The 532,394-nt window shown below is 36.2% G+C and overlaps 16 protein-coding genes and 1 long non-coding RNA gene across 24 annotated transcripts; 8 read left to right on the forward strand and 9 right to left on the reverse strand.

Moving 5' to 3' along the window:
* Positions 1-12,407: 12,407 nt before the first annotated feature.
* LOC140148526 (uncharacterized) lies at positions 12,408-49,625 on the reverse strand. The gene is made up of 12 exons (XM_072170515.1): positions 49,219-49,625; positions 39,422-39,455; positions 38,346-38,495; positions 37,098-37,213; positions 34,710-34,839; positions 34,201-34,245; positions 30,980-31,176; positions 28,719-28,790; positions 26,396-26,474; positions 17,815-18,060; positions 17,240-17,572; positions 12,408-12,976 (listed from the first exon to the last, which is right to left on the reverse strand). The coding sequence occupies exons 1-12, from the start codon at positions 49,324-49,326 to the stop codon at positions 12,585-12,587; spliced, it is 1,902 nt and encodes a 633-aa protein (XP_072026616.1). The 5' UTR covers positions 49,327-49,625; the 3' UTR covers positions 12,408-12,584.
* A 6,302-nt stretch (positions 49,626-55,927) lies between these two features.
* LOC140148527 (inosine-5'-monophosphate dehydrogenase 2-like) lies at positions 55,928-105,919 on the reverse strand. Its single transcript, XM_072170516.1, is given in 16 exon segments — positions 55,928-58,581; positions 61,753-61,836; positions 63,172-63,315; positions 63,792-63,862; positions 63,864-63,937; positions 64,877-65,020; positions 68,771-68,842; positions 71,665-71,760; positions 73,410-73,500; positions 74,933-75,132; positions 78,909-79,106; positions 82,334-82,430; positions 84,284-84,358; positions 86,363-86,464; positions 91,284-91,332; positions 105,701-105,919. Coding segments are annotated over 16 exon segments (1,617 nt in total). The 5' UTR covers positions 105,799-105,919; the 3' UTR covers positions 55,928-58,559.
* A 13,017-nt stretch (positions 105,920-118,936) lies between these two features.
* Positions 118,937-153,078, reverse strand: LOC140148529 (uncharacterized). The gene is made up of 8 exons (XM_072170521.1): positions 152,925-153,078; positions 128,122-128,268; positions 127,475-127,619; positions 126,599-126,747; positions 124,603-124,741; positions 123,810-123,899; positions 121,521-121,637; positions 118,937-119,452 (listed from the first exon to the last, which is right to left on the reverse strand). Exons 2-8 carry the CDS (start codon positions 128,224-128,226, stop codon positions 119,391-119,393), a joined length of 807 nt encoding a protein of 268 aa, XP_072026622.1. The 5' UTR covers positions 128,227-128,268; positions 152,925-153,078; the 3' UTR covers positions 118,937-119,390.
* Positions 153,079-153,117: 39 nt separating this feature from the next.
* On the forward strand, positions 153,118-171,992 carry LOC140148528 (BBSome complex member BBS2-like). 4 transcript variants are annotated; one of them, XM_072170519.1, is made up of 18 exons: positions 153,118-153,136; positions 156,342-156,505; positions 157,180-157,401; positions 158,567-158,692; positions 159,519-159,659; positions 160,387-160,491; positions 161,537-161,623; positions 162,718-162,853; positions 163,507-163,646; positions 164,360-164,482; positions 165,045-165,142; positions 166,401-166,508; positions 167,315-167,441; positions 168,660-168,788; positions 169,542-169,679; positions 170,245-170,357; positions 171,238-171,386; positions 171,873-171,992. In XM_072170519.1, exons 2-18 carry the CDS (start codon positions 156,389-156,391, stop codon positions 171,971-171,973), a joined length of 2,160 nt encoding a protein of 719 aa, XP_072026620.1. In that variant the 5' UTR covers positions 153,118-153,136; positions 156,342-156,388; the 3' UTR covers positions 171,974-171,992. The 4 variants fall into 4 exon arrangements, with proteins under 4 accessions (XP_072026620.1, XP_072026618.1, XP_072026619.1 ...); XM_072170517.1 differs by lacking the exon at positions 153,118-153,136 and adding an exon at positions 153,422-153,586; XM_072170518.1 differs by lacking the exon at positions 153,118-153,136 and adding an exon at positions 153,422-153,586 and having other exon boundaries at positions 156,345-156,505.
* Positions 171,993-181,290: 9,298 nt separating this feature from the next.
* On the forward strand, positions 181,291-220,729 carry LOC140148530 (dual serine/threonine and tyrosine protein kinase-like). Its single transcript, XM_072170522.1, is given in 11 exon segments — positions 181,291-181,471; positions 198,684-198,906; positions 198,908-199,890; positions 204,760-204,992; positions 206,234-206,317; positions 209,327-209,452; positions 210,439-210,622; positions 215,034-215,190; positions 217,686-217,929; positions 219,293-219,542; positions 219,953-220,729. Coding segments are annotated over 11 exon segments (2,874 nt in total). The 5' UTR covers positions 181,291-181,299; the 3' UTR covers positions 220,171-220,729.
* Positions 220,730-232,983: 12,254 nt separating this feature from the next.
* Positions 232,984-452,292, reverse strand: LOC140148544 (uncharacterized). The gene is made up of 2 exons (XR_011858495.1): positions 451,870-452,292; positions 232,984-233,836 (listed from the first exon to the last, which is right to left on the reverse strand). It is a non-coding gene; the product is annotated as an uncharacterized lncRNA (long non-coding RNA).
* On the reverse strand, positions 234,067-240,127 carry LOC140148541 (NADH dehydrogenase [ubiquinone] 1 alpha subcomplex subunit 12-like). Its single transcript, XM_072170537.1, has 4 exons — positions 239,970-240,127; positions 236,246-236,328; positions 235,376-235,448; positions 234,067-234,572 (listed from the first exon to the last, which is right to left on the reverse strand). Exons 1-4 carry the CDS (start codon positions 240,110-240,112, stop codon positions 234,392-234,394), a joined length of 480 nt encoding a protein of 159 aa, XP_072026638.1. The 5' UTR covers positions 240,113-240,127; the 3' UTR covers positions 234,067-234,391.
* LOC140148539 (HAUS augmin-like complex subunit 7) lies at positions 240,078-259,175 on the forward strand. The gene is made up of 10 exons (XM_072170533.1): positions 240,078-240,214; positions 242,523-242,629; positions 247,235-247,311; positions 250,957-251,018; positions 252,302-252,423; positions 253,836-254,009; positions 254,548-254,644; positions 255,912-256,121; positions 257,727-257,829; positions 258,974-259,175. The coding sequence occupies exons 1-10, from the start codon at positions 240,149-240,151 to the stop codon at positions 259,096-259,098; spliced, it is 1,143 nt and encodes a 380-aa protein (XP_072026634.1). The 5' UTR covers positions 240,078-240,148; the 3' UTR covers positions 259,099-259,175.
* LOC140148540 (uncharacterized) lies at positions 260,668-266,297 on the reverse strand. Of its 3 annotated transcripts, none has more exons than XM_072170535.1 (5): positions 265,843-266,297; positions 265,151-265,707; positions 263,830-263,907; positions 262,868-262,992; positions 260,668-261,107 (listed from the first exon to the last, which is right to left on the reverse strand). In XM_072170535.1, the coding sequence occupies exons 1-2, from the start codon at positions 266,135-266,137 to the stop codon at positions 265,268-265,270; spliced, it is 735 nt and encodes a 244-aa protein (XP_072026636.1). In that variant the 5' UTR covers positions 266,138-266,297; the 3' UTR covers positions 260,668-261,107; positions 262,868-262,992; positions 263,830-263,907; positions 265,151-265,267. The 3 variants fall into 3 exon arrangements, with proteins under 3 accessions (XP_072026636.1, XP_072026635.1, XP_072026637.1); XM_072170534.1 differs by having other exon boundaries at positions 262,858-262,992; XM_072170536.1 differs by lacking the exon at positions 260,668-261,107 and having other exon boundaries at positions 262,510-262,992; positions 265,576-265,707; positions 265,843-266,295.
* Positions 274,640-332,105, forward strand: LOC140148531 (protein O-linked-mannose beta-1,2-N-acetylglucosaminyltransferase 1-like). Of its 3 annotated transcripts, none has more exons than XM_072170523.1 (24): positions 274,640-274,757; positions 281,611-281,843; positions 282,589-282,675; positions 284,698-284,778; positions 285,712-285,847; positions 287,836-287,888; positions 288,380-288,433; positions 289,905-290,119; positions 291,536-291,611; positions 293,462-293,615; positions 312,238-312,359; positions 314,799-314,889; positions 315,820-316,013; positions 319,283-319,369; positions 320,148-320,243; positions 320,969-321,045; positions 322,079-322,172; positions 323,665-323,841; positions 324,529-324,592; positions 325,047-325,268; positions 328,169-328,330; positions 329,068-329,199; positions 330,074-330,171; positions 331,593-332,105. In XM_072170523.1, exons 2-24 carry the CDS (start codon positions 281,810-281,812, stop codon positions 331,622-331,624), a joined length of 2,538 nt encoding a protein of 845 aa, XP_072026624.1. In that variant the 5' UTR covers positions 274,640-274,757; positions 281,611-281,809; the 3' UTR covers positions 331,625-332,105. The 3 variants fall into 3 exon arrangements, with proteins under 3 accessions (XP_072026624.1, XP_072026625.1, XP_072026626.1); XM_072170525.1 differs by having other exon boundaries at positions 274,651-274,757; positions 328,145-328,330; XM_072170524.1 differs by lacking the exon at positions 284,698-284,778 and having other exon boundaries at positions 328,145-328,330.
* LOC140148444 (uncharacterized) lies at positions 306,706-309,345 on the forward strand. Its single transcript, XM_072170391.1, has 2 exons — positions 306,706-308,154; positions 309,328-309,345. Exons 1-2 carry the CDS (start codon positions 306,706-306,708, stop codon positions 309,343-309,345), a joined length of 1,467 nt encoding a protein of 488 aa, XP_072026492.1.
* LOC140148532 (ubiquitin-like modifier-activating enzyme 1) lies at positions 343,504-385,903 on the reverse strand. Its single transcript, XM_072170526.1, is given in 23 exon segments — positions 343,504-346,751; positions 347,514-347,713; positions 348,445-348,636; positions 349,706-349,944; positions 350,426-350,561; positions 351,422-351,496; positions 352,593-352,739; positions 353,438-353,486; positions 353,626-353,887; positions 354,471-354,636; positions 355,915-356,070; positions 356,749-356,829; positions 357,411-357,515; positions 358,984-359,160; positions 359,461-359,607; positions 360,901-361,047; positions 361,772-361,855; positions 362,517-362,714; positions 364,036-364,170; positions 365,327-365,494; positions 366,434-366,499; positions 380,702-380,857; positions 385,744-385,903. Coding segments are annotated over 22 exon segments (3,222 nt in total). The 5' UTR covers positions 385,744-385,903; the 3' UTR covers positions 343,504-346,615.
* Positions 387,194-395,264, forward strand: LOC140148534 (NADH dehydrogenase [ubiquinone] 1 alpha subcomplex assembly factor 3-like). Its single transcript, XM_072170527.1, has 5 exons — positions 387,194-387,308; positions 390,249-390,450; positions 390,903-390,969; positions 392,198-392,298; positions 392,857-395,264. The coding sequence occupies exons 1-5, from the start codon at positions 387,247-387,249 to the stop codon at positions 392,974-392,976; spliced, it is 552 nt and encodes a 183-aa protein (XP_072026628.1). The 5' UTR covers positions 387,194-387,246; the 3' UTR covers positions 392,977-395,264.
* Positions 403,375-410,529, reverse strand: LOC140148535 (store-operated calcium entry regulator STIMATE-like). Its single transcript, XM_072170528.1, has 6 exons — positions 410,284-410,529; positions 408,599-408,647; positions 406,204-406,299; positions 405,459-405,693; positions 404,491-404,574; positions 403,375-403,660 (listed from the first exon to the last, which is right to left on the reverse strand). Exons 1-6 carry the CDS (start codon positions 410,429-410,431, stop codon positions 403,430-403,432), a joined length of 843 nt encoding a protein of 280 aa, XP_072026629.1. The 5' UTR covers positions 410,432-410,529; the 3' UTR covers positions 403,375-403,429.
* On the forward strand, positions 420,439-476,533 carry LOC140148538 (uncharacterized). The gene is made up of 23 exons (XM_072170532.1): positions 420,439-420,526; positions 427,124-427,175; positions 427,310-429,618; positions 429,927-430,103; positions 430,602-430,832; positions 431,315-431,448; positions 431,873-432,237; positions 434,118-434,209; positions 435,168-435,423; positions 436,779-436,867; positions 437,925-438,165; positions 438,937-439,043; positions 440,397-440,649; positions 441,439-441,521; positions 442,292-442,532; positions 444,012-444,054; positions 444,540-444,628; positions 445,423-445,660; positions 446,226-446,401; positions 448,855-449,162; positions 450,598-450,780; positions 469,912-470,046; positions 474,453-476,533. Exons 1-23 carry the CDS (start codon positions 420,506-420,508, stop codon positions 474,591-474,593), a joined length of 5,964 nt encoding a protein of 1,987 aa, XP_072026633.1. The 5' UTR covers positions 420,439-420,505; the 3' UTR covers positions 474,594-476,533.
* Positions 476,534-489,091: 12,558 nt separating this feature from the next.
* Positions 489,092-489,589, forward strand: LOC140147266 (protein BTG2-like). Its single transcript, XM_072169044.1, has one exon. The coding sequence runs from the start codon at positions 489,092-489,094 to the stop codon at positions 489,587-489,589; it is 498 nt and encodes a 165-aa protein (XP_072025145.1).
* Positions 489,590-512,768: 23,179 nt separating this feature from the next.
* On the reverse strand, positions 512,769-529,237 carry LOC140148536 (N-acylglucosamine 2-epimerase-like). Its single transcript, XM_072170529.1, has 11 exons — positions 528,882-529,237; positions 525,094-525,232; positions 524,564-524,639; positions 523,835-523,910; positions 522,407-522,576; positions 520,641-520,865; positions 520,049-520,130; positions 519,078-519,233; positions 517,537-517,688; positions 514,279-514,372; positions 512,769-513,232 (listed from the first exon to the last, which is right to left on the reverse strand). Exons 2-11 carry the CDS (start codon positions 525,195-525,197, stop codon positions 513,162-513,164), a joined length of 1,206 nt encoding a protein of 401 aa, XP_072026630.1. The 5' UTR covers positions 525,198-525,232; positions 528,882-529,237; the 3' UTR covers positions 512,769-513,161.
* Between the last annotated feature and the right edge of the window lie 3,157 nt (positions 529,238-532,394).

The following is a 532,394-nucleotide window of genomic DNA, read 5'->3' on the forward strand; positions in this document are numbered from 1 at the left end:
TACAAAAAGAAGGAAATCATTAGACTTAGCATGACACGAGTCAGAAAGATCATTTGGTATATTTTTAATATGTTTGTTTGTCTGTCAGTTTGTTTGTTATCTACTTAAGATACCATTTACGGTGCAATTTGCAAATCACCCGTTGCGACATCCATCATCTTCTGTGAACACGCGCGAACCCACTTACGACCTGCATTTACGATCTGCATCATTTTCTCGTAACGCGCTCGCAAACGGCTGAAGATAGCATTGAATATTTCACAAATTTAGAAAACGTCTGTTAGCAAAGTTTGCTTTGATGTGTTTTGTTTGTCTGTTTATTTGTTTGCTTGTTAGATTTCCGCTATCTACTCAAGATAGTATTTATTTGTAAAATACAAAGAAATTGAGAAAGGTTGAATATATTTTGTTAGGCATATCTACTGATGATATAGCATACAAAAAAAAGAAGGAAATCATAAGACTTAGCATGACACGAGTCAGAAAGATCATTTGGTATATTTTTTATATTTCATGTTTGTTTGTCTGTCTGTCTGTCTGTTTGTTTGTTTGTTTGTTCTTTTTTATGTACTCAAGATACCATTTACGGTGCAATTTGCAAATCACTGGCAAAAGTTTATCACGCCTATAGTCCCAAACTTTGCATAAAATTCTAAAAATCGGTACAATATTAACAATTTTAGTGTTGAAAATAGTGTTTTACTAGAACTTGTGAATGTGATCTCTACAAATTTGAAAAGAAAATGCGAAAATTTGAGTGATATTTACGATTATGTGCGCATGAACAAACGAGGTCAGAACGCGGTTAGCTGTCGGATGTAAACACGGGAAAATATGGCCTTTTTATATAGCACTAATTTTCTCACAAATTAGTCGGCCCTAAAATCTGTAGTCATTTTCAGAAATGTTATGCAGAATTTTGTTCTAGTTAAGATGATATCAAATATATATTTCAAAGTTGGACGTAACTCGACTTATGGCCAAAACGCGAGCTCTATTTAGCACGTTAAGTCTCTGGAAAGCTTTTTTGTGGTATCCTTTATCTCGTTCAGCAGACAAAAACGACAACCAACGGGCATTTAAATTTGAGCTATCTGCAGTTGATAGTAAAATCACACGAATCCGACAAACAACAAAATGACATAAAACAGATAGAGAAATGTAAAAGTTTTATTTCAAAGTTTGTTTCAGCGTCATACGGTATTCGGTTCTTGAGATATTTCAATTTTAATATTACCCATGTAAATCAATGCAGGAGCTCTATAGACACCGGCACCAGAATCGAGCAAATTACGGCATGTCTCGCCACATTTTCTTTTAGTATAAAAATCGGCACTAGTTCGAATGCAAAGCTATAAAGAAATGTTAAAATGACGAAGCTGAACAAAATTGCTATATTTAGAAGATAGCAAGCAACAAAAAAAATAATAATAATAATAATAATATTAAAAAACAACAAAAAAAAACCATTGCCTAGCACGCGTTGTAGATGATGATTCAGTACGGCGCGAAACGGTAAAACTACATTGAACGGGTTTGCGCGCTCAGAGATAAATCGTCATTAGGCCACAGAATTCTAATGCCGACTGCAGAGCTATAAAGAAATGTTAAAATGACGAAGCTGACCAAAATTTAAAACGGCACTTATAAAGCAGAGATTATCATCTGCCTTTTTCTCTATTTTACCTCTTAATAGAGAGCATATAGGCCGAATGCCGATTTTTTAATTCGGGCAGAGTAACCGTGCGCGTTTTAGGATTTTTTTCGCTATATCTACTGAAGATAGCATTTAGAATCTCTTCCCGATTCATTGCATCTTTCTACTCTAGAAGTAATATTTTACATTATTTTCTCTTAATTTTTACTTCATCATGTAGCGGTGAGTTTTTTCTTTCTAATACATCAGTCCCTATCAGAAAGTTTAAAGCGATATTACAGAGTCATCACTTTCCGTATCTGCCTGTTTCTCTATTTTTACCTCTCCACCCCCTTTTTTTTTTTAATAGCGCGGCATATAGGCCGAATGCCGATTTTGTTTTATTCGCGCAGAGTAACCTTGCGCGTTTTTGGATTTTTTTCGCTATATCTACTGAAGATAGGCCTAGCATTTAGAATCTCATATAGTCCCAAATTAACGCCTATAGTCCGAAATTAAACCAAAACAAAATGTCGCAACAAAAATATTTCACAAATTTAGAAAACGTCTGTTAGCAAAGTTTTGATGTTTTTTGTTTGTCTGTTTATTTTTTTGCTAGTTTTTTTTATTCCGCTATCTACTCAAGATAGTATTTATTTGTAAAATACAAAGAAATTGAGAAAGATTGAATATATTTTGTTAGCCCTATCTACTGATGATAGCATTTTTAAACCTAATGAAATAATACAAAAGAAGGAAATCGTTAGACTTAGCATGACACGAGTCAGAAAGATCATTTGGTATATTTTTTATATGTTTGTTTGTCTGTTAGTTTGTTTGCTATCTACTTAAGATACCATTTACGGTGCAATTTGCAAATCACCCGTTGCGACATCCACCATCTTCTGTGAACACGCGCGAGCCCACTTACGACCTGCATCATTTACGATCTGCATCATTTTCTCGTAACGCGCTCGCAAACGGCTATCTTCTGAAGATAGCATTGAATATTTCACAAATTTAGAAAACGTCTGTTAGCAAAGTTTGCTTTGATGTGTTTTGTTTGTCTGTTTATTTGTTTGCTTGTTAGATTTCCGCTATCTACTCAAGATAGTATTTATTTGTAAAATACAAAGAAAATGAGAAAGGTTGAATATATTTTGTTAGCCCTATCTACTGATGATAGCATTTTTAAACCTAATGAAATAATACAAAAAGAAGGAAATCATTAGACTTAGCATGACACGAGTCAGAAAGATCATTTGGTATATTTTTATATGTTTGTTTGTCTGTCAGTTTGTTTGTTATCTACTTAAGATACCATTTACGGTGCAATTTGCAAATCACCCGTTGCGACATCCATCATCTTCTGTGAACACGCGCGAACCCACTTACGACCTGCATTTACGATCTGCATCATTTTCTCGTAACGCGCTCGCAAACGGCTATCTTCTGAAGATAGCATTGAATATTTCACAAATTTAGAAAACGTCTGTTAGCAAAGTTTGCTTTGATGTGTTTTGTTTGTCTGTTTATTTGTTTGCTTGTTAGATTTCCGCTATCTACTCAAGATAGTATTTATTTGTAAAATACAAAGAAATTGAGAAAAGTTGAATATATTTTGTTAGCCCTATCTACTGATGATAGCATTTTTAAACCTAATGAAATAATACAAAAGAAGGAAATCATTAGACTTAGCATGACACGAGTCAGAAAGATCATTTGGTATATTTTTTTATATTTCATGTTTGCTTGTCTGTCAGTTTTTTTGGTTTTTTTTATCTACTCAAGATACCATTTACGGTGCAATTTGCAAATCACCCGTTGCGACATATCCGTCATCTTCTGTGAACACGCGCGAGCCCACTTACGACCTGCATTATTTACGATCTGCATCATTTTCTCGCAACGCGCTCACAAACGCCTATCTTCTGAAGATAGTATTGCGATCCAATAAAAGAACAGAAATTATTTCACAATTTTTAGAAAAAGTCCGTTTTGATGTTTTTTGTTTGTCTGTTTATTTGTTTGCCTAGTTTTTCCGCTATCTACTCAAGATAGTATTTATTTGTTAAATACAGATAAATTGAGAAAGGTTGAATAATATTTTGTTAGGCCTATCTACAGATGATAGCATTTTTAAACCTAATGAAATAATACAAAAAGAAGGAAATCATTAGACTTAGCATGAGACGAGTCAGAAAGATCATTTGGTATATTTTTTTATATTTCATGTTTGTTTGTCTGTCAGTTTGTTTGTTTGTTATCTACTCAAGATACCATTTACGGTGCAATTAGCAAATCACCCGTTGCGACATCATTCATCTTCTGTGAACACGCACGAACCCACTTACGACCTGCATCATTTACGATCTGCATCATTTTCTCGTAACGCGCTCGAAAACGGTTATCTTCTGAAGATAGCATTGAATATTTCACAAATTTAGAAAACGTCTGTTAGCAAAGTTTGTTTTGATGTTTTTTGTTTGTTTGTTTGCTTGTTAGTTTTTCCACTATCTACTCAAGATAGTATTTATTTGCAAAATACAAAGAAATTGAGAAAGGTTGAATATATTTTGTTAGGCCTATCTATTGACGATAGCATTTTTAAACCCAATGAAATAATACAAAAAAGAAGGAAATCACAAGACTTAGCATGAGACGAGTCAGAAAGAGCATTTGGTATATTTTTTTTTATTTCATGTTTGTTTGTTTGTCTGTTTGTTTGTTAGATGGCTTTGAGGACCTAATAAAATAACAGAAAATATTCCACAAATTTAGAAAACGTCTGTTAGCAAAGTTTGTTTTGATGTTTTTTGCTTGTTTGTTTATTTGTATTTTACAAATAAATATCTTGAATAATAGCGGAAAAATTAACAAACAAATAAACAAACAAACAAAAAACATCAAAAAAACTTTCCTAACAGACGTTTTCAAAATTTGTGAAATATTTCCTGTTGTTTTATTAGGGCCGCAATGCTATCTTCAGAAGATAGCTGTTTGCGCGCTCCGAGAAAATGATGCAGGTCGTGGGCTTTGCTCGCGTGTTTCGCAAAGGGCCTATTATGATTTGCAAATCACACCGTAAATGCTATCCTGAATAGATAACAAACAAACATGTAATATAAAAATATACCAAATTAAATTTCTGAATCGTCTCATGATAATAAATTATTTCATAATGTTCCAAATGCTAGGCCTATCATTAGTAGATAAAAAAAGATATTTTAGACATTTCGTAATTTCTTTGTATTTTATAAATAAATACTATCTTGAGTAGATAGCAGAAAAAACACACAAACTTTCCTAACAGACGTTTTCTAAATTTGTGAAATATTTTCTGTTGTTTTATCAGGCCCACAATGCTATCTTCAGAAGATAGCGAAAAACCATGAAGCTAAAATTTTTATAAATAAATCTTGAGCAGATAGCGAAAAACAACAAAAATGCATACACCTGTATAGGCCTCAAAACTGTACCTGACAACATTGAAGTGCCAGTGACAACGTAATCAAATGAAGGAGACACATGTACAAACTATTATTTATTCAAGTATAAAGTTTATTCTGTATAAAAAAATACACAAAAGAATGCCAATCCATTGCAGGAATAATAATTATAATGGGCTCAGAAATGCAGGTTGCGTTGTCAGTGGCGTAGCTGGGATTTTTTTTCTGGGGGGGGGAAAGCCTGTATGGGGCGGGGGCACAATTCCACCAAACAAAAATTTTGCTGCCCCTTCCTCAACAGCCCGAAAAGGTTGACCCAATTTTTTTTTCGGTGGTTTTGAAGAAAAAAAAAAATAAAAATAAAAAGGATTATAAGCACTAGCTAGTGCCTAAAAGCAACACATTTTGATAATATACTATCATTTTTTCCCTTCCTCTCCCTCTCTCCTCCCTTTTTTCTCTCTCTCTCTCTCTCCTTTTTCCTCTTTTTTTCTTGCGATAGGAGTCGGGGGCCCAAATAGGCAATTTTTGCCCCCAGTAGCTACGCCACTGTGCGTTGTGCATTCTTGTCCCGATTCTTGTTCCTGTTCAGCTGTCTGATAGTGATATGACAAGGCCAGGGTAATAGATGGGGTGAACTGCAAATGAGAGTGGGTAATTGTGTAATCCCTGTGAAATTTGAGTATAATTTTCCACACAATTTCTGCACCATTAATTTTCCACACAATTTCTGCACCATTTGAAATATTCATTTATTTGTTCATATTCATTAGGCCCTGAATTATTTTATTATGTCACTAAGTACAAATGGCTTTTTTGTCCAGTGGCATTGACATGCCCTTCCCTCCCACCCTACAAAATCAAACCATTTTGGGTTGCTTTTGATGATCAATAATTAATGACGTAGCCTCTCTTTCCCAACCATATACAGCTTGTGCAAAACCAATCCTTGTTGGTTGTTTTGATAATAATAGAAGCTCAGTCATGCAACCTTTCCTATAGAAGGTATGTGGCCTCCTTGGCGCTCCCTAGCCAGCCATCCTTGCAACCATACATGTATACCGAGTGGGGGGGGCAAAATTAAACCAGGACATAATTATAGTTTTATACCAGGACACAACTGCTGAAAATTTGGAATAGATACAATTGTTCTTTTTTTGGCCCATTGTAGCATTAAAATTTCAATTTTTGTTGCTATTGGTATTGGATGGTGCAATATCAATATTAAGCTACTAACAACAAGAAAAATCTTAGTACCGGTACCTAAATTTTTATATTTTCGAGCACCCTGGAGAAAAATAATAATTAACCATTCTAGTCGGCAAACAATATTTTGGGCATGTCAATGGGAAGATTTGAAACTTTTGCTCACTGGCTCGGTGGTCCAGGGACATTCCTTACACTGACTACCATACATGATAAGCATTTGATTATTTTAAATTAAAATGATATCATAAAGTAATGTTGAGTTGTTTGATTGAAGTTTTGAGTCACCATTTCTTTAAGGGTATACGAGGTATTGTTTGTCGAAGCAGCCAAAAAAAATTGATTTTCATTATCTGAATCAATATATTATTGAAAAATAACACTTTGGTGTGTTGCAAAAGTTCATTCTACAAATCATATACTTTAAAAACTTGCTTAATTTATTGTTGTCAATGAGTTATGTACATTTTACAAAAGTGTTGTTGTTTCAGCCCTCTTTACAACATAACTCAAGAACCACAGGACCTACAAAAGTGTATCTGTGATATTTGAATTCTTCTACACACTCGCTATGAATTGAGCAATGCAATTTTTTTTAATTTTTTCTACCATTCGCAAGATGCTGTGAACTACTTTTTTTGCTGCTTCGACCAACAATACATTGTATGCAGACACCTTCTTGTTGCACATATCCATTGTGCAGCCAATATGATCCGATTCAACCATAAAGCTGTATATAGTGACTATATACAGCTCTTTTGATTCAACCAATCTTTAATGTCAAACATTAATGTGAGAATGAGGTTTACCTATTATCAAAATAGCAATATATACATTTTTATATAAAATAGCAATATATACATTTTTATAAAAATGCTGAAAAGCTCATGAGTCTAACATATCAAACTGCAAACTTTTCAGTGAAGAAATTATTCATGATTTTTATTTTGCTATTTGGGTTTGCTTGAAGGCCTATTCAGTGAGTTTCTATACATATTATTTTGCCTAACTGGATCACCACACGATCAACATTAGGCCAATTTGATCACAATATATCATTATTATAGCATAAAACAAGTATATAACCCGCACTGAAAGTATCAATTGCTATACATAGGGTATCTTACTGTCTTCCTGTATACAAAATATATGGTAGAAAAATATATATAAATCATGCAAGATAGAGTTTACTGTGTATATTTACTATATAAAAAGCATCTTTCTTTATACTCTGTTTAATTTCTAGTATAGCACCTAGCTGAACCATAAGCCAAAAAATGTTTGATTATCCTACAGCACCTGCAACAAATTTGAAATCTATAAAAAAAGATGTTTTTTGTGGACTGACTGACTCTACTTGAAAAGTCTGGGCTGTTTGTTGTTGTTTTTTTGTAGCCTAATGTTATAATTCCTGAACATTTTGTTTTATTTCAGGATTTTTGCACTTAAAATTATGATTTTAAAACAGCTCAAATTTCTAAACTGGTTAAAAACATGAATTATGTGATGTAATATACATATATCCTAATATTCGCATCTTATTTTTGACTTTAAAGCCATTTTTAGTACAATAATTATTGTATTTGTGCACTTGGTCTTATCGAAACTCACAGTGTAAACTAGTCCTGTTAAGGGTATGTTTTTATAGAAATCTGGTTCTGCTAGGTTACTGTTTTTTATAGAAATCTGATCCCGCTTGGGGTATATTTTTACTTGTACTCAGAAAACCCTTAAGGCCCGGGGGTTTGGAATATGAAATATTAAAAATAAAGTTGTGGAGGACAACCAAACAAGTTTGTTTTTTTGGCCTAGCTTGATTTACATGCCCTAGCTTTAATCATGAAAATGTTATGAATTACATTCTATTATAGATTTTCTTTGTACAACACCACACTGAGTATGCTATGTAGGGTGTATGTACACAGTACAGGCTGTACAAAATGATTGGTACCCATCAGTTTTGACACTGATTGAAACGCCAGCTTCTTCTAAGTACACCTCTGTGTAGTAGCCACAGAATTAAAACTAGAGAACCCGGACTCTCTATACCACCATGTACAATAGCACCGTCAACTATGTGGGGAAAATTGGGGGTATTCAGGTCCTTTCCTATGGTGCGCGGAAACAGACAAAACAATTCTGCGTCATCTGAAACGTTTTGGTATCACATGCAGGACGCATCAAGTGTGTCTCTCAAATGCGTCTAGTATGTGAAGTTGTGCTCACAAGACGATTGCCTCAAGCACATTTTACGCGAAACCTAATGCCTCCAATTTTTGCTCCAGGCATGTATCAACATGGTGGTCAAGTACGGGTTCTCTGGTTTTAATTATGCGGTAGTATCTTAAAATGATCACACTTCATAATTTCATGACCTTATGTGTACATACCGTAAAAATTTGCCTAATGGTGCAATTGGGCTCCTTTGCCTTGGGGTATATTTCACGTGCAAATAGAGAGCTCCCTCCTCTAAAATCCACATAAGAATTAAGGTTATGTGTCCTTATTTGCTGGTAGGAATTTTACAGGAGGGCACTTTTAGGTTGCAAGTAAAATTCCACAAATACCACAAATGTCTGGGGAGCTCATAGCACCATCAGGCAAACCTTGACGGTATTAGGTGGATCTTATGTTGCATTTCGATGGGATAATCTTGCACACATAATCACAGGAATTTGATGGATCCAATCATTTTGATGCACCCTGTATAAATTAATATTAACAAAATAATTCATATGTCTCTTGTCAAAGTTACTGAAAAATATCACAAACTGTATCACAGTACAAATACATAGAATGCAAGCTCTCTTGAACATAGTACTCAGATTACAAAAGATCTGTTTGCAGCCTCTTTTGGTTTTAGAAATATTTCAATAACAATCACGTTTGGCAAAATGTAATATATACATGTACAACTCTTGAGCATAACTGAGGGGACACCAACTATTTTACTGTATTTGTGCATGATATAATCACATGTCCTCATATCCTTCATCACAATTATATTAGTTTACATAATCTTAATCTTCCACACAGGGCAGGGAGTGTGAATTTCAAATGGGGCTACCTGCATGGGTGACTCCATTTGAAATCTACACTCCTTGTGTGGAAGAATAAGGTCTTGTCTTCCATAGGGGGTGTATGGAATAGTCCATTTTAAAATTCTGATAGTAATGACTTGTAAATATTATAACATGGAAATGCTTTTCAATTCCCAACCATATATCTCATACATTATAAAGACCTGATAACACAAAATCATGTTAACACAAACTAAAATCCGAGGCTCTGACAATTTCATGTGAACTAGGTTCAACTGAATTTTGAATTTGAAATTTGAATTTAGTCAATTTGCCAGTGACGTTACGTAATGATACTATGTCAACAGCATCCAACGCTTGAGTAATGAACCACAATCGAAAAAATCACCACACAAAGTATATGGCACTCGAAGGCATACCAAAATAGCATGGACGAATAATAGAGCACGAAGTGCGATGGACTTCTTGGCTCCGTTCACCGGACGTGAGGACAGTGACAAAAGTAAGTCCTTGTATAAATACGCGATTTACGTAGCCTATATCGCTAGCTATCGTTGGTGGCAGCAGCATATTTCTGTAATTATATATTCATATATTCATAATGTATCAAGTTGGCGGTCGAGTCCCGGTTCTCTGTCTCTAATTCCATGGTGGCAGCAGCATTTTTCTTCAGTCACATGATAATGGCACCGGCGTATAATACACAGGGGAAGCCGGTGGTGTCCCCACTTTTTTTGCATTGCGCTGGTATATGAGTTGCAACGGCCTGAAAATAGTGTGATCCGGTAACTGAGAGAATTACATAACCATTTTGATGCTGAATACCAAGCTAAGGGTCAACTGTATTTTGAATTTGAAAATTTGAATTTAATCTATGCCAAGCCAACCTCATTTCATTATGAATATACTAAGTAAGTATACATTTTAGAAAGTAACGGGCAAGGTCTGCATAAAAATATATACAATATAAAAACATGATAAAGTTTTTTTACACAATATATAAAAACACTTGCATGACAATGAGTAATTATCAAAATTTACATTCATGAGTAAATTTAAAATGAGAAAAGAGTACATCTCATTTTCTTATAAAAATATACATACAAAATATAGCATGTTTGGCTGTAACAGGACACATATATCAGACATTTCAGTTATTCTCAGATATATGACATTCAATCATTTAAGAATAATTCATAATTATTTTACAACTTTTAAGGGCTGGGGTATGAACGTTTGGACAGTATTTATTTTGGGACATTAGAGCACATCAGACATATCGAATTGCATTCTGAATACGAAGAATGTCATTCTGATATCAAATAATTTTGGATTTTGAAATTGCAATTTAATACACATTTTATGGCAAATCATTAAAATTGATATTTTTGATATTTAACAGTACTAAAGTAAACTTTATAAATCTGATGATTTATACTTTTAATGTATGTAGGTGGGATGAAATGCCGACGATCAATTGAAAATTTTGACCTTTCGTATTGAAGATATGGATTTTTTTCCCAAAACACCAAAAAAATTAGGTCTTTTGGGAAAAAAAATCTATATCTTCAATATGAAAGGTCAAAATTTTCAATTGACCGTCGGCATTTCCTCCCTGCTACATACACTTTAAGAATATATCATTAGATTTATATAATTTACTTCGAGGACTGTTATATATCAAAATTTGAAAAATATCAAATTTTTATAATTTGTCATAAAATTTGTATTATATTGTGATTTTCAAAAATGAAAATTATTTGATATCAGAAAGACATGCTTCAGTATTCAGAATGCAATTCGATAGGTCTGAGGTGCTCTCATGTCCCTCAAAAATACTGTCGAAACGCAATAAACGCTCATTTTAGATCCCTTAATCCCATGGATTAAAAAAAATTTATTATTACATTTAACATTGATTATTTTGTGCACAAGGCATAGGAAAGACAAATTATGCATAAACCAAAGGCACAGTAGTAAAAAAAGTGATGGCTTTACTTATTTCCATTCACAATATTATTGGCTATAAATACATTTTCTCCTCACAGACACTTTATTTTTTACTCTGGTCAAAACCCAAATGAACTTTTTGTAAAAAGTATAATGATGTGTTTCTCTAACACTTACGACATAACTTGTAATCTAAAATGATGCCAGTTTCATTTCACAAAGGGGATTTATTATTGGTACATGGTATACATTGTAATCAATAGGGAATTATTACGGGAACACATCATCAAGTTACAATGAGTAAAGAGTACTTGTAACTTAGGCCTAAAAAAAAAATTGTTTGATTGGCGTAACCCGACCTACCCTAAAATTAGGCCTGACCCTAACTTTTTAAATTTTTTTTTGCAAAAAAAAAAATTAAATTTAAAAAAATAAATAAAAATAAATAAATTAAAAAAAAAAAAAGAAAAAAAGTTCCAAAGCCTTTATCAAACGAAATTTACAGCTTAAAAAGTAAAAAAAAAAAAAAAAAGAAAAAAAAAAAAGAATCCCGACCTACCTACCCTAAATTTTTTTTATGTTACGCCAATCAAACAATCGTTTTTTTAGGCCTTAAGGACAGATTACCTTCACTACAAAGAGTTAGCACGTCCTGCGTGCAAATAATCTGAGTTGTACATAGACGATGGCTGCCATCTTGGACTACAATTACTTCACAAACATTTTCCCAAAAGTTTCCCCTAAAGCTTTTTGAAATATATCGGAAAATATTTTACAAAATGTAATTTGGTATGTGAAGCCTTATTTATTTTACTTATTTGGACCAATTTATAGCATCACTCATCATTGCATTTGGTCATAATGGTTCATTATGTAAAAAAGAGGCTGCTTTAAAAGTTGCATCTGAGTTCATAGGAGTTGATGCTCAAACAATATTCATGTGTTTCTTAAGGAAAGTTTACTCATGACTGAGGTGCAACTTTAAAATGGCCTCATAATTTACATAATGAACCATTGTGACCGAACACAATAATGTGTGATGCTATAAATAGGTCCAGATGTGTAAAACAAATAAGGCTACACATACCTTTCTTCAATTCTTACATTTCGTTGAATATTTTTTTGTGCATATCACATACTGTTATTGATCAATGCTCACAACTTGGTCAAGCATACTTGACTGCATAATATCCATGTGGGAAGCACTTGTTTCAGTCATATGTACATAATACGGATGAATAAAATCAGTCATATAACATCACTTTCAACAAAAAAAGTAACCAAACAATTCCTCACCACTTTTCAAGCCTCTTCTGTGAATGATACTTGACTAACACTAGTGAGGTCCGTGCTGGGATAATGCTCACCGATTCCAGAATCGTAAGAATTCAGCCTGTTATAGTCATGAGAGTTCAGCTCGTTATAATCAAACAGATCTTTTTTATCCTTTTCATTTTCAACACAAGTTGACACCCATGCTTCCCCACCTTGGAAGGATTGCGGCCCTGCGGTAATGTTTACTGTCACTGTGGGCCTGAACGTTGGCGGTGGATTTGATGGTAGTGGTCCAAACACTTGTCCATTGAGCGACACATCATCTATGATTTTATTGAATTCTTCATCATCGTAGCAAGGATGTTGTGAACTGGCACCATCTATGGTGTACAGCATGTTTGCACGGCTTCCATCAATTGCTGAAAAAATAATAATAAAATATCAAATAAGAACTGTCATTCCACGCACCTAGCAAAATACAACATCTATTTGCGGAAAAAATACACATTTCCAGGAAGATCACACAAATTTCCCACCAAGATAGCAAAAGTCCTACTTTTTCCTGATGTACTCTACTTCTTATATTTCTCCAAAGGCCAAATTTCCTTGGAAGGAGGTTTCTTATTTCCACATAGACTATGCCATAGTCGAATTTTGAGAAATTTAGAAATAGGCCTATGTTATCAATCTCGATAATATAATGTAATAAATAGTCTATAAGCAAATCTAGTTGCCCTAGATGTAGGCATTCTAAGTGATCATTTGTGTCCTGCCTTACTTTTGGTTTTTTAATATTTTTTGAAAGAGGGCTCCCTTCATGCCTACCAGTGATTTTCTAGCAGTCTGTTTTATTTTCATAAAAAGCTCATGTTACTCACGAAAAATACGACTATGGACAAACGATTGCGGTTAAGTCAGTGACGCTACGATGAGACTAAAATTGGCTCCATCCCTTGACCAATCAGAAACAGCGAATAGTTTCCGTCTCGTCCATAATTGTACAGGGGTTCTTGTATTTGGCAAAAGATAATACAATTTATTTAAAGAAAAATCAACGGTGGTACAAATCGATCAAGATTATATTTAGTATTTACTGTGATAAATATCGAATAATAACCCAATAAATAAGAAATACCTGTATGGAAAAGTCAAATTATACAACGCCAACTATTTGTCATCCCGTGGGAAAGTGCAGCAATTTATTTGCCAAAATCGATCAGCAGGAGAAAATACCCCTAATTTGCATATAGCATCTATCTTGGCCTATCACGAACCTCACTTGTGTAGTGCACAAACACACAACTGAGTGCAAAATATTGGCATGAGACAGGACCAGACAGGACATTATTTTTAAAAATAGGCCGGCAAGATCACATCACAACACAATGTTGACTTTTCTGTTATTTTAGGGGAAAGGCATTTTTTTTTCGGAAGGGGGGGTCATAGATTTTTGGAAAGAAAAATAGGGGGTCATAAAATATTTGATGAGATAGTTTGTTTATTTTTAATTCAAAAGCCTGTTTTCAATACAATTTTAGTCTGTTTAAGGGCTAAGGTGTATTGGTGGGGGGGCATAAAATTTTGTTGCCGAAATAGGGGGTTGCAATTTTATTGACGTGAATGTTTTGTTAATTGGGAAGAAAATGCCGCCCCGTGGCCAGGTGCTTTTGATATTTAATGGCATGCCGAAAAGACGGAAAGAGCCTCGTTTTGTGTGCCGTTTTGTCCGGGCCTTCATGCAGCCAAACCTAGCTAGCTACGTAACGCTCAAAGAAGATGTACGAGGGGGTATCCAAAAGTTTTTGACATCACCCAGAAGCGAAGGAGCTATATCGATGAAATTTTATCAGTGTAATTACTGGTCCTTATGTACATTATGGTCCAAAAATGGTCTCATAAGTATGTTTACTTTCTTTACAGGTGGCGCTAGATGGGCAGTAGGCGCATAAACTTTTCATGATAAGATCCTCCACTTTCTTGAATTTCTTCACTGTGGCCGCATCATCCGAAAGTGATGGACGCCCACTTCTTGGCTCATCTGTGAGGGACATGTGGCCAGTTTGGAAATTCCTTTTTCAAAAAGCAACAGTGCCATATGATGGGCAATCATCACCGTAGATAGCTTTCATTTCATCATATATTTTCTGAGCATTGTAGGCCTAACCCTTCAAATGCAGGAACTTAATCACGCTGCGTGCCTCGATTTTCACCATTTTACAGGTTATGCGCCTACTGCCATCTAGCGCCACCTGTAAAGAAAGTAAACATACTTATGAGACCATTTTTGGACCATAATGTACATAAGGACCAGTAATTACACTGACAAAATTTCATCTATATAGCTCCTTCGCTTCTGGGTGATGTCAAAAACTTTTGGATACCCCCTCGTATAGTCCCTATCACTGGCTACAAAGGCCATATCAAAATAATGTCTATCAGGTAAAATAGTCATCCGAAATTCTAAAATAGCTACAAATGTAGACGGATTAAGAGAGGCAGGAACTAATTTTCCCATTATTATGAAATATTTATCTTTAACAAAATGATTACCACAATAATTTAATAATCCGCACAATCGTTCTCCATGTGTCATGAATAATTTCTTTCCTTGAAGACAATATTGTCCCTGGCTAGAACTATCGATGTAAATGCGTTCATATTTTGCTTCCCAAGGTAAACTCAAATTGTGTGCTTCTTCTAGTCTGGGATTTCCCACCCGACAAAAAGTCCTAGCAAACGGTGCTGCTTTGGTAGAAAATATATTTCCCATATTATATCTAGTTGGTAGCTTAGGAACCGGGGGCTAGAGTACTTTTCCCCGCCCCCCAACAATTTCAGGTGAAGTGAAAAATGTCATTAAAATCCAGGAAACTAGGTATTTTTGGCAAAATTTTCTGACCTAAAGGGGGGAACCGCCTCCCAGAATGGGTCATCAACAAATTCCATCTTGTCAGCCCCCCTGCTAAAAATCTGGGTAGAATGGTGAAAACGTCTTTACCAGCCATGGAATGATGAAGGACTTCTTCCTGAGTCAGTTTACAATTTTCACATCCTAGTGAGAATGCATGATGAATCGCAGGGTTTTTTTTGTATCGCACCCGGCCTCATCAGCAGAATTCCCTGAAGAAGTCTCGGGTGATATTGGCCATGTCATGGTCCGTCTCTAAACAGCGGAGCTAAATAATTATGTTTATAAATTAATTTAGGTATATTTTATTATAGCCGGTAGAGACACACTTTATTTGCCCGATCAGGATTTATCCACACACGTACATTGTACATATGTGTACACACACCCCACGTGCATGAACGTATTTCTTCCACTGGTTCATCACATATAAACAAACTTTGATTACTATCGGGAAAATGGTAAGGCCCCGCCTACACAAATGCTGCATCACAATTGGTTAATTTATATGAAAATGCATTACATCATGCTATTCTTAGTAGGCCAAAAATCCGACATTCTTGCCATAGGGGCCTGTGTTAAGCATTTTGACCGCAATCGAATGTCAGTAGTCCACTTGGGTATCAAGCTAACAGAGGGCGTACGGTGACTGAATAGATCAGGAAAATCTATCAATTGTGCACACAATCGGAGTTTTAAATGCAAAGGTAATTCTGAATATGCACAATGGCAAGTGGACTACGGAGAAGTGTAATTTCCACATAATATTTTTCAAGTTAACATAATACATTCTGTTAAAATTATATTTCAGTAGCAAGATATAGCTCTATAAGATTTATGTTTGGATTATCAATAGACCTTTTCAATTGAAGTTTTCCAAAGACAGGTGATGTTTGTTTTGGATTTTGGGTCATCAATGCTATTTTACGCAACTATTTAGCCTGAACAGAAATCTGCATGAAAGACACAATCAAGTGTGGAGTATGTCTTGTGTAAGAGATTGATGTTTATGTAAATTTGTCCAAATAAAAAAAAAAAAAAATTTGCACTTTTCTTTCCGTTACTATCATATTGTGAAGTGCCAAATAGCGGCAGTGTTAGTCCAATATGTTCTGAAAATATTTTACCTGATGACCCCATGTTGACTTCAAATGGCTAAATAAGCTGGTTTTTTTCGCTCAAAAGGGTACTGTGATTCATGACATTTCCTGTCCGCCAATTTGACCTCCTAGCTTACTAAATACCTTACCTGATTTTCCAAACTTTTCTGATCTTCATTTGAAATGGTTTATTGTTTTCTAACAAATGATTTGCATACTGTTGCTACAGTTTCGCCCCAAAACAATATCCTAAGGGGCTGTGCAATAATTATGAGCCCTGGGGAGGGTAAAATTGGGGGGCAAGAAAATTTTGGCGAGTCAAAAGGGGGGCAAGCAATTTTGGCAAGCTGAGAGGGGGGCAAGCGATTTTTGGCACACATTAGGTGGGCGCCTTTTTAATAAAACGCTCTAAAAGGCTTAGGAAAACAGTACGGAAACGCTTAAATATGCAAATTTTCCTGCTCGCTGTGCTCGCAACATCAACATGTAAGTAGACCATTTAAGATATGGAAATACGGATCCCATGTGCATGTTCAGGGGGGCAAAGAATTTTTGGCGGGCCGAGATGGGGGGCAAGCGATTTTTGGCGAGCCGTTTGAAATTTTACCCCCTGGGGCTCATAATTATTGCACAGCCCCTAAGTTTAACCACATTCAGTGCAATACAATACTCACCTTGTGTATTATCCACCAAGTTATCTTTATCATTAACATATGGCGTGAGATCCGTACTTTCTGTTGGTGTTTTCCTATCCTCAGACCCCACACTACTCGAGTCAGCAGATTTCATTACAACCTTCAACTTCAACTTCAAAACTAAGACAAGCGCCAAGAGAAGCACTGCACATACAGCTCCAGCGCTGGCACCAATGATCAGTTTCTTTTTGTCAGAAGGTTTGGGAGACTTCACATTTGCTGGTGGTTTCGCTACTGCAGGTTGTTGTGGTCCAGCTGGTTGGTATGCAGCTGGTTGTGCTGTAGTAGATGGTTGTGGAGTTGTAGGTGGTGCTGTATGGTAAACAGGGACATGATGAAAAAAAGATAACATTAGAAATCTGAAGAGCAACTAATACATGAGAGGTACTATAATAGCTTTAAAGTTTATATTAGTCCTAAGTTCCTGAACACCATAAACACAAAATCCACCTGGAGGGGGTGGGGCTGGGCGCCACAGAGGGCACCTCCAAACAACCACTCACGGATGCTAGGTTTAAAAGTTTAAGCTGCTTGATTGAAGTCAAAATACTTACTCAGTAAATTTACAAATATATTAAATGATTCTTCATCTTCACGTCCACTTTTGTCCGTTGCCGTATACGTAACGGTAGTTTGTCCTACAGTGAAATTATCTCCTGGGTCATGTGTTGAAGTCAGTGTAACCATGGAGGGCACATAGTTGCTAACCGTTGGTGGTGTCCATGACACACTGACACTGCTGCCATTGACAATTTTGGTGATATCATGAGGCATGTCAGTTAGCTTTGGTGGACCTGGATCTATAAAAAGTATGATATTCAATTAACAATTAGAAATTTCTTTTTTAACATACTTAAACTTATTGAATCAATGTTATAAATTAACTAGGTAAATTTTACTTGGTATTCATGGAGAAATTGATACTTTAAAGTTGTGCCAAATTTCTAGGTCTCTACTTGAACTGTGAGTATCCAAACGTGGTGGCTCTAGGTCCGATGGCTTTCTCAGTAATCTCATGGTTCATTTACCCAACTCCAAAAGCACCATGGTTCATTTCATTTACACAACTCTAAATGCACCATGGTTCATTTACCCAACTCTAAATGCACCATGGTTCATTTACCCAACTCTAAATGCACCATGGTTCATTTACCCAACTCTAAGTGCACCATGGTTCATTTACCCAACTCTAAATGCACCATGGTTCATTTACCCAACTCTAAATGCACCATGGTTCATTTACCCAACTCTAAATGCACCATGGTTGATTTACCCAACTCTAAATGCACCATGGTTCATTTACCCAACTCTAAATGCACCATGGTTCATTTACCCAACTCTAAATGCACCATGGTTCATTTACCCAACTCTAAATGCACCATGGTTCATTTACCCAACTCTAAATGCACCATGGTTCATTTACCCAACTCTAAATGCACCATGGTTGATTTACCCAACTCTAAATGCACCATGGTTCATTTACCCAACTCTAAATGCACCATGGTTCATTTACCCAACTCTAAATGCACCATGGTTCATTTACCCAGCTCTAAATGCACCATGGTTCATTTACCCAACTCTAAATGCACCATGGTTCATTTACCCAACTCTAAATGCACCATGGTTCATTTACCCAACTCTAAATGCACCATGGTTCATTTACCCAACTCTAAATGCACCATGGTTCATTTACCCAACTCTAAATGCACCATGGTTCATTTACCCAACTCTAAATGCACCATGGTTCATTTATCCAACTCTAAGTGCACCATGGTTCATTTATCCAACTCTAAATGCACCATGGTTCATTTACCCAACTCTAAATGCACCATGGTTCATTTACCCAACTCTAAGTGCACCATGGTTCATTTACCCAACTCTAAATGCACCATGGTTCATTTACCCAACTCCAAATGCACCATGGTTCATTTACCCAACTCTAAATGCACCATGGTTCATTTACCCAACTCTAAATGCACCATGGTTCATTTACCCAACTCTAAATGCACCATGGTTCATTCACCCAACTCTAAATGCACCATGGTTCATTTACCCAACTCTAAATGCACCATGGTTCATTTACCCAACTCTAAATGCACCATGGTTCATTTACCCAACTCTAAATGCACCATGGTTCATTTACCCAACTCTAAATGCACCATGGTTCATTTACCCAACTCTAAATGCACCATGGTTCATTTACCCAACTCTAAATGCACCATGGTTCATTTACCCAACTCTAAATGCACCATGGTTCATTTACCCAACTCTAAATGCACCATGGTTCATTTACCCAACTCTAAATGCACCATGGTTCATTTACCCAACTCTAAATGCACCATGGTTCATTTACCCAACTCTAAATGCACCATGGTTCATTTATCCAACTCTAAATGCACCATGGTTCATTTATCCAACTCTAAATGCACCATGGTTCATTTACCCAACTCTAAATGCACCATGGTTCATTTACCCAACTCTAAGTGCACCATGGTTCATTTACCCAACTCTAAATGCACCATGGTTCATTTACCCAACTCCAAATGCACCATGGTTCATTTACAAGCGTATTTTCACAAATGTAATTTCGCGGCAATTTAATTTTGCGAATCTGAGTTGCTCGCGAAATTAAATTGCTCGCGAAATTAACTTGTTTTACAGTATAGGGCCCCTATAGGCCTGTATGTCCTCCCATGTTTTCAGATTGGGAGGTAAGGGGGCACATTATCTAATGCTTTCCCCTGTTCATAATTTGTACATTATAACATATCCCTTCAGATAAAATTGCTATTCATTATCACCTTTATGCACCAATCAATTTGAATCCTTGCTCTGGGGGACCGGGACATAGCGCCCCCACTCCCCGGATTGACACCCATGACTCTGGGGTCGGGGTGGTGAATCTTTGCCCCTCCCCCTGTCGTCATACAATAAAATACACAAAACTTACACATATGCTAGAATTTGGAGAAACACCAATTTAAAACTTAAATTGTTTAATCATGTGATGCAAGTACAGCGATCAGGAAATTTTGCATATTTGATTTGAACGTTTCTTGGCATGTTTCTACACTTTTTAGGGTGTAATATCAAAACTCCCCACATATATGCCAAAAATCACTTGCCCCTCTCCTTTTGGCCTGCCAAAAAATTTGGCCCCTATTTTGTCTGCCAAAAATCTTAAATACCTCCACCCTTTTGGCATGCCAAAAATCAACTCTCTTACCCTGTAAATCACCACACAAGGGATACACATAATTATAATGCACCACCCCTTAAAAATCCCAACTGACCAAGTGACTAACCTGTTGGTATACTGATCCCCAAATATTAACTAGTTTGTTAACACCGTACCACCTCACTAACGAAGCATGCTATGGAGCATTAAATCTTGGCTTTCAATCTGATAAAAAGCCCTACCACTAGTACCAATGTAAACATATTCCACACCACAAACATTTTCCAATCAATATTTTTGGTTAGGAATCCCTATATGAAGGTTTTATAGAATGAGTCAGTATGATAATTGCAGGTGTGTTCCACATTTCACTGTTTCCCTTGTCATCTTTGGTCAACCCCACCCAACCACTCACCAAAGCTACCTCATCACCCAACCTACATACATATAATCATTGTGATGCTACATGTATAATGATAACATAGATGAAGTGTTGACAACAGAATAGTACATGTTTGATTATGTACACAGATTCTACTGTACACTGAGGCCTATCCTGTTTTAGAGTCTACACATCTTTTCAGTATTTACATTTATATAGCAGTAGCAGCAACATCGTTTGATCAAAATGATTAATATTGTTGGAATGTGTACTTCCCCTGTTCAATTCAATTTCATTTGATGATAATAACTATATTTGCATCTACACTTGTAAATAGCCATGCAGGTTGCAAATCTATACGAAACAGATACAATTTACTTCTTCACCATGGGTTACTTTTCTCACAACCCTGAATTTTAAATATAAAAATAAATGCACAGTGCATACGGTAATATTTGCCTTAAGGGGGTACTTGACACCCCTAGCCAATTTTTTGCTTATTTTTGCGTTTTTCTCAAAAATTACAGCGCATTGGTGACAAGTAAGATATGTATATTATAGGGGCAAGGACTACAACTACTGCACTAAAAATTCAGCAGCTCAAGGCAAGTAGTTATTGATTTATTGATCAAATATTGGATTTCCCTCATTTTTGACTGTAACTCCACAACTGTTGTCTGTGCTGAAATAAAATTTCCAGTGTAGCAATTGTAGTCCTTGCCCCTATAATATACATATCTTACTTGTCACCAATGCTCTATAATTTTTGAGAAAAATGCAAAAATAGGCACAAAATTGGGCAGGGGTGTAGTACCCCCTTAAATTAAGATATACAGTGTACATGTATGACGACTATATCATTTGAATCATGATGTACCGTCCCTTTACAGCAAAAGCTTATTGCAGGCAATTTCAGGATTTGTAGCCTGGACATTTCAGGATTTGTTGGGACATTTTGGAATTTGGACATTTTTTGCTTCCCCGTGTAAGAAATACATTTAGAATTCATGGAACACTGTGCTATCTTGGAGATAAATTTGGGTACAGGGGCGTAGCCAGCTTTCTTGGTGGAAGGGGGGCAAAATAAAATTTCGGGGGCACAGACGGAAAAAATGCAGCTGCATCATACATACATACCGATTTAGTCAAATAAACGCCCCGGGTGTTACATTTTCCCAAAGGCGTTTATTAGAGGTCATTTTTAGCACGACAATTCCGTTAAAATCATTAGGTAAGCTTAAAAGTCACGCTAAAATGACGAACTATGAACTTTTGACACTGACTTTTGGTTCACTTCCGGGTTTCTGATGTAGTTGGGTAAATGAACCATGGTGCATTTAGAGTTGGGTAAATGAACCATGGTGCATTTAGAGTTGGGTAAATGAACCATGGTACATTTAGAGTTGGGTAAATGAATCATGGTGCATTTAGAGTTGGGTAAATGAACCATGGTGCATTTAGAGTTGGGTAAATGAACCATGGTGCATTTAGAGTTGGGTAAATGAACCATGGTGCATTTAGAGTTGGGTAAATGAACCATGGTGCATTTAGAGTTGGGACACCTGAACACCTAACTGACATAGAGTGAGAATAAACTATGAATTTACTATCCCCTAGTTTTTACTATCCCCTACCTTGTGATAGATGACAGGGCAGATCCAATATTTTATTAAAAACATCGGTCGATGTTTTGCCACAAGTTTTAAAAAATAACGGTTAGTTCATGAAAAAGAAGAAGTGAAATTTAGCAAAACGCGACGAGGTTTATTTGCCCGTAAAGAGAGCTCCACTATTGTATTCTATTCATAAAAGCTACTGCAAGAATCGCGGCAATCCCTGATATTGCTGGTGTCTACCGACGGCGCTTTTCGCATTTATTAACATTCAAAATGATCCGATACTCTTACATTTATAGACTTATTACCGCTTTTTATATCATATTCAGAAATTGCAATTATGAAAACTACAAACTTTGAAAGTGAAATATATTTACCATCTAAAATATATCATACTTAAATTCTATAGAATCTATAGACATGATAGATAGATACCCAACCCAGAAGTGCCCATTTATTTTCTAAATTTTTGAGTGAACACGATAATGCGATTGATTTTCTTACACGTAAAATACGGCCAATTCAGACAGAAAATCTTGTTTCTCGTATAGGGCCAGCTAAGGGCCTACTATAGACATTTTCTTTTTGTTGGCTGGCCGCTGAGCTACATGTTTTTACTAATTATAGATACGTCAAAACGTTTTCCCATGTTGAAATGTGTACAAGCTATTTCTACTTGCTTTAGAGAGAGCACAATTGAATGAAGACGATTTCATTTAATATAACTATTTTTTATTTTAATAATACCCCATACCAAACAAGAACATAAGAAAATATTGTAAAGGCCATAAATATACGCACTCATGCATAGGGAGACAAACATGATAAAGTTAATCTGTTCTTTTCATTCTCGTTCATTAACCTTTGCATGTTTGCATCAATCCTTCTCGGCAATCTAGGGCCATAGGCCTATAGTAATTTAAATCGTGAAACCGTCGGTTGGTTGGCATAGATATTGCATAAAATTGAATCCCATCACATCAATTCAAAGCTACACCCTTTTACTGGTTATCACTGGTTTAAAATGAATTGACAATAACTTGAAATTTGGACATTTTGAGATAAATCCATATCATGGGTAATGTGAGGCCGCTCTTTTCATTGGTGACATCCTCAAATCACCACCATGCCACCAAATAATGAAAAGTAATTGAACAAAGTGGTGTTGTTCAACGATGTTTTAATATAAAAGTATACACTGACGTTTCGTACAAAAGTACTTTATCAAAGTGAGCAAAATAGAGAATGTCTGCGAGTGCGGAAAACAAAAATGAGAAACGCGATGTTAAAAGGTGCGTGATTAGAAATGGCGCAACACATAAATTAAAGCAGCGCTTGAGCGTAAAGCGGTCGAGACAAACTCTAGATATTAAATGAAATGCAAAGAAAGAGGAAGAGAGACTGATGAAAATAAAGGAAGAAAGTAAAGAATGAACAAGAAAGAGAAAATAGAAAGAAAGAAAGAAAGAAAGAAAGAAAGAAAGAAAGAAAGAAAGAAAGAAAGAAAGAAAGAAAGAAAGAAAGAAAGAAAGAAAGAAAGGAAAAAGAAATGAGAAGAAAGAAATAAAGAAAGGAAAAAGGAAAGGAAAGGAAAGGAAAGAATGAAAGTAGGCCTATGAAAGAAAGAAAGAAAATAAGAAAGAAAGAAAGAAAGAAAGATAGAAAGAAAGAAAGAAAGAAAGAAAAAAGAAAGAAAAAAGAGAGGAAGAAAGAAAGAAAGAAAGAAAGAAAGAAAAAAGAAAGAAAGAAAAGAAAGCAAATAAAAAGAAAGAAAGAAGGAGAGAAAGAAAGGAAGGAAGAAAGAAAGAATGAAAGAAAGGAAAAAAGCAAGGAAGGAAAATGAAAAGAGAAGAAAGAAATAAAGAAAAGAAAAAGAACTAAAAAGGAAAGGAATAATGAAAGTAGCCCTATGATAGAAAGAAAGAAAAACGAAAGAAAGAAGGTAAGAAAGAAAGAGAGAAAGAAAGAAGGGGAGAAAGAAAGAAAGAAAGAAAGAAAGAAATACAAAAAACTGCTATAATGGAGAGAATGAAGATCTACCAAATGGGCAGGGCGTGACCAAAAGGAAATTAAAGTTTGAATGCAGAAAATTGGACATTAAGTCCGATGCTATCAGGGCCAGCAAGGGTGCCGTCATGTATATGAATGGATGAAATAAATTGATTGATTGATTGTTGTTCCTTCAACCAACGCTAGTGATCTGAACCTGAGGTTTGGAGAAGCCAGTGACTTTAAGATCAGACGGAATATGGGGAATCTCGTTGTAGTGGCGCGTGATGGGAGTGTCACGGTTGTTTTTGCTCACTTTGATAAAGTACTTTTGTACGAAACGTCAGTGTTTAATTTTATATTAAAACATCGTTGAACAACACCATTTTGTTCAATTACTTTTCACTTTTTACCGTGCGATGTTACGTGGGACTCTTAACTTTTTTCTGCACCAAATAATGAGATTTATATATTTTCTAAGACATTAGATCTGTTTAATAATTTATTTTATTCAAAAAGAAAAACGTCAAGTGTTCAAACTTTAAAGCTCTTTTTCTCGAAACAGCGATTTTAGTTTCAAGTTAGATCATTTTACCAAATCAGGGCCGAATTAGACTGTTTAGCTTAATCATGTGAAGTGACCTCTTGAAATGATATCACACTGATCAGACTGATCTTTATGTTATTACAGTGAGGCCCACATACAAAGTTCAACACAAAGTGAACAATGTTATAGCTTGGAGGGCTAACAAACCAACACCGCCAAATTCGACTGACGTGTGTACAACGTGGGAAGCTATGTGGAAATTGAACACCCGTTGTCTGATCATGCATGTGTTTATGGTTCGGATAACTTAGCAGCTCTCGTTCTGCTTGGGTTTATTGAATACACTCTATATATAGTCATCAATATGTCGTTTCCAGTCCCTCACTGAACTATTGGGTTCAGCTATTAATTTTTTTAATAATTCTTACCCCATGCAGGTGATTGGGGTGGTTACGGTCGTCAAAACCACTAACCGCTGAAATGAGGATATCGAACTAGTTTGCCCCGCAGGGCTAAAAAGAACCACAAACCGCGAAATATGGATATCCAGCTAGTTTGCCCCTCGAAGCTTCAAAAAACCACTCATCGCGAAATATGGATATCCAACTAGTTTGCCCAAGCAGGGCTACTAAAAGAACCATTAACCGCGAAATATGGATATCCAACTAGTTCGGCCTCGCATGGCTACAAAGAACCCACTTACTGCGCAATATTTTTTACCTCAAAAAAGAATTAATATCTACCAAAAACGTTTCAAAAGCGTAAAAAGGGGCCAAAGTTTAAAAATCTTTCCTGTGTGGCTTTTCACCCTTTTTAAACTTGGTCCCATTTATGAAAGTTTCTAAAGACCCATATGAAGTCATCTTTAGGCTACTTGTTTGTTTTCTTAGTTGTCAGTGTTCATTTTGTAGAGTAAATGAATTAATGTTCGTGCGTGATTGAAGTTTTTCCGTAAAGACGTTATAATGTATTTTGATTTAAGCAAAAGTAGCAAATACTCACTTTGTTAAATTCTTCATCGTCTTGTGCGATTCTGCGCCTCATGTACAGATGTAGGGCCTATATGCACGTTGACAGACAGTCAATTTGCTAAGTATATATAATACTCTACTACTCTCTATGAACACGCAATATAATAAAACATAAACCTATGCTTTTGAACAGTCTTAAACCTAATTGTAGAAATTAGGACTCGTTCTTCATGTTATTACTACTTTACTGAATGGGACCAAGTTTTAAAAAGGGTGAAAAGCCACACAGGAAAGATTTTTTAAACTTTGGCCCCTTTTTACGTTTTGAAACGTTTTTTGGTAGATTGTAGTAGCTGGCATCCACTACTCCAAATATATGACCTGCCTGTCGCCTATTTAATGGTAGAGGATAGTAAAAACAAAATTCCTATCATCTATCAACTGTATCATACCTGAAATGGCAAATGTATTTCTCTTACGGACTCCTCCAATTACAACTCTGCCATCTCTGAAGCTTTGTGCGATCGATTGCTATAAAGGAAAAACAATAAACTATGACATAGTAGTGCATAGAGTTGCAACTTTTTTATATTATACAAGGTGTCCTAGAATGATCTATACCATGTTTGAAAAATATTAAAAACACAGTCAACAGTGTATCTAACTTTAATAAGTGCAATACGATGGCACACATGTCTCCTACATACTCTGTTACTTTCATGGAAATAGCTTGATTCATTTTAGCATGACATTGATATTACTAAAAATGGACAAAACTGCATATTCACAGTGCAAAGACACATGAGATGCTTTTTCATCATCATCCAGCCGTACTTTGCAATATATTGGAAAAATCCTACATTCTTTAAAGGGCAGGTCTATAGCAAAAACAAGTTTATCTCTATTTGAAGAGAATAATTATTACATTACAAGTTGACACTTGTTGCAATTTTTTTGTGCGTATTTCTCCTGAAAAAGGAGAAATTGTGTGGGTAAAGTTTAGCCTCATCCGTGTTCTTCCCCCGTTTGAAGCGTATGTGTTCTCCCCGTTTGACTGATGACGTAGGTAAATGAAGCGGACACTTTATCGTGCTCTCATCATACAATCACAATCACTTTGACAAGTTTGACATTAGCAACAATGAGTTGTACTATCACTTACCATAACAATGCTGCATAACAATATGCACGCTATTGTTCTCTTTTGGGAACAAAGCCCACACAGTAATTGTTAGTATGCGTTTGCTTTGTAATATTTCATCCAACTGAAACTATAGATCAGATACATGAGTTTATGGACTAACACGGTTTATATGCTAGTCTCAGATAAAATTCTAAGCTCAAATTATGTATTTATTTTCTAGGCCTAATATTTCTCATGATATTGATATACATAATGAATTGTAATATCACAATTGTCTAATATATAAAAAAGAAGCGGCTGATTTTATCCATATGTTTAAAAACCATGAAATTTGTAATACTTAATTTGGAATTTTTTTCTGTGAACAGCAACAGTATACGTTCTGTCCATTGAGAGCGTTTATAGTCCCTTTTCTCACAGCGGGCACATCTCATTTTATGGCGTCACGGTTTTCTAGGCCAAAACTGTCTCGTTCAAGGAACTCACCGCTTAAGTTGGTTTTTATGAATATCAATTTTAAACGTCTTATTTTCTCAAAAAAGGAGTCATTTTCATTGTCCTCATAATATTAGCTTGCCAATGATATGATGTTGTTTTCGCTATAGACCTGCCCTTTAATAAGAAATACACCAAATTTGGCACAGATGTAGCCTTACAACACTGCATAATTCTTGAAATGGAATTACGTGAAACATTTCAATATGAATACAAATATTCAGGTTGAAAAACATACTTCTTATGTAATTTTTACCACAAATTTTACCCAAAAATGTCATTATTTACAGAGGATATAACTTCCTCAAGGAACCTTTACAGCAAATTTAATCTTCTCCGTTACGTAGCTGTGGGTTTGCCAATATGCTGTGAACAAATACATGTTGTGACCCTAAGGATGAACCTTCTCTATACTTTTATGAAAAATAAGAAGATAAGAGGAAAAGACTGATCGATCATTAATAAATTAGGGAATTGGTAGAATTGTTCGCAATAAAAACTTGAGAGGGTGGTGATGCATAAGATGGGTGACTGCTAGTTTCACACAAATACAGCACTAATGTTTTGGGTTTTTTTCTGATATCTTTTATCACCTATTATCAAATTAACACAAAAATCATGAGCAAATTCAAAGCCTATACTCAAAATTTTGAATGCATAGACTTGTGCTGGGACGCATAAATAAGATGTAAGACGAATAGCAATATGCACACAGTTTATATGTCACTGATTCAATGAAACACAAGTGCAGCAGTGAACTTGCACAAGACGTGTTAGTCATCACTTAATTGGTGAACTGAATAAAACAGGAGATCTTCAGATTAAATATAAAAACTTACATTTACTGTAATTATAGCACTTCAGGCTTACATCTTTCACATGGAATATTAATACACCATTGGGCATTACAATTATGTAAAAAGTAGAAATTCAAGACAAATTGAGGGCACCGCTGTGGAGCAAATCACACATTGTGGCTATAATATTAGATAGCCACAGTTTAATTTTTGGACTTTACTAGGAATACAAGAGGAAAAAAAGGATGAATAGTTAGACCATGTCTAAAGTTAGACCTGATCTAACTTGTTTTGTGCATACGGACTTTGGTTGGTCTTTCTCTTAACAACTATACTTACAAATACGGCATATGTATTTGGTTCCAAGTCATAGAAAGTTGTGTTACATTGGGGTATGCCTTGTCTTAAAGTCTGCAAAATATAAAATGGCAACATCATTATTATAGTGCTGAATAGGGGGATGCATGATTTCACCTCATCAGCTGAAATTTGTGTGATTTTTCATTACCAAAATTTACCATGATTGTCACCAATTGGTTTTTGTGTAAAATTTGGTCAACTTCAACATTTTATTAGCAAAATCCTGGTGTGTGAGCCAAAGTTTACAACCAAATTTAATACAGACATGATTCTTGTAATACAACATTGAAGTTGACAAAATTTACATACAAAAACTTACAGGGACAAACTTCACAGCTGACCATTTCCAACTGGAATTAAGTCACCATATTACCCATAATGCTCTGTGGACAATGCATGTCATGTGATAAAAGTATGAGTAACCCACATGCCACAACAAACTATCCATCAAGAGTCAAAGTCCCTGTGCTTTGTATGCTGTGAATTCTCGCATATTCATGAGGGCTGATTGTTCGATTGTGCATGTCTATCACACCAGCGTTGCATGCCTTCCCGTATATGCGATAAAGCATTGCACGTCTTCACGTTTACCAAAAAAACCTACAAATATGTGGTATGTACATAGGAGTTTCATCTGTCGCATTACATGGAACAATCAGCCTCACTATCGAGTGATGCCAAGATGCTGTTTGCGGTTAGTCTGTAGTACACATCCAGATTCTCATTCATGGTGTACCACCGCAGCAGATTACCTTCGGGGCTACACCTGGTGTAACCCTAAGGCTACACCTTAATGGGATTACTCTGCAGCTACTTTGAAGAAGCTACTCCTTAGTAAATCCATATTTGATACACTATATCAGAGCTACTTCACGGTCACTCCATCCCCTGTCCCCGTCTAGGTGACAACTCCAGTGCTACCCCAGTGCCACATCCTAGATACGCCATATCGGAGCTATTCTAAAGGAACTCTGAAGAAGGCTACTCTGAAGTTCATCTGCTAGCTGTCGGCCACTAGCCAACCCTGGAGTAACATTAATGAATTAACATGTAGGCTTAAATAAATTGTATGGTGAAAAAATAAACTGAAACTGAAGCTGATAGGTCTATGAGCACTATTCATTTTTTTTTTATTTAGGCCTACATGTTAATTTATTTACTTTATTTGCGTATTAATTTATACTTGTTAATCTACCTATTTATTTACTTGTTTATTCATTGATAAATTTATTTAGTCATTTATTTACTTCATTAATATTACTTGCTTATTTCTGAACTTGTTTATGTATTTGTGTAGGCCTATTAAAAAAGTAGAGGTGGCTACGTCGGCATGAAAAGTTATGATAATTAGGTTCCAAGTAGAGTTTCTTCCACTGATTCGGAGACATGCTGCAAAATAAGGCTATAGGCCTAAATGTGTAGGCCTATTTATTTATTTACTTGTTTACTCTTTTCTATTATTATATTATTTTAAAAACCTATACAGATTACATTTGAAAAATAATAAATAAAAAAAAGAAAAGAAAAGAAAGAACAAAAATCCCTAATATAAAAGCATACAATAAAGCAAAATTGAACAAATAGCATTCAACAGATCATCAAACATTTTTTTTTACGGAGTACCTCTAGAGGTACTCCGCTAGAGACTGTCTCTTCCGGAGGTACCCCATGGAAAACTGGCTAGGAGTAGGACACAGACTTTTGACTCATGTTACGGTGCACTGCTTCGGAGAAGCCTGGGGGTAATCCAGAGTAGCTCCAAAGTACATCCAGTGAGAATTTGGATGTGTAGTCTGTGGAGTAACCATACGGTGACAGGTGTACATGTATGCTGCCCAAAACATATTGCATCGAGGAAGAAAGTTCCCAGCCAGAGATAAGGATAGACAACACACTTGTTTTGTTTTATTTTGTTGGGTTAGAGCTTTATTCCACAGGATTGAATGAATTTTTTGTTGGATAAACAAACTTGTTCAACAATTACTGTGGTGTTAAACTGTCATGAAAACATGTGATATGCACAACATACCCACACATGTACATGAATTTATGCTCATTAATCGTCAAATAGCATAGATCTAAGTTGAGATTGTTCAAAACTGTTCAATTCTGACTTTTATGCTTAAGACTTCCACACAGAGAGTATGAATTCATACTTCCATAGGGGTGTATGGATATCAACTATAAGAGCCTATTAGGCATGGTCCAGAGGGGCAGAGTTAATACAAAGACCAACTTACCTGAATACAATCCACTAATCTAGTGCGCGGCTCAGGACAGCTGTCACCTATACAAGACAATGTGATTCTATATGTGCTAATCCCATTGTCTTCAGTCCACTCATATGTGTCAAACGTGATTCTGGCACAAGAACTTTTGCATTCAGGTAATACCTCCACTATGGGTGCATACGGTGGCTCCCAGTTGTCAGGGTTATCTGTGAATTAAAATTGAACAATTTGTAAATGATGACTCTAGTTTGCAGACTTTATTATTTTTCACTTTTGAAATCAATCACTTGAATGAACAGTATTTTGTACAACAGTGCTTATTACATGTTCCATATCTATTTGGAGCAACCCTTATATTTTTGGTACTTTAGTATATGGTCATTTTCACGGTAAAGGGTGTAACTTTGGATTTTTAACACTTTGATCCATAGGGGTCTAATAAAGCTACAGAATTCCATAATTTTTGGCCACATAAGTCATCTAGTTAGCAGATACCTTGGGTAGCATAATCATCTTTAGGAGTTACTGCGTTCAGTTTTGGCAGGCTTAAATGTCCATAAATATGGCCTTTTTGATGTACTAAAAAAATAGTAACATTTTTGTAAAGCCCTGTGTTTTCTTCACTTAGTTCATGGATAATTTTTTGTATGCTGAAAGTGTAGTCATATGCTCATTAAAAACTGCCACATTAGTTTTAATTGTGAACAGCCCTGTATTTTTGAGAACCGGACTTAGATATTTGTCGTTTCGGAGGCTTCATTTTCCGTTAACAATTGTTAACAAACTTTGTGGGTATAGCTCTGGTTCATATTCTTTGTTATTTCTTCATTTCTTCTTGATTCATAACAGTTGATTACTTACTTGAAATAGGTAACAAAAATTAGCCGATTTGCAAGCTTTTAAATTTTTTTATAAAATCTTGACTTCATAAAGGCTATTTTCCGTTAACTCCTTTGAAGCCTCCGAAACAAACTGTTCAGCTAGCTTGTGCAAATATAAATAAAAGAGCTCATCCAATCTATTTATCAAAATGTAGCAAAGTAGATCCTCAAGTCACTTGTTTTTAAACAGTGGAGATATACACAACCGTTTGAAAATGGGACCCAATACAAACTTTCCGTTAACACTTGAAGCCTCCGAAACAAATGAAGTCTCCGAAACAAATGAAGTCTCCGAAACAACAATAAGATTAATTATCATCTTTGCACATCTAAATTGGTGTGTTTCATACTGATATCTGCATTGTAATTGTTACTTGATATGTGCAGAATGTCATAAATTAAAACAAAAGTGTTGATATTATGGTTAATGTTTGAAAAATATACTGATACCCAAGAAAGTCTGTTTTGGAGGCTTCACATGCAAGTTAACACCATGCATACTTAACAAATGGGTGAAAAAATTTAAGTGTGATAAATCTACAATTTCTGCGGCATAGAATTATTGATTCAATACACACAAGAAAATAACAGCTTAGATGATCCCAACACTGTTGTTTTCAAAAAAACTACTTCTGCAATGTTTAACCATTGTTAACATGAAGCCTTCTAAACAAAAGATCATGACTTGCTGTGATAATTTAAATTTTGTCACAACTGAAATTCAATACTTACATGTAGAAGCAAAGCATGAATATTGGTAATTGTGATATTTTTTACCTATTTTTTCATGTCAACTTGTAGTAGTTAGCCAAATATTTTACTTTAATGATCACTTGTGTTGTTAACTGAAGCCTCCGAAACACATATCGCTTGAATTGACAATTCTAAAAAATAACTCCAATTTCTATGAAACTTGGCTGGGAGGTTCCTTTTATCAAGTAGTATTTGTACATGAAGTTAGGCATTCAAATTATTTTAGGAACCCAATTAAAACTTAAAAAATATGTTTAAGGTTGGGAAATTTCCATTGTAAATGACACTTGATGTTAAAGATTGTCAAAACTATTATTACAAACATAGCAAAACATGGTAATTTAACTTATATCTGTTGACTTACCGTATTCATTCCAATAAGCGCCCAGGGAGCTTTACAAAGTCATTTTGGGTGGGCGCTTATTGTTTACCTGGTTTACCTTAATTTTTATGTAAGGGCTGTTTATTAGACACAAATTTACCTACGTTATATAGAGTCCCAAGACATTCCAGTAGCTTTTCTGATGCAGTAAATGTATTGCAAGTTTACACATGACTTCAAATCCTCAAGCTATTTCACTGTATCAACATCTATCAGTCACTTCAACATCAATGGTATCCTTTCTAAACAAATTGAAAATACCCTGGGTGGGCGCTTATTGGGGTATGGGTGCTTATTGGAATGAATACGGTACTTTGGAATGGATCGAATTTCACATGTATTCCAGCTTTCATTTCATAATTTTCTGAGCTTATGTAAAATACATTTTTTCTTAGATTTTAACCAAAATGTTATGGAAATGTCACATTTTGTATTATAAATCAAAAGGTTTAAGCCTTGAAACATTATTTTACTGGAATTTAAGTTGCTTCTATGCATGATTTCAATAAACAGAAACATATTTAAGTGGTTTGAAATGTTGACCCTAAAAATCAAAAGTTACACCCTTTACTGTGAAAATGACCATATATGGTACTCCTGGAATGGAGGGGCTCAATAATGTTAAAATTGCAGTCGGTATATGCATGCAAGCTAATTTAGAAATAAGTTCAAGCATTTCTACAAGTACGCCATCGGTTATCACAGTATGAATAGGCTTAGAATGAGATTTTGGGGTTATAAAGGAGTGTAATGGAACCATATTTTCAAAAAAATGTTTTCTGTGGTAGAAGAAGTAGACTATATAAAGGATTCTCAAAATAGAGCAAACTTTTTACAGCTTATTTATGTCACTATCATGCAAAATAGAAGCGTTTAATGAGTCAAGACAACTATAAACATATTGTATCATCAGAAGCTGCAGTGGTTTGTCATTTCACATCTAGGTTTTTTCTAAATTAAAAATCTATAGAGTTTGGGCTTTTATTTGTTTTTTATTTGAATCAAATCGGACATTTGGTTCAAAGGTTGGAAGTAATCAAAGGGAACAAATGGACTTTTTGTAAGTAGCTATTTTGGGGCAGTAATTGGTGAAGGGGTAACAAACACACATACATGCCCATACTGAGCCTACACCCCCTCCCTTTGGAACTTGTTCAATGAGGACATTCATTTCACTTGGTATAAAATATGATTCTTAAAATAAAGTTTCTTACCATAATAGTTGCAGGCTGGTATTCTAGGTCCAATGGTTCTGCAACCTATCAATGAAAATAATATTTTGCTATAAATCAACACAGTGGACATATTACATATTTCATGCTGAACAGGTGCGATATGGCAATATACACACATTTTTCAACAATTTCAAATATGTCGCAGTGGCCCCGTTTCACAAAGACTTACGAAGTTACGATTGATCTTATGAGTGATTGAATAAGGAACTATGTATGGTAAATCAATCGTAAGTTGATTGTAAGCCTTTGTGAAATGGGGCCTGATTGAATGACTACACGTATTCAATCTTTTAATGTGTGACCATTTTATCATTTTACTATGGATCCCTGTAATAAAATGGTATTACTAATGATGTGAATCAACAATTCTTTTTAATGAAATATCAAATTGAACCCATCATAATCTGTGTTATGTTATATAGTTACTATAAACATGTATGATATAAATTGCTTGTGATACTGCGCAAAAATCTAAATATAACAGATACCTGGCATATGGTAGTCAATAACTGCTCTATTCGTGCGATTAGAGTAAGAAGGCGATGGTTGAACTTCAACACGAAATTTCTGTCTTGGAATCAACTCCCTGCTATTTAAGCAGCTTAGATCAAATGTTTGCTGAAAGGAGTAAAGAAATAAAGAAAAGTCTAGTTACATTGGAGAAGTATTCGCCGTCGAAGTGATGTAATAATCGGATTAACTACCATAGCAATAGGGTAAAACAATTCCTGAATAGATCGTTTTTCACTAGTACGTTCACGCGGTACCTATGCATTGAGCCATAGCAAGCTATCACTCGCACCTGTAAGATTAGTATATTATAAAGGAACAGTATTATATTCAATCTATGATTGCAGACATACACAAGTGATGAGTACAATCTGCTTGTAGCGCAGCGCGATACATTCAAAAATTGTTTTACCCTACTGATATGGTAGTAAATCCGATTATTACGTCACTTCGACAGCAAATAAATGGACATATTATAAAACACTCACTCTGCTGCATCATTTTTCTGACAATGTTCACTAGATTGAAATGATGACTAGTGCCAGTTCTTGTTGCTTGTTGGTGTTTGCTCAGGCTCGGAAATAAGTGGGAGCCAGGGGCTATTTAGCTCCTGTAGAATATGAAAAAGTCTCTGGTTGTCACTCAAATCTAGTCACCAGGGGCTATAGGCCTATTTGTTCCAGAAATAAGCCCCTGGCTACATGATCCGAAAGTCGTATTTTCAACATTGATTAATTCATGCAGCATATTGTACATACATTTTGATTGTTGATTGCACTTGCTTTGTGATAATATTTATGCTAATTTCTTTTGTTTAGCCCTATAGATTTTACAAATAGCCCTTAGTTCAGTGAAAGTAGCCTCTGGTTGGTAGGAAAAGCTTGTGATTAAGTACAATATAGCCCCTGGCCCAAAATCTGTATTTCCAAACCAGTCTTTGCTAATATAAATACGACTGTCATCAAGGTTAAAATTAAGTGGACAACAAGTGTTGTTTCAAGGTAATTCCCCTATTGTGGCATGTTCTGGATAAAATCAAGGAGCCATATGAAAGATAAACACAACTAGAGGGCCTTATATTTGCACACAAATATCCATATTATTAGTTACTGGCTCTAAAGCTGCATATCTGCTGAGAAATGGCTTTGTTTCAACATTTGAGGCCCTGGGCCCATAATATGTGACATATGGGGCTCATATGTAACAATATAATGCTCAAGTGCTATCAGTGTACCAACTCTGAGCCCTCAAGATGGGGATCAGGTGTAGAGTTGGGCGACTATCACTTTTTTCCTGGTCGACTAGTTGGCAGCAAATAGTCACGACTACGACTATAGCTCGCGACTATCTGTGGTCAAAATTGGACCGAAAAATCAGGTGAAAGATTGGTGCAAATTTATGATAGCAAGACAACAACACCAATTTAATGATGATTTATGGACTTTCTGATTATTTGTTGGTCAGCATTGTTACTATTGGTAAGACAATAAAATGTTTTTATCACATTTTCACAGTTTATAGGTTATTTGGTTGGTTTTGGTGTGGATATCTGGCGCTTTTGAAATGATTTTTTAACATAAAAATATAGTTGTGTTAGTTGACTTTTGACTACCAGTAATAGTCACGACTAACGACTATTGGCGACATAATGCTCAAGTGCAGTACACCAACTTTGTAGTCTGCTTTATTTACTGAGAAACGGTTGGTTGAAAAACATTGCGCCTTTGGGCCCCCAGCCTGAACATCTGTGGCCAAAATGGGTGAAAGGTACATCTACAGGTAAGGGCCCATATGTATGCCACATATAGTTTAGTGCAAGCCTTGTCAACCTGTTTGAAAATATGGGGTTTGAAGAATAAGATGATAAATCAGCAGGATAACAATATACCTCACATGTGATTGTGCGTATAAAAATACTAAATGGTAACTGTGACAAAATCAAGGTAATGTTCACACAAAATATTCATTATTTTCCATGTACTTTCAATTTCAATGACTCTCAGAATCATTTATTTAATATGTTCTTACACTTTGATTTCAGGGGTCATAATTTGGCAATATTTTGCTATGTTTACGGGTGTTAATGTCCAATCGTGAGTGTTACTTCCATCCTGAATTTTAGCAATAGTAGTGATAGAATTAATTTCTCAATATTTTTAACATCCTTCAAAACATGGAAAGAAAGCTAGTCCTGGTAAGCCTAAAGTGAGTTCTGGTTCATACTAAATTCAGGTTAATTTCACCACTGGCGCTCAACCGCTCATAGTATTATCTGAAGTTTAATACCCCTGCCGGGCACCCCTGACAGTGGTGGTAATAAGGATGACAATCATTTGAAATTGATACAGAATGTTACTAATACTTACATTAGGAATTAAGTTTACCCCAACATTCAATTTCACTCGAAAGCATTCTTGAAAACCAACAGGATAATCCGTAGCAGTCACAGTCACATCAAAATACTTCACCAAAGCAGCATTTTCTGTTGAAAATAAAACAAATATGTTGAGCAGTTTATAATGGAGTTCCATCAATTTGCTGTTTTTGACACAAGGCTGCTAAGATACCGCAACCGGCTTGCACTACAGTCATTCTTGTACATCTCAAGTTGAGAATAACGCCATGTCCAATTTATACGTAGTGGCAGATTTGAATCACGTACGGTAACCTAATCTGCGGGGCATTATACATGTATATACACATGTGTAAAAGACCGATTTGTCCATACGCTGGTGACCACATAATCACACTGTGCACAATCGCACTGATTCAAATCTGTCACTGCTAAATCCAGCATGGTGTTACTCACGACTTGAGACGAGATGCACTACAGACAGGGTCTTAGCTAGCCACCCGTCTGGCCGTCATTTTAGACGGCCAGTTTGCTCCTGGGACGGGCAAAATTAATGCCTTTGACAGATGCTACGGTATATTATAAATTGTATGTTTTGAAAAGCTAATTGACCTTTTTGGTAGGCTCAATTTGTAGAACAAGGCCATATCAGCACATATTTGAACTCTTTGAACCCCCAATGGGCTATAGATGTCTGGTTAATGTTTTGAAGGTCAAATTAGGACAGGCAATTTTATTCAAATGACGGGCAACCCTCAATTTCTGGCTAAGACCCTGACTACAGATGGACAATTTCAAGAGTAATTCAGTATGAGGTTTTTAGTACTGGTAACATCTGATTATTAAGCCTCAAAGTGAAGATTGTTTCGGGGACTTCTTGAGATAAGACATGGTATGCCGGTAAAGCAAATTCTGCGGTGCCATTTTTTAGTTTACATGGTGATACGCATGCGTAGTAATCTACTGACTATATACACAAGTGTATTTACATGGTAATGGTACAATACATGAAATATCTATAAGTCACTAAATTGGTTGTTTCTTATGCCTGTTAAATCACATAAAGAACTTCACATATTAGAGAGAGATGGTATGATGGTGTAGTAAACTGTCGTTCAGCATTCTGCGAAACCCATAACAATATGCATACTATTACTAATTAGGTCAAATGTGTCCATTTTGTCAACTTTTGTAAGAGACACACACCAAAATAGTCCACTTAGGACAACATGGATAGGCCTACATGAATTTAACCACTCACCTTGCGGTGCATCGAAAATGACCTGCAATGCCAATTCACTATTGGCTGTATAGTATCCTACAGCAACATTAACTGGAACACTTGGAATGGCACCAGATACCTGTTGTGGAATCCCACAGGCTGATGGTTGCAGAGGCTGATCAAGATGAGCTGCATGATTACAGAAATGAAACAAAGTGTGTCAAGACTTATCCTGGTATACACACAGAGGTTTACTGCTGTAGTTTTTTTGTTGATACCCCAATTGGCAAAGTACCAGCAGATATTATCTATACAAAAATGGAAAGGTGTGGAATTTTGTTGTTGTGTCCCTTGTACACTGAGACCATGTTATTATGCAACTCCAAAATTGGAACAGATGCTCATCTTAAAATATAACTTAAACTATTTTTCCCCAAAAGACCTAAAAAATGGGTATCTTTAATATTAAGAAAATTTTATACATTTTTTGAAACTGAATGGTAGGGGACGTAATTCATTGGTAGAGCACCAGCGCAGTCACCTTGAGCCTTATTTCACCCTTATACAGATGAGCACTCCATTATAATGCCTCTTTGAAGGTGTCTTGGGAAGTATTTCTTGAACTGCATATCTCCTTGTCTTGGGTAGGCATCAATCAATTCTCTGAGGTCTCTGGACTTAAGACCAGACTCTGGTGGGATAAACTGGTTTTAGGGGGCCCCAAACGTCCCGCTTCCCTCAGAGATAGATTTAATTAAATCATCATCAGAGATTGGGCACTCCATCCTACTTTCGGGCTAGGAACAGCTGGTATGAGTGGCGTAAACCAGCATGCTAAGTCAATGCCTCTATATTACCCAGCATTCCCTTGAGTTCAGCTGAGCAGAGCTTGCACTGCTGGAACTGGGATGTGCAATGTTATTACGGACAATGACTGGTCACAGGAACCTAGTCTTACTATCAGTTGGAGGGGTAGTTCATTGGTAGATCACCAGCACGGTCATCTTCGGAGTCTAATTTCACCCTTCTTAAGATGAGCGCTCCTGGTGTAGTTCTCTCTTGGAAGACGACAAAATTGGAAAAATCACCTTGTTGCAGTTCAAACCAGTACTTACCAAACTCAATTGAACATTGTTGCAGGTTCCAGTTCTGAAATTGAAAAAAAAGAAATAAGCATGGATTTAGAAGATGATCAAGAAGCCAATAACCATACAGGGATCGACGCTACATGTAAGTCAGGTACCGTGTGAGCAAACTAAAAAAAATCGCAAATAGCGCGAGCGTACACAAAAGAAACTGTTTATTTATTAATCTGTGCCAATAACATTGACAAGATATACATGTATTGTGTTATAATTATGGTATAGACAAGATGGGTGGGGGCAAGGGGGAGCTACCAGTTCCAAAATCCCCCCATTCTTTCAAAATCTGGTCTGTAAAACCCTTCAATCATTTCAAATTAGTAATATCCCACTTTTGATATTGGCACTACATATTAAAACCTACTCAAATTAGTTGACACTATGGACCACAATAACCTCATCCCAATGGCATAGTTCAATAACCTCAATTAAACAATCATAGTGCAAAATTTGACCTCAAGTTGCAGAGTATGAGGTTTTGTACCCAAATTTTCAAAGGTCATTCAATGAATGTACAAATGTATTGGGGTTATAGAATCCTGATAGATGAGCATGTTGTGGATCCTAGTGTGAGCCAGGCAGATGTAACCCTTTTATTTTATTTTATTTTATACAAGCCTATCAAATGTGTGAGCACTAAAATATTGATTGATTGATTGATTGATTGTTTGCTTGATCTATTTATCTACTACTTACCGGTACTTTATTATAGGCCTATAAATACAAAAAATAAAGACAAAATAAACAAACAAAGCAAGGTTTGTCTATGTATTGCCAATAGAGGCCCTGCATCAAATTATCGATTGGCTCCAAACAAAGGATTTGAACTGGTGTCCTTCACCGTAGTCATGGCGGAGTGCAGTCCATTCAATCAAATGTTGTCATCAACCTATTTGATCGTAGTGCAGGGTTATGTGTGTGAGACGAACTGTCACGGTGGATTGCAATCATGCTTTTGTTGAATGCATTTGAGTAGTCCGCCATATTTACGGGATGATACGTCACATGCAACTGATGCAAGGCCTCTATAGTTCTGTTTTACTTGGTAGAAATTGATAAACAAACCCTGCCTGGGACCACGCCAAGCCCCTGGGCCAGACCTTGCCAATAATAATATGGCCGGATATAATACAAGATTGGACTATAAAAATTGGCAAATGTAACACATTAATTGATGTATTATCAAAATGACAGGAAGCACACATATTTGCCATCCTGTTGTTTTAGGAGTCCATATTGCTCCTGAATTTGAGCCTTAGATCACAATCATCAGAACGACCTTTAAAAGAGGAACTGGCTTACTCCAATATATAGCTATTAGCTACTGCATGCTTTTACACAGCACCAGGCCTAGAAATCTGGGACAGTACAGTACGGACAAATTCATTTAGATTTTGCAAGAATAATTGATTCGCGCAAATTTAGGATTGCCTCCATTTACATACTAACTCCCAATGCCTAAAATACGGACAAATTCATTTAGATTTTGCAAGAATAATTGATTCGCGCAAATTTAGGATTGCCTCCATTTACATACTAACTCCCAATGCCTAAAATAATATGATTTAAAAAATACTGCCCTCTAGCAGTCACCAAATCAAATTAAATGGCTATCTGAAGATTTGCATCTTTTCCACACTTACTGAGCAGCCGTTTTTGATGTTAAAATGCACCCTCAAATCAGTATTAGTGTACAATAAATTAATGACACCATTTTGGGTTCAGTTGCTTCAAAGATGAAGAATAAGTAGTCATACCGGGAGTAAAAAGTTCCATGTGTATATCTTTTTTCTCTTGCGAACTAAATGTTTGTGCAAATTCACATGGATTCACCCTGTTGATATTTTACAAGAATCTATGTGTGAATCGATTCTTGAAACAACACAAATATGAAAACATCAAGATGGATAAAACATATGGTGTCCCAGATCATGATATCATTATTATGAACCGGATACCATGGTTACCTAGTACAATACGTTGTAACTATTCTTTATTCGCATTGAGGTAACTGTACCAATAATTTGAGACATTTTCAACAAAATTGGAGCATTTTATCGATATCCCACCCGTCTCACCCTGACCCTATCCTACCTCACTCCACCCATCCCCAACCTCACCAATACCCTAGACTACATCCTACCCTATATCTACCACACTAACCACACTCGTACAACATGTAACATGATACCACTACCCCACCCCACCACCAGGGGCGGATTTAGAGGGGGGGCGCACCCGGCGCGCGCCCCCGCTATTTTTTGCAGAGAGGCGCCTGACTATGTGTATTTTTGCAGAGCGGCGCCTGACTTTGTGTGGGCGCCAAGCCGCCGCAGCAGCGCCGCAGCAGGGGCGGTGGGTCGGCGCCCCTCCTATTGAAAATTCCTGGATCCGCCCCTGACCACTACCCCACCCATCCCTGCCCCAACCCTACTCTCTTGCCCAAACACACCATAACCATATCCAAACCACACTGCACCGCACCCTACCATATCCTAGACTCAGTCTCTTACCTCACCCACTTTTGGCGAACTATTTCTACCGACATTACAAACATGTATTTATTCTACTCTGCATTTAATGTATTGTATGTGTGTATGAGGCCATTTGAAAAAGGATCATGACAAACAAAGTTAACACTAATGTATATGTACATTTTGAAAATGTATTACGATGATGACAGGACTGTGGGAAAAATGCATTCTGCATTGGCTTTTAAAATCTTCACAAGCTTTGAGACTGCATGTATACAATTTTCTTTGGCCTAACACACATATATCATATATCACATCACAAACAATTCTTGTTGTTTTCATAATCTAATTATATCCTGCAAAGAATACATAATTGTATCCTGTTTGGTTATGGTTTCAGGCCATTGATTCAAGAAACGGGAAGTTGTGATCCTATTTGAATAGGTGGAATCTACACATACTAAAGTTGGGGATTCCCCAAATAAATGGGTGTGAACAAGTACGGTACTGCAAAAGTGGAAATTTTCATGGAATATTAATTCTCACACTTTTACCATAACACAGCTACAGTGAATATAACGCCCAAATATGTTGTTTAATGTTTTATTTATTAAGGTCTATATTTAAATCACAACTCAAAATCATGACTTTAAAAATTCAATTAGTAGCAATTTTAAAGTAGTTAAAAATCAGTAAACACGAAAAAATACACACACAAAAATTACCCTTTTACAGTATCACCTGAATACATTGTACAGGGTTACGAATAACCAAACCCACAAATTAATTATAAGCCAATTGGGTAACTTTTGAATATTTTCATTTTTCAACAGGAATTTTGACCATGTTCTGTCCAAAGTCTAAAAAATTTTGGTGAATTTTCCACATTGGTCACCGCATTCAGTGGCGGATTTAGAGGGGCGCACGCGGCGCGCGCCCCCTCTATTTTGTGCAGATCGGCGCCTGACTCTGTGTATTTTTGCAGAGTGGCGCCTGACTTTTGTGTGGCGCCGAGCATGCGGTGGCGGTGGCGGTGGCTCGGCGCCCCCTCTATTGAAAATTCCTGGATCCGCCCCTGGCATTGGTCAAACCAATGGTTTAATTGGCAATTTGGGTGACTTTTCAGTGTTTTCGTCTACCATTCGGGCTGAAAATATGTGGCAACCCTACCTGCTACCCGAATACTAAAATGAAAAAGATTGGGCCTATTGGTCATGGACAAATTGCATCATGCCCAATTGCCCATGGTATTTCAAAATCCAATTTTGAGGGTCTAAAAACTACTTTAAGTAGGTGGTGCATTGCACCACCTATATATTGTCGAGCAAGCAAATCTTCTGATTCTTTTGTCAAACCTACTTTTATAATGCTACTAGTCCCAGACACTTGCACTGATTTTGATATAAAATTGGACGGTTTGAACCTATACTCCATTACTCCCCATTCCAGAAAAATACAACACTAATTTTTGGGGATTAAAAAAGATATTATCAAGTTCTGCCAAATGAAACAGCTCAATCCTAATCATTCATTTAGTCCTAAACTTGAAAAAGTTCACTATTTTACTAATTTCTTGAAAAGAGCCAAAAACATGCATTTTCGAGTCACCAAAATCAAAGACATGGAACAAGTCTTAGCATTCAAAATCTTGAGTACCGTATTTCCTCGAATACCCCCCCCCGGGGCGTTGCATTTTCCAAACGGGGGGGCATTTATTAGAGGTCATTTTTAGCACGACAATTCCCATTAAAATCATTAGGTAAGCTCACTTTGGGGTTTCCGATGCACAGCAACTTGGTAAGCTTATTACACAAAATAGCATGGAAATATCAGCATTTTTGAAACATCTTGGTTGAAAAAAGTGGTGGGGCGTTTATTTGAGAGGGGGCGACTATTCGAGGAAATCGGTATCAGGGGTAGCATTAAGACCCAAAAGTCGGGGTTGTTTTCCCGTATTTTTCACTCCCAAGCTTGCAGAAAATCCAAATACATGGGGTGAAAATTAAATCTCGGGGGTGAAAAATATTTTGCAGTGACTAGTCAGGGGTAGAAGTAAGGTCCAAAAGTAGAGGGTCAGAGTTCACCCCTGAGCTTGCACATTCTCAATATATGGAGGGTGTAAAATTAATATTTTTTAAATTAAGGGGTCATTCACCCCCGATCGGGTGTTAACGCTACCCCTGATCGGTATATGCCGAAATTTTGCTCAAATTTTCACTTTTTTGTGTTACTTTAAGGGGGTACTACACCCATTGATTTTTTTTTGCATTTTTTGCATTTTGTGAAGAAATTACAAAAAAAAATTGGACAAAGTGGTATGCAAAATGAAGGGCAAATCTTCTCGTTTTATTGGTGGCATCGGTATCAACGTAGCTTACATGCTTTTAAAAGTAGAAGCCAAAAGGTGGTACATCACTGATGATTTAAATTCACTTCATTTTGGAAAGCTTAATATCAACGGATTTCGTTAAAATTTTGGATATGTGTTGCTAACACGTTAGGGAAATAAAGTTGATATGTAAAATGGGAATAAGTGGTTCCTGATTTCTTTTATGACTTCATGAACTTGGTGCTCCACAACTATCAAAAAGGAACTGGTTAAAATGCTTCTATTTTCAATGTTGAGCTATATTTTGTATTTTTAACTTGCGACATTATTTCACTGAAACTTAATTAAGCCATAGGTAACAGGTTACCACAACCATACTACAGCAATGTTGAAAAAAATTGTATTTCTTGTCACCTATACCACCATATTGGGTAGTTTTCCGTAAAGCGTAACTTTTGTGATTTTGGTAACTATTTTATATTTATTTGTGAAATCCATCTCAACTAGGCATTCTAAATTGTACTCACCATTTACATCCCAAGGTATATTAGTATATCCACCTTGCACTTCTCGATTTATATCCAGTTAAAGACAGAATATCAAAATTATTCCTCATTATGATACATTTTGTATCACAGACTCTCACATGTGTATTCAAAATTGATGCTTAAATTTGACCTGAACCAATTGACCTATAACCTGACATACGGTGACCTAATAGCCTTTTCTTCTCCTAACAACACATCAATAACAACATCAATATCAAATTGACTAATGACTATGCATCTATTGTGTAAGTGTTTATTTAATTTATTCAGTGTTATATATTTTGCAAGCACCACTAGATTTTCTATAGAGAGTATAACAAAGGATTTAATGTATTCTATTCATGTACCCTACTTGAACATGTTGAAAAGAATAAATTATGGTTTGTTATGAAACACGCATCTGAGTTACCAGGATACGGTAAACAAAAAATATATAGGGCTAAAATGACTTACTATACAATGGTTTAAAAGCACCTTTTTTATTTATTTTTTAAAATTTTTTTATCTCACATGATCCGTGCATATATTCCCTCGCTATAAATGAAAAAATATTTTTTTAGACCAATCAAACCAATATATGGGTGTAGTACGCCCTTAATTAGATGGTTGCTAAATAAGAAAGAAAAATGTCTTTTCCAAAAATTAGAATACATAAACTGAGACGGGTGGGGTATCGATAAACATGATTAAATCAAAACATGATTTTGGTCAAAAACAAGATTTTTGATCAAAAATATGACTTTTGGTCAAAAATGTGATTTCTGGTCAAAAATGTGATTTGGACAAAAAGGTAATTTTTTGGTCAAATATTTGTTGATTTTTGGTCAAATATGACTTATGGTACATGAGTTTTATAAACAAAAGAGGCTTAAATGCATCATACACTGGAACATGGAAACATTCAAACATTATAAACTAGCGCACAAGATCAAATTAATGATGCTAAAATTCTTTTAAATCAAAAATAAGTTTTGGTCAAAAAAGCGTTGAAAACAAAATTGGGGGAGGGAGACAGTAAAAAGCTGAGACGAATATACCACTGGTAGACACCATTTTGGAAACCCGACACCGACAGCGCCGCCTACGAGACGTATGCAACAGACCCAGCACGATTAATTGCATTGTCGATACACTGCGCTTCCGATCCCTGTTGGTATATTCGTCTCAGGTAAAAAGTAAGGTAAAGGAGACGATCCTGTATAAACAGTGATCAGAGTACCCATCTCTCTTTCATTGGCGATTGGGCCAGACTCCTCCATGTAATGACGCTATAGGGGGATCGCTACACCTCCTCCACAGCAAGTATGTTACCTTCCAGTGGCCTGCACAAAGGGGGGCAGGGGCCCCCCACACTTTTGTTGGTCATTCGGTGGATTCGGGGGAAAAACGTTAAAAACATCAAAATTTGCTCCTAATCAGACTCCATTCGGGGGGACTGAACAACCTGCCCCCCACTCTCAATGTGCTGCGCACGCCACTGTTACCTTCCCAGCATTTAGGAATGCCGGTACCCATTTATACACCTGGGTGGAGAGCAGCATAATGGAGATAAAGTGCCTTACTCAAGGGCAAAACATGATGGCGTCGCCTGGGCTCGAACCCGCAACCTTCCAATTATGAGTCGGAGCCCGTTCCGCTCGGCCACCGTGCTCCCTGCCTGGGGGACACTGTGAGCACATCCAACATAGTCCAAGTGTTGTATCCAACTGTTGATTAATAAATACAAATAACATCTTTGAACAAGTTCATTTGGATTGTTGGATTCAACTTAAAATTTTTAGTGACATTTCACTACTACACTAGTGGTTTCATCAGACTGGCAACTCATCACATCTGACTGCTTCCAGGAACCACTATAGAGGGTATGATGTCATTGGTCAAAGATAATTATTAATTTTAGGCCTATATCAAATTTATGTTTTGTACAATTGTACAGCTATCATTTCTACCCTATGACGCTTGAAAGTTACCTGCTATCAAAGTGTTCGCAAAAAACTGGTCATCGCTAGCATCTTTGATAAAGAAAAATGAGACTATTCACACTGGAACAGGCCAAACCCAATGCATGTCTTTATCCATAATGTCAGTGATTGTCTCCTGCTATTATCTTCGCATGTACAAGCATGTGGATTGTGGGAAACAAGTTGTCAAACTGGATTTATACTCAATTGCTGAATCACCACCGGGAACTCACCTCAACGTAGTTGTAAGAATCAAGCACGCTGACTGGATTAGCAAAAGTAGTTTTTTAAACCAATCAGGGTAGATGTACTTCGCCTATTGTGCTCGGATAAACTACCGAAGGCAGTCGCATTCATTTATTGGCTAAGGAGTGCGGAATTAAGTATTTGTATTGACTTCTGGATCAATTTGGCTGACTAGCAAATGTGTTAAGGGGGTACTACACCCCTGGCCAATTGTGTGCCTATTTTTGCATTTTTCTCAAAAATTATAGCGCATTGGTGACAAGTAAGATATGTATATTATAGGGGCAAGGACTACAACTACTGCACTGGAAATTTTATTTCAGCACAGACAACAGTTGTGGAGTTACAGTCAAAAATGAGGGAAAACCAATATTTGATCAATAAATCAATAACTACTTGCCTTGAGTTGCTGAATTTTCAGTGCAGTAGTTGTAGTCTTTGCCCCTATAATATACATAACTTACCCGTCACCAATGCGCTATAATTGGAGAAAAATGCAAAAATAGGCACAAAATTGGCCAGGGGTGTAGTACCCCCTTAACTAAGGTTTGCCTATCATACCTATAGTAGGGATGACCATCATAATTTCATGTTGCCCCTTTTGCTACAAAAGATTGTTTTCTGGAAAGAACTCATCCACAGAAGTATTTTGGTGGTTAAATGGTCAAAATCGGTCAAAAACTTTTCGAATTATGAATTTTCAAAGTTTCCCATTCTCACCGGTCATTGGAACGAAATAAATTGACAAAGTCTAAATATAGCAATGTGAGCGAAATTGGTATAAGCATATATTTACCTTTTTATATTTCTTTATTTTAATATATATGCAAACATGAAACAAGCATATTGTGAAAGTATCAAAGGGGTTTCTTATGATTTTATGAAATGGCACTTTACTAGTCAATAGCATTAAGTATTTCTTCAACCCGAGGCACTGAAATCATGCTTTTAGAAAACATTTGCCAAAAATCATCCATAATGGCCAAAGTGGCACAAAATCAAAAGTCCAGGTGAACTTTTTTTCCACAACAATATACACTACACATAAGAAAAATACTAATGTACTACAACGGATTTTCAACATAGGAATCCAAACAATCAAGTACCAACATGCACAGCTTTGTCCTGATATCACTTCTGGGGTTTTAACAAAATGTTTAACCTCTATTGTGATTGGCAGCAGCATAAGGTATCTCTTTGATAGCTGATAATGCCCAGCCATTCAGCAAGTGGCTAATAACAGACCTTGATAGGCTTGAATGAATACTGTCATGTGCTACAAAACCATCACACTCCAGGGCCTGGTCACTCCATATGCTACAGGGAGCACAGTACTTTAACCTGAGACCATAATTTAGGTATTATGGTCTCAGACTTTAACAATGGAGTGAAAGACTCATTTTTGATTAGGCGCGTATTTTAAAAGTACAGCTCCTGTGCGTGTATAGCAGCAAGTCAGTGCAGATGGTATAAATATAAGAAAATGTTTAGGGTTGAGATCAGGTGAATAATAAAACAAATGAGCATGAAACTTCACATTTATGTTCAGAAAGGTGTCTATTTAACATGATTCGAAAGGTGTTTGGAAATTCCAAAGGGAAGCTGGTGATTTAATTTTTAACTCGAGATCTACTTGTCCGGTTTTTTTCCTTTTTACAGAGGGTATGATAGAGGTAATAACAACAACTCTGCCAAATTACAGCTCAGTAGGTCAAGGTGTTCACCTGATCTTATTCATCTGAATATTTTGTGCCATTCTGAGCAGTGCTGCACTGGGCCACTGGCAATTAAGCGCACTGTGGCGATGGACCAATTTTGACTCACACTTACAGAAAAACCAAATAAGTTATGATGCTGTAATTTGCAGGATAGTTACAAAACATAATTGGCATTAACATCTCCAATTTTTGCAGAAAAATTATGAAAAATAAAAGAATGAGCTCAATTTAGAAATGTCTGTGCAAGCAGTGCACAGTTGAGCTCCCTGCATGTCTATGGGAGTGTTCTAATCAAGTTGATGGTTCATTGGTCATCCCTACCTATAGTCATGATAGTAAGATAAAAGAGTAGTGCATGTACAGCCTCAAAATACTTTTTTATTTTTAAAACAATTTTTGAAATAAAATTAGATTAGCATAATTTATGGTGCAGACATCTGCCTTAAATTTAGTGTACTGTTTATTATAAAAAATTTAAAGTTACATGTACTTACCGGTCCACAATTGCATTGTGCTTGAATCAGCTGACAACATCCCAAGCTTAGTAAAAGGGAAAGTAAATAGGGTCCTTTTCCATGATGATGAGGCATGTTGCACCACATTAGTTTAGACTAGAGAGTAGAGTCAAACGCATGAACCATGTGAAAAGAACAGTTTTGCTGGATGCTGAAGCGAAACTTTGTAACACAAGAGTGTGACAGACTCGGGTCTCATGAGTAAGCTTACTCCAGTTTAATTTTCAATGTGTATCTTGACTTGTTTAGGGCTTAAGGCCAAGGTGTCCATGAAAACGACAACCAAGCTCCTTTAAATACGCACATCTAACAATTTCAACAAGTTTCTTGCCATTGCACAAATTCAAAGAATACCGTGCATCCTGGTTCATATAGAGTTCATTTTCACTACGTAATGTCATGGTAATGTGAACAGTAAGCATGGTTTCACCATTTATCCGGTCGTTGTATGTTTACACTATAATATTCACGTCAATTTTTTTTCAAGCAGTAATTCTGCACAGTATTTTGTAGAAACCAGCAAAATTTTATTAGGGAAATTATAACGCGCTGTTCCGGCTGTGATCATGCTGCCCTCTTTGATGTTTTGGCCCTGCTGTTGAGTGTACTTTTTATTTTTAGTGCGGGGAGGGGGCTCAACCATTCTTTTATGAGTAAGGGGCTGTGCAATAATTAGGTGTACCCCCGGCCCGGGTGATGGTCTGCCAAAAATCGCTTGCCCCCCCCCCCCTTTTGATGTGCCAAAAATTCTTTGCCCCCACTTACACATGCAAGATTTGTGGGAACCCGAATTTAAATAAAACCTTAAATTCAAAATTGTCTTATCATATACTAATGCGAGCGCAGCGAGCAGGAAATTTTGCATATGATATTTGAATGTGTTCCTTAACGTTTTCCTACACCTTTTTAGGGTGTAAAATAGAAATGGTGCCCAAAATATCTGTGCCAAAAATCGCTTGCCCCCCCTTCGACCTGCCAAAATTGCTTGACCCCCCCTTTCGACCTGCCAAAAATGCTACCCCCTTTTGGCTCGCCAAATCTTGCCAAAAACCCCCCATAATTCACCAGACCGAGTAGCCGGACCTAAAAAAAGGATCATCGGGTATGACTTTTAAAAAATGGGTCATCGGGTATATTTGACTTAAAAAAAGGGGCCTACTGACAGGCACATAGGCCTACCGTCACCTCAAAAGTTAAGGGGCTGTGATGAGCCCTGGGGAGGTAAAATTGGGGGAGCAAGAAATTTTACAGCGGCTAAAAGGGGGTAAGTAATTACAGCGAGCTGAGAGGGGGGCAAGCGATTTTTGGCACACATTCATGGGGCTCTAAAAGGCTTAGGAAAACAGTGCGGAAATGCTTTAGGCCTAATATGCAAATTTTCCTGCTCGCTGCGCTCGCAACATATATCTAGACCATTTAAGGTTTGCAAATTGGGGTCCCAAAAATGTGGCATGTGTAAGGGGGAGCAAAGAATTTTTGGCGGGCCGAGAGGAGGGGCAAGCGATTTTTGGCAGGTCGAGAGGGAGGGGCAAGCAATTTTTGGCGAGGGGGGGGGGCTCATAATTATCGCACAGCCCCTAAGTACCTGGGGGGGGGGGGGTCATTGGGTATAAAATATTTAAAAAGAGTCAGTAACTTTTTTTAAATGGAGCAAAATTTGATTTTTCGCTCTTTTCCGAGCTACCTATCCCATCCATACCCCAAGACTCACTTCTAGGCCCCAACCTAAAAAATCTTTTGACAAAATTTTAATAACCAAAAGCGTCCAGGGAGTGGGATGGTCTTTTAAGATCATTGCGGCCGGGTCTTTTTAATGTGTTAAAACCCATCAAAAGGATCCAGTCACGATGAAGTGACACACATTGGCTACATAGGCCCTAGAATTAAAGAAGCAATTTTCTTTGTTTTGCCTCATTTGTTAGGCATATTTTGACAGAGAAAACTACATGTAATATTTTGTGGAAAAGGAACACAAATCTTAACGAAATGATACAATATTGCTGTAAGATTGGGTCTAGGCAGTAGGGGCCACTTCAATATTGGAGGCGACACTTATCACAATTGTTCACTATGTTCAGGTTCCTTTATCAGCAACCTTTATTTTGTCACCCATTGCTTTTTCCCAATCCATGCTTGTGTCACCCAAGGCAAAGAGCTATCAGAACAAAATACAGGACTCAATAAATCAAAATAGTGACATTTTCAAACAAGGCTGGGTGGCTGTATGGGAGAGGGGGGAGGGTACAACAATCCTTATTTTTTCTAAATTTGAGAAAACCCAAATGCAAAATAAGAACTAATAAAATAAAATAAAATAAAATAAAGACTACACACTCCTGTAAGCTCCTATTGAACAAAATAATCACACACAAAATTCCAAAATAATTTCACATTTATTTGAACAACATATTGAACAATAAGTTGTAAACTACTTGTGAAGATAACAATGTTATGATAGAAACAAGCTTTTCTTTCACAGACATGAATACTTAGGAAATTAACACATCTTATTAAATATGAAAGAGTTGATTCATACACACAATATATACAGTATTCTGTAGTTACTCCAAAAAATAGTCATTGCAAAGATTAATTGAGACCACAGAATTAGAGAAGGAGAACCGGGACTCGACTGCAAACTTGATACAGGCATGGAGCAAAATATAGCCATTCATTGTCATTCAACCACGACATCACATACTTGGCATAATTTGACACGCTTCATAGTGAAATGCGTCGATTGTAAGATGCTAAAGATGAGACACAAAATTGTTTTCATTCATTTTCGCGAACTGTCGGCAAGGGCCCCGATTACCCCCAATTTTCTCCCCATAGCTGACTACGCGATAGTATGTGGCGGTATTGGGAGTGCAGTTCTCCTTCTCTAATTCTGTGATTAAGACCCAAAGCAAAAAGATCGGGCTTATTACACAAACTTGATTTGACACAGGCATACCAAATGGGCCGAAACGTTTTATAAATAACCTGTTTAACAGCAAAGTTTTTTGTGAGTTTTTTTTGTGTTGTCAGGGAGAAAGATGGGCCAAAAATACAATCAAAAATAGAGAATAGATGAGAAGCTTCATTTATTTTACTTTGATCCACAATACCATTTTGTTCTGCATAATTACTATTGTTTTACATTAAAAGTACTTTCAAAATCACAAAAGATGGCAAACAATAATTCTCGGATTAAAACCTTTGTTAATTTCAAGTGGCTAACTAAAGTAGCTAATTACTTTTATGGTGACTTGCAATAAAAGTGAGGTTTTAAAATTTGAATGTTCCAAGAATTTTTTTTTTGATTGTCGGGGAAAAAAGGTGAGCCAAAACATGATGAAAAAAATAGAAAATAGCATATCACATAGCCTTATTTAGAATCTTTTTGAAAAATTGCATACTTCTTTGCTGTTGTTCCATTTTTCGTTGAGACCAACCATTTTTTTGTTGCTACCGTATGAAAGCTACAGTGATAATCTTGTGTTCAATATGATAAGTACAAAACCTGGTACTTGATACTGCTAATTGGGTTACTGTATTACAAACATGGAACTGTACATGATGATATCAATACACAAGCACTTTAAATTGGGTAATCAGTATCACAATGTAAAAGTTACCAGCAATTTGTGTCTCTTGTTCAAATAAATGTTGTCCAAAAATATGTAGCCTGCACCTGATTAGTGATACCAGTAACAATCAACCCCAGAGTACTGAAAAACTTGTTTGTGTGTTTAAACATTAATTAACCTGATGACCATCTCCCTGCTAGTTGCTGGGTGCAGAACAATACATTTTTTGTAAGAAGTAAAAATCACCCCACTTAAATACAAATATTTTATACAGTAAATTATCAATAAAGCCCCCCCCCCCCAAAAAAAAATTTATCTCTCAAAGCTGCTGTGCACATTTGTTTTGCATTTGTCTCAGTACCAATATGTTTAAAACATATTTGTTGGTAGAATTGTGTGATCAACTTTAAATGAGTGAAAATATTGCATTATGTGTGTAAGAATGCAAGTCTTTGACATCGCAAAGGTTACTTTGATTGAACTTGAGTCAGGAAAAAAGAGAAAAAAAATGTCCCATTGGATTTTAAAATCTTGGCAGCTTTGGGACAGCTTTTACTCGATATATACTGTCTCAGCAGTAGTGAATTCAAATCTAATCCAGAGACAACACAACATCTTTGTGCCGTTTGTGTTATATCCTGCCTAGAGGGTTGGTGAATGACAACATTTAAGCAGGCCTGCTGGTGCTAGGCCTAGTTTAGCATGTTGCCACAATTGAATACAACCGGTTTGGGTTTACCAAGCATTTGGGTATGAATTATGCTTATGCGTAAGTACTCCTGCATACAAATGAAATTTTCAAAATGTGTCAAAATTATTGCAATTTCAATATGACAGGTAAGTGGATTTCAAAAGAGTTAGATGAGCACATATTTTTGTTCTTACGTGTGTTCACAATGACAATATAATTGAAACCAAATCAAATATGAATAACAATTGACAAGAACGTTCTATGTCTCAAAGCGCTTTCGCAGAAATATATAGAATAAAATTTACCTGATTTGATTATAGGTATAAAACTTGTTATTGATATTTGAACTTTTGTGTAGATGAACCACACTTTTAAATGCTCTGTACTTTTAAACACAAACAAAATGACATATGTCTTAATTCAAAATTAAGTTTTAAAAATTTGATACAATGACATAATTTGGTCATAAATTATGTAGCTTTCAACATTCACAGGTCATTCACAGTATCAGCTTTTCAAACCCATAGAGCTATATTATATACAGTTCTATGTTCAGAACATACACTTCTATTCAACCCTCTTGAGCACTGACCAGGGTCTTAGCTAGCCACCCGTCTGGCCCTCATTTTAGACAGGAAGTTTGCTCCTGGGACGGGCAAAATTAATGCCTTTGACAGATGCTTTATTATAAATTGTATGTTTTGAGAAGCTAATTGACCTTTTTAGTAGACCAGATTTGTAAAACAAGGCCATATCAGCACATATTTGAACTCTTTGAACCCCAATGGGCTAAAGACGTCTAGTAAATGTTTTAAAAGTCAAATTAGGACAGGCAATTTTATTCAAATGACGGGCAACCCTCAATTTCTAGCTAAGAACCTGGCACTGACCCAATCTGATCCACTCAGGCTAAAGTTGGAAATTCTGAAAATTGAGTTACTACAATTACTGACTTGCTCAGTACCTACAATTACTGATGTTGAATCCCCGTCTCTCTTGAATACTTGGTTGCAAAGTTGTGAACCTTTTATATGTCCATTTTCTTATGCGTTTTATTGTTTTTTCTCCTCACTTTTTGCCTGTATCGCAGTTTCATTATTGCAGACTTTAGCCTGATTGGACCAAATCTTATCACATATTATTTCAAATGAACCAAGTTTTACTTAAAAACATGTAAGTTCCATGTTTTGGTCAAAATCATATAAAAGCAGCATTGAAAAGTGAATAATTAACCCAGCAAAACAATTCACTTTGTGAAGAAAAAGCGCAGCAATATAAGAATTTACAGAAAATGGGAAAATAAAGACTCAAACAAAATTAAATTAAGAAAGAACTAAAAACTTCAAACTTAGGTACAGGAAAGGCAAGAAAAATCACACATCACATTACAATATTTGTTGAACTTATTCACAAGCAACATTTTTCAAGATCGCAAACATTTTTTTGTCCGGTGGAAGGCCCAACAATTTGATTTTTTTCAGTCACATTTGGAGGGCACCAAGATGGAACTGAATAAAAAAATTTGGTGAAATTTAATAGTAAATTGCCGTAATATAGTCCAGCACATCTTGCAAAATTTACCATCCACAGAAATTTTAACATGATATAACTAGATTTACATTTGGTGCTTGGGAGCACTCAATACCAACACCATTTTGTGCTGTATAAGATACTTCTCCAAGTTTATCATTTGATTACAAGACTACGTAAAAGTAATTTGGATTCAGCTTAATGACTTTTTTAAATCATGATCAGTAACTTGAATGACTTTTCTTGCTTCATCATGCACACTGAACTTTTTCAATAAAATAATTTTGTTACCTCAAAATGATGACAATATGATGATTGTGAATAGAACATTTTAGAGGCATTTGACAAAACTAAAATTTCAGTCTTTTGATAAAAGAAAACTTAATGCTCTTTATGGCAAGATTACTATAGGTGGCTACCACTGCAGCTGATAGGTGTATCCCATCATGCTCTGCAGTACCATAGTAGAACTGCACATGCCATAGAAAGTGTACACAAAATCCCTCACTTCAACTTTCAATTACTCGCTTATATCAGGGGAGCTTAGACTTCTGTTTGAAAAAATATGATCTCTAAAGTATTGTGAAACTATCCATAGCTCTCAATATCTAAGCGGCTCTTGTTTATATTTTGTATACATTTGCTATGGAGCAAGCAGATAGATTGCAATGCATGATGGGATACTCCCTTTAGCTGCTGTGGGTGGCTACCAACAGACAATACATGTCTCCAACTTGATATATAACTTTATGTTTAGGACTTTTCAATGATCCAAAACCATACAACAAATGTACACTATTTGTTTGGGTTGACGAGAGGTAGAGAGTGTAGCACAAGATTACAAGAAAGAATTTGATTTCATCGTATACATGAAGTATGGCTTAGAAATAATAATGTCCCTAAATACATAGCGCACCAGTTGTACCACACACCAAGTTTAAAAGGGTATCACACTACTATCTAGTGTAGTTCTGCACACACACTCATTGAAGTTACTTGTTGACAAATGGGCTATTCCACTTGAACTAAACCTAGGATTGGCCGCAACCAAGTTCCAGCAGTTTCGGTCATTTTCAATCAAAATATATAGCGCAAACATATGGTGTATAATGAGCTTTTGGAATTTCCGATATAATTCTCTTGCGTGGGGATAAATTTAATAAAATCCACCCAGATTTCAATCTATTTCTGTTTTCAGCTGGAACTTATTAAAGACTATCAGATAGGGGATGATTTTATGTAGGATAGCCCAATAGATGAATACCAATGAGATGATTTGTTACTTCATGTTCTGAGCAGGGCTCGAATTAACCGAAGGCCACCAAGGCCATGGCCACCGGTGCCCTTAGACTTGGCATTGATGCCTCAGCACTGCTTCAAGTTTCAAAGCATCCTTCAGCACTAAATGGCATTGGTGCCTTTGTAAAGATTTGTTGATGGTCTTGAAATGAATCGAGTGCCCTTCAAAATTCCTAATTCGAGCCCTGGTTCTGAGTAGTACAATCAATTTCATTACTACTTACTACAACCTATACATTCAGCCGATTGCAAGAAAGCACATACTAGTATAAGGAGTCATTAACTACTTCATGACTAAATTCAGAGCACAAACTAACAATTATCCATGAAAGGGAACAGAAAATACTGGCTGGATTATATGATGAACAGAGTAAAAAATGTTTCTTTTATTCCATCAATTATAGCATACATTTCATACGAACGCAGCTATTTTGCTAATCTAAAACCGCGTTACATTGGGTAGTGGGCACCATAATTAACAAGTCTCTAAGATGACTGGAATAGGAGAAGGAACATGTTTTTATAAAAGGTCTTCTGACAGGGAACATGTTTTTCTAAAAGGTCTTTTGACACGAAATTTGATTCTGTTATTTTTAAAGGTTGCCAGTTCCTCTTTCCATTGTGTCATTTCAGGCTGTATGCCAAAAGAAGTATTTTGATGTACATCATCAAAATATGGTTTGATTATCAGACTCTGCATAGCTCTGTGCCTTGCTGGGAAATCTGCCATATTATATTGCCCGGCATGAAGCCCAAATAGAGCATACGTTTAACAAATGCCAAATTGATCAATAACTGGCTTCTTGCAACCACAAGAGATTTTTCACATGTATTAGTTTGCGCACTTTGCCAGAATCAAACAAGCATGCTCTAAAACATGATGGTACAATATGGAGGCATATTGTCTCTTTAATAAGTATCATGCTTACATAGTTATAATGAAAGACAAAGATTAAAAACAATTTATCGCGTCTGATGTCACTGTCAATTACGATCCTTGATTGGTTTACACAGGTTAATCAGTGCGTAAAAGGAAGACCGATCTATCTGGTGCTGATCGGAGAAAAGGAATAGCAGCAAATGGCGAAAAATCACGTACTTTTACAAGGCACAAAGCAGCTTTTCTAGGCATTGTGGACATGGTGCCTTCGGTTAAGAAAGTTTCCTACTATAAAGACCTAACTTTTGAGATGGTTTGCATGTCGAAAGGTACAAAATAAAAAATAAGGCGCCCGGTTATAAATCCACGTTCAGCAAGTCATCATCACGACACTTGTAAACAAACCGTGCTCGAATTTGATTGACAGATGACGTCAGACGCGATAAATTGTTTTTATCTCTGTCTTTAATTATAGAGTCCACCTTCTCTGGTATAATTCACTGGATACAATACCAGCCATACCAAGCTAACACTGACTTAAGATGGGTTTGAGATTACAGTATGTAGGCTATATGATACAGACATTATTTTTCCAGGATCACAGAATTGGGATTTGAAAAAGAAACAAAAAGTAATCATGAAATATCGTTAAAAAAACACCTAAAATTTGTAATCCATGGTTCCCAGCAGTTTATGTGTGCCTATTCAATCTATGATAATAGATATCGGAAGGTAGCACAACTGGTGATCAAAATGAACGGTGTTGCCGGTGCAAAATTCATTGCACTATAAATGCCGTATGAAAATGGTTCATGGTGTTTTTGTTAATAAAACAGAAACAAACTCGAAAATGTCAAATTGAGAAAACATAAATTGCAATTTCAAAACGGGAAAAATGATGGCTATAGCATATATGCAATTTAAAACAGCCACTGATATTACACGATGGCCTATTCTCTGCATTCCACATGCCCATATATTTGTTCTATTACCACCTGGGATACTGATCAATGTGATATAGAAATAACTTTACTTAACAAAACTTGATGCTACCACTTTGCTTTGTCACATCTAGCGAAGTATCTATTACAAAAATACATTGTATAAAATAGATGTTAAGGGTCGATTTCACGACTGGTAGCGACGTGCCATAAGTCCTAAACCCATCGTGAGGCGCAAACCCATCATAACTCTTTCATATGTCACAGTTGCGATGGGTTTGTACTCATGAAGGACCAATGGTGCATCGTAAAGTTTAGTGAAATCAACCCTTGTGTGTCTACATGTATTGACCTTTGAACTTGTAATCGCCTAACCCTGGTTGATCCATTTCCTGGCTGATCCAACTTTAGAATAGTCTCTTCTCATATCTAAAATGAAAACAAAGAATTAATAAAAGATCGTTCATTAGTAAAATTGAAGTAAAAGTCTGATAATTGTACTAAACGTCACAGAATGGGATAACATTAAATAGAGTAAAATGTACAAAAACCAATCTCGGAATGGTAAAGCACCATATTTTAACAGCAATTATTTTATTGTTTTGTTGGGCTATTATCGTTTCTTTATTTGCAAAATCCAATTTGCTTGTGGAAAATATACAACAAAATTCTCAAGGAATTTGACAATGAAAACCTATTTCAGGGGTGTGAGTGACCTCTATTGAAAAAAGAGGAACTTTGTTCAAAAAGGAGGAAAAGCACTGAAATATGCTCAAAATGGGCTGAAAATTAAAGAAAAAGCTAAAATGTTGCTTCAAAGAAATTTCCAAAAAAGAGGAATTCAGCTTAAAAGAGGAGATTTCACACCCCTGCTATTTATTAAGTTGTATTAAATGTTTACCTACAGCAATTGATTTTTTTTTAAAGAGAATAGTTGCTTAAAATAAGTATACACAGCTTGAAAACCAATAGTCCATGCTTAAACAGTGTTTGGTATTGTGTACAGTTCCTTAAGTTTTTATATAGGCCTATGTACTTTGTACATGTATGTTCAACCTTTTTCCTTCTTAAAAATCTGAAAGGTGTGGTGTAATGAAGTTTTGACAGATGTCTTCTGCAATATTTGTTCAGATTTTGAAACATAAAACAAACAAATATATCCACATTACTTTCTTTTTATTAACATTTTCAGTTGCATTTGCAGTTTTTCTTAACTCATATCAAAGTCATTTGATGATACAACAGTTTGTTTAATTTGTTTTTCCGCCACATTTCTCATATTATCAAATTTCACATTGCTTTAAAAAAAAAATTTGGTAACAATATAAACAAACATATCCAAGTTTCTACTTATATAACTTCCTTTACGTCAACTGAGGATTTCTATGAAGAACCAGGAAATCGATACTCTTCCTAGCTGTTATGTTTCCTGTCCAAACAATACCCTATTGTCAATGAACTTACTATGTACACAGCCAGATTCCTACTGCTGCTGCTCCCAGAGGTACACTCCTGTCCAGCTACTTCATTGATACTCTACAGTACCTGTGTGGAACACACATTGGACTCACACATACAGTACACACACTGGTACTGAATTGGTACTAGAATGCTAGAGTAGCCACAAACTGGGCAGTGTACATCCGAGGTTGGCAGCAATTTTAGGAATCTAGTAGTGTACAACTGAACTTTGTTTCTTTGAAACCATAGACTACAAATTTGTTCTTCCATTTTCCATAAGATAAAATTTTAAAGCATCTCAGTGCAGCAACATAAAATATTAAAAGAAAATGGTGAAGACATATTACATGTAAGTATCAGCAGTGAGCATTCATAGTAAAAAGGCTTAGAGCAGGGGTGTATCCAGGTCCACTGCGCCAAGGGGGGGGGGGGTCCCAATAGTCTCACTGATTTGTTACTAAAATAACTTCACTATGACAAATGCACACTAAAATTTGCACTTTTAATTCTAATATGGGTCAAAATTAGAAAAAATGTGGCCAACAACCGGGCCAAAGGAAGACGAACATTACAACTTTTGGTCAATTTTGTCTCGCTATTTCGAGATAAAATAATGACATTGTACAAATACAGCTATATTCCATTCTCTCTATACACCGTTTAGTATTACGAACATGTTGCATATACTGCATTCATGTTGGTGCACATGTGTTGCATGCCTTATTTACACAGGAATCGTGTGTTTGTGTGTGAGGAGGGGTCATACATTGATTTCTATCGTTCATTGATTTGAAAATAGCACAAATAGGATGTGAAAACATTCATTGAATGTATTCATTAACTGTGCAAGAAGACATGTGTAGAAACCTATGGGTGGGTACAGACAAAAACCTGACTAATATAAAGCTACTATGACAACCGTTTAACATGTCTCTGGAAGAAATATTGAATAAAAACATACTTGTTTGAAAATGACGGAATTGTAATTCTGGAAAGCACCGAGAAGAGAAAATGTTACACACAAATCGTTATTATGCAGCTAAATCAAGGAAAGGATGATGGACATCTTTCACCAATAGTTTATCTTTTCCAGTTTTGGTAAGTTATCTATACTTATTTTTCTATACTATCCAAGGAAAAAATTGTAATAGTACCTGCTGGAAATCCTTTGGAGGATATAGTCATTTCATTTTGACACCAGAAAAATTAAAACCTGGCAAAATGACTGCATATACCTCAAGGGCTGGGTCACCCACCATTGCACAGTATTTTTTGTGGGACCTGACAGCACATCAGACACACCAAATTGCATTCTGAATACAAGAAATGTCATATCAAATAATTTTGATATTTTTTGCTTCCAAAATTTTATTTTAAATAGTGCTCTGAGGCAAGGGATGCCATCCGGATATGACGGGGCAAGGATATGGGAAGAGGTCCGATTTTAGGTGCAGGAGGAAAACCGGAGCACCTGGAGAAAACCAAACTAACATGTAGCACCGTGGGGAATTGAACCCCGGCCACAGTGGTGAGAAGCGAGTGAGAAGACCACCACACTAACCCACCCTCCCTTTATTATTATTATAAATTTTATGGGAAATTATTAAAAATTGACATTTAACCATTTTGTAAATTTTTAGTAATTTGCCGGATTTTTAGTAATCAAACGGACATTCCTCATATTCAGAATGCAATTTGGTGTGTCTGATGTGTTCTCAGGTCCCAGAAAAATACTGTGCAAAGGTGGGTGACCCAGTCAATAAATAATTCTATTAAAATGAAAATTACAGAGCAAGACATATTAAATTAATAAATAATGCTATTAAAAATTTATCTTAATGACAATTAAAGGGTCAGAAATATATACAAATAACTCTATCAAAATTACTCTTTAATGAAAATTATATTTAATGAGTTTGGAATTGTGATTAATTTGTCATTGTCAGATTTGATCTTTTTAAAATGTGTGCGATTCCTGTATGAAAGATGAAGATTGTTTCTGCATTTTTTTATTAAATTAATCATTAGCTGTATACCAAGAAGTTTTGACTTTGCTTGAGGGCAGCATACATAGCTAATGGAAGAAGCCTGAAACTCTCAAAGTGAAGAAATGCTTGGAATCAGAACATAAATACTTACGAGTGTAAACTGTGAACACTGCCTTCCATTTGGGCTGATGGAGTACGTTTCTCAAACCGGACTTCTCCTGAATACATCTTTTCTCTACAAATAATAAAAGACAAATATACTTAATGTTGAATCCTACTAACTATATAATAGTCTGTCTCAAGTTAAGAGATGCCATGTTGGATTTTGTAGTGGCAAGATTTTAATTGCGCATGCTAACCTTTATCACATACGCGTGGAAGGGCGATTTATCACACATGCGTGGAAGGGCGATTTGTCCGTACGCAGGCAATACAACCACGTAAACACACTGATTTGAGTCTGCCAATGCAAAATTCAACATGGCGTTATATTCAACTTGTGACACACTACAACATATTGGTACAATACTGCATGTTTCTTCTCAATAACATTTTTTATGCAGAAAAGATATATAAACATACATTTCATCTTGTCAATCCGAGTGATGTTTTTTAATCAAACTTCTGTGCATCAACAGAAGGCGCACTAGTCAAGTATATGATCCACTTCTGGATGCATTACTAGCACCCTCTGTTGGTGTACAGAAGTTATATCTAAAAAGATCACCCTGATGTTGGCCATCTCCATGATGGTCAAAACTGTCAGGTTAGTAAATAATCTTCTGATTTTGACAAAATTGCCTATGGAATTATACTCCATGATCCTCTTCAAGAAGATGCTCACTATTAAGTTGCATATATATTTATGACCTTTTAGTTCAGTGATCATGTTCTACACTTTGTAATCAAAATATAAAGAAGTAACAATTTAACAAACTATATATTGTTTTTGAAAGGCAAATGACAATGGGTTATTCCAGTTGAGATCCATAGACCTCCTATAAAAATAAATTTTGGATTTATAAAGCGCCTTTCTCCAGATCTTAGAGGACTCAAAGCGCTGTAATTTCGCTGCAATGATGAATCATCACAATCAGATCGCATCAACTAGGTTGCTGCCGAACGGCGCACACCTATCCACATTTAGATTGTAACATCCACCAATTATCTGTGCAGCTCACCAAATTCCATTGGGTGAAGGAAGTTTTTGATAACCAAACAACTAATCACCGATTTTTGCGATACAGGAAGAAACCGGAGATCCCGGAGAAAACCTGCGAGAGCGAGCATGGAATCGGGATAAACCAAGTGCACATGAGTCCTTGGGCGCGCCGGGCTTGAACCCGGGACCTCAGTGGTGCAAAGCGAGGGAATTACCGCTGCGCTAACTCACCCTCCCTGGAAGGCAAGACATTGATCTCCCTCACTATATTTCAAATGAAGTCACCCATTCAGGTAACCCCATTTGAAATGCATACTCCCAGTGTAGAAGATAAAGGTATTAATGTCTTCCATAGGGGGTGTATGGATTTCAACTGTAATAGCCCAATTCTCTCCTGCAGCAACCAACCTTAGTTCAGTTAGACTTCTTGCTCCTATATCTTGGCAGCCATGTTGGATGCCAGCTATCAGGTACGGTACAAATTTATGGACGGAACCTTTGTCTACGATGGACCCAGACACTCCTTGTGCTACCTTTAACTTGTCATGCTCACTAGAAACAACAAAATTTGTAACAAAGATAACTATAACATATAATCATGATCTAGCTATCTTAAGATTTGAAGCTATCATCGAAATGATCAAACCTCATAATATCTCGGACCAATATTCTACACAAATATCATTTCAAACATCTCTATTATAGAACGTTTGCAACAGGCAAATGCAACATGCATTTATTACCTACACAGGAAATGCACAATAAACAATGCTGCATTGCAGATGAATACCATCATATTGGGTACAGGGATTATGCACCCCCCCAAAAAAAAACATGAAAAGAAATTTTCATTGAAAAATTTGCCAAGAAATGTGATCCCTCAATCAAAATGAATACCATCCCAATCAGGCCCTATTAGATAATTCATGCATGCCTCTGTATTGATCACTTGATAGCAAAATTGTGCGATTTTCAAGATGTCTTGGGGATACAAGCATGTCATCCCTTTTAACTACCTCTCGTTTTACCTGAAATATCTGCTTGCGCTAGCTTTGTTTTTCTCCATGGCATCTAGTGAACCCATGCCTCGATATTTTTTTGAGTCTGACACCGTCTGAGAAGAAATATTCACCAGGCGCCTCTGTAGTACCTGCGAGTAAGCTGCCCATCATGCCTGCAAAGGTATCAAATCACATCATGGTGAATTCATTTGATGCTACCCGCGAATTTCACAATCGGTCCATGATCGTATTTCAAAAGGAGAAAATGTGGGCCAGGCGAGAATACGGATCAAACCTGTGACAAACCAATCAAAAGATATTATCGGAAATACTAACCAACAGGACACGAGTTGGGCTCACTTCCGCATCACACAGTGTACGCAGGCATTTGTCATGCTGTTTTCATTCAAAGGAAATATGTGTATGTACATCCATATCAAACGATGGACTTGTCGGCTGCTACATGTGTCTCATTTCACACAATAGCTAGGAGTAAATACCAGACTCATCTCAAGTGGAGGTTACTCCAAGTCACATGGTTTAGGAATTACAGAGAACATTCCATAACCACGTGACTTGGGAATGATTTGAAGTGACCTCCACTTGAGATGAGTTTGTTTTTTATTTCTAACTATTATGTGAAATGCGACACAGGTAGCAGCCGACAAGTGCATCGTTTTGATATGGATGTACACATATTTACTTTAAGGTTTGCACGTTGTGGGGGCCAAAAATATGGTACTGGGTAGCAGGAACATTTATACTGAAAATTGATATAAATATTCGTCAGACTAAAACCAGTTACTGGCAAATGTTTAATTTTTTTAAATACTCACCTAGTTTTTTGCCCTTTACAATAAAAACAAAAAATTTGGCCTACAAATTCGAATTTCCTAGTCAGGGGTGTGATTTAAAAGCTTGTGAAATATCCTGAAATTAGTAGAAAATCCTGAAAAACAGCATGAAATTGAGCTAAAATACCACAAAACGGGCTGAAAATCAATAAAATTGAATAAATTTTGACCACAAAAAATTCTGAAATCGTGAAAAATCCTGAAGAATCACACCCGACCTGCTAGCTATTTTGAAACTAATAACATATTTGCTTTTACCTGCCGAAGCTCCCAGAGCTAAACATTTTGTGATATGGCCAACAGTTGTAATTCCCCCATCAGCAATGACGGGTACACCAAAATGTCTAGCGTATTCTGCTACTTTGTATACAGCTGTTCCCTGAGGGCGCCCTACAGCCATGACTGAAATGGAAAATACACACACAACCAAATAAGCATTGTTAACTAATTAATAGTCATCACTGGGCTGCTTGTATAGGAAAATACACATGGATTTAAATAATTGCAAATAATATAAAAAGGTATAAACCGTGCAGTATCCGAAATAAAATTAAGCAGAAATAATTTGAGAATAGTTATATTAGTAGTGCAGTAAAAATTTGTATTACAAATGTGTAGTTTTAGTATCCATAGATTTAGTATTCATAAATTGATGTGTGACGTTAACAATCAGACATAGCCAGGATATAAAAATTGCCTGTCAGTGTCCACAGACCCGATGGCCATTCTGACCTGGGATTTAAGTTACCAGTGACTGTGCCACCATGTGATAGTGCGCCACCACATGCGAATTATGACCATTCATATTCACAATTAAATATCAAAAATACATCAGAAATTGCCTTCTTGTAGACATTTAGATGCTTTCAGGCATTTTTAAGCCTTCCAAGTTTGTGATTCTTCATGCAAAACTTGAGTGTTTACTGGCTGTGCCTTTCTTAACAAAATCATTTCAGATGCTATACAAGGTTAAAAAAAGTGCTGGAACTTTGTATTGTGCTAAAGTTATAACAAGTACTGTGTATTAATTACTTCCAACATTCACATGCTGACAAAACATTAGGCACTTTAATTTTGGGACACAAACTATAACCTACAACCACTTTAACAACATGATTAACATGATGACAGACTTTATGATGGGAATCCATAACACAGAACGACTGAAGAAGTCTGACAAGCCACTCCTGACAAAATTTTGGCAACTTTCTCAATCTGGTAAAATCTTGTTGCCCATTTTAACTACAATGGTTGACTTGCATCCCTCTCATCTTTAAAACTTGTAAAAACATATAGTTTTAAAGATGACTCCTTATTCAGCTGTCCCAAATCTACAGCTTTCGCATAAATGACCGAGTCATCCTCATTTAAATAAATTTCTGTCCTCCATAAGGTACCACAGGAAGATTCACATGATAATACAATAAAACTTGTGATAGGTATGAATGGTTGTGGAATCGATCTAGAGACCTGTCCCTCTTGTCATCTTAAGTTATCTTAGAACTGTCCTCCAGCATGGCTGCCATTTCAATTGTTATACCGTTCCAGTTGGTTTATTGCATACACTCTATAAGTATACCTGCAAGTAACCTGTATAGTAACTAAATTGCCTTTTATGACAAAGGGAGGATTTTAAAGCCATATTATAACATTTGCTGAGGAGAACGCTCTCAAAAAATGTTTAAATTCAGGTTTTTGCACGATTGTAATGTACTTTAGTAAACAAAGATTCTCTGCAAAAATCAAGACTTCAGGTGCTGTAGTTTTGTCAAAATTCGAGATTTTGAATAAACCGCCGGAACCGGCGTTTTATTATTACGATGGAAATATTAGTCGAACGCGTATTCGATGTCAACACAGTACTACGTACACGGCGTGCGTGACACACACACATGCCAGAGGATCGTACCATATTACAACCGCCGAGTAACATGCATTGGCGCTAGTAGTAAATTCCAATTTTCTTTGCTTTACCTCACTTGTTCGGCTCAAAATTAAAAGGGACATATCTGACAGTAAATGCTAACATTTTATTGAAAATGAATACTAATCTATTTTTAAAGAAATGTTATAATATGACTTTAATTGATCCGTGCCTCCAGGGGGATGTTTGGGGATTTGTGGTTGGGCATTCACAACAGGATGTATGTTTAGCAAGCCTGGCTGGAGTATACATGTAAGTGCATCCCTTAGCTTCTTATATAATTATGGGCTTTGACATTTTACTCGCTATAGAGGCCCTGCATGAAATTATCGATTGGCTCCAAACAAAGGATTTGTACCGGTGTCCTTCACCGTAGTTATGGCGGAGTGCAGTCCATTCAATCAAATGTTGTCATCAACCTATTTGATCGTAGTGCAGGGTTATGTGTGTGGGACGAACTATCACGGTAGATTGCAATCATGCTTTTGTTGAATGCATTTGAGTAGTCCGCCATATTTACGGGATGATACGTCACATGCAAGGCCTCTATTGGTTCCATGAGCATCCTCTTCCATCATCCGACTACAACACTAAAGGGCTGTGCAATGAGGGTAAAATTGGGGGGGGGGGCAATTTTTGACAGGTCAAAAGGGGGGGGGGGCAAGCATTTTTGGGCACACATTTACAGGGTATCTTTAAATAACATACAGCTTAGGAAAACAGTACAGAAACATTCATAGATGCAAAATTCCCTGCTTGCTACATTCACATAATATATCTAGACCATTTTAGGTTCAGAAATTGGGAACCCAAAAATATGCCATGTGCAAAGCTGGGGGCGAAAATATTCTAGCATGCCAAGAGGGGGGGGGAACAGTTTTTGGCAGGCTGAGAAGGTGGGGGAAGCAATTTTTGGCACATTGTTTAGCAATTTTACCCCTTCCCATCCTGTAGGGGTTCATAATTATTGTATAGCCCCTAACTTCCAAGCACTAAGTACATAAATGTGGTATTCTCTTAATGCTTTTTACCCAGTCTTAAAGCGCTGCAGTTTTTGGAGAATATGACAATCAGGGCACATATAACATCATATCCAAACCGCACCAGGATTAGGACAGTTAGGAGTTAACACATTAATCTTTTCGAACCGACTGGGAGATCAGATATGTGTTCAGGTATGGTTGGCTGCACACAGGACTTGCCTAATTACCAATGCACCATGGGGAGAGTGGAAGTCTGATTTTAATCTACAAATGTTGCCAATTAAATTCAGACTTTTTTCGTAAGTCAATACCCAGCAAATAAATCACTGCTGGGAATCCAACCTGGGACCTCATGTCAGGAGTACTCTAACTACTAGGCCATGCTCATACTAGGGAAGGGTCAATGATAATGGGGATAGTGAGCACAAAAATATTTAACACATGCACACACTTTTCACTATTTGAATTATTATGAGGAATCTTTCCTTAATCTTTTTTAAAACATTCTTTTAAGGTTTAAAAGGAAACTAACATTAATTCTATAAAATTCCCCTAAATCACTGATAATAATTATGCTTACATAGATCAGACAATTCTAGTATCCATAAATTTCGATTAGAGTTCTCCTTTTTTTCTGACTACACAGCACCATATGTATATAACGAAAGGTGCAAATGATACCGTACCAAACTGGATTTGAAAAATTATAATTCAGCCGGTGGTAATCATGGAGCTAACAATCTGTCCAATACGCGGATTTAGGGTTTCTCTACCGAAGTCGATATGTGCCGAAATTCCTTCCCACAATGCAGTAAGCGTTTTACATTAACAATAGATACAGTTCGGAGGTTAATCAATATTCTTTGTTATGCAAACACGATATTGCATTGTGGGAAGGAATTTCGCACAAATTGACTTCCGTAGAAAAACCCTAAACCGCAGATTCACACAAGACATCCCAAAATACAAAATAAATAAGTTGTAAATAATTGTTCCATTCAAATAAAAAGAAGAATATGAGGAAGAGAGAGCTTACTCACTAGGAAGTGACCTATAATGCATCTAGTAATACATGTTCACTGAAAGCACATGTGCAAATATTTCACATTTTACTACAATGGCATGCAACTGCACAAAAAACTACAACCACCAATAACATATTTCTTCGTGCAGATGACGACGACGACGGGTGCAGAAGTTTGTCCCCCAACAATAGTTTTGCATTGTGTTTCCATGGAAACTTACAAGTGCTTGTGTGCTCCCCTTCCCCATCCTTCTTTTTACGTTTGGCGCTCTTTGGAGATGGTTTAACAACCACTGCAAACCACCACACAACACCACCAGAAATATGTGCATGGGAGTTAAGAAGAGCAATATAAAAAACAAAGAGTTGACACAGTTTTATGTTGATTGATGCAACAATAACAATCATGAGTTAAGACTTTATTGGAAGTTATAGTTCTTGAACACACCAAACAGTTTAACTATGTTACATTAACTGTTATCGATAGTGAAGATGACATGACACCCTTTTTTCATGCCTTATTATGTATAGAGGCCGTCAGTGTGACGTCACAGTGGCCATCTTGTGGGTACTGGTAAACTCTGTTCAAAGTTTCAGGGCATGAACAACAGGTGAATTGGGTATAGAGCAATACTAGAAGTCTGTCAATCATATCAAGCAAGTGAATGAGGAGCTCATGGGTGCGAATCATGTATGGTCATTTTCACGGTAAAGGGTGTAACTTTGGATTTTTAACATTTTATTCCGTAGTGTTCTAATAAAGCCACAGAATTCCATGATTTTTGGCCACATAAGTCATCTAGTAAGCAGCTACCTTGGGTAGCATAATCAGCTTTGGGAGTTACTGCGTTCAGTTTTAGCAGGCTTAAATGTACTTAATATTGCCATTTTGAAAAACTATAAAAAACAGTAACATTTTGTAAAACCCTGTGTTTTCTTCAGTTAGTTCATGGATAATTTTTCTTATCCTGAAAGTACAGTCATATGTTCAGTAAACACTGCCACATTAGATTTAATTGTGAACAGCCCTGTATTTTTGAGAACCGGACTTGATATTTGTCGTTTCGAGGCTTCATTTTCCGTTAACAATTGTTAACAAACTTTGTGGGTGTAGCTTTGGTTCATAATTCTTGGTTATTTCTTCACTTCTTCCTGATTCATAACAGTTGTTATCTTAACTTGAAATGGGTAACAAAAATTAGTCGATTTGCAAGCTTTTAAATTTTTATAAAATCTTGACTTCAAAGAGCCGTTTTCCGTTAACTTTTTGAAGCCTCCGAAACAAACTGTTCAGCAAGCTTGTGCAAATATAAATAAAAGAGCTCATCCAATCTATTTATCAAAATGTAGCAAAGTAGATCCTCAAGTCACATGTTTTTAAATCGTGGAGATATATATCACCGTTTGAAAATGGGACCCAATACAAACTTTCCGTTAACAATTGAAGCCTCCGAAACAAATGAAGCCTCCGAAACAACAATAAGATTAATTATCATCTATGCATATCTAAATTGGTGTGTTTCATAATGATATCTGCATTGTAATTATTACTTGATATGTGCAGAATGTCATAAAAAAAAAAAAAATTTGACATTATGGTTAATGTTTGAAAAATATACTGATACCCAAAAAGCCTGTTTCGGAGGCTTCACATGCAAAAAACACCATACTTAACAAATGGGTGAAAAAGTTAACATGTGATAAATCTACAATATCTGCCGCATAGAATCATTGATTCAATAAACACAAGAAAATAACAGCTTAGATGATCCCAACACTGTTGTTTTCAAAAAAACTACTTCTGCAATGTTTAACAATTGTTAACATGAAACAATTGTTAAAGCCTCCGAAACAAAAAAAAATGACTTGCTGTGATAATTTAATTTTTGTCACAACTGAAATTCAATACTTAAAAGCAAAGCATGAAAATTGGTAATTGTGATATTTTTTACCTATTTCTTTATGTCAACTTGTAGTAGTTAGCCAAATATGTTACTTTTATGATCACCTGTGTTGTTAACTGAAGCCTCCGAAACACAAATCGCTTGAATTGCCAATTCTAAAAAATAACTCCAATTTCTGTGAAACTTGGCTGGGAGGTTCCTTTCATCAAGTAGTATTTGTACATGAAGTTAGACATTCAAATTATTTTAGGAACCCAATTAAAACTTTAAAAATATGTTTAAGGTTTGGAAATTTCCATTGTAAATGACACTTGATGTTAAAAATTTTCAAAACTGCAATTACAAACATAGCAAAACATGGTACAAAATTTAACTTATATCTGTTGACTTACTTTGGAATGGGATTTCACATGTATTCCAGCTTTCATGTCATAATTTTCTGAGGTTATGTAAAATACATTTTTTCTTAGATTTTAACCAAAATGTTAAGGAAATGTCAAATTTTTTATTAGAAATCAAAAGGTTTAAGCCTTGAAACATTATTTTACAGGAATTTAAGTTGCTTCTATGCATGATTTCAGTAAACAGAAACATATTTAAGTGGTTTGAAATTTTGACCCTAAAAATCAAAAGTTACACCCTTTACTGTGAAAATGACCGTATACAAACACTATTGTCATGAGTCACACTTGAAAAATGCTGACGGCCTCTATTGTGTGTACCAATTGAGTCTGGGTAAAGTCCTATATAACTGTATTTATAGCCGAAGGCTCATTTACTGTTAAGCAAATTTCTGTAAGCAGCACAAATTTGAAAAATGCATTATGCTAATGAATTCACAGCACTGGTGAAATTCTAAACCATACCATGTTTATCTGTTACTCAATACCATCTCACAAATCACATAATTTGCTACAATTCTGTGTCATTACTGACATATGTTTATTTTGGAAGCATGGCACACAGCTAGTAGAGCATTCTAAATGCTTTAATTCTGAAGGAACATAGATGTATGTGATAGTTCAATAAAAAGAAAAGCCTTATCATGAGACCTGTAACTTTTTCAATGACCAAACTACAATTGTGCTTCACTTTGAGGAATGGATTACGCAAAATTCCCCCCTCACACAATAGTTATAAACACTGCAAACTTGGTTAGTCACACAGTTAACTAGGGTTAGCTAACTAGCTAGACAGCCTATAATACCTACCTTCTTGTGTGATGCATATAGAGCCACTTCCCATCCCCACACGTAATGCATCAGCACCTGCATCAATCAGGTTCTTGGCTTGTCCCGCTGTTACAACTGAAAACAAAAGAAACAGTGATATAAGTAGTTTTGTGTCCTCTTTTTGTTTGCAAATTACCCAATGGCGATAAAACTTGCAATGTGTATACTTCTGCCAACATCTGCCAGTGGTAACACATGAGTGTGTCAGTGTGGAAGGGTTGACTAGAATACAATTTACATAACAGTGGACACCCAGGAACAGTGGCTGTCCTTGGTTCCATTCTCTACCAGCTTATTGCAAAAAAACATAAAAAATCCATGTAAGACATTTTCTCATTTGCCAGCATTTCAAGTGGGTCCAAGGTTTGGCGGCGAGTTACAGGTCCACAAAGTCATCGTTTAGATTAAAAAACTGCAACAGAGGACCAGTAAGTTCTTGTTTGTGAGTGCCGGGTGGGTGAGTGGGGGCGTTTGCAAACAGATGCAAATGTGGACACACATGAAATCGAGTATAACAGCGGAAACACAAACCGTGGATATCCCCGGTTCATAGATGGTGCTTTAGATGTAAAATGCCTTAAGGGCTAGGGTATGAACGTTTGGACAGTATTTATTTTGGGACATTAGAGCACATCAGACATGTCGAATTGCATTCTGAATCTGAAGAATGTCATTCTGATATCAAATAATTTTGATTTTTGAAATTCGCAATTTAATACACATTTTATGGCAAATCATTAAAATTGATATTTTGATATTTAACAGTACTTGAAGTAAACTTTATAAATCTGATGATTTATACTTAAAGTGTATGTAGGTGGGATGAAAAACCGACGATCAATTGAAATTTTGACCTTTCATATTGAAGATATGGATTTTTTCCCCAAAACACCAAAAAAAAATTAGGTCTTTTTGGGAAAAAAATCCATATCTTCAATATGAAAGGTCACAATTTTCAATTGACCGTCGGCTTTTCCACCCTGCTACATACACTTTAAGAATATATCATTACATTTATATAATTTACTTCGAGGACTGTTATATATCAAAAATTTGAAAAATATCAAATTTTTATAATTTGTCATAAAATTTGTATTATATGGTGATTTTCAAAAAATGAAAATTATTTGATATCAGAAAGACATGCTTCGTATTCAGAATGCAATTCGATAGGTCTGAGGTGCTCTCATGTCCCACAAAAAAAATACTGTCGAAAAGCAATAAACGCGCATTTTAGATCCCTTAAGGATGATGATTGCACTTGCCGGTGTACATAGTCCACATTTAGATAGTCAAAACTTAACTACATCCACAGTAAGGCAAAAACCCCTTGAAACATGTATCCATGGTTGGATACACATTGTTGGTTCGATTCAAGTTTGATAGTGACATCAATGCATTTTTGCAGTTAGTAAAGTGTGCTGAGGCTTGTGGATCAACGTCTAGGCGTTGTGCCTGTGCGTAACGCACTATAAATCACTGTGCCTTTTTTTTAATTTTTTAAACCGCATGTGTTTCAACTAACTGCCTCTGTATGTGTGTGTTTACACTCTCCGCGATCACCCCTACACACATAATTCGATACTGCGACCAGCAAAATATGCACATACTTCAGTACTGAACTTGAGGCGAACCAAAGAATAGTAAAAACTCATGTGAATCCCATCCTCGTTTACCGCTTACACATAGGGGATGTGTGTGTGTCTGCATATTATAATACTCACCATTGCCAGCGATGACTTGTAGTTCTGGATGGTTCCGTTTAATATATCTGATCATGTTGACTTGGTATACTGAGTTACCTTGTGATGAGTCCTATAAATACACAGAATGACAAAAGATCCAAAACAGGTTCTAAATTATTAATAATGTAACTTATTAACAATTTCCCTGATTAGCATTAACCTCAGGTGGATAATAATTAGACACATGATTGATTAAATAACCATATGCAAATATTTATATTATATACCATAATTGCAAATTCACAATCTTGGTATAATATACAGTGGCGGCACCAGGAATTTTTTTCGGGGGGGGGGGGGGATTGGGGGGGCAAAGGGAATTTCTGGGGGGCAAAATCGACAAATTGCCGTAAAAAGCGGAAATTTACGTAATTTGGGGGGTTTTGCCTCAAAACTGGGGGGGGGGGGCAACAAAAAAATTGGGGGGCAAATGCCCCAGCTATGCCGCCACTGATAATATATCTCATGTACAAAGGCATCTTTTGTATTTCCATCCACTCCGTAAAATTCTTTGTTAACCTCTTCTATTAAATATTAATACCAATTTCAGCTAATTGAAGTAATTAATCTTCCTCAACGGACAAGTAATCATATCCACAGTTAATTTGAATGACAGGGTAATTTAATTCCCATCACACAGTCATACATCCATTGTCAATGTCAAATTAAAAAGAATGAAAACAGTTATTTACAGCGCACTTAGGAATGCAATATTTGCTCACGTCATTATTATTGTCATCAAAGCAACGACAGCATCACTACCTACTCACCAATACATTCACATCAACACCAGCTTGGAAAAAATTTGGATCAAGAATCATTTTTTTGGTATTTTCTCCAAAACTGAGCAAAAACTTGAACAAATTTGACCTCATAAATGGATTTGTCAAGTCTTTGAGATTCCAAATATGAATACTTTTATATACTTTAGACCAACAATTTAGAAGTTATGAGGCCAAAAAGTTTCCATAATTCCAGGGTTAAGACCAACCTTAACAACCTACTCACCAATTATAACCACATTTACACCAGTCTGGACCAAAAGCTCTGGTCTCACTGTGCCATCTTTTTTTTGTTCCTATGGCAGCACCAACCACTAGCTGCTAATAAAACCCTAATGTGCTATCTTCAGTAGATAGCACTAAACAATATTTAATTAACAACCTACTCACCAATATAACCAAATCTACACCAGCCTGGATCAAGACCATCTAGTCTCTCTTTGTTACATTCTCTTGTTGTCATGGCAGCACCAACCAAAAGCTGCTCATTTAACCCCAATATGCTATCTACAGTTGATAGCACAAAACAATGTTTGACAACCTACTTGCCAATACAACCACATCTACACCAGCCTGGACCAAGAGCATCTCGTCTCTCTTTGTCATCTTCTTTTGTTGGTGTCATGGCAGCACCAACCAAAGCTAAACCAAACCAAGCTACTAATCTAACCCCAATATGCTATCTTCAGTAAATATTTAACGATAACACCACCTACTCACCAATACAACTACATCTACACCAGCCTGGACCAGGAGCTCTAGCCTGTCTTTGTCATCTTCTCTTGTTCCTATGGCAGCACCAACCAACAGCTGCTTGCTGGCATCTTTGGAGGCTAGTGGGTAATCCCTATGTTTCTTTAAATCTGTTCTTGATATTAGCGAGACTAGTTCATCTTTGTCGTTTACTATAGGTAGTTTGCCTGAAATAGATAAAAAACAAGCATCAAAATTAAGTTGACTTCAAAACTTAGTTACAAAATGTATACAAATCTAGTCTCTGAACTGAATGTATACTCTGATGTCACATCATCATCACATTGAAGTTCTTTCTACGGTATTGTGAGATGAAATAGAAGTACCCTCCATGTGGGCACTCAATCTCAACCTAATTTCTAAACAGCCGATCCAAAGAGCTGTGGTATCGGAACCAGGTAGAACAAAACTCTTGCGATGAGAAATTTTCATCTCAGTTTGCACAAATCCAGCTCAAATTGCATTGAAGCCACAATATCACCATCATGCATATTGAGCATTCATCAAGCATAACCTGGATAAAACTTTTATCTCCAACTGGATAAGATTGGAAAATTCTTCTATAGTGTGTGTCTTTTCTTGAATTGAGAGTAATGCCACATGGATTTCGCAGTGGCATATATGAATTGTGCACTACCTTAAACCCGCGGGACATATACACACACGTAGAAGGGCGATTTGTTTGTATGCTGGCAACGCAAATCTGCCACTGCGAAATCCAACAGGCATTACTCTTGACTTGAGACGAGACACAATATAGATGCGCAATCAAGAGGAATTCAATGGGCTTTTACATGTAGTACTGGCAACATCTGACAAAGCTTTGAAGATTGTTTCACAGACTTCTTGATCAGCAATCAATGGGACTGTTGACTTTAGCTATATTGGTACTTGGGTTTTGTGCAAGACGTATCAAAACTTTTCACAAATTTGTCAATGGCAAACGGATGAAAATGAGTGAAAGTATCTGAATAAACAAGTTTATGCAATATCATTAATTACATCAAAAGAAAACTTTGAAGTGCAGATTGATACCGACTGTCCGCTAAATACATATATGATGTCAGCATAAGACAATGCAAGGGCTTCCTTACTCCTTATAATGTTTTGATTAATGGTTTTAATGGTTAAGAATTTTAACAACCAGAGCGACATGGTTTCTCTAGCTCTCCAGCTGACCACCCACGTGATGTACTGATGTTTCAATAATAGCTTGGTCATTCATCCCCCGCTATCAAAAACCCCCACAATGATAATTTGAAAAAAATTAATAGGCCAATTACCTTATGCTTACATCACACAAACAATTTTTTTTTTTTTTCAACCTCCCTCAACAACACAATTAACCATACAATAATACCAATAGTGGAGGTAGGATTAATAAGGTACATCTCCTTTCCTTATAAAGCAGCTATGATCCTGTATTCCACTTGATGGGGGACACTACATGAGGTCCAAAGTGATTGAATAATATTTGCCCCTTTGAATGTTTCATTAATTTTGATCAACAATTCCCAACTACATAAGTGTGGTATCAAATTATTAAATAATAGCTATTCAGGGGAGAGTAATGGAAGTCAACATGGACCTTTTCCAACTTCATTATTTCTGAAGTTTTAGTCCAAAGTATATAAAACTAGACATTTTTGGAATGGAAACAGGTCGAGGAATCCTATGGTAACGTCAGATTTAAACAAAAATGTTTAAGCTGGAGTGAGGGGCTTCAACCAGCTTTTGTGGTTTGCAGTTATTTGGGGGCACGATGGCCAAACTTGCATACATTGTCACCTGACTGTAGTGGGGTGAACTCATCAAATGTAAAACTTTACAGTCTATGATGTATTAGTGAGCTGGCAAAATCTACATGCAGCATCTGCTTCATTCATGTTATAGGCAATGAAACAATAATGCAACCTACTCACTTGATATGCATATTGTGGATGACCAACAAGAATATGTTTGCCTATACATAGCATCTTTTGTACCAAGTACATCAAATCTGGCTGACCGTTCAAGAATTAGAGTCCATTTTAGGTTTTATCACACACATCCACCACAAATGCAGGGACACAGAGAGCGACACATTTCTTAGTAGCACTTCCAACTAAGCTCAGTCCTCAATACATTTAACATTCAGTGGAAAATATACTCCTAGATTTCAGATTCTGAAGAAAAATGTACAACTTAAAGACCCGTTCAGTGATCCCAGCGCAAGTGTAAAAAAATTAAAATTGTTTATAAATTGCTTAAAGGTGAAGGACAAGTCATTCAAATTGTCATTTGGTATTTTTGAAATGACAAATTTAGCAAAAAAACAAAGAAAACAGCAATACTGACGAAGTTGAAGCCTCATTGAAATACATGTAGCTAATTTAGATACTGTCAGTATCTAAATTACAGATTCGTGTAAAATGTCTTATTTTGTCATACACTTCTAGTGCCCGTTTCTATTCATCGTTATGTATTCTTCTCCCGTGCATTATTTTCGCGAACTACCCTTCACAGCCCAAATTATATAAACCTGCACGCTAAACAATGCATTATCTAAAACCTGCACGCTAAACAATAGATTCTAGATAATACGTGCACGCTCAAATACTAGAAATACTACTTTCACATAACCATAAAGTAGAGTTAGGTGGCGCTTTAGACACAGAGATCACATAACTATATAATTGTCTGTTCGATATATATACCAACAAAAAGTACAAATATACATTCTGTGGTGTTAAAATGGTATAGTTACAAACGGTGTTCTATAATAGTGTACAATTACCGAATAGGGGGCAACTCGCTAGACTTGAGTCCAGTCCTCGCCACGGAGTTTAGGATTAGGGTTTAGGGTTGGGATAGGGCAGTCTTGTAATAAGACTAGTAGAGTTGCACCCTTGCAAATATCATTGTCATAAATTATGATTAATGACCTCAAATAAATCAAACATCAAATGAGAATAATCGAGCTTCTATTAATTAAAAAGGGCCAAAAACAGGTGGATCATAATTATACAAGATGACACCATTACAAAATATTCAACATTTTACAAATGAAATACATGTAGGCCTATATCTAAAATAACATAGCCGGGCCCGGGAAACACACACTAGCGCATAATATCATGATCATGCTTTATAATACCATAGGCCTTCAAACACATGTGTTTGAAGGCCTATGATAATACTGAACAAATTGTTAAATCCCAATGTCGTGTGTTTTAATATAAGTAGTTCAAATTATAGAGCTATAAAGTCCAGTTGATATTCACCGTAGTACTAGTCTGACATCTAAATCGATCGTTTCCAACTGGTTCAGTGCTCTCTGTGTTCGAAACCACAATATTAAATGATCACAACATAAAGTCAAGTCAATTAAACCATGCGTGAATAAGTTACCTAAGTATGACGTATGGGCATAATCGATACCATTGATTACAGGGATTGATTTTCTTTACCAGTTAAATGCTACGTAGCTGGTCAATGTCCTGACGGTGTTTTTAAAATGTAAGATATTTTCCCTAATATTAAAACTAATATAATGAATGCAGCAATTAATATTGCCTATTGTTTTAATAGGCCTACACTCAAAGTGTATGACGGATAATGTATCGTGCAAATGCATTCGTCAAGATAATTGCACTTGCCATGGAGTTATTGCATTTAGCTTTCGAGCCTATCGGCTCTCAAGCTAAATGCAATAACTCCACGGCGCGTGCGATTATCTTGACGAATGCATTGCACTCAGTTCATTATCCTTATCTTAAATACACTGCTTTCGGCTGAACCACTCGCAGGCTATGTTAGCACATCCATGTTAATGACAAAGGTACAAAAATCTGAATTTTGATGATTTTTACGATCGTCCGGATGAGCAAATCACTGAATGGGCCTTTAACCCTGTACATCAACAGCACTCCTATATCTGACATTAAAAACTACAATTAGTTACCTTTCTTGGCAGTTTGTAGGAGATTATTAGCTTCTTTGAGTGTGACATTGGCCCTTGCAACCACCAGCTCCTCACGTTTGGTCATGACGGCATGTAGGGGTAGATCATACTTCTCTTGTGGCAAGAAATCTATGTCACGAGCTGTGATGATGCCTAACAGTTTGCTGCCAAGTGCACCAGTTTCTGTTATTGGAATACCTAAAATGTAATAAAAAAGATGATAAAACCAACGATTTCACATATGTGTTCACAATGACTATTTAATTGAATGATAGGAAACCAAATAAGAGGCAGAAGGTCACTTCAATACCCTGACACCATCAAGAGTGATATTGGCTTACAACCAGCAGAGATTCAACATCTGATGAAAGAGTTTAGGCCAGCATACTTCTGATGTTTCCTCCATTCCGCCCACGGACGAATGATGATGATGAATTGAAAATGTAGTAATAGGTTTAGTTTAGTTTAGTTTAGTTTATTATATAAGTTATGTAGTGTTTGGGAATTTTGGGATTAGTCTCAAATCGGCTGCTCTTCAGACACTCAAGCTTAAAAGCTTGAACTTTCCTTGCACTGCAAACAATTACAAATTCAAAGTTTGTTCAAACCCTAGAAACACTAATTCAATGGTGCTATGGTGGGCTCAAATCACCTTTATCAAAGGTAACCTAAGTGAGTGTTTGTATAAATGTGCATGTGAAGGTGCATATTTTTAATGATAGTAACCAGATTGATTGTCACAAGGATTTAAGGTGATTTAATACCCTGATTTTCATCAGTACCCATCTTCTTTTTTTTATTGCAAATTTATAAAGTATATTTATATGTTCATCATCTCATGTCCTGAACTTATAAAATATCTCTACATACAAAGTGGTATTAGACCATTTTAGAAAATCATTTTAGCCCTATATATTTTTTTGTTTACTGTATCCTGGTAACTGAGACGTGTGTTTCATAACAAACCATAATATATTCTATTGAACATGTCCAAGTAGAATACGTTGATGAATAGAATACATTAAATCCTTTGTTATACTATCTATAGAAATATACTCACTAATTATAACACTGAATAAATTAAATAGGCCTAAATAATCTCTTCCACATAGACAATTAATACTACACCATGTATGTATCTTCTATAATATGTTGTTAGGAAAAGAGATTAAAAAGGCTATAAGGTCATCAAAGGTCAGGTTATAGGTCAATTGGTTCAGGTCAAATTCAGGCATCAATTTTGAATACATGTGATAGTCTGTGATATCATACACGTCATAATGAGGCATCAATTTTGATATTTTGTCTGTTACTGGATATATAATTGAAATGTGTGAGGTGGATATACTAAAATACCTTGGGATGTAAATGGTGAGTACACTTTAGATTGCCTAGTTGAGTTGGATTGGGCAAATAAATATAAAATAGTTACCAAAATCACAAAAATGAAGCTTACGGAAAACTACCTAATATGGTGGTATAGGTGACAAAAAATACAATCTTTTTCAACATTGCTGTAGTGTGGTTGTGGTAACCTGTTACCTATGGCTTAATTAAGTTTCAGTAACATAGTGTTGCAAGTTCAAAATACAAAATATAGCTCGACATTGAAAATAGAAGCATTTTAGCCGGTTCGTTTTTTGATAGTTGTGGAGCACCAAGTTCATGAAGTCATAAAAGAAATCAGGGACCACTTATTCCCATTTTACATATATCAACATTATTTCCCTGATGTGTTAGCAACATATATCCAAAATTTTAACGAAATCCGTTGATAGTAAGCTTTCCAAAATGAAGTGAATTTAAATCATCAGTGATGTACCTCCTTTTGGCTTCTATCTTCAAAAGCATGTAAGCTACATTGATACCGATGCCACCAATAAAACGAGAAGATTTGCCCTTCATTTTGCATACCACTTTGTCCAATTTTTTTTGTAATTTCTTCACAAAATGTAAAAAAATGCAAAAAAAAATCAATGGGTGTAGTACCCCCTTAAATGTTTAAACAAATTATTATTAGTTATTAAAACTGTTGTTATAAACACCACTGCAAACATGAAGGAAAGGGAGCTTTTGAGATGGAAGAAAGAAAGCAGCTCTGATAGGCAGAAGAAACGTCACAATATTGAGACCTCAATGATTCTGTTAATCCATTAAAAAGACACAATATTTGAGTTGAGTGTGAAACATCTTGGATGCAACTTGTGATCTTTTATTTTCCAATTGTTGAAACTGTAAATGGACAGGAGGAAAGTTTCAAACACAGCACTGGTGTTTATTACATGTATGAATTCTTTTCAAGATTGTTACAAACATGGATTTTGTGTCAGATTTGATGAATTTGTTACTGGTGTTAATCTTATATTTTCATTAAATGTAGTAAATGTTTGTTTTAAACAATCACTCAACTGGGACAAACCAAAAATAGACCTTCACAGATGGCTTTGATTCAAATGTTATTTTAAATGATAATGGAATGTGTTTTCATTTAGTATGTGTACTGCATCATTTATACAAAAGAAATAAAACAGTGACACACACACACGCAACTGTGGACGTCTGGGCCGTGCATTTAAAAGCTTTTAAGCAATGGATAAATTTGAAGTGAAAATAGTGAATACTTTGTTATGATTATATACAAAGAACTTGACATGTGTGTGTCAGTAGTTGGATAGTAAAAACTTTTAGTAAAAACTTTTTTTACTAAACTAGGGACTTTTGCACATTTTTTTATTACACAGTTCAACTCCCCCCCCCCTAATTGGGGACTTTTTTGGTCTTTTGAGGTATGCAGTTGTAAATCCACTTTTTGGCATACTTAGAATGGGAATTACGCTTTGAAAGTTGTCACAACTGGGGTCCATCCCGGTTGTCATGTCTGTTTGGTGTGATAAACACACACCAAAATGTCCACTATGGGCAGGGCAAACAAAAGCACAACACACACACACAATTTCATGCATTATCCACCACCTGGTCAGTCACATCATGTAAATGTTGGCTTTACTGTTGGTGTATTTGAATGAAATTGAATACTAGAGTGCAAAATTATTTTAAAAGTGTTGAGAACAAAATCAAAGAATTGAAGTAAGATATTTGATAAACATGCCTTAAACCTACAAAGTTGTCAAAGTAATTAGAATTTCTAAAGACAGCTTCATTTTTCAAATCTAGGCAAGAAATTAATTAATTCAAGAATTAAAATCCAAACATAATTAGATTTAAAACCACACTGCAATCAAGTTCCTACCCAAAATTTTGGGAACTCCTTCAGTATCTGGTAAAACAAAAAATTACTTTGAAAATCAATAAATTGTACAAACATATAATTACTTAATTTCACATTAAATATTAAATCAAATAAAACATGAATGAAGAAAATTACAATTAAAGGAGAGATTAAAAACAAACAAAACTGTTCTTACCACAAAATCCATGCTTGGATTTTGCCTGGAATACATCCTTTACTGTATGTTTTGGCCCCATCACTACTGGGTCCACGATGAACCCTTGCTCGTATTTCTAGAAGAAATAAAGAATACATGTATAATCACATCAAAAATTGATAACAGATCAACTCTACTCTCCAATTGTAGACACAACAGTACTTCCAACCTGTATATTAATTTTACCTACATGTATACCTATTTAACTTGATTCTAATACAAAAACCTTTCCCTAACCATAAAATAAGATTCTTTGTAGTATGTAATTGTAAGTCACAACGAAAACCATTGTGAGTTAATGGTTTTCTGATTCTCACCCCTTGAAATGTTACTACAATTTGGCAAAGTACTGGATGTAAGTTTATAACACTATTGGTTTTGTCTATGAAAATTCGCAATCAGATATCCAGCAAAACATGGCCAATTCTATACTCACAAGACATAGCACGTAAATGTAATGCATTTCGGTCACTTTTTCATGAAAACAATTATGGGGCAGGCATTTATAAGAGGAAATATGCTAAATGAAACAAAGATAGAGATGACAAGTTCAAGATAAATTTTGAAACTGGACAAAGCAAACCATTGCTTCATAAGTTAAGTTTTAAAAATGCAAATCAAATTTAAACAGTGTCCATGTAATCCAAATATACTGTATGCACACTGTTGTATATAGTGAATAAAATTTATAACATCAATTCATCTGCTGGAGAGTATTTATTTAAGTACCACCAATTTAATGAACAACACTTGATTAATACACGCACACAAGATGCTTTTAATTAGATTTTATAATTAACATGTACCAGTAATAAAAGGCCAACTTTTTTTTTTGCTTCTTATTTTTTTGTTCAAAAATAACATAAATATCCCTACAGGCATTCTGTGTAATAACAGTAAAGCAATAGAGGGTGAAATTTAAATTAACAACGATGCTGTCACACACGCACAAGATGAATTATTATCAACAACCTGCGACTAAGGGAATGCCTGCTAACCGATGAAGCTTTTAGCACCAACATCTTAGTTGTGGTCTTGTCATATTACATAAGGTACATGTTATATTACATTATGAGCACGAGGCGAGTAGGAGATGCCTCCATTAATATTTTATACTACCGACAGCTACGCATTTTATATATTCACTTTGTGACTGCAAATGTTTTGGCAATTGTTATGAGATTGAGTAGGAGACTACAAAATGCATGTTGTCTTATTGTCTTGAAATAAAATTCCTTGACAAACGATATATTTTGCTCAATATATCTATCAAAACATGTGGAGTTACTCTCATTTGAATTACTCCCTATTCCAGCAAAAATACAGCACTAACTTTTATGAATTAAAAAAATATTATCCTGCTTTGCCAAATGAAACATCTATCCTTGACTCAATCATCTCTGTTTCAATGTACCAGGTATAATTTACATACTTTACAAAATTAAAAATATCTCCCAATGCATTCCTCTCAGCCCTTTTGTTCATATGGCGAAAAGCTCTGCCTCGCGCATGAACAATCGATCATGCCTTCAGTTCTACAATGGACCCCTAATTTTACCAAGATACCTTAAAAATTACATGTACGTCACATTTCTTGGAAGCTGGGCAACATAATTTGAAATGGTCCAATGCTGCATTTCCTTTCAAGTTAAAAATGACATTAATGTCTGGATTTTATCAAATTCTAATTTATTACATATAAATACATGTAGATACAAAGTGGTTAGCTCAGCAGTTTACTTTGGCTACAGTCTGCACAAGTATGATGTAACTATCAATTCAAGAGGAAATATATCATTTAATCCTCATAGTTTGAAGCTTCGATGCAAGAAGGTCAAAAGTGCTTTTCTATTAACTACGCACTTACAACAATCTTGCAATTCAACTGATGTAAATCCAAATTCTTATTAAAAATATAATACAACCAACCTTGACTTTCTTAACTTCATTGGCTTGAAATTCTCCTGTACAATTATGATGTATAATGCCTATTCCACCACAGAGCTGAAAATATACAAATCAAAGGCCATTATCACTCGCATGCAATAGGGATACGGAAAATGTCATTAGAATCATTAACATCTTTTGTCTTGCAGCGACAGACATTGATATAGACAATGATCTACAGAACAGTGGCAGACATCGAATAGACATAGTGAACTACAAGATTTGATTTGACAGTACTATCTTTTTTTTGTAATTTGATTGAAAAGAATGATCACCTTGAGATTTTGCCTATAAATATAACAAATGAAGTGAAGTACCTGGGAGCTAGGATATGGGTCTCTGTCAATTAGTACATCATATTTTTGTTAGTTCAGCGTCTCCTTAACAAAATAATGACACCGGCGGGTTGACATGGTAACCGTTGTATTTTGGTAAATTGCTTGGCAATTATTCATGACATTTGCAAACAATTATTCCTGTACTTCTTTATATGTGTACACTGTACTCTCAAAATACTGGTGGTTTTCGGGGTTTTTTTAAATGGAAAATACATGTCCAATTTTAAGATTTACAAGACAAAGCAGATGTAATGCAAAATAATACTTATTTGCTTACATTTTTTCAAACATCCATTTCATAGGATATTCAATGAGAGTACTGGATTTGAATTCTTGGAATTTCATTACCTAAATTTAGTATAAATGCATTTATAGAGAGCTCTGAAAATATATTACACCTATAGCAATAGACTGCAGTACTGGTATCGAACTACATGTATAATTTATATTTTTCAATTTAAAACAAAATTATTTCAAATTCACCATTCCTGAAAAAAATAACTGCAAATGTGTTCAAAATTAACAAATATTCATTTTGTAGTATGGTCAAAAATGTGATAAAATCCAGCAAAATTTATGAAGCAAAATCCATTTAAATTTTTTTCAGTTTGCATGCATATTTTTGTCCATAGCAGACTACAAAATATGCTAATTATACCTCATTCAAATTGGACATGCAGACTGCAGTTCCAGGGAAAAGAATTATTTCCATTACGCAGGAAACAATAAAGATGCAAAGGAAATTGCACATTTTTTGACTGCATCTCATAATCCATTTCCGTGACAAATGGTTTCGTACTGTTTGATCACTTCATATGCTGATTATCTGACATTCACAATGTTTGAACATTGACATTCACAATGTTTGTATAATCATACTTGAGTTAAAAAGAAATCAATTTCACTGAAATTTGTTCCTCTGCAAACTCTGATGAGAGCATCTATATTATATGGGTTTAATTGGCAGTACAGCTGCCTACAAATGATGCACAAGGCCAAAAAGGAGTATTATTGACTGTATTGAACGACTCCATAAATCTCGCTCCTTCTCGCTATGACGTAATCAAGAAATGATCAGGGAAAATGTCAATTTTACTTCAACTTTACCACAAGATCAATATGATGAGCTATGTCTGCAATAGCATTCTGCAGTTACACAAAACAGGGAGCAAAAATAATCAATCATGTACCGTACCTTTAGTTTACCATTTTGTTATGAACATTAATTTCTTTGCGATATGTTTTCCCATGATCATCTATTAACACAACACACCTCATCTTCAAATTAACCCTCATCTTGGTATGGTTAAGATGGCGCCGATCTTTTAAAAATGAATTTGGTTGATTTTTTTCAAATATAATGTTTGGGCATTTTTGGATTCAGCAAAATTCATCAATGTGCTTGTAGGAAAACAAATTAATTAATTTTGAAATAAAGGCTTTAAAATTAAAACATTGCATCTGCCATAGAACACTATACTAAAGTTAAGCGGTCAAGATTAAGTGGGTTTTCTTTTATTCAAGGTTATTATTTTGACATTTTAAAATATTTGGTAAATAACAAAATTTGACACTTGACAGCAATTGTTTACTATCATTACTATGGCTTTAATCTCCTTAAATAAATTTCTACAAATTAGATCATCATATTAAAAAAAAAACTTTTAAAAGGAAAATTTAACACCATTAAAAATCTACAAATATAATGTACTATTATACTTACTGCCATAGCGATAGCCATTCCACTCTCGGTAACAGTATCCATAGGCGACGACACAATCGGAGCCTTTAGGGTTACATTCTTCGTCAAGGCACATGTTAAATCCTGTGTAAAATGAAATATTTTCCAACCTTATTAGACTATGCCATAGTCGATTTTTAAAATTTTACAGATGCATCACAAGTAAGGTACCGTAGATTGGGGTGAATAGGGACGCAGGGGTGAATAGGGACAAACATGAGAAAAGTTTTTGAAATCTCATTTTTTCACATTTGGTAAAACACTTATTTTTTTTTATTTCCACATATTGAAAGAGCAATCAAACAGTGTTCAGAAAATGGTTCAGCAGATGTTAAAGAATAAATTTAGGATACAGGGTGTCCAAAATAAAATTATTTAAAAAAAGTTCTAAAAAATGGGGTGGTCAAAACTTTCCTGCTCCCACGGCCACTATTTTAGAAAATGAGCTGGAAATTCACCAGGACCTAGCCTGTTAGGTCCTACAACTTTCTCTAAAAGATTATTTATTAATTCTGACAGGAATTTTTATAACAATTTTTTAAATATTTTTCAGGTAAAAGTCACCTAATACGGGGTGAATAGGGACACCCTTGCCACAACCACCCTTACCCCACCACACCCTACACTACCACCCTACCCTGCTCCACCCATACCCCACTACCCTCATGAACCTACCCCACCACCTTAACCCTACCACCACCACCACCCTTAAATCACTATACCACACACTGGACCCACTAGCCTCATTAAACCTACCATCCCCACCACCCTATCCCACTACCACACCACCCTACCCAGGCTACCACCCTCATCCACCCCTAATACTATCATGCCACTGCCAGACCTCACTACCCCACACCCCTACCCCAGCACTCCACCATCCTACCCCACCATCCTACCCCACCTATCTACCCCACCACCCTATCCCCCACCCCACCACCCCTATCCACTGCTCCACCACCACCACCCTATCCACTACCTCTACCACCATGATACCTTTTCTTATACCCCACCACCCTGATCCCACTACCCCAACACCTTACCTTACCCACCTACTTCCCTACCACCCAGAACCCTATCCCAGCCATCCTTACCCCACCACACCCTACCCCTCCTCTTCTTGTACTGACGAGCCTGATCAACGTTGTCAAGAAATCAGATTTTATCAGTTATGATGGTATGAATTACCTTGACATGTTTCTATTGTTTTTTAAAACTCACTTTGTGTCCCTTTTCCCTCCATGTGGGGGTAAAAATGCAAGTACACTCATTCAAAGTTGTACTTTCCTTATCAAAACCAGTGCTGTCCCTATTGACCCTGAAGTAGGGGGTCAATAGGGACACCAAAATTTTATTTAAAAATATATACCCCCCACATATATTCAATTTTTTATAATGGTGGATTAAAGGCATCATGGGTGGACATAATATGCCCTCAAAAGTTTGGCTCATGGGGCTACAGGAATAAAACTACAATCTAGAGAGTGCCAAAACTGTCCCTATTCACCCCAATCTACGGTATTCATTTTAAAAATGGCCACAAAAAAGGTTTATATAGTGACAGTAAAAGTATGCATATTATCGAATGCAACATTTCTTGGCATTATAATGAGAGCTTATTTACTGATCAATTTTGATTTTGGAATCTATACCAGTTTATTGATTGCAAAACCCGGAGTTAAAATTGACTATGTACTCGTACTTGTACTTTGAGGAGCACTTTGTATGGGAACTTATGTCCCTAACACAATCAATCATACTCGTCATCTATTTGTTATCATTCAAACCAAGCACAGAAGCACAAGACGTACCGTATGCCATTAACCAAATGAGAGTTTAACTTTCATACCAACACAAAGTGCTGCAAATTCAACAGAAATCACAAGCCAGATCCAATTAAAGATGCATTAATTTTGCATCATGGCTAAGTTTATATTTTTCTGGACAGCTTTTCCATAGATGTCTGTGTTAAGCATTTTTTAACCACAACTGGTCTAAGAATTCAAATAGTTTGTCGTGTTTTGTTTCATTACAAACTCTAACATCAAGATCTACATTACATGTAGGATTCATTAATTAATAGGCATGTAATATTGTTACCAGCATGATTTTGGCCATAGCAAATTCTTTATTTGAATTGTTTATAAAAGAAGACCAGAGCACTAGGAAGTTCATTTGTCAAGATTTAGTTCAGATTCAGACATTCATTTGTCAAGATTTAGTTCAGATTCAGACATTTTCTTGACCATTTCTTGACTTTTCTTAACTATTTCTTTACAATTTGAATAAAGAAATAGTTAAGAAAAGTCAAGAAATTTCCAAGAAAATGTCTGAATCTTGAATAAATCTGAACAAACGTATTTCCTAGTGGAGAGACCAATCATTTTTCATATTTTGACTCCTAGGACTGGACCCCATTGTTAGACCTGATATTTGGGCTACCTGAATAAACCAGGGATATGGATAAACACAATGGCTCAATTGCCTCTTCCAGGAATTGTTCTATGACATGTTGTGAGGACATAATTATGATATTTAATAAGGTCATTTGAAAACAAAGAACGGATGATCAGGCCAACAATACAATGGGTCAGAATTGGGGAAATAAATAACCAAGGGTGCAGTGATGCATTTGATACTGATAATGAAAAGATATAATATTAAAGTTTCCCAGAACTTTTATATCACCTTCTTATATTAAGCTGACCAGATTTGACAGACAATTTGCTTTTATGTTTGATATATATATGCCCTATGTCTTATGCAACTCCATTAAAACAAAAAATGATATTTACATGTAAGCATTTTAAGAGCTTTATTTTCAGTTAAAATTCTTTGCCCCATCGTTTGGCTTAACATGTTGAATGAAGACACAGCTTCATTTTTAAGATGGGGTGCATTCTATGATTTTACCCCATTTTGAGTAACCTTTTGCTGTCTCAATGTTAGACATTCAATGCAGAATTATAGGCTATATAATTCACTAATCCGTCCAATGGTTGATCCCATCATGGTCGGATAAGAGAGGTTGGATTGTTACCTGGCTAAGTGGCCATAACATGTACATGTATGCTACACAGTATTCCTTATGTAGAAAACAAAATTAAACATGAACATCAATGAGCATACAGTACATGTATGTACTTGCAGCATTGGACGCAAGACATTTTTTTATAGCATCATCAGCTTGCACCACTTGATTTTTGTTACATTTGCACACTTCACTGTGTAAGTCTAGCATAAAATTGCTACATATGGCATAAAATTGCTACATACATGTATTTTCAAAATTGTGTAGCAAAGCAACAAAATTGAGTTATGTTGCGATACCGGCTATGGCAAACGCTGCATACTTGACAGACTCTCTTGACATTATCAGATAGGTACAACTATTCTTTTTTCTGAATCCTGATGACCAGAGGAATACTTTGGCAATTTCATTTTAAAAAGTTTTAGCCATTTTAAATTTCAATGCTCAATGACGAACCAGTCAACTTGATTTTGAAATTGGTTGTCTTGAGAAGCAACAAACATCAAAACCTAAACTACTATCCCTTGACCCTCCTCCATTTTGATTATCCCTGCATAATACAACATGGTAGTGTGTCTTGATACATGTAGGCCTACATGTATATTCTCAATAAATGATCCCCAGATTCATTTCTCAGAACTTTCCTTCACCTAATCAACCATGAAACCTTTGCAAAAGAAGGCACAATGTTTTTCAGGGAAAAAACTTTTCTTTCAAAAGTCTGTGCACGTTTTGACCTTCAGCACAATCTAATAGACTTTTTTCAGGAAGAAGCCTGACCTTTACATTTAGACCTTTTCAGGAGGACATTTTATGAGATACATACACCAATCATGCCAAATCACAGTAAACAAAACAAACACACCTAAACAATCACACACTGGCGACACAAGCAATATCAATTTTGAATAATTTGCCATAAAATTTGTATTTATACATATTTTTTAAAAATCTAAATTATTTGATATCAGAAGGGCATCATTCTTCGTGCTCCATACTTCGTACCACAAAAAATACTGTGCAAACATTGCTATCCGATCCCTTAAGTGGAGAAATTACAGATTCATGTAAAATGTCTTATTTTCTTCAATTACACAGCGTTTGGCTTAACAACTAGGCTATGTTAGCACATCTATGACACTAACAAAGGTGCACAAATCAGAATTTTGATGATTTTTGCAAACTTCTGGATGAGCAAATCACTGAATAGGCCGAATGATCAAATTTCCAGAAAAGGTTGATTTTCCTGTTCAAACATGCAACATTTTCTGTAATTATTTGAGATCACTGGATATAATCAACGAAGAGCATAATTTCCTACAGAGAATTAGTCCAATTGAGGAGCTGATGACCTTGACACACTTTTAAATTACCAGGATTACATCTTGCTGTTACTAAGCCGATTTTCTGCTTGCTCTACTCACCAAGCTTGAAGTTGCCTTTAATGAAGTTCAAATTTGAAGTGTTGTAAGCATGCACAATTCGATGACTATGTCAACAAGACATCTCAATTCAAATCGGCTACAAATTATTTTTTGAAATGAATTAAAAACCTGGTTTCTTTCTACATCATGGTTATTTGTATTTCAGATTTTCAAAGCACATAATTATTTCACTTTCTCTTGACTCTCATTACAACTGCATACATCTTAAATCTACTCAAATTAACAAAAACATCTATGTGTTATTATATTAAATCAAAAAATTATATTTAACAAAATGATGACAACAAAAAAGTTATTTTCTATATAAAATAACTTTTTTTAAAAATAATATATGAGGCATCATCAGTGCCTTGGTTGGTGGCCCTGGTCCCAAAACACAAAGACAGCACCCCCACCCCCATGATATCTGTACCAAGAATCTACTTACCACTTCATCTGCTGTAAAATCAATGTATCCAGGAAGGATCAGGAAATCACTAGGAAAAAGCAAGACAAATTAAAAATATGATTAGAAGCCTAAATTTGAACTTCACCTTTAATTCAAGGCTGGGCAAATTCTAAAAACCATTGTGATTTTTCCCGGAATTTTTTTCCTACAAGTGCAGACTTTAAAAGAAGATAAGCGCACTGCAGTGTGTTGTGCTCTTCGCATCCAAAATTTTGCAGTCAGCAAAGTTCAGTGAAAAATATTTACCCCGGTACTTTATAGTGAAGTGAAATAGTATACAGATGACTACTGGTAAATTACTTGGCATCCCCCATTCTGAAGGCATCAAGGGATGGGGATTCTGCAGGATCTATCCTCAGTAGGTTCCAATCCCGGCTGGATCTCTGGAAGAAGAGGCAGCAAATTGGTTGGAGTTGCAGTTACCTGTCCAGAGCTGTGACCTCTGGTGCAGGATTTCGCTTTGTAGAGGTACTCCCTTCATCTGATATCAACCATATTGTAGCGGATGTGATACCGCATTGGCATTCTGCTTTGGTATCGTCTGCTTTCCAGTGTTGGCCATTGGAGGTCTTTCAGAAGGCCAGTTACGCATGTCCTCCGGTCATATTTACCCGTGACATAACGTGCACCACTGGGCTGAACCGGCTCAACCTTTATATTGTGTTGAGTATGTGGGTCCCAGTCCCCGCGGCGTATTTGACTATTGGTCGATCATATTTAAGGGGTACTACACCCCTACCCAATTTTGTGCCTATTTTTGCATTTTCTCAAAAATTATAGCGCATTGGTGACAAGTAAGATGTATATTATAGGGGCAAGGACTACAACTACTGCACTGGAAATTATATTTCAACACAGACAACAGTTGTGGAGTTACAGTCAAAAATGAGGGAAAACCAATATTTGATCAATAAATCAATAACTACTTGTCTTTCTTGAGTTGCTGAATTTTCAGTGTAGTAGTTGTAGTCCTTGCCCCTATAATATATCTTACTTGTCACCAATGTGCTATAATTTTTGAGAAAAATGCAAAAATAGGCACAAAATTGGCCAGGGGTGTAGTACCCCCTTAAAATAAGTCATGTAGGTGGCTTCTTTGATTGTTTTGTTGCAGTGATGGAAATTGCCCCCCAGAAAAGCACTGCTTGAATTTATTTTCTTTGTGGTGGCATCGATGTGGTCATTGAAATTGAGCTTGGAATCCACCAGAGTGTTTTGGGTGTGCAGGTTGGTTTGCGTTTGTTAGCGATTCTTAATCTTACGTCCTGACATTTGGATGGGTAGAATTCCATGAGCCAGGTACATGTATGTTTCCATTTCTGTAGTGCAGAAGAAGAGAGGAATCTGAAGCAGGCCAATTCCACCGTTACGGACGTTACAGATACATGCAACTTGCAACTTTTAAGTGAATAGCACACATGTTTGCTGTTAGGATAACACTTTATTTCTTAGTATGCTACTGGTACACACTCTAATGTTCAATATAATGAAGCAATTTTGCTTTGGCTTTCTTAGTTAATTAGCTACAGAAATTAGAAACGAGCGTTACGGACGTTACGCGAAAGTGCCTGCCTTTTTGACAGATGGTACATATCCTTTTATCTCCACTCAGTTCTGTGTTTTATTTTTTTCTGTTAACTATATTGAGTAAGCCCTGACTCCATTCTATGTAAACATGAAAAGTAAGTTTGAAATTAATACTCCTGTATCGTCCTACACTGTTGATTTAGTGTTACGGACGTTACATTTTATGTCAAATGTAACGTCCGTAACGTTTCTCATAATGAAAAAAAACTGTCAAGGTACTTCCTCAGATTTTTTTCTTTATTATCTTGCAGTAGGTCTGACATCAATCTATGGAGGCATGATTAGCTAGTTTGAAATAAATGCTCCTGTTTTGAGCAATGTTCCAAAATTTTGTTAAAAATTTCCAAAAGGCACTTTTGGCATGGAATTGGCCAGCAGATGATATTCGATTTGATTTGTTTCACTCAGTTTACAGGGATAATTTGATTTGTTCGGGTTTGACAACCCTGGATAACCCAAGAAAGCCTCTATTGAAGCTTATTTCCATTGGGGTCCATTTGAACACCGAGACGGGTTGGGAACAGTCAGGGGTTAACACCCTACTCTTTTCGAAACTGGCTGCGAAATACATGTACAGTTATGGCTCTCTGCACACGAGACCGACGGCTTAACGTCCCCTCCGAAGGACTGAGTACTTTCATGATTCATTGACCCAATTCTAAATGAACCATGGGGAGAGCGGAAGTCTGAATTTAATCTACAGAAGTTGCCAATCAATTTCAGACTTTCTTTTTCCCAAGTCAATATCCCAGCAAATCGCCACCACCGGGAATTGAACCCGGGACCTCATACACTATTATTACCCTAACCATTGCGCCATGCTCTCCCTCATACTCGAGTCAGTACGGTAACTACATATGAAACATGAAACCTTGCTCGAGAACTCTAGCCAAGAATTTGCTCACCGATAGCTTCACATTCTAGGCTAGAGACCATTGCATTCAAAATCTAGTCGGATTCGCTGAAGCATGACACCGTGTAAAGCAATCCCAGTGGGCACAAGTTGACATGTCAACGTTGAATCAACGTTGAATCAACGTTGAAATGCAAATCAACCTGATTTCAACGTGATTTCAACCTGAAGTTGAAATCAGGTTGATATTTCAACGTTGATTCAACGTTGAAATCTGGTTGAAATTTAAATCAACTTGATTTCAACCTTATTTCAACCTAACATTGAGTAAGGTTGAAATAAGGTTGATATTTCAACGTTGAAATTAGGTTGAAATTTCAACCAGATTTCAACGTTGAATCAACGTTGATTCAACGTTGTTGAATCAACGTTGAAATATCACTTCAACCTCATCTTGCGGGCTTTTATTTGCACCAGAGCTAAATAGTTAACTAAATACTCAGAAGACAAATTCTAGACATAGCAAGTGTATAATAGCAAATAGGTCTAAATGGTTAATGAAAAATATTAATGTGCATGCACGATGTGCACCATCCACGATGTGCACCATCCACAAGACTGGGACAAACAGTGTCGGAAAAACCATCTCAGTTGTAGGCCTATTCTTTTTCACTAATAGGCCGAGAGCTAAATAGTTAACTGAATACCTTCAGAACAAGACATTAACATGTGTAGGCCAATAGCAGTTATATGGTTAATGAAAAATATTAATGTGCATGCACGTAAAGTAAAATTTAATATAGGCCTACAATAGGAGCCTATATGGTTTTCGATATTCTCAACACTTTCGGATCGTGCATCCACATTAATATTTTTCATTAACCATCAGCCTGCTATACACATGCTAGTGAGTGGGGGGGGGAGGTGGGGCGATCCATACAATCCCCCCTTCCCATGCATGTTGACGCCTGTATGTCAGTACATATGCCGTGTTTCTGACCAAGTAGCTCCAAGTTAACCTCATATTTGACCACCGGCCATTCTAGCCCCAAAAGGACCAAATTTTGCCCGCTTCGTGCAAGTTTATTCATATCATATCACTTTAGCTTTAATATGGCATTTTTTCGCGCGCATACATTTGTACCATATACTGGGTACAGTGATGTTCTTTTTCATATAATTATGGCCTATTTTCAACCAATAATATAGATTGCTCAAATTTTGGTACCATTTCTGTATATCCACCTTTTCGTAATTCAAGGTTATTGACCACTTCGCTGCCGTTTTGCAAATTGAGATGAGAGCAGGCCCTTTTTTCTCTTTAAAGCAATTGATTTAAATAGTGTATAAATGATGCACCAAGTGGCTTCAATTGGACCTTCATTTTGCAAAATTTTCCAACTTCTGATAGGGGAACATCTCCCTCAGACACCCCCTCTGCCGTGCCCTCTATTATTATTATTATTCAAGGTTTATTACAACAATGCATATGGCAGCCAAAAGGCTGAATTACATACATGCTACAAAGAAATTGGCAACAACAAAACACAAAATATATCATAATATCTGCGTATCGATATATGCAACTGGCCATATTCGCTTCTGCTTTCGTGCATTTGCCAATGTTTAACCCAATTTATAGGCAAAAATGAGGGAAAACTTGTCCACATACAAAAGGCTTCAAGTTCATGGACCGCTCATTTCACAAATTCGGCTTTTTCAAATTTTACACACTGATAGTGCCAAAATTGTCCACCAAATCGCTTCAATTACCGGTAGGTCTTCATTGTGCAAAAGTTACCCGGGTATATTTCTACAAGCGTCAAAAATTGCCCCATCCCCCCTCTGTCTGCTCTAGATCTGCCACTGCTATCACCCCCCCCCCATGACGCCTGTATGTAGGTTCCGACCATTTTTTGCGCGACCATCTTTGCACCATAGGCCTATTTATCAGTTTAGCTTCAATATGGCAAAATGTTTCGTCCCCTTTGCGCGAATTTGTAGGCCTATACATATCATTTTATTCTAATATTAGTAGTGCTCGGTGCGCTGGATTCACAATACTTTTAAGCAATTCCCCCCCACCCCATGTCAAAAAGATATCTTCGCCACTGCCTACTATACTGTCTGCATGAAAGGTTTTGTTGTTTAATTATGTTTTTAAATTTTAATGCAAAATGGAGTCTTTCTACATCGTTTAGTTTTCCACTTCTTCTTTTCATCTTTTTCTTCAGCCAATTTCTTCTTCCTGTATAATGAACATTTCTGTTAATATCATAACCCCGCACCTGACCCGTCCATGTACCTTTTTGTCCTCCTTTCATTTTTGGTGAGAATTCTCCCCCTGAATGATTTTGAGGTAACGGTGGTCTTTTGGAGGTGCAAACGATCAAAATTAAGGTTCTTTCTTGCCTTTCTGGTTGGAAAATCGCCTGGAATATACCAAAATTAGCAGTTTAGGTGTCGTTTAGAGCTGATATCAGTCCCGGGGTATCAGTCAGCGCTAAATTCAGCGGCTTTGAGCTGCGCGGTTTTTCCATCGAAGCATACCCAGACGGTCATTTGTTTCAGTGGCGGCACTACGTTAGGCTGGGGGTGAGGGAGAATTTCCCCCTCCCAATTTTTTTTTTTTCTTGCCCGCCTCGCACTTTTTTCTTTGCCCCCTCAAGATTTTTAAGGCAAAAACCCAACCCCTTACAAAAAAATTCCCTTTTTGTGGCAATTTTGTGCAAAAGTGTTGCTTTTTTGTCCCCCTCCCCTGAAATTCATGTTTATGTTACGACCCCCCAGCAAACATAATGAGCTGCAATATGTATAACATATGGGATTTGTCAAAGATTTAATGCAGTTATAAACTCAGCATTCGATTTGTATTTTGCATACCCTGAGGAAAATTCAATGTGCACAAGGGGAACCGTTTTCCCTTTTGAGGATGGGGCATGTTCGCCCTATTATTTTCCCGGGCGGACTTAACTCAAACTGGTGGGCGGACCTGCCCCATCAGCGTATTATGCAAAATATTTATAATTATACCATTAAACAAGGTAAAACTACTGAAAAACATGTTTTTTGTGGTATCAGTATTAGGCATACTCATACCACCATTCATGTCCTAATCCATAACCCCCCCCCCCCCGAAGTTGTAAAAAATACATTTAAGCTCTTGACCCCTACATTTTACCCTGACCACGACCCCTGCAATAAATTTAGTAACTCCTCAGAAGATAATGAATGCCTATTGAAATAATGTTTGTATTGAATATGTTATTGTTTTGCAATGTTATAACCTTTTTTCTTTTTGATTTAGGGTGAACTTACCCCACCATATGGGCGAACCTGCCCCAACAAGGGACAAGTTTGCCATTTTGCAATTTTTGTTTGTTTGCGCTATCCTGTTGCTATAAGGCCCATAGTTCTGATATTGTGGTCGTACATAGCCAAGACGTAGGTCTTTCACATGGGCTATTATCATTTCATCCCTAACCTTAAAATTGACATCGCCAGGCTAGCTGGTCAGAAAAAAATAGGGCGAACACTCCCCGCTCCCCCCTAATATTATGTGGTAGCTAAACACGCTACTTTCGAACCTTAAGAAATTGTCACTGCTGTTTACATGCGGTTAACACCCCCCCCCCCCCACCCCACACACACACACTTATGAAGTCCTGCACGTCATTGCTGATCAAAGAGGGCCTGTCGTTAATTCTCCCCGGCCCGTAATGGCTCTCAAGTGCACTGCAATTTGGGGGCCCATCTGGCCCAATGGTAAATCCGCCCTGTGTCTATTTCATAATAATATTAATTAATATGTCAATAATAAATTAATAATTAATGTACTATTAATTTATCTAATTACTAATTTAACTGATTAATAAATATAGATTAAATTTTATAATTTAATTATTTATTAAATAATTTGATTAACTGAGTAATTACGTAATTTATTGATTATTTGATATTGATTATTTATTTAATTATTAATTAATTGTTTATTTATTTTAATTATTTTAAATTTAAATCATATATTTAATTACCGGTATTATAATTTAATTATTTATTAAATAAATTGATTAACCAAGTAATTGCTTAATTTAATAATTATTTAATATTAATTATTTATTTAATGATTAATTCTTTGTTTATTTATTTTTTATTTAAATTATAGGCCTATATTTAATTATTATAATGTAAATATTTATTAAATGATTGGATTAACTAAGTAATTGCTTAGTTTAATAATTATTTAATATTACTTATTTAATTATTAATTAATTGTTTATTTATTTATTTAAATCATTTATTCAAATTATATATTCAATTATTATAATGTAATTATTTATTAAATAATTTGATTAACTAAGTAATTGCTTAATTTAATAATTATTTAATATTAATTATTTATTTAATTATTAATTAATTGTTTATTTATTTATTTAAATTATTTATTTATATATTTATTTATTTTTAATAATATGAAGTTGAAATGTATTGCAAATTTGCAATGCCTAATACTACCCAATTGCATTGCATATCACCCAACACTGTTATACCTGAGTATTGGATACTGCCCAACACTACTTAGTTACCAGCTAATTAATTGGAACAAGCAGAAGGAGAAATGATGCACATAGCTTTGAACTTATTTTGTAAATAAAAACTGGTAAGTACACCTTTATTTTTCTGTAAATTATTGTATGAATTTTGATTGATTGTGAATTGTGCATTATCAGGAAACAAAATAAAGCATTTAAGTTCAGCCAGCTTGTAATAATATGACATGTATCGTGTGTATGATAAGCTTAAATTTACCATGCATGCATGTTTGCCATGCTCATTGACCATGTTGACTAGGTCTACATGATGGTAATTGGTATGCATAATTGTTTTGTATAATGACCTGTCTAAGACTAGCAAGCAATAGCATTTCTAGGTCCAACTTACTCAGTTACTCTGCCTTCATTTGGTGTCTGGTGAATTGTGTTTTGCATGGATTGTTACTTTAGGCTTACAATTATACATGCATGACATGGCTTAGCTTAGCCTTAACTTTTTACATGCTTAGGCGACGTTAGGGCAGGCACTAAGTCTAAGCACATGACATGAGCAATTTAGCATGCTTGGTACCGTCTAGCTGTTACTAAGTACGAGTATAAAGCTGATACAAAACTAGTTCTAGTAGCAGGGGTACATAGCCGCTTTCGCCAAACGTTTGACAAACATTTGGCGATCAAAACGCTTGCCAAACGTTTGCGGCATTTAAAATGTTTGACAAACGCTTGTGCTCGGCAATTGTTTGACAAACGTTCGGCGAAAACGGCTGTATAGGGCTAGAACTAAACACTCCAGTGTCCGCAGGGGACCCCCGAACTTGCAGAAAATTAAAAAGTAGGGGGTCCGGAGTAAAGTTTGGTGAGTCCGAGTTGCACAAATGCAGCATAAATAGTATGTCTGCAATAAACGCTAGATTGAAAAACTGGGGTCTGCAGGGACCCTGAACTTGCAGAAAATTTAAAAACAGGGGGTCCGAACTCTATTTTGGTGGGTCCGGGACCCCAAAAAGCAACCTAGCGCTACCCCTGTCTAGTAGTACTAGTAGTAGTACTGACTGGGTTAGGCCTAGCCCTAGGTTAGCCTAGGCATAAATAATGTAGCAAAACATGATCAGCACAGACATGATGATTGTCTTATTTTGGATTTTATTATGGTGCACATCACTACATCAGTACATGTGTAGCCTACCCTACGGCGCATGCTAGGCTAGCCTATAGTCAAATGCAGCAAACCTTTGACGAGCGCGACTACCGCGATGTTGCAAATTCGGCGCTAACAACGCGTATGGCGCACAGTTCATTCATAAATTTCCACTCAGCAACAACAGAACGCCTTAGCAGCCAATCGGAGACAAGTGCGTGCAACGCAGTAAATACGCGATGTATCCTTACAATACGCGCTCGTCAAAGGTTTACTGCATTTTAGTATAGGGCAGGATAGTTTACAATGAAATGTACCTGGCAATACATTGCAAATATTGTAGGCCTAGCCTAGTACTAGCTAGACGAGAAACCAGGTTTTTCTATCAAGAAACCAGAGAGTTCTCAATTATTTGTGCATTCATTTAGGCTTGCTATGCATAAAGTCCAGATGTAAAAGGTGATACATGCCATTTTTAAACTGTTTGCACTAAGGCCACCAACATCTGCCATAAGAATAAAGCATGGTTTGCTAGGCATAGGGCCCATTGAATGCCTGTAAAATGAGGTCTAACCGTCTAATGCTGATGCAGAAGAAGTGACAATCCATGATGCTATCGGTTTTAAAATGGCATGTATCGCCTTTTGCATCTGAACTATACTCTGATCAGCTCTTAATAGGCGGGGACTCATAATCATCATGGATTGATATAGAACGGCGTACACACAGCTGGGCACAGCACTTACGCGAATTGCGTTTTGCGTGAAGACGTGTGGATGTACGCGTGCGCGCGTTAGTTGGAACTTTATTGACTCGCGAAGTAACAAAAACCGAATAATTCCCGCCTATTAAGACTAAGAGCTGATCATAGTATAATACAGTTTTAACTTTTGATCTCAAATGTTTTTGTGAGAAATAACTGGACATGTCTATTTTCAAGTATTAAAAAATTAATTTTTGGAAATATACTTTTAGTAACCTCTGTCTCTTCTTTTAAATTTGTTCCTTAGATGCATCAACACAATCCGAATCATGCATCAAGCAGAAGAGGGAGTATGTTGTAAGGTGATAAGATTTCAGGAGAGCAGTGGTACGGTACCAACAATAATAATAACAATGTAATATCATAGGGCTTCGCATTTGATTAAAAAATAAGGATGTAGACCCAACTTCAGAATAGACACGGATGATATAAAACGGGATCAAAGCTTCGCCATAAACACCTTGCGCAGAGCAGTCGCAAATTTTCTTTTACATGCATTGGTTGATAACACTTGGAGCAACAAAACTGGTATCGGTTCTCTGAAGCATGTGCTATGGAAAAGAAGCAGAAGTAAACTTTTCTGAGTCCTCTAGAAAAGATGAATCAAAGCCAACAGAAGTGACTTGGCCCTAATTAAACAAAAGTTTGGTACTTTAATACGCTGATAATAGTGATATTGAAAACTTGTCTGGATTTGATGAAAACCATATAATTTAAATGGTGACAATGTAGGCCTATGCCTTCTCGCAGAAACAAGAAGCAAATGCCATCAAAGACCCCCAGCAAAGACCAGGGTGAATAACCCTATACTGAAAAAGGTTTTTTTTTTTTTCTATCGGAAGGGGGGAAAGAAGAAACGAAAAAGAAAAACATATAGGAATTATTAAGGTAGTAGCTTGGAATATACTTTAATGTATGCCTACGTCTGCAATTCTGTGAAGTTCTGGCCAATAGCAACTAATGTAGAAACGCCAAAAAATATATGTGCCAAAAATCGCTTGCCCTGCCTCCTATCGCTTGTCCCCATCCTTTTTGACATGCCAAACAAGTTCCCCACCCCGCTTTTTGGCCTACCAAAATTGTTGCCCCCCATAATTCACGGGGTACACATAATTATTGAACCACCCCTACCCTATATAATTTAAAAACATATTGAAAGTGTGCAAATAGATAGGTTGAGAGAACAAACCAAAAGTTCGATTATGTCCTTTAAAGAAACGCCCATTTGTTAGAGGAAGGGGTCAAAAACAGGGTAGCGTTAACCCCGATTGGGGTGAATAGCCCCTAAATTTAAAAAATATTAATTTTTCACCCTCTATATTGGGAATATGTGCAAGCTCGGGGTGAACTCTGACCCTCTACTTTAAACCTTACTCCTCCTACCCCTGACACTGCAAAATATTTTTCACCCCCGAGATTTAATTTTCACCCCATATATTTGATTTTCTGCAAGCTCGGGAGTGAAAACACGGGAAAACAACTCCCGACTTTCGGGCCTTAATGCTACCCCTAAAGTGTGATTATGTTTAATATTTAAAAATCGGTAAAATGTTATCTTTTGGGTTAGAATTTTCAACATTTCACACTTACGTTTAAGGAGGGAAAGGGATCACACCAAAAGCACTTTATATAGGATTAGGATGTCATCGAACCTCTGTTTTGTTCTATAAGGCCAAATAAAAAAATAAACATGTTTCACGCCCCTCCGCTTCCTTTTTGAGGTTTCTTCAATTATATTTTTATTTTTTGAAATTCAGTCATAACTTTTTCTAAAAATATGTCTAGGACCTAGAGATGCTTTCTATAGCCTTGCTGATAATCAAGAAACACTTTTGGAAAGTTTTGTGATAATTAGAGGGGGCTTTTTATTTTTTATCATAAAATCAGTGTAAATACCCAGGTATTTACACTGATTTTCTGATAAAAAATAAAAGCCCCCTCTTCCTCCTCCTTTTTTTCAAAAACCGGACGTGCAATATGTTTTTATTTTACTTGGCCTAATGTTGTTACGTTTTCTCTCTACTTTCCTGACTGTGCCATTTGTCTCTATTTCTTGTCTCCTCCTTGTTCTTTCGCTTAGTTATTTTGATTTCTGATTTTTGGTTTGCTATTAACTTGATGCCTTTTTTAGTATATACTTTTACTTATTAATTTCTTTCCCTCATACTATAACTTCAATCCTCCTTACTTTCAATTCTTTTATTTCATTTCTGTGCTAATTAACTAATTTTCTTCTTTTTTTGTGATTTTTCTCTTTAAATAGAATTAAGTACCGGTATACAATATATGAATTTGTGAAACATTATGTGCAAAAACAGAAACGTTGTAATTAAAATAAATGCAAATTACACAACGTTATAAAACTACTTGCATATTATTTTTGTAATGAATGATTTTATTCAAATTCTTTCTAGTACATGTTTAAGAGAATGAAGTGATTATAGGATTGATTACTATTATATTAGGGCGCTATAAAACAAGACTCCAAGTATTCGACGTAGACTACCGTAAAACCCGTCTAAAAGCATATATAGTGTTTTTTATAAAAGCTTAATTAATTTGAAGCAAGTGTTAATATACCAATACAATAGATCGGTCTTAAAATAATACTTGTTTGTATATGCTTGGATCCGTAATTTATTTGCTCAAACTCCATAATGGCGACTGGATTAATGTAGCTTTCATCAGAAGCACACTATATGCTTGTAGAAGGGGTTTTACGGTATTTGATGTAACATATCTACGTTTTTTTTGTTTTTTTTAATAGTCCAGTCCCATTCTATTTCCAGTTATGTTTAAGTTGTAACAAATGTTTGATGACGTAAAATCAATAAAATAATACGTAGAATATCTGGTAGAAATATATTATCGATTTTACGTCATCAAACATTTGATACAACATAAACATAACTGGAAATAGAATGGGACTAGATTAAATAACGCATAGGCCTAGATAATTATGTTACATCGAATATTCTACGGCCGAACCAGAGTCCCGGGCCCAGAGTATTTCGCACTTGTGTCATTGATATTCGTTCAAAAGACGTTTTAATTTCGTCCCGAGATATTAGTCCGACGAAATTATAGGACCTGTTTTTTTCTCAGATACTAAAGTTCTATTAGGCCTACTCATGCAGACTCTGATCGCTCAAGAAAGTAAAGTAAAATGTAGCATTATATTAAGGTTCGTGTTTGAGTCATTGATTTTGAGTCTTTTTGTTTTAAATGTTTTTAGGCCTACATTTTTGTATTTTATTTATGCTTAAATGAGCTCATCATGTAGGCCTATGGAGGCTATAATTTCTTTTTACTTTTTTTAAAATCTTTTTTTAATCGAATAAATTGTTACAAAGATTAAACATGTTAAATCTTAAAATTTATATAAGTCCAAAACATTCTTAAGCAACTTTATTTTTTTTTTTTTATCGGATGGCTGTTATAATTGCATGCCATTCTGTTCTGTCGTTCTTTCTTTCTTTGATGTTCTTCTCTGATAACTTTACGATATACAGATATTATATTGATGCAATTATATACTTTAACATGTTTAAGATCATAATAGGCCTATATTCCTTCAGGTTATACTATGTATATTTCTCTTCTTTTCTTTAACGTTACTCTATTTGTAATCTTTGATATTTCTTAGAATGTGTTTTCTTTCATTTTCATAACTTTATGATTATTTTCTTTTTTAAGTAAGAATAAGATCATGCAACATCATCTGAAATGAACACCGTCCTTTTAAATAAGCATGTTGTACATCCATTAATAACATCTGACGAATGACAAAAGACAAAATTGCTTTAATGACTCAGTAACCACCACCATGCGAGATGAAATTGAACCCTGATTTGACCAATATTAATGATACAAATGTGAAATATGATTATCGAATAATTATGAAATTGGTTTTGAGTTTGTGCGACTTGATTTTTAGGACAAATTTAAACTGTCCTTTTACAAATATGAATGATGTAGGCCTAAGTGCGAAATACTCTGGGAAAATTTAGGTCTATAGATGATAGTATGTCGTGTTCAAGCTTTTGCATATCAATGACTTTACTATACCTGTAGATAACTATTCTGATTGAAAGTACGTTAAAATCAAGATGGAGTTTGGTGTAAAATTCTACTTAACTTCCCCAATCGCCGCGCGCCGGGCCGCGAGCACCCTTTCAATGCAATATTCATGAAAGAAATTTGAAAATGTGCACGAAGCGTGCATCGCTTTTCTTCAAGGAATTCGCCCCCTCCCAAGGATTAAAGCCTATGAAAATTAGGTTGAAATGAAGTTGAAATCAGGTTGAAATGAAGTTAAAATTAGGTTGATATCAGGTTGAAGCTAAAAAGTAATGTTGAAATCGAGTTGAAATCAGGTTAAAATTAGGTTGATATCGGGTTGAAATGAAACGCAAGGGTTGAAATCGGGTTGAAAGTGGGTTGAAGTCAGGTTGAAGCTTCAACGTTGATTCAACGTTGATTCAACGTTGAAATCAGGTTGAAATCCGGTTGAAATTAGGTTGATATCAGGTTGATATGAAACACAAGGTTGAAATCGGGTTGAAATTAGGTTGAAATTAGGTTGAAGCTTCAGCGTTGATTCAACGTTGATTCAACGTTGACGAAAAGGTTGATGTCAACGTTGATATATCAACGTTGATTCAACATTGATTTCACGTTGATGTGCCCACTGGGATGGGAGTTCAGAAGTAAACACAGCCGATCATGACAGGAGATTGCATCAAAAATGTTGCTAAAATTACACTTCAGCAAAATTTTACACTGTCCAAAATAGGCAAATCTTGCTCAAAAAGTTAAAGTTTACGCATCAAAATAACTTTCATCCAAATTTCAACATCAGCAGAATAAATAACCTCCAGTTCAAAAAGTTGCACCGCTGTCCGACCGAAAAATGATCCGATAGCAACGCACTCTAGCATCGAATGCGCAACTATCGTGTGCAAATTCAAAGCTAGAGTTCTCGAGTAAATGAAACCATGATCTATACAATAATAAAATTACGTTTGCAATTTATTATGTATAAACAATGTCAAAAATAAGTGACACCCAAATTGATGTTGTTTACGCACTCTGCTCTGGGCGGTTAATTAATGGAATGAATACGGTACTTATACTGGGTCTGGAACTCTGACAAGTGAAATGTCGGAACTCTGACAAGTGAAATGTCTGAAGAACTTCTAGTACAAAATCATGTAAATGCAGTACACGATCAAATCACAATGTATTATAATATGTATGTGGCTCACCCATTTAAAATTTATACAAGCAGACAAACAAAAATATTTTACACTGAATTTACTTTAAATTTATAATTTATATTTAAATATTATAAAATAATATTATCATGAATATATTCTTATATTGACTAAAAATAGACCTGTATCAAAATTCTATAGACTTGCACACATATATACACGGCGGCTGCTGTGTACATGCAGTGAGTGATGTGCAGATAATTTATGCTAACTATTTTTGTCTTACTTGTATGTCAGACCATCTCCACCATTAAACAGCTGTGATGCAGGACATCCATCTTGTGGTAACGGTGTGGGCCCATCACTTATCAAATAGTCGGCCATTCTGCGAAGAAATTCAAGGAAATTTTCGTCTTAGCTTTTGTTCAATTCAGCTGGCTGGCTTGTTGCTATTTCACAAGTCACAACCACATCATCGACTGCAGCCGCTAATCCCGCATGCATGCATAAACACTCGTAAAGCACGCTATCGACGCTATCCCATCGTGTACCACAACAACAAATATGGCGGGAAATTAAAGGAACTTCGCATATTATTTGCATAATTGATAGGGTGTAGTCTCTTCTACAGTATATATATGCTCGCTTTGCTACCTGGAATACAAGTCTTTGGGTGTTTTATACTAAACACGTTCATCGACGGAATTTAAAGGGCTACAACAAACTTTGGATTTAAGTCCGGGGATTCAATCAAGACATGACAAAGTTAAAAGTTTGTTTGTTTGTTTGTTTGTTTGTTTGTTTGTTTGTTTGTTTGTTTGTTTGTTTCTTTCTTTCTTTCTTTCTTTCTTTCTTTCTTTCTTTTTTAGCTTTCTTTCTTTTTTAGCTTTCTTTCTTTTTTAGCTTTCTTTCTTTCTTTCTACTCAAGTTTCTTTCTTTCTTTCTTTCTTTCTTTTGTTCTTTCGTTCTTTCTTTTCTCGCCCCTTGCTTTTACCCTTGGCGCTCGCTCCCCCAAAGCCCCCCCCACCATACACTCGCATGGCCTGAGCGGCCTACATACTTTTACTTTACTTTACTTTTAAGGGGGCTGAATTTTTTTGACCCTCCTAAGGGGGGGGGCCTGAAAAAAAATGACCTGAAAAAAATGATAGGGCCTACTAAAATGGTTTAAAAGCACTTTAGTCGTATGAAGAGATATTTTATAATTTGAGTCCATGAGGTGATGACCACTATAACATATTTATTGTACTGATTCATAATTTCGTGCAAGAAAAAAAAAAGAAAATATAGGTAGGCCTATTGATGAAAATCATCTTATTTCCGTAACATTAAACAACAACCAAACATTAACTTCTTCATTTTCAACACTCCGTAACTCAACACTGTGTGTCTTTCCGCCTTTTCTGCCATTTCTGTTTTCTGTCTTTTAAATTTTGCAGCTACCGGAAAAATAAACTTCATTTTTATTTTCTTGTTTGAAGCTTGAAAAGTTGAATAAATGAAAAAAAAAAAAAAAAAAAATATAGGATTGGAGGAAATTTAGACTATATGATAATAATCAAGGATTTATTAATTCGTTTGAGTCGAATACTCAATGTCGCATATTGAAAAGTTGGTATAATAGAATACCTGAAGGCCATTTTTCTTTATTTTACCTATAGAAAAAAGTTCTAGGAAAAGGATTTACATTCGACAACATTGAGTTGAAAGAAATGAAAATGTTCTGCTGATAAGCATGTAGGCCTAAAATTAAGAAAAGGAGGATTAATGATTCAGTTTTATGTATGTGGAAAACCAACATGCAAGGTTCTTTATAGAACCAAAAAAAGTTCTTTAGCCAAGAAAATGAGTATTTACACTCCTTTTCACCTTTCTTAACTTTGATATGAGTCTCTGAATTAATGAATTAGAAAGTTCTACGTGTCCTGTAGGCCTATTTAAATCTCTACGGTTCTTTATAAAACTTTTCAAGGCTCTTTATAGAACTTTTGCTTAGGGTTCTGAATACGGAACAAACAAAATTCTAAGCCTTTGCACTTTTTTCTAAGAGTGTACGGCTGCTGTCATTTTGTAGGCAATATCCGGGGGGGGCAATATAGGCCTATCCCCGGATTTTATATAGTTCGAAGAAGCTTCCATTTACAAAAGAACGTTATACGAGGGTCATTAAAAAGTTCTACCTCCATCATCACATCTCTGTTCAGGATATTGAAATTCCAGAAAATAAGTGCACAGTCTGCACACCTCTATGAGTAACTTTTCAATAAAGGATAGGCCTATGTCTGGTTTTCCAAGTTTGCTTTCTGAAAACGACTGGAATTCCACTTACCATTGTTAGTGGAAAAAGCTTAGAAATGCAATTACCGTAAAATGAATTAATAATCACAGAATTATCCAAAATGACCTCACAAATTGAGGATCAGAATTATGACCTCACAAATTGAGGATTTCTGATTTTGAACTATTTTCTGTTGGATTTTTAAGAATAACATTGATGTGACGATGAACATGATGAAGCTATCGAAGGTAGAACTTTTTGAATCCCTTCCGGTTTTCAAGATGGATTGACACCACTGACCGTCATGATTTGGTAGTTTTTTGAAGATAGTCCATGAATATGGGCTATTATCTATTCGTTGGACCTTTATCCTTGGATGTATTGTATTTATAAATACAGGTAAAGTATTAGCATTTTGCTATTTAGCTTTTTATACTCCTCCAGTGAATAGGCCTAACCAGCAAACACAAAACGTTTTAAACAGGTTTTTTGGGTTTTGATTTTTAGAAACGTTTAAAATTAAATATCATTAAATGTCGGGTTATATTTAAGGTCATGAAAACGTTTTAAAACGTTTTGTATGAAAACACACTAAAATATTTTTTTTAATATTTTCAAAATGTTAATGTAAAATATTTTTTGGAAACATTTTTTGCCAAATATTTTGTCAACACTTAAATAACATTATAATGTTCGAATATTTGCAGTAAGTTATCAAAAATGTTTTTGAATGGTATGAAAATGTCTTATACCCTTTAAATAACCCGACATTTAAACGTTTTCTGGCAACCTTTTCGAACCTTTTGCGAATGATGTCGAAAACGTTTTGTGTTTGCTGTGTATATACATACATGTATAATCAGGACAACTATGAGGTGTAGTACATATTAAATAATAACATTTGGTATAATGCTGAAGTCAATGGGTCTTTTGATATGCATTGTTATCTACTGAAGATAGCAAGATTCTCGTGTAACGGAAAGTCTATTACCGACTTGAAAATACAACATTGCAAAGAAAGAGAGAAAACGAGAAGGAGAGAAAGAAAAACAGAAATAAAGACTGAAAGAAAGACTGAAAGACTGAAAGAAAGAAAGAAAGAAAGAAGGAAAGAAAGAAAGAAGGAAAAGAAAGAAAGAAAGAAAGAAAGAAAGAAAGAAAGAAAGAAAGAAAGAAAGAAAGAAAGAAAGAAAGAAAGAAAGAAAGAAAGAAAGAAAGAAAGAAAGAAAGAAAGAAAGAAAGAAAGAAAGAAAGAAAGAAAGAAAGAAAGAAAGAAAGAAAGAAAGAAAGAAAGAAAGAAGAAAATAATGTTAATTCACAAGCGAAATTAAAATGTATAAAGACAAATATTTTCAAAAAAAATGTAACTTACCCGTGCGTTCTTTTTGACAACCACGTAGCAAAAGTGAACCCGATAATACACATATATTGCTATGTCTTCTTGCTTCTGCTGTTTTATCTGCAGTCAGGCACGGTTGGGTAGGTTCAGCTGATTCCATTTTCTTCATTTAAAATATAATATTGTCATGGCAACAGAAAACGGTAATTGAAAATCAATACTTGAAAGTTGTATTTTGATTATTTTATGCAAGATTTGAAAACGTTTGCTTTTTTTGATATTTTAAAATAAATTTTGCATTTGTTAAACAGTGTTTAAAGAAACATTGGTTGAAATTTAATAGCTTTGACAGAACCGAGCTATATATAACATACCTAATTGATCAGCAGCAATCAACCCACCTGCTTCGCTCAGTGCTGAATATGGTTTGGGGAAGACTGGAACTGATGGTGTAAGCTACCTCAATGATAATGATTCTGCGCATATGCATTATGAGCACTGAGCGGCTATCATTTTACCTTGAGCTGGGTTTGGAAGCCACAAAAGCTTGACTATTTGACAGCCAAGAGCGGTTTCCAGATACATCTGGAAGTATACGTAACGTATAATGTTACCCTGGCAATTTGACTTTTGTTGCCAGGATTGGTCTTAATTAATCTGTAATTAACTCAAAACTGCACTTTTTTGTAGTAATTGCGAGGCATTTAATGGAAAATGACAAAAGAAACCAGACTGCAACTATTTTTAGATTGGCCTTTCTTTTGGTTTTGGAAAGAAGACCTAAGGAGAAAAATAAAAACGGCATTGGTAGTCATTAGAACCATTACTGAAATGCAAAATATTGCTGTATCTCATTATACAGGGTGGTCCAATAACTTTGCCCAATTTAGATTAATATCTCAAAGTTGGAAAGTCAGTTTCTAACTGTTCCAATTTCCTAAACACATTCTTTCAAAGAGTATTTGGTGAAAAAAATGAATAAAAATGAATCTAAATTACAATAAGTCAAAGGATCAAAATTAATGTTTAGCCACACCACAGCACTTTCATTGAGTGCTTTCCCCCACGGACGCGATGGAACGCAGGCACATAGGAATATTAAAACTGGCTTTACATATTAACATTCACCAAATACACTTAGCAAGACGTTCTTTCAGAATACGCAACAAGAAAATTTGAAACATAATTTTCATGTGAGAAATCAACACTTACAAGTTTGAAATTCAATTGGATATGCAGTTGATTTCGACCACTCTTACACTATCTGATGGGTACCAATCATTTGATACACCCTGTAAGCACACATTAGGTATTACAATCATTTATAGAGGGGTTGCTGTGGAAAATATGAAAACACAAACTAGTGGAATGTGAAATCAGCCTTTCTTTCAAGATATTTTTTTGAATAACAATTTGAAAGAAAACAATTAAACCTGTGTGTGCAAGTTAATTGAACACCTAATTATTATTAATATCAGTAATAATAATGTATAATAATAATCAACCCCTTCATCACCTCTCGTTCTGGCTGTTGGAAGTCGATTTGTGATTTTTTTAGGAGTGATCCATTGATTTCCTTATTCTCTTTAATAAAGATCTCAATTTTTATTGAAAAACTGCACAGGAAAATATATGTTAAGCCTGGATTCTTGAATAATGATTCAAACAAGGATTTTTAAAAATATTCAAAAATCAAAACCCAATTATAGACCCAATCGAATAATTTCATCCTCACTTAAATAAGTGTATCCACCAAGAGGCTTCCATGGGGCAATTCTCATAATACTACAATAAAACAGGTGATGTGTTGTGGAATCGAACTAGAGACCTGTCCCTCTAACACTTAGAACTGTCCACCAACATGGCTGCCATTTAAATTGTGATACCATTCCAGTTGGTTTATTCAATAGGGTCTACTGTAAAATGCAATTGCCTGCAAAGGACAATTAAAAGCATCAAATAAAGCAACAACTAAAACCAGCAAATATGATGTGATGTCACAATATTTATTTTTCACTTTCTCACCCATAAAATTATAAACATTTTGATTACCATACAAAAATAGCATATTTCTATACAGGAATAGTTATCAGAATTTTTCACTTTACTTTAATAAGGACACCTTATTTGCAGATTTAAAGGAGAATATGCACAGTCCGTTGCATTGTAATAGACTACAATAATTTATGGTAAGTAAAGTGAAACAATGTAATAAGAGGTGTACTGAAGGGGGGGGGGGCTGGGGAAAGTTTCCCCTCCTGGCTCGAAATACTGAGACAAAATTGACCAAAAATGTAATGCACACCTTTCTCAAGTAGTTTAGGCCACAAGTGCCATCACTTTGGCCCATTCAGTATTAAAATTGCAAATTTTGGCAGGTTCAATCACAGTATAGACTATGTTATAGTCAATTTTTGATGATGAAAATACTTTTGGTAGTGAGTCAGTGGGACCCAAGGAATAAGAGGTTTTTCCTGCCCAACAACGATTTGTGATTTCACATATACTTAAGTCACAATCTTCACAATACATTAAATTAATAAATTGCTGAATTTTTCAACTGCAAATATGTCAATTTTAAGTCAATGATATATTTATATACACATACAGGGTGAGTCAAAAAAACTGCAATAGAGCAAAGAATCGATATTTATGTAAGAACCAAGTCGAACTTTCCCAATATTGAAAGATTCTATATATGCCACACTCAATGGCCATCTTCTGAGAAAATATGAATTGAATCGCGACTACCTTTTAATTTTAATGAGTCCTTTTGCTGCGATACCCAATTTCGTTATTTGTCCACGAGGTACCATGTATTTTAAATGAGAGCACACAGTGCACAGTAAAGGCACCAGATCTAAAAATGACTTTAACTTAAATAAGGTTGATTTTTGCGTATTTCAATTTCTTTTTTCTGTTCAAACAAACTTTCTGACATTACTTTAAGTCCTTCATACCTTACTCGACTCCAATTCCAGTTTATGTCCAACTTATTAGATATTTTGTAATTCACTCCACTTCAATTTGCGCGCATTTCATTTTGACAAATTTGTAAGTTTTTGATAGAGAATAAAGTAAAGGTAAAATGAAAATAACAACAAATTATATTTCTTCTCCTTAAACAAGACCAAGGGCAATAACACTTTAGGTGCTCCATTTTATTTCAATGCCAATGAGGCTAAGAAAATGGCAGTTGTTCCAAATCTTCCTTACACAGAGTGGGCCGACATTCAAATTTTAGATGTCTCTTGGACAAACATTAAAATTGGGTAGCGCTATAAAATGTATCATAAAAACAAAACGGTAAATGCTAATTCCTTAATTTTTTCACACAAGGTCATTGATGGATATACCATATATAAAGTATTTTAAAACATAAAAAGTCCAACTCGGTTCTTAAATAAAAATGGATTCTTTTCTCTATTGCACTTTTTTTGACTCACCCTGTACAATATTCTATCTACCAAAAGTGGTCATTAAATTTGTTTCAACATTACATTACATATTCCTATTATGGCATCATTAACCCCCGAGTAGGATATAGGATTTAATCTTTTCTTACATTAGTCTGCATAAGGCTAGAGCATTCAATGTCATCTTAAGGCTACATATGACACTACTTCAAATATCGACAGCTCAGTTCTACAATATTGACTTTTTTAAAGGAAAGACAAAACCCCACTTACACGTCCCTGACCTAATAAGTAGTTCCAAATCATGACTTCATACTATATGTAGAAAAATAAACTACAACATCACATACATCCAATTGAAAACATTTTAACTTTTACTAATTGTATTAAATGGGAATTTGTTTCATAATTTTCAAACATACTTCAAGCAGAATTTAATTGTTACTTTTCATAATTGTTTGATAAACTGGAACAAAACACTTCCCACAAAAAGCAACATGATAGTCATAAAAAGCAACAAGAATACATTATTGTTTGGATCCTCTCAAAATTGAAATTAAAGTCATCTATTTTTGTCTTCACTGACATAAATTTTGTCATGTTATTATCTAATTATCTAAACAATTTTCTTTTTTTTTCAGTAACTTATCCCCACTAATTTGTCACTACAGGGTGGGCCATTAAAAAGTTCACACTTTTTCGATGGCTTATTTCTCAGAAATATCCATGGTCTAATTACAAAATGGTGACCATTTAAAGCAGAGAAGTCAAAAACCACTTTGCACACACGTAAGACTATAGACAATGATCATGCATATTAAGTTTTTAGGCTTAAGCAAGTTTAAAAAAAGTTTGATGACTCTATATGCATTTACTTGAGTGTCATTGCGGGGTCATCGGACTCATGCGTGTATGAGTTGTTTACTGTTTGAAAATCATTCACCTGTGAAATTGACACAAAAGGCTGATTGGACATGCTCATTTACATAACAAATACACTAGTTTTGGAGGGAACTTCAAATTTAAAATGCCTTGCGTGCGTTCTTGTCATTCATGTTAGAGATACCCGTGTAAGTACTTTGAGGTGATTCTTGCTGTTCAAAATGCGGCAGTTTACAAAGGAGGAACAATTTTCATCGAGGAGGAAATTTCAAGAACCGGAAAGGTGCGCTCTGTCCTGAATGCATGGCCGAACCAGTTTCCGAATACCAGACTTCCTAGTCGCCGACACATCTATAATATTAAGCAAAAGTTTCACTTACATGGAACTGTTCTCAAACGGAACAAATCTAACAGTGGGAGACCACGAACAGGAAGATCAGCCAATCACATTGCCGATGTTAGAAGGGATTTGCAAGCTAACCCAAGATTGAGTACTCGACGGAACAATTGTCCCCATATTCCAAGGACAACGTTCAGAGGAATCATCACTCATGATATTGAATGGCACCCTTACAAGATCTTTAAGCGTCATGGAGTGCAACCAGCAGATCCAAATCGGCGACTTCAGTTTTGTAACTGGTTAGTTAACAGAGCACGTCGCTTTTGTGATACCGCTGTTGTTGTTGACGAGGCAAACCTTCAAATGGACGGGTCTGTCTCTTCTCAAAACGCACGGATGTATGCACCGAAGGCAATCCTCCGAGAGACTTTGCTTTTAACGTTCCACATGACAAACGCAAAGTTAGTGTTCTCGCAGCCGTCACAGGAAACAACCGGTTGATAGGACCGATATTCGTTGACCAGAACATAAATGGAAACGTTTACCTCGACATAATCAATGATCAACTGGAGCCTCAACTGGTCCAAATATTTGGACAGCAAGTGAACGGGGCCATCCGCAGGGCGTGTTTCTTTCAAGACGGAGCGCCCGCCCACCGTCTTATCGCTGTTAGAGACAGATTGCAGGAGTTGTTTCCGCATCGTGTTGTCGGCCTTGGAGTGGCCTCCGAGGAGTCCGGATCTGACACCTTTGGACTTCTGGCTTTGGGGTGATGTCAAGGCGTCTGTGTATGCCGAAGGTCCGCCAAGGAATTTGCGAGAGCTGAGGAGACGTATTACAGATGCGTTCACAAGGATCCGACGCACCAGGGTTACTTCAAGAGCAGTTCACCATAATAATGTACGATCGTGCGATGATTTGTATTCGCGAGCAAGGAGGCCACGTTGAAGGACGATAAGTACACTTTAAAGACAGAAGCATTTTCACTGTGGCATGCATAAATATGTGACTTTATGGAACCATGATAAGCAGTAATGAAGAACAGAACTATTTTTATCAGAGTCAAATATGATTTTACTTGTATTCTTACTTTTCTAGTGCAATATTTTTAATTTCATGACAATTTGAGACAAATAACTGCGTTTCCATTGAAGCACTGCTACGGTTTACATGTGTCTATATGAAGAAATAATTTCGAAGAGAAGGAGAGACATTCCTGACACCTATTTATAAATTTATCTTGTTATATCTCTATATAAGATTTATGTTATAGTGCAATAACCATCATGAAGACTCGGGTATAAAATTATGCACATTATCTAGAATGCGACTGCAAACAAACGTTAACTGCGCAGATTATTTAAAGCTACTGTTACATATTCTGTTCAACTGGAAGGCTACATATTCTGTTTGAAAAAGAAATCTTTATTTAAATATGGTTAATTTAGAAGAGAAATATTGACAGAACTTTCATGCGTACTGTTATTTTTCTTCCTTTGTTCCTAATCCATTGTGGTGTGAACCAGCGACCACCATATATCTTGTGATCATCCGCTCCATTTGACTTACGTGTGTGCAAAGTTGTTTTTGACCCCCTTGCTTCAAATGGCCGCCATTTTGTAATTAGACCATGGATGTTAATGCCCTTTTCAGCAATGACAGTCCAGACATAGAGGTTTACAAATATGTTCAACTTATTTCAATATGTGTTTGCACTTTTGAGAAATAAGCCAACAAAAAAGTGTGAACTTTTTAATGGCCCACCCTGTACTGTCTCATCCTCCTAGTTGCCCATTAGGCTATTCCAGGTGAAATCCACACACCCCCTGTGGAAGACATGACCTTAATCTTCCACACAGGGAGTATAGTATAGATTTTAAATGGACTAGTCCATTCAGGTAATCCCATTTGAAATTCATACTTCCTGTGTGGAAGATTAAGATTATGTCTTCCATACAGGGTGTATGAATATCAACTGAGATAGCCCATTTCAGAAGGGAAAAGGGCAGAGTAAGGTTTCAGTATCAGTTGGTAGTTGATATATTTGAAATTAGTTATACAGTTATAATGACATTAAAGGTTCAATTAATCTTAACAAATTTATATCACAATGTTGGCAAAATTATTTCAGAATTCAGCTGATATGTATGATGTTAATCTTATAATTTTTAAGTTTTCTTAATTCACTACAATGTAAATTGGTCTTACTGTTTATAAAAATGTATTCACACACAATTTAAAATAGTCATTATGAGAATTAAATTTGTAAAAACCAAAATGAAACAACAACTTATTGCACATGGTACAAGTATAGAGTGGACCAATGGGTCAGTGCTAAAACCATTCTCAATGCATCCTGTACAATATAGGCAAGTTTGGCTGTTTTCTGATATAAATCATTATTTATTTTAAAGATTGTATTATTTTACTCATCTCCATACCCTGACTTGTGGCAAGTGAAAATGAAATATCATTATAGGCTATAAGAGTCATCTAAGAAGACAATGGCAAAGTACAGCTATGTTAGACAATTACTCCCTATTCCAGAAAAATACAGAACTAATTTTTTGGAATTAAAAAAATATTATCCGGTTTTGCCAAATGAAACATAGCTAAATCCTAATAGTTAGTTCTAACTGGCAATAAAAGTCAAATTTTAATATTTTTGCAATTTGAGGTAAAATGGTCCAAAAACATACAATTTTGCATGTTTTCTTACAATGGTAGTGACAAAATTGTAAGACTTGGCACAAGTCTAAGCATTCAAAATCTTGAGTATAGGCTATGAGTCATAATTTTAATATTATATGTTATTTTTGCTAATTGGTATTGAAAAAGATTGGAAAATGTATTTTCCAAAAATTAGAATGCATAACTTGAAATAAGTCTATGTTCAAGTCTTTGGGCCTGATTGTCACAGAATATGAAAAAGTTCAAAAAACACCCTAAAAATGCATGTTTTTGGCCCTTATTTCCAAAAAATGACCAAATATTAAAATTTGACCTTTATTGCCAGTTAGGACTACCTAAAGGATTAGGATTAAGCTATTTTTCATTTGGCAAAACCGGATAATATTTTTTTAATTCCAAAAAATTAGTTCTGTTTTTCTGGAATAGGAAGTAGTTGTAGATTGTTTAAATTGCATTTTTAATGCAATTATTTTGTTGCTTTGAAGTCATTGTTTTTGTTTCTCTTAATTTTTTCTCACACAGGAGCATTCATGTTCCACTCAATATTATTGCACATTTGCAAGCCGGTGAAGTTAAATTATTGTATTGTTGGACAAATCAATGCTAATTTTTGCATTTAATGATTGAAGGTTCCAAGTGCTACAATATATTAAAACTACATCAACATTTTCATTTTGGTCATATACATTACATCGCAATAAATTTCGTTGACTTACATCCGTTTTATTTTGGTTAATCATTAGACATAACGTTAAAATCCAATCCAAATTAGACTCATTATTCTTGAGACATGGTAAGTTTTAGAAAATGCAGCAACAGATCGATCAAATCCTATAAATGTAACTACAGTCCAACCTCCCTTATCTGGACCTCTGTTATACAGATCTTTCTGTAATCAAAACAAGTGATCTGCATGGCAAATATGTTTTGTGATGCCTTTACATCATATTGCATGGCAATATGTAATACTCAAATATCATCTTTTCTGCGTTGTTTCCCAATATTAAGTAAATTTTTTTACTGTCTGTCCTTACGTCAGCATTTTTGGATACTTGATGCAGGATTACACATATCACATATCCAGATTTTCACTTATCCAGATAATGATTGGTACATCACAGCTGGATAGGAGAGGTTGGATTGTATATACATGTAGTTTCTTTACCAAGCTAATACAAGAAGCAGGTCAAAATACCATCAATGATTTAACAATACCGTACATATTTATTAGAAACATAATCAACAGTTTAACCACTCCCTCTCTTCATGAAACTAGTACTTTCCATCACAAGGCTTTATCAATATTTTAGTTGGCTCTCTTACATGTAATTTGAACCATAATCTAGTCAACTGGACTTGGGAAATTTTCACGTCATCAGCCCTACTGATCATCTGGCGGTAAAAGTTCATTGACCTGTGAAACGGATGTTGTAGTATCACAGGTCACCACCTTTGAGTTCAACCTGAGAGGTATCTTCCTGATTGCTGAACTATAGATGATCAGTAGGGCTGATGATACGTTCAGGATTGGACTTGAAAATTTCCCACTCAAAAATAGTAAGTCCTGGATGAATGATAATCTTCACAAACGTACCCTTACATGTATGTTATAGGCAACTCATTTGGCTTGATACACCACTATCAATTATTCTAACATTATACAAAATATGCTATAAAAAGTTCAATTGGGCTATTCCAGTTGAAATCCATACACCCCCTATGGAAGACATGACCTTATCTTCCACACAGAGAGAGTGAATTTCAAATGGGGGTTAACTGAATTGGTGACTCCATTTGAAATCTACACCCCCTGTGTAAGAGATTAAGGTCATATCTTCCATAGAGATGTATGGTTTTAACTAGAATGACCCATTGTGCTCATCACAATTCTAAATAACATAATGTAGATAAAAAGTATCCACAAGATTAAAAAAAATACATTTTAGTGTATAACACTAACTATATACGACTAAGCTGCATACTGTGTAATAGAAAATACAAACCAGAGTTCAGCTCCAAATCAATATATGCCAATTTGAAAAGTTTTTGACTGATGTGTCCATAAAAATAACAAGCAGAAATCACTCCCTAATCACTTATAGCATGTGCAGTGTTCCCTCTAAGCCCGGGAGGGGGTACTCAGTACAAATGACCATACAGGGATGTGCTGCAAACATGGGTAGCATTTGTGGCCTTTTGGTATATGACTCTCTTTTAGGCCAATTTTGGTATATGGATGGGTCCTTTATTCAAAATTTTCAAATTTGTTTTTTGGAAAATAGCCAAATTTTGCCTCAATGTAGCCAATATTTTCCTTCCAGATTTCCTCCAAATTTGGGGGAAAAGTTGTAAAAACACAGACAATTTATGTTAAATTTGGCCAAAAATATTGAATTTTGGTATATCAATGGGTCCAAAATTCTTGAGAAATTGGTATATTGATGGGCCCACTTTTAAATTCTCAGCAGCACACCCCTACCAAAACCAAACTTTAGTACCCCCCTGGGCATCTAAGTATTTTTTTTGGTTGGGCTAATTTTAGATGAATGTGAAGTTGTTGATAGAGAGACTTTTCCCTGATGAAAAAAAACCCTTTTTTTCCTTTTGGAAACCTTGCGCTAATTCTTGGAAGAGCAGGGCTAATCATGCACAATATGGTCTTAGAGGGACCATGGATGTGCATCTCATTTTAACCTAAAAACAGGATCAAAACACAGACTACTACAGACTATTTGCAAACAGGTTAAGTTCCAGCATCACCCGTTAATGAGGGCTGATAGTTCCATGAAGTGTGACCGCTGAAACCGCTACGCACATACCCCATATTTTTATACGATTACAAGCAACACTCTATCATGTATACACGAAGGCACGCTACAACATACAGCAATAACATACAATATGTTGCTTGATCACCTGTACCCAAATATGACTTATAGTTCATTTCCACTTTTCTGACTTAGCACATAACACATTATGAGCCTGAACTCTTTTGTCACCCCTTTGCTTTTATGCACTTCTTGTTCTTCTCTACTTGTCCTCTTTAGGCGGATCAATAATTCCACACACTAAGTTGGCTGGTAGGGCCCGATCTGTCAAACAAACAAAATCATACATATATATATATAAACGTAACTCAGTCAAATGATAGAAACTACACTACATGTACATTAAAGACAAACTGATCGGTCCAACACAATTATTGTAGTAAAGGTATTTATTTATCTACGACAACATTGATTACCAGATATGTGATATATTCAGACTTTTCTTAACACAGGAGTGTCATTCCAGTTAAAAATATGCTTTTTAAACCAAAATGCTGCTTAGCACATAATGGTGGGATCCAAAAGTGCATTAGAGTTTAGCTACTTGTACAGATATTTAGTTTAAATTATCTTTCTGCAAGTGTTGGTACTCTGGGATTTGATAGAGGGCACTGCAGTGACATGAATGATCTATTCCATTTGAAACTTCTGTCATATCCCTGTATGATTTAAGAAGTCTTTCACAGAGGGAGTACGAGTACTAGATGCCTTTATACTTTGATCAGCTCGTAATCGGCGGGCCTTACTTATAACATCCCGGATTAATATCAAAATATTTTATTTGGATAATTTTCTTGTAAAGTACATCTCGCCACAGATGCATCACAAATTATTAAGTCAAGTCCTATACTTTGTCTACTTTCTTTAACACACAAAATAAAGACCAGGCAGTTCAGCTAATAGCACTCTTAACGTGCATCTACTTTTCGGTGTAGTGGTAAAAGCCTAACATTTCCTGCCTTTTACGAGCTGATCAAACTATAGTGCAAAATCTTCTACAAGGGGAGTGTCAGTGGATTTCAAATGGAATAGCCTAATGATGATTTTAAACAAGGAATAAGATAGCAAGATACAGAAATCAATTCTACCACAAATATTCAAGAGATTAGGCACTGATCAAGACACCTGCAAACATCACACAGATAAGATGGCACAACACATTTTGAGCACAGTTTATTCTAATCTCTACACAGATACAATGACACAGCACATCTTGAGCACAGTTTATACATGTGATTCTAATCTCTAGGCAGATCAATGAGGTAGAATCAAAAAGTACCGACTTAAACATGTTATATTGTTCATCAGGGGTGTGAGAGTTCAGATTAAAATCTAAATTCAGACTTTTTGATCTTTGGTTGTTATCTCTTTTTCTGCACTTCCTCTGTACAAAAGTATAGGAGCTTTTCAAATTTCAGACTTTTTTTATCTGTGGTCACTCACACCCCTGGCTCATAGAGGCAACTTAATGCACCTCTGGATTATTTTGTTGTGCGGTCGACAAACTTTGATCCAAAGTGTGTGCTTGTTTGTTGAAAGAGATTAAATCTTGTTTCACTGTTGTTCATCACCGTTTAACAACTCTGGCCCGTCTGCATGATTTACTTTCGCTCGGACAGCTGTAACGAGCTAAAGCTGCCCCCGTGATGTAAACCACACAGATGACACAGGCGCATCGTTGTTAAACGGTGGTGAACAACAGTGAAACAAGATTGAATCCTGAAGTGAAAATCATGAAAAGTAACCTACATAGAATATTAGTCTACCTTTACAGGCCAGCTTTCAGCATAATACAGGAAAAAAAATTAGCCATTCCACTTTTGTAAAGTTAGCAACCTAATAAGTAAAAGTATCCTGGGACGTGTATCTAATATACAAACCATATTGTCTGTAATAAATACCCCAGGGGCGTTGCATTTTTCCAAAAGGGGGTCGTTATTAGAAGTGTATTTTCAGTAAAAAACCTTAAAAATTGAGTTAAATTTCCTGATGGTGCTCCTGTAGAAAGGATGGATTTACAACTATGCTAATACTACTGTTATGGCACCCACAGAATCATGTGGAAAATGACATTTTCGTGGTAAACACAACAAAATTACACCCGTAAAGTGCATTCTACCATAATTAGGCAATGAAATGGATGGAAATTTGAGTCATAATAGGTTTTGTCCATGCAATTTAGCGATTGTCATCCCTGACACGACTGATGCAAGTTTTAAGCTTACTCACACAATATAGCATGGAAATATTTGCATTTTTGTCAATTGGAGGGAGGGCATTTATTAGAGGGGGGAGTTTATTACAGACAATACGGTACATGTGAAATACTCACCTATGGCTTTTGGGTATGGTAAATTTAGATTCTCCATGATTTTGATAAATTCTTCCTTTGGTTTAGTCAGTCTTGGATTGTGCTTCAGTTCTTCTCCAACAGTAGATACCATTTGACCTGAAAATAAGCATACAACACATCCCATGCAATTATAGCTTAACACAGTTTCTAATTTTACAGGTAAGAACAATCAAGCAAGTTGATAACCAGGAACAGCCTACAATGGCTATTTAGGTTGGAATCTACGTACATGTATACACCTCCTACATGTATGAAAGACATGACCTTGATATCCTACACAGGGGGTGTAGATTTCAGATGGAGTCACCCATCAGGTAACCATTAGAAATTCCCACTGACTATGTAGAAGATTAAGCTTGTATCTTCAACAGGGGGTGTATGGATTTTAACTGGAATAGCCCAATTCATCGAAATTGAGTTTTTGGACATTTTGGACGTGGTAATTAACTATACAAATGGCATATGTGAAAGCTATCAAATCAAGACAACATGAAGGTAGGTTAAGAGTATGTAGGTAGCTTTTTCAGTTGAAATCAATACACCCCCTATGGAAGATATGATCTTAATCTCCCCACACAGGTAGTGTAGATTTCAAATGGAATCATTTGATATTCACACTCACTGTATGAGAGATTAATTTGATCTTCCATAGGGGGTGTATGGATTTCAACTGAAATAGCCCACATCATTCTTGTGCAAACACATTAGGAAATCATGGTTAGCACACAGCATAGCCACTAGCATTTACATAATGTTATTTGAAAAATGTTTTGAAATCAGGTAAATAAATATGAAGTATTTCGGTCAAATTGACTGATTCATGTAGTCTGATCATTTGCTGGATAAGTCAGACAAAATATTTGGTACAGAACGTCTCTCAGAACGTCTCTGATTGTTTTTTTAAAGCCATCATATATGATCTTTTAAAATGAGTTTGGTCATTATTTTAAAACCTGATTTTCTGACATATTTGTAATGTTTACACATGTCCGAACTTACACCTAATTGGATTCAGCCAAATTCAATGTGTTTCTAGGACAGCAGAGCCAGTTTGAATAAAAGTCATAATTGTGACACGATCTGGTCCATGGGGGCCAAAGGAGGCATTTTTGAAAATTAAGTTTCTATAATTATTACATTATACTTGCAATAGGCTATCATTTACTGAAAACACCAAAAGCCTAGCATACTTGGTTCTAAAGTTATGAAGTTTTTTGATGTCTATTTTCTTATGTATTTTATTGTTTTTTACTCCATATTTTTACATTTATCTCAGTTTCAAATTTGCCGCCTTTCGCCCCATGGACCAGATCATGTCACAATTATGACTTTAAATCCCCCATAGAACACACACCGACAAATATAGTAAGTGAGTTTTCTTTCATTTTACCTCATTAGTTTGGCTACAAAATTCAAGGAAATAAATAAGTGTATTGCCCTCATTAAGAAGCCAATGCAAAAAGGACATTTTACCTGTAGACTTTCCACACATTTATTCAAGCATACTTTTAAGATTTCAAGGTGATCACGTACCAAAGAGGTTTTGTACCTTGCAACTCCCACATCAATGACCTTTTTTCAAACCAGTTATTGGCTTATACTTATAGTAATCACTGTAAATGCATGCAGCTTTAACCATTATGCTTAAACCAGCCAGCCATAGCAACCTTGTCAGATATATTGACTTCACTTAAAACATTGTTAGCAGGAAATACTTATGGCCTAATTGTTATGACTTCCAACTATTTAGATACCAACTAAAATAAAGGCTATAGTGCATGAAACCATGGGACATTGTATGCTTACCCACAAATAATGCAAATGCTATGCATTTCTTTATAACTTATTTTGTCTACCCAAATTCTTGATGCTGTTCAACCCGAACAGTTGCAATTTTACTATGGGCTTGCATGATCTTGCCAAGATATTAGCTCCTCAAGATATGAATTTGTACCTATAGTTTGATCAGCTCGTAATAGGTGTGGGAAATGTAGTAAGCTTTTACCACTATGCCGAAAAGTAGACACACGTTAAGAGTGATATTAGTTGACCTGTTTGGTCTTTATTTTGTGTGTTCAAGAAAGTAGATGAAGTATAGGACTTGAATTAATAATTTGTGATGCTTCTGGCGAGATGTCACAAGAAAATTCTCAAAATAAAATATTTTTATTAATCCGCGATGTTTTAAGGCCCGCCGATTAAGAGCTGATCAAACTATAGGCCTACACTGATTTTGATCAGCGAATTATCATCTGCTCAATCCTTTACCTGTATAATCATGAGCTGGGTAGAGTAAAGTTTCTGGAGGCAGAGATAATATCTTCCCATGAACCGATTCATACAAGGTGTCGGAACTTCCTGTTGGAAAGATTTAGAAATTAAAAATTGTTATAATTGTATTGAGATTAAGTTAGATTTTTAGGCCCTACTATTTTTTTATGTCGAGCATATTTAGGCATTAACAGCTGAAATCTAGGTGATAATGCTGACGAAATTTCGGCCAGGCACAAGTGACCTGGAGAAGGGGGTCAACGTAGATAGCAAGTCGGGGTATTTTTACAGGACAGGCAAGTGTAAGCGACAATCGGGCGTTAACCTAATCGCAACACCTGTAACAAGGTCTTTTATCATAGATCATCTGCCCAGCCATTTCCATATGAACCATGGGGAGAGAGCAGAGCTTTTTTTTTGTCCTGCGGGGAATTGAACCCAGGACCTCTCGCACCAAAGCCAAAGACCTTAACCAGTGTGCCACGCTGCTCCATACTATGTTATAACTTGTAAGATATCTTATTAATTTGTTGTAATGAATACATGACACATATCTAAATGACACAACAGGTAGGTTGAGAGTGGGTATAAACTATAATGTAACCATAGCATGATTACTATCCATACTTCAAGTAATCATAGCATAGTCATAATTCTAACCACAAATCTGATAATTGGTCTCTTAAGACATGACGCAAAGCTACTTTTAATAAATACCTATATGGGAGATAAAATAAAATGATTATAAGTCAGTAGCTAATGTTTGAAAAAGAAATAACTAAATTGTTACCTTCTTGGAAATCAGTCCTTCCACATCCCCTAATAAGTACTGCATCCCCGGTAAACACCATCAAAGGTTTGCCTTCATGTTTGAATACATATGTAACACAGCCATTGGTGTGACCTGGTGTGGATAACACATCAACTGCCTACAAACAAACAGGAAATATTGTGAATCAGGAGCAGCCATCAGAAGCAATACCGCTTTCTGACTTGGCCCTGGGGGTACTCAAGTTTGGTTTTGGTATTTTGAGATTTTGGAAGTAGACCCATAAATATACCAATTTTTCAAGAAATTTGGACCCATTGATATACCAAAAGTCAAAATTTTTGGCCGAATTTACCCAAAATTGTCTTAGTTTTTACAAATTTTCCCAAAATGTTGGGAAAATTGTGTAAATTTTGGCTAGATTAAGGAAAAATTGGGCTGTTTTCCAAAAAATTGAGAAAATTTTGTAAAAAGGACCCATTCATATACCAAAATAGGCTTTGAAAAAGGGGTCATTGATATACCAGAAGGCTGAAAATGCTACCCATGTTTTGCACGTCCCGTATGGTCATTTGTACTGAGTACCCCCGGGACTTGGCCCTATGAATGAAACTTTGGTTCACTTCAACTTCATTAGTGGTTACAGACCTGTGCGTATTCTGCTGGTCACAGTATTGAATACTGAATAGTGGGTAAAGTGCAGAGCATACACACACAAGTTGGGCTGTTCATCAGCATGCTTGCAGTGCAACTGCGAAAAAGCATTGACGTCCCTATCGAACTTGAAGTGAACCAAAAGTATTGTCTCGTTAGGGGGATGAGATTACAAATATGTATACTCAAAAGAACATGGATATAATTTTTATTCACTTCTAAGTTTTCAACAGATTATAGATGGTGAGGTATGAGATTTATTTTGAATGCAATTAGTTATGTTCATAATTATCACTTCAACCAATCTTTTGATTTCTTCCATAAAGATCACTCTCTAAATTGGTTTGGAAATATTGATGCATTAAAAAGTTCATATATCCAAAAATATAGATGAAATGATATACCAAGGATTTAAGTAACCATGTGTCATCTGTCAGAGTACTGACAATCTCTCTGAAGATAAACATTTGCTTTAAAACAGATTATATATACAATGATGCTATTGCTTATCCAAGGTCAACAAACTTATCTATGGCTGGAAATAGTAACACCATTTGTATAGAAACAAACATCTAATCACCAATAATTATCAATGCAGTATCTCCTGCAGCATATTAAAAATGAGGGTGGATGATTTTCTTAGATATATTTAGGCAATTTTGAATTTTGAGCTAAAATAAACTTCTATCATTGAAGCAAACATTATTTACTTAATCGTTTTTTGAAAAGTTTTACTAATCAGGTTTATAAATAGTTCCTATTGGTTGAAGTAAGGAGGTGACACAAATTATTAAGAAGACAATACATGTGTATCTGCACATTACATAATGCTATTTCCATACGATAAAGGGATAAGAACCCCTGGGATAAGGACAGTGTTGCACAAGTATTTACATGTATAACAGGAGCTAACAGGGCACATGATGATGCAGCAATTGTGAATTGAAATACAAGGTCAACAACAACAACAATGAAATATGTAAGAAAATTGGCATTGTAAAAGCGCATTACACTGCACCCTTGATTATTGGGCTGAATGGGCAAGCTGGAAGTGAAAATAACTTTAATTAAGACCCAACCATTATATTGCCTTCCCCTCCCCAAAAGATGTAAACTTAAACCTTTATGTGACAATGGTTGAAGTTTAGAAACATACAGAAACTCACACTTTGAAGCCTTGATTTGAGATTTACAATCATATTCTTAGTTTCTTTTTCTATAAGGTTTCCATCATATATCATTCCATGTCAAAGTATTGACATTCTCTCTTGAATTATCCATTACACATCAGAAAGATTTTACTGTGGTCAACCATCATTTTTACATTCCTATAAACGAGGCCTTGATTTTCAACAGTACTTACAAAATCCCCAAACTGGACCTGATCTCCTTCATTGATGTAGATATCAGCTTGTGCTCCACTCGCTTTACTGATGACACTCTTCACCTCAGGCAGACGATCCTTTAATTTACCTGTGCCAGTGACATGATCAGCATGACAATGTGTGTTGACTGTGAACAAAAACGTTAATGTAAACTATAAATAAGAAGACACAAAAGTACTGCATACATTTATTTGTATCTTTAATACTAGACATCAGTCAGTCACCAACAAGGAAGTGGCTTGATTGATTCCAGAAGTTCCTTGGTTATCAGATTTTAAGAATGATCCAGGTCCAAGAACAATTTTAAACACCTTTTATTTTTATTAGCTTACATGACATGTGTTGGAAGAAGATATTTAAATTGCTATCCTGAGTATCCTCCCCTGCCTGCATGCATGTCACTGAAAGGGTTTCTGCCCGACACCTATGCCTGGGTATCAGATGGCTACTAAACCCTATTCTGCAGTCTGTACCTCTTTTTTGTTTAAACTTACCACTTAGGCTGGTAGTTAATAATCTGGCTATAGAACACCTGACATCACTGTTTATCAACAAAGGCAAGGGACTGGTCCATCAGTATGCTTGAACGAACCGCTACAATGTTCAATGGCTTTTTTGTACTATATGCAATGTGGTGGGCAATTTAAAATACATGTGCCCTGAGCAAACTACGATGCGTACACTGCAGGGCAAAGAACAATTGAGATTGCCATAATTCATGCACATATTGCTGGGCAATGATGTCACATGTTAAGTGCTCTATTGATCTGAACTATTTATGCCAAACAGCAAAGCAAATTGCCTCTGGTGTGGTCAGTGTTTTAAAAGTAACCCTGTCCGTGAATCACACTTACTTGCAAATTTGAGTTTGAGTTGAAGGTCTTCAAGCAGATGAACATCTCTGTTAACCAATTCCAACACAGGATCTATGAGAATAGCTTCTTTTGCCACTTTATCTGCCAGCAGATATGTGTATGTGTAGGACTGGTAGTCAAACAACTACATTAAAAATAACAAGAAAATAAATGTAATTTCACAATGTTTTAACAGCACTTACAGCAGTGAACAAAATGTTAAAAAAATATACACATTTAAAGACTACATTTGAGAGATTTTAGTAGTATTTGTGCATTATGTATATGCATGGGGTGGTAATGCCCTAGAATTGCATTTTACTCAAGAAAATTTGAGCAAAAATGTTTGTAGACAAATCTGCATTACACTTGAAATGTATGATTTGCAGGGATGATTGGAATAGCACATTTGTGCAATTCAAATTAGTTCTGGCTGCATTTGCACATATTTGTGTGCCCTTTAGAAATCTTGTTTTATTATTATTGATTTCATTGTAAAATGGGAAATTGAACTTCAAATCTTTAATAATATGAATGCTTGTAAGTCTGCTGCTGCTTTATTTTTCTCTTATACTGCATACTGTCATTCTCTCAAGTAAAAAAGACATTAAATCCTGCATGCATGTACACCTGTGATGTGATCTTACCTGCCTGAACATAAGATTTGATGGTAATGGAACCGTAGTCATTGTTGTCAAATTCCGCAATGTGCTCGCAAATCTAACCAATCTACTTGCTGTACAACTGAACATTACTTGTTTTAGAACCTTTGTACAGGACACCCTGTATACCACCTGCAATTAGAAAATGATACACAAATCATAAGCATTAGGGCTGAACCAATTATTGGATCTGTACCAATATGTGCGTCATCAATAAAATATTGGATTGGTAAAAAAACATTTTTTTTTACGAAATTTCAAAACAGAAATTATAGACTCTAAACTACTTATTATTCAAGGTTGCAAAGAAGAGAAATACTGCTACTACCAAACAAAAAATATTTTGGAAGTATTTTTTTCGAAGTTGGATCACGTTGCATGTTTAAATTATTACTGTTTCTTCTAGTGATCAGCAAGGGACACATTGAATTAGTATGCATTGCTAGCAGCTGTTCAATAGAGGCAAGTTAAAATGTGCAACTTTACCCAGTTTTGACAAAAATACTTTTTGGTAAATAAAAGTGACGGTTCATACTCCAAGTGTTCGTAGCCACGCTGACAGTAAAGCAGGTGGTTGTGGATACCAGCAAGTCTTCTGGATTCACCATGCACTTTAAAAGAGAATATCATGGATATGGTCTATCAGTATCCTGGTTCACCTGTCAGGCAATTTACCATAGATTTACCACATGACACAGTGGGCCCAGGCCCATCAAGGGCCACCATCTAGTGGGAGGGGGGCAAAATTTTGAGAAGAAAAGACAGAAGAGAAAGTTGCTTTCTTTCTTTTAGGCCACAAATACCCTTACCCCACTTAAAGTCAGTAAACTTAAATGTTTACTGACATTAAAATTGTAAATTTTCATGCACTTCACGCATATTGTCCCACTAAAATCATTTGAGGATACTCCAGCAACTTGAAATAAGAATTTCATTAAAAACCTTAGGTGACTGTGGTGGGGTGTAATTGTAACACTTCGATCCAAAGAGTCAGGGGGGGGGGGCAATCATGTTTCTACATGTAGCTGTAATCCCTGAGGGTCTAGCAAAATGTAAATCTAGCCCCTGCAAGCAATGACCCCAGGCAATATTATAACAATCTTGTATCAAAGAATAATGAAATATGATCAAAAAGGCTAAAAATAAGCTGAATCTCTGCAAGTAATCACGATCTGGGAGAGAAGGTACATTGCATACTAGCCAGCAGAGCACAAAAAGCATGAACATATTTTCTGCATATGGTATGCTTTTGTTTCAAGGCCTTGTACATCAATGTTCTGTCTGATATGTCATACATTCCCTTTGAAAATCAATATCTGGTATAGTACTTTAATTTATCAAAAAAACTTTTGAACTTAATTTATAAAAACACTTGTTATAAAAATAATTGTTTATCCCTACCTTACTTAGTGGCCGAAACATTTTTATCCTTAATCCTGATAGTATGCAATGTACTAGCTGTGTGTTCCTCTGATGTGAATGTGTGTGTGCAAAGCTAGATTCTAGAAGATCTAGGGTGTATTTAGTAAGTACCTTGGTTTTCTTGTTTACTTTGGTCAGAGATACTGGAACATGTTTACACAACATGGGGCTCACATCCCCCTCAATCACAAGTAGTCTTTGACAAAGACTACTACTAACCAGGGTTCATGTTATTTCATTTACAGATAATAATAAGACTTTAGTAAGTTTAATCTGAAAGTATACATGGGAGGCATCTTATTATTTGTACACAAGCGAAGGCTCATACAGCGGGAGAGAGATCTTATAACATGAAAGAGATAACACTTGATCTGGTTTATTTCCCCAAAGAATTTCAGAACCTTCCTCAGTGCAAGGACCTTGAAAAAATTGATTGTGACTTTCTTGTTGGCTGCCAACACCCTTTTGTGCTGCATCAGAAAGTCATTTTGCAAAAATAATTCATCATTTTGTAATTTTTTTGAAAACTTAAAACTATTTCAATCTTGTTTCCACGTTTAAGTAGGTATTTGTATTTACAGTATTTGTTTATCAAGAAACTATTTTAAAAGATAGTAGTAGTAGCTAGTAGTTTCTTGTATAAACAAATGCCTCCTGCAAATAGTGCATAGAGGTTAACAATAAATCAGCAGTATAGTACACTGATGTGTCATTTCATGCCTTCGGTGATTTGTTGATTCCCATATTGACTACATCAACTTCCTGATACCATTCTACGCTGAACTTAAGCAAGTCTTCAACATGTTTAACACAGGCGGTGAGTGGCATGGAGAGAGCTGGCAAAACCACTCGGCCATATGGGTATGGCATTTTCCATATACCGTATTCGTCCGAGTATAGTCCCACGTTCGAGTATAGTCCCACCCCCCATTTTTCAAAAAATTCCAGAAATTGTATTAAAAAAATAAAAATAAAAATTGTTTGTTTTTTTTTTGTTTGGTTTTTTTTCGGTTTTGGAGTGTACCTGGACCTAGACCTGAATGCTAGGATCATGCTAGGATCATGGTTGACCTAAAAAAAAAAAAAAAAAAAAAATTCAAGATATTTTGTATTTTTAAGGTTAAACAAAGTGTTGAAGGGCTTTACCTCCAGAAAAAATATATTATTACCTTATACGTAAGAAAATATGTCTACTTATCATGTGAAATAAAAAATCCGGAAAAAATGTGTGAAAATGTGTTTTTAGCCTATTTTTTAGCTCTTGTCAAGCACTATTATTCGATTTGTTTACAAGCGCCAAGCAACTGTCGTCTAGGAGAGTGATTGACATCTTTATTATTAGAGAAGAATGGAATCTGTATAGTTCATGAATATTCATGTAGTATTTATACACCCTGTATCCCAGCCATTTTGCTTAGCTATCATAATCGTTCATATAAGACGCCCATATGATCCATGGTGTTAAACTGATATTCAGGAACTTTATATCTCTCGATCTTTGCGATCCGAAATATTGAATTTCAACTTTAGGCACATCTCTAGCAAGATAATTAAATACCTGTCACAAATAGAGGTCTTGAAATGTTACTTGCAACGTTAAAAATGTGAATAGAGAACAAATCGGGTTCAAACATGCTTCAAAAATATTAAGGTAATTGTCAACGCCTACTACCAGAATAGCGGAAGAGGGCAGACTTCATAAGGGAGTGTTCATAATATATTTTAGTGGGGGACAAAGAAATTTCCTGGGTTTTCGGTTTTGTTTTTTTATTTTATTTTCCTGTTCGGGTGTTTTGGTTGGCACATTTTCGGGCATTTTCATACACTTCACAGGAGTTTTTCAGTGGCTTCTCTGTAGCTGTCGTGTGTCTTTTTCCCCACGTAGGCTACAGGGTATAAATAATAAATGAATAATAATATATGAAAAAAAAGAATCTGGAACTTCAACGTCAAAAAACAAAACAAAAACAAGACAAACTGTACCCTGCTAAAAATATCTACCCCTATCCTCTCTGAGAATAAAAATAATAAGACTCCAACCTCACCTGCAAAAAAATATTTTTTCGGGGGATAATTTGGGATAAGTTCGGGCCTATTTTATTGCGACAATTTTCAAAATCTATAAGGTGAAATACGGTGTCATGGGGATGTGCGGCAGATTTGGGGTGCATTTTCAGCCATTTAGTTTAGACTCTGTTGTATTTTTAGCCATGATTTTATTGACCCTCAGTGTCTTGAAAATGATTTTCTCGAAAAAGTAAAAATTTGCGAAAACTTTCAGTCCAAAGTTGATACAATTTTGGGTCTGTTTTATTCAAATTTGGTTTTACATCGTTGCGTAGTTTTTCGCAGTTACAGCCTCACATCCTTACCCAAACCTACTTGAGAAGGTTCCCCCGGGGTGTGTGCAAATTTGCAATTTATAGGCCTACACTCATCATTTAAGCTAAAATCAAAGTATTAATACCATTAACACTACCATGGCCCGTTTTGTCGTGATGACTGGCTTCCAAAATGTAGGCCTATTTTAAATTATAAATCTGGTCCCGCTAGGTGTGTTTTTACCCGCGGAGGTCTCTCCCTCGGGTTCGTGGATGTGCCACAGTTTTGGGGTAGGCCTACCTTTTCAACGACTATGATGGGTGGGTTTACAGCAAAGACCAACTTTTGGGCGCATTTTGGCAAAAGTGCCCTTAAAAAAGCGTCAAATTAGGCCAAATGTGGGTGACTTTGATCCCCGCGGTACAAATGTTTTGAAGAGACCCGCCCGAGGTGGTTTTTATAAAAAAAAATGGTCGGGCCTGCTAAAAAACCTCCCGGAATCAAGCATGGGTAGGCATACCAAAATGCCTTGAGACCCCCCCAACCCAGCGCCGGGACCTCCATGACATGATATTCTCCATGAGTCCACCAGAAAATATAAAAATATAACATTTTGATAGGCCTACTAGGCCTTTTTTTGTCTGTAAACCTTTCTTGTAGTTGTAGGCTACGCGTATGTCTACCGTGATGACAGTAGCGTAGCTGCCGGGGGGCAATTGCAAAATTGCCTATTTGGGCCCCCCGCCCCTAGTGCAAGGAAAAAAAAGAGGGAAAGAGGGGGGGGAAGAGGAAAAAAGAGAGGGTGAGAGGAGGGGCAGAGAGATGGGGAATCCAAGCGATATGCAATACACTGAGCTCAATAGGCCTACCATATACGATTATTATCAATAAGCCTGGCAAAAATTGTCTATTTGGGCCCCCGCCCCCAGTGGGAAATTTGGTGGATTCGGGCCCGCCCCATAGGGCCTACAGTCTTGCCCCTCCTGGAAAAAATCCCAGCTACGCCGCTGCGTGATGATGTTGCAAAGTTGCGGAAGTTCATTCATAAATTTCCCATTTCCACTCGACAACAACCCGGGACAACAACAGGCCAGCATGCAGCGCAAGACAGAGCTAATCCCGAGCTAATCAGAGACATGTGCGTTTCTCTTTCAACAGAAAATATGTGACCATGTGACTGACACGATGTACGCTTCAAATCATTATGCTCGGCGTCGAAAGTATGATAATGGAAAATATTTATAATGAACACTCCCTTATTTAGCCACACCTCAGTTCCTTTCTCGGGTTGCCTGGTATATCAGCAAAATCCTACACCTATCGCCTTCCCTTGGTAAAATCCCTGATAAAAACTCGTGATATTGAAATTGAATTTCAGCGCCAGAACTTCCGTCATTCTAGCATCATGGATGGATATGCAGTGGCGCCGCTTGGGGGGGGACAGAATTTCCCCAATATTTTTTCTTTCCCACCCAGTTTTTAGGCAAAATCCCCACAATTATGTAATTTTCCACTTTTTGCGGCAATTTAGTGCAATGATTTCCAAGTGCCCCCGTCTCAAATTCACTCCCCCCCATACCCAGCGAAAAAAAATTCTGGTTCCGCCACTACGGGTATGGCCATAGCTAGGGCGCTTTCCCACCCACCCCCAGTTGCCCTTGGTTATGCTGGACGTATGAGAAATTTAGAGCTTGTTCAATTCCACCAATTTTAGAAATTTTAAAGGTATATACAGTGTATATAGCCTATTAAAACGGATCACAGTCAAATAAAATATCGTAGGCCTAATAATTTTACCAATGGCATTTATTGAGCTGCTCCTATGGTTTAATATTGATATTATATAATTGAGCTCCTTGTCAAGCTTCTGAGTACAGTGACTAACTGAGCTCCCGCTATTTTCAGAAATGAAGGCCTGGCCTTAAATGAATAATTAGGATTGATGCAGCCTTTTGTTTCATTTGACAGAACTTTTTTTTAATCCCCCAAAATTAGTGGGTTTTTTTTAATGGGGAGTAGGCTTTTAAAACGAAATTCAAATTTGGCAATATTTTCCATTGCTTAACGAATTGATCTGCGTGAAAATGTCTAAACATGTGGCCAGAGCGGGATGAGTGGTATAAAAATCTTAACTTGTGAAAAAGGACGTAGGCCTATGGGGTTGTATGAGGTTGTGGATCACGAAATGCCCCTTTAATGTGTGCTAGGTAAAGTCATTCTTCCTCCCTTTCGACATGCCAAAATTTATTCCCTCCCCGCCCCGGCTTGCCAAAAATTGCTTTCTCGAAAGGCTGTGCAATCAGTAGGCCTACCGGTATTAGCCTACTAATTATAAAAATCGCTTGCCTCCCGTCTCGGCCAGCCAAAAATCGCTTGTCCGCACCCCCCTGGACTGCCAAATTGTTGTGGCCCCTCCCCATTGGCCTGCCAAAAATGCCCCACCCCCTTTGCATAGGCCTAGGCCTATATGCCAATTTTTTGGGATCCCCAATTTCCATACCCATACCTTAAATGGATTTCTAAATATCTACCTGTTGCAAGCGCAGCAAGCATGAAAATGTGCACATTTTTTTCGCGCCCTAACTACCCCCCCACATTTTCCCTCCCATGCACCAGGTTCATTGGCGCTAGATTTTAAGCTAGAAAATACCTAAATATTTTAAAATTCAAACTCGGCAACACCACTATGACGTAAGGAATCGGGCAAATAGAGCCCGTCGATATCGTAAACAGCGTGTTTAAAGGAGCACACCACTAAATCAATGCGCCATTTGTGCAACCCTACTGAGTTCGGTAAAATACAGAAAGTTTTTGAGGTATAATGGGCTGCTCTTTGGACTAATAATCAGAAAGAGTAGCGAATGATAGCTTAAATAAAAGTGTAAAGCCTGTGCATAAATTTGAATCACAAAAAAGTCGCATTTTTATAATTATCGAGAAAAAAGGTCCGCGTATTAAAAAATGGGCAGAAAGCGGGTTTACAGTCATGAGAGCATGTCAAAAACAGTGAGGGCGCTGTTTAGCGGCTCCTACCGGGAAAAGCGAGACGGAAGACTACCCATACATTGAAACATATGTTAAACTTTCATCGATTTGCAATCGACTGGTTATCCTTAAATTTCTCAGAATGTGCCGAAAAGGCCTCAAACGAGCAAATAAAACTGGTGTTTTTACACGTATTTCAATGGGACAATTATTTAGTGGTGTGCGCCCTTCAAGGGCCTAGGAGTAAAACCGTGCTTTTCAGAGATTCAGCCAAAATTGAAATGGCTTTTGATTAAATTGCAGTTTTTTCGATTTAAATAGATAGTTTATATGTTAGTGAATATATTTAATGCGTTTTAGATGCAAATTGCGCTAAGATTATTCCCCAGAGGCCTTCAAAGTTCAAGAAATTGCCACACCTTGTGTGAAAACCAGATTTCTTGGATTTAAAGCAATTTGGGCTTAAGGTGACAAATCGGTGCGTGCCGTTTAAAGCTGCCAAATCTTGGTTTTATATGGGCGGGGGGTGATTGTTATAAATCATTAACAGTAGACCCATGCAATTGTGAAACGTGATTTACTCTCATTTAAAACCGAATTTCATCAGATGGAAGGTCAAAAACTATCTAGAGAATTGGAATTTAATGCAAATATAGAAGAGTAAGCATGAATGGTCAAAATGTTGAAAATTTGCCTATTTTCTGAATCCACCATGTAACTTTGAAAGGGAATTTCTCTTGAAGTGAATGTCACAGAGCAATTCTGTTTCGAGCGTTTTACTCAAAACATTTTATATTTCAAGAAAAAGATAAAAGAATTAAATTTTATGAACATCAGAAACCCTTGAAGGGAGCACACCACTAAATCAATGCGCCATTTGTGCAACCCTACTGAGTTCGGTAAAATACAGAAAGTTTTTGAGGTATAATGGGCTGCTCTTTGGACTAATAATCAGAAAGAGTAGCGAATGATAGCTTAAATAAAAGTGTAAAGCCTGTGCATGAATTTGAATCACTAAAAAAGTCGCATTTTTATAATTATCGAGAAAATAGGTCCGCGTATTAAAAATGGGCAGAAAGCGGGTTTACAGTCATGAGAGCATGTCAAAAACAGTGAGGGCGCTGTTTAGCGGCTCCTACCGGGAAAAGCGAGACGGAAGACTACCCATACATTGAAACATATGTTAAACTTTCATCGATTTGCAATCGACTGGTTATCCTTAAATTTCTCAGAATGTGCGAAAAGGCCTCAAAGCGAGCAAATAAAACTGGTGTTTTTACACGTATTTCAATGGGACAATTATTTAGTGGTGTGCGCCCTTCGAAGGGCCTAGGAGTAAAACCGTGCTTTTCAGAGATTCAGCCAAAATTGAAATGGCTTTTGATTAAATTGCAGTTTTTTCGATTTAAATAGATAGTTTATATGTTAGTGAATATATTTAATGCGTTTTAGATGCAAATTGCGCTAAGATTATTCCCCAGAGGCCTTCAAAGTTCAAGAAATTGCCACAAATTGTGTGAAAACAAGATTTCTTGGATTTAAAGCAATTTGGGCTTAAGGTGACAAATCGGTGCGTGCCGTTTAAAGCTGCCAAATCTTGGTTTTATATGGGCGGGGGTGATTGTTATAAATCATTAACAGTAGACCCATGCAATTGTGAAACGTGATTTACTCTCATTTAAAACCGAATTTCATCAGATGGAAGGTCAAAAACTATCTAGAGAATTGGAATTTAATGCAAATATAGAAGAGTAAGCATGAATGGTCAAAATGTTGAAAATTTGCCTATTTTCCGAATCCACCATGTAACTTTGAAAGAGAATTTCTCTTGAAGTGAATGTCACAGAGCAATTCTGTTTCAACCTTTTTACTCAAAACATTTTATATTTCAAGAAAAAGATAAAAGAATTAAATTTTATGAACATCAGAAACCCTTGAAGGGAGCACACCACTAAATCAATGCGCCATTTGTGCAACCCTACTGAGTTCCGGTAAAATACAGAAAGTTTTTGAGGTATAATGGGCTGCTCTTTGGACTAATAATCAGAAAGAGTAGCGAATGATAGCTTAAATAAAAGTGTAAAGCCTGTGCATGAATTTGAATCACTAAAAAGTCGCATTTTTATAATTATCGAGAAAATAGGTCCGCGTATTAAAAAATGGGCAGAAACGGGTTTACAGTCATGAGAGCATGTCAAAAACAGTGAGGGCGCTGTTTAGCGGCTCCTACCGGGAAAAGCGAGACGGAAGACTACCCATACATTGAAACATATGTTAAACTTTCATCGATTTGCAATCGACTGGTTATCCTTAAATTTCTCAGAATGTGCGAAAAGGCCTCAAACGAGCAAATAAAACTGGTGTTTTTACACGTATTTCAATGGGACAATTATTTAGTGGTGTGCGCCTTGAAGGGCCTAGGAGTAAAACCGTGCTTTTCAGAGATTCAGCCAAAATTGAAATGGCTTTTGATTAAATTGCAGTTTTTCGATTTAAATAGATAGTTTATATGTTAGTGAATATATTTAATGCGTTTTAGATGCAAATTGCGCTAAGATTATTCCCCAGAGGCCTTCAAAGTTCAAGAAATTGCCACAAATTGTGTGAAAACAAGATTTCTTGGATTTAAAGCAATTTGGGCTTAAGGTGACAAATCGGTGCGTGCCGTTTAAAGCTGCCAAATCTTGGATTTATATGGGCGGGGGGGGGGGGGTTGTTATAAATCATTAACAGTAGACCCATGCAATTGTGAAACGTGATTTACTCTCATTTAAAACCGAATTTCATCAGATGGAAGGTCAAAACTATCTAGAGAATTGGAATTTAATGCAAATATAGAAGAGTAAGCATGAATGGTCAAAATGTTGAAAATTTGCCTATTTTCGAATCCACCATGTAACTTTGAAAGGGAATTTCTCTTGAAGTGAATGTCACAGAGCAATTCTGTTTCGAAAGCGCTTTTACTCAAAACATTTTATATTTCAAGAAAAAGATAAAAGAATTAAATTTTATGAACATCAGAAACCCTTGAAGGAGCACACCACTAAATCAATGCGCCATTTGTGCAACCCTACTGAGTTCGGTAAAATACAGAAAGTTTTTGAGGGATAATGAGCTGGTCTTTGAACTAATAATCAGAAAGAGTAGCGAATGATAGCTTAAATAAAAGTGTAAAGCCTGTGCATGAATTTGAATCACTAAAAAGTCGCATTTTTATAATTATCGAGAAAATAGGTCCGCGATTAAAAATGGGCAGAAACGGGTTTACAGTCATGAGAGCATGTCAAAAACAGTGAGGGCGCTGTTTAGCGGCTCCTACCGGGAAAACGAGACGGAAGACTACCCATACATTGAAACATATGTTAAACTTTCATCGATTTGCAATCGACTGGTTATCCTTAAATTTCTCAGAATGTGCCGAAAAGGCCTCAAACGAGCAAATAAAACTGGTGTTTTTACACGTATTTCAATGGGACAATTATTTAGTGGTGTGCGCCCTTCGAGGGCCTAGGAGTAAAACCGTGCTTTTCAGAGATTCAGCCAAAATTGAAATGGCTTTTGATTAAATTGCAGTTTTTTCGATTTAAATAGATAGTTTATATGTTAGTGAATATATTTAATGCGTTTTAGATGCAAATTGCGCTAAGATTATTCCCCAGAGGCCTTCAAAGTTCAAGAAATTGCCACAAATTGTGTGAAAACAAGATTTCTTGGATTTAAAGCAATTTGGGCTTAAGGTGACAAATCGGTGCGTGCGTTTAAAGCTGCCAAATCTTGGTTTTATATGGGCGGGGGGGTGATTGTTATAAATCATTAACAGTAGACCCATGCAATTGTGAAACGTGATTTACTCTCATTTAAAACCGAATTTCATCAGATGGAAGGTCAAAAACTATCTAGAGAATTGGAATTTAATGCAAATATAGAAGAGTAAGCATGAATGGTCAAAATGTTGAAAATTTGCCTATTTTCGAATCCACCATGTAACTTTGAAAGGGAATTTCTCTTGAAGTGAATGTCACAGAGCAATTCTGTTTCGAGCGCTTTTCTCAAAACATTTTATATTTCAAGAAAAAGATAAAAGAATTAAATTTTATGAACATCATAAACCCTTGAATGGAGCACACCACTAAATCAATGCGCCATTTGTGCAACCCTACTGAGTTCGGTAAAATACAGAAAGTTTTTGAGGTATAATGGGCTGCTCTTTGGACTAATAATCAGAAAGAGTAGCGAATGATAGCTTAAATAAAAGTGTAAAGCCTGTGCATGAATTTGAATCACTAAAAAAGTCGCATTTTATAATTATCGAGAAAATAGGTCCGCGATTAAAAAATGGGCAGAAACGGGTTTACAGTCATGAGAGCATGTCAAAAACAGTGAGGGCGCTGTTTAGCGGCTCCTACCGGGAAAACGAGACGGAAGACTACCCATACATTGAAACATATGTTAAACTTTCATCGATTTGCAATCGACTGGTTATCCTTAAATTTCTCAGAATGTGCCGAAAAGGCCTCAAAACGAGCAAATAAAACTGGTGTTTTTACACGTATTTCAATGGGACAATTATTTAGTGGTGTGCGCCCTTCAAGGGCCTAGGAGTAAAACCGTGCTTTTCAGAGATTCAGCCAAAATTGAAATGGCTTTTGATTAAATTGCAGTTTTTTCGATTTAAATAGATAGTTTATATGTTAGTGAATATATTTAATGCGTTTTAGATGCAAATTGCGCTAAGATTATTCCCCAGAGGCCTTCAAAGTTCAAGAAATTGCCACAAATTGTGTGAAAACAAGATTTCTTGGATTTAAAGCACTTTGGGCTTAAGGTGACAAATCGGTCGATGCCGCTTAAAGCTGCCAAATCTTGGTTTTATATGGGCGGGGGTGATTGTTATAAATCATTAACAGTAGACCCATGCAATTGTGAAACGTGATTTACTCTCATTTAAAACCGAATTTCATAAGATGGAAAGTAAAAAACTATCTAGAGAATTGGAATTTAATGCAAATATAGAAGAGTAAGCATGAATGGTCAAAATGTTGAAAATTTGCCTATTTTCGAATCCACCATGTAACTTTGAAAGGGAATTTCTCTTGAAGTGAATGTCACAGAGCAATTCTGTTTGAAGCGTTTTACTCAAAACATTTTATATTTCAAGAAAAAGATAAAAGAATTAAATTTTATGAACATCAGAAACCCTTGAAGGAGCACACCACTAAATCAATGCGCCATTTGTGCAACCCTACTGAGTTCGTAAAATACAGAAAGTTTTTGAGGTATAATGGGCTGCTCTTTGGACTAATAATCAGAAAGAGTAGCTAATGATAGCTTAAATAAAAGTGTAAAGCCTGTGCATGAATTTGAATCACTAAAAAGTCGCATTTTTATAATTATCGAGAAAATAGGTCCGCCATAAAAAATGGGCAGAAACGGGTTTACAGTCATGAGAGCATGTCAAAACAGTGAGGGCGCTGTTTAGCGGCTCCTACCGGGAAAACGAGACGGAAGACTACCCATACATTGAAACATATGTTAAACTTTCATCGATTTGCAATCGACTGGTTATCCTTAAATTTCTCAGAATGTGCCGAAAAGGCCTCAAAACGAGCAAATAAAACTGGTGTTTTTACACGTATTTCAATGGGACAATTATTTAGTGGTGTGCGCCTTCAAGGGCCTAGGAGTAAAACCGTGCTTTTCAGAGATTCAGCCAAAATTGAAATGGCTTTTGATTAAATTGCAGTTTTTTCGATTTAAATAGATAGTTTATATGTTAGTGAATATATTTAATGCGTTTTAGATGCAAATTGCGCTAAGATTATTCCCCAGAGGCCTTCAAAGTTCAAGAAATTGCCACAAATTGTGTGAAAACAAGATTTCTTGGATTTAAAGCAATTTGGGCTTAAGGTGACAAATCGGTGCGTGTTTAAAGCTGCCAAATCTTGGTTTTATATGGGCGGGGGGTGATTGTTATAAATCATTAACAGTAGACCCATGCAATTGTGAAACGTGATTTACTCTCATTTAAAACCGAATTTCATCAGATGGAAGGTCAAAAACTATCTAGAGAATTGGAATTTAATGCAAATATAGAAGAGTAAGCATGAATGGTCAAAATGTTGAAAATTTGCCTATTTTCGGAATCCACCATGTAACTTTGAAAGGGAATTTCTCTTGAAGTGAATGTCACAGAGCAATTCTGTTTCGAGCGTTTTACTCAAAACATTTTATATTTCAAGAAAAAGATAAAAGAATTAAATTTTATGAACATCAGAAACCCTTGAAGGAGCACACCACTAAATCAATGCGCCATTTGTGCAACCCTACTGAGTTCGGTAAAATACAGAAAGTTTTTGAGGTATAATGGGCTGCTCTTTGGACTAATAATCAGAAAGAGTAGCGAATGATAGCTTAAATAAAAGTGTAAAGCCTGTGCATGAATTAAAAAAAAAAAAAAAGTCGCATTTTTATAATTATCGAGAAAATAGGTCCGCGATTAAAAAATGGGCAGAAACGGGTTTACAGTCATGAGAGCATGTCAAAAACAGTGAGGGCGCTGTTTAGCGGCTCCTACCGGGAAAACGAGACGGAAGACTACCCATACATTGAAACATATGTTAAACTTTCATCGATTTGCAATCGACTGGTTATCCTTAAATTTCTCAGAATGTGCGAAAAAGGCCTCAAAGCGAGCAAATAAAACTGGTGTTTTTACACGTATTTCAATGGGACAATTATTTAGTGGTGTGCGCCTTGAAGGGCCTAGGAGTAAAACCGTGCTTTTCAGAGATTCAGCCAAAATTGAAATGGCTTTTGATTAAATTGCAGTTTTTCGATTTAAATAGATAGTTTATATGTTAGTGAATATATTTAATGCGTTTTAGATGCAAAATGCGCTAACATTATTCCCCCAGTTTCCTTCAAAGTTCAAGAAATTGCCACAAATTGTGTGAAAACAAGATTTCTTGGATTTAAAGCAATTTGGGCTTAAGGTGACAAATCGGTGCGTGCCGCTTAAAGCTGCCAAATCTTGGTTTTATATGGGGGGGGTGATTGTTATAAATCATTAACAGTAGACCCATGCAATTGTGAAACGTGATTTACTCTCATTTAAAACCGAATTTCATCAGATGGAAGGTCAAAAACTATCTAGAGAATTGGAATTTAATGCAAATATAGAAGAGTAAGCATGAATGGTCAAAATGTTGAAAATTTGCCTATTTTCGAATCCACCATGTAACTTTGAAAGGGAATTTCTCTTGAAGTGAATGTCACAGAGCAATTCTGTTTCGAAAGCGTTTTACTCAAAACATTTTATATTTCAAGAAAAAGATAAAAGAATTAAATTTTATGAACATCAGAAACCCTTGAAGGAGCACACCACTAAATCAATGCGCCATTTGTGCAACCCTACTGAGTTCCGTAAAATACAGAAAGTTTTTGAGGTATAATGGCTGCTCTTTGGACTAATAATCAGAAAGAGTAGCGAATGATAGCTTAAATAAAAGTGTAAAGCCTGTGCATGAATTTGAATCACTAAAAAAGTCGCATTTTTATAATTATCGAGAAAATAGGTCCGCGGATTAAAAAATGGGCAGAAACGGGTTTACAGTCATGAGAGCATGTCAAAAACAGTGAGGGCGCTGTTTAGCGGCTCCTACCGGGAAAACGAGACGGAAGACTACCCATACATTGAAACATATGTTAAACTTTCATCGATTTGCAATCGACTGGTTATCCTTAAATTTCTCAGAATGTGCCGAAAAGGCCTCAAAGCGAGCAAATAAAACTGGTGTTTTTACACGTATTTCAATGGGACAATTATTTAGTGGTGTGCGCCCTTCGAAGGGCCTAGGAGTAAAACCGTGCTTTTCAGAGATTCAGCCAAAATTGAAATGGCTTTTGATTAAATTGCAGTTTTTTCGATTTAAATAGATAGTTTATATGTTAGTGAATATATTTAATGCGTTTTAGATGCAAATTGCGCTAAGATTATTCCCCCAGAGGCCTTCAAAGTTCAAGAAATTGCCACAAATTGTGTGAAAACAAGATTTCTTGGATTTAAAGCAATTTGGGCTTAAGGTGACAAATCGGTGCGTGCCGCTTAAAGCTGCCAAATCTTGGTTTTATATGGGGGGGGGTGATTGTTATAAATCATTAACAGTAGACCCATGCAATTGTGAAACGTGATTTACTCTCATTTAAAACCGAATTTCATCAGATGGAAAAAAAAAACTATCTAGAGAATTGGAATTTAATGCAAATATAGAAGAGTAAGCATGAATGGTCAAAATGTTGAAAATTTGCCTATTTTCGAATCCACCATGTAACTTTGAAAGGAATTTCTCTTGAAGTGAATGTCACAGAGCAATTCTGTTTCGAAGCGCTTTTACTCAAAACATTTTATATAACAAGAAAAAGATAAAAGAATTAAATTTTATGAACATCAGAAACCCTTGAAGGAGCACACCACTAAATCAATGCGCCATTTGTGCAACCCTACTGAGTTCGGTAAAATACAGAAAGTTTTGAGGTATAATGGGCTGCTCTTTGGACTAATAATCAGAAAGAGTAGCTAATGATAGCTTAAATAGAAGTGTAAAGCCTGTGCATGAATTTGAATCACTAAAAAAGTCGCATTTTTATAATTATCGAGAAAATAGGTCCGCGGATTAAAAAATGGGCAGAAACGGGTTTACAGTCATGAGAGCATGTCAAAAACAGTGAGGGCGCTGTTTAGCGGCTCCTACCGGGAAAACGAGACGGAAGACTACCCATACATTGAAACATATGTTAAACTTTCATCGATTTGCAATCGACTGGTTATCCTTAAATTTCTCAGAATGTGCCGAAAAGGCCTCAAAACGAGCAAATAAAACTGGTGTTTTTACACGTATTTCAATGGGACAATTATTTAGTGGTGTGCGCCTTCAAGGGCCTAGGAGTAAAACCGTGCTTTTCAGAGATTCAGCCAAAATTGAAATGGCTTTTGATTAAATTGCAGTTTTTTCGATTTAAATAGATAGTTTATATGTTAGTGAATATATTTAATGCGTTTTAGATGCAAATTGCGCTAAGATTATTCACCAAGAGGCCTTCAAAGTTCAAGAAATTGCCACAAATTGTGTGAAAACAAGATTTCTTGGATTTAAAGCAATTTGGGCTTAAGGTGACAAATCGGTGCGTGCCGCTTAAAGCTGCCAAATCTTGGTTTTATATGGGCGGGGGTGATTGTTATAAATCATTAACAGTAGACCCATGCAATTGTGAAACGTGATTTACTCTCATTTAAAACCGAATTTCATCAGATGGAAAAAAAAAACTATCTAGAGAATTGGAATTTAATGCAAATATAGAAGAGTAAGCATGAATGGTCAAAATGTTGAAAATTTGCCTATTTTCGTAATCCACCATGTAACTTTGAAAGGAATTTCTCTTGAAGTGAATGTCACAGAGCAATTCTGTTTCGAAAGCGTTTTACTCAAAACATTTTATATTTCAAGAAAAAGATAAAAGAATTAAATTTTATGAACATCAGAAACCCTTGAAGGGTGCACACCACTAAATCAATGCGCCATTTGTGCAACCCTACTGAGTTCCGTAAAATACAGAAAGTTTTTGAGGTATAATGGGCTGCTCTTTGGACTAATAATCAGAAAGAGTAGCTAATGATAGCTTAAATAAAAGTGTAAAGCCTGTGCATGAATTTGAATCACTAAAAAGTCGCATTTTTATAATTATCGAGAAAATAGGTCCGCGTACTAAAAAATGGGCAGAAACGGGTTTACAGTCATGAGAGCATGTCAAAAACAGTGAGGGCGCTGTTTAGCGGCTCCTACCGGGAAAACGAGACGGAAGACTACCCATACATTGAAACATATGTTAAACTTTCATCGATTTGCAATCGACTGGTTATCCTTAAATTTCTCAGAATGTGCCGAAAAGGCCTCAAAACGAGCAAATAAAACTGGTGTTTTTACACGTATTTCAATGGGACAATTATTTAGTGGTGTGCGCCTTCAAGGGCCTAGGAGTAAAACCGTGCTTTTCAGAGATTCAGCCAAAATTGAAATGGCTTTTGATTAAATTGCAGTTTTTTCGATTTAAATAGATAGTTTATATGTTAGTGAATATATTTAATGCGTTTTAGATGCAAATTGCGCTAAGATTATTCCCCAGAGGCCTTCAAAGTTCAAGAAATTGCCACAAATTGTGTGAAAACAAGATTTCTTGGATTTAAAGCAATTTGGGCTTAAGGTGACAAATCGGTGCGTGCCGCTTAAAGCTGCCAAATCTTGGTTTTATATGTATGGGGGTGATTGTTATAAATCATTAACAGTAGACCCATGCAATTGTGAAACGTGATTTACTCTCATTTAAAACCGAATTTCATCAGATGGAAGGTCAAAAACTATCTAGAGAATTGGAATTTAATGCAAATATAGAAGAGTAAGCATGAATGGTCAAAATGTTGAAAATTTGCCTATTTTCGAATCCACCATGTAACTTTGAAAAGGAATTTCTCTTGAAGTGAATGTCACAGAGCAATTCTGTTTCGAGCTTTTTGCTCAAAACATTTTATATTTCATGAAAAAGATAAAAGAATTAAATTTTATGAACATCAGAAACCCTTGAAGGAGCACACCACTAAATCAATGCGCCATTTGTGCAACCCTACTGAGTTCGTAAAATACAGAAAGTTTTTGAGGTATAATGGGCTGCTCTTTGGACTAATAATCAGAAAGAGTAGCTAATGATAGCTTAAATAAAAGTGTAAAGCCTGTGCATGAATTTGAATCACTAAAAAAGTCGCATTTTATAATTATCGAGAAAATAGGTCCGCGATTAAAAAATGGGCAGAAACGGGTTTACAGTCATGAGAGCATGTCAAAAACAGTGAGGGCGCTGTTTAGCGGCTCCTACCGGGAAAACGAGACGGAAGACTACCCATACATTGAAACATATGTTAAACTTTCATCGATTTGCAATCGACTGGTTATCCTTAAATTTCTCAGAATGTGCCGAAAAGGCCTCAAAACGAGCAAATAAAACTGGTGTTTTTACACGTATTTCAATGGGACAATTATTTCGTGGTGTGCGCCCTTCGAAGGGCCTAGGAGTAAAACCGTGCTTTTCAGAGATTTAGCCAAAATTGAAATGGCTTTTGATTAAATTGCAGTTTTTTCGATTTAAATAGATAGTTTATATGTTAGTGAATATATTTAATGCGCTTTTAGATGCAAATTGCGCTAAGATTATTCCCCAGAGGCCTTCAAAGTTCAAGAAATTGCCACAAATTGTGTGAAAACAAGATTTCTTGGATTTAAAGCAATTTGGGCTTAAGGTGACAAATCGGTGCGTTTAAAGCTGCCAAATCTTGGTTTTATATGGGCGGGGGGTGATTGTTATAAATCATTAACAGTAGACCCATGCAATTGTGAAACGTGATTTACTCTCATTTAAAACCGAATTTCATCAGATGGAAGGTCAAAAACTATCTAGAGAATTGGAATTTAATGCAAATATAGAAGAGTAAGCATGAATGGTCAAAATGTTGAAAATTTGCCTATTTTCGAATCCACCATGTAACTTTGAAAGGGAATTTCTCTTGAAGTGAATGTCACAGAGCAATTCTGTTTCGAGCGTTTTACTCAAAACATTTTATATTTCAAGAAAAAGATAAAAGAATTAAATTTTATGAACATCAGAAACCCTTGAAGGGAGCACACCACTAAATCAATGCGCCATTTGTGCAACCCTACTGAGTTCGTAAAATACAGAAAGTTTTTGAGGTATAATGGGCTGCTCTTTGGACTAATAATCAGAAAGAGTAGCTTAATGATAGCTTAAATAAAAGTGTAAAGCCTGTGCATGAATTTGAATCACTAAAAAAGTCGCATTTTTATAATTATCGAGAAAATAGAAAAAAAAAAAAAAAAATGGGCAGAAACGGGTTTACAGTCATGAGAGCATGTCAAAAACAGTGAGGGCGCTGTTTAGCGGCTCCTACCGGGAAAACGAGACGGAAGACTACCCATACATTGAAACATATGTTAAACTTTCATCGATTTGCAATCGACTGGTTATCCTTAAATTTCTCAGAATGTGCCGAAAAGGCCTCAAAACGAGCAAATAAAACTGGTGTTTTTACACGTATTTCAATGGGACAATTATTTAGTGGTGTGCGCCCTAAAAACAAAATGAGAGTGTCACTTTTGTCCAAAAAATTTCGAATTTTGGCCTTGAGCAGCGACAATCAGAGGTAAGAAAAACACAGTATGACGCAGCTTGAAATATAGAATCACTATATCAATTTTGAAGTTTGTACTTCAAAGCACAAGTCTAAACGAGGTGAAATGGTTCTAAAACAAATTGATTTCGCTGTATCTTTTTATCGCTAAACTATACAATTTTGCAGCAGCAAAAAAGAAAAATAGCAAATATCTCAATTTTCTGCTATCGAAATAAAAATTTAAATAGCACCTGCATATATAAGAGGGTTTATAGAAATAATGTAGGTCAGAATTTTGTCTATGAAATCGTGCACGGAATTGTTATTACTGGTTACAAAACGACATACAAGTGGAGGCCATTTTACTTCAAATTCGGCAAACATGTAAGCTTATTAAAACAAATCGAGACAAGCAATATCAAGAATGAATATGCACATTCTTTTATTGACTTGTTTGTAATGTGCTTCGTAGTTCCCAACAAAATCGCCACTTCCACTGAGAAATTATGGCCGTGTTTCCAAAAATCTTGATGCTCTGGATATTGAAAAAAAATTGAAATGTTTGAAAAGTACATTTCTTTTTGAGCCAAGTGGAAAATTCAAGCATAATAATAACCCTTACACTTTCAGCTTTTAGACGTAGTTTATGCGTTTTTCTCTCTCGATATTTATTTCCAGAAATAGATAATTTTAAAGGGGGCTACATGCAGTCTCATTCTGGATCGATCATTACAAAGTTTAGTATAACCTTAATATGAAAATTGATACTTTGTTTTCATGTCATACTCTATTAATGATATCAAAATGCATTCAAATTCAATGCATTTTGAAATCATTAAGGCAAAATAAAAAAATAAACATGTTTCACGCCCCTCCCGCTTCCTTTTTTGAGGTTTCCTCAAATATATTTTTATTTTTTGAAATTCAGTTATAACTTTTCAAAAAATAAGTCTAGGAAGTTGGAATGCTTTCTATAGCCTTGTTAAGATACAAGAAACATTTTAGGAAGGTTTTGTGATCATTGGAGGGGGTGTAACTCTCAGAACAACAAATAAAAAAGGGCCTCCTTCTTTTTCCAGGCATTATTGTATGTACGCTAAAACAGCTCTAAGAATGGATATTTACACCAATTTTGAGACAAAAAATAGAAAATAAAAAGCCGGACGTGAAACATGTTTTATTTTTTACTTGGCCTAATAGAGTATGACATGAATACAAATTATCAATTTTCATATTTAAAATACAAAATATCTTGAAATTTTTTTAATTTTTTTTTTAGGTCAACCATGAATGATCCTAGCATTCAGGTCTAGGTCCAGGGACACTCCAAAACCTAGTATAATCCCACCCCCCAATTGTGAAAAATGTTCACCTAAATAACGGGTGGGACTATACTCGGACCAATACGGTACTCGGTTCGTTTTGTGGGGTTCATTATCGAACCCCAATGGTTTTAGCTTGTATTTATATTATTTATTAACATCTAATAGGCCTATTTGTTTGTGATATTTCTAGCGTTGTAAAATTTCAAAATAATCCCATTCAATTACACGGTTGACGATGGAAATTTACTGAATTTAGAGAATGCACTGCGCGTACCACCTGGTTTAACATTTGTAGTACAAGGCTTGAATAAACTTGAATCAAACCTGTGTACACTTGAATTAAAAGTATAAATGCACTTCACTTATTCAGGGATTGATACCATTACTACCGGGTAATCAAATCATACATCCACTGGTAATTTAGATAAACATGACAGTTCAAGTATCAGATACTGATTCGAGTATAGTCCCACCCCGCTTTTTGGGTGAACATTTTTCAAAATTGGGGGTGGGACTATACTCAATTTCAAAAAAGTTTTAAGTTATTTATTTTTTCGGTTTTGTAGTGTCCTTCATAGACCTAGACCTAAATGCTAGGATCATTCATGGTTGACCTAAAAAAAAAAATTGAATTTTGCACAAAGTTTTGTGTTTTTATTTGTGCATGTCATTCTCTATTAATGATATCAAAATGCATTCAAATTCAATGCATTTTGGTATCATTAATAGAGTATGACATGAAAACAATGTATCATCAATTTTTATATTAAAAACACAAAACTTCGTGCAAAATTCAAATTTTTTTTTAGGTCAACCATGAATGATCCTAGCATTTAGGTCCAGGGACACTACAAAACCGAAAAAATAAATGACTTAAAAAAAAAAAATAAAATTGGGGGGTGGGACTTTACTCGAAGGTGTGACTCGCGTCAGTTCGGTATATGTAAAACCTTACCATATATGTAAATCATAAATGTACGAATGATGTACATGAATATCATGGAACTAGACAAAATAATACATTGCACATACTCGGTAAGCAAGTTCGCTCATGCAGTGGCGGCACCAGGAATTTTTTCGTTGGGGCAAAGTGAATTTCAGGGGAAAATCAACAAATTTTGCCCAATATTGCTGCAAAAAGTGGAAATTTACGTAATTTTTTTTTTGCATGCAAAAGTGGGGTGAGGCAAACTGGGGAAAGAAAAATATTGGGGGGAGAATGCCTCCCGTGTCCCTCTGTAGCCACTGACTACCTGTCCAAAATACAGGCTAGTCAAAATTACTACAATATTCAGTGTTGTTGATATGAATTTGGAAAAGTTATAGAAGACATGGAAATAATGTTTTTTACCTGCAAGTAAAGTACAAAAATGTTTAATGATGAGCACAAGATATCAAGCAAGGGCTTAGGCAGCCAGCCGTGTAGGGAGTGTTTTACACAGTTTTTGCCCACATGGCCTATACTTTGTACACAAATCTTAAATTTACACACCCAGTTTTTTAAATTTACACACCCAAACCTCCAAATCCTGCCTAAGACCCTGATATCAAGTGAATATCAGATGAAAAGAAAACAGTTACACAAGTTTGTACTGCTTCCCAATTGGTTAGTTGGCAAAATGATGTCAAGGACACTATTGTCAGAGGATGAAGTAAATTAAGATTGATTATGGAGCTCACACACCATAGGTTAAATCAGTGAAGATGAGTTTTGTTATGAGTAATGGAATGTATTGTAAAAAAAATAATAACTTCATTAAAAGGGACTGGGATTAACTGGATGGAGATATAGAGAAGTTTATTATGATTTTGAAGGACAAATTTTAGAAGGGACCCAATTTTCATGGATGTTACAATATTTTTTAACAATATTAAATAAAAAGTTAAAAACAATACATCAAATAATATTATAATATAATATATTATAATATTATAATTAAGGGGTCCCAAAAATACAGGGGGATCATAGAATTTTCAGACCAAAAATAGGGGGTTATAATTTCATTAACACCCAAAATAGGGGGGTTATAGAATTATTAAGTGCTGGTGACTCAAAATTTTCGCACGCTGTATGCATTCTTTAACTTCACAATAGAAATGTGCGTACAATCTATGCGAAATTTTTACGCGTTCCGCACGCCTTCTTTATTATTACGATAAAATTTTTAACACGATCCGTGCACTTTCTTCACTCTTAAGTTTTGGCGCGCTCTGCACCTTAGTTCCGGCAATGAATAAATTGTCTTGAGTCTGTGTAGGTGGAAGGGTGGGGGGGTCATAAAATTTTTGACCCAAAATGGGGTGGGGGGTCATAAAAAAATTGACTCCAGTCACCGACATATGTGGGACCCCCCTTCCGAAGAAAATGCCAGCCCCTAAACAAATTAAACAACATCATGACATGAACATCTTCAACATGATATGATTCAGGGACTGTCTTTTGAGCAGAGCGAGAGGAATCGCTCTCGTTGCTCTCCTTAAATCTGATATAGGAGAGCGATTTTTAACTCTTCCTCTCCCTAGGCCTATATAGCTATACATGTAGTCTATATGTATACCTCATACTCGTGTCATCAGGCACTAGCTGTGAGGTTCAGCGTGTTCTGTGTTAAGGTTATACAATGGATTTTTCAAGGCTTGATATTCCAGAGGGGCGTAAGTTAATAATAGAAACAGCCATGCAGAAAAAAATGAAATCAAGCGTACTTGGTGTATCAATCTACATGCACAATGACCACGAACCTATGAAACTGTGGCATGTGAGTCATCCTATGTTGCAGGGATAGGGCGGGGGCAACCATGATACGGGCTGCCGGGGTGGGGGAGGGGAGCCGGTTTTCTGCAATTTTCCTATGGTATTTTCTAAGGTTGGCATTTTGGCGGGTAAACGGGTACCGCCGAGATTACATTACCCGGTAGGAAATACCTCCCGGTACCAAATTTTTTTTTTAAAGTTTTATATTTTTTCGGTTTTGTAGTGTCCCTGGACCTAGACCTTATTGCTATATGAATACAAAGTATCGATTTTCATATATTAAAAATACAAAAAATCTTGAAATTTTTTAATTTTTTAATTTTTTTTTGTTGGTCAACCATGAATGATCCTGGCATTTTTTTGTTTTTGCAATTTCGGGTACCCGGTTACCCGCCCGAAAAATGCGGCGAGTACCCGGGTACAAAATTACCCGAAAATGCCAGGCCTAGTATTTTCTAAATTTTCTAGATGTCGTGAAATAAATCAATGCTGCTATATGCTATAGTCTGTGTTATGCACTTTCAGTTTCCCATGCGTTTGAATGGGAATTATTTTGCCTACTCGCCACAAGTTTAGGGAGCACATTTCTTCAATATTTTGACAAGTTGACATCAAATGTTCTATTCTATATTGTTTGGCAATAATGTCTTTTGCCAATAGTACGTCCAAAGTTGTAATTTCGTGTTTTTGAAATGAACAAGAAAGAAGACAGAAAATAATAGAATTGGACCTCACAGGGACTCGAACCCGTACTAGTCGTCCAGCTCAAAACGCAAAGTCGGATGCATATCGATGACGAAAATACTTGTTTTTTGCAAAAGTAGCTTCAATTTGGAATGAAAATCAAATGGTAGCGTAATCCATGGGAATGGCTGTGTACATGTACACATAATTAAGGCTCATCATCATGGAAGAGCTATTTAATTTTAAGGGAAGACGAGGTATTGTTGGTCGAAGCAACCTAAAAATCGATTTTCATTAATATCTAGATCAATATATTTATATTGAAAATTAACACCTTGATGTTTTGCAAAAGTTCATTCTACAAATCGTATACTCTGCAATGCAAACTTGCTTAATTTATTGTTGTTAGTTATGTACGTTTTACAAAAGTGTTGTTGTTTCAGCCCTCTCCACAACGTAACTCAAGAACTGCAGCACCTATGAAAGTATATCTGTGATATTTTAATTCTTCTACACGCTCGCTATGAATTGAGCAATGCAGTTTTTGACAAAGCTCACTACCATTCGTAAGATGCTGTGAACTACCAAATTAGACTGCGGAACTCAGTCCTCAATGATAGTCAGTCACTTATCTTTTGGTCGTTATATGACTATCATTTGAGGACTGAGTTCTTACCATACATTTTCGGAGGTGCAGTTTCAGACAATAGCTTGGGATTATTGGGGCAGAGGTTATCTTTTGAATTCTTTCATGACCACTGAAGCATAGTCACGCCTGTCAAGCAAGGACACTCGGCGTGAATTGAAAGACCATGTCACTCGCCACAAAAGAATGTCAAAGGTCATACGACACCAATTTGGTGTCTTTCCGCGCCTCGAAATATGATGCTTAAAGTCTATGTCTGCTACCAAATCACAACAGTTTAAAATAATTATAAATTAATAACCTTAAAAAAAAATTAAATGCTCTCCTGCAAAGACAGTCCCTGGACCTGGTGATTGTGAAATTGATATATATTTTTTTCAACTTATATAACAGTCATGTAAATCTACAATAACTTACAATTTGTACAGCAGTCAGCAGAAGAAAGAGAGAAGAGCTTCTTGCACAAATTCTAGTGCATGTGTACGTGACAGAAATGGACTTGATTTATTTTGATACTTCATTCAATGCATGAATGTCAAGGTCGTTCAAAAAGGACTTTCACCTCTTAATCAATTAGTACAGTTATTACTACCGCCCAGTTGATGTACTTAAAACAAATTTGTAGCCAGGTGAGTTTCTTAAATTTTAATTTAATGTTGACAAAATAGAATTAATTCTCATATAAATATGATTATATATTTTATAAATATGCAGAATGCTTTATGAACAATAATTATACTATCTTATTAAATATATTATATAATTATATGTATTTTTATATTATTCTAATAAATTACATTGACAGCATGATGCTATTTTAAAAACTCAAGGCTGACATATTAGTTATTTTGATACTGTAGACTAACTGAAAGCACATGGTTTTTATGATTAGCGTAATGTCAGCCTTTTAAAAAATAAATGTAAATAGTTTATTGGAGCAAATTTTTCCACAGCAACACGACGCTAGGGTTTTCAATAATATTGAAATATTCCGTTTATTTTTATGACTTTCTATGGAGTATGCATGTTGAAAAAAAAGTTAATTTTGCACAGCTACAGGTGCGACGGGATTGAGCAAGGTAGGTATAATAAAAAAATAATGATTACTCACTCACTCTGGTGTGGTGAGCTGACAATAATGACATGGCTCATATATGGGCTGAGGAAGCTTAAAACATAAAAATTAGGACAAAAAAAGGGCCGGCATACCATAATATTTTGCAGTAAACCTTTGACGAGCGTGACTACCGTGATGTTGCAGATTCGGAGCTTACAACGCGTACGGCGCACAGTTCATTCATAAATTTCCACTCGGCAACAACAGCAGATCGCCTCAGCAGCCACACAAACGAACTACCCCCATTCACGCTATTCTGTCGGTTGGACATCCGGGCATGAACCGGCTGACAATAGCACTGGAGTGAAAACAACATTCGTATTCACTGAACTCTGGAGTGTATCACAAGCTATCACACTATCATGACTATTTAGGTAACCCAGGCAAACCTAGTCACGATTATGCACTTTCAGTTTCCCACGCGTTTGAACGGGAATTGGATTGCGTACTTTTTCGATGTCTAGTGAGCAAATTTTTTCATTATTTTGAGAAAATGATGTCAAATTTTCTATTTTATATTGTTTGGTAATAATGTCTTATGCCAATAGTATGTTTAAAGTTGTAATTTTGTGTTTTTGATCGCAAAGATCGGATATTTTCGCTCCTTCGATTCAATTCTGAACCCTTCAAGGGTGCCGATTTCGCAGAACTTTGACGATAATTTTGCCTTTTGGACACTTAAATGCTTTCGATCCTTAATTTTGTTTCAACCGAGTCTTAAATTATCAAGCACAATACAGTTGGTACCACATTTATATACATTGATGAAATTTTAAAGATTTTTTTTTCAAGTTTCTAACCGGCGCAAATCGTTAAGTGTGTATTTCCCATTGATATCCAAAATGGCGTAAGCCAGTCCTCAATATACATAGGTACGGTGTATATAGGACTGGCAAGCGAGTCTAGGCAAACCTTAGTTAACACATTTGCTGGTCAGCCAAATTCGCCGACAATGTCAATGCATTTTTACATAGAAATTTAAAACTTGTGCCCAAGAAAGAAACCTACATAAATATGTTTTCTATACTTCACTTGACCCAAATATATGATTTTTATGGTGATAAGTCACCGCACATGGAATTTTAGAGGATTTTGATAGCAGTTCCATTAAAAAAGCTGCTATCGCCATGAGACTAAGATCTAGAAACACCCCGAAATGCCGTTTTGGGGAATTTTGCTAGCTGAATCTTTTTGATGAAAGTCAGTCTTTGACAAGATGTAACTTTGCTACGGAAAGTGCTATGAAAAAAAGGTTTTCAGTTTTGGCTTTGTTTACTCAAGGGCTTTAATTTGATATATAAAATGATGCAGTTTGATGGCAAATTTGAATTCACCTAGCATACCTACACTATTGTGCCAGGTTCGACTCTGCAAATAAAAATATGCGATGAGTTGTTTTCACTCCAATGCATGAATGGATGTGACGTGGCCCCGACCGAGAGAATATGATGATTGATGACGTTAGAAATAAAGGAGGCAGTTAGCACGCCAGGCACCACTAAGCATGCAGAGTGCATAGCATCGGAAACCTCAAATCATGCATGTTCCAGATTATTGTTTATGTGTTATGCCAAAATTCCCAAAAAAAACTAAGGCAAAATTATTGTCAAAGTTCTGTCGAATTCTGCACACTTGCGAAGAAGGGTTCAGAATTCGAATCGGGAATAAAAATATCCGATCTTAAGACTTTGTGATCAAATATGCTCACCAAACATTGGGAAAGTACGCAATCCAATTCCCCTTCAAATGCGTGGGAAGCTGAAAGTGCATATTAATCCTGGCCAGGATAGCCCATGCATGATGCATCATTGCCTGCATGCATTATCATTATAGGGCTGTCAACTCTCACGCATTGGGTCACTTTCTCACGGTTTCACGCCAAGGCAGTATTTAAGTATAATCTCACGCCTAGCCCTAGGTAGTACGCATCTCTGTCAAATTAGTAAAATCTCATGCATCGTGAAAATAATTTATTGTCCTATCCTACCCTACAACCCCCCCCAGTTCTACAAATTTCGAATGTTTGAGGACTTAGTTGTAAAGTTATAGCAAGTGCCATAGGGTGTCTTCAGTATTAATTGTTTTCATTACCGTATAAATGTTGCAAAATATTAATATTGACAATAATTAACAACCTGTTTAATATCTTTAATTTCAATGATGAATGGCTTTTCATCCCAGCTACATACACTTAAGCTGTTGCGATAAATAAATTAAAAATAACATTGACTACATTGAATAGTTCCCGCCCACCAGAGTCTTAGCCAGAAATCAGAAACCACCCGTCCAAGCAGATACCAAAATTTGACCCTCAAATATAAAACAACTTGTCTATCCCCATGGAAGGGTCATTAGGGTCAAATATGTCCTGATTTGGCCTTTACATGTCACTCTGAATTAGTCTCAAGTTTATACAACCTTAAAATCATCTGTTTTAGAGCTATCACATCTGTAAAATCCATTAAATCCACCCGTCTAATAAAACGGTCTACAATTAGATTAGGCCGTCTTAAAGACTGGTGGACGCATGGCTGGCTAAGACCTTGCCGCCCACTCTTGGCCTACCCAGTTCAAAATTCCAGTAATGGGTTACCCGAATAAAAAAAATCAAATAATTCAATCAGGTACCCGAGTACATACATGTAATTACCCATTAAGTGAGAGCCTTATGGTGCATGTACTTATCATATGTTCTTATTTGGATCACTTTTATTCAGAAGTTTCCAACCAGTTTTGACAGTAGTTTGTGGATTCATGTGACACCATGCTTGTACCAATCTTCACCTTGAAACTCAATCATAAGATAAATTCTCGTATGGTAACACTTGGAAAATATGATGGAAAGCATCCCAATCTCACAGCAGCAACGACTGCAGGAAAGGTAATTGCTCTGGATTCATTGCATGGAAATATTTGTTTAAATCTGTATCACACAGAACAGTATCTTAATATGTGATGCGATCAAGCAAAATCAGTCGGAATTCTGAAATATTGATTTTGAGATATAGCCACACAAAGGAAATATTTTCTTTTGTTTCCTCTTGTTTTGGAAACTCTTTTAATTGCTCATATCTTTGAAACTGGTTGTTCAATTTCAATGGGTTTGCTGTAAAATCCAGCTTTGTAAATGCTTTTTACTATCCTATATGACAGGGGTAGCGCTAGGTCGCTTTTTGGGGTCCCGGACCCACCAAAATAGAGTTCGGACCCCTTGTTTTTAAATTTTCTGCAAGTTCGGGGGTCCCTGCAGACCCCCAGTTTTTCAATCTAGCGCTATTGCAGACATACTATTTATGCTGCATTTGTGCAACTCGGACTCACCAAACTCTACTCCGGACCCCCCACATTTTAATTTTCTGCAAGTTCGGGGGTCCCTACGGACACAGGAGTGTTTAGTTCTAGCGCTACCCCTGCTATATGAAACTAAAAATTTAGATGGAAATATGATAATAATTTTCAAATGGAAACTTCAATAATTATGACTATGATTTGCTTGGCAAAAATTTTTATATTAAAAATGCAATGATAAAATTGACTTTTTTTCTTCTCGGCTAGGTATTTGTGCACAATCCACATACACGCATCACTCGTAGTGGACGTGCAACAGAGGTTAGCATCGATTCCGACATCACCCTTCTTGGTATCAATCAAAAAGTGAGTGCCCTATGTGCTGGCTCACTGGATGGTATGGGAGTCAATGACATACTGATGGTTGGAACACAGACAAATATACTTGCCTATGATGTGCAGAACAACACTGATTTATTTTACAAAGATGTAAGTGGATCTATTTGCCTATTCTTAAGGCCATATCATACTAGTGGTCGCAGCGTGCTATTCAAAAATTGCTATAATCAATTTGAGTAAACACTACTAGGATGTTGCTACCAGTTCAGTGCAGCTAGTGACATAGTGACAAACTTGCCTTCAAGTCAACTGCGACACTACGGCATGCTAGTGACTTATCGATCAGAAGTTTTGTCACAAAAAATATCACGTTCCTTGCGATTGCCTAGTATGATATGGGCATTAAGGTAAATTTATAGATATATGTAGAAGATACAATGCCTATATTATTAATTTCAAATGTTCAAAACATTACAAATCAGTGGTGTGTACTTTGCTGTCCAAAAAGTATTTATCCATTTGCTATGACATGTAGTGTTCCCTCTTAAGGATTTTGATGTTGGGTCAATTTTTGCTCAATGAGGCTTGGGCTAAAAATCTCAATAAAATGATAAAACTGGACTGAAATCCTATTTTTCTTGTTCTTCCTGGAAGGCTTTGTGTAGTAAGAAGTCCTGCAACAATTGTGCACCGTACGGCCTTAGCGAGAACACTGCAAGAATCTTCATAGATTGTAATTAGAGTACACACATGCAAGTAACGCCTATTTACAACTTGCGTAATAATTATCTACAATCAACGAAAAAAGTTTTGGAACGCTTGCGTGTAAATAACGGAAAACTCTCACCCCCTCTCCCCGTTCAATGTTGAGAAATGCCAATGTCTTCAGCGGTTTCCCAATGTGTTCCAACATTGATTGATGGGGAGAGGGGAAGGGTAAATCATTGTTGTAGATGTCATGCTAGCTTGTTCCCAGGCAAAATATACGTCATTTCCATGGTCATATGAAGTTCTGCACAGAATTTCGACAGAGTGTACCAAGCGTTCCAAGGACTTTTTTCATAGATTGTAGTCTTCAAGGACAATATCCAACTGACAAACTTTTGGCAAATTTGAGTTGTGACAAATGCTTAAATGATCTATGCAATTGTCAAAAAGTTGTTTGTTTGTTTGTTAGAAAATGTTAGTTTGTTACTGATACATATTAAGTGCAGATGTATAATATCTTGATAACAGGTAATGCCATTGATATGTGAAAATGTATGTTTGTAGTTGTACTGTCAGTCAAACACCAATATCACTTTTATTTTACCAGGCTCCAGATGGAGTTAATGCCATAGTAATGGGTCAGATAGGCAGCATTGATTCTCCACTAGCTATTGTAGGAGGTAACTGTGCTTTACAGGGATATGATATAGAAGGAAATGATCTCTTCTGGACGGTAAGTTAATGGCTCCATCTTATCTAGAAATCAATTGGATTGTAACTTTGAATACATTAAATTCATTGGTGCCATTTCTATTTTGTATTATCAAATGGGCATTGTCAAAACACTAGTGGATATTATGTAACACAATTGAGGAAAATTAATTGTTTCTCAATCAAATTAAATTTTACATACAGCTAAATGAAATATTCAAATTATTATATTTTCAGCAAAGCAGGGAGTGTCGTAACAAATCACCAAAAATTGGCTTGAGTCAAGTCATTTTTTAGCTTAAGTCAAGTCAAGTCACTGTACAACTGAATAGCACTCGAGTCTGTTGTCTCATTTTGCCTCGACTTGCCATGACTTGTTACAACTCTGCAGAAAAGGAAAACCAGATCTTGGGAGTTGCGTGGGAATTAATAACATTGTAGCAGTATCATCACTGGCATGTCTTAATAGTGGATGCAGTCAGTGGTGTACATTTCTTTTTGCCATGGGATGGGAGGGATGGGGTTGGAAAAAAATTCTTGGAAGTATAGTGAATCCAGCACCTTTTGGTGACAGAAAAAGTTAAAGGTACAAATGCGCGCACAAAAAAATTTGCCATATAGAAGCTAAACTGGTGAAATATGGTGCACAAGGAGAATAAATTTGTGCGAAGCGCACAAAAATTGGCACTTTTGGGGCTAAAATGGCCAAATATGAGGTTAATTTGGTCAGAAACCCATATACAGGCATCAACATTGGGGGGACAATTGTATGGACCATTCCCCGGAATCCTGTTATTTTAAACAATGGTTTGTGGGTATTCTGACATTGTATTTGTTTTACTCATTAGGTGACTGGTGATAATGTGTGCTCATTAGCCCTGTGTGATTTCAACAGTGATGGCAAGAATGAACTCATCGTTGGCTCAGAAGATTTTGATATCAGGGTATTCCAAGATGATGAAATCATTGCTGAAATGACGGAGACTGAGGTATGCCATTTTAACATTTCTTAGGTATAGTCTGTATACCTTCCTTGAGTTTTTAGATATTATTTATATTGTATCTCTAAATGTAATGATGAGAAGTATATAAAAGTATACATTTTCAGAAAGGAAATGACACAAGGAATCCAACTAGCATATTCAGATTCCTGCAAAATGAGCAGTTTTTGAAAAAATCTCAAAATTTGATTTACTTTACTAACTCGAGGAAGGTATGCAGACAATAGCCAGCCCAAATCCATGCATAATTCAGCATCTGAAAGTTTCATAGCTTTTACCTTGGATCTCTTTGCTAAGAGATTATGCTCATGAAATATGAAAAGAAAGCAAAACTTTGGGTTTATTTTGTTTTATTCAAATAAAATCTTTGATATTTGTGACATATATTTACAGCATGCTTATTTGTAGGTACTGCATTCTTGATTTGATGTAATACATATGAGCTGTGACTATATATGACTAGATTTCGCGGTTCTTGGATAGGGCGGTTCTCGTGATAGGCCTATCTCTACCCAACACCCGTTACCCCAGACCTTTTAAGAAACTACTATAAATATACCTCTCAATGATATTTAATTCATTGTAATCTTTCATAAGTTATGTATGATTAAGCTGTATTTATAAGATAAATTGTTGATTATTAGCATGTAAATAACTATTGAATCCAATAATTACGTATAAGTTTAATTTGTCAAATGTGTGTGATTATTTTCAGGCTATAACATCATTGTGTACTATGAACAACAGTAGATTTGGGTATGCTTTGGCTAATGGAACAGTTGGCGTATATGACAAGAGTGCAAGATACTGGAGAATTAAGGTATGGTAATACAAAATCTCTCAATGTAAATCTCAATACCGTAGTTCTGTGGTCTATTCTGTCCGCTAGTCCTAAGATTCGCTATTGCCTAGGTTTGCTAGTCGAAAATAAGGATTTACTAGTCTGAAAAAAAGGGTTTGCACGTTCAGAAAATAAAAGGGGTCGCTAATGCGAAAGTTAGGGTTAGGGTCAGAGTCACGGTTAGAGTCAGAGGTAGGTTTAGGGTTAGGGTGCTAGTGAACTTTTCAGACTAGCAACCCCATTTTATTTTTCGGACTATCAAACTTTTGGACTAGTGTGCCGTAGTACTAGATTTTTAGCTCAAGAAGATTTTATGATAATGCACCAATTTAGTGCATACATTTTTATCATAAAACCTTGGTAAGAATTGTATAAATTTCAGTGTTGTTACATGTTCTAAAAGGAATTTGTACATTTTGACATTAAAGCATATTGAAAACCTCCAATTTAACCCAGAAGATTTGATACTTTGTCATTGAGTCATTTTTAAGACATGTATAAATCAATCAATTCATCTTTACATTGTATTAGTATGATGTTAGGGGTTGTTGGATGATGGTACTAATACAAAGAAACTGGTCAATAACAGTGTTGGAATTAAGCATTTTTTTATGCGTAGCAAAATTTGCTTTCATTACTTTTCTCTTGGTACATTCACATACTTCAGTGTGTAAGTCTATGGTATAAAAATGCTACTCAACTCCAAAATTGTGTAGCAAAATGATAAAATTGTACCAGCTATTTCCAACGCTGGTCAATAACCATTAAATCTGTGATAATTCAGTGATATTTTACATGTTTTGGAAATTAAGTGATGAGTAACAACACTAAAATCACTGTTTCCTTGTGGGAGAGAGACTAAGTGCCGTGACTCCATGAGTGTTGGGTGGCACCAACTGCCACTGCCAACCAGTAGTTACAACCCTGCGTTTGATTTTATCATCAGTGATCATAACAAAACCAATTGGATGACTGTGATGTGGCTGCTCAATAATTTATCATTGAAATGTTTATTATTTTTCAGTCCAAGAATCAGGCTGTTAGTGTGCTGAGTTTTGATCTAGACAATGATGGTGTACCTGAGTTGATTACTGGATGGAGTAATGGCAAGGTAAGCCATACAAACGGGATGGAAATTCATCTGTTTGGTTGTGATCAAATTTAAACAACAATCCTAATGTTAAAATGTTATATAACCAAAGCATTTAAAAATATATTCTATTAAGGGCTGGGGTATGAACGTTTGGGCAGTATTTTGTTGTGGGACATGAGAGCACATCAGATATATCGAATTCCATTCTGAATACAAAGAAAGTCCTTCTGATATCAAATAATTTTAATTTTTTGAAATTTGTGATATAAAACACATTTGATAGCAAATGATTAAAATTGAAATTTTTGAAATTCAACAGTCCTCAAAGTAAACTTTATAAATCTAATGACATGTACTTAAAGTTTATGTAGCGGGGATGAAAAGCTGATGATCAATTGAAAATTTTGACCTTTCATATTGAAGATATGGATTCCCTCCTTCCCCCCAAATCAATATGAAAGGTTAACATTTTCAATTGATCATCAGCTTTTCATCCCAGCTACATACACTTTAAGTCCATATCATTAGATTTAGAAAGTTTACTTCGAGGACTGTTAAATATCAAAAATTTTTAAAATATCAAATTTCAATAATTTGTCATAAAATTTTGACATTCCTCATATTCAGAATACAATTCGATGTGTCTGGTGTACTCTCATCTCCCACAAAAAATATGTGAAAACATTGCTAAACGTTAAGCTATCAATACATTGTTACCAGCTTTACAGAAAATCGAAGACTAAGGTTTAAAACACACCCACACATGATAATATTATTCTAATACAGGAGGCATTAGAAAGGTGCAGCTTTTCTCGTTGTGGATTCTGATGGAACTGAAGAATAACATTTTGATGTCTGCATAATTTCTTGATATCAAAACATAAATTGAAAGGATTCAATTATCATACTTTATGTAACACTTTAGGAATTTTATTGATTTTTTTCTAAAAGTATATGATTTTTGAGCTACCAGGAAAAAAGTACAGTATTTAAAAAAACTTTGTGATGCATAAACATTTTGTTTATTTCTGTCTTGTCAAAGGATAACCAAATATTTTGCTTCAATATTGCAATTTGCATTAAATTTCCATTTGCATTATTTCATGTTAAAGGTTGATGCCAGAAGTGATCGGACAGGTGAAGTGGTATTCAAAGACAACATGTCAGCAGCTGTAGCTGGTATTGTGACAGGAGATTATAGGATGGATGGTAACACTGAACTCATATGTTGCTCTGTAGAAGGAGAAGGTAAGGGCCTACAACTGGACCTTGTGGAATACACTAAATCTGTCATGTACAAAATAGGCACCTTTGAATTAAAATTTAATCAACTGGTTGCATTATTTGTATATGTCACACAACTTTATAATTTGTATTGATTTATCATAACAGCTTTACTTTAGCTGATTAAGTTTATGTTGGATAATTGTATCAGAGACAAATGACCATTTTGAGGACATCAATTGGCAAGTGGCGTCGCCGGCCAGGTCTTACTATAGCCCTAAAGGGCTGTGTGGAAGAAACAGCTCAATTTTTATGCCATAGATAATTTATTATGATTTATTAAGAGTCACATTTTTGTATCATTCCATGTACCTCTCACAGAACAATCACACCAATTTTATTTCAACACATGTCAATTCACCTCAAAATAATTAAACATGGACACAAAATTTACACATCAAACAAAATTAATAATACAATATGAATATGATATTATCAAACACATTTAGATACATGTTTTATTAACTTAAATTGAAAGATGACTGCTCGATAATTTATTAAGGTAAAAAAAAAGCGTCAACAAAATGGTGTCACGCTTGTTATCCTCCAACTAGCGCAGGAGTGTCTTGGGCCTGATTGTTTCATCTGATAATTTGTGTAAATACTTTTCATTACAGTGAAAGGATACTTGCCAGCAAGTGATGAGGTCAAGGGTAATCTGATGGATACCAATGTAGAACAGGAGGCGATTAGAGACCTCAGTCAACGTAAACAAAATCTAATTCTGGAACTCAAAAATTATGAAGAAAATGCCAAGGTATAGTTACAAGAACAATCTGCAGAGGAAGCAGATTCATACAAGAGGGTCAAAAACTACGAAAGTCAATGAGAATCCGAAATTTGATTATCACAAAGATTCTCGTAAACAGATTTGCATGAACATTTTTAGTTTATTTGCAAGAATCAAATGATTCCTCCAAATTTAGTCTGCAAGAATCAAGATTGATTGTATAAATTTCATATCGTATAAGTGGTGATGCCCTTGTTTACCCAGTGGTGTATTACATGTGCAATAAATTTATTTTAGACAAGAGGTTTGAGTTCAGTTAAATTTGGATTTTATATCAGTATTGGGCTATTCCAGTTGAAATCCATATACCTCCTCCCCCCTGGAAAACATGCCCTGCAAATGGGGTCAGCTGAATTTGAAATCTATACCCCCTGTATGGTATATTAAGGTCATGTCTTCCGGTATAGGGGATGTATCGATTTCTACTGGAATAACCCATTTGTACTATATGGTCTGTTCTCAAGTAGATGGAATTATTTTGGACTAAGCTTAGAGATATATATTCAAAAAGAAAGGCTAGATGGTTGGTTGAAGCTGCACAGGTGTAAATGCATGTTGGTTGATGGGCATGTTTTGTTGTTATGGAAACAGACAAGAAAATATACTTAAATACCATTGGCGTTATGTTTTCACTCTGATTATAGTGTGATGCTAATTGTTGGGTGTTTGGTTAATTTCAGGCAGCGCAGTCAGAGAGACCTTCAGGATTAGGCAATCTGGACAAAGCTCAGATGGGAATCATACCAGCAAATACACAACTCCAAACTACCCTAATGGTAAACCCTGGTAGTGAAGGTAAACCAGTAAGTATGAAATGATATGTACAAGCTTAATATATTTATTTGTTTTTATTCATTGTAAATCACTTTAAATCTTGTGTATTATTATTATTATTATGGACAATATTAAAGCTTAAATGGAAACCAGTATAATACTATCTGATTCAAGAGCTGTAGCTTACCTGCAAACCAGTGGTGGGTAATTTTGGGGTTTGTAAGGTAACATTTCAAAAGTAATTGCCCAAATGATGGTTAACAAGTTTAGACAAGTGTTAGTAGTCCAAATGTTCAGACTGATCATTTAAATTAATAACAACCCCAACTTGTGAGTATCCAAAAAAGTAAGGTAGGATCCTATCAGATCCTATCCTATTCCCTAAAACAATGTTATTTTTGCTGGCACATGTTTGCCTTTATTGTTTATTTTTGATATCATGTTACTGTCATTGTTAGGGGAAAACTGAGGATGCAGTTGGTACTGTGAAAGTGCTCCTGGTAAGCGATCACATTTTTAGTAGTGATGAAGTTAAACAATTCTTCTAATTTTAATCATTTTTTATGAAAACGTCTATGTGTTTCATTACAGCCCCATGTAGAAATCAATGTGAGCACCAGCAATGACACCGTATTGAAATCTGTACTGATATTTGCAGAGGGAATCTTTGAAGGAGAGAGTCATGTTGTGTAAGTTTGTACAAGATAATGTTACTACCATGAGATTTCTAGATAAATTACAATGTAATGAAATCTTTTGAACAGGTTTAATGCAAAACATTGCTTGATATTTATTTTTGTGCATCAGGGCCTAAAATAATTCTTTTTATTATGTGGACTATTTTGAACAGATTCTATTAAAACAGCCTTTGTGTGTACTAAGTTTTGCCATGGGCAAATTGCCCTTAGCTTTGTATATTTTGAGTCTGGTGTGTAGGGGTGGGTGTCTATGTGTTTACCGACAAACGAGGACACGCACATAACATTTCACATTTAAACCGTGGACCACTCTGCAAAGGATGACAGTCCTTGGTTTCGGAGGTCTGCAAACGACCACAATTGCATGTATAATGCATTTGCAAGATATATGTATACCGTCCGCAGTGTGCTAGGTAAAATTGCATCTCATACACATAACACAAAAAAATTGCGAAAAGCATCCACGGTTTATCAATTGAATGTGGTTTCCAGGGGTGTGAGAGTTCAACTTTTAAGCTGATTTCAGCTTTTTTATTGCAAACATTTATGTGTTTTCTTTTATTTTCAGACCATATTTCACATTTCACCCTGATTTTACACTGTTTTTCAGCTTTTTTAGTAATTTTCCTCTTTTTTTTTTGTCTGAGGCCTCTCACACGGTTTCAGACGTCTGTATTTGCATACCCCTAAACTGTGTCCACGTTTGGAGCCGAACACCCGTAGGGGGATGTCTGTGTGTGTGGGGGTGTATCAGTGTAGTGTATGAATGTGGTCTTATTGCTAATGCCTGTGGAGTCAAATATGGTTTTGGAAGGAGATTTTTTTCCTTGTGGAGACACAAAGCAATGCTCCATATAGGAAAATGCACCACATGGCATTAGAAATTACAATAGCAATAATTTTAAGGTCTGTTGGGGTCCACCGTGTTAAGTTTTTAGTGTTTTCATGGAGTGTAGTCCCATTGGGTATGCCCTGTGGAGCCAATTATGGGTTCAGGTACAACCTTATGGAGATAATTTTGATCCATAAGAAAAAAAAATGGAAAATATTCACAAGTGTGTGATTTCCATAAGGAAGAGTGTGTGTGTGTACATTCAGGCTCAGCTGTCATTTGAAATACTTTTTTCCAGTTTTATAGCAATTTTCAAATTTATGAGCAGCTGATTTTGCTGTTTTCATCAGTTGATGGAATGTTTCATGGAAGAAGTTTTATTTTGACACTTGCTGTTTCGTGTCTTTTCTTTCCCAGGCACCCAAGTCAAGCCAATCTAGCAAACACACTCAGTGTACCGATAGTACCACCCAAAGATGTGCCAGTAGATCTTCATATTAAAGCATTTGTAGGATATAAAGCAAGGTATTATGTTATTTCAAATGGTTATGTAATGATCTTTTATAATTGATTGTTCTCAAATCATGTTGAAGCAATTTACCGTAACAACGTTTATTGAATGCAACATGTATGTTACATTAATTACTAATCATCATTGGGCATTATAACCTCCTTTGTACTTTTGGCTCTTGAACAAGTTTGAAACAAAACTGAAAAGAGGTTACATAAGTGGTTTTGCTTTAAACATGTTCAGTGACCAATGACACATCATAGGATGTTTTACCTGTCCAACAACCTAATGCAGAATCACCCCATTTTGAATGAAGTTAACAAGATATACATGTATGTATTAAACTAATTGAAATGTTTATGAGTAATCTGTTATTGATAGTCCAATATTTCAATTCATGGAATTCAAGTTTTCCGCCAGTTCTTAAGTTTCATAACATTTGGTCATTGAGTACAGAATATTGGTGAAGGCAGCCAAATTAGCAGTTAGTAAAGATATGTATGCTACCATTTTGCTGGCTTCACTAAAACACAACTTGGTCACCGGTACCCTTAGTTATCACGTACATCGGTATTCACCAACTGATATTCATCTAGGTATTAGCATGTTATGGTGATTCCCATGTTTTTGCCAAGTTTGCGATACATGTATGTGCGCCATGTAATGCTGGCAACGATATGTTTCGATTGCTGCACCAAATGTTAGGGATTTCATAGGGATTATGAGCCAGCAATTTTCAGAACCCTGATTTGGTATACAAAATGTTTGTTGTGTTTGCCTTCATGTAATTGCATTTACTCCTTTCTTGTTTTGTTTACAGTGCCCAGTTTCATGTATTTGAGCTGACAAGACAGTTACCCAGGTTCTCCATGTATCTACCGTGTACTGATCAAGTTCCTGAACCAAAGAGTAGTGTAATATTCACTGTCAATGAGAGAGTACAAAGGGTAAGAGATATTTGTACATCCATATAAAAAGGATGCACTTGTTGGCTGTTACATGTGTCTGTTTTTTACATAATAGTTAGAAATAAATACAGGACTCATCTCAAATGGAGGTCACTTCAAATCATCCTCAAGTCGCATGGTTTAGAAAGGAATGCTCTCTGTATGCTAAACCATGTGACTTGGGGATGATTTGAAGTGACCTCTACATGAGATGTGTGTGTTATAGTAAAACGTGACACAGGTAGCAGCCGACAAGGGCATCTATTTGATATGGATATGCACATATAAGGATAGATTTAAAAGTCAGTCTGGTGAAATTCAAAACAATCTCATCATTATCGCCATCCTTCGGCTGCGGAGCAGGCAACCGCAAGATTTCTCCATGCGCAGTAATCATGGGGAAGTGCAACTTTTGTGCTTGATTCATGCTGTCATTGTTCCCTAGTACACCCCGACTGTAGGTTAAATAGGTGGTGTGTGTGCATCCAGGTCTCCTTTTTACCATAACAAAGCTAGCACATGCAAATATCAAACACAGAAGCAAAACAAACTGAATAAGAAATTTAAAGAAATGTTGGATTGAGACAAGATTCCAACACAAGTCAACATCATATAAATGACAGCAAGTGAGCATGGTGACTATACAGGGATCAAGTCTTGGATATTCATATCCCTAGACTAATAATTTATGTACTGAGATCATAGACTGCTGCCCTCATTCGTCAACCTTCTGGATTGACGACTGAGAAAACTATGTGGAAAAAAAGTGGCAGACTTTTGCAACCAGATTCTGGTTGCACATGAATATTAAGCAGGTTGCAAACTTTCACTGAGACTGCGCAGTTGTGTCCAAGACCGAGTTTGCTGTTTTTAGAACTTTAGAGCATGATCGTGTCACAACGGCGCAGTACACACGGCACGGTACACGGGCGCCGCTAGTCAGTCGCGCTATGGCGCATTAACCAAAGTCACAAGAGAATATTTTCATGAGTCCCCCACAATATGAACTGTAAGATAATCAGTCGTCACTACGAAGCATAACACAGTACATGCGCAGTGTAGACGACTGATTGGAATTAGTCTACTGAGATCATAGGTCCACTGGGGAAATCTGTATTAACTTCAGATTAGCTCCTCCATTGTCACTTCTACAATTTTACATGTGCAGATTATAACATAATGATGGAATTGCATTTTATTCTTTATTTGTTGTCTTAGGTGGTAATGTGGATCAACCAAAATTTCTTACTAGCTGAGGATGTTGAATGTGAAGGCGCCCTCAATGTTGGCTTTATGTCATTACGAGGCTCTGGACCTGTGTTTATACAGATGACAACGGGTGGGCAGGTAAGGTCTTTGTCATGTCTATTAATTGTGCAAATGACATTTGACAAAAAAGGTTTCATTTAAACTACACATTTAGTGCATCTAATGGTGCATTTGGATGTTGCCCATACTTACTGAAAACTGATAGGTTTAATACAGCTTGTAATCCCATTCCATGTCCAATGTTGAGGTCATTATAGAAAATAAGATACCAATAACCTGGGTTTTAGTCTGTATTCATAACCTCATTAATAAACGTGATGCTTGCTATCTCACAATTGACCGCAAAATTCGTAATTGTTCAAAAGTAAATATTGGTAAACTCTGTGAGCGCTGTATTGTGCGTGGAACAAACTGCGCGCGCTGGCTGTCGTATTTAAATTGCGGGATACCATATTTGCACAGATTGTGATACGCACTTGTGTTTTTTTGTACAGTGATTGAATGTACAGTGTTATGATTGAGGTTAATAACTTTGCATCAGTAATATGTTGGGCATTGAAACATTTTGCTTTGGACCTCGGAATATCGGGATATTTCTCGGTTCCAAAGGCAAAATGTTTAGATATTTCACAATGCCCTCCAAATAACCGATGCATAGTTATTAACCTCTAATTAACAACCCAGCAACTTATCCAATTCACTCATGCTAGCATGCTGCACACAAGTTATGTTTTGTTAAATGTATTCAAAACAAATCATACCGACACATACAAATATTTGGTCTGGTTTGTTGAAGAGAAATTAATGTTTACATTTCATAAATGTTTTCAGGTTACAATCAAGACAGATGACATGGATCTTGCTGGTGACATCATTCAGGCTCTGGCATCATTCCTTGGTTTAGAAGAATTACAAGTTACTGCAGATTTCCCTATGCATATGGAGGAGCTCAAGAATGTTCTTACCAAAGTAAGTATGGATGCCCATATTAAATGCCTATAAAAATGGTTATTGTTCTATTTGTCATATAGTTAGTGACTGTTTTAAGCATATATCTAGAAATATTGAAAATAGTATTTTTTCTCATTAAGTGATTAGAATAAAAGCATTTGTTGAGTTTGGATATTTATTTGAATAGCAAAAGGGCTTTGAATTAATTATGAACTTAACATAAGGAGAAAATTTTTGTTAATTAAGGCAAAAACAAGGTTTGTCTGTGGTCAACTGCAAATGTTCATAAAATTGTGCAGAAACATATCCAGCAAAATCATCACAAGGTCCAAAAATAATTAAAGAATTTAAAAATTCAGGGGGAAAAATTAAAAAAACCAATGTATACCATATTGCATTGCTAATCTCCCATGAGGCCAGAGACAAACCTTGGCCCTAAGTTGCCAATTTTTACTATCACTATCATCTTAGTCAATGTCATTGCTTGAATGAAGTAAAAAGAAATGTTATATTTAGGTATTTAATATACAGTTTTAGCCTTTTCTTTACAAACAGCTTACATTACTTGTAAATTTGTTTTTAGGTTGATGATTTCAATGCAGTGCGTATGAAGCTAACAGCAGAAATGGCTGACCATTCCAACCTCATTCGTAGTCTTGTAGTCAGAGCAGAAGATGCTAGACTTATGGGAGATATGTAAGTAGACTCAATGATGTAAAAAAAAATCTTTATCCTTTGCACTAAATTCTTATTGAACTCAAACCATTACTGAAAATTTAATCGTAACTCTGAAACAAATATGTGATGGGATCAAACAAAATCAGTCGCAACTCCGAAATATTGATTTTGAGATATAGCCAAACAAAGGAAAATATTTCCTTTTGTTTCCTGTTGTTTTGAAAACTTTTTAATTGCTCATATCTTTGGAACTAGTTGTTCAATTTCAATGGGGTTTTCCGCAAAATGCCGTTTTATAAATGCTTTTTACTATCCTATAAGAAACTGAAAATTTATCATTTCCAAGTTCCGACTGATTTTGCTTGATCGCATCACATATGTTGAGGACATTCAACACTTGCGCCTTAACACTTCCTACAAATAGCCCACATCTGTGGGTTTCCCTTCACTGTACATCCAAGATGCCGCAGTGGCATGAGAATGATATTAAATTATCCACAATGCAAGTTTTATCTATTGAACATGAGTGACTTTTCTATTCATTGTAGAAGTAATGTACGGCTACCATATCAATAGATGAGTAAAAGTTTTGACTATATCGCCCTGCACTACAATGTTCATGCGGTACCTATGCATTGAACCATATCATGCTGATCACTCACACCTGTAAGATTAGTACCTTTGAAAAGAGCGGTATTGTATTCAATCTATGATTGCAGACATAACACAGGTGATGAGTGCAACCTGCTTGTAGTGCAGGGCGATATAGTCAAAAATTGTATTCATCTGTTGCTATGGTAGATAATCCGATTTATTACGTCACTTCTACAGCGAATGTTACATATCAGAAATTAACTTTTAATAATATGAAATGTAAAATCTGTATTTTTTTATCCAGGAGAAATATGCGTCGGGGGTACATGGAATTATATGATCTGAATCGTGACCTTATCAATGGGTACAAGATTCGCTGTACTAATCACCAAGAACTTTTGAGCTGTTTGAAGTTGGTCAACCAGACCATACAGAAAGCGGGACAGTTACGAGGTGAGTGTTGCAGAAGTATTGATGGAATTTATCTGTGTTCTAGTAATTACAGAAGTTCAGGTTTGATGTACTTTGCGTAATATGAGACTGGTGCATACTGCATACTTATGTGAATTTACGCTAGCGTAAGTTTGGACTTTATTGATGTGTACAGTAACAAGAACTAAATAATGTTTGCCATTATAGGTAGCACAAAAGTATATGGGGGCATTGGGGCAGTGTATGAGCATGGGTTGTCAGGGGCAAGGTCATTCAACAAAGGCCTGTGGAATATTATCTGATGAGATCGAACCATCTTCATTATGCTTACACCACAGCTTTTTTGCAAAAATCAGATTATCTTATATTATGAGTATCATCTTCATTTTTGCAGTGTTAAATGGAATTTAACCCTTATGGTATGAAATTATGAAAATATTTGGTTTTGATTTATTCTGAACTAAGTAACGTAATACCTTTTTTTTTTTTGTTCTTTCCTCCTTACAGTTGGCAAGCACAAAACACATGTGGTATCATCATGCCGAGAAGCAATCAAGACTAGTAACATAAATTCTCTGCTGAAAATTATCAAAACAGGATCATCATAACAAACAAACAAACAAATAACAGTTGTTAAATCTTTCTTTTTGACTGAACAAGGTTACTTTGAATATACTGGTTCATGATGGTGTTATTAACCCTAACACCCAAAAATACCACGATGAAAAATTCTGCGCATGCATGAATCCCAGGGTCTGCGATGACGCAATCACCCTAAGCGTTATATGCTAACGGAATTGCTGGCCGGGCAGCGATAACTCGTGTAGCTACCGGTCCGTGATCGTGTGGTTGGCATGCGGGGGGTCAAAGGTTCGAATTCCGGGGTGCCAAGTGAAAAATTCTTCTTCTTTTCTCCTTTTTCGTATCTTCTTTGACTTCCGATATCAAAAAGCATGACTGGTTTGTCATGCTTGGGTTACTTGACTATAGTCTATATATATCTACCTCAAGTCTCACCGGCACTAGCTTTGAAGTTCAAAAAAAAAAAAAAAAAAAAGCGCAGTGATTTATAGTGCGCTACGCACAGGCACAACGCCTAGAGCGTTGATCCACAAGCCTCAGCACACTTTACAGGCAGCGTGTGCTGCATTGGCTTAGTATTGTTTCTTGCATGTACATAACCGCCACTTTGATTGCGCACGTAAAAGTGTGTACACGCACTATAATGCTAAGCTAACACAGAACTCGCTGAACTTCAAAGCTAGTGCTTGTGACTCGAGGTAGATATATTTGACCCATTCTGACAAAACCAGGAACAAGTCGCATTTTTGACATTTCATGATTTGAATAAAAATGTAAGCACAGGACAATAAGCTTCAAAATGATACCAAAATTATTTACATAGCATCAATACTTTTATATACATTATACAAGATACGGATAATTTTGTAAATGATACCTTGATATTTTTGCCGGACTGCTAATCTCAGTAATAGGCTAATTAGTTTCCTGCTTTACACAGGATTGAATAGGGATTATCATAGTTCAACTGTCAATTATTGATTAAATAAGGATTTGAAAGTCCACTCAGTCCCAAGGTCAAATACCATAAAATTAAGAATTCCAAAATTTGACGTATTTTATGGTAATGTCATCTTTAAAGGACTATAACTCAAAAACATGCCTGGCGACTTGTTCCGGGTTTTGTTGGAGCTGGTCACGTATAGACTATAAAAGTTTTATATCTACTTGGCCTTAAATGTCATGTACAAAAGACCTTGCTTAAATTGATGCACTCACATTTCCGTATTCACTAAAATACCAAAATAGAAAAAGACATGATCTTGGCAGAAGTTGTATTATATCTGCGTTTGGGGTTGTCAAACTAGAGTTAGAAAATGGCTGTTGCGATTTGGTGACTTTAAGCTTCTTTAGGCATCTTCACAACTTGAGCAAAAAACATTCATTAGCCTCATTAGTGGATTTTGTTTCGAATCATCAGTTTTGAATATGGTTTTTCGATAAGTGATTATTTGTTAAGTAAATGTTGGTCCTGAAATTTGTTTGGCAACCATGCCTGCATTGTGAATGCAGTAGCCCATGTACTTTTTATATCTTTCTATATTTATTGAACATCACCTTGAAGTAGCAAATATAAGTAAAATATTTGTATAGTAATTTATTAATAAGAAACAGTGAATCATCAAATTAACCTTTACCATACAGTTGAGGCAAATAATTCTGGTGTTCTACTTGATGCAGCCTTAATTTCATAATTACACCTTAGTTGGCTATCTATTGGTTTGGTTAAGTCATGCTATATGCATATTAATTACCTTATTTGCATATTTACACCATAGTTACAGTGGCATAGCATGAGTCATTCAATGGAGTGGCACAGAGCTTGTGTGAGAGGCTACTAACCATTTTTTGGCCATTTTCAATGGGATTTTTCAAAATGTTCACTTTCAATTAGGGGCATTTCTATGATGCTACGCCACTGCATATTAACACCAATAATTGACATGAAACAGAGGTGGGAAAGACCAGAGAGTATTGATCGCATTAACAATGTTCCTTCGTCGTTCGGCAGGAAAAACCTAATATGTGCCTTTGGCCCCTGAACATGTTTAAAGCAAAACCTCCTATGTAACCTGTTGGCAGTCTTGCTTTAAACATGTTCAGGGGCCAAAGATACATGAGGTATTTCCTGCCCAACGACATAATGTTCCTAAGTGTTTTGAGCAGCAACCTTTATGCATCAAACACTTCATGTTTGTTTTCTTATATTGTTGTCATGTTCTCATACTAAGACAGGGTCGCTTTCACAAAGCTCAGCTAAAGGCAAGAGTCTCCTTTACCTTTCTCTTCACTATAAATCAAACATGTTAAATAAATGAATTTCATATATTTCACCATTTGCTTGACACAAGCTTAATTATTATACTTTTAAAGTTAATGCAGAATGCTGTTCCTAATGCTAGGGCTAACATAATGGCCTATGAAACATTGTCTTTAGCCCAGGTTCAAGAAAGTGACCCATAGTGCTGGTTATTTCATAGTGTAAGTTATTGGTATTCACTTTTTGAAAACAATGATCAGATGAAATAGATAATGTATACTGTATTTATATATTGTTGTATATAATTGTAGATTATATTTTGTATGTGCATATTAAGCATTGCAGCTAAATATAGTATTGTCTGATTTTGTGTGTGTGAATTAAAGAGTAATATCAGTGAAAAAATTGTAACAATGTCATTTCCAATTCATTTAGTGTCAACAACTCAACATACTAAAAGTATGAAAGTAAAAATGGGATATTTTATCACTAGGGGAAACTATGCTAAAAACAATCATATGTATTTTGGTGCATACCGTAAATGTTCGCCTAATGGCGCTATGGGTCCCCTTGACATAACTGGAATTTTAGTCAAACTAAAAGTGCCCTCCCATAAAAATCCCACCAGCAAATAAGGTCGCATACCCTTAATTCTTGTTGGGATTTTTAGAGGAGGGAGCTCTCTATTTGTACATGAAATTTACTCCAAAGCAAATGAGCTCATGTGCGTCATTAGGTGAACGTTTACGGTATTGAATTTATCAAATACGCATTCCCTATTTTCTTTTGCCATGTTTTTAATCATTATTGACCTATATAAATTACTATATTATACTTGTGCAAAGTGCATTTAATGAATGTTATAAGAAAACATAAAAATGAGGTACACCTTTTTCAAACTTGACCAAGGATTTTTCAAAACTAAAAGGTCATTCAAATTGATTCAATGCTATTGTATCTCTATTGGATTGTTTTATTCTTGTGACAAATTGGTTCTGTATTATTAAGGAATCAAATATATGGATCTATGTCAAAATGAACCAAATACAAGTGACATAGCTGGTTACTTTAGCACCATTTTATCCTTTGGTGAATGAAATGTGTTTAAACAAATCATTTAAAGGAGTATTTCGTGATCCTAGCATCCTGTTTTTATGACATTTTTCAGTAGATATCCACGAAAAAGGCTTATTCCCAAAATTTCAGTTGATTCCAATTTTGCGTTTGTGAGTTAAGCATGATTATGTGTATTACACTGCTCCATGTTGTAATATAATTTCGTTCTGGTGCACCAGAACGAAATTCAAATTCTTTGCTAAACGAATTAATCTGCAAGAAATGTTTTGTACATAAACATTATGTAGCCAGAGGTTTCCAGTGATATAAAAATCTCAACTTTTTTTGAGAAAAGTAGGGGATGATGCTGTGGATCACGAAATGCCCTTTTAAGAACAAATGGTAAATAGGATCTTCTGTAGTAACAAGATAAAGCTATCTCCCTAGTTTTTTTTGTCAGACCACAAGAATTTGAGGTTTGAGCACAGAAGCAGATGACCTTGGAAGTACTTCAGTCAAGTTCAGTGCGCCATTAGAAAAGTGAAATATATTTTATATAAATATAAGCATTGAAAATTTCCCCGGGGGGTCACTCCCATTGTGGCCTGTACACCATCCACGATAATAAAAGCGCTAAAAAAGGGTAGTTTTTCGTGGGTAGGCACGATACGGCCGTAACATGTTTAGGGTGTCAAAAACATGAAATATTGGAAAACAATGGGAAGCAAAATTGCAATTGCTAATACGCGGAAATGACATTTAGGGTATGAAATTTGATGCAAGGAATAAAATCCCTGTTTAGGGTGTGAAAACACCTGTTTAGGGTATTGTTTTAGCCAAGGGTTAAATCCTTGTTTAGGGTGCTTTTCAAAAGTTGATTATTGCAGATTGTGTACAGGCCACAATGGGAGTGACCCCCCCCCTGGAAAATTTCCAAGAAACAGGTGGTAAGAAACAGGTGGTATCCCCTCAATCAGGCTCCCCTGCAGTGCCGCCCGGCCCATGTAGCTGGATTTGATGGGTGTCCGGCACGGCAGATAAAGTTGGATACTATAATATTTTGCAGTAAACCTTGGACGAGCACGTACTACCGTGATGTTGCAAAGTCAGAGCTAACAATGTGTACAGCGCAAAGTTATATAAATCTGAAATTTATTTATTTTTCATTCATAAATCAGCCAATCAGAGACAAGTGCGTTTCAATGCAGTAGATACGCGATGTACGCTTAAAGTATGCTCTTGTCAAAGGTTTACTGCACAATATTAAAGATGTTTTTTTTTTAGATGTCAAGGTAATGCAGCAATCTGAAGAGTGACTGAACTTCATTAGCTCTGAACATTACTACTACAGGGTGGTTGATAAAAAGTGCACATAATTTTGACAGCAATTTTTTAATTTTACCTACTTCCCAAAATTATTTCCAACTTTCAATTACATACTAAGTATAGTCCTGTAAGCATGAGTGGTGCTGAGAAAAAAAATTGATACAATTTTGGTTTACCCTGCACACCCTGTGTTTTAGGGTTAGGAATAGGATTATGGATAGGGTTAGTTTTATACTTGTGCGCAGGGTAAACCAGAAGTAATCCAAAAAATCTTGGGAATACAATTTGATTTTAAAGTGACGAAAATTCACTTTGTCCATGGGTAGCTCTTTTAAATTTTGTATATTTTACAATTCCCACCCAAAAAAAAAAAAAATCACATATGTATTAACCTATTAATGTATCAAGTTACTAGTGCATAATTATTATGATTCATGTTAGAGCCATTGTTAATGGGAGATTTTGGTTAAAATTGGGGATGGATAAATGGCGAGTTAAGTGACGGTAAGTTATGGGCGAGTTACTGTTAGACCATTGGGCGAGTTACTGTTAGACCATTAGGCGAGTTACTGTTGACCGTTAGGCGAGTTAATGTACTGTTAGACCATTGGGCGAGTTACTGTTAGACCATTGGGCGAGTTACTGTTAGACCAATGGGTGAGTTACTGTTAGACCAATGGGCGAGTTACTGTTAGACCATTGGGCGAGTTACTGTTAGGCCAATTGGCGAGTTACGGTTAGACCATTGGGTGGATAATTATATGCTAAGATGGTGGTGGTGTAGTGTAGGAACAGGGTGTAGCTTGGGGTGGGTTAAGGTGTGGTGGGTAGGGTAGAGCGTGGGAGTTGGGTTATGTAATTATGGGGTCATTCAGGGTCATCTGCGGTCAAATCACTATAGATTGTCGCAGGTTTATGAATTTTGGTGGGAATGAACACTGAAGCGAGACGAAAAATGTGACGGTCATTTTGGGACCACCCAAGGTCAAATCGCCATAGATTGTTGTATGTTCATGAAATTGGGTGGGAATGATTACTGAACGAAGACAAGAAATGGCATGATCATTTTGGGGTCATTCTGATTATATGACTAAACTAAGCATCAGAACTCTATCAAAAAAAAAAAAAAAAAATTAAGTTGTTTTGTGTATGGGGGTGGGGGTATGTTTGCATGGGGGGGGGGGTGAGATTCACTAAACCCAAATAGTTTCTTGTGTTTTCATGTCACAGATCATGGGAATCAATAACATCAGATCTTTGGAATATTCAATAAAGACTGTATATTGGTTTTCTTTGTATCTAGTTCTAAGGAAAAGGAAGTAAAAGATGACATTTACTCATTAGTGCCATTTCACTACCGTACTGGTAGCTTCTTCAGATTGGCAGCCCATCCTTGTTTTCTGCTTGTTTTTATTATTGAAGACCAAAAAAAAGACTAATGACGTCCTCTCAACTGGACCAAAATGCTGTACTGCGCAGATCAGCAACCGATCAAGTCGCGCCTTTACCATGACGTCCGGCGCAAACTAGTCTTTTTAATTCGGTCTTCAATTATATCAACAGTCGCCATAGAGGGCATGATGAGTTGGTCAAAGATGTTGTTGAGTTTGCAAGTGTGGAAGAAAGTAAAGGTTGGAAATTTGGATCTTGGTCAGTTCCTTTAAAGCCATAATGTGTGATTTGCATAAAGAATAGATTCCTATTTTTAAAATGTTAGTTTTCACATATCACATTGTCCTCTTTTAATTTTAAGCCAAACAAGTGAGGCAAAACGAGGAAAATTGCTATTTCATTCCAGCGCCTATACAATGTGTGTGTTAGCTCGCCGATCATCTTATTATCATGAATATTGGCGTAGTTTCACACAGCTAGGACGAACAAACAAGACGTAAGACTAATAGCGATATGCACACAGTTTATCGTTACTGATTGAATGATTCATTAATGCACGCAATGTGTTTAGCCACCACTCGATCAGTGAACTCTGAATAAAACCGGAGATCTCCGGTTTTATTAAATACAAAAACTTAACTTTTACTGTAATTAAAGCTCTTCCAGGTTAGTCTTAAGTTTTATTATACAAAAACTTAACTTTTACTGTAATTAAAGCTCTTCCAGATTAGTCTTAAGTTCACATGCTGTACACCATTGAGTATTACAAATTTACAATCATGCAAAAAGTAGAAATTCAACTTCAAGAAAATGTTTCCATTTGTAAATTTAAATTTATAAATTTAAATTACAAATTAAATTGGCTCAATGGTCTAACCATAACTCGCCCAATGGTCTAACAGTAACTCGCCCATTGGTCTAAAAGTAACTCACCCAATGGTCTAACAGTAACTCGCCCAATGGTCTAACAGTAACTCGCCCATTGGTCTAACAGTACAGTAACTCGCCCATTGGTCTAACAGTAACTCGCCCATTGGTCTAACAATAAGAGCATTATCTGTTATTCTTTCACATGTTTCACATGATTGCCAGGCCATTATATATGCAGGATTTATTTTTAGGGGTACAGGACTTCTAAAAAGTGGACCTTTTTCAAATGAAAAGTGCGCTTTCTCTCCTGAAAATTGCCCTTTGTTGCACTTATAGCTACTTTTTGAACACATATAAGGCCTAATATTCTCCTACTTTTTGACCTTTTTAATTCAAAAATAGCAAAAAGTGGACCTTTGTAGATTCAAATTATCAACAGAAAGGGCTGAATAGTGGATAGTGGTGAAGCTGCTGGAGTGGAAACCTCAAAAGATTAACTGTGGTAGGGGATCCTAGTAAATGTTTTAGGGGCTGTGTCTAAGTCCGAAGCAGCATGCCAAAAATTGCTTGCCTCCCACCCTCTCTGCCTGACAAAAAAAAATCCTTGCTTCCTTGTTTGCAATTCAAATTTTTGGGAACCCAAATATTTGCGAACCCAAAGATCATGCGTAGCCTATCCATAGGAGGAAGTCCGTTCCCGGAGTCCGTTTTAGCCTTTTTAGGGAGATTTTTCGGTTAGCTTCAAAGAGCTTCAAAGGTGCTAGGTGGGCCCATAAAATGTTTTGGTCCCGGGGGAGGCACTCGAATATGAAAGTGACGTACCTGTGCCCGCCAACGTACGAAACTAGGGTCTATAGGGGTAGAAATTTTCAGAAAAAAGGGGCCATTCAGTGTTGGCAATGTCAAAAATGGGGTGATTTTGACATCATTGACAATCAAAAAGAGCTTTTTACCCAATTTATTTATTTATTTTATATTTATTTATTTATTATGCTTCATCACTGGCTCATACACAATTACAAAGATAAATATATTATATAAATATTGCACATACTAATAATCAAGACAAAGTAAAGAATAAAATGCCAGCGAAAAGAATGGGACAAACAGGTGCAAAATCACCTCTAGGACCATCCCACCTTTCGATTTTTGAAAACAAATTATTGGGGAAAAAAAACCCCCATCACAGCCCCATCCTAATTTTAGAGTACAAAATAGACAAAACTCATTTATTTTGCTCAAAATGTGCGCAGAGCGCGGCAAAATTTCAATTTTGAGGACTAAGGGAGCGATCATTATTTAGGAATGGGGGAATGGGCATTTTGAGGGGGAATAAAATTTTTCGTTGAACCAGGAGGGGGGATTGTTAAATTTTAAATGGAGAAATTTGGGAAAACAATGGGGAATCCGAAAATTTTGAGCGGACGCAAGTGGGGAACGCAAAAATTTTTGTCGATATTTTTTCCAAAACGCCCATTCCCCCCCTGCCGTAAATAATGATCGGTCCCTAATTGTTCAAGAAAAGGGGTCATTCAGTGTAGGCTACAAAAAAAAAAACGGGGTTGGGTGTAGGATTTGCCAAAAATACCGGGATCTTTTCATGGGCACATGACACATGTCAATATGGGAGTGCACCCCGGCCAGGGTTTTTGAAGCACCCTGGCTTTTGCATTGTTGAAATGAACTGCCATTTTATGACCAGTTGGTAGCCAGGACCTTTCAGTGGGAAGGCAACGGGCTGTGCCAAAAATCTATCTCTCGGCCTGCCAACACGGAATTGTACATGCCAATTTTTTTGGAACTCAATTTGCAAACTTATGGGCTATAGTGTGAGCGCAGTGTTTTTGCATATAATGCAGTTTGCCTATGGTTTTCCTAGCCTAGAGCATGTGAGTACCCAATGAATGTGTCGGTCAGTGTTCGAAATTTTGGTTGTCCGGTTGCCCGGGACAACTAAAAAAGTCGCCGGACAACCAAAAATACTGATTCGGTTGTCCGCCGGACAACCATAAATCTAGCCTAAAGTCACATTTGTAGGCCTACGGACAACCAAAAACTTAGACGGACAACCAGAAATTGTAATCTGGTTGTCCCGTGGGACAACCATTTATTTTTCCTAAATTCGAACACTGGTGTCGGTGCCAATATTGTCCCCTTTTGACCAGGCCGTGCAAAAATGCCCCAAACTTTGACAAATAATTATTGTACAACCCCTAAGTCATAATAGTCAGAAGGCAATCCTTTAATAATTTTATGCTCCTACCCTATTTTTGGTGTAAAACATTGTGACCCCCCCCCCCTCCACCTCGCAACAGCCCCACCTTGATGCAAGTTTGCCTTCTGGATCGCTTTTGAGACTAATGGATTTTCCCGATGTATATTTAGTGAACTCTTATTTATTTACGTTATGGCAACTGGCAACCCTTTTACCAGCTGAAATAGGGCAACATGGCGGTGTACTGGGGACCCTGCAGTGCTCCTCGAAGTTCTCGGCATAAAAGTCGTGATTTGCCCTCCGAATTTCGACTTTTTTCATCATTTACGAAACAATTGAAGAAGATTATATACGATTCTAACATTTCCTTGGCAGAATTAAGAACTAGTGGGCATTTTGAAGAAGGTAGGTGGATTTTGCTTTTCCATTGTTTCATTTCAGTTAAAAAAGTTCATATGTCAGTGTCAGAAAGTTGTCAACAACACTTGTTTTGCTATTTTTTACGACTCACGACTTACTTTTTACGTGTCAGTTGTTCACATGATAGTAGTTAATTAATGCTTTTGAGTATTAAATGTAAGTTCATATGTTATTATTTGCCCACGTCCAACTTTGTTTCGTCAGCAACTTTGAGTTTCAAAGTTTAGTTTGTTCATGTACCGTACATGTTTGTTATTGACTTTGGCATTGCCATGTTTGCATTGCCCAGTGACTGAATGATTCAAATCCAAATCAAAAATTGAAAGTGTTCAATCACTTCAAAGTATATCAAATTACCGTTAAAACTCGATTTTAGCATATGTGAATACTATCGAGCACTTTTGAAAACATGAAATTGTACCAACGACGACTTGACAACGACAACGTCCGGTTTTTACCAACTGAGCTAATATTAATAATGGCGTTGAGACAACACATTTGCAGGTTTATTTATTCGTATTATATATAATAACTATGTGTATCGATGATTTGCTCAAAAGCCTTTTCACTTTTGTGGATGGGGCTCTTCATGTTTGCATGTTTTAAAAGCGCTCGATAGTATTAGTAAGCACATACCGTAAAACCCCGTCTACAAGCATATACCGTAGTGTTTTTGATGAAAGTTAAATTAATACGATACATGCGTAAATATGCCAATACAATAGATTGGTCTTACAATAATACTTGTTTGTATGTGCTTGGATCTATAATTTATTTGCTCTGATTCCACAATGGCGCCTGGATTAATTTAGCTTTTATCAGAAGCACTCTATATATGCTTGTAGACGAGGTTTTACGGTACGGTATGCTAACTATCGAGTTTTTACGGTATTTGTCTAGGCCCAAGGATCGCAAGTATGTGATTTTTTTCTCAATACGACCTAAGTTGGTTCATTCAGAAGTTATGTGCCGCAACAGGTCAAGGGTCAATTTCTAGTTTGCATAGGGGACCTAGGGGTCAAAAATTAAAGATGGTCTGATTTTCGTGAAAGTTTTTTTTCCCATTTTTTGTTCAAAGTTTGATCAACTGTCGATTATGTCAGTAATGTGGACAGGTGTGAAGATAAACTTGGTTGGGTCAAGATAATCGTGGGTCAAGATATTCGTGTTTCGGGTCAAGATAATCGTGGGTCAAGATAATCTTGGTCAGGTCAAGATAATCTTGGACAGGTTAATCAATTTTGATATTAAAGAGAAATACATACGAGGGGGTATCCAAAAGTTTTTGACATCATCCAGAAGTGAAAGAGCTATACCGATGAAATTTTGTCAGTGTAATCACTGGTCCTTATGTACATTATGGTCCAAAAAATGGTCTCATAAGTATGTTTACTTTCTTCACAGGTGGCGCTAGATGGGAAGTAGGCGCATTATAACCTTTTCATGATAAGATCCTCCACTTTCTTGAGGTTTTTCACTGTGGCGCATCATCCGTAAGTGATGGACGTCCACTTCTTGGCTCATCTGTGAGGGACGTGTGGCCAGTTTGGAAATTCCTTTTTCAAAAAGCAATAGTGCCATATGATGGGCAATCATCACCGTAGATTGCTTTCATTTTATCATAGATTTTCTGAGCATTGTAGGCCTAACCCTTCAAAATGCAGGAACTTAATCACGCTGCGTGCCTCAATTTTCACCATTTTGCAGGTTATGCGCCTACTGCCCATCTAGCGCCACCTGTAAAAAAAGTTAACATACTTATGAGACCATTTTGGACCATAATGAACATAAGGACCAGTGATTACACTGACAAAATTTCAGCTTTATGCCTTATCATTGTATTGGAGTTGTTACTATTGTATTGTACTTTATTGTATTGTATTGTACATGTATTGTATTGTATTGTATTGTATTACAACATGTCTGAGTCTGTGTTTAATAGACAGTATCCTACAAAATGTATATTCCTACTTTCGAAAGTAACTTACCAGTACTTACGATCCATAAATTAAATTACACTACATGCAAGTTTGTGTCCACACAGGACTTACAAAGTACATGTATATTGTACAATGTAAGTTCGCTCACGAATATGCCCTTCAGTGGTGAATTGTGCATTTATAAGACATGTAAGTTTCCAAATTGAAGTTAAAGTTGATATAATGTACATGGTTAAGTTGAATTTGAAAACATATATGATGAGGACTCTGACTTTTTTATCTCCGTTTTCTATCTCTTCATATAAATGTCTCAGTAAATTTTCAATTATTGTGCCAACAAATAAATCTACTAACTCACAGTCTCACATCAACTCTACTAATTATTCTTAAACACTTAAAAGAATGTTCCTGCCATCTTTATACCAGTTCTTACCCGTGTGATATGACATGATATAAGACACTTAAATAAATTAAACATGTGTGTGTCAATGTGATACTCGTATGTGCTATTTGAACCAATCGGAGGTGCATAGCAACAACGGGACTGGTCGGTTCTAAGTCCTAGGTAATTCCTTGTAAAATGTAGGATTTAATTTGATTAAAATTTGGTATGAATTTATTTGAATTGAAGTGTGTAAGAATGAGAATAAAGGTATTGCTTTTCACTGTCATGCATCTATCGTCTCATATAACATGTGACATTATTTTTGGCGTAAAACAACTTGGCTTGGCTTCATTGTTTTACTTAAAATAATGATGTTACTCATGTTATAAGAGATGATAGATTCACGACAGCGGCTAAACAGTACAGGTTATCTTATTCTCTAAGTAAAAAACTTTCTTTTTATTTATACTTCTTCTCCTTGTAACATGGCTAACATGGATTTAACCCCATTATGGTCAATATAAGGTCATAATGCTTACTTGCGAGTTACTTATGAGTCTTGTTTACACAGGCCTTACATTCGACGGCTGTTAAAAAGTAGCATGTTACGTGTATAAAGATATCTTGCTTAAAAAAATTTGCTAAAAGTAACTCGCAAGTAGCTCCACAGTCCACAGGCACTGCTGTAAGTTTACTTTCGAATGTAGTTACAGTCGACTTTACTTGCAGTTGTCTGAGCAAGCCTTTAAAAAAAAGTCTACCAATCTGCTTTTGTTGAATTCTGTCTGGTGAATTCTACACATGCACTTATATCACCTCTTGACTCAACAATGGAAATGCACTGCTATGGAATCTCAAATTACCTCCTTGATAAACTTGCACACAAAACTCTGAGTTTATTCCCACTTGCTGGAGAAGAGGAGACAGATGAAAGGGGAGATACTGGGACATGACCCATGTGGACAGGACATAGATCAAATGTGACATGGAAAAAGTAGAAATTGGCCCAAGTGTGACATGGACTAAAGTGAGATTGGACTAACTGGGTCTGGACCAAGTGGGAATTAAAGTAAATGGGGACATTGACCAAGTGGAGATTGCACTAAATAAGGCATGGATGGACCAAGTGGAACTGGACAAAGTGGGAATTGGCCTAATTGGGAGTGTTACATGGATTAAGTGAGATTGGACTAACTGGGTCCGGACCAAGTGGGAATTGAAGTAAATGGGGACATGGATCAAGTGGAGATTGGACTAAATAAGGCATGGATGGACCAAGTGGGACTGGACAAAGTGGGAATTGACCTAAGTGGGAGTGTTACATGGATTTTAAAGTGAGATTGGACTAACTGGGTCTGGACCAAGTGGGAATAGGACTACATGGGACAAGGACCAAGTGAGATTGGACTAAATAAGTCTGGACCAAGTGGGATTGGACCAAGTGATATTGGTCTTAGTGGAAAATCACCCACATTTGATCACATTGTTAACTCCAAATTTTCTCATATTTTTATATTCACTGGTTGCCTATTCACCAAAGGATACAGTTTAAGATTCTTCATCTCACATGGAAACCCTCAGTGGACTTGCACCAACTGAACTTCTTATCCCTTACTCTCTGACCCAGACACAGGTCCCTTACTCTCTGACCCAGACACTCATCAGATCTTCAGATAAATGTCTATTTCTGCATCCAAAACTTTTCCTTCTTTTTGTCTACAGAGCCTTTTCTTCATGTGCACCCAAGTTATAGAACTAACTCTCTTACTTTGGATATTCTCTTGAAAAAGAAACTCATTGGCTGTTTTTAAGAAACATCTGAAAACTTACTTATTCAAATGTGCTTGTTATTTTTAAGTTTGCTGAATCTTGCTAGTTTGCTGTACAAGTGTTTTATAATGTTTTTTTTTTAAAGTTGTGTAGGTTTAGGCTACCTACAATAGGTACAATGCACATCATGAATGTTTTAAAAAGTTCAGTTAACCCTAACTCTCTTTGCTTTTTGCCTAAGTGTAACGAAGAAGATTAAGAGAAAAATTGTTTTCTCCGCCCAGGTTTTGAATCCCCAACTAAGGCTTTTGATTTTTATTTAATGTGGTAAACGACGGATGACCGTTTAATTGTTTAAATGTTAAAAAAAAAACTATTGGCGTTCCAAAACAAGTCAACAAGCGTTGATAAGAAATGCTGGACCCTTTTAAAACAATTTGAAATTACACAAAATTTGAAAAGTGGACATTGTATTTTTACCGGACAAAAGAATCAGAAGAAGCAGCAGTAGATTGGACCTGTTCCTGGGACCTGTTCAAAATAACTGTTACAGCATAAAAACACATCTCGACTGATATGAGTGAATTTGAGAGGGGAATACAAATGTAGGAACTGAGCTCTGTGTGGCAATGTATGTCTAGCATGGCCATGACCTCGGAAATCAATGTTGCTTGGATACACATACTACAAAACAATTAGTTTACATAACTTGGTGTTTATGTAATTCCAGTTTTGCTAAGAAATATTCAGATTGACCTTGTGCCCCCATCAAAATATCCCGGCAAAATACTAATGGAACCACACACTAAATTGATAGAATTTAGGCCTAACTTGTAAGGGCAATGTGGTGTTCCTAAATTGGAAATAATATTTTAATAGCCATCTACCTTTTTGCCTCAAAATGATGTAAGGGCCTATTATTATAGGTTTTATGTATGCTTTTTGAAACTATGAATAAGATTATATTTAAGCATTTAAGAGTGGACATCTTCAGGATTTTCCATGACACAATATCGTGGCAAAATTGATCACGATATTGATCATATTGCGATAAATTTTAAGATTCAAACAAATTGCAGTATATAAGGAAGGAAGGAGGCACAGTGTCAACAGCCAGTGTTATAAATATAAACTTAATACTCCGTTGGTGAGCGACGGGCGATTGGTATTTCACCGAACGCAAGAAAAGGAGGCCTACCGTATCTGATTGGCTAGAAATCGATCGCTTGGTCGCTCAGAGGTGGAGTACAAACTCAAAATGGAGACATGTATTCAATTTGATTGAAATCGATATTCTATTATTGACGCAGATAAAGAAAGTCGATAATGTACATTGTATATAGATACAAATCTGTACAGCAGCTGGATCTTACACGGGTTCCTTTGTATAATTCATTTCTCAAACAGTTGAAAATATCACAATTTTTACTTTGGATTTCAAAATCTTTACTTATAGAATGAAGTAAAATATATCCACAGCAAACAGCAAGGCCCCGCTAATTAGTGTATTGCTTTTCGAGTTACTGGAAACAAAACCTGCGTTTTACCTGACAACAAATCAAATTTTCTATAATGGCAACACCATATGTAGTACTGATCATGCACAAATCGTAGAATAGAAACAATGCGGCAGGCTCTGTGTGATATCTCATATCATGTAAATGGTATGCTTAGCCTGAGTCGCTCGGCCTATCTCGAACAAAATCGCCATGCGTAGCTTTTGAAAAACGAGAGCATTCGCCGTACTATCACAGCAATTTTTGACACAAAGATATAGGGATGTTGATGATGTGGGAGGTACATAGCAAGTGCTTCATTATAATGTAGAATGGTAAAATCTGACTACAAACTTGTGATATTATTCCCAAATTGGCAACTTTATTCCGCTTTCATTTTGGAGCAGTGTTCGATTTACCAGAAAAAAAGTTACTTGCATTTGTGCAGGTATAAACATAGAAAATCTATCTGCACAAAGTGAAAGTAACTTGCATGCAATTTAACCATATAAAAGTTTGTGCCGTGAAACTAATCATCTTTTTTACAGATGAAAAGTAAAAATTGGTGTCATTTCGTAAGGGATATTTATATTACTTCTTTGATTTAGAGGCACATTGTATGTTTCTGATTCCAATTGTGTAATTTACGACTAAAATTCTACATGCACTTGTGCAGGTACATTTGAAAAGTTTGCACAGAATCAAAGTCACCTGCATATGTGCAGGTGGTAAATCGAACACTGTTTTGGAGTTGTTGAGTCTGTAATTTATCATGGGGTCCTCGATGAAGCACTGAGAATTATTGCATCGTATAAAATTAATATTTTCTCACAATATTAACGTCTATTGCGATATTGCACACCCTTACCAGCAACACTTAAATAATGAAGTATCCTGCTATAGGCCCATAAATATTTTTTTTTCTATTTTTGTTTAAAAGGAAGTTTCCTTCAGCTGAAGAATGGGGATGAAATACAAGTGTTTGATAACATAGTACATGAATAATTTGTAAAAGCAAAACAAGTAACTAAACAAGCAAACAAATCAAAAACATTGATGATTTATTGATTAATGTGCAACGAACGAACAAGTCCTCCTAATTGGCTCTCTTTGAAGTTTGTAATCTATATTTAGCAACACACTACCTCTATGCATGCAACTTTTGGGCCAGATATTGACAGACTTGACGTTATGGTAGATCAAAGTTAACAAATATTATTTACATAATTCAGATTAAATTTTGTTGTGTCCTTGTTGTCCTGAGATACTCCTAACATTAAGTTACTTATTTACACAAACTTTTAGGACAAGTTCACTTTTTCATACCGTACTCAGCATGCTCAGTCATACCATAGACGGGGTCATAAATTTAGGTTAAAGTATTACACTTTCCAGTAAAGTGTATAATATTATTAGTATTAATTAATAAATAAAACATATCTGATTATAATTGAACTGAACTAAATCCCTGATGTTGGATTTGGCATCGTCATTGTCAATCCCTTTGTTGTCATTAGTTTATAATAATTACCTCTCTGGAATTACGTCAATTCATGTTGTCACACTGCAAAATGGGAGTATTTCAATATTGCATCACAGAAAATTAAGCAGCAGAATTTCTGACCCTGTAAAGGTGCCTGTGAGAAAAATAAATGGTAAAAAACTAATAAATCCATAGAAACATCTCCAGTACCCCTCCTGTACCCATGAGCAGTGTCCGAAATAAGGAAAATATGGAGGTTGTCCCGAGGATAACTAAAGCATGAATTCTGCTTGTCCTCAAAACATTTTGGTTGTCCCCAAAATATAAATGTCATGTTTTTTAGGGCAAACAATCCAAATAATAGTTGTCCAGGGGATAAGTACACAGCTCAATATGGTTGTCCCCAGAGATTTTTGGACAAGAGGACAAGAGGATAAGTGCTTATTTCGAACACTGCCTATGAGTTACATAGATACTTTGATCAGCTTGTAATAAGCGAGAATTATTCAGTTTATGTTACTGTGCGAGTCAATAAAGTCCCAACTTAATGCCCACATCAATACACAAAGCACACAGTTGGTGTAAGTGCTGCACCCAGCTGTGTGTATGCCATTCTATATCAATCCCCAATGTTATGAGTTCCGTCTATTTATGAACTGATCAGAGTATATCACAAAATGTGTTTTCAAGATTTGCTTGTTGCTGGAACTATACAATTACATGACAAAGTTTATTAAACTACTGGCTTATTATAACTTGGGTGGACATGTTATGGGGATCAGGCTTTGTATTAATACTGAAAGAGAATTTTTGGTACCAAAATATCATTTCGCTAAAAAATGTAGATATGAGACAGGGGGGGGGGCAGTGTTTTGCCTGAGTCCTAGATATTACATTTTGTGTTGTATAGAGGCAAGCAGGATCAAGGGTGTACACAAATACACTTTTAAGTGTATATGTGGCGATGCTTCCTTTATTTTGGTCTGTCAATGGGCAAATGAATCCTATAACCTGGTTCCTAATGTGTAAGCTTTAAAGCTTAACCCTTAAGCCTTCCCATCACCCTTACTTGTTTGTATAACTAGTATTCAGGTCTTCTGAATGTCTCTGGAGTCTTGAGAAATGTACTAGTTGTAGGAAATTTTGATTGGTCTGATCACACAGTAATCCACAAAAAGTATGAACACCAAGACACAAGAATAGCTTTGTGTCGCCCAATTGCATCAAACAGTACCTTACGATAAGGGATCTCTTGATTTAGAGTGGTCTGAGATTGGCCAGAAGATTGGTTCATGTTTAGGATTTTGTAAGGGTTAAGTATTAAACCATATTTGTTCTTGGGTTAAGCTTAAGGGGGTATGTCTTGAAGTGGTTTGGGTCTTTGTTTGTTGAATTTAAGTCAAATGTACATGGTCTGAAAGATTTGTACCAGAGCTACATGTAATTGGGTTAATTAAATATCAAAATTGAAACTCTTTTTTCCAGTCTTTAGGCATAGGTCAGCCCAGGGCTACTCCTCAAGAGTCCACATCCTATCAACAAAGTGCATGTTTAAATTCAAATAAGTCAAAAGGAACATTTTATATAACTTTCAAAATATTTTATAACAACCGGGGTAAAAAGTTCATTTTGGCTTTCACAAGGCATCGTATTAGCGTAACGGGCCATCAAGCATGCTAGATGGGCACCCTTGATGCAATTGCATGCTAAAGAATGTGTCCAAAGAAAAGACACATATTTTTGGGGCAACAACTTGAGCAAGGAAAAAGGTACATGTAGGCCTGCTAAAAATACGCGATTTTGGAGGCCAAATACGTGCAGGTCGATATTCCAAAAAATGCAAAAATATTCAATTTCTTGCCAAAAAATACAAAATCACCAAAAAATTACAAGTTTGTATCTAAAAAGGGCAGATTTGTAACTTCATAATCTACAATGTATTAAGGGGTACTACACCCATTGATTTTTTTTGCATTTTTTGCATTTTGTGAAGAAATTACAAAAAAAATTGGACAAAGTGGTATGCAAAATGAAGGGGCAAATCTTCTCGCTTTATTGGTGGCATCGGTATCAACGTAGCTTACATGCTTTTAAAAGTAGAAGCCAAAAGGTGGTACATCACTGATGATTTAAATTCACTTCATTTTGGAAAGCTTAATATCAACGGATTTCGTTAAAATTTTGGACATGTGTTGCTAACACGTTAGGGAAATAAAGTTGATATGTAAAATGGGAATAAGTGGTTCCTGATTTCTTTTATGATTTCATGAACTTGGTGCTCCACAACTATCAAAAAAGGAACTGGTTAAAATGCTTCTATTTTCAATGTTGAGCTATATTTTGTATTTTTAACTTGCGACATTAGTTCACTGAAACTTAATTAAGGGGTTGTTTGGAATGACAGGTGAGTCAGGGGTCAAAAACAAAATTTTTACCTTTTTGACCTCAGCACATGTGTATGTATGATCTGCCATACAAAAATTAAAAAACAATACCTCAAAGTATCATTTTTTAATGTTTTTGTCATAATCACGCTTTTCTACAAATTTCATCTGTTTGTACTGGGGGCGTGTCTGTTGCCAGGTAGGCCTACATGACAGCATAGACACACGTTACAACCTTGAATAATAATACAGAATGACGTTATATTCTTCTTAACCTATCTTAGAACTGCCTATTATTTCAATTGTTATACTGTTCTGGTTGGTTTATTGCATATACTGTATAGAAATTATGCAATATGACGCCGAGCATGACAGAGTCATCTTCATTCAAATAAAATTCAGGTACCCGTAAGGTACCACGGAGCAATTCGCACGATAATACAATAAAACAGATGAAAGGTATGAATGGTTGTGGAATCGAATTGCAGACCTGTCCCTCTGTCACCTTAGAACTGCATCTCAGTAGGCAATGGTAGGTAATAAACCAACCGAACGATATAACAATTGAAATAACAGCATGTCTTGGTCTCAATTCAAGATGTGCAATTTGGACACACCTACTCGTTGGCTGATTTATACTTCAACAGTTCCTCAAAGTGATATCAGAAAAGCCACTATCTCATTGTTCATTGGCCCGCAGTATGCACGCCGCCTGGGCACTCAACTTTAGAATTGATGGGTATATGTGCCTACATTTTGTACAAGCGTCCAAGTAGGCGATATCAGTACAAAACGTTGGGTTTTTTTTTATACAAAAAAGGGTCAATTATGTACAATCAAAATGAAAAAGGGGTCATTGGGTATAATATTTTGAAAACTGAAGGTGCCTGGTCATCGGGTATAGTCGGCTTCAAAAGAGGGCATATATTGACAGGCACATACCGTCACCTCTAAAGTTGATGCCCCGGTGCTCGCATTATATTTTGTTCATGGCTCGGCTTTTAAAACTCCCACACATCACAATAAGGCTATTGAAAAGTGTATAGAATAGCTAATGATAGACTGGTCCCTGCGATTAGTCGAGGACCCAAAGCGACAATATAGTAAACACATCGAGTTTATAACACAAGTGACAGTAGTCGTGAATTATGGAGGGTTTCATTGAACTTCTACCAGCAAAATATGGAATAATACTAACACAAGACACCAATCGAGATGATGATACCAGCCATAATGGAAGGCTTGTATTTGACCTTCTTATGAATCCAATTTCGTGGCGAGAAGTTAAAAGGGTAATGTATATTTCAAGAAATTTGGGTTCAAAAATTCCGTATCAGCTCGTATCATCAATTCCGTAAATATGGCGTATAGAGGCACAACTTGACAATAAACTGAACTATTTAAACGTAAAGGACGCACTGGATACACATAAATGTGTGTTTCCTTGCTGGCGGAATAGTTGTAAAACTCTTTTTTGTCATATAAGTTGGACAATTTATGAATTATGATTGGCAAAATAGCGAAAGGAAATAGACTTTTCCAACCATGTAAAACTACACTGGGTTGTTGACATGGTCGACATACATTAAGACATACGCATGTTCCTAAAGTAGGAGGTAAGTACTATAATTAATTGTTTAAAGTGCTCAACATACCAGCAAAAAGTCATAGGGTCATCAGAGTACAGGGACTTTGTGAAATACTGGGTACAAAAATAAAGTGCGTGAGCCGATATGCAACATCAAATATAAAAGCCGATTTACATAATTTCCCATGACCTTACAGAAGTGATCGTGCTCAAATATAAAACTATAGAGTTTGGTCCTTGATATGCACCATCAATTGTGTACTTGTGATCAATATTGCTAGGCAAACAATCACAGCAAACATGCCAAAATCCTCCCATTTCTCCTCCATTTACACACATATAAACCCATCCCTTAAGCCATAGGTAACAGGTTACCACAACCATACTACAGCAATGTTGAAAAAAATTGTATTTCTTGTCACCTATACCACCATATTGGGTAGTTTTCCGTAAGCTTAGCTTTTGTGATTTTGGTAACTATTTTATATTTATTTGTGAAATCCATCTCAACTAGGCATTCTAAATTGTACTCACCATTTACATCCCAAGGTATATTAGTATATCCACCTTGCACTTCTCGATATATATCCAGTTAAAGACAGAATATCAAAATTATTCCTCATTATGATACATTTTGTATCACAGACTCTCACATGTGTATTCAAAATTGATGCTTAAATTTGACCTGAACCAATTGACCTATAACCTGACATACGGTGACCTAATAGCCTTTTCTTCTCCTAACAACACATCAATAACAACATCAATATCAAATTGACTAATGACTATGCATCTATTGTGTAAGTGTTTATTTAATTTATTCAGTGTTATATATTTTGCAAGCACCACTAGATTTTCTATGGAGAGTATAACAAAGGATTTAATGTATTCTATTCATGTACCCTACTTGAACATGTTGAAAAGAATAAATTATGGTTTGTTATGAAACACGCATCTGAGTTACCAGGATACGGTAAACAAAAAATATATAGGGCTAAAATGACTTACTACACAATGGTTTAAAAACACCTTTTTTATTTATTTTTCTAATTTTTTGTTTGTTTCACATGATCCGTGCATATATCGCCTCGCTATAAATGAAAAAATATTTTTTAGACCAATCAAACCAATATATGGGTGTAGTACGCCCTTAAAGATCTAAAAGTACATTGGTATTCTGAAATGACCATAAGTTACATATTTGCCCCTTTTGGATACAAAGTTTTTTTGGGGGTGGGGGGATAAGCCTAGTAAAGCTGTTTGTCATAATGTAATTGCCAAAAGGACCAGTCTGAACAGGATCATTATGAAACCGTACATGCAGGTTGGTAATAATGCAGATAAGAAAGTATACTTTGGTATGATATTAAGGCAGTTCTTTGTGGGCAGTTGTTATCATTGCTATCTAACTAAATCCATATTTCTGTTTGCACTGATGACAGATGGCATGATTTCCAGAGATATAAGGGGCTGTGCAATAATTTGAGCCCAGGGGGAGGGGGAAATAAGGGATTTTTTTTGTGTTAACCCAGAAGTTGAATTAGCAGTTTTTGGCACACATTCATGAGGTACTGTTTTAAATCAACCGCTTTAAAAGGGCTTAGGAAAAATACAGAATTTTGTTTTAAAATATGCAAAATTTCATGCTCGCTAGTCGCTATGCTCGCATAAGTCGCATTATGTCTAAACCATTTAGGCTTTACAAATTGGGATCCCAAATATTTAAACATGTGCAAATGGGGGAGAGGCAAAAGATTTTTTAGCATGTCAAGGGATGCAAGCAATTTTTTTGCAGGCTGTTTGAAAATTTTAACTGGGATGGGGTGCTCATAATTATTGCACAGTCCCTTATGCATTGTAGCAGGGTTTTATCTGCATTAAAGAAAGGGGTTCCAAGGAAAGTTGAATAACCTGTAATAATTTGGTAGATGTACATGTATCAAAGAGGTTAAATTGGGAGGTTATGGAGTCTGCCATGTTTGCGTGTCACAATGGATCCCTGGGAATGGATCACTTGTTTGATGCATATTTTCCACCATGGGGGGGAGGGATAGTGCGTATGGTTATTTTGCTGTGTGCCTGGCAAACTAAAAATTTAGGCCTATTTAGAAATTAAAGTGTGTGCTCGTTTGTTTTGGTTACAATACAAAAACTAACAAAAGTAAGCACTGCATGTATATTCACAGACCATGACACCATGATATGTAGAGAACTTATGCCTTCATTCTGGCAGGCTGAGAGGGGGGCTAGTGATTTTTGGCAGGCAGAGAAAGGGGGAAGCAATTATTGGCGAGCGGTTTGGAAATTTTAACCCCTGGGGCTCATAATTATTGCACAGCCCCAATATTTTTGTTATTTCAGCAAAGCCTTACTCTAGCTTGAAGAAAGTGTTTGCAATGTGTTTATAAATGATAACCAAGAACTTCTTAATATGTTTTTTCATCACAACAATTTTCGAAAGAACGTACAATGTAAAGGGAGCAAATAACAAAAATGATATTGAATCACAAGTACTTATTGTATTGAATATTCAATGTTGAATAAAAGTATGAGACTATGAACTGGGCCCAATTTTGTGTTGCATTGTTATTTTCCAACTTTTTCTATTAAATAAAGGATCTTTTTCATGCAGGATCTGTGTGGTTATTTTTTCTGGTTTGTGACATTGACTATGAAATAACCCAGATTGTTTGTAAAGCGCTACATTTTATGCAGTACATTGTAGGCCTACTGCAGATCTCAATTTGAATATATATAGGTTTACTACTATCATGTACATGTACATTGGAAGTCAACTCAAAAGGAGGTTGCAAAATACAAATGCACATAAAACTTTGTTTGAAGTTAAAGAATACATTCTTAATCCAGTTAACACAGGAATTGCATATTAAATTTCTATTGGAAATTAGCTCACGTTCCATATGTCCCATAAATGTAAATATGTTATTCTTTGTGATTACGAGGGCATACCAAGAAAAGTCAAGTTCTTAAGTCAACAAAATAAGTCTGTATTTCAGTTTTTCACAGGTCATGTCATGTGTACATATTTGCTGAAATGTGTGGTATGGTGTAAGTTGGAGTATTAAAACAGAAATTAATAAGGCTGGTAAAAGAGAAAGGTAGAAATTGTTTTATGTGACAGAGCTGACCATCAATAAACTTTGCTCTGTCTTTTGAGTATACATTACATTGTATCAGTTGTGAAGTAGACTTTGTCCCTACAAATTTTACAATTTCACTTTTTGAAGTTCACAGAAAGTTGATCCACTTGCCTTTGTAAACTTTGTCAATTAAAAAGTTATTGAGTTTTGGCATGAGTGCTTGGATTTCTCACTGGAGTATTCTGCAATAATTATATTATGCTCAAACACAAATACCTTCTCTGACCTAGCAAATGACAGACCCACATAGTATTTGGTCATACCAGGGAAGTGTTGTTCCCTGGTCACACAGCTCTGCATTTAGTATCTATTCCAAAGAGATTAGATAAGGAGACTGGACTCATATGTACTCTGAATTCCTGTGCATAATGCTATGATAATCTGGGTGGTAATCCACCATATTGGGTAGTCATGCATGGAGACCAAAATGGTTTACCTCTGGCATAAGCCCAAAATTGATCATTTGTGGCATCTTTAAGCTTAACACATTCTACACGTCCTATGTGCAACTACCAACATTGCGAATTGTGCGAAATCACACTCCTAATGTATTAAAGTGGCAATAATGTGAGTTGTGTGCATGTACATTGTACACAAAGATGACAGCCGTCTCAGATACATGTATATGCAGCAAAAGAGAAAATATATCTTACAAATTTTTTATTTCATTAATATTTCAAATGATTATTCCTCTTAAATAGTTTTGAAATTCACATCCCAAACATGGGCAGTTTATCAGCAAAATTACATGGTAAAATTAAGTGTAGGCTCAAGGTTTGCAGTATTTATCAAGCTTAGCATCATTGCAATTGCTTCATTGCATATATCTGATCCTGAGGAACTAAACTTGATTTTTTTTTAATATGTCCGCTGACAATTCAGTGGCTGTTCTCAGTTGAATATCATGACCCTGTACATTGCTTTACTTCTTGTGCAAAGACTGTTATAGTTATTCCCTCTAGTTGGTAGCTTAAAAAACCTGTGACTTACAAAAATGGTGTACTTGGGGCAACTTGCCCAGCGGCTGAAGTTAATAGAAATGAAAGTGAATTTTGTGTTTTGCAGCAACTGAAGGCAACTTGGTAAATCCTAGTAGTATGAACTTGTATTACCTTGCTGATCCCTTCTAATCAGCCTACAGATCACATTCTTGCACAGAATCTGCTTTAATAAAGGTAAAAAATGACATTATGTTTGCGTTGGATTCGAACCAAGTTGTATTATTGGTGCTTCTTGATCTTTCTGCCACCTTTTGACACCATCGATCATGGAATATTACTTTCACGCCTTTCAAATCGCCTCGGTGTTGCTCTCGAATGGTTTGAGTCCTATCTCACTGGATGGTCCATTCGCGTTGACGTAGCAGCTGAACTTTCACAACCAGTAACGGCAACATTTGGACTACCACAAGGTTCAATTGTTGGGCCTATTGGCTACACAATATACACACTACCTGTCGGTGATATCGCTCGTAAACACAAAGTGTCCTACCATGTCTACGCTGATGACACCCAACTCTATGTCTCCTGTAATCCAAAGATACCTGGTATATTAGATAATGCTATCGCAAAACTTCAAAACTGTATATATGAAATCAAAACTTGGATGATCCAAAACAAATTACAACTCAACAATGATAAAACTGAATTTGTCATTGCATCGTCTCCTCGTAACACACGCTTTATCAACAATGTTTCGCTCAAAATTGGAGATTCAACCATCTTGCCATCAGAGTCAGTTCGTAACCTTGGTTCATTTTTTGATACAAATATGTCTATGACAACGCACATCACTAATTTATGCAAAACAACTACATTTCATCTCGTAATTTAACTAGAATACGAAAATATATTGACAAAGATACTTGTAATCATGCTGCTCGTTCACTTGTTTTGTCCCGTTTTGGATTACTGCAATGGTCTCTTGTCTTCAATTCCACATAAACATGTCCTTCGTCTTCAACTGGGCAGCTCGACTTGTTTTTAATGTACCTCGCAAGCCACGATTCGCAACCATTGTTGTCTGCTCTTCATTGGATTCCTGTCCAACAGCGTATTATCTACAAGCTGCTCCTCTACGTCTACAAGACTCTAAACCACTTAGCACCAGATTATCTGAATACTTGTCTTCATATTTATCATCCAACCCGTAATCTCAGATCCGTCAATGATTTCCTTTGTTTGGATTACCCCAAGGCTCACCTTAGAGCAGGAGACAGGACATTTAATTTATGTGCTTCACGGGAATGGAATAAACTTCCCATCACAATAAGACAATCCTCTTCCATCGCAAGTTTTAAAAAGTCAATTAAGACCTATCTTTTTCCATGATGTGTTTTACTTTGTTGATATTTTATGACTTGTATTATGTAAATTTAAGGTTTGTACTCTATAATATTATTTGTTTAAGGCTTTTGCTTTGTGTACCTTAAGATGTTTTTATTTTTACTTTGTAAGCGCTACGTGCTTGTCATGAGGAACAGCGCACCAAAAGTTTTCTGTTATGTTATGTTATGAAGGCCTACACTTTATTGTGTCAGTGAGAGTTAGCATAATTGCGAGTCAAAATTACATTTGGCCGATTCTGCTTATATTTGATAGTAATGCAGTAATACTTAGTATATTTTCCAAGTTTCCTTCAACTTTTGGATAAGTTTTTTTTTAACAGGACCATAAAGCTCTTCCTGTTCAACTTCCTGTGAGCTTTGCAGTAAGGCCTACATTTGTATGTGCAGTCCGGAAATTTGAGGCATAACAATCACAAGGTCAAAGAACTGTGTATGGTTGTACCATTTATGGATGTCCTGACCAAAATAATTTGAAATACATCCATGTGGGTATTTCAGGAGTAAGATATTAATTATTACATAGTTGAAAATTAAAGGTTTATTAATGTTACGCTGATTGTGGACAAAGCTATGTCTGAGGTGACAGATGTCCAATTTATTGATTTTACTCATCCCAATTTTTTTAATTGGTTTTTTGTTTCAGAACGGATTTCTGCTTTGTGTTTACAAGATGGTGATGAGAGATTTGTTCAGAGCATCGTCAGCGACTCACCTTGCATCATTGTCTTGGGGTCGACCTTCACTGCCAAAGCTGCCATTGTCAACAGAATCTTTGGAGACAGAGTCATCAGACTCCTAGAACCCCCTGAGGATGTTAACGAAAAGAGCTGGAGAACGATACGATTCAAATACGGCAGTCACCGGCGTGAGTTGCCTTGCTCTGACTGACAGTTACGAGTTGGTTAATGGTGATTCTGCTCCAGAAACACCGTGGAAGGAAATACCGCTCCACGAGGTAGAGCTCCGAGAAGAGCAGAAGTCAGATCCAGCACTAGTGGGTGCTTTAGCTGACATTACGTTGAATCATGCTCTTCTAGCCACAAAAACACAAGTTGTAGTTGCTTCTCATAACTGTCCAAATTCAGATGTAATAGAACTGTTTAAATATTACTCACAGAGGACACTTCCAATTTTAATATATGGCATAGAGAGTGATAGTATCACACATGAGGAACAAAGCCAACTGTTAGAACTCAAAGCAGAAGCACCAGATTTGCCTGTTCTGTTCATTGACTGCAGACCTAATGGGGATGACCATCGCCCTGTAGTTGTTACAAGACATATGCATCCAAGAGAAAGAGCAGTATCCGATACTGATCCTGAAGATGACTCTGCTTATGATACTGATGAACCAGGAATGAAATCAGAGCAGGTGGACGATGAAGCTGGACTACCTCCATCAGCTGCTGGTTTCAAAGCCTTATATCAGCAACTTAAACAACTAGGCCATCTGAAAGATGCCAGAGAAGTTGCTGGGTACCATCCGGGAATACCAACTTCAGAATCTCTACTTGCTGTCAGCAAGTTAGAAAGACTAGAACCTCTACTACCCATAGTGCTATTTGTTCGTCAGGCCTTACAGTTATACCTGGTGAGAGCTGGTAGCATAGTACATGATCTTCATCAGCTGTGTATGAACATGTTCATCACAACAGCATTTGATATGCAGAGGGACATTCAGATCACACCAAGGAGAATAGAGTATGCCAAGGTGAAAGAGACAGAGTTGTTTGAATCGTTGAAGGAGTTGGCCAATGAGAGACAAGAACAAATCAAGAAAATCATCATGGAAACTGTGGAAGAACTGAAAGATGCACTTCTAGCGGAGGCGGGAGAATTCCAATTCATTGGTAAATATACTTTAAAATTTTTCACCACTGCAGTGGCGTAGCCAAGGGGGAGCATTCAGCAAAGGGGAGAAGCTGCCCCCTGTGAGAAGTCTTGCCCCCTCCTACCCCACTGAGGGATGCCTGGCCGCCCTGGTATTTAAGATTTTTAGGCCTTTTTTGAGTTTTTTGACCATTTTCATCAAAGTTTCCCCCCTTAATAGTTGCCATTCCCACTCTCTAAAAAAGTGCTGGCCACCAAGCCTCGAAATAAGCAGGTACCCAGGAGCCATTTACCTAATGGTCATGACATTTTGGCTCCTGGTCCACACCAAAATCATGTGAATCAGGCTCTACATTTTTTTTTAAAGAAAGCCTGGTAGTTAAATCGGTTTTTGTATTTAACATGTACAATTAACAATTAAATGACTCCTAGCTCTTTAAAAATGGCTCCTGGTTCACTAGATAATCACAGGACCAGGAGCCACTTTTTCCAAATGTGTGGCTCCTGGTCCAGATCTGCTTATTTCGAGGCTTGCTGGCCACGCCACTGCACCACAGGGTTAGAATTTGTTGATGTGAATCCAGAAAGTTCCTGCAAAAGATCTTGTGAATCCAAAGTGTGATCAGGTAAACTGTAGTTTTTCAAATGTGTACATGGCAGCTACATTTGTGTTGTAAGTTCAAGGAAACACCTTTGGAGAGGCTCAACCTGATATAGACCTCTTCAAATCAAAACATTGGAAATCTTTGAAAAAACTAAGTCACAAGCACCAGGTGCGCATGTAGCATAATAAAGCGTACACTAGATTCCTTACGCTTTCATAAATTTACATAATCGCTGTCTAGTAATACGCATTGCGCAAAGCGCAACTAACATAGGTGCTGCACCCAACCGCTGTATGATAACCCAGAATATTATAAACGGGGTTATCATAAACAAACAGCAGCTGTCTTTGAAAAACTTCGATTTGGAAAAGGTCTGTTGCACCGTACATGTATGTGTATAAATTCTTCTCAAAAACATAGCAGGTGCTTGATTTTTTAAATACTTTGTGGATAATCAAATCATATTTTTGTATGGGTTGAAATAAAGTGTGGATTCCGAGAGATTTCTTCCTAGGAAATTTTGGTATTTGGAAGGAAATTTTGATATAAAATTTGGCTATATAACCTCAAAACATCTTTTTCCAGACCTGAATCTCAATAATATGTTGGGATGCATGTAGTACATGTAAAGGTCTGGTTTTATGAGAATCAGAATTGATTCATTAGAATCATTGCAAGAGAAGAGATGACCCCCCTATTTCTTGCACGATCAGTCGACCCTTGCAATATAAATAACTTGTATATTCGAATCTAACCTTTTAACTATAACTTGCATCAATGAAGCATACAATTACTATGCTTTTTGGAGTCTGTAATTGAAGGTCTTGCAAACAAACTTTTCTTATTAAAAAGAAATAATTGATTAATTTGTGTTGTGTACAAACAACTGGTCAGTACTTCAATCAAAATGATCAGCAAATTTTTTGTGACACCAAAATTTTAAAAAAGTACCTTCTAAACTCAATAAATAATTATATATACATACGCTTCATTGTTTAAAGGTCAACAACTTTTTCACAAGATATTCATTGTTATCTCCTATAAATCAGCTAGTCATTGAAACAAACATTAACACAGTTATGATTTCCATTGTGTTTTGATATGGATATTATCATACATGTATTAACCTACATTGTGCATGTACATCCATTAAGCCTTCTGGCAAGTTCAGACTCTTGTATCTGTTGCATATACATTACATTGTATATGTACATGTAGGCCTATACTCAGGGTGATGGTGCTTTAAAAAAATACATCTTTTATCCAGAAAGTTAAAATACAATGCACTCCCAACTTCCCAAGTGGGGCAACTCCTACGCTATGCATGTCGAATGAGCTAAATCGAGCCTTTAAATGACCACTATAATTAAATTGTATGATGCAAGTCATAAAGTGTCAGAGGGGGTTTCCTGAAAAGAGCTATTAATAGCCATGAACTATTTCTGGCCGATTTTGGTGGTTTCAAAATCATTTCATTTTTACGCTTATCATTTATTTATACAAGAAGAAATGGTACCTACATGTATATCAACCATTTCCAAGTAATTTTGCGTTGACAATTTCCTTTCTATGTACTAATTTGTACAGATCAAAACCGTTCAAGTACCAAGACTGAAAAATTGTTGAATTCGGGTTAGTACTTTGATTACTTTGATTGATTATTCATTGTGTGCCATTCATACATCTACATGTATCCAGATGTTATGTGTGTACTATGTAACATTTCCAGATTTAATGTTACATTGCATAACAAGGAAAAAATTCCGGTTACACATACATGTATCATGCTTTCGATTTTCTGATATAAAATCATGTATGGATAGACACTGTTGTGTGGTATAATTCCTGACCTACATGTATTTGCCCATGGAATAGGCACTTAATATTCCACATATATCCTGTTTATCAAAAGTACATTTCCATCCAAAGTGAAGGCCAAGTAAAAAACAAAACATGTTTCTAATCCCCTCACTTCCTTTTTTGAAGACGCTTCAATTTTATTTTTTATAAATTCTGTTAAGATGTCTAGGAAGTTGAGCGATACTAAATATACAAGAAACACTTCTGGAAGGTTTTGTGATCATTAGAGGGGCCTACCTACCAGAACATTATAAAAAAAGTTCTTTTTTCAGGCATTATTGTACATTGTATACGCTAAATACTGGCCAAATATGGGTATTTACACTTATTTTTCAATAAAAATTTATAAATCCCTTTCGAAAACCCAAATGAGAAACATGTTTTTATTTTTGCTTGGCCTAATGTCAAAGTTCAATCTAGCTATCATCAAATCGATCAAAAGAATCACAAAACAATTTGTTGTTTTAACTTGGAAAAGGTTAATGATAAACATATTGTACTACCAACAAGTTCAACAATGCAGCACAAAAGTCAAAACAAACAAAAAGTATCAAACATCAATTTGCCCAAACCTCATAAAGTCAATTAGAATTTCTTGGGCTTGCATCATTTATTTCCAATCCTTACATGCATCCAAAGCAGTTAAGTTCAATTCAAATTTATTTACCATAAGTCATACAAATTATTATAATTGTATCTCATATTGTCTCGCAACCTGCTACATGTAGGATGAAGCACATAAGCTGGCTCTTTTCTTCATATTAAAATATGTGGCATAATCTGGCCCATGGAGGCCAAAGGAGGCATTTTTGAAAATTGAGTTACTATAATTCGTACATGTACCTTATGCAAACAGTAGGCTATCATACTCAAAACAACAAAGGTCTAGCATACTTGATTGTAAAGTTTTCTTATACGTGACGTGATCAAGGGGAATGAGTCACATGTCAGCCCTGGTCGAAATGAGTTTTTCACATGTTTCTAAAGAGGACATTTAGAGCTTTCAGAGACTGAAATCCCCATGTTGATACAACTTTTCTTTGCAAAGTTACATCAATTTATCAATCACTGAAAACAATATAAAACAAAAGAATTTTAACACTTTCTTTGTTAATATCTCAAAATCAATATTAGCGACATCAGACTCATTTCCCTTGATCGTGTCATATATATTTTATTGGGTTTTTTTCCCTCCATAATTTTGCCTTTATCTCAATTTCATATTTGTCACCTTTGGCCTCCATGGACCAGATTGTATCACATAGTCTATACTAGCCTACACAGTGAGCGAGTAGGCAATCATGCCTACAATGTAGTTCAGATACCCGTCTGTGAACTCGGGTAGCACACTAGTGTAACTTACCACCGGTAATTGTAAGTCCTGGACTTAAATGAGTCCCGATTTTTTTCTCTCTCCCAATTTATTATGGTAGTTTGCCTGAGCTTAATAAAGTCATTCAAATCATACACATCATTTATTTCCAATCCTCACATATACTGTGACATACATGTACGCTGTTATTTTCGCAAGGGTTTTGTAGAATTTGGACATGCAGGCTTGAAAATACAATTTTATATAAAATTACTTTAAATTCTGTGAAATAAACAACTCAATTTTCAAAACTCCTAAAATTGTGAACAATTTCGTACCGGTACGCGATAATAACAGCGTATACATGTAGTATTGCATTGTCTTGCATTGATGAAAAATAATGTTTATTTATATAATTCCCGTCGATCATGCCACTGTTTTTCCGTGTCTTGCATTGTCTTACACCTTGCTGGGGTGAAGCAGATATGGCTGGCTTTGGGCTGCCTCTTCTCTCCATTATTTGATATATAAATGTAATGCTGAGTTGTACTTGTAGTGAGAGAGTTTTCTCTTTCAAATATGTCATTTGCCCAAGCTTTGTCAAGTCATTTTAAAGCAAACTGACGTAAAGTGTGGTTTAAATGTTGACGAGGAAACTTCAAATTGCAGTCAATAAACTATTCTTTCTCACAGTGCCAAAATTTTACAAATTTTATGATCATCATTTTCCATGACTGACTTAAAAATTTGTAAAAGCCTGTACTCTATATATAGTATGATCAGCTTGTAATAGGCAGGACTCATAACATCATAGATTGATATAGAATGGGGTGTACACAGTTGGTACAGCACCTATGTGAACTGCATTTTGCATATTGCGTGATTGGAGCACTCTTCTGTGAATTTACACAAGTGTAAGTTAGGCCTTTATTGACGCACACAGTAGCAAAAAAAAAATATCACCTATTACAAAGCTGATCAGTTAGGATTTATTAATTTAATTAATTGTATTAAATTGATAAATCCTAACTGATTAAAAATAATTGTCATGTAACATGCTGTGTTTTTGTATTTTAGGTAATTTTAATTACTAAAGTATAATTTCTTTGTAGGTATTGACATTGGAGCTCATGATCAAATCCAAAACATCAAGGATATTAAACGATGTACAGAGCAGATTCAAGATCTGGTATTGGCAAAACTAAATACTGCGATTGTCGATAGGTTGATCAGCTCGGTGGAATACCTTCATGAGAGTTTTGTGGGGACCTTGACAAGGTGTCTGAAGAGTCTAGAAGAGATCGATACAGACTCAGATCAGTCTGCTAGCTCAGCTCTGGGACAGGTTGGTATATCATGTGTTGAAGAGATACCCATAACACCCCAATGGTTTTTGCTATCAGAAGGGAAAGAAACAAAAAAGGAGATAAGATAAACAAAGAGGTCACTGTACTCATGGGATTCGAACCTTAGACCCCGTGAGCCAACCACGGAATTGCCGATTGGTAGCCACAGGGGTTTCACCGGCCCGGCCAGTGCTTCCGTGCATATACATGTATGACTTAAGGTGATTGCGTGGGATGCATGCATGCATGTGTGTGTTGGATATGGCCGTACATGTATTTGGGTTAACATAGCCCTTAACATAGCCCTCAATCTAGGAAAATACATGCTCTTTAACCCTAACACCACAATGTTTTTTTTTATGTATCGAAAAGGAAAGAAGAAACGATAAAGGAGAGAAAGTGAACAAAGAAGTCACTTGGTACCCCTGGGATTCAAACCGTAAGACCCCTCGCGTGCCAACCACAGGATCGCCGACCCGTAGCCACAGGGGTTTCGCTGGCCCAGCTCGCAATTCTGTGCATATATACAGGCATGTGAATCGCCAAGATTTTTCTGGATTTCTATTTCCAGCTTTTTTGAAATCCCCCCCAAATCCAATGTCATGGCAATTTGGTTCCCTTGGAACTTACTGCTAAGTGTCTTGTTGTAACCTGTGCGAAACTCAGGGAGCTGATCCTGGCTGCAAAGGTCATTTGTGGAATGTCTAGGGTATGCGCTTCTAAGCAGCAAAGTCGCTGAGTTGTAACTTGTTGGTAAATGATTTATGGAATGATGTGGGGCTGTAGTGATCAGCAAAAATTGACTATGGCATGGTCTAGAACAACCTGTACAGTGTGCTAAGGCTTGTGGATCAACATACAGTTTGTCCACTCTGAAGTACAAAGTGACAACGCGCGCATGTATACAGCCCGTAAACAGTGTGCAGTGCTGCGTCTCTGCTGCAGGCATGCGTGTCTTCAAAGTCGGCACAAGGTGTGCGTCCGTGTCAGTACTTTGTACTTCAGAGTAGACTGACTGTATAGGTGTTGTGTATGTGCATTGTACACTATAAATCATTGAGCTTAAAACCTTCAACCTGATGTCAATAGCACAATCTCTTAATCCTTTCTTTAAAACCTATCCCTGATCTCCATGAGTGGGCATCAGTTATTCTTAATATTACCCAGTAACTTCACTAATATGATTATGATTCTTACTGTCCTTGAAAATATCTTACATAAAAAATCTTGCTCTTTTCAGATTCTAAATGCTGCATATCAAGTAGAAGTCAATGTCAGGACAAGTTCATCAATTGTGAGGGTGATATGGGAGCGAATGAAAGAGGTAAGAAGTACACATATGGAAAAATTTGGAATTGCTTTAAAGGGCATTTCGTGATCCACGTCATGATCCCCTTACTTTTCTCAAATAAAGTTGAAATTTGTAAACCACTGGAAACCTCTGGCTACATAATGTTTATGTACAAAAAATTTGTTGCAGATTAATTTGTTCAGCAAATAATTGAGCAATAATTATAATCCCACAGGGTGCATTTAGAAATGGTCTGCAAATAATCGCTTACCACCCTTCCAGCAAAATAATCCTCTCCCCGCCCTTACAATGTTCACACAAATTCTTGCACATCTCCAATGCACATGCAGCAACATTGTAGCTGCATGTCATAAGAAGTTGGAACACAGTGAAGAGGATATTTTGCATTATAATTATTAATATTTGAGCTTTTTTCTGCACTATTTTGGTGTGAATAATACTAGCGATAAGTGCCCCGACAAATATAAACGGAAAAGTACACCCAAAAATATAATGCTAGTGAAAAGTACCCCAAAAAGTAAGTGCCAAAAATTACTTTGGTCCCTCTATTTTGACCTGTCAAAATATATTTCCTCTCTTCCAAGAAATGCTTTCCTTCTCTCCTTCCCCTACCCCTCTTCCCCTTCCCCTTCCTCTCCCCGTTTAAAATTCACCTCTGCTGGTACACATAAATATTGCACCTCTCCTTAATGGTAATAATAAATAAGTGGAAATGCAAATTTCTCATGGTTCAAAAGTTGATACAACCAGCTTTATGCAGCTGTTGTAGAACCAGTTGTAGGCGTAGTAAATGTGTATCAAGTTTCTGATAATATAGGATTAAAAGGAAGTCATCAAACATCTGTATTTTATTGTATTATGGTAGGCACCAGAGTTTCGCGCGGTTTAAAACGGCAAAATGCGCGGCCGGTTTTTTATAAAGCGCGAAAATGCGTGAAAATTCAAGTCAAAAAGCGAAAATCGTTTTCCACCACTTTTTGTATCCATTGATGAAGTCACACGCAATTGAAGTAAATCAAGTATGCGAATTCTGCACCTATTTCACACGTGCTAGTCCGATGTTTGTCTCTCCATGAAGTTGATACATTATGTGAACAATGCAAATTTTATGTGAAAAGCTACTACTGTACTGTACAATAAACATTTTAATGCATAACTGTACTTTTTGGCGTCCAAATGTTGTTTTGTCATGAACTGATTCGTATATATCGCGTGCGTTCTGTGACTTATATCCTACCCTTCTTCGCTCAATCAATTATGCATATGATTAATGACGTCACTCAAACATACGATCGATGTAAAGAATTAACTACCACACATGGTAACACGTCATGGAAAAAATCGGACATTTGCATATCACGGAAGGGCTTCCGGGGAGGATATTGTGCTGGTCTGGACTCACGTAAACAGTAAATATTGGTGAATTTACATTGAAAAGTAGTGTGTTTGGCAAAATTCTCAAAATTCACGATGGACCACCAAAATCGCGATGGACCCCCAAAATCGTGATTTTTTTTGCGCGATCGCGCAAAACTCCGGTGCCTATATTATGGATGTCACTTTATGGCCTCATGATAAGTTTTATACACAAAAGTAATGGAACAATCAAGTCAAAAATCATTATAAACGAGGGTTCAGAACCAGAAACCTGTAACTCAGTATGACCAGCTCTCACAATAATTATGAGCATAAAGTTGGCTCTTTGCTATGGTCTTCAAAAATCAATACTTCCTCCACAATTTCTTTTGTTTTCTATTGAATTTTGTCATGATTATTGGACTGTATCTTCCATAGTGCCCTGGTGACTTTATGCTCATTTTGTGGGAGCAGATGATTGTGAGTTAAGACTTTCTGGCTCTCAACCCTCGATAATGATACCATTTTCACATTCTTTTCCTAGTGTTGGATTTTAGAAAGGATGCACAGGAAATGCTTTAAAGGATATAAGCTAAATATCTGTTTATAGCAAGGTGACTTACACTATAGCTTTCACATGTAGATATAAAAATGCATATTTTGTAGGTCTGCAATTTAATTGAACTGATTTTTGAACAGAGCTTTTTCATGTTCAGAAGGGTAGAAACATGTGGACAAATCCTGAAGGTTAAAACTCAATAAAAACTCGACGCAACAAAAGGAAACAATTAGTTTTTCAAGAACACTTGGCCTCGGGATCTCCTTGAGTCTTCAGTTGTAGTAATTTAGGCTAAGAATATGCGATTTATTTTATTTTATATTTTGTTTTTTCTTTTTGATGCTAGTTTTAATTAATTTTTTTGTGGATTTGGAGAGTCCCTGAACCTTAAGCCATGTGCTAAAATTATTCATGGTTGATTTTTAAAAAATCACCAAAAAATTACATTGCATATTTGCATTGGTTTGGTACATGTACACATTTCTAATTACAATTTATAAATCTGCCCCTTTTGGATACAAAATTATAATTTGTTGTTGATTTTTTTCACCCATTTTTTTTTAATCAACCACAAATGATTGCATCACTTGACTCTAGGTCAAAAGGCTCTCCAAATCTGCAAAAAACCAAAACATTTGTGGTACAAATAACACAATTAGCATATTTGTAGTTGTTACTGAAGTCTCGGCAGCAATCACTTTACGTGCATAATAAATTATTGCTGTTATTTGGAGAGTGCTATTCTCACCAAGATTAAAATGTTTTCAAGGCAATTTTACACCTTTTCTGACCCCTGTACTTGGCTGCTTTTGAAGGATTGATTGTTCTGTGTGCCGTGGAATTGTTATTTTAGCCTTTTCCTAAAACTAAATCTGCCTCACTGGTATACATGTTCATGTATGTACTTTGTCACAATCTTCACATATTTAATTAAAGAACTTTTAAAGAAGGAAAGAAAAAGAAAACACCAGCTCATATGACTTTGCATTGTGTAAAACATGCATTCTGCATGAATCTTTTCTCATCTAACATTTGCCCAATAATTACAATATTTAATTACACAAGTGGGGTTACATACAACATGATTTATTTTCTTTCTGTCTCAGATTCTGTCAACCATCAAGCCATTTAAAGCACCTCCCAAAGTGAATAGTGATTGGAAACGCAAGGTTGCATTGACAATGATCAACAACCTGGACGAGTCCAAACTGGCAAAGAACATCTGCTCACAGGTAAGGGATTTATATTTTGTGTGGTAGGTACTCGTCCTGTGCATTAACTCAGATACATTGGTCGATGGCACTTTCACAGTGATGCTTATATGTGATGTGGTCAAGCAAAATCAGTTGGAACTTGGAAGTATTAAATTTTCAGTTTCGTATAGGATAGTAAAAAGCATTTACAAAGCTGCATTTTGCAGAAAACCCCATTGAAATTGAACAACCAGTTCCAAAGATATGAGCAAGTAAAGAGTTTCCAAAACAAAAGGAAACAAAAGGAAATATTTCCTTTGTGTGGCTATATCTCAAAATCAATATTTCCGAGTTGCGACTGATTTTGCTTGATCGCGTCACATATAAGCAATATTGTTGTTGGGCAGGAAAAACCTTGTATGCATTGTATGTGGCCCTTGAACATGTTTAAAGCAAAACTGCCAAGAGGTTACATAGGAGGTTTTGTTCTAAACATGTTCAGAGGCCAATGTCATGGGAGTTTTTAACTGCCCAGTGACGTTAATGAAAAATATTTCTTCATCTATCCGGTCCGACAAATCTTGAAATTTGTTGTTTTTGTAATGTCAATTCAGTATTCTCATTCTGCCAAAGATGTTTAACGATCAAAATTTTGTTTCAAATGCAAGCAAACCTACATGTATATACATGTAACATGGGATTTACATTGCAAGCAGTGTTCGAAATAAGCACTTATCCTCTTGTCCTCTTGTCCAAAAATCACTGGGGACAACCATATTGAGCTATGTACTTATCCCCTGGATAACCACTATTTGGATTCTTTGCACTCAAAAACGTAACTTATCTGTTTTGGGGACAACCAAAATATTTTGAGGACAAGCAGAATTCATGCTTTAGTTGTCCTCGGGACAACCTCCATATTTTCCTTATTTCGGACACTGACTGCAAGGATACATAATATACCAGCCGGCATTTGCATCTCTGAAGAGAGTCAAGTCTTAAACTATTTATTTCCTTTCATTCAGTTTCGTGCAAGACTTCACAACTCCCATGATTCCTTCTCCTCATCACTACGACAACTTGAAGCTAAGCATTCTGGGAGGCTAGAGAAGACAGAGGAACAGCGTATGAAAGTGCGCAAGGTTCATGCTCCCAGACTGGCTAGATTAGCTTTGGACAGCACTTCACTCAGGGATATGGTTCTTCATGGTAAGTAGGACTACCTATAATCGAGACAGAATTAATTGACGTCGCTGTCAATCAAAGAAAGGAAGGTTGAGTCGTCAAGTCGTCTGATGCCTTCATCGTATAAAAGGAAGCGTAGAAATGGTACTTTTACAAGGACTAGGCATTGTTAACATGGTGCCTTCAGGAAAGAAAATGGCCTATTTTTAAAACTTAACTTTTGAGAGGGTTTGTATGTTTGAAGGTGCAGAATTAATCATAAGGCTTGTTGTATTACCGCCACATTCTAAAACCCAATCATCACAGCATTCAAAAATAAATCTTGCCCGAGTTTGATTGACAGATGATGTTAGACGCAAGCTAGTCTTTTTTAATTCTGTCTTTGATTATTTATTTATTTTTATTTATTTATTAGACTCTATACACTGGAGATTGCACAATATCATAATAACAGTTAAATATAAAATAGCAAAATACATTCTGAAAAGATTACAATAATATACATGTTTAAAATACAATTAATACCAGTGCAGAGAATGGGACCGAACAGGTGCGTATCACCTCTAAGACCATCCCACCTCAAGACCAAAAATAAGCCGCCCATGCCCAGTCCCTCCCCCTTTAAGTAGACCTGCACCTAGTGCAGCTACATGAAAAAACCACGTGCACGTACTGTTGGCTTCGAAATTTGAATCAAATTTTGAGTTTAAAAAAGAACCGCATTAGTTTTAAAAATAGAAAAGATAAAGAAGACCTAGTACTAGGAGGAAGCCGATTCCACAAAGATACAATGCGGTTGAAAAAGATGACTTGAATGCCTCAGTCCTACAAAAAGGAACCTTAAGAAGAAGAGGAGCAGTAGATGATCTAGTGGTGGGATGCCCTTGTCCAGACCCAGAGTTGCAAAATTTGACATATTTGTCAATGTCCAGGTCATACACACCTCGCATACACTTAAAAAACAATGACAGGTCAAGCTGTTCCCTACGCATTGTAAGAGGGAGCAAGTTCAATTGGCACAAGCGCTCCCGATAGTCCAGATCAGGATAGTGCATAATGAATTTGGTAGCTCGCCTCTGGACACCTTCCAGGCACTCAACATTGTGTCTGGAGGTACCACTCCAGAGGCAGCTACCAAACTCAAGATCACTCCTGATCAGGGCTAGATACAGGGCTTTGGTGACTTTCACAGGTGCGTTAAAACCTACAGTGCGCTTAATCAGACCCAATTTTCTATTGCACTTTTTGACTACATTGTTGATATGAGTATTCCAGTCTAGTTTTGAAGATATTTCAATACCAAGATCTTTAATGGATTTAACAGAACTAAGTTTAATGTTGTTCATGAAATAGTCAAAATGAAATGGTTTTCGTTTTCTGGTGACGAAATAACTTGACACTTGGAGGGATGAAAATTTAACTCCCAGGTGCTGCTCCAATCAACAAGTGCATTGAGATCATTCTGGAGCAATTGGCAATCATTTAAACTGTCAATATTCAAAAACATTTAGCATCATCAGCAAAAGGGCAACTTTGGTATTCTTGGCAACACTGGGCAAGTCATTGATATATAACACAAAGAGGAGGGACCCAAGATGGATCCCTGCGGGACACCGGAAACCACAGGCAGCCAGTCAGAGTAAGTACCATCCACAACAACTCGTTGACGTCTGCCTGTCAGGTAAGCTCTAAACCAACAAATAAGATCGGAATGGAAACCAAAAGAACTGAGTTTGTGAACAAGGAGGTCATGAGAAACGCTATCAAAAGCTTTGGAAAAATCCAAATACACCATATCGACTTGCCCAGAGTTGTCAAGAACAGAGTTAATGTCATGGAAAACCTCAATAAGCTGAGTAGCTGTGGAGCGGCCCTTAATAAACCCATGTTGGAGATGGTAAATCTGGTCTTTGACTACAGGAAAAATAATATCAAAATGGCACGCTCCATAACCTTACCACAAATACATAGTAATGAGACAGGTCTATAGTTACTGGCTTGCTGTTTGTCAGATTTCTTAAACACAGGGACAACGTTAGCATCAAGCCACTGGCTGGGGAGTTTACCCTCTGCTAGAGATACATTAAAGATATAACATAAAGGATATGCGATTTGTTGGCAACATTCTTTAAGCACTCTAGGTGACAATCCATCCGGACCAATAGCCTTTGATACATCAAGCTTTTTAAGGATTTTAAGCACCTTATCTTCCTGAATTACTGTAGTACCCAAAAGATCATGGTGACGGATGGAAACTGTAGGAAGACTAGCACGGACCCTAGGTTGAGTAAAAACAGAGAAGAAATAGTTATTGAAAAGTGTGGCTTTCTCACTGGGAGTGGAAGCTGACGTGCCATTGTGACTCACAAACTGAGGCAAGGATTTAGATCTCGTTTTGGATCGATAAAAAGACCAAAAGCGCTTTGGGTTGTCAGACAGCGTTGAACTAAACCCGCAATGTAATCATCATACTTGCGTGAGATCAGGTTTTTGAGACGATTGCGCAATTTCCTAAATTTGGCCCAGTGGTTAGCCAAATCACTTTTCTTTGCACGTTTCCACGCAGTGTATTTCTTTTTCTGTAGATGCCGAACCTCTGAGTCAATCCAGGCAGGACTTGTGCTGTCTTTTACTTTGACCTTAGGTATATTCCTGTCAAGGATGGAAACAAAAATATGAATAAAGTTAGACCATGCGGAATTGATGTCAATGGCATTATAAACCTCAGAAAAATCAACACAATTCAGCTCAGCTCTAATTTTGTCAAAATTTGCCTTCTTGAAATTGTAAACATGCCTGCTTATTGGTTTTAAGCGAACAACTTTGGTTTTTATAGTAAATACCAAAAGCTTGTGATCAGTTTGAAAAAATTCACAAGAGGTTACAACATCAGACAGTTTATCAGGCGTGTTTGAAAAAATAAGATCCAAAATGTTATCACAGTCAACCCGAGATGGAATAAAATTGACTTGGGTGAGACAATATGAATTCACGGAGTCAAGAAATTGACTCTCAGCATCAGATATATTCAAATTGTTTCTACAGCCGTCTATCTTTGGCAAATTAAAATCACCAAAGACATGAACAGTGTCAAAACAATCAGAAACACGAGATAAAGTAAAATGGAATCTGTTTGCAAAAAGATCAAGATCAAATAAATGCTATTTATTATCGTGATCACTCCGATGTAAGCCAACCCGTGTTGGTGGAGGATTCTTTGACAAAAATGGGAAATGCACATGGTCTCCTGAGGCAATCTCGGTTTTATCCCCTTTTTTTTTTTTGCTTTACAAACCAGCTGAAGTTAGTAAGCCTCAGTAATACCATATTATTTACTACATGGTTCATAATGTGTAGTGAACAACTTTGTTGTGTTCATTTATGTAGTTGATTGCAATTGGTGAAGCAATCATTTAATTACAGCCTTAATGTACGATCTCCGTCAAATTTTGATTTTGTTATTCTTTATTCAAAATGTTGAAATAATATTATTAATAACTGGCAGGAAGGGTTGCTGTCCATTTTAGGTTAAAATAAGAAGGTAAAGTGAAAGAAACCCCACTGGTTATTTTGCCCATTTAACACGCAGTTCTATGGGAGGACATATTATCATAATTTTTAAATTATGATAATATGTCAAACTTTGCTCTGTTGACCTACAAAGACAACACATTTGGCCGATTCCATTTAGGTGCAAGTTGGGACATGTGTAAACATTATAAATATGCAAAAAAATCAGGTTTGAAAAAAATTAACCAATTTCATATTATAAGATCGTACATTATGGCTTTAACTTTTTCATGCTATATCATATGAAATGAATTATCTGTGTCTGACCTTACATCTCAGCAATGTAAAAGCTAAACGATTACCTTTTTTTATATGTTCATTTATAAACTCAGTAAGCAAACACATTTTGTTCTATCAGTCATTTAGTAATGCAAACTGTAAAAAAATGTAACAAATGATGACACCTGTCATATTATCCAACAAAAGAACACATGTCTTGCCTCTTAACACAATATAATGATGATGTTCACACAATCATTGTAAAAACTGATGGATATTTGACAGATGTGTCAGTTTTTGTATGCTAAATTAGCAGTACTGAGTGATCTCCAAATACAGACTTTAACATACTAAATTAAAAAAAAAAACACAAAACAAAAATCCTTCTACTCATCTCCTCCGTTATGTGAAAAAAAAAAGTTGATTTAATTTGATTTGAAGAAAGAAACCAACAGGAATGAGATTCTTCCTCAGATTAGAAGAATTCCTCCTTCTGAGGGTTTTCTTCCCAGTAGAAAAGTATAGGAGATTGATTAATTTACCTCCTTTTTGGTGCTTTTCCTCTTTTTTGATTGAACCTCTGTTTCATACCTGAACCAAATGTATCACCATCCTTCGTATTTTTTTTTTTTTGTACCGGTAACAGGTATGCCGAGGCTGGAACGTGAGATTGGTCGTGGTCAGTATGGTGTAGTGTATGGATGCAGATCTTGGGGTGGTATGTCTCCTTGCGCTGTCAAATCAGTTGTACCTCCAGATGACAAACATTGGAATGATTTAGCTCTGGAATTCCACTATACAAGGTTAGTGAAGTTGATTGGATCAATTTGATGGTAGTCTTCAATAAGCGACATCGGTATTACAAATTCCTAAAGCATTGTGGGACAATTTTGGTAGTTTTGGGACACATTGATCTCTGACCTATCAGAGAAATTGCTTTACTTATTATTCATTCATTTATTATTGTAATAATGTTAACATTAAAATATTTTTAATAATTTTTTTGGCATAAGTGTAAGTATTCCAGAGGAATATCGTCACTGGGCGGGAAAAACCTCATTATGTACTTTTGGCCCTTGAACATGGATAAAGCCTTGTAGGTATAGACTTTATATTGAAGGGGTTGCTTCATCCATGTTCAAGGGCCAAAAGTACATGCAGGAAACACCTCATTATTACTTTTGGCCCTTGAAAACGGATAACGCCTTGTTGGTGTATATTTTATATTGAATGGTTTGCTTCATCCATGTTCAAGGGTAAAAAGTACATATGAGGTTTTCCCCGCCCTTTGACGATATGCGATTGCAGTATTCATGGCTGCATTTGCATTTTTTGGGTGCAATTGCATTTTTTTTAAATTACACAAATTTAAAGTTATAGACCCTGAATTACTTATTATTCAAAGTTGATACCGAAGAAATACTGCTCCTTAAACAAAACCTGAGAATTTTAATTTTCTTTTTCTATAGCAGTTTTTTTTGGGGGGGGGGGTGTGGTTGGGAGGAAATCATGTTTTGAACATTTACCAGCTGTCCACATTAATTCTTTCCCATCATTTTTTTTTGTCAGTGATAAAATTCCTTGGTCATGTGTATATAAACTGGCCTCAAAAAGAAACTTATAATTTTTCACAATGTAATATCTTAAAATCCTGTCCATAAAAACGAACAAAAATTGCACACAGGATAACTTCAATACTCTACTCTAAACACTGGTCAGTAACGTACCAAACAGTTGTCCAACTGGCACAACAGCAAAATGCACTGACATGGAACAGCTTCCTGGACCACATTCACAGCCCAATAATTGGCACCCAACAGGAGAAATCTGTGAGTAAATGGAATAGTGTGGAACAAGACCTGTTTCTTGAAGAAAGTGTGTGAAAAGCAGAAGCAGCCCCATTACACACTATTCCACTTACTCTTTGGAAATAATCACCTGTGTAAGGATCTTGTTCACATTCTCACAGATTTTTTTTTTGCTGGGTTCCAATTATTTGCCTGTGAATGGGGTCCCGGAAGCTGTTCCGTGTCAGTGCATTTTACTGTTGTGTCAGTTGGACAACTGCTTGGTTACTGACATGTGTTTAGAGTACAGTATTAAAGTAATCCTGTGTGTAATTTTTGTTCATTTTTATGGACATGATTTTAAAATATGACCTGATGAAAAATTATAAGTTTCTTTTTGAGGCCAGTTTATGTCACAACAACTTCATTCAAATAAAATGATTGCTTTACAACTTCAAAGAGTAAAAGTGAGAGAAACATTGATATCAGTTTCATGTGGCATTTTGCACACGTCTTACCAGGATATATTTTATTACATTGCACATACAGGTTGTAAGGATATGGTTTTATGACCTAAAGGTGTCACAACCTATTCAGGTTATAAGGATATGGTTTATGACATAGCGGTCTTACAACCTATTCAGGATGCTGATCCCACTGAAAGGGAATAAGAGATGTTAAATATAGATCCATAAGAGATGTTAAATATAGATCCACATGTAGGTCGTCAACCACATCCCTGCTTTTGGCCGTGTCAGCATTGAGGTTTTGCTTTTTATATTTCATAGTCGGTAAACAAAATAGAATTTATGTAAATGACAGGGAAAATGCAACTAAAATGTGACAAACTTTCATAATTAAATAACAAATCTTAAGAATGTTTTATTAAACTTTACCCATCTTGAAAATGTCTCAGTCATATAGATAATGTGATTTGTTCCAATAGATTATTCCAGGTGAAATCCGTACACCCATTGTGGAAAACATGACCTTAATCTCTCACACAGGGGTGTAGATTTAAAATGGAATTCGCCCATTCAGGTAACCCTATTTGAAATTCACATTCCCTGTGTTGAACATTGAGGTCATGTTTTAAAAGGACATTTTTAAAAGACTTTCAAAATACCATCTCTTTGAACTTGCTATAGTTTCTTTTGTGATAAGCGCTTCAGTGCAAAGTTTTTGGTTTAAGTGCTATATACATTACAATGAATGACTGATAGATGGACTGCCTTCCACAAGGGTATATAAATTTCAATTGGAATAACCCAATAAGGCCAAAGGAGTTCTGAGTAAAAGAAATGAAGTATAAATTGCTATTATTAGAAGCTCATAACCTTTGGTTTTAAGGATTTTATCATAGGCATTTTTACTATACTAGACAACTTGATAATAATTTTATTTTTTAATTTGCCTTTATAGACATGATTGGATCAGATGTGTTGTATCTAATCAAAAGATAAAGTATTGTAATTAGACCTCTCTGTTCTTTGTACATTGTTGTTGTTTAGATCGATACCCGAGCATACCAGAGTGGTAGCCCTGCGAGGGTCAGTAGTAGATCACAGCTATGGTAGTGGCACACCTGCAGTCTTGCTCATCATGGAGAGACTTCAGCAAGATCTTCATACAGCCATCAAGAAAGGACTGGACTTCCCTAACCGCTTACAAGTGGCGCTGGACGTTGTGGAAGGGATTCGCTACTTACACAGTCTGGGATTGGTGCACAGAGACATCAAGCTGAAAAATGTGTTGGTGAGTGGGTAATCCTAATAATGATTACAACTCATGATATTCAAGTGGGCTACACATTAAACTATTAGAATTTCACTGCTGTATTGTTTCCACAGAATTAAATCCAGAGAACCTAGACTCGACCGCCATCTTGATAAACGCATGGAGTAAATATTGGGGATATTTGTGTTATGCTTCAAATACACCCAAACCGAATCAGTGCTTGTATATGATACTAGACAGCCTTCATGGCGTGACACATTGACAACGACTAGATGCGCTATAGTGTGATTATCACCCAGAATTGGGTTGTTTTTTTGTTTCCGTGTACAGATGACAATAACCTGAACACCTCAATTCCCCCCTATAGCTGATGGCGTTATTGTATGTGGCAGTATAGAGAGTCTGGATTACCTGGTTTTAATTCTATGATTGTTACTAATAAAGGCTTCCACTCTTATGGATGCTCACTGCCACTCAAAAATGCCACCTCAAATCTCAAGAAAATTCTGGTTAATTTTGCTGTCAAAAGAAGTTCAATTGTTCCAGAATCAGTGTACTTGTAGAAACTGGCATTTACCCACTTCTCAGGGGTTACTATCTATGAAATTGATTTGATTTTGATGAAAAATAACAACTTCAAAGACCTGTATCAAATAAATAATAATATCACCTTGATATTTCATCATTCATACTGAAGGATTAGAGTTGGAATACTAACTTGTTGCAGAGAGCATGTAAAACAAGGACAAAGAAAGATACTAAAGTAAAGCAGTCATAGAATAGTACTGAAAACTGCAGTGGAGCAAATACCGGACAAAACAAATTAAAAGCCACAAGTAGGAAAAAGTTACCGTGAAGACAGACAACCAATATATTTTTTGTGTGCAGATATTATATACCAAGTCTCAAATTTTAATTTGTTGGGGTACCCATTTTCAAGGCCACTGGGCAAAGACAAACAAGGGCACAAGGCCAACAAGTGATGAAGAATGTCTTGATCAGTTGACAAATATCTGGGGCACCAAAGCCAAAACTGAAAAAGACAGGCAATGTCCTCGGTGGCCTCACTAAAATTTGAGCCCTGTCATATACCACCCTTCTTCAAGGATAAACAAGCTAATTACTGCACCAAATAATAAAATTTAGAGCAATTTGACAAATACTACAGTAAGTTAGCAAATATATTATCAAGTTAACTCTCTTTCCATCTTCTCCTGGCTCTATCAAGTTGGCATTCCAGACTCTAATCTATATGTTGGTGTGCTTTCTAAACCTTGGCTGTTGGATACACCATTACCTTCTTTTATCATTTATAGTGAATTATGATGTTTTTATTACTCCATTAATGGTATACTCATTCCATTCTTATTCTGTTGTGTAGCTTGATAAACATAACCGTGGCAAGATCACAGACCTTGGATTCTGTAAGCCAGAGGCTATGATGAGTGGTAGCATAGTAGGCACTCCCATCCACATGGCACCAGAGTTATTCTCAGGCAGATATGATAGCAGTGTGGACACCTATGCATTTGGCATTCTATTCTGGTATGTGTGTGCTGGCAGTGTAAGGCTACCACAAGCATTTGAGCAATGTGCTAACAAGGATCATCTATGGAGCTCTGTCAAGAAAGGTAATTTTCTTGTAATATATACTTTTCCATGTCTTTCAGGAATTAATAAAGAGAGTATATAATTTACAGTGAACTGGTGAGATATTTTAAGTAGTAAATCACCGGTGTGTCCCGGATCAGTTCCTGCGGGAAGCTCAGAGGGGCTTTCAGAGTTATGCGGGGGGCTTAATGGCTAACATCGACAAAATACGGCTGATTTTACATGATTTTTAAACTGTCATTTATAATGATTTGGAGGATGAAATTAAGGTATCAAATCATTAAAAATGTGTTTTCCAATGAAGATCACACAGCCCGATAACAGAGAGGTCCGGATAAGGGAGATTGGACTGTCATAATTGTAAACCATTTCATTTTCATTTGAATTATTGTTTCATCAAACTTACACTCAATGTTTATATTTTGAATAGGTGTGAGACCAGAAAGACTTACTCCACAGTTTAATGATGAGTGCTGGACACTGATGCAAGCCTGCTGGCATGGCGAGCCATCCAAGCGTCCTCTTCTGGGAGAAGTTTCCACTCGTCTTCAGGAAATCCACCTTCAAGCATCGGTAGTTCGCAAGCTGAGCACAGGTGGAAGGTCACGTAACTCCAGCTTCAATGAACCCAGGCTGGTGTCATTATAAACAAGTGAGCATGCTCAAAAAGGATGTCCAGGTTTAAGAAACATTGTAGAATCATCTTTGTAATCTTTCCAACATTTATAAAAGAATTGGAGAGTATTTTGCTTAACCCCATGAGAACTACCTGCCAATTGGCCAAAAAGAAGTTTTCATTATCGATTGGACCAATCAGCAACATTGTTAGAATAATTTCACCACACAAAAAAATTGGGGTGAAGTATTTGCAAAGCTCTATTCTGATTGGTGATTAAAATGAAGATATCACAAAATTGACCAATCGAAGGCAATGTTAGATTGGCAGGTAGTGCTCAGGGGGTTAAGCCAAACGTGAAATCAGTCACATGCAGTGACAGGTGGATTAGGATAAACAGTACAGTAGCAATATATACATGTATGGTCCGAGGATCGACTGTCAAAATTAGGGCTGTTGTCGGATAGTTTTTATTGTTGACAATCGTCAAACCTCAAGATCGGATGTTGACAAGTTGTCGACAAAGCAATTTACATCAAAATATTACCATAACCCATATATGCACCATCAGAATATTGGGGTTGTAATGAAAAGATAATCTGCACCACTTAAAAATAAAAAATTGAAGACTGATGCAGTTATTTCATGGTAAATAATGATGATGTTAAAAGTCATTAAAAATATTAGAGATAAACTTCAGATAAACAGCTTATCTTAAGCTCATCTCTAATATTTTATTTACTAATTTTTATATCGACAATTGGTCCATGCTTGTTGACAATCAAGAAATTGCTTTGTTGACAATATTGTCGACATCAGCCTTGTTGACAACAGCCCTAATCAAAATTTAATAAAAGCATCGGGCCCTTTTATTGTGCATAATTATCAGTGTTGTAGGTCTCGAGACCAGGTCTCGGTCTCGAGACCATCTCGAGACCTTTTTTGTAGTGTCTCGGTCTCGGATGTCAAGGTCTCGGTCTCGGAACTCAAAAGTATCGGTCTCGGACCTCAAAAGTCTCGGTCTCGAACGTTTTTTTGTTCGAGACCTGTCGAGACCTGAAGAAAAAGATATGATTTTCTGTTTTTGTTCATTATTTATTCCTTACCCTAAATTTCAATGAATGTTGAAGAAATTGTTAAGAATAAAGATACAGAAATCATTTTATAAGGTTATAAAAAGATATAAATGAATCATAAGTGAGCTTGTTTGGATGTGAGCTTCCAATTTCAGTTCATGATTAAACATAGGTGGGCAGGTGGTGGAAGTGAGGATCCCACTTAACTTTTGCAAGGGGAACATTCTCCACAAAAGCAAAATAGATGAACAAATAGTTGCCCTGTGCATCTTCTTTTCAGCACGAAAAACAAGTGTGTTTTTGGCCCAAATATGGTAAAATTGCTCAATTTTGCGCGCTTCGCGCACTGTTGTTTCCAACCCTTCACACACTAGCCTAATTTTGCCTCCACTATCGCCAACATTTTTGAAATTTCCCCAAAATTTGGAGAAAAAATTGCAAAAATTAAGACAAAAGTGTTAACTGCAGGTCCAAATTTCTTGAACAGTTGGTACAATGATGGGTTCCCTTTTAAATTCTCAGCGGCACACCCCTACCCAAACCAAACTTGAGTATCCCAGGGGATTAAACCAAGGTCTCGGTCTCGGTCTTGGTCTCGGAACTTAGAGGTCTCGGTCTCGGAAGGGTGGTCTTGGTCTCGAAGGTTTGGTCTCGGTCTCGGTCTCGATCTCGGACGGGCAGGTCTTGGTCTCGGTCTCGGACATAGAGGTCTTGACTACAACACTGATAATTATACAGTAGACCACAGAGGTTATAAGTAATAAGGAGTTCTTGTTGCATAAGTCATATTTGTACCAACCAGGGCATAATTTAGCATCAGAATATTGCATAGGGAAGTTGCAATGCAAGTTTTGATTTGTATAGCAGTGTGTATATAGCAGTATGACATACCACTCTATAGTTGCATACCAATTTGGCTAGATCATGTAGCAAAATGCAATGCGATACCAGCTATATTATGCCCTGCTACCAACTGATGTACTGTACATACAAGATATTTTACAATTACAAAGTAGGCCTCATTGTGTCCATGTTCGGGTTATCCTGAAAAAAGCAAAATGATATGCTGTTTAGAATGTGTAGCTTTATAGGTTTACTCTCTTATTTCACCAGTTTTTAAGTCAGCACTTACCAAGTGTACTGTAAAAGTAGAAATTTTCGCGAGTGGACATAAAATCACGAAAAAACTCGCAAAAATAACCTTTTGCATTAGGTTTCTATTGTATCAATATCAAAACCGCGAAATTGAATTCTCAGGCAATTGACAAAATCTTCAAAATCGCGAAAATATCTTCTCGCGAAAATATTGACTTTTACAGTATTAGAAAGAAGTGCATATTACTTGCGGTGCGATGTGACCACATTCTCTAAATAGCATGGTTCTGTTGTAATGGTGCAAATTATGTAAACTTTTATAGTATAAATCATGAAATACACAATTTTTGATTTTGTTGTGTAAGGTTTCATACTGTTAGATAAAGTCTTCCATTATGGTATATTTTGTGTGAATCGGTGAAATAAATTTGCGAGAAATTTATATGAAGTCATTAATTGAAAAATTTGAGGAAGCTTTCTCTAATAATATTTGTTCATGTCCTATTACAAGCAATATTGTTCTAATTTGGCACTTTATATACCCTTGACAAAAGTATGTAAGTTAATAAAGTCCAGTGCTGAACCTGCTTAAAGCTTATTGTGTCATAAATACTGGAATATCGCTCAAAATATCCAAAACTACACGTAGTATGTGACCAAGCCAATGTAAGGTTGCAGAGATTAATAAAGCAATAAATGAGAAATTCCATACCACTGTGCAATTTATTATTCCAACAAATTTGAATTCAATATTGGACGTTTGGAATGTAACTTGCAAATTCTTGTAGACATTTCAAGGAATAACTGTAAATGGTTAATGTATATTTATGTAGAGTTATGTAAATGCTTCCAAAATGAGTAATTTGTGGCTGGCTTTGATGTGTATTGTGTATTTTTTTTATGTAACATGAAATGGAATCAGAGAAGATGTCTCACCCTTCCCAGAATCCTTTGCAACATGATGCGCAACCTCATTACATCAAATGATACTTCCATTACTTTGTACAGGTTTCCTTTGTTTTCATGTTGAGAATAGACTGGCTAAATACGGGTTGATAGTCAAGAAATAAATATATTTTGCAAGTTATTGAGGTACTTTTTGTCACTATTGACCCATGTTGCACTAGATAGCAAAATACTACAAAAAATTGAAATGGAAGAAATGCATTGTGGGAAGTGTAAGCTATCTTCTCTGAAATGGAATCTTCTCTGAAGCATAAAGCTATATCAAGGAAATCTTTTCAGCATATTTGGCCGCTCTGATCCAATCAGACCATAGTCAGCAAGACTGAAATTGAGATTCTGGCAAAAAACATAAAAAAACAAACATACATATGTGTAAAAAGTTATTTGTAACTTTGTATGTATGCCAGGGATTTTGGGATTCCAACATTGGTAAGCTTTGGTACTGAGCAAGATGGTAATGGTAGTTAACCAATGTTTGAAATGTCCTACTTTTGTCTAAGTTACTAAGTAGGTCAGTTTTCAGATTGTGTAACATAAAAAAACAAGTTTGTTTCCTGTAGTGCACGCGCATTTCGTTTTTGATGGCTTATTTTGCACATTAGAATTTTTTTATTCATTCTTTCAAAGATGAAAAAAGAAAAAACCGGAAAAATTGCAAAAACACCACTGGGTAAACATTAAATGTCACACATTACAACAAACGAGCGTAGTGAAAAACAAAACGGACGGTGTTGCTTGTATATATGCAAACCCAAGGCCATGTGTGTCCATGAACATTTCTCTTAAAATACAAAGTATTAAAAATCACAGTCACACGCAAATATAAAAACACACACAAGTCTCAAATTTAGAGATATGTATTTTTATTTGCGAGGCAGTGAAGATTTATTTTTATTTATAATAAGTTAAACTTCCAAGACTTGGCGCCTTCAACACTGAAGCAAAACATCTTGTTTCAGTGAGCAAACTATTTAAAGAAAAGAACAGTACTGCTTCTATGTTATCCTTACAAATTAAAAAATATCTATTGTGATTTTTTTTTATACTTTTTTAATCTGCCGGTTGGAAGGGGATCATAAATACTCTTGAATATGAAGAAACAATGCCTATGATTTGTGTGTGTGTGTGGGGTGGGGATGGGTGTCGGAGAAACCCACTGTAAATTACCATTGCAGGATTTTCATTTCTAGACATGGATTTAAAAAAACGCATGTCGCATTTGACTTTTTAGACCTGCAACAGGAAACAAACATGTTATTTTTTTTGGCCTAATACTGATTTTGCAAAATAAATTACTCATATTGCATGTTAACTTGCTACTTGAGATTTTCTGACAACATTTGTGAATCAAATGCATTGTAGGAACTTGCCATTATATTCAAAGTATACTGAATCATGCACAGGTTGTACATAATATAACCTTGCAACAGTATGACTATCAGTCCAATGACGTGATGTAGCATAGCAAAGACTTATGACCCGAGTGTCCTGAATGGTCCTTTGATGATGACCAACAATGCACAGTGTTGCCAGTCTTCAGGAAATTTCCTGATTTCAGGAAATTTTATACTGTACAAATGTATGGGCAAAGTACATTTTTCAGGAAATTTGTTGCATGACTTTGTTATCACTTCACCAATGTTCAGCTGACATTTTGTTGAAAGGGGTTGGCTGTGGGGCTCAAGCCTTCCACCTTCCTGCAGAATTATGCAATATTAGCCAAACCTCAATCAACAAACCTTGAGCATCACATGCTCCCCTGTATCATACCCTTGCTTTGGCATCAAAGTCACAGCAGCTGACAGGCGTATCCCATCATGCTCTGCAGTACCATAATAAAACTGTTTGTGCCATAGAAAGTGTACACAAAATCCCTCACTTCAACTTTCAATTACTCGCTTATATCAGGGGAGCTTAGACTTTTGTTTGAAAAAATATGATCTCTAAAGTATTGTGAATCTATCCATAGCTTTCAATATCTAAGCGGCTCTTGTTTATATTTTGTATACATTTGCTATGGAGCATGCAGATAGACTGCAATGCATGATGGGATACTCCCTTCAGCTGCTGTGCATCAAAGTATATGTTAACACAGTGACTCAACTCTGGAATTTGCGAGATCATCTCTATAGCAGAAACTGATAGATGGTATCTGTCAACTAGATTATGTTATGAGAACCAAGCTAAGAAATTACAGCCACTAGATTTAAATATATTGTATATAATTTGTATATTATTATTGACAAAGTGCCTAAAGATATTGTTTATTTTCAATTTGTAATTATGTCCATAGTGGTAATATCCAAACTATATATTTAGAATTTTGGGCAACAATTTTGTCATTAAGTGATCTTATCATTGTTTAAACTCACATTGAAGGTAGACAAAGTGCTTAAGAGTAAAGTTAGGGTAATTAATGGTTAAGTTTTACATGTTCAATTATTAAGAGTTAGTTTTAATGTAAGATAGACTAGCAGTGGTCAGTGGAACATCAAAATAAGATAGTAAGTAGACCACATAATGAAGCACAATTCATTATTGATATACAGTTTGTCCACTCTGAAGTACAAAGTGACAACTCGCGCGTATACAGTGCGCAGTGCTGCGTCTCTGCTGCAAGTATGTGTGCCTTTAAAGTCGGCACAATGTGTGCATCCGCATCGGTACTTTGTACTTCAGAGTAGACCGACTGTATATAGTTGTGAAAATCTATGGTAAGATCTATAATGAAACTTCATATAGTCACAAAGAGGGTACTGTATGAAAGTAATAGGAAACTTACTGTAGAACTCCATGTACAAACATATGCATCCAAATGACAGGTTTTATTTTGACAAAAGAAACAAAAGGTAGACACCTTCAACACAAACATTTGGGAGTTTCAGCAACTATATTACTAGTGCATGGTGTTTGCTTCAAGTAATTGTGATTTATATGAACTCATCATAAAGTTAAGATGATTACAAAAGACCCGTGAACTTAAGGGCAATTTTGAACATATTATACAGTATTTCGTCAAATAAACGCCCCTGGGGACGTTACATTTTCCCAAGGGGGCGTTTATTCAAGGTCAATTTTAGAGCGATAATTCACGTTAAAATCATTAGGTAAACTTAAAACTCACGCTAAAATGACGAACTATGAACTAGAAACATTGACTTCTGGTTCACTTCCGGGTTTCTGATCAAGATTTTCGCCAATTATTACACAAGTTAGCATGGAAATATCGGCATTTTTGAAACATCTTGGTTGAAAAAAGTGGTAGGGGGGGTGTTTATTTGAGGGGGGCGACTATTTGACGAAATACGGTAGCTGTTAATTTGGCGATTTGTTATTGTAGAATGATTCATTTTGCATAGTCTTGTCGCATATATGGGCAGCTGTGATAAAGAAACAGATATTGAATACCGCATTAGGTAAACCACGTAGAAGTGTGTGTAGCCTTAAATAATACATCTTGTGATGTTAGTTTACTGAAATCTAAAACGTCTTTCTTCCTCTTAGTTAGATCCCATTATGTTTAGCCCCTAACATGTATGTATATGGTAAGTGTAATTTAGATAGCTAGAATTTTGCCAACTTGCCATCTAACTTTTCAAATGAAAAGTTCCATTTTTATAGTCATGTTGGTAGACATGAAACAAAACGAAGGAATAAAACTGCCATAGTGTGTCTGGTCTGGTCTCAAGTTGAGAGTAACGTTATGTTGGATTTTGTAGTGGCAGATTCTAATCATTGTGATTACGCAGTTTGGTTGTCAGTATACAGGCAAATCGCACTTCTATGCGTGTGTACATACTCCGGGTGATTAGGTTACTGTGTGATTCAAATCCGCCATTGCGAAATCCAACATGGCATTACTCTCAACTTGAGACAGATTATAGAAAGGTGATATTAGCTTGAATATATTTTTGAAACAGTCCCAAAGTGGTTCTTTTCTCAACATTACCTCACGTCGAGGGATCAAATCGTCTCAAAATATTTGGTAAGTTTTTCAATCACAGAATGTAGTTGAAGATCTTTCTTTTTAAACTTTACTGATGCTTGGTAATGCTGCTTGGAATAACAATCTCAGGCTTAGATATGGTCACAACAATCAGACAATCATAATATCCTGCTTTTGATTTTTTGCCAAACATGTCTTACTAATTCATTCCAATATTTTATTTTATTTAACCTCCTTACATGTAGACATTTGCTAGTTATATATAAGGTATTATAAATAATAATGCAGGACAAAGCTGATTACTATGAAAGTGTGGTTAATGTCATAGTTGTAAGATAATTTGTAGGTTGCCTAATTTAGGTGTAAAATGGTATCCAAAAATCCCATGTATTTTAGGATTGTAAATACTAACTTGGTGTACAGAATGTAATGTTACAAAGATAAATATATAATTTAATACTATTTTCAAAATTATTATGAAAAAATAAATAAGTTTTACTCCATGGATGGTTGTGAGACAAGATTGAATAAAAAATATTGATGAACAAGCCTCATGAATTTCCCTTTGTTTAAGATCCTCACACTTGAATGTTAAAAATACTGAATTTTCAATGAATAGTGAGATGTTTTATGTAAAGGGGGTTCCAAATTGCTTGTTATGTATGCAGGTTGAAAGAAGACATATTTTAGAAGAAAAGTTGCCTTTGACATATTTAACTTATCCCTTTGTATCGATGTTTACTTTCTGTTGCTGTAAATTATTTCCATGTACACAATTACCCATTTAATATTTGGTTTTATTACATTATCCCAGGTAACCATGCATTACAAAAACTTTTTGACCCCTAAATTTGTGCTTAATTTTCAAGCATAGGAACACTATAATATAATCTAAGCACACTTTGATCTAATCATGAGACATTAATGGAATATGTGTTAAACTGCAATGTGTATATAAATTTTACAAAATAGTCATATATGATTTAAATCTCAAAACCATTATAATATCAATCATATAATCAATTCTTGTCAACAAGACTTAAATTCTCAATTGCTGGAATCACCAAAATTGTTATCACGACATTTGGTCTTTGACTGAATAGATGATTCCTTGAGTCGGGTCGACTATTGCCCATGCAATCAACCTAACCACACAAAAGTATTTGGAACTCTTGTGATGCTCAATTGATCAGGACATACAAACTAATAAAGCAATGACTTGAAACCCACTTATTCGCACACCCTCTCTTAACACCTTTAGTCTTTAACCTTAGCAGTCCATAGACCTGCGCTCCTCCCACTAACTATTTTCCAGTTCAATGTCATCATACGCCTAGTCAATGGACAAAGGTTTTAGCTGCAAAGTTGATGGGCCAAAGGTTTTAGCCGCAAAGCTGATGACTCTAGCAATCAGAAATATGAATTTGGTTTAAAAGAATTACGAACTAATTCCCAGATGACATGTGTTTTTCATTTATTGTTTAATATTTTATTTGCATTCCTATTTATTTTTATTCATTTTAGTTTGCGAATTTATTAACATACATATATTCTTGTTGTAGGCCATCAAGTGAATGAGACACACATCCTTGAAGCCTAACAGAGAAACAACATCATTTTTCGGTTTAGTCTACTTAAATATTCATCATCTTTGATTCGGAGAATAGAAAATTATATTGTGTGGGGGTGTGTGTGTTTTCTTTTTGTTTATATATTTAAGTTGAAAAAATTGATTTTCAAACATGTTGATACACACATTAAATTAGATCAATGTGGCCACCATTATCTATGAACTAAGTATCGTATAATGAGATGAGTACGCCATTCCATAGAGGAGAATAACAGTGTTTCTTACTGCAGGTCCAAACAAATGATTTCTCTACAATGGTTTCTGGATATTATGTAATTAGTGTAATAAAAAGAAATATTGCATGAGAGAAATCAGTATGTTGGGCCTGTTATTGGTGTGCACTGTAGAAAATGTTTACAAGCAGGTATTAAAGGCCTATTCAGTGATTTTGACTGCTCAGTGCTAGATGTGAGTAAGTGGAATAGCTGCTATGTAACTGCCAAATGTTCACTTGCCCGCGTCTGGCATTGAGCAGTCGATTTGCTCATCCGGAGGATCATAAAAATCATAAAAATTCAGATTTTGGCACCTTTGTTAGTGTCATAGATGTGCTAACATAGCCTGCTCTGGCGGTTAAGCCGAAATCTGTGTATTGAAGACAAAGTAAGACATTTTACATGAATCTGTAATTAGCTATATGTATTTGAATATGGTTTCAACTTTGTCAATACTGTTTTTTTGCCAAATTTTTAATTTTAAAATTACCTAATGACAATTACTATAATGACATCCTTCACTCTTAGGCAATTTATACACAATCTTTTCACACTTTTGCCATGATCACTGAATAAGCCTTTAAGCAGGTGATATATAGCTTACAGGATGAGACGAATATAATTATTTTATTTATCACATGTAATTCCTTGACTAATTGTTTTCTGGCTGAAACTATATGCAACATGTCTTTGTTTATATTTAAGCTATTCCAATTCTACTTCCAGTAATGTTTAATTTGTTACAATTGTTTGAAGCCATAAAATCGATAATATATTTTGACCAGACATTCAATATTAATTATTTATTTAACATTCCTGATAATGAAACTAGTGACTTGCAAGTGAAATTATAACAAGAATTACATAGTTTGTAATTTAGGTGGCCCTCACAACAAAGTTTTGTAAACTGTAAAACAATGTAAAACAAAGGTTTTATAAACAAATAACATGCAAGTAAAAGAAGTCATTAATATTCATAAATGTGCAAATAACATGACATGAACTATATGCAACACAAGAGGTGATTATATTCTATCACCCTACCAATTGCTGTTAGCTTCAGAGTGGAGTAATGGCATTTCAGGTAAAATATGCAAATAAGGTTATTAATGTTCATAAATATGCAAATAATCTGACACACAACTAATATACAGCACAAGAGATGATCATACTCTACTATCCTACCAAGTTAATCAGTTATTGCATCAGAGTGCCATGCACGCTAACCTAATGCTGCAGGGTGTATACACACGCATAGAAGGGCAATTTGTCCGTACGCTGGTTACACAACTGCATAAATGCGCGGATTCAAGTCTGTGAAGTGTTTGATGTTCAGCAAATTGGTGTATATCTGGGGTCAACTAAAGCTTGTTTGACTTGTAATTGGCGAAAAAAATGACTCATAACATTGTGTATTGATATAGGATGGCATGCAGGCAGCTGGGCACAGCACTTATGCTAGTTGGACATTGCGTGGATGACACGTGCTTATGTTAATTTACACAAGCGTAAGTTGGGACTTCATTGATGTGCGCAGTAACAAAAGCCAAATAGTTTTCTCCAATTATAAGCCGAACAAACATTTCATTGGTTAATAGCCAAATAATATAATACCGTATCGTTCAGTTTTCATAAATTACTGTACAATATATAGCTGTAATAATCGGCACCAGCAATCAGCGGTGGAGTATTGTGACCGTGCTGATCGCATATGCGGTGGAGGTGGCAATTACGCGCTTACTTGTGTCACGTCCAAACTGTGCATTGGCAATGGCGCCCCTTATTACTTGCCTTTGTAAAAGCATGTATGGAAGAGTTTGGAGTATAAATTTATTATTTGAGGATTGTGGTGTTATTTATATTTGTTTGTATTTATATATTCATGTCTACTGAATGATAAATTCGTTACCCACTGTCTGTTCATGCATTATGAAAAATATCACTGATTTGAGGTTATATATAATGATACGACCTCAAACCAGTGATATTTTTTGTATGAACAGTAACTAATAGTATACAAATATTGACTGCTATGAGGGGCATGGTTAAAATTATAGGCCCAAGGTGATCTCAAAACCATGACTATGCCCCGAGGCGTAGCGAAAATATTAATGCGTGCGTAATATCATTTTACGCTGGGAACAACGCACACGCAAAACTATGCCCGGGGAATAGTTACTTTTGCGGGCATAGTCAAAACTATGCCCGCTCTCTTAACCAATCAGATGACGGGAATCTTTGGATGAGGTATATAATACGTACTATGTAAGATCATTTCGGGATGGAAATAAATAATATGAATGAATATGAATTATCTCGTTCATAGTTCATACACATGCAGTGCCTTTGCAGGAATTGAAACTTACCAATGACCTATTATATGAACCAGACAAAACTATCCATTTATTTTATTCACTGACTTTTCTCATCTTCTCTGCTTTAACACCGTTTAACTCTGTTCTTTCACTTCCATTCTTTCTGTTCTTTATGGTATAGACATTCAAGATATATTCTATAAGGGATGAACTGCTTTGTTCTCAAATGTTTGCCCAAGAATCAATGTAAAAATGAAAATAAATTTTCTTCATTATATTAATAACAAAACTGTATTGTACGTTTCTTATCTCCGAATGTATCAATTTATTGAAAGGGTAGGGAATGGGAATAAGCCAGAAGTTTGATGACATGGGGGTCCGATTATGGTTGTACAAAACTAGTTATAAAGTATCAGTCAACGGTAACATTTCAGGTTGGAATTTTCACAATATTCAGGGAGAGGGAGTTCAGCTTCCTAACGAACTGACTATTGTTTGTAGGATGTCATCAAATTTCTGGTTTGTCCTCGTATATAACATAAAATTCTTGATGCCAATTTAATTTAAAGAGTATGTGATATTGTGCAGCAGTCCAGACTCCCAATTCGCACCCCTCCTTCATTTTCAAGATCCAAAGTTCAGCAAGACCTGTTTTTTTAACACAATCCTGCATAATATTGTTTTGGTTCTCATATCAATCATCACTAAAGTATCCAGAATTCGAAAGTTGCACTTCCTACCCATTGAAATTTTTTACTGTTTTCAAGTGCTATATCAAGTCATGCAGAAATGTCCCATATACAAGGTATTAAAATGTTTATTTGAACAGAACTTAAGGGGAAAAAAGTTTTTGTTTGCCCAGACATGGGGTAGAAAGGAGTGGGTCAGTATTTGTTATTTTTACTTTTTTTAGATCTGTATATGTGTGTATGCATGTACTTCAAGAACCCCATATTACAAGCCAGTTCAAGGCCCCTATTTCACTCTGCATCAGTCCATAGACCATCAAGACCTAAAGTACAGGGAGTTATTGGGCGATTTTTGAGTTAGCATAAAGTTTTCCTATATTAGTGGAACCAATGTTTTTTGGCATCCTAAATCTAGAATTGGTTCCATTTTTTTTCTATGCTCCTATACTTCCCGTCAAAATCACCTTGGATATGTGGCTTCACCTCCCGCTGTGGTAAGGTATGGGCACTCATAGGTCTAGGTGGTATGTCTATGCCGCAGGAGGCATAGAAAAAATAGAACAAATAGAACCAATCAAATGTTTATCCTTTCAAGTTTAAGTTTAAGGATACAAAAAAACATTGGGTCCACAAATGTAGGAAAATCTCAAACCCATAGCGCCCTGTCAATTTGAAGCTTAAACCAATCCACCTCAAGTTTTGGCATATTATCGACATCAATTTGATGCCCATGATCAAGGTCGACAAAAGTATGGCTTCAATCATCGGTATCAAATCGACAATATGTCGAGGGTTGAAGTGGGCAAGTTCAAGCTTCAAATTGAAGCAAGGCACACCCCTTACCAAAATTAAAGTTCAGTGCCCAGTGCGCATCACACAGTTGGCATAATATATTGACACACACACACACAAATTACTTATGGTTTAATAATGCTTTTATTTTGTTATATACAACTGTTTTCTTCTATGTATATTTCTAGTGATCAAAATTTGTGGCTGTAAACATCGCTAAGCATTAGCAATGAATACACCTGTGTGTGTAATTTTCCCAAAATACAAAATAGAGAAGATTTATTATGTCTAAAGCTGTATTCTTAGTTTGTAACACCAAAATTCATGGAAATTAAATTGATTATATTAACACTGGAAGTTGTTTTTTCCCCCAAGTTACATGTTATCACTTCAAGCAAGTGGGTTGAGAATCGTTCTAATATTATGATTATCATTAAAACAGGATTTCCAATTACAGGGCCTACTGGTATTTAATATAATCTTTCAGGGGAATTCAAAATCACATTAAATCCTCTCTTTACTCAGAATCTATCAAATGATTGGTGCCCATTGAGTTTTCAGTGATTATGACAAGACTGCCACATCAAAATTCATCATTTTTAATTTGTAGATAAATGTTATTGGAGGTCATATAAACAACCAAATCTAATCATTCCAAGATGATACACATGTTGCAGTTGGCAGATGAATGCTTTTCAATAACATCAAAACTGATGGGTACCAATCATTTTGATACAGCCTGTACTTCACATCATGCAAAATTAAACATGCTTACTTTTTTTTCAGAATCTTTTTAACTACATGGATCACCACACACTGTAATGTAAATATTCAACACAGGATAGAATTGTTTTCTTTTCACCAACAGTATACACTGGCGAAGTTACGTAATTAATCGGATTAACTACCATAGCAATAAGTCAAAACAATTTTGAACATATCGCGCTGCACTACAAGCAGGTTGAACTAATCACCTGTGTACAGGCATGAGAATGATCATCCATGAAAAAACCTGAAAAGTTTGAAAAAGCCTGAAAAAGCGCGTGAAATGAGGCTAAAAAGGCCAAAAACAGGCTGAAATTAAAAGAAAGTGCGGAAATTTGGACCACAAAAAAGCAGGAAATCCTGCAAAAGCAGGAAGATTCTCATGCCTGTGTGTATGTCTGCAATCATAGATTGAATACAATACTGGTCTTTTCAAAGATACTAATCTTACAGGTGCAAGTGATCAGCATGATATGGTTCAATGCAGAGGTACCGCGTGAGCGTATCAGTGCAGCGCGATATATTCAAATATTGTTTTGACCTATTGCTGTGGTAGTTAATCTGATTATTACGTAACTTCGCCAGCGTATTACTTCCAATATTGATTTACATGCATAAATTCTTTTTTAACTCCAGGTAAAACCAAGAAGTGAGTTTTATTCCACAAAAGAAAAGATGCACTTCATTGTTTTCATCCAATACTTGACTGCATGTAAAACATTCTGTTAATGATTAAAATTCTCTTTTAAGTCCACACATAATAGCTATGATTTTGTGTTTGTGGGTGGAACCCATTCTTCAATCTTTTTAGGTGTTGTTGTGCTTGGTACATAACATTGCTTTGTCCCTGATAAATTCATTTCATGTTCTTGCCAGATGAATTTGCGTGGTGTTGGAGGGACTTTACTTGGAGGGTCATCAGTCATACCATGTATCCACCTATGCCTGCAACAAAACAAACATGAGATGTAAATCCTATGCACAATCATTTTACTATTTAACAATCTATTTCTACAAAACTTTTTGCATACAAATTTTGGGTTCATATCCAAACAGTACCAATGTGTAGTAAAAGGAGATGATCCTGTATATACTGTGATCATAAGAGAGCCCATCTCTCTTTCATTAGCCATTGGGCCAGACTCCTCCATGTAATGTTGCTGTAGGGTGATTGCCACACCTCCTTCACAGCGAGTCTGTTACCTTCCCAACATTTAATAATGTTGGTACCCATTTAAACACCTGGGTGGAGAGGAGTAATCAAGATAAAGTGCCTTACTCAAGGGCACAACACTATGGCGTCGCCGGGGCTTGAACCCGCAACCTTTCGATTATGAGTCGCAGCCTGTTCCGCTTGGCCACCGTGCTCCCTAATGTGTAGTGCTTTGCTCTACTTCAGCCAAGTGAACTGGGTACCACAGACACTGCACATAGCTCTGCTTAATATTAAATTTGAGGCTTATATTATAATATAATCAGAACTGGTTATATCCAAATGTGTTGATTCTTTTTGAAAAGAAATTCCAGCAAAAACAATGATTCTCTGACTTTCCTTGATATTATAATTTTTAAACATAGGACATAGACACTTCTTGCAAAGTGACCATGTCCAGTTCATGCTAAAATGGTGGATCAAATCCAAATACCCAAATACCGGTATTCGGAGTCTAAGCCCTCCAGATGTACAGTTCACCATTTTTTATTTGCCAATTACGTCCTCTGAGAAACATTCTATACTTATTACTCACCATTCAGGGGGCACCATACTAGCATCATAGTTCCAGTATTTATCCTCTCTGTATTCTACCCATCGGTTACGTGCTGTAGGAAAAGATTATAGAACAAAATAGAACTATTAACAAACTGTTCTCACATGCACTCCTTCTGCTACACTAGTTTTACTACTCTGCGTTAAATAATGGCATTCAAAAATATTTTTGACAACTACAAGTACAATGAACTACAAAGTTACGATACACTCTATTTTTAATGTTTATGTGACTGACAAATTGGATGTAAATTCACAAGTTTGACACTCATTTTAATAAGTCCTCTATCCACGAAAGTGACCAACTTCTCTCCCCGCAGGTGTCGACTGCAGACAACAAGTTCCAATCTTTTTTTAAGATTTGAAAATTTCGGAATTATTTAAATTATGTTCATGGCCATCTTTGGAATCAGCTGAAAAATGTCTCAAAATAAGTAAAAACAAGCCTAGTATTGGTTTTGTGGTTCTTAACTTGAGATAACTCTTGATATTTTGAGAAAATATCTTAAAACTAAAGATTTTTTATTGACGCCTATGGCTAGCACACAGACCATTAATACAACCCAATCCCAGGCCCTAGGCAAATTTATAAGCTAGTTCAACTTAGTGTTCACACACATGAGTCACACTTACTGGAGGATATGGATACAGCTTCAGCTTTCCTTCAGATCCCCATCATTAGAAAGTTTACATCATACATTGTGGCATTATGATACATTGTATATTACTCAAAGAGTTCAGATATAAAATGGGTGTAACTTCAAAACAAATTTTTATTCCCAACATGTTTGATCTAATTGATATATAATTTCCCCCATCCCCTGATTTATCAACACTTATGAACACTTACTCATAAAATATCTGTCGTTCTCAAAATACTTATTGCCTTGGTTATCCACTCCAACTAGTGTTCCTATTTTCAAGTCTGTTCCTCTGTGGACAAGGAATACAAAATAACGATATCTTATATTAATTATCATGAAATAAATAAAATTGCACTTCAGCTTCAACCAATTTCTGAAAATATGCAATCTTTACTCAAAAGATCTACAGTCATGACAGTTGACTCATCAAAATAACCTTCATCCAAATCTAAACATTAGATAAATAAATACATGTATCTGTTGCAAAAACTGTTAAGAAGGACAGACCAACAAACGATAGCCAACGGACTAGGGCTGTTGTCAACAATATTGTAGACAAAGCAATTTTTCCGACTAGTTCTTTGTCAACAATTGTTCCGTACTTGTTGACAAAGAACTAGTCACTAAAATATTAGAGACTAGATTTCGCGGTTCTCGGATTGGGTGGTTCTCGGGTTGGGTGGTTCTCGGGATAGGACTTTCTCTAATTACGCAACACCCGTTACCCATAGGCCTACCTGCCCTGACCTTTTAAACTAACTATGATATACGTCTCTCAATGATGAAGACTCAATTTGACACAATAATCAACTTAGTAGTTTTGTAGCTGTGACGTTTACTTGGCCGTAATCATGGTAATCTGGAAACCCATCGTTCGCCTCTTCCAAGCCCTGTCCTGCTACCACATTATGAGCCCCCCAAAAGAATACCCTGGAAATAGCCATGTTCTGAGTAATAGGCCTCTGCACGTGTGTGTTGAAAATAGGCCTATTGATCCGATCAGATGCACCTGCACGATTAGCCACACTGTAATGCTTTCTGATGCTACTTTGCGCCCGTTGGTACTCTGCGAACTACGTGATAGCGCACCGCTGGAGGACGCCGCCATGATGCCGCAGCAGACGCTTCGCGATGCGCACGCATGAGCAGCACGCGCGTTAGTGAGCGCTTGAACGCGATATCGCATGGACAGAGGGACGGACGGACGGACGGACGGACGGACACGCCATAATTAGTATTAAGATAAGCTTAAGGTGGTACTACACCCCTTGATAAATTTGTGACTATTTTTGCATTTTCTCAAAAATAATAACACACTGGTAACAAAAGTTATGTATATTAGGCCAAAAAAAAAAATTGTTGTTGCCCTCAACCGTCCGACCCTAAATCCTGAAAAATCAGGGGTGCAATTTTTTTTTTTTTTTGAATGATGATTTTTACAGATTTGTTCAAAAACTCAATGTTTTTCACTTAAAATTAATATTTTATTGAAAGACTAGTTTTAATTGATGTCTAACAGGTATCCAGAAGTCAAAATTGACAAATGTCCCCTAATTGAAGAAGCATTATTTAATATTTGAGGGATTTTAAAAACTGAAGGTTTAAAAAAAAAAAAATCCCAACGACCGTCCTACCCAAATTTCCCATTTTCCCACTTGAGGGCAACACAACAATTTTTGTTGGCCTTATAGGGGCAAGGAATCCAGTTACTACACTGGAATTTCAGTGACTCAAGACAAGCGGTACCAGTACATTAGTTATGATAAGAAAAGAGGTACGGCTAGAATGTACCTCATTTCTTAGCATATTAATGAACCACTTGTCTTGAATCACTGAAATTTCAGTGAAGTAATTGGATTCCTTGCCCCTATAATATACATAACTTTTGTTACCAGTGTGATATAAAATTGGATCGGTTAAGCCCATATTTATTGGTCGAGCTATGAGTTTTAAAATATTGGATGAGACGTAGTCGAGTCCAATATTTTAAAACTCATAGCGAGACCAATAAATTGGGCGTAAAGCATCAATTTTATCATTATTATGTTTTGGATCCAATATTATCACAACTTGGATCCATCAAAACATAATAATGTAGTAAATTTGTGAGAAAAATGCAAAATTAGTCACAAAATTTATCAGGGGGTGTAGTACCACCTTAAGACATGCTTTAAAACATCGCAATTATTTACCATAAAATAACTGCATCAGTCTTCTATTTCTTCTATATTTGACCATTATAGTCGACAATGAAAATTCTACTCGACAATAGCCCTACATGTACATGTACAACGGACTCTAGCATTGACTGCATATTTGAAGCTAGAGTTCTCAAGTAACAACGCAAGGACTATAGACTACACTTACAGCTATTGCAAAGATCTATCGCAACGCCCGATGTTGTGCAGTTTATAGTTCCGGGTTCCAATTGACTACATGTAATCACATCATCATCACATCATTCGTCGATTAATTCTACGTAGTATTGCATGTTTGATGTGTGATTTTTAGTAAACGATGGACTTTAAGTAATCAGCAATTGTTCGGCCAGTGCGATTGGTAGAGTGTAAAACTGGCACTTTTACTATACCGTACTGATACTGGAAAGTTCAATTGAATGAGCTTTGAGCTTTGAGCTTTCAACAGCTGTACACGATCCAACCGCGATTCCGTATTGTGTATTTCAATTTCAAACTACAAATTGCAAACGCATGACCTTGGATACAAATCATACAATACTAACCAATCACAAGTGTGAAAACTGTGTGATTCTCTTGGTCGGGCTGACATCACACAAGGGAAATAGCCTTACAAAACCAGTGTGCGCATGTGTAATTGATTCCCCTTCGTTGAGCATGTTGAGCTGGTTGTTATGCGCGCGCTTGTTCAAAGTTGTTGTTGTTCACAAAGGTAGCCAGGCTCACATCACACACTGTAGGTGGCGCTATTCGTCCATAGGGAAGTGGAATGTGCCTGTACTGTCCAAAAATGGCTTTACTGTGGGGCTCAATGGAAAAAATTACTAAAAATTAATTTTGACAACCAAAACCTAAGTGATGTTGACTTATGTTGGTACTAGCATAATAATGGATTCATAAGCTATCACATAGTGTAATCTATGTTCCACCAAGTGGACACTCGTTAAAGCGCAAAAGCAATTTGTGTGTAAATCAAAACCATCCAAAACAGCTCTCTTACAGTAAAGAATAGGAGGTCATCTGGGGTCACATACAGTAGTGTACATTGTACATGTGCCTGCTGTCACAATCTCACACACAAAATTTTGGGCAATTTGGTGACACTATTTTTGTCTGTAACTTCAAAAGTATATGCACTAAAAACATGATTGACCCCTTATTGTTTAGGTAATTTGATTCTCTTTCAAATGAAAGAACTTTCAGCTAAAAATATTGAACTTCAAAATTTTATGAGCATACCTAACAAAGGGGACATTATCATGTGACATGTTCCCGGATGTCCGACCGAGTGAATGGCAGGGTTGGATTCACTTCCGGATCCGCATCACACGCACACCCCCACACGAAAAGAGGATTCTACATACTAGATTACTATAGCTAAAATAATAGTTTCCCGATCATGAGAATATGAATGTACTGCGTGCACTGCGTAATGTCGCAAGTTTAGTGGAATGACACGCTGTCGATAGCGCGATCGATTGTGCACAGGAAATGCAGCGCTTCCCAAAGCGTATGTGGTAGGCGTTGTACACCGACGCAATTGTCATTGCGTGCCTATTGAGCTCTCATGATCGAGAAACTATTATTTTAGCTATAGTAATTGTAAAAAGCAAGTACTAAACAATGCTAAAGTCTCCGAATTCTGCGACCTTTAAGCTTAACAAAATCCCCAAAAGGGTGCAGAATTCGTGTTGTAAACGCTTAAAAATTTGATCAAAACTTTCAGAATTACCTTAAAATTTTCCATAGAGTGCCACGCATGCCACCATTAAACCGAATGGTCTCAAAAAATCGAGATATCAAGTCCCGATGGCTTGTGAATTTCGTGGTTATTTTCTTGGACGCCATTTTTTGACCTTCGAAGATTGACCTCATTTGACCTTCGTTTACATTTCAAAATCAAAACAAAGTATGGCGGCTGTTTCAAGCAAGAGATCTAAAGAGGAATTGTCACAGTCATTTAAGAAGCGATTACAGGTAATGTATCGATTATCAAAACTTATTAATTAATACGATTATATAAAAGCATGCAGTGCAAGACCACAAAGACTAAAAAAAATAGTCTTTGGCTTTATACCTTGACCATTTTATGATTATGATTTTTAAGCTTACTGAAAGTGAGTGAAACCATGGCATGGACTATACCTGTAGTGTAGGCTGTACTGTGTAAAGTTAATTTTTTATTACTTCCGTGGTCTGGGTACGCGCTGGTGAATTGCGATCGCGTAGAAATGACAAGGTCGCCTGCCACGCGCCGCGCCAAAGACCAATGGGTCAACCAGCTTGTTGTCAAGTGCGTTGATCAGCCAATCAGCGTGATTGTTTCCCGGTACCCCAGGTCAACATAAAAAGTGGTAACCATGTGTGTTCTAAATTTCGCAGAAAAGGGGTATTTTGTTGACTGAAATCGCGGACCGCAAAATCGCGAAAAAAAGGGGGTATTCTGAGCATTGTCTCCGCGAAATTTTTAAAAAAGGGTATTTCACAGGTTCGATTCGATCGATGTCTTCAGCCCAGTCTTCAGCCTCCATCAAAGTAATGTTCATACTTGCACATTTTGTACTTAATATATTAAAATATTTGGAGTCATTGAAAAGGGGTGTCTGGAAATCTTCTCATTGAAAACCTTGAAAAAGGGGGTATTTTTTACCCTGATTTTGTCAGTGATTTGGCAAAAAAAGGGGGTAAAATCAATGAAAAATCAGTGAAAAGGGGGGTTTTGAAAAAAGGAAGAACACACATGGTTACCACTTTTTATGTTGACCTGGGGTACCGGGGATTGTTTATTTCTTATGTGAGACTGTGTGTACGCTCGTCTACGCTGCCTTATTAGCGCACAGCTCGGACCACGGAAGTAATAAGAAATTAACTTTACATGTGATATGTGCTACATTGGGGGGAGGGGGGAGCAATGTTTGGCAAGCTGGGGGGAGTGAGTTTTGGCACACATTCTTGGGGCACTTTTTAATAAATAAAACGCTCTAAAAAGGCAAAACAGTACGGAAACGTTTTTGCCAATTTTCCTACTTGCTGCGCTCGCAACATGTATCTAGTTGCTCGAGAAGTCTAGGCTTTGCCTTTGCTCACCGATAACTTCACATTCTAGGCTAGAGACCGTAGCATTCAAAATGTAGTCGGATTCACTGAAGCATGACACCGTGTAAAGCAATGGAAGTTCAGAAGTAAACACAGCCGATCACGACAGGCGATTGCATCAAAAATGTTGCTAAAATTACACTCACAAGCAAAATTTTAGACTGCCCAAAATAGGCAAATCTTGCTCAAAAGATACAGTTGACTCATCGAAATAACTTTCATCCAAATTTCAACATTTACCAGAATAAATAACCTCCGGTGCAAAAAATTACACCGCTGTCCGACCGAAAAACCATAGCAAAGCACTCTAGCTTCGAATGCGTATTATTAAAACTATCATGTGCAAATTCGAAGCTAGAGTTCTCGAGTAAGTATCAAGGGGCTGCATGTGCAATAATTATGAGCCCCTGGGGGGTAAAATTTCCAAGCGGCTTGCCAAATATAGCTTGTCCCCCCCCCTCTCAGCCCGCCAAAAATGCGCTCCCCCCCCCCTCCGCCTGCCAAAATTCTTTGCACATGCCAATTTTTTTAATCCACATTTGTAAATTGTAGGCTGGCAGTCCAGGGAGTCGCATGTACATGTGCCGTCGTTTTCCATGCACACACAAGTATATGGCCCATCAAAGGCAAAAAGTTTAACATGTTTTAGAATTGCTCTCATACAACTTTGTAAGGGGCGCACCATTAGATTTCCAGGGGGGGGGCATGGGAGTTTTTTGAAAAAAAAAAACTTTGCCCACTAGTGAGAAAAAAAAAAAAAAAACTTTGCCCACTAGTGATAAGAAAAAAAAAAATTTTGCCTCACTGATGAGTAAAAAAAAAAAATTTCCCCCACCCAACTTTGTATAAAAATGTACATTAAAATTGAAAAAAAATAAATCGGCGGCGAAAAAAAAAATTTGGTGCTCTTGGAGGCAAAAAAAAAAAAAAATTCGCGCTTCAAGCAAGTAAAAAAATAATTCTGCCTAACCCAAACTCCCATGCCCCCCCTGAGAATCTAATGGTGCGTCCCTAATACCGGTACAACTAAAAAAGGAAGAAATGAAATAGAAATCCAAAAAATATTGAGATCTGATTATTGCATCAGCGATTTTTTGAAACGTACGGCACTGTTATTTTCCTTGTGTTTTTTTTTGGTTTTTTGTTTAATGTAAAGAAAGTTCTTTCTTCCATTTTTTACCCAATCCAGGACTTGGATTGCCCTCATGTAGATGGTGTTGATGAAACATGGATAAATGAACTTCTCTTCAGACCTGGTGAGGCTCGCATCAGGCTCCTCCAATGGCTTTTTGCAAGGTATGTATCATTGTATGTCATCGTGTAATCCAGTGATGGTGGTTGATAGCAAAAAATACACTATCACTCAGAAGTCAGAATCAGATAAAGTCAAGTAAAAGTATTTGCCATGTTTTTTTACTGCTGTGCTGTTGCTGATGCTGTAACGGAACCCCCAGTAGGCACCTCAGTAGGCCTACTATTGTTAATATTGAAAACCATTATTTAAACTTCGGCAGGACTAATCATATTTTTATCATATTTAATAATCTTTTCATTTCACTCTTTATTTCATTTGCTTAGGTATCGCGTGCTTGCTTTGCAGGCGCAGCACGTACGCAAATTGCGCAACCCAAATTGCTTGCGCGAGATAGAAATGAAATGCCGATCGTGTTGTTTTGGAACGGCTGAGTTGCGGCCCAGGCTTCATCCTGGACAGACGTGTATATTCGTTTGTGCAACTCGTATTTCCATGACTTTGACATGACATTCTGATAGATTCGCTGATCCTTTTTAGGATCAGCTACGTGAGTGTTATAATAATTCGTAATGATTCGTATTTAATTTCTGACTAAATGTGTTGATTAATTTATGTATGATTTAGTATACTTTTGGATCACGGAGACTCAGTAAGCGCGGATTAATCCGAGTGAGTGCTCGCTTATGACGTGATCAGGTTTTGGCCTTTCTATTTTTAACTTCAGTCAGATAAAATACGCATCAGCGATAAAACATAAATCATTAATTTCTTTAGTTAATTCATCTCATTAATTGTCACGATTTTCTAATCAATACGTCGGCCTTTTAATAAATAAATAATATAATAAATGTATTTGAGAGATTGGCGATAGAGTTCGATACTCTAAATTTCGTCATCAATTTGAACGTGGGAAATTACAGCAATCAGCTGTACATTTGTAAACAAACCCACGATAATTTTATAAGTGAAGCTGTTATGCCGATGCACTCGTGACTTTTACAGGATGAAGTGACTGGTTTTAGTGATTAAATAATGTCGTTATTTTGCTGATAATTTCAGTGATGAGATTGGAGTTGTAAACTTGATACGTGAATATTGAATATATTGTTGTGCATTGTGAAGCTTACAGTTTATGCTGGGAAACCAGTACAATATAATACTGTTGATCATCATTTTATATGTTATCATTAAGGTAGGGACCAAGTCCGGAATTGAGTTCCCCTCGGTAGCCGAGTACCGGGCAGGAATTCCATGCCCGGATACCCGAAATTAAAAAAAAAAAGACCTAAATGCTAGGATCATTCATGGTTGACCTAAAAAAAAAAAATGTCATACTCTATTAAAGGGGGGGTAACCCTATCGGTTTAGGATATGGATTCTCTTCAAACTTACATACAATGTCAAATATTGTCCCCTTTATCCATCTATGTGAGAAAACGGGAACAATTTCAGCATAAATGTGAATAATTAGCATATTAGCAAGCCAATACACTGGTACGCGTGAATTGCATTCTGGTCAGGCATCCCGAAACAACGGCCGAGCGCATGTCCCGGTGGAAACAGGAAGTGTTCGCCTTGGCACTGAAAACCGGCTCGCCCCTGTACACTTTTATACCCTCTATTCATACTGATTAATCTTAAAAAACATTACATATCACTGCGCTCATTATCATTCTTGACAAGATAGCCCATGCTGTATTTACTTCGCTTAATTATTTCTTTATTTTTAGCTATATGATACACATTTTCACATATTTATGATTTTTATGCCTCCACCGCGAGGCATACTGTTTTTGCAATGTCCGTCCTTCCGTCCATCCATGCTTCCGTGCTTCCGTCCGGATGCCATATCTCGGGCATGGATGGGCGGATTGACTTCAGATTTTCAGGATAGGTGGGTCATGGTCAAAATCTCTGGCTACTTTTTTTTGGGTGAGGTTCAAGGTCATATACTGAGGTAAAAGGTCATTTGAGGTCAGGGGGCTCATTTTCCTTATTTACCTCTTTTCTCTGAGACTAGGGGTCGCATGTTCCTCAAACTTGGTGGGTGGGTGCATCTTGACCCCAGGCAGAACAAGTTTGTATTGGTTAGTGGGTCAAGGTCACCTGAGGTCATGCAGGGGTCATTTGAGGTCAAATTAGCAAAAACTGTCATATGGCCATGAAACTTGGTAGGTACAGTCAACATTTAGAGCCGAATTTTTGGAAGGTCATTTTGGGGTCATCCAGGGTCACCCAGGGGTCATCTGAGGTCAAATTAGTAAAACTGTCGTATGGGCATGAAATTTGGTGGGTACAGTCAATATATAGAGCCAAATTTTTGGAAGGTCATTTCGGGGTCATCCGAGGTCATCCAGGGGTCATCTGAGGTCAAATTAGTAAAAACTGTTAATGGGCATGAAACTTGGTGGGTACTGTCAACATTTAGAGCCAAATTTTTGGAAGGTCATTTTGGGGTCACCAGGGGTCATCTGAGGTCAAATTAGTTAGAACTATCATATGGGCATGAAACTTGGTGTGTACAGTCAACATTTAGAGCCAAATTTTGGGAGGTCATTTTGGGGTCACCAGGGGTCATTTGAGGTCAAATTAGTTAAAACTATGATATGGGCATGAAACTTAGTGAGTACAGTCAACATTTAGAGCCAAATTTTTTGGACATCATTTTGGGGTCACCCAGGGGTCATCTGAGGTCAAATTAGTAAAAACTGTTGGATGGGCATGAAACTTGGTGGGTAGTCAACATTGTTGCGCTTTGTAGCCACAGGAAAAGGCGCATTATAAATTATGTTAGTTAAGTTAGAGCCAAATTTTTGGAAGGTCATTTTGGGGTCACCAGGGGTCATCTGAGGTCAAATTAGTTTGAACTATCATATGGGCATGAAACTTGGTGTGTACAGTCAACATTTAGAGCCAAATTTTGGGAGGTCATTTTGGGGTCACCAGGGGTCATTTGAGGTCAAATTAGTTAAAACTATGATATGGGCATGAAACTTAGTGAGTACAGTCAACATTTCAACAATCAGGGGTCATCTGAGGTCAAATTAGTAAAAACTGTTGGATGGGCATGAAACTTGGTGGGTAGTCAACATTGTTGCGCTTTGTAGCCACAGGAAAAGGCGCATTATAAATTATGTTAGTTAAGTTAGAGCCAAATTTTTGGAAGGTCATTTTGGGGTCACCAGGGGTCATCTGAGGTCAAATTAGTTTGAACTATCATATGGGCATGAAACTTGGTGAGTACAGTCACATTTAGAGCCAAATTTTTGGGAGGTCATTTTGGGGTCAACCAGGGTCATCTGAAGTCAAATTGGTAAAACTGTCATACGTACATGAAACTTGGTGGGTACAGTCAACATTTAGAGCCAAATATTTGGAAGGTCATTTTGGGGTCATCGGGGGCCACCCAGCTTTGTATCAACTTGTGAATACGTGCCGCATCACTCCCTTTAGTGGAGGCATCACGGTCGACGCTTGGCGTCGAAAACCGCGACATCCGAGAACCGCGATCCATCTAGTTCTTTGTTTTATTTTTTAACTAATTTTTTAATGGGGGGAGGTGCTCTCATAATTTTTTTTCATATTCCTCGTATCATGCTTGACAATATAGGTCATGTTTCCTTATTTATTTCGCCTCTTATGTATTTCTTTATTTTTGTTTTTTGTTTTATATCATTATAGCGCCATCTATAGTTTGACATTAGGGGGCCTATTTGATGTATTTTTGCGGACGAATTGGTACTGGGGTGAAGTCTTCCGAATCTATTCCGATTTAATTCTATGACTACCCAAAACTCCCGTGTCGTGTAAAATGCGAACAACTGGTAGCCTGTAAAACCGCTGTGTTTCATGATTTCTCGGAAATACATCGACTTGGAGCGTCAAATTTCAGGATAGTAATGAGAAAAATAGTATCTATTATGTGATACCAAAACCTCATCAACAATGAAAAAAATCGGGGATGATGCTGTCGATCGGATTACGGACCTTTAATGATTTCAAAATGCATTCAAATCCAATGCATTTTGAAATCATTAATAGACTATGACATGAATACAAATTATCAATTTTCATATTAAAAATACAAAACATCTTGAATTTTTTATTTTTTAGGTCAACCATGAATGATCCTAGCATTTAGGTCTAGGTCCAGGGACACTACAAAACCGAAAAAAAAAAAACTTTAAAAAAAAAAAAAAAATTTCGGTACCACCGAAAAATAAACGGGTACCGGGCACAAAATTACCCGAAAATCCCAACCCTAGTTGTCATGAGTCACCTTTATTGATCTGATGTCTTTAATTAACTAAGTCACTTAAATTAATTAATTCACAATCCGTGGCAAATCACAATCAATTCTACAACCATTTTCATAATTAACGGCCAGGTATTTATGTTATTTATGATCCTGACATTTAGGCCTATATTTCACATCGATCCTTGGGACTTTCACGCTACCATGTTTAGTCCATATTTGTATTTGTAGGCCAAGGCGCATCCGTTTCAATACTGCTGCTTCTGTGGCTGCTGCTGCTGATCATTTTGTTTCTGGTGTTAGGTTGGTGGACAATCTTTGTGATGCATCAAAAAGATGTTACATAAAACTTGAAAGTTAAACATTATTTTCATTCCAATTTTTCTGACAGGTTTGACAACAAATTAAGTGACTTATTAGAAGGCCAGTATGGTACATCAGGAGCTAAGATGGATTCCAGACTACAAAGTAAGTAACTTGACTCACATTGCTATGGATGGTTTCAGTGATGGTGCGATGGGGTGCATGGGGGGGACAAGGTAACTTCACTCAGCAAGAACTTGTTTCCCCAGTTGGCCCCCTAGTAAACACCCAAAATTACAAATATTTCCACTTTTTGCAGCAATTGCGTGCAAAATGTTTTGATTTTTGCGCGCCCCCATTAACTTTCCCCCACCATGCACCCCCCCACAAAAAAATCCTGGTGCCGCCACTAGATGGTTTACAAACACTAAGTTTATCGATTTTAAGTGATAGGTACTTTGTGTAATTGTATATTTATCAACAAAATGTTTGATTAACTGGCTTGATAAAATAAAAAAAGAATTGGAGAGTGTTTTGGGTTGGTAGAAACATTGAGGAAATTTTGTAATATATTGATGTATCTCTAGCGATACACATCCAATCAATAGGCCAAAAACTCAAAATTGTGAAAACAGCAAAAATTTCATATTAATGTTCAAAAGAATACTAAATCTAAATGTTTGCAATGCCAGAAAGGGTTTTGCCTCTTAGAATGTTAGCATTCTGAATTATGATAAACAAGAAATGTCTTTAAAAAAGACAATGCCTCCAAGATACCAGTGGGCACCTTTTGTTATTAGTTAAGGAGACACTTATAATGCTAGCTTTAAGGTAACGCTATTGGATATAGATTTTTGTCTGATTGAAATATGTGAGTCCATTCTCTCCTGATTACAAGACTGAAAATTTTATTTTAATCGGATATTCGTTACCAAAATATATGGCCTGTCAAAATGGCGCTGAAACCAAGAAGTTGGCAACAAATTTCTTTTATTTTTGATATGCAATGATGTCAGGTAGGCCTTATTTTCTAATTATATATGCAAGAATTGTACAAAGTAGAATGTTCAGATCGGCTACAAAATAAGATATAAAACCCATGAATGTTTTTTTTTCCATGCAAATTTCCATTTGCATAATTAATTAGGGCCCTAATCAACTTTTCTAATAAGTGGCCCAAATTAATTATGCAAATTGAAATTTGCCAAACGCTAACCGTAATTTTGTAGTAGGTCTACAGTGTGTGTTCTACCCATGTACCATGCCTCAGTAGGCCTACTATAGCTCTTTTAATTGTATCTGAAATCTTTACTTTGCATAATTCATACATGTAATTAGAAAATCATCTGGCAACTGGACTTGTCAAAAATATAGAAAATAAAAAGAAAGTTGTTGCCAATTTTTTGTTTTGGGTTCGCACCATTTTGACAGGCCATATCTCAAGAACCGAATGTAATCTACAGGGCATAAGCTTTAACATATTATTTAAATAGAAAGAAAATCTAAATTTGTGCATTAGCCAATAGGGCCACGGTCACCTAAAGCCATCTTGCAATCTTGCAGATAATTCTGATGTATGAAATAAGACCTTCAAACTTTCAGATATGAAGAGTTCCAGATGCAGGCAGCCGCTTTCTGTTTTTTAAATGCATATATGCCTAAGTTGTATCAAGAGTCATTTCTCGTGGATTTTTTGACTGAAAATTACGATTGTAACGTTTCAGATTTTTTTAATGCTTGTTTATTATATTTTGTATTTAGGACTAAAATAATATTAATATTATTATATTTAGGGGGTCTTTTTATAGGTCATTACACTTTTGGATGTGTAATTGAATAAAAAATCAAAAACATTATTGTTTTGTTTTGTTTCCTTCATTTGTGCTTTGTCTTGTATCGAAAGGGCCAATATCAACACCTTGTTTGTAAGAAGTATTGTGTGGGGAAAGATGATTCTTGCATTTTATTTTTATTTCTATCTTAACAAACAAAAAGCAAATTTCTCAGTCAAAGTCTTGAAACGGTCATGGGTATGCATGCAAAAATATTGCAACAGTACTCAGTAGAACATAAAACACAACCACGCATGGGAATTGGGGAAGCAAATACTTTAAAACTAATTATTCGAATTATATCAACGCAATAAAATTGCAATACTTTAGTACATGTATTTGAACAGCAATGCCGGGCAGCAATGAAGCCGCCATAGGCGCTGCTAGGCGATCATACCATACATTGCAGTTCAAATGCATCGGATCATGATTGTGGCCTAGTCGAGCCTAGCATGCATGCCAGTCGGTCTGCTGACTCGCCGTGGCACAAAAATACCTCAATTTTGCACAAAACAATCCATGATGTCAAATTATCACATCCAAAGTGTCGCCATGAACGTCAGCTTCAACTTCTCCAGCCAAAGTTTTGCATTAATAATCAGGTTTCATGTAATCATGAAATTAAACCTTGTTTGAGGTGTATTCCCATTGCCACAGCATAACGGTTTTCCAACTTGTCTTCAACGATAAAGCTGCTGATCACACCGAAGGCATTGAGGTGGTGTGGCTGCTGATGAGCGCTGAGGCTACAACCTATAATTAAAGATCGAATTAAAAAAGACTAGTTTGCGTCTGACGTCATGACAAAGGCGCGCCGTGATTGGTTGCTGACCTGCGCAGTATGGCATTTTTGGTCTGGTTTACAGGACGGCATACGCAAGCTAGTCTTTTTAATTCGGTCTTCAATTATACAACATATGAGTTTGAAAATATTCTAATGCATAATTCATTAACTTGATAGACCCACGCCATTGGCGCCACGTGCTAAGCGTTTCTAGAATCCCTATAGAATAAGATTAATTTTAATGCTAATTTATTGCACATGCTGAGGAAGCGTGATTACCTTTTTGAACATTTGGAAATGGCGATAGGCGAATTTATGCATGGCGCAAAGAGGTGGGGGATATATATTGGGCTCTCGATATTGGGCGGAAATTAGAGTACTTGTCAGAATATAAATGTGTACAATCGGCCTACATGCCGCGCAATGTGCGGCATTTTAGGTGTAAATTTCAAAGCATACTTCCTCCTGCGGAGGCAGAAAAAGTTTTTAACAGCCTCTTCCCACATAAAACATGATAAAAACAACATTGAAAATTTCGATATTGTTTTGAAATATTGCAATTCACCCCATATGTAAGCATTTTTGCCAGGTTAATTAAACAGCCTTACTTTTACTAATACTATGATGTCTAAAATGAAAATAAAATCCACTCACCGGAAGACTCCAATCGTAACCCTGAAAAGTGGCCGTGGTCCTTGTGGACAACTAAACAATGTTTTACTTGACCTGATTCACCTCACTTATTGAAACTGCAATGGAGTCTACTGCTGAGTGGTGATCCCAATACTTGGAGATAATTTCCAGTAAACTTTCCTAAAGTTTGTGCTCACAGAAATGGATATCCTTGCCATATACGAGGGGGTATCCAAAAGTTTTTGAAATCACCCAGAAATGAAGGAGCTATATCGATGAAATTTTGTCAGTGTAATTACTGGTCCTTATGTATATTGTGGTCCAAAAATGGTCTCATAAGTACCATATGTTTACTTTCTTTACAGGTGGCGCTAGATGGGCAGTAGGCGCATAACCTGGAAAATTTCATCGATATAGCTCTTTCACTTCTGGGTGATTTCAAAAACTTTTGGATACCCCCTGCCCCTCGACCCTCGATTCTGATTGGTTGTTATTTTATTCTTGGCTAATTATAATTCAGATTTTGTGAACATCTTTTTTTTCTCTCTTTTCTTTTCATAGGATTACTTCAAATTTCATCTTTAATGGGACTTTGTGAGAGCGATGATATTGATTTAGTTAGAGTAAGTATCATTCTTCATGATTTATGAATCAATCGATTGTGTTAATTGCCATCGACATATCAGTCATAATCGCATGAGTCATAAATATTACTAATTTCCTTCTTTTATGATAGTATGCAATATAGTTCATGTGTGATCAGTAATTAAGTGTTAAAAAGTTGTCCCACATACAACTAGTTTCTCCCATGAGGTGGTTTTGCCCAGGTTTGTAATATTATTATATTAGCGTCACATGTAGAGACTGTAAGGACACTGCTAAGAACATTTTGGCAAGGTTTTAGGTTATAATCAAAATATTGTTAACTTTAATGCATTGCTTTTAGAAAGGGATTAGTAGTAATTACATATTCATGAGCACTTTCATCCATTTTTAGCTCATAGACTGCATTGTTACTTTTAACCTATAAGATGCAAAGAAACTTTAAATCACCATTTCTATAAAAAAAAAATGTTTAAAAATGTATCTGATTTGGCTCAATTATGAGAATTGCTTTGATCTAAAATAACTGTATTTCTAAAATTAGCCCACATAGAATCTCTGTAATATTTTGCTTATTGCTTAATACCAGAACATAATTATTAAACATACTGTAGACCTTTACAAGAGAGAGTACTTTTATGACAAAACTTTCAGGGTAACAATGTCTTATACTGTACTTACCAGGGGTAGTGCTAGGTTTTCAAACAAGGGGTCAGAAATTTGAAATTTGATGAAACTATGAATCCAAAACAACAGAAATAAAGGATTAAAATGATCCTTTAGCAACCTCTAAGTGGGAATTTTGTGTGCCAAGAGCTAAAAGAATGTGCCCATGACCCCAATGGGCAAGTTAACTTCACCCATGCATTTGCCAATCATTTTGGGGCATGAAATGTGCTCCTTGCAGAGACATTCCTTGACCCCATGGACAGGTAAAATATGGGATCAAAATCAATGGCTTTGACAGATGCCAAATTAAAGCTTTTTGGACAATTTTATTGAGTAACACATGCTAAACTTCTTGAATCCCTGGTAGGCTGCTGAAGTATATTTTAAAGGTCAGATTAAGGATGGACAAATATATCCAATAATGGGCAAACCTCAATTTGTACCTGAAGACACTACAAAACTAGTTTTAGTGTAAAGATACAAGGTATAGCTCATAAGCCCTCAAAAAAGGTCTGCTTCCTTCACACATATAGAGTTATAAATATGATATCTCTGATGCAGGACATTTGTATAAACCCTGTATAACTGTAATTCAGTTTCTTTATTCATATCAATTTATCATTTACCTTAACAGGGTGCTGCAGCCACATCCAAGCAGGCTACGTTCTGGGATAAATTGTTGGATATTGTCTGCATTGCAGACATGGCAGATGATCCACAACACAGGAGAGTCTTTGCAAGCCCAGGGGTTGTCAGGTATGAAAGTAGATAGGCTTCCTCGGTGTGAACTCATTAATAATAAGTTACAGTATTTCTACAAGTACACTGTTGGTTATCACAGTAATGGTGCGGCTGGTCCCTGTGCGAGTGGTCGAGCTTTCGTCAGATCATGTGTGTCTCTGACTTCCTCGGGACTGATGAAATCTCTGACTCCATCAGTACTGATGAAGTCGGAGACCTTGATGGAGTCCTGATGAGATCCTGATGAAATCAGAGAGACATACAATCTGATGAAAGCTCAACCACTCACAAATGGACCGGCTTGATCAGAGATTTTATACTATGAGATGAGACACTCTGTACAAACTGCCTATACCATGCTATACCGCAGTTGAAGACAGGCAATTCGCAAGCATCGTCGCCGGCCAAGTCTTACTACGATCGTGTAATGAGAAGATACCATAGAGTCCTACATAGAGGTCTGAGGAAGAGATGGTCCGAATTCTAATTTATTAATTTATCAGGGAATCACATTTTTGTACCGCTCACAAAACAAAGAGTATAAGTCCGCCCACCGCTGTCAATATTAGTACTGTGATAACTGACAGTGTACACTTTGAAATACTATAACTTATTTATGTATGTGATGGGTTTTATTTGTTTCCACAATGTATTTGTATTCAAAATATTCATGGCGGCAAGGGAAATTGCAAACACAAAATTGCCATTCAATTTACAATTGTGATGCAGTCTTATCCAACTATGCCAAAGGAAGCAATTTTGAAAAGTCATAATCATCAACTTGTATAGCCCAGGGAAGGGGGAAGGTACACAAGTACCCACACACCAAATTTGCACCCCACACACGCACACCAAATTTGCACCCCATCGGTATCGCTATACCAAAACTCAAAAATTTTCAGCCATATTTAATGCAAATTTCAGTTTTTCCCAAAATTTTTGGCAAATTTATCAAATTTTGGCTACAGATAGGCAAATTTGGGATATTATTCAGAAAATTTTGGAAAATGGGGTAATTGATGTACCAAATGCAGCACATTACATATTGTCATTTGTACAAAGTACCCCGTCCCCACCCTTGCACCCATTTGTATAGTAACCAAAATTTGCTATTGCTGAACTATCATGGTTGCAAAGTTATGAGAATTCACTATGGCCTGGTAGGAGCAGACCGCATGACATTTATTGTATAATTAGTTAGTTTTCAGCGGGTTCACCATCGGGCAAATTTAGAACTGTCAGTCTTTCATCAGGAGTAGGTCTGACTTCTAATTCAAAGGGCAAGGGGTGGCCTACATGTCTCTTTATTAGGTACTTCCTAAAAACTTACTAATTGTTATGAACTCCCATCGTAAAAGGAAGCCTTTCCCACAATTTGTTGTATGTATTGCGATGTTTATGCATTGTGATGTTCGTGATTATTCCAGTGAGAGCATGACATTAGAGGAGCAGTTTGAGCATAGCTGTGAGTTAAAAACAAGCTTAATCCATCAGAGGGAATTCCAGGATACTTTTACTACCAAGATGAACCACTTACCACCAGATCTGATGAGAATGCTGGATAGTCAACTCAAAGAAGAGGGCTACAATGCTGGGCATAGGTAACACATGAAGAGTTTGGGTTAAAAACAATATACTTTGGTTCACCTAATTAAAGTTTGGTAGTAACATCAATGCTGTATCGTGGTGGCGCTGCAAGTGTGCAGACAAACCACCCTTGTACGCATGCTTGTACGTTCTGCACGATTAACTTTACACAGATGATTTGATACTTCAACCTTCAAAATACGCACATGGGTCACTACCGAACTTGAGATGAACCAAATTATAGTGTAATTTTGGTTTTGATAATTAGATGTTGCCTATTTGCCATGGATATGATATATATGATATTTATTAAACACTTTTTGAATAAAAATTTGTGATGCGCTAAACCTAAGTACCAGCACACTTCAACAATTATCCCACTGCGATTAGGATATATCAGAATCATTTCCGCTTCACCAAGTCCGCAACTGATGCACAGTTACTCTCTTCACAAGTCGACTTAGATTGTGATTACCCCCAAAAGCTCTGCATTTTGCACAAGTGTAAGATATCTTCTCCGGTTCATAGTCATAGTTATTTTGTTCATTTCAGACCCATTCCAGATATTCAGCAGCTTGTTGAATACACAGAGAAAATCTCTATGGAGTTGACAGTTGCCAACAATCAACTTGAGGAAATTAAGAAAAGGGTAAGTTAATTAGCATCATGAGTAGGAAGGATAGACAAAGGGATTGTAATATCACAAGAAAAATGAAACTACATACCCACTTACCTAATTAGTAGTGTGTGACACCTGTATAATTTTTAGACATTTTTCTTAAAAGAAAAACACAAGAATAGCTATCCTTAAACAGTAATGGGAGGACTTGATTTCAACAAGTCCTGATATAGGCCTATATTGTATGAATAAACTATAGTCTAGATGAGTTGACTTCTGACATTATTGCTTGGCAGTATGCGCACACATCATTACAATTTCCATTGTGTTTTGCCTGGCAGTATACATATTCGCTATTGTAGACATGACGTCATATCGGTGACCCCGGGGCGTTACCATAGCGACTGGATCACGCTTTCATGAGAACCGCAACGGCGATACCAATGTATGGAATTTATTTATCAAGTTTTTTAATTACCAGTCATATTTAAGACCTGAAACCTCATGATTTCAGAAGGAAAACATCTTGCAAAAGCTTACTAGGCAGTGAAACCCATAAGAAATGGCAAAAACATGATTTTCAAACAGCAGAACATCGACGTGTACAGCGTAGATAGCGTTGTTATTCAACAGCTTGATCCATCACTACGGAAGTAGTTGTGACCTCGGTAGGAAGTGACGTCGGTCTACGACAGCGAATTAGGCCATTCCATCATATTTTGTTCAGGGCTTGTGCTTTTAAAACTCCCACCACATCACAATAAGGCTACTGAACAGTGTAGTGGTTGTATGCAGTTTGCTCAAGCATATTGATATACCAGTCCCTTGCCTTTGTTGATAAACATTGAGGTCAACTCATCTATACATCACATGTCTCTGTGGGTGCATGTACAAGTAGGTACTGGGTCAACATTAAAAGGGGCTAATTCCAAAATTGTTCTACTTGCCACACTTGAAAGAAAAACACACTTTGGGACAACAGTGTGTGCAATATATGACCATTCAGGTTTTTTTAAACTCTGGAATTCCCAGACCAGAATGTCAATGGGAAAAATTCCATTGAAAAATTTGGATTTCTCAGAAAAGTAAAAATTTCATGAACAATTTTTGGAAATCTCATGTCTGCTTTAGTCATTTGAAATGAACAACATACATTTTTTGGAATTCCCAATGCTGAATGATGAGTTTTCTTTGGAATTCCTGTGGAAAACACAGACCAAAATTGTTGGAAATTGCAACACCTGCATGCAAACATATTAATTATTTATAACAAGTTATTTATATTCTATCCTACCAGTATGACTACCCCAAGAATGATGCACAGACTGTAGCCAAAGTGAGCCACACAATGAAGCTGGTATTATCAGAAATGGCACAACTTGTAACAAGTTTCTCCTATTGTTTTGAGAATGAAATACGACAGTGGTGTAATAAGACGCCTCCTACACTGACACAACTTGGTCCAGCATTCAACAGAGTAGACTCCCAATTACAGCAATTTAATATGGTAAGATTGTGGCACATTAGGGCTCATATTGAAATACCCTACCACGTTTTCACACAGAAAGAAGGCAGGATTCCCTCGCTAAGCGCTGCGCCTCAGGAAAGCTCGGTCATAAAACGGATGGATTATATGCATCAGTGATACACCCTGCCCAGGATTTTAACAAAAGAAGGCTAGCACAGGAAAGCTGTAGGATGGCGCACACCTTCATGTGTAAGGGAATTTCAATATGAGCCCTTAGATTTTTTTATCCAAACTTTGCCATATATATTTTTTCACAAGCAGCATCCCAGCAAACACAAAACATTTATAGAATCTTTTAATTTAGAGTTGCAAAGGGAACCATTGTTTTTGAAAACTTGCAGCAAAATATTCTAACATAATGTATTTAAAGTTAAGTGTTGACAAACTATGAAGAGCTATGTTGCAAAACCCCTTACATCCACTTGAGCAATTTTGAGAATACATCAAAAAATCATCAAAAAAATCACTGATATAAGGGGTTTTCAACAAAAGCAGTTTTTGGCAGGATGCTCATCCTAGTTGCAAATCATATAGTACTCTTTTTGATGATTGTTTGATGTTTTCTCAAAATTGCTCATGTGGATGTAAGGGGTTTTGCAACAAAGCTCTTCATATTATTGTTTGCCAAAAAATATTTTACAATTCATTTTGATTTTTGACATTTTAAAATGTTGTTGTAGTGTTTTGTCATACTAAAACTGTTTTTTCATTTAAACAGTTATAAAAACATTTTTTGTATGACCTTTATATAAGGGAACAACCCAAAAGTTTGATGAAGCCCTATAAATGAAAGTCCTTTCGTTAGAAGGCTAACCCCCTCCCCCCTCACGTAAGTGTCAAATATCGAACATTCCAACCCGTATTCATTGGGCACAGGGCCGTTGCTCGCTATGGTCGATGGGGTTGTGGAGGGGTGCGACATTGCTAGGATATTGATCACGTTTAAGAAATAATAATTCTATTTTATTTTGAAATATTTTTCTTCATAAAAAATTAGGACTTGCCGGATTTTCAAATAAAAAAGAATCAAAGTGCGGTACAGCTGCTTTAAAAATGCGGATAGTACTGCACTCTATATTTATTTGAAATCATTTTGAAGCAACCACTGTAAAATGTCAATATTGTGCTTCAGAAAATGCTAAAGTTTTACAATTATATATTAAATCCTTAAAAAAAAGATCAACTTTGACCAATGTTTTAATTACTTCTTTACAAATGTAATCGGACTTTTTGACCTCCTCCCTCCCTAACGAAAGGACTTTCATTTATAGGGCTTCATTGAACTTTTGGGTTGTTCCCTAACACAACACTTAAATGTTATCAAAATCTTTTGACCAAAACATGTTTATAACACATAAAAATTTTTTTGTGTTTGATGGGATCCACTGTGCTTTTATGCTTTTGTTTTGGGCTGTGATAAAGAGGATTGTTGAATAGCATTTTCACATTTATGCACTCATACCTGTCTCGAAGCATACATTGTGGACTTTTGCTGTAGCCTGTAAGGATCATAAAGTGTGTATACTTTTTCAAAATAAAAGCTAAATAACTTTGTAAAATTCTCCTCTTCTTTTTAATTTACAGTTAATTCAAGGAATTCACACCATCAGGTCATCATATACTAGTGTATGTTCAAATCAATCAAAATCTCTTACAGATGAAAATACCCTGACAGAAGACAATCTTGGTAAGCAACATAGTGTAACCTGCTACCACTAAATGAGCGTAAATGAGCGTAAAGTTGCAAGTTGGTAGTTTCGAGACGTCCTGGCTGTTGTGTTGGTGTTCTTTGTTTCACACACACCTGTTCAAGCCAATAGTATGTATGTATGTCCTTTTTGAATGGGGGCACAATAGGCCATGTACAAGGGACATATTGCTGGTTTGTTCAGGTGCATGGCAACTCAGCAGCTAGGATGGCTCAGAACTACCAACTAGTGACTTTATTCTCATTTTGTGGTAGCAGGTTACGTAATGTAACGATACATGTAGTTGGGCTATTCCATTTGAAATCTACCATTCCCTGTGGGAAGATTTAAGAAAGGTCTGCCACAGAGGTCAGAGGGAGTATGTTTTTCAAATTAAATGGGCTTGAGTTAATAATGTTGCAGAACATATTACCACTAAAAGGCTTTACCTATATCTTCCACAAATGGTTTGAGTATTTCAAATGGAAGTTACACAATTGTCTATTGTATTTGAAACCCATCCTCCCTCTGTGGAAGATGTGAGCTAAAGCGTCCACAAGAGTGTGGATAAACCCATTGCACAGTGAATACGGAAACTTTTTGACAAATTGAGGTTCTTAATCTTGCAATAAAAGCTGAAAGTTAATCATCTGAGCGTGAATTTAACAAGCAACAAAATAACTTTTGCATCAATTTCAGGTTACACCACTAAGAAAATGTAGCAGTTTATGCAGTTCAAATTAATGTGTTTACAATTCTGAATTATTTTGTTGATGTGAGACATTCCGATACAATTTAGCACTGCAAATCTTCAATTTACTTATAGAAAGCAATGAAATTGATAAAGATCCTTTTGTAAAACCAAAGTGAAATTTGAATTATCGTAAATGGGCTATCCCAGTTGAAATCCATTCCCCCCTATGAAAGATGTGACCTTCTAATCTCCCACACAGGGGGTGTAGATTTAAAATGGAGTCACCCATTCAGGTAACCCCATTACAAATTCACACTCCCTGTATGGGAGTTTAAGGTCATGTCTTCCATAGGGGGTGTATGGATTTCAACTGGAATAACCCAATGTTACATCTACAAAAATGTATTCATAATGTTAATTGCTTGTTTGTTTGTATGTTTGGTTTCCAGGTGCAATTAGTCAAGCCACCCTTACAAACTTCCATGAGTGCCTGAGTGTTCTTGAAGAGTCACTACAAAGACATGAACATACATGGGATAATAGTAATACACTACATATGTCACAGCTCAAATAGTACATTGGAATATTTTCTTATAGACGACCACTCCACTTCAGGGAACAAATCCAAAAATCGATAAACGAAATGAGTTTCTTTAGCGAGGGAGTTAATAACTTCTTTCTCCTTTATGCTCTTAAGGGGGTACTACACCCCTGGCCAATTTTGTGCTCATTTTTCTCAAAAATTATAGCGCATTTGTGACAAGTAAGATATGTATATTATGAAAATTCAGCAACTCAAGGCAAATAGTTATTGATTTATTGATCAAATATTGGGTTTCCCTCATTTTTGACTGTAACTCCACAACTGTTGTCTGTACTGAAATAAAATGTCCAGTGCAGTAGTTGCAGTCCCCTATAATATACATATCTTACATGTCACCAATGCCCTATAATTTTTGAGAAAAATGCAAAAATATGCACAAAATTGGGCAGGGGTGTAGTACCCCCTTAAAAACATTGACAATATTTTGAGCCACTTCCATTACAGATGGGAAAGAGAGGATCGGTTATGAAACTAGTTTATTATGTTCATAGGATGTCATCAATCTTTTGGTTTATTCCCATGTAAAGTTGTGGTTAATCTAAAGAAACCAATTGCTGCAAATCTATCATGTGACCATGACACTATAGACGTGTATCAATGATACATGTTTACGAAGTTGGAAAAAATCAGTTTGAAGCTAGGATGCAAGCCTATCACTGTTGGTATGCACAGATCTACATTATACCTCCATAGCATACAAATGGGTATACATCATACATATGCCTCTGTAGGTTTGTTACATAATGCAGTTTAGTACATATGTATGTAGCGATTGTAGCCTATCGTACATAACTATTGTTACATTATGGGGAAATATTTGTTGGTACCAGATTCCTGCTGCTGCGTACCCCAGAGGTACAGTGCTGTTCAGCTACTTTGTGGCTAGAGTACCAATGTAGTACCATGTGTGTACTGTCTGTATGTGTGATTTCAATGAAGTAGCTGGGTTGCAGTGATACCTCTGGGGTGTCAGCAATAGGAACCTGGCAGTGAATGCTACACAGACTAGCATATTGGGAAGTCAATCCTTTAAGACTTGGTATGGGAAATATTGCCCAGTTCGTTTGTTACATACATGTACACAGTCTAGGTCATGTGACTCCTGGTTTTCCTGTGAGTCACATTACCGCTCCTGTCACAATTCTGATGAAGTCCCACGGATGTGGTGATGAAATATTAAAGTACTTCACTATTTTGTTCAGAGTACTGTTTAAAATATCCATTCTAACACAGTCTAGGACAAATTTATGTGATGTGATCAAGCTAAACAAATCATTTGTTGGTAATATTGATTTTGAGATGTAGCCATTATACATTATTAAGTTCTGAGCTGTTGGGACAACTGTAATTGTGACAGTTTTCAGCAAAAGAAAACTCAGAAAATGGCCCATGAAATAGAATTTAAACTGAATTTCGATTTGCTCAACAAATCATTCATTTTGATCACATCACTTTCTTATAGTTATAGGACTCAAAATGGGGAAATATTCCCTATTCTATACTATACATAACAGACAAAATAAAAGGCTTTCAAAAATGTAACATTTATTTTTTATTCTGTTCAAACATAAGTAGGATGTTTATTAAAATTAACTCTCAAAAATGTAAACAAAGCACAAGTTATTCCAGAATACATCAAGTCATTACAAGATAAGATAAGATGATGAAATAAGCCAATGCAAAGGCTATCTGACATACAAGCTTGTTATGTTATGTAAATCTTGAACACTTAACAATTATAACTTTTGTAAAATAAAATCTTTGTATATAAAACAAAGTATAACTTTGTCCATTAATCATGTAGTTAGGGCGTTTATTGAGAAAAAACACCTGATTCTTGTAGAATCATCTTGCATCGTCTTATGGTGATGAATATTTTGATTACAGCTTCACTTAAATCTATAACCCATCAATTTGTTGTAATTTTAACATTACACACTTACTTTTTATGTGTCCTTGTGAAGCTGGCCGAGTGACTCCTGTCAAGAGCACAATGACAACACCACACAAAAGTAAATATCAATATCATGAGTAGCAATGCCAATGATATGCTGATGTTAGTCATGCTAGAAAATATGACATGAATTTTCTTCCAAGTTCCAAACAAGGTGTAACTAGCAATTATGCCATGGTTTTCTAGTTAGAAAAAAGTCATTCATTGTAATTTTCTTACCAAACCTGTATAGCTCCTAGTACCTACCAACATGTTCCTGGTATATGGAGATCAGGGTTCTGTCAATTTTGTCATACATTAGTAATAATGCGCTGCAAATCATTCTATTGCTCCTAGCATGAATATGAGCATATAAAATAATTTCTGAATACAATCTAGGCACTGGAGGAAAACATAACTCACAGTATTTGTGGCTGCAATTGCATTTTTGGGTACAATTGCATTTCTTTTTGAAAAAGCCAAAAAATGTTTGTTTTTGATTTTGTTTTACTTTTACAAAATTTTTAAAAAGAGTTAGAGACATAAATAACTATAAACTGTGTGCTTTTTCTTTTCTTTTTTGGTTTCCAAAATCATGTTTTTCTCTGGTGCTTAAGGTGGTACTACACCCTTTGATAAATTTGTGACTATCTTTGCATTTTTCTCAAAAACTAATAAAACACTGGTGACTCAAGACAAGTAGTTATTGATTTATTGATCAAATATTGGTTTTCCCTCATTTTTGACTTTAACTCCACAACTGTTGTCTGTGCTGAAATAAAATGTCCAGGGCAGTAGTCCCTGCCCCTATAATAGACATATCTTACTTGTCACCAATGCGCTATAATTTTTGTAAAAAAATTTAAAAATAGGCACAAAATTGGCCAGGGGTGTAGTACCCCCTTAATATAAACTCATTGAGGTTATTTTCTTTGTTGAGGCTGTGTATTAGTCGGAAATATGTGAATAACTAATCAACTGTTAGTGCTTTTGGGGTGCACTGGATTATATACATTACCGTAATGGTTGTTCATTTGTACTCGGAAACTGAATGGGCAAGTATATGCAAGCTCAAAATGTGCACAGTTGTACCACACACTATTCACATTAAGGGAGTACTACACCCCTGACCAATTTTGTGCCTATTTTGGCATTTTTCTCAAAAATTATAGTGCATTGGTGACAAGTAAGATATGTATATTATAGGGGCAAGGACTAACAACTACTGCACTGAAAATTCAGCAACTCAAGGCAAGTAGTTATTGATTTATTGATCAAATATTGGTTTTCCCTCATTTTTAACTGTAACTCCACAACTGTTGTCTGTGCTGAAATAAAATTTCCAGTGCAGTAGTTGCAGTCCTTGCCCCTATAATATACATATCTTACTTGTCACCAATGTGCTATAATCTTTGAGAAAAATGCAAAAATAGGCACAAAATTGAGCAGGGATGCAGTACCCCCTTAATTCATTCAATTTCTAAGCAATTCATTATCCAGGGTTGCCAACCTCCCCACATTAAACGGGAGCTCCCAAAATCTTTTGCAATTTACCAACTTGAGTGGTATTTTTTTTCAAACAAATTAATGGTGTGAACAAGTAGATGGGTGTGATTTGTTAAATATCAAGGCAGTTGCATGATATTTGAGTGATAATGCAAATGGTACCGAGTCTGTAATTGATGGATTATTTTGCACTTCAAAAATCCAACAATACTTTCCTTACAAGTTGGCAACCCAGAGTATGGCAAGGGGTTCAAGTGGGGTGCAGACAGGACACATGCTAAGAATACTACCTCAGCAAACCTTAGAATCAGGAAACCTGAGTATTCCTGTTAGACTGTAGTTGGTGTTGTGAGTGGCTTCTTCATCAGGTGCCCTCCACAGGACCATGACCAACACGCCAATCACATGGATCCACTTCCAGGTACCTGAAATGGTAAAAGATTCTCACAAAATTACGTAGGAATTGAACAACTTCTTACGTCATGCAATTTATACACAACTAAAATCCTCTACGTCAATTCCCTACAAATCAAAATTTCTACAGAAAATAAGTAACTTGAGAAATAAATCAATGTCTTGAACAAAATTAAATTTTGAAACAGAACACAATAATTATTTTAATTTGAAAAGTGTGATAATTCACAACACATGTTTATTAAGATTTCAAGTATAGTAATGCATAATTTGCTTCATTGCTTATCATTTTATTTATTGACAAGCAGGTTAAATAATAAAGTTACATATAACCACAACACAGCAACTCTTGTGAAAAAGCTTCAAAATTGTCTGGTTGGTGAATGCCTATTGCAGGAATGTACATGTAAGTAAGCCAATATCCTGAAAAAAATCAGGAAAACACATGTGAATTTGTGCTAAAAAGCCTCAAAATGGACTGAAAATAAATGAAAGTGCAGAAATTTAGATTTAAAATTTGGAATTCCACATTAATTCTGAAAACCTATATCCCTGCTTTTACCCAAAAGATGTGCTTAATTTTCAGTATTTTTTCTTTCATTGCACTTTTTGTTTATCAAGATTTGTTTTTTTAGCAACAGGTCACAAATAATTTTCTTTTCTCATTTGATCTAACCAAATGACTGGAAATCAATAGTTACATGTACAATACAATTTAGTATCTGAATGTTAAGTAGTGACACCAGGTCTATAGGTGGAGCCGATTTGCACCAACCAAACAATTTTCAAAGCCTTTTACGTCATTGACAGAGAGATATTGAATAAATATCCAAGCCCAGTTACCGTACCATATTCAAAGAAGGCGGTACTAGACTAGGTTCGCTCTGATGAGTTTCCACAATAGGAGTATGCTCAGTCCACTACACCTGTAAGGAAAATAATCAACATGGTATAAATATAGACTGCCACATGTACAATGTACAAACGCCTACACAGTTGAATGCAGTAAATTGGTCCATATGTGAAAAAGTGCCATCTGTGGCTTGTTTAACGTCATATGACCGGATGCTAATCAGATTGCACACACGTAATATAGGGCTATTCCAGTTGAAATCCACATTCCCCTGTGGAAGATTTTGGAAATATCTTCCACAGGGGGAGTATGTATTTTGAATGTAATTGGTCAGAGGTAATCATTTTGAAACCCATACTCCCCCTGTATAATGGCTTTACCTATATCTTCCACAACTGGAGTGAGTATTACAAATAGAAGTTACCCAATTGTCTATTCTATCCAAAATTGATCATCTCTGTGGCAGATTTTAGCTAAATCTTCCACAGGGGTAGTGTGGATTTTAAATGGAATAGCTCATTGAATTCATTAAAGGTCAATCTGATCTGGGAGTATCACCACCTTGGTATTGTTTGCTCAGTGCACGGTTCATTGGTTACTATATTCAACTGTCAACGTCACAACAAATATAGATCTGGTGTGGGCGTGATATCTTCCCATGTATGGATACAATTAGTTTTGCAAGGTTGCAGCAAATTTATTTATGGTTCTTTAAATATTAACAGTTAACACCCCGATTTATTTGTCAAATGATGTTTGAATGGCACCTACAGATGCAACATACAGAGAATTTACATTCTGTCAATTATCGTTTAAAAAAAATTGAAGCAGGCTCAGAATCAAACAATACTTCCATCCAAAATTTGCGAGACTAAAAATCACAATTTGTAAGATTTACATAAATTCAAAGACAATATTTATGTCTTGTCCTAATTGAGATGTATCTTTGACACAAACAAAGTGAAAATTTAAAGATTCAATTGTGAAATTTGTATGTTCTGTATTGTTATCAAAATGAAATTACAGCATTAATACACAATCATGCATAACTCACAAACACATTACCAGAATCAACTGAAATTTTGGGAGTAAGTTTTTTTGAAGATATCTAATGAACAATTAAAAGAGGATGTCAGAATCACAAAATATTCCTTTAAAATTACATTTGTGGCTGAAATATTTTGCATCATCATGTTCAATCGACATGGAACTTACATTTTTTTAAATAGATTTTGAAATGTTTATTACAGGTAATATTAGCAGTTGGTTCATTTCAAATTGAAAAACATAAATACATGTACATCATAGACACATACCATTTGGTTAATCCCAAAACAATTAATGTTCAACTCAAATAACATTCATGAAAAAGATAACTTCTGCTATCTATCAGCGAGTTCCTTCGGATTCCTCTGAGAGCTGTAAATTACATGTTAACTACTAAGTCTAGCGAGTTTGGTTGAAGATCCCTTTCCTTTATGATTTTCCAGTTCCTTCACTCTGTCCATAAGCTGTCTGCATTTAATCACAAGTTCTTCTTGGGAACTATCTTGTAACACTCTCATCATGTTCTCTTCATATTCGGCTTCAAAGTTTCTCTCCACAAAACTTGGATCTGGACCGCTCACTGTCACATCATCATCAATGGATGAATGGATGTGTAGTGAGGACATGTCATTTGGTAAACATACATGTCTATTTGTGTCTAATGGTGAAGTTGCATAATCTGAAGTTGTCTCACCTTCGCTTTCCACACCACTGTCTTTTCTTGGTTCTGTATGATGACAAATTGGGCATGTCTCTCCCTCGTCGTCACTGGTCGCATATGGAAAAGCTACCTCCGGATCGGTTTCTTGAAAACAACCATGAAGACCTGAAAATGGTAGAGTAGTAGAGGACTTTAGTGATTGATATGACATATCAAAGTGGGGACTCGGACAGCTAAAATCATCATCATGATCATACATAATTTTATATGTACCTGATTTTGGATCAAGCTGCCACTTACTTTGATTGAGTAGAAATTCATTGTCATTTCTTGGAGCTCCAATGCTGTATCTCCAGTTGTTTCCATTCTGATCTGGTTCAAGTCTATGTAGTTTGGCTTTCCTTCTTCTTGGTCTTGATTTTCTGCACCGTCTCACACGCTTCTTCAATGGCTCACTGGTGGAAAATAAATTAGAATCCATTGCAATAGATTGTCCAGCTGGTATTTCTTCAAACCCTTCGTCTATTTTGTGAGGCTGGTGATATTTGTTACTGAAGCTTGTTGTGGTGATGATGATGTTGTTGTTTATTTCCATGTTTTTGTCAAATCAAAGATCAGTCAAATGTTCTTTTTATCCAAAATTAGTTTCAGAGCAATATTTAAATGGTCTGTACTATACGGAAGCAAGTTGTAAAATGAACCTGCACAGTGCAACGTTGAAGCTTCGTCGATCGTGAATATTCTCTACGTTGCTACTACGTATCTTGCCAGGTAGTAAATTTAACTAAAATGACATAGTCTCCATAAAAGCTTCCACGGAATATAGAACAGAAATGGCAAAGACGCCATGGAAACTCCTACAGAAATAGCTAAGTCGCCACGAGAGTGATCACGTGTATGAGGGCGGTATAACAAGTCCATTTTATTTTACGCCGTGGTGACTTTGTCATTTTTGTAAAAGTAGACACGGTAGTCTATTGACCCAGTCGCTTAAAACGTATTAAAATCGTATTAATACTGGTTGCTCATTATAGTCTTCAACATTCAAGAAAATAATGTGTTATTAAAAAAATTGACTGAAGCAGGGCCGTAGATAAGCCGGGCCTGAAGATAAATAGTATAATTGACAAAACTTGTTAAGTTAATTCATGTATAAACTGAAGGGACTTGTGTTAATTTTTTTTTGGCAACATTTTTCAACTTGTTTGGGATATACTCGTATTTGAGTAGATATGAAGCGAACAATATAATTATATTTACAATCGAATTTTATCCTCCTGTCGTTTACATTGCACACAATATAGCCTATACTTAATAATTATCCTCATGCTTTGTCTTCGTGACGAATCGGTTAGTGCTATAATACGCCTAATTATAGGCCTACGTAAGATGCGTGATATATAGCATGCAAGACTATAAAAAAAAAAGTATAAACCGACTCAGTATAAAGTAGGGCCATATGGCCTATATAATATTGAAATAGGTTTAAGGGATCTAAAATGAGCGTTTATTGCGTTTCGACAGTATAGTATTTTTTGTGGGACATGAGAGCACCTCGGACCTATCGAATTGCATTCTGAATACGAAGCATGTCTTTCTGATATCAAATAATTTTCATTTTTTGAAAATCACAATATAATACAAATTTTATGACAAATTATAAAAATTTGATATTTTCAAATTTTGATATATAGGACGGAGTCCTCGAAGTAAATTATATAAATCTAATGATATATTCTTAAAGTGTATGTATGTAGCAGGGAGGAAAAGCCGACAGTCAATTGAAAATTTTGACCTTTCATATTGAAGATATGGATTTTTTCCAAAAAGACCTAATTTTTTTGGTGTTTTGGGAAAAAATCCATATCTTCAATACGAAAGGTCAAAATTTTCAATTGATCGTCGGCTTTTCATCCCACCTACATACACTTTAAGTATAAATCATCAGATTTATAAAGTTTACTTCAAGTACTGTTAAATATCAAAAATATCAATTTTTAATGATTTGCCATAAAATGTGTATTAAATTGCGAATTTCAAAAATCAAAATTATTTGATATCAGAATGACATTCTTCGTATTCAGAATGCAATTCGATATGTCTGATGTGCTCTAATGTCTAAAATAAATACTGTCCAAACGTTCATACCCCACCCCTTAAGGAATTGGAGCTAATTGGACAACAACGTTTGTATGGTGTTTTTGTGGAGCCATCAGACACACCAAAATAATTGCATTCTGAATACGAAGAATATCCTTATGATCAAATCATTTACATTTTTTGGGTGGGTGTAGTTCTGTCCTGGCAAGAAGAAGTTTATGTTCGTTAAGTCGTAGTTCTGTACTGGCAAGAAGAAGTTTATGTTCACTAAGTCATCTGACCCCGGGCCACCTCCCAGTGGTCATCTCAGGTCAAATTACTAAAAGTGTCGTGTGGATATGAAACTTGGTAGGTACAGTCAACATTTAAAGCCCATTTTTTGGAAGGTCACCCAGGGGTCATCTGAGGTCAAATTAGTAAAAACTGTCGTATGGGCATGGAACTTGGTGGGTAGGCCCTACAGTCAACATTTAGAGCCAAATTTCTGGAAGGTCATTTTGGGGTCACCAGGGGTCTCTGAGGTCAAATTAGTAAAAACTGTCATATTGGGCATGAAACTTAGTGGGTACAGTCACCATCAGCCAGGTAATCGCGCCCGGCCGAGAACCGCCAAATATGGCTATTAAAAACCGCTTTGTAGGCCTAAATGATTATTATCATACCGCATGCAGTTGATAGCACCGTATTATCATGACTCACATAACTCCATGACTTTGCTCACATAACTCCATGACTGTATGCCTAGTGTCTAGCAGATCGCTTGTTTACAAAGTTGTACTCAAAGTCATGACTATGCTAAACAAGCCCATGCACAAAACTATGACTCCCAGATTTCTGATGGTATAATATTATAAGTTTTGTGGAGCAAGACGGGTGGGGATGATGTCAGTGATTACGAAGATTAAGATTGGCTATTAACTTGACACCAAAAGACCTATAAATCATATAGTGAACTTAGACTAGAGTGGTAGGCCTATACCGCAATTGAACACTTAAAATGCATGCTGTGACGTGAACACTGCTGGGTCTAGGGCCTATACACTCGCATATTATAGCCTAATTTTCTATATTAAAAAGCATGATAGTAGGGCCTACATACCATGTCATACATAATTAAAACTGGCTATATACCATCTTATGGCCTTGGAGCAAGATGATGATGGGGATGATGATGTTGATTATACGAAGTGCCCCTTAAGATTAGCGATCAACTTGACACCAAAAGACCTATAAATTATATACGAACCTGAAGAGGTACCGCAATTGAACTGCATACTGTAGATACTGGGACTATAAGGGCATAATTATACACACTCGTATATTATAATTTTCTATACATATGGAACACAGCATGATACATAATTAATACCATCTCTACTGAGATAGCACATGTAAGATTGTGTAGCTTGCTATCTACAGTAGATAGCACCGATGAGGGTTTCTGGTGGTACAGTATACAATGGTCTCAACTTTTTTGGAGTAAGCATGTAAAGCGTATATTCACACTAACAACAAAAACCCACACACCCCACACATGTATACCTGCAGACCCCACGTTCATCAACTATATCTTCAATGTATATAGGGCCTAATTTATAGCTTTTGATTTTGAGCGCAGAATTCAGAAAAATAGAGTTTGAGCTCACTTTACATTATTTTACACCCATGGCGACTTTGTCATTTTGGTAAAAGTAGACATGGTGACTTCTCTATTTTTGTAAAAGTAGCCACGGTAGTCTATCAATCCAGTCGCTTTGAAACGCTTGTTGAAAATCGTAATGCTGGTTGCACAGTGCACTATTCGAATCCTCGAAACTACTGTTTTGTGCGACGATAAGTATACATTATATTTTATCATTGCTGTTTATAATGTTGATAGTGTTTGGTGGTGGTGGTCACGTGTGTGTGTGTGGGGGGGGGGGGGGTTTGGGTTTTTGGGGGTGGTGGTGTGGTGATAGTCTATCATTCATATACAAGTTCATTCGTTCATTCATCCATCCGCTCGTTCAACAATACATTCATTCATATATTCGTCTCAGATTCATTCATTCACTCCTTCATTCATTAAAGATACACATCTTATAATCTTTATAAGATTGTAAATCATTATTTTATAAATTCAATCTAATACTGCCATACTGGAACTATAAAATTTGCAACTCACTTTGCTCGTGTTGCGTCCGAAAACTTCGGATTTCATCAGGCATCTGATCGGAAGCAACGTAGCAAAGCGAGTTGCAAATTTTATAGTTCCAGTATTATTACTATATAGGCCTAGGCCTAGATTGAATATAATTATAAAATAATGTTTTGAACTACTGGATGAATAATCTACACCAAGATATTGTAAATCATTATTTTCTATTAATGTATGCAGTGCATATTTTAATAATTAGATGTCGTAAAAGCCTATCCTATATTTTGCATATTATCATATCATAGGCCTATAGGCCTAATTATCTTCATCAATCAATCAATCAATCTTTATTTTATCAATCTCATACAAACATTATAGCATTATTATATACAATTATTGTGTATTAACAAGATTTGATGAAGGTAGGTACATCACAAAGCCGAGGCCTGATAACGATGTACCACCTTTTAATTAACAAATAATTATAATTTAATCAAAACAACGAATATACACATAAACATAAATAAATAAACAAAGAACCCATCTTAATTTACCATAATACAATTTTAAGCAAACAAATATTTTTGCAGTAGTATAGTATCAAGTAGTAGGGCCTATAGTGAATAACATAGAATTATATCCCCCAATTGTTCCCATTGTTTGCGTGTACAATAGGATATTTGCATATGAGCCGATCACATTGGTCAAGTTGATCATACTTCCTGGATTCCGACCACTTCAAATAATTATCCTCTATTATTTAGTCATAAGTTCTTATTTAAGTAGATATGAACCAAACAATATTATTGAATATTATTGATAATAGAATAATACCCCCGCTATTGTTGCTATTGTTTATGCATACAGTGCGGCATTTGCATATGAGCTGATACCTTGGTCAAGTTGATCAAATTTCCTGGTTTCCGACCACTTCAAATCATGATACTCTATAGTTAAAAGCTCTTATATCAGTAGATATGAACCAAACAATATATATTATTGATAATCGAATTATATCCTCCTATTGTTTATTTATTTATTTATTTATTAACCATATTTAAGCAGGGTAACCTACTCAACAAATATTACAATGTTGATTTTCAGTAGGGCCCTGAGACAAACATATAAAAGCATTAAATACACGTAGAATATACATTATTAAAAACCATAAGAAATTGAGCTTACATAAACATTACACAGCATTAAAATACCTTATATAAATATTATACAGCATGAAAACCAAGTTTTTGTAATTAATAATAATTGAAAGAGAAACACGAAGTATTTAAAACATTTGACATGTATGAGCTGCAGAATTAGTTGTGCTACAATTTCAGGTCTTCTTTGAGTTTCTTTTTGAATTGCATTAGTGAGTTGACTTGACGAATATCTTTCGAAATAACATTCCATAATACGCTACCTTTGTATTGGAAAGAGCTTTTACCATAATTTGTATTGCACTTTGGAACATATAAATCGGCATTTACACTACCTCTAGTGTTAACAGAATGAATGATTGTTGCTATTGTTTATATAAAATTTGCATACTGAATCACGTCACACTTTCTTGATTGTGACCACCGACCACTTTATCCTCCATATGCTATAATAGACATATAATAAGAATAATTATAATACTATACAATACAATATAATATAATATAATATAATATAATATAATATAATATAATATAATATAATATAATATATATATAATATATATAATAATATAATATAATATAATATAATATAATATAATATAATATAATATATAATATAATATAATATAATATAATATATAATACAATATAATATAATATAATATAATATAATATAATATAATATAATATAATATAATATAATATGATATAATATATAATAATACAAATTATGACATGAAAATGTAATACAATGTGAGATGTGGACATTACTAAATCATTAGAAAAAAAACATTAATGAACCTAACATAACTTGATTTCAAAAGTTTTCAAAAATGTTTTGAGTGTTATTTAAACGATTTTATACCCTTTATAAAACCGGACATTTTAACGTTTTTTGTAAAAGTGTGTTTGTTGGGTAGTGTACTAGGCTCAAATAATCATGGGTCAAAATGAACATTGGCGTCGCCAACTCCCGGTGCGTCTCTGTCTCACGCCAAGCAATTCCAAAAAGTTGACAGCCCTGTTATGAGGCCCAAAAGTTTCCATAATTCCAGGGTTCAGACCAACCTTAAAAGGATGCACAAAGGATTGAGGTTTGGTGTGAATTTACTTTAACAGCAAGTAACAGGATTTGATCAACTTTGAAATTCCACCCCTGTATAAGCAGCCATTTTGGATTTATGCAAATTAGGTACTGTTCCACTACTTGGATTTTCGGGGACTTCTTTAATAATAATGTTTTTTGAAATGAATGGTGATTAAATGGATCCTGTTGCAATTAGTGATGGGTTAACCCCTTACTCATCTTAATTTGATTGGCCTACTAGACCGTGTTCCAACCAGCAAGTTTGCGTAAAAGTTGACAACCAGCTTTTTTTAATTTTTTTAATTGGGTATACTGAATTTGATTCAATTGTCTGCCAGGCAGAATTTTGAGACTGTGACCTTCAAAAAGACCCAATAGGATAGTATATAGGGGGGCAAATTTGATACCAAGAACACTTTCCAAGATGTCAAATTATTCATCCATCCCAAGGATCCCAGAAATGTTTGTGCGCATACAATCTACAGTTAAGAAGTTATGGGACACAAAAGGTCCAAGTTCGAATTGCTTGTTGTGAATGGGTCCAAAGTTGCTCCAACTTTAGTAAAAATCAAGACAAATTGTTCATCTAGCTTAGAGGCTTCAGAAAATGAAAAGTTTGCACCATCTACCATGTCTAGTTAGTATGTACACGGCAAAGAGTTAAATAATGTTGGATTAAATAGGATTAAATATTTATTTATCATCTCTCTTCTGAACTTTACATAGTAACTATTCTTTCCCTAAATCACTTGAACTTGAGGAACAGTTTGCCCCCACTTTAACAAAAAACGGAGCAACTTTCATTTTTCAACCGGCCTGTACAACATGCAAATTGAACTGATCTTAGACATGCTGAGCTTCATAACTTAGTAACTATTATTATGTTCAATGTGCAGTGTTACTTACATTTTTGTGATCTTTAGGCCCAGACGAAGATTTTGATGTTTTTAGTGAATTTGGAGCATGTTTTAAATGTTGTATTAAATGTTGTGCTATCGCATATTTTCTTTGGACTGAAATGCTTAAGCGGGTACTACACCGCTGGCCAACTTTGTGCCTATTTTTGCATTTTTCTCAAAAATTATAGCGCATTTATATCGCGTTGTTAGTGGTGGCAGTGTGAAGATAAAAGTCTAAATTAGAAAACCTTCTCACACAGACCAATACGTACGAGCTTTGAGTTACACCACCCTCAGGATTGGAATTAGATAAATGCACTGTGTAGAACACAGGATTGTAAAGTAAACTTTATAAAGCTAATGATTATGATATGTTCTTTTAAGTGTATGTAGCTGGGAAGAAAAGCAGACAATCAATTGAAAATTATGACATCACATATTGAAGATATACCGTATGGATTTTTTTTTCCAAAAACACACAAAAAAATTAGGTCTTTTCGGGAAAAAAATGTATATTTGAAAGTTCACAATTTTCAATTGATCGGCTTGGTCGGCTTTTCATCCCAGCTACATACACTTTAAGTACATATCATTAGATTTAATATAAAGTTTACTTCAAGGCAGACTTGTATAGTACCCGTACTTGGGTCCCAATTTCCAATGTCCCCGGACCCGTACTCATGCCAGATTTTTTTGAACACCCTATATGTGAATTAGATATTTATATGTATAAAAGTAGGCCTAATGCCAGTTTTAGCCAAAGGAAATTTTACATTAAGTGCTCTGGTATGAACGTTTTGACAATATTTTTTTTGTGTCATGAGAGAACATCAGACATATCAAATTGAATTCTTCTGATATCAAATAATATTGATTTTCCAAGGTTTTTCTAATTTCTTATTTTATTAAGTACTTTGAACATCAAACAAAAACAATCTTATAATAAATCATGCAATTTATTTTTATACATGTTACAGTCTTCAAGTTTTCCCTTTTTATGCCTTAAAAAGTTGTTTAAACCCTACGGAATTGCATGACACACATATTCCACTGCATAAATTAAAAGCTTAATGTTAAATTCTTAATTGCTTAAGTTTAAAATTAAGATTAACACTATGAAAATGCAGTTGTACTAAGTTAGATGCACCAAAGTGCAGAAATTCTTTATGCACACCAACTTCCCATTGGAATTACACAGAGCTCCTCCACTTCCTCCACCACCCGACTAATTAACTTGATTAAGCTTTAGCTTGCTTGTGACAAGACAACAGTCAAAGGTCAGCTCATCCAGCACCCCCGTTTCCTGTTTCATTGTTATGCAAATAGCGATCGATCAGCGTGGTGACTTTGCCTGTTTGGTAATAGTTTCCGTGGACATTTCAAAAGACACCATAGCGTCCTTCACGATCGATATCCGTGGTGACTTTGTGCTTCTTGATTTTTCTTCCGTGGAGACTTTGTCGGTTTGGTAAAAGTTTCCATGGAAAGTACCGTGGTGACTTCCTACTTTTTGCTCTCATTCCTAGCTCATCTTGCGCAATGTTTGGAAATAGTTTTATGAATGGGCGTCAAGGGCAAATGACGTCATGTTACCAAGGTCTGCAACGTATGTGATTGGCCAGAAGGTACGTATCTATTGCATATGCATTATATGTAAATTAGATAAATAAAAATAGCGCCATCGTCAGGTCAACATGCTATCTGAGGTCAAAGATTAATAGGTCAAATTTTATTGAAAAAATAAACAACTTGTTGAATGAGAAACGATCAGAAGTCTACCCTAAATTTGTAGCAGTATTTGATCAAGAACCAAATTATAAGTGTATTGTATGGTAGGTTGCCTATGTTCTTTAATTATTTCCAATTTGGGTGTGGTTATATTACCACAGTAAATGAGTATTAAATCGGCAAAAAAAAAGTGCAAAATAACCCACTGGTTGTGGCACTGGCATGCAGCTGCACTGCATGCCACTGTCCAAGCAAGTTGATGTTTGCATGCATGTTCACAATCACATTTTGATTCACGAGTTTTTAGAGTTCTAGGCCTACAACAAAAGGTAGCGCTCGTCATCTTGTTATCGGTGGTAGTAACTAGTATGAACTGCATCAAACTGCAAACTAACTGCATTGCAATATCGCAATAAAGTTTTAAAAATACATTTTAACTTGGAAATGCGACAAATTGCGTTGAGTTGCGGCAAAAAGTAATTGATATACCGGCATCGCAAAGCAACGCATCGCAAATGCGGTGGTAGTATGAACGGACCTTTAGAGATTGACCATCGATCTCCTAAAAAGGCAGTAAAGCAGATTACCAAGCTGCATCGGATCTGTGAAGAAATTGATCATGATTCATGTTGATCTCAATCACTATATTTGCTGTCAAAGTGATGATGTAACAGGATTAATTACCATAGCAATAATTGATGAATACAGATTTGAATAGACCCTCTGCGGCCTGCACTACAACAATTCACGCAGTATCTAGATGCATTGAACCATAGACATGACAGATGTCAAAAAAATGCTAATCACTCGATGCTCGAAGCTAAGAGAGGTATTATATTCATGATTGCAGACGTACACAGGTGATGAACTACTTGTAATCATGGTAGTTAATCCGATTATTACATAACTTTGACAGCAAATTTATGTGTGTATACTGCAGTTACTGCTTCTTTCTTTATTTATTATGATTTATTAAATTTACTTATAAATAATTTACTAGCCTTATTTATACTAGTTTTATTTATTTAGATGCTAGCTTTATATTAATGTATTTGTTTAAATTTGTTTTATATCTGGTCGTGCGCCATGAATTGGGGGCCAAATGCGTTACACACTAAAAAATTGAGCAATTTACATGTTTTAGTACTTAAACTGATCTAATTCATAAACTGTTCGTCAAAACTCTATAAAATTATATATCACTGTAAAGGAATACACACATACAAACAATTGGTCAATATACAGGGTGCCACAAATGTCATATAGGGTGGAAAAGTTGAATTTTGGTTCAAAAAGTATACTATTTTGTTTCTCTCTTATTTACTAACATAAACACCTGTTCTGCTGAAACCTTTTTAGATGTGCTAATAACATTGTAGGCTTTCAAAAAAAAAAAAAACTTGTAATGATGAGTTATGTTGCCTACCTGAGATACAGGGTGTTCAAAAGTTGTACATAATTTTTATGATTTTTATTACATTTTCAATCAAAACTTTTTTCCTCCATGCCCCACACAAAAACCAGTGGCATATTTGAATTCCTCAAATTTCCATCCAAAAAATGTTAACCTTAACAGCAGCACAAATGAATCCTTAACACAGTAACGTATAGGAAAAGCCTAGAACCCATGACATAGAATGCAGCACACTTGCAACAAATTAACTTAGCTTGGAGTAAATCTGGTCACATTTCAAACTAGACATAAATACGAAAACAATGGTACATAATCCATCTCAATACCTTGCTGGGTTATGAAGTTACAGTAAAAAATATATTTGTGAGGCGCTAAAATCAACATTCCCTATACTTTAACACATGCCTCAACCGTAGGATCCTCAACCGTAGGATCCTCCACCCCTGACTTCACATCGTTTGAATTGCAATATCTCAAGAAGTAAATAAAGTGTGAAGTTTGTTCTTTCCACAAATTGAACTAGATAAATAAGCAACAAAATGAGCCCAAAACTAGTTCATTACCCCTCTCCATTCTTGAGATCTGGGACAAAATGTCCCAAATAAAATGAAAAAATGTAACGCCTCCACCTTTTCCTATACCCCCAATTCATGACGCACGACCATATATAAGTATATTATTTATTTGTTTTTAATTTAATTATTTAAATGTTCATTATTTTTTTCTTATTTATTCATTTTATTTATTTATTTCCCTCTTGCTAAGTTGTGTTCTTTATTCTTTTAAATTATTAAGTTATTTATTTTCTTTCTTTTCTCTTTCTCTTTATTTATTTATTTATTTATTATGGTTTATTTAGTATTTACTAGCCTTATTTATTTATTTATTTATTTATTTATTATTTATTTATACTAGCTTTAATTATTTAGCTTCATTTATTTGTTAAAATTTGTGTATTAAGTTTTTATTGTTTGTTTAAATTTGCTTACCGGGTACTTATTTAAATTTGTTTATTATTTAAATTTGTTTAGACTGAATAAAAAACAATTTGTTTTTAAAATTTATTATTTATTATCAGAGAAGGTTTATTATATTTATTTTCCTCCTGTAGTCGTTCTTTCTTTCTCTCTTAAGGGGGTAGTACACCCCTGCCCAATTTTGTGCCTATTTTTGCATTTTTCTCAAACATTATAGCACATTGGGGACAAGTAAGATATGTATATTATAGGGGCAAGGACTACAACTACTGCACTGGAAATTTTATTTCAGCACAGACAACAGTTGTGGAGTTACAGTCAAAAATGAGGAAAACCAATATTTGATCAATAAATCAATAACTACTTGCTTTGAGCTGCTGAATTTTCAGTACAGTAGTTGTTGTCCTTGCCCCTATAATATACATATCTTACTTGTCACCAATGTGTTATAATTTTTGAGAAAAATGCAAAAATAGGCACAAAATTTGCCAGGGGTGTAGTACCCCTTAAGGTTGGTCTTAACCCAGGAATTATGGAAACTTTCGGGCCTCATAACTGCTAAATTGTTGGTCTAAAGTATATAGGCCTAAAGGTTTACAGAATGGCAAAGACTTGATCAATTCATCTCTGAGGTCAAATTTGGGCCAAAATGCTCATTTTTGGTCCAAAATCCCCCCCAAAAAACGTCTTTTGGCCCACTCCTTCTCAGTTAAATGTAACAAAAAACTTCTTGGGCCAAAAAATCTTTTTATTAATTTTTAAAACTAGATAAAAATATCTAAGAACCATTTTTTTAATTTTTTTTTATTTTGACCAACTTTGAGAAATTTGCACCAAAAGTGGTCAAAAAAATCATAAAAGGCCTCTTTTTCGCCCAAATTTCAAATATTTTTGAAGTTGGTCAAAATTCAAAAATGTTGATGTCGATGTTGTGGGGTGGGAAATTGGGGAGCCCATGGGGTTCCCAACTTTGACTTGCCATATCTCAAAATGGCTGAGTGCGACTTACATTGTATGTTGGGTTTCGTCAGAGCGGGTCACATCACATAATGTAACATTTAAACCATAGCATCTATCAAAAAGAATTACAACCTTTAGTGCAAAGTTGAGGCATTTTGGGGGTACCCACGTATGTCGGTTAAGGTAGAAACATCGGTTACGGTGTCATGCACAGATTTGGTTTAAAATGATACAGGATGTGTAGTTGGGTGAGAAAAACTTGCCTGCCAAATTTTAATTTTTGCCAACAAAGCGTTTTTGAGTTATGCCATTTTCATTAGGAAACCCCATTGATTTTGTACATAAAGTGGTTTTGACACTAGTAGCACACCGTACCCTTTTCGAGCAGTGCTATAATTTCCCATATTTAAATTGTACAATGCAATATGAACTGTGCATTTGTGTCTTTTTAGAAGAGAACTTTTTATAGGAGAACACTTTCAATTATAGTAGTAAGTAACACAGAAAGGAAGGAAGCAGCAAAGATAGAAAGAAAGGAAATTGAAAGGAAGGGAAAAAGAAGTAAGGAAAGAAAGAAACAAAAAGGGAGGATGAAAGGAAAGAAAGAAAGAAATGCATAGGAAGAAGGAAAGAAAGAATGAAAGCAAGAAAGAAAGATAGGAAAGAAAATAATGAAGAAAAAACTGTCAAACCCAATCTACATGTATAAATCCAGACACATACAATGACCATCTACCTTGCTCCCTCAGACCTATCACAGATGACCCATGCAATGAATTACCCAATAATTAGATCAACTCTTGTCAAAGGTAAAGGAATTGGAGTTGGTGACAGGTTTATAGATAAACAAATTGGAATTGATGACAAGTTTGAGACCAGGACAGATGGCTATAAGAGCACACCTCCTAATATAAGAGCATTTTGGTGTGTGCTACTAGTGTGCTACTAGTTTGTAATCAAAAAATTCTGGCGAGAGAATTTAGATATTAGGCTTATTAACCACCCCACAAACTATGGAAACCATATCACATTCCCTCTAGGCTAGCAATAATTATTTGTAGAAAAAAATAGGGAATTTTCAAAAAATAAAGAAAAACATAAGAAATGTTTAAATTTTCATGAAACATTGAAAATAAGTGGATTAACTTAAATTGGTTATATATTTGATGTGGATACATAATTCTGATTTCATATAGTGGCTATTTTCCTGCATGGGCCTATTATCCGATGCTCCTACCTTAACAGGGAATCGGGATGTGACGCTCCAGTGGGTCAGTTTTTCATGAGAAATCCTTAGCCATGGGTAGGCTTTTCAACTGAAAAATCCTTACACATGGGTCCTGTTTTTGACACTAGTTTTAGCCACAAATTGAAGATTTTAATGTAAGTACCGTACTGATGCGAGTATAGTCCCACCTTTGAGTAAAGTCCCACCCCCAAATGTTCAAAATTTTTTTTTTTTTTTAAGTTATTTATTTTTTCGGCTTTGGAGTGTCCCTGGACCTACAGCTAAATGCTAGGATCGTTCATGTTTGATTTAAAAAAATGCACTGAATTTGTATGCATTTTGAAATCATTATTTAATAGAATAAATCACTGTTTAGGTAAGAATTTCAACAATATGATAGGGCTATAAACTCTTTTTTCTTGGTTGTACGTTTCACCCTGAATTTCACACACAGACCAACAAAATCCAAAACAGTGATTAGGAAAATCCCTTACAGAAGTAGGAAGTATAATCAATTAATAATCAAATGATTTTGTTATATGATTCATGCTTTATCATCATTGAATATAATTTTGCATTGTAAACCGAAACAAGAATTTTATTACCATGTTCAACATAATTAGCACCCTAGGTGATTAAGGAAGTTATATTTAGGGTTGTTTATTATGATGTAAGATGTTATGAAAGTCAACTGGACATTTCGGTCTGTAAGCATTTGTTGTTTTCAGGATTGCTGTACTGTAGAACTTTTACAGACTTTAAATGTGTGACATACACAAGAAGGACAGTACCATTAGGCCTAAAAAAATTGTTTGATTGGCGTAACATAAACAAATTTTAGGGTAGGTAGGTCGGGATTCTTTTTTTTTCACTTTTTAAGCTGTAAATTTTGTTTGATAAAGGCTTTGGAACTTTTTTTCTTCTTCTTTTTTTTTTTTTTAAATTAATTAATTTATATTTATTTTTTTATATTTTGTTATTTTTTTTGGCGAAAAAAAAGTTAGGGTCTGGCCTAATTTTGGGGTAGGTCGGGTTACGCCAATCAAACAATTTTTTTAGGCCTTAGTAAAAACATGCCAAATTTAAAAGAATATCATGCAGCCCACCTGCAGTGTCGTAAATAAGGGTTGGTATATATGTCAAGTACCATTAAAGATTCACTATGTCAAATAAAAAATAAATTCAACCAGGTTTAGGGTAAGGTTTAGGGTTAGGACTAGATTCAATGTATCAAACTGTATTTTCATATTCAACATAGTTTTATTTTCAACATAGTAAAACTTTGACATAGCTGGCTGTAGCCTTTGTGCAGCACCACCCTATTGTGTTTGGCATATGCTTCTATCTAGTTAGCTAATTGTAGCTGACTGGGTCAATGCCTAGATTTGTCTGGCTTTAAATTATCATTTTGTAATCCAAATTGAATGTGGCTACATGTAAAAAAGTGAGTAAAATTCCAAGAGGTACATTTAATGACAATGCTCCTTTTTATTAATAAATGTAGCTCCTTTCTTTAAAAACGTACCTCCTCCCTTTAAAAAATTCCATGATTTATATTCCTAAAAGGAAGAACAAAATAATGTTATTTTAATAACATTTGTTATTTGTTCCTAAAAGGAGGAACAAATTATGTTATTTTAATAATAACATTTGTTATTTGTTCCTAAAACTTAAAAGGAGGAACAAATGTTATTGTAATAACATTTGTTATTTGTTATTTTAATAACATTTTAATCAACATTTTAATTAAAATTAGCTTGAATTCAATTATTAAATACCCATCTGAAAAACATGTCTTGCATCTTGAATTGTGAAAACTGAGTGTCAGTGCAGACACAATACACTTAATTGAACAATTATACAGACAAGCACACACACATTGTATTCAAGGCTGTGCATTGTTTTCAATTGCATTGAAATCAGAGGCATACTCAGATACTGCACAAATTTGAGGCAGGGCTGATGCCACCTGTTGCGAAATATTATTGATGTGGGTCATCATTAATAATTTCAACTAAGATTATATTTTTTAGAACCAAGAAATTTGAATATATTGTTGTAAAACACAATTTGCATTCAATACAAAATAAATTTCTTTTCATACATTTTTTTAAATTAAATATTTTAATTGCTTACATTCGTTATAATTTACATTTAATTTGTACTAATTTGTGTCTGCAGTTGCCTCAAGTTGTACTGAGTGTGCAATCTGTAAAGCATTGTTGATAAACCTCCAGATGTTCAATAATTTGATAGCATAGATTTCCCATTATGTGCAATCAATGTGATACGAAATGATATTTACAATATAAACGTTGCCTAACTTTGGATTATTTTGTGATTTTTTGTGTGTCCTCAAACACCATGGGTGATTACAGGAATAACGACTATGGTACTTACTATGCTCTGGGATCCTCAAGAAATGACTACAGATACAACCATCTCTATCCTTCATTCATAGCACCTAAATATCATGACTGTTATGTCGTAGATGAGGAAGAAGAGCCTGCTGCTGCTGCTGTCGATCTGCTACTCGGCTCATGTGTCTCCTGTCTGCGCTACATCTATCGTATAATCATGTGGCTGATACGAAAGCTCATTAGGGTCAGAGGTAGGATTAGTTTTACTGTGTTTGTTTGTGTATTTGGTTTTTGTTTGTTTATTTGTTTGTTTGTTTGTTTTTACTAGATTGTTCACCAAAATCTGGTTTAGGTAATGACAACGTATGTCTGTCTCTGCCTGTCTGTCATGCTGTCTGGTGTAGTTTGTTTATTCGTTTTTTGCTTGTTTGTTTTTATCAGATTGCTCAGCAAAATCTGATTATCTGATTTTGATAATGACAAGGTCTGTCTGTCTGTCATTCTGTTAGAAAAGAATTAGAAAAAAGGATTCAATCTTGATCTGTTGTAAATCTTATCTCCATAAAAGCAGGGCAATGCAAAGTTTTGTGTTGCCACCTAATCATTCCATGGGGGCAGTGAGAGCAATCACTCTCTGCTCCTTAGTTGACCATTCTCGCTTTCTATTGGAAATGCTCTAAACAGCTCTCCTTGAAGGCTCCAGAAGAGCTATAAAATGCTCTCCTGCAAATTCCAAAAGACAGTCCCTGTTCCATTTAGTTAAGAAACCTCTGTGTATATGCAGTCACACATAGGAACTGCAGACGTCAGCGATTCCTGATTGTAAACATCACTGAAAAGTATTTTAAGCAATGACCACAGTTGGGGTGTAGGGTCAGTCGGACTCGGATGAGGTCTACACTTTGATTGATAGTAATAATTTAACAATGTCTTTAGCAAGGTGGGAAAAAACTCAAACATGTGTGCTCATCTATTAAAATATTTTTGTCTTTTCAGTGTGTCAACATGCCATAGCATCGTGCCTTATCATCTTAACTTTTGTGCTGCTATCCTATGTGTTTCAAGAAGATGAGACTGAGAAAAGTAAGTATAACATGCAATTTTGTATGCCGCATGCTTTGGAATACACACTGCATGAAAAGAAAGCTAGGACACCATTTACACAGAGCCTGAAGTCGACTTGAGTCGAATTCGAACTCAACTTTATTTGTGTGTAAATAGGGTCATTGTGTTTTGAACTCAACTTCAGAAGTCGACTTGACTTCTAATGACGACCTGGAACAACTTTCATCAAATTCAAACTCGACTTCAAACTTGAGATTTACAGTGTAACCGAACACACAATTTGAAATCAAGTTCACTAATGGTTATTTAAAGCATCAGCAAGTGATGGTGTAAAAGTCGAATTCACAATTTGCTTTGAAGTCTAATATATGCTAATCCTTGGTCGCAATCTGAATTTGATGTGGCAATTGAAGTTGACTTCTCTCTGTGTAAATTAACAGGACCTAGATATCATACTGAACTTGACAAAATGCTCCACATGTTCGTATCAAATTTTGCAATCAATGCTGTGAGAAAGTATGATCACCCCAACAAGTATGCTCTTTTTTTTTTTTGAGGTGTTTGTTATAGATTTTTCCTATTAACTAAATGGGAGCCTAATAAGTCCAGCATAAGAAACACAAATAATTAACCTTTAAAAATATAATATAAAAACGAGGAGAAATCCATCATCAAGTCACTCAGAACTTTTTGGAATAATTCTGGAATACGCTGTGCACTACCTTAACTGTAACACTAACCTTAACACTAAAGTCTAATCTAACACACAGGATGCGCGGGGTAAGCCAGAATTATGCCCAATTTTAAAAACCAGAATATCATTAAAAAGCATATTGTCGGGTCTTTCAGGATTTGGATATTTTAGTTTACTTTTTCATGAAAATACAAATTATATTTTGCAGGAACAAGTCACACATGGTGTGTGTTTTCACTAGCCTTTCATGCATACTGCTTTGGGAACTTGGTATACTAACTAAGGCCATCACATAAATGCAAATAGGGCTGTCGCTAACAATTTTTGGCACTTAGCACTAGTTATTCCGGCTGGTAGTTACCGACCCGACTAGAAATTTACCAGCTCAACATGGCGGCTTCAGAATATACTAAAATTAAGTTGTGAATGAAGTTCAATGAACAAATAATAAAATTAAGACACAATGATGAGACTTAGAGAGTGATATCAAGTTTATTTGTGTATCTTACAACAAAGGACATATGTACAACTTTTACCTGAAAATTAACCTCTACTATTTTGCTTCAAAGAACCTTTCTGTTTGTTGTGTATTGGTTCTCATTGCTGTTTCCTACACTGATGCCTTTGATGTTCTCTTTTTAGTTTATACTCTTATAGTATTTACATTAATTTTGTACAGTCCTATTCAAGTCCTACAAGTTGGTGTAACGTAAGAGTAATGCGACACTGACTTGATGTTTGGTATCAAATGCATCAGCATCCAATTTGATTATTATGTATCATTGTTACCACAACTTTACAACAAATAATCGTGAAAAGATTAACATTTTATGTGAGAGGAAACTACCATATTTATTGGGTCGTTAATTTATTGTGATATAGCGTCTTTTTGAAAGTAAAAAATGGCAAGCTAAATTGTCATATACATGGGCACTCATGCTTATCTGTACATGGTGATTCAGTATAATAAGGGTAATAACCAGTGGCTTGTTCTTGTCTTGCAAAGTTTTCTTTTTTTTATGTGACACTGACTTGTTTCATTATTCTGAAAGCTTTTTGCAATTTTTTGGAGGATTCAAATGTTGGGATAAAAAGTGAACTAAATTGAGTGTTAGCAAAATAAAAGGCTTGTTTCATGGTATATTGATGAATATGCATGCAGACATTAGTGAACAAGCAGAATGTCTATGATTTGTTGTGTACAATTCTTCATGATACTCTTTTTGAATATTTGGTACAAAAATTATGATAAATTTGCAAGTCAATAACATGGTCAGTGTCGCCTTAAAACAGGAAACCGTTAGAGCTTTAGTTCTATGTTCTATGTTGTCATTGTTCCTGGGCAGATTTTAAGGTGAACTTACAACAACAAGCAGGTGAAGCTAAGAGACAGCAAGAAATTAAAATGCAGCAAATAACTAAAGCTGGTGAGTAGCTTGGGTATTTAAAATTATTGATGAAACTTTTAGTTTATAGTTTCTATATTATTATTCTAGTCTATTCTAGCCTAGTCTAGTTGAAGCAATCAAAAGACATTATCTGAAATACCAGCCAATCAAAGTAAATTGGATTCACTTCTGTGGGTGTGTAGACATGCGTTTATCACAGGTATGTAGATGTTTGTCACACTATGTTCATTCAATAAAATTTTTACTTTAGTCTGCTGTAATTCAACACTTAATCACTGAAACTGTCTTCTTTCTTTCTTTGATGTGCAATTTTACTAACCTCATCACATTGTTCAATATGTGGCCTTATATTATGTGGGCACTGGTCAGTTTTAACTTCCCCCAAAATCACTGTAGATTTCATGTCACTGATTTAACAAACTTGTATTATATAAAAAAAAGAAATAAAGAGTATTGGCAAATCCTTTATACCCAAATATGTAAATAATGCGAGTGTAAAGGATAAGGCAGCAACCTTTATTTCTTGACCCATTATTACAGAATAAAGGTCTCCCGTGAACAAATTTGAACAAATCAGAGAGCGTGATTCTGAATAATGGGCATTCGAGGCAATAGAATTCAAAACGCAAGTATAAAAGAGTCATGAACAAGGTAAAATGTGTTATCTTCAGGCTTTATTTATGAAGTTTATTTTACAAGCTCTAAGAATTGTTATGGAAATGACTCCTTGTCTAGCAAAAGTGGTGCAGGGTTTGGTGAAAAAGTCTGAGAAAAATACTTAAAATGTCCGCAGGTGGTGGGAAGTGATGTAAGTAGTAAGTACCAGTGTTTGCGTGGTCAGTCTCATTCATAATCAATGTATCAAGGTGATATGTATGTTATCAACTGATATTATTCAAGTAAATAAAAGTAAAACAGTGTGTTGATCAGAATCTTTATTTTGTCCTGTAGTACCCATAATGCCTGCATACGACATTGAAGCAAAGTGCGGCAATAAGTCTCCATGCCAGAGAGGACAATTTGCATATCATGTCAGGACAGGACACAAGAATAAAGAGAAACCATACATGTGTCTTGATGGAAAAGAGTAAGTAATAGACAAAATGTATGGGGTGTGCCTAGAGGTACTCAAGTTTGGTTTGGGTATGGATGTGAAATAGACCTATCTATGTATACCAATTTTGTAATAAATTTTGACCCATTGCTATACCAAAAGTCAAATTCAATGCAATTTCAACAATTTTGGCTGCAGGTAGGTCAAATTGGGCTATTTACAGAAAAAACAGCAAAATTGTGAAAAAATGACCCATCATAAACTATAATTTGCCTAGAAAAAGTGGTCATTGCATACCAAATGGCCAAATATGAGACCCATGTTTGCACCACATCCCGAATACTCCACATCCCGTATTTGTACTGAGTACCCCCTTCCCCCATGGGATGTGTGTGTGTGTGCAACTGTTTTGGTTTTTTGCATATTTTTTGTTTGTGTGTTGGAATAATCATATTACTCTTTCTTGATTTTTTTGAATAATTGATTTTAAAATCAAAAAATTGTGAAGCCATAATGCATGATTTCCATCAAATTTTAATTTTGTTATTCTTTACCCAAAATGTTGAAGCAATATTAATAATAACTGTCAGGAAAGGTTTCTGTACATGGAAGAAACCCCACGTACTGGCTATTTTGGCTGTTTAATGTGTAGTTAAGTTATCTGTAGGGGACTTTATGTCTTAATAGGCATTTTGTTGATCTTGCTCTATTGTCCTGCAAACACTTGTAACATGTTTGGCTGATTGGCATGGGACACGTAAACATTATAGTCCAGTCAATCTAAGCAAATTAGTGGTGTCACCCACCACTAATTGCAACAGAATTTTTTTCACTTTTATACATTTTAGAGATGTCCCCTGAACATCATACCAAAAAATATACTAAAATATACTTGGTGGAAAGGTATTTTTTGGCGGGAAAAGGTCATAAAGGGGTCAAATTTCAAAATTGCTTTAATCTTTTTAAAAACTATACCAAAGCATTCCTCTAGTCTTAAGGATTCAGAAAAAGTATAGTTTGTCATATCTGTGATGTACCATTCTCAAGTTATAAGCAAAAAGGTCAAAGGTCAAATTTTGGGCTCCACGTGGGTCAACTTCGAAAAAATGCTCCGATCTCCTTAAAAATGGTCTCAATGTTTTCGTCCTTTAAAAAAACTCCAAAATAAGAATAGTTTGCCATATCTTGGATGTTTTGTTACCAAGGTAGCAGGGTAAAAGAGGTCATTGACCATTGAACTCTATTGACCCCGACCTAGTTTTCGATGTTACGCATGTAATTAAACAACCTAAACAGTGCAAATATTCTTTAAATGAATTATGTTTGCAAGCCGAACAATTTGAGACCATTTTGGTTAAAATCAGACAATTTTTAGTTTTTTGACCCAATATTTGACCTTTGACCTTTTCGGTTATAACTCAAGAACCGTACATCATAGATATGGCAAACTATTTTTTGTAAATCCTTATGACTAGAGGAATAATTTGATATAGTTTTTAAAATGATTGGAGCGATTTTGAAATTTGACCCCTGTATGACCTTTTCCCGCCAAAAACTACATTTCCACCAAGTATATTTTAGTATACTTTTTGTATACATCTCTAACATTCATAGCAGTGAAAAAATTCTGTTGCAATTAGTGGTGAGTCAAAACCCACTTTGACTGGACTATTATAATTATGCCAATTATTACCAATCTCATAAAAGAGCACACATTATGGCTTAAAAGTACAGAGAGAATAATAACATTAAGAAATAAGCACATACACAATTACGTAGACATATATATAAATGACACCATTGGTACTTGGAGATATAGAATCATTTGTGAACTTATGGGCTGTAATGTGAAGCACAGATTTCATTGCTTTGGTAAATATAGATCAAAATAAAAGCAAAAATACAGTAGTCTTTGCAGCACATTTTCACACCAAGTAGAAAGTAACATGTGTGTAGGAAAATATCCTTTTAAGATATAACTTGCTTCACTTGATCATGAATGTTTTGATTGCCTATTGCAGACTCATGACACCAGAGACTATGTCAAGAGGTTTAAATATAGTACGCATTCAAGGTAAGTAAATGAAAGAAATTTTGATTATTATTACATCTTCTAAAATCTTACTTGGTTATCATTGAGATTACATTGGATTACACAAAACCTGTCTTATAGAAATGGCGATGACCATCTGGATATGAGTCTAGAAGAATAAATGTGACCTGCTACCACGAAATCAGCGTAAAGTCGACGCGTCTTTATACTCATTTTGTTGAGTTAGTAGTTTCGAGATATTTGGTCTGACTAAGTTGATGTTCTTTGTTTGCTGCCACCTGTACAAGCCAGTAGTATGATCCTTCGTGAATGGCCCATTGTGCCCCGCCCCCCATTCACAAAGGACATGCAGACATACTTAGTGTCTTTAACAGGTGATTGAATACCAACGCAGTAGCCAGGGCATTTTAAGTGACTAACTCCTTGCGACTTTACGCTGATTTCGTGGTAGCAGGTCACAAATATCTATGTGGATTCAAACTGATACATTTTGTATTTCTTCTTGATTTCAGATCCAACTCACATGCAAAAAATTACAACTCAAACATTTGATTTATATGATGAAGGTAATCAAACTGCTTTTATTATGTAAGTCTTGATAACTACGGTTATAATTTGATATCATAGCAGATGTTTAATAATAACCTTACAAACAAGTTTTGATACAAATTAATGTTGGCAATATAAGGGTAAGACAGCAAAATTAATTTTGCTAAGCATCATAGTACCGTATTGGTCCGAGTATAGTCCCACCCGTTTTTTATGTGAAAATTTTTCACAATTGGGGGTGGGATTATACTCAATTTCAAAAAAAAAATGCATTCAAATTCAATGCATTTTGAAATCATTAATAGAGTATGACATGAATACAAATTATCAATTTTCATATTAAAATTTTTTTTTATTTTTTTTTAGGTCAACCATGAATGATCCTAGCATCTAGGTCTAGGTCCAGGGACACTCAAAAACCGAAAAAAAAAAACTTTAGGAACACAATAATAAGCTAGACACTTGGAAAAAAGAAATGGCATGAAGGCGTTTAAACTTTTTTCAGTGCAGTCCTGATTAGGCATAAAAGTCTGTCTCGAGTCAGGTCGTTTTACCAAATTAGGGCCGAACTCTAGCTGTTTGAAACTTGCCCTCCCTCTGTGGAAGATTCAGGTGTATGAAATGCAAATGGAACTGCCTTATCTTTCACAGAGGGTGTATGAAGTGCAAATGGAACTGCCTAATGTGTTCATTCTATTTGATATTCATAACTCCCCTGTGGAAGATACTTCTAACATCTTCCACAGGGGTTATTGTAGATTTAAATGGAATTGCCTGATACACTGCACATATAATGCAAACTGTTTCTTTCAACTACTCCATTGAGTACATTTGAGAGAATTGATTCATCAATTCAGTTCATGAGATTTGATTCTTATTTGACATGTTAAAGGAGTATTTCGTGATCCTAGCATCCTCTATTTATGTCATTTTTCATTAGATATCCACGAAAAAAACCTATTCCTAAAATTTCAGTTGATTCCAATTTTGCGTTCGCGAGTTATGCATGATTATGTGTATTACACTGCTCCATAGACAATGCATTGTAATTTCGTTCTGGAATTCAAATTTCACGATATCTTTGCTAAACAAATTAATCTCGAGAAATATTTTGTACATAAACATTATGTAGCCAGAGGTTTCCAGTGATATAAAAATCTCAACTTTTTTGAGAAAAGTGGGGGATGAGGCTGTGGATCACGAAATGCCCTTTTAAATCCAAGTACATTCTCAATTAATGTAATTGAAAATAATTTTTCCCTTATATATGATTTTCAGACAATATCATGATTATGATATAATGCAATTGAGCCAAATTAATTTAATATTAAGCTAAGCCAGTTACTTCAATTGTTATTTTCATTTTATCAATTGTATATTATTGTAGTTACCAAAATGCTATAAACCCCTATAAAAACGCTAAAAGGCTAAGCTCCTTCATTTCACTCATTTACTTGATAGCTTATCTTATGTATTCAATTCCCACAGATTCTTCTAGGCTAGAAGCTTTCTTAGGCAGTATAGGTGACGGACAACTCATTATTGTTGTATCATTTGATGATGCAGCATATCAACTCTCAGATGCTGCCAGGAAAGTGTTTATGAATAATTTCTACAGTCAACATGTATATAGATTGAATTATAGGGGACAGTGGGCATTTATGGGACAGAAAGGAATGCCCTTACAAGGAGATATAGAAAAGGTGAGTACTTAATTATAATGTTCGACCTCCTAGGATTGCATTGTGAACTTTTTTGGGCAAAGGTGCTTGGGAGAAGAAAAGAAGATGAAGAAGAAAGATGTTGTGGTTCTTTCAGCCCGGTTTTGAACCACTGACCCCTCAGGTTAGGTGCACCCTGACCATGATAACATGCCACGGGTGGTGAGCTGGCCGGCCAGCCTTTTTGTGCCTTTATAAGTTGTCCGATACTTGCGCAGTCACACACCTTGGCATGCTTGGGCTGCCAGGGGCTTCATTTTGTAGGGGATTTTTTGGTGCTGTAGCATTTTGTAGCAGTCAGGCGGTTAGGGTTAATATTGTAATACTTAGGGAGCGAAGCCATTTGAAGCGACATGGTGTGTTATAAATGGGACCCCCTGTAGAGTATTGATTTAGTTGGTCACCCAGAAGTTATTGCCCATGACCTATAGAAAACACCTAAATATGCCAACTTTTTATAACTCAACATGTCACTTGCTAGCAAAATATGGGGTTTGGCTCCCCAAGTATAAAGAAATGTCTTTGTAAAATCATGACTAATTAGGGAGGGACACTATATAGGCCATTCCAGTTGAAAACTATAGATGACACGCCTTTAATCTCCCAAACATGGGGGGGGGGTATAGATTTCAAATGGAGTCACCCATTCAGGTAACCCCATTTGAAATTCATACTCCCTATGTGGAAGATTAATAAAGTCATGTCTTCCATAAGGTGTATAGATTTCAACTGGAATAGCCCAATGCAGTGAATGTATTCTACACTAAAATATCAAATTATCAATTATGCAATTAGACCACCTTTGTGGTGTAATTGTTATGTAACCCAGCATAGCATTGTGTTTTCTTCAATTCATATCAAGAACAGAAGAAGATTCTTTACATTGGAACCACTAAATACCACATACATTAGAAATTGACAGAGGACTTTGTGATAGAACAGTATGGGCATTTGTTATTGAGTTGCTCTTCATTGAGCAGGGAGATTGTTTTGACCAGGCATATATCAGGCATATGATTTTATCTTACAAACAGAGTTACTGACTTATTGAATTAATAAGAAACCAGATAAGCATAAAATTATTATACAATAATTGCAATACTATGTGCAAACTAATATTTCCTTGACTAAAGTTTGTTTGTATTATAAATTGGCAAAATATATTTGGCTTTTGTTACTGTGCAGATCAATTAAGTCCCAATTCACACTCAAATAAATTCACATAAGCATGCTTGCGCCCGTCACACATTATGCAATGCACAACGCTATTGCTACAGCATATCAATATACAGTATTACAAGACTTATTTTTTGGCCTTATATAACCCAAACAAACTTTTATGTAGAACTGCAGCAATCTCTAGCAGTGCTGAAACTATTTTATTTTAATCCACTGTAGGTCAATCCATTTGCACCTGCACCTGGGGTTGAGTGGGGTGATCAACTAGAAATACAAGGATGTATTCATATTAAAGGTAGGTCAAAAGGTCAAGGCAGGTAGATTTCTTTGGCTCCCACAACCAATTATGTTGGCCTATGTAACATGTCTAACTACAGATGGATGTTTGGTCATTGTTGTCCCAAGCATGAATCCACTGTACCACCTAATATGTGACACAATCTGGTCCATGGGGGCCAAAGGCGGCAAATTTGAAACTGAGATAAAGGTAAAAATATGGAGTAACAAACAATAAAATACATAAGAAAATAAACATCAAAAAACTTCATAACTTTAGAACCAAGTATGCTAGACCTTTGGTGTTTTCAGGAAATTATAGCCTATTGTGTGTATAATGTAATAATTACAGTAACTCAATTTTCAAAAATGCCTTCTTTAGCCCCCATGGACCAGATCATGTCACATATGTAAACATATCTAAATACAGATGGATGTTTGGTGATTGGTCATATGTGTGGATGGCTTGTTGCAACAATTAATAAACTGCAAAATTGTTAAGGGATCCAAAATGAGCGTTTATTGCGTTTCGACAGTAATTTTTGTGGGACATGAGAGCACCTCAGACCTATTGAATTGCATTCTGAATACGAAGCATGTCTTTCTGATATCAAATAATTTACATTTTTTTTAAATCACAATATAATACAAATTTTATGACAAATTATAAAAATGTGATATTTTTCAAATTTTGATATATAACAGTCCTCGAAGTAAATTATATAAATCTAATGATATATTCTTAAAGTGTATGTAGCAGGGAGGAAAAGCCGACGGTCAATTGAAAATTTTGACCTTTCATATTGAAGATATGGATTTTTTCCCAAAAGACCTTTTTTTTTTGGTGTTTTGGGAAAAGAAATCCATATCTTCAATACGAAAGGTCAAAATTTTCAATTGATCGACGGCTTTTCATCCCACCTTCATACACTTTAAGTATAAATCATCAGATTTATAAAGTTTACTTCAAGTACTGTTAAATATCAAAATATCAATTTTAATGATTTGCCATAAAATGTGTATTAAATTGCGAATTTCAAAAATCAAAATTATTTGATATCAGAATGACATTCTTCATATTCAGAATGCAATTCGATATGTCTGATGTGCTCTAATGTCCCAAAATAAATACTGTCCAAACGTTCATACCCCAGCCCTTAAGGTGATGGAGCTGTAAATTGGTTTATGTTATCTGCATGTTCAAAACAAGTTATCTGCATCTTCAAGAATCCCAGCTGTGTTTTACAGAAAATTTTAAATGTTGAGTTAAAGGGTATTAAAACATGTTAATAACATTCAAAATATATGTGAAAACCTGCTCAAAACATTCTAACATAATGTTGTTTTTAAGGATAACAATATCTATTTTTTAAATCTTTACCCAAAAATAACGTTTTCAGAATAGTTTTTTTTTTCAGAATTGTTGTGGAGGTCATATTTACACAACACTTGTGTCTTGTTAAAATTTCATGTTTCTGTTCCTAACTTCTAGAGAGAGTTACAGCACATTTGATAACTAGAATGGGGGCTCCTAACTTTCTGGAACAATTTCTTGAAAGTCAGACCACTCACAAACCAAGGCCAACACCTTTTTCCTGGGTAGTGCTATGACCCCTTAGATAATTAACTCATGACCTTCACTGGAGTCATGACCTACCGCTTGGAAACTCTGGAAAAACTTTCCAATAAAATCATTACTTTATACCATAAATGAAAAGTTTGCAGGAAGTGAAATCTTGTTTCAGGAAATGCATCCAAACCAAAAAGAGATGCACACATTTTGGTTCCCAACCATTTAACGATTGCAGTTGGCTTGGCACTTAAATTTCTCTATTATTTGTATACACTGTACACATTGTAAATTTACAGAGCATCAAAAACGCAAGCCGGTGGTAATACAAAGTGGCTCATTATGTGATGTGAAAGAAGAATGTGACTATAATTCCATACCAATACATGTAGAATCTGGGGAGTATCATGCAGGCAGGAAAACTTTACCTCGTGTCTGCGTTAATGGAGAATTGTAAGTATTGTCTAGTCTGGAATCAAATCATGTGGTAAAATCACATGAAATGAGCCACAAACATTGATTTGATTGAGTGAAAATATTAATAATGAATTTCTTAATTATTTCTCACATGTGACAGCATACATATCATTATCTGTGTCAGCTTATAAATCAAAATGTAGCATTTAAATTTGATATATGGCTCACTTTCTTGGATTATGTCACATGTAATAGCTTAAATCCCTAATGTAAATCACATTTCACAATTTTTCCTCACTTTTTGAATTACAATGGCAGGAGTCTATTCTTCAGCACAAGTGTTTTGGTTCACTGTGTCTTTGGTGGCGATGTGCTGTAAAGTGACATTCAATGATAATTAAATTGGAAGGGTGTATAATAAGTCACTTTATAAATAGGATACTAGTAAAGATGTCAAATGAAAAAAAGAGTACACTGTTCTACTTGCTAAACTCATCATAATTCTTCAGAGATGACTGATCCCAGCACATTGGCATATTGAGACAGCCATGGTGTGAACTGTATGACCCTTGCGCGGTGTATGGTACATGCACATTAAAATTGTAATGTGCATACCAATTACCAATGGTAACCAGGCATGGCAAAAGCCTTAAGAAAAGAGTTTGTATTGCTCTTAAAGCTCCAAAGTCAGAGTCCACAAATTAAGTGGGTCCAAAAAATATTGAAAACTAGATTTCGCGGTTCTCGGGTTGGGTGGTTCTTGTGACTATCTCTAATTACCCAACACCCGTTACCCATAGGCCTACTTGCCCTGACCTTTTAAACTACTAATATAGGCCTCTGCATGTGTGCCGTTTTGGAATCCGATGAGATGCACCTGCACGATTAACCACACTGTAATGCTTTCCGATGCACGCACTGCGCCCGTCGGTACACTCCGTGCACTACACAATAAGCGCTGAACGCGTCGCACCTATGAAACGCAGCGTTAGCGAAAGCCACGCAGACGCTTGATAAGCAGCGCATGGACAGAGGGATGGACGGACGGACACGGCATGATTAGTATTATGATGCCTTTACATCACATCTAAAATATATCTATTTAAGTTACATTTGTGACGTGTCATGTCAAAAGGAGACACTTTTGGACAGGATCGTAAATGGAGAAATAGTCAAAAATCTGACCGGGGGTGATTTTTTCACAATTTGGGTTTGTTGCGAATTTGTGATGTTATTAATGTTAAAAATATTGTCTGATAGTTTCGGACCGGAATATAACTGGCATCTTGTATTTTTTGAGGCATTTCTCAAGGTCATTCCTAATCTCAACATTGTCAATAATATTTTTAAACCCCATATCTCAATTTCCAATTTTATAATACCACAACTTACAAACTCAATATCTTCGCTTAGGAATGTCCAATTTCATTGGGAAAACGGCGCTGTGGAGTAAAATATCTCCTTCTTTCAGATATGTAAAAACCTCAAAATTGATAACCTGCCCAAAAGTGTCTCCTTTTGACATGACACGTCACATTTAATGTATTTAAATTGATGAGTTTATCTTGTAAGCCATTGATGGTCTCTAAGTTAGTATCAATCAGGAAGTAAGACATCCAAGTGTTTAAAGTACAGCATAGTTCCCAAATAATGCACATAAAATGGATGTGTCAAACTCCAATATCATTATCCTAGAACCCACACATATTCCACACAGTGTAATTTATGGAGAGAAGCTTACAACATGAAATATGTCACAACAATAATCATGTAGAAAAATACACTGCAAAATGAAATGATGCATCCTCCAGCAGTTGTCATTTGCTCTTCAGACAAAGATGTAGTTTGCTCATCAGATGCGGATGTAGTTTGCTCATCAGATGCGGATGTGGGATGCTCATCAGATGCGGATGTAGGATGTTCATCGGATGCGGATGTAGTTTGCTCTTGGTGCTCAGACATAGATGTAGTATGCTCTTCGGATGCAGATGTAGGATGCTCATCGGATGCAGATGTAGTTTGCTCTTGGTGTTCAGATATAGATGTGGTATGCTCTTCAGATGCGGATGTAGTATGCTCTTCAGATGCAGATGTAGTATGCTCATGCTCTTCAGACACAGATGCTGGTGCCGTATGCTCTGTGGACTCAGATAAAGTGGTGTGTGAAGTCTGGTCATTTGAACTTGGTGTTGCAGGTGTTGTCGCAGTTGGTTCTGGAAATTCCAAGTCTTGACCATTGCAAAGATTACCATCACCACAACAGCAGATCTGACCAATCAAAGGATCATTGTAGTAGTCATGACATCCTGGTCCTTTATCATTGCAAGGGTGATTGTCAGGCTCGTGGACATTATCACAGTCTCTATAAAGTTGGTTTCCAATTTGCAGAATCTGGAATGGACCCAAGTTTATGTATCACTATAATATATATACAGGTCAATTTATGATATGATGGCTGATATTGTGCGAGGTGTGTATTTTTGTGATAGTGTTTCAACTGTAATTTTTGCTTGTTGGTAAAAATATTTCACATTTTCAATTTTCCACACCCCAGATTTAGCAGTGACATAATAGTGTTTTTTATACTTTTGCTCTGTAAGCCGGATGACAAACTGGTATAATTGAATGTGTTTATACACTACACTACACTACACTTTGATTCGATACAACCAGTGAAATACGCACTTACAGCACTACCAAATTCCATGTGAAACAAAGTATAATGAAGCGTACATTTAGATTTTTATGAACCAGAAACGGAATTTGAAAGCCTAATCTTTGCATGAAAAAATTCCAACTTAATAATCTCTCAATTTCTGCTCAAGCAAATGTTAATCCATTGTGTCAAACTGAAAAGAATTAACAAAACGGTAATATCCCTATACACTTCAATGCAAAGTTTCACTCAAAATCCGGCATATTATAAAGCATACTTACGTAGCACATTCCTGAGCATTGAGCCTGTTGTACTTGATCAGATCCTTCCTGAAATCCCTGAATGCTACAGTCATCATTGGCATTCTGTTGTATGCATTTATAACAGGTTAAGCTGGTATCAGTGGTTGTAGGTAAAGTTGTGGTAGCACTGGGTAGAGTGGATGTAAGCCCAACTGTTAAAAGATTCACATATAAATGATAAAACAATATCTCAGTTTATATGACATGGGTACAGGCTGTATCAAAATGATTGGTACCCGTCAGGATTGATGCTTATTAAAAAGCTTGTTTCTTCCAAATGCAACGTAGAATCTTCTTGAACTGAACATAATTTATAGTTACAAGACATTAATCAACAAATTATGTGGATACTATGTTGCATTTTGATGTGGCAGTGGTGTTCATATAACTGTAAAACTGATGGGTACCAATTATTTTGATACAGCCTGTATAAAAGGGTTTTTCCTTTTCTTTTGTTTTTTCCTTTTCTTTTGTTTTTCCCTTTTCTTTTGTTTTTTCCTTTTCTTTTGTTTTTCCCTTTTCTTTTGTTTTTTCCCTTTTCTTTTGTTTTTTCCCTTTTCTTTTGTTTTTTCCTTTTCTTTTGTTTTTTCCCTTTTCTTTTGTTTTTTCCCTTTTCTTTTGTTTTTTCCCTTTTCTTTTGTTTTTTCCCTTTTCTTCCCTTTTCTTTTGTTTTTTCCCTTTTTTCCATTTTCTATTTCCCTTTTTTTTTGTTTTCCTCTTTTGTTTTAAAAATAAAAGATGCAATTATTTAAAAAAATGCTTCTTACACTTCTTTCTATGGGTGGGTTTATAGTGAAGACCAGTGCGCAAAAATGCCCAAAAAAGCGCCCAATTTGGGTACTATCAACTATTTGGGTGCTTTTGGTAAGAAATTGGTATACTGATGTGTTGCAAACACAGTAAAAAGTAAGTATAGAGAAATTAAGCACCCTAAAGTCTGTGTGGCCCATACTCATTTTTGAAGAACCCCTCCGTGGCGTGTCCTCACTTGAAGGTGTTTACAAAGACACACCAATACCAAGCTCTTTTATTGCTATGAGTGTCAAAAATTCAATGAAAACTTGGCTATGTACAATTGATATAGTTAAAAAAAGAAATCTGATTCATCCGCAAATAAGTTCATCAGGATTGTCGGTAAAATAGATATTTGAAGGTTTCTTTGTACAAATCCAAAATTGTTGACAGTTTCGTGCTAAGACTTAGCACTTTCTCAAATTTTCACATCTACGCCAGCTCCATCCGGAAGCAGCCGACGATGTGCAGGAATTGGTCAGTCAATTTGAGAAAGTGCTAAGTCTTAGCACGAAACTGTCATTGAGGTACGTAACATCAACCCAAATTTTTGGATTTGTACAAAGAAACCTTCAAATATCTAAATCTGATTCATATTATTGTGGTACCTTGTGTTGTCGTAGGTTGCTCTGTGGTATCTGGTTGCTCTGTAAAGACACAATGTAAAAGTAAATCATTTATATCATCAAAATTGGAGACTGTGGAGGTAATTATGGAGGGAGGGCAATGGCATCAAGAAGATAGGTGAATCTGATGGGTACTAACAACATGCAGTTTCAAACATACTAAAAATATCCCCAAAATCATAAGCAGAAGATTGCTCAGTGAATTGCAGGTCATATGCCTGTCTCCAAGCTATGTAAAAAGTGAAAATAAGAGCTTTTCTTCCAAGACTCAGTTTGGGTAAAAATTGAGTCCTGGTTCACCTGAATTTAGTTGCAATCTGGACTCTCTTTTACAAAACAGGAATCACTTTGTGTTTGTAACATTCAGAATTTAACCCTAAATGGTCTGATATCCAATGGCATAGTTCAATAATCCATGCAACAATAGCTCAAATACTGACCTGACATTGCAGAGAAAACTCATTTTGGTTCAGGGGCTCGGGGGGGGGGGGCCCATAATTTCCGAACGACCTGCCAAAATTCACTTGCCCCCCTTTGGCCTGCCAAAATTGCTTGCCCCCCTCTCGGCCCGCCAAAAAATCTTTGCCCCCCCCCCTTTACACATGCCAAATTTTTGGGATCCCAATTTGCAAACCTTAAATGGTCTAGATATATGTTGCGAGCGCAGCGAGCAGGACAATTTGCATATTAAAGCGTTTCAGTACTGTTTTCCTAAGCCTGTTTAGCGCGTTTTATTTAAAAGGTGCCCCATGAATGCGTGCCAAAAATTGCTTGCCCTCCCCTTTCGGCTCGCCAAAAATCCCCCCCCCCCCCTTTCGGCACGCCAAAAATTTCTTCCCCCCCTCCAATTTTACCATCCCCCAGGGCTAATAATTATTGCACAGCCCCTCATCATTTCCTGTTTCTTGTGTATATTTTAGTGTATAGACAGCATGGTGATGGGCTTTGCTGGTGCAATACATAAACTGTAGCCTATAGTGTCATTGGGCTAAAGTAGGCAAGCAACAGGCATTATTTCAGGCCATTAACCTGTTTATTTTCACCCTTGAAAATATGGCAGATGTTATTGTGTGTCGATTAAAAAACAATATATGTAAAGTGCTGATAATAAGCAAGGCTCATTTTCTGTAAATGTTATTGTTAGATTTGTGGATGATGATGTAGAAACATTTTTAGCCCATGTAAACTTGCAAAAGCAATTGACCACTATAAAAAATGTACCCCACAGCATCACAATTCATATCTGGGAACAACATTTCAGGTCTTATTTTCAGCTTTGTTTATTACATACCAGGTACAATACACGTAACTCCTGCATCTTCAGTGTGATCTTGACAAGACACCTCACCCCATCCATCGTGTGCACAATCCTCCAGTCTGTCTTCCTCACCATTACACCCAACATTATCCAACCAAATTGCTCCACTTCCCTCTCCAAATTCAGAATATCGGTGTGCCGATTCTGCACCACTAAACCCAAGCTGACGACACGCAACATCAGCATCTTTCCTTCCCCATCGTGTGTCACATATGGTTCCCCATTGTTCATCATGCAATACTTCCACTCGACCTTGGTGGCTTCCAGCGCCATTAACTAGACGTATGGTTTCATCTTCTCGACAGAGTTGGTGATTAGCATTGGTAAAACAATAGTACAAAAAGTAAAACCAAAATCACTAAGATGTCAGTATTACTATAGGCAAAATATTTAATTCTCGATCATGAGAGCCAACTTGGTTACACACAGATATTTGCGTCGAGCGTACTACACAAAGACACACGCTTACGGCGCAAGCACATCTTTTGAGAATTGACCAATCACGGTCTTGTTGTTCCAAGAAAGTATGCTGATGCAACAGTATGCAGAAGATAGATCCTGTCATGATCAAGAATTTAATATTTTGCCTATAATCATGTAATTAATACAATATGTTTTCAATTTTTTCATTTTACATAACATAACATTTTTTTTTTAACAGAAAACTTTGGTGCGCTGTTCCTTATGACAAGCTCGTAGCGCTTACAAAGTAAAAATAAAAACATCTTAAGGTACACAAAGCAAAAGCATATATTATAGAGTACAAGCCTTAAATTTACATAATACATGTACAAGTCATAAAATATACATATCAACAAAGTAAAACACATCATGGAAAAAGATAGGTCTTAATTGAAAAACTCGCGATGGAAGAGGATTGTTTTATTGTGATGGGAAGTTTAATCCATTCCTGTGAAGCACATAAAGTAAATGTCCTGTCGCTGCTCTAAGGTGAGCCTTGGGGTAATCCAAACGAAGGAAATCATTACGGTTCAAATGATGTTACACTTCATATTCAAACAATAAAAATACACTAAAAGGCCATTTAAAAGCATCAAGGAGCGCCATTCTACTTGTTGAAATTTTATTTTAATCCCAGGTTGGAGGGGAATCAGGATCCCATCAAGGTCTTAATTAGCATTCTTTCCATCCCAACTTTACCTAAAACCTTTTTCAAGAGTGGGCAATTTCACTCAGAATATTAAAGTGCTGAGCATTAACACAAACAGAAAAAGGTGTTGGATTTTGAGCATACAGTGTGCATTTTGCCAATTAGGGGTCCATTTTGACAGTTAGGATCTCTTTTTTGCCATCAATGCTTTAAAAAGTGATGTTTATGCCATAATAGACGGACATGTTATGCCATGAAAAGTGATGTTACGCCATTTAGGGCAAATGGTCATGCAATTTTCGGGTAAAAATGTTTTGAGGGTTGATTATTAACAAGCATAGGTAGCACTTTTCTATTTGAGTGATGTCTATCCCTCCTGAATATCCCCCTTACAATCATCTAGCAAACAAACTTGGCTGTTTGTATATTTTCCTAAATCAGATAAATTTGGGCAGATTGAAAACCTGTATATTAAAAGGGCATTTCGTGATCCACAGCCTCATCCCCCCACTTTTCTCAAAAAAAGTTGAGGTTTTTATATCACTGGAAACCTCTGGCTACATAATGTTTATGTACAAAATATTTCTTGCAGATTAATTCGTTTAGCAAAGATATCGTGAAATTTGAATTTCGTTCTGGTGCACCAGAACGAAATTACAACGCATTGTCTATGGAGCAGTGTAATACACATAATCATGTATAACTCGTGAACGCAAAATCGGAATCAACTGAAATTTTGGGAATAGGTTTTTTTTCGTGGATATCTAATGAAAAATGACATAAATAGAGGATGCTAGGATCATGAAATACTCCTTTAAATGTTTTAAATCACCTGTAAATTATGAATACATACCAGAATTTGATGAGTAACCTGATGATGCATAACTCGAATAAATATATGATGATGCTTGAACATATTGAAGCAAAGGGCTATTAAATAGCACAACTGTCACAGCAACTATGTAAGATGCCATAGCATATCATGTCTGCCAAACCTAGAGGAAGAGAACAGACAGACAGACAGACAGACAGGCAGACAAATTGACTAAGATGTAACAGAAATCACAGAATGATACAAGAGGGCAAATTGGGGCTCATTGCCGTCTTTGTAACTAATGTGCATGGCACTCGCTGCAGCAGCCCTGACATTATTTTATTTTATTTTTTTGACACTACACATTACTTGCGCCAATAGATCTGTTACACAAGCTTGCATGTACTACTACATTTCACAAAGACTGCTTCCCGGGGACTACGTTTTAAGTCAAAATCCCAAATTATTTTTGAATGTTGTTAGCAATTAAGGATCAGATCAAATTTTTCTCCATGCTCCTTGGCAGTAGCGGCGGAAGCATTGGAAACTTAATCATGCATAACTTGTAAAAGCTTATATAATCGGAATCAACAGAAATGTTAGGAATCAACTTTTTTTTCATGGATATCAACTGAAACATACCATAAAATGTCTACTACAAAAATGTAATCCCAAATTATTTTCGAATGTTGTTAGCAATTAAGGATCAGATCAAATTTTTCTCCATGCTCCTTGGCAGTAGCGGTGGAAGCACTGGAAACTTAATCATGCATAACTTGTAAAAGCATAATCGGAATCAACAGAAATGTTAGGAATCAACTTTTTTCATGGATGTCAACTGAAACATACCATAAAATGAGAATATTAGAATCATAAAATACTCCTTTAAAGGGGTATTTGGGGTTTGGTTCCACCCCAAATTTTCATTTACTTTTTACTTTTCTTTTTAAAGCTGTAAAGGTTTCTAGTCTACTACCCGTTACTTTAAAACAAAAATACATTTCCTTGTCTTGTACCATGAAATATTTTACAGTTACTCAATGGCAATTCTACAAAGTTAAACAATGTCAAATGCCAAAAACATTGTACTTTTTTTTGTAGCAGGGGGTTTATCAGAAATGAAGGTGTTTAACAAGTGGAATGATTATACAAAACAGTAAGAATTTTTACATAGAATATAAGAATGACAAAATGAGATGGCCTATATGCTTCACACTTGCAGAACTTAAGAACATATAAGACACATAAATGCAAGGATCCAAAATAAATGATGCAAGCTCAAGAACTAGTGATAAATTTAAACAATATATCCCATTCTATTATTATAAATAAATTATGAAAAATGAAATAATAGGAACATATTATATTACTAGTACTTACCTCTTCAAATGTGTACTGTGCTTGTGTTTCACCAGTCGTTAAATACCAAGATTGTTGTCAGAAGTTAATTTTCCAAATAACAAAATATCCAATAAATCCAGCCAAGTTTTGAAATTCTATGGGTGTAACTTGGTAAGTCCAATAGTTGTAATACACACGTCTCATCCTCTCAGATTGCACAGTTGTGACTGACATCATAAATATATATATAGATATATATATGTATTGCTAAAAGCTTTTTATTATACGCTTCATTAACAAACAATCACTATCTTCAGCTAGGTTTATTAATAATTTCTAGATTCTTCCAACAAATGAATTCTTGGAAAACTCAAAAAAAGAGCTCATTTTATTACTAAAAAGCCAAGTGTAAAGAAACAATTAGGTAATTTTAAATGTGGGATTATCATATTGTATCCAGAATCAGGACAAATATTATACAAATATAGAGGTTATCCACTTTACTCATGTGTGACTTTAACAAAAGACACTGGTTCCCGTAGTATTCCTCATTCAAAACAATTTAATGCACGACCTCGTAGTTACCTGCATGACTTTGGCGGGCTATTTTGAAACAGTCATGGTTACACATGCAGGTACTTCTTTTGAAAGTCCTAAACAAGGTATAGCAGTCGCTGATAGGATATGCAGGTTATAGAACACGGTAAACCTCTATTGAATGTTTATGAGTACAATGATAAGAATATTTTCATGAGGAGAAATATGGACTGTTCCATTCAGCGAGGTTTTGCCGAGTTGAATGGGACAGTTCATATTTCACCGAATAAAAATATTCTTTCCATTGATTGAATAAAAACACTAAATTTTTGTTTTATATAACTCGTAGATAAATTCCTTTTCTTCCACTTAATTTTATAAATCATCAGGAAAACAAAATAAATAACAAATATAATTATAAAATACTAGATTTCGCGGTTCTCGGGTTGGGTGGTTCTCGTGATAAGACTCTCTCCAATTACCCAACACCCGTTACCCATATAGGCCTACATGCCCTGACCTTTTAAACTACATGTACTATGGTATATACGTCTCTCGATTATTTTAGAAGCTACACCCACACCTATAATTGGTGAGTCAAGTTGATCACTGCACGTGCTACACGCAGTTACGCACTCATATGTCAGCGTTGCCATGGTAGCTGCACATGAGTGCAATACTCTTTTCTAAAAATAGCAAAAGTAATCAAGTAATTGACCAATCAAATGACAATAATCTTTGTATGAGTTATATAATATTCAATGATTAAAAGGAAAGGTTGAACATTACTGTTGATCTAACTGATGAGAAAGCATGGCAACTATCAATGTACTCACATTATTATGTTCTAACTTACATTGACATTTATGATCAAATGATGAATACATTCTCAGAAAAAATATTTTTGTGCAGTTTTAAGGTCCGTTCATACTACCACCGCATTTGCAATGCGTTGCTTTGCGATGCGTTGCTTTGCGATGTGGTGCGTTGCTAGCACTGCATCGCACTGCAAACTACTGCATTGCGATATCGCAATAAAGTTTAATACATTTTAACTTGTAATTGCGACGAGTTGCGTTGAGTTGCGGCAAAAAGTAATTGATATATACCGGCATCGCAAAGCAACGCAAAGCAAATGCAGTGGTAGTATGAACGGACCTTTACACAGAGGATACACCCACAGTGAGAAGACAATAAATAAACTATAAAATAAACTATAGAAAAAATATTAAATTTGTGGACATCGTGGAACATTCAACTACGCTTGTTACTCCGCGACTAATCATGCTAACTACACGCGCGTACAACGCTACTCTACGCGTCCATATTAGCGAGGCTATCTGCGTACAACTGCTTACTACGTCTACGCACCGCCACGCAAAGAGTATGTAATGTTCCATGATGTACACAAATTTGATAATTTTTCTATAGTCATATTCTATACCACTTTATTTAGAATCCATTATCACTGGTTATTGATCATGCAGAGATCTATGTAATTAGATGGAAGTCTCAAAATGGAAGAGATAAATATAGCTGTGTGAAAAACTAAAAGGTTTCTGCACTTGAATATGTGATGCAATCAAGCAAAATCAGTTGGAACTCAGAAATTTTGATTTTGAGATAATAGGCAAACAAAGGAAATATTTCCTTGTTTTGGAAACTCTTTAATTGCTCGTATCTTTGGAACTGGTTGTTTAATTTCAATGGGGTTTTCTGCAAAATGCAGTTTTGCAAATGCTTTTTACTTACCTATATGAAACTGAAAATTTAATATTTCTGAGTTCCGACTAATTTTGCTCGATCGCATGAAGGTGTTTAACAAGTGGATCGCATATGATGATATGATAAAGGTATTGGGCTATTGTTTATCCAAATGGAGGGAAAACAAGAATGTAAATAAAGGACAATTTAACGAATAAATGAATGAAGGAAGGAATGAATGAACAAATGAATGAACAAATGAGTGAGTGAACAAGTGAGTTGGATCAGTCGGTCAAACCACAAACAGAATTGCAGAAGTAAACACTAAAATGCATTGTATTAAGGGATGCTGAGGGAACACATTTTACTTCCATAATCAGAATTGAGAACTGTTTTTATCATTTTCTCAGTTTCTATGTTACTATGCCACAAATTGCAAAGTACATTTTGTACCCTTTTTGATTGTTTGAAACCATATCCTTTTGTGTGTGTGTGTTTTTAGTCATTGTTAAGGTTAGCTTTAAGGCCAGAATAATATTTTTAAGGTGGTATTGGAGGCATAAATGGAAGTGCTCTAAGCATGTTTTAAACAGATTAATTGATGAGTAGAGCAAAGCACACATATCAATATGCCTTTTTTTTTTGCCAATATTTTGCTAAAATCCATGCATAAATTTTTATGCATACATACTTTTTTTTTGCCCTGAAACTTGGTCAAAGTGTATCTAATATGTTCTAATATTTTATATAGTGAAGCCGCCCCCTAATTTGTATATTTGCATAATTAATTAGCATTTATGCAAATTAGCTCATTAATTATGCAAATTAGAGGGTGGCTTCGCTATATATTACATAGTTAAAAAGTGAGCTGTTGTAAACTGCTTATCCACAAAAATAGCCTGTTAAGTAAAATTTCAAAGTTTTAGGGGCCTGAGCTTTCGATCCTAGCAGGATCTTTATCAAAGGCAGAGTGACAAGACAACACACAAACATGCATATATATAGGGACATGGACATAAAGGAAAAGGAAATTAGCAAGACAATAGAAGACATAAGTGTTTCTTGGGAAATATCAATAGGGGCAGGAAATGGGATGTCATGAATGGAAGTAAATAAGAGGGATAAGGATATGAATGAAGACAATGGGCTGAATAGAATTATGAAAATGAATGGCAACTACATGAACATAATACAAAATGATAGATGTAAATTGGAAATAAAAACTAAAATAATAAGGTGGAGGAAACATATATTTAAAATAATTGAAAAAAAAATATGGGGGGCAAAATATTATGATGATGAAAAACAAGTTAGTCGTTTCCCTCTTGGATGTTGAGACCGTGTGGCTGGATGGTGCGAAGGCGCTTCATCCAGAATTTCTCCCTACTGGCACGGACGGTGTCGGGCGGTTACCTAAAGACTCAATGCCCTGTAGGATCATGTCGGAGATGGAGTGGTTGGGGAGGTTAAAGTGGTTACCAACAGGGGTGTCAAGCTTCTTGGTTTTGACAGTGGACCTGTGTCCATAAAATTTATCATCATCCTCTCTTTCCTCCGCTGAATTGGATCTTCTCTCCAAGGGCCTCAAGTTCTGTCCCACCCCTCCAGAGGTCAACCAGGTAGAACTCAGTCAGGATCTCACTCAATACTATCGTCGCACACGTCTCACGGGAGTTTTTCCTTGATGAGCCAGCATCTGAACCTGAGCCTTTTCGCAAGAAAAGCAGTTGGAGTCCCTCAAAGAACAGGGTTCCGCCATGGAGACATACGTGCAGGTTGTTAGTTCCCAAGTTAATAATTCTGCTAATTCTCCCCACAGGGCACATGACAACTTACCCCGTGAGGAACGCCAGGCTCTCAAGTCTCTTAGAACCAGGACTGACATCATCATCAAGCCTGCTGATAAAGGATCTGCTGTGGTTGTCATGGATTGCCAAAAGTATATCGATGAGACCATGAAGCACCTCAACAATCGTACTAACTATGCTCTTGTTGATTCTGATCCTACTGACTCTTTCTCTCAACAGATAAAGACCACCCTGGATGACATGCATGCTCGTGATGAATTAACTGACAAAGCCCATGCATTTCTTTCTCCTACAGATTCTAAAGCTGCTCGATTTTATCTCCTCCCCAAGATCCACAAGCCTGGGAATCCTGGTCGACCCATTGTATCCGGTAATGGTTCCCCCACTGAGAACATATCCCTCTATGTTGATAACTTCATTAAACCCCTTGTTTCTCAGACTCTGTCATACATGTACATACACGACACCCCGGACTTTCTCAGGAAGCTTGAAGCGATCAAGGACCAGATCCCCAGCACTGCCATCATTGGCACTTGTGATGTGTCATCCTTGTATACTAACATCCCATTCAGTGAAGGAATTTCAGCTACCTGTGAAGCGCTGTCTAGAAGTGGCCACACCAGTCCCCCCATTGATGATCTGAAGACTCTCATGAATCATGTACTAACTAAGAACAATTTCACCTTTATGGGAGATCACTATTTACAGGTATTTGGGACATCGATGGGGACCCGCATGGCTCTGGCTCCGTCGTTCGCCTGCCTCTTCATGTCTAGGCTTGAAGAGCAGATGTTGGATGCTGCCCCTTGTCGCCCATGGATTTGGTGGAGGTACATTGATGATGTGTTTTTCATCTGGACCAGAGAAGAAGACAGCCTTCACACCTTCCTTAACCATGTCAATTCTTTCCACAGAACAATTAAATTCACGTCTGAACTTTCTCACCACCAGGTCAACTTCTTGGATGTCACCATCAGAAAGGAGAATGACTCCCTTGTCACAGATCTATACACCAAGCCCACAGACAGTCACCAGTATCTACACTCTTCCAGTTGCCATCCCCAACATTGTAAAAGTGGTATAGCATACAGTCAAGCTCTCCGCCTCCGCCGCATTTGTACTAATGATTCTGACTTCTCACAGCATGCCAGGGACCTCAAGAAGAACCTTACATCTAGGGGACACAGCGCACTCAAAGTGCAGCAGGCCATCAACAAGGTCAGATCTCTTCCCAGGTCAGATGTACTGAAGCAGAAGCCCAGAAGCCAAGACACCAATACCAGAGTCCCTCTTGTGGTCACTTTTCATCCTAACCTCCCTTCTCTCCGCAGCATCACTAATGACAATCACCATATACTTCAAACCTCAGATCGGCTACAACGAGCAGTTCCCGATAGCCCCATCCTGGCCTACAGACGTCCTCGCAATCTTAGAGATCTTCTTGTGAGAGCTGAAGTCCCCCACTTTTTGATACTATTCCTTCCACACAACAGGGTACTTTCACATGTGATTCCAACAGGTGTGTTGTCTGCAAGGACCATATCCAAGAAGGGGATTCTGTCGCCAGTAATTCCAACAATTCCTCCCACAGGATCAGGGGCAACATCACCTGCACCACATCTAATGTAGTATATCTCATTTCTTGCAGAGTTTGTGGTATACAGTATGTGGGAGAAACTAAGACCGCACTTAAGACGCGGTTTTATGGACACAGGTCCACTGTCAAAACCAAGAAGCTTGACACCCCTGTTGGTAACCACTTTAACCTCCCCAACCACTCCATCTCCGACATGATCCTACAGGGCATTGAGTCTTTAGGTAACCGCCCGACACCGTCCGTGCCAGTAGGGAGAAATTCTGGATGAAGCGCCTTCGTACCATCCAGCCACACGGTCTCAACATCCAAGAGGGAAGCGACTAACTTGTTTTTCATCATCATAATATTTTGCCCCCCATTTGCCCCCCCCCCATTTTCAATTATTTTAAACTAGCGGGATACCCGCGCTTCGCGCGGGTCCCCGCTAGATGAGTAAATGGGAGCGATCACTAAAACAGGAGGAATTACTGAAAAGGTAGAATCATTGAAAGGTAAATTTTATTTTTCTAAACCTGTCCCTTCTTGCATTTCCATTTTCTTTTCAGTTTATTCTGCACGGGCCTAGTTTGTTTCCATTAAAACAAAATGCTATTTAGCTTGTGATTTTCCGTTTCCATGTTATTTATCTATCTAGGCCTAACCCCATTCCCATTATTTTCTAAATCTATCCTTTATACGTTTCCCTGTATAGCTTCATTTTTATCAGCTGCTTAGCTTGTGATTTCCCGTTTCCTTCAGTTGTTATTTATCGTTCTTATTTTTCCTGATTAGTTTCTAATTTTAACTTCTTTTTTCCCTTAATTTTCCTGATTAGTTTCTTTCTTTCCCTCTTTAGTTTGCTCCCGTTTCATTTAGTTACTGTAATCATAACCTGTATAATAGGCCTACCCGTAGGCCTACCTTTTTTGTCTTCTTCTTTTTTTCTATTCATTTAGCTCCTTTCTTTCTCTTCAGTTTCTTTTGCATCTATAGGTCTATTTTGTTCCCATGCTGCTTAGCTCGTGATTTCCGTTTCCATGTTATTCATTTATTGAGCCCCGTTCCCATGCATTATTTTATAAATCTACCATTTCTTACATTTCTCCTTTTAGTTTTGGCTTTTTTTTCTACATTTTGTTCTCTTTTTCATATTTCTTGCTTAGCTTGTGATTTCCGTTTGAATTTTATCTATTTAATTCTGTTCTCATTATTTTAGTTTTTTCGTTATTTATTTATTTATTTATTTATTTATTTATTTATTTATTTATTTATTTATTTATTTATTTATTTATTTATTTATTTATTTATTTATTTATTTATTTATTTATTTATTTATTTATTTATTTATTTATTTATTTATTTATTTATTTATTTATTTATTTATTTATTTATTTATTTTTTCTTTCTTTCTTTCTTTCATTTTTAGCTTCCTTCTTTCCTCTCGTATCCTCACGATTTTTATCATCTTGGCGGGTAATCTCTTAACCGAATCCAGTACCATGCATAATCCACAACCCGACCCATCAATAGGCCTACCTTTTCAGTTTTTTCTTCCTTTCTTTTCTTTTCTGGCACGGAAAGTTGGTCTGTGCATATTATGCACCAGACGCGTCTGGCGTCACATTGCTCAATGCGCCGACGTACTAACGCCAACCCCCTGCTGCCAGTTAGTTACGGCATCACGCGCTACCACTGAGTTTTGACAACAAAAATCCCGGAAAAACCCGGTTTTAACCATATTTTCACTGATTTTGAGGCCAATTCTTGGTCTTGACCGTTTTCAACCAAATAAAGTGCAATGCGTTCCCCGTATATCCCTCAATCTCCCGTATGAATGTGGCTGTAAAACTAAACGACGATTCATTATAGGCCTAGAATAAATAATAAAATTCACGCGACGTAGCCTTAATCTCTTGGCTGCCAACTTCGGTGCAGTGGCGGAAAATGGGGTGCGTAGCTCTGCGTAGGGGCGAAAAGCTCGTAAGATCATTATTAAAGCACGCGATGTTGTGCATCTAGATAGCCTGAATCATTTCTTGGCCACCTCGCAGTTGGCAGAAAACAGGGCAATGTTGCTCTGCGTATGGTTTTTTAATAGAAATATTATTACGCGGTTCACACTCTCCCTATTACCCACAATGCCACTGCATGCGATTTTGCATAGCAACACGACAGTTTTTTATGTTATTCTCTTAGTTACCATCAATTTTTGCAAAAATGAACCTCAGATGGTTTAATGGCAATATGTACCCGATCAATGTACGAATAAATCAGAGCTGAAAGTGAAATCATCTCTGAGTCTATTCGCGCACAAGATTTAGCGACTTCCTTTTATTTATATAGATTTACTCTAATCCACAACCCTGTACCCATAACCCATCCATATAGTAGGCCTACCTTTTCAGTTTTGTCCTGCTTTCTTTTCTTTTCTATTTCTCTGGCACGGAAAGTTGGCCCAGGTTGGCCTATAATAGGCCTATGCATATGCACCCCGATGCGCGAAGTCACATCCCTTTGTACGCCAGCGCTGCCAGTTAGTTACGATGCTGGCGCTACCACTGAGTTTTGACAATAAAAAGCCCGGAAAAAAAGCCGGTTTTAACCATATTTGTTGACCGTTTTCAACCAAATAAAGTGCAATGCATTTCCCGTATATATTCCTCAATCTCCGGACGATTCATAGGCCTAGAATAAATAATGAAATTGTACACTGACTGTCTGCACCCCGGGTCTCCACGCAGGCACTATCACCACTCATCACTCTAGACTACCAGACCACTGTTTCCTAAGTTACCTTAGTGATGATGCAAAGACCTGATTCACGCAGCGTCGTAGCCTTAATTTCTTGGCTGCCAACCTTGATGCAGTGGCGGAAAATGGGTAGCGTAGCTCTCGTGAGGGGACGAAAAGCTCGTAAGATCATTATTAAATTATGCGCTGTTGTGCATCTAGATAGCCTGAATCATTTCTTGGCCACTTCGCAGTTGGCAGAAAACGGGGCAATGTTGCTCTGCGTCAGTATGGTTTTTAAATGGAAATATTATTCGCGGTTCACACTGTCCTTATTACCCACAATGCCACTGCGATTGATTTAGCATAGCAACACGACAGTTTTTTATGTTATTCTCTTAGTTACCACCAATTTTTGCAAAAACGAATGTCCGATGGAAAAATGGCAATATGTACCCGATCAATATACCACTAAATCAAAGCCGAAAGTCTAGGCAATTCGGAGAACACTCGCGCACAAGATGGGCAACCTTCCTTTTATTTATATAGATATATGTTTCCTCCACCTTATTATTTTAGTTTTTATTTCCAATTTACATCTATCATTTTGTATTATGTTCATGTAGTTGCCATTCATTTTCATAATTCTATTCAGCCCATTGTCTTCATTCATATCCTTATCCCTCTTATTTACTTCCATTCATGACATCCCATTTCCTGCCCCTATTGATATTTCCCAAGAAACACTTATGTCTTCTATTGTCTTGCTAATTTCCTTTTCCTTTATGTCCATGTCCCTATATATATGCATGTTTGTGTGTTGTCTTGTCACTCTGCCTTTGATAAAGATCCTGCTAGGATCGAAAGCTCAGGCCCCTAAAACTTTGAAATATATTACATAGAACATATTAGAAAAACTTTGACCAAGTTTCAGGGCATGCATTGATTTTTAGCAAAATATTGGCAAAAATTATGTATTAATGAGCCTTTCCAGTCCTTTTAGCTCATTAACTATATTGATTATTGACAAAAACAATAGGATACAAAGAAAATATAAATTGATGTATTATGGAAACCGTATGTCCGATTTGCTCCAAACAACTTTACTCTACTCAATTAATCTGTTTAAAACATGCTCAAAGCATTTCCTAATTTCTAGAAATGCATCCAATACTACCTTAAGGCCAGGATGATATTTTTGCTGTTGCAATTAGTGCAGCATCAATTTCATGTGACAGCAATTTCCACTCTGCCAAACATGACATGACATATTTGACAACAAGCTAGTATTTATAAGTACAAAGTCAATAATATTGCTGTTTTTCTGTATGTGCATTATCCAGGGTACTTGGAAATCGGAGAATAGGCAAAGAAGATCCAGCTAAAAGAGGCCTCAATTTTGTTGTATTTAATCCTATTGATGAAGTGGTAGTTAAAATTGGCAGATTTGACACGTATGAATCACGTGAGTATAATATTATATGTGACACGATCTGGTCCATGGAGACCAAAGGAAGCATTTTTGAAAATTCAGTACTATAATTATTATGTTATACAAACATTAGGCTACCATATACTGGAAACACCAAAGGTCTAGCATACTTGGTTCTAAGGTTATGAAGTTTTGTGATGTATATTTTCTTATGTGTTTTACTGGTTTTTCCTCCATATATTTTTCTTTATCTCAATGTCAATTTTGCCGTCTTTGGCCTCCATGAACCAGATTCAACCCAATTAGCAACTCTCTCCTAGTTAGTGCCACCTGTGCACTTTCCTGTGCACTTTCCTTTTTAGTACACTTAAGGTTATTAACTATTTTAAACTGTTGTGATTTGGTAGTTCACAGCATCTTACGAATGGTAGTGAGCTTTGGCAAAAACTGCATTGCTCAATTCATAGCGAGCGTGTAGAAGAATTAAAATATCACAGATATACTTTTATAGGTGCTGCAGTTCTTGAGTTACGTTATAAAGAGGGCTGAAACAACAACACTTTTGTTAAACGTACATAACTTATTAACAACAATAAATTAAGTACGTTTGCAAAGTATACGATTTGTAGAATGAGGTTTTGCAAAACATCAAGGTGTTATTTTTCAATAATATATTGATCTAGATAATGAAAATTGATTTTTAGGTTGCTTCGACCAACAATACCTCGTCTACCCTTAAGCATGTAATTGAGTATAAAATTGTTACTAAATTACTGCAGCCATCTTAATATTGAGTGCCATTGCATACTGTGACATTAAAACATTGTTTTTACACTTGAAAATATAGTATATGTCAACTTTGTTTTAAGAACCAGTGGCACTGATTCTAGGTCAAATCTGGTATTTGATATCAATCTGGTTTTCCACTTCAACAGTACATATTAAAATAAATTTGATTACTGACATCATTGAAAAAGTAAACTATCATACTATTTTCATGCTTTTCTGTGGATTTTTATCGATGAAAAGCGCTGTCTTCAGTTGAAGTAATACTAAGTTAGAGTCCGAAGTTTACCGTTTTCTAAAATCCATTTTCCGTGTTGTAATCCGTGTTGTAAAAATTTTAAAACCATGTTTTATGAATAAAACTTAAAATGTATAAACAATGATTATGAATGATATTAATGTGACAATAAAGTGTTCAATATCGCGTTCAATATGCTCTGATTGGTATATTCTCACGATAATAGGCTGACTGTTACAATGTTTGGATGGATAGGAGGTTCATGCCTTGGTAATATACCTTTATTATACCGTGTTGTACCTCCGATTCCATGATTTTTGTCCGTTTTCCGTTAAACGGAAAACTTCAGACTCTATACTAAGTATAAGACTCTTGGCCTTAACATATTCAGAAACTTTTTGATTTTTGATTTTGCTCAAAGAGATTACACTTACAGGGTCTGGACTCTGTCATTCATGGAGGGCAAGGTAGTCTGCACTCTTGGTGTGCCGATATCACCCACTAAGCACTCCATGCAAACTTTTGTAACACTCAAGCTTATTAAAGGGTTCATACCACTAAATTGGCCAGTGAAGCAATATGCAATATTATCAATTTCAGTGTTCAAAATTGTGTTTTACTAGAACTTATGAATATGATAATTGTAGAGATCACATTCATAAGTTCTAGTAAAACACAATTTTGAACACTGAAATTGATAATATTGCATATTGCTTCACTGGCCAATTTAGTGTAAAAAAACAAAACACAAATATTTGAGTGATGTTTACAATTTCAATTATGCACGCATGAACACACAAATTCAAAACGTGGTTAGCAGTAGGATGTAAACACAGGAAAATCTTGCCTTTTTATATAATGCTAATTTTCACAAAGAGTAGACCTAAAATGTATAGTCATTTTCAGATATGTTATGTAGAATTCTGTTCCGATTAAGATAATATCAAATGGGCCTATATTTTTCAAATTTCAAGGTAGCTCGATTGGTGGCCTAAAACGCGACCTCTATTTTGCACATACAGTCTATGGAAAGCTATTTTGTGGTCTGTACCCTTAAAATGCTAATTTTAAACTATATGGAGGTTTATTATTTTGGTCTCCATGCTTGACACACCAATATGGGAGATTTACCATAGCTTTTCACACTGGACTATTTGCAGTCCATCCTCTTTAACTCGAATCGTTTTAGTTGCCTTGATCTTCCACCTCTCCAGCAGCAAGCATGATTTAAGGCCCATTCAATGATTTTCTGTTCAAACTATTTTGTACTTTTGGAAAGAATTCTCCCTTCTCCTGATATAACCTTGGTAAAGTGGAAATATTTCTTATGGAATTTTGGACATGTATCGGGAAATATCAGGGAAACTTGGGAAATTTGTTCTTGTATAATAATGGGAATCCTGACAATGACATGTATTTTTTTCTTTGTATCATTGTAATATTGACAGCATCTGACGATAGAGAAGCTGCAGCTTTCCTGCAGACAGTACAGGATGGTCATCTGGTTATAGGCACTGTATTTGACGAAGCCACAAATCAGTAAGTTTTTCCCTTGACAAACTAATCCGAAGTTACCATAAGCAGTAGCATAGCCAGTTGGGGAGGAGAGTTCTTCCCCTGACAAAAATTGAAAGAGAAACAAGATTGCAAAGGAAAAGAAAAGGGGAATGGAGTTTTCCTCCAAAATCCACAATGGTTGTGAGCCAAAATAGTGTAAAATACCAAAGTTGTGCATGCTACATGCACATATTATCCCAATAAAGCCATTTTTGGAAGTACAGTCTCTCTACAAAAAAGTGTATATCCCACCGATAATACCGGGTCAAAATGATGTTACCAGGATATATTTTTTTGTCTTTGCCACACCCCACCCCTGACTAAGATAGCTGACTACACCCCTGGCCATATTAAGCTTTGGTGGGAATCTAATTTAACCTGCAACTTGGCAGATTTGTGTTTTGCATGCATAAATTGTCTGGATTCAAATTTATGCACCTTATTTTGGTGCTCTTTCAGACAGAGAAGCCATTTGGGTCCACAGAAAAGGACATAACACTCTCAACAAAGACAATTAATCGGCCAAAAATAGATTTAAAATCATTTTTCTGCACATAATTTCATTGAAACCATCCCAGGTTTAATATAGCATGAAAGAAACATATCTTAGACACATACATTGTATTGGCTGAAAAATTATACAAATATTTTCTGTTGTATAATACCAATACGCGTAAGATCCGAACATTCTAATAATAAGGTTATTCACCAAAGGCATTGATGCTCACAAACTCGATTGTAACAAATAATAATTTTTTCCGGGATCACTTTGCAATGTTTTGAGTTTTATTGACAAAAACAATGCTTGCTCATATAAATGATTTTTTTTTACAGATGTTACAATTTACTATTTAGTGTATGTGAAAGATGACATTGATATGATCTTCATTATCTCCAATTTCACCATTTTAGATTGAGTTTTGAAACCAAAGGTGTACTAAAGAATTTGGGCAGCACACAGATATTTGCCTTAGACTACAGGGAGATGTGGGTGTTTATTGGACAGAAAGGCATAGATGGTGCTACTCCCTATGAGAAGATTGGCAATAAACTACCGACAAGTTGGGGTGCTAAAGTAGATATACAGGACTGTATACCAAAACAAAGTAAGTTACTATATTTAAAGCAGGATAACTTTTGAGCAAAATGCAGAAATCTTATTTGTGGGCAGCAAGGGTCATCGATTGTTTGTCCCACTAAAGAAGAAATGAATAATTATAATCAATAAATAATGATTTCTGCCAAAAGAGCTGCATCATAGTAAGGTTTCACTGATTTGAAAAGAGAAAGAAGAAAAAATAGGTTTTGCGTTAGTGTTTTTATCAAATTCTGCAATAAAATAAGCACAATATTTGAGATTGTGCAAAAAAAAAATGTTTGATTGGCGTAACCTGACCTACCCTAAATACACTTCTTTTTTTGAGGGAGGAAAAGGAAAAAAATTGTCATTTAATTTTGATATATTATGGAAAGTAGTTTGTGACTATTTGAAGTTTTAAAAAAGTGAAGAAAATGTGCATTTTAACTGTTTCATGATATCCTGTGTGTATTCTAAAACAAGTCAGATTTAGTAGTCTTACCAAATAATTAAAAAACAATAATCCTGACCTACCCTTAATTATTTTTTTTACTTTGCTCGAAAGTTTGGTCAAGCAAGTGAGAATTTAGTATAAAGCACACATTTTCACTTTGACGGTACTTTTCTAAACTCGCTGTCACAACCTGCGGTACCTTTGTGTTACATAGTACAAAAATGAAATGTTTCAAACATTTTACCTACACGTCTCATTTGAAGTGGTTCATCCTCCTGAGCGTTTTGACACCTATTTTATGGAAATTGGTTAAAAAATGAGAGAGTGCAGGCAAAAACAATCACAAAGTAGGTGGGATTTAACCCCACCTCTTTTTTCCACATTTACAATCATTCTGAGCAAGTATTAGTCTTTTAAATGACCTTATGTATTTATTTACTTGGTTTAGTTGTCTGGGAGTTCATTTAGACATTTTTTTACTAGATTCAAATTTTTAATGGGGGTTTTAGATCAAATTTACGATACGAATCCCTCCGCCTAATCCTCCTCCGCCTAATCCTCAACCACCCTTGGCACATTTCATGCCAAACCTCATAAGAAAATAATTAAAAATTATTTTAAAACAGGATCAAAACATGAGTAATATAGAATAAATTAGCCTCAATTTAAGACCTAATTGAATCTTCTAAGTGAAGGAATACTCAAGAGACAGTCTTTTGAAATCCAAGCTGCCCATCAAAATGTAACAAAACCACCTTTTTGGGTACCCCAGTATATGACACAGGATCTGCTACAAAAAGGAAATGTGAAAATTCAAGTAAATTATCAAGTTTTATTATCTGTTTTACTACGTGCTGTTATATTCTTTTCTTTTTTTTTCAATTTGACATATATCTCACATTCTGTTTTAGCAGTCTCCTTATCCATTTTATTCTTGTGTAATGTTTAAGAGCATTCTATTTTGGTTCCATATTTATTTGCATGGATTGATTGGATCAATCAAATATACACTATAAGATTCTTATATTTGCAGCCGCCTGCACAAGTACACCGTCGCCAAGGTACCCGACTGGTGCACACTAAGTACATGCTGCTACTGCACAGCACCCACCAGCAGTGGTACTGTTCTGGTACTACACTGCACTCCCCCAGGGTACTCCCCTGGTACTGCACAGTACCAATCAAGTACCTTGGTGAGGCGATGATGTACCTGTGCAGGCGGCTCAATAGGAATCTTATAGTGTATATGGAATTGATTTGAAAATAAATTGGATTTTACCGACTTACCATCACCGTATTTGTTGTAGTGTAAAGTATTGGATCTTCCATGCATTTGCAGCGAGGTAGTCACATAAAAAATGGTTAATCTGTAGTCTGTAGTAAAATCAATTAATCATGCTTTACATAAATGTAGAGATTGTGGGGTAAAATCAATTAAAATGGGCATGATTTTTGTTTAATATTTTACTACATGGCTGTGTACTCAAGATGTTGTTTCTTTCAAGGAATTGAGCTTTTTTGATACTTTTAGTGATGGTATGTATGTCATGTATTTTGTAATGTTTTTTTTTATAAATACAAGCAAAGAAAATCTAGATTGTAAACCCCAGCTGCATTTTTTGATGGATTTTATTTCACTATTTCACTTGTGTTCACAATTTAATAGGATAAAAACTTTTGTTATACCAATGCGGCACACATGCAACAACAAATTGCGTTGTGTATTTGCACAATTTGTTAATGTGCAGATATGATGCAACGGGCCTCAAAATTCATTTTTCATGGGCACTCATTTTTAAGGCCAGTGAGCAAAGTGCACAAAGGTCACTACAGGGTGTATCAAAATGATTGGTACCCATCAATATCCAGTGAATATGGCAAAGACTGTCACATCAAAATGCATCATCACAGCCACCGTATTTGTAGATTTGTGTCATAACAAATCATTAAATAACAAATTGTAGTCATTTAAAGAGGATCTAATGTTAAACCTGAAAGAAGCGGATGTTTTATTAGAACTGATACAAAGCTGATGGGTACCAATCATTTTGATACAGCCTGTATATATCAAAAATGCTTTGAAATTGAAGGGTATCAAGAGCAAGTCTATGGGCACCAGAGGCCATGGCCTTGGTGACCTCCCTGAATTTTGAGGCCGGCTACGCGACTCTTCCGTGCATGTATGACACAACCTATTTTCTTGGTGAAATGACGATTTAGGTACCAAATAACTCTAGGTGTACCAAAAAAAGGTTGCCAAAAATTCACTTATTTGTGATTTTCTCCATAATTGTTCTTTTACACCAAATCTGTAATTATATTTAGAGACCTTGATGTTTTGCCTTTAGAAAATGTACATACTTTTATATGTTTTGTGTAAATAATTAAGTTTTACTTCATGCATGTCTGAGAGTGCACAGCTGCCTTAAGGTATACGAGGTATTGTTGCTCGAAGTAGCCAAAAACAAACAAATCGATTTTCATTATCTGAATCAATATATTATTTTAAAATAACACTTTTTTGTTTTGCAAAAGTTCATTCTACAAATCATATACTTTGAAAACTTGTTGTTGTTAATGAGTTATGTAGATTTTACAAAAGTGTTGTTGTTTCAGCCCTCTTTACAACATAAATCAAGTACCACATACCCTACAAAAGTATATCTGTGATATTTGAATTCTTCTACACACTCCCTACCATTCGCAAGATGCTATGAACTATGAACTTTTTTTCTGCTGCTTCGACCAACAATACATTGTATACCCTTAAATGTCTATGTCTTTATTTTCATGAAACAGAAGATAACCAATATTTTCTTTCTCATTTTATTTTAATTCTTTAGTTGAAGGCACTAATAGTAAAGTAGCAGCTAGTCGCAAAAAGAAAAAATTTTGTGAGGAATACGATGGTTACCCAGAATTATGTACAGGTAAGATCAAATTATTGGCTTGAGTGGTTCTTCAGTAGTAAAGGCTAACATTACTTGAGGGCACTGGGGTAAACTTACATTGTCCTAAGCCTGTTGTCCCTTGTCTACATATCTCAGTGTTTCATGAGGCACATACAGACGGCAGTGTGGAGCCCTTTTTTCATCCCAGCATGTATATTGCATACTGTGAGTGGATGCAAAATACAAATTGGACAATGTCTTTGTCAAAATACAGAATCTGCAATAATCAAACAAACAGAATGTAGTCCTAGATTTCTGATGAAAAATGTTTGGAGTGAGGAATGAGGCTGTGATTTACAAAGTGCCCCTTTAAACCTACTAAACTTCAGTTTTTACTCTAGCGTTTCTTAAAATGGCTATCCCATTTTAAATCGATACACCCGCTGGAAGATTTTGGAAATGTCGTCCACAGGGGGAATATGAATTTCAAATGGAATGAACACATTAGGCAGCTCCATTGGAAACTCACCCTGACTCTGTGGAAGTTTCAGGTTGAATCTTTCTCAGATGGTATGGAGCTGCTTAATGTGTTAATTCCATTTGAAATTCATGGCAGATATTTCCAAAGTCACCCACAGGGTTAGTGTGGCTTTTAAATGGAATAGCCCATTTTCTGATATTACTATTTCTCTTTGCCATGTTAATAAAATATTGAATGTATTTATTAATGGACGTCTAACAATTATGTTGCAACATTTCAATATGATCTTCAAAATGTATGTATGGTAAATAAAGACTTGTTTTCTTTCTCTTTCAGAGGAGAATTTGTTGCTGCCAGTTTTCCCCAAACCATTAGATGACATATCACTCCAGAGTAACCCAGCCTATAGTACTCCTATTGTAGTTATTCCAGGTAGCATTTTCCGTTTATCATGTACCTCATATGTAGATTCTTGTCTAGTTTTAAGTGACATTACATTTTAATCATATTTGGTAAAGGGTAGCCGAAGTATTGTTGGTCAAAGCAGCCATAAAATTGATTTTCATTATCTAAATCAACATATTATTGAAAAATAACACTTTATTTTACAAATAAAATAAAGTTTATTCTACAAATCATATACTTTGAAAACTTGCTTGATTTATTGTCGCGAATGAGTTATGAAGGTTTTACAAAAGTGTTGTTGTTTCAGCCCTTTTTACAACATAACTCAAGAACCACATGACCAACAAAAGTATATCGGTGATATTTGAATTCTTCTACACACTCGCTGTGAAATGATCAGTGCAATTTTTGCCAAAGCTCACTACCATTTGCAAGATGCTTTGAACTACCAAATCGCATCACATTTAAAATAGTTGCCAACCTATAGACTGTCCTAACAGCATCCTTCTTTATGTGTCACCAGGAAAGTTCAAATGAGAAGAATATTCTTCTCAACTTTCCTGGTGTCACCAATAATCAGTCAAGTCTAATAGGAGCTCCAAAATAGCATATTAATGTTACTCTTTGAGTACATATACAAGCATAGAGGCAGGCACTCATCTCAATAAAATAGAGTTAATACACATACTCAATGCATAGAACAATGACACAGCAGAGTGTGTAGATAATGAGTAATATTTGTATTCCTGTAGGTACTGATTTACGTGCACTGGAAAGATGTTTAGCTTCACTTATTGATGTGCCAGGAATAAGACCTTCTAATGTGATGGTAAGTGATGAACATAATAGTTATGCAGATTTAAGCAATTTATGAAGTAGCTATTTAGAAAATATTCCAAATCACCATTAATGCTACACAAAGATGAAGTGATGTACACTTTTAATGTTTGGCTAATATCATGATACAAATTTTGCTCCTAGTAGAAGAATGACCTGCTTCTTATACATTCTGCTCTGCCCTTTTCATTTCTCTTCTTGTCAGTAGAGTGTCTATTATTTATTTCACTTCAAGTTTGGTTTTGACATATATTTCACTGATCACAGCTATCAAATGGTATGGTATATGTGAAGCGTATAAACATGCATACAAGGGCAGTTGTCACAGCAACCTTATATAAATACCAACGTCATTATCAAACTCGTGAAACAAAGTATAGTTGTCTATTTTACACAAAGTTTGAACTGTTTAATGCATGAAATGCATCGTAGAGTTACGAATACTGGACCTTGTTTGTTTCTATGAGTTTACTGAAATAGACTAATGGTTTGGTCCATGGAGACCAAAGGCGGCAAATTTGAAATTGAGATAAAGTAAAAAACAATAAAATACATGAGAAAATAAACATAATAAAATTTGATATTAGAACCAAGTATGCTAGACCTTTGGTGGTGTTTTCAGTATATGATAGCCTATAATGTTTGTATAAGGTAATAATTATAGTAACACAATTTTTTAAATGCCAGTGTATAGAGTCTAATAAATAAATACATAAATAAATAAATGCCTCCTTTGGCCTCCATGGACCAGATTGTGTCATTATTATGTTTTGATGAATCTAAGTGTGTGAAAATATTGGATCCAACACATAATAATGATAAAACTGATGTTTTACGCCCAATATTTATTGGTCTCGCTATGAGTTTTAAAATATTGGACTCGACTATGTCTCATCCAATATTTTAAAACTCATAGCTCAACCAATGAATATGGGCTCATTCGATCCAATTTGATATCACAATATGGCTAACAAAGTTTTCAGAATTGAAAATGTAATTCATTTTGTATTAAATGTGTTTTGCAGGTTATGTTAGAGGGTAGTTTTGCTGAACCCAATGATTTAGTTAGCTTGTATGGATTCCGTGTAGATTTTATCAAAAGCAGTGCTAATTATCAAAGTAAGTATGATAATCTTGATTAATTTTCTAAAAAGGTAAAGCCTTGCATAAAAAGTGCACATGCAGTATTATTTCAAAAATCATGTTACACGCACAACACAATCAAGCATGCAAGCAAGCAAGCAAGCAAGCAAGCAAGCAAGCAAGCATGCTAAACACATTTTGCAGAGTATATAAGGAAACAATCTGGAGATTTCTACACATAGCATTCCAGAATACACCATGTACTGTACATGTCACTTATAGTTTGATCAGCTGGTAATCGGCAGGCCTTATAACATCGCGGATTAATATCAATATATTTTATTTTGAGAATTGCATTGTGACATCTCGCCAGAAGCATCAAAAATTATTAATTGAAATACTATACTATGTCTACATTATTTCAAACGAACAATATAGACCAGACAGTTCAACAATATCACTTTTAATATAGGTCTACTTTTTGGCGTAGTGATAAAAGCCTAACAATACCCACCGATTACAAGCTGATCAAAGTATATGTGAAATTTGACCTTTTTAGCCAGACGAAGCCATGACATATCTTTTATACACAAATTTCAAACTCTAATGGATTTGTGCATCTATCAGAAACTACCCTTTAGTTATACTATAATAGCCTTCCGAAATGTATGTGCTGAAGGTCACGTTCTACATACATCATTGAACATCAAATGAGAAGCTAGGTTAATCTATGTCAAAAATGACTGGTTCCCATTTTCATTTTAAATTTCATACTAACCCTATTTTGTCTTCACAAGCTTTGAATTTTTGAACACTTGTAATGAGTACATGAGAGAGACCCCCAATTACCCATAAATATCATCCAAATCTAAGAATCCCCAGTTATATTGCTGCTGTAAAGCCCTCTGTCATGTACATGTTCAATGCATAACTTGCATGCATCAGGAACCAGTTTTAAGTTCTTTTGCAAAAGCATGGTACATTGTGGAGATGTGATAATCTTCTTTACATGTACACTTTATCCACCCTCTATAAGTAACATGTCAACATGTTGAATTCTACCTATTTCTGGTTTATTTAATAATTAAAGACAGAGATAAAAAGAATTCATTGCGTCTGATGTCACTGTCAATTACGATCCTTGATTGGTTTACACAGGTTACTAGCGCGTAAAAGGAAGACCGATCTATCTGGTGCTGATCGGAGAAAAGGAATAGCAGCAAATGGCGAAAAATTATGTACTTTTACAAGGCAAAAAGCAGCTTTTCTAGGCATTGTTGACATGTGCCTTTGCGAAAGAAAGTTTCCTACTATAAAGACCTAACTTTTGAGATGGTTTGCATGTTTGAATGTGCAAAACTAACAATAAGGCCCGCTTATACCGCCGCGTTCAGCAAGTCATCATCACAACACTTGTAAACAGACCGTGCTCGAATATGATTGACAGATGACATCAGATGCGATAAATTCTTCTTTAATTATAATATTTATCCACCACATAACTAGACTGTTTCTTTTGTTTTCACAGAAACTCTAATAAATGGTATAGAACGTAGTTTAACTGCCTTTCCTGGGAACGAATACATCATTATTCTGGAAGAATATGTGGAAGTGACTCCAGATTTTTTGCATTATTTCAGTCAGACTCTGCCTCTTCTGGATAAAGATAATACTATTTTGACCATATCAGCTTGGAACCAAAATGGTATGTTATTATTGCATGTTTTATAGCAGGATTATTTAGTCGGATATATTGAAGTGTTTAAGGAAGTGCATTTTTAGGGAAAGTTGTAAAAATATTAATCTGTGATCAATAATTTACGGTTTTTAAATGTCTCAGTTGGTATTTACAATATTATATTATTATATTTTTGCAGTGGTAAGTTTTCGCATCTCTGTGTTTTCAACATTTTTGTAGGATAAAAGTGTTTATGTTCATTCAATCTAAAACACTGTTATTTGGGCCCAAATTAATTTAGCAGGTTTCAATATCCACAGTCAGTGGAGTAGCAAGAGTCATCATATTGGGGGCACCGGGTCTGATCGGGAAAGGGGGGAGCACAAACCACTGATCGGCTATTTTCCTATGAGATTTTCGAGATTTTTCACTTGATTGGGGGATGTGCCCCCTATGATGCTACGCCCCTGTTCGTACTATACAGTATATTGCGCCAGAAGTGCACTTTGAAGTATGAATTTATACAGTAAACATAACAAGATTTTTGCAGAATTGGGGAAAGGGAGGCAAGGCAGCTTTAGGGGGCTAGTATAACAGCTTATCTGCAAAAAACTAAAACCAAGGATGTGCATATATAAACTTGCACCACTAAATACATTTCTGTATAAGTTCAGCACCTGATATCAATTATTTCAATTTGATTTATTCCTATAGGTTTTGAGCACACATCTGGAGATCAACATCTTCTCTATCGCACTGAAGATTTCCCTGGTTTTGGGTATGTACAAACTTTGAAGTTTGTTTTTACAAGCTAGTTGAAGTTGTCAATGCTTGATAAGAATCTACTTCCTTGGCTACTATGTATAGTTCTGTGTAAATACAAAATGCTTGAATACATGACATTACTTGACTTTACTTGACTTCCATACCCATGTATGAAAATGATTTAAGTTGTAAGTACGTTATTGAAATCATTGAAGCTAGAAATCTTGTGATTAAATCAATCTAGTCAAGCAGAAAAGTGAGAATCATCACAATCTGATATCATTACAAACCTTTGGTCTTCAGCTGGGGTCATCCATGGTCAGCTCAGCTGGGGAGGATGTTGCTTGGTGATAAAAATCATGAAGCACAAATTGTTTTAAAATGAATCAAATGGTTAATTTACCACAATCACAACAGAACTTTGTAATACATTTAAAAATAATTAATAATCTTCTTTTTTGATACAGTTGGGTTCTGAGAAGAAAATTTTATACCGGTGAAATCTTCAATAAAAATACCGGTTGCTGTAGCGTACCAACTTGGAGAGGTTGGCTACTGGACGATAATATGAGAAAAGGTCGCCATTCTATCGTACCTGATGTGTCTAGAGTCAAGAGAATTAAAAAAGATGGGTTTTATGAAGAGAAATCGTTTCTTGATGCATACCTAGCTAACAGGAAAACTTCCAGGTAAGGAGCAGATGTTTCGAAAGTGACATTTACTTGAATGTTTATCAGAATGGGTTATTCCTGTTGAAATCCACCCTCCCTTTGTGGAAGATTTAGATTGAGTCATCCACAGAGGGAGCATGTTTATCAAATAGAATTGGTCAGAGTTAATTATTTAGAAACCCATACTGCCATTGTATTATGGCTTTACCTGTATCCTCTTCAACTGGAGAGTAACCATACTCCTGTTTTGAAGACTTTGACTAAATCTTCCATGGGGGTAGTGTGGATTTCAACTGGAATAGCTCAATGTTTCATGTTAGTTTATGTTGCGTTTAATTGGTTTAGTAACTCAGGTCACTATACATGTGAACAGCACTTTTTAGTGAACTTAAAGACAGCATATCCTTAAGTTTGAAAAAGAAGAAATTTTATGAGAAAAAAATAAGATGCACATCAAATTGCATTTTGAATACGTGGAATGTCCTTCTGATATCAAATAATTTTGATTTTTAATTCGCGATATAATACAAATTTTATGACAAATTATTAAAAATGTGTGTGTCTGATGTGCTCTCAGGGCCCGCAAAAAATACTGTGCAAACATTGTTATCTGATTCCTTAAAGCCATATTGTAACATTTGCTGAGGAAGACGCCCTCAATATATTTTTTTTAATTTTGTTTTTTACACAATTGTAATGTACCTTAGTAAACTAAGATATCCTGCAAATATCAAGATTTTAGGTGCTGTAGTTTTGTCAAAATCCGAGATCTCTAGTACAGTAGCACAACCGCCGGAGTGACATGCATTGGTGCTGGTATTTTCTTTGCTTTACCTCAATTGTTTGGCTCAAAATTACAAGGGGACATATCTGACAGTAAAAGCTAACATTTTATGGAAAAGAAATACTAATCTATTGTTATGGAAGTAATGATCTTTTTTGCTGTTTGTATTTGCATTCAATCAATTTATACTATCGGTGTCGCTTTGATCTTGGTATTGATGTCAAAATGCGCTTTGTATGTGAGAGAGTGTACAGATTTTGCTACCTTTACATGCAAATGTATTGTGCTGTGATTCCAACACGGCACGCTTGTTTCAAGGCTATGCAATTTAAAACTCACAGTGGCATCACAACCAAACTCAAAGCGACACATAATATAGGCAAATTTACTATGAGAAATCACACACATGAGAAACAGACAAGTGTATGAAAATTGATTTTTCTAATCTTAATTCTAATCTAAATTGAAATCCATACTCCCTTTATGGCCGAAGACATGACCTTAATCTCCTACACAGGGGTATAGATTTCAAATGGAGTTGCCCATAGGTATTCCTATTAGCTTTGTGGAAACAATGACGAAACCTATACCTAAGGAGAGGAACACAGTTGAAGCATATCATCATTACTCCATTAGGAGCTGTGCAATAATTATGAGGCCTCCAATTTCCAAATGGATTGCCAAAAATCGTTTGCTCTTCCCCCTCATCCTGCCAAAAATTGCTTCCCTTGGCCTACCAAAAGAATCCTCCCCCCTGCACATGTCAAATTTTTAGAAACCCAATTTGCAAACCTTATTATGCCCAGATATGTGATGTGAGCATCACATCACATATCTTGAGTATATTTGAATGTTTCGGTAGTGTTTCCTCAGCCTTTCTAGAGTGTTTTATTTAAAGGTGTCCCGTCAATGTGTGCCAGAAATTTTTTTGTATATATTGTGCATGATTTCTAACAGTAAATTTGCATAGTCTAGTCTGTTACAGTTTGATCAGCTCGTAATTGGCGGGAAATGTGAGGCTTTTACCAATACGCTGAAAAGTAGACCCATGTTAAGAGTTCTATTAGTTGACCTGCCTGGTCTATATTTTTGCGTGTTAAAAAAGAAAAACAAAGTATAGGACTTGAATTAATAATTTGTGATGCTTTTGGCGAGATGGCACAAGACAATTCTCAAAATAAAATATATTGATATTAATCCGCTATGTTATAAGGCCCGCCGATTACAAGCTGATCAAAGTATAGTGTCACGTTTTGAAGTGTTATAACCCATTATGTTTGATGTGTATACTAAAGCATCTTGTTTTCTGTTTTTCTTCCACTTCCTATTTATCTACCTATCTAACTTTATTAACTCTCCTATACATTGCTGTCAACTTTGGCTGGCAATAAATGGGAATTGCGCTATTATTATCACATAATATTACGCCTTTGCTTTTTGTTTTTGCTTTGGTAAATTGGTACAATCAAATATGTATTGAATTTTGGTACTTTTTACTTCTTATGGATTTTCTGGGAAATTCTTTTGCTTAAAAAATGAAATGGTTATAATTTATCATCTATATTTTATTTGTTTCATTCTTCCTGAAATTTCCGTCATTTTCCCAACTTAACTAAGTTTACATTTCATTATTACCTTTTGGCTTTCTATTTGTGTTGGAATTTGATGGCCTATTGCTAAAACTAAATCAAATTTTCTTGAAATGAAAAATGGGAATTTATAATCATTTATACTATTTTGGGGGGTTTTCTCTCTCTTCCTGACATCACTAATATTTGTCTTAATTTGCTACATCATGTGTCCTGTGCTGTCTAAATTGTGCTTCCTGTGTTATTTGACCATCATGAATTTTGCGTGATTTGTTATCAATCTTGAATACTTGCATGTTATTAAAATTTTGCTTGGACTCTGCATTTTTATTTTAAAATGCTTCAATACTGATATCGAAATTGCAAAAATTTTCCATGCTTGGAATTTCATGTGGTTTGTTAAATACTGAATGTTTGCATGATAATTTCCAACAATATGCTGTGCCTTACCTATGCATGCATGCATGCATGTCGTCTGCTTGCCTGCATGCTTCCCATGGTGCTTGCATTGCCTGTTATAGTATTAATACCTTCTTATATGACAGCGGTTACCTGACTGAACCCAACGAGGTGTATAAACTGGTAGCAGACGAGTATGATAAAGAGTTGGATAGGCTGGTGAGTAGGAGCACGGCTATGATGGAGTCGGAGTTGTCAATATGTCTACATGGTGCTAGTTTAATATTACAACATGAGCCAGACAAGGGGTAAGTGGGATGTCATATTGATTGTTGAGTACAAAATGGTTGTAAGTGCATAGAAATAAAGCACTTATGGCCCTCTTGGATTCAATCACTGTATCATAAATCTGTCACAGGACTTACAAATAATATATGGAAATAAACAATCAGCATAGTACGTAGCTCATAGTATTGCGGTGTTTGGATTAGACTTGCTACAAGTCCTTGGGATTTTCTGTAGAAATAGTGCTACATGATCACTTTATGTTCAACATGTTTATTCAATCATAATTGTCTTACTTATTATTGGTATGGCCAATAGACATAGACCATGTGTGCAGAAAACATACATAGTCTATACCATAGTTTGTTTCAGCCAAGAGTTTGCTCCAGTCCAGACTAGTAATACAGTACTAAAGTGAGAAAACTGAGAATACCCTGTCTGTAGCCTGTTTTGGAATAAATTAGTGGAAATCAAGTGTTTTACTTTGTTATAAATTTGAATTGCTGTTACTGATCTTTGGTCTACGAAATAATGCATTGTGACCTCAAAAGTTGCGAGCATGCTGACAAACCAACCTTGTATGCATGTACATACACTCTGTGGGATTAGGTTGACGATTCAATATTGTGATCAATGATATAGGCACCTACATCACTACCAAACTCAAGGTGAAACTGAAGTATAGACATTAGTATGTGTTCTGTAGAAGTTGCATAAACTTTTAATACCTCTTGTTTTCAATTTCTTTTTGACCTTCTAGGCATGTGTATGCTGTGTACTACCAACAAGATACATTAGATGACACAGTTATGTTGAGAAAACTTGCCACTTGCTTTGGGTTATTTGTACATAATGAGTCGCATATCAGAGGAGTATACAAAGGTCTTTTAAGGTAAGACAATCTGGATTATGCCCAAGAATGATAGTTATGTTAGACCTCGGACTTGAAATTCATTTGTCTCATGTCCCCTGCACGCATTGGATTTCAGATGGTGAAAACGTTTAAAAAATTTTTTTATTTCACAATTCTTATTTTATTTTCAAAAATGAAGACATAATGGGCCAGAACTGGTGAGTTTTCAAGGGGGTAACCTCCCTGAACACCGGATTTATTGATAAAATAAAAAATATAAAACCACATACTGCATTAGATTTCAAACTCCCATGGGACATGAAACAAATCTTCTTTTTTTTTGCCTAAACAACACTTTGTGTTTTATTCTCCTGCGATTCACTAACAACATTGGTACTGTGGGCAACTCCATATTGGAGGGGAAATCCATATCAATGTGCATTTGTTCCGCATCAATAATACCAATACTCATGATGTGATCTTGTCTGCGCGCACAAAAGAAATGTACATTAATGCGGATCTCCCGCCTCCTGTGTGTCGTTGCCCAGTATCATCGTGAAATCAGAGAGAGCTCTTTAACACTCTTCACGCAGGTTTTCAAATATTTCACAAATGTAAATGTTCATGACCATATTTGGAATCAGCATGAAAAATGCATTAAAATGAGTACAAACAAGCATAGTATTGGTTCAGTAGTTCTTAAGATAGTTCTTGATATTTTGAGAAAATATTTCAAAACTTCAGCTTTTTTTCCAAGCGCATGGCTAGCACGCAGAGCATTAACTGAAAGGATGCAGCATTCAACTACAAATGGTATTCACTGTTAGTAATAGTGTTTTCCTGTTTTTGTAATTCTTCATACAGGTACCTGTTTCTTTACTAGTAATCCAATTTTGAAATGCTTTCCTTACAGATTCACAAGAGATGGCAATCAGTACATGTTAATTGGCACACAGTCACCGTTTTATACCACAGCACAATCACAGGGAAATAAAGTACTACCAGTAATAGGTAAGATGATGCCGATGTTTTTATGTTAATTAATCATATCTACATTCTTTCTCTCATGTTGCTCATTGGTGTGAGTGTCTTTTAGAGAGTGTGTAACTTTTATTTTGATAGCGGTGTGTGACACCCATTTTTCGAAGGTAGGGTCGTAGGGACTTATCCAGAGTGAACTGGGGGGAATTTTGAGTTGTTAGTGTTTAATTTTGAAGCTGAAAGAGATCCTTGCGTAATAAAATGATATCCCAGTGGCAATTATATATGCATACATTGAAGTGTTTTTAAACAGATATGTTTGCGACTTAAGGTGGTGTTAAAGGCTTAATGTACGATTTCCTTCAAATTTTAAATTTGTCATTATTATACTCAAAATGCTGAAATAATACTTGTAATAATTATCGGGAATGGTTTCTGTTAATTTTGAGCTGAAATAACGAGGTAAAGTGAAAGAAACACTGCTTGTTATTTTGGCCGTTTAACACGCAGTTCTATGGCAGGACATAAAGTCATAATTCTTTGAATTATGACTTTATGTCGAACTTTGCTCTGTTTACCTACAAACGCAAGACATTTGGCTGATTCCATTTAGGTGCAAGTTGTGACATGTGTAAACATTACAAATATGCAAAAAAATCAGGTTTGAAAAAAATTAACCAAATTCATATTATAAGATTGTACATTATGACATTAAAGGCAAGGTTTAGGGAAATCATAAATTCCAACATTTTTGCAAATATCTCCAAAACCTTTCATGATACAACCTCAAGTGAGTTTGTACTTATGTAGGGATATGTTGGCCATGCTATGAAGGTAATAAAACCGTTGCCATGGTATTCAAGCAGTCGCTATTGGCTTCTGACCAATCACATTGAAAGTTTTTTTTTTTTCCTGTTTTTTCGCAAATCACTTCATTTGTCCCAATAAAAGTATACTCACATGTTGAGTCATGTTCCTGCGCACCTCCACTGATTTTCCCGTAAAAAAATCCCAGTGGAATTCCCAGCCACAGATTCCATATTACTTACAAACTTTTTACGGGAAAATCAGCAGAGGTCATTTGTGATGTTCTTGAACGATTTGACACCATTCCAATATTTATTTGGACATGTGCAATTTCAACCGTATGAGGGCAGTATCCAGGTCTAAAATTTCTCGGTCCCTGGAGAGCAATAATCAGAGGAGGTAGGGTGCTGAAAACACTGCCGAAAATGTTTAAAAATTATTATCTTCTTCTGTGCCAAAGATGAAAACGATCCATAGATCTTTAATTTGCATTTAAAACCACCTTAAAATCAACACTAATGTTGGCAATTAGAAATTAAAGATTCCAATGTTAATGTTTGATATTAGAAGCTCTGTGTTGGTATCATTGCTCACACATTATAAAATACTTATCTGTTTTATTTGCTTAATTGTATGTTATACAGGTAACAAGTCACATTATATATTGAGGAGGTGATAGTTACTTCAAGCTGCTGTACTTCAACAAGCAACCAAGTTTGTATTACTGTCATAGCAGTCAGAGTGAGATGAAGGACTAAAACATATACAGTGCCAAGTGATTTGCCCTATTCAAGTGCCTTTTGTTGGAAGTGCTATCCTTGTTTTGTGGTTTAAAAGATCATGTTATATACACTGCCAAATTCCTACTGCCACCGCCTGCACAAGTACACCGTTGCCAAGATACTTGGCAGGGTACTCTGCAGTTCCAGGGTAGTAGCAGTGCGGTACCACTGCTGGTGGTTCTTGTGCAGTAGCAGCATTGGTTGGCGATCATCATAGTACACATACAAAATAGATGTTGGATGTACTTCCAGTTTGCCTGAACAATAAGTAAGCTTTAGAATGTAATCCTGTTTTTTGTTCACTACTCAGTGAACTGGAATAAAATGGGATATTCCAGTTGGAATCCATACACCCCTATGGAAGACATGATCTTAATGTCCCCCTCCCACAGGGGGTGTAGATTTCAAATGCCGTCACCTATTCAGGTAACCCAGTTTCAAATTCACACTCCCTGTGTGGGAGATTAAGCTCATGTCTTCCATAAGGGATGTAAAGATTTCAGCTGTAATAGCCCAATGCAGGAGAATAAAGCACAGTGATATTGTGTGCTTAGTGTAGAAACATGCATTCCAAGTTATGCCTTATCTGCTTTTTTAGCAATTACATTTCTGCTGTTTGGCGCATCAAACAAAATCTTTATTTTTTCTAAATGGTAATAGGAAAAGTGTCAAAAGTGACCTGCAATACAATGTATGTGTGCCTTAGATATGTCATGTATTTCTTTAAAATACTAATGAAATAATTGTAAAGGTTAAAAGAGAAAAATGATTATGTAATTATATTATTTTATTCAGAATATTTGAATAAGAATTATTAATAATAATACAATTATTCTATCTCCAAAGGAGTAGATACCAACTTACCCTGTGTAAGAATTTAGAAATGAGAGATTTACATAAATCATATAAAGTGAAATACAATTGTATGCCATGTTATTGTCTTGAGTAACTGGTGCTATGTACAAAATGTGCCACCTTTTTCTCTCATTCCTACAATATTATGTTTTGTATGGTTTTTTTTGTATGTCAAAAGCCCTTTTGGCAAACGTGTAAATGATGTGGGTGTGAGACTGCAAGTCTCGGTCTTTTTATATCTTTGAGTTTCAGATGTCAGTTTTGGTCTTGTTGTCTTTTATTAGTTCTTACTGTAAATTTGGTGAGTCAGTGTTTACACATATTAAAACGACGCCCTTGTCACTGCTACATGTGTCTCATTTCATATAATAGTTAGGAATAAATACCAGACTCATCTCAAGTGGACATCACTTCAAATCATCCCCAGGTCACATGATTTAGGAATATGTTCTCTGTATTCCTAAATCAAGTGACTTCGGTATGATTTGAGGTGACCTCCACTTGAGATGAGTCTGGTATTTATTCCTAGCTATTATGTAAAATGAGACACATGTAGCAGCCGACAAGTGCATCGTTTTGATATGGATGTACACAAATAGTCTCAAGAAATTTGATAGTGGTATTGGATAACAACTACCGGTATAATTGCTTGAGAATTAAATGAATAAGGAAGATGAATATCTGCCACAGCAATCAAGTCATAATTCACTTACATGTTGGTTGTAATTGATTTAATTGTTGTTATAATTAAGCTATAAATAATAAGTCAAATTTCAATGTTTGTATTAATTTATAATGTCTGGTTTGATTGGTGTATACATCTTTATCAAAAGGATGCACTTGGTGGGTGCTACACAGGTCTCTTTTTACATGATTAAGTAGAAACAAATGCCAGACTCATCTCAAACGGAGGTCACTTCAAATCATCCCCACGTCATCACATGGTAGAGGAATACAGTTAGAACATCCATAAACCATGTAACTTGGGGATGATTTGAAGTGACCTCCACTTGAGATGAGTCTGGTATTTATTCCTAGCTATTATGTAAAAAGAGACATGTGTACATCCATATATGTGACCATCCAGCACAACTGAGCCCTGAAGTCACCAATCATCATTTTTGAGATATTCAACCAAAATAGTCTGCTTGAAATTAGCTTTAAAATGATTTATATCATGTCTATAGTACTTGACATTTAAGTAGTGAAAAATCAATAAAACAGTCAATAAATCCTTTGTCAGAGATGCCAATGGGTTATGAAAAAAAATCTGAAATTTATGAACGTAGGGAGCGGGCGATCAAGTCTCGCCCCACGGCCGGTCCATGGGCCCGCTTAAGGGCCCCTGGTGGGGTCCAGGGGCAAAGCCCCGGTGGGGGTTGAGGGGGCCAAGCCCCCCAAAGCCAGAGGGTTTCTACACATTTTACACTGCAGGAGACACCATTTCTGAGGGTAAAATTACATTCAAATGGATTAAAAAATAAGGTTCTTTTGAGAAAACAAGCCTAGATAGCAGTATTGAAGACTATCTATTATACATGTAATATTCTTCAAGGCTTGTTTTCTCAAAATTATACCATAAAATATGCAAATTAGGTACCTAAGCCCAGGCAATTTTAGCAGAATTAGCACCGAAAAGGCCATTTTAACATAAAAACCAGTTTTAGACTTTTTTGAAAAAAATGCTTCCTTCATCTCAAAAAAGTGGTTTTAAATGTTCAGTTTCCTATACTTTTGTACATGAGAGACATTTTTCAAAGTATTTTTTGGCCAAATAACATGGCCTACATGGCTGAAATGGATATATATAATGCGTAATATAAAAACGATGATTCATCAAATTTTGACCCCCCTGTTTTTTGTTAAATTTTCAAAAAATATTTTTGGCCAAAAATTTTTTTTTTTTTTTTTTTTTTTTAGAAAATCTGATTTTTTTGGAAAATACAAAAATCGGAATTCGATTTAAATCGGAAGATTGGCATCTCTGCTTTGTTTCCTATTGCTTATTGTTAAGTTCAATGGAGCATATCTCAATAGTGGCACTGGAGACATCCGGGCTCAGTTGTGGTGGATGGTCACATATTGTGATGCAGGGTGTCCCAAAATGACCTGTCCATGGTATCTTGATGTGTTATATGATATCAACATGATTAAGCTTATAATATTGTTACCTACATGTATACAGTACTTCACAAGATCCACACTTGCTATAAACGATGCATTCTTTCATTTGCCTTTGCACTATTATTTTAACACCATAACTTCAAAAATATTGCAAAACTCATACAGTTTTGTAGATTACACACTGTAGACATTCCATTTCAATGTGGTACCGAGTCTTTGATATAGTTGTGCTATGTGGTACTAATAATTTTTGAGGCCCCCTGTATATATTGTGATTGTTTATTTTATGATGTTGATTTGTCAATGTACATATTATGCAGATGATGAGAAGTTTGAAAATATTTTGTTTGGTTTCACTGGTTTGATTGACATGTATGTAAATACTGAAATGTGTGGAGTGCAAAGTAAGGAGCGTTTGCCGAATAGGGCGCAACTCTAATAGTCTTATTACAAGACTGCCCTACCCCAACCCTAAACCCTAACCCTAAACTCTTGGACTGGACTCAAGTCTAGCAAGTTGCACCCTATTCGGTAATTGTACCCAAAGTAAGATTACCAGTAGTTGTATATTGAATAGTGGAGAATGATGGCAGGTTTTAGGATGTACTTGATATTGGCTGTAATCATGAAGGTGCAAACGGATGTAATAGTTTTGAAGAAGATCAGTCAACATTCTGCAATTCATTTCATAATATGAGGCACTGCCAGCGGTTGCTCTTGCCAATCCAATTTTTGACCTTCAACATTGCCATTCTAGCCACCATAGGATAATAATATGCCACTGAGGATTCTGTGAGATCAATAGAATAAATAGGAATTGGATCTGCTATGATTGTAAATTGCTGTTTTTTTTGTTCATTCCTAAATGTTGAACAAATTTTAATCTTTCCCCAGAGTAGCCAGTGCACATAAACCTTGAAAAAAAATGGTGTTCGTCGCTAGGAATGCGACGAACACCATTACTCAGTCCAAATGACCATACGGGGACGTGCCGCAAATATGGGTAGCATTTTCGGCCTTTTGGTATATCAATGACACCTTTATCAAAGCCTATTTTGGTATATGAATGGGTCCTTTTTTTTTCAAAATTTTCTCAATTTTTTTCGGAAAATAGCCCTATTTTTCCTTAATCTAGCCAAAATTTTGGGTTAAATTCGGCCGAAAATTTTGGGTCCAGATTTCTTGAAAAATTGGTATAAATTATGGGTCCACTTTCAAATTCTCAGCGGCACGTCCCTACCAAAACAAAACTTGAGTATCCCCCCTCCCGGGCTAAAAGTCATTCCAGCTTTGTAATGATTATTGTTTCTGATGTATGTCTTTCAAATATGCATTTGTAACACAGCTATTGTTAGCATTATATCAGTAAATCATTAAGGGGGTACTACACCCCTGCCCAATTTTGTGCTTATTTTGCATTTTTCTCAAAAATTATAGCGCATTGGGGACAAGTAAAATATGCATATTATAGGGGCAAGGACTACAAATACTGCACTGGAAATTTTATTTCAGCACAGACAACAGTTGTGGAGTTACAGTCAAAAATGAGGGAAAACCAATATTTGATCAATAAATCAATAACTACTTGCTTTGAGTTGCTGAATTTTCAGTACAGTAGTTGTAGTCCTTGCCACTATAATATACATATCTTACTTATCACCAATGTGCTATAATTTTTTTTTTTTTTGCAAAAATGGGCATAAAATTGGCCAGGGGTGTAGTACCCTTTAAGGTTTGAGTGTGTATAAAAATGTATGTGTTTTTTTATTTGTTTGTTTTTTATCCCCATGCCTTGTTTTGGTCAAGAACTGTTCAGATAGGGACATAGTTTGGTGTATTTACAGCCATTATATTTGTCACAACTTCATAGATAAGTGGGAAAAATCACAACTCAAGTAAATACAGTAATAATGACTTGCTGCTTGCTGTGTGTATTCTCTTTTTGTTTTAATGTTAGGCAAACAAAATTGTTGTCTATACAAATTACAACTCAAAATGAATGCAGAAATGAGACATGATTTTCGCAAAATTTTCTGAAAAACAATGTAACTAAGTCATGTTTACGATCCACTATTGAAGTCTGCAAAAGAGACTAAGGACCAATGGAAATCAATCAAACTTGTTTGCTGTGGATCAGATGACCATATCAGTAATACCTGATGAAGTCCTTTGATGTGGAGGACGAAATATTAGTAGTATGTAAAAATTCACTTGGTTTTGTCAAACAAAAATCCAAAAATATTTCTTTACTGAATATTTATTACCTGATGAATATGTTCAGTGAAATGTAACTAATTCTTTGCATTATCATCTAAATTTGGCGTAATTTCTTATTGCCTGCCTTCAGAGTTGGATAAGAATATGCTTTGACTTATCAATATGGATTCATATCTCGACACAACTAACTATTTGCACTGTCGTATTAGGAAACATCTAACCTACACAAAACTGATCGTGCTGTTAAGGGGGTACTACACCCCTGGCCAATTTTGTGCCTATTTTTGCATTTTTCTCAACAATTATAGCACATTGGTGACAAGTAAGATATGTGTATTATAGGGGCAAGGACTACAACTACTGCACTGGAAATTTTATTTCAGCACAGACAACAGTTGTGGACTTACAGTCAAAAATGAGGGAAAACCAATATTTGATAAATAAATCATTAACTACTTGCCTTGAGTTCCTGAATTTTCAGTGCAGTAGTTGTAGTCCATGCCCCTATAATATACATATATTACTTGTCACCAATGCGCTATAATTTTTGAGAAAAATGCAAAAATAGGCACAAAATTGGCCAGGGGTGTAGTACCCCCTTAAGCAGCTCAGATTCAACATTCAACTCGGAATATTACTACTGTGTAAAACTAATCGATGTAAACAATTTTCCCCACATATTTTCAGTTATTAACTAATTACATATGTCTGGAAGGCCGCAGGAGGCATTTTTGATTATTAATTATTGCCTTATACAAACATTAGGCTATCATATAATGAAAACACAAAGGGTCTAACATACTTGGTTCTGAAGTTTTGTGATGTCTATTTTCTTATTATATTCGCTTTTTTATGCCATATTTTTGCCTTGATCTCAATTTCAAATTTGCCACCTTTGGCCTCCATGGACCAGATCCTATCACATATGTTAGAAGTACACAAAGATACTATCAGTAACTACTCTTTTCTTTCAATGACAAAATAGACTTGATGTTTTCCTTAGCAGTGACTAAATATACTTCAGGTATGCTAGTCTCAGCCTTAGCCAGTAATAGTAAGCAACACAATATATTTTCACACTAATGTTTGATGATTTTGATATTTATTGTTATAGTAAGATAATGCTGATACGATACCAAAAGTATCAAAATAACAATAAAAATCAGTTTATGCTATACTAGGATCAGCTCGCAATAGGCGAGAATTATTAAATTTGTACAATAATAAGTTTGTTAAATACGCAAGACTGATGCCCGCGTGCATCAGTCATACTATACACGAAACATAGTTCACATAGTTCTTGAAACAGATTCATCAGGATCGTTCATAGTTCATAAGATTGATAAAGGTTCTTTTTCAGATCCAATAAAATGATACTACTCACTCAGAAATTTTTCGATTCCTATCAGGAATCTTGTTCACTCTGGTACTGGTGCTTTTAGAAAGAAAGTTTGGTGACGTCATCAAAACCAGACAGAAGTGTTGCCGGTTCTAAAAACATCTAGAAACACCAGTACCAGAGTGAACAAGATTCCTGATAGGAATTGAAATATTTCTGAGTGAGTAGTATCATTTTATTGGATCTGAAAAAGAACCTTTATCAATCTTATAGTTCACATAGGTGTTGTTTCCAGCTGTGTACACCATTCTACAATGTACATCAGCCCATGATGTTATGAGTCCCGCCTAGTATTACAAGCTGATCATGGTATAAGTGCCTTATGTTTAGTGCCTTTTCATGTATGTAGAGTTTGTTTATGTTACCTCCATATTTGGGCATGTCTGTATTATTGTATGTATTAAATTTAGATGTAAGAATTGCAGTATTAAATGTTATAAGCAAGTGCACTATAGTTTTAAACCTTATAGTAGATTACACTTTTATGAAAACCGTATATTTTGGTCCTTTTAGAGGTCATACATGTGCTTTATTACTTGATTATTCCTATATTAAAATGAATATGTGCTAGTATTAGTAAGCTTGCTTCTTTCCTTGTCACAAAGAACCATATAAAAATGTCCATATATTTCTTTGTAGTGAACCACATAATATAGATATTTATTGTAGTCACAGGTCAGACTGAACAGACAGGCATAACACAATGTAAGTGCCTAAAATACTGCAATTTCAGGAAAACTTAATATCCCTGATAATGACATTAATTGCAGATGTGTGCGGGGATGCCAGATTTCCAGATTTTTCCACATTTTGTTACTCCAAATTTCTTTTTCAAACTTTTATTTATTTTCAGCCTGTTTTGAAGCTTTATATAGCCCAAATGTGCTCGCTTTTTCAGGCTTTTCATTAAAAGTCACTTCAGGCCACTGGCATCCCCGATGTGTGTAAGCAGCAGATTTCTATTGTGTGAGAGCGTGGAAGAAAAACATAGATATTAGATTTTAGATAGTAAGTGGCAGTAGAAATTATTATTTTTTAATTAAAATCCATAAAACTGACCAAATTATATGAATAAGAAGTATTTTCCTATGTTTTAATCTTTAATTGGACATCATACTTTTTGATTGTTTTTAATATTAATCTTTTGTTTGGTATGCTTACAATTTCATGTAGCTGGCACAGGGGTGGCGCTAACTTGCGCTAGACGCATTCTAGCTTTTGATGCACAAAATTACCATTAAGTGGTTGCTTTTTTGAATTGTTTTGGACCATAGTTTCAAAAAAATTGACATTTTGACCCCTTGTTTGAAAACTTAGTGCTACCCCTGAGCTAGCAGCAATTTTATCCTTTGCATTGTGAAATGCATTTTTCATAACATTCCATAATCAAAGAATATATGTAATAAAATTATTATAGAATCTTTCAAATATGTATAGGATTATTTCTACTTTATCAGTGTGAATTTAAATTGCAATATACATTTGTGTTTGTATTTTGATTTTGTAATCTAAAATATCATTTTATCCATTTCCTTTTGCAAAATATATGTGAATATGGTTGAACAGAAGAGCAAGGGTTATACTACAATAACTTCAGGTGGTACAACACCCCTTGATAAATTTAGGACTATTTTTACATTTTTCTTTAAAAAATAAAACTGGTAACAAAAGTTATGTATATTATAGGGGCAAGGAATCCAGTTACTACACTGGAATTTCAGTGACTCAAGACAACCGGTATGTTATTTATGATAAAAGAGGTACCGCAAGGATGTACCTCATTTCTTAACATAAGATAATGAACCACTTGTCTTGAATCACTGAAATGTCACTGAAGTAATTGGATTCCTTGCTCCTATAATATACATAACTTTTGTTACCAGTGTGTAGTTATTTTTGAGAAAAAGGCAAAATTAATCACAACATTTATTAGGGGGTGTAGTACCACCTTAAAGGGGCATTGTGAGATTTCATAAAACGTATTCCCTCAACTTTGTTTTAAGTTCTATTTTTTACATTTACGCAACGATTGTATTATAATAATCATCATCTGAAATAATTAAGCTTCTAAAAATTGGCATCTTTCGTGTAAAATTTCATGATTTTTAAAATTAAGTTCCAGAACTTAAATCCCCAAACATAACAGTTACCTTTTTACAGACTTTTTTTTCTGAAAATTACCAAAGGGGTAGGTTTCAAAGGATCCAATCTATCGCAATAAATTGAAATTTTCTCATTTGATTTTTTTGTGAAATCTCCCAAAACCCCTTTTATTTTGCTCTCTGTTCATGAAATGATAAACAGTGTACGATCTGAGGTTACTGTTCTGAACCAGGCTACTTTTTGTACATTATAATGCATATACATTTACAGCCTGTAGTATGACCCTCTATAACAATATGCGTTGGGAGGTCATCATGCCCGTCTGTGTATGTGTTTGTTTGTTTGTTTAAATGGTCGCTCCATGTGGAGACACACTTGGGTCCTGATGGGACCAGGCTCAGTATGTGTATTGATACAGGCGTTTTTTTTATCACAGTACTCATGTCACATTTTTTCTGTACTGTGACAAATTTTGAGAAAATAAACTTCATTACTGGTACAAGTAATCTCAGACCTGCTTAAATGTTTTTTCTTTTGTGAGTAGACTGTACTTTTGTATATTTGAATTCAGAAGTTGAATGAACATTGTAAGCATTTGTGTGGCAAAAAATCAACATATCCTGCCCTTTTTCCTTATTTCATGGTGTCGTGTACCGTCCTTGGACTTTCTATAACTTTGTTACTATCCTTTTATATCAGACATTGCTGTGATACCAAAACCTAAATTTCTATAAATTACCAAGTTTTAGTTCTTTGAAAGCAGTCTTGTTTATCATAGCTTTCTAATCACAATATTCATTTGTTAGGTCATGACATATTTATCATGGAAGGATGCTTAGTAACATAAGACAGCACTATCCAATTTGTCAAGGGTTCATCACATGATAGTGTCAAATATACAAATTTTTATTGGTATGCATCTCAAAAGTATGTCAACCAATAGAGGTTATCCACTTCACTCGTGTGACTTCTAACAAAAGGCGCCGATTCCCGTAGTATTCCTTATTCAAAACAAATCAATTCATGACCTCGGAGTTACCTGCATGACTCTTAGCGGGCTATTTTGAAACAGTCATGGTTGCACATGCAGGTACTTTTGAAAGTTGTAAACAAGGTATAGCAGTCGTTGATAGGATATGCAGCTTATAGAACACGGATAACCTCTATGTGTTGGGTTTTGTGGGAAAGAGTTTATATCGAGGAGTCAGTGACACAAAGGCGGAACTCCATTTTGGTAATTATGTTTCACTGATCTCAATGGGGTGCTAAATGGAGTTACCTTGGTGTTTATTGGAAACTGCTCGTTTCCGAAAAATGTTGATATCAAAATCTCATTTTCGCAAAAATGGAGTTACGTTGTTGTGACACTGACCCCTTGATATCTATGTTCATTGAACATTGATATAATAGGAGCCAGAGATGAAGAAACTAGTTGGTGTCTGACATCACCTGTCAATCCTACTCAGAATGGTTAGTTTATGATTATGTGATGATTAAGATTTCTGAACGTAGCGAATCGCAGTGTGCCCTATGGTTAGTTCTCTTTCAAACGTACAAACCATCTCAGAATTCCTGGAAATAGGAAACTTTCTTTCCTGAAGACAAAATGCATAAAAAAGTTGCTTTGTAAAAAGTACCCACATCATTCATCAATTTCTGTGAGTCCTTTATCCCACGAAGGCACAAGATGAATAACTTTCCTCTTACACACCACTAACCAATCACAGGCTGTGGGGAGTTGATCGTCAGATGTAAAATAGTTTCTCTATATTTTACTGTAACTGTCAGCATCACAAAATAAACATCACATTCAAACACTATTTATTTGATGGATTATCAAGCATGTATTTTTATTATTTGCAAACCAACTTGTGGTGTTCAACTACAATAGAACATATGCATTGACATTTACAATGCCATACTACAACGAAACACACTCCAATGACTCAACGTTTAGGGCATCTCTTGCCATACATAACATGTTAACCCCTTTTCTTTAGCAAAAAGGATAAGTACAAAAGATTTCGCTTGGCCAGGACAAAAATTGGGTGCCATTATTTGAACACTGTGCAGGGTTATTTGCAAAATGTACACAATATGTTGGACTTTGTCTCTATAATAATAATAATAATAATAGAAAAAAAAATTCTTCCTATTCATTCTCATCTACCAGATCCATATACTGTAATTACAACTATTCTGTAATTAAAATCTAACTTCGATAAATTGAACTTCACAACTTATCTGCTACCATTTTAAAGCTTCCCTACATAAAATAACTCCTGCGGTTTAAAATCCAGTGACATTGATGCCTGTAATGCCCAGCAGATATCGAAAACATAACTTGATTCCTTTACAATATGAAAACAAATCATGCAGCCTTGTAAAATGTGACCTATCACATCAAAACTTTGTAAAAAATGCAGATTGAGATTTCTTACAGAACTGCACGTAAGAAAAAATTCATCCTTGACCACAGTGGCCTGTGCAGCACATTGAAAGTGGTGGGGCCAAGTTGTTCAGTTCCCCCGAATGAGTCTTGAATAGGAGTGTAATAAAGGTGCAGGCGTAACCCGCACTGCGAGCGGCTTGCTGCGAAGCCCCTTACGGGTGAGGTCTAGGGCCTTGCCTTAGGGCCCCTGGTGGGAGTCCAGGGGGCAGCCCCCCGGAAGCTCTGGGGTTTTAGCGTTTTAAAAGGCCAAGGAATCCTATTTTGAAGAGGCAAATTTTGACGTTTTTGCACCATCCCCCGATTTTCCCTGAATGACCAACACAAGTGGGGCCAGCCCCCCTCCCTTGCGTGACGCCACTGCTTGACCAGGATTTAAACCTGGGACCCTGGGTATCTGGACCAGCGTTCTTATAACTGAGCTATCAAGGAAGTCGATGGCATTAACCAAGATTTGAACCTGGGACCCTGGGTGTCTAGACTAGCGTTCGTATCACTGAGCTATCAAGGAAGTCAATAGCATTGAAGCGTTATCTATAGCCCCAAGGTAAAGGACTGCTTATTTACTTTAAAATGACATCTTAAACACAGAATACTGATTTTATGTAACAAGAACAATTCCTTGCTATTTTTTTTTCCAAGCATATTTCCCTTATTACCTTAAATAGGGGAGGGGGTATCTGAAAACTGCAGTGTTTTGACGTGATGTGTCACAAGTTACTTGGAAGCATTACAAGGAAGTCACCAGCAGTATGTGATTGTAGTGACACCATTTCCCATGATATTAACTACCCCCAAGTGTTCCTGTTCATAATGGACCAATGCTAAAATGCAAGCATCCAATAATAGAGATCTATTTACGGCAATTCCGAAGCCATGCAAATCATGATAACATAATACACACATGAATAGACAGTACTCAATCGCATCAATTTTGTTTTGTTTAAAGTTTGTTTTTGATGCAAATTTATGTGTTGGAAAAACAAATAAAGAGTATAAAAGAAGAAAAAAAGAGAAATAAGTATAAACAAAAACAGTTATTTTGTTCCAGAATGAAATCTTGTATGGAACATTGTCATCAAACATTAATTGTTTTACCAACAATTATGTATCATCATTATAGTTGATTTAATACATGCAGTAATATGCAAAAATACATACTAAATATGTCCACACACCAGTACATTGTGATTTATCATGGCCACTTTAATTAGGAGCATTATATTCCTTGTCCTTGTATGCTCCTAGCCAGTTAAGACAGTACGTATTACTTTTTGTTTTTGTTATATTGTCTGACAACACCAAAAAAAGAAAAAAAAAAAAAAATTCTGGCAATGCCACTAAAATTGTTCAACAATACTGTACACCTAATTCATACCATCTTTTCCCTCAACCCTTTTCAAGTTTAACTTGAATGGTAACAAATGGAGACAAAATCGTGTACCGGTACAGTATTTTCAGCTAAGCCCAAATTCAAATAACGATCTGTGTCTTCCTTGTGGCTAAGTTCTCTGGTCAAAATCTACCAGGCTTTTTCAAGATTCACCTAATGGCACAAACAGGCTCCCTTGACATAACCAATTTTAGGCACAAACTAAAAAAGCTCTCCCAGCAAGTAAGGGCATGGACCATTAATTCTTGTTGGGATTTTCAGAGGATGGAGCTCTCTATTTGTACATGAAACTTATCCCAAGGCAAAGGAGCAAATTTTCGCCATTAGGCAAATCTTTACGGTATTATCATATATATTCTCATATTTTATGCATGGCCTTGATTTCGTCTTGATTTGCGAGAATCAAAATCCATCATAGTCGCTGCACTTACTGTATGATGCAATGAGAGAAGTTGATTTTTGCAACAGAATCTAACCAGAATCATTATGTAAATTGATTCTGTGATTCTCATCAAAATCTAGGCCTTGTTATGTTCTGCTCACTTAACCATTTCAATTATACAGCAACTGGATTTGTCATGCAAGTTTGCGATAACTTGGGCCTACACCTTAAATCAAGTAGATAGTATCTAACAAAACAGATGAAATTTTTAAATACTGTAGTTACTTCTTCTGCGTACTTATACATGTTATTTTCTATGAACAAATAGCAAGTACGTGGTATTTTCACTGTTGTATTCCATTCTTCTTGTCAGTGATGGGATTTGTAAATTACATTAGAATTTGTAAATTACATTAGAATGAAAAAATTATATATTATACACCAAATAGATTCATCAGGTTTGAAGATAAATAAATATGAAGATTCTTGAAAACAATACAAAATTTTACTCACTTGTTTGGCGGTTGGTTTTTACGCTAGTCAGGATTCATCCAAACCGTTAGAGAGGATTATCAATTAAAATTCTTAAGATACTTTTCGTCCATGAAAAGCAAAACTGTTCAACTAGTGAGTAAATTTGGTTGATTTTCAAGAATCTTCATTAAATGTAACATACCTTTTCATTGATGAACATATATTGCAGAACATGCTTACCTTGGTCAACAATACATTGATAAATACTGATAAATAGATTCAATCTTCATTGTTTTATCGATGCTGTTATTTATCATCAAAGTAATGCCATACAAATTTTAATGACCACATCCAAAAAATTTGAAATTCAAGTATTTCTTTGTAAAAATGAAAACTTTCATGTTTGGTGAAATTCTACCCTGCAAGGATCAACTGTACTTGGATCAACTTCAATTTTGGTCTGAATAAAATTTTGACTGTTTAATATCAAAAATTTCTTATTTCAAATTTGTGGACATGTTTTCGGCAAGTTTTTTTCAGCTGTCTCCCGATTGGATGCCAATTACAGCGTCAACACAGAAGTGGCCCTGATTATTTAATTGAAGCAAGTCATCATCACAACGGCACCTTATTAGCCAATCAAGCTGTGTAGCATCGCATGACCTTTACAGTTACCTCTTATGCAGTAATCAGGTTGAGCAATTGGACACCGCTGAAGGACCTTGCCGAATACTATAGTAAAAACAATGCATCATCTATTTACTCATGAAAGTGATGTACCATCTAACTACTGTGTATGAACATGTGACCCATCACATCAAAACAATGCAAATCCCTACATGTTCCTTCTTCCATAAGATCCAGCTTAAAATATTTAATTAAGAAATCATGCTCAGTGAAGACATTGACCTGTTTGCTTCACCAGCACCTGTGATATTCACAATTGAAAACAGAGCATTTTGTCTCCGTATCATACAAGCCTGTGTACACATTCCACCCAAGACGTGTGTACTTAATTAAACAAAACATCTGACCAACTTGTATCATCTATTGTACTGACCCCATTTTTTCAACCTGCCTGGTATTTTTATATCACATCGCAACCAGCAATTGCCTTGCTTTGACGTAAGTGGTCATATACAGAGTACGGCAAATAATGTGTAGTATTCAACATTTTTCTCTACTAGTACTAATGTTCTATTTTCAAGAACACATTTAAATGGGGCAAGCATTACTTTGTTAACGCAAGTAAGTCCTGTGCATGTACATCATTACACACCCCAACATGTCCATGAACTTACAAGGCGGCATTGAATGGTTGTTGACATGAAGTACTCGGTAAAATTAACAACTTGTAAATGACTTCATACTCCCAGCAACAGTAACCCATGCAACAAATTTGTATCAAATTTTTCAATATAAATACACTATTGGTTGTTGACTATATGTGATGAAGCGCCACACAGGTGTGTGGGGGGCATGTGTGTAGTTAGCGGAATGTGTAGCGCACGTAGGGTACTTCCACATCTTCTCCTTCGGTGTCGTTGCAGCATATTTCCAAGACGAGATGTTTCACATGTTTGGGGATCTTCTTCTTCGACACTTTTGTTACCACATCAGACATTCTATAGCAAAATAATAATACAATAACAAGAGATTAGCTATAATAACACTGATGAGTGAAGTATCACATACTTAGAGTAAAAAGAGGAAGCGGTCAGTAGATCAATCACAAAGACAAGTTACACAAACTTTGACTGACCCCTATTTGGTGCAATGAACACAATCATATGCTTTCTTATCCTTCGCCAGAGTATACAAGCTGTTGAAATCTATCTACTGTACTTGATTTAACACAGAAACAGGACTACAATATATTCTTTTTACAGATCGTGTAGTTCATGAAGCAGAAACACATTCACCACTGAATATACCATTTCCTACATTTGATACACAACTTGCATTTCTTTGTTGGGCAGGAAAACCCTATGTACTTGCAGCCCATGAACATGTTTAAAACAAACTGCCAAGAGGTTACATAATTTGCTTTAAACGTGTTCAGGGGAAATGACATATAGGCAGAGATGTTATCTTCCAGAAATTACCAGAATTCCAAAATTTATTTTGCAATTCCGGAATTGGATGATGTTAATCCGTCATAAAAAGAGCCAAAAAGCTTTTTAAGGAGGCGTGATGCTCCCAGCATATTCCCCCCGGACAAACCCCTCTAAATGTTCAATACCGCATGCAAGCCCTTGGCCACCTCTACAATGGCCACATGGATTTTCCGGAAATGGATATGTTGCTCATTTACATCCCTGCATAGGAGGTTTTTCCTGCCCAACACGAATTGGTAATTACAATGAACAAAGAGGAAAATTACTTACTTCATTGCATTGCGATCCTTCATTTTAGCAGGAGGCATGAAGAATGAATAGAGCATACACACACCCTGAGACAACATGGTGATCTCAAGCTTCTCTTTTTCTTGGAAGTAGTCGATGAATTGTTTGAGCGTCATCTCCTGAACGTTTACGATACCACTGACATTAAATCGGTCCCACAGAGAAAATTCAGTGTCATAGTACTGGAAATCAAAGAAAGCAAAACCAGATTTAGAACTCAAAACATTAGCATGTATGGGGATACAAAAGAATACAATATAATAAAAGTCAGAGATAAAACAAACTAAATCCCGTCTGATGAATCAACTCCCAAACACCCTGCAGGATTAGGTTAGCGCACACAATTTGAATCTGCCACTACAACATCCAACAAGGCGTTACTCTCAACTTCAGACACAATATAGTTTTGAATTCTTTACTTTTCAAATACGATGAATACAAAGTCTACTGACATTGCTATATTAATTTCCTTCCACAATATCCTCAATTACTGAATCCTGGATCCACCAGTTGCCATAATGCATGACTGTATCCCAATATTATTAGTGAAGTCCTTATAATTTTAGTATACCATCCTTACAATACTACACTTTCAATTGCAGGTATCGCTACACCATTTGCAACTTTAAAATGAATTTTATGTATATTAATATGAAACAGCCACTGTACTGACTAGGCCTGGTGGATAGGTAAGCTTAATTTTTTTTATTTTACCACATAGCAAAAGCCTGATATAAATAATAATAATATTGAATGACTTATTTTCAAATGATACAAGCATATTATACCAGTACTTGCTAAAAATATTGTACTCATCTGCGACTTTTACAGTTATTTTTTCTTGTATTGATCACTTTCAAATCCAATCAATATTATAAATATCAAGAGCTGCGTGAGAGTCAATTGTACTCACCTTCTGTTTAGATGCTGCAATTGGTTCAGAGAAACCAAAGAAAGGTAGTGCCAAGTTGATGAATCCGTTCTTGTAACTCTCCATGTTCTTGTTGTTATTCACTAATTTGAAGAGTTCAAGGCACACTAGGCCTGCTACCACTGATGTTGTTGTTGCAATGGCTGGGATGATTTTACCCGCAATCAGTTTGGTCTGTAGTGACGAGCAAATAACAAGATGAGAAAAATAGTTTGGTGAATTTATTCAGACACTTGAGGAAAAAACCCTTGAGATTCCTTAACTGCTTAGAAATGGACTTGACACTAGCTATATACTTTTAAACATGTTGCTTTAAACATGGCCCTTACAGTGAAAATCAATTTATGCATCAAAGCTTTTACACAACAAAATGTTCAACCTGCCTATGACAGATACACTAAATGTGGAATTGCAGTAAATAACAGTAGATACAAATGTAGTTTTAAAAGTCAACTAGGGTAGTGGCAGGGGTTGAGTGGCCAACCATGGCCTAACACACCATAAAACTGACAAGTACATATGTGACGTGATCAAGGGGAATGAGTCACATGTCTGCAATTTTCAATTTGAAGTTTTTTACATCATTTTCTGGCAGTTTAGAAATGCTACGTTTTGATGCAAATCCCATCAAAATCGGACATCTGGTTAACGAGTTATGAGCAATATATCACTGGCTGAAAACAATATAAAACATAAGAATTTGAACACTGTTTTTGCCAATATCTCAGAAACAATATTAGCGACATCCGACTCATTTCCCTTGATCATGTCACATATTGCAATGGTTACATTAGCCCAACACAACATTCTGGCCATGTTATTAATAAATGAGGTGCAGATATGTTATTATGTTATTTCAATCACCACCCACTTCTGTATTCACAGAGTACATAATTCATCAGCAAAACAACTCTGATAAAGGGTGTAATACAGGGCTTCCCAAAATTTTACTGTAACCCAAATTTCTTGAGAAAATTAAAACATGAATTTAACACAAAAGATTAAAAATTGTTTTTTTTTAAATTTGGGCTCCAGTTGGGTGAAATTTGGCCATTTTTTTTAATGTTTAAATAATTACCCATTTTTATACCAATATTTATCTAAAAAAGGTCAATTGTCTGTTTAATTACTTTTTTCTTTCAGTAAACGCCCATGACCCCTGACAGAGTGCTTGCGACCCAATTTTGGGTCGTAACCCAGTTTGGGAAGCAATGGTGTAATATGTATAGGTGCCAGAATATACCTTGTGTTTATCAGCTGGTGCAATTTCATAATTCTCAGCTCTAAGATTGGATGCTGCTACGATGAAATCCATGTGCAGATTTGAGTCGTCATCCTTTTCAAAGTCAATAGGTAGCATGTGGAAATCTTTGAGGCTTGCTGGTGCTGGTAGAGTTTCTGATAATTCCTGAAGTTTAAGATCATCTGCTGCTGCGCTTGCCGAGGCCTGTGCTTCTGCATCAGTCACATCTATCTTGACTCCTGCAACAACAACAATAGTTTGTATGAGCACAGATGGAGGAAAACCAATGAAACACAGACAGTTTAAGAAAATTTTGTGGAGCCTGTAACTTGAGTCGAAAATGTAGGTTTTCTACAACTTGTAATTTATATTTCGGAGGTACAGATATCAAATTGAATAGCAAGAATGTAATTATGGGATGTTTTACAGACGACAATTTGGAAGAGAAATCAGAATGAGGAAAATCGATGAAATGACTGGTTAAAAAATCAGTGCCAAAATCAATGACACAATTCATACACTCCCAGACAGAATCTGATCAAGGCCATAAAAATATCAATGGAAAAATAATAATAATATATAAATCTTTCCCTTTCAAGTGCAATGTAACTTTTATATTTTTGATGCTTAATATAGCACATCCATAAAATTTTAAGGCAAATTTTGATAACAGTTCCAGTCTCCTAATTCTAGACTCAGCATACAAAGGTGTTGACTTACCTGACCTGGGTGCAAATTCTGGCACATCAATAGTTTCAATCACTTTGCGAATCAATGCCCTGTCTCTACACTGCTTGATGCCATAACTCTCAGCCCTTAGATTGGCTGATGCTAACACATAGTCTATATGTACAGGCTGAAAACACAACAAAAATGAGTTAAAATAGGATAGGATAAATGAAAGAAACAGACAACAGTTATCCATTAGCAAGCATGTCTCATCTCTTACTAAATGTGGTTACACCAAGAACACCATAAGAGAAACGCAATAATGACAGACACAAACATTCTAATTTTCTAATTTTGTTTTTTGACTAATCTACCTAAAGATGTTTAAAATCATTTATTTGAAATTCTAGGATATAACCTGTACATGTCAAACTAATCATCTTTACAAATATAGTTGCAAACAGGTATCTTGTTATAATGCATTTCTCCAATTTCAATTTTCTGCACCAATTTGCTATCTCAATATGTACCTCAATGAACAGAGCACATCCAGACTTTGCAAAATATGTCAATATGAAAACAAAAGGAACCTCTACAATGGGAGTGCCATTTGATGAAACAAGGTGATGTATCATGTTGCAAAGGATTCTGGGAAAGTTCAGATATCTTCTCTGGGATGAAACTTTTCATCACTGATTATATGGTTATCTACTTTTACTGTGTACAGCTAGTATTGTTAGGTTGGTTAGTTACTCATGCTCCTTTGCAAGGGGCTATTTGAGTTGAAATCCAAACACCCCCTATGGACACCATGACCTTAATCTTCCACACACAGGATGTGTGAATTTAAAATGGAGCTACCTGAATGGGTGACACCATTTGAGTCCTCTAAGATCTGGAGAAAGGCGCTTTATAAATCCAAAATTTATTTATTTATTTATTATTTGTAATCTACACCCCCTGCATGGGAGATTAAGGTCATGTCTTCCATAGCGGGTGTATGGATTTCAATTGGAATATACTTACTAATCACATAAGTCTACTCACATTATTCAGATCAAAATTAAGTGGGTGTGGACATCTCTTGGGACCCGACCAGAACAGTGCACCAGAACTAGTAAGCTGCAAAGCAAAGGGGGAGAAAATCACATATTAACATAGAATAGTTGCCAGTGAAGTACAACAACACCACTAAAGCAATGATGACTTTAGGGCTCATATTGAAATACCCTACCACGTTTTCACACAGAAAGAAGGCAGGATTCCCCTCGCTAAGCGCGCGCCTTAGGAAAGCTCGGTCAGGAAAGCGCTCCTAATTTAAGTCAGTGAAGTGGCTAATTGCAGTGCTATAATCACACAGGATTTTAACAAAAGAAGGCTAGCACAGGAAAGCTGCAGGATGGCGCACACCTTCCTGTGTAAGGGAATTTCAAAAGAGCCCTTATATACACCTCGCCTATATTTCCATCTTGAAAAAAAAGAAACTATAATCAAGAGCAAAACTTGCGGGGACACTTGTTCATATTTTGTGCTCATGGTTAAATAAAACCATAAATGTGAAGTACACCATATTAAACTTCAACTGTATAGATTTGATCCCCCTCCCACCCCCACCAAGCATTCAAGCAATGTTGGAGCAAACATGTAACACATTACAAAATTGAGGCATTTGGCATTCCAAGTGTCCCAGCAATTTTCAAATAATGAATAAACTAACTACAGTTTTCACCAAGGTTCTTCAGTGGCTGTTTACAGCGTAAACATGGAAGTGGGATTCTGGTTGGCTAATTGAATCACAGTGTCTGCAATAAGTGCGTAGCAGTAGCAAAATGCTACAATTTTCATCATTTGCTACACAATTTTGGAATGTGTAGCAATTGTGTACCATTCATAAGCATTACCTGGTGAGCATTTTTGCTACACAAATAAAATTGCTTAATGCGGACCCTGTTGAATCACGTCATCATCACCTCATTCGCCGATGAAGCTGCATAGCAACATCTCTGACCTAGTTCTTTTTACTTGATAATCAGAATGAGCAGTAGGACACCACTGAAGGACCTTGCCAAATACCATAGCATTCAAAATGATCCAATTATAGATACATAATAAACATCGATAACAACATACTCAAGATTTTTTTTGTTCCCAATTAATACATAGTGTCAAGGATCTCAATTCTTGTCTTTGCGCAGAGCGACCCTGTAATCCAACTCACCTGATCCTTTGGGAAGTTATAGAGTAATTGACCTATTTGATTGTGATATTGAGCCTGCCAATGAAGTCTAGCCCATGTGATGCAATCGTCAAAATTCTTCGGTCTATCATCTACTAGAGTCTGCTTCAAGGCCTCGAGAGTCTCCAACTACAAGAAAATAATATTAACACCATAATTACAATAGCTGTAGACCAAGTAGTCACATTATTTGTCCCAAGTTCACTCCCAACTTACACCCTGTATCTTGTATCTACATTCCTTGAACCTTATGTTTAAGCACAGAAAATAATTCTATGAAATTTCTTTTATATAGAGTGGAACCTCTTTAACACAAAATCTATGGGGCCAAAGGGTTTCAGTTGTGTTATCAGGATCTTGTGTTACCATACAGAATCAATGCACAAGGACTTTAAAAAAAATCACTTTGTGTTATCAGGTTTTTTGTGTCAACAGATTTTGTGTTAACAAAGTTCTACTGTACTTTTTTTAAGATTCATTGTCAAATTTTTCCTTTATTTCCTAACATCAATTTTTCTATCCTGCAAAGTTTTGAACATTGTGCTATTCCAGTTAAATTGATACACCCCCACGAAAGACGTCTCGCACACAGGGCTGTAGATTTCAAACGGAGTCACCCATTCATGTAAGTTGTATCCTCATTTGAAATTCACACTCCCTGTGTGAAAGATCAAGATTATGTCTTCCATAGGGGGTGTATGGATTTCAGCTGGATTAGCCCATTCCAAATAAGATATGTTGATTTCATACTGGTCAACAAACTGTTAGTATTATAAATGATTTCAAAATTTCATACCACTAGTATTATTAATCATCATATAACTTACCGGCTGCATTCCCGGGAGCTTCATTGTCCGTTCCATGAATTTAGGATCACTGTAAAATGAGGAGGTAAAATATTTATAAAAAAGCTTTGACAACAAGTGTCATCACATTTGTAATAATAATTTATATTAATGTTACAGAAAGTGTATTCTATGTAATAATTAAATGCGAACTCAGTACCATCACTTACCCAGCATAATGATTGACACTTTCCGCAGGGTTTCTGAACAAGCCTTCAAACTCATCCCTAGCCCACTGGATGGTGTGTTCGATGGCGTTGGGGAAATTCTTGAGGGTACAGATGGGGATGGATTTCTCCGGTGGGTCTTGTGAGGAGGAGTAAGATTCGGTGAGGAATGGTAGAACGACTTGAACGTTGCCCTTAGTGCCTAGAGTGCCTGATTCTAATAAAGGCTTGCGGTAATACACACAACGTCTGTCCATATACATACCTAGTAATAGAGCAAAGACAAACATAAGATCAGCGTACTAAATTTGAAATATAAAAATAAACAAACAACACACTTGCAATTTTACGCTGTAGAATACACTAATTTGCAAAAACTCTTCACATTTGAAATCATATTATCCTTCATTGGTTACAATCAAGTTAGTCATGTACTGCAAACCATTTACAATTCAAATATCGTAACTGGTCCAGCAAAAATTTCATATTCAACCAAAGGTCACGGTCAAATGTCCCCACTTTTTTTATACAACCAAAACAATCATAAATGAGGTAAATTGTGAGCAGAATCAGCCGATCCTGTGTAATATCTGTTTGGGTGGTATGCTATACCTTGGTGTAATGAGCCCATTCCCAGCATATGCCAGTACCCAAGCATAGTTAGCACCTTCTTGTGGCAACTCAAGGACATTTGTGATCATAAATGGTACTGCTGTGCCACCACTCTGCAATAATGCTACTTTATCAACAACAAATTTATTGCAAACGTCTTTCAACGTTTATAGTCAAATTTGTTAACATTCTTCCCCAATGTATTTAAGGGGAAGAGAACTATTTAAACTACTTACGAGCATCTACATTATCTAAAGCATTAGCGACACCAGTGAGTCCTTCAAAGAAGTCATCAGTAAATACGTGCTCTGTCTCTGGTCCCACTCGGTCTTGCAGTGCTACAATGTTGAAAGCTGGGTTCATATGCTTAGCTGCTTTGGCTGCTGTATCAGATTTGGGTTTCTGAAAGTAAAGTGTATCGTTAGGCTTTGTCGTAGTTGTTTGAATTTGAAAATAGTTACATATAATATGGGTACATTTCTAAGTGAGCAGTCTCATAAACTACTATGCAACTTGAGAACAATTTCCATGAAACATCAACTTTTCCAAATATGTAGTTTGCTGTAGCAAAGAAGAATGTGACTTTTTCTTCATCAACCAGGCAGATAGATCACTGGCATTCCTTGAAGACACAGTGCAACAAGTGTCAAAAGTTACCTTTTCAGAGTAACGTTTTTGTCAATATGAGAGAGTCCAATAATATCAGTCTACACGCTGGAAGCGTTGAAAGGTAGAAAAATGTCTTGTTATCATTTGTAGGGGGATATGGTGTGAACTACCCAAGGTGCCAATTCCTTTCTATTCTATACATACACCATAGCAAAAAAAATTAATCCTACCTAAATTCTACTTGAAATATATTCCAGTTTCTGTTGTTTTGTGTCATGTAATTGTGTCTCCGCTATGTTACCTTCTAAACAGACTACATCCTAAATATTAGAGAGCTTGCGATTTCCAAACGATTATCATAGGCCTGTGCATCTTTTCAAAATCACTCATGTGATGGGATTTAGATACATAGGCTACATTTTGAAACCAAAAGCTCACTATTATTTGCAAACAATCTTACCTGTACATCCCAGCTTCTGAAAAGAAACTGCCTATTGAGATTAGATTTCTCTATGATGTCCATGTCTGTTACAGTAACCTTGCCTTCTTGACTACATCCCAATCCAATCATAGCAATCTTACCTGTACATCCCAGCTTCTGAAGAGAAACTGCCTATTGAGATTAGATTTCTCTATGATGTCCATGTCTGTTACAGTAACCTTTGCCTTCTTGACTACATCCCAATCCAATCATAGCAATCTTACCTGTACATCCCAGCTTCTGAAGAGAAACTGCCTATTGAGATTAGATTTCTCTATGATGTCCATGTCTGTTACAGTAACCTTGCCTTCTTGACTACATCCCAATCCAATCATAGCAATCTTACCTGTACATCCCAGCTTCTGAAGAGAAACTGCCTATTGAGATTGGATTTCTCTATGATGTCCATGTCTGTCACAGTAACCTTGCCTTCTTGACTACATCCCAATCCAATCATAGCAATCTTACCTGTACATCCCAGCTTCTGAAGAGAAACTGCCTATTGAGATTGGATTTCTCTATGATGTCCATGTCTGTCACAGTAACCTTGCCTTCTTGACTACATCCCAATCCAATCATAGCAATCTTACCTGTACATCCCAGCTTCTGAAGAGAAACTGCCTATTGAGATTAGATTTCTCTATGATGTCCATGTCTGTCACAGTAACCTTGCCTTCTTGACTACATCCTAATCCAATCATAGCAAAATTCTTGAGCAACTCACAGCCAATTGCACCTGCTCCAACCTAAGAAACAATATTGTGGAGATGCACTTGATTAGGCATTTTGATCATGCAATTTAATTTCAAAATCAATCAGAAATGTTACTTTTCCTCAAAAGACAAAGGATGGACCTAATACAGGATTAAGGTTCAAGACAAGAAATGGAAATTCAACTTTTGGATTTCAACAAATATATATTCTATCATGTACAGTGCTAATAAAGTTGCAAGGTTTGAGACATTAAAAAAGTTACTATTTCTTTTATCAGTCCTTTCTCATTTCAAACTGACAAACAAAACATTTCAGTTCTGAATAACAGTGGTTGTGACCGAATCAAGATGCAGCTGTGTTTTGTCAATGTTTCCCAAAGTGTGAGTCCTAATCACAAACAGGGTCTTGGGCAAAAGAAATTTGGACTACCCTTTCAGATAGTTACCTGTGATTGGTATTAAATCATTGCAAATTTGTATTTCAACTTTCATTTGGGGTGCTAAAGTGCAACAAAACCTTTGAAAATAAGAGAATAACCAACATATCCTTGGACTGTTTGAAAACACAGACATAAAAACTAGGAACACAAATTACGAAGAAACAAAAATTGTTGATGTCATATTGTTGTCCAAAAACCAATATCGAATCTGCAAGTTATCAGTGAGCAATTTAAAGCTAACTGAAGAGTACAAAGACAAGAGTTCACTTACCACAAAGTACTTCTGCTCCATCATTCTCTTCTGGAAGTCAGGGCCTAATACTGCAACTTGGGCATCATATCTGCTGTTGGTCTGATGAAAGAAGAGATCACTTTTGATTATAAAGTGTACTGGTTATACACTGCAGTGTACTGGTTATACACTGTAGATACCTCAAGTTATGCTGCTTAGCATCAGTATTTGCACTCTACAATTGGTATTTTAAGTTTCATACAAGTGTGTGTGATACAGGTTTTAAATTTCAGCATTATATTACACTTCAGCAGAGAAGATATCTTACCCCTCCCAGAATCCTTTTCAACATGATACATCACTTAATTTTATCAAATTACCACCCCATTACTTTGTACAGGTTCCCTTTGTTTGCATTTTGAGAATAGCCTAGCAAAACATGGGTTGGCCCATTTATTGATACATCAGTGCAGTTCAAAAGTTACTGTCAATCAACATATGATTTAAAATATTTTTATCAATGTGATGCAAGATATTTTGTGGGTCAGTGTCACCTGCACAAACCACAAAGATTTAACTTACAAATAGTCTTTTACCTTTAACAGGTCAAATCATATCAAATTTTCGCCTGACACATTTACTGAAGTGAATTTCTTTTTCACACTCATATGGTTGTAATTTATAGGCTCCTATATACTTACTGCTTTACACTGTTCCTCCGTGAATGTTTCATGACCTTCAGGCAGACATTCCAATGCATCAAAGTAAAACCACTGTTTGATAGGATTGAATTTACCACTGCATGCCTATAATCAAAACAAACCAGTCAAATTAGCAATTAGGAAACTGCAAAGATGTCTCATCAAAGATAATCACTCTCTAGTCCAAAGTTTTTGTCAAATAAGCCACAAATGTGACAAATAATCAGAGATTTAGGGATTCAATCATGTTTCACCGTTGTTCATCACCGATTAACAACGATGCGTGCTCTAATAATCGTCTGCGTGGTTTACTTGCCGCTGCCCGAGTTAAGTAAACCACGCAGACGCTGGCCGGGCGCGAAGTTGTTAATCGGTGATGAACAACGGTGAAACATGATTGAATCCCTGTGAATACCGGTGATCGTATAAGTCATGATTATTTTACGAGGAGTGTCAGTTAATCATTGCCACTCAGCCTTACAAAAACTTCGATGATTTCCCTGTTGATATCAGCAATAAAACTACAGAATAAAACGGCAATGTTTAGCCGCTACCTGTAAAATACTGAATTCAAATTGTAAGCTTGCATACGCACAAAGATTCCAGGCATGACGAATTTTACGCGCTCTCGCGTAACGCGTAGTCTCGCTCACGTTCGCGTATACGCTACAGTAAAAGTGTGGGTTCATCACGGATTAACAACGGTTGGCTCCTGTACAAAGGTATAGGAAGAGTTGTTGAATACATTTTCTATTATAACAATTAGAAAGGGTAAACAATGTCTAAACACATAGTCCATAATAGCAAAAATATCTTCCAAACTGATAAATTTCTCACAATATTCGGGCTCTTAGAAGCTACTGCTAGACTACAATTTGGATTAAATGAATATGATAAATCAACTTCATCAGCATATTGACATTATTTAGTATGGTATAGCAAGTGATAACTGTTGGTGTTTGCATCAGGCAGATTTCATTGGGAATCAACTTTCTGTCTGTATGCTTAAAAGGCATGTAAAAAACATCTCTAAGAATTGTGCACAAAAAGGAAAATGATGATATAGTAACTAAATAGATTAACTTTTGAAGAGAGCTTTATTTACTATGTATGTCAATTGAACTTAAACACACTATAATCAAATTAAGTAATTCTTGGCCAAACTGGGTTATTCCTTCATGTAATTTTACACGAAATTAGGGTTAGGGTGAGGGTTAGAGTTAGGATTAGATTACACAAAATAATTACATGAAGGATCGACCCCAAACTGGAACATGCGTGTTGCGTCCATGTAGTGTACTAAGCGTGTACGCAGTGTAAGGCGCGTGTATACTTTCTTCTGTACCGCGCTATATTCATGTGTGTTTATCGCGGAGCCACTAGCGTTCAGTGTTCCAGTTTGGCCAAGAATTACTTTATTTGATTATAGTCTCCGATTGGCTACTGATGCAATCTACTGTTGTCGAGTCACTGAACTATGTGATATGAGTCGTACATATTACTTCTGCCTTGTCAACATCAGGAAAGTATGCTCCTGTCAAAACTTATTTAGATATGAAAAACAGCCCCTTACCTTCATAACTTCTTGAGCTGTAATTCCCCCTATGACAGCTTGCATGGGACACATGTCCCCCATTGCATTATACCCTAGCTGTGTGATAAGGTTCTCATCAAGTTCTTCTAATTTAGCCATCTCTGGGGCATTGGCGTTGATTTCTTTGGCTTCCGCTAACAGTTTCTCAGTGTCATCCTGCAACCAAAGTGGCAAAATATGATAACAATGTCAATTTTTAAATTTCACACTCTTCATTATACAGTATTGCTATAAATGTTGCAATCAATTCAAGGCATATTAATATTAGGAGCTAAAACAAATTTGTTTGATTGGTGTAACCCAACCTGTCTTACGATTACAGTAGTTACAATTTTATTTTTAACCATGTTTACCTATGTTTAAGTAGGGATTAAAACTCTGATTACTTAAAAAAAATCAACATTTGGATAAAGAATCGTCAAAAAGTTTTTATATTCTATTCTACAATGAACCTACCTTATTTCTTGGTCTAGGTACTGTGCCATATTTCATCTGAAAGCTATGTAATGCCTGCCAACCTATATGAAGCTGACCAGGTCTGTCAAACTTGGCAAAATCTGTGATTACAAACTCGGGTTCTCCTATGGCCTGACGTAAAGGTTTCTACAAACAAAAATAAGAATGGTAAATAAAATAAAATGGTGAATATTTCAACTTCTGACTGGAAATGGAATACCTTTTATGTAAGCTACAATTCCAAATACAAAACATGTTTGCACATAGCCCTTACTCCATCCACCCCAACCAATGTTGAGAGGACTAAAATATAGGGTGTATAAATGTACCCATCAGCTTTTCCATCTAATGAAATGCTTGCTTCTTCCTAATTCAACATATCTGGTTCTGGTTGTAGTACTGCTAAACACCCCTAGAAGGAGCTAAACTATAATGAAAGACAGATAAAAAGACTAGTTCGCATTAGTCTCCTCCACAGCCAGTTTGGTTATGCTCCCTCCACACAAACAGTCTGCCAATGGCCACTTATAACGCTGTTTCTGATTGGCTACACGCATGTAGCTGTAGAGCTGTACGTACGGGAACTTGATTGACCTCAGTCAGCTGGCGAGATGGCGGGTCAAAATTGCTCATGAATAATGAAGTAGCTGTGTAGCCGATCGACCAATTGAAAGCTTTGTTTGATGTCAAGCTGGATGACGTCGTCAGAAAACCGTAAGCCAATCAAAAAGGACCAGTTCGTTATCATTGGCAGACTGTTTGTGTGGAGGGAGCGGAACCAAACTGGCTGCCGTGGAGACTAAGTTCGCATCTGACGTCAAGACAAAGGCGCGCCGTGAATGGTTGCCGACCTGCCCAGTGCGGCATTTTATGTCTAATTGTCAGAATTTCAGACCCGAACTAGTCTTTTTTTCTCTGTCTTTCATTATATTTGATCCTCTTGAAATGACTACAATTTATAGATTTATAAATTACCCTTTTATTACATAAATCTACAAATAAAGTGGATGCTATACTCCATTTTGACAAAGCGGTCTTTTCCATACTCACTGGACATTGATGGGTACCAGCCATTTTGATATACCCTGTATGTGTGATGATGGAATGAGATCCAGCAACTTTGCACAGGAGTTACGGGATGTTCATTGTATGTTATATTTTCAAGTTATTCCAGCTAATTTTTCATATATTAGAAATAGTTCAGACATCCAATTCCATTAGGTATATATATATAATTAAGACAATTAAATGATCCATCTATAAAAATGTTTGACATTGTTTGGAGAAAAGGTCAAAAATAAATTGTGAACAGCTGCTATTTGCTAATAGCCAAGACAAAAAGGGTCCTATCATAATTATCATTAATTGAAATGCAAATAATTTAAAACAGAATAATCAATATTTCTCTATTTATAAATATGTACCTCCATATATACTTACATATGATACTTTTGTGGGCATTTTGACCTGTGACACTATACCTCCTCTAGTATAGTCCGACATCCCTGCTGTGTCCCCTATACTGAATGTGTAAGGTCCCAACACTTTGATTTCCCTTGGTGAGCAACCATTCAATTCTGTCATACCCTGTCAACAAAGCATGTCGTATATAGAGATGATTTCAAACAACTGTGTCAACTATATATCGCAACAATTCATACATGATATCTTCGGCCAATGTTTTGCACTTTGACCACACCTTTCAAATACATGACATTATGAATGTATGCACATACACTACTTGACCATGGTATTATTATATTACAAACAAGTTCAAATCTTTAAACATGTCGAGCAATTACGTGGTCCGTAATTAAGGTGGTCCCCACACAAAATAAATGTGTGTAAATAACAAGATTTAATAAGGCAAGGTTTGAAAATACATATAATTTGTAATATACAATTAAGCTCATTAAAATTTTATATGCAAATCTCTCTCTCTCTCTGTGCAAATAACATGACACAAAACTATAGTGCACATCAGGCCACCATATCCAATCACCATCCCAAGTTTCAAGTTGATCGGTTTAAAAACAACCAAACAAAACAGGCAAGCAGCCATTTGGATTATAACTTAAGGCCCACATTTGTGTGGGGCCAAAAACATATACAATTGTTCATACTTTGTGTTACATAAGGAGTAAGGTTTGCTCTTGTGGTACATTAAAGAAGTAACACTGATCAATACAAAATCATAGTTGCTTTGAACTAAATTGTACACAAGTGACTTCTTGTACACATTTTGTGTACAACAGGCTTGTTACATGACAACTTTCCAAACCTCTTAATGATGTTCATGTTTGTAGCTTACCTGTACTTCCGAGAAGGTTACATAATCCCCTGATTCAAATCCATGACGAGCCTCATCAAGACATGTTACAACAGCCTCAGAATCCTGAGGGGATAAAACACACAAATTAGAATGAAAATGTAGTAGTGCCAAAACTTGCCGACTTCACCATCATGTAAGCACTCGATGATCAATGGGTCAACCGGTCTTGTCATAAATTGTTGATCTGCAGATCAGCATGATTGTTTATCACTTCTGTGTTCACACTCGCATACACTCAATGCACATCACATAACTCAGACCAATTAGGGAAATATACTTCAGTGGGCTAGGATTTGATACATTTTGTAATACCTGCTTCCAAAAGTGTTGTTTCCATCTACTCTACAGACTATTTTTTAACAGTCCCCATGTTTTGTATGATGCGAAATTCTCACATATTCATGAGGGCCGATCATTCAATCATGCGAGTCTAACAAACGCAGCAGCCTTGTGTGCTTTCGCGTATACGAAATAGAGCACTGTGTGTCTTCGAGTATATGCGAAAGACCGTAAAAATATGCAGTATGTGTGTAGCAGTTTTGTCTGTCGCTTTTCATGGAACCATCGGCCCTCATTATCGGGTGATGCAGAGACTTTGACTGTTTGAAGTTTGTCTGTATCTCTTAAGTCCATGGTTGTTTCCTAAATATGTAGTAGTAAACAGTGCATGCATGTACTATGTAGCCATCATTTCTCTGCATAAAAATTGGTCATCTTCACTTACCTTAGCAACAGATGAGACCATAGCACTAAGAGGCTCTTCTCCATTCATGTCCATGACAACAAACTCTTCCCCAAAGTCACAGAAGATCTGACCAAATAGACCCTTTGTGTCGGCAATGATCAGGTGAATATTCTTGGAGTGACAAAAGTCGGCAATCTTGACTTGTGCTTCAAGAGTGCAATGTGTTAACACTACAACCTGCGAGAGGTAAAAATAAAATAATATTTGGATCGTCAGTGTGTGTCCGGCAGCAACTGCTGCCTTGCAATTGTACTCATTTGAGGAATGAAACAATTTCAATCACATTATCGTAATGCAAAATGAATGGAATGCTAGATAGAGGTTTAAGGCCCAACAGTAGGCTACAGACCTGGTAGCCTCATCACACTTACATGTAACAATAGCAAATAAAAATACATTTTGGACTCATTTTGATAGAAGGAGAGACTGAAATACTCAAACATTAATATCACAAGCATTGAATATCACACCTTCTATTCAAACTGTACGTATAACTATATTTTGCTAAATGCACACACTATAGACGAAATATTGAATTCTCGATCATGGGAAGATGTACCTTCTGCGTCAGCGTACTTTTCGTGGAATAACATGATCGACGATGGAACATACATGATCGACGATGGAACATACATGGCCAAACTCTGACCTTGCCTAGCGACGACCATCTTAAAAGCTGTGTTTGCGCCATAAGCATGTGGTCTTTGAGTAGTACGCTATCGCAAATATCTGTGCGTACCTAAGTTGACTCTCATGATCGAGAATTTGATATCTGTGTATAAATCAAAGAAATTACCGCACTGAAGCAAGTTTCAAATTTAAAGTGAAGTCACAATTTTCAGTTTGAGAAGTGCCAAAACTTTTGTCAATTTTCTAAGCACTCTTCTGCACCTGGTGGGCATGGTACCTTTTTGTTTACCCTTATACCCAAGTGGCTTGAAATAAATAATATAAAATAAATTTCGGATTTATATAGCGCCTTTTTCCAGCTAGATCTTGAAGGATTCAAAGCGCTGTAAATTCGCTGCCATGGTGAATCATCACAATCAGATCACATCTAGGCCAGTTGCAGCCGAACCTGGTGCAGACCTATCCGCACTTAGATTGTAACATCCACCAATTATCTGTGCAGCTCCCCAAGTTCCATTGGGTGAAGGAAGTTTTTGAGAACCAAACAACTAATCACCAATTTTTTTTTTAAAGCAGGAGGAAACTGGAGATCCCGGGGAAAACCTGCGAGAGCGAGCATGGAATAAGGATAATCCAAATGCACATACAGTCCTGGTGCATGGTCGAGGCTTGAACCCGGGACCTCAGTGGTGCAAGGCGAGGGAACTACCGCTGCGTCAACTCGCTCTCCTGAAAGATAATGCCCCTTAAATGCTGCATTAAGGTACTCACTAGTCACTACACATACTATTACTATCACTTCTGCATGTACAACTAAATCATTGATGAAATGCTACAACCAGAATGAGTTCAATGAAATAAAACTTACCTGAAATTTGGCAATGAATTCTTCATTAAGCGGTTTATTGTGTGCCGCGACTGCAACATATGTATTAAGCTCGGACAAATGTGGTAGGGTAGCGTCGGCCCTGTTCTTGCCGATGTCTTCTTCACGGAAGAAAAACTAGGTGGAGCAAAATATGGAGCAGTAATTTAGTTAAGATGTTAATTAATTGTGAAGAAAAGAATTACACACTTTTTAACCAATTTTATTATAAATTTGTGAAGAAAAGAAAAAAATTCAGCTTTTTCAAACTTTCAGTGTTCTTTCTAAGGTCAATTATCCTCTTCCAGAAAACAAAAATCCAGACTGACTGACTCTACATGTACTTGGCAATTCTGTCCGCTCATTAAACAATTTCCTTTTCTTTTTTTTGATCGCCTATGTGGCACATTATTAAGAGGCTGATAAATGGTCAGCTACATTTAACATCTCATTGATGACCATTTAGAAGTTTGCAATGCCTTACCTCTACCAATCAATTTCAATCAATTTGGTTCAATCAATTTAGTATGGGAAGAGTACAAATTAACAAGGACAACAAATAGCAAGGTGACACTTCTGCCACCATATAGTACTCTGATAATCAGGGTATGACTTGGGTTTCCTTTTCTGCCCCAGCAAAAAATTTTAATGGCCCAGCTTTCTAAATATTTTCTACTGCAAAATTAAGCAACTGACAACCAAGAAAATTCCATCTCCCATTTTTGGGAAATATATTCCTGTGATCTAGCATTTTAAATCACAATGTGCTTGACCACAATGTTCTTCACTATTCGTCTTCTTTTTAGCCAACAGGGTTGGCATCACACTCGCACTGGGTTAGGTCAAATCGTTCAAATTTAATTAATTTTTACCAAGTCAGTCTGATATAAATAATAATATTGAATGGCTTAGTTTCATGTGATACAAGAATACATTGCACTTGATAGAAAAATGTATTACACTCAAGGCCATTCAATATAAATATTTACTAGCTGGATGCAAAATTTACTGGCACAGGGTCAACCCAAAAAATACGTCCTTGCTGATAATATGCACAATATGGAATGCTACATACTTTCAAGCTTATAATTTGGTTGAAAAAAGTTAGCTTTAACCAAGTTCAAAATTACAACATCTTATTTGACCACAATGGTCATTCTGCTGACCAATGTAATGACCTTGTCTTAACCTGTGGACAAGTTCCTCATATCATTCATGTTCTTCTTTTTGTGTAATTTATAGAGAAAATCAAGTAAATGCTATCACTAATTTTATTTGTAAAGAGAGTACTCACCTGTGAGGCCAAGTCTTGCATCTGTACTTTGTCTTCATCATGAATAGTTACAGACTTGACTCCTGCTAAGACAACATTCTTGGCTACTTCAACACCAAGACCTCGCATACCTGATATGAGCACATTAGCATGGCCCATACGCTTCATAGCCTCATGGCGAGCACATATCTGTAAAATACAATTAAAGGTAAAATTCAAACGTGCCATATTTTGAACAGATGTCAGTTTTATCTTCACAAACACAATTCTTCTCATAATAGGTTTATAAGTATTGCAATATACATGTACATGTATATTTGAAAAGATTGTGTTATATTCTCTTGTTTTTTATGTATGTGCCTAAAGCTATGTGTTGGGATGTATGTGGGGGTGTGTGTGTGGGGTGTACATGTACGTGCAGGTGTGAGCAAGTGGGAGTTAATTGTGTAACATACACATATGTGTACATACAAGTATATGTATAATTATGTACAATATGTACAAATATATGTAATGCCTGCATATGGGGCCAGTGCCATTTATATCACTCATACATAAATTCTAGACAGTTCATTGGTTGATTACCATTTGCCATTTTTACCATCACCCTCTCCGTGTGATAGTCTTTACTATCACAGTGTTTCTGTCAGAGTGCGCCTGCGCTTAAGCCAAGGCTGACTGTTGGACTCGCCGATTTAGTTATGGGGTAGACCCCAAAATGTGAAGTATATCACGGCAAAGCATGGTGTTATGTTGATGAAAAAATGTATTTCCTACCTTAAATAGTATTTTAGTAATAGAATTTATGCATGAGTGATATAAATAAATATTAACTGTCTTAAATTGTAATGAAATATAATCACTGGTGAAAGATGTATTGTTCCATTCCACTCGCCGTTCCGCTCGTGGAATGGAACAATCCATCTTTCACCTCGTGATTATATTTCACCATCACACTCATAGACAGTTAATATTTGTATATATACTAGTAGTACATGTACTAGCTCTGCATTATTTATTGGCCATGCATGTACGATATTTTTAAATGTATGTCCATGTCTTAATGGTATTTACATAATTAATTGATTCTTAAACACACACAAAAATAACAATACACATTAAATCTACTTACAATTGCCTGGAATACAGGCCTTCGTCAATTTCATCTGTGGTACCGTTCTTAGCCATCTCCACCTGCCATAGAAAAATACACAAGAAACTAAGTGAGTTCCACTTCTACATGTAGCATGATTGAGTGTGGATCCATGAGGCACAACAGGTGCTTGGCACGTTTTATAATGTACATAATATCCAAAGCTCGTCACTGAATAACAATACATACTATGTACATGTGTAATCAGGTCATTGGTTACATTTATTCCTGCTCACGCAATCACATCACACTAATGAAATAATTTCACAATTCACATTTTGTAGATGACTACCAGAGCAGGTGCAGATTTTGTTTTATAATTATAATTTTTTTTTTACAAAAGCAGTACATGTACAATGTAATGACATGAGTTTTAATGTTTCATTAAATTGGCAAAACTGACGAAACTGGCCAAGCTGCAATTTCCAATGAACATATACAAAATACATGAGCAAGTACAGATAGCTCTAACATACATACCTACAAGCAATCAATCATGTATCTTGTTATCTATAAAGCTGAACTACCTTTAAACATTAACATTTCATGTTGAACTCCCACGTACATAAATGTATGGTACTCTAAACCTACAGATATTTACACGATGCACCTTTCTAATACTAATACAATAACTTATGTAATTTGCAGACATGACATAATCTTCTAAATATTTGCTTAGTCATCATGGTCATCAGATAAAATTTGACAGACTACAGTGTATGTACACTGCCACGTGTGTAATGCATTGAGCCGGCCATTGAGAATTCAATATGTAGGTCCCAGTTCAAATGGGGAATCACAAATATATCCTGCTAGTAGTACACATACAGACTAATAAGTCCTTGGCAACCGTGGGCATACTATCAAATGTCACTTATTAATAAGCAGACTACCTCTCTAGATCAAATGTGTAACACACAAGCCCACAGCAAATTAAGATTCCGCAAATATAAATCCTGTCTAGCCACGAATAGCCAGTTAACAGCGGTGCACTTATTTCACTTGATGTGTATAAAATTGTCCGATATCAAAACTGTGATGATACAACCATGTGTAATGCACAACAGGTAGACTTCCTCTTAATGAGTTGTGTGTTTCTATTGCAAACTGGTGGCTATCGGTTCCTTGTCATCAAATATGTTGCCGTGGTAACCGTACATATCATACCTATTTTAGGAGACACAATTCATTGGGTGTATTGAATTGATGCAATCAAGTAATAGAGGATATGATATTGCAAAATGCAGTGGGTGTGTAATTGCTCATGAAATATTAATTGACATCATATAACGGTAATGGCATTTGTGTACAAATGAAATGTGTATAATTAGGAATTATACAGTTTAGAGTCAAATTTTAATTTGTTGGAAATTACAAAGCAACCAAATGCAACAAAAGCATTTTTAAAATAAATGTCTGAGAAGAATATTATCTTTTTTTCTGAACTTTCTGGGCATACATACATATATGATCAATTTTTGATTTTACACACTACCACCCCATTATTAAATTTGTTGCTACATGTACCATGAAACACATTGAGCTCATAATTAGAATATTTGGAATACTTATGTATGTCCTTAGGCAATGTATATTGTGTTTGAACAGAGCATAGACGATTAGAAAATGTACTTTGAGACAAAACTTTTATTTTGAAAAGAGAATTGTTCACTGAATTTATAGTCTTTATTTCATACATTAGACCAACCTTCCAACACAGCCAGACACAGGAAATTTTCTTTCATTATATTTCAACATTTTAGTCATTCTATAAGATTCCTTGCAGTTAATATTCTAGTCCGATATTTGGTGTCGTAAAGAATGTGCAGCTCACAGGGAGAGCAAAGACACTTTTAGCCATAATGTATTCAACTCCAGCTACTTGCTAGACTTGTCTTTTGCACACATGGGTAATACTAAAAGTAGTGCCAGAACATGTGCATTTTGTTCAACACCATTTTGCGAGCATCTGTAAAGGTTCATTTCCCAAACTGGAACTTTCATTTTAATGGTTTAATGATGTCTAAATTGCATGCCCCCAATTTGTGTGGCACGAGCATTGAGCGTGTCAGCGCAAAACCTAAACATTGTGACAGAATCATTATCATTTACATCATTTACATTCCTGTGTTTGAAAATTCAAACGGATAATAACATTTGCACAGTATTTTTAGTGGGACATGAGAGCATAGCAGACACATCAAATTACATAATAAATACGAGGAATGAACTTCTGAATAAGTTCTGAAATCAAATAATTTTGATTTGATTTTTTTACATGATTCGTGATATACAAATTTTATAATAAATTATTAAAAATTAATGTTTTTGTTATTTTTTATATTTAACAACAGTCCTCGAAATAGAGTTTATAAATCTAATTAATGATATGTACTTACATGTAAAGTACTTGTACATGTAACAGGGAGGAAAGCTGTCCATCATTTTAAAATTTTGACCTTTCGTATTGAAGATGTACATTTTTCCCCAAAAGACCTAATTTACATATAGATCCATTAAATGTTGTATAATGTAGGATAGGTAAAATCCACATGTGTGTCTCTGTAACCATATACCCCCATGATCCATGCATTGCTCTACATGCACATCTCACATCAATTGACTTCAATGTCTCAATACAGAATCAGGTCACACTGTGCCACAACATTGTCAAGTTGTGTACAGCAAGAAAACCTGAGGTACAAACAGGTGCTGTCTTACAATGTAAGTTGTCCCTCTCCCATGCCACAATAATCACGATAATGCATTCATGTATTTGCATAGATCTGTAAATGTATTATATCTGGACTGCCAAGTTTGGAACTGAAATAGCAACTTGCAATAAAATTGCAATAAATGTACACGTAGCCGAAGGCTAGAAACTGCAAAACATTTATTTATAGCTTATTGTCATAAATTGTGTAAGCAAATAAAACAATGTCAGACCTGTCTCAACAGGCATGTTCAATCTATTTTACACTGAGAATTCTACATTTAAATTATTCATTTTAATACATTTTAGTAGAAATAAAACGTGTTGTGAGCAGCAAAATTGTTAACACAGAACCTTGCTCTTGCGATTATATATCGAGGTTAAGTTTCGCATACACAGCAGTGCAGCTCTATTTATGTGGAATGGTATTTTTGGTTTGATGTAAACTAGCAATATTGCATGCTTGCTAGACGACAAACCCGGAACCACAGCATCGTTTCAGTAGCCTTAAACTGAATTTATACTCGATTGTGTTTCCCGAAACACTGAAAACCGGGATTGTCTCGTTTTCCGTTTTTCAGGGGATAAAAAGGAGTAAGTTTTTGGTGACACTGGAGAACCATCAGAAGTGCTACAGTGTAGGACCATTCACAAAACTTTAGAAAAAATTACCTCTTTTAAATCTACATGTATCACATTATTGACATTTACTTCCATCATATTGAGGCAAAATTTGGATGGTTTTATTTATTTTAAACTAAAAATGCCCATTTTTACACTACCGTAACCACTCGGGTATAAGCCCAACCCCTAGATGCCAGATTTCACTTCAAAAATGGGGGTGGGCTTATAACCGGGGAAGGGCTGGTGCATGAATTTAAAAATAAGAATAATCATCCCCCATTTGCATGCCCAATGTACCAGTAATTTCTATCATCTGTGTCCAGGCTGCGACAAATCGCCTGTCCGATAGCCCGGGGCAATCACATTTTTTGTCGGGCAATTAAAACTCTGAAGAGCTGTGCCCGATCGGGCAAGTCTAAATTTAAACCAATTAAAGCTTGATGATTTAAAATGGAGTATTTCTGTCCATCTTGGCATGTTCACAATCACAGAAGTAAAAAAACGTCAAAACAAAGTAGAAAACTTCTTGAAATGGAACTCAAATTTCGCTAGGCACTCGTATCCCACACCAGACTTGCAGACATATACATGTATATATATATGCTAATGAACATCATGGCATTACGTGACGTATTGGAAGTTTGGCCAATTATAGAACCTGTTTCGTGCAGGATTCGTGCAAATATCATGACGTCAATGACGTCAGCTGGCCATGTATTTGCATATGATTGAGATTGAGATGTACTAGTGGTTGGCGAAATACGTAAATCGCCGTGACTTTACTGACAAAATTTCACATAAAATTCACATTATTTTCCACATGTAAGAAACAAACAGTGAAATAATTGAATGAAATGTTCATTTTTATGCATTTCATGAATACTCATTTATTTATCAACTTAACTGAGAAAAGTATTGGATTCCGTAAGAATGAAACTGCCAAATTCGGCACACTTACGCACTGCACTGCATGATGAGTACAGAGTACGGTATGTGACTTTGTCGACAATTGTTGCCGGGAATATGGGTTAATTTCGGGCAACCAATTTTTGGATATTGCCTGCCCGATCGGGCAAGCTAAAAAATAAAATTTGTCGCGGCCTGTCTGTGTCAATTTCTTAAAATTATAAGTGTGGAATGTTAATTATCAACTAATATATTTTTATATTTGTTCTATGAGAGCAAAGCATTGATTTGATTTAAGAACTTGGCCAAAATTTAGTACTGGGCTTTTTGTACCGGAGTGCACCCTTGTTCCCAGAATGTTTTGAAAAATAGGGGGTGGGCTTATAGCCGAAGGTGGCTTATACCCAAGTGGTTACGTTTTTTTTGAGTGAAAACTTATTTGACAAGAAATGCATAACATATATGAATGTATTGAGATGGATGTTTGAATTGAAAAATGTCAGTGACCCATAGTGTTTGAACTATGACCTCTAAAAAACCAGCATGAAATACATCTAAATTATTTGGATTTTTGCACCAAATAAAAATAAATGTTGTTACCATTAACAATTAACATGCTCTGAAAAAATTGGGACGGAAGGAAGGAAAAATTTTTATTTTATGAAAAACATTTTAATTTGCATTTGCTGAAATTTCAACCAAAGTTTGCACTTGAATCTAGCCAAAAATGAACGAGTGTCACAAAAGCTCTTACATGTACTTCTCAATCTCAAGTATTGAATCATTGATTAATTAATCTTACTCACTGTCATGCTCAACAATTTTTTTTCCAGCATCCTAAAAATAAAGGGAGTACAAAAATCGTGTGATCAGAAAGTTCATTGAATTCAACCTTTTCAGTGCTGTTATCAGGGCTGAAATCGGGGAAATCCTATCGGGCAGCCAACGAACAAAAACAAAACAATGACTGCTCTGGATCTCAGGGCTCATTGACTGGTCACATGGTGGTGGGAAATGTCAGTAATATGAAATTGAGCAAGTACACTGCAAAAATTGTGTGGAGACATGTCTTCAGAAGACATGTAGAATTTAGCGTCTTTGTGCAAGTCATGCGCATATCATAACCACATATCTTGTGGTTAGTCATAACTTTATGCATATGAGTCATGTCTAGTTTAGGGCTCATATTGAAATTCCCTTACAGAGGAAGGTGTGCACCATCCTGCAGCTTTCCTGTGCTAGCCTTCTTTTGTTAAAATCCTGGGCAGGGTGTATCACTGATTAGTGCTGTCGTCGGCACCGTTTTTAATGTCGACATGTCGATATAATTCAGATGCCGACGTCGACAGTGTGTCGACATAAAAAAATTCTTAAAAAAAAAAAAAAATTTTCAAAAATATTTTTGGCCAGAAAAGCAAGTTATAGGCCCAAAATGACTTGTTATTCAAGGTTGGAAACCAGAGAAATATTGCTACTCAAAAAAAATATAAATAAATAAAATGCCAATTTTTTTTACAAAGTTGGATACAGTTGTATATTTTAACTAGAGCGGTTCTCGGGTTGCGCGGTTTTCGGCATACGCGGTTTTCGGCATACGCGGTTGGTGTGCAAGGTTGTTGGGTGATGGTATGGTAGTGGTTGTGTTTAAATGCGAGTTTCTTTTCAGAACCCTGTATGGGCGAAGCCTGGATGGTAGATGGGGAGTGTGGGGTGATTAAAGAAGGAAATAATATGGAAATGTAATAACCCGCACAGCTGTGTAATGTTTATGTTTTACAAGATGCCCAAAGCACGGGTTGGGATATGGGATATCCCCTCGTGGTGTCGAGTTCACAACAGGTGTTGGTATTGCTTTACCAAAACAACCCGAGCCGTGTGTTGGAAGTTTTTGTATGTATAGACAGTTTTCTAGCAATGTTGACTGTACCCACCAAGTTTCATGCCCATACGACAGATTTTAGTCATTTGACCTCAGATGACCCCCGAGTGACCTTGGATTACCCAGACATGCCAACTTTGAAATCCAGATTTCCATACTCTGAAGAACAAAAATACGTATTTTGCACCCTAAAACCGTATTTTTTTAAATATGTACCTTTTGCGTACCTGCCAACCCCAGAAACCCCAAAAGTGGAACACATAATTGCAAGGAGCACGTAACGGCCGGGGTCCAGGGGCCCGCCTTACGAATTTGCAATCAAATTTATTTGGCAATACCAAAGAACCATTCCATCAAAATAAATCAATACAGAAAGATGCTTCCTTTACAAGTTATCACTCATTGAAAGTGCTACTTTCCTATACCTTACATGGAAAGCGGCCATATTACATTGTAAAGTCGTCATATTTCCTTAATTACATGACTGATCAAGCTGATTTTCGGATGTGATGCATAGTTAAAAATGAATTATTAAAAGATTTGGTGACCTCATTCGACCTTTGACCTTGTATGTGACCTTTGACCTCACGAAATTGGATTAAGTATGTAGACCAAACAAATTGATATATTTCTGGAAACATTGGGGTTTGTTACTTCTAATGTTGTTAGAAGCATGCTTTGTTAAAACTTTCAAGTTCAGAAAATCATTGATCATCATCATCATCATCATCATCATTATAGTATCAGTTGGTAGGCCTAACATCGGGTTTTGTTCATGTTCCCCCCCCCCCAAAAAAAAATTAACAGTTTAATGCCAATGTCAATTAGAAGACTGTACTGGGTATAGCAGTTGTCTATGCATGGTTAAAAAGAAAAATATTAAAAATGTGCCACTGCATGCACCATTGAGAATACAAAGTCGGAAAGCATCTGTAGGCTTATTCTTTTGCAGACCTAAATACCTCCAGAAGACATAGCATGTGTAGCAGTTAGATGAAAATGCTTAATAAAAAATATTAATGTGCATGAAAAATCCCCAAGTCAGGAGAAAATTATTTCGGAAACCATCTTTTAGGCCTATTAAATATTTCTTTAATGTGCATGCATGGTGCGAAAGTCGGAAGTAAAAGGAGGTTGGAAACCTTCTTGTATGCTTTTTCTTTTGCACCAAAAGAGCTAAAGAGTTAACTAAATACCTTCAGAAGACATAGCATTAGGTGGTTAATAAAAAATATTAATGTGCATGAAAAATCTGCAAGTCTGAAGAAAATTATTTCGGAAAGCATCTTAGTAGGCCTATTATTAAATAATAATTTTTTAATGTGCATGCATCATCGAAAGTCGAGAGAAAAACGATGTAGGCAACAATTTTAACAAACCAAGAAAGTGGTCAAATGATACCAGTAATTCAGTCGGTAGTCTAATCTTGCAGCTGTTTATCTTTTTAAGACATAACATTTTATTATTTTGGTCAAAATTCTGGAATTCCGTTTTTTTGGGGGGTTGACCGTACTACCGTATTTTTCACGTTTTACCATTTTGTACGGTACGGTGAAACCGTACTAGTTGGCCTGTCTGGATTACCCCCAAAATGACCTTCCAAAAAGTTGACTCTTAATGTTGACTGTACTCACCAAATTCCATGCTGTTATGACAGTTTTTAGTAATTTAACCTCAGATGACCCCTGGGTGACCTCGGATGACACTGAAATGACCTTCCAATAATTTGACTCTAAATGTAGACTATACCCACCAAGTTTCGTGCCCATATAACAGTTTTTGTACAAACGTAATCAAGTATTTTACCCCCCCCCCCCCCCTAAACGACACGTCATTGATCTTTTGGTTTGTTCCCTAATACTCGGCATCATCTCACATGTTGACTTCCAAACTTCATCACAACATAAACTTCGAAAATGATCCATTCATACTGTCCCATTTATTGACACCTTCGGTTTGTATCAATTGTCAATGAGCAAAATACACGTGCTCTGTTCACTATACACAGCAAGGTATAGGTACATGTAGCTATGTGCACGATATTACAACCTCTACCTTGCTGCATTTGATTTGCAGTTCTGACATCTGGCCTGCGCCGGTTTAACCAACCATGCAGGTCAGACCTTTGGAGTGGGGCTAGACAGGGATGACAGAATGATGTGTCATAAATTAAATAAAATTTATTACTTTTGGTAAACAAGGGTTGTCTGAGAAGAAAAAATGTGGAAAGGTGAAAAGCAAAATATAAAAAAAAGAAGAAAAACAGAAGGGGAAAATGGGGAGGAATGGGAGGGAAGTTATGATTTCCTTTCTCCATGCTCAAAATTAAATGTTGAGATTGAAGTTTTCATTTTTCGTTGGAAGGTTTGTTCCCTAATACTCGGCATCATCTCACATGTTGACTTCCAAACTTCATCACAACATAAACTTTGAAAATGATCCAGAATGACATAATGCTGTGTCGTCATAAATTAAATAAAATTTATTACTTTTGGTAAACAAGGGTTGTCTGAGAAGAAAAAATGTGGAAAGGTGAAAAGCAAAATAAAAAAAAAAGAAGAAAAACAGAAGGGGAAAATGGGGAGGAACGGGAGGGAAGTTATGATTTCCATTCTCCATGCTCAAAATTAAATGTTGAGATTGAAGTTTTCATTTTTCGTTGGAAAGGGTGTGCCCGAGTGATTGTGTATTAAAACAAACGTTAACAAACAAAAAACAAAATTCCCTAAATTGGTATGCCAAAATAAAAAATTTAATCTTGTAAAATTTTGGCTCTATGTAAAGTTTGGAAGGATTTTTGTTTCTCAAAAAAGATAAATGTAATGTGATAGCTGATTTATTGCTCAACCGCACCAAGTCTTTAGTTTTGTTTAGTTGTGGCGTTAAAATACCCAAACATTAAGTTTCCGACGATACAGTTCTTTAAGGGACACCCTGTATATAGCATGTTTGTTACTACAGTATCGATTTTATTGAAGGTCACTGGTAAACAAACACTTGATAGTCTGTGCCTCGGGCCAGACTGTATGTGGCTATCACGATGTTTGTTCGGATCGCCCGACACAAATTGCCTGTGTATAGGAGACTAGGTCTGTGCAAACAAGTGAACGACTTTATAGCGAGCACGAGCGTTTCCAAAAAGCAACACAAAATCAAACAAAAAATACACCCATTGCCCGCTATTTACCGCACGAAATGAACGACTCTAATCAGGTACCGCACAAAATGAACGACTCTAATCAGCTGCAGCAATTCCCCAATGGTGCATAGGCCTATACTATACACGAATTCTTATTCGTGCATTTGACGGATTTGGGTAGTGTCTGACCGATCAGGTCCCTATCTGAATCGGCCGATCAATTCCCTGTTTGATCTGCCGATTCGATCACCGATCACCAATTCCCCAATTGTAAACAATGGCTGCCATCGCCATGAGTAAATTTCACCTGTATGTTGAAAGGGTACTTGTACGCAAAGTATTACCATAATTATGTATGCTCTGAGCACAAAACTACACTCCCGTGCTCATTTACAATACTTAATTTGACCATGATTATTCTAAGTTCAATTTACCTTTTCCCCTGATATCCGAGTCCGTCGAATCATTCGACGCCCCATTTTAATATTGTGTTTACGCTCAAGTCAGTATTGAGTTTTGCACACGGCCCGTAGCTGACACGCACGCGTGTGTAACCCGGAAGTGTTGAGTTTTGCACACGGCCCGTAGCTCTCTCCAATCTGACACGCACGTGTAACCCGGAAGTAAGAACTACAATTGTACATATGCATGCAGGGAATTACCTGATTATCTCAGCTGCGTGCCTGAATCACGGTATGATTTTATATATGTTTATCGCCTACAAAGCTTGTTCTTTTGCTAAATTTCGCTTGATTTAAAGAAAGAAATATACCAATAAATGAATACTTGTTAAGCTTCAACAATTACTTTCATGATATTGGGTGATCGGTGCATTACATCGGCGGATGAAGGAAAAATCGGCCGATGCAGATCACTACCGATAAGCTAATAATCGGCCCGATTAGGAAGCTCCCGATCTGATCGGTCAGTCTCTAGACTTGGGTGTTTTTGTTTTTGTTAAATATCTCCTCTCCTGAACACATATTATTATAGAAAATCTATCTACTTCTTCATTTGCATACATGTACATACTATAGACCCTGCAACTTTCAATCTACACAGTGGCTAGATAACCCGTTAAACGTGCGAACAGATATTGCAAAACAAAATTAAAGTATGGCTCTACGCCTATGGCTACGCCCATACAATTACTTTTGCTTCTATTGAACAGCTACATGTAGCAATGCATACTAATTCAATGTGTCCCTGACTGTTCAATAGAAGCAAAGGTAATCAAAATATACAAATTTATCCAACTTTGTAAAATAAACTTGGCATTTTTTTTTTTTTTTTTTTTTTTAATAGCAATATTTCTCTGGTTTCCAACCTTGAATAACAAGTAATTTTGGGCCTATAACTTTTTTTTTTTTTTTTTTTAGAATTTTTTTTTTGATGTCGATATGTCGGGATACGTGCCGATGTCGACGACGGCACTATAAGTGCCGTCGTCGGCACCGTTTTTTAATGTCTAATTTTTTTTGTCGACATAAGGCATGTCGATGACGGCACTAGTGACTGTACTCACCAAAGTTTCATGCCCTTACGACAGTTTTTAGTAACTTGACCTCAGATGACCCCTGTGACCTCGGATGACCCAAAATGACCTTCCAAAAATTTGACTCTAAATGTTGACTGTACCCACCAAGTTTCATGCCCATACGAGAGTTTTTAGTAATTTGACCTCAGATGACCCCTGGGTGACCCCGGATGACCCCAAAATGACCTTCCAAAATTTTGGCTCTAAATGCTGACCATACCCACCAAGTTGCATGCCCATATGACAGTTTTTGTAATTGAACCTCAAATGACCCCTGGGTGACCCCGGATGACCCCAAAATGACCGTCCAAAATTTTGGCTCTAAATGTTGACTGTACCCACCAAGTTTCATGCCCATACGCCAGTTTTAGTCATTTGACCTCAGATGACCCCTGGGTGACCCTGGATGACCCCAAAATGACCTTTAAAAAATTTGGCTCTAAATGTTGACTGTACCCACCAAGTTTCATGCCCAAACAGCAGTTTTTGCTAATTTGACCTTAGGTGACCTTAATAATAAATAAATATTTAAATAAATAAATTTCGGTGTTTTATATAGCGCCTTTTCCGGATCTTAGAGGGATCAAAGCCCTGTAATTTCGCTGCCTTGACCCACTAACCAATACAAACTTGTTCTGTCTGGGGTCAAGATGCACCCACCCACCAAGTTTGAGGAACATGCGACCCCTAGTCTCTGAGAAAATTGTATTTTGCTTGTTACGCATAAATTATGCAAATTAGGTAAATTGCCATATTTTGCGCTGAAAATCTAATCAGGTCGAGAACCTCTGGCCCCGCTACTCCCCACCAAGTTATGTCAATGTACCCCATACCGATCTCCAGATAATCTGTTCACAAGGTTTTTGCTTGATACGCATCAAATACGCATAAATTGGCATTTATTTTAGGTACCGGTACTTAATTAGCATATTTTGTGCTGAAAATATAATCAGTTCGAGAACATTTGGCCACGCTACTCCCCACCAAGTTACGTCACTGTACCACATACAGATCTCCAGATAATCTGTTCACAAGGTATTTTGCTTATTACGCATAAATTATGCAAATTAGGTACTTGATTACCATATTTTGCGCGCAAAATCTAATCAGGTCATGCTACCCCCTATAAAGTTTCATCATCATAGCACTTACGATTCTCAAGATAACACGTTCACAAGCTTTTTCCGAACACACACGCGGACACACCCCGACACATCCACGGACACACACCATAAGTAGTCTTATCTAGAGAAAACGCAATCTCGTATTTCACGCCGTGAATCTCGCTTTTAAAAGATTCATTTCTATCACAAAAATCTGTTTCTGTGCTGGATGTATGCAGAATTCAACAACCATTACAACTGAATAAGCTTAATTTTTGACCTGATTTTCCAGCCCGAGTTTACAAAAACGGTCCATTTTCTGGCACATCTAAGCAACAACACAAGTTAAAAAGTGAGCTGTTGTAAACTGCTTATCCACAAAAATAGCCTGTTAAGTAAAATTTCAAAGTTTTAGGGGCCTGAGCTTTCGATCCTAGCAGGATCTTTATCAAAGGCAACATCAAACAACACAAGTAATAATCTTTATTTACTACTCAAACCTGTCAGTATATTGACCTTTCAAGCTGATTTATGAGGACATATTTGGTGTATTTTTGGGCAGTCCGGGCGACATACTGGCTCATGGAATGTTTTGATTATGGAGTTGACTATAGAGGGCAGTATATTATTTATTTATTTAATTAATTTTAATTTTCGCCAATTTTGGAGCATAAATCTCGCTTTTTCTCGCATTTTGCAGTTGCAATCACGCATTTTTGGTCAAAAAATTGCATTTTTTCTCCAAGCCTAACCATAAGTCTCCCTCTGAACATAGTTCAGGCGAGACAAAAACAAAACGAAAACAGAGATACAGGCAGAGGAGAAAGGGTTCAGGAAAAATTCTGCTGTGATGGAGATTGTACTTCATAGATCTCTGCTCTGGAAGTAGGTGGTGGTGTCTTTCAGAGTTGAGGACCTGCTGGCCAAACGGTTGGCAAGACTGTTGATGGTAAGCTCATGAAGAGCAGACTCGTAGTCCTGATAGTCATTGCCGAGGATGATTTTGCAAGTGCGTTTTTGAATCCTTTCGATCTGGTGGCTTTGGTTTTTAGTAAGCGCTTTTTTTATATATATTTTTAAAAAATAGCGCTTTAAAAAAAATATTTCGTGGATTTGGAGAGTCCCTTGACCTAGAGTGAAGTACTGCATTTTTTTCATTTTTTTCAATTTTTTTTAATGATGGTAGCACTTGATGTTAGGTCCAGGGACTCTCCAAATCCATAAAAAATAAATAAATAAAAATCATAATTTTTATTTTTTTTAATTTGGAGACCGCCAATTGCCACCCCTCCACCAACTTGCATCACTATACGCCTTACCAGTTCCGAGACATTGCACTAGCAGATGGACAGACGAACAAATCAAATATTGGGGAATAATTTGAACAAGCTTTCGTTTCAGAGTCGCCATGATCCACAAGGTCAAATTCAAGGTCAAAGTGAAGGGCAAAGCAAAAGGTCATACAATTTCAACTTGCTCATACATGTATATTAAATAATGACAGATTTGGCTTCTCTATGACACCAGTTTCAGCTCATTTGGTCATACGGTTACGGAGAATGGTCGTTGAAAAGACTGCCGCGGCGCCATTTTTCGCAGAAATTGCAAAAAAGGGGCGGGCTGTAGTGGGAGAACCGTAAGACGGATTGAGCTCAAACTTCAAATTTCAGCTTTGGCAGCCAAAATCAACCTGTATACCAAATTAGAACAAATTTGAAGGAGGTGAGGTGTTACCCATTGGCAGTGGCGGCGCCAGGAATTTTTTTCGGGGGCATTGGGGGGGGGCAAAGTTGGCAAATTTTGTGCAAAATTGCCGCAAAAAGTGGAAATTTACGTGATTTTGGGGGTTTTGCCTCAAAAGCGGGGGAGGGGGGCAAACTGGGGGGGCAAGAAAAATATCCCCCCGTAGCATCGCCACTGCCCATTGGGTGAATTGACATGGACTGACCCTCTAAGAAGCTTATCACTTTGTTTAGTGCATTTTTTGCTGTCATAAATCGTGCAAAAGTTTGATCCTTGCATTAATACCAAGACATCCCAATTTGATCATCTCAATCCAAAGGAAATATGTGATGTGATCAAGCAAAATGAGTCGGATGTCGGGAATATTGATTTTGAGATATAGCCAATAATAGTATTCAACTTCCTTTGTATTTTATTGTTCTGAGCAACAATAAAATGGCCATATCTCATATATCAAATTCTGATAGGGATTTCAGCAAAATAAAGCTGAGAGATTGCCTCATCACGTAATTGTAATAAAATTAAAAACTAAATTTTGGTTTTGATCGACATCAAGACTCATTTTGCTTGATCGCATCCCTTTATAATGCTCTACTTACAGTTGCAGCAGGGGCTACTGTAGAGTTTTGGTAGGAGCAGTGAGCTGCGACTGTATCCGTCCCGTTGTCAGAATTCTCAGCTTCTGGGGCAAGCCTCCTTTTCTTGGCAGCTGGCGGTGAAGTCTGGACGTCGTCAGTGGTACTGCTGGAGGACATCTGAATGAAATAAAAAAATTAAATCTTCAGTATCAAAATTCCAACATGTAATTAGTTCTTTCTTTGTAACAGAACTCATTTCAACCCATATGTTTTTATTGTTGAGTAAAAGCTGACATGTGGCAAGTTTCATGTATATGTAATTTGACTAATGACTATTTGAATTAATTTTAAACTAAGTTCTACATATCTGTCAGGCTATACAAATTTAACAGCACTTTGACCAGAGCCACAAACATGACTCTATAGCCTAGACAGTAAACATACAAGGAAAAAAACGACACACAAGCATGTTTTGTACACAAAAAAAAGACACACAAGCATAGCCTTGTGAGAACACACAGCCATCCCGCCATGGCGCCACACTGACTGACGGACATACAACTTGTGATGTCATAAGGTCTTTTCCTTTGGACAAACTAAAAATCTGTGCAACTGCAAGCGCACTTTTGTTTCATAAATGAGATCCACTTTTGGAAGGCAAGCACCCACAAATTAAATCCTACACATGGGCCTGGCCATACCTCTCGAATTTGCTCAAAGGTACATGTAGATGTTGTTGTACATGTAACTTGTACCAGGTAACTTAAGAAGGTGCTAGACTACGACAAAGCCTGGTTGTACCTAAATGAGTGCCCTAACAGACCTCCAAAGGAGAATTGATTATCAGCTAAGATAGTGGAGTTAGAGTTGTTTGAGTTCAGAATGACCAAGGTGGTGGATGAGGCGGTGGTGGATGAGGCGGTGGCGGTATGTGCAAAGTCTATGGGAAATAAAGATTTTGTGTTTGCGCGTTGAATCAACTGATCATATCTTTGCATCCATATGGGCTACAGACATGGTTAAGAGCTCTTTTGAAAGATTATTAATTCTGCTAATTGTTTTTAATCATTTTGAACTCTTTATGATTGGTTTAGTCTATAAAATGCAAACTTTTATGTACAAAACTACCCGTTTTCATATTAAATACCATACTGTAGTAAGCAATGCAGATGTCTTCAAAATCTAAAAGTTGCTGTAAATTTTCAATTACTTATCCTATCATATTCATAGTCAAAGTTTACATTTTCTGAGAGGAAATTTGATGAGGAATCTAAATATGGACTTACTTTTTTGTATGGGTTAGGGGTAAAATGTTTCAGTTCAAAATATGTTGAATTGTAAAAAAATTTGAACATATTTTTGGACACCCTGTAAAAATTCTCCACCTCCTTGTATTGCGAGATTACCAAAAAGCTGTGATATTTTTTCTTCCAAAGTCAGTAGGCTCCCCCTAACCTCTAACCAAATCAATGTTGTTTACTGTCAGTTTATAACTGCAAGTTAGTAATAAGCAATGCATTAAGTGACCCATTTTTTATTTGGATTTTTTTTATTCCACCCTGTATAACTTCAAGGTCACCCTGTACAATGAGTTGAAATGTGTATAGTTAAATTGCTTTTGCCTTCAGCTTTCCAAAAATGTATACTTTTTAGTTTAGGGTTGATAGTTGTGGAGATATTCTAATTTGAAACGTGATTGGTGTAAAAATTCATAATATTTGTGATGTAACGCTAAGGGTGGCAAGTTCAAAACACATGGCTAGATATATTCATCCGATCCTTTAATTCTTTTGAGGACTTGTGTATTTAAATGGCTGACTATCATAAAGTCCAGATTGGCATACACTTGTTTAGTTTCTATCACTCTTGGTCTTTATAACAATCTTTACTGATTATTTTGTCATAATAATCTTAGAACTTCTATCTTTTGACTTTTCTTGTATTTCTGAAGTCGTTAAAAAAAACAAAGATATAACAATAAAAAGAGTAATGAAATAAAATTGCTACAAGCACTGAAGCAGACCTTCATTTTTGAGGAGCTCAATTGCACCAGAGCTCCGACCTACAGCTCTCACAACATTTCAGGAGTATGATTTAATGAGCTCCTCACTTCTTAATTCCCTGTTTTAATCCAGATATTAAAACATTGAGCTTGTTGTTAAACACAAGTAAACTCAGGAGAGCTCCTGCAATTTTCAAAAACGAAAAGCTGAAGAGTCAAGCAACAATAATGTGAACCTATAAAACAAACATTTTCAAATTAAGGGCAGAATAATGGGAGAGAACATGGACCTTTTCGAGCTTCATTATTTCTGAATTGTATGTCCAAAGTATATAAAACTATACATTTTTGGAAAGGAAATGAGTCAAGGAATCCCATGGTGACGCCAGATTTGTTCAAAAATCTCAGGTTTTGAAAAAATCACAAAAATTCACTTTTTTAACCCAATTTTTTTGTGACAACTTAGAAAAAAATCCGTTCGGAGTAAAAAAATTCAGTTAGCTTTTCATGAAGAAGAGACATGAACTTAGGGAATGTTTTTTATTTCTTTGAAATTTGTCTCTTTTTTCGAAATATTGAAATAAACATGTGAAAAAAGCCATTTTGTCACTCTAATAAGCTAAAAAATGCACATAATGGTGTATGTTTTTGTTTAAAACAAATATTTTGAAAAAATGAAAAAACCTTCCCTAGACTTTGATGTACTCTAAAGGATAGTGCAAAAAGTTTACCCTTTGCTTGCATATTTTTCGAGTTATCTTGTCACAAAAATCGCGCAATATTGTCAAAAGTGAACTCTGTGAAATCGACGTTTTAGTAAAAAAATGTCAAAATTATACACAAAACGTCCTTAAATTTTAAAACGGTAAGACTTTCACACTTGTAAAAGCTGTATCTGGTGCATGGTCTAAATATACATCTTTTTGCACCAATGAATCGAATGCGCCTTGATTGCGTTGGACATACGCACAGCGTTACGCCGCGTCACGCTTGTGACGCGAATCACGCTAGCGTGATCACAATATTTTCGCATTCGCGCATTTCTGACTCATTATTTCCGCCAATTTACTAAGCTGTCTTGAGCCATGTGACTTTTTAGAGTTGAAAAGAGTGAAATAAATCAAGCAAAAATACGAATAAATATTAGCAAGTTGTATTTTATCAGTTTCAAGTGAAAGAATACATCTTAGTGTTGATAAATATCAAAAAATCTCAAATTCGGTCGTGGACGAATGTGTCTTCCATTACTCTGGCCTTAAAAGGAATGCCTGCTGAGTGCTGATCAATTATCACCATGATCACTGACAGTCATTCAATCAATGTACATGAAACTTCACAAGTTACTGACTCAACAATTTTGTCATCCTTGTCTGTTTACAAACAGAGAGGTAGACAAAAGACCTGTCAAACTGTTCCCAGTTATCCAAACACTCATGTATGTATCAGATTGATGATAGGTCTACAAATTGTAGTACAATAGAGTGATTCACCAGTAGAGAGGATTAAAAATCTGAAGTGTTACCGATTACCATGTGCTTCTATTGTCCAGTTTGCCATCAAGATTACAAAGGGATACAAGACAGAACTTGTTGACGTTGACACAAATTTCATAGCCCTCAACAAACCCAGTCACTCAAAAAATTAGGTCATTTATAGGTCATTAACCTCTGATGTGATGATGTAGGCAGTAGGCTAGTTTCCTGCTTAAGGGGGTATTACACCCCTGCCCAATTTTGTGCTTATTTTTGCATTTTTCTCAAAAATTATACATTTTGTAATGCATTGGGGACAAGTAAGATATGTATATCATACTAGGGGCAAGCAACTACTGCACTGGAAATTTTATTTCAGCACAGACAACTTTGTGGAGTTACAGTCAAAAATGAGGGAAAACCAATATTTGATCAATAAATCAATAACTAAGTTGCTTTGCATTGCTGAATTTTCAGTACAGTAGTTGTAGTCCTTGCCCCTATAATAAACACCTTACTTGTCACCAATGTGCTATAATTTTTGAGAAAAATGCATAAATAGGCAAAAAATTGGCCAGGGGTGTTATTTTAGTACCCTCTTAATCGGAGTACATTGTACAGCATCCAGATCCACTTCAGGATCAAATATTGGTTTTCCCTCATTTTTGACTGTATTTCCACAACTGTTGTCTGTGGTGCTGAAATAAAATTTCCAGTGCAGTAGTTGTAGTCCTTGCCCTATACATCTTACTTTTGTCACCAATGCGCTAAATTTTTGAGAAAAATGCAAAAATAGGCACAAAATTGGGCAGGGGTGTAGTACCCCCTTAACTTAGCTTAACCTTGTCTTGATGCAGAATGAGAAGAGTCATTAATAATTATAAACAATCACAAGTTTAATACATGTAATCATGCATATCATGAAAACAACCATCCCATGATCCATCATGCCCATGACAACCAGACAGTTGACATTGACATGATTGACCCAATCGACATTAATCACATGGTACAATGTAGATGCACTCATGCACTAGACATGCTAGACAGGATCTGGTCTCAGGGGACTTCGCCTCTTCTCTGCCATTCTACAATGATAATCCCACCCCAGCTCTGAAGAATTATGAAATTAATTAAATATTACATGATTAAAAATAAATTATTAATAACAATAACATATAATAATCATCATGATTATAAAATAAGCGATTTAATTTTTAAACAGCACATACATTGAATGTAAACCATGGAAAACTAGTAGGCCCTTTAACACTACAGTACAGTACATGAATGAATGATGGTAACTTTTTAATCATGATATTTCACCATCACAATATCATGAACAATTGAACATACATACATAATGTATTTTCTTGCATAATTACACTATCATACCATTACAAAAGATACTTTCAAAACTCAATACAAAGACTTTTTACGATATTCTTTTGTTCGGGATCATCATGTATTATCATTGTCAAGTTCTAGAACAATAACATGGCCGGCCGGCGATGATGTGCGATGACTTTCGCATGTTCGCAGTAATAATAAACACGTGGAGTTGGGAATTTCTGCATGGAACAACCTACCTCCGGCTTCTTCAAATCGTTGGACCATCTAGATCTTGTACTTTATTTTGATAAGGCGAGAGATGGAAGGAAAAGAAATTGAAATATCGTGATTTTGGATTTATTCTAGAGACGTCTTGTGTATTCCTGGATCGGCAAATTGTACAGCTGCGTTGATGTTAAATTTCTCATCTCACGTGACCGGCGACAAAAACTTGGGCGCTAAATCGCGCCCTCTTTGCCCTCAATACTCACCAAAAATCACAAAACGTCCTCAAGATTTCAACAATAATCCTATAAAATCGTTAGGTAGATAGACTCCGCGTTAAGCGTGGAATACGCTGTAAAATGAAGCAATTTGAAGAATCAACCTTACCGTCTCACAACACCAAACCGGAAGCAAGGGTATCTCATCGCTCGATAAATGGAATGCATTATGGGTCATAGATGTCGCGATATTTCCCGGGGGTTCCACGTTTTGCCACTCTAGGGATTTATTTATAATAATTAATATAGCATAATTTATGATAAACATGAAACTTATGATAAACATGAAACAATTGGCAAGACGGGAGCTGACGGGCATTAATAATAATGAGCGACAAATGAACGATAATGATTAGCTCAATCAATCAAATGCAATCACAAGATCACCGGGATTAGGCCCGGCCCTATAAAACAAGCCAATGATGATAATTTTTTGATGCGATTTGTTAAAAAATTGTAGGCCTACGTAGTACGTACCTCCTTGTTTTCAATAGCATGCCACCCTAGGCCTACTGACTCTTTTCATCCGACATTTTTTAACTTGTTTTTTCAACCCTCAAATGGAAGTCCCATTTGAGCGCATAGCGATTGAAAAAACCCTGTTTTTATGCCTTTTTGGTCAAAAAAGGTCAAAATTTTGGGGGAAAAAATCCATTTGTTTTTCAAAATCCGCCTCCCCTAGTTCAAATAGGTCCAAATTTTGGGAAAAAGGTCCGCGGCTTTTTCAATTCCAGCCCCCAAGTAAATCCTGGTTTACGGGCCTGCCTGCTCGGAAAATTGAAATATTATGTGGTTTAGGGGCAGCCCTGGGGCGCACTATGGGGAGGGTAAGGGAGAGGACAAGCAATTTTTAATAGGCAGAAAAATCATGGGTGAGGCAATTTTATTTTTAGGGGATAGGCAGATTGAAAATGGGTGAGGCACTGAATTTTATTTTTAGGGGCTTCTGCGTCATTTCAATAAAGTTGCGACAACCCCTCCCCCTCAACCCCCCCCCATTTCGGCAAATGATCCCCACTTTAAAGTCTTCCACACTATAGTAAACATTTAATTCCAGGTTCCAATTTTGCACAAAAGCCACAAAGTATATGTAGGCCTATGTACAATGCCCGGTACAATGTAGCTCTGAGCTCTGGAGATGGATCAGACATGTCAGAGTAGAATGTAGCCTGGCTCCCCCTGGAAACTACTTACGTCATGGCACTGGTGCTGAGTTACGTATCGGAATCTCGGTAGTATATCATTAGAAAATTCAAAATGTCAGCGCCCAGTGTCTGGAAAGCTTCCCAATCAATACGCAGTTTAGTGCCAAAAATAAGGTAATTATACAGCATATTAAAGGCTACATTGTAAGGTCCAATATACATCAGTGATGCCAACGCCGCGCCTTAGGCGCACAATTGGGCTACTTGGCGATCACTTGCCGCTACTCAAAAAAGCATGCCGCTACTTAGTCTAGACGTTCGCTTTTCGTATCTCTTTGCTTTCCTTGTTGGAAAGGTATAACGTTGAGGAGATATGAACATGTACCGTCATCCGGGACCTACTCTGCCATGTTTGGCTGAGTAACGGTACATGAACACGGTCTTTTGTGCCTATGTAAATTAGTCATTGTGTAAAGCTGTGTTTATACCCATGGGTTGCTCATCATCAGACTGAATCTTGACCTTGACCGACAGAGGGTGTCAATTTAGGCCTACGTGTCGCTTTTGAAAAACAGCGATTGCGCGCATGCTCAGCAGGCAAATACGACGGCGATTTAGTACACTGATCATGCGTGCGTGCGATTCAGATTTCTGCAAAAGCGATTGAGTATAAATGCGTCTTTAGAAATGACTGGCGATTGTGTGTTCTCAAGTGGGTTTTATCATGTTAATTAGTGACCTGACACACATTTGTATTGGTTCGATCAAGCATTGATTTTTTGTACTGGATCGTCCAAGCATCTCCAACAAATTTTTCAATGTAAGTGCCTCTGGCCCTAGGCTAGGCCTAGTGGAAGTAAAAACGGATACTATGGCCAGAGTTCTAGGGCTACCGCTACTTGTCTAAAATTGGGCTACTTTTGCCAGTCTCAGGCCGCGGCACTAATTTGATGTATTTTCCTTTCAATTTAGCCGATTTATAAAGGTGTTGAGTCTTTGAAGCTCCAAATTGAAATTACAATGGGTTTTGTGACCATTTATTGATCGGTCACTGAGTAACTTCCCAGTAAGTACCGGAAGTTTCAAAGTCAAGTGCTTTTCCGCCCAATTGGGTGTTTTGCGTTCTAAATTCGGGTAAATCCGCCCAAATATCCGGTTTTGGGCGCTTTTTTGGAAGCTAGAAAAATTGGGCTACTTGAGAATCCTTTACCGCGGCCTGGCGAGTCAATGCGCCGCGCCTTAGCGCTGAAAAGTTTTGGCAACACTGTATACATTCACTCGGTGAAGGTGCAAGTTGTAGGCATCACAGATATTAGTCCAGTTTTATGGATCCATGCCCCGTGCATACGAATGCATACGAATAGTAGTATACAAATATTTACTGCTCATGAGGGATCTGGTGGAATATATTGGTCCCCGAGGTGAACTGGAGACCGTATGCCATGATTGATATGGGCCTGCTATTTTCCCGAGACCGCCAGGCAAGGCCGGCTGTCAACTCTCACGCTGTCACGCATGCCATTGGGCGTGAGTCTCACGCATTGGGTCACTTTCTCACGGTCTCACGCCAAGGTGGTATAATCTCACGCCTGGGTAGTAAATCTAACGCATAAGCTGGAAAAGGAGTAAAATCTCACGCATCGTCAAAATAATTTGTTGTCCCTACCCCCCCCCCCCCCCCCCCCCCCACCTTTTCATATACTCAGTGCCGTGGCTCAAATAATCATGGGTCAAAATGAACATTGTAATCGGCAAATCCTGGTTCGCCTCTGTCCTACGCCAAGCAATTACAAAAAGTCCTGCGCCAGGACAGGATGGAGGGAAAATACTCAAAATAGTAGGTTCACCAATTCAGGGAACAAATTATTCCACCAGATCCCAAATTTAGAGCAGTAAATATTTGTTTTATATCCTTCAGTAAATATATTGTTTGTTCATTGATTGGTTATTAGAAACTCATAGTATGTAGGCTAGGCCTAGTCAAGGCTAGGCTAGGCTCAGTCCTTGCTTTATTTTGTGCACATATATGCACGCAGCACGCACACAGTTGAGGGGGTGATATGGCTCAGTAAAGCTTACCGTGAAAATATTTTAACCTCTAATGCAATACCTCCGTGAAACGAGTCGGAGTAACCATGTTCTCTGTTATTTCACCAACACCGTCAATATTATGATACTAATTCTGACACTGATCTCATATTATGCCATGAAACCCGGGCATGAAACCGCCATATTTCAGCTGCACTTCTGTGTGTGTCTGCTTGTGTGCCCGGCTTGAGTGCTTCTACACATTAATACCCCAAAACCAAATCCCGCGTATGTGGCGAGTTGCACTGCACCGACAACTATAGAAAAATTATTTAATTTGTGTACATCATAAACATGGGATATACTCTTTGCGTGGCTGTGCATAGTACTGTACTATAAGTGGTCATTTTCGCATACTGTACAGTTATTTTTTGCGATTTGGAGTGAGAGACACATTTTTGCAAATGTTATTTTTGCCATAGCCCAATCCTTCCCTATACTTGCAATACATTATTGCATTATACATTCATGAGGTGTTATTTTCTTGTTGGAGCTCTAATCGCAAAATTGGCGAAAATAAAACCCTCGCGAAAATTACCACTTACGTAGATAACCTCGCTCGCTAATCGGGATGCGTAGAGTAGCGTTATCACTTGTGTATTAGCATGATTAGTCGCGGAGTAACAAGCATAGTTGAATGTTCCACATGTACACAAATTAAATAATTTTTCTATAGGAACTGCGACACAGCATCGAGGTCATAGGGCAATATAGTACTACTTTTTCCCTAGAGAAATAGTACTTGAATAGTACCCCATTCCCTCATCAATTGGCTTTTTGACTGCTTTCCAAAATATTTAAAACTATTTTTGGTCACATGATACTCGATTAAACCAATTTAATGAATGAGAATATTATGATGGATAAAATATTCCCCCCCAAGGAATTAGAACTAGTTCTAGATCTACCAAGCATCAATAGTCGATTGAAAGAAGTAATTTGTTTCTATTGCCTTATCCATCTTAATCTTTCTATATGTCTTGCTTGTTTAAATATGTTGCGTGCTTAAATTGTCTCTGCTTCCAGATGTTTAGCTAGGCCGATGAGTAAGCTGTATCCAACAGATGATGAGTTATACACACGTACCACAGTCAATCTGTTAGCAAAAGATGAGCAAGCCAAAACAGTACCACTTGTTAACAATTTCAGTGTGAGGGGGTTTAAAATCAGTGGAGATACAGTAGTTGGACCTGTAGCTATATTACCAAGATGTTTAGTGCATTGGAATGTAAGTAGTGCAATATCTGGGATCATCATGTCCCGATAAGATTCTCTAAATGATTTATTTTGCTTCAAAATGAATTTGTGTGGTTTGAGCCTTTTAATATCACCAATGGTGTTAAAAGTAACAAGATAAAATTTAAAAGGCAATTTAAAGTAAGGGTAGCCAGTTGGGTGGGGAAGCAGGGGGCCAGTTCCCCCAGACATCATGGACCATCGGGTCAAAATTTCTCAATCTCAGTTTCCGTTGGTCAATAAAACTGAATCAATGCTGACTTTAGCATCAATCCACCTGTTGTCAAGGTTTTTGATTTGCGAGTCTGAAGTCTTTCATAAGTATCATACATGCGGACCATTGTATCATTAAAATTTTATAATTTGAGTTTGAGAGCCCGAAGATTTCAAACACAGATTAATTAATTGAAGCCTATTTACTATTTATTGCTGTTCTTCTTATAGGTTGGAAATTATCATGATATAAATGAAGACAGTTTGACATTGTTTCACCTGCTGGAACCAAGATTAGGTATGTTTTAAAAGAAGAATATATTGTTACACATCTTGGTGATTATACATTCACCCAGTTGTTCAAATATGTGACCATCCAGCACAACTGAGCCCGGATGTCTCCAGTGCTACTAATGAGATATGCTCCATTGAACTTAACAATAAACAATAGGAAACAAATGATTTATTGACTGTTTTATTGATTTTTCACTACTTAAATGTCAAGTACTATTATAATAGACATGATATACATCGTTTTAAAGCTAATTTCAAGCAGAATATTTTGGTTGAATATCTTAAAAATGATGATTGGCGACTTCAGGGCTCAGTCACATACTATTTTTAAAATGGAATGAAATCCAGAAATTGGAAAATATAATTTTTTTTAAAGTTCAGAGACAAAGCAAATTAACAAAGTTCCATTTTTAGTACATTTTCATATTAAACTATGTAGACATGCATTAACATTTTTTTAAATCTTGTGTGCTAATGTCTTTTACTGGTTCATTTAAATTTCTCTTCACATTTCTTTTCTTTAATTTAAATTAAAGTGTACAGTTTCCTTTTCTATGTTTAGTGTGCAAAATACAAAGCTAATGTAAGACAAAGTTTCCAAAACCTGTCGTCAGATGTGCATGAAACAGAATAAGTTGCCAGAATCTCAAACTTAATACCATAACTATAATAATAAGAATAAAATGTGATGAGATAAAGCAAAATGAGTTGGATGTTGGGAATAATGATTTGAGCTATCGCCAATACCGTATTCCTCCGAGTATAATCCCACATTCTAGTATAGTCCCACCCCACCCCATTTTTGGTGAAAAATTCCAGAAATTGTAAAAAAAAAAAAAAATAGCTCTAGGTACAGGGACACTCCAAAACCGAAAAAATAAATAACTGTTTTAATTTGAGTGTAATCCCACCCCCCCCCCCCCAATTTTGAAAAAAAATTTACTTTAAAACAGGGTGGGACTATACTCGTATGAATACGGTAGTATTCAACTTCCTCTGTATTGTATTGTTCTGAGCAACACTAAAATGTCCACATATCTGAAACGGTAAGTCTATCTATGATGGGGTTTTCAGCAAAATGAAGCTCTGCGAATGGCTCATGTAATGAAATTTAAAACTGAATTTTTATTTTGATCAACATCAGAATCATTTAACTTGATCCCATCACAAATAAGCTAATATCCCATCCATATAGATGTTTGAAAATTAATATCTGATCTTTTATGTTACAGAGATTTTAGTGTTAGGACTTGGAGCAGAAAATCATAGGCTAGACCCAGAACTTCATAAATTTTTCAGAAGAAAGAACATAGCCATGGAAGTACAGAATACTGTGAGTAAATGTTATTAGTGCATTGGCTAAGTTGGTGTGTTCTTCACTTGGATGTAACTTATTTTTGGTTTGGACTACCCTATTTAGCCCTATTTAACACCCTGCCATATGGACTTTCTTAACCCTGCCATGGGGCATTATGCAATAGCCCACAAATACTTTTCATGTCATAACCATTTGCCATTTATTATTGATAATATGAAACACAATCCATATCAATAAGTCACTGATGTATATAAAACATACATGAAAACAGAGGAGCATTTATTGTGTACACACATCACTTGTTCTTTGTGATTTTGTAATTTTGCTATTGAAAGCAATGTTAAAGTTCTTATTGTAGAAGTTGCAATTAGAAGGATGCAAATAGGTTTATTTATCTATATACACAAAGAGATGGCAATTCAGAATGGGCAGAGTTAGCTTGAACACCACAGAACAACTTTATATTACCAACATGTCAGGTATCCACCATAAACAACACTGCAACACCATGTCAATGACAAACTTCATTGTAAATATACCACATAATAATTTGATTTTTTTTGCTGAATACAGGCTAATGCGTGTGCAACCTATAATTTCCTTGTTACTGAAGGACGGATTGTAGCAGCAGGACTTATACCCCCAGAATACAGAGAAAAAGAACCAGAGGTAGAGAAATTACCATCGGATTGATCGAAATCAATGATACATGTATGCAAAAGTGGCATGATGCAATACAAGTAACTATGTAAGGACCCTGGGATAACTAAGGCCTCAGTAACCAGTTCTAAACAGATTCGTGAACTGTATGGTAAACATGAAAAATATAATGGAATTGGAATGAACCCCAAGTTATAGTCATGTGCAAACCCACCACCTGCAATAGTGAAATCAGCTCAAGTCATTGAAGAAAAAAATCAGTCTTGCTGTGTTGGATTGCTGAATTCAACATATTAAATCACCTTTGTGTATTAGTGTGAATCATCAGGAGCTGGCATTTGTGGCTACCTTTGAGCAACATGCTCTTTGTCAACAATGGGATTTCAACTGCTGCCACGACAAAGTATGCACTGCCAGTCTGCCACAGGAATATCAGAGACCATCTTCTGCTGAATAACATTCTGTTATGTATAATGAACTACCAGACTATAGTTTGTGTAGTGGTAGATAAGTTGCTCAAATCTTGAAATATTTTCAAAAAGTTATGTTATCCAGATTCACCAATGATGATGATACAAATAAATTATGAAGGGATTAAAAACTTTTCTTGAAATAGGAAAATGCTCTATACTTTGATCAGCTCGTAATCGGCGGGAATTGTTAGGCTTTTACCACTACGCCGAAAAAGTAGATCCATGTTAAGAGTGAAATTGTTCATCTGGAAGATCTAAAATGTGCATGTTAAAGAAAGTAGATAAGTATAGGACTTGAATTAATAATTTGTGATTTTTCTGGCGAGATATCACAAGACAATTCTCTAAATAAAATATATTGATATTAATCCGCGATGTTAAAATTCCCGTCGATTACGAGCTGATCAAAGTATAGGGTTAAGGATGCAAAGCCAAGTACACTGACTTTTTTCAGCTTGTAATAGGCATGATTCATAACATTGTGGATTGACATAGAATGACGTACACACACAGCTGGGCACAGCACCTATGCAAAGTGCATTTCGCCCTACGCAAAGCACACTTTGCGTAATGTGACTGACGTATGTTTTGTGAATTAATGTGGGTGTACTAGCAAGTTTTTAGACAATTTGTTGGAAAATTTTGCCTATTTTAACAAAGGATAATTAATATTCTTTTTGAATAAGCCACATCAGACAAGCAATTGTAGTTCCTTTGTTCTTGTGTCACACTATTATCAAAATACAAAATAATAATCAGTCCAAAGGTAGTAAAATTTGGCTCAGAGACTTTTAATCAGCTGCTTTTCTTATATTTATAAATCTGTCTGGAGCATTTTCCATTTCAGTAAATCTCGGAACTTCTCCAATAAACAAAACTTTAAAAAGTTCTTTCCTTGTATCCCTCATCTCTGTTTTTGTGTTAATTGTGTTTTGATAAAATCTGGCAAGTGGACGCTGGGGGAGGGGAGTGGGAGAGGGGTATTAAATTTTTTGGAATCTGAATTTTTACTTGAGCCATGAGTGGGGAATGTTAAGTTTAAATGGAGAAAAGGGGGGAAACAAGGGCGAATCCATAAATTTTGAACAGACGCAAGGACGGAACATCAAAACTCCCGCCTGGTGTAAATATTGAACAATCCCTAATATCCCTTTTATTTCCATGTGTATGTAACTGAATTGACCTATACTTTGTCACCTTGAGTTTAAGTAGTGAAAACCACCCTTGTATGTGTATACGCTCTGTAGCTATTGCAGATAGGGCCTTCTGGCACATATCCCCAAATTTGTTTGTGGTAAAAAAAAACCTGGTGGAGGGTAGGATAGCTGCATGTTCCAGACTATAATATTAAAAAGAACTGGCAAGAAAAGCATGTACAGAAAAACAAAATTTTATTCATAACTTTCGATACAGAGTTGTAGCTTTCTAGTTTGGTACTTCTAAATACCGTACCAAGAACAATATTTTCACATTAGGTCCACTTATTGCACACACTTTTATTTTGGTTCAAATGTGAATCTCATAATTACACCTTCATTAATTACATTAATAATTGTTATGTAATTCAATTTCTAACATGATTTTTGTTTTATCACATCTTTCACTATAGATTTCACAAAAAATATTGTACAAGTATTTATTTATCAGTGTATTTTCTCTAACATTTACAATGCATTGTATGTCATGTAATCCATCTAACTCTGAAAATGTAAGTAGTATGGAAGAGTTACCATCATTTTGGGGACTTGTGATGGGCTTAGAAGATTCACTATGCATTAATGTTATTGAAATGTACCCCAGGCTTTGACTTGTGAGGTGAGTGAGCAGTGGCGGCGCCAGGAATTTTTTTCGGGGAGGGGGGGGGGCCTTGAGGGGACAAAGTGAATTTCAGGGGGGGGGGGCAGCAAAATCAACAAATTTTGTGCAAAAGTGAAATTATTTGTAATTTTGGGTTTTTACTGGGCGCCACTGTGAGAGTGTGAGTGAGAGTAATAACTCTCCTAAAAGCTCTCCTACACTTCCTTAGCTCATCAATGATCAATGATGTGTAATCAGCTGCAATTTTTAAAACTCAATGTCTGCTCAATTTAGGCACTCCCTTGTACATTGTACATTCTAAGAAGAGCTCACCACTCACCAGCAATTTCCAAAAATCAAAAGCCTGGTGTATTTAAAATTAAATAATTCTGATCTGTCAACATTTACAGTACCATATTTCATTCATTTTTATTTTAATGTTTTGTTTACAGTACAAGGAAAGTAATTCACCTTTTCAATAAATCCCTTAAGCCTTTGCGTATGACCAGTGGCGGTGCCAGGAATTTTGTAGGCATTGGGGGAAAAGTGAATTTCAGGGGGAATCAACAAATTTTGCAAAAATGCTGCAAAAAAAAGTGGAAATGGGGGGCAACAGGGGGACAAGAGTTTTGACTGGGGGAATATGCCCCACCCCCAAGGCGCCACCACTGCTTATGACATATCATCGATGCACACATGTTTACTGCACAAGTTGATCATCAATTGCGCAGTAAAGATGTGAGCATCTATGACACACAATCAGTCATGATCACTGGGAAATATGCAAAAGCTTATGGGATTTACCAAAAAGGTGAATTGACAACTTGCAAGATCTTACAATAAAGATACAGTATTCAGCTTGTAGTCTGATTAGATTGAATTCATAAGGATTGAGATAATGTGATTTGACGTCACTGCATTGCCAAAAACAATACATGAACTCGGTAAAAGAATATCATGTCAGACTGATATTCCTTTCAAAAGTATACACTGTATATTTCTATGACAGTAACATAAATTCTATTCTTCCAAATAAGTCTCTTCATTATGGTTTCCTGCACTAACACAAACCCTGAGAACTCCCCAACATAGATAAAATAAGGAATTTCAGGTATCAGCGGTGCTTCAATGTTTAAACAATTTTTATGATTTTATCTTTTTTAGCAAAACAACAAAAATAGGTTTCTTTACTGCACATAAATTTTACAATTTTGGTTTGTTGCCTGACACTCAAACAAACTTTCACATCAAATACATATATGTTTAATATGTAGCATGCAATTTAAGTAGATACAAACTATACACACATATATCAATGAATATAAATTATATTTAAACAAAAGATATATTTATAAAGTAATTTCAGTCAAATTATTGGTTCTTAGTTAAATACATAATGCACTTAAAAAAAGATGCAAATAAATAAATTTTAAACAAAAACCAGCTTTGATCACTTGATATACTACATGTAACATTTACTCGGCACAATATAATGCCTATAGAACATTCTATACTGTTTTATCCAATGTAGTCCATTCACTGTAAACACAGATAAATGAATCATATTATGATACATTGTCATCTCATCCGCCAACAAAGCCATGTAGCATCATGTGACCCAGTTCTGTTTATGCGATAAATAGGTCAGGTCATCAGCAGTGCCAAATTTCCCTGGTAGACACCAAAGCATTTTCCACCCTGAAGTGGCAGTGGCGTCAGTGCGTATTTCATTGGGCACAGCTACAAATCGCTTGTGTTCTCTCAAAGCGCTGGTGTACACATAGATGCACACACAAAACAGCTGCCTCAACGCTTTGATGTCACTGCCACATCAGGGTGGAAAATTCTTTAAACAGCACTAGGTAAACGGACATGAACATGGTAGGTGAACATGTTGTGCAAATTTGCAGGGGTAGTGCTAGCACAAAGCGCTCCAGAGTCCGCAGGGACCCCCAAACTTGCCGAAAATCTGAAAGTAGGGAGTCCGTAGTAGAATTTGGTGAGTCAGAGTAGCCTAAATGCAGCATAAATAGAATGTTTGCGGTAGCACTAGATAGAAAAGCTGGGGGTCTGCAGGAACCCTTGAACTCTCAGAAAATTTAAAAATAGGGGGTCCAAACTGTATTTTGGTGAGTCTGGGACCCCTAAATGCAGCCTAGCGCTACCCCTGCCAATTCAGTGCCATTGAAGAGTACCTTTTGGTTACAACAGCATCACATGACATCACACATTTATATACCACATTAATGTTCATTCACCTATGTACATTATGTAGTGCTGTCAAATGTAGTAGACAACTTCATCCTCTGACACCCAAGAAATAGGATTTTCATGTCACAGCAAAAACATCAGCTCACGTCAAAAACAAATGCAAGCATTTTCTTCTTTCAAGATACATTGAACAAACATATTTAATATCTACTTGCACAATGCAACTTGAAACCGTTCAAAACAAATTAAAAATAAAAAAAAACATTTTAAGATCTATAAAACTTCAGTAATCAGTTACTTTGGTGGGACAATATGTAGAAAGACTTGCAAGCTCATAAATACTGTAAAAGTCAATATTTTCGCGATTTTGAAGATTTTGTCAATTGCGCGAGAATTAAATTTCGCGGTTTTGATATTGATACAATAGAAACCTAATGCAAAAGGTTCTTTTCGCGAGTTTTTATTTTTGCGATTTTATGTCCACTCGCGAAATTCGCGAAAATAAAAACCTTTTCTAAAAAAAAAATTCTACTTTTACAGTAAGTGCAGAGTCATATTTTTGTAAGATACTCAGAACAACTTAAAGGCCCTTTCAGTGATTTCACAGGAACATTAAAAAAATGGAAATTTGTCAGAGTTGCTTAGAAATAAAGAATAAGTCTACAGAATTTCATTAAACCACTTTTCCCTGAATACATCGACAAATTAGTCAAAAAACAGAAGTTTTAGAAAGGTTTTCTACTTCAACTCAGATCGACTCGAGAAAATCGAGATTGTCGTACAGTGCGCCACCAATCGACTGGAAAAACTTCCTAGTCCAGTGTTTCTAACACGGGGAAGTAGAGTCTAAATTGATTTAAAACAGACGCTTAATTTTTGTAGTAGAAAACAAAATAAGCAATTAAAGGTCACCGAGGCAAACTAACGGTCAATTGAAATATGATAAACAGTTAAAATTGTGTATTTTGTTTAAAATAGTAGCTACTGATGTAATAAGTAGTAGAAACAATACATAGCGCGTGTTGGTACGGTGGAGAGTGAGCTTCTCGATCTCGAGTCGGACTTTTTGTACTGTCAGTATCAAAAGTCCAGAATCATGCAAATGCTGTATTTTGTCTAAAATACACGGCTTTCGACCGAACCACTAGCAGGCTATGTTAGCACATCTATGCCAATTACAAAGGTACCAAAATCTGAATTTTGATGATTTTTACGATCGTCCGGATGAGCAAATCACTGAATGGGCCTTTAAAATTGAGTCAACAATTGGGCAAAGTTTGCAGGTCTTTCAATTTGGTTAATGCTGGGTGTATTAAAATCAATCCAATCCACATGTAGAAGACATTACTACTTCATCTACTTGTAGTAGAAAACATATAGGATATATATGAGCATACATTGTAGGCGGTTCACTATGAAATCCAGCTATGACAAAACAATGGTTAAATGTATATCAAAACTTAAATGCACATTAACATCAAAACCTATGATTGGGTGTGGGAACCACATACGGTACAGTATTATGATATTTAAAGTTTACAATTTGTACCAAGATTTATTTAATGTCATCTGAATCGCACAAATTTTAAGTTTTACAATCTATATTCTCATAGGCAGTGGAACTTCCAACATACTACATGTTTCTCACAAATCACTCCTAAACATTAATCTTATAACTATTATACATATGTGATTTTAATGCTATACTCCCTGCTCAAAAAAATCCAAATGCTTACAAGACCAGATCTTAAAGTCCCGGCTTAAAGTGTGTGTAGCAAAGATGTGACTTTGCAAATATCTCCTATACCATTGTCTAAACTTGACAATTTTGTAAAGGAGGTAGGCTGAGCTCTCCATTAGGTCTAAGTGACACAAGACTTATATAGTGTATATCTCTACCCCAAGTCACCGGCACTAGCTTTGAAGTTCAGCGTGTTCTGCGTTAGCTTAGCACTACTTGGTGCGTGTACATACTTTTACGCACGTGATCAATGTGCCGCTTATATGTAAACGCAAGAAACCACGCTAGGCCAATGCAGCACACGCTGAATTTCAAAGCTAGTGCCGGTGACTCGAGGTAGATATACAGACTATAGTCCCATTGCCCTAGGAAAGAATCTGAATGCTGTGAAAAGTTTGCAATGTTGCACTCATCCAGATTGTTTTTTGCTGGGGTGTATAATATATATTGGACAGTTTTTAATTTCACACACAACAATGATAACATAAGTTATGAACTTCCAAAATCCCAGGCAAAAATAAAGGTCTACCCAGGGGGTTACTGTATGTATGAAAATAATACTTTAGCAAAAAATAGTTTCAAAGATTCTTTATAATATTATTTTCCTTGTATAATTGGCTTATATAATAATCATATCTAGGCAAGGATTTATCTACATAATGAATATGAGGGTGAATACATGATCATTTCACTCTACTTGTACATCATATTCTATTCAAAATGTTTTCACAACAATTGTATTATAATATCCAACACACATCTATCTTAATTAATGCCACATATTGGATTTTCCAGTTGAAATCCGCATGATACCCATATGGAAGACATGACTTTAATCTCACACACAGGGAGTGAGTTAATATTTCAAATAGAGTTGCCCATTCAGGTAACCCATTTGAAATGCAAATTGTGTTTAATTAAGTTTATGTCTTCCAGGCACGTACGCGCTGGGGGAATTCCCAATTCGGAAAAGTATACAAAAAGTCCCAAAATTTCAGAATTTACAAGCGTAGCAAGCAAAAAAATAAGGTTTTTTACATTTTTTTGGACAAAAAAAGTCTAAATTTTGGGAAAAAAGTCCACTTTTTCAAAATCAGCACCCCCGTCCCAAATGAAATCCTGCGTACGGGCCTGATGTCTTCCATAGCGAATTAGAGCCATATCACGTTACTGTTACATATTTTTCATGGATATTTAATATAAGTATTATAATTCCACATTCATGTTTTATTATTATTTCATTAAGGTACTTTGAAAGACTACATACATAAAGTGCTTTACAATGAAAAACTTAGGATAATTTAATTAATGTTTACCTTAAAAACTAGACGAGTGATGGAATGGTTAGTTTGATTGCTTTTTAATGGTTTATAAATATATATTGAAATTATTTTATACATGATCTTACATACAAGTAACATAAATACACACACGATTGTAGGTTTTGTGAAGTTGAAGCGGTCATAAATTACACTGATTTAATGAACAAGGTAAGTGAATTGTGTGTCGAGTAAAATCATACAGGGCAAGTCTGAAAGAACTGTCGTAAAATATACTGAAATAAAAGCCACTGCTTTATATAGCCCAATTACCTCAATATCTTGAAATTTTTTTTTATTTTTTTTTAGGTCAACCATGAATGATCCTGGCATTTAGGTCTAGGTCCAGGGACACTACAAAACCGATTTTTTTTTTTTTTTTTTTTTTTTTTTTTTGAATTTGGTGCCGGGAGGGTATTTCCTACCGGGTAATGTAATCTCGGCGGTACCCGTTTACCCGACCGAAAATGCCAGCCTTACTGTGCCTACCACTATGGTGCAAGACACACCTTATGAATCATTTTAGAATAATTCAGGATTGCAACACTAAATAACACAGAACCCTAATCAGCCTAAATATAGAATAACCATCGCAGCCAGGATCAACTCCCCAAGTTTTGTATGGGTAGAACAGGACAACTGGAAGTTAAGTTCCTTGACCAAGGAAATTTCAAGCCAGCTCAATTTTTTCCATGAGAACAGAAACTGACACCGCAAAGGCTCAAACTTGTACTGTCACACACCATAGTCAAACTTGACTGCTAGCATGTAGTATGTAGGGCTGGGCACCCCATTGCTTGGGTATGGATAAAATTTTAAGTATGTGTTGAACTAACTAGACTGCGAGTTATGCTAGTTTTTTGAGAACTAAAACACTTTGTTTTGAGAATACAGTTCTTTCAGACCCTAACTGTATCATTGTTAATTTCACCCACACAATTCTTACCAAGCCTTTGATATGAACTGCATGGGTGTAACACAAAAGAGATTAACAAGGAGAGTCTGGGCTGTGTAAACATATAACCTGTGCTTAACGCTATAAAGGAAATACCTCCATATTGGATTGTTATGTTTGGGGCCAAAATAGTGCAATATTGCAAAACCCCAAAATTGATTATTGGCATGTTCAATAATGAGTGTTACATAAGTTTGTACATGTAGTGTGTGCATGTAGCTTAGGCGACGAAAAAAGAAAACCTTGTTCTACGGGCCCGACCGACCCAGATTTTGAACAAATTGGAAAAAAAAATTCCCTGTACAAATGAATGCCGACCCAAAATTCGGAAATTTCAGGAACAATTTTTGTTGTATTTTCTCAAATTACAAATTATTTACAGATTTTGGTGATTTTTTCTTCTTTTTTTTCAAAAAAAAAAAAGAAGGAAAAAAAAGGCCGGCCGACCCTACTTGAAAGATCCCTCCGCCCGTAGAACAGGGTTTCTTTTTTTCGGCGCCTTAGCTCAAGTAATTGGCACAATACATTATAGGTATATGGCAAGCACATGTCACAGGCAAGATAATCCAGAGGTACAATATTTTCCACTTAAAGCAATAATGTGTGATTTGCATAAAGGATAGATTCTTATTTAAATGTTTGTTTTCACTGATCACATTACCCCCTTTTAATTTCGAGCCAAACAAATGAGGTATAACGAAGAAAATTGTGATTTCATTCCAACGCCAACAATGCGTGTACTATGCTTGCCGATCGTATTACATGTAACTGCACGGAGCATTGCACTCGAGTATATACATACAAGCTGACATCCACGGTACATGTTAGCAAGCGCTCGATCGTTGAACTCTGAATAAAACCGGGTCGACCCGGTTTTAATACAAAAATTTAAATATTACTGTTATTAAAGCACTTCAGGCTTAGTCTTTTACGTGGTATTTTAGTATCCACTGGGCATTATAATTATGCAAAAAGTAGAAATCCAAGTAAAGTTGAGGGTGTCACTGTGAAGCAAATCGCACATTATGGCTTTAAACATAACAGTGTTTTCAGGGCCGTGACACTCGTATTCAATCCCTGACAAAAAGTGAAGTCACTTCACAGGTGGGGAGTTTTTAGCCTAAAATTTACGTATATGTGCAGATGGCAATGTTTGCTTACTGCTTCTGTAGTGAAACTGACTTACTCTTTTTTACTTTCAGTTCTTTGATTACAGATTACGAATGTAACATAACTACGCTATACGATACGCAGTCTTGACCCAAGTCTAGCATTGTCTGCCTGTGATATGTTGGAGAGATAGACGACTGAATTCATTCATGTAAATGGGTTGCTTATCCTATTAGTATATCATTACTCCTGAATCTGTGGTGTTCTACTAGTCTACCTCTGGTATACACATGTCCTAAACCCAGCAAACCGCTAGACAGTGTAAACAAGTGTCTCGGCTCATGTGACAGGGTTATAGGGCTCAATTTGATAAATACATACATATTATACACTGTACCTGCAGTGCTAGCATACAATGTGCCTTACATCTTCATTCAAATCCATCATAAAATTATAATAGATTTAGGTGGTTTGGGCACTTACGATGAAAGGTTAGTCTTATGAAATCAGGACCTTCTCCTGAATATGTCATAGCATATGTGACAGCATCACATGCCGCTGCTGGTGAAACATGATTGAGGTTAAATTGGTAGTACAGTGGGCTGTTGGTGCTTCTGCTCACACTCAAGAAATGACCAGAGTTACTTTCACCAGTAGTCATTCTTTAATCATTCAGTGAGAAAACAAGCAGTGACTTTGAATGCCTGCTTCACATGACAATTTGACAAATAAACAACAGAGCATGGCGTGGTGAAACAAACTTCTTACTTCAGTCCCTGTTTGCCAAACTGTCTCAATAAGTTTCAACGCATCATTAACCTCATATTATCCAACCAATTGGTCCGCAGGCTGGAGATCCCACGATCTACATTGTACCTACTCAATCACTGGAATTCAGCAACCTTGTAGTTGGGTTCGTTGTCTGTTTTTCATCTTCATCGGGTGAGATTAAGACTTCTGATTCTGATCCTTCTCCGGTATCACTGCTACCTTTGGGTATATTCCTGGTATAGCGCACTTTGGATTTGATACCTGATGGACTTGGTATTTTGGTTGTTAGTGTTTGCTTCTTTTTCATGAGGAAATTATCCACAACCCAAAACATTATTGCCTGCAAATTGAAACAGTTTATAAAACATAATGAATTAGCATTTCAAGGCTCATTCAGCAATTTTCTTACATGCTTCACCCTGGCAGGGCATAAGAAAATGCTAGAAACAATACTACAAGCGAGGATTACATATAATGAATATAAACGCAGGAATTAAAACTATTTAAATGAACTATTTCTCTGGTTTACATCCTTTATTTGTGATCCTTGTAAGTACTAATATATCTAGCATTTGTCATTGCCAAGTTAAATCATAGTATAGCATAGCATAGTAAACCCTCTCACTTCCAACAAATTCCCATTTGTAACTTTCATTTCATCATATAGATTCATAAGTGCCCCCCCCCCCAAAAAAAATGACTGACTTAAAGGAGTATTTTGTGATCCTAGCATCCTCTTTTTATGACATTTTTCAGTAGATATCCATGAAAAAGCTTATTCCCAAAATTTCAGTTGATTCCGATTTTGCGTTTGCAAGTTATGCATGATTATGTGTACGAACGAAATTCAAATTTCATGATATCTTTGTTAAACGAATTAATATACAAGAAATTTCTTGTACATAAACTTTATGTAGCCAATGATATAAAAATCTCAACTTTTTTTGAGAAAAGTGGGGGGATGATGCTGTGGATCACAAAATGCCCTTTTAAGCACCTGAGGTCCCAAGGGCTAATGTGATTTTCCATATTAGAGCACATCATTTAACAGTGGGAACTTGTTAACACAAAGTTCTGATACACAAAGTGATTTTAAAGTCCCAAGTTCATATGTTTCTCACAAGTTAAGTGTTAACATGTTTCGCTGTATTGCATGATGAAAATACTTACATTGATTATAAACGGCACAATTAGCATCACAATAACAACTTCTACTCTTACATTGTTGATTGGCGTTAATATAAACACTGCCACCTGCGGAAAATTAAAAGATTCATATTGTGAAATTACAGATGTTTTTGAATCCAGCACTTACCGAATTGGGCTAATTTAAGTAGAACCCAGTGGATTTATCTATTTCACATCATATCAGATTTGGGTTTGATGATGACAAAGTCTTCATAATTTCTCTCAACTTTACTTTTTAAAGATATTAATACATTGTATGCTTAGGATTCACCAGTCAAGGCCTGCAATTTTCAAGTATTACTTTTATCCGATAGATCTCTTAAAATTTTACTTCAATTTGGTATTTGGTACTTCGATATGGTTCCATGACCCAGTGTATTTGCTTGCCACCATTGTACGCATCCTTTTAGACATTCAGTTTGCATCTGGGTTGGGCATTGAACCCGCAGTACACCTAAGCCTGGTTAATGTATTTATTTGAGATCAAATATGAGGGAAAATCATATTCACATGGTTGGCTTGACTATGCCATAGTCGATTTTTGATAAATAAAAAATGTTATTAATCATGATGAACGCATTCAGTTGAACTTGAAATTATACTGATATTTATTACATCAAAATACTAGTATAAAAAGGTTATGAAAAAGTTTATATAATTATATTTGTGACAGTAAAAGTAAAGTATACGTAGGCTTATATTATTGAATGCAACATATCATAATGGCATAATTATAATGGCACTTCAATACTGAACAATTCCAATTTTAGAATCTGCCAGTTTATTATCCGAGTTAAAAATTGACTATGGACTTTCACTTTCCTACAGAGAAGTCTAATGGTTGGCAAACCTAAATCTTGACTAATGCTTTGCACTCAGTTCATTATCCTTAACAATGAGACAAAAGATTAAGACCCAAAATGGAATAATGCAAAATGTGGAGCACTCACCTCTTCCCATATTTTAACCTTTGCCAAGAATGTAATTAGCACCTTTTCTAGAAGGACAATAAGTACAAAGACAGCACACTGACCAATCCAGGCTTCACATTGTGGCGGTGTACCATACTCCCCAAAATATAGTGTCTTACAACCAAAACAGCTGACTATTAATTGGGAAAGTCTAATGCCGATATAAATGATGAGAAGACCTACAGTGGAGTCCAATAGGAAGTAAACTATATACCTGAAAAAACATAGAAATAATCTCATGATATTAAACACTACTACTGTACAAGTTGTATAAAAAAATTAATTAATGCAATTTAGAAAATAGTATTAATGCCAACATGACACTTATTGATTGTATTGAATTTTACTTGGTCATCAAGGTATTTTCTTAAGCTACTACATATAAAGCATTGTTTCAATAAAATTGGTGTACAAGCGAAGATATGGCCAATTGTGTCTTGTCTAAAAGAGCTTGGGCCACTGCATTCCACTGGTCTCTTTTGACTTTATCATGGGGTATAGCAGTTTTTGGAATCAATAAAAAAAAAAGTTGTTTCAAATAAAATAAATTTGTTTTTTATTTTAAAAAAAAATCAAAAAAATCACCAACCATGGGTATTTATTCTATCTATTATTTGAAAAGAGCAGCCGACAAGTGCATCAGTTTGATATGAATATGTACACATTAATCTTGTTTGAAAAGATCATTTCTATAGTAAGAATATTTATAAAGTATCCTACTTACCATGTACATGGATCACCTTGGAAGATATCTGAGAGGAACACATTGGCAAAATGAATCACTGACGCCCCTAAAGCTTGCTTGGATGTATCGTAAAACCTGCACACAAATACAAATGTACATCCAAAAATTCAATTTATTAAAAAAATACACATATACTGTATATACAAATAAGCGAAAAATACAAGTGGGCTATTTCATTTCAATTCCACACAACCCCTGTGGAAGATGTTGGTAATATTTTCCACAGGGGGAGTATGAGTTTCAAATGGAATCAACATATTAGGAAGTTCCATTCAAATTTCATACACCCTCTGAGAAAGATTCAACCTGAATCTTAGAGAGAGTACATTTCAAACAGAGTTGGATAATGTGCCAATAATTCCATTTGAAATTCATACTCCCTTTGTGGAAGATATTTTTCGAAAATCTTCCACAAGGGCAGTGTGGAATGTGGAATAACCCATTGATTAAATAATCAAATCATCAAATCTATAATCCAATCTAAACACACAAAAGAATCATGATTAATTTGCACAGGACATCTTACTTGGTTAAACATGCATGTATAAAATTTAAAAGCCTCCAATTACAACATTGCACAACTGGACATGAAAATGTACATGTACATGAATGTACTCCCTATTCCAGAAAAATACAGCACTGATTTTTGGAATCAAGAAAATAGTATCCTGTTTTGCCAAATGAAACATAGCTAAATTCTAATCCTTTAGTTAGTTCTAACTGGCAATAAAAGTCAAATTTTAATATTTTTGCAATATTAGGTAGAATGGTCCAAAAACATGCAATTTTGCATGTTTTCTTACAATTGTAGTGACAAAACTGTAAGACTTGGTACAAGTCTAAGCATTCAAAATCTTTAGAATAGGCTAAGAGTTAGCTCATAATTTTAATATTATATGTTATTTTTGCTAATTGGTTAATATTATGAAAAAGATTGGAAAATGTGTTTTCCAAAAATTAGAATGCATAATTTGAAATTAGTCTTTGTTCAAGTCTTTGGGCCTGATTGTCTCAGAATATAAAAAAGGTCGAAAAACACCCAAAAAATGCTTGTTTTGAGGCCTTATTTCCAAAAATTGACCAAATATGAAAGTTTTGACTTTTATTGCCAGTTAGGACTACCTAAAGGATTAGGATTAAGCTATGTTTCATTTGGCAAAACCGTATAATATTTTGTTAATCAAAAAAAAAAAAAAAAACCAGTTCTGTATTTTTCTGGAATGGGTAGTAGTACAATGTACACAACTTTGACCTCAGATTTTCCACCTGCTTGCCATAATTACTCATTAGAAGTTATAGCGTATTAACATATAGTGGAGTGAAATACATTTAATTTTCCAATAATTAAACATCTGTTGGTTTACATTTTACATGACAGTATCAAAATCTGTATTTCCGGTGTCCGGTGTAAATTTCACACATTTTACAGACTCCCATAAATTTGTTCTTCAATTTGGGTCACCGGTATATAACTTGAGTAACAAGTAGAATGATATCTTTTAATGATACCTCTTTTAAGTGATACAAAGTACAAAACTTATTTGAACATAAAGACAACAGCAATGATCTGTGCATTTCAAAATGTTACTTCAATGAATTTTATATTCTAGGAAGGATTCAAACTTGTGAAACGATATATAAATATAGCAAGATGAGTTTGCTAAAATAAGCAAGAATCATGAGATTTAGCTTAATATCAGAAAAGTAGGAAACTGAATATAATCAATAAGGGGCTGTGCAATAATTATGAGCCCTGGGGGCCGGGGGAGGGTAAAATTGGGGGGGGGGGCAAGAAATTTTTGGCGAGCCAAGAGTGGGGGGGGGCAAGCAATTTTGGCACACATTCATGGGGTGCCTTTTAAATAAAATGCGCTAATAAATAAAAATAAATAAATAAATAAATAAAAATAGGCTTAGGAAAACGGTACGGAAACGCTTAAATATGCACATTTTTGGAAATTGAGATCCCAAAAATTTGGCATGTGCGGGAGGGGGGGGCAAAGAATTTTTGGCGGGCCGAGAGGGGGGCAAGCAATTATTGCACAGCCCCTAAGAAAGAAATAACATTTTTACCCCAAGTTTACCAACCCAAAGTATTACAATTTTTAACCAGACACAAATCCCAACAGGAGCGCCAATTTGAAGCTTGAACCTACCCACCTCAAGCCTCGACATATTATCGATGTCGATTCGATGCCAATGATTGACCAAACAAAAGTATGACATCAATCATGGGCAGGCATCAAATCAATGTTGATAATATGTCGAGGCTTGATGTGGATGTGGGTAGGTTCAAGCTTCAAATTGACGCTTGCATCTAAGTCATTGCCAATGGTCACTGAGTGTCTGAAAATTAGCATTCTTTTTTACTCACCATATTCTCCATGATCTTCTATGTTCTTTGGGTTCTCGTAATCTTTTCACTGTAATGATCATGAAAACAAAATAATATAAGATCTAAAGTTTCCACTTTCTTTGAGAATTAGGCATTCACCTATATAGGCTAGCGCTATAGATTTGTAATTTATAGATATCATGAGGGTCAGTGTCTGAAATAAGGAAAATATGGAGGTTATCCCGAGGATAACTAAAGCATAAATTCTGCTTGTCCTCACTACATTTTGGTTGTCCCCAAAATGTGTCATACTTTTAGAGGTAAAATATAGTGGTTGTCCAGGGGATAAGTACATAGCTCAATATGGTTGTCCCCAGTGATTTTTGGACAAGAGGACAAGAGGATAAGTGCTTATTTCAAACACTGATGAGGGTTATTCTGTTGGTAGGATATTAAATACATCACACTATTTGGCAGCCAACAATATATTTTGTAACAAGCCTAAAAACGGTGCTGATATGACTATCCCCTAACAGCCCCCCATTTTACACCTGGATAGAGTGGGACAAGTGAGATTTAAGTGTCTTGCCCAAGGACACAACACATTACATGTACATGTAACTAGTTATTTAGGCCACCTTACAATGTCCTCTTGTGTGAACTTGCTCTTGCCTTGAGTACAGATGTACATCCTACATCTACGATGTATACCCAGTCTGAGCACGTCATATGTCATGAATATGATGTGCCCAGCCCATCTCCAAACTACGATATACATGTATATATATATGATGGATCATTTTGCATCATGGCCTGTCAATTTACACTTCCTGAAAACACTCTTGTTAGTCTTGTACAATGTACATAATGAAACCACAAACTCACTAACGTCAACTTGAACTACGGTACTGACAAAATAAAACATAAATATTCATTTATATTACGGATCCTTCAGAATAGCTTAAAATTGGCAAGTGGTCAAGCATGCAGCGTGGTTCTGAAGCTGAATTTGTACCACTCAATCGTTTTGCAGAAAAGCTGTTCCCACGCATGCTCAGCGGACCGCGTACATACACAATTCTGACGTGCGCCATAACCCGTTTTGTGATTGGTTGCATAAACCATTTTCTGCAATCATAAGCCAATCAATAAATGCAACAGCCTTCTTCAGTAGTGTAGATCTGACCACGAAAAGCGAAGTACGTCTAACCTACTTGGACAATTGTTAAGCCAGTCAGCATGCTCAATTCTTAACAACCATGTTGAGGTGATTTCCTGGTGGTGATTGACCGTGATTCAGCGATCGGGTATAAATTCAGCTTAAGAACTCCTTTCCCACATGCTTGCAGGTACGAGGACAATACCGGGAGACAATCACTGATTACAACAATAGATATAATATCATATAATGACTTGTTTATGACATGCATCAGATGGATTTTACAATTGAGGTAAGGTTTTCAGCCTGTTCCGGCATGAATATTCTTATTTTGTTCTCATCAAAGATGCTAGCGATGACTAGTTATTTGCGGACACTTTGATATAAACAGGTACAATACATGTAACTTCCAAACGTCATTAAGTAGAAACGATAGCTGTACAATTGTACAAAATATAAATTTGACATGCCTAATTTTAATCATGTGCACAAATAAGATATACCGTATTCAATATTGCCCAAGTCTTGAGATGTAATACGTATACATCTACAATAATATACTTACCAATTAAACTACAAAATGCAAGAAATGCTAGAATCCCTTGAATAAGTATTCCAAATCTGGTGGTTAGTGCTCCTTGACTACAGTGATCAATTTCCTCAGTTTCAGTTTTGTTCATCATGATGACACTATTACTATTTTCCGATGTCATTGCGGTGGAAAAGTTACTGCCACTGACACTGTTGGAATTGTATCAGACAAGTAACTATAAAGTACAAGTAAGCTTAATTAATTGTGCATGACTAGTAGTCTGTAGCATTCACTGACAGATCTGAGACTGCTGAGTGAGATCAGGCAGTATAAAGTATCGATCTGAGGCTGAGCACAATCAAAATCGCCACTTCACAGCATCAATGATCATCAAGATTAACAAATTTTGAACACTAAAACAAAAAGACAATGAACACATTTCTGGTTTTTCTATCACCATTCATTAATCACTGTGTACATTGTAGTGCAGTACATGAGTATATGTGCATACACTACAGTCTGAAGTAAGCTTAAACCACTACATGTTATGCTACATGTATTCTGAATACAGCGTCAACACTTCATGCATCCCGGTCCATTTTCGGACAAATTTTGTGACCAAAATGTCTCCCTTTTGAACACCTTGGTATATAGACCGCTTCTAATACTCCTTTCCGTGTTTATTTGTCTTCCAGTAAATGAATTCTGATAAAATTGGACGCAATAAATAAACGTTTTTACACACGAAAACACTTCAACCGTCCATGTCCATCGGTGACGGTCCGGCTTCCGCTAAAGTTAGCTCGCCCCCCTAAAATCAATCAATTACCGAAAAATCAATCAATTACCAATACCAATAAAGAAATGATGGACACTTCACAATTCACCCACACAAGAATCATCTCTTTCCCCTACAGGCCTACACTTTACCGAAAATTATGAAAACCAATTATTAGTAACAACTGTTCTCTCCATTTTTAAGCCAAAATTAGAAATTTAAAAAAAATTCAAAAAAACAAAAAACTGTTTTTTGGCTATTTTTGAAGTTCTTTTTTAGCTTTAGGCCGTATAAAATTAATGTTTTGGTTCTCGTCCAGAGGATTTTCATGAATTGATGAGGGAGGGAGGTTTTTTTTTTTTTTTTTTTTTTTTTTCAATGTAAAATTAGCATTGTCAGTAGTTTTCGGTCTTCTCCAACAGTGCTCGAGGAAACGATGAGGCCCTTTTTTTTTTTTTCAAATGTGAGATTGAGGGATAAACCCCCTAGAGTACCACAAAAAGACTTGGAAGTGATGCTTGTTCTCTAAGAAACTATATTTATATGTATGAAGATTTCATAAATCATTCCAAAGTCTAAAAAAAATTGAAAAATCTAAAAAAAAAAATCTAAAAAAATCTGACAAATCCCAGAAATTGAGGAGGGAGGGGACGAGAACCAAAATATTAATTTTACACGGCCTTATCCTAATTATGCATATTTTGATTCATATTTTTGTTGTATGGACATTTTGTTCCATATTCTTGTTATTTAGTTCTTTTGATCCATATGCTTTTTTTTGTTTGTTTTTTTGTTGTTGTTTTTTTTTTTTGGGGGGTTCGTTTTATGACCTTTTGATCCCTATTCTTATCATTTTTGGATTTAAAATTTTTTTAATCTCTATGTTTTGTTTTATGACCTTTTTGATCCATATTCTTATTTTATGAACTTTTTGATCCATATTCTTATTTTATGGACTATATTTCTATCTCTATTATTGTTTCATGGACCTTTTGATCCTTCATCTTCTCTGAATGGACATTTTTGATCCCTATTCATGTTTTTGGTCGGACATGTTATGTTCCCGGGGTTATGTTTGATTCTTATTCTTGTCTTAGGCTATATGACCTTTTTGATCCATATTCTTGTTTTATGGGCCATTTTTTGTTGTTTTTGATCCCTATTCTTATAGATTTTGAGATCCCTATTCTATTATTTTTGAACCTTTTGATCCCTATTCTTGTTTTGGCCTTTTTGATCTATTGTATAGGCCTATTCTTGTTTGATTTCCATTCTTGCTTTATTATACCTATATTTGATCCTTATATTCTTGCTTTTGGACCTTTTTGATCTTATTCTTAACTTGTTTTATGAATTTTTTTTATCCCTAATGTTTTATGGACTTTTTAATCCCTTTCCTTGTTTGACCGGGGTTTTTTATGGCCTGTTTTGGACCTTTTCATTGCAATACTTTAAAATTCATGAACTGCAATAGCTATAACTCTATTCGTGTTTTTAGACATTTTTGAATCCTATTCTTATTTTATGGAAGTTAGCCTTTTCTGGACATTTTGGATCCATCAAGACCTTTCTGATCCCCGGTTATTCTTGTTTTTGAACCTTTCTGAGCTAGTTTCTGAGGCTATTCTGTCAATTGGAAATCTGAGCTTTTGCTTTAAGGTGGCTGTGTACTCTTAGACATGCATGTAGTAAAAGTGCAATAACTTTGTAATTATTCGCGCAAAACATATAAAAGTTACATTTTATGAAGGCAAGACATCAATAAATCTTAATATAAATACAGATTTGGGGTAAAAACAACAATTATGAAGAAAATCACAAAAAGTGAGTTTTTGGCAATATTTGTTAGGTACATCATAACAAAAAACACTCTTTCCAAAATATTTTATTTTGTTTTTAGCTCAATCTTGAGGCTCCATTCCAAAAACGGTTTTTTGATTTTTTGATATTGGCCTTATTTTTGAGATATTGACCATATAAGGCATCAAATTGAACTTTTTAAATTCACAAACGCCTATTTGCACAAAATGATGCCTAAAATCGGAATTCGGAAATATACCAAAATATAAAAAAATGAGAAAACCGTTTCTTGAGTCGATCATGCTTTTTACGATGATCATATTTGATAATAGATGCTGTATTTATTGAGTTATCGTGTACCTAAATCGTCATTTTACCGAGAAAATGAACATTGAAATAATGGCCGTTGAAGTTTAAAGTGGTCACATTTTGCACTTTCATCGAATCTCGCAGGAGAATGCGGCAGTTTTATTTTTCTACCTTACATTACATAAACATCGGGTAAATCCACGGCCCCTTGAGAAGTTTGAGCGAAATCCATTCATAACTTGATATTTAAATCGGGGGAAAAAACTTGAAAAAACCCACATTTTATCAGCTAAAACGGAGCCATTTGACCACTAGGTTTTTGTGAAATTATCGCTTCCGTGTTGTTTCCATAAGATGCGCCGCGCATGCAGATAAGCGTCGCGTATGCGTAGCGTATTTGTGCGTTAACAAATTGCGTGATACGCAACGCGATGCGTTGTTGCGCGCGTGTACCCAGGCTGGTACAACAAAGATTTTCTTTCCTTTTCAATTTCAAACACGAGTGGAATAGTGAAATAAAATCCTTAAAATATTGCAGTTGGAGTTTACAAATCTGGATTTTCATTCTTTGTATTTATAAAAAACATAACAACAAAGTACAAAAATATCAAAAAAACTCAATTTCGCGAAAGAAACAATGTCTATAGTACACAGCCGCGTTAATGGACCTTTTTGATCCTATATATTCCTATCAAAATATACTTACTTTACTTTACTTTTGTCCTCCGCTTATTCTTCTCAGAGTCGCAGGGAAATGATGGGGCGTCTGTCTTGGGCTGCATGAGTAGCATCTGTCATCAAAATATCAAAATATAAAAAATATCAAATTTTAATAATTTGTCCCCTAAAAATTTGTATGAATATCGCGAATTTTAAAAAATCAAAATATTTTGATAATGAGAAGGACATTCCTCAGAATGCAATTGTCTGATGTGCTCTCAGGCAGTAGCGTAGCCAGGGGGGTGCAGGGGGGGTGGGGGGGAAGGGGCAGAGTGCCCCCTGACAAAGAATCAAAGAAAAAAAGTGCCCTCTGACAAAAAAAAATAAAAGGGCAAATCAGGAGGGCAAAGGAAAAGAAAAGGGCAAGGAGCCCTTTTCACCAAAATTCAGCCCGAAAATACATTAATTTTTCCGCGCTACGCGCGCATATTGCAAGGTTTAAGCCCTTTCCATCCTGATAATGGGCATAAATAGTGTAAAATACCAATTTTTTGCGCGCTACGCGAGCACACCGTCCCATGTATTATATGATGCAATTGTTGGTTTTTTTTGGTCTGTGCCCCAAAAATTTTATTTTGCCCCCTCTGACCAAAAAAGCTGGCTACGCCCCTGCTCTCAGGTCCCCAAAAGATACTGTGCAAACGTTGCTATCCGATCCCTATTCTTGTTTTATAGATTTTATGAACCCGTTTTTATCCATATTCTTGTTTTTGGACTTTTTGATCCCTGTTCTTGTTTGTGAACTTTTTTTTATATCCAGGCCTATTCTTCTTTATGTACATTTAGATCCATATTCTTAATTGTTCTATGGACTTTTTTGGCCATTATTCTTGTTATATGGACCTATTGACCTATTCTTGTTTTTGGATCTTAGATCATTATTCTTGTTTTTATTTTATGGACCTTTTGAATTCATCTGTTTTATTGATGTTTTGATCCATATTTATAAGTTTGTGGACTTTTTGATCCCTATTCTAATTTTTGGACTTTGATCCCTATTCTTGTGTTGTGAACCTTTTTGATCCCTATTCTTTGTTGTGACTTTTTTTATCCCTATTCTTGTATTTGGACCCGATGCATATTCTTGTTTTATTTTTGATCCCTTATATTCTTGCTAGTGGACTTCGTTGATCCCTATTCTAATTTTTGGACTTTTTCATCCCTGTTCCTGTTTTGTGAACTTTTTTTTAATATCTATTCTTCTTTTATGGACCTTTAGATCCATATTCTTGTTCTATGGACATTTTTGACCACTATTCTTGTGTTACGTACCTATTTGATCCCCTCTTCTTTTATAGGCCTATTTCTGTTTTTGAACCTTTGTTTATCCCTATTCTTGTTTTTTGGACCTTTCTGATCGCCAATCTTAATTGCTTGATCTCTATCCTTGGTATTGGACCTTTTTGATCATTGTTCATATTTTTATTTTATGGACCATTTTGATCCCGGTTCTTGTTTTATGAACCCTTTTTGATCCATATTCTTGCATTTTGATCCCTGTCCTGCTTTGCGAACCTTTTTGACATCGATACCTGTTTTATGGACCATTTTGATATGTATTCTTGTTTTAAGCTCATGAGCTAGGACCTAGTTTGGATTCATTGTTTTATGGACGTTTTGATCCCTATTCTTAAATTTGTGGAATCTTTTGATCCTTTGGACTTTTTGATAGCCTATTCCTATTTTGTGAACCTTTTTGTCCCTATTTTTTGTTGTGACTTTTTTTTATCCCTATTCTTGTATTTGGACCCAATGCATATTCTTGTTTTATTTTTGATCCCTATTGTTTAGTGGACTTCTTTGATCCCTATTCTAATTTTTGGACTTTTTGATCCCTATTCCTTTTTTGTGAACTTTTTTTTTATATATCCATTCTCTTTTATGGACCTTTAGATCCTGTCCTTTGTACTTTTTTGACCATTATTCTTGTGTTATGAACCTATCTCTCTAAATTCCAAAGAGTGAAAAAGTCAATCCTCCTCGGAGTGACTCTTCGGGTCAATCGAAAAGATTGACAAAATCACATATTTTTCTCCATACGAGTAAAATTTTCACTCTGCAAAGAGTGAAATTTCAATCTTTCTAGATTGAAATTTTCAATGTTTATTAAAGTGTTCCCTAAACACACTTCAATCGATTGAGAGATTTGTGTTGAGGGAAATTTGTGAAAAGATCGAAAATTTCACTAAAAGATTGAAATTTCACTCTTTGCAGAGTGAAAATTTTACTCGTATGGAGAAAAATATGTGATTTTCACTCTTGGTAGATTGAAATGTCAATCTTTTCGATTGACCCGAAGGCCTATTTCTGTTTTTGAACTTTTTTTTTATTTATTTCATTTCACTATTCTTGTTTTTAGCTCTATTCTTGTTTTTTGGATTTTTTTTGCTCCCTATTCTTGCTCGATTTTTGATCTCTATTCTTATAGGCTTAATTGATCCCATATTCTAATTTGTAGAACTTTTGTTCACCATTCTTGTTTTATGAACCTTTTTGATCCACATCCTCAAGTTGTTTTATTTTTGATCCCTATTCTAATTTTTGGACTTTTTGATCCATGTTTTTATATCTATTCTTGTTTTATGGACCATTTTGATCCATATCCTTGTTTATGGACCTTTTGATCCATATTCTTAACTGTTCTATGGACTTTTTGACCACTATTCTTGTGTTATGGACTTTTTGATCCCTCTTGGTCTAGCTTATTTCCGTTTTTGAACCTTTTTGATCCCTATTCTTGTTTTTAGGACCTTTTGCTCCCCTGCTCTGTTTTTGATCTCTATTCTTATTTTGTATGCTTAATTGATCCCTATTGTAGTTTTTGAAACTTTTTGATCCCTATTCTTGTTTTATGAACCATTTGATCCCTATTATAATTACTCTAATTTTTGGACTTCTTGATCCCTGTTCCTGTTTTGTGAACTGTTTTATATCTATTCTTGTTTTATGGACCATTTTAATCCATTTTCTTGTTTTATGGACCTTTTGATCCATATTTTTGTTCTATGGACTTTTTTGACCATTAATCTTGTGTTATGGACCTTTTTGATCCCTCTTCTTTTATGAACCTTTTTGGTACCAATAGGCCTATTTCTGTTTTTTTAACCTTTTTGATCCCTATTCTTGTTTTTTTGGACCTTTTTGATCCATATTCTTGTCCTTTGTACTTTTTTGACCACTATTCTTGTGTTATGGGCCTTTTTGGTCCTATTTCTGTTCTTGAAACTTTTTGATCCCTGTTGTTGTTTCTTGGAGGTTATTTTAGCGCCCTTTTCTTGTTTTTATAGTTCTTTATTCTTAATTCCTGTTTTGTGGACCTTTTTGGTCCATCTTCTTATTTCAAGTGTGACCTTTTTGATTTGGTGGGACATCCGGGCTTTTGCTCCATCAATCACTCCTATACTCCACGGATCTGGATGGAGTGACAATTTGCTTAAGCTATAATGTACGATTTTCGTCCAATTTAAATTTTGTTAAGTTTACCCAAATGTATGCTGAAATAATACTAGCAATAAAGACTTTTACGAAGTCGGGTCTAATTTTTAATTGATGCATTATAGTCATGATTCGTTCTTTCACGAAAAATAATATTGAAAATTATAGAGCAAAATTTTGCCATATGCGTGCTCAAGATTTTGACTTCCAAGTCTTTGATTTTTGTGAATGTGACTCAATTGTCAGAAACCATACCGAAAATTAATGTTTTTGATTCTTTTTTCAAGAAATTTGTAAAATAGTAAACTTTTTCTTTTATCTCCAGTTAGTAGTGACTGATTAGGATTGGGCTATGTTTCAATCTTCGCGAACCCAAAACTTTTTTGACCCCCCCCCCTCTTAATGGACCTAAAACTTTTTTGACCACCCCCCTCATATAGGTTCAAAACTATTTTGACCACCCCCCCTCATCATAATGTACCATTCCCATCAAATGGCAGAGGAAATATATTAATGATACTAAAATTTGTGTTTATGTGCAATGATATTGTACCCATGTAATTGATATAAAATATGTGGAATTGTGGAAATGTTTTAAAGTAGCATAAGTATGTTTATGCAACCCAGTATTTTAAATAAACCATACATTTATGATTGGAATCAGTGGCGACGGAAGCATTACAATTTAGGGGGGGTCGGGGACGAGTATATTTTGTTCTGGTTTTACTGGGACTTTTTGTTGCGGCGAAGCGTGCAAAAATCTTAGACTATTTTAGCCCAAAATACTAGGGGCGTAGCCAGTTTTCTTGATCGGGGAGGGGGGAATAAAATTTGCGGGGGCACAGACGAAAAAAGAAATTGCAGTTGCAAATACATATACCGGTTTTCTTTTTTAGAGAGACTGTAGGCCCTACATGTATTTGTGCTTCCAAAAAAAGGCTTTATTGGGACAAAAAATTGTGTATTTCGCCCATGATGGGATGAAAATGCCTTTAGGCCTATTGTGACAATGTGCGCACACAACGTGCACACATTTTGTATTTTACACTATTTTGACCCATGATCGGGGTAAATTTGGATGGAAAAGGTGCTCCTTGCTCCTTTTCTTTGCCCTCCAGATTTTCTCTTTCATTTTTTGTCAGAGGGGCACTTTTTTCTTTCATTTTTTGTCATGGGGCCCTTCCGCCCCCCTGTCTACGCTACTGCCAAAATGGTGTGCTTTGCTAATCTAATTATTGATGGGCCAGTTCGTGTGATCGCGAAGCGCAAAATTTTTGCAATTTTACCCTATTTGGGCCCAAAACATAGTGGTTTTCGATGTGCTAAAATAAGTTGCACATGGCAATTATTGCTTTATTTTTTCTTCTGGATGTCCCCCATTGAAAAAATTAGGGGGGGGGGACGTGTACCCCGGTTCTCCAAGCTTCCTCCGCCTATAATTGTAATTCAACATGATAGTTGTATATATCAGTGATAATAAATTAATAATCTGTACTACATGAAACATTGTAAAAATTGTCAACACTAAAGAAGAGCAAAGATATTGCAGCTTTTAGTGATTGAAAGAGCTTGCCAGAAAGAACTGACACGAACCTCAAAATCAAGATATAATAGACAAGACAAATTTTAACACTGGATCAAATGTAGGCCTACTTTTGTTCTGGTTTAACACTGGAACATTTGCAATTTTTTACACCCCCCCCCCCCTCTACGTGCCGAAAAACTTTTTAACCCCCTGTTCATACACCCAAAACTTTTTCAACCCCCCTCCCCCCTATTCAGAAGTCCTAAAATTTTATGACCCCCCTACATATTTTCCAGACCCCCCACCAGAGTATTTCTGAACACTCCCTAAAGGTCCCATGTTTTCAGTGATTTGGGTAATTTTGGCCATGGACCATTTTAAGCAATTTCTTGCATTACAAAAGTTTGAATTACACTTAAAATTAGTGACGGGTATTTTTATTAAATCTTAAACTTCATGGGGAATTCAAAAAGTTAATGAAAACAGTTCCCATATGGCATTAGTATAGTCATTTGAAGCTCAATTTGTACTGATGAGCATAAATGGGCTTATTTTGGACAATTTTTTTTTGCTCGTCCCCTCTTGCTTCAATTTTTCGGAAAAGCAAAGTGCACATTTTACATTGAAGAAAAAGAAGACCCCCCTTGATGAACGCCCAGAACAAAAAAATATGTGGCCTTTTTCTATAGTTTATAATGAATACCGGTATGAAATCAAAACTTGCTTTGTGGATTGTTTCAAGTTGTTTGCCTTGAAAAAAAACCAAAATGAATCGGATATCTACTGTGTCCCGATGTTGTTGTTTTAGTTTGTTTGTTTTTTAAAGTAATAAAAATCAAGGAACCTTATGCCACATAATAATTAAATTTATTGTTTTTAAATAGGTAGGCATACTAAAATCTAGAAGTTTGGACAATCAATCAGCTAGTCTCAACTGCACACCTCTTGCTTATCTAAACAAACGTACGGACACTCACTGACATCAATAATCAAATGCACACACGAGTATTTTACAAACCAATGCAATACAAACCAGATACAAACAGGCACAAACGAGATTTAATTTGACCTTGAATAAAGTATGTGCGCATGCTCCTTCTTTGACGTCAGGAAGGGTCTCTAGATTTTATGAATATTTAATTATCTTGGATCAAAGTTGACTTGAGCAAGACATATTCTTCCATTTATTTCCCGTTCGAAATGAAGGACATTCGAATCGGCAATATTTTTAGTACAATTAAGAGACTATCTAGATCATTTCCTGCTATATACGTTTACGTAAAATCGTTGTTATCATTTATAAAACAGTTAAAAACAGTGGGATAAATTTAAGGGATTTTAGCTGCAACTCCCACCTAACATGCTAATAAGATTCGTCCATGATGAAATGCATAGGTAATTAGACTCTTGGCCTACGATAGATAATAGGTTTCTCTTATAACCATTGAATTTCTTGTGGAGTAAAGCTCAATTAAATTTTTTAATATATTGTTATATACCTATATTTGCTGATTAGAACAATTATATTTGCGTAAAAGTTTCCATAATAACATCATCAAATTTTTTATAAATCCCCTGATGAGAATGAATTAATCCAAGCATGCGCAGGCCACTTCCAGGTGCCATTTTGTGGAAGCTAAAAATTTCCCTTTTCGAGAGACACGAGAAGCCTTTAAAGTTATCTTAAAATGGCTGAAAAGGACGATAAGGTGCGTAGAAAAACACATTGGTAGCAGCAATACAGAATAATCTATGTATTGCTTGTATTTTTTCGTTGTTGCAAGTTTTATTTTGTGATTTTTTAGCCTTGTAAATTTGCGAGTGGCTCCGGTGGGGAAGTTGTTTTGGGCAGGTCAGCTATGACGTGCATGCGCATGGGGTACAGTTTGCATAGTCGAGTCAAGAAAGCCAACCTGTGCACTCAGTGGGATGTGTGTGTGTGTATGCATGCATACAGATTGAATAGAAGATGATTCGTTCTAAATAATTTTGATCATAACGGTTTCGTTTTGGCAAGGAAAACATTTACACTCAGTAATATTAATGTCAAAATATGCTGCTGTCAAAGTGCTCATGAAAGTTTAGTGCTGTGTTTCTTTTAATTTTTTTAGAATGTTAATCATGTACAAAATAGTGAAAATTGACCAAAAGTATTGGGATTTTATCATGAGATTGAGGTTGCATGACTAGAATAGCCATTCATGAGATAGGAGTGCAATGAACCATGATTTTACTTTTATTTTCAAATTCTTTATTCACATGATTTAAAATGGCCTGTTTTGTGTGCAGTTTTTATCGGTACCATCGTGACTTTTAGGTCTATCGATGTATACATTATTAAAAAAAAAATATTATGATTTATAAAATGTAACTTCACAAATTTCCAATAAAAATTATTATCGTCTTGACTTGAAAGAATTAGAATTTAGATACAGGGTGATAGACTTAGGTCTCAGCTATGATGGCAGTCACTTTAGTCAAATTTCAAGTGTATTTGGTGAATAACCAACAATTAGTTTGTATTTACCCATTTATAGCCCGCTTTGGTCCTCAGAATATATGGACACGGCCGGGGGACACGGTATATTTTTTGCAGTTTTATACCAATTTCGAGGAAATTTGACCCATCGACGCATCGTAGCAGAACAGACATGGTCAGGGCAGGGCCTATGCAGCAAAGTGGCAAATATTGAACAATTTTTGCTGCAATGAAGCAAATTTGGAATACTTTAATATAGAAAAATAGCGAAAAATGACCATCCATCATCCGTGTACCAACCGGATCTGCATGTTTGCATATTTTGGCTCTAGCCTAGGTTTTATTTGGGAATATTTATTGTTTGTGCGAAATAATGAATAATTTGTTTCTAAACCATTTCAAATACACGAATCTCCATTTCTTGCTCAACAAGATGGGAGTTACTTCACACAAATTTTTAAGATTTGAAAAAAAAATGTCTCGGAAAAATTTTTGCATAATTGTTTTTTTGTTTTGTTTTTTGGTCAGGCCACCAAAATGATTCAAGAGGTTGAATATTAAAATGTAATGTTATAAGGCTGAATAAGGCCAGGTAAAAACTATAATAAAAAACATGTTTCACATCAGGTTTTTGAAAGGGGGCTTTTTATTTTGTATCGCAAAATTTGTGTACTGTAAATACCCATATTAAATTAGAGCTGTTTTAGTGAATAAAATGCCTGGAAAAGGGAGACAGCCTTTTATTTGTTGTTGTTCTGAGAAGAAGGCCCCTCTATTAAATTATTACCGGTACCAAATTTTCCCAAAGTGTTTCTTGTATAGCAAGGCTATAGAAAGCATCTGGTCGCATGTCACAAATAGGTCACCCAAAAGTGGAGGGGCCGTAACATGAAAACGCTTTCTTCGCACTTCAAGTTTGGTTTATTCTAAAAGTATAATACCTATTGTTGGAAGTTTGGTGTCATTTTGTAGATAATTATGTTCTTATATTGACTCCCAAGTCAATTGGACAACTACTTTGAGAGTTATACTTCAATATGTACATGTACATTTGTAAGATGTGTCAATGGAGGGGCCAGGGCGGGTGAGCCGGGCGGGCGAGCCCCATAGGATTGTACACAAAATTGTGAAATATGGCAAACTTCAAACCTTTGTATCTTAAAAAGTACAACTAGCGTCAGTAGCGTGGACCACAAATTGCACATATCATCCTGGACTGTAGATCTACCTCTTTTTAGATCTACTGTAACAAAAGATGTAACTAATTAATTGCTTTTAAATTAAATGCTAATTAAGACAGTTTTCCCTATGTTATAAAGCATCCTTGATATGAGGGGAACATGAAAAAGTCAACCTGAGGTCAAAATAATGTCTAATGAGGTCACATGTTAAAATTTGCCTGATTGGGCTTAAACGTAGTGCAAAGCATCCTTGATATGAGGGGAACATGAAAAAGTTGACCTCATGTCACCCAAGGTCAAACATCAAATGTGTTAAAATGTGCACAATTAGGCTGAAATTGGTGCAAAGTATCCTTGATATAAGGAGAATATGAAAAAATAAACCTCAAGTGACCAAAGGTCAAATGTTAAAATGGACCCAATTGGGCCGAAACTTGGTGCAAAGTATATCCTTGTTATGAGGGAACATTTAAAAGTCAACCTCGGGTCATCAAAGGTCAAATGTTAAAATGGACCTGATTGGGGTGAAACTTGGTGCAAAGTATCATTGATGGGATCATCGATACGAGGGGAACATGAAAAAGTCAAGCTCAGGTCACCAGAAGTCAAAGGTCAAATGTTAAAATGGACCAGATTGGGCTTAAACTTGGTGCAAAAGAATTCCTGATATGAGGGGAACATGAAAAAGTCAACCTCAGGTCACCTGAGGTTAAATGTCAAAATGGGCATGATTGGGTTGAAACTTGGTACAAAGTATCCTTGTTATGAGGGGAACATGAAAAAGTTGACCTTCTGTCACCCAAGGTCAAACGTCAAATGTTAAAATGGGCACAATTAGGCTGAAATTTGGTGTAAAGTATCCTTGATTATAAGGGGAATATGAAGTAAACCTCAGGTCACCAAAGGTCAAATGTTAAAATGGGCCCAATTGGGCTGAAACTTAGTATAAAGTATCCTTGATTATAAGGGGAATATGAAGTAAACCTCAGGTCACCAAAGGTCAAATGTTAAAATGGGCCCAATTGGGCTGAAACTTAGTATAAAGTATCCTTGATTATAAGGGGAATATGAAGTAAACCTCAGGTCACCAAAGGTCAAATGTTAAAATGGGCCCAATTGGGCAGAAACTTAGTATAAAGTATCCTTGATTATAAGGGGAATATGAAGTAAACCTCAGGTCACCAAAGGTCAAATGTTAAAATGGGCCCAATTGGGCTGAAACTTGGTGCAAAGTATCCTTGATATGAGGGGAATATGAAAAAGCCAACCTCAGGTCACATGAGGTCAGATGTCATAATGGGAATGATTGGACTGAAACTTGACAAAAAGTATCATTTATAAAATTTCATGACAAAAAGTAGCCTATCCTTGATATAATGAGGAGAACATAAAAAAGTCAACCTCAGGTCACCCAAGGTCAAATGTTAAAATGGGCAAAGTATCATTGATGGGATCATTGATACAAGGGGAACATGAAAAAGTCAACCTCGGGTCACCTGAGGTCAAATGTCAAAATGGGCATGTTGGGCTGAAACTTGGTACAAAGTATCCTTGTTATGATGGGAACATGAAAAAGTCCACCTGAGGTCAAATGTCTAATGAGGTCACATGTTAACATTTTCCCGATTGGGCTTAAAATTCGTGCAAAGCATCCTTCATACGAGGGGTACACAAAAAAGTTGACCTCCTGTCATCCAAAATCAAACATCAAATGTTAAAATGGGCACAATTAGGCTGAAACTTGATACAAAATGTCCTTGTTATGAGGGGAACATGAAAAAGTTGACCTCGGGTCACCCAAGGTCAAAGGTCAAATGTTAAAATGGGCCTGATTGGGCTAAAACTTGGTGCAAAGTATCATTGATGGGATCATCGATTCGATACGAGAGGACATGAAAAAGTCAACCTCCGGTCACCAGAGGTCAAAGGTCAAATTTTAAAATGGGCCAGATTGGGCTTAAGGGGTACTACACCCTGTGGTAAATTGTGACTATTTTTGCAATTTTCTCAAAAAATAATAACACACTGGTAACAAAAGTTATGTATATTATTGGGGCAAGGAATCCAACTACTACACTGAAATATCAGTGACTCAAGACAAGCGGTTCAGTATATATGATAGAAAATGAGGTACATGCTAGCGGTACCTTATTTCTTATCATAAATAACGAACCGCTTGTGTTGGGTCACTGAAATTTCAGTGTAGTAATTGGATTCCTTGCCCCAATAATATACATAACTTTGTTACCAGTGTGTTATTATTTTTGAGAAAATTGCAAAAAATATACTAAAATTTATTTAGGGTGTAGTACCCCTTAAACTTGGTGCAAAGAAATCTTGATATAATGAGGGGCATGTGAAAAGGTCAACCTCACGTCACCCGAGGTCAAATGGGCCAGATTGGGCTTGAACTTGGTGAAAAGAATCCTTAATATGAGGGCAATGTATAAAAGTCCACCTCAAGTCACCTGAGGTCAAATGTTAAAATGGGCCCGATCGGACTGAAACTTGGTGCAAAGTATCCTTGATACGATGTGGAACGTGAAAAAGTCAACCTCAGGTCATCCTAGGTTAAATTAAGTTAAAATGAGCCCAATTGGGTTTAAACTTGGTGCAAAGAATCCTTAATATATGGGGAACATGAAAAAGTTCACCCAAGGTCAAATGAGGTGAAATGTTCAATTTATGTCTTTGATTGAGCTTAAAGGAGGATTTCGTGATCCTAGCATCCTCTTTTTATGACATTTTTCAGTAGATATCCACGAAAAAATTCAGTTGATTCCAATTTTGCGTTTGCGAGTTATGCATGATTATGTGTATTACACTGCTCCATAGACAATATGTTGTAATTTCGTTCTGGTGCACCAGAACGAAATTCAAATTTGGCGATATTTTTGCTAAACGAATTAATCTGCAAGAAATATTTGGTACATAAACATTATGTAGCCAGTGGTGTAAAAATCTCAACTTTTTTTGGGAAAAGTGGGGGGATGAGGCTGTGGATCACGAAATGCCCCTTTAAACTTAGTACACATCATCTTTGATATGAGGGGACCATGAAAAAGGTCAACCTGATGTCATTCGATGTCAAAGGTCAAATGGGGTAAAATTTAGGGCTGCTAGGAATATGCGATTTTGGAGCAAAAAAAGCAAAAATCCCACCAAACATGCGAAATCTATTTTTTATCTATCTAATCTAACCACAAGCACAAAGAAGTATGATACGTATTACTATGCACTACGTGAGAGTTTAACTTTTGCACTGGTAACACATAGCACCACAAATTCCACAGATAGTTGTTTACATTGTAGTTAGTGGTAATGGCACATCCCGGAGGAATTACAATATCTGGGCAACCAATCACAAGCCAGATCCATTTAAAGATGCACTACATCATTGCTAATTTTAGTAGGCCAGAAACATGCAGCTTTTCATAGACACCCATGTTTGCATAAAACCAATCTAAACTCTGTAATCCACTTGTGAAGCTAGCAAACAGGTAGTACATGTAGATGACTGAAAAGAGAAAAGATCAAATGTGAAAAGCTATCAAGAGTTTTATGTATTTTGTATTTAAATGTAATTTAAGAGATTTAGCCCGAGTGTGCACTGGGCAAGTTGACTATGGAGAAGTCATGAAAAGGTGCTGCAGCATATAAATTTATGTAACTTCAAGGAATGCAACAATATGTAGGCATACATGTTTAGTCATTCATTCAAATTGAATATTTCAACATGTACCAGTTTCCTGTCTCTTGGTCACTTTGAAGGTCAAAATCAAAGCAATAGTAGAAGGCAATAAATACACCCACACACATCCCATGACCAAAACTCTTAATTAATTTAGAAGTAATAAGTAAAACATACTTTTGCATACAAGTTTCTGGAACATGACATACTGGTACCGTAATTATAAGTTCCGCTTCTAATTCTGGAGAAATGACCACTGGGTAGTTTATGGTTTTATTACAAGCTGTCCCAAAACAACCATGTGACATCACATCACATTTTTCAACATGGGCTAAAAAAAGCCTTTATTTAACAAGTTTAGACTGGGAGAATATTTGGGAGCAATTGCTACATGGCCACAACCTTGCCTAGTGGTGTGCAGTGCGCATTGGCAATTTATTGCTCAAAGATGAGGTTACTCTTGTCACAATAACCATTGTCTTTACTTGGTACATGGCAAAAATACTAACATTTGCTTTTATATCTAGTCAGGTCCAAATATAATGCAAACAAGGTGAACAAATATCAATGAATTCAGCATCTGATTATGGGATGTAGAAAAAAGTCAAGTCCGCTAAAAATGTAGTGTGAGTAATTATGGAATGGCCTCTAAATACATGTATGTTGATACATACATGTCCTCTTTGTTTGCAACAAATAAAATGTATATAGTGCTACAGGTAGCTTTAAACTTGTCTTTTCATTTCATTTTGAGCAAAGGTTCCTGTTCATAATTCCTGCTGTTGAAATACCCCAAAGCAAAACTTACTGTACAGTACAATTAGTGATTGAAGTAAATTGGACCATGATTGACCATTTTTAGTGATCTGTTGCTTTGAAAACAAAGTCTTGGGGGGCACACTGCAGTGGACTTCATTGTTCAAATTTCTCAATATCTCTGATTTCTCCTATTCAGGCATTTCCTGTCATATCTGTGCCATCTGGGATAGATGTCAGTGCTAATACAGGTAAGTATTGAGATGAATCTAAAAATCAAATAAAAACAAAAAGTAACATATTGGCTGTTATGTGAGGATTTGAATGGATGATGTTATAATAATAATAATACTTTCTTGTTACTTTTAACTACCAAACGTTACAGGTGTCCAAAATCCTACACTTGGAAAGCCAGGGGAACAGATGCCACATCCAGCCAGTACCCCACATATGGGACTCAAGATAGAGGGATTAACACAGCCCGGATCTGGCGTCATCTCGACACAGGGTATCACATTTACTGTCATCCCGTCTCCACAACCCCAACAGGGTCAAAGATTTATGATACCAAAAGTTTCCCCACAGCCACAACTGACTGGTATGAATCCGCTGACAATCACACCAGTTGGTTCAGCTCCGGGAGCACCTGGTGGTTTAAATACTGTAGGCAATCTGACTGTGAAACCTATGGGTGCACATCAGACCACTATTGGTGCAAATCCTTTGGCGGGGAATATGAACGTAAAACCTGTTGGTGCTAGTCCGGGTACCCCTACTATAACAGTGACATGTGCAGGTTTGTCAGCAAGTCAAACTAGTTTTGTGGCAGGAAAATCGTCCATGGCCCAAACAGCTGGTGCAGCTGTAGGGTTGACAGCTATTCCAAACTTACAGCTCACTGCTGCAACTTTACAGCAATCAGCAGCAACAGGTTTACAGCAGTCGTCAAATGGAAGCGTGCAGCAGTTGCAGATTCCAGCTCATTTACAAGCGCAAGCTGCTCAATTAGGTGGCCAATTTATTCTTATAAAAACAGAACCCCAAGGACAGCCAGCTCTTGGTATGCTGCAGAAAGGTGGTGTAACCCCACAACAGTTACAAGGTGCTCAAATTATTGGTCAAGCACCAATAAGACTGGAACCCAAATTTAGTGCAGGCAAAGGAACTGCTAAGGGAAGACAAAGTGGAACAGGTGATTTTTCCACTTTGCAAGCTCAGCAGCTTGCTGCACATCAAATGTTGGCAAAAGATAAGGGACTCAGTAGGAAAAACAAGTCTATCAAACAAATTCAAATTCAGCCTGCAGCTATGATTCGACATCCTTTACCGTCACCGACAGCACAGATGCAACAGATTCAAGCACGCTTTCAGAATTTCCCGACACCAGGTTCTCCACAACAGGCATCTAAAGGGATGGGTCAAGCCCAAACAACACAACCAAGTAGTCCATCTCCAGCTGTTAGCCCTTCTGCATCACAAGCTAGACCAATACAATTGCCAAAAGTCATTTTCAAACAACAACCTCAACCAGGTGGTGCAAAGTCCCCGGCGACTACATTAGTGACGACCCCATTAGCGACAACCCCAACATTACAATCATTCCCAATACCAACAACCCCAACATCCAGTGTTGTAACAACAATTGGAGGGTCTGTTGGTACAACTTTTGCCCAGCCCATTATTGTGAATCAAGGTGGTGTTCAACAGCGATTCATTCTACAGACTGCTCCTAATCAACCTGGCACAGTGCGTATGCCAAATACACAACCAGGAAAGCCTCCCCCTCTTGTACCTGTAGCCACACAGCTTGCCGGACAAAAATTTAAACTGGTGCAGGTTCCAACCGGTAAAGGTGTTACAATGCCCCCTGTTAGCCTTACATCGGCAACAGTGGCACAGCAGCTTGCCCAATCAAGACCACGACTAACAGGACCATTATCACAACAGTTTAGACCTACTACTGTCACTACCGCACAGCAACAGCCACCTGTTGAAGCACAAGTTAGCCTACAGGGTCTTAACATATCCCAACAGCAATTATTACAAGCAGGACTTAGACAACCTTTACCCCCAGGCACACAGCTACATATTACATCAACCTCAAAAGGCTTACAGCTACAGCCCTTTCCCAGCTTCACGTGTGTATCTACCCCAACATTAGTATCTCCCCGTATGACGGTGGCACAAAATCTACAGCTCCAAGCGCAGGCAAAATTAGCACCAAGAATTCCAGCAACAGCACCTCAACAAGGTACATTTGCAAGCCTCCAAGGTAAAATAACTACTCTAGGTCAGCTAGGAGCATTGTCCAATGCACATCTGATAGCTGGTAGCAGTATACAAGTTCAAGGGTCTTTGCCACAGACGAGTATGATATCTGCAGGACAGGTGACGTCGCCGTCGGTATCTCAGCAAGGATTTCCACTACAAGCAACAATCATTCCTACGTCGACAGTGTACAGTCAACCCAATGCAGTCACTGGACAGATAGTGGTGCAGCAGCCAATGCAGCAAACCTTAGGAACTGCCATGGGTCAAGGCAAGGGAACAATTTTAGGAAGTAGTAGCAGTAGTAGTAGTGTCGGAGGTGTTGCTAATCAGCAGGCTTTACAGGCTAGATTAGTGTACCAACAAGCTGATCAGGGACATGGTAGTGTGACTCCAAGTACAGTGCCAGCTAATATTGCAATACAGGTAAGAACACATTTTTTAATTAATATTTAGTTGGTGCATTTGCCAGAGACAATTCAAATTAAGTCCTTGGCGATTTACAGAAAGAACAGACATTAATGTAAAAATTGTTACCCATGTCAAAAACTAAAAATAGATTAGAAACAGTGAATGAATGTTTAATTTGCCAAAACTTCCTCATTTGCCAATTTATGCCAAAACTTACTCAAGAATTGTATGATGTTGAAAAATTCATTATTATCCAGAATCCAGATTTTATAATTAATAATAAAACTTAAGTCAAAGTGCTTTCATCATTTTGTTTCATACAGCCCATGCCAGGTACTGGATCACCTCAAAGAAGTGTTCAAGGATCTACCATACAAGGAACACCTCCAATGAGTGGTACAAGTCAAGCTCAACTTGCACCTGGGCAATCGCTGCAGACGATAGTTCAACCTCAGCTAATCCAGACCTGTGGTGCACAAGCCACTATTGGACTTATACAAGTAATTATGTCTATTCCTAATTTTCTGACAATCTGATAGTTTTATGAAGTTTTATTATAGCAGATAAGATTGAAAAATGTTTTTCACGTTATGATCCTCTACAGTGAGGATGCCTCTATTTACGCTTGTTCAAGCCCTAGATGTTATCGGATGACTTACTCGAAGGAGGTAGGGATGAGGTTGAGTGAATACTTGTAGGTTGAATTTCCAGTCTGCCTAATCATGAAGCTCCCGTGGTTAAGGTGCAGGTCTCGTAAACCTAAGGTCCTGGGTTCAATTCCCAGATGGGATCACTTTTTCTGTTTCCTCCTTTAATAATTGCTTGACGGCAAAACTTAGATATCATCTAATTAACTGATAAGGTATTTACTGGTAAGGGGTGCATGGGGATTGATTCTGTAATCTAGTATGAAGTTAAATTTTATCATGAGTCGCCCATTCCTTGCAAGGTTTCCTAATTCCTATAACAATTAGCACATGTTTTGTTCTCTTTTGTAGGTGAGTATACCTCAAGCCTGTTCTCAGCAGCTTGGTACAGTCAACACTGTGAGTTACAGTACCCCTATGGTACATACCACTCTTCAAGGTCCTACTCAAGTTTCCTCCCAGTCTGGTGTCCAGCAGCCTTCACAAGTAAGCCCAGCCAGGCAGGTGATACAGGTGCCTGGTGTACCAGGACAGCAGCAGTTTATACAGGTGGGCACACCGCCAATGATATCACCTCAATTGGTAAGGCTCTCGTCCTTTTTATATGAGTGTGTGTATAGATGACTGTTCAAGCTCTGCATAGTGTTATCGTTCACATTGCTGCAAATTGTTCGGCCGGAACGAGTTTGCAATTTGTACTTTTGCAATAATACTAAATACTGTTCTTATGTTTAATTTTTGGACACTTGTACATTTTGAACATAATGAGTGTGCCCTGCAAGCATATGATGTTGTAAACTATGTACGACTCAAAAACATTAAACTATATGCACTACTCAATGTTGTTAGTGAGGAGCTGGTTGCTAAGGTTCTGCGAGGTATGCACACGCATTGACACAGCACCAGGCACATACACCTGTGTACGAGAATTCAATAGAACAACAGTAAATATACCTTTCATTCATTCATGGAGTGGTTTTGGAGAGATTTAATTTCACAAACTTCAAGAGAGGATAACAAAAGAAGTTAACAAAATATTTCTTTTGGATATATTCACTTTGCAGACAACATCTCAGAGTGTACCGATTCCGCAACATTCACAGATTATTCCTGCAGAAAACCGTGGTACCTTCCCAAAACTAGATGACATAGAAATAGAAGAGACTGACCCAATATCAACTATAGATTTGGCAATAAGGTAAGAAATTGCTGATACCAGGGGCTCAAGATACCTTTTGACTAACAGGGCTATTTTGAACAGATTTTACAGAAAGTAGCCCTTGAGTATACTTTTTTGTAACATTTAGATCATAAATATTTTTGTTTGTGGAGATGTGAATTTATGTGAAAATAAAGCAATCTGAATCTGAAACCATGCACTGTTAGCTATTAGGTAATTAATCACTTAAAGCGCATCATGTATTTTGAGCCCTTGTGACAGGATAACATGCTGAATGTCCTTAAAAGTAAAATACATTTCAAGAAGCTTGCAGGTGGCCAGCTTTCGCCTGCTGAGAAATTAAAAAACTAACATTTCCAGCTCATAATGCTGTGTGGATTAAACTATAAAGAGCAACAGATCAATAAATTAATCATACTTATACGCAACTTTCTACTTGTAGGTACAAAATGTCCTATCCCCAAGCTCCAATACCCAGACGGAAGCGCAAACATTCTGACACTGAAGGGAACGAGAATCCATCAACATCAGAAGTTACAGCAGAAGGGAAACCAGGAGAGACATCAGAGGAGCAGAAAAAGAACTCTGAAGATAAAGGTGAAACCAGCAAAGGTGAAACCAGCAAAGAAGGAGAAAAGGATGAAAAGACGAAGGAAGAGAAGAAAGTAGAGGGTGAAGATGAAGGAAAGAAAAAGACGGAGGAAGTTGAGATTAAACAAGAAGGTGAAGTGAAACAAGAAAAAACACCTGTTGTCAAACCTGTTGTCATCAAGACAGAGACCACAAATAAAGAACCAACCAGAGAAGGTGAGTTGTAAACAGTGAATCGATCCACCTTGTGATAAATAGCCAATCCAGATTATGCCCTTAAAAATGAATTGTAGATGTTGGCATTTTTGCAATAGGTGCGGTGTGGTGTATTAGTATACCACATAACATGTACAATTGTACATGCAGCTAATTAAATTGCCAAGATAAATTTAATCTTTTTATATACCGTAACCACCCGGGTATAAGCCCACCCCCCTAGATGGGCGATTTCACTCAAAAAATGGGGTGGGCTTATACCCGGGAGGGCTAGTATATGAAAAAAAAATTAAATTTTTTTTTTTTAATTTGTATAATATTTATGCCAGATTTTTTTAATTAAAAAAAGGTGATCATAATAAAGTTATCAAGTCAAGCAAAACATGCACAGTGTCATTGTATCAGCAGTCATACACAGATCACAACCCCCCCACCACCACCAACCACGCCAGTATCAAAAGCTAAAACCCGGCTCAAGTTTGTGCTATGCATGTACCAGTACATGTACAATAAAATGTTTTCAATTATGCTCCCAAATCACTTTTTCCCAGACCGAGAAGGCCCCTGTAGAAAGACCACGAGGCCCAGGCCCAGGTATAAATGCCCAGGGTTTAGCTAATGCCACGTGCTTAGACCATGCAGCCCATATGATAGCCAGGCTATTCAGCCAATCAATACTCGGGAGGGTCACTGCATGGGCGGAGCATAGAAGCATGCTGTAAATCAGTCCGGGAAATTAGATAGAGCATAGGTCATTGATATGCAAAACATTTGATTGAACATTGAAACAATAACAAAACATTGCCAATTGATAATGGTGCAAATCCAGGTGCATGACCTTTCATGGTCTTGTTTTGACATGTTACAATATTTTATTATGAAATGCATGAATGGGGTTGTTAAAACAAATTCAATTGGGATGCTATTAGAGTAAACAAACACAGGGACAGACTTTTTCATGTTTTCTTGCTTAGAACATTCTTTTTCAGTAAAAAAGGATAATTAAAAAAAAAGACCTGCTACCGTCATAAATATTTTTGTGTACTTTGTGCTTTTTTGGTCAAACAAAAAAATGGAAAAATGACTAACATTAAAAAATTAAATCAGACGGTACAGGACAACCTTGCAATGCTATCAATTTATTTTGATGCAATCTAGCAATGACTTGGTTGTCGTAATTTATCAAACATGTTCTTGTTGGTGTTTTGTTTACTTACAAGTGATTAAATTTTACTGCCAATTTCAGCAAGTGGGCGAGGCTTAAGGATGTTATAAACTGTCCAAAGACATGTCTACTGGGCGGGGCTTAAGGGCATACCTGGAGCATCGAAAGCGTGTGGTCTAGAAGATCGCAAGTTCCAGCAAGCTGAAACCAGTTTGGGTGATTTGAGGAAATACCCTAGCTGCTCACATATCATTATCGTAACTGCGTTCACTGTAGCTCACTGTTGTTTATAAATTTGAGCATAAATTGGCATAATAAAACTTCAAAATAAAGAGGAAAAACAAACTTAAAATGAAATTATTCAACAAGATTTGTTCAAGAGATGTCATATTTATTCATTCACCATTGATTTGATGGTAGTATTTGGTCAAAATTAGTACTGGGCTTATACCCGAGTGCACCCTAGTTTCTCAAATATTTTGTAAAATAGGGGGTGGGCTTATAACCGAGAGTGGGCTTATACCCGCGTGGTTACGGTATATAGATTACACTCTCTCTCCCTCTCATTATCTTGCCCTCTCTCTTGCTTTCTCAATCTCTCTCCATCTCGCGTTGTCTCTCATGCACTCCCTATTTTTCACTTGCTCTCTCACTCTCTGCTCTAACTCCTCTTAAATTATTGATATGGTTGTATCATTTCCTTGTTTTGTTGCAGGACGTGCTGAAGAAGAGCCTATGGAATTTACTTGGGACGAATACCTAGAATTAACTGGTGCTAATCCTGTTCCTCATGATTCCTTCAAACATGTAAGAATGTCTATATAATATAAATGTATACATGCACCAGTGATGACAAGTTAATTTACCACATTATGGGTGTGTTTTCTAGCAGTGGTTACTGTAGCACTTTGAAAACAATCCGCTTTGTGAGAAGCAGTTAATCGCACAGAGTAGATCAAAAGACTGATGCCTGAAATATGGATCTGGAAAAGAGATGATATTGTGGGGCATATAAGAATAGAAAAAATAGAAAGGATACAATCAACACACCTGTTTAATTTGTTGTTGTAATTCCGCATACCTGGGCCCTGTTTCACAAAGCCTTGCAATCAATCTTACAATTGATTTACCACATGTTATCCCCTATTAAATCAAGTGTAAAATCGATCATTATTCATTTAGTCTACATGAAATGTGCCCCAGATCGGAATAGATTAAAAATGTAGTGCATTTAATCAGTGGCGATTGTTGTTTTTGGCTGCTTCATGATCAGATCATACAGATGTCATTAGCAACATTGCCCATTGGCAAACTATGTGTGCATTGCTTCATTTGAAGTGGGAATGTTGATTGTAATGGTATAGGTAGTCTAGATTTGTGTCTAATCTAATAACAGAAGGTTGTCAAGTTTGGTCAGCGATAGGTCTCATTTTATACACAGGTCAATCAAAATATACCCTTATACTTTGTATGGCTATAAATAATTATTGAAAATTATTCAGTTTTTACTGTGCGCACCACGTAAGTCGCAATTTGTGCTTGCATAAATTTGTATCAGCGCACCAGTTGTGCATTACGCAGCATGTAACTAGTAGCGTAGGTGCACACCATTATAAATCAATACACAATGTTATGAGCCTCATTTTTTCACAGCAATTATAAGCCAAACAAAGTATACAGTAATTGATTACTTAACCTAACAGTATGAATTTGTGACTCATCTGAAATAGTCCATATTTATATCCATTTCCTTTGCTGTTAACAGGTTGAAGCTGGTATCAGGAGTATCATCAAAGTTGGAATGAAAGTAGAAGCTCCAAATAAACTCAGCATCTTTAATCCCAAAGCTAAAACCTACTGGGTAGCTACAGTAGTAGCAACAAGTGGCTCGTTACTACTACTGAGGTACGAAGGTTATGGAGAGAACAGATCAGGGGACTTCTGGTGTGAATTAACTAAGAGTGATTTACATCCTATTGGCTGGTGTGCAAGAAGTGGACGCATTCTGCAACCTCCTGATTGTAAGTCTTAATGCTGTAAGGAAGATCATCTGAGTGTAATCATTCAAATACAAGAGTTTTTCTTGTAAATTGAATGATAAAATAAAATGCTTTTAAAGGGGGTGATTCCCCCATAGAGTATTCTCCGAACAAGGTCCCATAAATGTTCAACTTTTAATCAGTGGCCACTTGGAAAATACACCATAAGAGTAGAATTTTTTTATCAACTTATTAGAAATAAACCAAGGGAGACTTAGATTGAATCTTTTTTCATCTACCAAATATCCCTGTTATTGCATTATGCTTGTTACTAACGACTGAGAAGCAAAGCCATCCATGATGGATATGAGAAAGCATACGCACACAACTTTTGTACCGGCCTGTATTACGTCCTCCAATGCGCCTGTGGCTTTGCGCATCATTGTGACAGGATAGTATGCTAAATGTCCTCACATATATATTTCAAATTTTAGAAGTAGGTCAGAAGTTAAACTCTGACACAACTGAGCAAAATCAGTCTCCCAAGAGTCCAAGACAAATTTTATACATAAGTTACTCAGTTGTCAACCTAAAACGTACCCGACGGAGGGTGTCAGTTAAGGTTGGTCTGAACCCTGGAATTATAGAAACTTTCGGGCCTCATAACTTCTAAATTGTTGGTCTAAAGTATATAAAGTATACATATTTAGAATGGCAAAGACTTGATAAGTTCATCTGTGAGGTCAAATTTGGGCCAAAATGCCATTTTTGGCCCAAAATCCCAAAAATAACGGTTTTTGGCCCACTTCTTTTTCGCAGTGCATCGTAACAAAAAAATTCTTGGGCCCAAATTTTTTTTTTATTAATTTTTAAAAACTAGATCAAAATATCTAGGACCGGTTTTTTCATTTTTTTGAATTTCGACCAAAAATCATAAAAAAGCCAGATTTTGGCCCAAATTTAAAATATTTTTGGTGAAATTGGTCAAAATGAAAAAAAATGAAAAAATGGGTCCTAGATATTTTGATCTAGTTTTTAAAATTAATAAAAAAAAAATTTTGGCCCAAGAATTTTTTTTGTTACGATGCACAAAAAAGAAGTGGGCCAAAAACCGTTATTTTTGGATTTGGCATTTTGGCCCAAATTTGACCTCACAGATGAACTTATCAAGTCTTTGCCATTCTAAATATGTATACTTTTAAATACTTTAGACCAACAATTTAGAAGTTATGAGGCCCGAAAGTTTCCATAATTCCAGTGTTCAGACCAACCTTAAGTGACTGGTACTGCCATGCTCATATAAACCTGGTTTGCTTAAATGATTGCAAAGGATATATTGATAGAATTTTAGGTGACTTGTTTAATGATGGCAATGTATTATGTGTAACTTTTTTCAGCTCTCATGGGTAACAGCATCAACTGGCAAGAATTCTTGGTTGCCACACTGACAGGATCTAAAACTATTCCAGAACCATATTTGGTGGGAGTAAGTATATAATGACTGGCAGGTGTGATTTGAATCGGTTTGAATAGTTCATAATTCTACATTTTCCTCCAATCTATTATGAGTACCCCACTTCCATATTATAGGGAAGGGGGTTGAATATTTGAATGAAAAATTAGATATTGCCACCTCTGCATATGGTAACCTCAGCTTGATCCGGTTCTTTTCATGTGATAAACATGTTGCACGTGTCAGCAAGTGGAAAAGGACTGTTCCAAGGCCTGTAGTCTGTTGCCATTTTATTCTCTTTTCCTTTTGTTCACAGTTTTGATTATTATTGTTAGGACAAGAGTTAGAGTTGGGGTGAGGATAATGGTTAGGTTTTTTGGTCGGACAACAGGATGAAATGGTAAATAGATGAGAGAGCACTCATCATGAGTCACTCATGTGCTGTGATGATGGATTCATATGAGTCTGATGACAAACTAATGGAACTGTTATTCTTACACACTTGAGAAAGTTCCTGCAATCTTGTTGGTTCTTAGCCATGTGATATGACACGATATAACACAGTTCAGGGCATGCCCGTCGACTTGATACTCGTACTCGTTATTTGAACCAATCGTGAGGTGCATAGCAACAACGGGACTGATCGATTCTAAGCCCTAGGTACTTCTTTGTAAAATGTAGAATTTAATTTGATAAAAATTTGGTATACTTAATATGATTAATATTTTTCATCTGAATTGAAATGTTTAAGAATGAGAATTAAGGTATTGTTTTTAGCTTCTGTCATGCATCTATCATGTTATATAACACAGGCGAGGTCATTATTTTAAGTAAAACAACTAGGCAAAAATGACCGACAGTGGCTGAAAACAATGCCTTTTTTGTCTAATTAACCAATAACCATGAGCTCAGGAAAAGTTCTGGAAAGTTTACGAAATACCCATATTTGAATATTGTTAGCTAATGTACAGTTTGAAGAAATAGATGAGTTCTTTCTGTGTAATGTATTTTGTTTTCTTAGTTGATTAAATACTGTGAATTTGCAAAAGACCTGATAAGTTAACAGTTTTTGTGTATTCTTCACTAACAGAAAACCAAGCCTATATCAGTGGATCGAATCAAGAGGGGAATGCGCATTGAATTAACGGATGCAGAAGACCCACAATATGTATGGGTAGCCATCGTAAAAGAAAACCACGGAGGGCGTCTTAGATTACGATACGCAGGCATAGACGATGAGAAGGAAGACATGTGGTTACATTATCTATCATGGAGAGTTCATCCTATTGGGTGGGCAAAAGCTAATGATGCAGTCATAGGACCACCAAGAAGTAAGTTTTATTGAAGATTAATGTTGGATGAATACTACAAGGAAATATGTCTTTTTAGAAATTAAAAAAAAGTGAGGTCTGATAGGCTGTCTCATCACCACATTATCCACATCGATCAAGTGTTCAAGAATTAATGCTCTAAATGATTGTCTGTGATTTGCATAAATAAGGAAAAACAGTTTGGTCAGTTGTAATGCAACAATCATTGATCTTTTTAGTAAATCCCAAAATTGCAGCTAGACCTGAGATTTTGTCATTCAAAGTCATGCTGATGTGCCTATCGTTTAGCGAACATCGCTACTGCACATTTGAAAGACTTGGCGTGACGACATCTAAATTAAAATGGGATTAAACGAAAAGGTGAATTTGAAACGTTGAAGGATATGCTGATTATGCTCATCTGTGGTCTGCCTTATCCCAATGGAACATGGCCAAAGTTGTTGAAATTTGCAACGTTTGTTTTGTCATGTATGATATGGGTGCATTTCGATAACAATTTCGATGCACTACAAGTCCTAAACACAATGTCCCATGTCTATTGTAACTCTTCCATAGGATTTACATGTTGCAGTTGCAATGGGTGTGGACTTCAGATGGGTTAAAGAATTATGATGTGTCATAAATATTAGTGTAATACACCACTGGTGAACAGATGAAGGCTGGTCCTTGTGTGTAAAGTGGTGTTTGCAACAGTATTTTTTGTATGAAGGTCTTCTTAGTCGGTGAGATCAAATGTTATTTTCATATCTGGCCAATTATTCATACTTCTAGGTTTAAGGCAACGCAATCCTGGTGCTAGCGAGGCCCATTGGAACACTGCTCATCAATATGCATTATCAGCAGCACACAAAGACCCAATACCAAAGGATATATTCAAGGTTAGTTGAAAACTTAAATGGTGTAGAATTGAAAGTTTGGTTTGATACATTACTCAAAAGGTGCACCTTTTACTTTTGTAAATTAACTAAATTCAACAAAAAATATTTAGGATGCAGTTGACAACAAGTACAGGAGCACAGGAGTGGACAAATAACTGTTGACTATAATTAAAGACAGAGATAAAAAGAATTTATCGCGTCTGATGTCACTGTCAATTACGATCCTTGATTGGTTAACACAGGTTAATAGCGCGTAAAAGGAAGACCGAACTATCTGGTGCTGATCGGAGAAAAGGAACAGCAGCAAATGGCAAAAAATTATGTACGTTTAAAAGGCAAAAAGCAGCTTTTCAGGTATTGTTGACATGGTGCCTTCGCCAAAGAAAGTTTCCTACTATAAAGACCTAACTTTTGAGATGGTTTGCATGTTTGAAAGTGCAAAATTAACAATAAGGCGACGCGGTTATACTGCCGCGTTCAGCAAGTCATCATCACAACACTTGTAAACAATCGAGTTTGATTGACAGATGACGTCAGACACAATAAATTCTTTTCATCTCTGTCTTTAATTATAGAGCCATAGGTCAAGTTATGCAATTGGGCACCTGACTTGATTGAAGGAGTACTGAGCTTGATTGAGGGAGCACTGGATATAAACTGTTGACATGGGCATTTTCACTTTGATTGCAGGGAGTGTGCCCCTATGATGCCACTGCCATTGAAAACAATGAAACTATGGCCTCTTAGCCTGACCTTAATCTCTGCATTGTGTATCAACTTATTCAAATGTTTTAGGGATGAATACGTACCACAACTATAACAAAATTTATGCATTTAATATCTGTCTGTTTGAAGTCATCTGATGATTCAAATTATGTGTGACGAAATCAAAATATTATTCAAATCTGTAGCTTTCACCTTCGTTGACAAAGATAAGTTTTGATCGCAACAGAAACTTTAACTTGGTGGTATTTGCATCATTCCCTGTTGGTGTTTGCTTAACCGTAACCATCTTGCATACTACAAAATACCATGACACCAAGCCACTACGCATGCATGCCATATAATGCGTCAAAGCAATCGCTCTTAGTTGTATACAAACAGATTCATTGGCCAGGCCAGCAAAACACCCATGGCTACCGGTCGCTGACCCAGTGTTTGGCACGCGATGGGTCTTGAACTTAAATCCTGACCAAAACAAACAACTTCTTTGTTCATCTTCTCTCTTTATTCCTTCCTTCTTTCCTTTCCATTAGTCAAAAATCACTTTGAGAGTTAGGATTTTAAGAAGTGTTCAGTAAAAGTGATATTACAACGTTTTATAAACAGTATATGTGTACTTGCTTGTTGCAGGATCAGCCCAAAATTAGACCGCATCATTTCCGAGTTGGTATGAAACTTGAAGCCATCAACCCCAGGTCTCCGTCACAGATTACCCCAGCCACTGTGACCAAAGTATTCAGAGATAAATATTTTGCAGTGACTATAGATGATTGTACATCTGAAAAGAATGGTGGTATATCATTTGTGTGTCATGCTGATTGTGGTGGTATCTTCCCTGTGAAATGGTGCAAGAGACATGGATTTTCAATAACGCCGCCCAAAGGTTGGTTAAATTAAGTTTTGTTGTTTGTTCTTGCCAGTATCACTATCACTTGCATATTACAACTATTCTGCAACATCCTTCAATACCTTTCAAAAATCTGTTGGATAGTCACAAAAGTTTTTCATCAGTTACTAAGATACTTGGTAGCTATTGAAAGTAAACTTTATGTGTTTTTGAATGAGTTATGTGTCTTTAGACAACAAGGCATGTTATTTTTTTGCATTTGTGAATTATATTTTCTTTAGAAAGGGTTGGCATATCTGCTGTGTCCTAGCAGGACATAAGCCAATGAGAGATCTTGAATAATGCAAGGGTCACAAACTCACAACGGATACATGCCTAAGAAATAAATGATAAATGAAGAAGTGAAGCTTGGGTAAACTGGCTCCATAATAATGGAGTGAAAAAAATAATTAGAACCATTCGGATTTGAACCAGCAAATACTCATAATTACATGTCAATGAGTTTACCAGCTTTGTTAGTTTTTTGTATCCTCAAGAGAACTTCTAAGTTTGCAACTCTTCACCTTTGTTGACAGTGCTCTTTTGTGCTTTCATACTTTCCTGGCAGCTCAGCAGTTCTCTTTCTTTTTTTTAATGTAATATTTTGATGTTATTGTCAAAGTAATGATCAAATAAAAAAAAAAAATTTTCACAAAAACTGACAAAGGATGCATATTTGCAGGTTATGCATAGAAGCTACATTTGTCTGGGAAAAAAATGGTTAACAACATCAAATTCAACTCTACATATAAAGTACTAAAAAACTTCACATTTGTATTTTTCCAGGTTATGAAGGTGTTAAATTTGATTGGAGTTCCTATCTTAGGCAACATGGAATCAAAGGTGCACCATCAGATAGCTTTAGATCAGTAAGTGACATAGCTTTAACTTTCACCCCCATTTGTTCCCATATCATTACTTAAATCATCTAGGGTAAATTCACTTATGGTAATGATGCATCTATGCCAGAGAAGTCGAAATTCCAATTGAATGAACACAGTCTGACATAGCGTGACAACTGTGCCACTGTGCATGAGCGACGCAGAAGTGAATGCCAACGCTCTCGTGATTGGTTAGTATTGTATCCAAGGTCGTGTGTTCCTGTTGTAGGTTGAAATATGCAATATACGATCGAGGTTGGATCAAGTACAGCTGTTGAAATCTGTGTTCATTCAGTTGGAATTCTTACTGTAGTTTACTAACTTCTTTTGAGTTTGTTCTTAAGATATATTTTGGTGTTATAATTCTATGTACTGGTAACTCCCATACCTCATAATACCCTGTCAGGCAGTGTGGGAAAATCACAATTTGACATCTGGCAACCAATGACTCTTAACATGTCAGCTTGGCATGCAACTAAATTTAAAATGATATGAATAAAATTGTGCAAACTTATATTCCTACATGCATAAGTTGCCCCTCAAAAAGAAATTCCCAACACTGAATGCTATGCCTTGTCTTCTGACAACCTTATAAGATGAATATGTGTGCAAAGATTAGGGCAAGTGAAATATCAGTCGCGCAAGTAGATTTCTACATGGACTTGCCTGACAGACAAGTAAAGTAGACAAGTTAAAATTCTGCAAGGCCAAGTAATTCCTTTTAATGTTATAATTGAGGATTTTTTTCTCACTCACAGACAAAAGATAGTGAACATCATCCATTCCAACCTGGTTTCAAACTTGAAGCAGTGAACCCTTATCATCCGGCCCAGATCTCCGTATCAACCATCACCAAAGTAGCAGGGAGACATGTGTGGTTACATTTTGATGGTAGCAAATTACCTAATCACATCGTAGATACCAAGGGCTTTGATATATTCCCTGTAGGATGGTGTGATACCAATGGGTATCCACTTAGAGCTCCTAAGAAATTACTTGGTAAGTCTATTATAATTTATTTATTTGGCGAAATAGATTTGTAACCGATCTTGTCAACGTAAACCTGTAGCTTGGTTCAAATTTGTTGATGACACCTTTGTCGTCTGGCGGCATGGCAAAGACGAAGTGGTCCAATTTCTTGATCATCTCAACAATCAACATAAGTGCATTCAGTTCACCATGGAGATTGAAGAGGCGGGTCACATACCCTTCCTTGATGCAAAGATCTGACACTTGTTTGATCAGCTCGTAATTGATGGGCCTTATAATATCGCGGATTAATATCAATATATTTTATTTTGAGAATTATCTTGTAACCTCTCGCCAGAAGCATCACAAGTTGTTAATTGAAGTCCTATAGACCACTTGACATGTGACGTCATTTCCTTGCAGTATGCACGCGAATTATGGCAATTTCCATTGTTCTTCGCCCTGCAGTGTGCGTACACGTCGTAGTTTGCTCAGGGCACTTGCATTTTAAATCACCCACCACATTTCATATAGTAAAAGAAAGCCATTGAACAGTGTAGCGATTCGGTCGAGCATATCGATAGACGAGTCCCTCGCCTTTGTTGATAAACAATGATGTCAAGTGGTCTATACTTTCTCTACTTTCTTTAACACGCAAATTATAGACCATACAGGTCAACTATATCAATCTTAACGTCGGACTATTTTCCGGTGTAGTGGTAAAACCTAACAATTCCTGCCAATTACGAGCTGATCAAACTATAGCTTGAGTGTCTCCATATATACTGAAAACCCATGCAACAAGCTACGAATCTGAAGGCCTGCATCTCTTCACTCTTCATGTATTAATGGTTTGTCCTAGTAATATCATAATGTATTCTTTATCTTGCATTTTCAATTTTTTTTGTAACAACGATGTGAATTGAGATGAAAACAAATAAACTTTAACTTGTTGAACTTGAAGGTTCGAACCACTAAAAATACTCCACAAAATAATAATGGAAAAGTGTAGAGTCATAGTAGAGGGACATAGTGGAAACAGATGATTTCATATTTGCAAGTTTTGCATTTGATACTACTTTTTCAGCATACTTCCAAGTAAAGGTAAAGGTAAAGGAGTCGATCCTTTATAAACAGTGATCGGAGTGCCCATCTCTCTTTCATTGGCGATTGGGCCAGACTCCTCCATGTAATGTTGCTAAAAGGGGATCGCTACACCTCCTCTATAGCGAGTCTGTTACCTTCCCAGCATTTAAGAATGCCGGTACCCATTTAAACACCTGGGTGGAGAGGAGTAATCGAGATAAAGTGCCTTACTCAAGGGCACAACACGATGGCGTCGCCGGGGCTCGAACCCGCAACCTTTCGATCATGAGTCAGTGCCCGTTCCGCTAGGCCACCGTGCTCCACTAAGGTACTTTTAATTTGGCTTTACTTGTATGGGAGAATCCCTTCTACATTAGTTCTGTTTGGACGGTCCTAAAGAAATTATATGTTTATATTTTTCAGCCAAAAGAAGAAAGATTGCTATTGTGTGGCCAGAAAAACACCAGTAAGTATATATTTAGCTTTCATGCTTTTGAATGGACTCATGAAGTAATCAAGCAAATTTGCTTAGTTTGTTCAGGTTTTTTCTGTGTGATAATCAAGGAGTGTGTGTGGGCAGGTGGTAAGGTCTGTGCCAGAGATTTTCAGAGAAAATGTGCAAGGAGATCAACTCATGCAAAACTTCATTTTCCAAAAGTTGCAATGCTCCTTGCGTGCCTAAAATAAGAGGCGTAATTCCTTTTTCAAGATTTGTGTACTTGTGTAATTACTCAGTGCCGGTGATTGGCTGCTCGTATGATCTGCCGATAGTCGACAACATTGTTAAGCCCCATCCCATTTGTAAATATTGACCTTTTAAAGGAATTCTTCTTGAGATTTTAAACCCAATTTAAGTATCTAAATTCAAAAGTTACCAGGACTGACAATGTGTAGTGAGCCTGTATTGTTTTTGCATTGATAACCTGGATAAACTGTTTGATTTGATTGTAGTCATAATCGCTTGATGCCAATGATGAGTCCTGGAAGAGATCTGTATCAAAAAGTGAGAGGTGGCAAGCAAGAAGAGGCAACTGGAGAAGGTACGTAAATGCTACTGTAGCAGATTCAACCCATCGTGGGACGTTTTTCAAACAAATCCAGGCTACCGGGCAATCATGCATATCACGGTAAAGACAAGGTACAATTGATTGACCGGCAGATTTGTTGGGAAAAAAACGTCCCACGATGGGTTGAATCTGCTAGTTGAATTCAAGATTAGTCTGGCCCTCAAATCAGCAGGTGAAGCTCGGGCTAAAATTGTTTTCATAAACTTAATTGCACATATACGGAATCAGTTTTGACAAGAAATGTGGAAGTTTTTTATGATGTTTAATTTTGAATGTGGCAGAGAATACTTTCTTGATTCATTCAAAATGTCCCACTGGTTTGATTGGGTTTTAAACCATGTCACTGGACATTGTCATGATAGAAGGGATTCAACTATGCAAAAACCAATGTTATTACACACCATGCTACTATACTGCTTAAACCTAGAAGTACAAACCAAATCTGTGCCGCAAGGGTCGATTCTTTGCGCCACACGCACTGTGTGTTAAATAATGTGACACAAAAAGAGCGTGGTGCACTCAGCAAGTATAAATCGCGCAGCAGTTGGCGCGCCACAGAAGCATTTACACATGCATTGCATTGAAATAATTATTCTCATACCTCCAGTTTCTGAGGTCTATTTACTTTGTACTTCCGAGTTGACGGACTATAGTAACTCATCATCTGTGCATCTGTTGTGTTTGTCTATGATGCATTCTATTTAATGTGTGTTCAATTGTCATACAACATGAAAATAATTTCTAATGTTACTTTTAATCCAATGCAGGTTCGATTGGCAAACTGTACTTCAATCACAAATGCTTTTCCGGACCGTACCTGAACAAAGGTCGAATAGCTGAGTTACCCAAGGCAGTAGGCCCTGGTATGGTGACGTTAGTGATACGAGAAGTGATCTCACTGCTGGTGAATGCAGGCTATAAACCACCTAGGGTGCTCAGAGAATTACAGGTGGAAAATGAAGAGACTGCTGGCATGAATGGCTACTTACAAATCATGAAGGCAAAGTAAGTATAAAAGTTACAATAAATTAAATTTATCTTCATCATTCACTTAAATAGTTTGTTTATTTTTAGTAAAAGTTGTGTTCAATTATCAAACATATTCAAAAGATAATCCATTTCAATAAAAGTGAATATTTTGAGTGCATGGTGTTACAAATTGATCTTTCAAATTTCATTTTAGCAATACCAAGAATCCTCTGACATTTCAGAGCCCAACAACTTTTGTCTCTTGAATCTACTCTAGATGCAAAATTAGAATTTGCAACAGTTTATTCCCACACATTTTATTTATGAGCTTAAAAAGCACAAAGTGTGTTGGTAATAAATATGGTGATGACTTAGTATTCCATTTGCATGCACTGAATCAAGAGGTTTGGGCAGGTAGCCATGTAGGCCAACTTTTGAGGAATAAAGGAAGATGGCTTTTTTGTCCAAGAATGATGTCCACTTTTCTTTGGTGTGCAGCTGTGATTTCACCATACATAACAACATCTTCCCAACACCGATATTCAATTTTGTGCTATACTTTATTTTAAGTGTGTTCTACATATATTTTATTTGTTTACAGGTATAAAGGCAAGAGTTTCCGAGCATTAGTGGAGATCTGCAAAACAACAGATGAAGTTAATGAATACCTTAGAAACATGTGCATCAAGCTAGAATGCTGTCCAAACTTAGTCTCACAAAAATATGTAGAAGATGAATGTCCAGAGAATTGTGCAATGCTCACAAAGACCAAATATAGTAAGTGTTTGGCTTGGGCAGTGTCTAATCTAGATACCTGTTCACCCATCAATTTAGATGGGAAATTTACTCCTGGGTGGGTAAAATTAATGCCTGGCTGACTCAGGGCTGAGGGATGTTGATGATTGTCTTACTTTAATATCTTAAGCTGAATTTATACTTGATCGCTTGCAGAAAAGCGATTCTCAGGCATGCTCAGTATTTATTTACATTTTCATAGCGTCAAGCCGATCAATTGATACAAATCGCTGAGGTAAGTTGAAGAAATCTCAACTCCCGAGCGACGTTGTTTGAATTCATCAACCAATCATTCCCTATTAAGGCCAGAGTAATGGAAGACACATTCGTTCACGCCCGAATTTGAGATTTCTTGATATTTATCAACACTAACATGTATTCTTTCACTTGAAACTGACAAAAATACAACTTCCTAATATTTACTTGTATTTTTGCTTGATTTATTTCACTCCTTTCAACTCTAAAATGTCACATGGCTCAAGACAGCTTAGTAAATTGGCGGGAAATAATGAGTCAGAAATGCTTGTGAATGCGAAATATTGTGATTACTGCAGCGATTCGCGTCAGCGTGACGTGGCGCAACTCTCTTGGCGTATGTCCGACGCTGTCAAGGCGCATTCGGTATGTTGTTAACGCCAGCAAATGTGATGTAAACAAAACAAAAATTTGCAGTGAAAAAGCCACTTAGATTTTTTAATTATTTTGGATTTTGGCGCACTAAAAGCAGACATTATAGATTCATTGGTGCAAAAAAGATGCATATTTAGACCATGCACCAGATACAGCTTTTACAAGCGTGAAAGTCTTACCGTTTTAAAATAGAAGGATGTTTTGTGCATAATTTTGACATTTTTTTACTAAAACGTCGATTTCTCAGAGTTCATTTTTGACAATATTGCACAATTTTTGTGACAAGATAACTCGAAAATATGCAAGCAAAAGGTAAACCTTTTGCACTATCGTTTAGAGCACATCAAAGTCTAGGGAAGGTTTTCTCATTTTTTCAAAATATTTGTTTTAAACAAAAATATACACTATTATGTGCAATTTTTAGCTTAATAGAGTGACAAAATAGATTTTTTCACATGTTTTTTTCAATTTTTTGAAAAATAAGACGAATTTCAAAAAAATAAAAAAACCTTCCCTAAGTTCATGTCTCTTCTCCATGAAAAACTAACTAAAAGTTTTTACTCGAACGGATTTTTTTTTAACTTGTCACAAAAAATTGGGGTAAAAAGTGCATTTTGTGATTTTTTCAAAAACTTGAGATTTTTGAACAAATCTGACGTCACCATGGGATTCCTTGACTCATTTCCTTTCCAAAAATGTATAGTTTTATATACTTTCGACATACAATTAAAAAATAATGATGCTCGAAAAGGACCATGTTCTCTCCCATTACTCTGCCCTTAACTGGATCTATTATTTTGCTAATTGAGTTTCTAGATCATTGACTTTTGGAGATGAATTTAAATTCAATGCAATAATTATTGACAGCAATGGATGTTCTAAAAATATTTTGCGGTCCTTTGTAGTCTGGAATCACAATTGCTGTGATTACTGTAAATGCAAAAGCGACGAGCGGTGCATTGCAATCGTTTGGCTATCGAGTATGAATTCAGGTATGAGCTGATGAGTCAAAATATTGAGCAATAACCTATTCTGTGGACTATCTACAAATCTTATGGCTATGCTTTGCAATGTTAACATGTTGCAGCCTTGCAGATATTATTGTTTCTGCAAATTCACACATTGATGTTTGACAGTAAGACATGTTGACATTTGCAACCGGTTCTATGCTACAGTAAAAAAAAATTATTCAGATTTCGAGTACGTACTTGTGATCATTGATCATGTAGAAGAGGCAAAGTATCCACCCTTTCTAAGCGCTGATGATCAATGGGTTAACCTTAGATTATTAATACACAGATTGGAATTTTTCATGCATGTGCCCTCTAAGCGTACTCGAATTCAGCTGATGCCGGTACAGCGTACAGACCTGGCGACATCGCGCGAAGTTTCTTTTGTGTACGCTCGCGCTGATTGCGCTATTTTTGAGTTTGCTCACGCGGTACCTGACTTGGCGTCAATCCCCTGAGGCAACGTGCCATGTTTCCGCAGTATGGGGTTAACTGTTGATCAGCCAATCAGTGTGATTGTTTATCATTTCTGCCCTTGCGCCTGTATACACACGACACACAGCACTTGACTTGGAAGAATTAATCAATTTACTGTAGCATATGACCATTATATGAATGAGAGATATGACATAGGGGTGTTTTTACATATCTTCAGGATAAAAACAGAGTGTAGGTTTGTGTTGTATGTGACGTATGTACTTGTTTTTATTACAAGACTGATGCAAAAGTAAGTAACAAGTGCCAGAAATAGGTTATCACCAAAATATACGATAATCTCACGATTTCATCTTGCAGATTATACATATGGTAAGAAGAAACCGACAAAGATAGGTAGACCCCCTGGCCCGTCCACAAGTCCTGTAGATAAAAAAGGCGGCAGACGACGCAAGAAGAGGCGACCATTTGTGCATCGTAAGAAGCATAACTTATTACCAGGATCAGGAGAAGGTGGCGAGGGTGAGGAGGTGGCAGAGGAGAATGGGGTGGCAGAACCAATGGAAGAAGGAGGAGAGGCGGCGGCAGGGATGAGTGTAGTGAAACATGAGAAACCAGCTGTGACTAGAGCGAGAGCTCTGGTTGAAAGTGCTAAGCGAACAAAAAAGGTAAATATTTTGTAGACATCAAGGTTATATTGGCCTATTCCAGTTGAAATCCAAACGCCCCCTAAGGAAGACATGATTTTAATCTCCCATAAATGGAGTCACCCATTCAGGTAACTCCATTTGGAATTCACACTCCCTGTGTGGATGATTAAGGGCTTGTCTTCCATAGGGGGTGTATAGATTTCAAATGGAATAGCCCATTTTTGCTTATGTGTTCTTATTTCATCATAAATTGTGTACTGATCAAAAATGACCTGTCACTAGCTTCCAAGTGAGAAAGAACCGTCAGTCAAACTAAATGAACAAATAAAAGGCTTGAACAACCTTAATGCAATGTTAAACAGCATAATGGCGACATTTTCTAAAGAAGAAACTGGAAAGTTATCTCACACAGGAATGATAATAGTAATATGTATGGTTTGGAGAGGTGTGAGTTTGGGCTTATGCCTTTGATAGTTTTGACATACTGGTACTAAAGAAATTAACGCAGCTTTCAAGAAATCTTTATTTTGTGGCTATCATTTAATACAACAGAAAGTTTTGTAACAAATTCCAGCACCTTATTGGTCTTTGGTTTTATTCAGTAGCAACTAAGGGATCTGGAATGAGCATTTTAAGCGTTCGACAGTATTTTTTGTGGGACATGAGAGCACCTCAGGCGTGTCGAATTGCATTCTGAATCTGAAGCATGTCTTTCTGATATCAAATTTTTGAAATTCACTATATAATACAAATTTTATGACAAATTATTAAAATTTGATATTTTTCAAATTTTTGATATATAACAGTCCTCGAAATAAATTTTATAAATCTAATGATATATTCTTAAAGTGTATGTAACTGGGAGGAAAAGCCGACGATCAATTGAAAATTTTGACCTTTCATATTGAAGATATGGATTTTTTTTCCCAAAAGACCTATTTTTTTTTGGTGTTTTGGGAAAAAATCCATAGCTTCAATACTGAAAAAGGTCAAAATTTTCAATTGATCGTCGGCTTTTCATCCCACCTACTTTATTTTTAAGTATAAATCTGGTAATCACCAGATTTATAAAGTTTACTTCAAGTACTGTTAAATATCAAAAATATAAATTTTTAATGATTTGCCATAAAATGTGTATTATATTGTGAATTTCAAAAAATCAAAATTATTTGATACCAGAAGGACATTCTTCGTATTCAGAATGCAATTCGATATGTCTGATGTGCTCTAATGTCCCACAATAAATACTGTCCAAACGTTCATACCCCTTCCCTTAATTGTCTGTAGTATGTTTATGCTTATTGTATGCTTAGCTTAGTGACATTCTGTGCAGGAATCCCAAACCATTTTTATGTTTTTAAATCAATTATATTTTTTGTCATTATTGGTGAAAATGTTAGAAAAGTTTAAAATTTAGAAAATCATAATGTTCCTATTCTTTTCATGTTGACAGATTCACCATGCAACTCCTAAACTTATTTTGCCGGCACGAGAAAGAGGCACCAAAATGAAGTCGTTTGCAGCTAGACTCACATCGAGTAGAGCTCAAAGGAAAGCTGAGAAAATGGAGGAAGAACAGGCCAAAAAGGAGTCACTCCTAACTGCCAAAGCTGAGAGAGAAAAGGAGAAAGTAAAGGTAAGAATTAACAAATGACCTGTGGTTTAAGTAGTTGACTAGTAGAATGAAGTTGTAAAGGTTAGTTTAAATCCGCGGTATGAGGAGGACTCGCTTTATCTTTTCAATATGGTAATGTTCTTGCCTTTGAAAAAAAACAAATTTTGTATCATCATCTTGGATGTAATTTAGAATTTTTTGATGTATTCACAGTTTAATATCAGTTTAATATAATACTTATGATTTGTGATATGATCAAGGAAAACCAGTCATAAGTCGGAAATATTGATTTTGAGATATAGCTAAACAAAATAATTATGTCCTTTTCTTTCCTATTGTTTTGGAATTTCTTTAGTTGCTTATTAGCCTCATATCATTTGAACTGGTTGTCCAAATTCTATGGGGTTTTCTGCAAAATGTAGCTTTGCAAATGCTAACAATTGATTTTTATTTGGGTGCGCCGTCGGATATCACATTACCGGTGCAGCCGGTCAATGTGTAAAAACTACAGTACTGGAGCAGCCAGTCACTGTGTGAAATTGGTCAAGCTTTCGTCAGAAGTGGCTCTGACTACAGTACTGGTGCAGCCAGTCACTTTGTGAAATTGGTCAAGCTTTCGTCAGATGTGGGCTGTGGCTCTAACCCCAGATGTGGCTCTGGTCAGACCAATTTCACACAGTGACTGGCTGCACCAGTACTGTAGTTTTCACACATTGACCGGCTGCATCAGTAATGTGATATCCGACAGCACACCTGAATAAAAAACAATTGTTATGGAAACCCGTCGTGAAAGCTTATCCACTTACTTTTCAAATGCTGTTTAAAATCCTATAAGAAACTGAAAATTGAATATGTCCGATCTCAGACTGATTCTGCTTGATCACATCACATTTGCGCTTCACATCCATGAGATAGTGACATTACATTTGCCATCTATAGAATGAAGAATATAGCTATGACCATATTGGGAAATATTTTCTTTACAATCTAAGCTTTTACATTATACGCTGGCGAAGTTACGTAATTAATCGGATTAACTACCATAGTAATAGGTCAAAACAATTTTGAACCTATCGCGCTGCACTACAAGCAGGTTGAACTATAAATCACCTGTGTATGTCTGCAATCATAGATTGAACACAATACTGGTCTTTTCAAAGATACTAATCTTACAGGTGCAAGTGATCAGCATGATATGGTTCAATGCAGAGGTACCGCGTGAACGTATCAGTGCGGTATATTCAAAAATTGTTTTGACCTATTGCTATTGTCAAGTATGTGAAGATACCCGTTGATCTCGGATATCATTCATACAAGTAAATAAAACACATTAATCATAAGATTTGGTAGCGTGGTAACATGGTTAATATTTTATTTCTCTTCAGCTGATGTTAACTAGCCCATGGCTAGAATAAGAGTGTTGATCCTGTGTGTGTGTGGGCCTAACTCTCCTCTTTTGCCTATGTGGCACTACGAATATATGCATATTCATATGTGATGCATGGTTAGGCCTACACATCACAACAGGCATCATCACAGCTATATTACGTAAATAGCCAGCGTATATTGAATAAAATAAACCAGGAGAGACTATGGCACTTAGATGGTCATGTGTCTTATTACAGTTTACTCTCTTTCTGGTTTACCTTGATGTAAGCACAGGGAAAATGCGCTATTTTTGAGAGTAAAATGGGCGCATCACTTTTTGAAAAAGTTTTACCAAAATGTGTGATTTTTCTCCCCAAAAAGTTCAAATATATGCAATATTAAAAATTTTGTAGTGTTTTTCTTCTATATTTTCTTGCAAATTTTTGTGACACCCTATTTTCTATACTTTTTTTTTGACATGGATTGCATTGCAGATCATTATGGATTCTTTGATTTTAGTGAAAACTTAAGGTTTTTGGAAAATGAGTACTTGGAAAAATGGGTTTTTTTGTGCAAATCTTAAAATTCGCTGTCGGACTTAAAATGCGCGATTGTACCCAAAATGCGCGTTTTTTGCATCACACATTTTCCCTGTCCTTACCTTGATGTTACTGAACTATTCTTTGTCCTATTGCATCAAGTTTGGGCTCATTTACAGCTTGATTATGCTACCTTCCAAATATATTGGACATTTTGGAATTAATATTTGATTAATTGGTGAAAAATGTAAAAATGTTAATGACAAATAAACCTGGAGGAGCGACATTGGAGGTGCACATACAAACTCTATGGGAAATTTTGTGGAGAAACAATGTAATAAACTTGTGATGCATAACCTTAATTATTTTTACACACTCTGTATCACCACTACAGTCAGTCATAGCTTAGTAATGTTGTACATTTTAATAAAGCTCATAGTGTATCCTTTTGAAATATTTAATAACGGTTGAAAATCTAAAAATATATCAATAGTAAAAGCAGGTATTTGTCATGATATCACACTATATGTTCTCTTACTCACCCTGTATATAAACTTGATTTTAGCACAGTTAGAGTCTTTGGAACATAAAAGCTTTCAGAAAATGTATCTAGTTATGTTGGTGTGGGATGTGTAGATTTGAAGATACATTCATAAAAGTAAAAAGGAGGAGAAATAATCAAATTTGGTGATTTTAATGCGAATATGCCCCACCTTTAATACGACGTATTGCCCATGTAACACCATGACTAACAACGTTCCTGGTGGTTTGTTTCTATGGCAAGTTAATTACAATGTTGAATATTGATAAAGCATCAATATCAATTGTTTTGCAACAAGTGTTCAATTTTAACATATATATGACAGCAAGAAACTATGTTGAAACGCAACAGCTGATTTGCAAAGATTTCCAGAGCTAAAATGCTGACAAAGCAAAACATTAGGACACAGAATTACTAACTAGCTATATGCCCTCTTGCTATTTAAAGGCCCACACATGAATTAATCCATGAATATCTGAATTGTTATATAGGCTTGTGATCACATGTATGACATGCTTATAGTTTGATCAGCTTGTAATCGGCGGGAATTGTTGGGCTTTTTCCAGTACGCTGAAAAGTAGACCCACATTAAGAGTGACATACGTGCACGATCTGGTCCATGGGGGCCAAAGGAGGCATTTTTGAAAATTGAGTTACTGTAATTACCGGTATTACATTATACATACAATAGGATATCATTTACTAAAAACACCACAGAGGTCTAGCATACTTGGTTCAAAAGTTATGAAATTTTTTGAAGTCTATTTTCATAAGTATTTTATTGGGGTTTTTTTTCACCTTTGGCCCCCATGGACCAGATCGTGTCACATATGACCTAGTCCATATTATTTGTGTTAGAGACTAAGAGAGCAGACAAAAGTATATGACTTGAATCAATAATTTGTGATGTTTCTTGTGAGGTATCACAAGAAAATTATCGAAATAAAATATATTAATCCGCGATGTTATAAGGCCTACCTATAATGAGCTGATCAAACTATACCAACGTCTTCTGAAGTGGAAAACATCCCTGATGGAATTGTTGCATCCTACTTTTGTTGATACTCTTTCAATAATAAAAACAGACGACGGTGGACTACATTATTCACTGTGGCAACAGCCAATATCGTAAACAAAACAGACAATATGACGGCAACACTGCCTGGACATTGGACGCTCCGTGCCGAGTTGTGTTTTTAGCTCTATTGGCACAAAAAAAGAAAAAAAAATGCACAAAATATATTTCTCAGTGAATGTATAAATTTTCACATAAAAATAAATATTTTTGGATTCAAAATGAATGTGAAGAAAAAAAAAATTATAGCCGGGAGTGAGCGGGACTCGATCTCGGGACCCTATGCACCGCAGGCGACAACCGTTACCATTACACCACGTTAACCGTGAACCACAATGGGGGAAATTTTAGGTATATATCATAAACATACCGTGCGTTATTCATACAAAACATTCAAAAAACAGTACTTACAATGAAGTTCACTGGCGAACCTCAACGGATTTAGACTGATAAAATAGTGCTTAATAACATACGTACAGTTTTGGAATAATTTGAGACATTTTTGTGTTTACGTGTAAAACCAATGACGACGTCAAAATTCAGCCAATCTTTGCCGGCCTCCCCCCTGAATAAAAATACCAAACTCAAAAACTGCGTCACTGTTGATAAACTTGTAAATTTCTTTAGTTTTGAAAGAAAAATGCATGAAATTATTCATGTCACTTGGTCACTCAAATCAGATGTGAAAAAGAGGGCGCAAATAGGGTTCATTTGTTATCAGGACGCTTCATATCTGCTGACATAGATGGAGTACGTGCAAAAGTGAGTTGTTTTGTAACAGAGCAAAACATCATATATAATGGAAACAAGCGTGGGAGGACCATATAATTACTTTTGTGATGTTTCACCATTGTGAAGATAAATTTAAGTATAGGTAGGTGTAGTGGCTTCTTCACCATAATGAATTGCAGTTTTCTCAGGAACTAATTAAGTATTTGAAGGTAAAAAACAAGCTATTTTCTGTTTGGATAGGAATTCTTAATGATGCTCTACTGTTGTCAGGAAGAAAACTGACAATATATTTCAATATCTTTGGAACTATTTTCTGAGGAAAATAATGTACATCCAAGTGGTTATATGAATTTGAAATTCATACAAGGCAGGTTATGAATTCTGAAGATTGAAAACATGAATGATTTATGGAGTTGTCATATCACTGTTCTTCTCTTTCATTCATTTTATATGAACTCTTTTTTTTATGAGCTTCACAGAATTCAGGGCCCGGTGGGAACAGCTTTAAGCTGATTCGGGCATACCCTGGGTAAAGATAATAAATAATAAAATAATACAGTCACAAGTACAAAGGAGCGCACAAACATTTTGATTAGAACTAAAGATTGTGCGCACATTTTGATTGGAAGTTAAAAAATGTGTGCATTTTTAGTCACCATCCCTTGATCATTTTACCCCCCCCCCCTATTTGTGGTTTACAAAAATTATGAACCTTGTATTTTTGGTATATAAATTCTATGACACCCCCAATTCCAAAGAAAATGAAATGATTACATTTTGTTAACAATTTAGTAAAATAATTGGGTTTGATTTGATAATTTGATTTGATAAAACTTCACCATTTCCATCAAAATTACAGTTATAGAATTATCATTAAAGAAATCTTAGTTGTAATGAAGTAAAACAAAGAGAATCACTATTTCATTCCACACAGTGAGGTATAAATAGGACATAACTAAAAACAGATGATTAATTAAATGCACCCATAAGACTGTGCAGCCCCTTAATTTGTATTGTTTTTTAAACCAAAGTTCAGAGACATGTTTACATGATAGATTACTATTTAACTCTATACAGAAGACATTGTTTCAGTGAACTTCCTTATTATCAAGAAGACTTATGCAGTCAGTCAGTCAGTCAGCTACTAATTAGTGTTTCAGTGAGCAAACACGTTTATTCCGCGCACGTGTACAGTACAGTCCCAGTTTATACAAGTTGATAACAATTAAATGATATTGTGTTGTTTTTAAAACCAAAGTCCAGAGATATGTTTACATGTTATAATTATACTATTAAACTCTATATAGAAGACATTTTTTTTAGTGAACTTCATTATTTATCAAGAAGACTTATGCAGTCACTCAGTCAGCTACTAATTAGTGTTTCAGTGAGCACACACGTTTATTCCGCACACGTGTACATTACAGTCCCCATTTATGCAAGGTGATAACAATTAAATAGTGTGCAAGATTTTTTTGTGAAAGTAGAAAAACATGTTACAATTTCTTTTTTCTGAGAACATTTAGAGATTGGAACTCTATTAATACATCATAGTCAACATCCAAGGACCTCAAAATGTTAATACCGTACAGCAGTAACAATGCTAGCTCACTTCTTCACTCATTGCCTGTGTAGTATGGGGTAGTCAACTCTGGAGGGATACTTATTAAGAATAAGGGACATAAGGAATGGGAAGAAGGGGTGTGGTGGGGCCAGAAGAAGGGATTTAGGTGGACAGGCTCACATGTACAAGCAGCAAGTTATGTGAAGTTGATTGTATACAAAGCAATAGTTTGTTTTCTCAGGCATATTTGTGAGTTAGAAATAGTATACACTGTGTGCGTGGGTAGGTATACAAGCGAGTGCCAAGTGTGTGTCCTCATATAAATAATTGCCAGTCTTCCTACATAAATAAAATGTAGATTACGTGCTGCCTGCATTTTGCTAGCTCACTCCTTCACTCATAATTTCCTGAGTGATAATTTTATAGCTTCCTACAGCTTGGCCATACTACCTTCCTGGTCACACTGCACACCACAGTATGTGGGCATGTAGAATTTCTATATGGTACTGCAAAACCAAATGTGGGCAGTAGTTCTTGGATGGCTTACAATGAATATTTAAGAACAAAGGTCTTGTTAATTGAATTGCTGTAGGTGTGTTTAATTTTAGGACATTGGCAAGTCATCGGTTATTAGTTCATATCCAAAGAAGGGTAGATACATAATCAACTTAAATCAAGTTTATTTAACAATAGCAATACCCTTAAACATGAGTTGAGGTATTTTAAGGTGTGATCCATTGTGTATTATGGTCAGTGGCGGCACCAGGAATTTTTTCGGGAGGGCATTAAGGGGACAAAGTGAATTTCAGGGGGGCAAAATCAACAAATTTTATGCAAAATTGCTGCAAAAATTGGAAATTGTAATTTTGGGTTTTACGGGGGAAAGAGTTCTGACTGGGGGAAAGAGTTCTGACCCCCCCGTGGTTCCGCCACTGATTATGGTACTCTTTATTCATGTAAACCATACTTGTTTTCCCCTTGGAGAGGGTTCTTTGGAAAATGAAAATTTGTAAAGGGACATGCCATGATGCTGACCTTCTGTATACCTACTTTTTGCTGTTTTTGCAACCCCCCCCCCCTTAGTTTTCTCGGGAAGATAAGCTAAACAGAAATATATTCATTATTTCTCTCAAATTCTTCTCTATTTCTTTATTTTGGGAAAGCACAATTTCCCTTGGGATTTCTAGGCTTCCCAGGAAGGAGCTTACTTGATTGAGACTTGTTAAACGAAAGTCTATATCCCACTATTTGATATTGGTGTCCATTTTAACTACTACTATGAATGATAGTGAAAATAATTGCTTAATATTTGAATGGCTCCACAGATGCGATTCATTTTTTTATTGCTGAAAACAGTACATTTATAAGAAATAGTACACTTCTTGACCATAGATCTCAAATTCCATATTACCATGTTTACTAACTGCTGATTTTGCTTGATCATGTCACTTAAACAGACCAGCATGGGAAAGCAGAGAAAAAACAGACTAATTAAGTTAATGATAACTGTGAAAGTGTGAACTTGAATGCTACAAAATTATTGACAAATGTTTGTCTTGAAGATTCAAGATATATCAGATATAAATAATAAAATTATTAACTGTGTTCAATATTATATTCTGAAATCGTTGTATATCAAAATGGCGTAGCTGTAGGCCCCTATACACATGCATGTTAAATATGGCTAAACTATAATAGTATTGTAAGGTTGTTCAATACGAAAATTCGATAAATTTCTGTACAATCATTAATCAGAGTCTTTCTCTTGATGAATTTTATGCAATGTTATTCAATCACTATCGAGCAAATACCATAATACTATTATTACCTTTAAAACTGTTAACTGACTAAATTAGGTACCAGGGAGATGTTTTAAGTTGTTCTCACTTAATGCTAAATAGTCCTTGCTACTTAATATAGCAATCATGTGTAATAAAACTATTTGGTGTGTAGATTGAATGTATGCAATGCTGATCAATATTATATCGATACTCAATATTATATCGATACTCAATATTATATCGATACTCAATTATTGAATAAGCTTAGCTCTTCACTACCCACATTTTACTTCTTAAAAACCACGGCGTTAAGTCTAGGATATTTTGCATGCAGGGTTTTCACCAAATTGTTTGTACATCACGTCCTATTGAGCACTCTATAATTTGATCGTACAAAATTAAGATATACAGTATATATACTGTTGTTGTTGTTTTATTATTTATATTTGTTTTATAAGATTGTATGTGTGTAGACGTAAATGGCAGGTAAAGAAAAATGTATCGTTTGTAAAAAGAACATGCAAAAGAAACATCAAATTTTCTCATGTAAAATATGTAAAAACTATGTGCATAAGAAATGTATGAACCTCAGTCGAAAGGAAATTTCGTTACTTAAAATAGATGAATATGTATGTAATAAATGTTCCAAAATCAATGATGAGAATATAGATAATGATGAGGATTCTGATGGCGATAATGACCTTATGAATGAATCTGGAGAAACAATCCACATATCGGATATTAATATAGACAAATATGATAAAATGATGTTTAATCCAATTAGATTTCAAAATAATAACAAAAAATGCGAATTTATTGAAATGAACAAAATACCAGAATGCAATTATTTAACACGGAAGAATTCAGCCAAAAATATATTGATACCAATAGTGAACTCTCCATACTGAATGTTAACATTAGAAGTATCAAGAAAAATTTTGAAAAATTAAAAGAAAACATTAAGACCTTAAATCACGAATTTAACATCATTGGCCTATCTGAAACTCACTTAAAAGAATCGCCATCCGAATACTTCAACTTGAATGGTTATAATATGGAATATACAAACAGAACAGAAAGAGAAAAAAGGGGTGTTTGTTTATATATTTCCACTTCAATCAAATATAAACTGAGGTCTGATCTTTGTAATTCAAACTCTAATTTTGAATCTTGTTTTGTAGAAATAGAAAGAGAAAATACACGAAATATGTTAGTAGGTGCCATTTATCGTGTACATACGAAAATTGAGCATTTCATCAAAGATATTGGTCCTATTTTTGATCAAATAACTAAAGAAAATAAGGAATGCTATCTAATGGGGATTTTAATATAGACTTGTTAAAGGATGACTGTCACAAACAAACTCATGAGTATCTTAATCTTGTTTATTCATATTCGTTCATGCCAACAATTTACAAACCAACTAGAATAACTGAACATAGTGCAACCATTATTGATAATATACTTACAAATAATCACAACGATGTAAACTCAGAAATAATAGTTACTGATGTCAGTGATCATCTATTAACTATAGTACTCAAAAATCGGGCAGTAAGAAAAACATCGCCTAATGAAAGAAATTACTTCTATAAGAGGAATCATAATACTTGTAATATAAATAATTTGAAGCAAAAACTTTCCAATGTGAATTGGCATGCTGAACTGGATAATGAAGATGTAAATGATAGTTACAATAAGTTTATACATATTTTCAATAATGTATATGATGAATGTGTGCCTTTGACAAAATGCAAGAGTAATAATAAAAAAGAACCAAAATTTCCTTGGATAAGTAGAGGTCTTCTCAAAAGTATAAAAACTAAGAATAAGATGTATAAGAGGTATATACAAAAGCCATGTGATGAAACGCTTGAGTCATTCAAAACATATAGAAATAAGTTAAACACGTTAATAAGAAAATCAAAAAGAGAGTTTTATAAAAAGAAATTTGAATCTGTTAAATACAATCTACAAAAAACTTGGAAAACAATAAATAGTATTATTGGACGTAACAACAAAAGAAATATGCAAGCTAAATTCAAAAATGATGAAGGCGAAACGGTGTCAGATCCCCAGAAAATTTCAAATGAATTTAATGAATATTTTGTTAACATTGGACCTAAATTAGCTTCCAAGATTACAACAAATGGCAAGAAGTACTATGATTATTTAAAGAGCCCATTAAGCAGTAGCATGTACATGAAACCAATTGTTAATGAAGCGTTATAAAAATAATACATAAATTTAATCAAAACAAGAGTGCTGGTCACGATACTATTGGTAATTACGTGGTAAAAAGGATTGCAAAGGAAATATCGATTCCGTTAACTATCATATTCAACCTGTCTATTACTACTGGTGTAGTACCAAATGAGTTAAAGATCGCAAAGGTAATTCCCATTTATAAGAAAGAAAATCCAGAAGTTTTCTCCAACTATCGTCCAGTTTCTGTCCTGCCATGCTTTTCAAAAATACTTGAAAGGCTTGTATTCAACAGATGCATACATTACATTGATAAATATGAAATTCTAAATGATAAGCAATTTGGCTTTAGATCTAAACATTCTACCTATATGGCTATCTTGGAATTTATTGACAAAATTAGTAATGCTGTAAAACAATGAGACAACTGTTGGGATTTTCTTAGATTTGTCGAAAGCCTTTGACACTATCGACCATAGTATTTTATTACATAAACTGGAACATTATGGTTTTAGAGGAAATCGTTTTAAAATGGTTTAAAGATTACTTACATAATAGAAAACAGTATGTGTATTACAATTCTTGTAAATCTGAATATAAAGATATAATATGTGGAGTACCTCAAGGCTCCATCCTAGGCCCATTATTGTTCATTTTGTATGTTAATGATATCATAAATACTTCCACCATTCTAAAATTTGTCTTGTTTGCCGATGATACTACTATAACTTATTCACATAAGGACATTGTGTCCAAATACGATCTTATCAACAATGAATTAAAAGAAGTTAATAATTGGTTTAAGGCTAATAAGCTATCAGTGAATGCAAGCAAGACTAATTATATGGTGCTTGGTACAACTCACAAAACATCACGCGTATTGTACAATGTTACTAATAATATTATATTAGATAATGTAATCCTGGAAAGGTTGAATAAGACCAAATTTCTTGGAGTGACAATTGATGAGAATCTAACTTGGAAATTTCATATTACCAACATCTCAAAGAATATATCTAGAGGTGTTGGTGTAATAAACCAACTGAAACATTTTGTTCCCGAGCGAATAATGTATTCACTATATTGTACTTTAATACTTCCTTACATAAACTACGGTATCTTAGCATGGGGAAATACTTGTAAAAAATATTTGGAAAAGATTTTAAAAACTTAAAAAAAAAAGCCCTTAGAATGATATCGAATAGTCACTTTTAAGTCACTCAGCTCCTATTTTCAAGAATTACAATTTGCTTAATGTTTATGATAGTTATGATCTAGAACTAAGCACTTTCATGTACAAGTATAATACCAATCTGTTACCAAAGGCCTTCAATAGTTATTTCGTTGAGCAGAGGAATCACCTCAGGTATCACACAAGAAACGCTGAAGATTACAAGATCTGTCTTACAAAAACAGAGTTTGCTAACAAAACAATAAGAACCGCCGGGCCAAGAAAATGGCATTCGATCGACAGATGCGCCAAAACGGCTACATCAGTAAAACTCTTTAGATCCCAAATTAAAACAAACCTTATGGAAATGTACACTTAATACCTCTTAGTTTTGATTTACTTAGTTTTATTTTTTCTCCCTTTTAAAACAAAAAATCGATTAAAAATTAACCGATCTCGTAGCTTCTATACTATATTCACAAAATGTCAGCTTTCTTTTGCGATATACGTGAGCATATGTTATGAAATCCTAATTTGTCTTACACTTATATTCTGCATGTTCTTTATTCATCATTTTTTTCCTGCTTAGTCGTTCTACATGAATGTATGAAAGAGGGTGGGGGGGGTGTTTGTATGTATGTAATCGTATTTTATTAGACAAATTAAGAAACGTAGGCTAAGGTTAAGGGGGTGCTTGTTCAGGCCTTTTTGGCCTTCTGAGCATCTCCTCATTCAAATGTGTTGTTTAGCTGTTTAGCTGTTATTGTATTGTTGTATTTTGAATGAAATAAAGACTGATTGATTGATTGATTAAACATGTTGAAGGAAATGAAGTTGACCTCTTCAAGGGTATGTCCATATCTGTTTTGTTTATTTAGATTGAAAAAGAGAGCGGTGACAAAATAAACAAAATGTCTCATATCCCTGATGACAGTAAGCAATTATAACAGAACGTGAGCAAAATGCATACTGTTTGTTGTCCCAGTCAACATGTTATGTAATTGACCGTTAATGTATGCCCTTAATATAGTACAATTGTTACTTTAGCACTTCATGTATAATTGTTGGCACCAATTAAAACTTGTCCTGGTGTTAATTGCTCGATAAATTGAGAATAATGTGACGTTGGGTATGGGGTTTTGATGTGTTTCCTGTCACACCTGGCAACAACTACTTATTTTTGAGTACCAGTAAATGGATCGTATAATGGCAGGCTATGTGCAGTCACTGAACTTACTTAGCAAGTTCTACTTTCTTACATCTGTTTACCATGATTGTTATCATTCAAGGAAATCTCAAGATAAAGTTTTAATTGCTAATGAATAATTTTATGTGCTTTGTTTTAAACTGAATCAGTCTTGTGATCATGTATGGTTGCAAGGTCTGAGCTGGTCTGAGCCTATTGTTTCCATGGAAGTGGTTCTGACCTCAACTGAATTACTGAAACACTATTTCTATGCATGTTTTAGATTACAGTATTCTACTTAATTAGTGCCCTCCCCCTAATTAGTGCCCCCCCCCAGATAGGGCCCCTACACATTATTTGATTATGGTATTAACACCCTTCCCTAATACCCAGGGGGCCACTGGTCATTGACCAGGGGGTATCATGCGTGGCCAAAGATTCAAGTAAAAGGGGTCTTTTTTTATGATCAGGCACTGTACTTGCGTATCGTGTATCTAAAACAAGGAAATTTAAGAAAAAGGGTATGCCTTGTACAAAAATCACAGTGTTTGGGGTCCTTTGAAACAAATGTAGCATGGAATAAAGGTTAAAAGTTATGAACTTTTGAATTTGTGTTTTCCCAGTTGTTATGAAGGGTTTTTGAGTAAAAAAAATGACTGATTTACTTGTTTCTATAAATGGGGGGCAAAAATAATGTCAATACTTATTTAGGGTATAAAATTGCACAAGTTTGTCATACTTGTTTAGGGGTGCATTTTCAGACCTTGTAAATACTTGTTTAGGGTGCTATCTGAGACTTGTGGCCACGCATGATACCCCCTTGTCAATGACCAGTGCCCCCCGGCCCTAATAAGTGCCCCTACACAATTTTTTTAAGTGACAACTGTGAATTGTCTAAGTGCCCCGTTTCCATGCAACTGTATTAAGTGTACAACTAAATTTGAAATAATGTTACCATCTAAACCTTCCGGCTTGGGATTTATTGATTATTTAAATTTTAAGTATTTTTATCTGTAAATAAAAAATTCCCAATTCTGACTTTCATTTTGCAATTATTTTAATAAGCGCCTAGGAGCCAAGACCATGCAAAGCTGCAAACTTCTTGATTTTTCAGCAGCTAAAAACAATAATTAAAATATATGCCTAGTTAGTCGAGCTTCATTTTAATGTCTATAAAATTGTGTAGTGTGTTGCTGTTTTGAGCTGCATACTGTGGTAAAATTGATCAATTTTGGACGATAAAATTCACCATAAAAACCATCACTTTGGCCCAGTCCACACTAGTATATTTTCGTCATCGTGTCGTAATTACCCGATTATGACACGATTATGATTAATGAATGATGAGAGCGTCCACACGGTCAGCATCTCGTCATCGTGTCGTAATAAATTCACGCTACGGTAATTATGAAGCCCATTGAGTAAACATAAATACAACGACAAAATGCGTACACACAGGTAATTTCCATCATTAATTACGACACGATCATGCTAGAAACCGGCCCAATGATGGAAATTTTCATCATTCGCGAATGATGACACGATTGTAGTATGCCGATGACATTGAGCGGACACACGGTACTAATATTATAATACGATTATGACACGATCGTACTCGACAGGAAAAAACACACTCGTGTGGACCGGGCCTTTGAAAATAACATCATGATATATAGTCATGTAGTGATCCGTAAACTACCAAAATATTTTTTTGAGAAACCACATTTTAACCAATTTTAAAAACTGCATGATTGCAGGGACAACAATTTCAGTTAATGACCGGAGGCAGACTGATTATTTTGTTTCAGTAACTTTTATTGAAAAGTTTGTAACTACAGGCTGTATCAAAATGATCGGTACCCATCAGTTTCCAGCGATATGGATACGACTGCCACATGAAAATTAAACATAGGATCCACATAATTTGTTGATCAATGTCATAAACAGTCATATAGCTAACAATTATGGTAATTTCAAGAGGATCCAATATTGCATTTGTAAGAAGCATGTTTATCAATAACCCCCATATCATTATAACCCCAGCTATATGACTGTTTATGACATTGATCAACAAATTATGTGGATCCTATGTTTAATTTTCATGTGGCAGTCGTATCCATATCGCTGGAAACTGATGGGTACCAATCATTTTGATACAGCCTGTACTTTTAAATTAGCTGGTAAATAAATTCATCTACATCTCTTGTTGTTGGCTTTGGGAGGTTCAAAATTTTCTAGTTTCCATTTGCAATTGAATATTTAATTTGAATGTCTATACCTTTGTGAAAGATAATTTTAATTTGGTTTCTTTCACAATGTGTGTTTTGAATTATATAAACTACACTTGCAAACTAGCATTTGTTTTCAAGAAAGATAATAATTATAACCACATTAAACTTATTAGTATAGTTGGATCGAAGCATGCTCGGCATTCCCAAATGTCAAACCCCAAGTGTTTCTAAATATAACCAGCAGAGGCACATGTGGTACAGCTGGGCAGTCATGATACTGTGCCATGTTTCCTTGCAGCTTAGCTAATACTTGATCAGAATCAAGAAATAGTAAGGAAATTATTGGGCAGATGCACTGCAGGTATGTAGGGCACTGGGCAAAGTGGCACCAAACATTATTATGGGGGCTGGTCTACTTCTCAAACACTTAAAATCAATCTTAAATTTTGATTATGTTACATTGCATTTCATCATATCACAGCATTTGTACTGCGCTGTTCCCAAAAATGAATTATGCCCAGAGCACTTACAATAGCAATATGACTTAAAATTAGGCCTAAAAAGAAAACTGTTTGATTGGCGTAACCCGACCAACCCTAAAAATAGGCCCGATCCTAGACTTTTTTTCTTATTTTTTGTTGCAAACAAATAAAAATAAATAGACAAAATTTAAAAAAAGGAAACAAAAAAGTTCCAAGGCCTTTATCATACGCAATGTGTGTTTAAAAAACAACAACTTATAGGCCTTACGATAAACCAGTATAAAAATAAACTTAGTAATTCCTATGAAATCAAGTGTTATCATGTTTATGATGAATTTTAAGGTCCAGGCAAATGACCATTCGCCAGTGAAGTGTTATGTGTAATCCGATTATCACCAAGTCAACTGGATCACGCTTTTGAGTTCTGCACCACGATCGAAATGATCGCAACACAAAGTCTATCATGGCATGTACTATCAATTCCAAAAGTTGCGTGATCCAGTTACCAGGGAGTTGTGTAACCACTTCACTGGCGAATTAGGACTCTCAACATGACAGATCTGTATATGAAGGGGAAAATGTTTACTAGTATTTATTGTAGCTTTGAGTTTAAAGGGGGTAATCCTATTAGTTTAGATATGGATTGTCTTCAAACTTACATACAATTTCAAATAGCTCCTTTACATGTACACATATGCATCTATGTGAGAAAATGAGAACAATTTCAGCGTAAATGTGAATAATTAGCACAATTACTTAGCAATTAAGCCAATACGTTGGTACGCATGAATTGCATTCTGGTCCAGCATCCTGAAACAATGTGTGCTGTATTCCATTTTGAGTCATGTCCCAACGTTTCATCATATCACTACACCCAAATATCATTCTTGACTAGATATCTCATGCTTTATATTTTCCCTTGAAGTATTTCTTTTAAAATTTGTGCATAACAATTCTGTGTTGTGACAGAACAGAACAGTAACACTAATTTTTGGTATTTACAATACTTAATTTGTTTTATTCTCTGGAGGTTAAAGCTGGATATGGTTGTAAGATATTCATGTTGGAGTTTGTTAATACTGGATATTGTGCGAGCTCATTGACATGTGTGGAATTAAGAATTTGACATTTCACCATATAGTCATGAACTCATAATTAGTGGATGTACTTCGCAAAACGCTCATATTTTCACCTCCGGAAGACGAGGAGCATGAAAGTGACCATTAGTTTAATTTACATGTTATATGGCCCATTTCACGGTTAGGCGCCACTTTTTGATTTTCAACATATCTGGCCTGGTGTGTAAAAAATAATGGGGTTACAGAATTTACTGTTGGTGATTTTTCATTGTCTCTGTATGGCCTACCTGCATTAGCTTAATCGGCCTTTCTAGAATTATCTTTCAGGGCGCACAGGGGTCAGAAGTGGTCAAAAAACCACATTTCACTAGCAACCTGGAAACAGACATTTATTTTCCAATGCTGCCACTTTTAACTATGTTGAGCCTACCAGCTGCTTTTGTTGTTTTTATGTAGTGAACAAGTTGCACTATACAGCCATACATGAACAAAGTATTAGTTGTCAGTTAAACTAGCATGAGAACCATTTAAATTTCTGAATTCGGATGTGACATTTTCCGTTCACATCTATGTACCTTATTCAATGTGGAATAGATCGACTAATACTTTACATGAATGGCAAACTAGTGTGTTTTAGTAAAGTTCAGAGTCTTGTTACTATTTGTTGAACAAATTACACTTGTTGCTCTTAATATGTAGATATAGCGATATTTTGAATTTTTGCCAACAAATTCCGTTCACAATTTTGTCACATCCGATTAATTTTCCAAATAGTATAATTTATTAACAAAATGTGGCAGAATTTTTTCTCCTTGATTTTTAAAAATCTCCTGCTATGAGCTATCTAATGACACCATTTAATGAAAACTCCTTCATCAACTTAGCTTGCAGATGTCATTTCAAAGTTTCCGTTCACATGTGTCACATCCATGGTACCTGTCACATCCAAAATAGTTTCTTCAAAGAACTAAGACAGGAATGGGACTAGGATGCCAGTTTGAAGTTATTTCATTACAGGTTTGTGGGGATCAAAAGGCACAACAAATCTTTAATTCAGTATGCCTTCTTTAATTGTGACAGGAGATTCAAAAAGCTTCAATTTCCGTTCACATGTCACATCCTCAAAATTAGTAGTTTTAGGCCAAAATACTTAAACAACATGATATTTGACTTTCTAAAATAGGTTTATTATTTTGTACATGTCATATATGATTATTTCAAAGCTTTGTCTTTGTCTTTAGAGGACAGTTTTGTATACAATTTACAGAAGCGGATGTGACATTTTCAATTGTGAACGGAACATTTCAGTAAATTATAAACATTTTGCTTGTCAAAAATATAAAGGGTCAGGAAAAACGTTTTAGCATTGCTCAATTCAATAGAATCTCACAAAATATATGTGTTAGAAGTGCCCAAAGCTTATATTTTTGACAAGCAAACTGTTTATCATAATGAAACATTCCGTTCACAATTGAAAATGTCACATCCACTTCTATAAATTGTAAACAATGTTTTAAAATGAACACTAACACAGGTTGATATGTTTCAATATATCCCATTTAATTCACTGAGTGTGTGAAAACTCTTTGAATCATTATTTTCTGAAACATACTCTGCTTTACAGTGTGTGGTTTCCGTTCACATTGACATCAGTCACATCCAAAATTGCACAAACATCAGAATCTTGAATTTGACCTGTGTTTTCAAACTGGCTGATATTATTTGTGAACATTACCCATATTATGACCTTCAAAGCTGTGCAATATCAGAGTCATTCATTGATTATTAAAATTGTTGAGTAAACCTTTTCATGTCAATTTCCTTTTTACCACAAAATTACATTAAAGTGGCCATAAATTTGTCATTACACAACAAAATTTGCCCAAATTTGGTCAAAAGGGAGCCTATGACATACTCGTTTATTTTAAATATCTATGATATATGTATTGGACAGTCAAAGTATAAATATACACTACTCGATATTGATCAAATTTGTTAAAAATTACATAACATGAGATAATAAATCATAATTTTCTTCAAGAAGTAGCGAGATTTAAGCTGGGAAATGATATTTTATGAAAATCTGGTCTTATTTGGAAAAGAAAACCCTATTAAATTAAATTTAATCCATTTTGAAAATTTCGAGTTTTTTTCACTAAAAGTGGCGCCTAACCGTGAAATGGGCCATATGAGTTTATGCGATCCATCGTTTTACAAGGAATCAGCAGTCATTCATCACAGATTCATGTTTAGTCAACTTTCCTCAATAGTACACCTGCTTGCAGAGTTGCTGTTATACTTGAGTGTTGGCGGTTTTGCACGTCGTAACACTTTTTTTGTCGTGTACGTCATCCGGAGATACACACCATGCTTCTCGGAACAGTTTCACAATTACATCGAAATGTTTTGCCAATTTCAAAAATTCCAAGGAAAAATGGAAGGAAAACTCAAAAGAACACTTTGCATGCACACTATCGTTCTGAGAAGAGTTTCACATATATCTGAATGTTTTTTCCGATTTTGACAATTCCAAAATTTGAAGGGCAAAAAAGAAATTAAAAAAACAGGATGTTATTCAGGAAGCCATCTATTTTCATTTGTCACTGCGAGGGTCTGCTTCAGTAAAATGGCTTCTTACCATTGTCTATGATGGAACTATGCGATACTCACCATATGAGTGGGAAGAATGAGTGGGGAAGAATTTTGTGTGCAAGTAATGGAATCAGCAGGAAAAATAAAATAAATATTTTAAAATGTATTTGTAAAAGGAGTAAAAAATATTGTGATTTGTTCACACATTATTTTATTATATAAACACAGCATTGATTACCGCCTTGAAAACAAAACAAAAAGACATTGAAAACCAGCCCTTGTTGTTCCATAGGCCACTGCACATATGCTGTGTAACGTAAATTTACAAATTTTTGCTAATCTGCAAGAAATTTTGTGCACACAAACATTAGTTTCCAGTGATAGAGAAAAGTGTGGGATGAGGCAGTGGATCACAAAATGCCGCTTTATATAGAAAACAAACATTTGTGATTTGTGACATACATAAATTTACATTATTAAGACTATATATGATCAAAACCGTCTTGTGGTGAAAATATTTACCCAGCAGAACCCCTGCAGCAAGTGTCCTCACATTCTGAAACTTACAAATTCAAGTTATTTTACTATTTGTTCTTCCGTATATAGAAACAAAAAAAGAAGACTCAGGAGATAGATCGATTACATTTGGAGAGCAATCCCTTGAATTGGACTGTAGAAGAAGTGGTGCAGTTCATATTGAAGACAGACTGTGCAACATTATCTAATATATTCAGTGAACAGGTAAGAAGAACAGGACTTCTTTGTAACCCGATCTAGCAAATTGTGGATAAGTCAAATTACAATGTCTGCATCATGGTAATAAAAACTTTAAATCGATCTAAATGTGATGCAATGAAGCTAAACGAGTCTTAATGTCAATCAAAATTCAGTTTTAAATTTCATTACATGAGACATGTTTACAGCTTTATTTTGTTGAAAACTCCATAATAATAAGTCTAATTATGATGGAGTTTTCAGCAAAATAGTTCCAGAGATATGGCCATTTTAGTGTTGCTCAGAGCAATAAAAAAAATCAATATTTATGACATCTGACTCATTTTGCTTGATCACATTACATGTAGGAAGGAAAAGTTCTAGTTGAATACATTGGTTATATAAAGAAATTAAAGAAAACCAGGATTTGAGTGTAAATCAGCTTACGACTCAAAAACAATTTGGCGACATTGGCCTCATTTTGCTTGATCACATCACATAATTGTAAATTATTTGGTAACAGGTTGATAGTCCAATGGGTCATCATTAATCCAAAAGTTCTTACAAACCCTAATCCTTCCCCAACCCTGAACTTCACCTTAACCTAAGTCCTAATCCTAACCGTAAACAGAACCACGAGTCCTAGACCGAGTGTTACCTTATCCCCATTAAGGGGGTACCTGCCCAATTTTTACATTTTTCTCAAAAATTATAGTGCATTGGTGACAAGTAAGATATGTATATCAAGGACTACAACTACTGCACTGGAAATTTTATTTCAGCACAGACAAAAGTTGTGGAGTTACAGTCAAAAATGAGGGAAACCAATATTTGATCAATAAATCAATAACTACTTGCCTTGAGTTGCTGAATTTTCAGTGCAGTAGTTGTAGTCTTTGCCCTATAATATACATATCTTACCTGTCACCAATGCGCTATACTTTTTGAGAAAAATGCAAAAATAGGACCAAAATTGGCCAGGGGTGTAGTACCCCCTTAAACGTAATGCTAACCCTATCGGTAACCCTTAGCTAAAATACCCTAAACCCTAACTTGAACCTTTTTTGGAGAATGACCCTTGTGACTAATGGGCTGTTCCAGATTATTCTTTCAGTAGATAAAATTTAAATTTGTAACACGCTATGCTATGTTGTTTCCTGAAAAACTGGACTTCTAAGGCATCCAACTGATGGTGATGTAAAAGAGAAGCCATAGGGGAATGAGTGAAGCAGCACATATTATTCAGAAATGGGGACTTCGCTTTCAGCTGCCACACCCATGGGATCCGGTGGTGAAAGGTTTCCCCGTCATCTTTTACGTCAGATGGCTGAAAAGGTCTGGTGTTTCTGGGATAGGGGAATGAGTGGAGCAGCTCACATTATTCAGCTGTCACACGCTGCAGTAAAAGGCTTCCCGTCATCTATTACGTCAGATGGCTGAAAAGGTCTGGTGTTTCTGGGATAGGGGAATGAGTGGAGCAGCTCACATTATTCAGCTGTCACACGCTGCAGTAAAAGGCTTCCCGTCATCTATTACGTCAGATGGCTGAAAAGGTCTGGTGTTTCTGGGATAGGGGAATGGGTGGAGCAGCTCACATTATTCAGCTGTCACACGCTGCAGTAAAAGGCTTCCCCGTCATCTATTACGTCAGATGGCTGAAAAGGTCTGGTGTTTCTGGGATAGGGGAATGGGTGGAGCAGCTCACATTATTCAGCTGTCACACGCTGCAGTAAAAGGCTTCCCCGTCATCTATTACGTCAGATGGCTGAAAAGGTCTGGTGTTTCTGGGATAGGGGAATGAGTGGAGCAGCTCACATTATTCAGCTGTTGGACCAGACGATGAAATGTTTCCCCCGTCATCTATTACGTCAGATGAATGAAAAAGTCAGGTGTTTCCGGGATCCAACGTAGCATAGCGAGTTGCAATTTTATTTTTTGATTCATTTACAAATTTATATGTAATGAATGTCTTCAAGAAACGTCTTCAATTCTGCATGCTGCCATATCTAGGTAGCAAATAATAATTTTGTGGCATTTAACATTTGCATGTTTAATGGACACAATGTCACTTTGCATCTTCTATTGCATACATGTAGCATGTTTGGTGTAAATGAACACATAGTCATAGTATGACTTGGTCCTGATCATTGCAACGTTGTCCAGTGCAGGCATATTTATCATAAAGAATCAGAGCTACATGTAGGCAACACCAGACTTTTTTAAGCTACACAATGACGGAAATGGCTGAATACTTTTCCCTGGCTTGGTGCCATTTTTGTTTGGTCTTCCAGGGGCCTCCGATCGATCCCTAGCTTTACCGAGAATTTTCAGCAGCGTGACATTCATTATAGTGTTTGGTAGAGTTCCAAACCCCCGGTTCCAAACCCCACGCACTTCCAACCTGTGTGACCTCACAGGATTTCAGCTTGAGTCAATCTAGCTTCTTCATGAAAGCATTTTGCCAAACGAATATCAATCACAATACCTGTGTTGTTTTATTTCCTTCATTTTGACATGCAGTTTTCCAAGCCAATTTTGGAACATGCTGGGCCTACTTTAGGCATTGTCAGTGGGAACATGCCTTCCACTCAGATCAAACGTACTACAGTCAGTCTACTCTGAAGTACAAAGTACAGACGCGGACGCACACCTTGTGCCGACTTAGAGGGCATGCATACCTGCAGCAGAGACGCAGCACTGCACACTGTTTACGGGCTGTATACGCGCGCGTTGTCACTTTGTACTTCAGAGTGGACAAACTGTATATCGCCTTGAAAACTGGAAAACATTGCACTCATGAAAGTTGGATAAACATACATGTATATTCTGTAAATGTTAACCACCATAAAGTTCTTGATTTACTGGAAGTAAACAGTGTCAGGGAATGGTGCTACAGACACAAATGTTATAAACTCTAAACATGGCAGTTATTCCACATTATGGCACTAAACCTTTAGGCCTTGCAAACACTACCAAAATGGTTTGTCTTACCCAAAATCAACAGCATTTCATGGAATGCTTTCATACCCTGACATGATTGGATCAGTTCCAAGGAACAGGTTATTAACCAACTTATGGTAGTGCAGTTTAACAGGAAATATATGGCATGGGTGGGAGTAATGTATCCTGTTAACGTCACTGTCCGCACATATATCACAGCTTGAATTTAAAGTGGGTACATACATGTATGTGATGCATAAGGGTGATCTTAAACTAAAAGATTCCAACAAGTTGCTATCAATATGAACAACTTCTAAACAAAACAATATTTTTCAGTTTAAAACCTTCCATAATTATTAACTCCAAATCAGGGATACCAAATAATAATAATTTTGTTACGATTTTTCTGATGAGATTTTAAAGATTTATGTAAATATAATTGTCAATAACAAATTACATGAATGCAACTTGCTGACACTGTACAATAGTTTAGAAAGTTTTGCTCTTGTGTTTGAGCGAGTTGTTCACGTGTCCCATTGCCTAAAGAATTTTTTTTGACTCATTGACCCGGAAGTTGTCGCAAAATGGGAGTGGTGAAATGTCAATGACTCCTTTACTGATTGGTCCATTGCTCTGTGTTGCTAAAATATCCATTTATGCATGATGGAGGTTTAGAATATTTATTTTATTTCATGGGAAGTAGATTGAGTAAGCTTAGACTGGATTTTGATTTGAAATTCATGCGCGTCCGCTCAGACGCAAGGCATTGATGCAGCTTGCTGAACAGAGCGTCCAAAAATAGAAAATCACACCTCAGACGTGCCTTAGTGGGAGCCTTGGTCTCATGATTGAAGAGCATAATAAAAGATGGTGTCAATGTGCCAGAACACCCTTGCCATTCATTATATCAGCTAGTGCCACCTCGGGCCACTTCAAGTTGCAGGATGAACTTTAAAATTTGCTGTGCAAGTGTTTTGCTCAAGGAAGTTGTGGAAATGGCTGGTGTTTTGATGTAGAGAGAAGATCGTACCCGCCCTAAAAAACATGTCAGCAGCTATCTTCATGTTGCCTCCCTATTTCCTGCAACTTCAATTATCAGTTTCCTACATTACAATCCATCCATCTGCAAATAGATTTCTGGTAATATTATTTTAAGAAGATAGATGGCCAAGCCAGGGAATTTAGATTGTTACCCGGAAAGGGCGAGTAACAAAAATTCATGCAAAGTCAAGCATTCCAAAGTGGTATATCAAGTCTATGAGGCTGAATTCAGAATTGATATAGGTCAGTCCTTCCTGGCATAGGTGTCATTTTGTTTCCTACAATGATATACTACACGTGTTGTAATATTTAGATATAAAAATGCATTTGTTAACATATTTACAATTTAGAAAATATCTTGTCGATGGCAGCACTAAACCATAATTATAGATCCATGTGAGTGAATCATGCAGACTAATTTCAAATTTATCATTTCTGGTTTATTTTTACAGGAGATTGATGGTCAGGCTCTTCTGCTGTTAACCCTACCCACAGTCCAAGAATGTATGGATCTGAAACTAGGACCAGCCATCAAACTATGTCATCACATCGAGAGAGTCAAAATAGCTTTCTATGAACAATTTGCTCAATGATGAAAACTACCATTGCAACCGATGGTTGTAAGTAATAGAGTATAATGGTATCATATTGACATTGTAACAGTAATTTTCTTTTGTGTGTGTGTCAGGTTTACAGTAAAAAAAGCTACAGAGATATCAACGAAGGTGCCAATAATTATTATAGTTCTTTGTAGTTTGCTTTGTGATAACTTTTCAGTCGATACTGGTTTTGCTGTGATGCAATTTGAATTTAAAGGTGCATGACCAGATTGTGGTCCAGTTGTAATACATTGTGATTTCTGCCTCACATTGAGGCTGATCACACAAACATTCTTATTTCAAGTTTGGAGTAAATAAAATCAGTGTTGCCAAAACTTTTCAGTGTCAAGGCGCGGCACATTGGTTCACCAGGCTGCGGTAAATGAGTCTCAAGTAGCCCAATATTTAAGCTTCCAAAAAAAGCTCCTAATACAGGAAATTTGGGCAGATTAACCTGAATTTAGAATGCAAATCACCCAATTGGGTGGAAAAGCACTTGACTTAAAAACTAATGATAGTTAATGGGAAGTTACGGACAGATCAATAAATGGCCACAAAACCATTTGTAATTGAAATTCGGAGCTTCAGAGACTCAAAACCTATATAAATCGGCTAAATTGGAAGGAAAATACATCAAACTATTGCCCCAACCTGAATTTTGCAAAGTAGCCCAATTTCAGGCAAGTAACGGCACAGTTTTTTGAGTAGCGGCAAGTGATTGCCAAGTAGCCCAATTGTGCGCCTAAGGCGTGGCATTGGCATCATTGAATAAAATTCCACCAGTGATTTAGATTTTAGAAAAAAAATTTGTATCCTAATAGCCCATAAAACAGTACACGACTTCCAGGGTGGTATCCACCTAAACTATCTTGTATTGCCGGAACTAAACATATTCCAGGCCTAAATTTTCACTGGGGTTATGAGAAGAATATGATAAGCTTCCACCTGTTACCAAAATGTGCATTTATAAGAGTGGGTAAGTTGGGGGATGATGTTATTATCTTGTCAAGCACCTTTAATCTAGACTTTTGATATTATCTTGCAAACAATCATTGATGCCTGTGTGCTTTCAGTTCTTGTAGTAATCAAAACTGATCAAATTGATTACAGTAGAAATTCACCCATTGCTTTTGTAAGTATGTGTCACAGTTGACTCTCATGTGAGGTGTAACTTTTCTCTGAATGTACCACATTAATGAGTGTAAAAGCTTTTTCTTACATTTAAAACCTAGAAGTGAAGCAAGGAAACATGGTAAATGCATTAATGTTCAATTTTGTTGTAGTTGAGATAGATAAGTGTTTTAGTGTCACACGCAACTGTGATTAGCAATTAGATATAATTAATGATGTCCAATTAATGATGATGTCATTGATGCAATGATAGCTGAAATATTTTCCAAGTTCCCTTCTACTTAATTTGCAGTACGTACATGAGCTTATTAAAATAGCTGTATGTATTGTGAATAAAAATGAACTGAACTGCCTCTAAGATGTGCAATGCTGTAGAACTTAGATAAAATGATATCATTGATAAATATAGCTTCCTGTGTTACATCAGAGAAGATATTTTACCCTTCCCAGAATCCTTTGCAATGTGACACACCACCTCATTACATCAAATGACACTCCTATTACAGATTCCCATTGTATTCATGTTCAGAATAGACTGGCTAAATATGGGTCGATAGTCAAGAACGGGGTCAAGAATTAAACATATCGGATGTGCTCTGATCATTGAGGTACTTTTTGTCACAATCACCCCATACTAGGAATTTCAATTTAATGAACACAGCTTTCAACAGCTGTATGCGATCCAACGGTGATCATATTTTGCGTATTCCAAACTACAACACGAACACATGACCTTGCAGTGGCGTAGCGTGGGTCATCACATTGGGGGCACCGACCATGATTGGGGGGCACCTGGTCTGATTGGGGGGGTCACAAGCCAATTTTCCTATGAGATTTTTTAAATTTTCAGATCAATTGGGGGGCACGTGCCCCCGCCCCTATAACGCTACGCCACTGCTTGGATACAATACTAACCAATCACGGTTGCGTTGGCATGGTTGGATTCCGTGTTACGCATGCACAGTCGTACACGCTGGTGTACATCACACAATGTACACAAAAAATTGTCAGGCTGTGTTCAATCAATTGAAATTTCCACTATAGATAAGCAAATAAGTACAGACAGTAATGAAATGGGAGAAATGCATTGTGGGAAGTGGACAATATCTTTACATCTAGAGAATTAATACCATGATAGAACCTACACCCATGCACAAAAGTAACATATGAACCCAAAGCAGCATAATTCTTCTGAATCACTGTATTTGGATTTTGATTAAATATATTTTCTATCACAATAGGATCTTAGATCTCTGTAACAAGGTGCCATAAAAGTAATGAACAATATACTTTTTATTTTCCCAATGTAATTATAAGCGTCCTCATGTTAGGTTAGTTTTACATGCCTCAATTTCAATTCTCCCAGGTTGTACACATTACATGTATGTTGTCACCTTCAAAGAACCTGCCCTTGTAACTTTTTACACAGATAATAATGGTAGCTAAACCTTGAATGCAGTGGCAATGGAAGCATTATATAATTTAGGAAGGACAGGACTGTTTTAGCCCAAAATGAAGATGAATTTTCAGGTGCTATTTGTTGGGCCGGTGCATGCTAAAACTTGCAATTTAACCTATTTTGGCCCAAAACACAGTCTTTATTTCAGTGTCTTCAATAAGTGTGTAGCAGAAGCAAAATGCTACATAATTTTCATCATTTGCTACACAATTTTGGAATATGTAGCAATTTTGTTCCATTCATAAGCATTCGCTCCCAAATTTGGTGAGCATTTTTGCGACACAAATAAAATTGTTTAATGCAGACCCTGTTTTTTTTTTTTTGGACAGCAAGATGCACAGGGCAATTAACTGCTTCATTTTGGGGGTCAATCAATCAATCAATCCCTGAAACTTGTATAGTGCCTAAACCAAGAAAACGTGTTCTAAGGCGCTGGGGACATACAAAGAGCAATCATATGCAAACAAATGAAAAGAAATACGTGATACATGTTATCAATTCAAAATATACATAATTACAAAGAAAGTTAATGCTTATAATATGCAATTCCAAACAGGTGATGTTTAACCAGTTTCTTAAAAATGACAGTGGATTCTGCATTTCTGATGTGATGGTCCCGTCTCCCCGCTTCTGCCGCCTATGCTTGAATCTGTTTTAAATAAGTTGATGTTAATAATATTTACCTTACTGATTCTGGTAAACGCAAGATTTTACCAAGGATTGGCAACTAAAGACATTCCCATCTTGCATTCAATTTGTATATGTAATGCACTACTGTATTGAGAAATCATGGCATGGAAAATTATGATATTATTAATATATTTTTCAGCCTTATGAAATGTGTGTGTATAGTAATTATAAGATTAATGCTTTTGTAACAGTACTAGGCGTTTCCAAGGTTTCAACTTTGCAGAGTTATATAACCTGGGCCTTAATTGATCAAAAAATAAATAAAAACACAACCATATCCCACCCATATTATATATCCCCCAAACAATCTTTTCAGCTATTCAGTATTGAGAATAGTGTATACATTTGGCATTGATTATAAAAGACACTTGGATCAGGATTTGTATGAAATGTACTAAAATAGTAATTATATAAATAATAATAATACCGTACATAATTTGTATGTAATAGTATGTATTATATTTTAAGGCGGTGCATGCAGTATTTTTAGCATAATGAAAAGATGATTCTTATGTGTAGGCTATGATGCTATTACAGAAAGTATTCACACTCCCCATGTTCTGTGCTTAATAATACTGCTTACCATAGTTCATCTAATTTCTGTCATAGATGTATCGTGCATTTTCGCTCAGAGGGAGGGTATGTGCTTTCTAGAATCACAAGCTGATGACTTGTGTACGATGTATAACACTGATAACATTGTATGACTGTGAGTCACTGCACTGTAAATTGTTTAGAGTTCATTTTCATTCCACAAGATTATAAAGGTGCTTAACATGTTAATCAATAGGAACAGGTATGAAAGAGAGTAGTGAATTGACTAGATCCACCCACACAAAATGTGGTTATTGGATACTTAATATTATTGGCAGGAGGTCAAATACTTATTGATTTGTGTTTTCTAACGAATACTATTCTCTAACATCAGTCAGTTTAAGAGTAGGGCTATTGTCACATCTGAGAAAATTTACTTGTGTTTTGCTAAAGAAAAGAGGATTATGTTTTGCAAGTGAAAACATGTCTCCAAGTCCAATGTAATTGTGAACAAAAGGAATTTTTTTACTTCATGTGAAATCATTTGTGATGTTTAATCAAAAAAATTATTGATTATTTTTCTTCTTCCTTTCATGTGTGAGACAGTGCAAACTAAAATGATTCAATTGTCATCCAGATAAGTTCATCAGACTTGTCAATCAAAGTAATACATCGATATCAAAGATTTTTTTTTTTTGTAACCAAACATGCTTGTTAATGTTAATTTACACACTGAAATGTACCACTTCTTCACTTTCACTTTCACAAAATACATGTTTTTTTTAAATTGCATTGTCATATTTAAAAGAAATGTCAGTCGATGTCTTTCAAGCATGGATTTAGTAAACTCTCAGTCTCTCATCACTAGGAAAAAACAATGTTTGACCATAGATTATGGTTTGACATGATTAGATCTCCTGGTTGGCCAAGTTCATAATTGCAGAAATAGGGTTATCATTATTTATAATATTTATAATAAAAAAACAAGCTTGTGAATACTACAATTTCCCTCATCTCAATCATACATATTGTGAAGCCCAGCTCTGGTGGGAAGCTATGATGCTGAAATTCTTACATTTTTTCAATCTAATTTTACCCCACCCAATTACTGCCCATTATTTCAACTTAAATAAAAGCTCTATACAGATTGGTTGCTCAGATGGTTATATCATGTCATTAACCAATCAGGGACACTGTAAGAAATGTCCAACGTTGGCCTGAGTGGATGACATCATAGTGATTAGCGATGAGAGAATCAAGATGTTACTACCGTCACTAATAATTGGCTATAATTGATTTAAGACATATAAAATGATGAGAAAGACGTCATTAAATTGCAAGTAATAAAGTATCCTACATTGTATACACCAATCAATTCTATTGGGCTAATTAGCTAATGAGAACCTTCCAAAGTGAGACTATTTAATGATGCTAATTATGCCTACATGTTGACTGCAGACGACAAATTCCAAATTTTCTTTAAAATTCAAAAATTTCAAACTAAAACATTGTTAGTTGTGACTATATTTGTAATAAGCATGAAAAATGCATTAAAATGAGTACAAACAAGCCCAATATTGGTTCAGTGGTTCTTGAGATACCTCTTGATATTTTAAGAAAATACTTCAACTTTGAATCCTATGGTCAGCATGCAAAGCATTAAGCTGTATCAGCTAGTCTTTCAGAGAGATGAGCAATGAGGGTCAAATTCCAAACCCGTGGGAACTACCGTGTTCTGTTTTATTGAAAAAATAAGTAGTCTTATTTTGTGAAAGTAAAAAATATTACTAATTTATTCAAACTTGTTTATGAAAAAGAAGTTGTTGATGAGATGTCGTAATTGTCCGGTAAGACTTCTCATAGTAAACAGTATATTGATTATTTACAATGTATACACACTATGGACCAGAATGGCCTCAGCCCAATGGCATAGTTCAATAACCTCAATTAAACAATCATAGTGCAAAATTTGACCTCAAGTTGCAGAGTATGAGTTTTAGTACCCAAATTTTTAAAGGTCATTCAATGAATGTGCAAATGTATTGGGGTTAAAGAACTGTGCCCTTGATAGATGAGCATGTTGTGGATCCTAGTGACACTAATTGAAATTATGGTCGATATTCAATAAGCATGCCGCATTCTGGTTCATTATGAAATTCATTAATGAAGTATTGTCATGTAGAATACATAAGAATGATAGGCCTATCCTGTTTACGTCAGGCAAAAGTTGTCATCACTTTTAGTCATAATGTTACTGAACATTTTAATCAGGACTGTTGTTGAAACATTATAGCAGAAAATTCATATTTTGTAGTTCAATCAAACTGCTCAATGTGGACGTTTCAAAGTCTAGCAGACAAGTTTATTTGTCAACATGGTTGTTGTGACAAACAAGATCCTCTAACTCCACAGATGTCCGTTACTCCATGCCTTGCAAGAATTGTACATCAGCTTACGTTGGAGAGACGGGAAGGAAATTTGGTAAGCTGGTGGAAGAACACTGGGCAAAGGCAGAGAAAGCAGGGACACGGGTACCAGAAAGGCATCGCCATTGAGGTTAACATATTGGCCATCACAGACCATGTATGAGAAAGATCATATCATAGATTTGGCAGAAAGAGGCTAAGGTGTTTGGAAAGGAGGTGGACCGATATAAAATATTAAATAAGCAATACAGATCAGAAAGCAAGACAACATCATGAACAGAGACGAGGAGCAATACAATCTTTGTCACACATTGGACAATCTTCTTGGAAGATCTCACTGTGGACGTTGTTTGAGCCTGAGATTAGTAAACAATGTTTGAATCTCACTGTGGACGTTTCAAAGTCTAGCAGACGAGTTTATTTGTCAACACTGTTGTTGCGACAAACAAGATCTTCTTCTAACTCCACAGATGTCCGTTACTCCATACCTTGCAAGAATTGTACATCAACTTATGTTGGAGAGACGGGAAGGAAATTTGGCAAGCAGCTGGAAGAACACTGGGCAGAGGCAGAGAAAGCAGGGACACAGGTACCAGAAAGGCATCGCCATTGAAGGTTATCATATTGGCCATCACAGACCATGTATGAGAAAGATCATATCATAGATTTGGCAGAAAGAGGCTAAGGTGTTTGGAAAGGAGGTGGACCGATATAAAATATTAAATAAGCAATACAGATCAGAAAGCAAGACAACATCATGAACAGAGACGAGGAGCAATACAATCTTTGTCACACATTGGACAATCTTCTTGGAAAACAAACTGGCAACCGCCTTTCTGAGCAACCAGCATCTTCTTTGGTTAACAGAAGATCGGCACAACAACAATAATGTTGAGAAAGAAGTCTGCTAGACTTTGCAGGGTTCACAGTAAGTCTCTTTTATTGGACTAGAAATGTGAAATTTCTACTAACCGAATCCTCCAGCTGAATGCAGGAGTAGACTATGAACATGACATGCTGTAAACCAGCTTTTCCCCATTTTGTCCAAAGGCTGCCAAAAAGATCTATTTTAGTTTTCTGTGTTTTCAGGTTTTTCCTGAAATGTACCATTTTGAAACTTACAATATCATCTTAAACTAGAATAAAGTTTGTCATACTTGCTCATTTGAACCTGAGATTAGTAAACAATGTTTGAACCCATGCGAAATAGTGTGGAAAGTTCAGGAACAAAGGCCAGAACAAGGGCCACTCTGTATAGTCATTGTAATCAATGTCAACAGATAAGAATGAATATTGCACAGTCCATGTTTGCCTTCTAAATTTGGAAGGCATTCATAACAAGGTAATATATTATCACAGGCCATGTATGTATTAAGATATAATCTGTTAATCAAATCGATCTTTGTTTAAAACAATGCCACAGAGATCTGGATTTGTAATCATGGAAGAAAGATATTTCTTCCATGGTTTAATTAATAGTTTATGTAAGTTTGCTTCTCATGTAAAGATTTAATATAAGCTTAAGCAAGTATATAATGTATGGTTGAGCTTGTGAATAAGAAGTTATTCAAATGTCTATTTTTATGATGCATCTGAAAGATGAAATTGTATCAGATATGATTGTCGCTACATGTAATATGTAAATAAAATAAAAAATGAATGAAAGCTGAGTTCTGTATTACTTGTATGACTCTTAAATAATGTATTGGTATGTGCACCATTTGTTCAATGTTTTCACAACCAGAAGTGGGAGCACAGTGGCCAAGCGGAACAGACCCCGACTCATAACCAGAAGGTTGCTGGTTCGAGCCCTGGCGACCCCATCATGTTGTGCCCTTGGGTAAGGCACTTTATCTTGATTACTCTCAGGTGTATACATGGGTACCGGCATTCTTAAATGTTGGGAAGGTAACAGACTCGCTGTGGAGGAGGTGTGGCGATCCCCGCACAGCAACATTGCATGGTGGAGTCCGGCCTAATCGCTAAAGAAAGAGAGATGTAAAATACAGGTTTAACTCCTTTTTAACAACCAGAAGAGGTTCCAAATGATGCTATTTAGAATTGATTTGGACCAGGTGGGTCACTGATAGTGTTATTTAGTGTACTACATAAGTGTGGCCAGGACAAACATGAAAAGGGGGTCCTGTTCAAATCATGTTTAGGGTGTCAAGAATTCCAGTTTTCTAGAAAAAGGGTTTTTTAGGGGTCCTAGGTGTATATTTTAAAGTTTGTGTTTTCCGATTTGCATCAGGACCATCACCCAAACATAAATATTGGAAAGTGCAAATCCTGTTTGGGGCATGCTTTGAAAATCCCTGGTCGTGCATGTGTATTATGAAACTTGAGTGCCCCCTCCCATGATTTGGACTAGTAATCCCAAACTTGGTATATTATGGTCAAACCTAAATAACCAGAACAGTCACCAAAAATGTCTCCTCCCCCTTCCCTAGCCCATTGCTGGCCAAAAAGAATTCCCCGGTTGTTTACCTACATTTTAAAAACTCCCCATCAGGCATACCAGAAAAAGATACTGTGTATCAGAATGTGTTGTACATGATGATGCATCATGCATTTTAAAGGCATTAGACAAACAATAATTGGAGTGACAGATGGGTGAATCATCTGGAAAGAAGATAATCTGCTTGCTCTGTAATGAAATTCCAGTGATGCTTTCCCAGGGTTGCTGTTGTGGTAATGATTATTTTTATAATCAGTGGTATTTTGTACTCTGGATTTCTGAGGATTTATGGTGTCGTCATCTTGCCATGTTCCTGTTCATTGTGCTGGTTGAAAGCCTGAAAAGGTTATATCCCTTTTATAATCCTCTTGAGTTTAAAATTGCTCCATAAATAATAATAACCAAACAGTGAAAAGTGCTTCAGGTTTTAAAGAGTTTGTTAAAAAATAATCTTTAGAAAAATCCTGTTACGTTTTATTGAGTAGGCCTACAATGTAAATGGAAAGTTAGAAAGAGGTACTTTATTTTCAGAAATTAGTGGCTTAACTTTTGTGTCTAACCCTTTCTCTAGACCAACCAAGCTGTCTCATGTCGCCAGGGTTTTTGTGTCATGTCAATTGTTAAAACACTTGCTTTTGAGAGCTATTGATTTGATAATGAGAGCAACATTTTCCCTTGTTCAAGTTGGCAGTGGTGAGAGTGTTATTGTTGGGGCACCCCAGGTGGGCATTTCCCCCCATATTAAAAACAGTATTTTGACCACATATCCTAGCTAGAAACTGTTTTGACCCACAGTCTTGGTTTTGACCCATCAAGGAAGTCCATAGACCTCGGGATAGACCTGTGTGCCCTAGCATGACCCACCACACCCAGCCTCAGAAAACAACAAAGAAACTTTGCTTGTCTGATATAAATCTGTGGTCTGATCCCAAATCTATTGCCTATCACCACTGTGCTATCACGTTCGCTGTGAGCATATGTTCCGAATTTGGGCAAAAGGGTGATTTGTTGTTCCGCTCACCCGCTAGAGAGACCATGGTAGTGAATTTGGCCTTGATCAAGTTGATTCCGTCAATCGACCCGTCGATTTAAAGCCCTGAAGCGAAAATGCAAATTACACACGTGCTCCAGCCTCCAGAGTTCACGGGGCTTTAAATCTTAGTCTTGACTCACGTCTCAGGTTTCTGTGATTTGATTTTACATGCCATCTACCCCGGTACAAACATTCGAGTGGGAACAAAGAAACGTTGTTGCTATGCAGACTGCACACAGAGCTGAGGCAATGGGCGTATTTACAATGCACATGAATTTATACATAATCAACATAATGATGTTTGCCTTGAGAAGAAGCCAAAAATCACATATTCATGATTAGAATCATTCCATGATTTAATTGACGGTCTTTGTTTGATTTTGGCACCATTCATTGAAATACCAGGGAAGCTCATTGGAAATATCAAGGGTTTCTTTAGTGAATGAACATTTTCCAGGGTAGCCCAATTCAAATAGCTGGGGTTCTGCTCCCAGGGCCCTACTACACACCAGTTCTTTAAAAACAACAATCAACATGCAATTTATATGACTGTATTGTAAGTACTTAAATGAATTGAAGTAAATTGACAAATACAATGAATATCACAATTGGGCAATGCAAATGATGTCCTTGTCCTATGTAGTTTTTGCAAACATTTTGATAATTACTAGATTTGTCTGATAATATAAAGGCTGCATCAAAATACTACTCTCCGATCAAGATACTTTGTTTTTGTTTCAATACATGAAAAGGTTTAAGCATATTAAACTTATTCGCAATTTTGGACTGATTGAAACACACTTGACAGTATTCAACTATTCTTGTTATAATAAACTGCATGTTTTATACATTTCTTTTATAATCAACATGATTCAATATTTATGTAAACATGACCCTTTGCAATGAGCAAAAAGCACATACAGAGCAAATATATTAATATTATAGGCCTATATATTGGTTGAAGTGTCAAAGCAAATAAACGGTTCAAGAAGGAAATCAACTGCATGCAAAATATCATAAATTTGTCTCAAAAAATGTACTTCTTTGTTCACCCAATATCTGTGGTTCACCGATGCTTAAAATATTCAACCTTCATCAACATAACTTGATTTAATGTAGATTCTTGAATTTATTTGCATTCAGTTTATCAAAATTAGTGTAATATTTAATTTGAGATACCATTTTTTGCCTTTGTTAGCTTCTTTATTTTCGTGTTTTGACGTGCATTTTACCCAAATCAGAGCTCTTCATGTACCAACATGCACACAATCTAGCTGCCCGTCACTTTACTGTTCGGATAATTGACCCAGGACTTGTACTAAGACTATCTCAAAACAATGACACTTGCTGTGTTTTTGGTATCAGGTCGTCGTCGAGTGCGACAGGTGTGTCAGCGCAGTGTTCCGAAAATGAACTGATGGAATGTAACAAAGATGAGAACAAGTAATACTCATTTGCAAGTCAAAAGCGCTCTGTTTACACACTTTTTGTATTCATCAAAACCCAAAAACCTTTCCAGTGATTTAATCTATTGTAATAATTTACCGTCCTTTTCACCCAAGTTGCGATAACTTTTGGGGTGTCGATCTTCCAAGGCGTCAGATTTTTTTGTAAACAAGGGCAAGAAAAGTCTGCTCAACAAAGCTGGGAAAATAACAGGCCTATACAATTTGCCCAGCAGTTTAATACACATAGGAAGTCCCCTGCCCATCCCAGCAAATGTTTTTGATGATAAATACGTCGGATACAAAAATAAATACCTCAGGTACAATAACATAAGTCATAACATAACATAACATAACATATAAACATAACATAACATAACATAACATAACATATAAACATAACATAACATAACATAAGTCATAACATAACATAACATAACATATAAACATAACCAGTGTTCGAAATAGGGAAAATATGGAGGTTGTCCCGAGGACAACTAAAGCATAAATTCTGCTTGTCCTCAAAACAATTTGGTTGTCCCCAAAATGTGTCATATACTTGGAGGTAAAATATAATGGTTGTCCAGGGGATAAGTACATAGCTCAATTTGGTTGTCCCCAGTGATTTTTGGACAAGAGGACAAGAGGATAAGTGCTTATTTCGAACTCTGAACATAACATAACATAACATATAAACATAACATAACATAAGTCATAACATAACATAACATATAAACATAACATAACATAACATAACATATTAACATAACATAACATATTACCATAACATAACATAACATATTAACATAACATAACATAACATATTAACATAACATAACATAACATATTAACATAACATAACATAGCACAACATAACACAACATAAATCATGATTCATATTGCCAAACATAAGGGACCGATCGTTATTTACGCCAGGGGGGGGAATGGGTGTTTTGGCAAAAATATCGACAAAAAATTTCGCGTTCCCCCCCTCGCGTCTGCTCAAAATTTTCGCGTTCCCCCTTGTTTTCCCAATTTTCTCCATTTAAAATTTAACAATCCCCCTCCTGGTTCAACTAAAATTTCAGGTTCCCCCTCAAGACCACAAAAAATTTCGTGTTCCCCTAAATTTACCCATTCCCCCCTGCCATAAATAACGATCGCTCCCTAACATAACTATAAACATAACACAACATAAACATAAAATAACACATCATAGGCTTATCACTGTAAAATATATAGGCCTAACATAACAGCGTATTATTATGTAGCATATTATCATATCAATTAACATAGGCACAACATAACTTAGCATAATACAACATAACATAACATTTAAACAACATGACATACGGTATCATATTAAATAGACCTCGGGATAGACCTAACAAAATATAGCTATAGGCCTATACAGTATACACATTAAAATATAAACATTACACACATAACATAACAACATAATTAAAATAGCATAAAATTAGAAATAAACAAAAGATCTAAAAAAAGTACAGAATCATGACATACATAACATATTGTAAATAACATTAAGATTTAAAAAAGTAAAGATCATGGCATATACATAACATAACATTATAAATAATATTACATTTATTTACAATGTTATGTTATGTATATGTAATGATCCCTCACTTTTTTTTAGATCTTTTGTTTATAAATATAACATAGTAACAGTAACGTAACATAAGTTAGTAACATAGCATTTATGCATAACATAAACCAGATCATTAAAAATAAACATGATAAAGGATCTTTTGAATGACATACATTATGATAACATAACATAACAAATAAACATAACATAACATAACATCCCGGGCATAGCATAGCATAACATAACATAACATATCAATAACATAACATAACATATCAATAACATAACATATCAATAACATAACATAACATAACATACCCGATAACATACAATACATGAACATAAATAACATAACATCATATACAACATAAAACAAATAGCATTATAAAAAAATAATCAAACTGGGCCTCAGTATTCTAATTCAAAGGAATCATGCAGGTATAATTATAAAAGCCATTGATATCATCGGCATATGTTGCTTTCCATTGTTTTTGATAAACACCTCATGTACTAGTATGCTGAATATTATCTGGATTCAATAAGCTGAGTTTGTTCGTCATTTTCCCCTCAGTCCCAAATCATAATTTATATAGAATGAGTACATGTTGAGTGGGTGGGTGGGTAAAATTCTTGGAAGTCATTAATAAATTAAAATAACACTGTATGTCCATGTACACGTACGAGCTTGGATATGTACATGTACATGTACATGTATATGGGGAGAAGGGTAAGCGCTGGAATATTATTAAATTTCTGCCAGGGATATTTATTTTGTCTTATCCCTGATCAAAATGTGCTGAAACTGTATTATTTATAAACATCCTGCGTACAGGTGTATTTATCTATCAGATTCTCAACACATCTGTGATTTATCATTTCATGGGCTAGCGAAATAATTGGGCAAACAAAATATACTGAAGCTGATGCCTCAAAACTATTATATTTCTGAGAACGTTTTCGTTTATTTTAAAAAGATTAATCTCCCATGGCAGAAAGATTCGATGTAAATTCCTAAAAAATATTGTAGGTTTATATTATTTTGCACCCGCCACTCCAGACACCTTCGGGAATGTTTACATTCTCAATAATATTTTTGCGTTATCAGCTGATCGCTGCTAATGACGTAATGGGTTATTTTCCTTATTTGGTCTAATTGACCTTGCCGTCGCGACAATGCTGATATCTGATTGGCCGATATTTCACGTCTCTGACGTCACGGCTTACATGTATTTACATACAATCAAGCAGCGTCAGCTGAGCTAGCGTTCTTTCAGCATATTGTAGCAGTACCGATGGCGTCGTAGTAGCTTTTCCTGTGCAGAAATCGCTGAATTTGTACACTATTTCTTTATATTAACTCGCATAGGCTTTTGTAGATGTCAGACAACATCTTCTCCTCATCAGCACAAGTCGTCCTTTCAGCTAGCTCGGATATTTCTATGAATTTATGAACATTTTTGTCTTCACTATCTGCACTGCCTGCTGTATACTAGCTTTTGACTACTGCGTTGTGTGCACGTATTGAAAACCTAGCCTGGTGTGACGCCATATTTCGGATTCCTACCAAAGTGATACCAAAAACTGGCTCAATATCTTTGCATCTTCAAGAACTGAAATTACTAAAGGCTGATGTTGTTTAGCTCATAGCTACATGCAACCACCTCTTTTATGTCTAGTGGGAACTTTGTAACCAACATTGCCAAAATGAACACCACCATGAAGCGTGAAGTTACCAGCGCATCAAATTTTTTAGCTAATCTACTTCGGGCTAGAGACTGCTGCGAAAATAGACTAGAAATTTTTTCTAGAGTTCTCGTCAACCTGTTATGTGAACATTATCAATCACATTGGTTTCCAGAAGCTCCTTTTCGTGGTAGTGGATATAGATGTCTTCGTTTCAACTTTCTGACCGTAGATCCGTTAGTTACAAAGGCGGGAGAAGCCGCGGGGTTTTCCGCTAATGTTATGCAGACTTGTCTACCGCGGGAACTCACTATTTGGGTCGATCCGGCAGAGGTTTCATACAGGATTGGGGAAGAAGGTTCAGTTTGTGTGCTCTACGATGGGAAAACAGATACCCTCCTACCAGAAGCATCTCAATCAGACTTTCTTACAAATTGCAAGAATCAATTCTTTAGCTTCGGAAAATCACAAGACACTGATTTCAATTTCAACGGAGTCGCAGTACCAGTTGAGGCATAAAACTTGCACTGTTTTCAGTGACTAGTCTACGTGACTGGACTTGTTCATTCCTGCCTCCCTTTGTTTACATCGCGGGTATTCCACTTTGATTTTGGAACTTTGTTTTATGTATGGACTCTGACGACAGTAAAAAGTGTTTTGCCAGTTTATTCATTGCCTAAATTGTACATGTTGCTTTATGTTGATAAAATAATGTTCACAGAATCAGTATTTTTTTAGTTAATTTGTTTTCAGTACATGATGATTTAGTGGGTGTGGGTGTTAATATTATTACTCATGATCAAATGAATTGCGGTCAGTCACTCGACACAAATCTTGTTTATTCATCAGATAAATTTCAACCAATTTTATGACCTAAGTTCTATATTGTTCAGTAATATCTATCCAAATTCGTGTGTAATTTTAACAGTCAGGTAGTGATAATCCGTCGTCCAACTTGCACCTTGCTACCTTGTACACTATAAATTGTGATCATGTCAGTACTTGAACTTGAAAAATGATCAGACTTGTGCCTTCCAAACTAGTGTAGTGGTGCACATCATCAGTATTATTAATTGATATGATTAGACTCTTGAAACTCTGATTTCCTGTTTTATTCATTTAGTGGCAATTTTTATTTCTCATAAAAATTAACCCCTTTAGTGCCACTTTATGTATACTTATGTCGGCCACAGTGTTCTGTGGGTTTAAATTTATTCCCTGCTTCTGAAATGATTTTGCGGCCTGTTTTGACTTTGAAGAACACTTAAATATTTAGTACAAATATTCATAAGTACAATTTTACCAAATAATGATTTTTTTTTCAGATTCTTGTCTCATGCGGGTAAAATTTCATAACATACTCGGGTAATGGGGATTGGGGAAACAGGAAATCGAGTTTCAAGGGCCTTTAATGATGCAGTTTGTTTTCATAAAGTAAAGCATTCCAGTTTCCATTGTGATGCATACAGATGGGAGCACACTTTCCATTGTAATACTGAAATGATGGGGGGGGGGGGATTTGAAGTATTATTGCAGTATATAACTTCCGAGGCTGGCCCAAGTTGATCAAGTTTTTGCCAAATGAATGAGGCGACTCTTCCATCATTCATTATTTTTGGAACAACAAAATAAAGCAGATGTATTTATACGGGTCAATATAAAAAAAGCTATTTTACACAGGGGAATTACGCATAGCACATGAAAATGGAAAATGAATTAAACATGAAAATGGAAAATTTGATAGAATATTGACCTGTGCAATGTTTTTACTTAAAACACAAGACTATCAAAAAGCTGAACAAATACTGAAATATTCTAAGTTTCCATTATTTATGACTTGCGCATAAAAAAAAAAAAGTGATGCGCAGCAGTATCAACTTGGGCCAGCCTAATTATTCATTTTCTGAAATTATTCAAGTATTTGCTTGACATTTATTTGTATTTGCAAGCCTGAATAAGGTACCACCATTAGCCAAAATGAAATGATTTTGTGAAAATATACTTGCTTTTCTACCTCTATGACTGCTCAAGTCATATCAATGGCAAATTTATGAAATTATTATTATTATTAGAGAAATAATTTTATAAATTTGCCATCGATAATATTGACAAGTCACCGTCCATATCCATGTTCAATTTGAGCATAAAAAGATTATGAGGAGACATTTACAGAAACAAGTACCTTGACCTGTATACATAGTGAAATATAAAAAATGTGATAATGCAGTACATGCAAATTCTCAATTTTTTTTGGTATTTTAAGGTATTTCAGGCTGATCTTCCATGCTTAGGCCTATACCTTCAACCATTTTTCATTTTACAGGTCACAAACTAATGTTGAACTGGCTAATTTGACATTTCGAAAAATATTTTTGAGGTTTTTTTTTTTTTAATTTGTAAAGATTTTGTTTGGTGCAACCACTGTCGTCATTATTAAACTGAGACAATTAGTATTCACTGTATCCTTTGACAATGAAATATGAATCTAAACCAAATAATGCCAGACGGCGTACATTATGATTATGCATTCATTTCCTGATGCTTGTAAAACAGTTCCATTTATGTTATTATGACATTATTTTTGTGTTGTTTTTTGATAGAAAACCTAAAAAAAAAGTTCTGTTGATCAGATACTTGGAAAAAAAAAAGTCTGAAACGATGGTGCTCTAAGCAAAATTTATCAAATACAACACAAAATAATATGTAAATATGGTACTTTGAATTAAAAGTACTTTAAAAGTACTTATATTTACTTACAAAATACTAAAGATCAATTTTGTACATGTATGGAAAAATGCTTTATGAGATGTGTACATTCTGTGTCAGGCGGTTTCTGGCATATAGTATATTTGTGCAATGACAACTTTGACAAGTCTTTTTTCTACTCGTCATAAATATGTAAATGTATGTACTTTTTCTGCTTTACTCTTGTTTTCGACTTGGTATAGAAAATTTCAAAAATAAAAAAATAGAAACTTACAAAGAATAAAATGATTTGTTTGCATTGTGTGTTCTTGGGTGGTTACGTCAACATCTTATATTGTCCCTCCCAAGGAAAACTTATAGTGCAACATGTTGATATACTCCATTTAGATTTACGGTAGCACTATCGGATATAGATTTTTTTCTAATTTAAATATGTAAAAGTCCATGTTCTCCTGATTACAAAACTGAAAGTTTTATTTTAATCGGACATTCGGTTCTCGAGATATGGTCTGCCAAAATGGCTCGAAACCAACAACTTTCTTTTTATTTTCTTTATTATTGGCATGTACTACATGAAATGCAACAAACCTACGGTTGCGTTTGGCAAATATCCATTTGCATAATTAATTAGGGCCCTTATCAACTTTTCTAATTAGCGGCCCTAATTAATTATGCAAATTGAAATTTGCCAAATGCAACCGTAATTTTGTAGCCCCTTGTACTACCCATGTACCATGCCTCAGTACCATAGCTCTTTTAATTCTATCTGAAAACTTTACTTTGCATAATTCATGCATATATAATTAGAAAATTACCTGGCAACTGGACTTGACGAAAATATAGAAAATAAAAAGAAAGTTGTTGCCAATTTGTTGGTTTCGCGCCATTTTGACAGGCCATATCTCGAGAAGTGAATGTCCGATTGAAACAAAATTTTCAGTTTTGTAATCTACAAGGCAAGAGCTTTAACATATTAAAATTGAAAGAAAATCTAAATTTTTGAATTAGCCGATAGGGCCACCTTAAGGCCCATTCAAAGTTGCTTTTGGTTCAGAAGCTAGCCTCATGGAAAATGTCATCTAATTCTGAAATTTTGTCTAATTTATTATCCTGGGGTTCAGCAAGTACCAGTATTTGCATGCAGATCCTAATTTGGATTTTAAAAAAGCTTGTAATTCTGAAAGTTCAAAATCTTTTGTGATTTGGGGTAATAGCATTTCTATTTGGAACCCATTTTGATACATATTTTGGGATTATGAATGAATCTTTGATGCTTGATTGAAGCCCAAATGCAGTCTAACACCACCATGTTCCTCCTTAACTAAGGAGGTCAGGTCATGTGCATAATTATTATACAGCACAATACAACAGCTTACTATTTAGTATACTCAGAATATCTACATGAAAAGGTGACGCATTTTGAACAATTTTGATGAAAAGAACAAAGGCTATTTAAAGGTGGGTAACCTGATTGACAACCTTGAACCCACACTTTACCCCATCAAAATGCAGATTTTGGTATCAGATGAAAGCTTATATTTTCCTCATTACCACTTTGAAATTAGGCGTTCCAAATCGGTACATTTCCGAAAATATTATTTAAAAAAATGTCAAATTAGTCTCAAATGTGGTATACCACATTTGAGACTAATTTGACAGTTTTTTGATGATATCTTCGGAAATACACCGAATTGGAACTTCTAATTTCAATATGGTATTGAGAAAAATAGGGTCTTTCACTTGAAATCAATATATTACATGATCAAGATGATTATCATTACGGTAATAAAAACACTGTAGTCTACTATCACGCTGTATAAAATGTCGGTAATTCCATAAGGATTTAGTCACATTTACAAAAAAACAATCAAAACATTCAATGTTCTTTTTGCATGAGTGCTTGAAAGGGATGGCATTTCATGTTATACGCAAGTTTTAAAGAATTTGATTTTCCAAATATATAATACCTGATAATCAAATTTTGAAAACTAAAAGCAAGTCCATTAGTCGAGTCTGAAGGGTCATTTAGTACAGACATTGCATGTATAGTCCGAAAAGGGGTTAAGTTTGGGCTCAAATCATGCACATCTAAGTTATGGTTTTGGGATAAAATATGGTTGGGGTCAGAGCTAGGATTACCGATTCAGGATTAGGTTGGGGTGAAGTTTTGAGTATATACAAGGACTCACTGAAACCAAAAACATGACCAAGCATGTCAAAATTTGGACAGATTCTTGGTGCAGTTATTACAAAGAAGTTGTCCTTTGTGCATATATCACTGATTTAATAATATGATGAGTAATATTATAATTGCACCAAAGAATCTTGTCTTGATATCAGTCAATTGCACAAAAATTTTCTTTTGTCCTGATTTTGACATGTTTGGTCATGTTTTCTTGTGATTTTAGCCAATGACAAACACTGCTGTCCCTGATGTGTTGTTCTGAATACTCATGTCTGTGTATTTAAAGTATTATTAAGGGCGTAGGTGGACTGAGTGGCTCAGCTGATCTGACCGTGCGCCTGTCCATTTATCACCAAAGGCTATCAATAGAGCACATATCCTGTTTTGGCGTATTTTGCTATTTCAAGGTATTGCCCTGATTTTATCAAACTGGCATGGCATCTGTGCAATGGTAGAACAGCTTTGTTGTTGGTTTAATTGCCATTAATTGGATCATGTGTAGTTGAAACATAACACAATATATTGTTATAAATGGCTGACAGATTGGGGATTTTTTAGTTAAATGAAATTGAACATGCTCAACCGAGAACAAAGATATCAATGTACAGATCTGCTAGATCACAGCAACTTGCATAGTGTTTTTGAGCCAGTGGGCAAGTTTCAATTCGGCATGTTAGGTTTCCAATCTGGCGTATATATATCACTATGAACCACAATGGCTTCATCCCAATGGTATAGTTCAATAATCTCAATCAAACAATCATAGTGCAAAATTTGACCTAAAGTTGCCGAGCATGAGTTTTTGTACCCAAATTTTCAAAGGTCATTCAATGAATGTACAAATGTATTGGGGTTAATTAAAGCACTTTGTCCTGATAGATGAGCATCTTGTGGATCCTAGCTCATATCAACTTCCAATCCTGTGATTAGATATGATATGGGAATATTATGATAAAATTGTATGGAATATATTGGCCTTTGTTTGCAATGTGCTAGATTCAAGTGAACCGGATTTGTTTGGGGTATGCATAGATAAGTGAAGAAGTAAAATAAGTGGTCTTGGTCCTGGTATAAATTTAGTGACCTATTTTGTCATGTATCCGGAATCAATCCAGATCCACCAATTGTCGTCAGATTATTTTTGTTTACAATTTCCAATACTTCGCCATCCCTGGGGGTATAGGTCAATCTTCAGTCTGACCTTCTTTAGATGACATTAGAGAGATTGAGACAAACCAAAATACATTGACATATTGACAACAAACCCAGCAACAGGCTCTCATTGGCTGATGTTCTCATGACCTCTGTCACTGCTCCCTGGGAGGCTGTTATGCTAGATTTACTGTGGTTTTCCCAAAGCTATTCATATGGTAAAACTCGAGTGCTGGCTCACGTTCATAACAAAAAGTTTATACGGTCATTTTGCCTATTTATCATGATCGGTAGCATGATAATGAACGTCAACAACCAAGCTGGTTCTTTTGGTCGACCGAGAATAATAGAAGCTAGAGGCAATTACGCTGAATTGCTAGACTTTCGAGACTGAAATTACATGTCAATTTCCTGCTTATAGAATTTTATTATTTAAGCAGAAATTCACCAGAGCGAATCAATAAAGCCACACTTATGTGACAGGCCCCGCCTCTTGCTAAACCCATTTGATCAACACAGCCATAGTAAAATCTTTTGTCCCCATTCACTATCCATATGTGACGTATCCTTTGTCCTGGTTATTGTCCATTGATTCGGAAAAATGAATTGTGGACTCTTATACTTATCCTGCATGCCTAAATGGGTGTGTGACGCTGTACTTGAAATGTAAACAAAAAGCAAAATGTTGTCAATATTAAAAGATGTCAATATTAATAAGATACACCCTGTAAATAACCCCACGCACTCAATAATAATCCTCAAGTCTGGCAACTTGGAAAAGTCCTTATTTTACTCCATGAAGTAGATCGATAAATGACAAAATAATGTCAATTATTGTCAACGTCAATACCGGTACCAGAATAAACCTTGGAATAAAAAGCGACCGGATATTAAGGCTTTAAATGAAAGTTGATGTTCCCGTCACAACTTTTTATTTGTTTGTTTGTTTTTTGTTTTAATTATTCACCATTCTAGGCCTATAATATAATGTATAGGCCTATTTCACAATTTAAAATTAGGGCATGGGCCAAAATGAAAAGTACGTGCGGGTAACTTGATGGAATCAACTTTCATTTAAGGGGGTAGGCCTACTACACCCCCTGGCCAATTTTGTGCCTATTTTTGCATTTTTCTCAAAAATTATAGCATATTGGTGGCAAGTAAGATATGTATATTATAGGGGCAAGGACCACAACTATATACTGCACTGAAAATTCAGCAAGTAGTTATTGATTTATTGATCAAATATTGGTTTTCCCTCATTTTTGACCGTAACTCCACAACTGTTGTCTGTGCTGAAATAAAATTTCCAGTGCAGTAGTTGTAGTCCTTGCCCCTATAAATATAGGCCTACATATCTTACTTGTCACCAATGCCGTATAATTTGTGAGAAAAATGCAAAAATAGGCACACAATTTGGCAGGGGTGTAGTAGGCCTACCCCCTTAATAGCCTAAATGACTTATAGGTTATAATCCACTTAGGCTACGTATAGGCCTACTAGTAGGCCTACTAGACATTTTCAATAAAGCGGTTAGTGCCGTTACGTAAAAATTCCAATTACCGGTAATCGCAAAATAAAGCATAGGGCCTATAATAATTACAATGAATTAAAAAAGTTTAAAAGTTCGTCATTCAGAAATATCGATGAAAATACGAAGGTTCCAAAAACAAGTCATTGGCCTAGGTTCCAATTATAGGATTTTCATCATCAACCCTTTCTAAGCCTTTCTTTATGAACCTTCGGATTTTATAACCCCAGTGACAACCCCAGGTGACAACCTCGCATGGTCTTCCGTTGCGTAGGCAAGCTCACGTATAATGTTGACCTAACTACGTCTAAACCCACGTCTTAAAAATAAATTGCCGCAATGACTTGATCGCCAACTATCTTGATCAACAACAGGTAGACTCCTGAGTGAAATTTTGGCAACTTTCCAGCATGCATGCCCTTGAGTAAAAAAATATGATTGTATGAACATGACCTATGCACTATCACACAATGTAGTCACGTTCATGTTCATTGGCATAATATCATTCCCGCATCCCGGGATATCATTGGTCTTTCGAGTAAAAAATAATGAATTCCTAGAGGATTATTCCCACTTGGTCCAATCCCATTTGGTCCAATCCCACTTAGTCCAATCCCATTTGGTCCATTCCCACTTGGTCCATTCCCACTTGGTCCAGTTCCCACTTGGTCCAATCCCATTTGGTCCAATCCCACTAGGGCCATGTCCCACTTAGTCCATGTCCCACTAGGGCCATGTCCCACTAGGTCCATGTCCCACTAGGGCCATGTCCCACTAAGGCCATGTCCCACTAGGGTCATGTCCCACTAGGTCCATGTCCCACTAGGGCCATGTCCCACTAGGGCCATGTCCCACTAGGGCCATGTCCCACTAGGTCCATGTCCCACTTGGGCCATGTCCCACTAGGTCCATGTCCCACTAGGTCCATGTCTCGCTAGGTCCATGTCCCACTTAGGCCATGTCCCATTCGGACCAATACATAGCCTATGTGTACATGAAAAGATGACAAGATTTAGAAGAACAGAAAGGAAAAAGGAGCAGAGGAGGCTGATGAAGGGGGAGAAGTATAGACAGAGGAAGGAAAAGAGAAAGAAGCAGTAGGACAAAGTAAAGAGATAGAGATTGAAGAAGGTACTGTTTGCCAACATAATGATGGAGAATGGAAATGATCCATAAATGATGATCTTGTCCATAATTACGTATGTGTATATGCATGTGAAAAAGAAGGCATGAGCGGAAATTAATATTATCTAGACCACTTAACAGGCTGTTTGCAAATTGTGTTGGCAGAAATTTGTGCAAGAGGGGGCAAAGATTTTGGCCCCACATATATGTTGCTTATGTTATCATGCAAATGTTTCTTTCTTTCTTTCTTTGTGTGTTGCAGGGTTCGGTTTTTGCCAGCAAAAACATGTTTTGCCGGTAAAGTGGCAAAAACTCAGTATAGTCACTCAAATAATTATTAAAAAGTAACATAGAAAGCTCATAGCTCATAAACAGTAACACAAAACTTTTAATGAATCATTCAACATATTTTTGTCTCATCAAGTCCTAAGTTTTGAATTTGATAAATGCCACATTTCGGTTAAATGCACTTGAGCAATAAAAACGCATGCCTTTAATTTCTTAATAATAATTATGTTACTTATAAATATAAAATCTGGTCTTGTTACACTCAGACAATTATTTTTGTAACTTAATCATTTGTTTTGAGATGAAAAACACTGAACTATAAATCGCGTTTTTAGTGTTTGCCATTTTGCCTTCAAAAACCGCTGGTGACGGGTATGTGCCTTGGCAAAATTGGGAAATTTTCTATCCGATGACGTGACAATGTATTTTTCAAAAATTGTGTACCCAATGACCCTTTTTCCAAAATGTTGTAGCAAATGACCACCTTTAGATTTTTTTTATAACAATCCCATTTTTGAAACAACATAAGGCCCCTACTTCCCGACTCTGGTAGGCACATACCCGTCACTTTTAAGTATCCCCTTCCCCAGAATAATTACAAAGGGACCACTTTTTCATGTTAAACTGTTCAAAATAACCCACAAAAGCATATTTTTAGAGAGTTGAAGAAAACATTTTTGTTGCTTGCTAGAGAGTGTGGAGGGGTCCACATCTTACATCCAATTTTTATTGGGGTCTTTTCTTGGATAATTCAAATGACCTTCATGCACACTACATACTCTGTTGGGATATTTAGCCAAACAAAAATTATTTTCTTTTGCCCATCAGTAAAATGACAAAATAGAATCAATTATCACATTTAAGAAAAAATATTTATAATAATCATGAAATACAGACATACAAAATTACTTGAAATTCAATTTACATACTTGGCATAAAGAAGTAGAGTGAGAGAATACACGGCTTAAGTGAGGACATATGGCCCTAGTGGGCTATGGCCTAAGTGGGACATGACCCTAGTGGGACATGGACCTAGTGGGACATGGCCCTAGTGGGACATGGACCTAGTGGGACATGGCCCTAGTGGGACATGGACCTAGTGGGACATGGCCCTAGTGGGACATGGACCTAGTGGGACATGGCCCTAGTGGGACATGGACCTAGTGGGACATGGCCCTAGTGGGACATGGCCCTAGTGGGACATGGACCTAGTGGGACATGGCCTAAGTGGGACATGGCCCTAGTGGGACATGGTCTAAGTGGGACATGGCCCTAGTGGAAATGACCTAAGTGGGAAATGGCCTAAGTGGGACATGGACTAAGTGGGACATGGCTTAACTGGGACTGGACCAAGTGGGATTTGGACCAAATGGGATTGGCCTAAGTGGGATTGGACCAAATGGGATTGGACCAAGTGGGAATTGCCCTTCCTAGATAGGGGCCTACTTTAATGACGTCAATTGTAAAGAAATAGTGTTTTATATAGACCTACCGAACACAATAATTAATTTCATTGTAGGGCTATACGCTAGCTACAGGATAGGCCTATAATAATGCCTACCTTAAAGTCACATATAGGCCTACTCGCATAAAAACATTGCCATGCCCTATAGGCCCTGCCCTACCTACCGATACCGATTGGCCCTACAATTGGTTGTCGATGTCGTATTTTGTTTGTTTGTTCCCTTTGTTGCTTCATACCGCACAAGTCTCAAAAAACGAGTCTAACAATCATTGTTCTCACTCTTGGTTTCCCCCTTTACAATTTGTGTGTGTGTGGGGGGGATGTGTGTTTTTTTCGCTTGTGTTTTAACCACGTTACCACCCAGGCCTGTTACCACCCGACATTTTGTTCAGGCCTGATTTTGTCAGGCCTGGATTTTGTCTGGGATTTTGTTACAGTAAGAAAGACAAGCGCCATCATTAATAATCATTTTTCCTATTCTGTTTTAATGAGCTTTAATCACGATAAATCTAATATTTTAATTGCAGGTCAGCGTATCGATAATAGTAAGTTATGGAAGTTAGGCGATAAATGTATTTCAGAAGTTGATTCATATAAGTATTTAGGCGTAAACATATCTCGTAACATCTCAGATCACCATCACATTCAGGAAGTAGGCCTAATTAAAAAAGGTAATAGACTAATTGCGTACATTAAGTCTGTAATCAATAATTTTGATAACTTTAATCGTGTCTATTATGGTGATATTTTATGGAGAACAATAGCCCTACCATCAATTAACTATGCTAGCGCAGTGTGGATTCCTAGTAGTCAGGCAGACATTGATAAAATTGAAAATCTACAGCTTCAAATGGCGCGCCATATTCTAAAAGCACCACGGAATACACCGCGAGCAGCGCTTTACGGTGATTTGGGATGGATCCCAATTTCCACTATGCAGAATTCGTTTAGGGCAAAATACTTTGCACGTGTTATTGAAATGGAGCATCATCGTTGGCCTAAATTGCTTCTAAACACGATGATTAGTTTAGACATTGAGCCCTCTAAATTGCGATACAAATTTTTAAATTGTGTTCAGAATATTTTAAGCAAATGCGACTTAAATGACGTCATTGATCGCGCAAAAGTGGGAATAGCTTCTAGTAATCTACAATGGGCTAAATCAATTAAAGGTACTGTCTATAACATCTTTAATAATGAATGGAACGATGATGTTAAATCTAAATCTTCTCTCATCGATTATTTGACAATCAAGAACGCTCCATGTATGGAAACTTATCTCTTAGATGAAATTGATTTTCATGGTGCTTGTCTCAAATTCAAGATTCGCTCAAATACACTTCCTTTAGAACGTAAAATTAGCAGATGGACTCCAGATAACGACGGTAGGGGGAAGGTGGGGCATAACGGACCCCCGGGGCAAAACGGAACCACCTGGAAAAATAGGCCTTCGCAATACTGCCGTCTATGCAAATTATATTGAGGAACACAAGTATGGCTACGAGGATTTACAACAAAAATTTTATCTGAAACAATCCACTGACATTCGAGCAAAAAAAAAACAAAAAATTACTACCCGTCTGGTGTAAGATATGTAGATGTTTAATGCGCTGAAATTTTACTTCATTAATATCGGATTCCCAAATAATTGTGTATATTGTAAACACGAAGGTACTAGCCATGAGCTGTATTAAGTGCATGGCCTATATGCTACGATGTATTATGCATGCAACCTATTTCTAAAAAATCGGGTATGGGGCAAAACGGAACCCTAGGTGTGGGGCATAACGGAACAGGGTTCCGTTTTGCCCCGGGCGTTTTGTCCCACAGATGGGTTCCGTTTTGCCCCAATTGGACATAACTTGTCTTCAAATGTAGGCGTTATCTAGGGGCCTACTCGAACATGGTAAACACTTCGCTGAAACATAGACATATAACTAGACCTACAGATAGAATTAATGATTAAAAGTTAACCACTTACTCCACAGAGATGGTAGGCCTACTGAATATTTCTTTCTGATCAAATATTGGTCATACATATTATAGGCCTACTAGGCCTATAAGAAGTTAACCACTCACTCCACAGAGATGGTAGGCCCACTTAATATTGTAACTGAATATAGGCCTACATATAACTAGGCCTAGGGCCTACCGATGGAACAACTGATATAAGTTTGCACCCAGGGTGCCGTTTTGCCCCATAGGGGTGTTCCGTTTTGCCCCGATAGTGGGGCAAAACGGTTTTTTTTTTTTGAAAATATTTCTTCATTTTTATAAAAAATTGTAAGATTCAAGTTATATTGGTTAATGGTATATTAAAGGTAAATACAAACTTCAACTGAACATATAATTTTTACAGTCATATTACTTATGGTGACGTCACAGAGCATCCTCAAAGTTAAGTGTTCCGTTATGCCCCACCTTCCCCTATATGTAAGCTTTGTAACATTGGTGTTGAAGATGTAAAGCATTTTCTTTTTACTTGTTATGCACTTAACAATATTAGAGTTGATGAATACTGTAAACTAGAGAATGAATTGATTAATTTAAATGGCCTTGATATATGGGAATTGTTTATTTCTGGCAATCTAGATGTAAAATTTAATCTTGCTCTTGGAAGTACAGCGACTACTTTCTGTAATACTAGTGCACCTGCGGCTATGAGAGCCCAGATGCTGTGAGAGCACTGGCATGATAGCGATACTGTTTGACCCCAGATGACCTTTGAACTTGGATGACCTTGGTGCAATTTTTTCATGCTCCCCTCAGTCATACGAAGGATTCCACCTATCAAGTTTAAGCCCAATAGGGCAAAGTTTAAATTTAGCCCCTACATGACCTTTGACCTTGGTTGACCTCAATTTTGTTTTGCGCATATATTCCCCTCGTAGCAAGGATTGCACCCACCAAGTTTGAACCCGATAGGACAAAGTTTGAAATCCATGACCTTTGACCTTTGACCTCGGATGACCTCCATATAATGTTTTTCATGCTCCCTCATATGAAGGTTTCGACCCACCAAGTTTGAACCCGATCGGACAAAGTTTGCAATTTGACCCCTCCGTAATGACCTTTGACCTCGGTTGACCTCGCTTTTATTTTGTACATATATTTCCCTCCTATCAAGGATCCCACCCACCAAGTTTGGGCCCGATCGGACAAAGTTTGAAATCTGTGACCTTTGACCTTGACCTCCGATGACCTTCAAAACTACCCGGTAAACAGCGCACGCCCGGTACCCATCTATGTCCGAAATATCGGAATGATGCGTTGAAGCGCGGAGAAACGCATTGCCATCGAACACACAGAGCTCATTATTTTCTTAATGCTAGTGCACCTGTAGCTTTGCAGCAATGCATTCTGGGTAGACATTACAGTGCATTTCAAATTGGGCAAACAGCCAAAAGCTGAATGAAACTTGTCCAGAGTTGCCCATTACACATCTTTGTATCCACTTGCTGCTGCTTTTGCTATCCAGTTGGGGTATTTTCCCCCTAGATGACCTTTGACCTCGAGGGGCCCTTGAAAACCACCGGTTAACTTGCTTTTCCGTCACCTATCCATATCCGAAATTTTGGCTCGATGCGTCGAAGCGCGGCGGAACGCATAGCCGGACAGACAGACAGATACACAGATAGAGACCGCTTATTATTTTATTAGTACTAGTGCACCTGCGGCTGTGAGAGCCCAGATGCTGTGAGAGCACTGGCATGATAGTGATACTGTTTGACCCCAGATGACCTTTGAACTCGGATGACCTTGGTGCAATTTTTTCATGCTCCCTCAGTCATCTGAAGGATTCCACCTATCAAGTTTAAGCCCAATAGGGCAAAGTTTAAATTTAGCCCCTTCATGACCTTTGACCTCGGTTGACCTCAATTTCGTTCCGCGCATATATTCCCCTCGTATCAAGGATTGCACCCACCAAGTTTGAACCCGATATGACAAAGTTTGAAATCCATGACCTTTGACCTCGGATAACCTCCATATAATGTTTTTCATGCTCCCCTCATACGAAGGTTTCGACCCACCAAGTTTGAGCCCGATCGGACAAAGTTTGAAATTTGACCCCTCCATAATGACCTTTGACCTCGCTTGACCTCGGTTTTATTTCGCGCATTATATTCCCCTCCTATCAAGGATCCCACCCACCAAGTTTGGGCCCGATCGGACAAAGTTTGACATTTTGACCTTTGACCTCCGGTCAACATGCTTTTCCCGTTACCTATCCATATCCGAAATATTGCATCGATGCGGCAGAACGCATAGCCGGACAGACAGATAGAGACCGCTTATTATTTTAGTAGTATAGATTATTGGGGTATGGGCGCTTATTGGGGTATGGGCGCTTATTGGGGTATGGGCACTTATTGGGTTGTGGGCACTTATTGGGGTATGGGCGCTTACAGAATTCATTTCCAGCAAGTTTGGGCCCGATCGGACAAAGTTTGAAATTTAAGATTCATTTGCAGCAATGCATTCTGGGTAGACATTACAGTGCATTTCAAATTGGGCAGATAGCCAAAAGCTGGATGAAACATGTCCAGAGTTGCCCAGTACACATATTTGTATCCACTTGCTGCTGCTTTTGCTATCCAGTTGGGGTATTTTCCCCCCTAGATGACCTTTGACCTTGAGGGGGCCCTTCGAAAACCACCCGGTCAACATGCTTTTCCCGTTACCTATCCATATCCGAAATTGCGGCTCGATGCGTCGAAGCACGGCGGAACGCATAGCCGGACAGACAGACAGACAGATAGATAGATAGACAGATAGATAGAGACCGCTTATTATTTTATTAGTACTAGTGCACCTGCAGCTGTGAGAGCCCTGATGCTGTGAGAGCACTGGTTGACCTCAATTTTGTTTGCGATATATATTCCCTCGATCGAGGATTCCACCCACCAAGTTTGAGCCCGAAAGGACAAAGTTTGAAATCCATGACCTTTGACCTCGGATGACCTCCATATAATGTTTTTCATGCTCCCCTCATACAAAGGTTTCGACCCACCAAGTTTGACCCCGATCGGACAAAGTTTGAAATTTGACCCCTCCGTAATGACCTTTGACCTCGGTCGACCTCGATTTCATTTCGGGCATATATTCGCCTCGTATCAAGGATGCCACCCACCAAGTTTGGGCCCGATCGGACAAAGTTTCAAATTTTGACCTTTGACCTTGACCTCCGATGACCTTGAAAACTACCCGGTAAACAGCGCACGCCCGGTACCCATATATGTCTGAAATATCAGAACCATGCGTTGAAGCGCGGCGAAACGCATAGCCGGACAGACACACAGACAGACACACACACATCTAACGGCTATTATTTTAGTAGTATAGATAGATAGATAACTAATGCTGATGATATATATGAAATTTTTGATAAATTCTGTAAATCTTTCGCAAAGAGAGCGTGGAAAGCAAGATCAGAATTGAAGACTACTGACAACTAATAATTGTATGTGCTAAATTCTGCGTTGCTTGTTTAATATAATCTATATTGTATATAATATTTTTATTGCCGTAAACCCACTTCAAGTCAACTTGGGTTCAGGTAGTTGTGTGTTTTCCTCATTCATTTGTCATTCAATATGTATTTCTTTTGCTGTACAACAAGTTTTGCTTTTTTAAGTCACCTTTGTATAATATTTGTGTAATTTGCTTTGTTTCCTTTAATATCTTGTTTATGAACGCACCGCCGGATTGGCGTGTGCCACTGTTACAAAAGTGTATGTTCTAATAAATAAATACATAAATAAATAAATAAATAAATTTTAAATACGAGGGCGCTAAACCGCTTTAGGATATGAGACGCGATTGAGTGTCCCTCATGGTAAACCAACAGGTAAACCCATGAAATTGTAAAGGGCAAAACAGGGGGAACAAGTTTGTGGATGTAATCAAGTGAAAGAAGTCTGTTTTTGGTTGCTGCGTGGTATATCATGATATAGGCCAATCTGAGACTACAAATAACGTTTTGTAACTCCAAAATATTCAAAGTTCAACATTGGGCACTCTTTGTTTCGCAATTTTTCAACATTTTCGACAATTTTCCACACTTTGCCGCCCCCTGTTTTTACCCGGGAGCCCAATATACGCATATGTGAGAGGTAAAGTAAAGTGAAGTGAATTTTTTTTTTTTAAATGAAATTTAGACAAAGTGTAAAAAGCCATGGGGTGCGGTTGCGACCACAAAAGGCTCCCAAAAATCAGATTTTTTTAGGGGGAAATGTTCAAATATAGCGAAGAAATTCCAAAATTAGAAAGAACAAGTAACAAAGTGTCCACTTTTTGGTTCAAACTGTAGCCAGAAAATGTCAATATTTAGAGGGAGGGGGATGTGGTCCACATTTTGTTAAAAACTCCCCACCACACCCGCAAAAAATTGGGCCTTTATAGAATGTTTTGCACATGCTATTGAAGGGTTTTATACCTGTAGCCCTACCCTTAATTGAAATTGAAACCTTTCTGCCAACATTTTTCTCACCTTTTTGCATAATTGTTTAGTGTTCGTTGGGTCAAAGTTAAATCAGTATGGGCACTCTATTAAATTTGTCATGAACTGGTATTTCAAATAGGCCTATAAGCCTAAATCTTGACGGATTGAGTAACGTGAGTAGCATTCTTAATCACATTCACTGAAGTTGAGCTGAAAATAATGACAGGAGGTTCAGGAGCTAATATGCATGACGACCATCTCCACAGGCACAGTTCGTTTACCGCTCGGCACCGTTTACTGAACTAGCGGGTCCCGCTCCGGGAGGGGGTACACAAAATTTAACTTTATAGTTAGTGTATTTGGGATAGAATTGGGTAAGGTACTCCCTATACGTACTTTTGCTATTAGTATTAGCCTTTTAAGTAAGAATAAAATATATACAGCCTGTCTCAAAAAAAATTGTGCAAGTGAAAAGCGCCCTCTATGACAATTAGAAAATACCGTTGTGACATGATGCGTACATCAACGTCAAGGGCACAGTCTTAGCTCTCAAATGCCGCTTGTTCTGTTCAATTTGCTTGTTTTAATCTCGAGATATGTTAGTTAACAAGAAAGGGTAAAATGGTGCCACTTTTTCTAGAGAAGAGGGCTGCACATGTAAATCAATGATAGCTGATGTTGATGTGTCTAATGCACTCCCCCTTCGAGGCTCGTACGTGCATAAGACGCATCAACATCATTGCGCATGCATTATTTTGTCTAATTTCTCTCCCAACAAATAATACACGTTCATTAACCTATAAGTTTGGAATATTTGTTTGTCTTTTAATATGTCTTGAGTGACAAAGGAAACAGTATTTGCCATGATAAAATCATTGAAATATCTATTTCTCTTTTAACCTGTTTTAAGTGGAAAAAGAGAATCATATAATACCTGTATCATGATAAAACAGTAAAAACAGTGAAAACTATTTTGATTGTTGTATAATTGATGCGTTCTTTTGATTTCACAAAGGAACTCTTGATAAACTTGATGCTATCATTGATTTACATGTACAGTCCTCTTGATCTTTTCCTAGTAAAAGTGGCACAATTGTGATTTTACCCTTTTGTTGTTAATATCTAAACATATCTCGAGATTAAAACAAGCAAATTGAAAAGACCAAACGGCATTTGAGAGCTAAGATTGTGCCCTTGACGTTGATGTTAGCAATATGTCACAACAGTATTTTCTAATTGCCGTATATGGCGCTTTTCACTTGCACAATTTTTTTTGAGACAGGCTGTACTTCTTGTACTGTTTCTGTAATAAATAAAAAATGCTTTTTTGGTTGTAGATAAATTTTTTAATATCATCTTTAAACTGCGCTGCTTAATGCTCTGCGTGCTAGCCATGCGCTTCAACAGAAAAAGTTCAAGTTTTGAAATATTTTCTCAAAATATCAAGAGAACTACTGAAAAAATACTAGGCTTGTTTGTACTCATTTTAATGCATTTTTCATGCTGATTCCAAATATGGGCATGAAAATTTATAATTCTGAAATTTTTGAATTTTTAAACAAAATTTGAAACATGTCGTCTGCAGTCGACACCCGCGTGAAGAGAGTTAAAATGGGAATGTTATTGTTTTAATAAGAAAGAGAATGAAGATACAATGGACAACAAAACACCAATAATAGACAAAGTCATGTTTAATATATCTAATTTAATATTATAAAGTATAGATTTTCCACAAAATATAGCCACTACATGTACATAATAAGAATCCAGTCTACATCTGAAAGAATTATTTGGTAGAACTTGGATTTAATTTAATAACAACAGATTTTGGTCAATCTTGTTGCAACTAATTTACAAAAAGGCAGTTAAAATAAAATGTTTAATCTTTTAAAGGGGCATTTCGTGATCCACAACCTCATCCCCCCACTTTTCCAAAAAAAAGTTGAGATTTTTACACCACTGGATACCTCTGGCTACATAATGTTTATGTACCAAATATTTCTTGCAGATTAATTCGTTTAGCAAAAATATCGCCAAATTTGAATTTCGTTCTGGTGCACCAGAACGAAATTACAACACATTGTCTATGGAGCAGTGTAATACACATAATCATGCATAACTCGCAAACGCAAAATCGGAATCAACTGAAATTTTGGAAATAAGCTTTTTTGTGGATATCTACTGAAAAATGTCATAAAAGAGGATGCTAGGATCACGAAATCCTCCTTTAAAGTAGTATTGTTTTGCAAATACTATTCAAAGAATTGATGAGTTTGTCAATTTCACTGTCTGGTCACTTTTGTTTGTGTAAACATAATGAAGACAACAAATATCCTAATAGTATTACATAATTAGTATATATTATAATGACTATAATAAAGAACAGTTTGCACTATCTAGGATATTTTGTCAGGTAAAACAGCAAATGCATGTAGGTTAACCTAAAAACCTTGACCTAGTGAGATTTTGGTATAGAAACTCATACTTCTATCACCAGTAAATCTTTAGGCATGAGATACATTTTGTTAACTGGTATACAAGTTATACAAGTCTATTTCAGCAAAATAAGAACTAATTTGTACAAATGAAAGCAATATGTTGGTAGGACCAAGGTGAAAACTCACCAGGAGCTTGATGAGCCACAGACCCTACAAAACACCTTAACAAAATTAATAGAATTAACAAAAGGGTGGCGTTCCCAGCTTCAAATATTATTAAAATACATCTCAGCAACAATGTTTATTATAAATTTAAAAATCTTACCTACACAGTGATGACTACTTGACACTTATGGGGTACTAATATTGCTATTATTGCATTGGACGTGCTTACAGTTACAAGTTGTGAATGTGTAAATAAAAAGTTTTACATAATATCCTTAACAGTACCTATATTATTTTACATAATATCCTTAACAGTACCTATAGTGATGATTATTTTACATATATCCTTAACAGTACCTATAGTGATGATATCAAAGCTTTTTTTGGCAAGCTGTCACCCCACCCTCAATAAAAATTACCAAAAAAAAACACATGCAGGTTTCCCCAGTCAAAACAAAAACCATGGAAAATTCCACTCTTTGGGCAAAAACTTACAAACCTTTGGTACCACCCTCTGCCCCCAAAAAAAAAAAACAAAGCTTGTATGCCCAGGTTGTGTGTGCTCAATCTGCTATGCTTAGCTTGGGTAAAAAAAAACAGAGGTGAAGAGGACACACATTAAAGCCATAATGTATGATCTTATAATATCAAATTGGTTAATTTTTTCAAACCTGATTTTTTGGCATATTTGTAATGTTTATGCATGTCCCAACTTGCACCTAAATGGAATCAGCGAAAGTTGTTGTGTTTGTAGTTCAACAGAGCAAAGTTCGACATAAGTTCATAATTCATGATTATGACTTTATGTTATGTCCTCCCATAGAATTGCATGTTAAGCGGCCAAAATAACCAGTAGGGTTTCTTTCACTTTACCTTGTTATTTCAGCTCAAAATTGACAGAAACCGACAATTATTACTATTATTATTTCAGCATTTTGAGTATAGAATAAATTCAAAATTTGAAATCGTACATTAAGGCTTTAAGTGCAAATATTATATTACCCCTACCCTTTGGTCAATTTTAGACACAACACCTCCAATACGGTTCTTTACACATTTTACACACACAAACTTTCCCAGGGGGACCACTCAAGTTTCATAGTGTATACATGTGTGACCAGAGATTTTCAAAACATACCCTAAACAGGATTTGTCCTTATGAGCAAATACACCTCTAAATCAGGAATTTAGCGATTTCACAACAAATTTCACCCCTAAACAGGACTGTACCTGAAAGACACCCCAAGCAGGATTTTATCTGAAATGTACCACCCTTACTGGTTTTGGATGAAATAAACCCCATAGCACATGTTTTTGGTTATAACTCTCTAATATTTATGCTTGGTTAATAATGTTCCTGATGCAAAACCCGCGCTTTGTGAAATAGCAGGATCCGAAAATGACCTCTAATAGAACACACCAGGCTAGAAGTTTTTAAAAAAACCTTTTCCTAAAAACCTGCGTTTTTGACCCCTAAGCGGGATGCATGCGATTCACGTTTATTCTCTGAAGAGGACCCTTAATTCATGTTTTTCTGGTCACGCATGTGTACACTACGAAAGGGTGACTTTCTCACCCTTCCATTTGTGTTGTTAGTTTTCATAAATAAAAAATTAGTACAGTATAAACATAGGCCTAGTACTACTATGTAAAGTATTTCTGCTTGTAGCATAACATATATAACATGCAGTAGGTCTACTTTTTCATGGTTTGGCAAGGAATGACCAAAGCGCTTTACAATGGTAACTAAATCAACATCCATACAAAGTAATAACTGGAAATATGCGTATGACGTGTAAAACAACACTCAATATTCTAATAGTGCCTATAATTATTAGAAAGGTTGAGTTGTATAGTTGTGAGTTGCTTGGTCAGCACCATAGTATGAACATACCTTTTTGCCATAGAGCTGTATATAAACTATATGACTCTATGACTTTTGCCAATTAGCAAACAACTTGTATATGTAAGGCCAAAAAAAAGGTTTGTCTCAAAGCTCACGAGTGGTTTGAAAACAAATGCGATTTTTTTTTAATTCCCGACTTGGTATTTTCACAAATGCGCGCGCAAGCGTTGAGACAAACCTTTGGCCTAACCATCAAGCATAGCATCACCAGATTCCTATTGCGGGCATCTGCACAGGTACACCATCATTAAGGTACTCAACTGGTAGTCTGAACAGGGGAGTACCAATGTAGTACTAGTGCAGTACTACTGCCTGTGCAGTAGCAGCATTGATACTGTGTAGGTAGGTACTATGTGTACCAGTCAGGTACCTAGGTGACGGTGTACCTGTGTGGGCGGCCACAATAGGAATTTTGTAATGTACTTATGTACATAGTAAAAGTTCCACCACTTGGAAGTGTAGTTTGCCTTTTATGTCAGAAAATATGGTTACCATTAACCATTTTAATTTACAATAATACTGGCCAAATATCTTGAAGTAAGGTCTCCTCTTACTTCATTAAAAGTAATACTATGGTTAGCAGCATGTAGACTGATATTGGACTTGTGTCATACTGACATAAGCTTAAAAAGTTACCTTTTCTGAGTCTGAGTAGAGCAGAGACGTAGCTTGCGACGCCATCACGGCATCTTCATTAATCGTAGTGAATAGTAGGTATATCACCTCGAAAATAAGCGCAGCATAAACATGTTATTTAATGTTTCTACATGAATGAGCTTTATTTAAGCATCAAAAATCAAAAAACCGAATTGAAATCGGCCAATGCATTGTGATGTAGTGTCAATTTTGAGATGCTCATAAATGGAATGCAAATCTGCCACAAATTGCTGTAATGACAAAATTGGCACATTTCGAGATTTTGAAGGTTTATTTGGACGCTTGCTTGAAAAAACAACGTTAATTTAAGTATCACAGGTTAATTGCCTATCTTTTCTAACTTCGTGAAAGAAAACAAAATTAAAAATCTATCATTGAATAATTATAATAAATTAACCAAATATACTATTTTAGCAATTGCGGCCAATCTGCAGACAAATTAAAGCTGAAAAAATGACTAAGTTCAGCTAATTAATATGCAAAATTGATGCCAATAGAAAACCGTACATGATATCAGGGTGCGGTTTTTTTTGCACACATATGTATACAAAGTTCTTTCAAACGATAACAAAAAATACACAAAAAGTAATTAATTATGCAAATTAGCTCATTACAGCTGATTATGTATTCATGATATTATTATGTAAATTAGGCATGAGTAATTTTGGTTTTTTTTCAATATTTCATGAAAGTCTTTTCATTCATCATAAATTTGACAAGTATGAACCTGTTATGATTTTGAGTAAAGAATCTGCAGTTAATTACTTTAATATAATACAAAAAATACAAACTTTGACATTTTGACGGTGTCTGGGATAGAATTTTAATTTTTTCTGTAAATATGGTATGTGTCACCATTGCTCAAAGCCAAATCCGAAAAGTAAAAATAAAAATTCATTTGCAATGAGACTTTAAATTAACATTTTGTTATCTAGATTAACATGGGGAGACAAGCGGTAAAAGGCACAGCCACTCGACTATACTGCGTATACAAAATGGTGTGGCCTTGGACACACACAATGGCTTAGAACTATTGTGGTTTGGAATATTACTCCTTTAAACTCACTTAAAAATGGTTCGTTTTAACTCGTTTTCCTCAAGTGTGCCATTAGATTTGTCGACGGAAATAATTTACATGCTTAGAAAGATTAGTATTTCAGCTAAATGGTGGTAGTTCTTGATTTTTCAAAAGGCCTATATTTATTGATTTATGAGGGATCTTCAACAATCCATAAAAACAGGTAGTAGCTCTTAAACGAAGCAATATTTATTTTAAAAAAACCCGATGGTAGTCACAGAAAGGTTTCACACACCATATATCAAAAATCCAAACAATTGTGATAAATAGCACATATGAGGAAATTGATTTTTCGACATGGATGTTTGCCAAAATTGAACAAATTTGATGCGCGCGCTTTTCAATTTACTGTTATGCTTGCATGCACAGTGTGGCAGAATTATTGTGCAGCCACTGTGACATGCCTATGAATAGTGATTGCTTTCCTCCACTCACCTGACTACACGGTGGTCAGTTCAGTTGATTTCTCAGTGATTGGCAGGGAGGATAACTTTTGGAACCGGAAAATCAGAGAAGCCTTAGAGATCAAGACCCAAAGACCCACACATGATGTATAATCACTACGCTGAATGAAGACGCTTTGATGGCATCATCTCTGTCCTACTTTTAAGCTTATTATAATACTATGGTTATTAACTCCATATTTCATTTACAAATGTACACTAGTAAAATGGCAAGTTCTCTAACCACCTTGTCTATCTAATGACATTGTTAAAAACATTGAAGACAAAAAGTGCCTTATGTACTGATTACTAGTACCAACCATGTAGTCCATAGTGTAAAATACAAGTAAAATAATCGCATACAAATAAATACCCCATTAGAAAATGAACATTGTTCAATAAGGTACATTCGGTACACTGCCACACACTGTAAAAACACATCTCTTCTGCTCATGTTCAAAGACATGTGGCTGACATCCCTGAGTTCAGTTTCAACTTGAAAGCAACTGTTTACTTCTTGTCCAGCAATTCTCTCAACATCTCTTCACACATCATAAAGCATCGTGGAACATGGAAACAACCTGATAAAAAATGGATAAAAATGGTGTTACAAAATTAACAGATATCTTGAGCTGTTTTTCTCACAATATTTCTGTTTGATGTGAAACAAACTTGGATTCATCTTCATGTTGTGGCACTACATGATTTAACCCCTCCCCAGGATTTAGCCCCTGCCAACAAAGATTTGTCTCAAAATATTTTGCTTCTTACAATATGAATGTGTGTGTGATAGTAAAAAAGGGGTATTGAGAAACTGGGCACTTCAAAAGTGTGCCAAAAGTGCTCATCTGTATTAATATAAGTTTTATAAAATGACATAGCTCATTTGTCAAAAAAAAAAAATATTTGAAATGATTTTTATTTTATTTTATTTCAGACATATTTAAAGAGGGTAGCCAAGAATCCAGATCAGTGGACCAGCACTGCTTTACACAAGGGCCCTCAGTGAGGTGTTACTAATATTAGAAACAGGCTAAAATAATATGACTTTTAAAACAGTAAAATTGCACAAGTTTGTGCACCAACATGTCCCGAGGAAACAGGGAAAACATAATCCCCTAGGCCATAGGTCTATTCCCCTATTAGTAGGCTCCCCAATGACCAGTCTGCTTAAACAGGTGTTTATTGAGAGAATCAAGATATTTCCTGCTCAAACACAGGCGGCATAGGAAGCGCAACACGTGACGCACTGAGGCTGGCGAAGATACAGGGCTGACAGCCCCATTCAAAATACACGGTTAGCAATTACAAATGGAAAATTAACATACTTGCAATGTGGTACACTGTCGTACCCCGACGGGTTTAGAGTAAGATAATTTTGCTTTGACACCACATAACAAATTTAGAATTGTTTGTGAAGATTTCATGATTATGTGTTAATCCAATGGCGACCTCAAAATTGGCGATATCGCTTCCATCACCGCCTGCTCAAACACTGCATTTGCCTAACCCCTCGTTTTAGTAATTAATGCTTTGATTTGTCTGTAAATGCAGATAATAGTCAGATATTTATTGACTAATATCTCAGTCATGTCTCACACATTTCACACTTGTTCTAACTTGATACCTTTAAATGGACCTCCTTTGATGTCTTGGTTGATTGTGCCTGCTTGTGTTAAATAACCAAACCATTCCCCATGATCTGAGTCTAAATCAGCAAACTATAAACAAACAAATAGAAACAATGGAAAATATTCAAATAGGATTTCAAGACTTATCTAATTTATATAACTTACAATCAGGGCTGATAAAAATCCTTTTCTAGGAGTATAAGCCAATTTCATTTCCTGGGAGTATAAACCAAATTTCATTTCCTGGGAGTATAAGCCAAATTCATTTCCTGGGAGTATAGGAGAAACCCATATCATGGGAGTATAAGCCAAATTTCATTTCCTGGGAGTGTAAGCCAACTTTCATTTCCTGGGAATATAAGCCAAATTTTATTTCCTGGGAGTATAAGCCAAATTTCATTTCCTGGGAGTATAAGCCAATTTCATTTCCTGGGAGTATAAGCCAAATTTCATTTCCTTGGGTATAAGCCAAATTTTTTCTCATGGGCATATGTATGGTATTTTCATTACCTAACCGTGGACTAAAAGTGGTGGATTTTTTTGTGTGCATGACACAAAACAGAATTTTACCCATCAACTTATGACCATATTTTTATATGTATGGTCCGCAGCAGTTTGAAACTGTGAACAGTCCACAGTTGTAGGAATGCCAACGGTTTCCTGGGAGTAAAGTATAGCCAAATTGCATTTCCTGGGAGTATAAGCCAAAATTAATTTCCTGGGAGTGTAAGCCAACTTTTCATTTCCTAGGATTATAAGCCAAATTTTATTTCCTGGGAGTAAAGTATAAGCCAAATATCATTTCCTGGGAGTATAAGCCAAATTTCATTTCCTTGGGTACAAGCCAAATTTTTTCTCATGGGCATATGTATGGTATTTTCATTACCTAACCGTGGACTAAAAGTGGTGGATTTTTTTTGTGTGTGACACAAAACAGAATTTTACCCATCAACTTATGACCAGTTTGAAACTGTGAACAGTCCACAGTTGTAGGAACACCAACGGTGGGTAAACAATATTGTTTGCGTCCGTGTTTGGTGGCAAACATATATATATGGTCATTTTCACAGTAAAGGGTGTAACTTTTGATTTTTTGGGTCAAAATTTCAAACCACTTAAATATGTTTCTGTTTACTGAAATCATGCATAGAAGCAACTTAAATTCCTGTAAAATAATGTTTCAAGGCTTAAACCTTTTGATTTCTAATAAAAAAATTGGCATTTCCATAACATTTTGGTTAAAATCTAAGAACAAATGTATTTTACATAACCTCAGAAAATTATGACATGAAAGCTGGAATACATGTGAAATCCCATTCCAAAGTAAGTCAACAGATATAAGTTAAATTTTATACCATGTTTTGCTATGTTTGTAATTGCAGTTTTGAAATTTTTAACATCAAGTGTCATTTACAATGGAAATTTCCAAACCTTAAACATATTTTTTAAGTTTTAATTGGGTTCCTAAAATAATTTGAATGTCTAACTTCATGTACAAATACTACTTGATGAAAGGAACCTCCCAGCCAAGTTTCACAGAAATTGGAGTTATTTTGTAGAATTGGCAATTCAAGCGATTTGTGTTTCGGAGGCTTCAGTTAACAACACAGGTGATCATAAAAGTAAAATATTTGGCTAACCACTACAAGTTGACATAAAAAATAGGTAAAAATATCACAATTACCAATTTTCATGCTTTGCTTCTAAGTATTGAATTTCAGTTGTGACAAAAATTAAATTATCACAGCAAGTCATTTTTTTTTTTTGTTTTCTTCATGTTAACAATTGTTAAACATTGCAGAAGTAGTTTTTTGAAAACAACAGTGTTGGGATCATCTAAGCTGTTATTTTCTTGTGTATATTGAATCAATGATTCTATGCGGCAGATATTGTAGATTTATCACATGTTAATTTTTTCACCCATTTGTTAAGTATGGTGTTTTTTGCATGTGAAGCCTCCGAAACAGGCTTTTTTGGGTATCAGTATATTTTTCAAACATTAACCATAATGTCAATTTTTTTTTAATTTATGACATTCTGCACATATCAAGTAATAATTACAATGCAGATATCAGTATGAAACACACCAATTTAGATATGCATAGATGATAATTAATCTTATTGTTGTTTGGAGGCTTCAATTGTTTGGAGGCTTCAATTGTTAACGGAAAGTTTGTATTGGGTCCCATTTTCAAGCGGTGATATATATCTCCACGATTTAAAAACATGTGACTTGAGGATCTACTTTGCTACATTTTGATAAATAGATTGGATGAGCTCTTTTATTTATATTTGCACAAGCTTGCTGATCAGTTTGTTTCGGAGGCTTCAAAAAAGTTAACGGAAAAACGGCTCTTTGAAGTCAAGATTTTATAAAAATTTTAAAAGCTTGCAAATCAACTAATTTTTGTTACCCATTTCAAGTTAAGATAACAACTGTTATGAATCAAGAAGAAGTGAAGAAATAACCAAGAATTATGAACCAAAGCTACACCCACAAAGTTTGTTAACAATTGTTAACGGAAAATGAAGCCTCGAAGCGACAAATATCGAAGTCCAGTTCTCAAAAATACAGGGCTGTTCACAATTAAATCTAATGTGGCAGTGTTTACTGAACATATGACTGTACTTTCAGGATAAGAAAAATTATCCATGAACTAACTGAAGAAAACACAGGGTTTTACAAAAATGTTACTGTTTTTTATAGTTTTTCAAAATGGCAATATTAAGTACATTTAAGCCTGCTAAAACTGACGCAGTAACTCCCAAAGCTGATTATGCTACCCAAGGTAGCTGCTAACTAGATGAAAAAAAAAAAAAAAAATCATGGAATTCTGTGGCTTTATTAGAACACTACGGATTAAAATGTTAAAAATCCAAAGTTACACCCTTTACCGTGAAAATGACCATATACATGTAACTACCAGCAAACATGAACATACATAAACAGTTTTTATTGTTTTTCCATGGACAAACACGAGTTGAGTTTTATTTGGTTTACTGTGGGCTGTTCGAGTTCTTACCGTGCACTTACATGTAGTGCGAACTCATCCTATGCAGGCACACATTGTTTACAAATTACAATAATGCATTTTCAAACTATTTTTAATCTAGTAATACTTTCCAAGAAACATGGATTTCTGCAGTTCCAGTATGTCCACTACTACAATGGCAATTCTTATGTGCACCCCCCCCCCCCACACACACACCAACTCTTCAGATATTTGTGTTCCAATATATGTGGCTGTACTTACATGTTTGAAGGAGTAATCAAAGACTTGTTCAAAGTATTTAAGATATTGTTCATCTTTTGTTTCTTTGTAAGCCATGAGAAATGAAATCAAAGCTTCATTGTGTGCCCACCATAGCTTCATGTTCCATTCCAACTGTGTAGGTGATAAGCCATCTGAAATATACATGATATACCACAATTCAATAAATGCCAAAAACATATTTACAGGTAAACTTGTGTAATAAAAGCTTGACAATTTGCAACTTTGCATTGCAATGAGAAAATAAACATTTCCTGAGAATTGGGTAGAAAAAAATACCAAATTACATTGAATTGTAGAGAAAAATACAATGCAAATATCTTGCAAATTGTGTAAAAAGAAAGCATATTTATCATGAATTTCATAAACAAGCAATTTTTTACAAGGAATTCTTATCCTACCCTATGATTTGGTTCACTCCAAGTTCAGTAGTGACATATGGCACACATGCACATTTTGCTTATGTGCTTACTACCGAGCGCTTTTAAAACATGCAAACATGAAGAGCCCCATCCACAAAAGTGTAAAGGGTTTTGAACAAATCATCAATACACATAGTTATATATGAACAAGTAAACCTACAAATGTGTGTCTTAATTTCATGTTTTCAAAAGCGCTCGATAGTAAGCACATATGATAACTATTGAGTTTTCAAGTAATGTCAAAAATTTAGCATGAAAATAATACCAGGAGACAACATTTTACAGTAAGAATATTAAATGAATGAACATGACATGGCATTTTAGACGCACACACAAAATTGCATGTGTCCAGTACACCTCAAGTGGCCTTCCTGTGGCGCGTTGTCATGGTTGACGGGCAGGTATATAGGTGTTCATTTGAAATTCTTACATGTGCGAAGAATGTGCATATAAAGACAAATCTGTGCAGTGCACAGGACTCTGCACCATGAAAACATTCCACCTGTTTACAGGAAAGTAATATTGGACTGTTTCTTAGCATATGAGGTGAATACGAAGTCACTTATTCAACATGCTTCAAGAGTGGGGTCATTAACTTTGATTATGATATCACATTTACAGCACAAAACAATCTTAAATGAATAATATTCAAGATTTCTTTTGAATAAAACCAAAACCTTTACTCAATATTATTGGTTTTGCCTACCTTGATCGATAATAGTTTTGATTTTGTTCAACATTATAAAGAAATCTTTAATATTTGCTACCAGCAAACCTGATGAATCTATTTAATGAATCATAAATGTGACATGATCTGGTCCATGGGGCCAAAGGTGGCATTTTTGAAAATTGAGTTACGGTAATTATTACATTATATTGAAAATAAGTGATCATTTACTGAAAACACCAAAGGTCTTGCATACTTGGTTCTAAAGTTGTGAAGTTTTTGATGTCCATTTTCTTATGTATTTGATTGTTTTTTACTCCATAATTTTACCTTTATCTCAGTTTCAAATTTGCTGCCTTTGGTCCCCATGGACCAGATCATGTCACAAATGATTAATTAGCAAACCCACTCAACAGATAATATTACAAACATACCTGCATCAAGGAATGCAAACAGACCCCCATGTTCTTTATCCCATCCCAACAAGTATGGGTTGATCATGAAATTCTCTAGTGCTATTTTCTTCAACTTGTCATCTTTGCGATCTACAGCCAGCTGCAATAGGAACCAGCCTGCCTCAATGGCATGACCTGTAGGAAATAATGAAGAAAACTGGTTGAGATTAATATGGATTCGCTAAGAAATGCATTTATGCGGGTACAACTTTGAAACAATAAACAAGAAGTGTAACCTGACTGACCTAACTTCATCTTACTATCTGTTGTACATTTTCCATTCAAAATCTGGAATTGTGGGTCCAACTGCATGAAACTTATGAATAAATGTCTGAAATAGCATGTTATAAAAGGTTTCCAAATCAGCTGAATATAAATTAAAAGGGGCAAACATATTTATTTAAAAAAGAATTCACACAAAAGAAGGAAAAGTGGCATGTATGTAGTCCCATTCTATTCTGATACAAAATCATCTATATTGATAGTGTATAAATGTCACTCTCTGCAGGAACATAAAAAATCTTTGATTCACATTATTAAACATTTCTTTCAACAATTTCTTTGAGCAAAGCTTTGAATATAAGGTGTGTATCTAACTTTACTCACATGACTAACCTGGGTTCATAACTCTGCCTTGTGATCCTGGTTTAGTGTCACTAACCTGGATTTTGAAATGACTAATGGATTCATGACTCGGCCCTGTGATCCTGGTTGAGTGTCACTAACCTGAATTTTGACATGACTAACCTGGGTTCATATAATTCTACCCCGTTATCCTGGTTTAGTGTCCCTAACCTGAATTTTGACATGACAAACCTAGATTCATAACTCTGCCTTGTGATCCTGGTTTAGTGTCACTAACCTGGATTTTGAAATGACTAACCTGGATTCATAACTCTGCCCTGTAATCCTGGTTTAGTGTCACTAACCTGGATTTTGATATGACTAACCTGGGTTCATAATTCTGCCCTGTGATCCTGGTAACTCCTTACCATCAGTACTGACTATTTCTAAGACAACACTACCTTGCCTCTGTAAGCAAAAACAAATAAATAAATATATCAATTATATCCATCCATCTGAGACAGTTTGTTTACACTCTGGATTATTATCAAATTTACCATTTCAAAGAAGATTAGGTTTGGATACATCGAGAAATGCGGTTCATACTTCATTCACAAAATGTTTGTCTTTATGCTAGGGCAGGTGTTAATACCGACACTGTTCAAAACTGACTGTGAGCTATTATATAGGTATGGTGTATGGCTCATCTCCATACATGGGACTGATGGCTTAACATTCACTCTTAAAATACCTGGCATACAATTAAAATTGTTGTTACACTTCACACACAATTATCACAGCAACACACAGTCAAAATGATGGCCACCCTCAAATATTGTTGTCTTTGTTCCCTGAAACAACTGACCACGATAAGCTACTGACTGTGGCGTGTAAAATACTTAAGACTCCGCCAAAAGGATTTCTACCAAGATAACACTGGATGCCTGTGTATCTATGCTAGTACTTGATATATCATACCTGTACATGAGCCAATGTTTGGTCTAGACTCCATTGTTCAAGCTCAGCATATTTTTCATATAAGCCAGGATCATCCCATGTTAATTCCTTGATAAGGTATATACATGTCATGCTAACAGCAAGAGCATTAACTGGAGGAGCACCAGACAGGGCCGGACGTCCTAATCCACTGCCATCAACTCGAATCCAGTGTACGATTTGGTCCATCATGGCAATGGCCTCTTTCTGCATGGAAATGATAAAATAACTTTTTTAACAAAAATATTTGCAAGGTAAATGAAAATATCTCTTGTTTCATATTCAATTTGTTAAGTTACCTTCAAAATTAATTAAAGCCATATTATAACATTTGCTGAGGAGAACGCCCTCTAATTTTTTTTTAATTCTGGTTTTTACACGATTGTAACGTACTTTAGTCAATAAAGATACTCTGCAAAAATCAAGACTTTAGGTGCTGTAGTTTTGTCAAAATCCGAGATTTTGAATAAAACGATGGAACCGGCGTTTTATTATTAAGATGGAAATATTAGTCGAACACGTATGCACAGTATGTACATAGCGTGCGGGATACACATACTGACACACCCCGAGGATTGTATCGTATTACAACCGCAGGAGTAACATGCATGGGCGCTAGTAGTAAATTCCAATTTTCTATGCTTAACCTCACTTGTTCGGCTCAAAATTAAAAGGTGACATATCTGACAGTAAAAGCTAACATTTTATGGAAAATAAATACTAATCTATTTTTACAGAAATGTTATAATATGGCTTTAAGGATATTACTTGTGACTTCTCTTTATAATATATTTATTTGTTATTGTTTTTCTATTTTTCACAGTTTAGTCTGCAATCCACAATTTGTTTTTAATCCTAAATATCAATTTCTAATATTTAAAATTTGAATTGTCAAATTTTGCTTGGCGCTACGCATGCGACTTAATCTAAACCACTGCAAATTAGAGTGACAGATCTAAAGAAATTGAAAAAGCCCCTTGCCATTCATGCATTTTACATCTGACAAAGATGCTACTGATATGCAAATGTTGCATATATTAGACGTGTACCTCTAAACATTGTTCTAGATCCATATAATTCAAGCAGTCCCAACAATTGACAGAAAAGTTGTTAGTTATCAAACGCCAGTAGCAAGTGCACAACACTATCAGCGTTTCAGTAGTAGCAAGTCCAGATCAGTGACGGTTACTAAAAGTTGTTTTGCAGTCACCTGGTAGCGATTTGACATTTAGCCTAGGCCATGCTAAAGTTTGTTCTGATTATAAGGTGGACAAAATAAGACTCATAACACAGTGTACTGATATAGATTGGTGTGCATGCAGTTGGGTGCAATGCTTACGCTAGTTATGCGTTGCATAATGCGTTACTGACGCGCGCTTATGTGAATTTACATGAGCGTGAGTTGGAACTTTAATGACGTGTGCAGTAACAAAAGCTAAACCATTTCCGCCTTATATAATCCGAACAAACTTTAGTGACTTCTGAAGTTCTGATCTATTTATATCTGCAAATCACATTTTTGGCCATTTGGTATATTAATGACCTATTTTCCTAGGCTAATTTGCCAAACATTTTGGAGAAATTTAGCAATTTGCATTAAATTTGATCAAATATTTTGACTTTTGGTATAGAGATGGGTCAGAATCTCTTAGAAAATTAGTATGGATATGTTCACTTTCAAAGTCTCGGCAGCACATCCCTATCCAAACCTGAGTACCCCCTATGGGACTGCATAGTATAATATTGACCTTATACTTGTCATCCTTAGTAGCCCTTGCTAGTTCAGCTAACCCAACCAGATAGAAAGATTCACTGAAGATTTGCCTCTGAATCTTAACGGGTTTGCCATCTCGAGTCAATAAGAAGTTACACTTCATGCCGTCACTAGATTTCACATGTTTCATCAGAAATTCACCACCTGTAGACACAAATGCAAGCAAGATATTCAGGGTTAGAAAAGCTTCTATATGTGATACGATCTGTTCCATGGAGGCCAAAGGTGGCAAGTTTGAAATTGAGATAAAGGCAAAAATATGGAGTGAAAAAATAGACATCATAAAACTTCAGAACTTTAGAACCAATTATGCTAGACCTAAGGTGTCATCAGTATATGAGAGCCTAATGTTTGCATAAGGTAATAATTATAATAACTTTGATAACTCAGTTATACGCTGTCAGCGAAAGCACAAAGGCTGTCACCTTTAGCCTCCATGGACCATTATCATGTCACACATAGTTTAAACATATTGGTAACATACATGTAACATGCAATTTTGGAAACTACATTGTAAATTTGTACCAATTTGTAATTGCAGTTTATCAGTCCAGTTGACTCACATTTTTTAGTAATTTTTACGTTAACAATTATCTGTTTATGAATTTTTAAGAGGCTTTTATTTTCTTTGGAAAGGAGGGAGTCCCAAATATGGCATCATAATTCTTTGACATATTAAAATGAAGGGCAGGCCTCGAAATAAGCCAGAATTTCTGAAGGCTATTTGGGCCCTTGATCTTAAATGTTTGAGTGCCCTCACAAATTTTTGTGGGCCCGAATTTGGGCCATTGGTTTTAACCTATTGAACCCTACAAAAATGTGAGAAAAATTGCCACAAATTTTGCGGGCCATTTGAGCCCGCCGGACGTGTCTTTTGCAAGCCCTCACTGATTTTGGGGGCCAAGGGCCCTTAGGTCCTCCTTATTTCAAGCCCCGATGAAGGGTCATACTCATAACATTGTTATAGTTTGTTCAGCTTATAATTGGTGGAAATTATTAGTTTTTTGTTATTGCGCATGCCAATAAAGTCCCAAGTTTCGCTCATGTAAATTTACATAAGCATTTTGCAACACACGATTACTACAAGTGCTACACAACTGTGTCCATGCGATTCTACACTACACATATTACACAATGTTAGGAGTCATTTTTGTTGCCAATTATAAACCAAATAAACTATAACAAAAAATATTGTTTTCCTTAAATTTAACAATCATGCCTTTGACCCAAAACATGTATGCAAGTGCACAATGAAAGGGGAATGCTTATAAACAAGTGCAAGTTAGAAAAGGTCACAGGGGGACTATTAGGTCATATACAAATGTTCAAATTTCAGGTTGAATGTCTGAACTTGTTTCACATTTCTAGTTCAATCACAAGTTGCACAATTTTCTTAGCTTACCTGCCCTTGCTGCTTGGAGTACCTCCTCAGTGTGAAACCTAGGGATACTGTTGTATAACTTGCTGTACATCCACACCTAGTAATTGAACAGAGAAATAGAAAGGTTTGTAATGTTTTCACAGAATCTAGGAGCAGCAACCTGAATACATTATGTGCATCTATGCCATCTAGTTATGTATGCCCATGCAACAGGGCATAGATTTTGTATTTGTCTGCGTTTAGTCTCCTTCTCCTTCATCACAGGATGATTTTATATGAATTTCCCACAAAAGTGTTATCACCAGTATTTTAACTGTCACTTGCATTAATAAATCCCACTGAATATATTGAAAAGATGTTGTTTAGAAACTCAGTTGAATAGGACAACAAGCTCTTCTTATATCTATAGAGTCTTAGACTGGGGGTACTCAACACATATGACCGAACTAGAATGTGCCGCAAACATGGGTAGTATTTTGGACCTTTTGGTATAGCTCAAATAACCCAATTTTGCCTCACTGCAGCAAAAATGTTCTCAATTTTCCAAAAATTTGGGGGGGGGGGGTACTCAATATAAATGACACAGGGAGGGGTTGCAAACATTCGGAAATAAATCCAACTCACTCTTGATTGGGTGGTAGTTTGGTAATGATTGGTTAGTTTTACACACCCACATTTTGCCCTAGGAAACTTGACTGTCAGTATATGCTGGTGTGTTCATTTATAATTTGCCATTTTGACTGTACATACCTGTCTTCCTTGTAACCAACAGTACTTGAGGTCATCAAATCTCTTTCCATCTTTACCCAAACATGTAAAGAAACCACTGAAAGTAGGCAAAAATAGAGGAAACGTTTGGTAAACTGACAGTATACTGTATGTAATCATGATTTACCTGCACCCACAATTAAACAATACACAACTTGGCAATTTAGTTAAAGCTGTAATGTATGATCTTTTAATGGTCTTTTTTTTTTCAAACCTGACTTTTTGGTATATTTGTAATCACATGTCCCAACTCCCACCTAATTGGATTCAGCCAAACAGTGGCAGTGCCACGGTGGGGGGGCATGGGGGCAAATGCTCCCCAGTCAGAACTCTTGCCCCCCTGTTTCCCCTAGTAAAACCCAAAATGTCCAATTTTGCCCCTCCCCCTGAAATTCACTTTGCCCCCCCCCCCCGATGCCCCACAAAAAATAATTCATGGCACCGCCACTGCAGCCAAATTCATTGTGTTTGTAGGAAAACAGAGCAAGTTATGAAAGCTATTCAGGACATACCCATACTCTTCATCATGTGAATTCTTTAACCAGAATTCCATAGCTCTATCCAGTTCTTTCTGCATCTTCACCAGGTATTCTGGAAGGCGGGATGTGGCGCTCATCTTTGCAGTTTCAATGTAATATACACAACTTTATACTGGAATATTGAAAAAAGATAAAATTATGCATTTTATCATGTTAATTGTTAGTTTGATATCTTTACCACAATTTGAATATAACATATTAGGAAATGAGGAGTGTAATGGTAACCTACAGCACTGAACACCCCATTCTTGACCAAGAGGTATCGTCTGGCAACTGAATGCTCGAACTGTTCCGAATCTCACAATGCTTTCAGTTTAGGTCATGTATAATAGTGCACACCCCCACAGCACTGCTTAAGTGAATAAGTGTGTATCTGGGGTGAGGGGGCCAGCTACCTCCCAGCTTCAACTTTTCTCGCTACAAGTAAGTAAAAGAAGCCTCGAATGGATGGATCAAAATGGAAACGAACCATGCCTGAACATCGACTATGTGAAACTTCACCTGAAACTTGAACTATTAAATTTTAAAAGATGGCCTTATCAATGATGCAATTGGAGATTTTCATACCAGCAAAGCTTGTTTTCAAAAAGACTGGTGACAAGGTATGGTTTGATGACCACTGCAAACGAGCAGCAACCAAGAAGCGCCGGTTATCCAGGAAGCTAAAAAAGAAAACACCAAGGACAACAAGGATAAGTTTATAAAAGCTGGAAAGGAGTACAGTCATGAAGAGATGGTAGCCAGAAGGAGCAATAACAACAAGTTGAGGAAAGAACTCTCAGATGGCAGCCTCAGCAGCAACAAATGGTGGAACACTGTTAAAAGCCTGTCTAGTAAATCCGCCAGAGTTGATATACCAGTGCTGAAGGATGGGCGTCTATACTACATAAAAAGTTTTGCCAGACCTTAGCTGCTAAATGTCAGCTTGCAAGCACAGAATAATCTGCTCCTGTTCAAAGATGTTAGGAAGCTTCTCAGGAATCTGCAACCAGATAGAGCTACTGGTCCTGATGAAATCCCTGCAAGAGCCATGAAGGAGTGCAGCCCATAACTTGCAAGCCCACTCAGTCAGCCTGGTGTTGAGCTTTGCTTAGAAACCAAATGATATCAGATAGACAGTTTGGATTTAGGCCACACCACAGCACAGCTGACATCCTTACCCTTCTGACCCAAGAGTAGTCCAACTCCCTGAACAGAGGCAATGCGTACGTCTGATTGCCCTGGATATCAAAGGAGCATTTGATAATCGCCTTTGCTCAAAACTCATGGCAAAAGGAGTATTAGGAGCTACCCGACAGATTATTCCATTAAAGTCTTATTTGGTCATCAGGTACCTCTCCATTAATACATTGAGTTCCCCAAGGGTCAATATTGGGCCCACTTTTGTTCTCTGTCCATCAAAAGTGGACAGACAGTTCAGTATTATGGATTCAATCTGTCATGCATCAAGATAGTCTTTGAGGTCAAAGATGTTAGGAAGCTTCTCAGGAATCTGCAACCAGATAAAGCTACTGGTCCTGATGAAATCCCTGCACACTCTGTGACAGTGACAATTCAGTTCATAACTTCACGGTTCATGCCAGTTCATGCAGTTGTTCTGTGTCTGAAGCACCCGAACGTACATGGCATCATGATGATGAATGATGATGATGAAATATTTCAATTATCATGTTTATTAAAGTTTACTGTTATTTACACGAGTTACAGAGCTTATACAGTGTAACACTCAGTAAGGTACTATATTATACTAGTCCGAATGATCAGTCCCAGAACAAAATATTCATTTTTATGATTTTACTGACATGATCATGAATCATGTAGGTATGCCAGGTGAATTCAAATTTGCCAACAAACTGCATCATTTTATATATCAAATTAAAGCCCTTGAGTAAAGAAAGCCAACACTGAAAACCTTTTTGTCATAGCACTTTCCGTAGCAAAGTTACATCTTGTCAAAGATTGACTTTCATCAAAAAGATTCTGCTAGCAAAATTCCCCAAAACAGCATTACGGGGTGTTTCTAGATCTTAGTCTCATGATGATAGCACCTTTTTTTAATGGAACTGCTATCAAAATCTCTCTGAAATTCCATGTGCGAGTCTCTCATCACCAAAAAAAATCATATATTTGGGTCAAAGTGAAGTATAGACAACATATTTATGAAGGTTTCCTTCTTAAAAGCTTCTTTTTAATTTCAATGTAAATTTGTATTGCCGGTTTAGGCCATTTTGACTGACTAACAAATGTGTTAACTGAGGTTTCCCTGTGATACCTAATTATCATGATCGCGTTCTACCAGTCTACATGTAAACCCAGGGCTGTCAACTCTCACGCATTGGCCGTGAGTCTCACGCATTGGGTCACTTTCTCACGGTCTCACGACAAGGTAGTATAATCTCACGCCAAGATAGTAAATATCACGCAAAAAGCTGGAAAATGAGTAAAATCTCACGCATCGTCATGAATAATTTGTTGCTCCTACCCCCCCGCTTTTCACAGTCTCGGCGCCGTGGCTCAAATAATCATGGTACAAAATGAACATTGGAGTCGGCAAATCCCGGTACGTCTCTGTCTCACGCCAAGCAATTCCAAAAAGTTGACAGCCCCCGGTGGGTTCAGTCTTCACTAACAATGTGTACGCACGATGGTTCCAATTAGGGGTACTTTTCAAGAAATGTCCGCGGAATTTTCGAGGACAAAAATGTTCGCGATTGTCCAAATTAGGGGTGTTTTGGAGCAAAATTGTCCTTGAAATGAAAAATAGGGTGTATTTCTAGGACTTTCGTCCGCGTTTTACCGCTACAGTTTTTGTTATTGTCCTCCTTTCCCCGTGAAATAGGGGGGAAATTCAAAAGCGTCCTTGAAATGGTAAAAATAGGGGTATTTATTTCGGAAAAATGTCCTCGATTCCTTGTGATAAGGGGTGAAATGAAAATCGTCCTCAAAATGATAAAAATAGGGAGGTATTTGGGGCAAATTTTCCTTGATTTCACATAAAATAGGGGGTAAAATTGCTGCAAATGTCCTTGATTCCCCGTGAAATAGGGTCATTTTCAAATCCTGGAAGCGGTCATCGTCCTACCTTTAAATACAAACTGAACCCACCGGGTGACAGCCCTGCGTAAACCTACACCCATCGAATGTGTGTCATCAGCCCTCAGATCGGCCCTCAGACACACACATACAGGCATAGAGTTCTGCAGTAGCATGTTTTGTTGACATTTTGTGTAATGTTTACATCCATGACAGTTCTAATACCATCATCAGACAACTCAAATACAAAGGATGTCAGTTGGCAATCTTAATGTTATGCAATCAAGTTTACAACACTATCACTCTTACAATGAGCAAAAAGTCACTCAGGTACGCAATTCAAGGACCAATATTGATTACCTGAAGTGGCCTACTGCAAATGACCAGATATAACCTTTCTCATTTTCATGTTATTTTGCAATAACAAAACCATGTTTTCCTTGATTTTGGTATGAAATTGAGCAAATAGAATTAATTGTCATGTCAATTTGGAGTTATTAGGGGCAACTAAAACTGATATAAGGTAAGTTTTATATGTTTGGAATCTGTATTGCCTATTCTGAAGGAGTTATTGCCATGTAAACAAACCATCCCTTGGCCAATATGGACATGGTGTACAGCTATTCAGTACACTGTTTTCCATGGGTGACTGTAGCTGAGTGTAGGAACCCATGGATTCGATCCATGTAGCGTAAACCTTGGAGCTATTTAAGCTCCATGGTACTCACCCATGTATTATGCGTACTTGTCCGAGGTTACTCTGACTGATAAATCCGAGCTGGTAATCTCCAAATTGGGAAGTCAATATTGAAGGCTACGTACTGGAACGTCTAAGCTATGTGCATGAAATACAGCAACGCTTTACTGTACTACCTCACCCTGCCCTAGACAGTGCACGATGCAAATCAATGTTAATTTTGTTGATAATTAATAATTATACCGTTTCGCCCTCGCTGCCAGTTGTGAATGTACCTGCTTCTCTCAAATATTAGTTACACACGAACGATCACATTGTATTCTAATTATTCTTTGATGCAAATCACAAGTGCGTTGCAGCTGACACTGACAATGGAATTGATACAGTGTGAATCATACAGTTGTTTTCAGGTAGATGCCTCAATTAAGACATCACGATATGGTAATGATTACCTCATTTACATGTGTACTATACGTCATTTGCATGTGTACGGTACATTTGCATATAATACACCAACCGTCACTAACCATCACCAGCTATCACTAGCCATCACCAACCGTCACCAGCTCACCAGCTATCACCAGCCATCACCAACCATCACCAGCTACCACCAGCCATCACCAACCATCACCAGCTATCACTAGCCATCACCAACCGTCACCAGCTATCACCAGCCATCACCAACCGTCACCAGCTATCACCAACCATCCATCACCAACCATCACCAACCATCACCCATCACCAGCCATCACCAGCCATCACTAGCCATCACCAACCATCACCACCCTATCACCAACCATCACCAACCATCACCAGCTATCACCAGCCATCACCAACCATCACCAGCTATCACCAACCATCACCAGCTATCATCACCAACCATCACCAGCTATCACACCAACCATCACCAGCTATCACTAGCCATCACCACCAGCCATCACCAACCATCACCAGCTATCACCAACCATCACCAACCATCACCAGCTATCACCAGCCATCACCAGCTATCACTACATCACCAGCTATCACCAGCTATCACCAGCCATCACCAACCATCACCAGCTATCACTAGCCATCACCAACCGTCACCAGCTATCACCAACCATCACCAGCTATCACCAACCATCATCAACCATCACCAGCTATCACCAGCCATCACCAACCATCACCAGCTATCACCAACCATCACCAGCTATCACCAGCCATCACCAACCATCACCAGCTATCACCAACCATCACCAGTCATCACCAACCATCACCAGCTATCACCAGCCATCACCAACCATCACCAGCTATCACTAGCCATCACCAACCGTCACCAGCTATCACCAACCATCACCAACCATCATCCAACCATCACCAACCATCACCAGCTATCACCAGCCATCACCAACCATCACCAGCTATCACCAACCATCACCACCCATCACCAACCATCACCAGCTATCACCAACCATCACCAGCTATCACCAACCATCACCAACCGTCACCAACCATCACCAGCCATCACCGACCGTCACCAGCTATCACCAACCATCACCAACCATCACCAGCTATCACCAGCCATCATCAACCATCACCAGCTATCACCAACCATCACCAACCATCACCAGCTATCACTAGCCATCACCAACCGTCACCAGCTATCACCAACCATCACCAACCATCACCAGCTATCACCAGCCATCACCAACCATCACCAGCCACCACCAACCATCACCAGCCATCACCAGCCATCACCAACCATCACCAGCTATCACCACCCATCACCAACCATCACCAGCTATCACCAACCATCACCAACCGTCACCAACCATCACCAGCCATCACCAGCTATCACCAACCATCACCAGCCATCACCAGCTATCATCACCAGCCATCACCAACCATCACCAGCTATCACCAACCATCACCAGTTATCACTAGCCATCACCAACCCACCGCTATCACCAACCATCACCAGCTATCACCAGCCATCACCCATCACCAACCATCACCAGCTATCACCAGCCATCACCAACCATCACCCATCACCATCAGCCATCACCAACCATCACCAACCGTCACCACCATCACCAACCATCACCAACCATCACCAACCATCACCAACCATCACCAGCTATCACCAACCATCACCAACCATCACCAGCCATCACCAACCATCACCAACCATCACCCACCATCACCATCACCAGCATCACCAACCATCACCAACCATCACCAGCTATCACGAGCCATCACCAACCAACCGTCACCAGCTATCACCAACCATCACCAGCTATCACCAGCCGTCACCAACCATCACCACCAGCCATCACCAACCGTCACCAGCTATCACCACCAACCATCACCAGCCATCACCCAGCCATCACCAACCATCACCAGCTATCACCAGCCATCACCAACCGTCACCAGCTATCACCAACCATCACTAGCCATCACCAACCATCACCAACCGTCACCAGGCTCACCAGCTATCACCAACCATCACCAACCATCACCAGCCATCACCAGCCATCACCAACCATCACCAGCTATCACCAACCATCACCAGCCATCACCAGCTATCACCAGCTCAACCATCACCAGCCATCACCAACCATCACCAGCCATCACCAGCTATCACCACCATCACCACCCACCCACCGCCATCACCACCATCACCAGCCATCACCAACCATCATCCAGCCCACCAACCATCACCAACCGTCACCAGCTATCACCACCCATCACCAGCCATCACCAACCATCACCAGCTATCACCAGCCATCACCAGCTATCACCAGCCATCACCAACCATCACCAGCTATCACCACCATCACCACCATCACCAGCCATCACCAACCATCACCAGCTATCACCAACCAACCATCACCAGCCATCACCAGCTATCACCAGCCATCACCAACCATCACCACCACCAACCATCACCACCAGCCATCACCAACCATCACCAACCGTCACCAGCTATCACCACCATCACCAGCTATCACCAGCCATCACCAACCATCACCAGCTATCACCAACCATCACCAACCATCACCAGCTATCACCAACCATCACCAGCCATCACCAGCCAACCATCACCAGCTATCACCAACCATCACCAACCATCACCAGCTATCACCAACCATCACCAGCTATCACCAACCATCACCAACCATCACCAACCATCACCAACCATCACCACCACCCATCACCACCCATCACCAACCATCAAGCCATCACCAGCCATCACCAACCATCACCAGCTATCACTAGCCATCACCAACCGTCACCAGCCATCACCAGCCATCACCAGCCATCACACCATCACCATCAGCCATCACCAGCTATCACTAGCCATCACCAGCTATCACCAGCCATCACCAACCATCACCAGCCATCACCAACCATCACCAGCTATCACTAGCCATCACCAACCGTCACCATCACCAACCATCACCAGCACCAACCATCACCACTCACTAGCTATCACCAACAGTCATGGCAATTGGTATCGATTTAACAGCTCAATTATTACGTGGTCAGTGATGTGGTACCA

The sequence above is a fragment of the Amphiura filiformis genome, chromosome 3, assembly GCF_039555335.1.
Source record: "Amphiura filiformis chromosome 3, Afil_fr2py, whole genome shotgun sequence".
Taxonomy (NCBI): Eukaryota; Metazoa; Echinodermata; class Ophiuroidea; order Amphilepidida; family Amphiuridae; genus Amphiura; species Amphiura filiformis.

What these genes read in the sequence shown, in the direction of transcription:
- LOC140148536 (XM_072170529.1), bottom strand. Translation starts at nt 525,197, where the DNA reads ATGAGCGCCACATCCCGCCTTCCAGAATACCTGGTGAAGATGCAGAAA. An exon ending in GTTTGCATTCCTTGATGCAG is followed by an intron (nt 517,689 to 519,077) that starts GTATGTTTGTAA and finishes TGTATATTTCAG; the next exon opens with ATGGCTTATCACCTACACAG. An exon ending in TTGATTACTCCTTCAAACAT is followed by an intron (nt 514,373 to 517,536) that starts GTAAGTACAGCC and finishes GTTTGTTTATAG; the next exon opens with TTTGCTGATTTAGACTCAGA.
- LOC140148528 (XM_072170519.1), top strand. Translation starts at nt 156,389, where the DNA reads ATGCTTGTACCAATCTTCACCTTGAAACTCAATCATAAGATAAATTCT. An exon ending in TTTGTAGGATATAAAGCAAG is followed by an intron (nt 166,509 to 167,314) that starts GTATTATGTTAT and finishes TTTTGTTTACAG; the next exon opens with TGCCCAGTTTCATGTATTTG. An exon ending in GCTAGACTTATGGGAGATAT is followed by an intron (nt 170,358 to 171,237) that starts GTAAGTAGACTC and finishes TTTTTTATCCAG; the next exon opens with GAGAAATATGCGTCGGGGGT.
- LOC140148540 (XM_072170535.1), bottom strand. Translation starts at nt 266,137, where the DNA reads ATGGAAATAAACAACAACATCATCATCACCACAACAAGCTTCAGTAAC. An exon ending in TGAATTTCTACTCAATCAAA is followed by an intron (nt 265,708 to 265,842) that starts GTAAGTGGCAGC and finishes TACCATTTTCAG; the next exon opens with GTCTTCATGGTTGTTTTCAA.
- LOC140148535 (XM_072170528.1), bottom strand. Translation starts at nt 410,431, where the DNA reads ATGACATCGGAAAATAGTAATAGTGTCATCATGATGAACAAAACTGAA. An exon ending in TGCATTTTGTAGTTTAATTG is followed by an intron (nt 408,648 to 410,283) that starts GTAAGTATATTA and finishes TGATCATTACAG; the next exon opens with TGAAAAGATTACGAGAACCC. An exon ending in AGGTTAAAATATGGGAAGAG is followed by an intron (nt 404,575 to 405,458) that starts GTGAGTGCTCCA and finishes AATTTTCCGCAG; the next exon opens with GTGGCAGTGTTTATATTAAC.
- LOC140148526 (XM_072170515.1), bottom strand. Translation starts at nt 49,326, where the DNA reads ATGTGGTGCAACATGCCTCATCATCATGGAAAAGGACCCTATTTACTT. An exon ending in ACCAGCCTGCAACTATTATG is followed by an intron (nt 31,177 to 34,200) that starts GTAAGAAACTTT and finishes TTTAATTCACAG; the next exon opens with ATAACCCTGACAACTGGGAG. An exon ending in CTTGGTGGATAATACACAAG is followed by an intron (nt 12,977 to 17,239) that starts GTGAGTATTGTA and finishes TTATTTTTTCAG; the next exon opens with CAATTGATGGAAGCCGTGCA.
- LOC140148539 (XM_072170533.1), top strand. Translation starts at nt 240,149, where the DNA reads ATGGCGGCTGTTTCAAGCAAGAGATCTAAAGAGGAATTGTCACAGTCA. An exon ending in CTCCAATGGCTTTTTGCAAG is followed by an intron (nt 242,630 to 247,234) that starts GTATGTATCATT and finishes TTTTTCTGACAG; the next exon opens with GTTTGACAACAAATTAAGTG. An exon ending in GATGGATTCCAGACTACAAA is followed by an intron (nt 247,312 to 250,956) that starts GTAAGTAACTTG and finishes TTCTTTTCATAG; the next exon opens with GATTACTTCAAATTTCATCT.
- LOC140148444 (XM_072170391.1), top strand. Translation starts at nt 306,706, where the DNA reads ATGGATTGCCAAAAGTATATCGATGAGACCATGAAGCACCTCAACAAT.
- LOC140147266 (XM_072169044.1), top strand. Translation starts at nt 489,092, where the DNA reads ATGAACACCACCATGAAGCGTGAAGTTACCAGCGCATCAAATTTTTTA.
- LOC140148534 (XM_072170527.1), top strand. Translation starts at nt 387,247, where the DNA reads ATGTCAGCGCCCAGTGTCTGGAAAGCTTCCCAATCAATACGCAGTTTA. An exon ending in GATGTTTAGTGCATTGGAAT is followed by an intron (nt 390,451 to 390,902) that starts GTAAGTAGTGCA and finishes TTCTTCTTATAG; the next exon opens with GTTGGAAATTATCATGATAT. An exon ending in CCATGGAAGTACAGAATACT is followed by an intron (nt 392,299 to 392,856) that starts GTGAGTAAATGT and finishes TGCTGAATACAG; the next exon opens with GCTAATGCGTGTGCAACCTA.
- LOC140148529 (XM_072170521.1), bottom strand. Translation starts at nt 128,226, where the DNA reads ATGTTCAGTTGTACAGCAAGTAGATTGGTTAGATTTGCGAGCACATTG. An exon ending in AAGGACTGATTTCCAAGAAG is followed by an intron (nt 123,900 to 124,602) that starts GTAACAATTTAG and finishes TCTTTCCAACAG; the next exon opens with GAAGTTCCGACACCTTGTAT. An exon ending in CCCAGCTCATGATTATACAG is followed by an intron (nt 121,638 to 123,809) that starts GTAAAGGATTGA and finishes GCTTATTTTCAG; the next exon opens with GTCAAATGGTATCTACTGTT.
- LOC140148541 (XM_072170537.1), bottom strand. Translation starts at nt 240,112, where the DNA reads ATGAGGTCAATCTTCGAAGGTCAAAAAATGGCGTCCAAGAAAATAACC. An exon ending in ACTCTATGGAAAATTTTAAG is followed by an intron (nt 236,329 to 239,969) that starts GTAATTCTGAAA and finishes CCTTGTCCACAG; the next exon opens with AGGAACAGACTTGAAAATAG. An exon ending in AGTATGGTGCCCCCTGAATG is followed by an intron (nt 234,573 to 235,375) that starts GTGAGTAATAAG and finishes GTTTTGTTGCAG; the next exon opens with GCATAGGTGGATACATGGTA.
- LOC140148538 (XM_072170532.1), top strand. Translation starts at nt 420,506, where the DNA reads ATGGCTGAAAAGGACGATAAG. An exon ending in CATTCTGCAACCTCCTGATT is followed by an intron (nt 435,424 to 436,778) that starts GTAAGTCTTAAT and finishes AACTTTTTTCAG; the next exon opens with CTCTCATGGGTAACAGCATC. An exon ending in AGTCATAGGACCACCAAGAA is followed by an intron (nt 438,166 to 438,936) that starts GTAAGTTTTATT and finishes TCATACTTCTAG; the next exon opens with GTTTAAGGCAACGCAATCCT.
- LOC140148531 (XM_072170525.1), top strand. Translation starts at nt 281,810, where the DNA reads ATGTGGCTGATACGAAAGCTCATTAGGGTCAGAG. An exon ending in ATTTGATTTATATGATGAAG is followed by an intron (nt 288,434 to 289,904) that starts GTAATCAAACTG and finishes CAATTCCCACAG; the next exon opens with ATTCTTCTAGGCTAGAAGCT. An exon ending in AAGCAGTGCTAATTATCAAA is followed by an intron (nt 322,173 to 323,664) that starts GTAAGTATGATA and finishes TTGTTTTCACAG; the next exon opens with AAACTCTAATAAATGGTATA.